Here is a 576,716-nt window from a genome sequence, read left to right as displayed (position 1 = left end):
GTGTCTTCCTTCTAAAGGGACAGCGGAGGTGGTTGCGATTTCTGATATGACTTCCTCAGAGGAGTCAATTGTATTAAGGCCATTTTCACTCAGGCTCGAGTCTGATTCGGTGGTGAGATAATCTCTCCTCGTACCTGGATTCCTTTTTTGGAATCTTCTTTTTTTACGTTTCATTTGGGTAGAGCTTCCTTCTTGATTCCATGTTTCTCTATTATCTCTAGTTTTATTTTGAGTTTTATTCCAAGTAAAAATTTTTCCTGATTCATAATCATTTTTATCTCGCAGGAATTTGTCCCGTTTCTTGGCTTTAATATCGACTTGCATCAATGTCAACTTAGTGTCTAATTTTTTATTAAATATTGTCCATTGACTCTCAGTCAATCTGCTCTTTAATTCAGATTGTGTTTTTAAAATCTCAGCATTAACAGTCTCATAGTTTTGTATATTGGATTTTAGGACCAATTTTAATAAATCCTGGGAGCATTGGATCATAATATTCTCCCACTCCAGTCTCAAAGCAGTATCATTATTGAAATGGGCTATGTCTTTCCAGACACGCAGTCCTCTAGGGACTCGTCCACAGTCTATGTACGATTGTAAAGAGTTGTTAGTCCAGAATAATCTAATCTCTCTTTCAGAGAGATTAGTTAACTTAAATTCCAATGATTTCGTGCTTAGCATCTGCACCTCCTCCACCCGCTCACATTCATTAAAGTAATTACTAGCATCCTCCCGGCCGGCTTGTAGGCTTGACCGCACAGGGATTGGCTCCGATTCCATCATGAAGTAACAATAAAACTTCCAATTCAAAGTCAGTGAAACACCATAAACTCACATCAAAGCGTGCGTGCTGAAGAAACAACAAGTCCAATGTACAAAACGAAAAAATAGAAAGCAGCACAGCCCGATGTAGAGTGACCAGATGGAGTCACTGCGGGAACCACTGAGCTCAGCATGCACAGTGAGGTGCACGCGTCCAAGGCACAGCAAACATGTAGATCAAAAAATGAAGAAAGACGCGGCAACACTCACCGATCCTGTAAAGCGGGCTTTACCTCTTTATTCAAGTAAGTGTGAGACCATCTTCACGGCACGGGGGAAACAAAATGAAGGAGGTGAGCGGGGGAGAGGACAACAGCCGTTTCGCGCCTACACCGGCGCTTCTACGGGTCCACACTGGAAGGGAACCACGTCGGGTGAGAAAAGTACAAAGGCTCCGCCCCCCACAGCGTGTATCCCGTCCAGAGCAGGCAGAGAACAGGTGCATATCAAGGGAACAATTACCAGAGTGAAAATTAAAATCAATTACAGAAACGTAAATATACAAATATTGAACATGCACATATAAGATCACGAGATCTCTGTGGAAAAATAAGACACAAGTACCCAAATGAAACGTAAAAAAAGAAGATTCCAAAAAAGCAATCCAGGTACGAGGAGAGATTATCTCACCACCGAATCAGACTCGAGCCTGAGTGAAAATGGCCTTAATACAATTGACTCCTCTGAGGAAGTCATATCAGAAATCGCAACCACCTCCGCTGTCCCTTTAGAAGGAAGACACGAAGGAGCCAGCGCAAATACCATCCCAAGATGGCGGAACAAGAGAAAAACCGTCTCTTGGAGATAGGAACAACTTCTACATCGGACCCTAGTGATTATGTCGTTAATTTAACCTCACGTATTTTGGAGCCGGCACACCTATCATTACTCTCAAAGGGTTTAAACTATTGTATACCCGAGTCGTTTGATTTCTCTGTCTTCCAGATCGATCTGTTCAAAGCCATAAGGAAGGTTCATCTACATAAATTCTTTTCCTCCAGAACTACGGATACTGTAGCATGGGAAGGTGAACGACCCTGCCAGGTGGGAACACTGGGTTTTATGGCGGGTAGTACAGATGAAACTCTGGCAGATATGCGAGAAGATGCTGCTCTTCTCTTAAGCATTACTGGTGCTACATCTGATCAGGATATTAGCATCTCCGATTCCCATAGTCCTTTTCTGGGGGGTGTTTCGTCCACCTATATGCCTCCTTCCTCTCCTGGGAATGTGATAGATCTCTTCGAGACATTAGTGTTGAAAGACATAGAAGCCATATTGTATAAAAAGGCATCGACAAATTTGTCTGTGGCTGAAAATGAGGCACTAAAGGAGATGACTAGCTGGTCTGATGTCATAATACGCCCAGCGGATAAAGGAGGTAAAATCGTCCTTATACCAAGAGAAGCTTATATCACCGAAGCACGGCGACAATTATCTGACATTTCTACCTACCTCCCGTTAAAGAAGGATTATACACTTAAATTCAAAGAGGAACTCCGCTCTCTTCTTAGACGAGCGGTAGAGAATAAAGTTATCACACAAAATAAGGCGGAAAAATTACTACCACAATTCCCCATTAAACCTCATTGGTACTATCTCCCCAAAGTACACAAATCGGTCACCTCACCCCCTGGGAGACCAATTGTGTCAGGGATTGGAGCGTTAACTGAACCCCTTTCTCAATACATTGACTGGCTTCTGCGTCCTTTATTGAAAGACGTCCCCTCGTACATTAAGGATACGGATTCCTTTCTGAAATGTGTACAGAATTTGGTTTGGCAGCCGGGGTTCTCCCTGGCATCCCTTGATGTGATCAGCCTGTACACTAACATCCCGCAAGATTTAGGCATTCAATCTATTAGGAGAATTCTTGAGACCACAGACAAGAGTAAAAATTATGTAGATTTCGTATGTGAGAGTCTTCTTTTTATTTTGACTCACAATATTTTTACTTTTCAAGATGAATGGTACAGGCAGATCACCGGGACTGCCATGGGGACCCCGGCTGCATGTACTTTTGCCAATCTTTATATGGCTGTATTCGAAGAAGACTATGTATACTCACAATTGAATATTTTTCTGAAACACATTAGAGTTTATCTTAGGTACATAGATGACGTATTCCTTGTATGGGATGGCACTGAGGACGCTTTCAATCTGTTTGTTGACTTCTTGAACACAAAGAACACCATGGGGATGTCCTTTACTTCTAACTTTGGTGGTGATAAACTAGAATACTTGGATGTTGCTATTCACATCCAAGAAGAGAAATTATGTACCTCAGTGTTTCGCAAATCGGTTGCGGTTAATTCTTTACTTCATTTTGACAGTTTCCACCCCCCCCATGTTAAAAAGTCACTACCTTACAGTCAGTTGCTGAGGACTAAAAGGATTAACAACACAGCCAGAGGGTTCAAAGAACAGTCAGAGAATCTATGTCAACGATTTCGGGATAGAGGGTACCCTGAAGATATTCTAGGAACCGCCATTAAAAGGGTTAATACAAATTCACAACGAATGAACCCCAATAATAGTCCCCCTCGCAGATTTACCTTCTGCTTTCAATACAGTTCCATGGATAGGGAAATTAGATCCACCATAAGGAAGCATTGGCATATTTTGGAAGGAGACAGAGAATTAGCTAAGATAGCTGTAGAAGGCCCTCTTGTCACCAATAGAAGGGGGAAAAGAGTTAGAGATGTGCTGGTCCGTAACCGCATAACAAATGATGGGTACACTTGGTTAGAGCAGTTAACCCCCAAAGGGAATCATAGATGTGGACAATGCAAATATTGCCGTTTTCACATACAGACTCCCGTCTTACATATTGGTCCCGTTAGACACCAAGTTAAACAATTAATTACCTGCAGGACTAACTATATAGTTTACGTTATTTTTTGTCCGTGCAGAAGGTTTTATATAGGGAAGACCATCAGAAAACTTTTTACACGTTTCAGAGAACATCAAAAATCTATTGAGACCGGTAAAGGTGTCCCTAGACTTATTCAACATGTCAGAGAGAGCCATGCAGGAAACCCTAATGTTTTAACGTTCGCAGGAATTGAAAAGGTTTCCTTACCTAGACAAGGAGGAGATCTTCATAAATTATTGTTGCAACGTGAGGCACTGTGGATAATGAAAACTAAGGCCACAGGACCAGCTGGCCTCAATGAAAAAATTGATATGTCCGTTTTTTTATGATATCTTCTATGACACTTGCATCTCATACACCGCCAACACTGTGCCATATTTGTAATATAAATCAGTATTTAAAACATGTTTTTTCTACATTTTATATTAGCATAAACATCTTTATAACAATAGTTTTGATGTATAAGGTAAGATATAGATAGGATAACAACTTGGAAGTTACTTCAAAGTCTCATTACGTATAGTCTCCATATTATGTAAGTTCTATGTACTTGTGTCTTATTTTTCCACAGAGATCTCGTGATCTTATATGTGCATGTTCAATATTTGTATATTTACGTTTCTGTAATTGATTTTAATTTTCACTCTGGTAATTGTTCCCTTGATATGCACCTGTTCTCTGCCTGCTCTGGACGGGATACACGCTGTGGGGGGCGGAGCCTTTGTGCTTTTCTCACCCGACGTGGTTCCCTTCCAGTGTGGACCCGTAGAAGCGCCGGTGTAGGCGCGAAACGGCTGTTGTCCTCTCCCCCGCTCACCTCCTTCATTTTGTTTCCCCCGTGCCGTGAAGATGGTCTCACACTTACTTGAATAAAGAGGTAAAGCCCGCTTTACAGGATCGGTGAGTGTTGCCGCGTCTTTCTTCATTTTTTGATCTACATGTTTGCTGTGCCTTGGACGCGTGCACCTCACTGTGCATGCTGAGCTCAGTGGTTCCCGCAGTGACTCCATCTGGTCACTCTACATCGGGCTGTGCTGCTTTCTATTTTTTCGTTTTGTACATTGGAGATATAAAAAGGTGGCCGCTGTTGCGCAGTCGCATGACTACGAAGTGACGTCACAGGACAATGGAGTAGCAGAAGGGTAAAAAATAACCGACGCATTATGGATATTGGTCCCCCATGGCTAAAACCGTCAGCACTCAGCCGGCCCAGAAAAGGCGCATCTCTAAGATGCGCCAATTCCGGCACTTAGCCTTGCTCTTTCCACTTGCCCTGTAGCAGTCGCCAGTGAGGTAATAGTTGTGGGGTTAATGTCACCTTTGTATTGTAAGCCCGGATTAATAATGGGATTATGTCATTAATAATAGTAATAGGACACCTATCCATTACTAATCCTATAGTTGTCATAGATTAAATAAAAATACAGGATAAAAATATCAGCTCTCAGCCCCCCAGAAAAATGCATCTCTGAGATGCGCCAATCCTGGCCTCACTCTTCCCACTTGTCCTGTAGTGGTGAAAAATGGGGAGATATTTGGGGGGGTTGATGTCACTTTTATATTGTCAGGTGACATTGAGTCCCGAGGTTAGAAATAAGATATTTAAGTTGAGAATAAAAGAGTAATAAATTATGGATTCTGCCATATTCCTTTCAAACTGGCTCTATCCACTTTCTATACTTTCAGAAACAAAGAAAGCTTAACTTACGGACACCTCTATATCAGAGATTATGCCCTGTGTTATTGAATAATACTTATAAAGCTAATACTAAAATACAAAACTATCAAAAGAAATATAGGTTTATATAATTGTCTAAATCAGGGGTGGGGAACCTCAGGCCCCCGGGCCATTTATGGCGCTCAATTACTTTTTATCAGACCCCCTAGCAGATTCTCAGGGACCGCATTTTTAGGCAGGGAGGTGTTTTTTGATTACAACCAGCTCATTAACTTCTTCTTGCTCTGTTAGCACACACATGCAGTGCTCACTACTGAACACTAAAGGGCATGCAATGAAAGATTAGGTCCTGAAACCAGTGCCAGAGTCAGGATGCACTTTGTGGGCAGAGTTTGTATGGCCCCTGAAGGATGGTATAAATATCCAAATGGCCCTTGGCAGAAAAAAGATTCCCCACCCCTGGTGGGGAATAATCAAAGCAAAGTATAACATATTTACCATAGCAGGAGTATATTATAAGGATGTATAACTTTGCAAACACTGATCGATAATTATATAAAACAAAGTTTAGTTCAGGTGCTTTAATGTCCATTAACACTTAGTATCCTGTTTACACGGGCCGACCCTGCTTCAGATATGCCCTGCATGATTCATAATAGATAATTCAGAGTGAATAGACTTCCATTGTTGTCTACAGTGCAAGTCCTGTTTACAAAGGATCTGTGCGCAGCCAATAACATTCATCTTTTGTGCAGCACGAAAGATCATTTCACATTCACCTTAGGAATTAGCATTTTCCTTGTTCATCTGGTGACCGACAGTCTGTTAAGACTTCATGATAATCTTATAGTGTAAATGGACCCGTACTCTTTATCTTAATCCTTATAAATGATGTAATATTTTGTGACAAATTAACATGACGGTACATAGTAAGTCATAATACCCCTTGTTACATCTGTAATGCAAATGTGTCATATAAGAGAGAAGGGAAATGGGAGTATTTTTTCATTATGTGTTCTATTGCTCTATATATTGTAGGTTATTACTGTGGCCATGGCACGACTTCGTTCATTGGGGAGAACATCTGCAGTTCATTTTTTCCTTTCGAAAGTGGAATCATTTGTCATTTCTTTGTTTTCTCATGTGTATTGCAGTTCACTGGCAGCCAGTATAAAAGGCAGCTCATAGTTATCTCCTAGTGTGTCTGAGTAGTCGCTGCTTTCACGTGTTACTACAGTTAGGGAATCTCCTGATGATGGCCATCTTGGCATTGCTTTATTTTAACATGGCTTTTACATACTGTAGTCCACACAGAACACCATGACAAGACTACTGGTTTATAATGAGAGTGGATTGGTTGTGTTAAATCTGAATGAAACCTCTGGCTTGGATCCACGGTTTTCAGAAGGCGTTAAGAGCGTGATAATGCTACTTATTTCTTTACTGATGATGGTGACAATTTTTGGTAATATTCTCGTTATGGTAGCTTTCATTGTGGACAAGAGTCTTAGGACTCAAAGTAACTTTTTTCTTCTCAATTTAGCAATTTGTGATTTTTTTATAGGTAATAATATTCGTTTATCTTCAATACATATCTATCCAAGGCAATATGAATGAGGCAAAAATTGATCTAGATGTTTTTTCATCTCACTAACATCTCTGCAGTTGAAAAATGCATGAGGTTCAGTGTGAAGATGAGCAGCACATTTCTTAATTAGTAGATACGGAAAAGAGAAAATATAACACACTAGTTTGGGAACCCGATATATAGACATTCAAGACTCACAGGATTGTGGTCTTCAATATGACTACCTATTGGGTTTTTGATCAGAAACCTTTTGAAAAATAGCATTGTATAATTTTTATTATACTATAGTTATCAATGCATTGTATATCAATACATGTGTTAAGGAGTAGAATATGAATGCAGTATATCATTTTTTACACCATGTGGATGGCATCACTTACCTGGGGAGAAGATGGCTCCAGGATGCACTACAGGAAGAATTCAAGCTGGAGGAACATTAAACTCTGCCCGATGTTCTGCTGGGAATTTTAGTTCCTGGCATCTTAGGCTATGTTCATATTTGCGGTGCGTCGGGCGCAACCGCGGCGACGCATGCGCCATGTGCCCCTATATTTAACATGGGGGGCGCATGGACATGCGTTGTGTTGCGTTTTGTGACGCATGCGTTTTTTGGGCGCAAGCGTCAGGGTGCAGAGGACGCTGCTTGTTGCATTTTTTGCGCTATAAAAATGAACGCATGCGTCACAAAACGCAGCGTTTTGCATGCGTTTTTGCGTGCGTTGCGTCGCCGACGCAGGACACAACAACGCAAATGTGAACGTAGCCTAAGTGGATGTTACTTTGACATGTACCTCCTACTTGAACCTCCAATAGATCAAGCATTTTTATACATCGTTATGGCAATGAGATGTTGACTAGGTCTCCAATTTCCAGATCTCAATAAAATTGAGCATCTGTCCAGTTCATGAAGGTCATTTTATAGGATGTACATTTTTTTACATTTCATCTGTAATTTTTTTTCTAAATTATTTTTCTTTCACTTCCTACAAACAAAGGAGAAGGTCCCACAAATAATTTTTTGTGAGTTAACCTTCAAAGACCAGAATCCAGCCTTTTTTCATATGAGAAGTCTTCTTACAGAAACATGTAAAAGTAGGGATGTGTATGAGCCGCAGGAAAGAATTTGAAAATAATTATTAATAATTAATTGAATTTACAACCATTGATGTCAATTGTTCCTTTATTTTTTCTTATTTCATTCTACAATATATTGCATATGTGTAAAATTATACATTTCTATAATTGCCTACTCCATGTTTTATGTTTTGCTCTAGGTGCATTTAACGCCCCTTTGTATGTGCTATATTTACTTACTGGGAAATGGATGCTTGGAAAACATATCTGCAAGCTGTGGTTAATTACAGATTATTCAATGAGCACTGCCTCAGCATTTAATATTGTTCTAATCAGCTACGATAGATTCCTTTGTGTGACAAAAGCCGTAAGTTATTCATCACTAATTATGTTTAATATTTTAAAGAGAACCTATCAGTCGGTAGGTTTTACTTTCACAAACCATACACATCTGTGCTAAGTCACTGTAGTCCAGAATGAATGTATACCTTTTGTTTTTGTAATCCTTTTTTGCGTTACAATGTAATACTCTGTCCAATTCTTGAAGTTACATCTCTCCTACCTTTTTTCAATTTTCCTCTCCCGTCGCTATCTAACAGGTCATATTCTCTCAATGATCTATCTCATGCAGACACCGTCACTCCCCGCACCAGTTGTCTACTCAGAGAAGGTGGTGCATGCATAGATTCATAGTCCTGATCCTGTGTCATCAGGATTTTACTGCACATGCACCGCCACCAGGAGTGACGGCTCCTGAACAAAATTTCCAGCGGGGATGCAAGTCACTCAGATATAAGAGTAACCTGTCACTCAAGGAGCAAAGGATGGTGGCAGACAGGGAAAATTGGGAAGAAGATGGAGAGCTTTATGTGCAAAGCCAAGCTCCCCATAAACACCCATCCACCGTGCAATTGTGGGTTTTTTGCATAACAATTGGGAAGAAAACTTTGAAAAGCTAAGAAGGATCACAAAACATGAAGGCATCGATTCCTGATTACAATGATCTATAACATAGATTGCTTGGTTTGTGGTAATAAAACTGCTGTTCCCTTTAATGCACACATGAACAAGTTGGAGTATGCTTCATCAGAAACTCATATCATCTTCATCAGTTTTTTTAACCCTTTTCCTTTGCAGACAGTTTGCATTATTAGATTTGCGTTCCCCTCCCCTTCTTCCAAGAGCCATAACGTTTCGTAATTTTCTGTCAAAATGGCCATATGACCTGGGATTGTTATTTGCGGAACGAGTTGTACTTTTGAATGACATGATTCATTTTACCATACAATGTATTGAAAATTGGGGAAAAAAGGTATAAGATTGAGACCCTTAATTTTTTTATTTTTCTTTCAATGGAGCTATTTGAGGTCTTGTTTTTTTCACCCTAAACTGATGGTTTCATTGATACTGGATTGGGATACAAAAGACGAATTGTTAATTTCTTATTGCATTTTTTCCGATGTGGTTGTGATGAGAATTCAGGTGTTTTATTCTCTTTCAGTGTTTACCATATCTGTTAATTAATTTTATATTATGATAGACTGTACGTTAGTGAACACATCAGTACCAAATATGTTAACTCTTTTAATTTCTTTTTTTTAAATAGAGGAAAGAAGAGTGAATCGATTTTTTATCATTATTTTTAAAAACTTTTTTTTTTTACATTTTACTTACATTTGTTAGTTTCCTTATAGGACTTAAACCTGTGATCATTTGATTGCTTATACTATATACTGCAATATCATAGTATTGCAGTAAATAGTGGAAATCGTGATCTCAAGTACCAAGATGGCTATGATGCCATGTTAATCCACATGTGCCCCATGATCGCGATGTGGGGCCTGATCACAGCTGTTGTGTATGCGCAGAGGAACTCTGACACCCCAGGAGTCCGTCTGTCACAGTGGTATTGCCTTCCTCACGGGGAGGATGATGCCATGCCTGGAGACAAGAAGAATCCCATTAGCAGGTAACACTTACATGCAACATGTTTCTGACTCCAGGCCAGAAGGGGGAGCTCTAGTCCCAGTTTCAGGGGAGCTTCCATAGATATTCTGGCTGGAGGAGGAGTTAGGGTAGTCCGTGAGGAGAGCTGGAGCTCAGCAGACGTATGCTCTGCAGCTCCTGACAGGAGCAGATTGTAGGAGACAGTGAGGGGAGAAGGAGCAAGAGTGGAGAGAGGACCTGGAGTGGAGCTGCGAGGGACTCCCTCCAGGATCAGTGCAAGAAAGCGGAGGCCGGAATTCCGAGGTTGTGGAGATAACTGTATGCCCCACATCAGAAACCGGCGGGCAGGAGATTTCAAGTCTCCTGGCCACCATTACAACCGGCACAGCAGCAGATAGAGCCCAGAGTTACCATGAGAAGGGACACCTGTAAAAAGGCTCGAGTTGCCTGCCATGCAGGTAGTGTCCAACTAAAAGGACAGAGAGGGAGAGGACCTTGTGCAGAGCCTCGGGAAGCAAGGGACAGCATATACTGCACAGTAAGGAAGGCCCAACCCCACCTGGCTAGGGGGATTCCGAATCGTTTCCAGGCTGCCCGTACCCCACCATCACCCGTGATCTGTACCCTGGACTGTGGCTGAATACCACCAGTAAAAGGTAAAGACACTGCAACCTTGTGTCCTCCAATTCTTTTCTGCACTTCACCATCTATCATCCTTACCAACCACACTGGGAGCCCTGGTGACTAAGCTCTACCTGTGGGGAGTCATACCATCTAAGCTGCAATACCATCATCCCCAGTGGACCTCTTGGCCAAGTAACACAGGTGGCATCACGAGCATTACATTAGAGTTTATTCCCTTTGCCATTAACTCCCTTTAACTGGACATCCAGGGCCACGGACTGGGTCATTGCCACTGTGACCTTCCCTTTCAGAACTGAACCTGCCCGGTACCTAGTATCCCACGGTCCTAGCAGGTGCTCCACAACCTCTTCATTTTGGTGTCGCTGTCATAGATTGACAGACGCATTTAAATGGTTAACAGCAGCAATTAAAGCTCACATCCGGCTGCTGCTGTTAGACAATAGCTACTGCAGCGCACTCAGTGACCTAATATTTCCTGCTTTCTGCAGCTCATTGCGCTTCTTGTTTTTTAGTCTGCTAAGTTCTTGTACCCATCCAAAAAGACAAACAGCACAAGAAAGGAGCATAAATGGAGCACAAATTTTCATACTATGGACTTTGCTTTGTTTAACTAAATAACTCAGTCCAGGGCACCCTCTGAATCCTGTTTGATATGAATGCTCCGCAAAACATATTGTAAGCAGGCTCTAACTGTAATTAAAGTGTGGGGGATTTATTACAGATACCAGTCTATTGTACTGAAGCGGTGTCTACATAAGGCCACATTAAGATTAAGCTCTGTATAAATCATTCCTTCAAGGCCCCTATAAAAAATAAGCACACTGGGAGAAATGCATTAATACTGGGATATGATGTAAGCACTGTACCGTTCCCTCTAACCATCATACAGTGTACATCAGATACATTAATAGGTTTGCAATTCAAATAAGTCTAAATTGTCTAGAACCTACAAAGACACCAGTGAAGATTACGGATGAGTAGACCCATGGAAGTTTGGGTTCTGGTACCAGAACTGTATCCAAACTTGAACCAGAACCCAAACCCCATTGAAAACAATGAAACCCCCACTTTGGAGCAGGAAAATTCTGTCCCTCTCTCTTTCTCTACCTCTATCTCTCTCTCGAGTCCCTGGAACTCCGAACATTAAAACGGACTTCCTGGAGAAGTCCTTGTTTGGAGTTTACCATTATAACAGTAACTGTCTGGTACGAAACCCCAAACTTTTAAGTTCGGGTTCGCTAATCTCTATTATCAGAAACTAAATATAATTTTATTAACTTATAAATAAACCTGGACAACTGAAGATAAAATACAACACAACAACACAAAATACAACACAATAACAAAAGATTTATGAAAAACATAGGAGGTAGAAGAACACAGCATGTATCTAAAATGAAGTGTGCTAACCAATGTACATGAAGCAATATAATGCACAGGGTACATGCAAATATGGAAGTAATATTCAAGTGAGTAACTCCCCAAATAATAATGTCTACGATAGAGAAAAGGTATGGCAACATGTAGAACACACCAAGCACAATAATGAGTGCTATAAGGTGCAATTGCTGCCGTGCACTGATGAAATACCGTATTTTGCTGATAATAAGACACTCTTTTTTTAAAAAAATTTGGGCGGGAAATTGGGATGCGTCCTATAATCCGAATTGTAGCTGCGATGGAGCTTACCAACTGCGGTGGAGCGAGGTGCCAGGGTTGCTGCTGCTGCTGCCGGAAGCTTCTGGCGGCAACAGAGGACTCCAGGCTGGTACGATGAGGTGTTCAGTGGGGCAGGAGCTCCGCTGACATTTTGTGCAAGCCCGGAGTCCTGCATTTTCTATATTCTTCTATGCAGTGGACTCCTGGAAATTGGCCGCTGGAGGTGGCGTATGCCCAAATTGATATCTCAGCACCAATATCTCTTCTCCTGGGATCTAGACTCCTGAGATCTCAATTGCGCATGAGCGACCTCCGGCGGCAATTTTCCCAGAGTCCATCACATTAGAAAGTATGGAAGGTGCAGGGCTCCAGACTTTCATAAAATGTCAGCGAAGCCCCCACATCACTGAACACCTTATCGTACCGGCCTGGGGCCCACAGCCATGGCTCAACTCCTGCCTCTGCTGAACACCCCGTCCTACCATCCTGGAGCCCACAGCATCTCCTGCTTTTGTCAGCAGCAACCCTACCACATAGAACCTTGTTTCACCACCACTGCCCCCCAGGTAAGCTACTGCAAAAGCGGATTATAACACACACCATTTTATTAAAAAAACATTTTTTTCCTATTTTCCTCCCCAAAGCTTGGGATGCGTCTTAAAAACCGGTGCGTCTTATAATCCGCAAAATACGGTAAATAACTCATAAACTCATTAGGTGAATAGAAGTAAAATCCATAAGAGAGTGAAAATAACATTTTCATGAAAATGATCATTATAAATCCTGACCAGACTTCACCATGCCCAAAAGATTGCTGTGTGACCTCCAACTCACTTACCAACTCACTCACCAACGCACGTTTTGTAAATGCATCCTGTGGAAAACTATATTGTCTTAGCTTAGACCTGTCTATTATACATCTACCATTCTTTACTTATTACATAAATCACCAAAATTAGATTTACAGGTTAAATACTGATTCTCTGTCTGATGCTAAATGTCATATTTGTGACCATTAAGCAGAAAGTGTCTGTGCTTTTTGTATTTGGCAGCTGCTATATCGTTCTGTTCAGAAAAGACACGGTCAGACAGCTCTGAAGATGGCTTCCATCTGGGTAGTGTCTTTCCTACTATACGGTCCAGCCATCCTATTTTGGGAAGCAATTTTTGGTAAAAAAGAGATGGCTGAGAGTGAATGTATGCCCGCCTTTAGTGACTCCTGGTCTTTCTTCTTGGGCACATCAATATTTGATTTTATTCTTCCATTAATAAGTATTTCACATTTTAATCTAAGCATCTACTGGAGCATCACTAAACGTAGCAAGAAAAAAAGGCAACAGTCTGCTCCTCTATCATCTGCTCTCAGAGAAAATCATGGTAAACCTCCATACATTATAGCCACAACTCTAGTGCTGTCTACAGATCACATGAAGATTTCCGTTCCACTAAGAAAGAAAGTGAAGAAATCTCTCAGCCAATGTTTCCAAACAAAAGACACTTTACATATGGACAATGCATCTAATACTTTTAACATACATGTCCTTCACCTATCCAGGGACAAGAAGGTGGCCAAATCTCTCACAATTCTTGTTTGCATCTTTGCTATGTGCTGGGCCCCTATCACTTTTCTCATCAGTGTAAGAACTGCCTGCCGGGGAAACTGCATACCTTCTTATTGGTACGATATCACAGTCTGGATATTATACACAAATTCAGCTATCAACCCTATATTGTATCCATTGTGTCACAAGCGCTTCAGGAAAGCTTTCTCCATCATTTTTCATCTGAAAAAACAAAACAGTTAGTGTTTTTGGGTTAGAATGTAAAAAATAAAGGGATGAAGAAATTGCTTTTATATTTAGATTTTTCCTCAGTTTGCAGCACAAAAAAATACATTTAAACCGAATGAAATAAAAAACAAAATTGCTAAATAAAATTGCATGTATTTCAATCTTTATTCACTAGGGTAATTTTAAAGGAACCTTTAATTAGATTTAGGCTATTTGCGCACATTGCGTATTTGCTTGCAGAAATTTCTGCGAGGTTTTTGCATCGCTTGGCAGAAAAACACAGCTGAAAATAAGCGCGTTTTTGCATGCATTTTTCATGCGTTTTTTCTTTCGTTTTTGTAAATCCATAGAGCTAAATAAAAGATATATCATTAAAAAAAGAAAAAAAAGAATTGTGATGTATTTTTCTTTGTTCAACCTCTTCAGCCAGATGCCTCATTAATATTAAATAAAGACACACACAGTCACCAGCCTGTGTAGGAGCATTAACATAACTAACCTACATATGCTGTAACAAAACAGCAACTGTCAGAAATCTGTTTGAAATACAATATCTGTTTATTTAAAAGCTGTTTGCTTAGCCTTCACTGGCTAGTTTACAGGGGAACCCCAGATAAAATTGACATGGGGTTCCCCTATAAAATCGAACCAGCAAAGGCTAGGCAGACAGCTGCGGGCTGATATTAATAGCCTGGGAAGGGGCCATGGATATTGGCACCCCCAGGCTAAAAGCATCAGTTTTCAGCCTCCCCGGAAATGGCGCATCTTAAGAGCCTCACTCTTCCCACTTGCCCTGTAAAGGTGGCAAGTGTTGTTCATATTTCTTGGGTTGATGTCACCTTTGTATTGTTGGGTGACATCAAGCCCACAGGTTAGTAATGGATAGGCGTCTATAAGACACCTATCCATTAGTATCCCCATAGTGATATTGTATAAAAACACCGACACCCAGAATAAAGTCCTTTATTTGAAATAATCACACAGACTCCTTTATTGAATCTAAATTTACCATACTTACTGAATGCCTAATCCCCGACGCCCTCGACATCTGCAAACAATCAAAAAATAATAAACCAACATATAATACTATCCTGTCTGATGTAGTCCACTTAATACCAAGTGTCCCACAGCAATCTCACGTGTAGAACAGACCGCTGTACCCGGCCTCCGGCGATACACTGACAGGAGGTAATCGCTCCCGCAGTGTATCACTGATCAGCTCATGAACTCCAGTGAACTCTCACGGCGGCTCAGTGATACACTGTGGGAGTGATCACATCCTATCAGTGTATCGCCAGCGGCCGGGTCAGATCGACGTGGGACACTCGGTATTAAATGGACTACGGCGGAAAGGTGAGTATATGTTGGTTTATTATTTTTGATTGTTTGCAGGAGACTCGGGTATCGGGGATTAGGTGTTCGGTGAGTATGTATTGGGTATGTGAATACGTATGTACTTATGTACATGTTTTGATTTTTTTATAATTGAACACAGGCACCGGATGATGAGACTATTCCCCCATCATCGGCTCATGCTGTCTCTGTTATACGTGACAAAAGACATAGCCGGATGGGAGTAGTAGTCCCATCAGACGATGCCTGGGTACACACGTCGCATGGGTACACACAGACAGACACACACAGATAGAAACACACAGACAGACACACGCACATATTCTCCGCCCACACACAGACACACACATATTCTCCACCCACACAGAGACACACACACATATTCTTCGCCCACGCACAGAGACACACACATTCTCTGCCCACACACACAGACACACACATATTCTATGCCCACACGCAGAGACACACGCAGATATTCTCCACCCACACACAGACACACACACATATTCTTCACTCACGCACAGAGACACACACATTCACTGCCCACACACACAGACACACACATATACTCTGCCCACACACACACAGAGACACACGCACATTTTCTCCACACACGCACATATTCTCCGCCACTCACACAGACACGAACATATTCTCCGCCCACACACTCTTCCTCCTTCTGACATTTCCTTTGACAAATCGCAGCATTTTGGCAGCAAATCTGCAGCAAATATGCTAACTTTTTTACACCTGTTTTTGCTGCAGATTTGACTGACTCAATTGAAGTCAATGAATCAAAAATGCTGTAGAAGTGCAAAAAGAATTGACATGATGCAGAAAATAAAACGCTGCAAATACGGACGGAAATTTACTCATCATGTGCACAGCACTTCAGGACTGTGTAAAACTAAAATAGGAGAAGAAAGGGAATTATCACACTCACAAAACCAAATCTACCAACCGACTACTTCAATAACCACCACCTATCCTCCTAGCCAAGCAGCATAATCTAGCTCTGACGAGGTGTGTTATTCACGACCCAGATTATATAGGGGATTGGAGTGGATAACAGTGCACAGCTGAGAGCCTTAGCTCCAAGAGCTTTCAACAGATCAGATTAACCCCTGCACTGCAAAAAGAAATGTATCAAACTGTAAAGCGCTGCAGAATATGTTAATGCTATATAAAAATAAAGATTATTATTATGTACTGTCAGGATTTGAACATAGCAGCTCCTGTGCACCAGACGGCAGCTCTTCCTTCTGAGCTATTCAGCTCATCCTGATTGCACACCCTATTTATCCCTGGCCTTGCTCTCATTTCCTTGCATGATTATTGAGCTAACTGCCTCTAGCCAAGCTCCCTTCCACCTGCTTTTCCCTCAAACGCTATTGCTGCTCCAGGTAATCGACCTTTGGCTTCCTTGACTACGATTCCTGCTATTCCCTCAAATGACACTGCTGCTCATGGTAGATGACCTCTGGCTTCCTTGACGATTCCTGTTTATTCCTTCAAACTACATTGCTGTTCCTGTGTACCGACTCCTTGGCTATACCAGACTTCGCTAGCTGCCGATGCTACCCCTAGTGGTTGCATTATCACTATTCCAACCAGCTGAGTCTGTAACATGTACACCATTTAATAAGAAGGTGAAGTGCTTCTGTTCAGCGCAGGAGTAGCAGAAACAAACAACAAAAGGCCAGTACGTGTAGGAAGATATCGAAAGATTAGTTTGTAGATATATGGAGTAGACAGATTATGGATGTCCTTGTAGGTCAGCAGTTTGAACTGGATTTGTTGGGGAATTGTAAAAGTTGCAAAACATAAAAAGCAAACAAAATCAACAGAATAAAAGGTGAAGGTTTATTTGTTTTAATAAGGTGACGCATATAAAATTCAACAGGTAAAACAATACTGGAATTTATGTTTTTTTTCCAAGATGAATTAATAAAAGATACATTATAAAAAAGTTATATGCGCCTCCAAAAAATTAAAACTCATTCCATAAAAAAAAAAATTCATATACCTTATGTTGACAGAAAATTCAAAAAAATAAAAAGTGAGGTCTTTGGAATGCGTTTATGGAAAACAAAAACGTATTGAAGGCAAAAATAGTCAGCACTTTGAAAGGGGTTGACAAAAGTCTGCAATCCCTCTAGCGGTGCTTTCGCTGTCAGGGTTTCTCTCAATACAAGTGAAATGAGAGTAGCTGAGCATATCTAGCTGGCATGTGACCAATTGTATGCAAATTGTATACTTGTGGTCATGTGACCGCGCTCTCATAGACAATACCAGTGAATTATGTCACCATATGCACCACATTCTGTCAGGATTCAGAATTTTGCAGACATCAAGCGACTACAGACTGTTTTTAGAAGAGTGGCTAAAACATTCAACACCCTGTAAAAAATATTTTCTGTGGGGTTTTTTTGTTTGCTTCATTTTGCTTCATGAGTTTTTTTATTTTATTTTTTAATTCTCTCTTTTAGGAGAACTGAACGAGAGCATTGCACACTGTCACAAATCGACCGTCTGCGGTCTCAAAGAGTGATTATAGGCTTTTTTAAACACTTCTTAAATAGTTTTGAAACATGATTAAAAACTGGTCATGTCTTCTTCTAAAGCTCACAGACCAAGGTGTAATAAAGACTTTATACTATGAATATTGCATCGGTTGCCAGTTTCTGCTACAATTATTTCACAATTTTCTTAACCCCTTAGTGACAGAGACAATTTGGTACTTAATGACCAAGCCAATTTTTCCAATTCTGACCACTGTAACTTTATGAAGTTATAGCTCTGGAACGCTTCAACGTATCCCACTGATTCTGAGACTGTTTTTCTTGACATATTGTACTTCATGTTAGTGGTAAAATTTCTTTGATATAACTTGCGTTTATTTATGAAAAAAATGAAGATTTGGCAAAAATTTTGAAAATTTTCCAATTTTCAAACTTTTAAGTTTTGTACACTTAAATCAGAGAGTGGTGTCACACAAAATAGTTAATAAATAACATTTCCAACATGTCTACTTTATATCAACACAATTTTCGAAACATAATTTTTGTTAGGACGTTATAAGGGTTAAAAGTTGACTAGTGATTTCTCATTTTTCCAGCAAAATTTACAAAACCATTTTTTAGAGACCACCTCACATTTGAAGTGAGTTTGGGGGGTCAATATAACAGAAAATACCAAAAAATTACACCATTCAAAAAACGGCGCCCCTCAAGGTGCTCAAAACCACATTCAAGAAGTTTATTAACTCTACATGTGTTTTACGAGAACTAAAGCAATGTGGAAGGAAAAAAATTAACATTTTACTTTTTTCACAAAAAAATTACTTTGGAACCAATTTTTTTATTTTCACAAGGGCATCACGAGAAAATGGACCACAAAATTTGTTGTGCAGTTTCTCCTGAGTACACCGATACCCCGTATGGGGGGAAAGCCACTGTTTGGGTGCATGGCAGGCAGGGGTAGATTAAGGGTAGCCAGGGCCCCGGGCTGTTCAGACACTGTGGGCCCCCGGTCATGTGACGGGGTCATGTGACGGGGTCATCATATACCTGAACCAGATTATTCCAGAAAAATAGTCGCTGTGTGAAACTATAACCTGTCAAACATCCATTGATCTAGTCAATTTACCTTTCAGTTAGGAAGAAAAAAAACACACAATACTATCACCATAAGTGCCAGTGTTCACAGGAGATCTGTACTTAGTATGCAGTGTCTGTGTAGAGGTAATACAGTGATCACCGGTGACATTATACACAGGACCTCTGTATATAGTATACAGTGTATAGTGTCAGTGTATAGGTAACACTGACTCACCAGTGACGTCTCTAGGTGAAGTCCTTCATCTTTCATCCAGCACAGACCGCCATCACTTCATCCAGCCAGGACTTGTCTCTGCAGGAAATAACACAGTTATCTCGAGCTCCGCTTGCAGAACACATTACTTAATTTTTCCCAACTTCTACATTACACCATATGAAGAAAAAGAGGCGACATAGTGTCACTCTACACAGTAACAGGACCGCCCTCCTCCCATGTGGGGCTCCTCTGCCCACTGGGCCCATACTCCAGTCAGGGCAGTAATGCCCTGATGGCGGTGGTCAATCTCAGCGGTAGCCCAGGACCCCACACACTTCTGGGCCCTGGGCTACCGCCCAGATTGACCTCATTATAATCCACCACTGATGGCACGGCTCAGAAGGAACAGAGTGACGCTTGACTTTTTTAACTCAAAATTGGCTGGAATCAATGGCGGGTGCCATGTCACGTCTGGAGACCCCCTGATGTACCTAAACAGTGGAATATCTCCAATTCTAACTCCAACACTAACCCCAACACACACCTAACCCTAACACACCCCTAATCCCAAACCCTAACGATAATCCCAATCATAACCACAACCCTAACCCAACCCTAACTTTAGCCCAACCCTAGCTTTAGCCCAACCCTAACTTAAGCCCGACTCTATCCCAAATGAATACGAACGAATAAGTCCACAACATGTGGACAGAAAAGAGCAAGCAAGGACTTATCTTTGCTGAACTGGTCAGGATATCAGGGAAATCCAAACAAAGATGTGAATCCAACCAGGAACCATTGACAAGTGGCACTGGCTGAAGGAAGAGCCAGGCATAAATAGCCGAGCAGAAAGACAATCAGTGGAAGCAGCTGCAGACTGCTAAATCCAAGGAGCAGCCATTCCACTTAAAACCACCGGAGGGAGCCCAAGAGCAGAACTCACAAAAGTGCCACTTACAACCACCGGAGGGAGCCCAAGAGCGGAATTCACAACAGTACCCTCCCCCCTTGAGGAGGGGTCACCGAACCCTCACCAGAGCCCCCTGGCCGATCAGGACGAGCCAAGTGAAAAGCACGAACCAAATCAGCGGCATGGACATCGGAGGCAACAACCCAAGAATTATCCTCCTGGCCATAACCCTTCCTTGACAAGATACTGAAGCCTCCGCCTCGAAAAACGAGAATCCAAAATTTTCTCAACCTCATATTCCAACTCTCCCTCAACCAACACCGGGGCAGGAGGATCAACAGAGGGAACAACAGGCACCACATATCTCCGCAACAAAGATCTATGGAAAACATTATGAATGGCAAAAGAGGCTGGAAGAGCCAAACGAAAAGACACCGGATTGATAATTTCAGAAATCTTATAATGACCAATAAACCGAGGCTTAAACTTAGGGGAAGAAACCTTTATAGTAACATGACGAGAAGACAACCAAACCAAATCCCCCACACGAAGCCGGGGACCAACACACTGACGGCGGTTAGCAAAACGTTGAGCCTTTTCCTGAGACAACGTCAAATTGTCCACCACATGAGTCCAAATCTGCTGCAGCCTGTCCACCACAGAATCCACACCAGGACAATCAGAAGGCTCAACCTGCCCCGAAGAAAAACGAGGATGAAAACCAAAATTACAAAAGAAAGGTGAAACCAAAGTAGCCGAACTAACCCTATTATTAAGGGCAAACTCGGCCAACGGCAAGAAAGCCACCCAATCATCCTGATCAGCAGACACAACGCATCTCAAATAGGTTTCCAAGGTCTGATTAGTTCGCTCAGTTTGGCCATTAGTTTGAGGATGAAACACCGAAGAAAAAGACAAATCAATGCCAATCCTAGCACAAAAGGCCCACCAAAACCTGGAGACAAACTGAGAACCTCTGTCAGACACAATATTCTCCGGAATGCCATGCAAACGAACCACATGCTGAAAAAACAATGGAACCAAACCTGAGGAGGAAGGCAACTTAGGCAAAGGTACCAGATGGACCAATTTAGAGAACCGGTCACAAACAACCCAGATAACAGACATCTTCTGGGAAACAGGAAGATCCGAAATAAAATCCATGGAAATATGCGTCCAGGGCCTCTCAGGGACCGGCAAAGGCAAAAGCAACCCACTAGCGTGGGAACAGCAAGGCTTGGCCTGGGCGCAAGTCCCACAGGACTGCACAAAAGCACGCACATCGCGCGACAAGGAAGGCCACCAAAAGGACCTAGCAACCAAATCTCTGGTACCAAAAATCCCAGGATGACCAGCCAACACTGAACAATGAACCTTAGAAATTACCTTACTTATCCATCTATCAGGAACAAACAGCTTCCCCACTGGACAGCGGTCAGGCTTATCAGCCTGAAATTCCCGGAGCACCCGCCGCAAATCAGGGGAGATGGCAGAAAGAATCACCCCTTCCTTAAGAATGCCAACCGGCTCAAGGACTCCAGGAGAATCAGGCAAAAAACTCCTAGAGAGGGTATCAGCCTTAACATTCTTTGATCCCGGAAGATACGAGACCACAAAATCAAAACGGGAGAAAAACAGGGACCATCGAGCCTGTCTAGGATTCAGCCGCTTGGCCGACTCGAGGTAAATCAGATTCTAATGATCAGTCAAGACCACAATGCGGTGCTTAGCTCCCTCAAGCCAATGTTGCCACTCCTCAAATGCCCACTTCATAGCCAACAACTCCCGATTGCCGACATCATAATTGCGTTCCGCAGGCGAAAACTTTCTGGAAAAAAAAGCACACGGTTTCATCAAAGAACCATCAGAATCCCTCTGAGACAAAACGGCCCCTGCCCCAATCTCAGAAGCGTCAACCTCAAACTGAAAAGGAAGAGAAACATCCGGCTGACGCAACACAGGGGCAGAAGTAAATCGGCGTTTAAGCTCCCGAAAGGCCTCAAAAGCCGCAGAGGACCAATTCGTCACTTCAGCGCCTTTCTTCGTCAAATCAGTAAGGGGCTTAACCACACTGGAAAAGTTGGCAATGAAACGGCGATAGAAATTAGCAAAGCCCAAAAATTTTTGAAGGCTCTTCACAGATGTGGGTTGAATCCAGTCATGAATAGCTTGGACCTTAACAGGATCCATTTCCATAGACGAGGGAGAAAAAATAAAACCCAAAAAAGAGACCTTCTGAACTCCGAATAGGCACTTAGACCCCTTCACAAATAAAGCATTATCACGAAGGATCTGGAATACCATCCTGACCTGCTTCACATGAGACTCCCAATCATCGGAAAAAATCAAAATATCATCCAAATATACAACCATTAATTTATCAAGATAATTGCGGAAAATATCATGCATGAAAGATTGGAACACAGATGGAGCATTAGAGAGCCCGAATGGCATCACGAGGTATTCAAAATGGCCTTGGGCGTATTAAATGCAGTTTTCCATTCGTCACCCTGTTTAATACAAACAAGATTATATGCCCCTCGAAGGTCAATCTTAGTAAACCAACTAGCCCCCTTAATCTGAGCAAACAAATCAGAAAGCAAAGGCAAGGGGTATTGGAATTTGACCGTGATCTTATTAAGAAGACGATAATCTATACAGGGTCTCAAGGAGCCATCCTTCTTAGCAACAAAAAAGAAACCCGCTCCCAATGGTGACGAAGACGGCCGAATATGCCCCTTCTCCAAAGATTCCTTAACATAACTCCGCATGGCGGCATGCTCTGGCACAGACAGATTGAAAAGTCGGCCCTTAGGGAACTTACAACCTGGAATCAAGTTAATAGCACAATCACAGTCCCTATGTGGAGGAAGGGAACTGGACTTGGGCTCATCAAATACATCCTGGAAATCTGACAAAAACTCAGGGACCTCAGAAGAGGGGGAAGAGGAAATTGACATCAAAGGAACGTCACTATGTACCCCTTGACAACCCCAACTAGTCACAGACATAGTTTTCCAATCCAGCACCGGATTATGTTCCTGTAACCATGGAAAACCCAGTATAACAACATTATGCAGGTTATGCAACACCAGAAAACGGCAATCTTCCTGATGTGCTGGAGCCATGTACATGGTCCTCTGCGTCCAGTACTGAGGTTTATCCTTGACCAATGGTGTAGCATCAATGCCCCTCAAAGGAATAGGGCTCTGCAAAGGTTGCAAGGAAAAACCACAGCGCCTGGCGAATTCTAAGTCCATTAATTTCAGGGCAGCGCCTGAATCCACAAATGCCATGACAGAAAAGGACGACAATGAGCAAATCAGGGTCACAGATAAAAGAAATTTAGGCTGTACAGTACTGATGGTAACAGACCTAGCGACCCTCCTAGTACGCTTAGGGCAATCAGAAATAACATGAGCAGAATCACCACAGTAAAAACACAGCCTATTCTGACGTCTGAATTCCTGCCGTTCTGTTCTAGTCAAAATCCTAACACATTGCATAGGCTCAGGACTCTGCTCAGAGGACACTGCCATATGGTGCACAGCTTTGCGCTCGCGCAGACGCCGATCAATCTGAATGGCTAGAGACATAGATTCGCTCAAACCAGCAGGCGTAGGGAAGCCCACCATAACATCTTTAAGGGCTTCAGAAAGACCTTTTCTGAAAATAGCAGCCAGCGCATCCTCATTCCATTTAGTGAGCCCAGACTATTTCCTAAATTTCTGGCAGTATAATTCTGCCACTTCCTGACCTTGACACAAGGCCAACAGGGTTTTTTTCTGCATGATCCACAGAATTAGGTTCGTCATACAATAATCCGAGCACTTGAAAAAATGCGTCTACATTCAGCAATGCCGGATCCCCTGATTCAAGGGAGAATGCCCTGTCCTGAGGGTCACCACGCAGCAAGGATATGATGATTTTAACTTGCTGAATGGGATCACCAGAAGAACGGGGTTTCAAAGCAAAAAACAATTTGCAGTTATTTTTAAAGTTCAAAAACTTGGATCTGTCCCCAAAAAACAAATCAGGAGTAGGAATTTTAAGCTCCAAAGCCGGAGTCTGGACAACATAATCTTGGATACTCTGTACTCTTGCAGCAAGTTGATCCACACGAGAAAATAAACCCTGAACATCCATGCCAGAGCATAAATCCTGAACCACCCAGAGATCAAGAGAAAAAAAAAAGACAAAACAGAGCACAGAAAAAAAAAATGGCTCGGAATTTTTTTTTCCTTCTTTTGAGATGCATTTAATTCATTTTTGGCCATTTGTACTGTTATGCACTGGTGGTTTAGGAGCAACATGGGACGAGCGCTGAAGGAGGTGGTACCTGTACTGACCGCAGTCCCTAAGCTCAACACAACACTAGAAGTAGCCGTGGGATGCTCCTGTCACTCCCTAGGCACCTCGTCACAGCCTGAGAATTAACTACCCCTAAAGAAAGAAACAGGAAAACTATCTTGCCTCAGAGAAAATCCCCAAAGGATAGATAGCCACCCACAAGTAATGACTGTGAGTGGAGAGGGAAAAGACATACACAGAATGAAACCAGGATGTAGCACAGGAGGCCAGTCTAGCTTGATAGATAGGACAGGATAGAATACTGTGCGATCAGTATTAAAAACTACAAAAATCCACACAGAGTTTACAAAAATCTCCACACCTGACTAAAGGTGTGGAGGGTAAATCTGCTTCCCAGAGCTTCCAGCTTAACTGAATTAATCCATACTGACAAGCTGGACAAAACATAGAATGCACAGAACGAATAAGTCCACAACATGTGGACAGAAAAGAGCAAGCAAGGGCTTATCTTTGCTGAACTGGTCAGGATATCAGGGAAATCCAAGCAAACATGTGAATCCAACCAGGACCATTGACAAGTGGTACTGGCTGAAGGAAGAGCCAGGCATAAATAGCCGAGCAGAAAGACAATCAGTGGAAGCAGCTGCAGACTGCTAAATCCAAGGAGCAGCCATTCCACTTAAAGGGACACTGTCACCTGAATTTGGAGGGAACAATCTTCAGCCATGGAGGCGGGGTTTTTCGGGTGTTTGATTCACCCTTTCCTTACCCGCTGGCTGCACGCTGGCTGCAATATTGGATTGAAGTTCATTCTCTGACCTCCGCAATCTTGCCTTGTGCAGGCGTGTACTATGGAGGACAGTGAATGAACTTCAATCCAATATTGCAGCCAGCATGCAGCCAGCGGGTAAGGAAAGGGTGAATCAAACACCCAAAAACCCCGCCTCCATGGCTGAAGATTGTTCCCTCCAAATTCAGGTGACAGAGTCCCTTTAAAACCACCGGAGGGAGCCCAAGAGCAGAACTCACAAAAGTGCCACTTACAACCACCGGAGGGAGCCCAAGAGCGGAATTCACAACAGATAGGGTCTATCACAGTGATCAAAATGTACCAATAGGAAAAAATTCCTATTGTTGCTGGGTGTCGTCCGGCAGATCTCGACGGGTGCACTGCGCATGCGCTCACTATTTTCTTCCCAGGAGAAGACGCCAGAGGCCTCGGGTACTTCACGGACGGTTGCAGGGAAACTGGAAATACCAGGGGGGGCAGTAAAAACTTGGACCTGACACCCATAATGTGGTGATGCACCATCTTGGGTGTCAGGTCCGAGCATTCCTACATGAACAGTTTCAAGGAAAGTGGATTGGTTGTCGTGGGCCAGTTGAATAGCCACCAAGGTCTCCCAATCTGACCCCCTCAGACTTTTATCTTTGGGGTCATCTGAAAGCAATTGTCTATGCTGCGAAGATACGAGATGTGCAGCATCTGAAACAAAGGATACTGGAAGCCTGTGCTAGCATTTGTTCTGCGGTGTTGCTATCAGTGTGTCAAGAGTGGGAGAAGAGGGTTGCATTGACAATCCAACACAATGGGCAGCACTTTGAACACATTTTATAAGTGTTCATAAACTTGTAAATAACTCACAAAAGAATAAAGTTAAGTTAAAACCAAGCACACCATTGTTTTTCTTGTGAAGTTCTCAATAAGTTTGATGTGTCACATGACCCTCTTCCCATTGAAAAAAATAAAGTTGGATCCAAAATGACCAACTTCAAAATGGCCGCCATGGTCACCACCCATCTATATATATATTTATATTTATTATGTGGTGCAGTGACCCCTGTTACAGGTAGGGGGCACTGTATGGTCTCCCCAGAATTCTCATGGAGGTGTATTGAGGCCATAGGAATGCATAGCGGTCACAGGCATAACTGTGGTGATAAGACAAAGTCTGGCGTTATTGTGAATGGCCGGTATGTGTGTCGCAGAGGAAGACACTCTGCACTGTCAGCCTGAAGTAAGGATGTTCTGGGACCTGTAGTCCTACAAGTAAATTGTGTTGCTTAACAAGGGAGGCTGACAGGGCTAGTTATGAGAGATGAGCGGGTCAAACTAGCCACACACACAACTACCACCTATGGGAGTGGTTACAAGTATGTAATGTGACCAGGGTGTGGGTCACATGGGTTGAGAGTGTTTGGACCGGAATGGTCTGTGCTGTAGGTCATGGAAAGGCCTATGTGTTGGGAGTGCCATCTCCCTGAATAGCACGTGGTGGGGCTTTGGACCTGGTGGCCTGGGTGTTGGACGAGCGTCCTGAATAGCACCCAGACAAGCCACATGTGTGTGTAGAGCCTGGGATGGCCTTACACTGAGAAAGACGCCGTGCTGTTGAGGACCTTAGACTGACGAGGATTCAGCCTGTGGAGCAGGAGTTCCTGGAAGGTAACCCTGGACAAGGGGATTGTAATATACCTGAGAGAAGTTTATCTGCTACATGAACAGATTGGTGGTCATGATATGTTCGTGGATGTATTGAAATGAACTTTACGTTATGTGGTTTATGATGTTTAATAAACCAAACAGACTGATTTATATGAGGAAACCGTGCCTGAGTGCTTGAATCCCGTGCCAAGCGAGTGTCCCCCAAGACATGTAGTAAGCGAAACGCTACAATATATATATATATAGTAAGATAGCGCTTACTGCCTGTGCTGGGGACACTCGCTTAGCAACTGGATTCAATCACACAGGCACAATTTTCTCCATCAAACAGACCATGTGGTTTATTTAGGCATCATAAAACGCCATGTCACACATCACACTCATATAATTCATAGTACATGGCTTCAATCACATTTCAGACACTACACCCGCCAGTCCTCCTCTGACTAGTTCCCGTGGGTGTCCGTGCGCCGTGTCAATGTCTCTCTTCATGTAGCAGGACATTAAGTTGCAGTCTCTAAACACGCCAGACCTCACTTCGTCCAGTTACCGTGGAAGACCACACAGTTCATTAACTTCCATGGAACATCATAGGCACTAACAGTCTGTTCCACTGGCAGATACTTGTCTGCCCATAACAACCCTTTATCTAGAGTGACCTTACAGGAGCTCCTGCTCCACACGCTGACTCCTTGTCAGTCCTCTCTCCCAGGGAAGCTGTCTAACTGGGATCACCGTCCTGGATCATGCCTTGCTGACCAGGCCACCAAACAGTTCCAGACCCACAGAAGGACGGTAGCTTCCCCAACACTTTAGCTGTCAAAGTCTCTGCAGGACCATGGCCTCATCCTGTGCTCTTCAGGAATCCAGTCCTACTGCCAGGACCTTCCAACACAGAGGCTATCCAGGTCCACGGCCTCTCCATGTGCTATTCAGGATGTCCATCCTACTCCCAGGACCGCTCAAAAAATCCCATTCACCAATGCCACATATAGATAAAAGGTCTACAGCCTTAATTCATCAAACAATTTATGACATGGGTAAAACTGTTCGAAAGTTCAAAAATGTTTGCGCAACTGATAGTTCTATGAAAATGTTACATTTTAATTTTCATTCTTAAATAGACGCTTTATTAGAAGAGAACATGGCCAACAAATTAATCACAATTTGCATTACAAAAGTTGCGTAAACTAAGACAAAAATATGCCCCAGTCATCGACTAGGGTATATTTCTAAATCTGGCAGATAAACTATGCAGACCCTTCATCAAAATTGGTGAAAAAACGCCAGCTTTAATTAAGAAAATGAATTATGGCCTAAATGTATTACATATTTTACTATAGTTAAGGAAACAACAAGGCAGTTTCCCCAAATTACATTAAATTTAACAGGGATGGTAACTATAAAGATGATTATAAAAGTAACTAGATGGTGGCCCGATCGGGTATAACGCATCGGGTATTCTAGAATATGCATGTTCACGTAGTATATTGCACAGCCCACGTAGTATATTGCCCAGCCACGTAGTATATTGCACAGCCACGTAGTATATTGCCCAGCCACGTAGTATATTGCCCAGCCACGTAGTATATTGCCCAGCCACGTAATATATTGCACAGCCACGTAGTATATTGCCCAGCCACGTAGTATATTGCCCAGTGACGTAGTATATTGCCCACTGACGTAGTATATTGTCCACTGACGTAGTATATTGTCCAGCCACGTAGTATATTGCCCAGTGACGTAGTATATTGCGCAGCCACGTAGTATATTGCCCAGTCACGTACTATATTGCCCAGCCACGTAGTATATTGCCCAGTCACGTAGTATATTGCCCAGTTACGTAGTATATTGCCCAGTCACGTAGTATATTGGCCAGTTACAGTATGTAGTATATTGCCCAGTGACATAGTATATTGCGCAGCCACATAGTATATTGCCCAGTCACGTAGTATATTGCCCAGTTACGTAGTATATTGGCTAAAGACCTAGTATATTGCCCAGCCACATAGTATATTGCCCAGTTACATAGTATATTGCCTAGTGACGTAGTATATTGCGCAGCCACATAGTATATTGGCCAGTTACGCAGTATATTGCCCAGTCACGTAGTATATTGCGCAGCCACGTAGTATATTGCCCAGTCATGTAGTATATTGCCCAGTTACATAGTATATTGCCCAGTGACGTAGTATATCACACAGCAATGTAGTACACAGCACAGAGCCACGTAGTATATTGGCCAGTAACGTAGTATATTGCCGAGTGACGAAGTATACAGCACAGAGCCACGTAGTATATTGCACAGCGAAGTAGTATACAGCACATAGCCACGTAGTATATTGGCCAGTCACGTAGTATATTGCCCAGCTACGTAGTATATTGCCCAGCCAGGTTTGTCACAGGTGAAAAAATAAACATATACTCACCTTTCCGAAGGCCCCTTGTAGTCCACAGCAGCTTCCGGTCCCAGCGTTGGTATGGGCGCAGGACCTGTGATGACGTCGCGGTCACATGACCGTGACGTCATGGCAGGTCTTTCTAGCGCAGCCACGCAGGGTGTTGTGAATTCTGTTGTCGGGCTCCCTCCTGTGGTCATGAATGGTACTTTGGCTGGTTCTGTCCATGGACTTCCTCTGGTGGGTGTTTCTGAGTTTCCTTCCACAGGTGACGAGGTTAATTCGTTAGCTGCTGCTCTATTTAACTCCACTTAGATCTTTGCTCCATGCCACCTGTCAATGTTCCAGTATTGGTCTAGTTCTCTCCTGGATCGTTCTTGTGACCTGTCTTCCCAGCAGAAGCTAAGTTCCAGCTTGTATTTCTTTGGTTTGCTATTTTTCTGTCCAGCTTGCTATTTTTATTGTTGTCTTGCTTGCTGGAAGCTCTGGGACGCAGAGGGAGCGCCTCCGCACCGTGAGTCGGTGCGGAGGGTCTTTTTGCGCCCTCTGCGTGGTCTTTTTGTAGGTTTTTGTGCTGACCGCAAAGTAACCTTTCCTATCCTCGGTCTGTTCAGTAAGTCGGGCCTCACTTTGCTAAATCTATTTCATCTCTATGTTTGTATTTTCATCTTTACTCACAGTCATTATATGTGGGGGGCTGCCTTTTCCTTTGGGGCAGTGTTTTTCAACCAGTGTGCCGCGGCACACTAGTGTGCCGCGACACATGGTCGGGTGTGCCGCGGGGAATGGGAGTCAGCTGTTCTCTGTGCCGACTGTCAAGCTGACAGCCGGCACAGAGAAGCTGCAGCGCACCGGCTCCCGGAGATCAATTGTACTCGCAGACATCTACCAGCTGCGAGTACAATTGAGGCTCTGACCGCTGGGTCAGAGCGATGCCAGCAGCGTGATCAAGTCATGTGATCACGCTGCTGACGTCACTATCCGGCGCGCAGGAGACAGAAGAGACTTGGTGGTAAGCGCTCCTGTGCTGTGGAGCTGAAGACACCGAAGATTCAGCGTGGGGTGGGTTTATGGGGAGTATGTGGGGGGATTTATTAAGTGTGTGGGGGGATTTATTAAGTGTGGGGGGATTTATTCAGTGTGTGTGGGGGATTTATTCAGTGTGTGGGGGGGATTTATTCAGTGTGTGGGGGGGATTTATTCAGTGTGGGGGGGATTTATTCAGTGTGTGGGGGGGATTTATTCAGTGTGTGGGGGGATTTATTCAGTGTGTGGGGGGGATTTATTCAGTGTGTGGGGGGGATTTATTCAGTGTGTGGGGGGATTTATTCAGTGTGTGGGGGGATTTATTCAGTGTGTGGGGGGGATTTATTCAGTGTGTGGGGGGATTTATTCAGTGTGTGGGGGGGATTTATTCAGTGTGTGTGGGGGGATTTATTCAGTGTGTGGGGGGATTTATTCAGTGTGTGGGGGGATTTATTCAGTGTGGGGGGAATTTATTCAGTGTGTGGGGGGATTTATTCAGTGTGTGGGGGGATTTATTCAGTGTGTGTGGGGGGATTTATTCAGTGTGGGGGGGGATTTATTCAGTGTGTGGGGGGGATTTATTCAGTGTGTGGGGGGGATTTATTCAGTGTGTGGGGGGATTTATTCAGTGTGGGGGGGATTTATTCAGTGTGTGGGGGGATTTATTCAGTGTGTACGTGGGGGGGGGCTGAAATTTATTTAGCATGTGTGGGGCAGGGTGCATTTATTCTGTGGAAGGGGATGGATTTATTCTATCGGAAGGGCAGTGGATATATTCTGTGGGGGTGAGTGTGGAGATGGGGGTGGACACAGTAGCGAGGGGAAAAATGTGTGCTGACAGTACTGGGAGCAACGGTGATGGGATGTGTGAGGACAGTATGGGGAGTCGGGGGAATGTGTGAGGGGGGAATGTGTGAGGAGGAAATATGGAGAGAGCAAAGGGGTATGTTAGCAGGGGGGGGATGTACAGGAGGAGGCTATTAGAAATGTGTGCAGACAGTATGGGGGGATGAAAGTGTGAGTGGACACATAATAGATACTGAGTAGTGTGAGGGTAACAGCCAGGAGGAGACAGTATGCCAAGTAGGAGGAGTGTAATGAAGGGGCACAGTAGAGAGACTGGGCTCTCTATGAGGGACACAGTATGAGAAGGCAGTGTGAAGTATGGAAAAGAGAGAGAGGGTAGTGTGGATGGCATGTACCATAAGAGGGACAGTGAGGGTCATATTATGTGCTGGGAATAAAGTGAGGGGCAATTATTTACTCAGGGGCTCAGCCTAGGGCAGATATTGTTATTCCGGAGCATTATAATAACACTGCTATCTTTAAGGGTGTTGTGTCGGGATGTGCTGCAGAAGACAGGAGAAGATGGAAGTCTGCAGAAACGAGCTCTGCCGGTGGATGAGAAGAGTCATCATGGCATCTGGACAAGGTGAAGATGAAAAGAAAGAGGCGACTCCACAAACAACGTCATCTATCAGGTACCTGGATGTAAATGTGTTTTTTTTGTGATACTAATTCTCATTTTTATTTGTTAGGAACATTAAAGGGGATGTCCAAGGTTGTGATGAGTCTGCAGTCATACTATGTGACTGCAGACTTCTGAATTCTCACAGTGCACACTGCTATCCTAATTTTCTGATGTTGGTGATTTACATACATGCGGTCACGTGCTGACTAGACATGTGTGGCCTCATTCAATGAAAATGAGTTGACTGAGGCCGGACACGTCTAGGTAGAATGTGACCAGAAGTATCCAAATCACATACTTGTGCTGTCATGACCGTCCACTCTGGCCACCGGCAAAGGAGAATCCTGAAAGTGTGCAGTGCTTGCGCTGTGAGAATTCAGAAGCCTGCAGTCACATAGAATGACTGCAGACTTTCATCTCAAACCTGGACGCACCATTTTGTGCCATTTTGGTTGGTGGTGTGCCTCGGGATTTTTTAAGTATAAAAAGTGTGCCGCAGCTCAAAAAAGGTTGAAAAACACTGCTTTGGGGAATTTCTCTGAGGCAAGGTAAGCTTTATTTTTCTATCTTCAGGGCTAGCTAGTTCCTTAGGCTGTGCCGAGTTGCATAGGGAGCGTTAGGCGCAATCCACGGCTATTTCTAGTGTGTTTGATAGGATTAGGGATTGCGGTCAGCAGAGTTCCCACGTCCCAGAGCTCGTCCTTATTATCAGAAACTATCAGGTCATTCCGTGTGCTCTTAACCACTAGGTCCATTGTTCTCATGACCACTAGGTCATAACAGTACAGGTGGACCAAAGTACTAATGCATCTCAATAGAGGGATAAGAGAAGTTCTGAGACCATTTTTTTTTTGCAGTGTTTTTTATGTCTCTCTTTTCCCCTTTACCTCTGGGTGGTTCAGGACACTGGTGTAAACATGGACAGTCAAGGTCTGTCCTCTTGGATGGATAATCTCACTACAAGGGTACAAAACATTCAAGATTTTGTGGTTCAGAATCCGATGTCAGAGCCTAGGATTCCAATTCCTGATTTGTTTTTTGGTGATAGATCTAAGTTCTTGAATTTCAAAAATAATTGTAAATTGTTTCTTGCCTTGAAACCTTTCTCCTCAGGTGACCCTGTTCAACAAGTAAAGATCATTATTTCTTTGTTACGTGGTGACCCTCAAGACTGGGCATTTTCCCTTGCACCAGGAGATCCGGCATTGCGTGATGTTGATGCGTTTTTCCTGGCGCTTGGATTGCTTTATGACGAACCTAATTCAGTGGATCAGGCAGAGAAAATCTTGCTGGCTCTGTGTCAGGGTCAGGATGAAGCGGAGATATATTGTCAGAAGTTTAGAAAGTGGTCTGTGCTCACTCAGTGGAATGAATGTGCCCTGGCAGCAATCTTCAGAAAGGGTCTCTCTGAAGCCCTTAAGGATGTCATGGTGGGGTTTCCCATGCCTGCTGGTCTGAATGAGTCTATGTCCTTGGCCATTCAGATCGATCGACGCTTGCGTGAGCGTAAAGCTGTGCACCATTTGGCGGTACCATCTCAGCATGGGCCTGAGCCTATGCAATGTGATAGGACTTTGACCAGAGCTGAACGGCAAGAACACAGACGTCGGAATGGGCTATGTTTTTACTGTGGTCATTCCACTCATGCTATCTCCGATTGTCCTAAGCGCACTAGGCGGTTCGCTAGGTCTGCCACCATTGGTACGGTACAGTCTAAATTTCTAATGTCTGTTACTCTGATTTGCTCTTTGTCATCCTATTCTGTTATGGCATTTGTGGATTCAGGCGCTGCCCTGAATTTGATGGACTTGGAGTATGCTAGGCGCTGTGGTTTTTTCTTGGAGCCCTTGCAGCATCCTATTCCATTGAGAGGAATTGATGCTACGCCTTTGGCCAAAAATAAGCCTCAGTACTGGACCCAATTGACCATGTGCATGGCTCCTGCACATCAGGAGGATATCCGCTTTCTGGTGTTGCATAATCTGCATGATGTGGTCATTTTGGGGTTGCCATGGCTACAGGTTCATAATCCCGTATTGGACTGGAAATCTATGTCTGTGTCCAGCTGGGGTTGCCAGGGGGTACATGGTGATGTTCCATTTTTGTCTATTTTGTCTTCCACTCCTTCTGAAGTTCCAGAGTTTTTGTCGGATTATCGGGATGTATTTGATGAGCCCAAAGCCAGTGCCCTACCTCCTCATAGGGATTGCGATTGTGCAATTAATTTGATTCCTGGTAGTAAGTTTCCTAAGGGCCGATTGTTCAATTTATCTGTGCCAGAACACGCCGCTATGCGGAGTTATATAAAGGAATCCTTGGAGAAAGGCCATATTCGCCCGTCGTCATCACCGTTAGGAGCAGGGTTCTTTTTTGTGGCCAAGAAGGATGGTTCTTTAAGACCTTGTATTGATTACCGCCTTCTTAATAAAATTACAGTCAAATTTCAGTATCCTTTGCCGTTGCTGTCTGATTTGTTTGCTCGTATTAAAGGGGCTAGTTGGTTCACCAAGATATATCTTCGAGGGGCGTATAATCTTGTGCGTATTAAACAAGGCGATGAATGGAAAACAGCATTTAATACGCCCGAGGGCCATTTTGAGTATCTGGTTATGCCATTCGGGCTTTCCAATGCTCCATCAGTATTTCAGTCCTTTATGCATGACATCTTCCGAGAGTACCTGGATAAATTCCTGATTGTGTATTTGGATGATATTTTGTTTTTTTCGGATGATTGGGAGTCTTATGTGAAGCAGGTAAGAATGGTGTTCCAGGTCCTTCGTGCGAATTCCTTGTTTGTGAAGGGGTCAAAGTGTCTCTTTGGAGTTCAGAAGGTTTCATTTTTCGGGTTCATTTTTTCCCCTTCTACTATCGAGATGGACCCTGTTAAAGTCCAGGCCATTTACGATTGGACTCAGCCGACATCTGTGAAGAGCCTGCAAAAGTTCCTGGGCTTTGCTAATTTTTATCGGCGCTTCATCTCTAATTTTTCTACTGTTGCTAAACCGTTGACTGATTTGACCAAGAAGGGTGCTGATGTGGTCAATTGGTCTTCTGCAGCTGTGGAGGCTTTTCAGGAGTTGAAGCGTCGTTTTTCTTCTGCCCCTGTGTTGTGCCAGCCAGATGTTTCGCTTCCGTTTCAGGTTGAGGTTGATGCTTCTGAGATTGGAGCAGGGGCTGTTTTGTCGCAAAGAAGTTCTGATGGCTCGGTGATGAAGCCATGTGCTTTCTTTTCTAGAAAGTTTTCGCCTGCTGAGCGTAACTATGATGTTGGTAATCGTGAGTTGTTGGCCATGAAGTGGGCATTCGAGGAGTGGCGTCATTGGCTGGAAGGAGCCAAGCATCGCGTGGTGGTCTTGACAGATCACAAGAATTTGACTTATCTTGAGTCTGCCAAACGGTTGAATCCGAGACATGCTCGATGGTCGTTATTTTTCTCCCGTTTTGATTTTGTGGTTTCGTACCTTCCGGGCTCTAAGAATGTGAAGGCTGATGCCCTGTCAAGGAGTTTTGTGCCTGACTCTCCGGGTGTTCCTGAGCCGGCGGGTGTTCTCAAAGAGGGGGTAATTTTGTCTGCCATCTCCCCTGATTTGCGGCGGGTGCTGCAAAAATTTCAGGCTGATAGACCTGACCGTTGCCCAGCGGAGAAACTGTTTGTCCCGGATAGATGGACTAGTAGAGTTATCTCTGAGATTCATTGTTCAGTGTTGGCTGGGCATCCTGGAATTTTTGGTACCAGAGATTTGGTGGCTAGATCCTTCTGGTGGCCGTCTTTGTCACGGGATGTGTGTTCTTTTGTGCAGTCCTGTGGGACTTGTGCTCGGGCTAAGCCCTGCTGTTCTCATGCCAGTGGGTTGCTTTTGCCCTTGCCAGTCCCGAAGAGGCCCTGGACGCATATTTCTATGGATTTTATTTCGGATCTCCCCGTCTCTCAAAAGATGTCGGTCATTTGGGTGGTTTGTGATCGCTTTTCTAAGATGGTCCATTTGGTACCTTTGTCTAAATTGCCTTCCTCCTCTGATTTGGTGCCATTATTTTTCCAGCATGTGGTTCGTTTACATGGTATCCCGGAGAACATCGTTTCTGACAGAGGTTCCCAGTTTGTTTCGAGGTTTTGGCGATCCTTTTGTGCTAGGATGGGCATTGATTTGTCTTTTTCCTCGGCTTTCCATCCTCAGACAAATGGCCAAACCGAACGTACTAATCAAACTTTGGAAACATAACATATCTGAGATGCTTTGTTTCTGCTGATCAGGATGATTGGGTGTCCTTTTTGCCGTTGGCTGAGTTCGCCCTTAATAATCGGGCCAGCTCGGCTACTTTTGTTTCGCCATTTTTCTGCAATTCTGGTTTCCATCCTCGTTTCTCTTCAGGGCAGGTTGAGTCTTCGGACTGTCCTGGTGTGGATACTGTGGTGGATAGGTTGCAGCAGATTTGGACTCATGTTGTGGACACTTTGACATTGTCCCAGGAGAAGGCTCAACGTTTCGCTAACCGCCGGCGCTGTGTGGGTCCCCGACTTCGTGTTGGGGATTTGGTTTGGTTGTCGTCTCGTTATGTTCCTATGAAGGTTTCCTCCCCTGAGTTTAAGCCTCGTTTCATTGGTCCGTATAAGATTTCTGAGGTTATCAATCCTGTGTCATTTCGTTTGGCCCTTCCTGCTTCTTTTGCCATCCATAATGTGTTCCATAGGTCGTTATTGCGGAGATACGTGGCGCCTGTGGTTCCATCCGTTGATCCTCCTGCCCCGGTGTTGGTTGAGGGGGAGTTGGAGTATGTGGTGGAGAAGATTTTGGATTCTCGTGTTTCGAGACGGAAACTCCAGTACCTGGTCAAGTGGAAGGGTTATGGTCAGGAAGATAATTCCTGGGTTTTTGCCTCTGATGTTCATGCTGCCGATCTGGTTCGTGCCTTTCATTTGGCTCATCCTGGTCGGCCTGGGGGCTCTGGTGAGGGTTTGGTGACCCCTCCTCAAGGGGGGGTACTGTTGTGAATTCTGTTGTCGGGCTCCCTCCTGTGGTCATGAATGGTACTTCGGCTGGTTCTGTCCATGGACTTCCTCTGGTGGGTGTTTCTGAGTTTCCTTCCACAGGTGACGAGGTTAATTCGTTAGCCGCCAGGCCTCGACCAATCAGAGACGCGGGATTTCTATGTCGATGCTGTGCCCGTCGCTGATTGGTCGAGGCCTTGCGGCCTCGACCAATCAGAGAGGCGGGATTTCCAGGACAGACAGACAGACAGAAAGACAGACAGACAGAAAGACAGACAGATGGAAAAACCCTTTGGCAATTATATATATAGATATTTTATATTTCCTCATAACATTATTGGGATGCCCTTTCCCTTTAAATTTTTTGCTGCATGAATAATCATAGCATGTGCCGCAACCATCAACCAATAGAATCGCAGGATTTGAATTTAAAGAAAGGAAAAAAACATCAAAGATAAAAAACAACCATATCCCTCACCTGTCCGTTGTTCTGTTCCAAGCCGTAATCCATGTCTGGGGATTAATAGTGGGGAGAACCACTGATGAATGAGCTGCTGCGGGAGCAGCATCCGTGACTAGGGGTGACATCATCGAGGTTATCGTGGGTCACTGAGGCTGTGTTCTCTGAACTGTGGTGACTTCAGCACAGTAAGAAAAAGTCACTGAGTTCACTTCAGTGAGTTCAGTGGTTGTTTTTTTATTTTTGTTTTATTACAGAAAACGAGGGCTTCAATGGAATTGGTATTAGGTGAGTATTGCCACAGGGCAAGTGGGAAGAGCTGGGCAAACCACCAGAATTGGTGCATAAGGACCCACAATCCCTCTCACCTGATCCTTTAGTCAGTCCTATAAATTTAGTAGCATCTTAAGGGGGACACGCGTTTGGGGTCAGGCACGCGCATCCCTGCGGCAAAGCATCACGGCAGCTAAGCATACAGACGCCGCAGTTATTTCAACGGCAGTTAGTCACGGCAGGAGTCAGGACCCCACTCTATGTTCTGTTTCTTCTGGGTGCGACTTCTGAGTAAGCACTTCTTATTACTTGGATCTAGCTTTTCTATTAACCCATCTTACTTCTTCGCCATGTTTACCTATGCCCCTACAGTGTTTGCTCCACTAGTCCTCTCTCTCCTTCGCTATCACAAATCCCAGCACTCTCTAACCTAGTAATCATCTCCCCCTCCCTCTTACCTTTGCACCTGTCCTCTGCTGACCGCTCCTCAACCTCAAATCTGTCCTACAAACACATAAAACAAGTCGGCCACTCTCTTTCTCCCACCTGCTCTCTCTCTCTCTCTGCTTCTCCTCACTGCTGGAGACATATCTCCCATCCCTGGACCCCCACATCTCATACCTCCCATTACTACTCCCTCCTATCACTCCCTATCCAACATGAACTTCCGCAATCTTTCCAACATAAAACCCGTGCCCCTGACGCCCACCCCCCTGCTCCCTCTCTCTGGAGCACTCTGGAATGCCTGCTCAATCTGCAATAAGCCTCATGTGATTCACGACCTTTTTCTCTCCCGCAATCTTGCCTTCCTTGGCCTCACAGAAACATGGCTAACACCCTCTGACACAGCCTCCCCTGCTGCGCTGTGTTACGGAGGCCTCCACTTCACCCACACCCCTCGACCCGGCAACAAACATGGTGGAGTGTGTCTTCTCCTTTCTTCAAACTGCACCTTTAACCCAATCCCACCTCTTCCCTCCCTTATCCTCCCCTCTTTTGAAGTCCATTCTGTCCGCATCTACTCTCCCTCCAACCTCCAAGTGGCCGTCATATACCAACCTCCGGGCCCGGCCACTGCCTTTATTGACCAATTCTCCACCTGGCTTCTTCACTTTCTCTCTGCTGACATTCCCACCATCATCATGGGTGACTTCAACATCCCCATTGATACCCTTCAGTCAACAGCCTCCAAACTTCTGTCCCTTACCTCATCCTTTGGACTTACTCAGTGGTCCTCCGCAGCCACCCACACGGATGCGCATACACTAGACCTGGTATTCACCCGTCTCTGCTCTCTACCTAACTTCACCACCTCCCCTCTCCCTCTATCCGACCACCATCTGCTCACCTTCTCATCCCTGTCCTCCTCACCAGTCATCCATGTCCAGCAACATGCGCACCCACGCAGAAACCTTGCACACCTAGACACCCACACACTCTCTGACTCCATCCTACCACTGGCATCCATATCCTCACTCCACGACACAGACACTGCCACTGCTTTGTACAATGCCACTCTCGCATCAGCTATTGACACGGTTGCCCCTCTCGTCCATGGCAGAGTGCGATGTATCAATAGACAACCTTGGCACAATAACACCACCAAGAAGCTCCGGCAAGTGTCCAGGGTTGCGGAGCGGCGTTGGAAGAAAACACACTCGCAAGATGACTTCACTGTATTCAAACAAGCAACACTCGCTTTTAAATCTGCACTCACCTCTGCTAAACAGGCCTACTTCACAACTCTCGTATCTTCCCTATCCTACAACCCCAAACAGTTATTCAAAACCTTTAACTCATAGTAACATAGTTATTAAGGCCGAAAAAAAGACATTTGTCCATCCAGTTCAGCCTATATTCCATCATAATAAATCCCCAGATCTACGTCCTTCTACAGAACCTAATAATTGTATGATACAATATTGTTCTGCTCCAGGAAGACATCCAGGCCTCTCTTGAACCCCTCGACTGAGTTCGCCATCACCACCTCCTCAGGCAAGCAATTCCAGATTCTCACTGCCCTAACAGTAAAGAATCCTCTTCTATGTTGGTGGAAAAACCTTCTCTACTCCAGACGCAAAGAATGCCCCCTTGTGCCCGTCACCTTCCTTGGTATAAACAGATCCTCAGCGAGATATTTGTATTATCCCCTTATATACTTATACATGGTTATTAGATCGCCCCTCAGTCGTCTTTTTTCTAGACTAAATAATCCTAATTTCGCTAATCTATCTGGGTATTGTAGTTCTCCCATCCCCTTTATTAATTTTGTTGCCCTCCTTTGTACTCTCTCTAGTTCCATTATATCCTTCCTGAGCACCGGTGCCCAAAACTGGACACAGTACTCCATGTGCGGTCTAACTAGGGATTTGTACAGAGGCAGTATAATGCTCTCATCATGTGTATCCAGACCTCTTTTAATGCACCCCATGATCCTGTTTGCCTTGGCAGCTGCTGCCTGGCACTGGCTGCTCCAGGTAAGTTTATCATTAACTAGGATCCCCAAGTCCTTCTCCCTGTCAGATTTACCCAGTGGTTTCCCATTCAGTGTGTAATGGTGATATTGATTCCTTCTTCCCATGTGTATAACCTTAAATTTATCATTGTTAAACCTCATCTGCCACCTTTCAGCCCAAGTTTCCAACTTATCCAACTCCCTCCTCCGCCCCCCACTGCCCCCTCCAACCTCCCTCATCTCTGCTGAGGACTTTGCCACACACTTTAAAAATAAGATCGACCAGACAAGGCAAGTCTTTATTGTTCAACCACCACAACCCCTTTGTATACCAGACCAATGCCCAAACCCCATAACCTCCCTATCCAACATCACTGAAGGGGGGCTTAATTGTCTCCTCTCCAAATCGCACCTCACCACCTGTGCGCTCGACCCCATCCCATCCCACCTCCTCCCCAACCTCACCACCACACTTATCCCATCCCTAACTCACCTCTTCAACCTATCACTAACTTCTGGCACCTTCCCCTCTGCGTTCAAACATGCCACAATCACGCCTATCCTTAAAAATCCAACCCTCGATCCAACTGCTATGTCCAGCTATCGCCCAATATCGCTGCTCCCGTTCGCTTCCAAACTCCTGTAGCAGCACGTCCATGCTGAACTCTCCTCCCACCTCTCATCTAACTTGTTGTTCGACAATCTACAATCTGGTTTCCGCCCCCATCACTCAACTGAGACTGCCCTGACCAAAATCACTAACGACCTACTTACCGCCAAAGCTACTGGACAATACTCTGTACTCCTCCCTCTAGACCTGTCCTCTGCTTTCGACACAGTTGACCACTGCCTCCTACTACAGATCCTCTCCTCCTTTGGCATCAAAGACCTCGCCCTATCCTGGATCGCCTCGTACCTTTCCAACCACACATTCAGCGTCTCCCACTCCCATACTACCTCCTCATCCCACCCTCTCTCTGTTGGAGTCCCCCAAGGCTCTGTTCTAGGACCCCTACACTTCTCAATCTATACACTTGGCTTGGGACAACTCATAAAGTCCCATGGATTCCAGTACCACCTCTATGCTGATGACACTCAGATCTACCTCTCTGGCCCAGACGTCACCGCTCTGCTGTCCAGAATCCCAGAGTGCCTATCAGCCATATCCTCCTTCTCCTCTCGCTTCCTCAAACTCAATGTGGACAAATCTGAACTCATCATCTTTCCTCCATCCATACCTGACCTATCTATCGCAGTCAATGACATCATGCTTTCCCCCATACCCGAAGTCCGCTGCCTCGGAGTAACCTTCGACTCTGCCCTGTCCTTCAAACCACACATCCAAGCTCTTTCCACCTCCTGTCGCCTCCAGCTCAAAAATATCTCCAGGATCCGTCCTTTCCTCAACCCCCAATCTACTAAAATGCTTGTGCACGCCCTCATCATCTCCCGCCTTGACTACTGCAACATCCTTTTCTGTGGCCTCCCTGCTAACACCCTTGCACCTCTCCAGTCCATCCTTAACTCTGCTGCCCGACTAATCCATCTCTCTCCTCGCTACTCCTCCACTTCCCCCCTCTGCAAATCTCTTCACTGGCTCCCATTCCCTCAGCGTATCCAGTTCAAATTACTAATACTGACCTACAAAGCCATCCACAACCTGTCTCCTCCATATATCTCTGAACTAATCTCCCGATATCTTCCCTCACATGATCTCCGGTCCTTCCAAGACCTCCTTCTCTCCTCCACACTTATTTGCTCCTCATCCAATCGCCTCCAAGACTTCTCCCGAATATCCCCCATCCTCTGGAACTCTCTGCCCCAACATGTCCGACTATCAACCCCAGTCGGATCCTTCAGACGGAACCTGAAAACTCATCTCTTCAGGAAAGCCTACAGCCTGCACTGACACCGCTGCCGCCTCATCACTATCGAAGCTACCGCCTCACCAACACCGGAGCTCCTGCAACCCTCAACCTACTGTCTCCTTCCCCGTAATCCTGTAGAATGTAAGCCCGCAAGGGCAAGGTCCTCGCCCCTCTGAATCAGTCCGTCATTGTTAGTTTGTTTACTGTATGTGATATCTGTAACTTGTATGTAACCCCTTCTCATGTACAGCACCATGGAATCAATGGTGCTATATAAATAAATAATAATAATAATAATAAATAATCTAATAGATGTGCCTTTTCTGGATGGCTGTGGGCTGCTATTTTTGGGCTGGGGCAATATCCATGGCCCTTTCCCAGTCTGACAATACAAGCCCCCAGCTGTCTGCTTTAGCAAGGCTGGTTGTTAAAAATGGGGGGACCCCACGCCTTTTTAAATTATTTATTTAACTAATTTAAAAAAACAGTGTGGGGACCCATCTAGTCTTGTTAACCAGCCTTACTGAAGTTGACAGCTGAGGGTTGCAGGTACCAGAATTATCAGGACGTGTGAAACCGGCCTAACACAAACAGGGAAACTGTTGTCAAAAATTGAGAGAGATTAGAGTACTTCTATGGGCTAGTATTATTAAAGATGAGCTTGTTGGACCTTTTTGGGTTGAAAATGGATTCAAAATCACCTCCCAAACCTACTGCTAGTTTTTAGGAGACATTGTCTTCAAGGAAAATTCACATTGTCTAATATTTATGCGCACAGTGTAGTCTACATTGAAAACAGTATTTTCAATTCTCCTTTGTCATCATAGCACACAGAAAGAAGCAACAGCATAATGAAGGACATTATATAGCATTACTGAGCAGGGTAGCTGTAAATCCCACTCTGCGGTGAGATAAAACACTTAAGAGAAAGCAGAAGCACAGATCTGTGTGTCTCACTTCCTGTTTTCTTAATCTGACCCTCCTGATCTCCCGACTTCCTAAAGACAGCTGTAATCTGATACCGCAATAAGCTAGTAGTTCATCTTGTTTTGGCAAATTTTTGCTGTATTTCAGAGAAAATTATGAGTTCAGTGATAAAAAAAAATTGTATTTTTTTTGTTTTATTAAAGACATTATACAAACATTCTGATATTGATTTATGCATAGCTGGTTGAAACAACAATGCCCATTTAAACATACGCAATACGGCTGCAAAAACTAGCTTAGATCAATTAAGCTATACATCAGGGGTGTCAAACTGCATTCCTCAAAGGCTGCAAACAGGTCATGTTTTCAGGATTTCCTTGTACTGCACAGGTGATAATTTAATCACCTACACAAATAATGAGTTGGTGATTAAATTATCACCTGTGCAGTACAAGGAAATCCTGAAAACATGACCTGTTTGCAGCCCTCGAGGAATGCAGTTTGACACCGCTGTTATACATTATTATATTAACAAAAGCCATTATTATGTTATATTAACAAAAGCTATTATGGGTGTGCATAGATATTGGAAAATAATTAGCTGCAATGTATCATTTTGAAAACGGGCATATATCAGACTCAGAAAGAATTAGGCATTATTGAAATTATTTTCCTCTACATAAATTGATATAACTGCCAGGATAAACCAGGGAATAATAAGAAAGTCCCGCAGGATTAGTTATATTACCTTTGATTGGATATATATGTTAGAAGAAAAGTCCACAGACAATTCATCAGTCTATATAAACACGTCAGACAAAATTCTGGCCAAAAGGTAGATAGATTGACTGGCTGCCTAGAGCTGGAAGATCTTAAGGTCCGTTAAAATGTATGCATTTGTTTAGAGGTTTTATGTTACAAATGTTCTAACCCAGGTATGTGTGTTTTCACAGTAATATCCTGCCAAAAGGCTCATCATGCATGTCTACCACAACAAGGGATCCTGGAACTATGTTGGAGATAGAAATGTTTCTGCTGGTGAAGAACAAACTAACAAAAGTCGCACTGTGGATGATGTGAGAATCTTCCAAGCCGTTCTGATGTCTCTCATGATCAGTGTGACAAGCACAGGGAATGCATTGGTCATACTTGGGTTTATGATCAACAAAAAACTCAGAACTTCAAGTAACTATTTTCTCTTAAACTTAGCTGTCAGCGACTTTTTCACAGGTGAAAACATCATTATAGTAATTTTTCGTACGCAACTGCACAGAAAATATTAGAATGTGCATGTATTGTCCAGATAAGGGAAGAAGAGAAATATACCTGACTGAGGCTTAAACATCTACACGTGTAATATATTAGCGTCATTCACTTTTTCATCCCTATTTTTTCTGGATTTCACAAAAAAAAATGCTAAACTAATTTTCATTTATACAATGCAGACCCCGCAACTTTACTCCTCTGATACTGTATCCGCGTCCTTATGTTACGTTTTACACTCTCTTATCTCTGTGGCACAGACCTGATTAGTTTTCAGTATACAAAGTATTTGTTGTCACATTCTGTTCCATACCTACCTTTAGGCAGCACAACTTTTATAGCAACCGCCTCCTGCCATCTTCCTGCCTGGATGATATCCACGCATTATACATACAAGCATTGAAACATTCAGATGATTTGTTTTCTGCCATAGAAAGTATGAGCCATGTGTGACAAACATCACATATCCACATTATGTACAGATCTGTATCACTTATCTAGTTAAGCCTTTATAAAGCACGGCATCTTGCGCCTGGTTGTAGTTTCTTACCGGAGATTCTGTTTTTTTGTCTAATAAAACACTATTGTAATATGGTGCCGTACCAGGCTAATGACACCAATGCACATTGGATGAAAGGTGGCCAAAGTTGCTAATTTCGGCAGGGATTCTACATCAAGAGATGATGTAGAAGAAGACATTTTAAATTTGATAAAAATACATAAAATTCTAGACAAGGAGTTTTACTGACTAAAAATCTATTTATATTTACAGTGGCTTGCGAAAGGATTCAGCCCCTTGACATTTTCCACATTTTGCTACTCACAATCTGGAATTTCACAGATTTTTTTTAGGGTTTGCATCAGTTCATGAAAAGAACATGCCTTCAACTGTGAACATTTTGTTTTCTTTTTTTTAAGCAAACAATAAAGAGGACAAAATAACTGAAAACTTCCGTGTGCATAACTGTTCATCCCCTAAAGTCAGTCCCCCTAAAGTCAGTACTTTGCAGAGCCTCTTTTTGCGGCAATTACAGTTGTCAATCACTTTGGATAAGTCTCTCTGAGCTTTCCACATCTTGCCACTGGGATTTTTGTCCATTCCTCAATGCAAAACTGCTCCAGATACCTTCAAGTTAGATGAAAAAAAAAAGCCAATGATTATTCCTGCTAGAGGATACACAATCAATATATCATAATGATTAAAGGAACTATCCAAAGAATTGTTGTATCCAAATAAGAAAAATAGGAACCTGTTCTACGCAAAGTTCGTATAAGCATATAGACGTACACATATTTTTGAACAATAATAGAAAAAAACTTTATTAAATTGTATAACAACTGTTACAAGGATTAAAAAATAGCCAATAGTGCTAGAGTGAGCCAAAGCAAAACAGAAATGGCATCACCATAGGGTGGGTAGAGTTTTTACAAAAATACACATATCAGTCTGTAGTTTATGTCAATACATAAACAGTAGAAATAGGGGTAGGGAATGAGATACAGACTTCATACAATCAATAGTGCCATGTTGCAAACCAAAGACCCCTAATACTATAATCAATAGATTTTCAGTAGGTAGACAGGATATTAAACACAGTGAAATGCAGAGTAAATATAAGTATAGCTTACCAAAACCCAAATGGTGATACCACAGCCCCTATGCGCATTTCGGCAGCGTGCCTTCGTCAGGGGGGTTTCAAGTCTGACCACAGATTCTCAATTGCAATAAGGTCTGGGCTTTGACCAGGCCACTCCAAAACATTTACACGATTCCCTTAAACCAGAGGTCCCCAACTCCAGTCCTCAAGGCCCACCAACATGTCATGTTTTCAGGATTTCCTTAGTCTTGCCCAGGTAATAATTGCATCACCTGTGCAATGCAAAGGAAATCCTGAAAACATGACCTGTTGGTGGGCCTTGAGGACTGGAGTTGGGGACCCCTGCCTTAAACCACTTGAGTGTTGCTTTAACAGTATGCTATGGGTTATTGTCTTGTTGGAATGCGAACCTCCATCCCAGTCTCAAATCACTGACAGATTGAAACAGGTTTTGCTCCAGAATATCCCTGTATTTTGCATCAACCATCTTCCCCTCGATTGGCACTATTTTCCCTGTCCCTGCTGCCGAAAAACATCTCCACACCATGATGCTGTCACCACCATGTTTCACTGTGGGGACGGAGTTCTTGGGGTGACCAACTGCATTGGTTTGGCCCCAGACATAGCATTTACCTTGGTGGCTAAAAGTTCAATTTTGGACTCTTCTGACCACAGCAACTTCCTCCATACATTAGGCGAGACTCCCACATGTCTTTTTGCAAATTGAAAATGAGCCTTACAATTTGTATGTGTAAGTAAAGGCTTTTTTTCTGCCCATTCTTCGATAAAGGCCACCTCTATGGAGTGTATGGCTTATTGTGGTCGTATGGACAGATACTCCAGTCTCTGCTTGAGACCTCTGCAGCTCCTTCAGGGTCACCTTTGGTCTCTGTGCTGCCTCTCCGATTAATTCTCTCTTTGCCCATGCTAAGCGTTTTGATGGGTGGCCCTCTCTTGGCAGGTGTGTTGTGGTACCATGTTCTTTCCAATTGATGATAATGGATTTGTTGGTGCTCCAGGGATCATCATAGATTAGGTGATTTTTTTATAACCCAACCCTGACTTGTACTTCTCAACAACTTTGTCCCTGACTTGTTTGGAGATCTCCTTGGTCTTCATGCTGTTGTTTGGTTAGTTATGCATCTTAATGGTGTTGTAGCCTCTGTGGCCTTTCAGAAAAGGTGTGTATGTACTGACAGCCCATGAGACACTTAGATTGCACACAGGTGGACTTCCTCTCACTATGCATGTAACTTATGAAGGTAATTGCTTGCACCAGAAATTTTTAGAGGTTTCATCGCAGAAGGAGTGAATACATATGCACATGCCAATATCAATTCTGTGATCATAACAGATTAAACATGTTACAATTATAAAATTAAGCCTATAAAAATGTTTTTAAAGAATGAACAAAAATAATCAAGTTCCCATGTATTTTATGAGCTATTTATGAGCTATTTAATTGCTTGGTGAATACAAGTCTTATAATATGTAATGTAGAATGGTTTAAAGTGATTGCTTAGTTTGTGAAATCATGAAGAATCCATGGTCTCCATTATCTTAGTAGGCAGCCTAAAATGACAAGTAACTATTAGGCCAAGTACACATGACTATATTGAAAATCATCAATTTTATCCAGAAAAAAAACTCCTCTGCTCTGCCCCATTGAATAACATTAGTCTGCAGGGCTGCCACTAGGAATTTCGGGGCCCCATACTGGCAAAATTTTCAGGGCCCCCCTGAGACTCCACCCAGGCTCCAACCCAGTCGCGCCTCCACCCCCCGAACTGTCCACCGCTCTCTCTTGGAAAAACTCCACTTCTCACCAATCACACATTAACAGTTCTCATCACCAGATGACACATATGGCCAGCAGCTTTTGTTTTGGCCAAAAGATTATTTAAGCCGCCACCACGACAAGGTAGACTCTTTTGGCCGGACCCTACTCTACTGTAACCTATTAGGGTATGTTTCCACGTTCAGGAAACGCTGCGTGTTTGACGCTGCATAGAGACGCAGAGTCAAACACGCAGGGTCCAGATATTACAGCATAGTGGAGGGGATTTCATGAAATCCTGTCTCCACTATGCGTGGTAACATGCAACCGGCGGACCTGCGATTCCGGACATGCGGCGCGTCGGCGGCCACACCATGTCCAGACCACATATTACCACCACAGTGACCAAATAATATCACATACAAGGGACAAATACCACCGCACCATGTCCAGACCACATATTACCACAACATGGTGACCAATAATACCACATACAAGGAGCAAATACCACCACACCGTGACCAGACCACTATCCTGCCCCCTGTGTCTCCATCCTGCTCCCATGGCTCTATCCTGCCCCTGTGTCTCCATCCTGCCTCCATGTCTCCATCCTGCCCCTGTGTCTCCATACTGTCCCCATGTCTCCCATCCTGCCCTGGTGTCTCCCATTCTGCCCCATGTATCCCATCCTGCCTCCGCATCTCCATCCTGCCTCTGTGTCTCCCATCCTGCCCCCGTGTCTCCCATCCTGCCCCCGTGTCTCCCATCCTGCCACCGTGTCTACATTCTGCTCCTTGTCTCCATTCTGCCCCCATCCTGCCTCTATGTCTCCATTCTGCCCCCATGTCTCCCATTCTGCCTCCATGTCTCCATCCTGCCCCCATGTCTCCCATTCTGCCTCCGTGTCTCCATCCTGCCTCTGTGTCTCCATCCTGCCCCATGTCTCCAATCTTGCCCCCTGTCTCCAATCCTGCCCCCCCTGTCTCCATTCTGCCCCTTGTCTCCATTCTGCCCCCGTGACTCCCATTCTGCCCCCGTGTCACCATTCTGCCCCATGTCTCCATTCTGACCCGGGCAGGATGGAGACACATGGTCCATGTGTCTCCATCCTGCCGGTGAAACATATTGTGACTTGCTGCTTTCAATAAAAATAATAATAAAAAAACCTTTCTCCTTACCTTGCCGCGCTCCTGTGGTGATGATCCCTCCAGGTGTTTCAAGTTCGCACTCGTTGGCGAATGACAATGACGTCATACACCGGCAGCGTGCACGCTGACGTCAGCTGCCAGCCTCCGCTGGGGCCCGGAGCAGAAGAAACGGGTCCCAATGCGGGTCCCCTCTGCTAATCGGGCCCCGTACGCCAGTCAGGGCAGTAATGCCCTGATGGTGGCCCTGTTGGTCTGTGCACGCTCCTTTTTTTCAGACAGCACTCGGACCAAAAATACACTAGTGTGAACATACCCTCAGATGCTGTTCTTCGACTTATCTTATAAAATAGGGTACTAGGTGAGAGGCTAACATCACGTAGCTAAACATGCTATAATATGGCATTTCACTTGTGCCCGGTTGTGTGTCATCCACTGCAGTGTACAACACACAAAAAACAAACAAGCAACTCACTAAGGCTGCTTTCACACATCAGATTTTTGGCGTCAGTCTCAATCCGGCAAATTTTGAAAAAACGGATCCGGCGAATGATATCTCCGGATTTATTTTTTTCTCATAGACTTGTATTAGCGACGGATGGCCTCACGTTTCATCCGTTGTTTGCTGGATCCGTCGAAAATTGTTTGTCCGGTGGCGGGAAAAAACAGACAAAGTAACATATTTTGTTTGCAGCGAAAAACCAGACAGCGCCATTGGCGTTTGCTAGAATGGAAGCCTATGGTGCCGGAAGGCGCCAGATCCCTCACATGATGGAATCCAGCGCTGGATTCTGTGTTTTTAACTGCGCATGCTCAGATACAATTGGCCAGCCCCAATTAGGAAAGGTGTATATAAAGCCTGCTAAGTAGAGCTTCACTCATCCATTTACCAGCCAGCCAACAAGCAAGCAAGACACAGACCTGCCGCCAGAGCTGAAACCTGCCACCATAGCTGAAACCTGCCACCAGAGCTGAAAGAAACCTGCCACCCGTGCTGAAACCTGCCACCAGAGCTGAAACCTGCCACCAGAGCTGAAAGAAACCTGCCACCCGAGCTGAAACGTGCCACCAGAGCTGAAACCTGCCACCAGAGCTGAAACCTGCCACCAGAGCTGAAACCTGCCACAGGCCAGCCAGCCACAGCCTGTCAGCAGTCTTCAGAATGCTTGCCATCACGCCTTCCATCTTTGCCACTTGCTCTATGCAGCTCCCCAGAAACCTGGTCGTTGCAGTAGTGTCGCTCTGTCACTAAGGGGAGTGATGGTACGTCTGATGGGACTAAAGGAGCTCACCTGACCAGGTATCACAAGCACACATTACACTTCACACTCCGGCCACTAGGGGGAGCAAAAGGTTTTATTTATTAGGCCACTCCTCACACTGGTAAAACTAGGGGTTGGATAGGAAGTTAGAGAGAAGCTGGCTGGGTTTTGCCCAGGCAACATCCCGTGGCAGGGGGTGTTGCGGGGAAGATTCAGAGGGGTCCCTGTCAGGCGTGGGAACCTGGCAGTGACTTAGCGACAAGGACAGATCGTTACAGAGCCGCGCCTGCACTACCTTGCGGCGGCATCTAAAGAAAGGACACAAAGCGAAGGATATTGTGGACAGTGAGAAACGAGATCAAGCACAAAGGAGAGCCAGTAGGAGTCGTGCCCGAGAACGGCAACATCCTACTGAGGCGCGTAGCCGGTGACCGGAACACCGAGGAAGTAACTGACTTTATGCCTTCTTCAAATACTGCAGGACAGTTAATTATAGGTTGGCTGTCTACCATACATCACCTAAGCAGACATAGGGGGCAAGCGTGGAGAGGGGCGTCTCTAGGGTCCCAGAATAGCTCCGAGCCTTCCCGTCAAACGGGTGCTTCCTAGCCATAACAAACTTGGGGGACGGAAAATAGAAAGAACGAGAAAGAATGAGAACAGAAGTTGTGAGGACTATCCCGAATGCTCAGCAGGGAAGCACTACAGCACACAGGCGCTAGTGGTAGGCAACGATTTCCACCTGCAAAGGGAACTCTGGATGTGCCTTCGGACCGGCGGGTCTCAGACAGCCCTGTTGATAGTGCTCTGGATTGAGGATCCTGAAGTCACCAGTAAAGAGGTAAAGAGACTGCAACCCTGTGTCCTCGTTATTGACTGCACCTCACACCATCGCTGTTATGGCTGGCAATCAGGCAACACAGCGTGCAGTAATCAGCGCACATACAGAGATCTGGCAATAACCAAAAACAATAGGACGAGCTCTGAGACGTGGGATCTCTGTAGACTGCAGTACCTGATCTATCCTCACACAACTATAAGCAGCAGTGGATTGCGCCTAACAACTACCTATGCAACTCGGCACTGCCTGAGGAGCTGACTAGCCTGAAGATAGAAATACAAGCCTGACTTACCTCAGAGAAATACCCCAAAGGAATAGGCAGCCCCCCACATATAATGACTGTTAGCAAGATGAAAAGACAAACGTAGGAATGAAATAGATTCAGCAAAGTGAGGCCCGATATTCTAGACAGAGCGAGGATAGCAAAGAGAACTATGCAGTCTACAAAAAACCCTAAAACGAAAACCACGCAAAGGGGCAAAAAGACCCACCGTGCCGAACTAACAGCACGGCGGTGCACCCCTCTGCTTCTCAGAGCTTCCAGCAAAAGACAATAGCAAGCTGGACAGAAAAAGACAGAAAACAAACTAGAAGCACTTATCTAGCAGAGCAGCAAGCCCAAGGAAAGATGCAGTAGCTCAGATCCAACACTGGAACATTGACAAGGAGCAAGGAAGACAGACTCAGGTGGAGCTAAATAGCAAGGCAGCCAACGAGCTCACCAAAACACCTGAGGGAGGAAGCCCAGAGACTGCAATACCACTTGTGACCACAGAAGTGAACTCAGCCACAGAATTCACAACAGTACCCCCCCCTTGAGGAGGGGTCACCGAACCCTCACCAGAACCCCCAGGCCGACCAGGATGAGCCACATGAAAGGCACGAACAAGATCTGGGGCATGGACATCAGAGGCAAAAACCCAGGAATTATCTTCCTGAGCATAACCCTTCCATTTGACCAAATACTGGAGTTTCCGTCTAGAGACACGAGAATCCAAAATCTTCTCCACAATATACTCCAATTCCCCCTCCACCAAAACAGGGGCAGGAGGCTCCACAGATGGAACCATAGGTGCCACGTATCTCCTCAACAACGACCTATGGAATACATTATGTATGGAAAAGGAGTCTGGGAGGGTCAGACGAAAAGACACCGGATTGAGAATCTCAGAAATCCTATACGGACCAATAAAACGAGGTTTAAATTTAGGAGAGGAAACCTTCATAGGAATATGACGAGAAGATAACCAAACCAAATCCCCAACACGAAGTCGGGGTCCCACACGGCGTCTGCGATTAGCGAAAAGCTGAGCCTTCTCCTGGGACAAGGTCAAATTGTCCACTACCTGAGTCCAGATCTGCTGCAACCTGTCCACCACAGAATCCACACCAGGACAGTCCGAAGACTCAACCTGTCCTGAAGAGAAACGAGGATGGAACCCAGAATTGCAGAAAAATGGAGAGACCAAGGTAGCCGAGCTGGCCCGATTATTAAGGGCGAACTCAGCCAACGGCAAAAATGACACCCAATCATCCTGGTCAGCGGAAACAAAACATCTCAGATATGTTTCCAAGGTCTGATTGGTTCGTTCGGTCTGGCCATTAGTCTGAGGATGGAAGGCCGAGGAGAAAGATAGGTCAATGCCCATCCTACCACAAAAGGCTCGCCAGAACCTCGAGACAAACTGGGAACCTCTGTCAGAAACAATATTCTCAGGAATGCCATGTAAACGAACCACATGCTGGAAGAACAAAGGCACCAAATCAGAGGAGGAAGGCAATTTAACCAAGGGCACCAGATGGACCATTTTAGAAAAGCGATCACAGACCACCCAAATGACCGACATTTTTTGAGAAACGGGAAGGTCAGAAATGAAATCCATCGAAATATGTGTCCAAGGCCTCTTCGGGACCGGCAAGGGCAAAAGCAACCCACTGGCACGTGAACAGCAGGGCTTAGCCCTAGCACAAATTCCACAGGACTGCACAAAAGCACGCACATCCCGTGACAGAGATGGCCACCAGAAGGATCTAGCAACCAACTCCCTGGTACCAAAGATTCCTGGATGACCGGCCAGCACCGAACAATGAAGTTCAGAGATAACTTTACTAGTCCACCTATCAGGGACGAACAGTTTCTCGGCCGGACAACGATCAGGTTTATTAGCCTGAAATTTCTGCAACACTCTCCGCAAATCAGGGGAGATGGCAGACACAATGACTCCTTCCTTGAGGATACTCGCCGGCTCAGATAACCCCGGAGAGTCGGGCACAAAACTCCTAGACAGAGCATCCGCCTTCACATTTTTAGAGCCCGGAAGGTATGAAATCACAAAATCAAAACGAGCAAAAAATAACGACCAACGGGCCTGTCTAGGATTCAAGCGCTTGGCAGACTCGAGATAAGTCAAGTTCTTATGATCAGTCAATACCACCACGCGATGCTTAGCACCCTCAAGCCAATGACGCCACTCCTCGAATGCCCACTTCATGGCCAGCAACTCTCGGTTGCCCACATCATAATTACGCTCAGCAGCAGAAAATTTCCTGGAAAAGAAAGCACATGGTTTGAACACTGAGCAACCAGAACCTCTCTGTGACAAAACCGCCCCTGCACCAATCTCAGAAGCATCAACCTCGACCTGGAACGGAAGAGAAACATCAGGTTGACACAACACAGGGGCACAGCAAAAACGACGCTTCAACTCCTGAAAAGCTTCCACGGCAGCAGAAGACCAATTAACCAAATCAGCACCCTTCTTGGTCAAATCGGTCAATGGTCTGGCAATGCTAGAAAAATTACAGATGAAGCGACGATAAAAATTAGCAAAGCCCAGGAATTTCTGCAGACTTTTTAGAGATGTCGGCTGAGTCCAATCCTGGATGGCCTGAACCCCAACCGGATCCATCTCGATAGTAGAAGGGGAAAAGATGAACCCCAAAAATGAAACTTTCTGCACACCGAAGAGACACTTTGATCCCTTCACGAACAAGGAATTAGCACGCAGTACCTGGAAAACCATTCTGACTTGCTTCACATGAGACTCCCAATCATCTGAGAAGATCAAAATGTCATCCAAGTAAACAATCAAGAATTTATCCAGATACTCACGGAAAATGTCATGCATAAAAGACTGAAAAACAGATGGAGCATTGGCAAGTCCGAACGGCATCACCAGATACTCAAAATGACCCTCGGGCGTATTAAATGCCGTTTTCCATTCATCTCCCTGCCTGATTCTCACCAGATTATACGCACCACGAAGATCAATCTTAGTAAACCAACTAGCCCCCTTAATCCGAGCAAACAAGTCAGAAATCAATGGCAAGGGATACTGAAACTTAACAGTGATCTTATTAAGAAGGCGGTAATCAATACACGGTCTTAGCGAACCATCCTTCTTGGCTACAAAAAAGAACCCTGCTCCCAATGGTGACGACGATGGGCGAATATGTCCCTTCTCCAGGGACTCCTTCACATAACTGCGCATAGCGGTGTGTTCAGGTACGGACAAATTAAATAAACGACCCTTAGGGAATTTACTACCAGGAATCAAATCGATAGCACAATCACAATTCCTATGCGGAGGTAGGGCATCAGACTTGGACTCTTCAAATACATCCTGAAAGTCCGACAAGAACTCTGGGATGTCAGAAGGAATGGATGACGAAATAGACAAAAATGGAACATCACCATGTACTCCCTGACAACCCCAGCTGGTTACCGACATAGAGTTCCAATCCAATACTGGATTATGGGTTTGTAGCCATGGCAACCCCAACACGACCACATCATGCAAATTATGCAGTACCAGAAAGCGAATAACTTCCTGATGTGCAGGAGCCATGCACATGGTCAGCTGGGCCCAGTACTGAGGCTTATTCTTGGCCAAAGGTGTAGCATCAATTCCTCTCAACGGAATAGGACACCGCAAAGGCTCCAAGAAAAATCCACAACGTTTAGCATAATCCAAATCCATCAGATTCAGGGCAGCGCCTGAATCCACAAACGCCATGACAGAATACGATGACAAAGAGCACATTAAGGTAATGGACAAAAGGAATTTGGACTGTACAGTACCAATAACGGCAGAGCTATCGAACCGCCTAGTGCGTTTAGGACAATTAGAAATAGCATGAGTAGAATCACCACAATAGAAACACAGTCTGTTCAGACGTCTGTGTTCTTGCCGTTCTACTTTAGTCATAGTCCTGTCGCACTGCATAGGCTCAGGTTTACTCTCAGGCAGTACCGCCAGATGGTGCACAGATTTACGCTCGCGCAAGCGACGACCGATCTGAATGGCCAAGGACATAGACTCATTCAAACCAGCAGGCATAGGAAATCCCACCATTACATCCTTAAGAGCTTCAGAGAGACCCTTTCTGAACAAAGCCGCTAGTGCAGATTCATTCCACAGAGTGAGTACTGACCATTTCCTAAATTTCTGATAATATACTTCTACATCATTCTGACCCTGGCATAAAGCCAGCAGATTTTTCTCAGCCTGATCGACTGAATTAGGCTCATCGTAAAGCAATCCGAGCGCCAGGAAAAATGCATCAACATTACTCAATGCAGAATCTCCTGGTGCAAGAGAAAACGCCCAGTCCTGTGGGTCGCCGCGCAAAAAAGAAATAATAATCAAAACCTGTTGAATAGGATTACCAGAAGAATGAGGTTTCAAGGCCAAAAATAGCTTACAATTATTTCTGAAGCTCAGGAACTTAGTTCTGTCACCAAAAAACAAATCAGGAATCGGAATTCTTGGTTCTAGCATCGATTTCTGATCAATAGTATCTTGAATCTTTTGTACATTTACAATGAGATTATCCATTGAGGAGCACAGAGCCTGAATATCCATGTCCACAACTGTGTCCTGAAGCACTCTAATGTCTAGGGGAAAAAAAAGACTGAAGACAGAGCTAAGAAAAAAAAAATGATGTCAGGATTTCTTTTTTCCCTCTATTGGGAATCATTGGTGTGTCTCCTTGTACTGTTATGGCTGGCAATCAGGCAACACAGCGTGCAGTAATCAGCGCACATACAGAGATCTGGCAATAACCAAAAACAATAGGACGAGCTCTGAGACGTGGAATCTCTGTAGACTGCAGTACCTGATCTATCCTCACACAACTATAAGCAGCAGTGGATTGCGCCTAACAACTACCTATGCAACTCGGCACTGCCTGAGGAGCTGACTAGCCTGAAGATAGAAATACAAGCCTGACTTACCTCAGAGAAATACCCCAAAGGAATAGGCAGCCCCCCACATATAATGACTGTTAGCAAGATGAAAAGACAAACGTAGGAATGAAATAGATTCAGCAAAGTGAGGCCCGATATTCTAGACAGAGCGAGGATAGCAAAGAGAACTATGCAGTCTACAAAAAACCCTAAAACGAAAACCACGCAAAGGGGCAAAAAGACCCACCGTGCCGAACTAACAGCATGGCGGTGCACCCCTCTGCTTCTCAGAGCTTCCAGCAAAAGACAATAGCAAGCTGGACAGAAAAAAAACAGAAAACAAACTAGAAGCACTTATCTAGCAGAGCAGCAAGCCCAAGGAAAGATGCAGTAGCTCAGATCCAACACTGGAACATTGACAAGGAGCAAGGAAGACAGACTCAGGTGGAGCTAAATAGCAAGGCAGCCAACGAGCTCACCAAAACACCTGAGGGAGGAAGCCCAGAGACTGCAATACCACTTGTGACCACAGAAGTGAACTCAGCCACAGAATTCACAACACATCGCCACCTACACCACTGGGAAGCCCTGGGGACTCACTTCACCTGTGGGAAGGTATACCATCTAGCTGCCATCACATCATCCAAGTGGACCCCGAGCAGTGTCAGTCGACCTGACCGAATACCACAGGTGGCGTCACAAACACCTAACAACTTCCTTCACCCTTTTATTGGACGCCCCTCAGCAGGGTCACGGACCGGGTCCAGCCACCGTGACAACCCCAGAACCGAGACAGAGAGGACCGGTACCGAGTAACCCGTGGCCCTGCGTCTGGGGGTGCTCCACTCTACAACCTGTCAAAGATGGGCTGTAGGAACACTGTATATATAGGTTCTCAGTAGCCAAACACATTTGGGAGCCTCACATGAGCGTTTTTAAAAAAAACGGATCCGTCATAATCCGTTGTAAAATGGATAAAAAAACGGATAATATGGATGAAAAACTGATGCGATGGATCCGTTTTTTTGCTGGATCCACTAGTCGGATCCGGCAGAAAAACAGATCTGTCGCATCAGTTTTTCACAATTTACGACGGATCCGTCGAGCCGCCGGATTGAACCTGATGGCAAAAAAACTGATGTGTGAAAGCAGCCTACACGTCACCTGCTGCCTACTTTTCCCTAAGAGGTAAATTACGCAACTGTTATAGATATAAATAACAATACTAACCATTAAGCCATGGACCACAGTCATCTTCACTTTCTATGTGTTATTGTTGTAATATGCTGATGTAGTATTTGATGATTAATATGAAGTGTAAAATTTTTTTTATAAAGTATAATAATATAGCAATTTATTGTCATTACATTAACTAAACAGTCCATTAACAAATAAAAAAACATGTTATTTTCCCTTAGGTACTTTCTCTCTTCCACTGTACTTAAAGAATTACATTATTAATGGAGGCTGGGTCCTTGGAAGAAGCATTTGTAAATTTTGGCTAGCTATTGATTATACCTTGTGCCAGTGTACAATATATAATATTGTTCTTATCAGCTGCGACTGTTTTATGGCCGTCACCAAAGCTGTAAGTATCTTATATACGGTACGTACAAAATGGCATATCCAGCATATGGATTTTCAAATATTCAGAAATTAATTGTAAATCCATTCAAATCCAATCACCTAGAAACCACAGATGCATTTTAAACGACGTCTTTACCCATTGTATTATATATTCCGTACATATCATATATAAACCATTAACATACGTCGTGTATGGTCTATATATACATAATGGTGCATATATACATCTTATTTCTATACCATTAATATACATCATCTTTACTCACTGCATTATATATATATATAGAGAGAGAGAGAGAGAGAGAAAAAAAGGAAAACAGCACAAAAATTAAAGAAAGACGGGCTTTAATGCCTGAACGGCGTGGCAACGTTTCGGATATGGTATCCTTAGGACGTAGATCTGTTTTGAATGACAATATTCGTTTCACACTGTAATGCAGTGAAAAACAGGAAACAAATTAAAAAAGGAGTCCAATAAGAAAAAATAAAAAGAACACAGTAATTATACCATTAGTTTTTTTTATTCTTGCAACTTTCCCTTTTATGGTAAAATCACATGGCAGCTAAGTTCTACAGGTCAGTTTGGTTATGGTGATAACTTTTTAAAAAAATGTTTTCCCTTCTCTATATTTTGAGAGCCATACCTGCTGAGTTGTAGTTATGAATGCCACCATCATTTTACTATATAATGTACTGAAGAAATAACTTTAAAAGGATTCTGTCAGTAGGATCAACCCTCCTAAGCCTTCTCTAAGGGGATGTAGGTCATAGGAAGCTGAATAAAATGATACCTTGTTATTGGTGATCTGATGTCTTATTTTAGAGAAACCCATGTTTTCTTATATGTAAGTGAGATGTTGGTAACCATTATACATCACACTGGTAATGTAAAATAAAGGAAAAAGAAAGGGATTGAGTTCCAGCTCCTAAAAAAATCTGTTTATTGAATCCAAATATAAAAACCAAATGTACATGGTGTACAGACTCCCTCCGGCATGTGCCACTAAGCAACAGAAGCTATACGGCAACGCGTTTCGATCAGAGTGATCTATTTTTTATTTTCTTATTTTCTTATTTTAGAAGCTATTTTGAGCTTAATTCAGATCACTTTTTTGTAGGTAAAGTATAGGGATCAGCAACACAAATTGAAACAAGCTTTCATGAAGATGGCAGTAGTATGGATTATAGCTTTCCTAAATTTTGGCCCAGCAATTGTTCTTTGGGAATATGTGGTGGGTTATAGTGTGATACCAGAAAGTGAATGTAACCCAGAATTTTACTATGGAGGCCGATACTCGCTCTATTCTTCTATTTTTGACTTTTTCTTGCCAATATCTGTGATAGCCTTTTTCAACCTTAGAATTTATTTTAACATAAGAAATCGAATGAGGAGTAAAGAACAAAACTCTAGGAGTCCTAACTCTAGTGATTTATATGGAGACAAGATGAACACTGATGTATTCGTTGTAGAGTGTACAGATCATTCCCACTGTCCAACAGCTTCAACACAACGTAATCAAGAGCGTGGACCAGAGAAGAAAACCGCACATGTACAATATTTGTTTTCAATCTTTAAAACTAAAGGTCACAATTCAGATAGAAGAAATGAAGAAGCAAATGGAGGAGGAACTCTTGATTTAACAAAAAATTCTTCATTAGCTAAGGATAAGAAAATGGCGAAATCTTTAGCATTTCTTGTGAGTACCTTTTGTATCTGCTGGGCACCATATTCCTTTCTAACAATTATCTCAGAGGGGTTTTGTACATTTTGTGTGCCGCCCGTTGTGTATGATATCACTTGTTTGCTATTCTTCTTAAACTCCTCAATTAATCCATTCCTGTATCCATTTTGCCACCCCGCATTTAAGAAAACCTTACTACAATTGATCTGCTTTAAAAAAACATAGCTGAGGCAAAGATTGATTTTTGACCTTTTACACGCTCAGCTCCAATACACCGATCTTCTGAGTACCTAAGGTTTCATGGACATGTTTAAAAAAAATAAAATATATATATTTCCTCATGCACATCTATGGGGATATTTAGGAACTACTAAAGATGTTGTTTTTAATAGCTCAATGTTATATACAGAGATTACGATCCTAGTCTTGAAAAAGGAGTAAAAAATGATGTTTGTGTAAATATTCACCTATTTTACCTAATATCTTTATTTGTGTATTGGTCTACACTATATAGCCAAAGTATGTACACCCATGCTAATTATTTAGTTTAGGTGTTTAACCCCTTCCCGACCTTTGACGCCACGTAGGCGTCATGAAAGTCGGTGCCAATCTGACCCATGATGCCTATGTGGCGTCATGGAAAGATCGCGTCCCTGCAGATCCGGTGAAAGGGTTAACTCCAATTTCACCCGATCTGCAGGGACAGGGGGAGTGGTAGTACAGCCCCGTGGCTACGATCGCTCTGATTGGCTGTTGAAAGTGAAACTGCCAATCAGAGCGATTTGTAATATTTCACCTATTATAACTGGTGAAATATTACAATCCAGCCATGGCCAATGCTGCAATATCATCGACCATGGCTGGAAACACTGGTCTGCCCCCCCCCCCCACCCCACCGATCGCCCCCCCCAAGCCACCGATCAGTCCTGCACACTGCCCCGCTCCCCTCCGTCCTGTGCTCCGCTCCCCCCGTGCTCTTGTCCGCTCCCCCGTGCTCCAATCCCACCCCACGTGCTCCGATCCAACCACCCTGCACTCCGATCCACCCCCCAGTGCTCCGATCCACCCCCCCGTGCTCCAATCCACCCCCCATGCTCTGATCCAACCCCTCGGGCTCCGATCCACCCCCCCACGCTCCGTTCCACCCCCCCGTGCTCCGATCCACCCCCACGTGCTCCCCCCACCCCATCATACTTACCGATCCTCCCGGGGTCCGTCCGTCTTCTCCATGGGCGCCGCCATCTTCCAAGGGCGCCGCCATCTTCCAAAATGGCGAGCGCATGCACAGTGCGCCCGTCGAATCTGCCGGCCGGCAGATTCGTTCCAAAGTGCATTTTGATCACTGTCATATAACCTATCACTGTGATCAAAATAAAAAAAATAGTAAATGACCTCCCCCCTTTGTCACCCCCATAGGTAGGGACAATAATAAAATAAAGAATTTTTTTTCCCCACTAAGGATAGAATTAGGGTTAGGGTTAGGGTTAGGGTTTCCGTATGTGCACCGTATTCTGGTCCTCTGCGGATTTTTCCGCAGCGGATTTGATAAATCCGCAGTGCTAAACCGCTGCGGATTTATGGCGGATTTAACGCAGTTTTTCTGCACATTTCACTGCGGTTTTACAACTGCGGTTTTCTATTGGAGCAGTTGTAAAACCGCTGCGGAATCCGCAGGAAGAAGTGACATGCTGCGGAATGTAAACCGCTGCGTTTCCGTGCAGTTTTTCTGCAGCATGTGTACAGCGATTTTTGTTTCCCATAGGTTTACATTGAACTGTAAACTCATGGGAAACTGCTGCGGAACCGCAGCGTTTTCCGCAGCGTGTGCACATACCTTTAGAATTAGGCTATGTGCACACGGTGCGGATTTGGCTGCGGATCCCAGTGGATTGGCCGCTGCGGATTCGCAGCAGTGTTCCATCAGGTTTACAGTTCCATGTAAACCTATGGAAAACCAAATCCGCTGTGCCCATGGTGCGGAAAATACCGCGCGGAAACGCTGCGTTGTATTTTTCCGCAGCATGTCAATTCTTTGTGCGGATTCCGCAGCGTTTTACACCTGTTCCTCAATAGGAATCCGCAGGTGAAATCCGCACAAAAAACACTGGAAATCCGTGGTAAATCTGCAGGTAAAACGCAGTGCCTTTTACCCACGGATTTTTCAAAAATGGTGCTGAAAAATCTCACATGAATCCACAACGTGGGCACATAGCCTTAGGGTTAGGGTTGGAATTAGGGTTGTGATTAGGGTTATGGTTACAGTTGGGATTAGGGTTAGGGGTGTGTTGGGGTTAGTGTTGGAGGTAGAATTGAGGGGTTTCCACTGTTTAGGCACATCAGGGGTCTCCAAACACAACATGGCGCCACCATTGATTCCAGCCAATCTTGTATTCAAAAAGTCAAATGGTGCTCCTTCATTTCCGAGCCCCGACGTGTGCCCAAACAGTGGTTTACCCCCACATATGGGGTATCAGTGTACTCAGGACTAACTGCGCAACAATTACTGGGGTCCAATTTCTCCTGTTACCCTTGTGAAAATAAAAAATTGCTTGCTAAAACATAATTTTTGAGGAAAGAAAAATCATTTTTTATTTTCACGGCTCTGCGTTGTAAACGTCTGTGAAGCACTTGGGGGTTCACAGTTCTCACCACATATCTAGATAAGTTCCTTTCGGGGACTAGTTTCCAAAATGGGGTCACTTGTGGGGGGTTTCTACTGTTTAGCCACATCAGGGTCTCTGCAAACGCAATGTGACGCCCGCAGAGCATTCCATCAAACTCTGCATTTCAAAACGTCACTACTTCACTTCCGAGACCCGGCATGTGCCCAAACAGTAGTTTACCCCCACATATTGGGTATCACCGTACTCAGGAGAAACTGAACAACAAATATTGGGGTCAAATTTCTCCTGTTAACCTTGGGAAAATTAAAACATTCTGGGCTAAATAATTATTTTTGAGTAAAGAAAACGTATTTATTATTTTCACAGCTCTGCGTTATAAACTTCTGTGAAGCACTTGGGGGTTAAAAGTGCTCACCACACATCTAGATAAGTTCCTTTCGGGGTCTAGTTTCCAAAATGGGGTCACTTGTGGGGGGTTTCTACTGTTTAGCCACATCAGGGGCTCTGCAAACGCAACGTGATGCCCGCAGACCATTCCATCAAAGTCTGCATTTCAAAACGTCACTACTTCACTTCCGAGCCCCGGCATGTGCCCAAACAGTGGTTTACCGCCACATATGGGGTATCAGCGTACTCAGGCGAAACTGGACAACAACTTTTGGGGTCAAATTTCTCCTGTTACCCTTGGGAAAATAAAAAAATGCGGGCTAAAAAATCATTTTTGAGAAAAGAAATTTTTTTTTTTTATTTTCACGGCTCTGCGTTATAAACTTCTGTGAAGCACTTGGGGGTTCAAAGTCCTCACCACACATCTAGATTAGTTCCTTTGGGGGTCTAGTTTCCAAAAGGGCGTCATTTGTGGGGGATCGCCAATGTTTAGGCACACAGGGGCTCTCTAAACATGACATGGTGTCCGCTAATGATTGGAGCTAATTTTCCACATATGGGGTATCAGCGTACTCAGGACAAACTGGACAACAAAATTTGGGGTCCAATTTCTCCTATTACCCTTTGCAAAATAGGAAATTCCAGGCTAAAAAATCATTTTTGAGGAAAGAAAAATTATTTTTTATTTTCATGGCTCTGCGTTATAAACTTCTGTGAAGCACCTGGGGGTTTAAAGTGCTCAATATGCATCTAGATAAGTTCCTTGGGGGTCTAGTCTCCAAAATGGGTTCACTTGTGGGGGAGCTCCAATGTTTAGGCACACAGGGGCTCTCCAAACACGACATGGTGTCCGCTAACAATTGGAGCTAATTTTCCATTCAAAAAGTCTAAGGCACGCCTTCCCTTCCAAGCCCTGCTGTGTGCCCAAACAGCGGTTTACCCCCACATATGAGGCATTGGCGTACTCGGGAGAAATTGCCCAACAAATTTTAGGATCCATTTTATCCTATTGCCCATGTGAAAATAAAAAAATTGAGGCAAAAATAATTTTTTTGTGAAAAAAAAGTACTTTTTCATTTTTACAGATCAATTTGTGAAGCACCTGAGGGCTTAAAGTGCTCACTAGGCATCTAGATACGTTCCTTGGGGGGTCCAGTTTCCAAAATGGAGTCACTTGTGGGGGAGCTCCAATGTTTAGGCACACAGGGGCTCTCCAAACGCAACTTGGTGTCCGCTAACGATGGAGATAATTTTTCATTCAAAAAGTCAAATGGCGCTCCTTCCCTTCCGAGCCTTACCATGTGCCCAAACAGTGGTTTACCCCCACATGTGAGGTATCGGTGTACTCAGGAGAAATTGCCCAACAAATTTTAGGATCCATTTTATCCTGTTGCCCATGTGAAAATGAAAAAATTGAGGCTAAAATAATTTTTTTGTGAAAAAAAAGTACTTTTTCATTTTTACGGATCAATTTGTGAAGCACCTGGAGCCAATTTTCATTCAAAAAGTCAAATGGTGCTCCTTCCCTTCCAAGCCCTGCCATGCGCCCAAACAGTGGTTTACCCCCACATATGAGGTATCAGTGTACTCAGGACAAATTGGACAACAGCTTTCGTGGTTCCGTTTCTCCTTTTACCATTGGGAAAATAAAAAATTGTTGCTAAAAGATCATTTTTGTGACTAAAAAGTTAAATGTTCATTTTTTCCTTCCATGTTGCTTCTGCTGCTGTGAAGCACCTGAAGGGTTAATAAACTTCTTGAATGTGGTTTTGAGCACCTTGAGGGGTGCAGTTTTTAGAATGGTGTCACTTTTGGGTATTTTCAGCCATATAGACCCCTCAAACTGACTTCAAATGTGAGGTGGTCCCTAAAAAAATGGTTTTGTAAATTTCGCTGTAAAAATGAGAAATCGCTGGTCAAATTTTAACCCTTATAACTTCCTAGCAAAAAAAAATTTTGTTTCCAAAATTGTGCTGATGTAAAGTGTACATGTGGGAAATGTTATTTATTAACTATTTTGTGTCACATAACTCTCTGGTTTAACAGAATAAAAATTCAAAATGTGAAAATTGCAAAATTTTCAAAATTTTCTCCAAATTTCCGTTTTTATCACAAATAAACGCAGAATTTATTGACCTAGATTTACCACTAACATGAAGCCCAATATGTCACGAAAAAACAATCTCAGAACCGCTAGGATCCGTTGAAGCGTTCCCGAGTTATTACCTCATAAAGGGACACTGGTCAAAATTGCAAAAAACGGCCAGGTCATTAAGGTCAAAATAGGCTGGGTCATGAAGGGGTTAAACCACAACCATTGGAAAGAGGCGCATAAGCTCAAGCTCACATTAATGCAATCTCAATAGACAAACATTGGTTCCAATTTGAGGTACCGTCACATTTAGCGACGCTGCAGCGATATAGACAACGATGCCGATCGCTGCAGCGTCGCTGTTTGGTTGCTGGAGAGCTGTCACACAGACAGCTCTCCAGTGACCAACGATGCCGAAGTCCCCGGGTAACCAGGGTAAACATCGGGTTACTAAGCGCAGGGCCGCTTGACATTGCTTTAAGATTGCATCTTAGGCTTTGTTCAGTAATCACATGTCCAGTAATCATCCATTAGAACGGAACCAGCAGCAATCCATTGACAAAAAAGTTGTACAGACACAACTTTTTCGGCTACGGTATTTTTAAAAAACTGATTTCAGCTGGATCCATTTTTTTTTTTAACATTGAAGTCTATGGAAAACGGATCCGTTATATAACCATTAGTTTTCTTCCATTTGAAACAGATACAGTATGCAAAAACAAGAAAATTGATGGCTATTTAATGGATCTGTTTTCTATAGCCTTGAATGTTGAAAAAAATTGGTCCGGCTGAAATCGTTTTTTTTTAAAAAACGGACAAAAAAAATGCGTCTGCACAACTTTTTTGTCAATAGATTGCTGCTGGATCCGTTCTAACTGATGATTACTGAAATATAGCCTTGGCAAAATGTGTAATCTGATAGATGTGTCACAGTTCATTGTTTCCGGGAATTTCGAAGTCATCATGACATCCTGATAGCTGAATTATGAGCCGAGTTTATAGTCAGTGTACTTAGTATGGTGAATGCATATGCCGCAGACAGTTGTTTTATACCAACATATAACTGCTGAATACCAGTTGGCGCCGAGCACAGAAGCAGAGTACAAAAAGGGTTTTTTTCTTCATATAATTAGTATGCTGGTAAAAAAGCTTAGTTTGACCCCTTAAGGATACAGCCTATTTTAGCTCGCAGAACACAGTGCTTTTTTTGTTCTTTTCATGAAAGCATTCTGACAGCCATGATTTTCTTTTACTGCTTGTCTGTCTTTTTTTCATGATCAAACGTATCTTCCATTATTACTACCTTCATGTTTAATTTGAATTATTGTTAATTAGAATATTGTTTAGTTAATATATATACTTGTTAGTTCATTCAAAAACAGTAATTTGGAAATGTATTCTTTTGGGGTGGTTTGGGGATGTTTATTGGGCACTATAATATACGGTAATAACTTTATTCAACAAGATATTCCAATGATGCAAATACCATATTTGTATATACTTTTTTTTTTTAAATATGTTTGCTACATTAAAGTACTTTCATAGAAAAAATATGTTATAGAAGGTCGTCAATCACTTTAAACCATGTTCCTGGCTCTTTAAATAAGTTGGTGGAGTGAAAACTTAGAGAACTTGTCTTGCATCAAGTAATAAACACAGCATTCCTGTTTGTTGGGGGGGTGGTGTGCCCCTGAAGAGTAACAATTTGATCAAGTGACCAAAAAGAGCTTTCCCGCTAGAGCTCTTAGAAACATAGGGGGCTGCAGTTGGTGTGATCCAGCCAGCTTCACAGCAGCTCCTACAGGCTTGAAAGCAAAGGCCATGTTCACACAGTGCGTTTTTTACTGCGGAACCGCAGCGGTTTTGCCGCTGCGGTTCCGCAGCTGTTTTCCATGCAGGGTACATAACAATGTAACCCTATGGAAAACAGTCACTGCTGTGCACATGATCCGTAATTTCGTTTAAAAAGCCGCGCAGAATAGCTGCGGCAAAAAAGAAGGAGCATGTCACTTCTTTTTCCTGAACCGCAGCGGTTCTGCACCCATAGACCTCCATTGTGAGGTCAAAATCGCAGTAAAACCCGCAGATCAAAAATATATCTGCGGGTTTTACGGCGATTTGATGTGCAGAACCGCTGCAGCAGGAAGTGCGGGGGAGCGGGCGGAAGTGCGTGGGCGGAGTGTGGCTGCCCCTCCATGCTCCGATCCCGCCCCCCCGTGCTCCGATGCTCCCCCCGTGCTCCGATGCCCCCCCCCAGTGCTCCGATGCCCCCCCCCGTGCCCTAATCTCCCCCCCTTATACTTACCCGGCGTCCCGGTGTCCGTCCGGCCGTCTTCTCCCTGGGCGCCGCCATCTTGCAAAATGGCGGGCGCATGCGCAGTGCGCCCGCCGAATCTGCCGGCCGGCAGATTCGCTCCAAAGTGCATTTTGATCACTGAGATATAACCTATCTCAGTGATCAAAATAAAAAAATAGTAAATGACACCCCCCCCCCCACTTTGTCACCCCCATTGGTAGGGACAATAAAAAAATTAAGAATTTTTTTTTTTTTTCACTAAGGTTAGAATAGGGTTAGGGGTAGGGTTAGGGGTAGGGTTAGGGTTAGGGGTAGGGTTAGGGGTAGGGTTAGGGTTAGGGGTAGGGTTAGGGGTAGGGTTAGGGGTAGGGTTAGGGTTAGGGGTAGGGTTAGGGTTAGGGGTAGGGTTAGGGGTAGGGTTAGGGTATTTTCAGCCATTTTAGCCCTAAAAAGCTTCCTAGGAAACACACAGTCTCTGCATAGAAAACTGCATAAAAAAGGATAAAAAAACGCATCAAAAAACGCATCAAAAAAGGACAAAAAAAGGACCAAAAAAAGGACCTGCGTTTTCTGCCAAGAGCTGCAGTTTTTTAAAAAAACTGTCCTGAAAAAAAAAGGATGGAAATCCTGAACGTGTGAACATACCCAAAGAATTTGTAAGCGCTGCATTCTTTGCCCAGGAAACAGGCCGTCTCCGATACACTGCAGGGGTGGCTGGTGTTTCTTAGAGTTTTTCAACTCTGTTTTTTGCCATGTGGCTGGTGACCTAGGTAATCAGTAGTAAACTATAGAATGAAAAAAATCATTTATTTTACAGAAAAGGAAAGGATATAAAAGAGAGGATTTCAAATAGCAGGAAAATTGCAAAGTTACGGTATTTTGTTTTTGCAAACACTTTGCAATTTTACTCATTTAACAAGATTAGACAACACCTTTAAGTTCAATGAGATTCTCACTATTTCTAACAATATTACTCATATGCATCATGAAATAGATCACATGGCCCTGATGATGATGGTGTAGTTATTATGCAAATCCATCCCAGAATGACTTTTTAATCTTTTCTGAACACTTGCATTTCATCCAAAATGTAAACTATTGTAAGATGGTTGCCGGACAGGTCCTTGAGGGGAAATATGTATCATCGAGGTTGGTAGCTTTGGTGACGTAAGCTCGGGAAAGCAAGCTCCAGAACATATAGTGCTGAGAGAGTTAATAGGGCATTCCAGGGCCAGGTTTTACGAGCAGTCAAAATAGATTGTTAGAAATGACTGCTCACATATCCCCACCCAGGGGTGTGGTTTGGCAGATAAATTAAGACCAAGTGTCTCATTCGGGGTCTGTGAGTGGAGGTGTTGAGACTTCCAGTGTGTTTGCTGAAAGACATTGACCTGACGGGGCGAACCCGCAGTACTAATGGACTGTTTATTTTCTGTTTGTTTTCACTTCCTCCCGGACAAGGTTGTCTTTTGTTTGCTTATGCTTAAGCAGAGGGCAAGAATTGCCCTAATAACCAAAACACAAAGGACCGTGAGGCAAACAGAAAACTATGCAGAGAGGCAAAGGTCCTTCAAGCATAAATTGCAAAACAATATACGGTAATTTTTATTAAATCAAGCAACTAAAAAAAAATCTATTGAAGGACAGTTGGAGATGAGGGCAGACCATGCAGAAATTGGAAACAGCAAAACACTGGACAAGAGAAATTGATTACATTTATGTCCGAAAAATAAATGCAGAATAAATCACATCCAACATTGCACATACAGTATCTCTAAAGTAAATATACTATTACAAGTATATCAAAAATAGATAGCACTAATTCTGCTAGATAAAGTGCATAGTGCAAACACTATGCTATGCAGGAGGATGCAGGACACATGAGTAAACCATAGAATCGGACACTGCTGGGGTTTGTCTCTGATCTCCGCTAATGAAAAAAGTAATCGTGAATAAGATTTTAGTAAATTTATATAAGCATAACTCACAAAAGGAGGGGGGGGGGGGGATCAGACACAAATAGTGCACACCATAGCTTAAGGTATATTAATATAGAAGCACAAGTATATGGGAGCCAGGAACAATCATAAATACCCAGAATTCAAAGAAGATCCAGTGTACCCCTTGACACGTGTTTCAATGTCAATCTTCCTCAGAAGGGGTGCATGCAACTGGTGGAGGCTAGTCTCCAGCAGCAACAGCAGCAGCAAAAGCAACAGATAGAACTCCTAGCTGAGGCGATCCATGGCAGGGCAATCGCCCCAATCCCAAGTCCAGGTGATAACTCTCAAAAGATGACCCCTGGTGATAGCTTTGATTGCCCAATTTTTTGTCAGGTTTTTTTTGTTGTCGTTCATGAGTCCTGCAGCCGCCGAGCGCTGATCAGTGACACAAATCAATTATTATCGTTCATGCTCGCTGTTTTCCATGACTTTTTTAGGCCCTGACTATTCCCCTTTTCCCTTTGCACCACCTTCATGTGTGCGTTCTTCAGCCGCCGAGCCGGTGATCCATCGCACATCATTGATTGACACCTATGCTCGCTTTTGGCCAGAACTTTTTTTTCCTATCTATTTTGTTTATCCCCTTTTTCCACCACATCCATGCATGTGTCCTACAGCCATCAAGCGCTGGTCAGTGACACAAATCGCTGACTCCAATTATTTGGGTTTTTTGTATGAAAATAGAATTGAATAAAAAATAATTTTCAAAAAATAAAAAATTGTAGCCAGCTCACCCAGTCTGTCGTTTTAAGGACATCCGCTCACTGCCTGGAAGCCGCACGGAGGCGAAATGGGAGTGGCACACCCATGATGCAATAGCCACAGGAAATAACAAATAATTCCAGCGGATCTATCCTACTTGGCAGTTAAAATCCATTTTATTATTTCATCTTTAAAATAATTCATTTTGAAGAAATCCTTGATGTACACAGGGGGATCAAAGAAAGAGCACACTGCTGCTTTATGCGTGCAGACAACGCGTTTCAACCTTCTTAGGTCTTTTTTTAACTGCCAAGTAGGATAGATCTGCTGGAATTATTTGTTGTTTCCTGTGAAAAAAATAATTTTGATTGGTTAATATGACTAGATTAGAGACAGTAAAAAAAATACAGGAGTAATCAGCATCTACTACGGTATTTTTTACTGAATTTAGTCAGGGTTAGTGTCAAATAGCGCTGAAAAAAGAATCACATCCGTACGTGTGTCCTACAGCCATCAGGTGCTGACCAGCGACACAACACTGATCGGCCTCTTGTTGGTTTTCTTTTCTGTGGAAAAAGAATTAAAAAAAATAATTTTGATTAGTTGATAGAACAAGAATAGGAACAGTAAAAATATACTGTAGTAAGCAGTAACTACTACAGTATTTTTTACCGAATACAGTCATGGTTAGTGTCAGATAACACGGAAGAAAACAATCAAATCCGTACGTGCATCCTACAGCCATCGAGCGCTAATCAGTGACACATTAGTGATCGACCTCCGGTTGCTGTTTTTTTAATGTGTGTGATAAAAGAATTAAAAAAAAAAAAATTAGATTCATTATAGAACTGGATTAAGAACAGTAAAAATATACTGTAGTACTCAGTGACTACTACAGTATTCTTTTACTTTATAGTCAGGGCTAGTGTCAGATATTTGTGGACGCTCAGTAATTTTTTTACTGACATCCTTTTAGTAAGTTTGTTTTTAATTTTACCAAATGTTTATATTCTTTTTATTTTATTTGTAACTTTCTCTTTCTAGATTATTTTCTTTCTTTTTTCTCTTCTAAATAAAAATAGTGTACACCAAACACTCACACAAACACATACCTGAATAAAATTTGGTACACACACAAACACTGCATATGTGAAAAAATGTCCCAAACACGGTATTCAGCAGAGGAGTCATACACTTTCCTTGGCTCAAACACTGATAGTAAGGGAGAGGATGTCACTTTTGTTTATGTTTCATCCTCCTCTTCCTCAAGTGATACTGAACTGTTGTGCAGACGCCACAGGAAAGAAAATGAACCAGCACTCACCGTTACTGACCTCGTATTGACCTCACCCACTGGAGATTATGAGTAGAGATGAGCGAATATTTAAATGTTGAGTTCGGACTACATTCGCCGAATTTGCAAAATTCGCCGACTAATTCGTCGAATATTCGCTGAACATAACCGAACACGATTCACATCAATGGGAGGCAAAAACAAAACGCATGCACAACACCTTATAACAGCCCCAAACGCTGCCAAAGCACATCAAATGAGGGGAAGGCACCAAGAAAGTGGCCTCAATTCACCCACAGTACAGATTTTAGCATGGCACTACAGCAATCAGCCAGGCATGAGGTATCGGGGTCTGGGACAGCATTTACAGCTTTCAATTGAACGTCACAGTAAGATGAGGTGGGTGAGGGATCAGTGTAGGGCCCCTTTGCTGGGAGCCCTGATACCACATGCAACACTTCTAACTGCTTTCATGCTGAGCCACACTCAGGTGGCACAAATATCAGTTTTGAAGACTACCATTGTCAGAAAGATTTAAGGATAGTAACATGGGTGGTTGAGTCCAAGGAAGTGGAGGCCTGATGGTCTCGGAGGCCTACTGCTACAGACAACATGCATGAAGGAGACCCAACTATGAGTGTTCACATTTCCAAAAATTATTGGAAGACACCACCAAAGTGGCATCAAATTCACCACAGTAGAAATAGTATAATAGGGACCGAAATTTCTTCTACTACACCCAGTTCAGCAGATGGACACCCTACAAGGAGTGTTCACATTTAAAGAAATGAAGGCTTTACACCGCAGAAGTGGCATCAATTTCACCACAGTAGAAATAGTATAATAGGGACCGACAGATCTTCCACTACACCCAATACAGCAGATGGACACCCAACCAGGAGTGTACACATTTCCAAAAATTATTGGCAGACACTACCAAAGTGGCATCAATTTCACCACAGTAGAAATAGTATAATAGGGACCGACAGTTCTTCCACTACACGCAATCCAGCAGATGGACACCCAACCAGGAGTGTTCACATTTCCAAAAATTTTTTGCAGACACCACAGAAGTGGCATCAATTTCCCCACAGTAGAAATAGTATAATAGGGACCGACAGGTCTTCCACTATACCCAATCCAGCAAATGGACACCCAACAAGGAGTGTTCACATGCAAAGATATGAGGGCCTTACACCACCAAAGTGGCTACAATTTTACCACTGTAGAAATAGTATAATAGGGACCGACAGGTCTTCCACTACACCCAATACAGCAGATGGACACCCAACCAGAAGTGTTCACATTTCCAAAAAATATTGGCAGACACCACAGAAGTGGCATCAATTTCCCCACAGTAGAAATAGTATAATAGGGACCGACAGGTCTTCCACTACACCCAATCCAGCAAAAGGACACCCAACCAGAAGTGTTCACACTTCCAAAAAATATTGGCAGACACCACAGAAGTGGCATCAATTTCATCACAGTAGAAATAGTATAATAGGGACCAACAGGTCTTCTACTACACCCAATACAGCAGATGGACACCCAACCAGAAGTGTTCACATTTCCAAAAAATATTGGCAGACACCACAGAAGTGGCATCAATTTCCCCACAGTAGAAATAGTATAATAGGGACCGACAGGTCTTCCACTACACCCAATCCAGCAAAAGGACACCCAACCAGAAGTGTTCACACTTCCAAAAAATATTGGCAGACACCACAGAAGTGGCATCAATTTCATCACAGTGGAAATAGTATAATAGGGACCAACAGGTCTTTCACTACACCAAATACAGCAGATGGATACCCAACAAAGAGTGTCCACATGTAAAAAAATGAGGGCCTTACAGCACAAAAGTGACAACAATTTCAACACAGTAAAAATAGTATAATGGGGACCAACGGTTCTTCCACTACACCCAATACAGCAGATGTACACCCAACCAGGAGTGTTCACAGTTATACAAATAAGGGCCTTACTACACAGAAGTGGCATCAATTTCACCACAGTGGAAATATTACAATAGGGACCGACAGTTTTTCCACTACACCCAATACAGCAGATGAACACCCAACCAGGAGTGTTCACATTTAAAGAAATGAGGGCTTTACACCACCAAAGTGGAATCAATTTCAACACAGTAGAAATCTTAATATATACTTACCTTGTAATGTCTTCACATCATGTTCCGTCCAGATGTGTCCGGATCACAGAATTCCAAGCGGCGGAAGTTGACTGACCGCCATATTGGGACAACCAAGTGATGGGTGTCTCAATATGGAAACTGCTGGCGGCAGAGGCGCGACGTGTCTACAGGCAGAGGAAGCCGGTCACATTAAAGGGGTTTTCCCACGAGCAAAAGTTCATTTTTAAAAATTGTCTGTGTCTGACCATGTACGGAGCATACCACATCTCCTGGGCAGGGGAGGAAGAAAAAGACAATACTGACATTACAGCAGGGGATCACAGAGGATTCATTTTGTCAGGTAAAATATTTCACTGTTTTTAAACAATATTTTACCTCACAAAATGTATGTATGCGATTTCCTGCTGTGATGTCAATATTGTCTTTTGCTTCCTCCCCTGCCCAAGAGCTGTGGTATGTACGGAACACGGTCAGACACAGACAATTTTTAAAATGAACTTTCGTTCGTGGGAAAGCCCCTTTAAAAAGAAAATATCAACGCCAACATGGCTCCCCCTAAAAAGGACGAAGGACTCTTGATCCGAAACGCGCGTCGGGGCACGTCTGTCCACACTCACCACACCTTACAGGTAACCATTCCTCTATGATTCGCATGCTGTGACCGGTTATCTTGCAGCTGAAGGTCACGGCTTTGATGGGTCTCACATAGTGTACAGTAGATGGTATTATTTGGATATATTACCTATGCTTACTGACCACTACATTATGGCACGTATACATTGATGTGAGTTAGCAGATATTACTCTGCTCTCTTGGTTGGTTGCCTGTTATTCATTTGTATACCCATATTTTCTCATGTTATATGGACATTTATATGCCCTTGTACGCTATATATATTTAATATTCTCTTACGGGCTATATATTATTGAAGAATGCCATCTAATTTGTACCATGTACATGTTATACATTTGTGACTTTTTTGTGAGGTGTGTTTTTTGTGGGCTGATACACACGATGTGTGGTTAGTACCACATTGCTATATTTTTTTTCTTTTTTTGTCCCTATTCATTACCAATAAAATTTATATTTTGATTATTTCATATATTATTATGTGTCCATTTTAATTATTTCTTTGACCCTTGTTGTTCGGTTTTTTCTTTCTTTGGTGTTCTCTATTTGCCGAATGGTTTGCCATTCATATTGTTATCCTTCATCAAGCTCTGTGATATTATACTATCCTTAGGTTTTTCCTTACATTGCTTGTAAATTGTGCAATTTCTCACAGTATTATATACAGCACAGCCTGCGTAGTAGTATACACAGCACAGCCCACACAGTGTTATATACACAGCACAGCCCACACAGTGGTACAGTTAGGTCCATATATATTTGGACAGAGACAACATTTTTCTAATTTTGGTTATAGATATTACCACAATGAATTTTAAACAAAACAATTTATATGCAGTTGAAGTTGAGACTTTTAGCTTTCATTTAAGGGTATCCACATTAAAATTGGATGAGGGGTTTAGGAGTTTCAGCTCCTTAACATGTGCCACCCTGTTTTTAAAGGGACCACAAGTAATTGGACAATTGACTCCAAGGCTAATTCATGGACAGGTGTGGGCAATCCCTTTGTTATGTCATTCTCAATTAAGCAGATAAAAGGCCTGGAGTTGATTTGAGGTGTGGTGCTTGCATTTGGAAGGTTTTGCTGTGAAGTAAACATGCGGTCAAAGGAGCTCTCCATGCAGGTGAAACAAGCCATCCTTAAGCTTTGAAAACAGAAAAAACCCATCCGAGAAATTGCTACAATATTAGGAGTGGCAAAATCTACAATTTGGTACATCCTGAGAAAGAAAGAAAGCACTGGTGAACTCATCAATGCAAAAAGACCTGGGCGCCCACAGAAGACAACAGTGGTGGATGATCGCAGAATAATTTCCAGGATGAAGAGAAACCCCTCCACAACAGCCAACCAAGTGAACAACACTCTCCAGGAGGTAGGCGTATCAATATCCATATCTACCATAAAGAGAAGACTGCATGAAAGTAAATACAGAGGGTTCACTGCATGGTGCAAGCCACTCATAAGCATCAAGAAGAAAAAGGCTAGACTGGACTTTGCTAAAAAACATCTAAAAAAAGCCAGCACAGTTCTGGAAGAACATTTTTTGGCCAGATGAAACCAAGATCAACCTGTATCAGAATGATGGAAAGAGAAAAGTATGGCGAAGGCGTGGTACAGCTCATGATCCATAGCATACCACATCATCTGTAAAACACGGCGGAGGCAGTGTGATGGCTTGGGCATGCATGGCTGCCAGTGGCACTGGGTCACTAGTGTTTATTGATGATGTGACACAGGACAGAAGCAGCCGAATGAATTCTGAGGTATTCAGAGACATACTGTGTGCTCAGATCCAGCCAAATGCAGCCAAACTGATCGGTCGTCGCTTCATACTACAGATGGACAATGACCCAAAACATAAAGCCAAAGCAACCCAGGAGTTTATTAAAGCAAAGAAGTGGAATATTCTTGAATGGCCAAGTGAGTCATCTGATCTCAACCCAATTGAGCATGCATTTCACTTGTTAAAGACTAAACTTCAGACAGAAAGGCCCACAAACAAACAGCAACTGTAAACCACTGTAGTGTAGGCTGGGCAGAACATCAAAAAGGAGGAAACACAGTGTCTGGTGATGTCCATGAGTTCAAGACTTCAGGCAGTCATTGCCAACAAAGGGTTTTCAACCAAGTACTAAAAATGAACATTTTATTTAAAATTATTGAATCTGTCCAATTGCTTTAGGTCCCTTTAAAAACAGGGGTGGCACATGTTAAAGGGAACCTGTCACCTGAATTTGGCGGGACCAGTTTTGGGTCATATGGGCGGAGTTTTCAGGTGTTTGATTCACCCTTTCCTTACCCGCTGGCTGCATGCTGGCCGCAATATTGGATTGAAGTTCATTCTCTGTCCTCCGTAGTACACGCCTGTGCAAGGTAATCTTGCTTTGCGCAGGCGTGTACTACGGAGGACAGAGAATGAACTTCAATCCAATATTTCGGCCAGCAGGCAGCCAGCGGGTAAGGAAAGGGTGAATCAAACACCTGAAAACTCCGCCCATATGACCCAAAACTGGTCCCGCCAAATTCAGGTGACAGGTTCCCTTTAAGGAGCTGAAACTCCTAAACCCTTCATCCAATTTAAATGTGGATACCCTCAAATGAAAGCTGAAAGTCTGTACTTCAACTGCATCTGAATTGTTTTGTTTAAAATTCATTGTGGTAATGTCTATAACCAAAATTAGAAAAATGTTGTCTCTGTCCAAATATATATGGACCTAACTGTATATACACAGCACAGCCCACACAGTGTTATATACACAGCACAGCCCACACAGTAGTATATACACAGCACAGCCCACACAGTGGTATATACACAGCACAGCCCACACAGTGGTATATACACAGCACAGCCCACACAGTGGTATATACAGCACAGCCCACACAGTGGTATATACACAGCACAGCCCACACAGTGGTATATACACAGCACAGCCCACACAGTGGTATATACACAGCACAGCCCACACAGTGGTATATACACAGCACAGCCCACACAGTGGTATATACAGCACAGCCCACACAGTGGTATATACACAGCACAGCCCACACAGTGGTATATACACAGCACAGCCCACACAGTGGTATATACACAGCACAGCCCACACAGTGGTATATACACAGCACAGCACACACAGTGGTATATACAGCACAACCCACATCTCAAGCCCCCGATAATGGCTCCACAGTCCAGTTAAAAAAAAAACAAAAAAAACCACTCTCCTCACCTTTCCTCTTGCCCGTGCTGCTCCTGTCTCCTGTCTCAGCGGCTGCAATCTGCCCAGGACACAGCAGGTGTGCGATGATATGACGTCATCGCGCACCCGCAGTGTCAGAGGCAGAGCGGGGAATGATGGGAGAGGGAGTGTCAGCGGACGCTCTCTCCTCCATCATTGCATTGAACTATACCGGCGTCATAGACGCCGGTATAGTTCAATGCGGCGGCGGCACTGGCGGGGGGAGGGGGAGAAAGAGTGCAGCGGCCCACTACTGGCACCGGCCCTTCTGGCATTTGCCAGAAGTGCGCTATGGCCAGTCCGGCCCTGCGTCTCCAAGAGGTTAATAAAAACTATTTGCAAACATTTTTTTCCTGCATTCAAAAGAAAACACGTGCAGTTCCTCATGGTTGCCTGTAGATGATGTTGTAGTAGTTAGAAATAAAAGTAAGATACTCAGGAGACAGAAGTGAACTAGGATGTTCCACAGTCTGGCGTGACCCAATGTGCGCTGAAGTCACATTACCCTAATCTTGGCACTGATCCAAATACAGAGAGTTACAGGGGATAAAGTCACCACAATGTGTCACTCCGTCTCAGAGCGCTAAATGCCATTACATGCAATGATAAACATTTACGGCAAAGAACATGGACATGAGTAATAACTACTGAGTCACCAAAGGGAGTGTTACATCTGAGTTCATGATAAATGAGCGAATGAACTAGAAACATGGAGGGAGAGTTACTAATGTGTCAGAATTTTATTGAGCTAGAATTCTGGTGCAGGTGCCATATTTATGGGTTCATAGGGAGATTTTTTATGTGAATTTTTCTGAAAAAAATGTATATTCTCTCAAAAAACAAGCTTTTTGGATTTTTCTTTTAGCATGACCGTGATGAATGCACTAGTCATGGCTCTCATAGCTCTAGAGAAACATAGGCATACTGTGTATTAAAGGGAACCCACCACCAGAAAAAACGCTGTTAACCTGCATATGTGGGGTTAATCTTCATGTTAATAAGTGTTAGGGCTCTTTTCCGCTTGCGAGAAACACGTCCGTGTCTCGCATGTGAAAACCAAGCTCTGGCGCCGGCACTTGGGAGCGGAGCGTGTGGCCGCATAGCAACACATGGAGCTGCACGCTCCGCTCCCAAGTGCCGGCACCAGAGCTTGGTTTTCACATGTGAGACACGGATGTGTTTCTCGCAAATGAAAAAGAGCCCTTATAATGCTGCCCAGCGCCTGCACATAGCCTAAGGCTGGGATCACACATGCGAGAAACACGTCCGTGTCTCGCATGTGAAATCCAAGCTCTGGCACCGACACTCCAGAGCGGAGTGTGTGGCTCCATGTGTTGCTACAGTATGCGGCCGCACGCTCCGCTCCGAAGTGCCGGCGCCAGAGCTTGGATTTCACATGCGAGACACGGACGTGTTTCTCGCATGTGTGATCCCGGCCTAATGCTACGGGGAGAAAATTAACTTTATCCTCCCCAGCAGTGTTCCTGTTTAATTAATGGGGCGGCGCTGGTTCATTCACCGCTCTGAGAATACAATGCGGATCTAACTATCCGTGACTGACAGCCAGCCCCAATTCAGAGCGAGTATCCTCACCCAACATCCTTAGTTGGAAAAAGGAGACTCTACACAGAGATAAAGTGGAACGATCACAACACCGTCTGAGGAACTTTCTGCAGTGCAATCAGCCCAGTCCCCATTGGCCTTGTGCAGCTGACCTGGCATACAGGTATGCCCACCCCTGCTATGGGCTCTCCACATGAAAAATAGAAGCAACATGTCATTTCAGGAGACATCTTTGCTTAATAAAACACTCCAAATTTGACTACTAAATCAACTGATGCAGAGAAAATTGCCCATATTACAAAAACAAGAAAACCACTAAGGGCGCAGTCAGACGGCTGTATAAATAGGCCCAAGATTGGATCACAGTGCTCGGACTGGCCGGCGGCTCCTCGACCCGAGAGTGACAGCTTCATATATTTCTATGCAGCTGTGACGCTCAGGTCGGGAGAGCTGTGGCCAGTCAGAGCACTGCGGCCCAATCTATACGGCCATCAGACAGCTCTATAGCAAATATGCCAAATTATGCTGTTTATTTCTCGTTAATTATTCATCCACAAAATATTTATTTTAAACATAACCTAAGGGTATATGCAAACGTTCACCTGATGAGTTTTTCAAGTAGAAGTTGCTTCAGGAAACCCTGTTTTTTTTTTTCTGAAGCATCTTTTGTGTTTGTTTTTTTGGGTCATTTACTACAAATTCTTCTGATGTTTTTTGGTCACCAGAGTTTTTTTTGGAGAGTTTTCTCATTCCTATAAGGCCAAGTGCACGTGTTGAGTATTTGGTGATTTTTTTTACCTCAGTATTTATAAGCAAAAACCAGGAGTGGTGACGTGTTTCTATCACGGTATGTGCACACAGTCAGTAATCAGTTGCGCTTATGACGTAGCACATGTCCGCTGCGTCCAAAGTGCTGCCGTCTATTGAACGCAGGTGATTCCGCATGTGTTCAATGAACCGTGCGGAATCACTGCGACCAATACATTGTAAGGCCGGCGTCACACTACCGTGTTTTACGGACGTAAGAGGGGTGCTGAAAATGCGGATTGCATGCGGTACAATGCTTCTCTATGCCCCTGCTCCTATCAGCCGTATTTTACTGATCCGTATTATACGGTCTTCTACGGACGTAGAAAATCGCAGCATGCTGCGTTTGCCACCGTATTGCGCAAAAAATCCGCCAATGAAAGTCTATGGGGGCCAGAAAAATACGGATTACACACAGACCAGCAGTGTGACTTGCAAGAAATACGCAGCAGTGTTAGAGAGAAAAGCCGGCAATTCAGCTTGGTGTACAGTAAAATCACACTGACAGCTTACAATAGAATAGGTAGAATAAATGTGTACACATAGAATAGGTATATTTATATATATGTCAGTGAGACACATATATGTATATATATAAATATTTCATACAGCGCTAGATAGCTTTAAAGCCGATAATTCAATTGCCGACTTTTGCTACCTCCTTCCTAAACCCGACATGATATGAGACCTGGTTTACATACAGTAAACCATCTCATATCCCCATTTTTTTTGCATATTCCACACTACTAATGTTAGTAGTGTGTATGTGCAAAATTTGGGCGCTCTAGCTATTAAATTTAAGGGTTAAATGGCGGAAAAAATTGGCGTGGGCTCCCGCGCAATTTTCTCCGCCAGAGTAGTAAAGCCAGTGACTGACGGCAGATATTTATAGCCTGGAGAGGGTCCACGGTTTTTGGCCCCCCTGGCTAAAACCATCTGCCCCCAGCCACCCCAGAAAAGGCACATCTGGAAGATACGCCTATTCTGGCACTTGGCCACTCTCTTCCCATTCCCGTGTAGCGGTGGGATATGGGGTAATGAAGGGTTAATGTCACCTTGCTATTGTAAGGTGACATTAAGCCAGATTAATAATGGAGAGACGTCAATTATGACACCTATCCATTATTAATCCAATAGCATGAAATGGTTAAAAAACACACACACACACACACATTATTAAAAATTATTTTAATGAAATGAACACACAGTTTGTTTGAATACTTTATTGTTCTCTCAATCCACCTGAAGACCCTCGCTCTGTAACAAAGGAAACATAATAAACCAACAATATACATACCTTCCGATGATCTGTAACGTCCCACGATGTAAATCTATCTGAAGGGGTTAAAATATTTTAGAGCCAGGAGCTCTGCTAATGCAGCTGTGCTCGTGGCTGTAAACCCCGGGGAATGAAGGTAATGTAGATCAATGACCTGTAGTTACCTTCATTCGCGGTGATGCGCCCTCTGCTGGTTGAGCCGCAGCGTCAAAAACGCAGTGTCCAGATGTTACAGCATAGTGGAGGGGATTTAATGAAATCCCGTCTCCACTATGCAGTAAAAAACGCATGCGGCATAGCCGCGAAAACACACATGCGGCGCATCTTTTCAGAACGCAGCATGTCATTACAATGAGCAAAACACGCAAGAACACCGCAGGTGACCTGTCAGTGACCTCAGGTGCAGATTTGGTCAGGATTTTACCTGCATAAAATCCTGACCAAATCCTGAAGCCAGCCTGAACGTGGAAACATACCCTTATACTTTTCCTCTAATTGTTCCTCTCCTAGTTTTGGCTTACAAGTACTGAGGTAAACAACTCACAAATACTGAACGTGACCTAAGGCCGGTTTCACACGCCAGTGGCTCCGGTACGTGAGGTGTCAGTTTCCTCACGTACCGGAGACACTGACTCACATAGACACATTGAAAGCAATGTGTCACTGCACATGTCAGCGTGTTTTCAAGGACCGTGTGTCCGTGTGCAAAACACGGAGACATATCAGTGCAGCGCCCCAGAGATCTGGTCGTTGCAGTATGACACTCTGCCACTAAGGGAAGTGATGGTACGTCTGATGGCACTGAAGGAATTCTACTGACCAGGTATCACCAGCACACATTACACTTCACACTCCGGCCACTAGGGGGAGAAAAAGGCTTTATTTATTGGGCCACTCCTCACACTGATAAAACTAGGGGTTGGATAGGAAGTTAGTCAGAAGCTGACTGGGTTGGATTCAGGCAACATCTCGTGGCAGGGCGTGTTGCAGGGAGAAGATTCAGGGGGGTGCCTGTCAGGCGTGGGAACCTGGCAGGTACCTAGCGAACAGAACAGAACGTTACGGAACCGCTCCTGCACTACCTTGCGGCGGTATCCTAAGAAAGAGACACGAAGCGAAGGATATTGTGTAAAAGTGAGAAACAAGATCAAGCACAAAGGAGAGCCAGTAGGAGTCGTACCCCGAGAACGGCAACATCCTACTGAGGCGCGTAGCCGGTGGCCGGAACACTGAGGAAGTAACTGACTCTATGCCTTACTTCAAACTCCGCAGGACAGTTAATTATAGGTTGGCTGTCCACCTTAAATTTCCTACGAAGACATAGGGGGCAACGCGTGGAGAGGGGCGTCTCTAGGGTCCCGGAAGAGCTCCGAGCCTTCCCGTCATACGGGTGCGTCCTAGCCACATACCTGGGGGACGAGAAACTAGTAACATCTGGAACGAAATAGAAAGAAAGAGAAAGAACTAGAAAGAACGAACGAACTAGAACAGAAGTTGTGAGGACTATACCGAATGCTCAGCAGGGTAGCACTACAACACACAGGTGCTATTGGTAGGCGACGATTTCCACCTGCAAAGGGAACTCTGGATGTGCCATCGGACCGGCCGGTCTCAGACAGCCCTGTTAACTGTGCTCTGGATTGCGGATCCTGAAGTCTTCAGTAAAGAGGTAAAGAGACTGCAACCTTGTGTCCTCGTTATTGTCTGCACCTCACACCATCGCCATCTACATCACTGGGAAGCTCTGGAGACATACTTCACCTGTGAGAAGGTATACCATCCAGCTGCCATTCCATCACCCCAGCGGACCCCACAGCAGCGTCGGTCATCCTGACCAAACACCACAGGTAGCGTCACGAAACCTTGACAGACTCCTATCACCTTTTATTGGACGCCCCTTAGCTGGGTCACGGACCGGGTCCAGCCACCGTGACAACCCCAGAACTGAGACAGAAAGGACCGGTACCGAGTAACCAACGGCCCTGTGTCTCGGGGCGATTCATCAGTGTTCGTGGGAGCGCACGGATTACACGGACCCATTAACCCCTTCATGACCCAGCCTATTTTGACCTTAAAGACCTTGCCGTTTTTTGCAATTCTGACCAGTGTGCCTTTATGAGGTAATAACTCAGGAACGCTTCAACGGATCCTAGCGGTTCTGAGATTGTTTTTTCGTGACATATTGGGCTTCATGTTAGTGGTAAATTTAGGTCAATAAATTCTGCGTTTATTTGTGATAAAAATGGAAATTTGGCGAAAATTTTGAAAATTTCGCAATTTTCACATTTTGAATTTTTATTCTGTTAAACCAGAGAGTTATGTGACACAAAATAGTTAATAAATAACATTTCCCACATGTATACTTTACATCAGCACAATTTTGGAAACAAAATTTTTTTTTGCTAGGAAGTTATAAGGGTTAAAATTTGACCAGCGATTTCTCATTTTTACAACGAAATTTACAAAACCATTTTTTTTAGGGACCACCTCACATTTGAAGTCAGTTTGAGGGGTCTATATGGCTGAAAATACCCAAAAGTGACACCATTCTAAAAACTGCACCCCTCAAGGTACTCAAAACCACATTCAAGAAGTTTATTAACCCTTCAGGTACTTCCCAGCAGCAGAAGCAACATGGAAGGAAAAAATGAACATTTAACTTTTTAGTCACAAAAATTATCTTTTAGCAACAATTTTTTTATTTTCCCAATGGTAAAAGGAGAAACTGAACCACGAAAGTTGTTGTCCAATTTGTCCTGAGTACACTGATACCTCATATGTTTGGGTAAACCACTGTTTGGGCGCACGGCAGGGCTTGGAAGGGAAGGAGCTCCATTTGACTTTTTGAATGAAAAATTGGCTCCACTCTTTAGCGGACACCATGTCACATTTGGAGAGCCCCCGTGTGCATAAAAATTGGAGCTCCCCCACAAGTGACCCCATTTTGGAAACTAGACGCCCCAAGGAACTTATCTAGATGCATAGTGAGCACTTTGAACCCCCAGGTGCTTCACAAATTGATCCGTAAAAATGAAAAAGTACTTTTTTTTCACAAAAAAATTCTTTTAGCCTCAATTTTTTCATTTTCACATGGGCAACAGGATAAAATGGATCATAAAATTTGTTGGGCAATTTCTCCCGAGTACGCTGATACCTTATATGTGGGGGTAAACTACTGTTTGGGCACATGGTAAGGTTCGGAAGGGAAGGAGCGCCATTTGACTTTTTGAATGAAAAATTATCTCCATTGTTAGCGGACACCATGTCGCGTTTGGAGAGCCCCTGTGTGCCTAAACATTGGAGCTCCCCCACAAGTGACCCCATTTTGGAAACTAGACCCCCCAAGGAACTTATTTAGATGCCTAGTGAGCACTTTAAACCCCCAGGTGCTTCACAAATTGATCTGTAAAAATGAAAAAGTACTTTTTTTTCACAAACAAATTCTTTTCACCTCAATTTTTTCATTTTCACATGGGCAATAGGATAAAATGGATCATAAAATTTGTTGGGCAAATTCTCCCGAGTACGCCGATACCTCATATGTGGGGGTAAACTACTGTTTGGGCACACGGCAGGGCTCGGAAGGGAAGGCGCGCCATTTAACTTTTTGAATGGAAAATTAGCTCCAATTGTTAGCGGACACCATGTCGCGTTTGGAGAGCCCCTGTGTGCCTAAACATTGGAGCTCCCCCACAAGTGACCCCATTTTGGAAACTAGACCCCCCAAGGAACTTATGTAGATGCATATTGAGCACTTTAAACGCCCAGGTGCTTCACAGAAGTTTATAACGCAGAGCCATGAAAATAAAAAATAATTTTTCTCTCCTCAAAAATGATTTTTTTAGCCTGGAATTTCCTATTTTGCCAAGGGTAATAGGAGAAATTGGACCCCAAATGTTCTTGTACAGATTGTCCTGAGTATGCTGATACCCCATATGTGGGGGTAAACCACTGTTTGGGTGCACGGCAGGGCTCGGAAGGGAAGGCACGCCATTTGGCTTTTTAAATGGAAAATTAGCTCCAATCATTAGCGGACACCATGTCACGTTTGGAGAGCCCCTGTATGCCTAAACATTGGAGATCCCCCATAAATGACCCCATTTTGGAAACTAGACCCCCAAAGGAACTAATCTAGATGTGTGGTGAGGACTTTGAACCCCCAAGTGCTTCACAGAAGTTTATAACGCAGAGCCATGAGAAAAAAAAAAATATTTTCTCAAAAATGATCTTTTAGCCTGTAATTTTTTATTTTCCCAAGGGTAACAGGAGAAATTTGACCCCAAATGTTGTTGTCCAGTTTCTCCTGAGTATGCTGATACCCCATATGTGGGGGTAAACTACTGTTTGGGCACATGCCGGGGCTCGGAAGTGAAGTAGTGACGTTTTGAAATGCAGACTTTGATGGAATGCTCTGTGGCCGTCACGTTGCGTTTGCAGAGCCCCTGATGTGGCTAAACAGTAGAAACCCCCCACAAGTGACCCCATTTTGGAAACTAGACCCCGAAAGGAACTTATCTAGATGTGTGGTGAGGACTTTAAACCCCCAAGTGCTTCACAGAAGTTTATAACGCAGAGCCATGAAAATAAAAAATAAAAATTATTTTCTCAAAAATGATCTTTTAGCCTGCAATTTTTTATTTTCCCAAGGGTAACAGGAGAAATTTCACCAAAAAAGTTGTTGTTCAGTTTCTCCTGAGTACGCTGATACCCCATATGTGGGGGTAAACCAATGTTTGGGCACACGCCGGGGCTCGGAAGTGAAGTAGTGACGTTTTGAAATGCAGACTTTGATGGAATGCTCTGCGGGCGTCACGTTGCGTTTGCAGAGCCCCTGATGTGGCTAAACAGTAGAAACCCCCCACAAGTGACCCCATTTTGGAAACTAGACCCCGAAAGGAACTTATCTAGATGTGTGGTGAGCACTTTGAACCCCCAAGTGCTTCACAGAAGTTTACAACGCAGAGCCATGAAAATAATAAATACGTTTTCTTTCCTCAAAAATAATTATTTAGCCCAGAATTTTTTATTTTCCCAAGGGTTACAGGAGAAATTGGACCCCAAAAGTTGTTGTCCAGTTTCTCCTGAGTACGCTGATACCCCATGTGTGGGGGTAAACCACTGTTTGGGCACACGTCGGGGCTCAGAAGGGAAGTAGTGACTTTTGAAATGCAGACTTTGATGGAATGGTCTGCGGGCGTCACGTTGCGTTTGCAGAGCCCCTGGTGTGCCTAAACAGTAGAAACCCCCCACAAGTGACCCCATTTTAGAAACTAGACCCCCCAAGGAACTTATCTAGATATGTGGTGAGCACTTTGAACCCCCAAGTGCTTCACAGACGTTTACAACGCAGAGCCGTGAAAATAAAAAATCATTTTTCTTTCCTCAAAAATGATGTTTTAGCAAGCATTTTTTTATTTTCACAAGGGTAACAGGAGAAATTGGACCCCAGTAATTGTTGCGCAGTTTATCCTGAGTATGCTGGTACCCCATATGTGGGGGTAAACCACTGTTTGGGCACACGTCGGGGCTCGGAATTGAGGGAGCACCATTTGACTTTTTGAATACAAGATTGGCTGGAATCAATGGTGGCGCCATGTTGCGTTTGGAGACCCCTGATGTGCCTAAACAGTGGTAACCCCTCAATTCTACCTCCAACACTAACCCCAACACACCCCTAACCCTAATCCCAACTGTAGCCATAACCCTAATCACAACCCTAACCACAATCCTAATTCCAACCCTAACCCTAAGGCTATGTGCCCACGTTGCGGATTCGTGTGAGATTTTTCAGCATCATTTTTGAAAAATCCGCGGGTAAAAGGCACTGCGTTTTACCTGCGGATTTCCAGTGTTTTTTGTGCGGATTTCATCTGCGGATTCCGCACGGTATTTTCCGCACCATGGGCACAGCGGATTTGGTTTTCCATAGGTTTACATGGAACTGTAAACCTGATGGAACACTGCTGCGAATCCGCAGCGGCCAATCCACTGGGATCCGCAGCCAAATCCGCACCGTGTGCACATTGCCTAATTCTAAAGGTATGTGCACACGCTGCGGAAAACGCTGCGGATCCGCAGTAGTTTCCCATGAGTTTACAGTTCAATGTAAACCTATGGGAAACAAAAATCGCTGTACACATGCTGCAGAAAAACTGCACGGAAACGCAGCGGTTTACATTCCGCAGCATGTCTCTTCTTTCTGCGGATTCCGCAGCGGTTTTACAACTGCTCCAATAGAAAACAGCAGTTGTAAAACCGCAGTGAAATGCGCAGAAAAAACATGGTAAATCCGCCATAAATCCGCAGCCGTTTAGCACTGCGGATTTATCAAATCCGCAGCGGAAAAATCCGCAGAGGACCAGAATACATGTGCACATACCGAAACCCTAGCCCTAACCCTAGCTCTAACCCTAGCCCTAACCCTAGCCCTAACCCTAGCTCTAACCCTAACCCTACCCCTAGCCCTAACCCTAGCCCTAACCCTAACCCTAACCCTAGCCCTAACCCTAGGCCTAACCCTAACCCTAGCCCTAACCCTAACCCTACCCCTAACCCTAACCCTACCCCTAACCCTAGCCCTATTCTAACATTAGTGGAAAAAAAAAATTCTTTATTTTTTTATTGTCCCTACCTATGGGGGTGACAAAGGGGGGGGGGGGTAATTTATCATTTTTTTATTTTGATCACTGGGATAGATTATATCTCAGTGATCAAAATGCACTTTGAACGAATCTGCCGGGCGGCAGATTCGGCGGGCGCACTGCGCATGCGCCCGCCATTTTGGAAGATGGCGGCGCCCAGGGAGAAGACGGACGGACCCCGGCAGGATCGGTAAGTATGATGGGGTGGGGGGGGAGCACGGGGGGGGGATCGGAGCATGGGGGGGTGGATCGGAACGCGGGAGGGGTGTAACGGAGCACGGGGGGGGTGTAACGGAGCACGGCGGGGTGGAACGGAGCACGGGGGGGTGGAACGGAGCACGGGGGGGGTGGATCAGAGTGCAGGGGGGGTGATTGGAGCACGGGGGGGTGATTGGAGCACGGGGTTGAGCGGACAAGAGCACGGGGGGGAGCGGAGCACAGGACGGAGGGGAGCGGGGCAGTGTACCAGACAGATCGGAGGGCTGGGGGGGCGATCGGTGGGGTGGGGGCACATTAGTATTTCCAGCCATAGGCGATGATATTGCAGCATCGGCCATGGCTGGATTGTAATATTTCACCCGTTATAATAGGTGAAATATTACAAATCGCTCTGATTGGCAGTTTCACTTTCAACAGCCAATCAGAGCGATCGTAGCCACGGGGGGGTGAAGCCACCCCCCCTGGGCTAAACTACCACTCCCCCTGTCCCTGCAGATCGGGTGAAATGGGAGTTAACCCTTTCACCCGATCTGCAGGGACGCGATCTTTCCATGACGCCACATAGGCGTCATGGGTCGGATTGGCACCGACTTTCATGACACCTACGTGGCGTCATGGGTCGGGAAGGGGTTAAAGTCAATGGGTCCGTGTAAAACATGTACCGCACACGGACGCTGTCCGTGTGCAGTCCGTGTGCCGTGCAGGATACAGTGCTACTGTAAACGCTGTCCCCCCCACGTGGTGCTGAAGCGGCCATTCATATCTTCTTTCCAGCAGCGTTCGCTGGAAAGAAGATATGAAAAATCCTTTTTTTTGTCCTCGTGTTAAAAATAAAGATCCCTGTCGCCACCCCCTCCCACTCCCTGTGCGCCCCCCCGCTGTAACTAAAATACTCACCCGCTCCCTCGCAGCGTCCTGTCCTCGCCGGATCTTCTCCTGTATGAGTGGTCACGTGGGGCCGCCGATTACAGTCATGAATATGTGGCTCCACCTCCCATAGGGGTGGAGCCGCATATTCATTACTGTAATAAGCGGCCCCACGTGACCGCTCATACAGAAGGTGCGGCGAGGACAGGACGCTGCGAGGGAGCGGGTGAGTATTTTAGTTACAGCGGGGGGGCGCACAGGGGGTGGGAGGGGGTGGCGACAGGGATCTTTATTTTAAACACGAGGACAAAAAAAAGGATTTTTCATATCTTCTTTCCAGCGAACGCTGCTGGAAAGAAGATATGAATGGCAGCTTCAGCACCACGTGGGGGGGGGACAGCGCTTATCTCTAGCGCTGTCTCCTGCACGCTCCGTGTGGTACCCAGTCAGCACACGGGCGGCACACGTGTGCCACACTGATGTACCACAGGAGACACGGACAATTCCGGTACCGATTTTTCCGGTACCGGAATTATCTGGACGTGTGAGACTGGCCTAAGACGTCTCTTTTACTGTAGTCTAATGATCTTTTCCCTCAATTGAATAATTAGGAAATTGATAGTGTATTTTAAGCAAAAAACAATGGAAAAACACATCTGGGCGTCTTTTCAACATTCCTGTTGCCTTGAGTTGCAAAGTGCAGAGCTTCCGTCTTATGAACGTAAAATAAAGTCACTTCTTTTCACCACTTGGTGTTTTTGGAAACCTGAAGAGATTATAAAAGTCACCAAAAAGCCTAAAACATGTGCACAGCAAGTCGTTATTACATAGAAATGCAGGTGATTGTTCTTTTGAGCATTTTCTGCTTTTCTTGCCGTTTCCACCTGAAAGAGACGTCCCGCTCACATTCCCCAGTAGCCCGGTCAGGACAGGTAAGATCTGTAACAGATTTCTCTGCGGTCAGTCATCACTGAATAAATAAGCCGTTCCTTCATAAACGATCAATGTGACATAAAGCCCGGTAGACGTCATAGCGCACACCCGCTGATGAGGCTCCACAAGGTGCCAGTAGTAATGACACCAAACAGCAGGATGTGGCTGAACCTGGGGATGAGGTGAGAGCTCGTGTTACAGTGGTGTGATCCGCCACCCTCCTCCGACTCCTCCTCACAGCGTGGAGAGGGCGATCACAAGCTCACACTCCTAATAACGGACGGCGTGTCAGATCTGATTTCTCTGGTATACAAAAAAAAACCCTGAAAGATTTCATCAGTGTTTTGGATCACATTTTATTGGTATTTGGTCAGCGACTCAGTTTTTGTTAAGTTTTTAGTATATGGACAGGTGCAGATGAGCGTATTTTCAGTCTGAGAGCGATCTGACAAAAGATTGGATGGCATCCGGACCAATGTTAGTCTATGGGGCCTTGGACCAATGTTAGTCTATGGGGCCTTGGACATGTCAGATCTTTTCCTTGGACAGAGCCAGTGCGAGGAAAAAATCCTTCCATTCAGATCGCACTCGGCCATGCAAGTCACTGAGCGCATGGGAAACTTCAGACTGCACTCCGACAACATCTGAGTGCAGTCCAATTTTGATGGACTGAGAAGATGGAGCCTCATCTGAGAATGGGATCCCACTATGATCACACTCTGATTTGTATAATCGTCCCGATTCCCTCTGCTGTGCGCGTGGCCTAAGGCTGTGTGCACACGTTGCGGATTAGGCTTAGGAGTTTCTGGTGCGGATTCTGCCTCTCCTGGCAGAAAACGCACCTGCGGATTTGTCGCGATTTTTGTGCGGTTCTGCTGTGGTTTTCTTGCGGATTTGCTACGTTTTTTTACCCCTGCGGTTTTCTATAATGGAATGGGTACAAAAACGCTGCAGATTCACAAAAAAGAAGTGACATGCTACTTCTTTTAAACCGCAGCGTTTCCGCAGCGGATTTTCCGCAAAGTGTGCACGTTTTTTTTTCTCATTGAATTACAGGGGTCAGTATTGGGACCTGTTCTCTTCAACATATTCATTAATGATCTGGTAGAAGGTTTACACAGTAAAATATCGATATTTGCAGATGATACAAAACTATGTAAAGCAGTTAATACAAGAGAAGATAGTATTCTGCTACAGATGGATCTGGATAAGTTGGAAACTTGGGCTGAAAGGTGGCAGATGAGGTTTAACAATGATAAATGTAAGGTTATACACATGGGAAGAGGGAATCAATATCACCATTACACACTGAACGGGAAACCACTGGGTAAATCTGACAGGGAGAAGGACTTGGGGATCCTAGTTAATGATAAACTTACCTGGAGCAGCCAGTGCCAGGCAGCAGCTGCCAAGGCAAACAGGATCATGGGGTGCATTAAAAGAGGTCTGGATACACATGATGAGAGCATTATACTGCCTCTGTACAAATCCCTAGTTAGACCGCACATGGAGTACTGTGTCCAGTTTTGGGCACCGGTGCTCAGGAAGGATATAATGGAACTAGAGAGAGTACAAAGGAGGGCAACAAAATTAATAAAGGGGATGGGAGAACTACAATACCCAGATAGATTAGCGAAATTAGGATTATTTAGTCTAGAAAAAAGACGACTGAGGGGCGATCTAATAACCATGTATAAGTATATAAGGGGACAATACAAATATCTCGCTGAGGATCTGTTTATACCAAGGAAGGTGACGGGCACAAGGGGGCATTCTTTGCGTCTGGAGGAGAGAAGGTTTTTCCACCAACATAGAAGAGGATTCTTTACTGTTAGGGCAGTGAGAATCTGGAATTGCTTGCCTGAGGAGGTGGTGATGGCGAACTCAGTCGAGGGGTTCAAGAGAGGCCTGGATGTCTTCCTGGAGCAGAACAATATTGTATCATACAATTATTAGGTTCTGTAGAAGGACGTAGATCTGGGGATTTATTATGATGGAATATAGGCTGAACTGGATGGACAAATGTCTTTTTTCGGCCTTACTAACTATGTTACTATGTTACTATGTTACATTGTACTGTAAATCAATTGCGGATCTGCAGCGTTTCTGCACCTCAAAAAACGCTGCGGATCCACAGATAATCCGCAACGTGTGCACATACCCTAAAGCTGGCGGTGCTGGCAGAAAACAAGACAGGCGTCAGCTCCTAGATTGTAGAAAAGCTTTAATAAAAAATACATCTAAAAACAGCTATTGTAGAGTGGTATGTAAGGAGCGCGTGACAGACATAGCTACCACACATAATAGAGAGGTTACACAGCTCAGTTCACACAGGGAGGGATTCTGAGCAGGAAAATACACGTTTATTACAGACGGCGCAAGAGCACTGCAGAAAGGTCAGAGAGCTAAGGAGACATGAACGTGAGGTGTACGCCGCGTCATGTGCAAATTATGCCGCCAGCTCAACAAGCAAGCTGAATCGATACTGCGCATGCGCAATCACAGCAGCAATAGCGCGCCCACACAGCGCATCACTCGCGCCCAACTCCTCCTCCTCTTGTGATTGGCTGTCGCTCTTGTGACGCGATGGAGTGGAAGAGGAGGAGCGTGTTAGTCATCAGCGAGTGACAGTGAGAGACCGGCACCAGCAGGGAGCGGCTTCCTGCACAGCCAGCAGCTCCTCACAGCGGTTACTACAGAAACATGGTGGTCAGCAGCCTCCTGCTCAGCCTGCTCGCTCTGCTGCATCTCCCCGGACTGGTCAGTGCTCTGCTGTATTACTGGGGCGGTGTGTGTATCGGGCTCTGCTGTGTTACCGGTGCAGGTCTGTTACAGTGTGTCAGTGCTGTGGTCTGTACACTTGGGTTGGTTTCGCTCCTCAGGGCTGGAGGTGAGCTCTCCCTCACTTGCTGTGCTGAGGTGATTCTTGCCTGTAGACCCCAGTCATTATAAGATCCTCAATTATGGCTGCACCTCTGCACCAGAGACTTGGTGGATGTTGGTGTGTAAGGCTACGTTCACACTAGCGTTTCCCGTTTTGCGTCGTGTTTGCGTCGGGCGACGCATGCGTCATGCGCCCCTATATTTAACATGGGGGACGCATGCGTCTTTTTGTGCTGCGTTGTGCGACGCATGCGTCTTTTTTGCCGCAAGCGTCGGACCAAGAAAACGCAACAAGTTGCATTTTTCTTGCGTCCAAATTTCGGCAAAAAACGACGCATGCTTCGCAAAACGCAGCGTTTTTGCGTGCGTTTTGGTGCATTTTAGCGTGCGTTGCGTTGCCGACGCAGCGGTGCACAACGCTAATGTGAACGTAGCCTAAGGCTACTTTCACACTTGTGTCATTTGGCGTCCGTTGCAATATGTCGTTTTGGGGAAAAACGGATCCTGCAAATGTGCCTGCAGGATGCGCTTTTTTCCCATAGACTTGTATTGCCGACGGATCGCGACCTACGGCCATACGTTGCGTCCGTCGTGCACTGGATGCGTCGTGTTTTGGCAGACTGTTGTCACAAAAAAGTTCAATGTAATGTTTTTTCGTACGTCTGATCCGCCACTTCCTACTGCGCATGCGTGGCCGGAACTCCATCCCCTCCTCCCCGAATTTTCACAACGTGCGTCGGTACGTCGCGCCGATGCTATGACGGACCCGTACTGATAGAAGTGTGAAAGTAGCCTAAGGCTACTTTCACACTAGCGTCGGCCCGATGTACCGACGCAAACTGCAAAAAAAATGAACAACGGGGGCAGCGGATGCAGTTTTACAACGCATCCGCTGCTCCATTGTAAGGACCGGGGAGGAGGGGGCGGAGTTCCGGCCACGCATGCGCGGTCGGAAATGGCGGACTCGACGCACAAAAAAACATTACATGGAACATTTTTTTGTGCCGACGGTCCGCCAAAACACGACGCATCCTCTGCATTGCTGTGCAGGCTTTGTATAAGCTACCCACATCAAATATTTGACATCTCCCATAACTGTTTGATAGTATTGTGTTTGAATGTGAATCCCCCTAACCTGCCTCTCAGCCCCTGTGAATAGAGGTGGCTGTTTGCTTGGCTGCCTCCATGCACTTCTATGGGAGAAGCATAGTTCAGGGGTGCTAACACGTACTGCTTGGTTCTGCAAAAACTCATTGAAGCACAAGACCCCTAAAATGGCCACCCTCCCCCAGGCCTGACATGTATAGAAATATATACTAGCCACGTTCATCAAGCAGTTTGATAGTTGTTGTTGAACTACATAATGATTCTAAGCTCCGACTAGACGTTTCCACCATAGATGCATATTGGAGGGGACCCTGCCATCATCTGTGTCTGCAGTCTGGGTAGCTGACATCCCTGCTCCAGAATTGGACGTGATGGCTGAACATTAGCGTGTGTGTGTGTGTGTGTGTTTTTCTGGCAGATATTGGTGGTATGGGGAAGTAGACATTTTTCATTTCACTAATTTAAGTCTATATTTCTGAGGAAAACCGGCTGCCTCACATGATTGCCCAAGCATGCGTGATTATGGTGTAGGCTCAGAATAGCTAGTCGGCTTCCTTTCAGGGAGGCGGTGTTGCTAGTTTTTATCAAATTCACTTTTGATAATACTACTATGTTATTGTGGTGTGCTGCACTGTAGAGCAGGGTGTTGGGTAATGGTGTCAGAAGCTATTAAGGATATGAATACATGTATGCCGGCTGACTGTCATGTGCCCAGCAGTCACTGCTGACTACTAGAGAACTGTAATTGATTGGAAACAGTGTGGTGCTGGGTCACTGTTTTCCCAGCAGGATGTTTTAGTAGCCATTCTTAACCAGTTATGTACAGAACTGGGCTCTTTATTTGTTATAATCAAGGCATACAGCATTAATCTTTAAAAACCTGTTCCAAGCTATTTTATGGTGTTACTTTGGATCTTTAAATACACCCCATCCACCCCTATTTGTTGGGTGACATAACTGAGAAATCTAAATTTTAATCCTCCTTGCTCTGTGGTACCCTATGGGGAAATGTCTTGCATTTGTGTGCATTGACCGTTCTCTCTGCTCTGAGTGCACCTGTAGCAAGCAGGAGACCAGATCAGTCATAAGGGCAGGGGTTAAGTATGGAGCCAAGTAAAGGTTACTTTACACTACAGGATGCTCAGCGACAACCATATGTCAACAATGCACTTTGGAGGTCATGTAGCAGCCTGTATACACAGGCCCACCCCGCTTAAGATGCACACAGAGTAATAGATCGTTTGCGCATAAGTTGCGTTTGTTCTCGACCAGCGAAGGTCCTATTCATGCTGGATGATCTGCTAAGAGCAAGGATCTTTCTAGCAAAAAGAATGAAGCAACATTTCCTAAATGGCCTCCATGTCAAATATTTCATTACTATGAAGGTTCTTTTTTCATCACAAGGACACTCCTCTCCATTATCTATAATGAATAGTTGGCCTTGGTTTCTATATCAGCTTGTGTTTACATCCCATTAGAGGCCAGAACTTGTATCCTAAGATACAAGGTCAATACATAGAAGGTACAAAATACAGCTCTGCCCACAGAAAATAGAGTTCACAAAGTTCATGTGTTGTTCCATAGTGGTGCCCTGAAAAGTTGAGGGGAAAGAAAAATAAAGTTGAGAAAGCTACCCAAGTTCTGATGAGCTGGTTTGTGCCCCTTCCTTGACTTAAAGCTAATGTTAAGGGGTATTGTCTTATGCGCTTCGATATATACGCTCCTCAACATTGAAATTGCAACACCTAGAGGGAAATGTATTGGATTATGGATATCACAGGAATAATAGAAATGTTAATGATTCAATTGCTTCTCACTAAATTAGAATATCATCAAAAAGTAAATTTATTTCAGTTCAATAGAAAAAGTGAATCTCATATTATATAGAGTCATTACAAACAGAGTGATCTATTTCAAGTGTTTATTTCTGTTAATGTTGATGATTGTGGCTTACAGCCAATGAAAACCCAAGAGCCATTAGCTCAGTAATTTAGAATACTTTATAACACCAGCTTGAAAAATGATTTTAAAATCCGAAATGTTGGCCCACTGAAATGTATGTTCAATAAATCCACTCAATGCTTGGGGCTCCTTTTGCATCAGCTACAGCATCAATGCGGCGTGGCATGGAGGCGATCAGTCTGTGGCACTGCTGAGATGTTGTGGAAGCCCAGGTTGCTTTGATAGCAGCCTTCACCTCATCTGCATTGTTGGGTCTGGTGTCTCTCATCTTCCTCTTGCAAATACCCTATGGGGCTAAGGTCAGGTGAGTTTGCTGGCCAGTCAAGCCCAGTGACACTGTTGTTTTTAAACCGGGTATTGGTACTTTTGGCAGTAACATGAAATATATATATATATATATATATATATATATATATATATATATATATATATATATATATATAATTTCACTCACTCACACTCTTCCGGGTCGTGGCCAACATGCGTTCCACAGTGGAATGCAGGAAGTATCCGGCGAAGCATGCTAGCAGTGCCTCGGATGGGTATCTTATAAATAGGTCCTAGATGTCCATAGGCTGGACATGGAGGAATCTGCCAGAGCTGAGGCTACTTCTGAACATAGCCAGGGACACGTGAGTAGAGGACTTATGAAATACCCACTGACAACTCCTTACAGTACACCACACATAGAAACACACATGGAATGTACTCTGTGTTCTAGGGGGGGGAGCATCCTCCTCGGCAACACCTAAAAGGGATGGCAAGAAAGCAGGGAAGTATAAAAGATGTGCTATCTGCAGTGTGATGCTGCAGGACACCTGGCAGAAACATCTATGCGAACCCTGCACCTGAAAGGTCATCAGAAAGGAGAAGTCATCTCTGCTGTCGGATGTGAGGTCCATTTATCAGAGAGGAGGTACAGGCCTCTATCTCCGGGCTGGTCCAGATGCACGCTTCTCAGCTCGAGTCCAGGGTGGTCCCCGTGTCAAGAGGCCAAGGTAGATGGAGTTGACCTCTGAGGAGAATGTATACTCAGACAAATGTGACCAGGAAGAAGGAGAAATATTTGCCAACCCGCTAGAGGGAGGGAAGAGCTACCTTTTCTCCTCTGATGACACTGAGAAACTCCTTCGGGCAGTCAGGAGCACTATGCAGGTGGAGGAAACCCAGAAGCCTCTCTCCATACAGGATGAGATGTTAGGTGAGTTGAGGTCACAGAGGAACAGTCTTCCCGGTCAACAGCCACATCCGCTCGATGATCATGGAGGAGTGGGAAGACGCCAAGAAAAGGCTGGTTATTCCCAGAGACTTCATGCTTCGCCTGTTGTTCGAGCCAGAGGACAGGATCTCCTAAAGTTCGGAACAATAGTCCCAGTGCCCGAGCAAGAAAAATGCCATGGGCACTACTCCAGTCTTTTTTCGGTCAAAAAACCCTCGGAAGAGAGCTGGACATAATAATAATAATAATTATTATTATTATTATTATTATTATTATTATTATTATTATTATTATTATTATTATTATTATTATTATTATTATTATTATTTTTTTTATTTATATAGCGCCAACATATTCTGCAGCACTTTACAATTACATGTACAGACAATAAATTCAGTACAAGTTAAGACAATTTAAACAGTGACATTAGGGGTGAGCTCCCTGCTCGCAAGCTTACAATCTACAAGGAAATGGGGGGACACAATAGGTGAAAAGTGCTTGTTATTTCAGGTCTGGCAATTATAATAAATAGGGATTTTCATATAAAGCTGCATGATCCGGTCATCAGCCCGTGTGTTTAAGTGCAATAGTCAAGTATCAAGTGCAGTTAAAAACGTAAAGCTGAGGAAGAACCAGCGCTGTGAACACGCCCTCCCGACCTGACCAGCCTGATTGACAGGCGAAAACGGCGACTTTGGTAAGTTATTTCTCAGCATAGGTGGGGAATCGGGGTACACTACATACACTATAGTAACACACAGCGCAGGCCCTATTTAACAGTATTTATAGCTCAATCTCAAAAAACGGGGTGACAGGTTCCCTTTAATAGGTCGGGGCTAGGTATCAGTCTGATTGTCTGGGGAAATGCATTCCATTAATGAACCTGAAACCTCTAAACTGCTGGGTAAATTATAAAAAGTTCAAAATGGAGTCCATCAGGTGCACAGTCCACAAAAACGCGTTGATGTGTACCCTAGACCTAAAAAAACACGTACTACCACTTTCCCATCCATGCTTCCTAAGTGGTCGTCTACCTAAGGAAGCTAGATATCATCACAGTCCCCTACCTAGATGACTTCCTGATCATAGCCAGCTACAGGGAACAACTCAGGGAGCACTGTCGGACCTCGGTCTGCATGTTAGAGAGACTGGGATTGGTGATAAACTGGAAGAAGTCTGATCTCTCTCCAGAAAGAGGTTCCTGGGGGTTCTCCTAGATTCTCACCTAAGAATATCTTTCTTGCCAGTAGAGAAACAGACCATAATAAGGGACAGGATCCCTCAATTCTCGGGAAGGCGTTGTTCCATCGGGGAAGCAATGAGGATCCTTGGACTAATGACCTCATATATTCCCTGTATTCGGTAGTCAGTTCCACTCATGGGGCCATTCTATCTGCCTGGGACAAACACCAACTGTCCCTGGATATCGTGATGCCCCTCTCCGCCTCAGAGGAGATCTCTATGGTGGTGGATCATGATGTAAAACCTCCAGACGGGAGTTCCCTGGGTTCTCGCCCCGTGCACAGTGAGCACCACCGACGCAAGAGAGCTAGGCTGGGGTGGTCATATGGAAGGAAGATGCTTCCAAGGAACGTGAAGCCCAGAAATCTGAGCCCGATCCTCAAACGTCAGAGAACTGTATTCGGTGCGGAAGGTCCTATTCCATGTCTAGTTGATAGTCAGGGGCTGGGATGTAAGCATTCTGTCGGACAACCATGGTGTTTTTACGCCGTCAGGGGGGTCCTAGACTTCACTCCCTACAACATCTGGCATGGAAGATCTTTCGGTGGGCGGGGAGGATGGTGCTATCTGTTTCAGGAGTTCACCTAGAAGGGTCCCGTAACCAGGTGGCAGACTTCTAAGCAGGCAAAGGTTATCTTCAACACAGTGGGAGCTGAATGAGGAAGTGTTCTGCATGCTGTCAGCATTGGTGACTTCCACAGGTAGATCTCTTCACATCCAAAGAAAATGTGACGGTCAGGGAATTATTTTCTCTAAATCTCCTAGATTATCCGGAAGGCGTCAACGCACTATCCCAATCCGGGGGTCAATGACCTAGGCATTTCTCCCTCCAATTCCAAGAGTACTAAGAAAAGTGAAGGAAGAGATAATTTTGGTATTTTTCTTCAGGCCAAGAAGGACTTAGTTTCCTCTGCTGAGGAGGATGTCTGTGGAAGATCTCATCCTGCTTCCATGGAGAAAAGACCTCTGCCAGGGCCCAGTGTTTTTCCAGAACCCAGACAGACTACATCATTCGGTATGGATCCTGAGAGGCAGGCCCTGAGATTAAGGGGGTTGTCCGATGAGGTGATATCTACCCTTCAGGCAAGTAGTAAGCCTGTAACCTCATCTATATATAACAAAATCTGGAAGTGTTTCTGTATGGAGTGGTGGTGGGGGGTCTGTTATCGGTGGATACATCTCGCCCTGATATTTCCCGGATTCTTGATTTACTGCAGGCAGGTTTCAACAGAGACCTAAGACCGAGTACCCTAAGAGTACAAATTTCAGCTTTAAGGCTGTGTGCACACGTTGCGTTTTTTTTCGTGGTTTTTCCCGATAAAAACGCTATAAAACCGCAAAAAAAAAGCGTACAATAAGCATCCGATCATTTAGAATGAATTCCGCATGTTTTGTGCACATGATGTTTTTTTCCGCGAAAAAAAACGCAGCATGTTAATTAATTTTGCGGGTTTCCCACTACAAAATGCATTGGGAAGTGTCCGGGAAAAAACGCGGCAAAACCGCATGCAGATTTCTTGCGGATTTCTTGGAGAAAATGTCCGTTTTTTCTCAGGAATTTTCTGCGAGAAATCCTGAATGTGTGCACATAGCCTAAGTGTATTCTCTGATTCTCCCCTAGCAGCCCACCCCTGGATAACCAGGTTCTTCAGAGCAGTAAAAAGGCTGAAACCTTCGGTGAGGAGATCTGTCCCACCTTTGGATCTTAGCCTGGTGGTCAGTGTGCTATGTAAGCACTCGTACGAACCTGTAAGTGGTATAGACATTAACAGACTTGCCTTTAAAACAACCTTCCTAGTGGCTATTACATCGGCCAAGAGAGTAGGAGAATTACAGGCCTTATCTGTCAGGGACCCTTATCTGTAGATATTTGAGGACCAAATAGGCCGGGTCAAGCCTCAAGACTTTCTCCCCAAAGTTGTCGACCCCCAAATATGAACCAGGAAGTTGTACTTCCTTTCTTCTGCCAGCACCCTATAAATCTCAAGGAGCAGACCTTTCACTCTCTCTAGACGTGAGGCAGACTGTTCTCTACTACCTGGAAGCAACCAGGGATTGGAGACAGGACCCAAACTTATTTGTACAGTATGGGGAATAAATAGGGGTAAAAAGTCCACAATAGCAAGGTGGATCAGATCCATGATTGGACTGGCCTACGAGGCAGAGGGGAAACCTCCTCCTAAGTTATTAAAAGCCCATTCAACTAGAGCCATATCCGCCTCATGAGCAGAAAGACATTACAAACTAGACGTAGTCTCAGGACAAGTGGCCTTCGGTAGAAAGGTTCTTCACGCAGTGGTCCCACCCTAGATCACCATACTTTGGCATTCTCCATAGTGCTGTCAGGATTGATGACCTGGAAAATGGTAATTTGATCTACTGGTAATTGTGTTTCCAGGAATCCATCCTGACAGCACTGCTAGTTCCCTCCCTTCTGAGAAATTCTATGCTTATGTGATGTAACATTTGTATAAAGAATGGTCAATAAATTTGGTTGCATCCATCCTGGTTTGGTACTTGGAAAAGACACTGAGGGGTGGACATGGGAAGCTCCTTTTAATCTCATTGTTACCTGTCCTGGCAAGGATAAGAAGGATGACCTCCATAGTGCTGTCAGGATGGATTCCTGGAAACACGGTTACCGGTAGGTCTAATTACCGTGATCTCTCTCCAGAAAACGGGTCCAAACGTATGCCAGTAAGATCAAATTCTCGTTATGAAAAAGCGCTGCATGCTGCTTTTTTTTCCCCCATACTGTTCAACATTCGTTTTTTCCTTTATATTCTTTGTTGACTACATCCTTGCCCATTTAAACCTGTTCTTTACTGTACAAACGTATATGTCAAGTATACCCCAGAAACATGTGAAAAGAGCCTTATAAGAGATGCCGATGTGCAGTGTTGTGACTCTCCACTAAAGTGTGGGCAGGAAATGTGCCCTGATCTTCATGGAATGTCCCTCCCACCACATTTCCCTGTTACTCAGTGGGCATTTGACACTGAATTAAAAGCAGTGCCATTTATTACTGGTCCGAGCAACCCTCTAACTGTAAGCACATTGGTGATAGACCTCCAGTCCTTCTGCTGTAACAATGAAGGGGTTGATGGGGGCTAGTTCAGGTAGGTGGTGGTTGTTAAATTAGCCTTCATGTGAATGGCAGGACCGAGGTTTCCCAGCAGAGCTTTGCTGTCGGCATAACGTTATATGTACGATTCACAGGCAAAAGTGTAAAAATGCTATATTGTGTGTACTGGGCTTTCTCTGGTACTGCATGGGTGGAAAAATAACTGCTGCTTGTGAAGTCGTCATTGGAAAAAAACTTTCATAATTTCAGTGCCCCTTATTAAGTACAAGAGGGCACTTGATACTCCGTTAAGGACGTGCGTGTCCCGGGTACATATTTTACTGTGGAAAGAATTTACTTTTAAGAATTAAGAAAATACATCTGGTGCCAGTATGTCTTACAAGTGGTGCTATATAATAGTTGAGTGAGCACTCCACATTTTTATTTCTTCAGAGTATTTCTAGCTGACTATATACTGTCCATACAGAATAAGACCTCATGCACATGACAGTATTACAGGATCATTTGGCATGTATCAATAATACTTCACTTAAGGCTACTTTCACACTAGCGTCGTTCGATGCACGTCACGATGCGTCATTTTGGAGAAAAAACGCATCCTGCAAAGTTGCCCGCAGGATGCGTTTTTTTCTCCATAGACTTTCATTAGCGCCGCATTGCGACGGATTGCCACACGTCGCATCCGTCGTGCGACGGATGCATCGTGTTTTGGCGGACCGTCGGCCCCAAAAAAGTTCCATGTAACTTTTTTTTTGTGCGTCGTGTCCGCCATTTCCGACCGCGCATGCGCTGCCGGAACTCCGCCCCCTCCCCCCCCGGACATTACAATGGGGCAGCGGATGCGTTGAAAACCTGCATCCGCAGCCCCCGTTGTGATTTTTTTTCACAGTATGCGTCGGTACGTCGATACCGACGCTAGTGTGAAAGTAGCCTAACCCTTTATTGCCCGCCAATACGTCTTTTTACTGACCTGAGATATAAGGGAATAGTATCCTCATACAGGCGACAATCCAGCAGCTGCCGGCTGTGCACTATAGCTGACAACTTTCTGCATTAGCCACAATCAGTGTTGGCACTTTCTATATCTGTTTAACCCCTTAGATGCTGCTGTCAATAGTAACTACATCATATAAATGGTCAACCAGGGTGGATAAAAATCAATGTTTTTTTTTTAAAAAATCGGGTTTTTTTTTATTTAAATCGGACTTTTTTCAATAAACTGCTTTTTGAGGAAAATATTTTACCATCCAAAGGTTCTTCCATCATGAGAAAAAGCTGAGTTGTTTAACTCAGTAGAATAAAGGCTGTATATGTGTAACATTCACAATGCCATGCTCTTCCAGATGTTTCTGTAGGATTAGTGGGCAGTTTCTCTCCTATATTATCACAGACGCTCGCTTTACTTACACAGTTCTCAAAACTGAATTTGACTCCGCAGAGGTCCCAGCCTCTTCTTCATGGCAAAAATGTTACATGAACAGAGTTGAGAAAAAGACCTTAATCCTATTGTTCTACAAACCTATGAATACAGAATCAACCCCTTCAGTGCCAAGTCCAAGAAGTTAAACAATATGTTTCTGATTGTTTTGGAGTGGAATAGATCTGCACAACACAAGAAGAATGTGAATCTAAGTGTGAGGAGGAGGAAGGGCAAGCAGACAAGAAAATGAAAGTGAAACTTTGAGCACAATACTGCAGCATAGCCACAGACAGACAAGTCTGGATCTGTTTGTGTGTACGATCTGAGGTTTATTACATTCTTTCCTTATAATGGCAGCAGGCCGTAAAAGAGACCCAGTTTGGGAATGAGTCATCTTCATCACCGCACTTGTCATGATGTTGCCTCATTCGCGCCACCAGGCCTTGCATCTCTTTGTTGCATCGTTTGCATTTTGCACGCATGCCTGCCTTACCGATAGGCGAAGGAGCTTCATTAAAATATTCCCAAACTGGGTCTGTAACATTTTTGCTGTGAAGAAGAGGCTGGGACTTCTGCGGAGTCAAATTCAGTTAGGTAGAAACTTTGATTTAAATCACTGATTTAAATCAAGCCTTACTGACTAGTGATTTAAATCAGTTAGATTTAAATCAAATCCACCCTGTAGGTCAACACTGTAGCTTCTCCCCTGTGCCCTGAGATAATGATTGTGTGGTCCTGATGTTCGCTATGGCAATTCCCGGCCTTGGAGTCTGCCATCTATAGTAACCTGGGAAGAAGTGACATTTAGGTGGTAAAAATACACTTTTTAATTACTGCCACACCATTTTGCATTAATTCCTGAAAATCACCTGAAGGGTAAGTAAACTACCTGATAACAGTTCAATATGTCGGGGGGGGGGGGGGGGGGGGGGTTGGGGGGTTGCTGTTTTTAAAATGGTACCACTTTTGGGCGCTTTCCAATATAGAAGACCCCCAAAGTCACTTCAGACCTGGATAGGTCCCTAAAAAATAATTTTTGTAAATTTCCTTGAAAAAATGAATTGCTGCTACATTTTTAAACCTCCTAAAATGTTAACAAAATAAAATAACGTTTTACAGATGGTGCTGATTTAACCCCTTCATGACCCAGCCTATTTTGACCTTAAAGACCTTGCCGTTTTTTGCAATTCTGACCAGTGTCCCTTTATGAGGTAATAACTCGGGAACGCTTCAACGGATCCTAGCGGTTCTGAGATTGTTTTTTTCGTGACATATTGGGCTTCATGTTAGTGGTAAATTTAGGTCAATAAATTCTGTGTTTATTTGTGATAAAAACGGAAATTTGGCGAAAAGTTTGAAAATTTTGCAATTTTCACATTTTGTATTTTTATTCTGTTAAACCAGAGAGGTATGTGACACACAATAGTTAATAAATAACATTTCCCACACGAAACAAAATTTTTTTGCTAGGAAGTTATAAGGGTTAAAATTTGACCAGCGATTTCTCATTTTTACAACGAAATTTATAAAACCATTTTTTTAGGGACCACCTCACATTTGAAGTCAGTTTGAGGGGTCTATATGGCTGAAAATACCCAAAAGTGACACCATTCTAAAAACTGCACCCCTCAAGGTGTACAAAACCACATTCCAGAAGTTTATTAACCCTTCAGGTGCTTCACAGCAGCAGAAGCAACATGGAAGGAAAAAATGAACATTTAACTTTTTAGTCACAAAAATGATCTTTCAGCAACAATTTTTTTATTTTCCCAATGGTAAAAAGAGAAACTGAACCACGAAAGTTGTTGTCCAATTTGTCCTGAGTACGCTGATACCTCATATGTGGGGGTAAACCACTATTTGGGCGCAAGGCAGGGCTTGGAAGGGAAGGAGCTCCATTTGACTTTTTGAATGAAAAATTGGCTGCACTCTTTAGCGGACACCATGTCACGTTTGGAGAGCCCCCGTGTGCCTAAAAATTGGAGCTCCCCCACAAGTGACCCCATTTTGGAAACTAGACGCCCCAAGGAACTTATCTAGATGCATAGTGAGCCCTTTAAACCCCCAGGTGCTTCACAAATTGATCCGTAAAAATGAAAAAGTACTTTTTTTTCACAAAAAAATTCTTTTAGCCTCAATTTTTTCATTTTCACATGGACAACAGGATAAAATGGATCCTAAAATTTGTTTGGCAATTTCTCCTGAGTACACCGATACCTCACATGTGGGGGTAAACCACTGTTTGGGCACATGGTAAGGCTCGGAAGGGAAGGAGCGCCATTTGACTTTTTGAATGGAAAATTAGCTCCAATTGTTAGCGGACACCATGTCGCATTTGGAGCGCCCCTGTGTGCCTAAACATTGGAGATCCCCCCACAAATGACCCCATTTTGGAAACTAGACCCCCAAAGGAACTTATCTAGATGTGAGGTGAGCACTTTGAACCCCCAAGTGCTTCACAGAAGTTCATAACACAGAGCAGTGAAAATAATAAATACGTTTTCTTTCCTCAAAAATAATTTTTTAGCCCAGAATTTTTTAATTTTCCCAAGGGTAACAGGAGAAATTTGACCCCAATATTTGTTTTCCAGTTTCTCCTGAGTACGGTGATACCCCATATGTGGGGGTAAACTATTATTTGGGCACTTGCCGGGGCTCGGAAGTGAAGTAGTGACGTTTTGAAATACAGACTTTGATGGAATGCTCTACGGGCGTCACGTTGCGTTTGCAGAGCCCCTGATGTGACTAAACAGTAGAAACCCCCCACAAGTGACCCCATTTTGGAAACTAGACCCCCAAAGGAACTTATCTAGATATGTGGTGAGCACTTTGAACCCCCAAGTGCTTCACAGACGTTTACAACGCAGAGCCGTGAAAATAAAAAATCATTTTTCTTTCCTCAAAAATGATGTTTTAGCAAGCAATTTTTTATTTTCTCAAGGGTAACAGGAGAAATTGGACCCCAATAATTGTTGCGCAGTTTGTCCTGAGTATGCTGGTACCCCATATGTGGGGGTAAACCACTGTTTGGGCACACGTCGGGGCTCGGAAGTGAGGGAGCACCATTTGACTTTTTGAATACAAGATTGGCTGGAATCAATGGTGGCGCCATGTTGCGTTTGGAGACCCCCTGATGTGCCTAAACAGTGGAAACCCCTCAATTCTAACTCCAACACTAACCCCAACACACCCCTAACCCTAACCCCAACACACCCCTAACCACAACCCTAACCCTAAGGCTATGTGCCAACGTTGCGGATTCGTATGAGATTTTTCAGCACCATTTTTGAAAAATCCGCAGGTAAAAGGCACTGCGTTTTACCTGCAGATTTACCGCGGATTGCCAGTTTTTTTTGTGCGGATTTCACCTGCGGATTCCTATTGAGTAACAGGTGTAAAACGCTGCGGAATCCGCACAAAGAATTGACATGCTGCGGAAAATACAACGCAGCGTTCCCGCGCGGTATTTTCCGCACCATGGGCACAGCGGATTTGGTTTTCCATATGTTTACATGGTACTGTAAACCTGATGGAACTCTGCTGCGGATCCGCAGCGGCCAATCCGCACCGTGTGCACATAGCCTAATTCTAAAGGTATGTGCACACGCTGCGGAAAACGCTGCGGATCCGCAGCAGTTTCCCATGAGTTTACATTTCAATGTAAACCTATGGGAACCAAAAATCGCTGTACACATGTTGCAGAAAAACTGCACGGAAACGCAGCGGTTTACATTCCGCAGCATGTCACTTCTTTCTGCGGATTCCGCAGCGGTTTTACAACTGCTCCAATAGAAAATCGCAGTTGTAAAACCGCAGTGAAATGCGCAGAAAAACCGCGATAAATCCACAGCGGTTTAGCACTGCGGATTTATCAAATCCTCTGCGGAAAAATCCGCAGAGGACCAGAATACGTGTGCACATCCCGAACCCTAACCCTACCCCTAACCCTAACCCTAGTTCTTGCCCCAACCTTAGTGGAAAAAAAAATAAAAAATTCTTTATTTTTTTATTGTCCCTACCTATGGGGGTGACAAAGGGGGGGGGGGGGTCATTTACTATTTTTTTTATTTTGATCACTGAGAGGTTATATCTCAGTGATCAAAATGCACTCTGGAACGAATCTGCCGGCCGGCAGATTCGGCGGGCGCACTGCACATGCGCCCGCCATTTTGGAAGATGGCGCCCAGGAAAGAAGACGGACGGACCCCGGGAGGCTAGGTAAGTATAAGGGGGGGGGAGATCAGGGCACGAAGGGGGGGGGGGGCATCGGAACACGGGGGGGTGGATTGGAGCACGGGGTGGGGGATCGCTGTGCGGGGGGGGTGGATCGGAGCACGGGGGGAGGATCGCTGTGCGGGGGGGATCGGAGTGCGGGGGGGTTTGATTGGAGCACGGGGGGTGTGATTGGAGCACGGGGGAGCGGACAGGAGGACGGGGGAGCGGAGCACAGGAAGGAGGGGAGCGGACCACAGATCGGGGCGCTGGGGGGGCGATCGGTGGGGTGGGGTGGGTGCACATAAGTGTTTCCAGCCATGGCCGATGGTATTGCAGCATCGGCCATGGCTGGATTGTAATATTTCACCAGTTTTTTAGGTGAAATATTACAAATCGCTCTGATTGGCAGTTTTACTTTCAACAGCCAATTAGAGCGATCGTAGCCACGGGGGGTGAAGCCACCCCCCCCTGGGCTAAACTACCACTCCCCCTGTCCCTGCAGATCAGGTGAAATGGGAGTTAACCCTTTCACCCGATCTGCAGGGACGCGATCTTTCCATGACGCATATGCTGCGCCATGGGTCGGAATGGCACCGACTTTCATGACGCAGCATATGCGTCAAAGGTCGGGAAGGGGTTAAAGCAAACATGAGAGAAATGTTAATTAAGGTTTTTCTGTGGTATGACTCTCTGGATTAAAGGGTTAATCATTAAAAGTTTAGAAAATTTTAGTTTTTTTTGTTTTTCGTTTATTTAAAAAAAAAAAAAAATCGACCTAAATTTACCATAATCAGAAATTATAATGTACCAGAAAAAAACAGCTAAATCACTAGGATTTGTAGAAACATTCCGTAGTTATTACCACATAAAGTGACACTAGTCAGATTTCAAAAATTTGGCCCGGTCACCAAGGGATTAAAGACCCACGCTTTAACGACACTTACATGGTGCCATATGCAGCTGTAGTGATGCTAAAATCTGATATTGTCATTCCTTTCGTGATAGAAACTATACACTGCTCAAAAAAAAAATAAAGGGAACACTAAAATCCCATATCTTAGATATCACTGAATTACATATTCCAGTTGCAAATCTTTATTCGTTACATAGTGGAATACGTTGAGAACAATAAAACCTGAAAACTATCCAAGTAAATCAAAATTAATATCCCATGGAGGTCTGTATTTGAAATTCTCAAAATGAAAGTGGAAAATCAAATTGCAGCCTAAGGGTACCGTCACACAGTGCAATTTTGATCGCTACGACGGCACGATTCGTGACGTTCGAGCGATATAGTTACGATATCGCAGTGTCTGACACGCTCCTGCGATCAGGGACCCCGCTGAGAATCGTACGTCGTAGCAGATCGTTTGAAACTTTCTTTCGTCGTCTAGTGTCCCGCTGTGGCGGCATGATCGCATGGTGTAACATATATCGTATACGATGTGCGCATAGTAACCAACGGCTTCTACATCGCACATACGTCATGAAATTATCGCTCCAGCGTCGTACATTGCAAAGTGTGACAGCAGTCTACGACGCTGGAGCGATATTGTTACGATGCTGGAGCGTCACGAATCGTGCCGTCGTAGCGATCAAAATTGCACTGTGTGACGGTACCCTTATCCAACTTCAGTGGAAATGCCTCAAGACAAGGAAATGATGCTAAGTAGTGTGTGTGGCCTCCACGTGCCTGTATGACCTCCCTACAATGCCAGGGCAGACTCCTGATAAGGTGGTGGATGTTCTTCCAAGGGATCTCCTCCCAGACCTGGGTTAAAGCCTTAGTCAATTCCTGGACAGTCTGTGGTGCATGTGTTGGTGGATGTAACGAGACGTGATGTCCCAGATGTGCTCGATTGGATTCAGGTCTAGGAAATGCATAGGACAGTCCATAGCATCAATGCCTTCATCATGCAGGAACTACATGCTGATATCTAAATGCAATCAGGGTACCTCTGGCTAGCACATGAAGGGCTAATGCGGCCTTCCAAAGAAATGCCTCCCCACACTATTACTGACCCACTGCTAAACCAGTCCTGCAGGAGGATGTTGCAAGCTGCAGAACTTTCTCCGCAGTGTCTCCAGACTCTGTCACATCTGCTAAGTGTGAACCTTCTCTCATCTGTGAAGAGCACAGTGAACCAATGTCAAATCTTCCAATCTTGGTGTTTTCTGTCAAATGCCAATCGCCCTGCGCGGTGTTTAGGCTGTGTAAGCACAACACCCACTTGTGTACATCAGGCCCTTGTACCATTTTCATGGAGTCTGTTTCTTAAAGTTTGAGCAGACACATGGATGTTAGTTGACTGCTGTAGGTCATTTTGCAGGTCTCTGGCACTGTTCCTTCTTGCACAAAGGAGGAGGTAGTGGTCCTGCTGCTGGGTTGTTGCCCTCCTAAGGCGCCCTCCACGTCTCCTGATGTACTGGCCTGTCTACTGGTATGTGTTCCATTCTCTGAACACTGTGCTGACACAGCTACCCTTTATGCCTCCGCTTGCATTGATGTGCCATCCTGGATGAGCGCACTAACTGAGCAACATCGTTGGGTTTTAGACACTGCCTTATGCTACTGTACAGTACTGCTATGGGTGAGAGCAACGATAAAATGCAGCGGTGACCAAAACGGACTAAAAGGATGAGAACAGAGAAATGGTCTGCGTTCATCCCCTGCAGAACCCACTCCTTTATTCAGGTTGTGTTGCTAATTTCCTATCATTTTTACCTATTGTCTGTTCCATTTGCACAACAGCAGGAGAAATTGATTGACAATCTGTGTTGCTTCATAATTGGACAGGTTGATTTCACAGAAGTGTGATTGACTTAATACAAGAGAAGATAGTATTCTGCTACAGATGGATCTGGATAAGTTGGAAACTTGGGCTGAAAGGTGGCAGATGAGGTTTAACAATGATAAATGTAAGGTTATACACATGGGAAGAAGGAATCAATGTCACCATTACACACTGAATGGGAAACCACTGGGTAAATCTGACAGGGAGAAGGACTTGGGGATCCTAGTTAATGATAAACTTACCTGGAGCAGCCAGTGCCAGGCAGCAGCTGCCAAGGCAAACAGGATCATGGGGTGCATTAAAAGAGGTCTGGATACACATGATGAGAGCATTATACTGCCTCTGTACAAATCCCTAGTTAGACCGCACATGGAGTACTGTGTCCAGTTTTGGGCACCGGTGCTCAGGAAGGATATAATGGAACTAGAGAGAGTACAAAGGAGGGCAACAAAATTAATAAAGGGGATGGGAGAACTACAATACCCAGATAGATTAGCGAAATTAGGATTATTTAGTCTAGAAAAAAGACGACTGAGGGGCGATCTAATAACCATGTATAAGTATATAAGGGGACAATACAAATATCTCGCTGAGGATCTGTTTATACCAAGGAAGGTGACAGGCACAAGGGGGCATTCTTTGCGTCTGGAGGAGAGAAGGTTTTTCCACCAACATAGAAGAGGATTCTTTTTTTTTTTTTTTTTAAATTCGTTTATTAACCATAATGTTGAGAAAACAACAACATAATATACAAATTTATACTCCTTAGTATTACATTCAATATGGAGTACGTACAATATATATATAACTGAGTATCACAGTGTGTGTTTAACATATCCTTTACTCCATTTAAACCGTACATATCTGACGTGGAGTCATGAAAAATTTACAGTTATTAAATCATAACTACAACTGTATCCTACTAACTACCTTTCTGCCGCCTGACAATAAACCTACACCCTCTTCTGCATGATATCTAGGGAGATTTGACGCTTTGCACTAGCGTAAATAACCGCGAGTTTATAAAGTTAGGTGAGAGGAGTTCCAGCCGCTCCAAATCTTCTCAAATTTACCTGGGCATCCTCTATTTTGTTACAGTGTACGTTCGTACGGGATAATCGAATTTACTAACTCAACCCAGGCTCTGAGGGAGGGACACGAACCCCCCATCCACCGCATTGCCACCACCTTCCTTGCCATAAAAAGTGACTCCCGTAAGAAAATTGCAACGTGATGACCCCAAGTCTCCTCATCCCATACCCCAAATAGACAAATTAATGGCTCAAGAGGAACAGGGGCCAATACTATGGAGGAAAGTAATGAGGTTACCTCTTTCCAATATTGAAGAATGATTGGACAGCTCCACATCATGTGAATGAAGTCCGCATCTGGCAGGTGACAGCGTAGACATTCCGCAGAGTGGAGTCGACCCATCTTAAAAAGCCGCACGGGAGTTAGATATGATTGGTATATTATATACAATTGTGTCATTCTGTTATTAACTGACGGGGATACCCTCATCGGGGACTCTAAAATTTCCTCCCATTCCTCTTCCTGTGCGTCAGTAATGAGTCTCTCCCATTTCCCCCTGATGAGTCTTATAACCGATTCCGCACCCACTGATAGCATGTAGGTATATAAAGAAGAAATGAGGCCCTGGGGTCCCTGGGATTTGAGGATTCCTATTAGAGGCAGAGACGAGATTGTGCGGCCTGTAGCCACCCCCCTCATATATGACTGGAAAGCTGACCTTAATTGTAAAAAACGAAAAAATTGGAATCTCGGAATATCATGTTTAGTCTGCAACTGTTCAAAGGACACAAAGGTCCCCCGGTCATGCAAATCCCCTACCGAGGTAACACCATGCATCACCCAGAAGGCGGTGGACGGGTGATGCAGCAGCATTGGAAAGTAGTTATTTTCCCAAAGGGGCATTTCAGCTATAATATCTGTATATCCAACAATTTTTTTTATTTGTCTCCAGATTAATCTTGCCAGTCGAAGCATGGGCAGCGGATGAAGGGTGGTCATTCTCTCCGACTCTAGAAAACCCAATGGACACTCTACCCGAGCAGAATGAAGCAGATGATGTTCAGAATTAGGAAGATAACCACCAGGCATCCACGTGACCAATGTCTTAGCCTGCCCGGCCAGATAATATAGAAAAAAGTCCGGTAACGCCGCTCCACCCCCCTGTTTAGGTCTCTGCAAAACAGAAAGTTTAAGTTTGGGCCTAGATTTTCCCCATATAAAAGAAGTTGTTAGGGAATTTAAATTAGTAAAGAGGGACTTAGGTACTGGTACTGCGCTATGTTGAAGACAATAACTAAGTTTAGGAAGCAGAATCATTTTAATTAGGTTGATACGGCCCGCAACAGATAGTGGGAGTTTGCTCCATGATGCAAATTTGGATTTGACTAGTTCTAACAATGGATAAATATTAAGTTGTAGATCAGAACTGCCACTTTGGGACATATAGATACCCAAATACTTAAAATTGGATACGACCGGTAGTGAGGACAGAGTTTCAAGATTTAGCATGGGGGCACAAGAGAGAGGCAGTAGAGCAGATTTGTCCCAGTTTATATACAGGCCAGAGTATTTACTAAAGACATCTATGATAGCAATCACTTTGGGCAGTGTTTCCTTTGCCTTGTCCATGAACACTACCATATCGTCGGCATATAAGCCGATGGTATCCACCCGACCCGCTATATCTATGCCCCTAATATCCGGGGAGGATCTCATACGTATTGCCAATGCTTCTATTGCGAGAGCAAAGAGAGCCGGCGAGAGGGGGCACCCCTGACGGGTTCCCCTAGACAATGAGAGGGACTTAGAGATGGAATTATTTATAATTATACGCGCCTTAGGTTTCATATATAATACACTGATCCACCTTAGAAATTTATCTCCAAAGCCATATCTCTGTAGGCATGCTGACAGGAAGGGCCACTCAAGAGAATTGAAGGCCTTGGCTGCATCCAGGGATGCTACTGCCCAATTGTTATCTGACACCAAAGAACTATATTGAATTATGGATTGAACTCGCCTAATGTTAATAGAAGTATTTTTACCAGGCATAAAGCCAGTCTGATCTGGATGGATAAGGTCCAATATGATGGAGTTCAGTCTAATGGCCAGAATTTTAGTGAAGATTTTATAATCTACATTAACTAACGATATAGGCCGATAGGAGCCACATTCCAGAAGGTCCTTTCCCTCTTTTTTAAGTATAACAATATTTGCCTCATAAAAAGTGTCAGGCATACATCCTCCCTCCCATATGCCCTGGAACACTTTCAGTAGGAGTGGCGCTAGTATACCCCGATATCTCTTGTATAGCTCAACAGGAAACCCGTCCGGCCCAGGAGCTTTCCCAGAGGACATGTCCATTATAGCATATTCTACCTCTTCCAATGTGAATGCAGCATCCATAAGCTCTCGCTGAATGGGTTTCAGCGTGGGGAATATTACATCTGATAAATAATCCAGACATTGTGAAACGCCGAGGCCACTTTTGGAACTATATAATGATTCATAGTAGTCATAAAAACATTGAAGTATTTCTTCTGTCGTGGACACTAATGAGCCGTCTGGCGCACGAATCTGCAATACTGTATTAGATGTATTATGCTGACGTACCAGATAGGCTAGAAATTTACCGGTTTGATTTCCCAATTCAAAGTATGACTGACGTGCGAAGAACAGCTTACGCTTAGATTTGGTGTCGATGTGCTGAGTGTACAATCTCTGTGAGGTCAACCATTCAATTCTATTGCCATTAGTTTGGCTAGCTATGTATGCGGCCTCCGCATCTTTCAGTCTCTGTTCCACCCCGTCATCCTCCCTCGAGGTCACCCTTTTTATGTATGTAATCGTGGAGGACAAACATCCCCTCAGGTATGCTTTGAGGGTATCCCAGAATAAATTAATGTTCTGGGGTCCCGGGTGAGACGATATGAAACAATTTAACTGATCCTCTGTTCTGTCGTTACTATCCATCAGTTTTAGCCAAAAGGGGTTCAGCTTCCAGACCGTGCCACTCCTTGGTTGTCCAAATTTGAGTTTAAGTATAATCGGGCTATGGTCCGATATCCCCCTATTACCGTGTTCTACACTATCCACCCACGCCGCCAGCCCACTAGAACCGAATATGTAATCTATGCGGGATAGAGATTGTCTAGTAGATGAGTGACAGGTATACCCCCGCACTCCAGGGTGACGCATCCGCCATAGATCAAGCCATCCACTACCCTCTATAAATGATGCCAATTGGGTCGGGGCTGAAGAGGGGGGCTCCCCGGACCTCCCGTCGTCCAATCTCAATTTATCAAGGTTATTATCCATGACTAAGTTAAAGTCTCCCATACAAATGACTTGTGCGTCTGGATAATTTAGAGCAAAGCTCATTGCCATCCGGAGAACTGACCTATTAGCTGGGGGAGGGTTATAGACACATAAAATCACATATTCGCTAGAATTAATTAATGCATGCACAAAAACAAATCGGCCATCAGGGTCCCTTCGAGCCTCCTTAGCTTCCCATCTAACGTCTCTATGTATTAACAATGAAACTCCTCTCGAGTAACTGGTATGGAAAGCATGTATGTACCATTGTACCCACGGCTTCTGTACACATCGGGCTGTATCCCTGGTTAGATGAGTTTCCACCAGGGCTATTATATGGGGGTGATGGTGCCTGATTTGCGAGAAAACCTTAATTTTCTTTCGGGGGGATTTGATACCTCGTACATTCCATGTCATGCATACTATTTCAGACCCCATGTCTACTTATCCAAATATGATACATGTTATCACTCAGGCAAAGGTCGAGGGCGGTACATAGAAAGCAAGAGCACTGTCGGCGGCAGTTTCTACTTAAATAACAGAGAAAACCAATAAAAGAAGAAAAATTGAACAAGAACCAAACAGTATAGGAGCAACGTCCTGTGCTCCCATTATTAAAGAAATAAGGGGATACCCCCGCTGGATTCAGCGTCCGGTATAGTTGGTAATCTGGACTTCTCCAGAGAGAGCTCCTTATTTGGTAATCCAAAGGATTCTACTTAACTAGATATATTCAGGATTCCTTTACTCAAGACTCCCCATGAGATCGTAACCATTCGGTCACCTCCGCTGGATCCGTGAAGAACACAGAAGAACCCTTATAGACGACACGGAGCCGGGCCGGGAAGACCATTGAATAGATGATATTTCTGTCCCTGAGTTGCCTCTTGATCTCCATAAATCTGGCCCTTTGTTTTTGAAGTTCCACAGAAAAATCCGGGAAGATCGAGATTACAGCATTATCAAGTTTAATGGGGCTTTTCTGTCGTGCCAGCCGTAAAATAGTATCTCTATCCTTGCAATTGAGGATCCGCGCCAGAAAAGGTCTAGGTGGGGCTCCGGGAGGAAGAGGTTTTGTGGGTACTCGATGGGCTCTTTCCACAGCAAACGTCGATGAAAATTCATCTCCCAGAGAAGATTTGAGCCACCCCTCTAGGAATACCTCAGGTTGTTGACCCTCTGAGCGCTCCGGCAGTCCGATAATGCGGATATTATTCCGGCGTAGTCTGTTTTCTAGGTCATCTGCCTTTTGTTTCCAGGCATTTATAGAGCCGGCTACTTTTGTCAACTTGGCCTCCATGGGTGTGATGGTATCTTCTACATGTGATACCCTCGTCTCCACTTCTGTAATGCGTCCCTTCATAGTCTGCATGTCTTGACGGAGGCGCCCCACCTCAGTGTGTACATCCTCTATCTTTTCGGTGAGAGATGTTCTGGTTAGGGAAATAGCTTGCATTAACTGGTCCGACGCTTGTTTAAGTGTCAGTTCCTCCTGTTCGCCTCCCTCAGCACCATCAGAGGGACGATTTTTGCGTTGCACTTGAGAGGGGTTATTTCTAAGATTACGTGTGTTATCAGAGGGATCAATTCTGGCAAATTCCTTCAGTTTGTCAGCTGCCCCTGAGCCCTTAGTGCGCTGCATGATTAGCAAGGTCAGAGTCACAATATATATATGTAAGCCCAGCAGAGTTGTCACAGAGTGGCGTCCGTAGCAAACTGAGAAGTTATAAATGGGACAATCTCAAAGCTCCACTAGGGTGCCGCGCACCAGGGAGGGTTCACCGTGCCTGCAGTGTCAGCAGCCAAAAGAGGGATCCAAAGTCCTCAGGAGTAATGGCACCGACAAGTGGAGTGTCTTAAATATGAGGAGCGCAGGGCCCAATTTTCCAGGGCACACACCGCGCGTCCTCCCAGTATGTCCAGGATATGTGCTCGCTCCCCCACTTCTACAGCGCTGCAGAGATGTAAAGATGGCGCCGCGTCTTCAACTGCCGAAGCGCGCGCTTTGATGGTGACAGCCGCTCCACACAGGCACCGCTTCCGCCCGGTCTCTCACTCCCCCGGTGCACCGCAAACCCACAGCACCTACCGCAGGTGTCGGCAACCGCCTGGGGATCAAAGCGCGGCCCCGCTCCGACTCAGAGCGGCACCGCGTCTCTCCCAGCAAAGCGTGCTCTGCCCAAGATGGCCGCTTCCCAGCCACAGGTCCGTCCCGAGATCCTCAATCCTCGTAGCTCCCCGGTCTCACCGATCCCCCGGCAGGGTCCCGGAAAGCCTCCCGAAGTCAAGGGGGTCCAGCGGTGGTGAGTATATCACCGTATGCAGGGGTCTTGGTGCAGGATATTAGGAAGGATTTGGGAGCTCTCTCACAGTGCGTCCTCTCTCCTTCACTACATAGCCACGCCCCCAGAAGAGGATTCTTTACTGTTAGGGCAGTGAGAATCTGGAATTGCTTGCCTGAGGAGGTGGTGATGGCGAACTCAGTCGAGGGGTTCAAAAGAGGCCTGGATGTCTTCCTGGAGCAGAACAATATTGTATCATACAATTAGGTTCTGTAGAAGGACGTAGATCTGGGGATTTATTATGATGGAATATAGGCTGAACTGGATGGACAAATGTCTTTTTTTGGCCTTACTAACTATGTTACTATATGTTACTATGACTTGGAGCTACACTGTTAGTGTTTCATTTTATTTTTTTTGAGCAGTTTACATTTATTAACAGATCTGTAGGTTTTCAATCACTCTTTTATTGTGGAATGTTGCGTCCTTTTAAAGGGGTTGTCCATCTTTAACTTTTTTATTTCTAAATCTTTTGTCTTATGTTGTGACTATCTCTTTGTGCTTAACTGGACCACAATTGGGCATGCTGTGATTTTTGTGAAAAGTCGCTCATGTTCAATTGTAAGTGGGCTATCATTGATCTGTTTGCTGTACATTACATTTTGACAGCACATTAATCTGAAACGCAGGTGTCTGAATGGACCCATTCTCTGCACTAAACAATTTTTAAGACCGCTAATACATAAATAACGTTTCTGGATGAGGCTAGGTTGACACATAAACGGTGCTCTCCTCTGTATCCATGTGTCCATCAGATTACCTGAAAAACAGGATTCCATCAGAAGACCAGACCAAGTCATTCATTGTTGTGAGGCAGACAGTCACTGTGGACTGTCTGGCCACTGTCCCGGCAGTTAAGGTACCGTTACACTAAACGACTTACCAACGATCACGACCAGCGATACGACCTGGCCGTGATCGTTGGTAAGTCGTTGTGTCACACAGACAGCTCTCTCTAGCGACCAACGATCCGGGGAACGACTTCGGCATCGTTGAAACTGTCTTCAACAATGCCGAAGTCCCCGGGTTACCAGGGTAAACATCGGGTTACTAAGTGCAGGGCCGCGCATTTACCCTGGTTACAAGTGAATACATCGCTGGATCGGCGTCACACACGCCGATCCAGCGATGACAGCGGGTGATCAGCGACCAAAAAAAGGTCCTGATCATTCCCCACGACCAACGATCTCCCAGCAGGGGCCTGATCGTTGGTCGCTGTCACACCTAACGAGATCGTTAGCGGGATCGTTGCTACGTCACAAAAAGCGTGACGTTGCAACGATATCGTTATGTGTGAAGGTACCTTTAGTCTTTTTCCGGTTTGCAAAAAACCCCATGGCCTACCATTGTTACAATCCGGCACTCGCGCTGCCCTCTTGACAACTGGATGCTCTAAACTGATGTAACCATAATGACATCGCCACAGTTCACAGCAGCAGGGTTCTCTCGGACCACAGTGTGTTGACATGGCAGTAGTAGCTGCTCTAGTCTAAAGGTATGTGTCCACGTTCAGGTTGCGTCAGGATTTTATGCAGGTAAAATCCTGACCAAATCTGCACCTGAGGTCACTGGTAGGTCACCTGCGCTGTCCTTGCGTTGTTTCAGCATTGTAAGGACATGCTGCGTTCTTTAAAGACGCGCCGCTTGTGCGTTTTCGCGGGTATGCCGCATGCGTCTCTTAATGCATAATGGAGACGGGATTTCATGAAATCCCCTCCACTATGCTGTAAAATCTGGACACTGCATTTTTGACGCTGCGGCTCAACGCAGTGTCAAAAACGCAGCGTTTCCTGAACGTGGAAACATACCCTAAGGAGCTGCGTTCTCTGAATGGAGCTCCATAGGCGATTCCAGCAGCTAAATAGGAAAGTGTTCTTTACAGTTAGAGCAGTCAGACAGTGAAATGACCTACCGCAAGAGGTAGTAATGGCAGACACTATGACAGGTTTTAAAAAAGGGCTGGATGATTCCCTCAGTACACATAGCATTGTGGGTTATAGTTAATTTAGGGACAAAATGTACAATTACCGTAGTTTAGAAAGGTTGAACTTGATGGACCTAGGTCTTTCTTAAACCTATGTAATTATGACACCAACAATATAGACTACACTTAAAAGTTATCGATAGTGACCACAGGAACTAAGGAGACAGACAGAGAAGAAAACAAGAAAAGTTTGCCGATAAGTGTTATCAGTGCAGGGCCATGCACAACCAGCGACAGGTTCAAACTCCTACTAACAGAGGTTTTGTGCCTGGGAAGAATGAAAGACACGGTCCCAAAAGCCAGACATAACTGCACTTCTAGCTTAAAGAGGTCATTTAAGAGCAAGTAATCATGTGCATGTGACAATCAGGAGCCTACACTGTGTAACCCTTGTGGTTCTCTATTGTAATTCTTGCTTAGCTCACCAAAGATCAGAGACCTTGGTAATCACTTGACCTTTCACACTGTGGAAACGAGACTTTAGGAGAAGCATACACTGCTAATTAGTATCTTCTTATATTGGTGGTTCAGTAATAGGCTCGTACACGGCTGTGTCCCTCCTTTCTAATCAGCTGCTTCAGTGCAGTTTTTCAGCTCAGGACAAAATTTTCAATTGAAGCCTCCATACATATAGAAACTGCCCAAACACGCCAATTTCTCACAAGGGTGTACTTCGGATGAGTGCTACCTAATGTTTTATCAAGAACACCAACAAAAAATACTTCATAAATAAGACCATAATATGCTTAAAAATATTTTGTATTAAATATCATAAAATATAAACATGATATAAAAAACAAGCGAGACCACAGATGAAAAAACAGTGGAAGCACGGACCAGGGAACAATTGTACTATGTGAAAATATGCAAGAATAATGTGTGTGTATAAATACAATAAATAAAAAAAAGCACAGTGCATGGAATAATAATTAAAGGGACACTGTCACCTGGATTTGGAGGGAACAATCTTCAGCCATGGAGGCGGGGTTTTGGGGTTTTTTATTCACCCTTTCCTTACCCGCTGGCTGCAATATTGGATTGAAGTTCATTCTCTGTCCTCCGTAGTACATGCCTGCGCAAGGCAATCTTCCCTTGCGCAGGCATGTACTACGGAGGACAGAGAATGAACTTCAATCCAATATTGCAGCCAGCATGCAGCCAGCGGGTAAGGAAAGGGTGAATCAAAAACCCAAAAACCCCGCCTCCATGGCTGAAGATTGTTCCCTCCAAATTCAGGTGACAGAGTCCCTTTAAATCAATATTTTTGCGTTCCCGTGCAGTTGGCGGGCACATCAAAACGCCGCATGCGGACCCATCCGCTTACAACGCATGTTCCTACGTACCCAGTGTTAAAGATGGATACGCAGGACGACGCAGGATGCATGCGGAAGTAGGCGGAGCATAAGGGAGGAAGTACGCAGCCATACACAAGTGTGAAACCGGCCTAATACACTGAACATATGCTTAGGAATGTGGAAGGCTTAACTTGCAGGGATTTCTAGAGTGCAATAATCCTATGAAAATGAGCAGTAAGACGTGTGATGGAGCTCTCCATCCTACAGTGGCTACTAGGTAAGTGGGGAGGGCTCTGTTCTCTTGACTAGGGATGTGGGGTCAAGCACAAGGGACGCAATGAACACACATGGACTGATAATGGTGCAGGCAGTAGCTACAAGAAAATGCGTTTGTTGTCACAATGGTAGTAAAATTGTTTTTTCGCTATGGTGAAGGATGCAGTCACGTTATTTTGCCCTACTAAATTGCACCCAATGTTGTAGAGCTCATGTAAGGTCCATCCGTAACATGTCTATAAAGTTAAATAACAACAAAAAAATGCACCTGAAGGACCTTATTGATCAAATCTTTCATGCCAAAGTTCTGGCATAAAAGTTTTGAAAAGTCTAAAAATGTAGGTGCACAAATTTTTTTTTTTTTTTCCCTCACCTTTTGGAATTTTCACCCCAGTTTCTCCCAGCTCCGACGCCATAACTTTTATTTAACCCCTTAGTGACAGAGCCAAATTTTTCAAATCTGACCAGTGTCACTTTGTGGTAATAACTCTGGAACGCTTCAACAAAGCCCAGTGATTTTGAGATTGTTTTTTTCGTGACACATTATACTTTATGATAATGGTAAATGTAGGTTCATATGTTTTGTGTTTATTTATAAAAAATATCAGACATTTGAAAAAAATGTTAAAAAATTAGGAATTTTCAAACTTTCAATGATTATCCCTTTAATCCCGATAGTCATACCACAGCAAAACATTAATAAATAACATTTCCCACATGTCTGCTTTACTTTACATCAGCACCATTTGCAAAATGTTATTTTATTTTGTTAGCATTTTAGGAGGTTTAAAAATGTAGCAACAATTTAAATTTTTTTCAAGGAAATTAAAATGTATTTTTTTTAGGGACCTATCCATGTTTGAAGTGAATTTGGGGGTCCTATATATAGGGAAACCCCCACAAGTGATACCATTTTAAAAACAGCACCCCCTGACATATTGAAAACTGCAGTCAGGTAGTTTATTAACCCTTCGGGTGATTTTCAGGAATTAATGCAAGGTGGCATGAGAAAAATGAAAATGTGTATTTTTACCACTTAACTGCCGCTAACTTCTGAACAGATTACTACAGCCGTCAGACTCTAAGGCTGCTATTTGGTTGTGAATTGCCATGGCAAACATCAGGACCACACAATCATGATCTGAGACCACCAATTGGGATAAAGAGGAAGCCCCCACACTCTGTTAACCATTTATAATGATGTAGTCACTATTGACAGCAGCATCTAAGGGGTTAAACAGATTTGGAAGATGCAAACACTGATCATGGCTGATGCAGCAAGTTGTCAGCTATAGTGCACAACCGACAGATGCTGGATTGTTACCTTTATGGGGAGGCTATGCTCTTATATCTCAGGTCAGTTAAAAGGCGTATTGGCGGTCACTAAGGGGTTAAAGGACCACTGTCACCCCCTCCAGCCGTTATAAACTAAAAGAGCCACCTTGTGCAGCATTAATGCTGCATTCTAACAAGGTGGCTCTTTTAGTTTTTAGAGCATTTATTCCCAAAATAAAGCGCTTTATAACTTCTCCAAAATACCTGTCTTTAGACAGGGAGGCAGGTCTTCACCCCCCTGCTTGAAACGCCACACTGCCGTCACTCAAATCTTCAGGGACGCCGCCCCCCCTCCGCGCTGTTTTCCCATGAAAACCGGCGCCTGCGCTGTGTGGTACTGTCTGGTGCAGGCGCAGTGAGCTCTGGCCGCCTGACGTCACAGCCAGGCTTGCAGACTGCGCCTGTGCAGACAGTGCGGCCGCCCTGCCTATGAATCCCAGCCCTGCAGTGTGCATAATGCATAACACACTGCGGGGCTGGGATTCCCAAGGTTTGTGGCCGCACTGTCTGCACAGGCGCAGTTTGCAAGCATGGGAAAACAGTGCGGAGGGGGTGGCGCCCCTGAAGATTTGAGTGACGGCAGTGTGGCGTTTCAAGCAGGGGGGTGAGGACCTGCCTCCCTGTCTAAAGACAGGTATTTTGGAGAAGTTATAAAACGCTTTATGTTGGGAATAAATGCACCAAAAATTGCAATTACTGCTGCACAAGGTGGCTCTTTTAGTTTATAACGGCTGGAGGGGGTGACAGTGGCCCTTTAACTCATGATGATCTGTGGCCGTCATTTATACTGCTGTGGGCGTGACTGAACCGATATCCAGTGCCACCTAGATGATTGGAAGACAAATCTACTTAGAAGGCAACTAAAGCTTTAATTAGGGTTGCACATTACATCTATGGTGTTTGGGGCAGTTTAGTAGGGTAAAAGGAGGTGCCAACTTTGAGTCAGGCTTGCACATTTCTCTTCAGTAGTGTGAATAGGGGAACTTCAGGATTTCTGACATGGCTAAGATAAGTGCCAGAAGGCAAGCCGGATTTATATGCAGTGTCCTGACACAAGCTGGCACCATACAAGATTTATAGCCCAATAAAGAAGATATCTTGATCACTTCACCATTTCTCTCAGTTAAGACCGGCTTCCCGAGCACAGCTAGACTTTGCCCACTTATATCAATGATCTTACTGCGAAACACAACTTGATACAAAAACAATAAACTAGAAATAAAAATTACGGTACTTCATGATGCGCAACATTCACCACCTTCATCGCTTCTGCTTTATGCTGTTTGGAAATGTGCTAAATTGTGAAAAATAAATCTGCTCCGCAGTGCAGTCATGGATTCTCAGTATCCATGTAATGTATCCTGAACGCTGCACATGTGATGTGTGTGCCTTCTGAGCTTGAATCCTGGCCAATCGAGCAGCGAGCGGCCTCATCAGCCATTCATGCCCTAAGTCAGACACAATGGACTACACTGTTGGACAAAGTGCAAATGTCTTCACAGAAAGCAAACACATAGCTTGTTTTATAGTTCATTTACTAGTATGGCTATGTTACCAAATCTTAGAACCCCAGCAGCAGAGATGGGCGTGCAATAGAAAAAAAAAATGATATGCCACGCTGGGATCCCACGTGGAAGCTGCAACTCCACACAACAATCACATTGTTTTCCACGGACCACAGCATCGCGGGGTCCTGTAGGAGTCTCTAGCAAAACAGGATTTCGATATAAACCCTGACAAAGACTTAATGGAGACCTTCACCGGTAGGATTAGTCCGGCACTCGAACTGCCCTCTTGAGAACTAGACGCTGTGTACTGAGGTAACCTTACTGACCTCACCACAGTTTACAACAGCCGGGTGTGGCAGTGGCTGCTGCTCCAGTCTATGGAGTTGCGTTATCTGGGAAATTGTTAGGGAGTTTTGTTATGGGGTTAATTATCAGGGTGTCTGATAGGTGCTGCCCCATTACTAACCTCTGGGCTTAGTCAGCAGACATTACACAGCTGACACGAACCTCAAAATATTACCCTGCTTACCAACGCACCATGGCGAGCAGAAAGAACCCGCAAAGCGCCAGAATTGGGGCATCTAATGGATGCGCCTTTTCTGAGGCAGTTGTGGGATGCTGTTTTTTAGGCTAGGAAGGGCCCAATAACCATGGTCCTTCCCAGCTTGAGAATACCAGCCCCCAGCTGTTCGCTTTAGATTGGCTGATTATAGAAAAAAATTGGGGGGACTCCGCCGTTTTTAAGTAAAATAATTTAAAAAAGTTAAAGCCGACAGCTGGGGGACCCCATGTTGGTTTTTTTTTGTTTTTTGTTTATACTCTTTTCTTAACTTTTAACACGGTTCGTTCACCGGCCAATTGCGGCCATGCTAATCCTTGACCTAGCTGTGATGGGGCTGGAAGTGCCCACACAGGAAATATTGATGATTGGCTGCACTGAAGCCTTAAGGTACCGTCACATTTAGCGACGCTCCAGCGATATAGACAACGATCCGACCTAAACTAGATCGCTGCACCGTCGCTGTTTAGGTCGCTGTAGAGACGTCAAACACGGCAACAGCAGAACGATGCAGGAGCGATCCAGTGATGTAGTTATCGTTCTCGCTGGTTGTTCGCTCCGTGAAAAAACATTGCAGGCATCGTTGCTTTTGCTGACAAACATGACGAATCACGCCAACCTGACGACCAAATAAAGTTCTGGACTTTCAGCTACGACCAGCGATGTCACAGCAGGATCCAGATCGCTGCTGCGTGTCAAACACAACGAGATCGCTATCCAGGACGCTGCAACGTCACGGATCGTTGTCGTTCTCGTTGTAAAGTTGCTCAGTGTGAAGGTACCTTTAGAGAAGCTTAGTTTGGGGTGCCGAACCTGAACTGTGAAACAAACTTCCGGAAGACGTCCATGCACTGATACTAGGCGGCCGGTACAGACCCCGAACTTTACTCTTCACTATTGATGGGCGAACCTGATGACCATGGACTTGCACACCACTCCTGTGTAAACCTACTCTGTATTTTACACCATAAAATGCTGAACGTTTTATTCCATTATAATTGCGCTTCTACTAGATACATGAACCCTGGAGGCCGATCGCGGTCTCGATCACTGTGGTTTTAACTCTACAGTACATCCATTTTGCTTATTACCTGAAGACCCAGACTCATAGTGATACAGTGGGGCAAAAAAGTATTTAGTCAGTCAGCAATAGTGCAAGTTCCACCACTTAAAAAGATGAGAGGCGTCTGTAATTTACATCATAGGTAGACCTCAACTATGGGAGACAAACTGAGAAAAAAAAATCCAGAAAATCACATTGTCTGTTTTTTTAACAATTTATTTGCATATTATGGTGGAAAATAAGTATTTGGTCAGAAACAAAATTTCATCTCAATACTTTGTAATATATCTTTGTTGGCAATGACAGAGGTCAAACGTTTTCTGTAAGTCTTCACAAGGTTGCCACATACTGTTGTTGGTATGTTGGCCCATTCCTCCATGCAGATCTCCTCTAGAGCAGTGAAGTTTTTGGCTTTTCGCTTGGCAACACGGACTTTCAACTCCCTCCAAAGGTTTTCTATAGGGTTGAGATCTAGAGACTGGCTAGGCCACTCCAGGACCTTGAAATGCTTCTTACGAAGCCACTCCTTCGTTGCCCTGGCGGTGTGCTTTGGATCATTGTCATGTTGAAAGACCCAGCCACGTTTCATCTTCAATGCCCTTGCTGATGGAAGGAGGTTTGCACTCAAAATCTCACGATACATGGCCCCATTCATTCTTTCATGTACCCGGATCAGTCGTCCTGGCCCCTTTGCAGAGAAACAGCCCCAAAGCATGATGTTTCCACCACCATGCTTTACAGTAGGTATGGTGTTTGATGGATGCAACTCAGTATTCTTTTTCCTCCAAACACGACAAGTTGTGTTTCTACCAAACAGTTCCAGTTTGGTTTCATCAGACCATAGGACATTCTCCCAAAACTCCTCTGGATCATCCAAATGCTCTCTAGCAAACTTCAGACGGGCCCGGACATGTACTGGCTTAAGCAGTGGGACACGTCTGGCACTGCAGGATCTGAGTCCATGGTGGCGTAGTGTGTTACTTATGGTAGGCCTTGTTACATTGGTCCCAGCTCTCTGCAGTTCATTCACTAGGTCCCCCCGCGTGGTTCTGGGATTTTTGCTCACCGTTCTTGTGATCATTCTGACCCCACGGGGTGGGATTTTGCGTGGAGCCCCAGATCGAGGGAGATTATCAGTGGTCTTGTATGTCTTCCATTTTCTAATTATTGCTCCCACTGTTGATTTCTTCACTCCAAGCTGGTTGGCTACTGCAGATTCAGTCTTCCCAGCCTGGTGCAGGGCTACAATTTTGTTTCTGGTGTCCTTTGACAGCTCTTTGGTCTTCACCATAGTGGAGTTTGGAGTCAGACTGTTTGAGGGTGTGCACAGGTGTCTTTTTATACTGATAACAAGTTTAAACAGGTGCCATTACTACAGGTAATGAGTGGAGGAAAGAGGAGACTCTTAAAGAAGAAGTTACAGGTCTGTGAGAGCCAGAAATCTTGATTGTTTGTTTCTGACCAAATACTTATTTTCCACCATAATATGCAAATAAATTGTTAAAAAAACAGACAATGTGATTTTCTGGATTTTTTTTTCTCAGTTTGTCTCCCATAGTTGAGGTCTACCTATGATGTAAATTACAGACGCCTCTCATCTTTTTAAGTGGTGGAACTTGCACTATTGCTGACTGACTAAATACTTTTTTGCCCCACTGTATGTGGACAGGGCACTATACACTCAGCCACAGAAAAACACTCCAAAATAAGCAGCATAAAATAAGAGGAGCACAGGAGTGTTTAAAACTGTACAAAAACACTTTATTAGCACCTAAAATATTACATACTTATCACGCGCAAACAAGTACAAAATAAGGACACACAGTAGTGGTTCTCCTCAGAAATGTGTAATTACAGAACGTTCAGATACAGTTCAGATACAGTTCAGAAAATTCTTTATGGTAAGGTCTACTATGCAAGTTTGTGTCCCTTTAATTAGGTACTGCCTCAGATAGGGAAAACACTACATAAGTATCCCATACCAGTAAGATCATTGCTATCCCTTCAGAGGTACAAACACCAATGTGGAATAAAAAGGTTATATATGCAAGTTTGGCATCGTAAGCCACTAAAATGTGTATATACTAATAGTGGCATATATAACCTTACCAAGTCGCAGAGATGCCACCTCTGCATAAGAAACAACCCCGATGCGCGTTTTGCCCGCTAAATCGCTGTGCTTTCTCAAGGGAAGGTTCATGACTGGAGGGATTTTCTTTTGTTTTTTTATTTTTCCCTCCACAACTTGAATATAAATGCCACATTGCACCCCTCCCAGACTGGTACCATTACAACAATGTTGGTTCTGTCTGTTACTCAGACATTGTTGGGCTGCAGTGGCCACATGACAGACCGACAGCCATTCAGCAGCTGCAGTGCTTGTCTAGGGGAAGTGTGGTCACTGATGGGCTGCAGCGCTCATCGGCAGCCACTGATCAGATGCAGCATTCCTACTACCCTCACATAAGCGCTGCTGCTCCTCAGCGGCTTCTGATATGTTACTTGAGCACCACAGCCTAATGATGTCACTCGAGTGCGCCATCCAACTGTGCCAACATCGCAGGATGCCGTTTTTAAATGCAATAGTACCCCATGTAAAGTAAGAAGGGTACTCCATTATTTGTCTGTTCTTTAGACAAAGTACATTTTTACCTGAAAAAAAACTGAGTTGAAAAACTGAAGATGGGTGTTTTTTTTGTTTTGTTTTTTTTTCTTCTGTTGTCTGAAGTGGAAACCAATCGTTGTTCAGTCTGAATAGTTTATATACTGGCTTTAAAAAGACTTTAGGAGAACTGATAGTTGTGGATTGTATGGGTTCAAAATCCACTGTTATCAGAGGTGACATGATGGCTTACCTAGATAATGGCGCTGGGCTATGCAGAAAGTTGTTCTCCATTATACATGACATATATATGGAATGATGTTTATGATCTGTCTAAAATTGGAATACCCACTTAAGAACACTTACACACTTGGCTGAGTGTGCATGTGTATAGGGGGATCAGGAGGAATTTATGGGGTTATCCAGCCTTAGAAAAAGTAAAACCCTGCAGCATAAGTGATAAAATAACAACATAGTGGATGCTTTCCTGAAACGGAAAGTACTTGCAAGCAGCATAATACAAAGAATAGCAGGTTTACCCAGAATCCTTTGCAGTAGGCGGAGCTATGCAAATCATCTCTTTCCACCCCTGTCTAATCCACAGCGCTTGCAACCGCCAAGCGTGCAATGCTGCGGATTAGTTTCTAAATTTACACAGCCAACCAATTCCTACCTTTGTATTATTCTTTGTATTATGCTGCTTGCAAGTACTTTCCGTTTCAGGAAAGCATCCACTATGTATTTCCTTTAAGTAGAGGGCTTTTCGGTCTCTTTCGTCCCGCTACATTTAGCCCAACTTGGGTCTCTCCCTAAGGTGGCTAGCATATATATCAATGGTGCTATATAAATAAATAAATAATAATAATAATATATGTAAAATAACAACATAACAGCCCACTTCAAGTGTCAGGCTGTGTGCACACGTTGTGGATTAGGCTTAGGAATTTCTGGTGCGGATTCTGCCTCTCCTGGCAGAAAACGCACCTGCGGATTTGTCGCGTTTTTTGTGCGGTTCCGCAGCGTTTTTTTGTGCGTTTTTGCTGCGGTTTTCTTGCAGATTTGCTGCGTTTTTTACCCCTGCGGTTTTCTATAATGGAATGGGTACAAAAACGCTGCAGATTGACAAAAAAGTGACATGCTACTTCTTTTAAACCGCAGCGTTTCCGCAGCAGATTTTCCACAAAGTGTGCACAGCATTTTTTTTTCTCATTGATTTATATTGTACTGTAAATCAATTGCGGATCTGCCGCGTTTCTGCACCTCAAAAAACGCTGCGGATCCGCAGAGAATCCGCAACGTGTGCACATACCCTTAAAGTAACACAGACGCTATAGCAGTGTTCCCAGCCTTGGCTTTCATCCCCCTCCTCACCCAATATGACGTGTTATCTCTATACATCATTACTGGGAACATCGCTGGAAATGTTGTGCTGGCTCTTCGTGGGAGAGAAGAGAGGAATATGGGTCACTTTATTTACATGTACATTAGCAATGAATAGACATTGCCTTTAATTTTTTTGTATTGAAGCATCTTATGAGCCTGTGCAAAGTTTGTGAAGAGGGGAGCAGGGTCAACTAAGGCTGCTTTCACACATCAGGTTTTTGCCGTAACAATCCGGCAAATGTTGAGAGAAAAAAAAAAAACCCGGATCCGTCGCAGATTGTGAAAAACTGATGGATCAGTTTTTTCGACGGATCCGACTAGCTGATCCAGCTAATTGGATCCTAAAATAATCTGAGCATGCGCAGTTAAAAAAACAAACAAAAAAACAAATCCGGTGCTGGATTCCATCATGTGATGGATCCGGCGCCCATAGGCTTCCATTGTAGCAAAAGCCGGACGGAGCCAGATCCGGCGCTGTCCGTTTTTTTTCCACAGATAAAAAAACGTTACTTTGTCCGTTTTTTCCACACACTGGAAAAACAATTTTTGATGGATCCGTCGAAATACGGACGAAACGTGAGGCCATCCGGCACTAATACAAGTCTATGAGAAAAAAAACGGATCCGGCGGCATCATTCACCTGATCCGTTTTTTTCAAAATTCGCCGGATTCAGCCTGACGGCAAAAACCTGATGTGTGAAAGCAGCCGAAGACACCGCCTATTGTGAATGGTGGATCCTGTTTTATCAGCTGTGTTTAAAGTTGTTACCTGCCTGTATAATCTGCCCTCTGTTGATAAGGAAACTGCTGAAAAAATTTCCACAACGGACAAAGTATGTGTTAAAAATAAATAAATAAATACGGTAAATCCCCAGGGGCTCCTGTGAAAATCACAAACTTTATTTAAAAAAATCTTTTTTTTTTTTTTTAATTTATTGTTCCATGCAACAATTTTTCAGATTTACTATTTTGTATTGCAGGTCTCGTCTCAACGTTGTGTCTGGTATGGAGAGTGTGGGGATGCAGATGTGGGACGTTACAACTGTGAATATCTTGGCCCTCCAAAACCCCTACCCAAGGATGGGTATGAACTACTTCAGGTATGCCGCCTTATCTGGGTTATTTCACCCTACGCAAAAAGCAATAGTGTAGACTAATCTACACTGTACAACACCCTACGACTAATGCAGAGTGTTTTTGTAGCTCATCATGTGACTGGTCATTGGGTGCCAGAGCCAACGCGGGTCCAGTGCACTGAATGGTTTGTTATGGGACACCGTGCACAGCTGGTCTCTACCCAACACGGTCTATGGTTTCCTTGTCAGTGTGTGTGGAAGTGTGCCAGGCCATTTTCCTTTTTATAAGCTCGTCACTTACATTCTTTGAATCAAGGTGCTTTCTTCTAGAGATCCGTTTTGACCACTGGTGGGGTACACAAATGACCTCTGCTTCTTCTCGCCGGAAGTAACCTGATTTATTCACTAATGGACTATCCGCTGTGGATTTTTCTGCCAGTGTGCTGATATTGATGTAGATTTTGCCCTATAGGTTACACTGGGTAAAAATCTACAAGACTCTGTGTCAGGACTGACGTGTGACTTGGAGAGTCTCCGTATTCCCTGGTGGCTTTGAGAGCTTTTGTTACTTGTGAACTGTAAGCCTGATCCATATGTATTGTAATATTCATTGTTGTGTAAAATACACAGCTATTTTGCAATTGAATTTACCCTTGGGATTATATATATATATTTTTTTTTTTTTAATGTTTCAGCATCATGGCTGTGGGCCAGACCTAGAAAGATTCGCCAAACAACAAACAAGACTGCTGACATTCCCAGATCTGAGATAACAATGTATTCATTGTTGTAGCAATAAAGGAGACCTGACCCATTATGGGTTTGGAACAAGCTACTCATTTAGCACATATGAATGTTCTGTGCAGTTGTCTTCATACTTTTGGACTTGGTCGTCCTGGGGTTGGGCCCTCCTTTTATAAAGGATGCATACTCTTGAAAAGGGAAACTTGCTTTAACCCTTTGTCACATACAATATTCGGACTAACGAGTTCACATACAATGTGCCTGTCAGGCGCCTGCTGGAAAAATACCTATAATATCTAATGTTTGCAATTTCAGTGCTCTAAAAGTGATCAGTGACCTTCATAGGGATGTAATAAAAGAGACTACACATAATCAGTTGCAAAAAAAAAACATTTACTTAACATAAAACTAATAACTATGAAATACAAACTTTTCAAAACTCCCGCCAAATAGTCCCCAGTTCGACTCTCTCAAAAAAATATACAAAGAAAATTTTTGAACACAAACTTAATTTTAAGGTACCTTAAGTACTATTAAAAACATATTCAATCAGAAGTAGATGCTGAGGTTTCCCCAGAAAAGTCACACTTGCAGAGCAAATAGCAAGAATTACACACCATTTTTGCATGTGTCAGGCAAATTGCTTTATGACATTTGAGACATTCCTAATTTGAAAGCCTTCTGGTTCCGCTTTCCGTTTGGCAGGTGGTGCATCTCCTTCTTTTGTGAGGTGGTGCAGATGGTGACTTTTCACCATCATCTTCTGGGCGGAACCTTTTGAGCTGAACTTGAAGGCGAGAGGGGATACCGATTGTTTTCACGCTTCTCCTGCGTAGCTCTCCAAGTACTAGTTCATGGGCCAATTTTTTCAGATACAATCGTCTACGGAGTGGTTCAAGCTTGTTTTCAAGATAAATTACTTGTGAATTTATACCACCCAAATTCAACATAGCAAAAAGTATGACCATTGGCCAGCGTTTGATGTTTCTGCTGACGTTGAAAGTGGAGCACATCTGATCTGCTGTATCCACACCCCCTTTGGTGGCATTGTAAAATGTAATTCTCTCCGGTTTTTTTTCTGCCCCAGTCCCAGGATCGATGGCAGCATCATCATGAAGTGTTGATAGAAGAAGTACGATTTTTTTGGCATGTGGTACATAGGAAACTAAAGCCTTTCCATTATGGAATGCAAACATACTGCTGAACTGTTCTCTCTTTCACACTTACAAACTGTGGCGGCAATTCCCTTTTGTTTTTTCTTACAGTTCCCACATATGACAGCTTCTGAATTTTCAGATAATCAATCAGATCACAACTTGTAAACCAATTGTCAGCTGTAATATTGCGACCCAATCCAAATAAGGGTTCAGCCAGTCTTTTTACAACATCAATGGGTTTGTTGCTCACACAGTAAGGACCTTCTGGTTGTTTTCCTGCATAAACTTCCAGGTTGTAAGTGTAGGTCTTACTGGCATCAACAAGGGCATAAATTTTTATTCCATATTTGTTTGGCTTTGATGGAATATATTGACGAAAGGCACATCTACCACGAAAACCAGGGAGCATTTCGTCAATAGTGAGATTCTCTCCAGGGTAATAACTTTGTTTACAGTTTACAACAAATCTTTGAAATATATCACGAATTGGAGCAAGTCGGTCATGTGTTTTGCGTTCGGTTCGGGTAGTTCTGTCGTCAAACCGAAGGCAACGAATTAGAATCTTGAATCTGTTTATGGACATAACAAGGCTAAATTTTTCAACTCCATCCCCATCTTTACCCCAAAGTTCCTCCAAACTTTGTCTATTTGCCCTATAAGCTCCTGCAAGGTACAGTAATCCAAAAAAAGCACGCAGTTCTATTTCATCTGTGGGCTTGATGGTTCTGTTGCAGATGTATTTGTCCTTTATAATGTCTATATATTGGTTGGTATATGTGACAATAGAGTCCAGAATGTCATCTGTAAATATACTGTTCCAGCATTCAACTGCAGTTTTTGCATTACGTGCAGTTCCTATTACTGCAGGAAGGTGAGTAATAATGTTTAAAGGTTCCCTACGTTTTTTCTGGAATGGCTTCTTGTTCCATTTAGTATTTTTATCTTTTCCAATATAATATGATCCAACTTCTTCATCCTCACCACTGTCACCATCTTGCTCTGTTTCAGAATCCAGGACACATTCTTCCACCTCATCATGAGAATCAATCTCACTTTCCTCTCCTAAATCCTCATTCAGTGTGAGGTCTCTATCATCTAACAGCATATTTGTTACTTCCTCAACATCAAGATGTTTGGATAAATTGTACATTTTCCTCTCCATTTCAGCAGATAATCTGAAGCAAGAGAAGGAATATGTTAGGGAACTACTGTATATGCCTGAGCAGCACACTTTCTTTTATAAAATCTCCCTTATTTCTATGAAATATCCTCACATTTTGTGCTATACATTCATAAAACAAGCTAAATAAACTATTGTGATGAATAAAAACATAAAATACCAACCTTACTGAATGTGACGTATTCACATACAATGAGCCTGAGAGATCTGTGCAGCTATATCCTCTCCCCTGAAGCTCTGAAATCCAACTGTGATATCAGGTTTCACAGACCTTCAAGAGACAGGAGACTACCTGGAGGGAGGGGGTTTCCTCACAATCTGGTGAGGAAGGAGAAATGAAAGGAAAAGAGAAGCGCCTGTCAGATCAGTTGTATGTGACGGAGGGTTAATGATTTGATCAGTGTGGGTTTGTTTTCCATGGTCAGGAGTTTCCCATCATTTTGTGACAATCCACATATTGGACGCCCGTGACTGCCATAATGTGGTAGACTGCAAGTTCTGGATGTAGCTGAATTGCTGTTGGTCTTGGGTAGCAGATTCTGAACTCACACGGGTTTCCTTACATCTTGGAGTTATAACAGAGTTTTTAAAGTGCGTATCGATAAACCTAGAAAGTGACCATACATGAAATGTAACGTTTTTCTTTTTGAAACATGGGTCACTGATTGTCCTCAGCATTAGGCTGTGTTCACATGCAGTATTTTTGCATTTTTTTTCTGCAGCCAAAACCTGCTCTGTTGGCAGCAAAAATGCTGGATTCTGATGCAGAATAGGTCTACAGTAGATGCTTAAAAAAATGTATAGTTTTATTCACCAAAAACTCTGCTAAAACACAGCAAATCCTGTTTGCTGCATTTCTTCACGGCATTTTTGCATTTTCTTGTTTCTTCCTATAGATGGAAAAAGACACTGCAATTCTTAAATGTAATCAGGGGTAAAAATAAGCAAGCTTGTGGTAACTCCTAGGTTTTGCTGGTACTGTAAAACGCAGCTTCTTTGCATAAACACTTAGTGTGAACATAGCCTTACAACGACAGGCTTTTTTTCCTTTTACCGGGGTGAGCACAAATTCTGAGATTTTTTTCTGCCACCGATGTGAGATGGCGAGCTGATGATACATCATTTCAATGGCGGTGAAGCCTTGTACTCAGATCTAGAACAATGTGTCCTGATTCGTGGTTTTGTCTATTTGCTGATCCTTAGCATATAATGGGAGAATTTTTTCTTCCCTTACTAAACTCTTAAAAAAAAAAAAAAAATCACAAATATGACCCTCCGAGCATCCCAAAAAATGGTAAAGTGACAAAACAGAAATTTGGCTGAAATTTTCCTCACTGCCCATCAGGTACCTAAAGTTTTACTTTAAAGGGCTTTTCCCACGACCATTACACAGTACACGGCAGGGGCACATTTATACGATTATCTCGGGACAGGAACATTTTGTTTTTGGTTTTTTTAACACATCCAATTGTGGAAATTATTTTTATTCCACGGTCTATTGACTGAAATGTTGATTAAAATTAACTTTTATTAATGGGAAAACCCCTTTAATACTAAATATTTTTTTAATAGTTACTAATATATAATTTATTTGCGCATTATGCATACCAAATAAAGGAGGAAGATACAGTTGCTTCTAAGGTGTTAACCCCTTAGTGACGGAGCCAAATTTTTTAAATCAGACTAGTGTCACTTTGTGGTAATAACTCTACAACGCTTCAACAAATCCCAGTGATTTTGAGATTGTTTTTTCGTGACACATTATACTTTATGATAATGGTAAATTTAGGTCAATATGTTTTGTGTTTATTTATAAAAAATATCAAACATTTGAGAAAAATGTTAAATTTTCAATTTTCAAAAATGTAATGATTATCCACTTAATCCAGATGGTCATACCACAGCAAACCATTAATAAATAACATTCCCCACATGTCTGCTTTACATCAGCACCATTTGTAAAATGTTATTTTATTTTGTTAGCATTTTAGGAGGTTTAAAAATGTAGCAGCAATTTTTCATTTTTTTCAAGGAAATTTACAAAAAAATTTTTTTTAGGGACCTATCCATGTTTGAAGTGCCTATAGGGGTCTCATATATTGGGAAACCCCCAAACGTGATACCATTTTAAAAACAGCACCCCCTGACATATTGAAAACTGCTGTCAAGTAGTTTATTAACCCTTCAGGTGCTTTATAGGAATTAATGCAATGTGGTATGACAGAAATGAAAATGTGTATTATTACCACCTAAATGCCTCTAACTTCTGAACAGATTACTACAGCCGTTAGACTCTAAGGTCACTATTTGGTCATGAATTGCCATCGCAAACATCAGGACCACAAAATCATGATCTGAGGGCACCAATTTGGATAAAGAGGAAGCCCCCACACTCTGTTAACCATTTATAATGATGTTGTCACTATTGACTGCAGCATCTAAGTTCCAAGGTCCGTCAGAAAAAAACGTTATGTGACAAACGCATACCAATTTTGGCATGTCACGATGCGTCACACATTGCAAGTCTATGGGCGCGTTAGTATGTGCGTTATATTGCGTTTTCAGTACTTAAAAACGTGTCCGTTAGACGGACTCACCTAGCGCAACGTGAACCTAGCCTTAGGGGTTAAACAGATTTGGACGGTGCAAACGCTGATCGTGGCTGATGCAGCAAGTTGTCAGCTATAGTGTACAACCGACAGATGCTGGATTGTTACCTGTATGGGGAGGCTATTCTCTTATATCTCAGGTCAGTTAAAAGACATATTGGCTGTCATTGAGGGGTTAATTTTCAAGTTGAGGTTGGCTTTTTCCAAGATGTTAATATGCAAAACAAGCAATCTGCTGCTCATAAGGGTATAGTCTGAGACTCTCAATGTATTCACAGTCAGTCACAGCCACAGCAAATTGATGAGATGGGTGAGGCACGAATACAGTCGAGGTTTCTATACGCCTTTCTCTTGTTGCTTAAAGGGTCTCTGTCGGCACAGAATGACTGTTCAAACAAAGTTAACACGCTCGGTTATTCACGGTGGGACCAATCATTTTATATTCATCTGCCCAACTTCTTGGTTTCCATCTATCTCAGCCCTTCTTTACCTATTTGAAAGAGCAGGGTGGAAATGGAAGGAAAACAAGCAGAGGTGGGAAAGTTTATTTTAACCTGTTCCTAACATTTGAAGTATATATACATCATAGTTGGGAAGTACTTTTCGACCAGTGAGGTATATAAACGTCATTGCAGTCGCCTCCAACTAGGAGGCTGTGTGCTGGCAATCGCCGCCGGGTGTTCAGGTGATATGACAACAGACACCCGGCAGTCACTGCCAGGAACGGTACCCACACCACTCGGAGCATGGTGTATCAAGCTTGTGTGTCAGTGTAACAGTGATAGTTTATAAAGCACAGCAATTCTCATCCAGTGCTAAGCTTTATAAGCGATCAGAGCTGTCAATGTGAAAGTCACATAAAGGAACTAAGTAAAGTTAAAAATTGTAAAAATATGAAGAGGAAAAAAAAATCTCTTAAATGAAAAAAGTACACATTTGGTATCACCATGTCCGGAACGAACTGACCTGTTAAACTATCTGACTAGTTAACCCGTTCAGTGAACAGCGTGAAAAAGAGGCTAAAAAACAATTGTTTATCATACCGCCAAACAAAGTTGAATAATACGCGATCAAAAAGACGAATATAAATAAAAATGGTATCGTTGAAAACATGTCCTCTTTTCCTGGAAAAAACAAGCCGCAATCAGCAAAAATACAAGTTATAGTTCTTAGAATAAAGCAATGCAACAATTATTTTTTCCATAAAATAGTTTTTATTGTGTAAAAGCAAAACATTAAACAATTTAAATGTGCTGTTGCTGTAATTGTACTGATGTGAAGAGTAAAGCTGCTTTATCAAATTTACTGCACACAGAACGGCACGTAAAGAAAACAAAATTCCGGAGTTGCTGTTTTTTGTTCATTTTGCCTCCCAAAAATCGGTATAGAAAGCAATAAAAAAAATGTAATCTGACCGAAAATGATACCAATAAAAATGACAACTCGTTCTGCAAAAAACAAGCCATCACATGACTATCAGCAGAAATATGGAAAAATTATAGCTGTCAAAATGAGGATGCAAAATGTTTTGCAATTATGGTAAGTGCATTTTAGTGTGTAACAGCAGCCAAACAGAAAAATACTATATAAATCTGGTATCTCTGTAATCGCACCGACCCAAAGAATAAAGTCGTCTAATCACTTACACAGCACAAGGAACGGCGTAGAAGATAAAACTAATTCATCACCTGCTGTTGATTTGTTGATTCTGGCTCCCAAAGGTTGCAGTGAGGTTTGGCTCACATTTATCCTGCACTCGACGCTTAGGCCGGTGTCACACTCAGCGTATAAAAATACAGTCCGTAATTTACGGCTGTAATATGCAGAAAAGTCCCCAAAATAGTGGTCTGTATCTCCTCCGTAGGCAGGGTGTGTCAGCGTATTTTGCGCATGGCATCCTCCGTATGTAAAAAAATTTTTTTTTTCATCCAGCAATTCAATTGCCGGCTTTTGCTATCTCCTTCCCAAACCCGACATGATATGAGACATGGTTTACATACAGTAAACCATCTCATATCCCCATTTTTTTTGCATATTCCACACTACTAATGTTAGTAGTGTGTATGTGCAAAATTTGGGCTGTCTAGCTATTATCCTGTCTCCGTTTGGTGTACACAGGGCCAGTTATTACTTTTGATTCTGGACACGCTGGCTCTCATATGGTATCTGAGTGCGGCTGCTCTTACTATGTAAGTTAATGTGCCAGCTATATATCAGTGTGGCAACGACAATATCCGCGTATGTATTGAATACACTGTTGTTTGTCTTAACAGTGCGTTTGAGATATATATATATATATATATATATATATATATATATATATATATATATATATATATATATATATATATATATATATATATATATATATATATATCTATCCTTATATGTTTATGTCCATGTCCTTCCCAGCAATCCCCTTCCTGTGTTCCCTGTTCCAATATGGCGCTTTTGGCTCCCCTTTTGTTATGTGCATGTGCGCTCCTTTATTGGTACCCCTGGGTGCCTGCCTGGTAGCGTGTCCGCCGCCTAGCGCCACAGAGCCCTGTGGTGGCCGGGCGGACGGCGCAATGCACGGTGGGCTCCCTGCTGACCGATTATTGTGATCGCTGCCTTTTACCTGTCGGACTATCTTGCGCCTTTCTGTTGCGGTGGAGACAGTGTGTTGATGTTGCCACGGTTACCGGAATCTCTTTCCGGTTTTACCGCGGCCACTTCCGGGTTGGTGCAGTATATAAACTCTTGCCTGGCATCTTCCCACCAAGCTCCCTGAAGAAGGTGTGTTACCGAAACGCGCGTCGGGGAGGGCGCACAGTCCCAGGGAAGGTTGCTCTGCACATCTGAGGTAAGCGCCGCGCCATGGTCATAATTGATATACTGCTTTAGTTGCGGTGCTGATATTCGTTTAGCAGAGTTTCAGTCTACACGCCAGTTTGGGTAGTTTATTTATGTAAATGTGATCTCTGTCTATCCTAAGCACTGCTTGGCATTGTTACATACATGAGCCATTTGTGGCTGCGGTAGTCTCCAGCTCCCTTGTTGTTGCTGGTCTATATTTATATGCAGATGCTTTCCTTCCCTGGTGCCGGGTGCCTGTGGTGGTTCACGCATCGGTGAGGCAGATGTGCACACCATGCGGTACTCTCTCCCACCTGTTTCTTTGTTGTTTCACATTTTTTAATACTAATAAAGATTTCTATATTTATGTATATTGACTTTTTGGTCGTTTTTTTCTTGGTCCTTGCGGACCATTTCTCTTGTCTAGCTATTATGTAAAATGTTCCCAATAAAAGCTTCAACTCCATCCACAAAAAAAGCAGGTCCCCACTCAGATCGGTCATCTGTTAACGAAAATATAGGGGCTACGAGTATACTCGTTGCTCGGGTGTTTTGGCCTGTTCGGAGATTTAGTTTTCATCTCCTCAGCTGCATGATTTGCGACTGCTAGACAGCCTGCATACATGTGGGGGTTGCCACTTTGTTAGGGAATTCTCACATGTATTCAGCCTGTCTAGCAGTCGCAAATTATGCAGCTGAGGAGATGAAAACTAAATCGCCGAACAAGTCAAAATACTCGGAGACCACCCGAGCATGCTTGGGAAAACCCGAGCAACGAGTACACTCGGTCATCACTAGTTACTGGTAGTACAAAGGCTCTGAAAAAGCAAAATGTGGGTGTCCTCTGAGTATTTTATTAGTGCTCGGAGTTTTACTTTTTAGTGCCGCAGCTGAATGATTTACATCTGTTAGCCAGCTTGATTACATGTGGGGATTCCCTAGCAACCAGGCAACCCCCACATATACATATGCTGGCTAACAGATGTAAATCATTCAGCAGCGGCGCTAAAAACGAAAACTCCGAGCACTAAAAAAAATACTCGGAGGACACACGAGCATGCTCGGGAAATCTCGAGTAACGAGTATATTCGCTCATCACTAATCCACACCCCTCAAAAGAAATTTGCCAAATTCTGCTCTCCCAAATCCAAATGATCCCTTCCCTTCTGAGCCTCAGTGTGCCACATGTATGGCATTTTTAATAATAAATAATAATGATAATCTTTATATAGCACCAACATATTTCGCAGCACTTTACAATACAACAAGTCATAATTAACAACATTCAAAGTAATACAATAATTAAAGCAAAATAATGATGACCCTGACTGTAAGAGCTTACACTCTACAATAAATCTACATTTCTGTAGCAATGAGAGCCTGCCTAATTTACGAGTGCGTATCTTCAGGAGCACGAGCTTGGCGCTACAAACAGCGCACTGGTCACTACAACAGCAGTTGGCAATTTTCACTCAGCAACATCCACTGCTGCTTGTTTCAGGACATGGAGTCAAAATCGTCACTACACCTGTAGATAAATTCCCAAATGGGTATCCTTTCCAAAATGGGGTCACTTGAAGGGGAATTTTGCTCTTCTAGCACTTAGGGGCTGTGTATATGGTGTATATGGCGTCCGCAAACTATTCCAGGCAAATAGCGTTCCGTCTCTCCTGAGTCTCGCCGTATGGCTAAGCAGTACAGTACAGTACAGACATTTATGGGGTATGTCTACATTCACCAGAAATTGTGGGACAAATTTTGGTCCCATTTTTTTTTTTTTTTTACCCATTTCCCAGTATGAAAATGTAACATCTGGGGCTAAAACAAAGTTTTGGTGGTAAAAATGTAATTATTATTTTTTTTTTTGTTTTGCTGCTCAATGGCATAAAATTCTGTGACACACCTCTGATGATCACTGCACCCCTAAATTAAGTAATTGCGAGCTGTAGATTGTGGAATTACGTCACTTATGGGGAGGTTCTGCTGTTCTGGCACCTCGTGGCCTCTAGTAGAGTTATTATTAATAATAATATTATTGTTATTATTATTTAGCACAATTGATTCCATGGTGCTGTACATGGGAAGAGGTTCCATACAAATTACAGATATCACTTACAGTAAACAAACAATTACAGACTGATACTGATGGGTGAGGATCCTGCCCTTGCGGGCTTACATTACAGGATGCTGGGGAAGGAGACCGTAGGTTGGGAGGTTGCAGCAGCTCCGGTGATGGTGAGGCGGTAGCTTCGGAAGTGGTGAGGAGGCAGCAGGGGGTGAAATGACTGACCCTGCCGTGAAGTGCTGAGCAGCAGAACTTGGCTTGCACAGACATTCTGTGCTGTCAGAAATCCTTTAAAGTCTTCCTCTTTCACCAATCTTCTGCCCAAAGTTAAAGTTTGATTACCGGTATATACAGTATATTTTAGAGGTTGCATTCTATGTTCAATTCCTTTTAGTTCCTGAAATTGAAGGGGATGCATCGTATTTAAGCATAATAATCACGGTTGATTATTTGTGTAGTATAAGTGTAGATTGTGAAGTTCCTTCTTTATAGAGTTTGTTGTCATTGGCTGGGGGTATAAATTCCGCATAATAAGACAGTGTCCAGTTAAACAAAGAATTTAATGGTACCATGCACTGATTAATTTTACCCCATGTTTTGCAGCAACTGTGCCCATCCTTCTACTATGGAAATGTTAGTTTGTGCTGTGATGTACAGCAGCTGACAACTCTGAACACAAACCTACAGCTACCCTTACAGTTCTTGTCCAGGTAAGTGGTTGGTTGAACCATTTACAGTGGGGAAAATAAGTATTTGATACACCACCGATTTTGCAAGTTTTCCCACCTACAAAGAAATGAAAAGGTCTGTAATTTTTATCGTGGGTACACTTCAACTGTGAGAGGCAGGATCTTAAAAAAAAAAAAAAAAAAAAAATCCAGACAATCATTGTATGATTTTTAAATAATGAAATAGCATTTTATTGTATAAAATAAGTATTTAATCACCGGTCAACCAGCAAGAATTTTAAACTCACAGACCTTTAAGAATCCCCTTCTACTCTGCACTCATTACCTGTCTGCAGGGCCGGCTCCAGGTTTTCGAGGGCCCCGGGCGAAAGAGTCTCAGTGGGCCCCCCCCCCCCCCCCCTTTAACACATACCCCGATTTATGATGCACAGATACGGCAGAGAAATGTATAGTACAATGCCAGATTTCACTTCTTACATGAGTGACAGCTATTGTAAATTCTGCAGTGTATATATACAGGACAGGAGGAGTGGTACTGTGCAGTGTATATATACAGGAGGAAAGGTGCTGTGCAGTGTATATATACAGGAGAGGTGCTGTGCAGTGTATACATACAGGAGGAAAGGTGCTGTGCAATGTATATTTACAGGAGGAAAGGTGCTGTGCAGTGTATATATACAGGGGGAAAGGTGCTGTGCAGTGTATATATACAGGGGGAGAGGTGCTGTGCAGTGTATATATACAGGAGGAGCGGTACTGTGCAGTGTATATATACAGGAGGAGCGGTACTGTGCAGTGTATATATACAGGGGGAGAGGTGCTGTGCAGTGTATATATACCGGAGGAGCGGTACTGTGCAGTGTATACATACAGGGGGAGAGTTGCTGTGCAGTGTATATATACAGGAGGAAAGGTGCTGTGAGGTACATATACAGGAGGAGCGGTACTGTGCAGTGTATATATACAGGGGGAGAGGTGCTGTGCAGTGTCGTGAGCAGGGTGTTGTTGTATCAGAAAATCTTTTCTGTTTTGAGTTTTTCTATGAAACAAAGACTTTTCTACATAAACAACATTGTTTGGTTTTGCGGCCCTAACAGATCTGTGCTACAAAGTAACAGGCGGCTCGGGCATTAATGAGGGACCTGATGCTGAATCCTTTCCACAAACCCTAATGACCCAATTAGTGCCCCGTCATTAGAAGCTCATTAAACGCCTCCCTGTCCCGAGCAGTCATGTACAGTATGGGGGGATCCTGCAGCCCACCCCTTGACTGCTCCATACCATACACTGCCCTCTGTCGCGCTCACTATTAACCTGTGCATTTCTCCTTCATCGTTACCCCATGTTACACTTGTCACCCCCCACTACAGAGTAGCAGGGCAGCCAATGTCACAGGTCACCCCCTCCCGGACCCTAATGGCAGCAGGAAATGTCTGCTCCTCTATTGGGTTGGAACCTGATTTAATCAAGGAATAATGTGGATTTGTTGTCGGTGGCTGCAGGGGAAGGGTTAAGTGATGCCATGTCCTTGGTGGGAGCAGTGGCAGCTGCTGGGACCTGGACAGAGACAACCAATGTTGCTGTGACTGCACAGTGTGATGTGGAGGAGAGAAGCTGAGACTCCGGAGCAGAAATCACCCACATGCCAGCACTGGGCAGAGTCCCTCCAGTCACCAGCCTGGGGCCACAACGTACAGCCCACAGCTCAGTTTTATCCATGGCAGCAGCTCCCCTTCCTCCTGGCATCTGGTTAACCCCATTTATGCGGGTCGGATTGTTATCTTTAAGGTTTAGCAATAACCTTCATACAGATGGGAAGGGGTTAAGCTTCTTCCTACCCCACTGGTGCAGGTTTGGTGCAGCATGCATGTATTCTGGGAGAGCTGGGTGGCTGCAGGTTGCCAGCTGCTCCTCCAGACATCACCCACATTTTTAGGCAGCAGAGACAGACAGCAGCAGACTGAGCCATAAGACCAACTGCAATCATTGCTGGATACCTTTGCACTCACTCAGTCACTGGTAGCAGCTCCTCCGGAATCTGCCTGATAAGTTCAGCTCAGCACTGCAGCCAGCCAGGGGCGGAGATCCAAGCAGGAGAAGGTGCTCTCTCCGCCCACAAACAATGTCACACTGGCTGCCTTCTCTTAACCCCTATGTGTGCCTGCCTGGCTGCACTGACTGAGTGAGAAGATGCTTGTGTCAGAGCTGGCACATAGGGGTTAAGAGAACGCAGCCAGCAGTGACTTTGTGGGCGGAGAGAGCATGTTATCTCCTGCTCTGCTCTCCCAGCTGTATCTATGACAGTGTGAGTGGGCCCCCCTCTCTCCCCAGGGCCCCGGAATTTGCCCAGGTGCGCCGGGTGCTGACGCCGTCCCTGCCTGTCTGAACTCGTTACCTGTATAAAAAACATATGTCCCCTCACTCAATCACACTCCAACGTCTCCACCATGGCCAAGATCAAAGAGTTGGCTAAGGACACCAGTGAAAAAATTGTAGACCTGCACAAGGGTCAAGTGGGCTACAGGAAAATAGACAAGCAGCTTGGTGAGAAGGCAACCACTGTTAGCACAATTATTAGAAAATGGAAGAAACCCAAGATGACTGTCAATATTCCTCGGTCTATGGCTCCATGCAACATTTTGCCACGTGGTGTAAGGATGATTGAGAAAGTTCAGGAATCAGCCCAGGACTACACAGGAGAAACTGGTCTATGACATGAAGAGAGCTGGGAACACAGTCTCAACTTTACATTTGGGAGCACACTACGCTGTCGTGGATTAAAATCCTGCAGGTCACACAAGGCCCCCTGCTCACACTAGCACATATCCTGGCCTGTTTGAAGTTCAACAATGACCATCTGGATGATCCAGAGGAGGAATGGGAGAAGGTCATGTGGTCAGATGAGACCAAAATGGAATTTTTTGCTATCAACTACACTCCCTGTGTTTGGGGGAAGAAGGATGAGTACAAGCCCAAGAACACTGTTCCAACCGTGAAGTCTGGTAGGGAAAACCTCATATTTTGGGGGGTGCTTTTCTGCAAAGGGGAGAGGATGACTGCCCTGTATTCAAGAGCCGATGGATGAGGTTGTGTTTTGCGAGACTTTAGCCAACAACCTCCTTACCCCTCAGTAAGAGCGTTGATGATGGGCCATGACTGGGTCTTCCAGCATGACAATGACCCGAAACACACAGCCAGGGCAACTAAGGAGTGGCTCCATAAGGAGCATTTCATGGTCATGGAGTGGCCTAGCCAGTCTCCAGACATGCACAATAGAAAAGCTTGGGAGGGAGGTGAAGCTCAATGTTGCCCTGCGACAGCCCCAAAACCTGAAAGATCCGGCGAAGATCTGTATGGAGGAGTGGGCCAAAATCCCTGCTGCAGTTTGTGCAAACTCGGTCAAGAACTACTAGGAAATTACTGACCTCAGTAATTGCAAACAAAGGTTTCTGTGCCAAATATTAAAGGGAAGGTGCAACCAGTTTTCTTGTATTTTGTTTTTTTGTGAAATTAAGCTTAAAATAGTAATTAAAATGTATTAATGCAATGTTTGCACTGGTTGCAAACATTTCTATATGAAAAATATTATATATTTTTTTACAAATATACATATTTACCACTAGGGGGAGCATTTTCCGTTTTAGACCTCAAGCCGCTATAGTAAGATTTATCAACTTTACTGTTAGCAGCAAAATTGGGGCAGTAACTGCTGACATCACCATTTCCCTCCCCTTTTGGGTGGTCTAATATCCCTGGGGCAGAATGAAGAGCAGCATCACAGGGTAGCACCATTTTGTGTGTGACTGCCCTGTGACCTGCTATCACCAGCAGTTACTGCATCAGAGGCACATCTTGTTTACAGAGGAGCAGAACACAGTGGACTCAGCAGCATTTTTTTGTGAATAACATTCTTGCCATCCCCCTTCCCCCACCTTAATCCCTGTCCTGTCAGCTGCCCTGCTCCCTCTCTCCAGGTGTCACCTCCCTCTCTGCAGGCTGTGAGTGCAGCTTACCAGAGATCACAGGGACTGTGTGTGAGGGGGAGGCAGAGACACAGCAGGAGAAGCACACAGGGCAGCATGTGAGGAGCAGAGGATGTGCCTGCCTGGAGTACAGAGGAGCAGTGAGGGCTTCTTCTGTCCTGCGATAGAGAGTAAGTGGAGCTCGGCAGATAGCACAGGGCTATAATAAAATGGCAGCTAGTCACACCTACAGCAGTGAGTTGTGCAGCCCACAGAGGCGTGCCCAGCTCACTGCTAATGCTGCTACAATGTGAGAGATGGGGTCAGCGCTGGTCTATTATCTCCTATGTCCATGGGGTGCTGTAATCTGACACTGATAGGGCCCTGCTACTGCTGCAAAACCAAGATGTCAGCCCCCAGTGCATTCTTTAAACCCATATAACACATGAAATCTGTTTCACATGCATTTAAAACTTGCTTATAGCAGCATGTTATGCTACATTACAGTGATTTATTAATGATCTACAAACGCAGTACCTTACCTTTAAGTTCTGTTTTTCTATTGTGTCATATACTTCTTTCATTCAATAAATTGCAATTTCATTATTTACAAAATTATATATTTTTTTTATTGTCTCACAGTTGAAGTGTACCTACGATAAAAAAATTCAGACCTCTCCATTCTTTGTAGGTAGGAAAACTGGCAATATATCAAATACTTATTTTCCCCACCGTACAACATAATACTGTAGTATTCCATTACATAATGGCACAATATCATTGACACTGTTTTTCTCTCTAAGGGTATGTGCACACGTTCAGGTTTTTTCCTTTTTTTTTTTTTTTTCTCGTGTTTTCGCTATAAAAACGTGATAAACGTATACATATGCATCCTATCATTTAGAATGCATTCCGCAATTTTCTCCATCGTCTCATTGGGGGACACAGGACTGTGGGTGTATGCTACTGCCGCCAGGAGGCTGACACTAAGTAGGTTAAAAAAAAAAGTTAGCTCCTCCTCCATAGTATACACCTTGCCACTGGCCCTGACAGCTCCAGTTTTATGCTTAGTGTCCGTAGGAGGCACATCTCTGGGTTTTCCCAGATGCTTTTTTTCTCTGAAGATAAGACAGGGGCGACGGACCCTTTTGAAGGGGTCCGATCTCCCCAAACCAACAACGGGCGAGCACGTGGAGTGTCGCCTCCACGTATCCTCTCCCGCGACGTGGGATTTTTTTGCCGGACTAAGAACCTGACCACCCTGAGGTAACGGAACCCTAGGTTGTACAGGCATTCATTCCTTGTCCGTGCAGCCTCCACTTCATCACCAATGCACGACTACGGTGTTTAAAGGAGGCAGACGGTCCCTCTCCTCGCCTTCTGAAGGGTGTAAGGAGTTAGGGTGCCTGCACCGTCTTTTAATATTTATATATGTATATATATATATTCATATGGTGGATTTTTTATGTCTAACCTTATGCACTGTCAGAGGGCTGCACAGGGGGGGCTCCTGCTTCATCGCGCGTTCTGCTGGCGACTATATCCGGCGCTGTGCTGGTTTCCAGCGTTTTTCCCCACAAGCAAACTTCAGCAGAGGCATGGGCGGAAGTCCCGCCCCTTTTTTAGGCGGTTTCCTGTTCGCCTGAGGCATTATGGATCTTGTAGTCTGAGCATGGGCGGACGTCCCGCCCCTTTTTCGGCGGCTTCCTGTTTTCTCTGTACAGCCTGTGGCATTATGGGTCTTGTAGTCTGGGGGAAGTCCCGCCTCCATGGCGACGGTTTACTTCCGGTTTCGAGCACCCAGCTTTTCCGGGAGAGCAGGGGAAAGAGTAAAATCTAGATCCCTGCTTCGGCCTAATCCGGGTCCATGTGCGGTAACTCCTCCCACTTTTTCAGGCATCCGCCCTGTGAATTAGTTTATATGTGTAGTTTGCACAGGAGACATGGTTCAGTGTTTGAGAGCATACGGGGACACAGGACTGGGGTAAGTGCTACTTCCCTCAGCCTGACAACAGTATTTGTTCTAGACCTAGTAGCTCATAAGGAGATATGGAGCATAACGGCTTTAGAGTCATCATGTCTAGAAACCCTAAGACTCACTCAGTTCTGTATTCCTCATGCATTACCTGTCGGTCTGCTTTTCCGCATGCGCAAAGTAACCATCTCTGTGAGGCTTGTGATTCCGAGCGCGTGCAGGAGCCCCCGTCTGCTACCCCGTCTGCTACCCTGTCTGCTTCCCCGCCGGCTATCCTGCCGGGTGTGCCTGTACCTGGGTCGGCAGTGTCTCCCCCTGAGTGGGTCATATCATTAACGCAGTCTATGGCGTCTCTAACAAAGGCGGTTGAGTCCCTTCAAGCCCCTGTCAGGGACATTCATCCGCCTGTTTTGGAAAGATCCTCCGATTTTCAGGATCCTCCGGCCTGCAGGGGCCGTACTCCCTCTAGGCAGACACAGGGGAAACGATCCCACACAGCGTCTCCCGGTCCGTCAGGTGCATCAGCATCTTTGAATCCTGTCTCTCGATCTCCCTCTCCTGCGGAATTGAGTGAGCACGGTTCGGACTATGACTCAGAGGGGTCTTTTGATTTAGAAGCTCCTGGTTATCAGGAATCTGTTGACAGTCTCATTGAGGCCGTTAACCAGACTTTGGGAGTAGAGGATGTGGCCACCTTACCTTCTGGTCATAAGGTGTCCTTTAAGAAATTCAAGCAACCTCATAAGGTGTTTTCTACTCATCCTGAGTTTGAGGATTTAAGGTACCTTCACACATAATGATATTGTTAACGATATCGTTGCATTTTGTGACGTAGCAACGATATCGTTAATGAAATCGTTATGTGTGACAGCGACCAACGATCAGGCCCCTGCTGGGAGATCGTTGGTCGCTGAACAAAGTCCAGAACTTTATTTCGTCGCTGGATCTCCCGTGGACATCGCTGGATCGGCGTGTGTGACACCGATCCAGCGATGTCTTCACTGGTAACCAGGGCAAACATCGGGTAACTAAGCGCAGGGCCGCGCTTAGTAACCCGATGTTTACCCTGGTTACCATCCTAAAAGTAAAAAAACAAACACTACATACTTACCTACCGCTGTCTGTCCCCGGCGCTGTGCTCTGCACTCCTCCTGCACTGGCTGTGAGCGTCGGTCAGCCGGAAAGCAGAGCGGTGACGTCACCGCTCTGCTTTCCGGCCGCTGTGCTCACACAGACAGTACAGGAGGAGAGCAGAGCACAGCGCCGGGGACAGACAGCGGTAGGTAAGTATGTACAGTTTGTTTTTTTTACTTTTAGGATGGTAACCAGGGTAAACATCGGGTTACTAAGCGCGGCCCTGCGCTTAGTTACCCGATGCTTACCCTGGTTACCGGCATCGTTGGTCGCTGGAGAGCGGTCTGTGTGACAGCTCTCCAGCGACCAAACGGCGACGCTGCAGCGATCCGGATCGTTGTCGGTATCGCTGCAGCGTCGCTTAATGTGAAGGGGCCTTAAGTCCAACATCACATGGAGCGACCGGATAAACGTTTCTTAGGCCAGAAGGCCCTAGGTGCAAGGTATCCGTTCGCTCCAGAGCTTTGTAAAAAGTGGGCAGAATCCCCTTCAGTGGATCCTCCCGTGTCCCGTTTGGCCTCTAGTACGTTGCTGTCTCTTCCTAATGGGTCGTCTATTAAGGATCCGACTGATTGGCTCCTAGAGAGTCTAGCTCGGTCTCTGTTTGAGGCTTCAGGGTCAGCCCTCGCACCGTCTTTTGCGGCCACATGGGTTGCCAAAGCTATGATAGCTTGGTCAGAGTCTGTAACTAAGGCTCTTCAGGATAAGGGGTTTCCTGTAGAGGTGATAGAGATGTCAAATCAGATATCTTTAGCAGGAAATTATCTGATTAATGCATCCTTGGATGCGGCAAATTGTTCAGCATTGGCTGCGGCAAATGCTATTGCTATCAGAAGGGCCCTATGGCTAAGAAATTGGCGGGCGGACTCTACTTCAAAAAAGTCCCTTACATCCCTTCCTTATCAAGGTGTCCGTCTTTTTGGCGAAAAATTGGATCAGCTTATATCTGATACCACGGGAGGTAAAAGCAATTTCCTTCCTCAACAAAAGGTTAAGCAACCTTTTCATCGCCAATTTCAAGCAAGATTTAAATCCTTTCGTAACTCCCGGTGGTCTGCGGCACCAAGCGCAGGTCCCCCAAGTCGGCCTGTCCAAGACCGGGAGCACCAGGTCTCCTATAGGGCCAATCCATTGGCAAGAATGCGGTATCAACTGTCAAGATCTAGGGGATCTAGATATCCTCGATCTTCGGCTAAATGACTGGAGGCAGCCTCTCGTCGCTTCCAACAGAGTAGGCGGTCGCCTACTACTGTTCCATCAGTCCTGGCTGTCAGTTGTTCACGACAGATGGGTAAGAGACCTGGTGGTTTCAGGGTACAAAATAGTTTTCCTGTCTCCCTCCAGGCCGGTTTTTTCCGTCCAGTCTTCCCAGTTCAAAAACCCGTCTAAGAGCTTTATTCAGAGCAGTCGAGTCTCTTCAGTCCAACGGGGTAATTGTCCCTGTTCCAAAGGAAGAAAGGTTCAAGGGGTTTTATTCAAATCTGTTTACGGTTCCCAAAAAGAATGGGACCGTGAGACCCATTCTGGACCTAAAGTGTCTAAACAAATTCATCAGCACTCATCGCTTCCGTATGGAATCTCTCCGCTCGGTCATTGCGGCTACGGAAAGGGGAGAATTCCTGGCTTCCATAGATATTCAAGACGCCTATCTGCACGTTCCTATATTTCCTCCTCATCAAAAATTTCTACGGTTTTCCATAGGCAAGCGACACTTCCAATTCACTGCATTACCTTTCGGGCTCGCCACTGCTCCCAGGGTGTTCACGAAGGTGATGGCAACAGTGGTGTCAATCCTGCACTCTCGAGGCATAGTCATTCTGCCTTACTTTGACGATCTCTTAGTCAAAGGACCAACTTTTCAGGCATGCAGGGACGACGTCAACATCTCTTTGGACACCCTAGCTCGTCTAGGGTGGCTGGTCAATTTAAAGAAGTCATCTCTAGTACCATCTCGGAAGATCTCTTTTTTAGGGATGATCTTCGACACCTCTCGGGGGCTAACTATTTTACCCCAGGACAAGGTGCTTTGTCTCCGGCAGGAGGTAAAAATTCTTCGGCAGCCGAGTTTCCATTCAATCCGGTTCTGCATGAAGGTCTTGGGCAGGATGGTAGCAGCTATAGAAGCGGTTCCATTCGCCCAATTCCATCTTCGTCCACTCCAACAGGCACTTCTGTCAGCCTGGGACAGGAGTCCTTTGTCTCTCAACCTCAGGTGTCGTCTGGCTCCTGGGGTCAAGCAATCCCTGATATGGTGGATGAGGAGTTCCTCCCTACTTCAGGGGAAAGCCTTTCCTCCAGTTCATTGGCTGGTAGTCACTACGGACGCCAGCCTTCTCGGTTGGGGAGCAGTGTTTCTCCAGCATACGGCTCAGGGTCGTTGGTCCCCAAGGGAATCATCCCTTCCAATCAATCTGTTGGAGATAAGGGCAATTTGGCTGGCTTTGCAGCACTTTCACCATCTTCTGGCGGGTTGCCCGGTGCGGATCCAATCGGACAATGCCACGGCCGTGGCCTACGTAAATCACCAGGGGGGCACTCGCAGCAGATCAGCCATGCGCGAGGTAGGACAAGTCCTCCGCTGGGCCGAGAACAATCACTCTGTGATCTCGGCAGTTTACATCCCGGGCAAGGAGAACTGGGCAGCGGACTTTCTGAGCCGACAGGGTCTTACGCCCGGGGAATGGTCTCTTCACCCCGATGTTTTTCGGCAGATATGTCTACGCTGGGGAATCCCGGGTCGAATACCAAAGTACCCAGGTTCGTTGCACGGTTTCGAGATCCAGGAGCAATTGCCGTAGACGCACTAGTCCTATCTTGGAACCAATTTCGTCTTCCATATCTGTTTCCCCCTCTGGCGCTGCTTCCAAAGGTCGTCAGGAAGATCAAGTTAGAGGGAGTTCCGACAATTCTAGTCGCCCCAGATTGGCCTCGGAGGTCATGGTACGCAGACCTAGTTCAGCTGATCGTCGGGGTTCCTTGGCAGCTACCAATGCAGCCAGATCTTCTGTCGCAGGGGCCGATATTCCACCAGAACTTAGAGGCCCTGCGTTTGACGGCTTGGCCGTTGAATCTTGGATTCTGACCCAGGCCGGTTTTTCTCAGAAAGTAGCCTCAACTATGGTTAATACTCGAAAGACAGCTTCAGCACGCATTTACCACCACACCTGGAAAGTCTTTCTCTCATGGTGCAGGAAGAAGGGTCTTCCTCCTCTTCGGTTTTCCATTCCTAATGTCCTAGCTTTTCTCCAATCTGGTCTAGACTCAGGTCTCGCTCCAAGTACCCTTAGGAGGCAAATATCCGCCTTATCGGTTCTTTTCCAGCGCAGGATCGCTACCAATCTGCAAGTAAAAACTTTTTTGCAGGGAGTCTCTCATATAGTCCCTCCTTACAAAGCTCCGATAGAAGCTTGGGACCTTAATTTGGTCTTGAGTGCTCTTCAGGAACCTCCATTTGAGCCCCTCCAAGATATTCCTTTAAGGTACCTTTCTTGGAAGGTTTTGTTTCTGGTAGCTATAACATCCATTAGGCGGGTATCGGAATTAGCGGCCTTGTCCTGTCAGGCGCCATTTCTACAATTTCATCAGGATAAGGTGGTGCTGAGACCAGCACCTTACTTTTTGCCAAAAGTAGTCTCCTCATTCCACATTAATGAGGACATTGTCTTGCCTTCTTTTTGTCCTGCGCCTACACACCGGGTGGAAAACGCTCTCCATACTTTAGATTTGGTGAGAGCTCTGAGAAGATCCGTTTCTCGGACCGCTTCCTTTCGAAAGACGGATGTTCTGTTCGTTCTTCCTGCGGGTCATAAAAAGGGACTCGCAGCCTCTAGATCGACCTTAGCCAGATGGATAAGAACCACTATTCAGGAGGCCTACCGTATCAAGGGTGCAGCCATCCCGGCTGGGATCAGGGCACACTGTACTCGGGCGGTAGGGGCTTCCTGGGCGCTTCGGCACCAAGCTTCAGCAGAGCAGGTTTGCAAAGCGGCCACTTGGTCCAGCCTGCACACTTTCTCTAAACATTATAATATCCACACTCAGGCCTCTGCTGATGCAAGTTTGGGAAGGAAAATTCTTCAGGCTGCGGTATCACACCTATAGGCGGTAAGTGCCTAGGGGTTTTCTTCCAGTGAGTCTTCTTCCCACCCTGGGACTGCTTTGGGACATCCCACAGTCCTGTGTCCCCCAATGAGACGATGGAGAAACAGGGATTTTTGTGTTACTCACCGTAAAATCCTTTTCTCCGAGTCGTTCATTGGGGGACACAGCTCCCTCCCTATTCATTTTATTTGTCTATGGGGTTGTTCAGACTGTAGTATTATTCTAGACATGTTGTCTTTGCTCTAATGCTGTTTTGTTTTCTCTATCTCCTACTGCTTGTGCACCAAACTGGAGCTGTCAGGGCCAGTGGCAAGGTGTATACTATGGAGGAGGAGCTAACTTTTTTTTTTAACCTACTTAGTGTCAGCCTCCTGGCGGCAGTAGCATACACCCACAGTCCTGTGTCCCCCAAGGAACGACTCGGAGAAAAGGATTTTACGGTGAGTAACACAAAAATCCCTGTTTTGTGCACATGATGCGTTTTTTTTTTCAGCAAAAAAAACGCATCACGGTAAAAAAAAAGCCGCATGTTCATTAATTTTGCGGATTTTTTTGCGCTTTTCCCGCTATCTAATGCATTGGGAAAGCTCCAGAAAAAAACGCATGCGGATTTCTGGCAGAAATGTCCTTTTTTTGTCAGGAAATTTCTGCAAGAAATCCTGAACGTGTGCACATACCCTAAGAAAAAGTCCTGCTTCCACTTCCATATTCTGCTGTATTCATTGGCCAGTACAAACCAAATTTAGATATTTGACATTTACTTATTGTATTGTAAAAGGGGGGAGAAAAGGCACGAGGAAACCAACTGTAATGGAATCTGATATCACAAATTTCCCTTTTAGTTAATAGCAGGCTAGTAAAGTCAAGATTATTAAAAAGTAACCAGTCAGGTGAGAGTTCCTGTGGTAGCCAAGTGGTTCTAGTTACCGTCCAGTCATGTCTGTGTTTGTAGTCAGCTGTGAAGCAAGAAAATGGAACAGAGCAAGGCTTGTCAGTCATTGCAGTGGGGAGAAACTGCAGTCACAGCTGGCGCAGTCAGACTGCCATATAAGGCTACTTTCACACTTGTGTCGGTACGGGTCCGTCGCTATGCGTTGGGCCGATGTACCGACGCACGTTGTGAAATTTGTGCACGACGTGGGCAGCGGATGCAGTTTTTCAACGCATCCGCTGTCCATTCTGAAGTCCGGGGAGGAGGGGGCGGATTTCCGTCCACGCATGCGCAGTAGAAAATGGCGGACACGACGTACGAAAAAACGTTCCCTTGAGCGTTTTTTCGTGACGGTCCGCAAAAACACGATGGATCCGTTGCACGATGGACGCGACGTGTGGCCATCCGTCGCTAATGCAAGTCTATGGGCAAAAAACGCATCCTGCGGGCAAATTTGCAGGATCCGTTTTTTGCCCAAAACGACGGATTACAAAAAAACGCTAGTGTGAAAGTAGCCTATCATGGACGTGGGTCCACCTCTCCATGCACGGACTGGTCGGCGGCTCTCCTGAGCATGTCAACTGCATATAAATACATGGAGCTGTCACACTCGAGTCAGAGCTGCCAGCCAGTCCCAGCATTGCGATGCTCTCATGGGCCGTGTTATACCCTCACCTTGTGAATGTTGGGCGGGCCCTCAAACAAGGAACAGTGAGTGTATGTGCAGCGGTGACCATTCACCTGTGGCTCCAGCCAACGACTGGTAGAGAGTGAAGCTTGGCCAGCATCTGATGTACTCTCATTTTCTGGCTTCTAATCACACTGCTAACTAGAATAAATACACATTTGCATAACTAGAATAAAGACACATTTACAAATGTGGTAATCCGAAATGTACTACCCTGCCGTTAGACTGAAATGTGTGATGACCGGATCCCTTTAATTGGTTAGGTCACATCCTCTAAACCAGTGTACCCCAACTCCGGTCCTCAAGAGCCACCAACAGGTCATGTTTTCAGGATTTCCTTAATATCGCACAGGTGATTGAATGCTTGCCTGTCCAGGTGATGTAATTATCACCTGTGCAATACTAAGGAAATCCTGAAAACATGACCTGTTGGTGGCTCTTGAGGACCGGAGTTGGGGAACACTGCTCTAAACCCTTGGAAGTTTTCAAGTTTGTTGAGTTTTAGGGAAATGAGCTTTAAAAATCATTTTAATATGATTATACATTCTATGTAATTTTTATCTTTATATTTTCCAGGTGTCCTTCTTGTTTCTATAATTTAATGACTTTGTTTTGTGAGCTGACTTGTAGCCCTCAACAGTCGGAGTTTCTAAATATCACGGCAACCTCACCCTATGGTGAAAAGCAAAGCATTACAGGCATGGAGTATTTTATTGGGCAAAGTTTTGCAGATGGTAAGGAAGACATACAGGTACAGATGTGTCAATTATTGCTGTGCTGCTTTTAGTTCTATATTAAAGACAGTCATGTAAGGGAGACATTTTCCATTCACCAGTTAGTAATTTATTATTATACATAACCATATAAGCATAAAATGGTCTCTGGACTCTCCCACTAGTGACATAACTGATAGCAATAGAGGAGTGGCCGCCCACAGTATGCCAGTGATTGCCAATAGTTGTGGTAGCCTGACCCATGTGATTGCCAGGAAACCTTTGTTAGCAGTTGTAATTATCCCTAATGAGATCAGTAGTCATTGTTTGACCTAGTTATTCAGCCTTAAAGACTTATACACTTATCTAGGACACGACAAAATGATAGATTTTCCTGATCCCCTCAAAATTCATCATACCATCCACAATAAAGCCTGTTTCACATGTTCCTATGGCAGTGCAGAGATGTGGAGCACTGCGCTAGGGTGAAATATTAACCATGGACTCTTTTGTGATCTATGTCTTTCCCCTTTTTAATATTTATTCTTCAGGAATGTACAACGCTTGCAAAGACGTGGAAGCTCCATCAAGTAATGTAAAGGCCTTGAGTCTAATGTGCGGGAAAGAAGCGAAAGACTGTAATGCCACTAACTGGATCGAGTACATGTTCAACAAGAACAATGGGCAGATCCCTTTTACCATCACTCCTGTATTTTCTGGTACCGTGTTTCTCATATTTATTTATATGCATGGATATTTTTCATGAATTTTTCTGTTGCAAAAAAATAGTTTGTAAACATGACAATCGTTCACATTGCTTGGCGTAAACCAGATTCTGATACAGATGATTTAGCGTGAAGACCACCATAAACACTCAATGGCGAACCTACCGGTTTCCAGCAGACCGGCCAATCATCTAATGTGTATGGGGGCGAAGGACTGAGTCTTGTCCTAGAGACAAGCCAACACCTCAGGTGTCTGGCAGCAGCTTGTTTTATGCTATCTATATAATACCAACGTATGCTCAGCCGAGTGACCACGTATATGGGGGACACGGGAGAGAGTTGTCAGCTGAACAATCAGCAAAACTTGGTCTAAGGTCTATGGACACCATAAATTTCATATATTGGTGCAATTGCGCTTTTCAAGAGTAATTGTTTTAATTTTTATTTCATCAATCAATATTAAGCATGAAAATAAGAAGCAGGAGCTGCTCCTTACAGCACGAATACTGGCTGTTACATAGCGCTCCCTTAAAAATGACGTGATCGTGACTGGCACTGATCACATCAGTTTGACATCTTAAATGTCGCAATAAAGTGTGAAAAATGCATCAAGGAGGGAAAATGTCATAAGTAACCCAAAATGGTATTGATAAATCATCAGCTTGATGTGTTTAAAGAAAAAAAAAAAGATGTATTTTCGTTGCTGTTGTAATTGTCCTGACTTAGAAAATCACATTGTCAGGTAATTACTACCGCACAATGAATGCCTTAACCCCTTCATGACTGGAGCTTTTTTCCGTTTTGCATTTTCGTTTTTCGTTCCCCTTCTTTCCAGAGCCATAGCTTTTCTATTTTTCCGTCAATATAGCCATGTGAAAGCTTATTTTTTGCGGGACGAGTTGTACTTTTGAATGACATCATTGATTATAGCATGTCGTGAACTCGAAAACGGGGGAAAAAAATTCCAAGTGCGGTGAAATTGCAAAAAAAGTGAAATCACACACTTGTTTTTTGTTTGGCTTTTTTGCAAGGTTCACTAAATGCTAAAACTTCTGCCATTATTATTCTCCAGGTCATTATGAGTTCACATTTCAAAAAAACCTGACCGGCACATCCAAACATAGACTCAGTGTGAACAGGTGCTGAACCTAGAGTCGCCAACTCGTATATAGTTAAGTAAATAAGGCAGCACACTGCAGCACTAGAACATACAAACTTAAAAAACGAAATTTGAACTGCATTACTGCACTAGAAATATGAAAAATTAGAGGTTTTAGCGCATAAAAATGGCCAATTTTATGTGTACCTGGTAGCCCCGTTACGGCATCTCTCTTATACCAGGTCCTAAACTTGCCTTACCTCGCTGAGAATAAACGTCTCCATCTGAATGGGTACATGTCAAAACCTCTTCCTAGACTAAAATTCTCTCTCTCTGTGGAGGGGTATTGGACCTGCTGTAATTAAAACACCTGAAGCTAGGAGGCTAGGTTCAGCACCTGTTCACACTGAGTCTATGTTTGGATGTGCCGGTCAGGTTTTTTGAAATGTATTCTTTAGCCTTCTGATCGTGCACTCCGCCTCCTAGCTTCATAAGCCCCCGATGTAACCTTAAAGATAAGAAAAACAAGTTATATTATACTGACCTGGGGAGTGTCCGGTCCGATGGGCGTCGCGGTCTGGGTCCGGCGCCTCCCATCTTCATGCAATGACGTCCTGTTCCTTGCTTCTGTCGCAGCTTCAGCGCAGGCGTACTTTATCTGCCCTGTTGAGGGCAGAGCAAAGTACTGCAGTGCGCAGTCTGAGAAGCCCAGCGTCTGCGCACTGCAGTACTTTACGCTGCCCGGACCATGACATGCTTCAATAGTCTCCATGGGAGGCTAGAAGCTGCCACAACTTGATCGGCTCTGCTATATAGAGGCGAAGATCAGATCGCGTCTGTGTAGCAGAATTACTGCTCAAGGAGACCTCTGGTTGTTACACTGATGAACCGATGATCCCCGATCATGTAACGGGGGTCAGCGATACGCGTATTTCCGGCCCGATGGTCGGAAGCGGCATTTAACTAGTTAATAGGTGCGGGTGGATCACGATTCCACCCGCGCCTATTGCGGGCACATGTGAGCTGTTCAAAACAGCGGACATATCCCGACTTTAATGCGGGCTCACCACAGGAGCCCACATCAAAGCTGAGGTACTGCCATCGGATGTACTATTCTGTCCAATGGCAGTTAGGGGTTAAACCCCCCCCCCAATCATGGCAATATGGTCAAATAAACTGTATAATTAAACTACATCTTGTCCTGCAAAAAAAATAGTTATGACTACTGAAAGAAGGTGAACAAGCAAGTGTACAAAAAAAACACACCAAATTTGCCTTTTTAAAAGGGGTTGTATCCAGTTTGGGAGCCGTCCATTTGATAGGGGATAACTTTCTGACCAATGGGCCACCCACCGTTCCTACCATCTGAATGCAGCAGAGTTGGAGCATGCGCACCTCTGCTTCTTTCATTCTCAATGGGACTGTGGAAGAAGCCTCAACAGTGTGCTCGACTCGTCTTTGACACTCCCAAAAAGAATGAATGGAGCAGGGGTGCCCACGCTGGAGCTCCATTCTGACTTTGGGATCTGTGGGTGCTTCAGCAGTTGGACCCCTGCTATCAGGAAGTTCTCCCCTATCCAACAAAAAACTTCAAAACTTAATACAATTTATTCCCATAGACATTCATTGGGAACCCCGTAAAGGGGCTAATGATTCTCCTTATTGCCAGGAACAACTGTGATAATAGATGCAAGGCTTTGAGAGATTAATATGACCCATTATTCCTAACTATGGGGGAGGGGGAGGATGGCGGGGCATGCTCGATATGATGCCCTACAGCCGGTTTTTAGCAGCATATCGAAATTCTGACTTTACTTGCTTGTAATTACAGATGAGCCCTTCCTTCAAATGATTCCCATGAATAATGGAACCAAAGGATGCAATGAGTCAGTGGATGAAGATGGTGCCCCTTGCAGCTGCCAAGACTGCACTCCGGTTTGTGGGGAAAGACCTCAGCCTCCACCACCGCCAATGCCTTGGCTGATTTGGGGTTTCGATGCCATGGTTGTTATCATGTGGCTGGCCTATGCTGTCTTTTTACTTCTTTTCTGCACAGTAATCACTGGAGCTTGGTGCTACAGGTATGAGTACTCCCTTTTCAGTTTGGCTTCCATGGTAAGGCCATGTTGATCCCAGTTTAGCGAGATGAAATGCCGTCTGGATATTTTTGATGCCAAATCAGAATTATAACCTCTGTGATCCTGTAGTGATGACACTTTTGGTCTGCTTGAGGCTATGAGCCTTGACTACACTGTTAGCGGAGGGAAGGAAATCTCTCGCCCTCATCTTCTTTATTCTGTTTCCCTTATCAGTTTCTAAATGATGAACTCTCTATAACAGCTTTATAGTGACGAACCTCTATGAAAATTAATCGTTTTGTTTCCCATTAAAATTACATGATGAATTCTGTGTAAATCCCATCCTTTCTTTACATTCTGCCACCACCAGGAATGCTAGACATGGGTCACCTAGCTGATGTTGTTTAGACTCTGTTTTTTTGCCACCATATGTTGCTTATAAACAGGAAATAGCATTGATTGTAATCTTTAAGTTAAATATGTAAGTCCAAAGAATGGTTTGTGTTTCTTGTAGATGGTAGTCTACTGTCTGAAGACCTGGACCGCACTGGCTTCAGTAATGACAGCTGGATGCATTGATTGATTGAAAAGTTTAATGTCCGGATCACAAGTATTCTACAACAAAAAGAAAAATTCACAATCCTTCGACAACTGTTAGTACATTAGACACCATGTATTGAGCCAAATAGGGGTCTTTCTCATGAACGTCTAGAAGACCCCTGTTTGGGGTTATATGTGGTGTCTTGTGTATTTATAACACCATTATGGTATTCTAGAAAATAAAGTGAAATTTCTATTACAAAGTAGCTCACTAGTATTACAAGAAAATTATTTTTTTGACAAACTGGCATCTGTGAATCAAAATTTTACATTACATGGTCTCCATTGTCCTTGGGATGAGTGACGCATTCTTGTAGGTGGCTCCTTTCTCCGTCTGTTGCTAGCCGTTCTTACACTCCTGGTAGGGACTGTATAAGTAAGACGTTGGGTATCTCCACTCCAGGAAATAGCTTACTTCCAGCTTTTACCTGGAGTATCATTTAGTTGTACAGCAGCCAGTATTAACAGCAGCTTGATTGACAGATTTTCACATGCCCTTTTTCTTTCAGGAGAAAGAAGATAGTTTCAGAATACGCCCCAATCGACACCACATTGGCCTATTCAGTCAACTACGCACCTATTTCAGGTATGACTAAAATGTTCGGCTAGAATACGGGAGTAATTGTTTAGTGTACTCAGCAACCTAGAAATGTTAATGCACATATGCTGCAGCACAAGTCATGAGATTATTACAGTAATGCACATTCCTTTGGGATATAATTACTGTTCACTATCTTATATATTTATTAACAGACTAACCCTTTAATTAACTTTCTATCAGTTGGAAGTACCAAATACTCTTCATCAATGGGGCTCTAAACAGGGAGTTGTCTACTAACCTAAACTGCAAAATTTCTCTTAAGGCCCCACATTAGATGCTTCATCCGACAGACGTCTCAATCTGCTGAACTCTTATACCAGTTACAAAATGCATAAATAGATTGGATGCCTGACCTTTGCTCCATTGATTCTATATGGTGCTGCTGGAAAAAGACCAGCACAGTACTCAGCAGTGCCTTGGGAATGAAAGGGAGCGCAGGTCAAGCATGGCACTGCCACTCCGTTCTGTGGATGTAAATTCCCCCTTTGCCGATCTGTGTGTTTCCATGTGCTCAGACCCCCACCGATCCCTAAGTTATGACCTAGTCTTTGGATAGGCAATAACTTGTTTTCACCAGACAGCCTCAATATCACTTGTGCAAAATGCATTGGAAGTCTTGCCATAAACCTTTTGTATTGATGCAGGTGAGCCTTCGTGCTGTGATCGACTTGGAGAGTGGCTTGAGAACTGTCTCCGAGTGGCTTTTACAAAATGGGGATCATTTTGTGTCCGGAATCCCTGGACTGTCATCTTTTTCTCCCTTGCTGTTATTGCTGCGTGCTGCTCGGGGCTAAAGTTTATGCGTATTACTACGGACCCAGTGGAGCTGTGGTCGGATCCGGACAGCCAAGCTCGGAGAGAGAAGGATTACTTTGACACACACTTTGGACCTTTCTTCCGCACAGAGCAGCTGATCATCACTGCTCCCTACACTAAGGGAGAAACATATTCCCCATATCCATCAGGATCTCCTGTGCCATTTGGCCCACCTTTAACATTTGACATTCTGGCCGAGGTAACAGCCAATTCGTTGTGAAAACTTGTATAAAAAATCTTTAGTAACAAGTGGCTGACATCCATTTGTAGTCTAGTTGCTTTCCAGAAATAAGACTTTTTCTACTTGTTTTACAATTAAATGGTCACATCTGAGCAGTTTTATAATATGTGGCTTTTTACCTTTTACATTGTATTTTGTCCACCTTCTTAAACAACTGATAATTAACAGGACAGCATAGTATGGCGTTACCATTTTTCATTATTACATGACAAATGGGCAACACACATGTGCGGCTCGTGCTGTTAACGTTATAGCTCTTAATTGAGTGATTCGTGTAGCAGAACATTTTCAGGGGAGAATCTGCTCACTGTATTACCATCTCTAGGTTTAGGCAGACAAAGGCTCATCAATAACTTCACGTCAGTGCTCAGGATTATCTGTTAGATCGGGGCCCATCGCACATTATTGGGCGTCTCATGCATGCAAGTGCTTCACATCAATACGTGCAGATCTGCTCTACTGACTCCTGCCTGACAGCTTCGGTGACTTCAAGCAAAGGAGCAGTCAGTCAAGCAGGAAGTGGCGGGGAATGGAGCTGGAGTGACACAGGCTTCAGATCTACCATAGCTTCTTGCATGTCTATTCACATGCTGATTTCTCAGTAACCGATTGAAAGAGGTACATTCATATATAAATGGTGGGGGGAGAACATCTTTCTGATAGATTCACTTATAAAACCCTGTTTGTTACCAGTGTTAGTTCTTCATACCTGGGAGGCCTTTATACCACATATTTGTTAAGGAGCCTTCTCTGCCAGGACCCGCCAAGTCTCGTTACAAACCCTGGACTGTCCTAATAGATGAAGTGGAGCCTTTTCTTCTCTTCCCACTCCAGTAGCCCAGGCCTTTCCTGTTTCTTATTCTGTGTTATCCTCATAAAATGCTATGTACTTGAATTGTTTTATTTCTTTTTACTATCTGCAATGTTACAGAATTTTTCTACTTTCCTTCTCCAGGTTTTGGAGCTACAAAATGCTATTGAAAACTTAACTGCTGAATACCAAAATGAGACTGTGATGCTGAAAGACATCTGCTTGTCTCCTCTCGCTCCGTATAACACCAACTGCACAATCCTCAGTGTCCTAAACTACTTCCAGAACAGCTATTCCGTACTGAATCATACCGTAAAGGATCAATTTGATTTTTACGTTGTGGCGGACTACCACACTCACTTCTTGTACTGTGTGCAGTAAGTTAACATTCCGTTTTTATCTAAACTCTAGTACAAATCACACGTTTCTTTTACTATTAATTTATTGTTTCAGTATAATATGAGGAAGACTCACTCCTGGAGACAGGTCCTGCACAGTTAATCTTTCAGAGACATTATGTCACAGCCTTGGGTAATGTTTTTCTTCACTCTAAGGCCACGTGCTGAGTATTTGAGGGTTTTTTTTTTACCTCCGTATTAATAAGCCAAAACCAGGAGTGGAGCAATCAGAGGAAAAGTATAATAGAAATATGTCACCACTTTTTTACCCAGTCCGGGTTTTTGCTCACAAATAGTCACCAAATACTGAATGTGTGAACATGGCTTAAGACTAGTTTTCCACAGGCCACGAACACCGGGGATCTAAATCTGCTGAGTTTTACAGTAACAGCACATTGTATGCATCTGTCGCAGTGAATATCCACAAAATTCACCAGCATTTCAGGTTTTAAAGGAAACCTGTCATGTCTTCAAACGCTATTAACTTTCGGATATGGGGTTCACCTGCAGGTTAATAGCATTTTGAACCGGTCCGGTGCCTGCACTTAATTTCTTACTGGCACCTAACTTTATTCCTCCCTGAAGCTTTCGGTTTTCAGTTATGAGGCTCGCGTGTGTAGTCGCTGCTCTGTGTATAGAGAGCGGCAAATGTAGTTATGCCCCCGGCACTGACTTGACCGCTGGCTCAGCATTATGACTGGCTGGCAAGTCAGTGTCAGAACGCGGTAACAGCCACCGTTCTCGATACACAGAGTGGCAACTGAACACACACTCTTGACTGAAACCCTAAAGGAATAAAGTTCATTTCCAACTAGCAGCGGAGCTCTAAGTGTGGGAGCTGGGCAGGTTCAGAAAGTTAACAACCTGCAGGTTAAAGGGGTTGTCAGGTTCAAATCAATAAGTGAGCCCCCCCCCCCCCCCACCAGCACGCGCAATGTTCGCTGCGAGGTTTTGCCAGTTTCTGAGCCAGGACCACAGGGTCTGAGTTAATACATGCGTGGCCTCACTCCATTGCAAGTGTATGGAGTGAGGCCATGCCCATGAGACCTGCTCTGGCTTGGACTATGTATAACTCATACATACTCTCTGGTCCAGACTCAGAAACCGGCAAATCCCAACAGCACACAGTGCGTGTCCTGGGGGGACTCGTAAGTCTGAAGTCACACAGTGTCTTCAGACTTATCGATTTGGACCGGGCAACCCCTTTTAATGGTGTTTTTTTTTTTTTATCTGATAGGTTCCCAAACAGTCCAATAATTTCAATGATGCCATGTTGCAAACAAGAGGTCTCCATATCATTTAACATTGTATGATAGGATCTCTGCAGTGGTTCTCTACCATACTTTTCTGTGGCAGGAAATATAGCCGGCGTAATTACAATGACTGGCACTATTCGGCTCCACAATTTTTTAAAAGGGAAATCTTAAGCCTCTATTTCGGACACCGGTTAAAAATCTATAACACAAAGATTTAGAGCACCATATATTGCCTTTATGTCTGAATTTCTATTCACTACGACGAAGAATATAAATGTGATGTTGGAAACATCTAGGCTATTGTGCTATTTATGTTCATTTTTAATGTGCCCAAAATAAAGGGTGAAGATTTCCCTCATTACCTATTTTGGTGCTGGACCAATATACACTGCTCAAAAAGTAAAGGGAACACTTAAAGAGAATATAACTCCAAATAAATCAAACTACTGTGAAATCAATCTGTCCACTTAGGAAGCAACACTGATTGACAATCAATTTCACATGCTGTTGTGCAAATAGAATAGACAACAGTTGGAAATTATTGGCAATTATCAAGACACACTCAATAAAGGAGTGGTTCTGCAGGTGGGGGCCACAGACCACATCTCAGTACCTATGCTTTCTGGCTGATGTTTTGGTCACTTTTGATTGTTGGTTGTGCTTTCACACTCGTGATAGCATGAGACGGACTCTACAACCCACACAAGTGGCTCAGGTAGTGCAGCTCATCCAGGATGGCACATCAATGCGAGCTGTGGCAAGAAGGTTTGCTGCGTCTGTTAGCGTAGTGTCCAGAGGCTGGAGACTCTACCAGGAGACAGGCCAGTACACCAGGAGATGTGGAGGGGGGCTGTAGGAGAGCAACAACCCAGCAACAGGACCGCTACCTCAGCCTTTGTGCAAAGGAGGAACAGGAGGAGCACTGCCAGAGCCCTGCAAAATGACCTCCAGCAGGCCACAAATGTGCCTACACAAACGGTTAGAAACAGACTCCATGAGGATGGTCTGAGTGCACGACCTCCACAGATGGGGGTTGTGGTCACAGCCCAACACCGTGCAGGACGATTGGCATTTGCCACTGGCACCCTGTGCTCTTCACAGATGAAAGCAGGCTCACACTGAGTGCATGTGACAGAAGTGACAGAGTCTGGAGACGCCGTGGAGAGCGATCTGCCTGCAACATCCTTCAGCATGACCGGTTTGGTAGTGGGTCAGTAATGGTGTGGGGTGGCATTTCTTTGGAGGGCCGCACAGCCCTCCATGTGCTCGAAAGAGGTAGCCTGACTGCCATTAGGTACCAAGATGAAATCCTCAGTCCCCTTGTGAGACCATATGCTGGTGCGGTTGGTCCTGGGTTCCTCCTAATGCAGGACAATGCCAGACCTCATGTAACATAGTAACATAGTTAGTAAGGCCGAAAAAAGACATTTGTCCATCCAGTTCAGCCTATATTCCATCATAATAAATACCCAGATCTACGTCCTTCTACAGAACCTAATAATTGTATGATACAATATTGTTCTGCTCCAGGAAGACATCCAGGCCTCTCTTGAACCCCTCGACTGAGTTCGCCATCACCACCTCCTCGGGCAAGCAATTCCAGATTCTCACTGCCCTAACAGTAAAGAATCCTCTTCTATGTTGGTGGAAAAACCTTCTCTCCTCCAGACGCAAAGAATGCCCCCTTGTGCCCGTCACCTTCCTTGGTATAAACAGATCCTCAGCGAGATATTTGTATTGTCCCCTTATATACTTATACATGGTTATTAGATCGCCCCTCAGTCGTCTTTTTTCTAGACTAAATAATCCTAATTTCGCTAATCTATCTGGGTATTGTAGTTCTCCCATCCCCTTTATTAATTTTGTTGCCCTCCTTTGTACTCTCTCTAGTTCCATTATATCCTTCCTGAGCACCGGTGCCCAAAACTGGACACAGTACTCCATGTGCGGTCTAACTAGGGATTTGTACAGAGGCAGTATAATGCTCTCATCATGTGTATCCAGACCTCTTTTAATGCACCCCATGATCCTGTTTGCCTTGGCAGCTGCTGCCTGGCACTGGCTGCTCCAGGTATTGAGTGTGGATTGAGTGTGTCAGCAGTTGCTGCAAGATGAAGGCATTGAAGCTATGGACTGGCCCACCCGTTCCCCAGACCTGAATCCGATTGAACACATCTAGGAGATAATGTCTCGCACCATCCACCAACGTCACATTGCACCACTGACTGTCCAGGAGTTGATGAATGCTTTAGTCCAGGTCTGGGAGGAGATCCCTCAAGAGACCATCCGCCACCTCATCAGGAGCATGCCCTGGCGTTGTACAGTAGGGAGGTCATGCAGGTGTGTGGAGGCCACACACCATACTGAGGATCATTTTGACTTGTTATAAGGACACTAGATGGTGGCCCGATTCTAACGCATCGGGTATTCTAGAATATGCATGTCCACGTAGTATATTGCCCAGCCACGTAGTATATTGCCCAGCCACGTAGTATATTGCCCAGCCACGTAGTATATTGCCCAGCCACGTAGTATATTGCCCAGCCACGTAGTATATTGCCCAGCCACGTATTGCCATAGTATATAGCAGAGCCACGTAGTATATTGCCCAGCACAGAGTTACGTAGTATAGAGACTTTAAAAAAAAACAACAAAAAAAAACATATACTCCCCTATAGCCCGTTGTAGTCCTGCTATACTTACCATCCACCGCCTTTCTCGCTCCTCTCCACGGTCCTGGGATCGCTCCATTGTAAGCGGCAGCTTGCGGTCCCGTCCCAGGGCTGGTGTGAGCAGGACCTATGATGACGTCGCGGTCACATGACCGACCGTGATGTCACGGCAGGTCCTTGTCCCACACCAGCCCTGGGACGGGAGCGGAACCTGCCGCTTGCAATGGAGCGGTCCCGGGAGCGTGGAGAGGAGCGAGAAAGGCGGCGGAGGGTGAGTATAGCAGGTTTTGGTTTTTTTAAAATTATTTTTAACATGACATATTTTTACTATTGATGCCGCATAGGCAGCATCAATAGTAAAAGGTGGGGGACACAGGGTTAATAGCGGCGGTAACGGAATGCGTTACCGCCGGTATTAACCCTTTGTTAGTGGTGACCGGAGGAGAGTATGGAGCGTGCGGGGAGCGGAGCGCCGGGGACAGTGACTGCGGGGAGCGGAGCGCCGGGGACAGTGCGGGGAGTGGAGCGCCGGGGACACAGACTACGGGGAGCGGAGCGCCGGGGACAGTGAGTGCGGGGAGCGGGCGCCAGCCACTGACTGCGGGGAGTATGGAGCGGCCATTTTCTTCCGGACTGTGCCCGTCGCTGATTGGTCGTGGCTGTTTTGCGGCGACCAATCAGCGACTTGGATTTCCATGATAGACAGAGGCCCGTACCAATGAATATCCGTGACAGAAGGACAGACAGACAGACGGAAGTACCCCTTAGACAATGATGTATATAGATTACATTCCACTTAAATTTTGTGTGTGACTCCAAATCCAGGCCTCCATTGGTTAATAAATTTGATTTCCGTTGATGATTTTTGTGTGATTTTGTTGTCAGCACATTCAAATTTGTAGTACAGAACAATGTATTCAGTGAGAATATTTCATTCATTCAGATCTAGGATGTGTTATTTGAGTGTTCCCTTTATTTTGCTGAGCAGTGTATATTTGTTTTCTCTACTTGGATTGCAAACGACTGTACCAGCACGGGTCTGCACATTATTGTAGGTGAGCTGGCAAGTATCCTACGTTATCTGGAATTACAATGACTATAATTTTATGAAGACCTTTTATCTATGTCCTTATTGTACTATCTTACCTTGTTTGTTCTCTTTAATATGACACAGTTATGCACAAGGTGGGTGAGGAAGGTTAAAATCTAAACCAGCAAATGGAAAGGTTTAAAGCAGGGGTGGGGAACCTCCGGTCAGGGCCATTTCCGGCCCTCGATGACTTTTTATCAGGCACCTGAGCGGATTTTCAGGAACCACATTCTTGGGCAGGGAGCTGTATTTTGATTACAACCAGCTCATTAATTTCTTCTTGCTCTGTTGGCACACACACGTAGTGTTCACTACTGAACACTAAAGGGCATGCAATGAAAGATTACGTCCTGACACAAGTGCCAGAGTGAGGATGTACTTTATGGGCAGAGTTTGTATGGCCCCCGAAAAATGGTATAAATATCCAAATGGCCCTTGGCAGAAAAGATTCCCCACCCCTGGTTTAAAGGGCCCTTGAATAAGTCTGCCTCCTTCACATGGTGCCATTTTTGTCCATGGGCTGTTTCTGATATAGCAGCTCCTCCCCATTTAATGGAAGAGCTCGAAGTGCTACAGTAGCAGACCCAGTCCATTGACAACACTGACACTGCTTAATAAAGGGGGAAATAACACCACCTCACCCTTTCAATTCTGCTCAAATTTCTTAGTTTTTTTTTAAAGATGTGTATGACTTATTGTAACCACTGCACCCCACAGATCTCCGACATCGCTAAATGATACTTCTGCCCTTCATGATCCGTGCATGGGAACATTTGGTGGGCCAATCTTTCCTTGGCTTGTGCTTGGAGGCTACGATGGTATGATAAATGTATTATACAATGTTTTATATGTCTGCAGCTTGAGTGCAAATTTTGTTTTGCTCATAAGTATGTGCCTGCACTCACTTGCCACTGAAATGGAGGTATATGAAAAAAAATAGCTTATGTTATTGATGCAGATGGGATGGTGCTTCCTGTCATTATCTTTCCTGATCTACGGCGTAGGACACAGTGTGCCCAACAGCAGAGCGCTGAGTGGAGACTTCACGGCAGAAGCAATCCCTTTCCAGGGGGCCGACCCCTCCGCAGACAGCACACATGCTCCAATTACATACAGTGGGGAAAAAAGCATTTAGTCCTGGTGCCTGCTCCGGGTTTTAAATAGGAACGGAAAGAAGCCAAATCGCCTGTGCCGTGTCTTTGTTTTTGTCTTAGAAACTTTACTGACTTTCTTTAAAGATACTCCAGATTTGTCATCTAGCCTGAGCCAATATGATACTTTTTGCACACTACTGACTGTTTGCACTGGCAATATATTGGACAAGGTTAGTCGGCCTCCCCCGGTGTTTTTATACTAGCAGCATGTAGTTTCTTAGCAGGCCCATCACTTCTTGATACTTCTTAGAGGCAAGCGGGCAATGATTAGGATACATCAGACTAGTCCTGTGAATACATACCACTCGCTCGTACTACAAGCATCACCTGAGCGTAAAGAGGGGGGGGGGGGAGGGGAGGGTCACGTGAGATGAGGGAAAGATGATGAATTCTGTTTTGTCCATGTTAAGTTTCAGAAATCTAGCGGAGAAGGATGAAATAGTGGACAGACATTGAGGGATTCTGGTTAGAAGGGAGGTGATATCTGGTCCAGAGATGTAGATCTGTGTGTCATCAGCATAGAGATGATACTGAAAGCCATGAGATTCTATGAGCTGTCCCAGGCCAAAGGTGTAAATGGAGGAGAGCAGTGGCCCTAGGACTGAACCTTGTGGGACTCCGACAGATAGGGGGCGAGGTGAGGAGGTGGTGTGTGAGTGGGAGACGCTGAATGTCCAGTCTGTTAGGTATGATGAGATCCAGGATAGGGCTAAGTCTGTGATGCCAAGGGATGAGAGGGTCTGTAATAATAGGGAATTGTCCACTGTGTCAAAGGCAGCCGACAGGTCCAGGAGGAGGAGGACAGAGTAGTGTCGCTTGCTCTTTGCGGTTGAGGTCATCGGTGACCTTAGTTAGGGCAGTTTCAGTGGAGTGGTGTGACCGGAAGCCAGATTGTAAGCGGTCAAAGAGGGAGCAAGAAGAGAGATGGGAGGACAGTTCAAGGTAGACGTGTTGTTCCAGTAGCTTGGAGGCATAGGGGAGAAGTGATATAGGGCGATAGCTAGATACAGAGGATGGGTCAAGAGAGGGCTTTTTGAGGATAGGTGTGATGGAGGCATGTTTAAAGCTTGAGGGGAAAACACCAGTTGTTAGTGATAGGTTGAAGAGATGGGTTAGGGTTGGGATGAAGACTGTGGTGAGGTTTGGGATGAAGTGGGATGGGATCGGGTCGAGTGCACAGGTGGTGAGATGTGATCTTGAGAGTAGAGTGGAGAGTCGATCTTCTGTAATGGCGGAGAAGTTGGTTTTGGAGGTGGAGGGCTGGGAAGTCGGGAGGAAGGGATCTGGGGGTTGTTGACCAAAACTGTCTCTGATGTTCTCAATCTTCTGCTTGAAAAATGAGGAAAAGTCTTCAGCTGAGATGAGTGGGGAGGGAGGAGGTACTTGGGGATGGCGGAGAGAATTGAAGGTGTTGAATAACTGTTCAGGGTTGTGAGAGAGGGAGGATATGAGAGATGAGAAGTAGGTTTGTTTAGCTGTGGCGAGTTTGGTCTTGAAAGTAGTAAGGGACTGTTTGAATGCGATGAAGTGCTTGTTGGAGTGGGATCTTTTCCATGTGCACTCAGCAGCCCTGGAAGTTCGCCTCAGTTCTTTGGTCAGGTTGGTGTGCCAGGGCTGTCTGTTGATTTTGCAAGCTTTGGTATGTGTAAGTGGGACAGCAGATTCCAAAGCTACAGCTATTGTGGTGTTATATAGAGCGGCAGCGTCAGCCGCATTGTGTAAGGAACTTATATCTGGGAGAGGGAGGAGGAATTCAGAGAATGAGTGTAGGTCAATGTGTTTAAGATTTCTGCGAGGGTGTGAAAGTTTGTGGGGTGGGGATTGTAGACATGGAGTGGAGAGGGAAGAGAATGTGAGAAGGTTGTGGTCAGAGAGACGAAGAGGTGAGTTAGAGAGGTTAGATAGAGAGCAGAGGCGGGTGAAGATGAGGTCCAGTGTGTGGCCATCTTTGTGGGTGGCTGTAGAAGACCATTGAGTGAGGCCGAAGGAGGAAGTGAGAGATAGAAGTTTAGTGGCAGCTGAGAGGGAAGTGTCAATGGGGATGTTGATGTCGCCCATGATGATAGTAGGGATGTCCGTGGAAAGGAAATGACGTAGCCAGGTGGTGAAGTGGTCAAAGAAGGTGGTGGTTGGCCCTGGGGGGGCGATAGATGACAGCCGGTTGGAGGGGGAGTAGATGCGCACAGAGTGCACCTCAAAGGAAGGGAGGGTAACAGAGGGTGGCAGTGGGATTGGGGTGAAGGAGCAGGTATCTGACAGGAGAAAACCAACTCCTCCGCCATGTTTGCTGCTGGGGTGGGGGGTGGGGGGGGATTGAGAAAGGTGGAAGCCACCATATGAAAGTGCAGCAGGAGAGGCTGTGTCAGAAGGGGTGAGCCAGGTTTCGGTGATGGTGAGGAAGGAAAGTTTGGTAGTAACAAAAAGATCATGGATGTAGGAAAGCTTGTTGCAGACAGAGCGAGCGTTCCACAGAGCTCCTGTTAGTGGGACTGGGGAAGCGGGGGCTGGGTGAATGGGTATAAGGTTAGAGAGGTTACGGAAGGTTGTGGTAGAGCGTGGGTGGGAGGTAGAAATGACTGTGGGAATGTGGTGAGGAGGACCAGGATTTGGAGAGAGATCACCAGCAGTTAGAAGGAGCAGAGAAAGTGTTAGCAGGTGGGAGCAGGAGAGGGCATGAGGGTGCTGTCTGTGTTTGGAGACAGAGGATTGTATGTTAAGGAACAGTTTTGAGGAGGAGGTGAGGTGGATGGGGAGGATTGAAGAGGAGATGAACAGTTCCTTACTTGGTGTAGGGATCAGGGGAGTTAGCAGAAAGTGAAGGATTATAGGTGTGAAAGTGAAAACAAATAGAAACATTGTTTACAGTGACTGGCCAGTTACCTTCAGCTCCCTTCTGGTTTTAATTCTAAAATTAATCTTCACACTTCTAGGACACACTTAGAGGAATCACACAGCAGACTAAAGTCATTGCAGACTTGAGCTATGCAATATATGTACAACTAAGTGCATTCAGGTGTGAAGCAGAGAGGAGTGGTCTCTGTTCATCTTGGTCAGAGAATTAAGGGTGGACTAGATGCATACAGGTCCTTCTCAAAAAATTAGCATATAGTGTTAAATTTCATTATTTACCATAATGTAATGATTACAATTAAACTTTCATATATTATAGATTCATTATCCACCAACTGAAATTTGTCAGGTCTTTTATTGTTTTAATACTGATGATTTTGGCATACAACTCCTGATAACCCAAAAAACCTGTCTCAATAAATTAGCATATCAAGAAAAGGTTCTCTAAACGACCTATTACCCTAATCTTCTGAATCAACTAATTAACTCTAAACACATGCAAAAGATACCTGAGGCTTTTATAAACTCCCTGCCTGGTTCATTACTCAAAACCCCCATCATGGGTAAGACTAGCGACCTGACAGATGTCAAGAAGGCCATCATTGACACCCTCAAGCAAGAGGGTAAGACCCAGAAAGAAATTTCTCAACAAATAGGCTGTTCCCAGAGTGCTGTATCAAGGCACCTCAATGGTAAGTCTGTTGGAAGGAAACAATGTGGCAGAAAACGCTGTACAACGAGAAGAGGAGACCGGACCCTGAGGAAGATTGTGGAGAAGGACCGATTCCAGACCTTAGGGAACCTGAGGAAGCAGTGGACTGAGTCTGGTGTGGAAACATCCAGAGCCACCGTGCACAGGCGTGTGCAGGAAATGGGCTACAGGTGCCGCATTCCCCAGGTAAAGCCACTTTTGAACCAGCACTGGACTGTTGCTAAGTGGTCCCAAGTACTTTTTTCTGATGAAAGCAAATTTTGCATGTCATTCGGAAATCAAGGTGCCAGAGTCTGGAGGAAGACTGGGGAGAAGGAAATGCCAAAATGCCTGAAGTCCAGTGTCAAGTACCCACAGTCAGTGATGGTGTGGGGTGCCATGTCAGCTGCTGGTGTTGGTCCACTGTGTTTCATCAAGGGCAGGGTCAATGCAGCTAGCTATCAGGAGATTTTGGAGCACTTCATGCTTCCATCGGCTGAAATGCTTTATGGAGATGAAGATTTCATTTTTCAGCACGACCTGGCACCTGCTCACAGTGCCAAAACCACTGGTAAATGGTTTACTGACCATGGTATTACTGTGCTCAATTGGCCTGCCAACTCTCCTGACCTGAACCCCATAGAGAATCTGTGGGATATTGTGAAGAGAAAGTTGAGAGACGCAAGACCCAACACTCTGGATGAGCTTAAGGCCGCTATTGAAGCATCCTGGGCCTCCATAACATCTCAGCAGTGTCACAGGCTGATTGCCTCCATGCCACGCCGCATTGAAGCAGTCATTTCTGCCAAAGGATTCCCGACCAAGTATTGAGTGCATAACTGAACATTATTATTTGTTGTTTTTTTTTGTTTGTTATTAAAAAACACTTTTATTTGATTGGATGGGTGAAATATGCTAATTTATTGAGACAGGTTTTTTGGGTTATCAGGAGTTGTATGCCAAAATCATCAGTATTAAAACAATAAAAGACCTGACAAATTTCAGTTGGTGGATAATGAATCTATAATATATGAAAGTTTAATTGTAATCATTACATTATGGTAAATAATGAAATTTAACACTATATGCTAATTTTTTGAGAAGGACCTGTACAATCAAGCATTGAGCAAACAAGGTCATAAATAACACTAGGGTAGAGCTGGGTTTAGCTGAAAGGCATACCATGTGGAAGCTAGGAGCAGAGGGAAGTTTGTGCAAAGCTGGGTGATGTACTATGTGCACTTCATGGACAGCAGGAGAGCTGGGTGGATGAACATACAATGAGAATGCTATTCACCTGTACTAAGTGTTCTGTGCGGCCAAACCATATGAATGTTTTTACTTTCTGCAGATTGAACCACTTTTTACCTTGTAAATGTGTGTCTACAACCTCCATCAAGAAATCTACCATTAGTTTACACGTCTAGTTTCAGTAAGGTTTTTTTCATTTGTTTTATAATTCAGACCTCTAATTACATTTTCTTGCAGGAGAGAATTACAACAATGCAACAGCCCTTGTGATTACATTCCCTGTGAACAACTTCCACAATGACACCGAGAAAATAAATAAAGCAAAAGCCTGGGAGAAAGCGTACGTATAGCCTCTTCCGCCATGTCACTGACCATCAGTAACCTCGCCTCCAGATAGCCCCACTTCCTGAATCTGACAAGGAACCACGTGGAGCTTCCCTTTTTTAACAATTCTTTTCAACTTGAAAAACACAGAATAGCTGTAGGGTTTTTGCCAACAAATTATTTGTATTTTACATTTCTGTATTTTTTTCCCCATAGATTTATCAACTTTGTAGAAAATTACAATAATTCAAATTTATCAATTGCATTTTCTACTGAGAGGAGCATTGAGGATGAAATAAACCGTGAAAGCACAAGTGACATAACCACAGTTCTCATCAGCTACGCCCTGATGTTTGTCTACATCTCCCTGGCACTGGGCAGCGTTAACAACTGCAGCAGCATCTTGGTGTGTATCCTGTACATGTGTTTAGATTTAGTACGAAGTCCAGAGCCCCCCAATAAGCTCCAGATGGCCGTCCGCTATCTCTACATTCCCACCTATGTTCTAGATGAGTGAGCCGTTGCCAGACTCATGGCTGCTACTTATTTCTAGAGAACAAAAGGGTCGACAGTCAGAAATCAGACATGCCAGATAATTATCTACCCCTGTAATCCTGTCAGGGGGCCTCCCATACACATGTGGCTGTCTGACAAATTTGTAGTTATCGGTGAATTCGGCCAACGTTGGCTTGTTTACATACCTTAAGGAATGGAATTTTTATGACTTGATATCTTATAAAAATAGCAGCATGTTAAATTTACTGTTCTTTCTACACATTGCAATATTTGTTATATTAATCCAGTAGATGTAAAATATGAAATGATTTTGTCGTGTCCTATCCCTAGATGATGACTTGGAGCCTCTGGTGCTGCACACTCGCTTACTTGTCTTCTAGGCCCTGTTCCCACTAATGCTTTTAAATCGGCTACATCCAATTTCACAACTTGACAGCAGTCCCCTGATAAAAATGGTTTCTGAACAGAAAATGTATTGCTACCAACTTAACCCCTTGCTCTAAAACCTACCTGCAGCTTGAAAGGGTTTGTCAACCCTTGAACTTTTTTTTTTTTTTTTATTTATAAATTATTGCAAAATGTTATGATCTACACAGTGGAGGTTTTCACACTGCTGATCTGTATCTCAATGAAGACTGCGGATATGTAATAACTGATCCTAAATTTTTTCTTTTCTCTATATTACAGGTGGACTCTAAAATCTCGCTGGGTGTATCCGGTATCCTGATTGTTCTGAGTTCTGTGGCTTGTTCTCTGGGGATCTTCAGTTATGTTGGTATCCCACTTACCCTTATAGTTATAGAAGTCATCCCATTTTTGGTTCTTGCCGTTGGCGTGGATAACATATACATCATTGTGCAGACTTTACAGGTGCAGTACTTTGTTTGATTATCCATCGAATATTCAGTCGTACGAGAAAAATTTTGCTAACACACCTGCAGTATATGGTTCTCCCCACCAGGTAGTGAGGTCCTAAAACCCGGAGTGTAATTCTTTATTTGAATCCGATAATTTCTATAGCTTAAAATGTCGCATAGATTTTTCTCACTTACATCGTCCGATTCAGCAAACTTGGAGAAAACCACAAGAAAAAACAAAAACTTCTTGTGATCCGGGGAGAACAGATTCTCCAGCCAGGAGTCAATGAATAATCATGGGTTCACACTAGTTACAGGTTTTATGTCTTTATTTATGTCCAATGTACATGGGGAAGCTATACTCTCCTCAGGAATCCGGTCTCCTCTCTCCGCACACTGTCTCCACCACACCGGCATGACGTCACAACCGTCCTGACCGTGCAACCAACCGAGGCTGCAGTGATCAGGTGCCGATAGTTATGATGTCATACCTTGCAGTCTGGAGAAGACTTATTGCGTGGCAGCGGATTTCCTGGGGAAGTATAACATATTTTCTTCTACTTGTATGCTGTGAAAAAAACTAATATTTATTTTTTTTGCAAAAAAACGTATCAACTAAATACCCTGTTTTTCCATCTTTTGACTAGCATTTGCTTATTACTGTGATATTTTTTTTTTTTTTTTTTTTTTTAATACAACAGAGTATTTTTGACCTCACTGTGCTTTTTTGTGTCTTCAAGTTTTTTGGTGGTGTGTGAACAGGTTCCTACAGACTTGTTCAATGTGCAAGTAGCCCATGTGTTTCTGGTTCTATAATATTTATTTTCAGTTGCACAATCTATTTATTTTGTTTATTGTGCAGAACAAAAGAGCGCTTGACTCTTTCATTATTTGGGTGATTTGTGGCCTGTCTGGATGCATCAGGTTTTGGGGTTTTTTTTTTCATTATGATAGCAGGAATAGCATAGACTACAGCATTATTCTTGCCTTTTACACAAAACCCCCAAACACCTGACCAAATCTTTTAGTTATAGAATTTCAGGTCTAGTTCACAGCCGATATATGTCAGACCTGTTTTTTTTTTGCTCGGTGACATTAGTGCGATGGTATAATTATGTACGTTGTTTTATAGAGAGATGAACGACTTCAAGGGGAAAAACTTGATCAGCAGATTGGCCGAGTTCTGGGTGATGTGGCCCCCAGCATATTCCTTTCTGCCTTTTCTGAGACTGTGGCCTTTTTCTTAGGTAATTTGTCATTCCATAGCTTGTGTAACTCATAAATCTTGAATTTCTTAAAAAATAAAAAAATTATACTTGTTTCATTTTTATATTTTTAATATGATTGTGTTTCCCTAGGCGCGCTCTCATCCATGCCAGCTGTCAGAACCTTTTCGCTCTTTGCTGGGATGGCAGTCTTTTTTGACTTTCTGCTCCAAATCACTTTTTTCGTGAGCTTACTTGGCTTGGATACCAAGAGACAAGAGGTGAATATGTAGGAGGGTCCAGATTTCTTTGTGATATTAATTTCTTAATATCTGTTTAGCGGTTAAGGGGGAACTGGCCACCATGTAAATGCAGTCCAATCTACAGGCATTATGATACATAACAATAGTAGCTCAGCAGATTGATGTATAGCTTTGTTAGAAAAGATTCAGTATAACCTATGTTTTAATCATTCATTCCTCTGCTGCTTCTGGGACTTTTAGGACTGCCCACTAGACCATCAGTGACTGACAGCCTTCTTTTGTGTAAGTCTGCATACAGATATAGCTGTCAGTCACTGGACAGGCCCACTGGACCATAAATCCTACAAAGAGCAAAGGATTAAATATTAAAAAACGGGTTATACGGGTCTATAGCATGGTTCCTGTAGACTAGACTCTTTTTTTCATGCTGACCGGTTCTCTTCAAACCTTATTTCCATGTACACAGTGCAAACATTTAAATCCCATTCTGCCTAGCTGCAGCTTCCCATTAAGGACAGGAGGTATATTTAACATCAGCAGTATTGGGTCATACCGATTTAGACAAAATATTAGTGTTTGAAGGAGGCTGTGCTTGGGCCTAAGTTTGAAGGAGGCTGTGCTTGGGCCTAAGTTTGAAGGAGGCTGTGCTTGGGCCTAAGTTTGAAGGAGGCTGTGCTTGGGCCTAAGTTTGAAGGAGGCTGTGCTTGGGCCTAAGTTTGAAGGAGGCTGTGCTTGGGCCTAAGTTTGAAGGAGGCTGTGCTTGGGCCTAAGTTTGAAGGAGGCTGTGCTTGGGCCTAAACAAGATGGAAATTATGATGACCTATCGTGTTAATACGCCATCACTTGGAGGGTGGAAGTCAGACTTTAACCATTGCCTATTCGGATAATGAAGAGGTTGCTTGGCATTCCCAGTGGCCCACTATACAATGCTGCAACTACTGGTACAGGTGGCGAGGAGCACAACGCTGCTCTTAAAAGGGGACATAGTCCAACATCATTTCAGTAGTCCTTCAGTCCAAGGATCGGTGTGGGTCCCAGAGATCAGACCCCCCCCCCCCCATTGATCATAAAGGGATGGTTAGCAAAACATTATTCCAAGTTGGTTTGAGGTCTTCTTCAGGACATAGATCATGCATACATGAGATTCTTTTAGGATATGGGATGTTGTCCACATATTCTGGTAAACATGCATGTCTGTGGTCTTACTGTGCTTATTACTGCTGATCATTGTTGTTCTTTGGTGACCGGAGTTCTTTAGTTTTGTTATTTCACAACTTTCTATAGTAACTTCCTCTCTCCTCAGCATTTAGTTATTAGTTCTTGACCAGCAGACCACATGGATGCTGTGTATTCATCAACAGCTAATCAGCATTTTCTGGTTTTACATTTCTTCACATTCTGCTACTGTGGATAATCTATTGTTTTGAAAGAGTTAATCTATTTTCAAAGGTTACGGACCTGTGTGGTCGGTAGTAGATATATTCAGTGCTCAAGAAGCCTAGTCCTATAGATGACAGACCATCCACGGGCTGCTCACAAAGATCTTCCTGTATATGGTGGAGATGGATACAGAGGCAGATTTTTTTTTTTTTTTCTCTTTTGTATTATTAATATACCATATCATGTTAGTGGTTCAGTTGCTTACATGTTTTTTTTTTTTAAACAAAAAAATGCTTTTCTGACTAACCCATCTGTTACTTTCTCCATAGAAAAATAGATTAGACATCCTCTGCTGTGTCCCAGGATGTGAGCGTAGTCGGGGTTCTGGAAAATCAAAGAGCTGGCTTTTCCTTTTCTTCAAAAAGATTTACGCCCCCTTAATTTTGGCAGACTGGATAAGACCAATAGTGGTATGTATATGTGCATAAAATTATTTAAAAAAAAAAAAATGTTTTATATACCAGGTAAATTAACAAATGTATAATACTGGCAATAATGCGAAAAAGAAATTATGCTTGAACAGGGGCACATTCCAAAATGTAGTATTTGCATAAAGTAATTCCAAATAAAGAAGACAACATATACAGACAATGTGCCACAATGAGCAGAACAGTCTAGGCCCAAATAATGAGACAAGAGTCCCTCACAGGACAGATCAGTACTGTACTGCTCGTGTTCTTTAATGCTATTCTATTTTTCCCATTACTGTCTATATTTATTTATACACCAATATATTGTGAATAGTGATGAGCGAATATACTCTTTACTCGAGATTTCCCGAGCACGCTCAGGGTCCTCCGAGTATTTTTTAGTGCTCGGGGATTTGGTTTTCCTCAACTCAGCTGAATGACTTACATCTGTTAGGCAGCTTGATTACATGTGGGGATTCCCCAGCAACCAGGCAACCCCCACATGTACTTATGCTGGCTAACAGATGTAAATCATTCAGCTGCGTCGATGAAAACTAAATCTCCGAGCACTAAAAAATACTCGGAGGACCCCCGAGAGTGCCCGGGAAATCTCGAGTAACGAGTGTATTCGCTCATCACTAATTGTGACCTAACACATTTGATAAATCCCAGTCCAGGGGTGGGGATAAGGGATTAAATAAGAAGAAATTTCCTAGGAGGGTTAAAAAAAAAATCCCCACACAGGGTGACGGACTCGCACTCTGCAGCAACTTAGTTGAACATTTTTTTTTAAAGAGTACTTTAGGGTTGTCTGAAGCCTAATAGCCAACCTAAAACTCAATATCTAACTAATTCTACAAACTAAGCACTTTTGTAATTTGCATGAATTTTTCTCTTTACACCTCACTTCTTATTTTTATACTTCTGATGGCATTTTGTTTGTTTCCCTCTCCGGCGCTAAAGAGAAGTGATGAGCTAGCGAGGGAGAGGGGCGCCGAGCAGGGAGAGCATGTGGAACCGTGCAGTCAGAATTGACAACCTGTGCATTCTCCGTACAATAAAGACCAGACCATCCTTATAACAGCCATCACTGAGGACATCCCATTTCAGGGCGGAATAAGCAGCTGTGAGTAGTGACTGAAGCACCAGCCCCCTGATGACGTCCAATTTCAGGGTGGGATAATAATCCAGTGAGCGGCTGCAGCCCCTTGATGATGATCTATTAAGCGTTCAGCAATGCATGCTGGGAGACTCAAACCAAACCTCACCCGAACGGTGGAAACCATAGACAGAGAGGGGTTGCTAGGACATTTATAATTCATGTAACTTTAAAAAGTGCTTGGTTTTAAGTTGTATATACGGTAATTGCTCTGTAAGTATTAAGGTTTAGTATTGGGTTTTGGACAACCCCTTTCATTTTGTTTAGCAAGCATATAGGCAAAAAAATGGAAAAAAATTGTGTAGAGCCTTTAAAGATGTGTTTTAGTAACAATTGCTTGTAACATCTGCTGACTTGTTTGTTTTGCAGGTAGCTGTCTTTGTAGGAATGCTTTCCTGCAGTATTGCAGTGGTTAATAAAGTAGACATTGGCTTGGACCAAGCTTTATCTATGCCGGATGTAAGTTTAGTATTTACTTTTCGACCATATATTTTACTGTTACAGCATGTTTAATTTTCTTTTTCTTCCTGTTGTAGGATTCCTATGTGCTGAATTATTTTGACTCCTTGAATAAATACATGCACAGCGGTCCGCCAGTGTATTTTGTGGTGGAGGAGGGGCACGATTACAAATCAATGGAGGGCCAATCTATGGTGTGCGGTGGAGCCGGCTGCAATAACAATTCACTAGTAGAACAGATTTACTATGCAGCACAAATGGATGAATAGTAAGGAATTGTGGGCTGATTATTTCCTTCATAATGCAATATTATAGAACTCCTCTGTACTGGTAAAAAAAAGAAAAAAAGTCTTGCTTTTTTCCTGTTTTTTATTTTTTTTCAACAAAAAAAATAAACTTTTTGTCACTATCTGCAATATCATTTTAGCACGAAAATTGGTTATGCCCCTTCTTCCTGGCTTGATGATTACTTTGATTGGGTGAAGCCTCAATCTACTTGTTGCAGAGTGTATAACAACACTGAAAAGTTCTGCAATGCTTCAGGTAACTTCATCTACTTCTATAGTCTGTATTGTTACACACCACTAACCAATATTATAATGTCACTGCAAACATTCAATCAAAACAAAAAAAAAAACTATTGTAATTGGAAAAATTAGATGAATGAGGTTATAAATAAGGTTATTATTTTCAGCTAGAGGAGAAAACTTAACACACAAGAGACAAATATATCGGTAGTAAAACTGTAGCGACCATTAGAGATCTGCTAATATATGGTACTATTACATATGTCGGCAAATTAGTGATTTAAAGAGGTTCTTGTATGATTAAATGGGTAAAACTGTAAAGTGTTTGTGAGACTCCTGTTCTTGTTGTTTTTTTTCTTTAATCATGTATTTTCCCGTATAAACAGGACTGGCATATTTGCCCCAAATTGAGCCTCTTGCCTGCACTGCATAGTTGACTTGGGTCTATTACAGGCATTATCCTGGACTAAAATTATTATTATTTACATTTTCCTATGAGGCTTAGAAAAACCTACCTTCCTATTGTATCCGGCGTTGGCTCTGAGCGGTCACTAACTACTCTTTACTTGCTATTCAAGTGCTCCACGTCAACAAAGCAGCTTTTTTTCTTTCGGGCTGCTCTGTCAGTGTGGTGTCACTGTCGATGTCATGCCTTGTCAACTGAGCAGGGCGGAAGAGAAGCCGTTACTCTGTCGATGTGACTTCAGTGGAAGCCACAGAATTGATGGCAGAAGTGATTCCTCTAGATCTGCGCTGCACAGAGCATGAAGGTGGTTAGCAACTACCTGCCTGCCTGCTAATTTCTCCTACGCCTCCTTGGGGGACACAGGACCATGGGTGTTATGCTGCTGCCACTAGGAGGACATGAAGTTAACACATAAAGAATACTCCCCTGCAGTATATACCCTGCTGCTGGCTCTAAGTGAACCAGTTCTTGCTTAGTGTCTGTAGGAGGCACTTGGGTCTGTTTCAGATCCCACCGTTTTTATTTTAATTTTTTTATTTTTTGTTCTATTTTTTTCCCTTAAGGGAGCGAATGGGGGCGACGGATCCTTTCTAGGTTCCGATCTCCCTCGAATCATCAACAGGCAACTACGTGGAGCGTTCTTCCCGTATCCTTTCCTGCAACATTGGATGCCAGCCCTGAGCTCACTTTCCGGGTGACGGTTCCTTCGCATTCTGATCTCCCCCCTCCATAGCAGACGACCACATGGAGTAGCCCTCCATCTACCTCTCCTGGAGCCAGGTGCATAGCCGGACATAACGTGTATGGCGTCTGTGCAGCCCCCCACTGCATCACCACTGATATAGCGGATGACGCAAGGCGGCAGAAGCTCTCCACGCCCTCCCTGACTATGGCGACGGTGGATTGAGCACCGGCCCACCGCATCTACAGTGAGTACACTGCGGCGGCCAAGGCGCTGGGGGGTCCTGGTCCCTGGGGTATGGAAGGTCCGCACCTCTAAAGGGCTAAGCCCGGGTCCAGTTTGCTGCTCTGCCCTTCGGCCTTGCCACCGCTCCCAGGGTATTCACCAAGGTCATGGCGGCCGCCGTGGCCATCCTTCATACCCGAGGTGTGGTGGTGTTACCATATCTCGACGATATCCTCATCAAAGGCTCCTCTTTCCGCACCTGCAAGGAGGCCGTAACCATGACAATAGATGCTCTTTCTCGCCTGGGTTGGAAGATAAACTTAAAAAAATTTTCCCCACTACCGGCTCAGCAAATTTCCTTTCTAGGAATGATACTGGACTCGTCCCAGGGGTTGGTACTTCTTCCCCCGGGAAAAAAATCTCAGTCTTACAGCGGGAAGCTCAGAAGCTCTCCCAACCTCATGCTCACTCTAAGTTTCAGTATGAGAGTCCTCGGCAGGATGGTAGCCGCTATGGAGGTGGTCCCGTTCGCTCAGCTACACCTCCGCTCCTTACAACATGCTCTCCTGGCTGTGTGGGACAGGAACCCGTTATCTCTCGATCGTCGTTTCCTTCTTCCCCAGCGAGTCAGACTGTCTCTCAGGTGGTGGACGTTGAAGTCCTCCCTGAATCAAGGGAAGTCCTTTCTCCCAGTACATTGGCTAGTTGTGACAACAGATGCCAGTCTTCTGGGCTGGGGAGCAGTGTTCCACCATCACACTGCTCAGGGCCGCTGGTCTCTAAAGGAATCTCACCTGCCCATCAACATCCTGGAAATACGGGCAATCGGGTTGGCTCTTATTCAATTCCATCCTTTCCTGACGGGTCGTCCCATCAGGATTCAGTCTGCCAATGCCACGGAGGGGGCAGAGCGGAGGGGATACCAGTAATCCTCATTGCGCCAGATTGGCCGCGCAGGGCCTGGTACACCGAACTAGTTCAACTAGTCGCCGATGTTCCCTGGCGATCACCGAATCGCACAGACCTGTTGTCCCAGGGCCACATTTACCACCAGAACTCCGAGGCCCTGTGTTTGACGGCATGGCCATTGAGTCCTGGGTCCTGACACAGGCAGGCTTTTCTCAAAGTCATTTCTACTATGATCAGTGCTAGAAAGCCTACGTCCATGCGTATATATCATCGCATTTGGAAGATCTTCTTCTCATGGTGCCAGGACCGAGGACGCTCGCCTCTTGAATTTTCAGTTTCTTCCATCCTCGAATTCCTTCAGTTGGGTTTGGACTTGGGTCTCACCCTTAGTTCTCTCAAAGGGTGGATTTCAGCCTTGTCAGTCCTGTTCCAACGTAAAATTGACAACAGAATACAGGTGAAGACGTTCATTCAGGGAGTCTCCCATGTGGTGCCGCTCTACAAGATGCTGTTGGAACCATGGGACCTTAATTTGGTCCTCTGAGTCTTGCAGGAGGCTCCTTTTGATCCTCTGCAGGATGTTTGCCTGTCTTTTCTGTCATGGAAGGTTGCCGTCACGTCCATCCGACGAGTTTCAGAGCTGGCGGCCTTGTCTTGCCAAGTTCCTTACCTCATTTTTCATCGGGATAAGGTGGTTTTGAGAACATCCCCCGTCTTTTCTACCGAACGTTGTCTCATCTTTCCACCTCAATGAAGAGATTGTCTTTCCTTCACTTTGCCCGGCGCCGGTACATCGCACAGGCTCTCCACACACTGGATTTGGTGAGAGCTCTTAGGAGATCCATCTTGAGGACGGCGTCCTTCCGCAGGTCAGATGCCCTGTGGTTTCGTTCAGCTATCCAGGAGTCCTACCGAGTTAGGTCACCCCATCCCAGCAGGGATTAAGGCTCATTCTACTAGGTCAGTGGGTGCGTCTTGGGCCATCCGGCACCAGGCATCGGCAGCACAAGTCTGCAGGGCTGCGACCTGGTCCAGCCTGCATACGTTTACGAAACATTACCATGTCCATTCTCCGGCCTCAGCAGATGCGTCCGTCGGCAGAAGAATTTTGCAGGCGGCAGTACCGCATCTGTAACTTGTGGGTACAAGGAGCAATTGCCGTGGTACGAGGAGCAATTGCAGTGCATTGTTTCCCACCCAGGGACTGCTTTAGGACGTCCCATGGTCCTGTGTCGCCCAATGAGGCGTAGGAGAAATAGGGATTTTTATGTACTCGCCGTAAAATCCTTTTCTCCGAGCCAATCATTGGGGGACATAACTTGGTGTCCTCCTAGTGGCAGCAGCGTAACACCCATGGTCCTTTGTCCCTCATTGATTGGCTCGGAGAAAAGGATTTTACGGTGAGTACACAAAAATCCCTATTTTTTACTGTGATTTTAAGGACTAATATGGTCCTGAATACCCCTTTAAGATCCCACAGTTTGTCTCCTCTGAGCATTGGGCGATCACCTGATCATTCCTGCGAGAGAAAGAAGTTCAGTGATGAACAGGTTATCAGCTTAATTTAAAAAAAAAAAAAAAAAACTATTTTGAAGAGTTTTTAATTTTCTCTTCCAATTTTGTTTGCAGTAAGAGCACATAGTTTTGGTGATCAGAGTAGGATGAGTAGAAAGGTGGAAAGAGTAGTTTTTGCTTTAGGATGTCATTTTTCCCCTCTGTGCTTGTTTCTGATGTGAGTTTTCTGTGACATGGTCCTTTGATCTATTGAAAACCGTAATAATCAAACTGAGAAGCCCAATAAAGTCCAGCGTTGACTAGAGAGTAGAAGATGATCATTTTTATGACTAGTAGTGTTGATACTTTTTCCGAAAAATTTTCATACAGATGAACCTCATATTTAGATGTGCATAATTTGCACGTCTAATTCACCATTGTAACCTTTGTGCCACCACCCATGATAAGTTCCCTTTATTTTAAGTGCACACAAAGATAAGACAGACTTTTTTACGGTAGTTTGTTGTTGTACGGATTCATTGATTTGTTTCTTGTAATCAAGTCTTTTGGGAATCAATTATTGAACAACATTCACCTTCACATGATCGTCTATATACCCTTCCTTCAAGGTCTGCAAAAACAAAAGAGCCCTTTCCTATGACCTCTGTTTTTTTCTCACACTGCTCCAGTTTTGAGAACCTAGGTGGCGTGTTTTTTGTCAGCTTTGTATCAACCTTGTAAGTAACACCACCTTCTTAGAGGCTATAAAAATAGTATAGTTGTATATTGGGCACAGTCAATAACAATAATGATAATAATAAAAATGCGTATCTAGTAATACTAGGGAGCAGCAGGAATAAAATGAGGATGTTTGTGTGATTTTTACCTCCTCCTGTGATCAGGCATCACTGGTGGACAGGGCAATCTGTGTAGTATCAGTACGTAACTAATATGATGTGTCTTTTAAGAAAAGAAATCCTGTTCTCGCTTCCTTGCTCAGTGCTTCTTGTCAATTTAATTCTAGTTGAGAATCCGTCATGCGTTCGTTGTCGCAGTAGGACTCCAGAAGGCATGAGGAGGCCAGTGGAAGAGGAGTTCATGAAATTCCTGCCCATGTTTCTCTCGGACAACCCCAATCCCAAGTGTGGCAAAGGGTAAGTGTATGGCTTACAATAATAATAAGAAAGGGAGGAATTGCCAGCTCACCGCATGTAGTCCAGTATGCATGGAAACTACAATCTGATCTCATGTGTTATACGGTAGAAAAAATAGAAACTGCCAGCTCCTAGTTAGAATCAAATCCATGACTTTATTCCATCCAAATTATTAAAATGGTATCCGATGACCGATAGTGCAGACATGGTAAAGCTCAAATACTTGCAGTATTGTAGGTCGGGACATGGTGATCAGATGAAGATGCCACCTCTGCCCGTCTCAGGTCACAACAGAAGGGTCCGTGCTCTGGACCATTACACCTTGTATTGTTGGGTTCTCAAATTTCATGCCATATTTTGTATCTTTATCATTGGAATTTTTAAGTTTATAGTGTATGAATATATGGTCATTATGTCGGGGTCGTCACGACAATACCCTTCATCCACCAGTCATTCCAAATCAGATTAAAAGCAGTGGTACCGGAGTGAAGAATGAGTCAGACAAAAGCTGGTTCAAACTCAGTGTCTGCTTATGCTTCCACACGTAGTGGTAACCTCACAGCAACTGAACTCTTTATTTCATATACACAACATTATATGGTCCATTGGGGGAAGGTGTGCAGAGGGCAGGGTTAGGCGGGGTTTAAGCAATGTGTCTAGTATTCAGTCCCTCTGGTTGGCCTGACGTCATATGATAGATCCTCCTTCCTCCACGTCACTTTAAGTTTCCATTTCTCCAGAAACGATACTTTAGCTTCAGAAACGAAAGTAGATTCTTGGCAAGTACAAAAACTAAGGCAAAGATGAATACTGGCAGCCATCTTAAATACAATTACATATGCATTAATAAGCATGAAGGGGAAAAACTTATTGTTTCACAGCATAAGAATATATAAAAGTACAAAAGAGTATAAAGACATATATTTTTACCTTGACAATCCCCCCTAAACACTAAGTTTTTCCCTAAAAAGAAAGATCCTTCAAGACTGTCCATGTGATGGGGAAAGGGGAGGTGGATTTCTTCATCCAGACACCTCAGAAGCTCTCCCCTTGCGAGAGGCCTCCAGGCAGCTGAACCCTTCACTAGCTTCACATGGAGTTCTCCTACTGTCCCTAAACTAAATCTCTTTGTATCATCTGAGAGTAAGGGGTTTTGTCTATCTTCTTGAGGGGGACCTACTTGGGGATCTCCCCTGGATCAGTGCCATCGTACTCTAGTGGGTCTACTTCTTGGTTGAGGAAGGTGCCAGTCGGAGTTGCCTCAGTGATAACCTTTTTATACAGGGGAATAACACAACAGAGGATTATTGATCCAACTACAAGGAGAGCAATCAGTACTAGACAAGCTTGTTGAAGGAATCCTTTGAGCCCACCCAACCAACCGGAAAAGAAAGATGTGTCTACTCCAACATTAGATTCTAATTCTGCTGCTAACCCATTTATCTTTTTAAGGGCTATCATGGTCTTTCCATTTACCCCAGAGTTCTGGGGGATATAGGTACAACATTCCTCTCCCACCATCCCACAGACTCCTCCTTTCTCAGCTAAGATCATATCAAGAGCTAGTCGGTTTTGGAGGGTCATTCTAGTGTTAGGGCCTAACTCCTCAACTATACCTTGGAAAGCATCACAGATAAAATTGACAAACCTTTGTTCACTGTAATATATGTAATTGATCCAATCAACATTTTTATTAATCTGCACTTGTGGATTAAAGAAGCAAAGCCAGCATAGATCTGGTTCTGGGCTTTAAATTGGTCAGGCACCCCCCTTGGCACTCCAATGCCATCGACATATACCAATGGATCTTCTTCATAACTCATGTGGAGCTGATCGAGACTTCTCCTCTTTCTGGTATATTCATCAGGTGTCTCCGGATCCCAAGGTAAAATCTTGAACTGCATAGCTAGTTTAACAAGGGTGCATTGACCTATCCAGGCATTAGGCAACCTAGGACGGAGCTTACCATCTCCACATAACCAATAAATATTGTACATATACGGTGTATGATTAGCTAGCAAGTCAGTATCCAGGGAACTGTTCTCTTAACAGAAACCTGTCTCGAAAATCCCTACTGGTGTACCTGTAGTGTCGTGGGAATTATAACATGTATAATTATCAGCTAACACAGTTATCCCTCCTGGGACCTTTAGTGTGGGTTCTTCATGTATTAGTGGAACATAATCTGAGCAATCAGTGGGCTTTAAATCCTTCAACAGATTCATAACACAGGCAGTGGTATTGTTATCAGGAAAAAACAATGCATGTGTGTATAGATGTGTATTCGCTGCAGCACAAGCAACACATCCTACAGAGATACTCTTGGACTCTTACATGGTATCTTACCCATTCTAACCATAAATTTGTCCTTGGGGCTGTTTGTGTTTCTATGGAGAAGACTTCTTGCCAACTAAGACCTGGAATGGGGATTACTTCGTTAACTATATTTTGCAAACGTTCACCTGGGCCTGTTTTAGCTGTACTGGTAACGGGGGCCTTGGTTGGTCTGAAGCTAATATCCTGGAGCTTTATATGGCCTAAATTCCCATAGTATCCACCATTAAACACATGAAAATATCTTCCCAGTACAATTGTTATCTCTGGTAACACATATATAAAACTGGATAATTCCCTCTACCACCCGCTGAGTCTCGGGGCACTTGACTACATCGCAGAAATCAAATCACCAGATATTTACCGGGGCCGTTAAATTTACCCAGAGAATAGTGGCACCGGAATTCTTATTTACAATAGGGGCCGGGGAAGTAGGGATGAGGATGACCCCTGGCCCTAGGACCAAAAACAACAACAACATTTTTCTTTAATCACTGCTGCGACTAGGCGCTGGTCCGGTCTCTTTTACAGTGTGAAGCGTGGATCCAGGTGCTCTTTCCTTCAAGTTTTACTGACATAGCTTTTCACAACCATAAGACCACCAGACTTCAAATTGTGACCAATATCGGTTTCTGCTGAATCTGGAATGAAAGAAGAAACTAAAACATGGGTGTTAGCAACATTTTTACTAAGCTGAATAACATATTGAACAGCACAGACAGTTTCTTCTGACAACTACTGAGACTGAAAATTTACAACTGAGAACCTAGCACCAAACAATATCTCATATGGGGACAGGCTATGTTTTGAAATAGGGGTAGTACGAATGTGTAAGAGCCCTGGCCATGGAGCCGTAGTCTCCTGCATCATTTTGGTCAATTGTCCCTTCAGTGTGCCGTTCAGCCTCTTAACTTTCCCACTGGATTGTGGAGAGTATGGAGGGCTACAGTGGATCCAAGCATTGTCAGAACCTCCTGATACACATGAGAAGAAAAGGCCGGGTCTTGGTCACTTTCAGCAACTTCTGGAACACCATATCTGCATATAACTTCCATCACCAGTTTCTTTGCTGTGATCTTTGCAGTCACGTTGGTAACGGGGAATGCTTCTGGCCAACTGGAGAACATATCGACAACCACCAGACAATATCCATACCTTCCAGACTTAGGCAACATGATGTGGTCCTGTCGTCCACCTGGAGCTTTTGGAAAGGATAATCGGGCTTAGCAAGATGCTTCGGGGGTACACGTTGAAGTTGACCGGGTTTGCAGGTCTGACAGATACCTCGATGTGTGGGCCCATGCGCCCACGTGGCAGTAGCAGGGTACATCCGCTTAGGGAGACACACAAGTTGGTCCTTTTTTCCAGCGACCATTGTCCATACGTGCTCCATCAGCTTTCCACTGCTTCACTTCTTCCTTTGGAGACATTCTCTGCATCGTCATTAAGCGGTCTTGCGGGGTCCGGCAGAAAACCTCAGTCTGTCGTAGATCATCAGGTTCCTGTAGAGTCAATGTTTCTTGTAACTGTTTACGCTGAGAGCGTGTGGTCACCATAGCTGGTATGGTCAGTTCAACGGGTAGGAGAGCAGCAGCTTTTGCTTGCATATCCGCAAAGGTGTTACCAACAGTCTGTGGACTGTTCCTAGGACCATGCTCCTTAACTTTGATAATGGCCACCTGAGTAGGTAATTTGATTGAGTCCATGAGGGCTTTAACAGCTTCAACATTCTTCACTGAGTCCCGGCGGTAGTAACAAACCCTCGATTGGCCCATAGGGCTCCGAAATCATGAACAATACCAAATGCATACTGTGAGTCTGTGTATATATCAGCCCGCCTGTCTTTGGCCAGAACACATGCAGTAGACAGATCCCGAAATTCTGCTTCTAGTGCTGACAGGGAGGGAGGGAGTGCAGCTGCGTGCAATACAGTGTCTTCTGTAGTAACAGCGTATCCGGTGTGGAATCTGCCAAAATCATCAGCATATCTTGAACAGTCTTTCAGAGCTTTGTAGAGAGGTAGCATTATGCGGGATGCGTCCGGTATCCACTAACAACAATAAGTAAATAGTCCAAGGAAACGCTGGAGCTCAGTCACATCCTTTGTAGCTGACGGCTATTTTTCTTTCTTCTGTGAGGTGTCTGGCACCCTGAAGGAGACAGTGACCCAAAAATATCACTTGACCAAGGCAGAACCGAAGTTTCGAGGCCGAAACCTGACAGTTCAGATCTGCCAGATACTTGCGAAAACTAACAGTGGCAACAATGGCTTCCTGCTTTGTCTGTGTATACAACAAAAAACAAAAAAATTACCCACATACTGAAGCAGCATAACATAAGGATATTCTAACTGCCAGGGTTAGAGACACTATCCCCCCTATTTTTTTTTTTTTTATAACACATCTCATTATACTCATCTACATAGGGGTTATATAACATAAATACCATCTGACCATCATCTTGGCTCACCAACTCTCTAGGTCTGCTCAGGTGCACTTATACATCCATCATATTGTACAAGCTTGTATAATGGGAAAGGTTTGTTCTCAGGGTCAGCCAATTATTTTAGCGTAACTAGCTAGTCAGAGGGCTTCCAGGGATAATACTCCTGTATCTGTCTTACACTACCTGATGTGGTTGGTTCTCTGGTGGTGGGGGTGACTAGATGACCGGTTGGGGTGACATGACATGCTGGTCTACAGCTCCTTCCCAAAAGGATTACTGTCAGCCTACTCCCAAAATTAATGTCCCCACTACCCACTATCCTGTGTCAGCTTCTTATATCATTACATGTGATCTTATCTGGACAGGAATCAGTGTAATTCACTTAGGTTGGGTTGCAACACAGATTATACAAGTATTTCTCCAGTCTGGGTTTGTCTGACCGCAATATTTACAAGTCCATCTGTCTTGTCTTGGTCTGAGAATTAACATGGCGAGAGAGATTTCCAGACACAGGGTTAAAATAAATATTGGAATATGAGACTGTATTTGTGTAAGGGAGGGGGGCTGGAGCTGAAGCCCAGGCCACTGATAAGGAACCGAGCTGCGTGCCGTGTCCTTGAAGCTGCGGCAGGGGGGAGGGGGACTAGAGAGCGAGTAAAGATCGCTGCAGCTGCTGATGCAGAATGGGTTAAGTTCTTCTGAAAACTTTGGCCCCCCCTTTCTCTGGCCCGCAGCACAAAGAGGAAAAAATCACAAACAATTCGCGCAGCGGTTCACCCCTCCCATCAGCTACGAACACAGAAATAAGAATTTACAGCATTCCTCAACACAAAAGAAAGAAGAAAAACAACAACGCAGCTATTTGACTCCCCCCTCCCATGGGGTGTTTTGGAAAACCACAGTAACGGAATACAGCAATTCTCAGACTCAATTCATTTCTACAAAACCTTCACACAATTCATATGCCAGAACACCGTAGAAAAACTAATGATTGAGGTATTTTATAACCAAACACGGGCTCTGCATCCTTTCATCTTTCCTCTCCATCAACCTTTTTCCTCGTTCTTTAAACCTCGCGCAACTCGCAGATGAGCTTGCACTTGTTCTAACAGTGCTTCATCTTTCAACATTCTTGACTGCCTTCTTGCCCTCCCGTGACTCTACTATTGTCTTGACTTCCACAGCATCCTCATCTAACTTGTGGGGCACGGACTTCTGCCATAAGAGACGCAACATGACTCACAGAATACTACGCCCTTCTGCAGCAGGCCGCTGACAGCGACAGCAACACTTGTGTCCTAACCCGGAGCCTCGCGCTCCACGTGTTATGAATAAAGAGCCTCGCGCTCAATATTTTTCCCTAACCTGAACACCAGTGATTACAGTCTGTCCTGTCACGATATTCTAAACATTGGGAGGCGGTCTCCTAGTGAGACCCCTCCACTGAGATTCTGGTGGTCCCCCCACTTGGGACGTCTTAATTACCAATGTGATTCTGGTGGTCCCCCCACTTGGGACGTCTTAATTACCAATGTGATTCTGGTGGTCCCCCCACTTGGGACGTCTTAATTACCAATGTGATTCTGGTGGTCCCCCCACTTGGGACGTCTTAATTACCAATGTGTGCAAGTAAGTGATTCTGGTGGTCCCCCCACTTGGGACGTCTTAATTACCAACGTGTACAATATCACAGAGGCTGCATCTCCTATCCCTTTCTCTCAGCCGCCCCCAATCCACAACTTCTTCAATCTTTCACTCTATCACTACTAGGCAACAGTCACGGGTAGGGTGGTTGAATGGAGTACGATGACCGGTGGAGGAGGTGTGGTGTACATGAGGACGCGCAGAGTGCGACGTCTCTCAGTTGCTGGTTCGAAGCGTGGCACGGGATCGCGCTCTGTCACTCCCCAGACCCAAGGAGACCAAAGACTAACCAATAATGGCTGAAACACTAGCAAGTGTGACACATACATAGTATGCGATCTCCACTTACCGTGTTTGGAGGGTGATCAGTCCTCGAGGTCAGCCACTACGGGTGTCGTCCAAGGACGTCCAGGCATGGGTCCAGGGGGTCTCGGATCGCGGGCCACGCCCCACGTTGGGCGCCAAATTGTCGGGGTCATCACGACAATACTCTTCATCCACCAGTCATTCCAAATCAGATTAAAAGCAGTGGTACCGGAGTGAAGAATGAGTCAGACAAAAGCTGGTTCAAACTCAGTGTCTGCTTATGCTTCCACACGTAGTGGTAACCTCACAGCAACTGAACTCTTTATTTCATATACACAACATTATATGGTCCATTGGGGGAAGGTGTGCAGAGGGCAGGGTTAGGCGGGGTTTAAGCAATGTGTCTAGTATTCAGTCCCTCTGGTTGGCCTGACGTCATATGATAGATCCTCCACGTCACTTTAAGTTTCCATTTCTCCAGAAACGATACTTTAGCTTCAGAAACGAAAGTAGATTTTTGGCAAGTACAAAAACTAAGGCAAAGATGAATACTGGCAGCCATCTTAAATACAATTACATATGCATTAATAAGCATGAAGGGGAAAAACTTATTGTTTCACAGCATAAGAATATATAAAAGTACAAGAGAGTATAAAGACATATATTTTTACCTTGACAATTATTTGTATATAAATGGTTTTTTTTTTGTTTTTTAGTGGACATGCAGCCTATGGCTCTGCCGTTAACCTGCTCTCCAATAACACAGATGTTGGGGCCACCTATTTTATGACGTACCACACTATACTACATAACTCTTCAGACTTCATTGATGCTTTACGAAAAGCACGAATGATTGCCAAAAACATTTCAGACAGCATGGATGCCCCAAGCAACAATTACACCGTTTTTGCTTACAGGTAGTTTTCTGAATTCTGTGTCACGTGGATTGATGTTAAACTTTGTTTAAAAAATATAGATATTATGGTAACATGAGGTTTGTAGACAATTAACAACGAAACAGAAGTTCAGGGGCCACCTCTGATCAGGAGATTGCGGTGCTATCTGCTTAAGAATCCCAATGTTCTGGCTGTTAATAGTCATACTAGGCACTGATCAAAGACTAATAATCTGCCTCCAACCTTTTAACTCTTTAGTGCCCCTGCCTATAAGGTGTTTGGGGGGAGGTAGGGAACTACATCCAGTTCACAAGTTGCATATGTCCCAAAATGGCACTGGAAAATACAATTCATCTTGCAAAAAAAATCAAGCCCACATAAGTGTATATCAAAGGAAAAATAGAAAGATATTTCTCTCTGAATGGAAGAATAATAAATGGTTTCTGAAAGCAGCATAGAGTAGGGACAGAGACCTGATCTCTGTACTTTGGATAAAACACTGATTTATCTTGCTGTGTCCCTCCTAGTCAGATAATGTAGTGACTCGTATGTGAAACAGCAAGCAGTCATATAAGTGACCCCATGCTGGAATCTAGCTATCTGCTGCACTTGTATTTATTGGTAATTGGGAGGGAATGTGGTGCATTGCTGTACACAGCCGCTGTTGCAGACTAGGGATGAGCAGACCCGACCTTAACTTTAGTCCCGATGTTTGGTTTGGGTACCAGTACTGTACCCGATCTTCAACCAAACCCCATTGAAAACAATGGGGACCGGGACAGTAACTGTCCAGTACGAAACCCGAACTTTTAAGTTCAGGTTCGCTCATCTGTATTCCAGACCAGTAACAGCTCTGTCAGGCGCATGCAGCATATGGGAAAGCGACCACCTCTATATCTACAGACCTTCTTAGGTGAGGTGTCTATGTATTAGCTTTGTGTAACTTTTCCCATTTTCTCCATCCTTTTCAGTGTTTTCTATGTGTTTTACGAGCAGTATCTGACTATTGTGGATGACACCGTGTTTAACCTTTCCGTGTCACTGGCTGCCATATTCTTTGTGGCTGTGATCCTGCTTGGGTTTGAAATGTGGTCTGCTGTTCTGATGTGTTTCACCATAGCAATGATCCTTGTCAATATGTTTGGGATCATGTGGCTCTGGAGCATCAGCCTAAATGCGGTTTCTCTAGTGAATTTGGTTATGGTGAGTCCTTTTTTTCCTTTTGTCACGTTACACCTTAATTCATCATCACACTCCACTAAGCAAATTATATACAGTATATGGTACATTCCTCAATGTTGAAATTGCAACGCAAATAAGGAAAAGACATGGTATTATGAAAATCAAGGCTCAATAGACATGATCATGGTATGAAAAAATGAAAACTCCATTTTTTTGAAACCTCCCAATTTACTCAGGACAGTGTGTGAGCAGCCCACACACTTGCACACCGTGGCATGCTATCGGTGAGGTCTTTAAACCTTTCCCAACACCCGCCGTGCATGTACAGCACAGGTTGGGAGCCGACTCGCATGTGAAGCCCACCCCATACCTGGCTGATGATGACTGCGCATCACAGCCTAGATCTATTTCTAACAGCCACGGGTGGAGCTGAGCTACGCCTGTAACTACTAACCTGTTAATGGGACTCAATCGTTCTGTGCCGACAGTACAGGTGCTCAGTGCTTCATGGCAGGGCCAACAATTTATATACACCTTCACATCTGTTTATATTCAATCACTCCCCATCCTGCTCTTGCACTGTGAATCAAAGAATAGGTGGGGGATGGGGAGGTGAGAATGTGGGAAAACAAGCCGTATGAAAGCGTATTTAAGGATTGGCTCCACTGTGCAGCAGCGGGACTTAGTTTGAACAGTCATCTTGCTCTGACAGTCCCTTTTTAAAGGGGTGTCCACTCCTAAGACAACCCCTTCTTAAACTAAATGTTTGGCCTGATAAAATAATAAAGCTTATACTCCACTCCCTTGATGGTTCCGTTCCTGCGGTGTCGGCACTCGTGGTCCTAGGGCTGTGATATGGTGGAATCACACGTGATGCCCAGCTACCAATCAGCGCTGGTGTCACTGTCTCTGCCTTTGGACCAACTGAACATGAAGAGGAAGTCGAGGCTGCTTCTGATCCCTGGCGTCCTCCTTATGGTCAATTTGTCTGAAGGCACAGATGGTGACGCCAGCGCTGATTGGGTGTCGGTGTCACAACACCGCATCGCAGCCTCAGGGCGAGCAAGTGCCAACACTGTGGGAAAAACACTGGCACGGGAGGTGCGAGTATAATCTTTTATTTTATTGGGGCTGAACATTTAGTTTAAGAAAAGATTGACCTAGTGGTGGACAGATATGTAAGGAACTCTTTCAACAGTCATTCTGTGCTGACAAAGTACAGGTGCTCGGTGCTTCACAGCGATGTCAGCTTTTTAAATACACCTTACCATCTACTTACCATCTATCTCTGCCCTTCTCAGACTCTAGGAGGCCAGAGCTGTCAATCGGACAAGCAGGTGGGAAGGTGTATGTAGGTGATTGGGCCTCCCACCTCTTTGGTTTCCATCTCCCCTCTTCTCTGGCTCTATCAAGCCTGAGCTGTCAATCAGAGAAGGGGGTGATTGAGTCTCTTTAAATGCCACTTTCAAACTCCGACACAGAGGGAATGCCATACCAGTCCTTCTCCCAGGATTATGCTGTGTGGTGGCATGATATATAGTAGCCAGACCCCCTTTAGTGTTAATTTCCAGTACATGCTACTGTGAGCAGCCTGTATGTCCTAAGCGTGGTACCATGGCCTGCAGCATCTCGGGACTTGGGAATTTTATTAAATAGTAATTGTAAAGGAAGCTGCCATCAGCAGATCTTGATGTTTTGCATGTTCAAGTGCATGCCCCGTGTCGGGACATTCCTCAGAAAATCTTTAACCGCTTTGCGATATGGAAAAATTCAGTTTTTGCATTTTTTTGTTTTTACTACGCCTTCTTTCAAGAGAAATGATTTATTTTTCCAGTTAGTAAATTACAAAAGTGCTTGTTTGTACAAATACTTTTAATAAGGTTATTCACCTCTTCATTGACATGTATTGTTAAAAGTTAAGGTAATAAAGGTGTACAAAAGGCACAATTGTGCAAGCAGTAACCAGTGTGCTTGACTTGCAGTGCTGTGGGATCTCGGTGGAGTTCTGTAGTCATGTGACACGGGCGTTTTCAGTGAGTACAAGAGGGAACCGAGTGCAGCGAGCAGAGGACGCCTTGGCACACATGGGCAGCTCGGTGAGTCATGTTCCCTTCAAACTGGTTTTAATTAAAAAAAAATCAGTCAACATCAAAATGGCTGTACTTTATATAAGACAGCAGCAGGGTCAGGTTTATGCTGTACACCACTGCCAGCAAAAATATAATGGGTACATATATAGTTAATGCTTGCAGAGGTATGTGATGTTACAGAAATGACGGCTTTCTTGTTTAAGACGTGTCTGATTATGATATTCTTGTTTCTAGGTCTTCAGTGGGATTACTTTGACTAAATTTGTAGGTATTGGGGTGCTCGGCCTGTCCAAGTCTGAGATATTCAAGGTCTTCTACTTCCGCATGTACTTGTCCATGGTGCTGCTGGGAGCTGCCCATGGCCTCATATTTCTGCCAGTTCTTCTCAGTTACATAGGTGAGTGGTAGAGCTGTGACGTCCAGGAAGAAGACTTGTGGACATTTACGTTCTCTTGAGAATGTGTTTATTTGCGAGCATTGTCCCATGGACATTTGTTGTATTAATAAAGCATGTGTATGTCAGCAATCTCAGAGATGTATTTTTGTAGTAGACTTTGGGTATGCAGCTGAACAATGTACAAAAGCCTTAATTAACCGTTCTTTCTAGCTCCATTTACAGTTTTTGTTTTTTTTTGGGGGGAGGGGACGCACAGAGATTGTTCTTCTGTATGCATTTCTATAGGAGAATCTTTCCTTTGGCAGAACATTTTATAGATGACCTAAAATGAGGTCCTTTCTCTTGACTCCTTCTGTGTTATTACTTTTTAACTAATATATGCAATCTCCATCTGAAAAAAGAAACATTTTTCCATAGTCCAACTTTACGGTGAAGGCCTGACTCATTAACACCCTGTGTATTTAAACGGAACGTGTGAGCAGGGTTGTGCTCAGTAACCTACAGTGTCAGGTCTGCACCGTTATACTGTATAAAATGATAACTTGGTTGATGAAATCCGTCTTGTGGTTGTTTCTTAATCTTTATTTTCAGTTTTGTGTTAATGATATGCCCGATCCCTAAGGCGGGGTTCATGGATGTGTTGCTCTGATTATATATTCATAATGCAGACTGCTGACAGGTCACTGACCCGCCCCCTAATTTGCATAATGAATACCATCAAATACTGAATAAAAAAAAAAAACCCGCTTCTGCAGGCTGGTGCCGGCCATGGCACCTGCACTGCAGCATCGTATGGTTACTGTGCACTTACCATGTTTTTCATATAATAAGACACACTTTTTAACCCCCAAATTGGGGGTCCATCTTATAATGTGAATGTACCTTACCGGTACCGTTGCTGCAGGCCGGGATGAAATGGTGTCCGGTGCTGCTACCCAGTGCTCTGCAGGCGTCTCAGGTGCCCGGTGGTGCTGCGGGGGTGGCCGGCAGTGCTGCCCTGTGCTCTGGTGGTGTCTCTGCTGCTGCTGGAGCGCGACTGGCGCTGCCCGATGCTGCTGCGGCCCACCCCGGCAGTCCCATGGTTTCCTGTGCAATGGAGTCCGGTAAAATGGCCGCCGGGAGAGCGGCGCATGTGCAGATGGAGATCTCGGGAGATAAGATTTCAGCGCTGAAATCTCATCTCCTGAGATCTCAGTCTGTGCCACTCCCCCGGCGGCCATTTTACCGGAGTCCACCTCACAGAAAACCATGGGACTGCCGGGGCTCTGGCATTTCACAAAATGTCGGCAGAGCACTGGAGACCGACACAGCCTCACTGGACAGCGCCGTTCTGGCACCTGCAGCCCCAGAGACACTAGCAGAGCACTGGGCAGCATTGCCAGACACCCTTCATCCCACTCCTGCCTCCTCCAGCAGCGACCCTGGGTCCCCGCTTCACCGCAGCCACCACCCCCGGTAAGCAATAAGACGCATGGATTATAAGAAGCAAAAATTTTTTCCCTATTTTTCTCCTCAAAATCTGGGGTACGTCTTATATTGCGACAAATACGGTACCACTTTTTTTTCAGATTTACTTGAGCAAGAAAGTAATTTTGAAAATGGTGCCAGGAGCGCCTGCGCAGTAGCAGCTGTCGGATCTATACAAACCAACAGCTGCTACTGTGCAGGTGCCCCTTTCAAAATAACTTTTTTTTTTTTTTCCTCAAGTAAATCTGAAAAAAGGGATAAAGTGCACAGTAACCATGCGATTATGCTCCAGCGCAGGTGCCACAGCCGGCACCAGCCTGCAGAAGAGTTTTTTTTTTTTAAGTCAGTATTTGATGGTATTCATTATGCAAACTAGGGGGTGGGTCAGTGAGGAATCTGTGACCTGTCAGCAGGCTGCATTATGAATATATAATCAGAGAACCCCAGCCCCGCCTTAAAGCACAAGAATCTCATTAGCACAAAACTGAAAATAAAGATTAAGAAACAGGCACAAGATGGATTTAATCAACCCAGGTATTATTTTATTCAGTATAACGGCACCGACCTGACACTGTGTGTAGGTTACCGAGCACAATCCTGCTGGCAGGTTCCCTTTAAAAGTCCACGAGTCCAACTTTCTCTGTTGGTTACATTCCTAAAATATCTTTAAAGGGTTGGACACTTTTTTCAATCCTGGTGCCGCTTTCCAAATAATTGCCTTGCTTAGATCCCTGTATGGTATGCACTACTACATTAGGTCATTTGCCAGCACCACAATTATGACACTTAATTCCGTAGTGCTTCTTCAAAATCCTTAACCACTTCTTTTGGCTTTCAGTTACAAAGGTAAATTCCTAGTTCCAGAATCTGGATAATGTCTGTCATTTTCCAATAGTGAGCATTTGTAAAAAATCTCCATTTTAAATCCAGAAAAAAATTACATTTTTCATCCTTATGGCATTTTTTTTTTTTTTTTTTTTTACAAATGACCATTACCCGTATGTATGATGTGGTTTCTCCTCCAAGATCCATTACAATTGATGTGTAACGGTCTTCATTTTTATTTCATAAATTAGTTTATTTTCATATGTTGTCCTTATCTATCTTGGAGAAATGGACTTTACTACTCTTGGATTGATCTTTCATTTTCAAATTTCTCAATTCACGGGTAAATCTGTATTCCCTGAATACCGATAATCTATGTAGTGGTGGGGAGGAAGGAGCTCTGCCTCAAGTTCCTCCCTCCTCTCCGCTACATACTGCGGGTTAGTCTACTGCTATCTCCGTAATGTAAAGCACCATCTTCACTGAATACGATTTTACCCAGGATATGAGCCTGATCAAGCCAGCAGGAGAAAGAAACATATTTCTCTGATTACAATATATCTTAAGTCTATTTTCATGTGAACTATTCATTTTATGAAAAAACAAAACCCTGTTCCTCTTTAAAGTGAGAAACTGTATTTGATTCACTTTGCACTCCTATTGATAATGGGGGAGTCGGATGAAATATGGATCCAATAGGTGTGGGTTTTTTTTCCGTAAATGTGCAGAGCAGCAGTCCATGTAAAAAGTCATGTGCATTACAGTCATTTAAACCCATTAAATGTATGCCTTGTGTAAATCAGATGAACTATTTAATATTCATCCTGTCCTCAAACGCTGTATTTATCAATTTTCCTCGCCCCTTTAGATAAATGGGGCCGAGCAATGAATCTGCCACTACATATGGCTATCGGTCACTAACTGACAGCCAGTTGGCTTATGTAAGCGGTCACACAGAATGCTCATGTTCTTATGATTGGTCTGTGTGCATAGATTACGGTGGGGCAGCACATTTCCTCCTACTTACAGAGCGATATTGAATTATAATTCCACATACCTGACAAACAAGCACTTTGCATTTTTTTGTATTATTGCCAGCCAGTTTAGATAAACTGATTAGTCAGGAAGGGGTCCTATAAGGCTATGTGCACACATTGTGGATTTTGCTATGGATCTGCGGTAGCTTTCCAAGCGTTGTACAGTACCATGTAAACCTATGGAAAACAAAATCCGCAGTGCACATGCTGCAAAAAAAAAGCGTGGAAACGCAGTGTTGTATTTTCCGCAGCATGTCAATTCTTTGTGCGGATTCTGCAGCGGTTTACACCTGCTCCATAATAGGAATCCGCATAAAATCTGCGGTAATACCGCATGTAATCCGCAGTGCGGTTTACCTGCAGATTTACCAAAATCAGTCCGGAAAGATTTGCACCACTTTCCGCAACGAGTGCACGTAGCCTAAATTCTTATTTCCCACCCTCACTTGTAATGAAATATTCAGCCTGGCTCAGTAGTGATGCTGGCATGTGACCAATGAGCCCAGTCATTGGACTGTAGTGGTCACCTTACAGACAATGGGATGGAACCATTGGATACTACTGGATCGCAGCGGTATATATAGAGTAATTTTGTCTTCCATTTAACGGCCCTATGTTAATTTTGGACAATGAATCATGTCAAGAACACGCAAAGAATATTGAATTTTTATTTCACATTTTACATAGTTTGTTTTTCAAAAAAAGTAAACTGCTGCCCATGCATTGTGTGACCAAATCTGTCTTCTGTATGCAATGGATGCAATTAAGAATACTGCTGACCGTCAGGAAATTAGTCCAAAAAGTGACCTCACTGTGTGTGGCACAATAGCCCAATGTATCGTACTGCCAGCACCTTAGGGATTGGTCACACACTGCTGGTTTTCTGAGGAGAAAACCAGCATTATACAGAACCAGCAAAGCAAATGAGACTTGTGTAATGTCACTGCTGCAGGCTTGAAAGCTCAAACTTTGTCAAATACTTCATTTGAACGGGGTGAAAAACACTGCAAAAACACTGACCCTTTACTCCTGGTTTTTTCCTGCAGCAAAAAAGTACATAACTTTCTGCTTCCATTTGCTTGTTACACATTCTTGTCCAACAAATTACAGATTAATTAGTTCTGCTGTAATTTAAGGGTCACTCCTCCTCTCATCAGTTTTTCCTATTAATATATTGCAGTAATCATATTATACAGCACTGTGCATTTATAATTGCTCATTTTGCCTTTCTACCCAGCACATTCTTCCATTCCCACTAAGTCTCATACAGGAAAAATTTACCTCCTGTTCCTTCATAGAGCGTAAAAGGATTGTTAGTCAGTTTTTAACCACATTAGTTGTAAGTTACTGCAAAAGTCCCTGGCAGGGGGGATGAAGGAGCAGCAGCTGGATCAGGGGGTGAAGAGGGGAATGATGGATGCAAGGAAGAGAGAATTCTGGTTTATAAATAGAGCAGAGAAAAGAGAACTTTTTGGGAAGAAAGGCAAAATGAGCAATTGTAGAGTTGAGCAAATTTGTTCGGGTCCCTGCAAGCTATAATACTTACTGAATAAGCTGCAGAAGGAACCCGGATAGCTACGGCTGATCAGCTGCATGTGTCGCGGCTGTGACAACACAAGCATTGAGAGCCTGTTTGTTGTGACTGCTACAACTGCATGTGTTGTGTGACAGAGAACAGCCGGCGCGCTCCAGGGTCCCTCTGCCGATTATTTGGTAAGCGCTATAGCTTGCTGAATAAAGGTACCTTCACACTAAACGATATCGCTAGCGATCCGTGACGTTGCAGCGTCCTGGCTAGCGATATCGTTCAGTGTGACAGGCAGCAGCGATCAGGCCCCTGCTGTGATGTCGCTGGTCGGGGCTAGAAGGCCAGAACTTTGTTTCGTCGCTGAATCGGCGTGTGTGACGCCGATTCAGTGATGTCTTTGCTGGTAGCCAGGGTAAACATCGGGTTACTAAGCGCAGGGCCGCGCTTAGTAACCCGATGTTTACCCTGGTTACCAGCGTAAAAGTTAAAAAAACAAACACTACATACTTACCTACCGCTGTCTGTCCTCCGGCGCTCTGCTTCTCTGCCCTGTGTAAGCACAGCGTCCGGAAAGCAGAGCGGTGACGTCACCGCTCTGCTTTCTGGCTGCCCGGCGCTCACAGCCAGAGCAGAGAAGCAGAGGGCCGGGGACAGACAGCGGTAGATAAGTATGTAGTGTTTGTTTTTTTAACTTTTACGCTGGTAACCAGGGTAAACATCGGGTTACTAAGCGCGGCCCTGCGCTTAGTAACCCGATGTTTACCCTGGTTACCGGCATCCTTGGTCGCTGGAGAGCTGTCTGTGTGACAGCTCTCCAGCGACCAAACAGCGACGCTGCAGCGATCCGGATCACTGGAGCGTCGTTTAGTGTGAAGGTACCTTTAGGAGGGACACAAACAAATTTGCTCATCTCTAATTGTAAATACAGTGCTATATGTTAGGAATAAAAACTTTGAGCGGAGTGCTAGTTTGAAACGTCCACTTTGCAATGGCTGTTAAAATGTCTAGGACCCTTTTAGTGAGGATTTGACTATATAGTAATACCATGTATTTTTTTTCCCTAGGGCCAAGAGTGAACAAAGCTAAAGCTCAAGCTGCACAGAGGCGAATAAGGGGCACAGAACAAGAGCGACTTCTTTACCACTAGTGTGACTGATGGACAATTCTATCCCTGGAAGAAGGGTTACACATCACGACTGAGCAAGTGTGGTAGCGGTCAGACTCTGGAACAGACTCTACCAGGACAGCAGTGTTACAACACATACTTGAGGGGTTTAATGAAGTTACATTTTTTTGATACTTTTAATTTATGGGAAAACCAGATGTTTTTATCAATGCAAATACCAATGCAAGAGATCCTGCTCCTTTTATTTCATATTTGTCAGAGGATGAAATAGTATATTTTACTAATTGACTTGCTGCATTAACTATTTTACATAAAACATACTGAAGAAAACAAGGCAATTTTATACCAGGAGGTGTATGAACTTTTATTAATACTGGAATAAATAAACTTTCTACAGCTTTTGTATGTAAGCTAGGAAGCAGAGCTCTTCAGCAGGGACTGTTCACCAAAGAGTTGCTTGAAGAAGACGACATGTTCTTCACAGTGTTCTCCTAGATGGAAGACAAGAAGCCGTGAGCCTGGACATCTGACATCTGCATCCCCTAGCAGCAGTGGTTTTTAATGAAACTCTGGAGTGGATGGAAACTGACCAGTTATAATTTCTAATTAGTTTTATTTGTAAGGGAAACTAAACTTTAATTACAAATTAAAGAAAAAAAAAACTTACACAATGGTCTCTTTAATAAGTTGTTACATCTGTAAAGGCATCCTACCTAAGTGATTTCCTCCAAACACTTCAGCTCCTTTTTATCAGTATTTATCAGAAATGTCATACCTCTAAGTCACAACTTGAGGTTATGCAAAAACACTGACTTGGTGTTTGTTAGTTTTTCTCAAGTCTGGCAAAATGGGCATGACATCATGGCTCATCTAATTCATGATAAACTGGCATATCTTACTATAGTGCCCGACTTGAGTAAGATTTGTGTTAAGGTGCACTGAGGCATGTGCCTCAGGATGACTAGGCGTGTTGAGTCAGATGCTCCCAATTTATGAAGACCAGTGTGGTCACAAGTCTTTATTTTTTTTTTTTTTTTTTTTTTCAAACCACCACTCCAGGTATGCAAGATAATCTTTTTGTGGCACTTCTAATCGTAGGTCCCTGACATTTAGTCTTATACTTGTCTGCCAGCTGCTTCACCTTTTACTTGGCACTGCTCCAGGCCCACAGCACCGTATTGTGGCCTCAACTTCTGCCCGACCAGAAATCCGAGTTAATGCAAGTTTGCGAGCCACAACAAGGCTCTGACTTTTATTGAAAAAAAAAATGACCTGCAGCTCATTCCAGCAAACAATGGAATGATTGGACAGGTCACTGACTGACATGATCTGCTGAGTATACGACTTGGGGCAGGGACCTTGGTTTGGAAGCAGCGCTCCACAGCTGCAATATACATATATAAACCACTGGAGTGCTGCTTTAAACAAATAGCTGTACTTGCCCACTCCAGGTCCAGCAGTGAATCTCAACTACTACTGTTATTGACTACAGCACTGAAGTCACGTCTACAGCGCTCAGCAGTTCTGTGTAAGTTGACAGCAGGAGCAACCTTGCTCTTTGGCAACAACCAATGGTAGGGGGGACCATAGCAGAAATTCACAGGACCCAGGGTGGGTGAGAAAAGCACAGTATATTTTAAACTTTGAACATGAGTAAAGCCCCAAAAACACTTCACTAAGATGCATTACAGGCCCAGTGTACACATTAGAGCAAATGTCCTACAGTCAGTATGGACTTTCCCACTCAGAAGAACTGGCACCAAGTCATCAGCTCCATAGCCGTGAATTCTACAAGTTTGGTGCAGAAGTTTGAGACTATTTTGCTCTGTTCATATGAACAGTTGCAGATTTATCCACAATTTCTGCAGTAAATATAAAAAACCAAAATCTCTCATAAAAGGGTAATGCAAACATTTGTCAATTCGACAACTAACCTGGGGTGAAACTAGAGTTTCCACGAAGACGCAAGTTTCTTTGTTCAAAAAAGCGGAAGACTGTATAAAAAAGCATATCATCGCTGGTCTGCTTAGCTGCGTCTAAGAATTTACGGGCGGAGGCGCCGTCATGTCCTCCAATGCTGCGTACAAACCTCAGAGCTGCCAGAACCTGGTACTTTGATAACAAAACCTCAACAATTTCATCATTTGCCGTGGACAGTCTCTGTAAAATGAAAGCTTGGGATCAGGAAATTAAACAACTTTGCAAATAATCTGGATTGAAACAATCTTACTGCTTATCAGATCCCTGTGTAATCTGATCCTGCACATTTTGTATTTGCCTTCCATAAGCGAGGTTTGCAAAAAAAAAAATTATATCTATAACATCAGGATTCAGACGACAATGTATCTAGTCTGACTGCAGAGTCTATATGGAGCCGTTTAATGAATATGGTACATTTTAATCACATGTAGTAGTCTGCATTAGATGCAGATTTGTTACCATGGAACAGGAACCCAATGTTGCTACAGTATCTAAAAAATAGCACATACAGCCTCCATTCACACAGATGTCACCTCTCCTAGGCAGTGGGTGGAGGTGTCAGAGCCCAACCAATCCACAAGTTACCACCCCTCCTGTAGATGGTTTGTTACCGGATAGCCCTTTAAAATTCACCCTGTGATACTATATGTAGTTGTTTGGAACTTTGAAAGTATTTTGCTGCCAGCACTTTAGTCTCCTAATATAATAATCCACAAATATAACATGTTTGGCAGCCTATACTTTACCTTCAACATATCGAGGGAAAGCTGATGTGCTGGAGGGTAAACACTTTCTAAAGACAGCAGAAGGCAGGCCTGGAAACAAAGAGCACCGTGCATCAACATAATGGAGACAGATTTCTCTATATTTACAGTAATGCATAATAGTATGTAGACTGCACAGAGTAATCTACAATGTGGTATTACAGCACGTACAGATATCCCTGTAAAGTGATGATCAGCCCACCAACCCTCTGGCTTGTACACCGTAGATGTAATCAGTCTGGGTGTCAAGATGGCGACATATTAGAATGCTGTGTTAAGGGCTTTTCACAATACTTTCCCAGTAACTTCTGAAATTGCTGAAGACTACCTTTTTTTGCATGGCATTATATTTTTCACCATTTTGTCCACTAAGAACGTGTGGGAACACTCTCCACCCTTCTCATGAATAAAGCTTTCCCAGCTCAGAAAATAACTTTCTGGAGTAAAATTCTGTCATAATGAGGACGGTGTTCCTCGTGTAAATTGCTAAGTAGCAAAGTTCTGGTATACAATCAACATGGCTTATAAACAGAAATTAAGTTGATTATTCATTTCCCCCCAAATCTGTTGTATCCGTGTACAACTCCAAATAGCACGCCAAAAATCCTCATAGGTTTAGCAAATTACTGAATGGCATGTCAGGAAACCCTATGTATTCTAACTGTAGATTAGGAAAATAGGTATACAACTATTGTGTTAGTTTATAATTAGCTGCTGTGAATGCCACCGTAAGGGTTTCTAGCGTCATTTCACTGCTCACTTGCCAATTTTAAGTTTCTCAAGATAGAGGGGAAAACAAGTCAGTGGTAAGGTGCATGTCTCATGTTTGGCCCCTACAAGATAAACGAACCATTCATACTTGTCTCGCAGTCATTCTGTGCTTATAGACTTCCTTTAAAAAGATGTATTTAGAAAAAGATCATCATTTTTAAAAAAATGAGGGTACAAAACCTCCATGGAACAGGCCAAACCAACCAGATAAAGGAAAACTGGAAGCCACACACCAAAAGTTGATTACTTCTAAGTCCATGGGTGCGATGTTTCAGTTCCAATATATGAACCTTACAACCTTTTAAAGGGGGGAGGGGTTTAGAAATGTATGTACAATGGCATTTATGTACAGTGGGGAAGAGCCAATCAGCTCACCACTCTTGCATTTTGATGTTCCTCTAGGTGCCAGGTAGTTTATGATCACCATTTAGCATAGAATTAAATGATCTAGCACATCCAACTTTCAGTGGAAATAAAAAAAAAAAAAAAAAAAAAATATATATATATACACACACACAGAGTTCTATTTCATATGTGTACATAAAGTGCCATAAATGACAACCATTTGCATTTTTGCCCAATGAGTTTTGAGGTTTTTTTTTTTTTTATATAGATTTTCAAAAAATGCCTTAAAGAAGTTGTCTACTACTAAGACAGCTCATTCTGAGACTAAATGTTCGGCCCTGATAATATAATAAAGACTATACTTGCCTGCAGTGCCGACGTCACTGTGTTCACCTTCGTACGGTACGAACTGAACATGAAGAGCCAGTCCGGGCAGCAGCTGATCCTGGACTTCAGCTTTAAGCTCAGTTTGTCTGAAGGCGGAGTTCATCACTGCTAGCTCTGATTGGGCACCAGGCATCACGTGTCATTCCACCGTATCACAGCCCGGGACCGCAAGTGCCAACACCACTGGAGCACAGCCAGCACAGTAGGGAAGTATAGGCTTTATTAAGGTACCGTCACATTAAGCGACACTGCAGTGATATAGACAACGAGCCGATCGCTGCAGCGTCGCTGTTTAGGTCGCTAGGAGACGTCAAACACTAACAGCAGAACGATGCAGGAGCGATCCAGTGACGTACTTATCGTTCTCGCTGGTTGTTCGCTCCATGAAAAACCATTGCAGGCATCGTTGCTTTTGCTGTCAAACATGACGAATCACGCCGACCTGACGACCAAATAAAGTTCCGGACTTTCAGCTCCGACCAGCGATGTCACAGCAGGATCCTGATCGCTGCTGCGTGTCAAACACAACGAGATCGCTATCCAGGACGCTGCAACGTCACGGATCGTTGTCGTTCTCATTGGTAAGTTGCTTAATGTGACGGTACCTTTATGTTATCAGGGCTGGGCATTTAGTTTAAGAAGGGGTTGTCCGAGCTTTAGTGACAGAGTTTCAACCTTCCTGACCAGGCCAAATTTTAGAAGTCTGACCAATGTCACTTTATATAGTAACTCTGGAACGCTAGAAATCTGACCAGTGTCACTTTATATAGTAACTCTGGAGCGCTTCAACAGATCCCACTGATTCGGAAATAGGTTTTTCATAACATTGTACTTTGTTAGCAGTACATTTAAGTTGATATGTTTTGTGTTTATTTTTTGGAGATATCTGAATTTTGGTGAAAATAGAGGAAAAATAGCAATTTTTACACTTTCAATCTTTCCTTAAACAAGTTCATCATGCTGTGAACAATATTTAATATACCATTTACTTTATCTCTACATCCGCATTGTTGTTCCAATGTCATTTTATTAGGATGTTAAAAGTTTAATATAAATTTCTCATTTTTTCAAGCAATTTACAAAACCCATTTCTCCTTCGCCTCATTGGGGGACACAGACCGTGGGTGTATGCTGCTGCCAATAGGAGGCTGACACTAAGTGATACAAAAAAAGTTAGCTCCTCCCCTGCAGTATACATCCTCCTGCTGGCTCTCAGCTAACCAGTTCTTGCTTAGTGTCTGTAGGAGGCACATGGGTCTGTTTCAGACCCCAACGTTTTTATTTTGTTTACTTTTCTGTAAATTTTTATTTTTTAATTAACAGAGTGAAGGGGGCGACGGTTCCTTTCAAGGTTCCGATCTCCCCCGAACCATCAACAGGCAAGCACGGCGAGTATACCTCCCCGTACCCTTTCCTGCGACGTGGGAAGCCATGCCTGAGCTCTCTTCAGGGGCGACGGTTCCTTTCATGGTCCCGATCTCCCCACACCAGCAGCAGGCGACCACATGGAGTGTCGCCTCCATGTATCCTCTCCTGGAGCCAGGCCTAATGCCGGACAACTGGCTCTGTCCACCCGGAGACTGAGCTCCGTGGCGTCCGAGCAGCCCGCACTGTCCCACCACTGTGAAAGCGGATGGCACAAGGAGGCGGATGGTTCCTCTCCACCTCCATAACAAACGGATGATGGATTGAGGCTTATCCCTGCACCGTCCACGCTGCACAGAACAGCGCTGAAACCCACATCCGCGGCAGCTCCATGCCGGGACACGCACCAATGGTGAGTGGATCCATCTGCAGAGGGATATTCACATGCTGACAGGCAGCCTCAGTCACTTCCCTGTGGCCCACCTCTCTGAGGTAACGCTCTGGATGGCTGCAAAAATTTAGTCCCCGGCTTCGGCCGATTTGTAGGCCGCATCCTGGAAGTCTTGCCTGGAACGACCTACTGGTGACTTCCGCCGGCTACAGAAATTTAGGCCCCGGCTTAGGCCTATTCAACATCGTGTCTGTGGCTCTGCCCCCCAAATTGGCGCTTCTCGCTCTCTGCGAGATTTTATCAACTCTGCAGCTCCCGGTGGCCATCTTGGTCCACCCTGCCAGCTCACACTGGGGTGACAGTATTTTTTGCATTAAAGGGGCACATCGACTCTACACCAGTACCCGGGTAAGGAAGTACCTGGTCTTAAAGGCGCATGACCAGTATTCCCTGGTCTTAAAGGCGCATGACCAGTATTCTCTGGTCTTAAAGGCGCATGACCAGTATTCTCTGGTCTTAAAGGCGCATGACCAGTATTCTCTGGTCCTAAAGGCGCATGACCAGTATTCTCTGGTCTTAAAGGAGCTTGATCAGTCCGAGAAGCCCTCCGCCGCCAACCCCAGCTTTATCCTCTAGTTCCCCTCAGTTGACTTCTTCACTGACCAATCCATGGTTATCTGACCAAGAGATTGAATCCCTCTGTGTACCCTCTCTGTTTGGAGTGCTCGCAGGACCAATATACATGGTCCCTATCCTACATGGGAGCCGTCGGCTAGCAGGGGCCGCAAATATTCTAGAAACGTGCAGGCATCTAGAAACATACAGGCATCTAGAAAACGGAAGTTTTTCGTTTTCTGCTCCCTCACCAATGATTTGATGACAACAAGGCTCTGAATATGGATTGGATATTGCCTGAGCTTGCCAGAGCTTCAGAGACTAAACTCCCTCGAGAGCATTTGCCATTCAATTCGGATAAGCGATTCACTGGACAGAAGCCTCTACGTGGGATGCCATGCCTGTTTTTTAAGGGCGACGGGTCCTTTAAAGGGCACCGATCTCCCCACACCATCAACAGACGAGCACACGGAGTATCGTCTCCATGTTTCCTCTTCTGCATCCAGGCCTAACGCCAGACAACCTGTCCTGTCCACCTGGAGACCTGAACTCTGTGGACATATAGAGGCACCCTTTTTGGCGTACGAGCTCCCCCCTCTGCATCACCACTATTTAGTGGATGATGCAAGAGGGCGGACAATTCCTCTCCACTTCCCTTTTAAGAGGTTGATGGATCGAGGGTTCCTAGTTTTTATCTCTGCACCGTGAAAAGAGGAGATGGCAGAGACTATGACCTGCTGGATGCAGCCGCACATTCTGCCATGGGGCAGTTTAACCGGGTAGAATCTCCTGTGGTATACCTACCAGTATCCCTACCTGATGGGTCATCAATTAAAAATACCACGGACTGTCAGATAGCAAATCTGGTCCGTTCCGTCTTGCGGCTTCGGGTCCAGCGCTCTATCCTCCCTAGTGGCCGCATGGATTGCTAGAGCAATGGTCTCCTGGCTGGAGACCTTAACTACCTTGATTCACACCAGCAACAACTGGCCAATCAAATCTTTTGAGCGGGAGACTTACAAAGGATTGTATAAGGATTGTCCAGCACAGTCTAGATCTAAGGGATCTTGGTTCCAAACAGGGGAACGAAAAGTAAGATCGACCCTGGACCTCAAATTTTAACAACCTTTGACATGGTCCTCCTTCTTTGGATGGAGTCCCTCCGCTCAGCCATTACTTCAACAGAAAAAGGTGCAGTTTCCGGCATCCATCGACATTCGGGTTGCTTGCCCTCTGCAAAAATTCCTTCGCCTTTCCATTCATCAACAGCATTTTCAAGTCACAACCTTGTCCTTCGGCCTTGCTTCCGCACCCAGAGTGTTCGCTCGGATCATGGCGGATGTCATGTTTCTCTTGCACTCTAGAGGCGTGCTCGTCCTGCCCTGTTTGGTCTGTCTAGCCGCCCTTCCAGGACTACGCGGAGTCGTCTATATCTCTTGCGATACCTTCTCTCCTGGGCTGGCAGCTACACTTAGACAAGTTCTCCTCATTTCCAGCCCAGCAGATATCCTTTTTGAGGATGATCCTGCACACTTCTAGAAGGATGGTAATTCTTCCTCGAGACAAGGTCATGGCCCTTCAACAGGGAGCTAGCGCAAGGAGAGTTCTGAGGACTTGATTACTCACCCCCTCATTTCATTCGATTTGCTAAGAGAGTTCTGAGCAAAAAATGGTGACGACAATGGAAACGGTTTCCTTCGCTCCGCTCGTTTTCAGCAAGTCAAACAGACTTTCAGACAATAGTATCTGAGCTCCTTCTTCATCCAGGGCCTTTCTCCCGGTTCAATGGTTATTGGTAACTTCCAATGCCAGTCTTCTTCTCCCCATCATTGTTCTGGAGATCCGAACGGTAGTCTTACAGCAGGTCCACTGCCTTCTGGCGGGTCTCCCTATCCGAATTCAATTGGATAATGCCACGGCGGTGCCTTACGTCAGTCATCTAGCAGGTACCCACGGTCAGGCGCCATGACCGAGGTACCTCACTTTCTCTGATGGGCCGAAGTCTATTTTTCGGTGATCTCGGCAGTATATATCCCAGAAGTAGAACTCTGAACGGCAAACAAATTCAGCCGTCAGGGTTCCGCCTCAAGTCAGTGGGAACTTCACCCCGAAGTCTTCCATCAGATCTGTCCTTACTGGAGCTCTCCAGTTGTAGGTGGGATGACATCCAGACTGAAGGCCAATGTACTAGAGTTCGTGGTTCGGCCTCGAGATCCAAGAGCCATCGCTCTCCATGCTCTGGTTCTGCCGTGGTACCAGTTTCCATAACTCTCCTTCCGAAAGCCTTTCAGAAGCAGAAAGGGGCCCCAGTGATCCTCAGAGATCCGCACTGACCATGTCCGTTTTTTTGTTTGCGGAGCTAGTATCTTCTCGCCTTATCGCAGCACAACCGCAAGTAGGGACTTTCTCACAGGGAGTTTTCACACGTAGTTCTTCCCTATCGCATACCGTTAGATCATTGGGACCTTATTATTCCTAGGAGCCTTACAGTAGGCTCCTTTTTCATCCGGGCAGACTTTACTATCAGGGAAAGTCGTCCCGTTCTCCTCTGCGATATTCTCACTCTGACGAGTCTTCGGAGCTAGCTTCTCTGCTCTTTCAGACTTTTTTCCCTTATTTCCTTCGAGGCAAGGTTGTCCTCAGGCCATCTCCATCCCTTGTTACCAAGGTGGTACTGTATTACCACTGTTATGAGGGCATAGTTCTTCCCTCATCTCTTTTGGCTCCAGTCCACAAAATGGAATAAGATCCCCCATATTCTGGACGAAGTGAGTGCTCTGAGTAGGTACGTCTTGAGGACGGCGTCCTTCTGAAGGTTGGACGTTTTATTTGGGCTTCCTGACGGTAGAGGAAGGCTTCCTGACATTTTCAGGAAGGGTTTAGCCGTTTCATCGACCATGATAACATGTTGAATTCTTTTCACCTTCCAGGAGTCCTTCCGTGCTAGATGTCAGCCTATCTCCCTGTCTATCAAGGGTTCTAGGCACCAGGCGTCAGCAAGGCACGCCTGCAAGCTTGCGGATTCCTCCAGTCCGCATGCATTCTTGAAGCACTATAATTCCCACACTTCCACAGATTTGAGTCTGGGCAGGCGGACTCTGGAGGCCGCGGTGGCGCACTTGTAAGTAGCGGTTACACAGGGCCTGATCTGTTGTTGTCCCCACCCAGGGACTGCTTTGGGATGTCCCACGGTCTGTGTCCCCCAATGAGGCGAAGGAGAAATAGGGATTTTTGTGTACTCACCGTAAAATCCTTTTCTCCGAGCCATTCATTGGGGGACACAGCTCCCACCCTGTTATTAGCTTATGATTGTTTTTTATAATCTGACATGCTATACTCTCATATATAATATGACATGCTATACGCTCATATATTGTTATTGATCTCCTACTGCTTTTGCACCGAACTGGTTAGCTGAGAGCCAGCAGGAGGGTGTATACTGCAGGGGAGGAGCTAACTTTTTGTATCACTTAGTGTCAGCCTCCTATTGGCAGCAGCATACACCCACGGTCTGTGTCCCCCAATGAATGGCTCGGAGAAAAGGATTTTACGGTGAGTACACAAAAATCCCTATTTCTCCAGGTGCTACACAGGCATGAATACAAAAAAAAAAAAAAAGTACTCTAAAATGTTGCTTTAGCTCATTAAAGAAAAAAAAAAAAAAACTTTTACTTTTTCTTAGCAAAAGAAAATGGACCCCACTATTTGTCAACCAGTTTCTTATGAGCACGCTGATAGTTGTCTGGCCACATGTGGCCAGAAAACTGTACAAATGGCAGAGCTCAGAAGGGAAGAGGCTCCGTCTGAATTTTGGAGCACAAATTCGGTTGAAATATATTGCAAGCCCCATGTTGTATTTGCCCAAACAGCAGAAGACCCCTACAATTTACCATATTTTGGAAACTACACCCCTCAAAGATTTTATCCAGGTGTATCATGAGCCTTTTGAACCAACAAGTACTACACAGAATTTGATAAGATTGTCAAATTAAAAATGCTCGATTTTTTTTTTACATTTCCCCCCCCCCCCCCCAGGAAAATGTTGCTTTAACCCCAAATGTTTCACTTTTGCAAGAGGTAAAAAGTGGACCCCACAGTTACCCACTTTCTTTTAAGTGACAATACTCCACATGTCAAAAAGTTCTGTTTGGACACACGGCAGGGCTCGGAAGGGAAGAAGCAATATTTCATACTTGAAATATAAAATTTGAATGGAATAGATTGTATACACCATGTCTTATTTGCAAAGCCCCAGAGTTACCAAAAAAGCAGAACCCTCCCCCCCCCCCAGTGACCCCATTTTGAAAACTAGACCCATCAGTACATCCAGGGGTGTGTTGAGCTTCTTGAGCCCATAAGCGCTTCACGGAACTTTTTAAAGTGTGGATGTAGAAATTAAAATTACATTTTATCCTGCTAAAATTTTATTTTAGCCCCAAATTCATAATTTTTACAATGGATAATAGGAAAAATAAAGAAGAACAGACCCAATAATTTGTTATGCAATTTCTTCGAACATGATGATGCCCCATAGGTGGTCAAAAACTGCTGTTTGGGCACATGGCAGGGTACGGGACGGAAAGAGCGCCATTGGATTTTTTGGGGTGCAAGTTTGTCTGAAATTGATTGTGAATGCCATGTTGCAGTTACAGAGCCCCTGACATGCAAAAATAGCACCAATCCCCCACAAGTGACTCCATTTTCAAAATTAGGACCCCTCACGGAATTCATCTAGGGATGTCCTGAGCATTTTAACCCATAGAGTATTCACAAAGCTTTAACATTTAGATGTGAAAAGAAAAAAATGCCATTTTTACACTAAAATACTGTTAGCACCAAATTTATTATTTTGTCAAGGAGCAATAAGAGAAAATGGACCCCAGAATTTATGCAATTTTTACCGAATATGGCCGTTCCCCATATGTGGTTGTACACTACTGTTTGAGAACATGGCAGGGATTGGATGGGAAGGAGCGCTACTTGGCTTTTAGAACACAGATTCCATTTGAATAGATTGAAGGCTCCATTATCCGAGCCCCTGAAGTAACAAAACAGCAGAAACCCCCACAAGTGACCCCATATTAGAAACTTCACTGGTTAAGGAATTCATCTGAGGGCGTAGTGAGTATTTTGAAAGCATAAAAGGCTTCACAGAATTTTATAATATTGGGACGTAAAAATACATTTTTACCTCGAAAATATTGTAATTTCTTTGTTGCAAATTTGCCAGTTACACAAGGGTAAAGTCGGTGAAACTGGAACCCAAATTTATTGTGCAATTTCTCCCAACCACGGTGATGCCCCATATGTCCTCAGAAAATACTGTTTGGCCACAAGTCAGGGGTAATAAGGAAGGAGCTATATTTGGCTTTTGGAGTCTTAGAATAGTTTGTGGAGCCCCTAAAAAAACAGCATAAAAACCCCAAAAGTGACCCCATTATAGAAATTGCACCTCTCAATCTACGGCTGCAGAGACTATTTTGTAACATTCATGTCAGGCTTTTTTTCTGGAGAATTGCAATATATGCCAGTTTTGTGCCCATATATTGTATCGGGCGCTACACTGTATGAGGACACATTCTGCCCAGCCTGAGCTTCTGGAGAAACGTACCCTGTAAATTGTTCAGTGCACTCTCCCACATACAGGAATACCAAACGTGGCTACGGTTCAGGCGCAGTGGGGCTCAGAAGAAGAATTGGATGCACAGATCTCACTGCATATTTTTGTTTGAGGGGGTCTGGTGGGGGTATTGGAGCTTATTTTGTTTGAGATGAGTTAAGGATTTTATTGGTAACATTTTGGGGTAAATAACATTTTTTGATTGCTTCAGTATAAGGCTGGGATCACATTCTTTTGTTCCATGTTGGGATTTCCATGTGAATCCCACAAAAATGCTATTTAGATGATACCCCCGATTGAACCACTCATTATAATGAGGGAGGAGTCTGTTTTGTGTCTGTTCTGGTGGTATCAATCTTTTTAGGCAATCTTTTGTAGTATAAGACATCCCCCCCCATAGGCAGAGCCTGTAGTATAAGGCAGAACCCCCCCTCCCCACAGGCAGAGCCTGTAGTATAAGGCAGAACTCCCCCCCCCTCCCCACAGGCAGACTCTGTAGTATAAGGCAGCACCCCCTCAGGCAGACTGTAGTGTAAGGCAGCAACCCCTCTCAGGCAGACTCTGTAGTGTAAGGCAGCAACCCCTCTCAGGCAGACTCTGTAGTGTGAGGCAGGACCCCCACAGACAGACTCTGTAGTATAAGGCAGCACCCCCACAGGCAGACTCTGTAGCATAAGGAAGCACCCCCCCACAGACTCTGCCTGTGGGGGGGGGGGGGGGTGCTGCCTTATACTGTAGAGTCTGCCTTAGGGGGGTTTGGGTGCTGCCACCTTATGCTACAGAGTCTGCCTGTGTGTGGGGGGGGGGGGGTGCTGCCTTTTACTACATTCTGCCTGTGGGGGGGGTGCTGCCTTATACTACAGTCTGCCTGTGGGGGGGGGGGGGGGTTGGGCGAGAGTGGGGTTCTGCCTTATACTGCAGACTCTGTAGTATAAGGTAGCACCCCCCCACAGGCAGACTCTGTAGTATAAGGCAGCCCCCATAAAGAAAAATAAATACCTCTCTTATTCCTTGTTCCTGCGCTGCTCCCGCTTCCCTCCTGACCGCGGGCACCGGGCAGTGATGTCATCGCGCCCAGTCAGTGACATCAGAAGCTGAAAGGGGGATGATGGGAGGAGTATAGCGCTCCTTCCCTCATCAATGCGGTCAGCTGCATCGGCTAGATGCAGATACAGCTGTCCCTACGATGACAGGTGGGGGACCCACTACTGGCACCGCCCCCCGCCTGCTCAGGGGCCCCATGGTGGCCAGTGGCAGAGAAGGGAGATCGATTCTCCCTGCTCTGCCGCAGAATGTAACTGTATCGGCGCGCTGTGCACACCAATACAGTTACAGTATCTCCTGGGCCACAATCACTGTGGGGTCCAGACTGCGCAGGCGCGTCATGCTTGCGCAGTCTATTAAGGCTTTGGACAGAGTGATGCTCCCACCATTATATTATAGATGACACACACACACAAAATCTGTTCTGTTATACAACCAGTTTATTGTAAAGGCAACAGTATACGATGACATTCATTATCCTAGAGAACAGAAGATAATTAGTGATGAGCGAATATACTCGTTACTCGAGATTTCTCGAGCATGCTCGGGGGTCCTCAGAGTATTTTTTAGTGCTCGGAGATTTCGTTTTTCTTGCCGCAGCTGAATGATTTACATTTGTTAGCCAGCATAAGTACATGTGAGGATTCCCTAGCAACCAGGCAACCCCCACATGTACTTATGCTGGCTAACAAATGTAAATCATTCAGCTGCGGCAAGAAAAACGAAATCTCCGAGCACTAAAAAATACTCAGAGGACCCCCGAGCGTGCTCGAGAAATCTCGAGTAACGAGTATATTCGCTCATGACTAAAGATAATTGTATGTAAGATTTAAGAAAGTTAGAAATGGAGGCTTAAAGCTGCACCAGGAAGGTCATACAGATACATACCAGAGGCTTGGAGTCGCTCAGCACGTGATACTGCAGGAACTGGTGAAGCATATAGAAGAGGTTGTGATGCACCAGGGTTTTAATCACCAGCTCATATAGATAGTGCTAGAAAGAAACACATGGGATTAGCACCATTTAGTGATATGAACGCCATATTTTCACTAGCGGGAAATACCTCATCACCCAGTGTTGGTGCATGAACCACTACGAAATGCCTGTACGTAAAAGGTGTTGTCAGGTTCAAATCGATAAGTCTGTAGTCCCTCTGTGTGACTGCAGACTTAGGAATCCCCCAGGACACGCTCTGTGCGCTGCAGGGATTTACCAGTTTCTGATCTGGGACCAGAGGGTGTGTATGTGTTATACATAGTCCCAGCCATTGCGCATGACCTCACCTCTATACACTTGTATTGATAGAGGCTGCACCTGAGTCGCCTGCCAGGACCGTAGGGTACTCGGTACCAGGACCATTACGGCGAGCCAGTCTGTGGCCCTGGGCACCCATGATAAAGGGATAGTCTTTAAAGGGGTTTTTGAAATCAAGAAAATTCATGACGGCACCTGTGGTATTCGGTCAGGGGTGACCAACGCTGCTTAAAGGGGTCCTCTAGGGTGATGTTATGGCAGCCAGATGGTATAACTTCCCAAAGGTGAAGTAGGTCCCCAGGGCTGCCGGTGAATAGATGGAAGATGGTGAGTGGTGCAGTAAAGAACAAAGGACGCAGTTGTGCAGTCCTTACCTGGTTTACTGATGGTAGCAGGCAGCCACAGTCCAGGGCACCAGATCACAGGTACAGGCAGGGTCCGACCGGCTTGGAAGCGAGTTCAGAGTCCCCTTTAACCAGGTGGAGTTAAAAGCCTTCCTTTTAGCGCGGTGGTACTGTAGTCCCTTACTGCCTAAGGCTTCTGGCAAGGTCCGCTCAGTTCTCTCTGTCCCCCTTTAGGTAGAACGCAAACCCGTATGACAGGTGACTCGAGCCTTTTTACAGGGTCTCTATCACAACCCGACTGTGTCACTGTCTCCTGGGTGTTAGGGCGGACAAGTTACATGTAGTCTAGCTGTCCTACTGGTTTCTGCTGTGTCTCAGAGTATGACAACTTCGGTCTTCCGGTTACCGGTATCTGCACTCTGTCAGGGAGGTAGCCCTCTCGCAGCTATTCTCCCTTGTTGTCACTCTCCTGTGCTTCGCTGTCCGGCACATTCGCTACAAGCTGTTCTTCCTTATGTCTCTCAATATCTAGGAGCTACAGCACTTCAGGCTGTACGGCCCCTCACTCGTCCTTCTGCCTCAGACTGCTCCAGTCTGCTGTCCGGCACCAACTGACTAATTCATCCTAACTGCCTAGCAACTGACTCCTCCTTCTGACCAGAGAGAGCAGCTCCCCTGAAGTCAGGTGTAAAACAGGATTTTTGGTTGCTTACCGTAAAATCTGTTTCTCGGAGCCTTCATTGGGGGACACAGGAACCATGGGTGTATGCTGCTGCCACTAGGAGGCTGACACTATGCAAATAAAAAAGTTAGCTCCTCCTCTGCAGTGTACACCCCACCGACTGGAAGTAGGATATTCAGTTAGTGAAAAAAGCAGTAGGAGAAGCAACATGTTAAAGACAGAAAGTCAAACTGTGACAATATAACACAATTAAACAGAGCTGTTCAACTTGGGAGGGTGCTGTGTCCCCCAATGAAGGCTCCGAGAAACAGATTTTACGGTAAGCAACCAAAAATCCTGTTTTCTCTATCGCCTCATTGGGGGACACAGGAACCATGGGACGTCCCAAAGCAGTCCCTGGGGTGGGAACAGCAGAAAAAAACTCCATTCAGGTCGGAGAACTTACCACTGCCGCCTGCAAGATCCTTCCGCCTAGGCTGGCAACTGCCAAAGCGTAGGTATGGAGCTTATAACATTTGGCAAATGAGTGAATGGAACACCAGGTTGCCTTGCAAAGTTGTAGGGCAGATGCCCCATGGTGTACCGCCCAGGAGGCGCCCACTGCCCGAGGCAAAGTGAGTCTTAATCCCAGGAGGAGTCACTCTGTTCCGGACCTGGTAAGCCTCCAGAATAGCAGGTCTGATCCAGAGAACAATCATAACTTTGGAGGCTGGCAGGCCTCTTGGCGCACCGTCTGGAATGACAAATAGACGGTCCGTCTTCCTAAAGAAGGTGGTCCTAGACAAATAGATCCTCACCGCCCTGACCAGGTCTGGCCTGTTCAGCGAACGCTCCAGAGAAGAGGTCGGAGCAGAACAAAAAGGTGGGAAGGACGATCTTATTGAAGTAACAAGGAGGACACCACCCTGGGAAGAAAAGGCGACGATGGCCGTAAACTACCTTATCTTGGTGAAGAACCAAGAAATGGGGCGACAGGAGAGAGCCACCAACTCCGAGACGCGCCTAATGGAGGTGATGGCCACCAGAAACGACACCTTGCAGGACAGAACAGACAGTGAGGCCTCATGGGGAGGTTCAAGGGGGGGAACCCCACAGCCTCCAGAACAAGATTAAGCTCCTTGGGATCCACGAGAGTCCGGTACAAGAGAGCTGCATGCACCACTCCTTGAAGAAAAGTTCTGACCTGAGAACGGGACGGATATATATCCTTGTACCGTGATAGCCAGTAGATAAAATATTTGGAATTGAATTAGTCTATGCCTGATGAAGAGGCCTGAGAAGTCTCGAAGGTTTGCAATTTGCTACCATCTTTTCAGTTAGCCATTAAGAGGTATCAACCACCGAGGTCTCTCAGATCTAAATATCTGACCTGAGAACGGGAAGTCAAGGACTTCTGAAATGGGACTTCAGAAAGAGAATGGAAAGCGTTGCTACCTGACCCTTTAGAGGACTAAGGTCAAGGCCAGCATCAAGTCCCGCCTTGAGAAAAGGCCAAATGGAAGGATTCAACAGCCAAGATGTTAAATTGAGCAACCAAGAACTCTGGTGGCAGATCGGTCCTTGGGACAGAAGATCTGGCCTGTTTGGGGCCTCCAGAGGAAGTCCGCGAGGAGATTGGCGATCTCAGCGAACCAGAACCTTCTGGGCCAATCTGGTGCGATCAGAAAGACCGGCACCCCCTCCGCAATGATCTTCAACAGCCTGGGAAGAAGGGAAGGGGAGGAAACAGATAGGGAAATACAAAATGCGACCCAGGAATGGCCAAAGCATCGGTCTCCACTACAAGAGGGTCGCGGACCTGGAAATAAACGGTGGAACCTTCCTAAGCAGTCGCGACACCAAGAGATCCGCGTCCGGAGATCCCCATCAAAGGCAAATTTGAAGGAAGACCTCCCGATGCAGGGACCACTCTCCTGCCGAAAGGCCCTCGTGGCAGAGAAAAACACCGCGGCCTAGTTGCCAACACCGGGAATATGCACTGCGGATAGTGCCGGAACCGTCGCCTCTGCCCAGAAGAGGATCTTGGATACCTCCGCCATTTCCAAGAGACTGATTCCCTCCATGGTGTTTGACATATGCCACAGCCGTGGCATTGGACGTCTGGATTCTGACTGGCAGACCTCTGAGAACCTTTTCCCAGTGACTCAGGGACAGAAGAATGGCCGCTATCTCAAGGATGTCGATCGGCAGAGGGGAATCTTGCTCCGACCAACGCCCCTTTAACTGACGGATTGTGGGAAACCGTGCCCCAGCCGGGAAGGCTGGCGACCGTCGTCACCACCTGCCATGGGCGAGAAGGAAGGACCGGACCTGGGGAATGAGAGGGGATGACAGCCACCAGCTGAGAGACCATTAGAATCGGACGGAAGGCCGAATCGGACGATCCAGAGACAGCACCGACCTGTCCCACTGAGAAAGGATGGCCTACTGAAGTGGAACAGCGCAAAAGGGAACGCTTCCGATGCTGCCACCATTCGTCCCAGGACCTTCATTGCTGAGCGGAAGGAAGCCAGCCGAGGGCCTTGCAGAAAACTCCGTCCTGGAGAATTGCCCGTTTCTCCTTGAGAAGAAAAAAATAACAAAAAACCCTCGACTGACAGGTGTCGAACAGCATGCCTTAGAAGACGAGGCACTGACTCGGAACAAGACAAGACTTTGTTCTGCTGACCAGCCACCAGAAACGGGACAGGGAGTCGGATGATTGTCACTCTCCTGGGCCTGAGAGGGGGGCGGAGTCTTGATGTCTTCGAGGTACGGAATGAGCACTAGGCCCGTGATCCTCAAAATGGCCATAAATGTAGCCATAATCTTTATGAAGACACTGGGTGCGGTCGCAAGACCGAGTGGCAGGGCGATGAACTGGAAATGACTCTTCTGCACCACGAAACGCAGGAGACACAGGTGTGCTGGGAAAATCAGAACATCGAGATAGGCTTCTTGGATATCTATGGAGAACAGGAATTCCTGTGGTTCCATGCAAGCCAATACTGAACAGAGGGACTCCATCCTGAAATGCCGCAGGCAGAACCTTTTGTTCACTAACTTAGGAACCAGATGGGTCGAACTGCGCCGTTGTTCTTCGGCACTACAAGCAGGTTTGAATAGAAACCTGTGAAGCGTTCCTACTCTGAGATGGAAACGATAACCTCTGAATAAAGAAGAAAGGCAATGGACACAAAGAAACCTGGGATCAGATTAGGATCTTTTAGAGGGTGGGATTTGAAGAAGCGATTCCGGGGCCGTGAAGCGAACCCCATCTTGTATCCAGAGGATACCACCTCCCTGACCTCGACTGAGGCAAGCCAAACATCCCTGCAAAAAAGAAAAAAACAAAACAGACGCCCGCCCAAACTGGGAGGAACACTGGGCCCTTAGCACAAGTTATGCCAAGGAAGATCTGCCAGGTCTGGGCCTGGTGGACCTACCATGGGAATTGAGGGAACGCCAGGAAGGGGTAGGCTTGAAGGAAGCCTTTTCTCTAGCCAGGCGAGACCGCGGTCTGTGCTAGCCAGAGGAATATTCTGACGCCACGAACCAGCGAAAGGACAAAAAGGGAGCTGAACTGCCATATCAGGGGAGGCCAGCGACGCTCGTGCCTCCCGTTGCGTCCTTAATAATTTGTTCCAGCATGTAGTCAAAGACGGGCCCCCTGGAAAGGGAGGCTGGTAAGGGACTTCTTTGAAAACAAGTCCACCTGCCATGTCTTGAGCCAAATATTCCGCCAGATGGTCACCATATTGCTGGATACCTGAGCTGCACAAGACACGCATCTAGGGAGACAGCTACCAAATATTTCCCTGCATAGGAAATCTGGTACGTCAGGTCGGCCAGCTCCCCCGGAAGAGGTCCAGCCGTGGTACCCTTACAAGGCTGTTTGGTCCATCTAGCTGTGGTCCTTGAGACCCAGGTAGAGGCAATGGCCGAGGCACAAAGCAGAAGCAGCCACTTCAAAAGGCTGATTTTTCCAGCGATTCTATACTTGTATCCTTGGAATCCATGAGGGATGCTGCATTAGAAAAGTCGAAGGACCATGTTGGCGGACAGTCTGGGGACCGACGAGTCCGCTGCCGAGAAATCAGTTCAGTTAGCGATGAGCTCAGGGGAGAAGGGATATAGGATGCTGAGACGCTTCCCTGTCTGAAAGCATCTGGTATGGTTCACCTTTCCCCTGGCAAGTACCACAACAAATTCAGTGTGTAGAGCAAAGACCTTGGAAGTTGGTTTTGACCGTCTAAACGAAACCGCCTTTTCTGCGGGTTCCGTAGATGTATCCATGATGCCTAAGGTCTGGTTGACTGCAATAATAAGGCTTTGCACCCTATCACTCATGCTAGAGGCCTGTAGTGAAACAAAGTCTGAATCTTCCTCTGAAAACATGAACGAGGACGCCCGTCTGACTCGGGAGAGGAGGATCTGGAAGAGGGATCTCACCGTGCCAGACCGGAGGGCGAGATGGATCGGGAAAAGGACAGAATTTCGCTCCTGTCTGGATCTCTTGTGACCTGTGTTGAAAAGGCCGGATGGAGAATCCTGTGACCCACTGGCAACTGCGGGGGGCTGGGAGGGACAATCTGTCAAGCACGGACACCAGGGACGTGACATCCTGGTGAGGTCCGCCACAGACCGAGACAGAAGGAAAGCCCACCCAGGGATAGGGGCCTCTGTCTCACCCGGGGTAGGAAATCCTGGGCGGTAGGTTCATGATGAGCAGACCCATTAACTGATGCCAGAACATTAGGGAATAGGAGAGCCGAGGAGAGTGTCGGGCTGCAGAGCAGCTACTCACAGTAGGTGCAGTCATCCTGTATTCAGCTCCAGACTGTAGGGCTGCTGTGCCAGGAAGAGAAGGCTCCACAGAAAACAAGTACAATCTGGATCAATAGGAAAAATGGCAGTCACAAGAGGGTGTCCAGGACCAGGAGTGAAAAAGCGCACACTGCAGGGACACATGCAGAAAAGCCTGCTCTGAGACAGGAAAAAGGGGCGGAGCCAAACCAGGGGCGGGAGCCAAGTGCCGGGGGCGGAGCTAAGTCCCGGCAGGAAGGAGCTGACTAAGAGCTAGGTGGGAAAAAAGCCCGCCCGAAAAGCAGGAAGAAGAGGGGCGGAGCCAGCCCTGTAGCTAGGCCCGAGTGAAGCCGGGACCTAAATTAGAGCTGGTGACCGCCGGAGGATGGGGGAGCGGCGCAGAGGATTGAAAAACGCTGCAAAACAATGCCTGCAGCCCCAAATACCCGCAAAATTAAAGGGGAAAAGACCCCCGATGCCCCACTCTGCAGCTAGGCCTGGAAGAGGCCGGGACCTAGATTACATCCCATGACCACCGGAGCACGGGGGAAGTGTTGAGGAAAGCCCTAAAACTGCTGCAAAGGTAACCTGAATTAAGGGGCCCACTATTAAAATAAAGGAATTTTTTATTTTTTTTTCTTTCCCGATCTTCTTTCTTCTGTGATCTTATCATCTCTGTACCTGGGGAGAGAGAGAGAGAGTACCTCCCCATCCAAGATCGGACGTCCGATAATCCAGCATAGTGGGACGTCCGTGTCTCCTCGAACCGACAGGCTCTGGTGGGCGAGTGGGTGGGAGACGGAGGCAGGCCCGGGTCTGAATCACCTCAGCACGCTTCAGTGTTAGGGGCTGGGGTCCTGCCGACCAGACAGATGAGGATACGGGGTGGCAGTACACGCCGTACTCATAGTCTCTTTGTGGGACTACAGGTGTGACTTCACCCTGTATCCCTCCGTGGTACCTGAAAAGAAACGACGCACATTGAGGTAGATAAGGGTCTAATGAAAGACCCGTGTCCACCTCCTACTGACACGAAGCTAAACTGGATATCCTACTTCCAGTCGGTGGGGTGTACACTGCAGAGGAGGAGCTAACTTTTTTATTTGCATAGTGTCAGCCTCCTAGTGGCAGCAGCATACACCCATGGTTCCTGTGTCCCCCAATGAGGCGATAGAGAAAGCTCCCCCTTCTGGCTTGGAGTCAGAACTGTGTTGTATGTGCTAATTACCTGTTAAGAGGAATCTTCCATCGCTTCCAAGCGTGACCCCACTCTCCCGGTGAGGAAAGCAATGCCACTGAGAACCAGGACCCTGGGGCTTCACACTCCCACTAGCAGGGAGTATGTAGAACAAATACATCCCTCCGGTCCCAGCTCAGAAACCAGCGAATCCTCATAGTGCACATTGCGTGTCCTGGGGGCAATTAATTAGTCTGCAGTCACACAGAGGGACTGCAGACTTGTCAAATTGAACCGAACAACCCCTTTAATGCCCAATACAAGTATACACATAGAATAAAATAAACTTTTGCTGTACCAAGAAGTGGATATTGCACATGTAAGCATCGCCCATTGCAGCTTAATTCACCTGAACACACAGTTTGGCCCAGGACAAGTTTCACGACTGGCATAGAATATTTATAGCCCGTATCCAGAAGACAGCAAATATGAAACAAAGCCTCAACATGTTGATTCAAGTGTAGACTTTAAATTTAAAGGGAAACCGTCACCAGAAGAAAATGCTATTAACCTGCAGATGTGGGATAAATCTGCAGGTTAATAGCGTTACTATGCTGCCCGGCGCCTGCACTTAGTCGAATGCTGTGGGAAGAAAAGGAACTTTATTCTCTCCGGCAGCATTCGTTTTCAGTCACAGGGGCGGTGCCGGCGCTGGTCCAGTCACCACAGAGCAGCGGCTGTAGCTGAGCCCCTCACTGACAGATGAGCCCCCATGCACAGCCAGGGTCAGTCAGTGCCAGGGGCATGGCTACAGCCGCCGCTCTGTGAAGACTGGACCAGCGCTGGCACCACCCTTGTGACTCAAAATGAATGCTGCCGGAGAGAATAAAGTTCCGTTTCTCCCAGTAAAGTTCGGCAGCTTAGCAACGCTACTAACCATCAGATTAACCCCACATCTCCAGGTTAATAGCATTTTTTCTGGTTGACAGGTTTCCTTTAAGTACAACAAATTTTAAAAAAATATGATCATGTAAGAATTACTGCCCGTTTTTTTACAGTTCTTCAATTCTCATAGTTTCAAGCTGAAAAGAAGACATAAATCCACTGAGTTTAACTTATAACTTAACGTGTTGATCCAGAGGATGACAAAATCCCATAAAGCTGAGGCCAACTGCCCAATATTAGGGGAAAAATTCCTACCCAACTCCTGACACGGCAATCAGACTAGTTCCCTGGATGAACGTCCCATCACAGAATCTAATCATCATAACCTGTCATATTTTTTTATGTAATTGGACAAGTTAACAATTAGAAATATTAGCATGGCTTTTAATACTTTGACAAATATTTTGCCTGAAGTGTGGATGGCAGGGACATCACCAAATCCTGGGTTTCCTCCTGGAGAGGCATTCCAGGGCCGTTACTACAGCAGTCTCCAGTTGCTGTTGGTTGATGTCTGTCTTTTGTCCGTTTTTTTTTTTTTCAGTGAATGAAGTTTTATGTTAGGTGACGGTCTACCATTAGTTTACCTTAAAGTCAATGTTGCTTTTGCAGTAAGTTTTGGTCATTATCAGTGCTCTGCCCAATCAGCATATGACTGGAAGTGAGCAGAACGTACAGCTACAGGCTTCAGAATCCATCCTGCTATCTAATGTATATCCACAGTCACCTGATTAGTAAAGCCCACCGCCCCGGTTCCACTGGCAGCCATATGGTGGAGGCGCTTATAGTATGGGCACATATGTGATTGACACCGTGGGTCGGGATCCCTTTCCTTTCTCTACACTGTTATCTTCTCTTCCCATCATTCTGCTTAATCTCATTTCATCTGTCCTTGAAATCTTGTTTTGGAACTGGGCAGCTGTTTTAGAGGTTTTCCACCATAGTCTATTCCAGTCTTTTGGTTCTCACGTTACCAGGCATTTCCATCTTGAGCTCAAAGTCCCAGGATTACATTCATGAATGTCGTGAATGGAGATGTTGACTTCCCAGTGAGTTTTCTTACTTAGCTGCTGTGAAGAGGCGATCATCAATTTTAGAGTTGCCATTCCTTCATTTTAGGACGTACAAAACTGTAGATTTGGCCAATCCTACAATCCCTGTGTTATCCCGCCAATCAGACTGAGATAAACTAACCGACAAGTGTAAAGGTACCTTCACACTAAACGACGCTGCAGCGATCCAGACAACGATCCGGATCGCTGCAGCGTCGCTGTTTGGTCGCTGGAGAGCTGTCACACAGACAGCTCTCCAGCGACCAACGATGCCGGTAACCAGGGTAAACATCGGGTTACTAAGCGCAGGGCCGCGCTTAGTAACCCGATGTTTACCCTGGTTACCATCCTAAAAGTAAAAAAAAACAAACGCTACATACTTACCTACCGCTGTCTGTCCCCGGCGCTTTGCTTCTCTGCTCTGGCTGTGAGCGCCAGGCAGCCGGAAAGCAGAGCGGTGACGTCACTGCTGTGCTTTCCGGCCGCTGTGATCACAGCCAGAGCAGAGAAGCAGAGCGCCGGGGACAGACAGCGGTAGGTAAGTATGTAGCGTTTGTTTTTTTTACTTTTAGGATGGTAACCAGGGTAAACATCGGGTTACTAAGCGCGGCCCTGCGCTTAGTAACCTGATGTTTACCTTGGTTACCAGCGAAGACATCGCTGAATCGGTGTCACACACGCCGATTCAGCGATGTCAGCGGGAGAGCCAGCGACCAAAGAAAGGTCTGGCCCTCTAGCTCCGACCAACGACATCACAGCAGGATTCTGATCGCTGCTGCGTGTCAAACTGAACGATATCGCTAGCGAGGACGCTGCAACGTCACGGATCGCTAGCGATATCGTTTAGTGTGAAGGTACCTTTAGATAAGTAACATAATGCATTTATAAAAGCTTCAACTTTTTTCATTAATGAATTTCAATGTTAAATGCATTTTTTTTTTCATCTATCCCATTCACAAGTGTCCATCATGGTCATTAAATTCTGACTGACCCAATATACACACCTGTACAGGAATCTGGCACTGGTTCAGAGAGCGGATGTACTCCATGAGAACGGCTATGATGAACCTATGTGGAGCCTCCTGATCAGAAAAGAAAACATTAATACAATCTCCTCCTCACACATCAATGTCTTACATTCAAAGAAAATCACGTGGGTAACACAGGACAACAGGGACATTGGTCAAAGTTAAATTATTGCCCCTCAAAAAGACAGCCTGTGCGAATCCCGCCCAATGCTGACCGTCTAGATCTATCGGATGTATAGCAGTTGCTGCAGATCAGCTTGTACTGAAAATAAATGGGAGCTGGTGGGCAATACCTGGCAGAAACCAGTAATCGGGGTACACAGCGCTGCTGTTCTGCTCTGTACACTGTTTACATATGGCCACTGCCAGAGGTGAAAACAGATGATTGAGGGGTGTCAGACCCTCAATCACCTATTCAGGATAGTTCATCAATATAATAGAAATGGTAAAGCCACCTTTAAAGAGTAACCATCATTTTACATTTTTATGTTCTAAATCAATAGTACATATGAAAATAATAAACATTGTAATACATCTTATCAGAGCAAGCTGCTTCCTTCTCCACCAGGACTGATCATTCATTCCCAAAATTTTCAATTCCTGGTAACAACTGTATTCAGTGAAGAGAGATTTTTACATTACTGAGATTATCTCAGTATCATATAACTCATAGCTTGCTGGTTGGTAGGTGATCAAATACTTCATTTGCATTTCATTGCATGAAATATGAAACACAGAAGTGCGTTGCATGATTTTTACATATTTTTAGATCGTCTCTCACAGTTGAAGTGTACCTGAGATAAAAATTACAGACTTCTCCATTATTTTAAGGAAGTTTGAAAACTTGCAAAATCAGCAGTGTATCAAATACTTATTTCCCCACTGTATATGAAGGTTCACTTTTTGTTCAACAATTAAAGGGTAATTCACTAAATTACTTAATACAGGAGATCCTGAAGAAAAAGACCATACTGCACAGTATACTCATAATTCTAGCCACACACAACCCCTTAGTGACTAGGCGAAATGTTTGAAACATGACATTTGTCACTTTGTGGCAATTAAATAAAGTTGTACTCTGTGGCGTTATAGCATGTAAACATGAAATATGAATTGCATTACTGCTCTGGAAAATAGGGAAAAAAAACGAAGATACTTGGCACATAATTTGGCCAATTCGTGCATGCCCAGCAGCCTTGACAAGGCAATCCTCTTTGCTGGGAACCTGACTAAATGGGACTCTTCTCTTGGCCTCATAGCCTACATTTATATGGGTATATATTTCACATTTACATGCTATACATTACAGAGTGCAGCTTTGTTAGGTCTGTATGGAGATGGTTACTCTTGGTATGCACCCGTGAAAGGGAAGGTGCCATGATTTTAATCTTTGTATTAGTAATTATTGATTATAAAATCAATTTGTAATACAAAATTAAATGTACTATTTTCACACACCACTTACGGCAGCCATGGGCATAAGAGACTTCGGTCAGACGGTGACTGAATCTCTTGCATTGAGGCGGCTCCTTTTGCCTCTTAGCTGTGAGCTGGGCACGCCCCGTGGGCTGTCCAGGTCACAGCTGTGGGAGGAGAATGCGTCCATTTTGTTGTAGCTTGCAGCATATGCTGTGGGCTTTATTTTCCCCGTCATCGCACACATTGCTCAGTGCGAGTAATGACAGAAGCTGCCAGGAAGCGAGGGTCTGGGGTGAGTGTCTGCAGCACGGAGCAGTGATCACAAGCTGTACTTAGTATTACAGTCCAGGCAGCGATCACCGCTCACTGCCGACCTGTACAGAGCACAGAAGGGAGATCGTCACACTGCTCTGCCCTGAACAGGATGCAGCACTTCCTGCCAGGCTTGAGGGGTTATTATAGTGTGTGTGTGTGTTTGATTTTTCCCTAACCAGAAAATCCTTCCACGCGTGCTCAGAATGAAAAAAGGATAGGTTGCTGGATTCCTGTGTTTGACGGTCAGCGACGGATCCTGCGCCTATAGGCTTCCATTACAACAGACGACGGGCAGCGCAGGATCCGTCGCTGAGCGATTTTCCAATGTGCAGAATAAACATTCCTCTGAACGTTTTCTCCACACGACGGACCGCTATTTTCCAACGTATCCAGTGCACGACGGATGAAATGGATGGCCATCTGTCACAATCCGTCGCTAAATACAAGTCTATGGGAAAAAAACAGGATCCTGCAGAAAAATTTGCAGGATCCTGTTTTTTCAAAAATCGACATATTTCGACGGGAGGAACAAGACGGAAGTGTGAAAGAGGCTTATCTCCTTCAGCACATATCATGCTGAACAAAAACTTATGGATTTCTAGATCACAGAGAAAAGCAGTCTCCGTGACACATATTTCCCCGCACATATCATGCCAGTGACCGTTTCACAGCGTGCATTTGTGTGAGAGCGTGCATTTGTGTGAGAGCGTGCATGTGTATATCCCAGTTTATGATAAAGCGAGCAGCACCATCTAACAGAGTCCTTGCTGCCTGCCATCCTCGGTGACTGTCTACTTGTCAGTATAAGGCTGCCGTCACACTATCAGTATTTGGTCAGTATTTTACATCAGTATTTGTAAGCCAAAACTAGGAGTGAGTGAAAAATGCAGTGGTGCATATGTTTCTATTATATTTTTCCTCTAATTGTTCAACTTCTGGTTTTGGCTACAAATACTGATGTAAAATACTGACCAAATAATGATAGTGTGACGGCAGCCTAACTCTGCAGTCACCAACAACATGGCTCCGCACTGTGATACGAAATGTCATCCTCTCTTATCCCTTAGCAAACCCCCAGGAGGGGAGGAGAAGAGACATCACACACATGGCAGACTCCGCCCAGATTTTCTGCAATCCTAATCTGAGCTAGTTGTACATTAGGTTTTTGTATCAAATTTCAGTAGCTGCTCCCTGTAGTGTTTAAAAGTGGAAATACCAAACTATTTTTCTAATTATTTTTCAGATTTTACCAAATTATAAACAAATGAAAATAATTTTTTAACAAAATTTAAGTATTAATTCATTACATTTTTTTCAATTGCTGAAAAAAAAAAATATTTTATGGCACTTTCCCTTTAAGGCCAGCATTCAGTTTGGAAGTGACGGTCAGTCTTATGTGGCAATACCTCTGGAATGTTTCAACAGGTCGTATTGATTTTTAGACTTTTTTTTCAAGCTATATTTTATGATAATGGTAAATTTAGGTCGATAAACAAAAACTTACTTATAAAATTATCTCAAGTCTAACACATGTCAGGAAATTAGCTATTTTCAAACCTGTAATGATTATCCCTTTAAGGCCGGCTTCACACTCAGCGTATGAAAATACGGTCCGTATATTACGGCCGTAATACGCTGAAAAGTCCCGAAAATAGTGGTCCGTAGCTCCTCCGTAGGCAGGGTGTGTCAGCGTTTTTTGCGCATGGCATCCTCCGTATGTAATCCGTATGGCATCCGTACTGCGTGGTTTTCTCGCAGGCTTGCAAAACCAACATACCGCAATAGAAGTGATCCATGTGTCCCAAAAAGAAAAAAAAAAATATATATATACTGTATATAATATATAAGCCGGTAATTCAATTACCGGCTTTTTCTTTCTCCTTCCTAAAACCCGACATGATTTGAGACATGGTTTACATACACTAAACCATGTCTTCTCTCCATTTTTTTTTTGCAGATTCCACACTACTGTCAGTAATCTGCAAAATTTGGCCGTTCTAGCTCTTAAAATAAAGGGTTAAATGGCAGAAAAAATTGGCGTGGGCTCCCGCGCAATTTTCTCCGCCAGAGTAGTAAAGCCAGTGACTGAGGGCAGATATTAATAGCCTGGAGAGGGTCCATGGTTATTGGCCCCCCCCTGGCTAAAAACATCTGCCCCCAGCCACCCCAGAAAAGGCACATCTGGAAGATGCGCCTATTCTGGCACTTGGCCACTCTCTTCCCATTCCCGTGTAGCGGTGGGATATGGGGTAATGAAGGGTTAATGCCACCTTGCTATTGTAAGGTGACATTAAGCCTAATTAATAATGGAGAGGCGTCAATTATGACACCTATCCATTATTAATCCAATAGTAGTAAAGGGTTAAATAAAACACAAACACATTATTTAAAATTATTTTAATGAAATAAAAACAATGGTTGTTGGAGTATTTTATTCTACGCCCAATCCAGTCACTGAAGACCCTCATTCTGTAAGTAAAAAAACATAATAAACCAACAATATACTTACCCTCCGCAGATCTGTAACGTCCAACGATGTAAATCCTTCTGAAGGGGTTAAAACATTTTGCAGCAAGGAGTTCCGCTAATGCAGGCTGCGCCTTGCTGCAAAACCCCGGGGAATGAGGCTAAATATAGATCAATGATCTATATTTAGCTTCATTTGCGGTGAGGCGCCCTCTGCTGGCTGTTCATAGATTGTGGGAACTTTCCTAGAAAGCCTGGGAGCTTTCTAGGTAAGTTCCCACAATCTATGAACAGCCAGCAGAGGGCGCCTGGGAGCTTTCTAGGTAAGTTCCCACAATCTATGAACAGCCAGCAGAGGGCGCCTGGGAGCTTTCTAGGTAATATTCTATGTGTACACATTTATTCTACCTATTGGACTGTAAGCTGTCAGTGTGATTTTACTGTACACCGCACTGAATTACCGGCTTATCTCTCTAACAGCGCTGCGTATTTCTCGCAAGTCACCCTGCTTGTCCGTGTGTAATCCGTATTTTTCACGCTTCCATAGACTTTCATTGGCGTATTTCTTGCGCAGTACGGTGACAAACGCAGCATGCTGCGATTTTGTACGGCCGTAGAAAGCCGTATAATACTGATCAGTAAAATACGGCAGATAGGAGCAGGGGCATAGAGAATAATTGTGCCGTATTTTTTGCGAGTTTTACGGACGTAGTTTCTGCGCTCTTACGTCCGTAAAACTCGCAAGTGTGAAGCCGGCCTAATCCAGACAGGCAGTCAAACCACACAAAATAGTTAATTAACGAACATTTCCCTCATGCCTGCTTTACATGAGCACCTGTGTAAAATGCTATTTTATTTTGTTAGGATGTTAGAAGCTTTAAAATTGTAATAGTTTTTCATGGAGATCTACAAAACTTATTTTTTTAGGGACCTATCCAGGTTTGAAGTGACTGGGGGACCTACAGTCATGGCCAAAAGTATTGACACCCCTGCAATTCTGTCAGATAATACTCATTTTCTTCCTGAAAATGATTGCAAACACAAATTCTTTGGTATTATTATCTTCATTTAATTTGTCTTAAATGAAAAAACACAAAAGAGAATTCAGCAAAAAGCAAAACATTGATCATTTGACACAAAACTCCAGAAATGGGCCAGACAAAAGTATTGGCGCCCTCAGCCTAATACTTGGTAGCACAACCTTTAGCCAAAATAACTGCGACCAACCGCTTCCGGTAACCATCAATGAGTTTCTTACAATGCTCTGCTGGAATTTTAGACCATTCTTCTTTGGCAAACTGCTCCAGGTCCCTGATATTTGAAGGGTGCCTTCTCCAAACTGCCATTTTTAGATCTCTCCTCAGGTGTTCTATGGGATTCAGGTCTGGACTCATTGCTGGCCACCTTAGAAGTCTCCAGTGCTTTCTCTCAAACCATTTTCTAGTGATTTTTGAAGTGTGTTTTGGGTCATTGTCCTGCTGGAAGACCCATGACCTCTGAGGGAGACCCAGCTTTCTCACACTGGGCCCTACATTATGCTGCAATATTAGTTGGTAGTCTTCAAACTTCATAATGCCATGCACACGGTCAAGCAGTCCAGTGCCAAAGGCAGCAAAGCAACCCCAAAACATCAGGGAACCTCCGCCATGTTTGACTGTAGGGACCGTGTTCTTTTCTTTGAATGCCTCTCTTTTCTCTCCTGTAAACTCTATGTTGATGCCTTTGCCTAAAAAACTCTACTTTTGTCTCATCTGACCAGAGAACATTCTTCCAAAACGTTTGAGGCTTTTTCAGGTAAGTTTTGGCAAACTCCAGCCTGGCTTTTTTATGTCTCGGGGTAAGAAGTTGGGTCTTCCTGGGTCTCCTACCATACAGTCCCTTTTCATTCAGATGCCAACGGATAATACGGGTTAACACTGTTGTACCCTCGGACTGCAGGGCAGCTTGAACTTGTTTGGATGTTAGTCGAGGTTCTTTATCCAACATCTGCATAATCTTGCGTTAAAATCTCTTGTCAATTTTTCTTTTCCGTCCACATCTAGGGAGGTTAGCCACAGTGCCATGGGCTTTAAACTTCTTGATGACACTGCGCACGGTAGACACAGGAACATTCAGGTCTTTGGAGATGGACTTCTAGCCTTGAGATTGCTCATGCTTCCTCACAATTTGGTTTCTCAAGTCCTCAGACAGTTCTTTGGTCTTCTTTCTTTTCTCCATGCTCAATGTGGTACACACAAGGACACAGGACAGAGGTTGAGTCAACTTTAATCCATGTCAACTGGCTGCAAGTGCGATTTAGTTATTGCCAACACCTGTTAGGTGCCACAGGTAAGTTACAGGTGCTGTTAATTACACAAATTAGAGAAGCATCACATGATTTTTCGAACAGTGCCAATATTTTTGTCAACCCCCTTTTTTATGTTTGGTGTGGAATTATATCCAATTTGGCTTTAGGACAATTCTTTTTGTGTTTTTTTCATTTAAGACAAATTAAGAGAAGATAATAATGCCAAGTAATTTGTGTTTGCAATCATTTTCAGGAAGAAAATGAGTATTATCTGACAGAATTGCAGGGGTGTCAATACTTTTGGCCATGACTGTATATATTGGAAGACGCCCATAAGTGATACCATTTTAAGAACAGCACCCCCTCAACATTCAAAACTGCTGTCAGGCAGGTTATTAACCCTTCAGGTGTTTTTCAGGAATAAATGCAGAGTGGTATGACAGGAGAGAAAAATATTTTTGCCACCTAATGTTTCTAACTTCTGAACAGGCCCCTATAGCTGACAATTTAGGGTCTTTATTTGGCTGTGAATTGCCATGCCAAACATCAGGAGCACATGATCATGATCTCAGGGTACTGATGGGGGTAAGAGGAGCCCCCACGCTGTTAACCCTCAAGATGCCGTAATCACTAATGACAGCAGCATGCAAGGGGCTAAACGTCCATGGTAGATGCCAACACCGATGGTGACTGATGGAGCAAGGTGTCCACATAATGTACATCCGACAGCTGGGGCATCTTCACCCATCAGGGGATGCACATATCTCGGGTCAGTTTTATGTTGTACTGCTGGTCACTAAAAGGTTAAAGATTACTCAACCGGCCCACAGGTAAGAAGTGGCGGCAGTCTGTGCCAGGATGTGGAGAGCGGCCTGCAACATGGTATTATATATACTCACTTTCAAGTCTGTGAAGACAGATAACACATGGGTGTACATATCGGACTGATCGATGACCGCTTGTCCCCGCACGGGTCTTTTCACCATCGCATTACTTCTTCCCTGACTGCTCTCCACAGCCTGCAGGACAAGAATGAATGAATGAATGAATGAATGAATGAATCTTAAACAGATCATTACACACAAAAAATGGCTCTGTATATTCCATATTTACTGAAGCCAGATGTACATGAGAACATGGTCTTTGCTCTCCTTACCAGTGTGTAGCTGTGCTCAGCCTCCAGATATTTCTTATATTCACAATTAAGCTTATCGAAGACTGTAGCAATGACAGGCAGCGACACTCGATCTTTCTCAGATAATACTGAAAAACAAAACCCATTAGCAGAAAGCCCATCTCTGCCAGCTACAATGGCATCTGGCCACAAAGAATAGAGGCGACACTTACTCTGCGAGCAAACTGATAAAATAACAGATTTACAGTCCTTGCGCTGAAGTAGGAAATCCATCAATCGACCTTTGTCAGTGAGCAAGTGGACAATCGGCTGAAGTTTAATGCGCAAGTACCAGAGGTATCCTGTGTATAGAGAACAGGGTAAGTGACATATATGCTCGCCCTGGGAATCTACACTCCCTAGAGGTCACGCAATTCTTAGTGCCAATTCCATCCTTAAGTCATTTCAAGAAAATATGCTTGTTCAAAACCCAAGTGTGCTGGTTACTAAATATCCCACTTCCTAGCTTAAAAGGGCTGTCTGGTCCAAAACAATAAGTCTGCAGTCACTGTGCGCTGTTGGATTTTCTGGTTTCTGAGCCGGACTGGAGGGTATGTGCATGTGTTATACATACTCCCGGCCAGAGCCCGTCTAGAGGGCGTGGCCTCGCTCTAAAGGTTTGTATTGAGAAAGGCCTCACTCCGACTAGAGACGCCACCATCCCGTAGGCGTGGCCAACAAGAGGGCGGAGCTTTGCTCAATACAAGTGCATGGAAGCAAGGCCACCCCCACTGGCCAGGAGTATGCATAACACATACACACCCTACGGTCCAGGGTCTGAAACTGGCAAATCCTTGCAGCGCATAGTGCACTCACTGGGGGGGATTCATAAGTCTGCACTCACACATAGGAACGGTAGACATATCGATTTGGACCGGACAACCCCTTTCTGCCAGCTGTCGGAATTGTACATCAGCTGGCAGTATCCCACGCTTTGAAGTGGGCTCTGGAGTTGAGCCCACCTCAAAGCCGCAACATATCAGCTGTTTTCAACAGCTGACATGTGCCAGCAATGGACGCGAGTGGAATCATAATGGCGGGTCAGTTTTAGCATTTAGTGAACCTAGCAAAAAAGCTAAACAAAAAACAAGTGTGGAATTACACTTTTCTTTGCAATTTCATTGCACTTGGAATTTTTTTTCTTGTTTTCTGTTACTCGACATGGTAAAACCAATGGTAATGTTCAAAAGTACAACCGGTCCCGCAAAAAAATAAGCCCTCGCATGGCTATATTGATGGAAAAATAAGAAAAGTTATGGCTCTGTAACGAAGGGGAGCAAAAAACGAAAACAGCCCCGGGGGTTAAGGTGTTAATAGTCTGGAGTTCAAATTGTCCTAAGAGTGAGTGAATGAATCTGTAATGCAGAGTATCTCAACACTACCGCTAAAAAATCCTGCTGTGGGTTGCTGGTATCTGTGCAAATGGTCCACAATGGGGTGATACTTACAGTAGAGAACTTTCAGTGTAGATTGGAAAGCTGTCTATGGAACTTGAAAAATTAAAAAAAGGTTCAAAGAACAAAAGTAAACCAGTGATCTTACGTGTTATGAAGAAATCATCCTCCTTCCTCAGTGGCCCGATTTTTTTCAAGTTCCATAGACAGCTTTCCAAGCTACAGTGAAAGTTCTCTACACGAAGTATCACTCTGTCCATGCACATGCTATTGTCCAGAAAAATGAAGGCAGCACTCCAGTAGAAAAAATAAAAGTGGTTTATTGGCTCATGTGCGAAGTTTCAGTCCAGAGCGTGGACCTTTCTCAAGCTTGAGAAAGGTCCACACTCTGGACTGAAACTTCGCACATGGGCCAATAAAACACTTTTATTTTTTCTACTGGAGTGCTGCCTTCATTTTTCTGGACAATAGCATGAGGTTTGGTATATACCTGGAAGGATTTTTTGCACCCTTTGTTTTCGTTTGGTGCAGCTTTTTGTTTTCTTTTTCTACCTGTCCATTCACAGATACCAGCAACCCACAGCAGGACTGTCTGCGAGCGTGCCGAGATACTCTGCATTATGGAGTCATTCACTCACTGGTTGGACAATTGGAACTAGTGGGAAGTGGGATATTTAATAACCTGTATACTCGGCTTGTATATTCAGGTGGGACCACAGCATTCAGTGCCATTTTTTGTATCCCTAGTGGCATAGGTTTGGAGGATCCCATGCCACTTATTACAGCACTAGACTTGCAGCGCTGGGGCCCTGGGTTCAGATCCCACCAAGGACAACATCTTCAAGGAATTTGTATGTTCTCCCCGTGTTTGCGTGGATTTCCTCCAGTTTCCTTCCATACTCAAAAGACATACTGATAGGGAATTTAGATTATGACCCCAGTGGGAACAGTGCCGATAACGTCTGTAAAGTGCTGTGGAACTAATGGTGTTATGTAAGTGAGGAAAATAAATATGCAAAATCCAGTCCCACCTTCACTAGCACTGATAATGATGTCCGGCTGAAAAACAATCCAGGAAGAAGAATCTGTTCCAGGGGTTAAGGAGGTGTTCAACAACATGTCCAGAAAAGCCTCCATAATGCCCTAGGCAGGCGTGTAACTGGAAATTCAGGGCTGTAATGCCAAATCTGTTACAGGACCCAACATCTATGAGCCATATATAATACTGGGGTCTTGTTATGTGGGGGCCTTTGGATAACAAACTTTGTACCCCCTATAGCTACTCCCCTGGCAGTAGTCATATTGCTTCTTCTCTACCTAGTGTATTTTTTACCATTTCTTTTCAAATCAACCAAATAACGGAGCCGTAAAAAGCAGTACAATATAGCATGTATTCATGCCGAATGTAAGTCCGCAGGTGCAAAGCAATACCTGCCATGGTAAAAGGATACAGAGTTTACATTGTATGGGGGTCTGTCCCGGCACAGCGGACGGACCTGCAGGAAGATAAGGTATTAGTGCTGTCAGGGCTTAACAAGAACTTTGCTTGGATGTGGGAAAAGTATCACAATGTAGCCACTTCCATATTTCCCTCGACTTTGGCACCCGACCATTGTACCTGTTATGGGTATCTGGTAAGGGTGTATGGAACGAGCAGGAAGCACTGGCTGATGCAATATGACCGATCCATCAAACTCCCCCCGAAGGCGAATGTCAAAGATTACAGATGTCTGAAGAAGTGCAGGAAAGGCACAATTATCCTCAACATCTATCAACTCCATTACTAGGCCAATTACCTAATCCCAATTTACCTCTGTATCTTGGTGATGAACAACAACCAGATTATCAACAACGTTTAGAGCAAATTTTCCAGTTCTGTTCAGTTTCAAGATGTGCATCTTTTTACATGAACCTTCCCTAAGATAGAAAACATTTGCAAATAAGCACATCAAGTGATAAAGGATAATTACGAAAAAAAAAACTTCTGGCTATGCCTTAGGACAGACCCTGTACAAATGCCATTTTAACAGATCCTATTTAAAGGGGATCTGCAGTCACCCGATTTCACAATACAAACTGTAATGGATGATAAAAGAGTCATCTATCTATATAATTGTCTAAGGGTCGCTTCCGTCTGCCACGGATATTCATTGGTCGCGGCCTCTGTCTGTCATGGAATTCCAAGTCGCTGATTGGTCTCGCCAGCTGCCTGCCTTGGCTGCCGCGACCAATCAGCGACGGCCACAGTCCGATTAGTCCCTCCCTACTCCCCTGCAGTCAGTGCCTGGCGCACTCTCCATACTCCCCGCAGTCAGTGCCCGCTCCATACTCCCCTCCAGTCACCGCTCACACAGGGTTAATGCCAGCAGTAACAGACCGCGTTATGCCGCGGGTAACTCACTCTGTTACAGCCGCTATTAACCCTGTGTGACCAAGTTTTTACTATTGATGTTGCCTATACAGCATCAATAGTAAAAAGATCTAAAAACCTGCTATTCTCACCTTCCGTAGTCCGACGATGCACTCGTGCCTGCCACCAGCTTCCGTTCCCAGAGATGCATTGCGAAATTACCCAAAAGACTTAGCGATCTCACGAGACCGCTAAGTGATCTGGGTAATTTCGCAATGCATCCTGGGAACGCAAGATGGCAGCAGCCGCGCGCGCATCGCCAGAAGTTCGCTGAATCTACGATGGATCCCGGCGAGTGAGTATATAACTATTTTTTATTTTAATTTTTTTTTTTTTTTTTTTTACAGGGATATGGTGCCCACACTGCTAAATACTACGTGGGCTGTGTTAGATACTGCGTGGCTCCTATGTACTACCTGGCCAGTGTTAGATACTATGTGGGCTGTGTTCTATACTACATGGCTGCTATATACTACGTGGCTGTGTTCTATACTGCGTGCTATATACTACGTGGCCACTGTTAGATACTATGTGGGCTGTGCTATATATTACGTGGCCAGTGTTACATACTACGTGGGCTGTGTTATATACTGCGTGGCTGCTATATACCGTGTGGGCTGTGTTATTTACTGCGTGGCCTATATTAACGCATCGGGTAATCTACAATATGTATGTATGTATGTATGTATATAGCAGCCACATGGTATATACCACAGGCCACGTAGTACTCCTATATACTACGTGTGACCTGTGCTATATACTATGTGGCTGCTATATACATACATACATATCCTAGAATACCCGATGCGTTAGAATCAGGCCACCATCTAGTCATACATGGTAAGGCAGTCAAAACATAACAAGCCCCATTACAGTGTTTGAAATATCCTTATATATATTCCACTGTCAACCTATACAACAGTAACTGCCTCCACATGATTCAGCCACAAAAAAAAAGTATGAAAAAGTTTTCAATTAGCGCCTAATTGTGACATATGCAGCAAAAAAATCCATAAGAAGGGGGCATGATAGTAAGGAACAGGGATAGGAAACCTTGGGGATGTAAATAAAGATAAATAAGTACTGAACCTTTAAATGACTGGCACCCCTGAAGCGCGTTTCGCGTTTAAGCTTTTTCCAAGGGAGTGTGCGTGTCATGTTGTATCAATAAAAAAATGTTTGCATAAATTTTATGACATAGGCTGTGTTCACGCGTTGCGGTTTTTTTCACGGTTTTTCCCGATAAAAACGCTATAAAACCGCAAAAAAAACACGCATACAATAAGCATCCCATCATTTAGAATGAATTCCGCATGTTTTGTGCACATGATGCGTTTTTTTCCGCAAAAAAAAACACATACCGCTCAAAATCCGGACATGCTCTATCTTTTTGCGTTTTTTTGCGGATTTCCCACTCCAAAATGCATTGGGAAGTGTCCGGAAAAAACCGCGGCAAAACGCGGCAAAGCCGCGGCAAAAACGCATGCGGTTTTCTTGCGGATTTCATGCAGAAAATGTCCGGAATTCTCAGGAATTTTCTGCAAGAAATCCTGAACGTGTGCACATAGCCATATAGATTCCCGTCTATTTTTTTATTTATGTAATGTTTGGAAGTGCCATGGAACTAGGCATGGTATATACTCTTTGAAGTTTGTTATTATATTATGTAGAGCATTATGTCAGTGCTGGACTAATCCATATTGAAATATCAGATAATGATTGAAAAAAAAGGATATTACAGCCATTTCTTAATTGATCTTAAAAGTAGACCAGCTTTAAGATCAAGTCTATTTAATGATATATAGTTGGTATTGTGAAATCTGATGACAAGATCATCTTTAATAGTGTTGAGCCACGTCCCTAGTGTTCGGGTTCGGTTTGTCGAACAGGGACGTGTTCGACGAATTGTTCGTCGAACACCGTCAAACCCCATTGAAACCAATGGCAGGCAAACACAAACACATACAAACACATGGAAAACATAGAAAACACCTTAAAAAGGTGTCCAAAAGCTGACAAAATGCTCAAACTGTGCTCTATACTGTGTGGGCTGTGCTCTATACTATAATAATAATAATAATAATAATAATATTAATAATCTTTATTTTTATATAGCGCTAACATATTCCGCAGCGCTTTACATTTTGCACACATTATCGTTGCTGTCCCCGTTGGGGCTCACAATCTAAATTCCCTATCAATATGTCTTTGGAATGTGGGAGGAAATCGGAGTACCCGGAGGAAACATACAAACTCTTTGCAGATGTTGTCCTTAGTGGGGCTTGAACCCAGGACTCCAGCGCTGCAAGGCTGCAGTGCTATACGCTACGTCGTGGGCTGTGCTATACGCTACGTCCTGGGCTGTGCTATACGCTACGTCCTGGGCTGTGCTATACGCTACGTCGTGGGCTGTGCTATACGCTACGTCGTGGGCTGTATGTTACTTGGCTGTGCTATATTTCTCTGCTGTATCTGTGTATCATGAATCATGGTATGTGTTAAAGAGGGGGGCCCACTGAGACTCTTTCGCCCGGGGCCCTCAAAAACCTGGAGCAGGCCCTGGCTTAACTGATTGGTCACACCCGGCCACGAACAATCAGCGACAGGCGCAGTCCGGCCACGAACTGGCGCGTAATTTGAACAACGCTTCGCTAATTGGTTGTGCCCGGCCGGCCGAATCCTGTGTATAAATTGCATTATTCCGAAAACTTCATAAATAAACTACATACATATTCTAGAATACCCGATGCATTAGAATCGGTGTGTGCGTGTGTATGTATGTATGTATGTATGTATGCATGTATGCGCATATATATATATATATATATATATATATATATATATATATATATATATATATATTATATATTATATATTATATATATATATATATATATATATATATATATATATATATATATATATATATATAACGTGTATGAATAGATTTTACATACTCACACAGATATATATACATACACAGACCCCCTCCACGTCTCCTGGTAGCGCCTCCAGCGTCTGGACACTACGCTGACAGACACAGCAAACCTTCTTGCCACAGCTCAGAATGATGTGCCATCCTGGATGAGCTGCACTACCTGAGCCACTTGTGTGGATTGTAGAGTCCGTCTCATGCTACCATGAGTGTGAAAGCACAACCAACATTCAAAAGTGACCAAACCATCAGCCAGAAAGCATTGGTACCAAGATGTGGTCTGTGGTCCCCACCTGCAGAACCACTCCTTCTCCAACTGCCTTGTAATGTTTTAATTTCCTGTTCTGTCCAGATGTCACCGTATCCCAGAATTCCAAGCGGAGGAAGTTACCCGACCGCCATATTGGGAAACCCAAGTGATGGGTCAATATGGAAACTGCTGTTGGTAACAAACGAACACCTTCGCACCACACATACACACTATACGCCGTACGCAACACTCTCACGCAGCCTCTTGCGCGGTACCACCAGCGGAACACAGTCACGAACACGCCGCCGCTGGGATCAGCCAAATGATTCACTGACTGCCACCATCTTTGTACAGGAGGAGTGCATGCAGAGTTTTAATGTGACCGCCGCCATCTGTCTGCACAAAGATGGCGGTGGTTTGATTTACAGCGCCTGTGTGAATTACACGCAGGTGCAATGAATCATTCGGCTGATCCCGGCGGCAGATGAAGCCGGTCACATTAATGGGGTTTTCCCACAAACGAAAGTTCATTTTAAAAACGGATTGTGTGACCGTGTACGGAGCATACCACATCTCCTGGGCAGGGGAGGAAGCAAAAGATAATACTGACATTACAGCAAGGGATCACAGAGGATTCGTTTTGTGAGGTAAAATATTTCACTGACTGCTTTTAAAAAATATTTTACCTCACAAAATGTATCCTCTACGATCTCCTGCTGTAATGTCAGTATTGTCTTTTGCTTCCTCCCCTGCCCAGGAGCTGTGGTATGTACGGTACACGGTCAGACAAAGAATTTTTAAAATCAACTTTCGTTTGTGAGAAAACCCTTTTAAAAAGCAAATATCAAAGCCAACATGGCTCCTCCTAAAAAGTATGCCAATGACAGGAAAGCAGCAAAGGCACAACGGCGAAGACAACAAAGGGCAAATGAGACTCTTGAAGAGATACACAGCATCGCTGGGACAAAAACAATGCATTTAAGTGTAGGCATCAAGCACAGGAGTCCCCTGATGCAGAAGTCATTAGATTATCAGGATGCCATTAGGCAACAACAGCGCCGCATGCCTGCCCCCATAGTGACAATACCGCCCTCCAGATGCGATAGCATAGGGCCTTTTTTTTTTTTTTCTCCTGTAAGATGGCACCGCCATAAGATGGATTTCATCAACCAAGGTATCATTTTAATCAGTATAACAGTGCCGACCTGACACTGTAGGTTACTGTGCACAATCCTGCTGACTAGTTACCTTTAAAGGGAACCTGTCACCCCCAAAATGGAAGTTGAGCTAAGGCCACCGGCATCAGGGGCTTATCTACAGCATTCCAGAATGCTATAGATAAGCCCGATGCCAGTGGGCTTAAGGTACCGTCACACTTAGCGACGCTGCAGCAATACCGACAACGATCCGGATCGCTGCAGCGTCGCTGTTTGGTCGCTGGAGAGCTGTCACACAGACCGCTCGCCAGCGACCAACGATGCCGGTAACCAGGGTAAACATCGGGTAACTAAGCGCAGGGCCGCGCTTAGTAACCCGATGTTTACCCTGGTTACCATCCTAAAAGTAAAAAAAAAAACAAAAAAAAAACAGTACATACTTACCTACAGCCGTCTGTCCTCCAGCGCTGTGCTCTGCACTCCTCCTGTACTGTCTGTGTGAGCACAGCGGCCGGAAAGCAGAGTGGTGACGTCACCGCTCTGCTTTCAGGCTGACCGACGCTCACAGCCAGTACAGAAGGAGAGCAGAGCACAGCGCTGGAGGACAGACGGCTGTAGGTAAGTATGTACTGTTTGTTTTTTTTTACTTTTAGGATGGTAACCAGGGTAAACATCGGGTTACTAAGCGCGGCCCTGCGCTTAGTTACCCGATGTTTACCCTGGTTACCAGTGAAGACATCGCTGAATCGGTGTCACACATGCCGATTCAGCGATGTCTACGGGGAGTCCAGCGACCAAATAAAGTTCTGGACTTTCTTCCCCGACCAGCGACAGCACAGCAGGGGCCTGATCGCTGCTGCCTGTCACACTGGACGATATCGCTAGCGAGGACGTTGCAACATCACGGATCGCTAGCGATATCGTCTAGTGTGACGGTACCTTTAGCTCAACTTCCATTTTGGGGGTGACAGGTTTCCTTTAAAAAGACTTGGACAGCATAAAAGGGTGTTCAAACAAAAGCACAGGCGCACCCTTGGCGTGACCACACATCGCCATCCCTTCTTGACTGACAGCTGTGGCTTTAAAGAGCCAAAGGGCCAAGATAGATGAAAAGCAAATAGGTTGGAATGTGCACTGAACTGCTCCGGCCACCTTTCAGGGAACACCGCACTCCTGTGCCTAAAGACTGTTTATTATAGAGCTGTATTTTCGCTTCTGCTGCTTATCGCTGAATAGGCTGCAAAACTTGCTGAAAGTCACAACCCTAACAGGTTAGCAGAGCCCCTTTAACACTGCAGAACAATAGGTTTTCAACACAAAAGACTGAGGTCCTGTTACTGTGGGATGTAAAGGCTTCCTGACCAGCAATTTACGTGAATACGCTGGGTCCATCTATCTATAATGAGAGATTTTAGCCATGAAGCCAGAGATAATGTGAATGCATGTCTGGGCTATTATAAATTATCAGTACAAGATTAAGTACATGGCCTCACAGTACCTGACAATACCAAAAGTTGGAAACACCCAGAGTGAAGATAAGCTACAAGAGGAGAATAGAAACAATATACAAGATGGTTACAGTAATTACCGAGGTAGATGGTAGAGGACGACCTCAGCCCCTGGACTACTGGAGGCTTTTGCATGATGTCTTAGGAACAGAACATAAAGCTGTCCATATCTGGAAATATAGAAAAAACAACCCAAATCATCAATACACACACGATCCAAATACAGAAAGCAATAAGGTCACTGTACGATCCGGCCCCTGATCCTGCACTCACAAGACAACAAAATCTATAGTCAATGAATGGGCATTTTTCAATTCAACGCAGAAAGCCTATACAGAAAGGAGGGGACCTGTCATCAAAATATGGTATACTATTTAGGACAGTATACATTTACCAAGTCAGACACTGATAAAGAGAACAAGGGAGCCACAGTTATTGCAATGGAGCCTCACACCGTCAATTTGGATGAGGGTGGTCCTGCAGTTCCAACTGAGACGAGGAGGTGGTGGGGGATGGGGGGGTAATGTTCACCAATTACACACACACCGAATACTCAGAATTAGAGCGCAGTCAGACAACTATATAAAAATCAGAATATAGTGCACGGAGTGGCTGGTAGCTCTGCCAACCAGAGTGTTACAGCTAAATGTACAGTATATCTATGGAGCTGTCACGCTTGGGTTGGAGAGCCACTGGCCAGTCCATCCACAGCGTTCCCATCTCAATCAGATTTATACGGCAGTCTGACTGAGTCCTAAGGCTCAGGAAAACTTCAAATGATTAAATAAAGTGATAAAGGGGTTGTCTCATTCAGATCGATAAGTCTGCAGTCACTCTGTGTGACTGCAGACTTAGGAATTCCCCACAGCGCGCACTGTGGTTTCTGAGCCGGGATCAGAGGGTACATATGAGTTATGCATGCTCCTGGTCAGAGCCTGTTAAGCGGGCGAGGCCTCACTCCATACACTTGTATTAACCCCTTCCCGCCGCGGCCCTTTTTCGTTTTTGTGTTTTCGCTTTTCGCTCCCCTCCTTCCCAGAGCCATAACATTTTTTATTTTTCCGTCAATATGGTCATGTGAGGGCTTATTTTTTTGCGGGATGAGTTGTACTTTTGAATGACATCATTGGTTTTAGCATGTCGTGTACTAGAAAACGGGAAAAAAAATCCAAGTGCGGTGAAATTGCAAAAAAAGTGCAATCCCACACTTGTTTTTTGTTTGGCTTTTTTGCTAGGTTCACTAAATGCTAAAAGTGACCTGATATTATGATTCTCCATTATGAGTTCATAGACACCTAACATGTCTAGATTATTTTTTTATCTAAGTGGTGAAAAAACATTCAAAACTTTGCTATAAAAAAAAAAAAAAAGCGCCATTTTCAGATACCCGTAGCGTCTCCAATTTTCGTGATCTGGGGTCGGGTGAGGGTTTTTGTGCAGATACGTTCTTTTGATCGCCCGTTATTGCATTTTAATGCAATGTCGCGGGGACCAAAAAAAAAGTAATTCTGGAGTTTTGAATTTTTTTCTCGCTACGCCGTTTAGCAATCAGGTTAATGCTTTTTTTTTTTTTTATTGATAGATCGGGCGATTGTGAACGCAGCGATACCAAAGATGTGTTGGTTTGATTTTTTTTTATTATTGTTTTATTTTGGATGGGGCGAATTAAACTTTGAATTTTTTTTTTTTTTTTTCCTTATTTTTAAAAACTTTTTTTTTTCCCGCTATGGGCGCCGACCACAGGGGGCGCTCACAGCAGGCCAGCATCAGTAACCATAGAGGTCTCAAGGACCTCTATTGTTACCATCCTGATGCATCGCCGACCCCGATCATGTGACGGGGGTCAGCGATGCGCTCATTTCCGGCATCTGTAGTTAAATACCGCTGTCAGCGTTTGACAGCAGCATTTAACAAGTTAATAGCGGCGGGTGCATCGTGATTTAACCCGCCGCTATTGCGCGCACATGTCAGCCCACTAGACGGGCTCTGCCTAGGAGTATAACGCATACATACACGACTCAGAAATAGGCAAATCCCTCAGTGCAATGTGCTGGGGGGAGGATTTATAAGTCTGCGGTCATAGAGAGTAACTGCAGTCTTATCGATTTTAGACCTCTTTAATAACGATTGCCTGCCCCTGTCTTATCTAGTCCTTGTCAGAAATAATAGTATGGATGAACAACGCTTTGGTAAGAAGGCTAAAAACCAGAGGCCGACAAAGAAAGCATGGAGACCTCTCCGATCTGATCAGCTTGTAATTTTGATACTTCATCATTTACTTGACACTTACATAGTTGCCATTGCTATATCTCTCTCAGAAATCTTCGCCACCTTTGCAGCCGATGCCGGCAGTTCTATTTCAAACTTTGTCATTTTTGACATTGTTCCACTCTGAGAAAAACAGAGAAAATGCAATTATTTCACAAGGGAGTTATTACACTGTATGGCTGGTACATTCAGAACTCATTACACTAAACTGAAAGGATGAAGGTATCAGAGGGAAGTTTTCACATCAGGTTTGCTGCACTGTGGTTATTTGTGCCAAACTGATCAAAATGTTGTACGTTGTTTGATAAATTTGGCATACTTTTTAGATCTACTTTCTGCCTACATCGGTTTTTCCACTATTTAAAAAGTCACAAATCAAAAAAGTCTGGATAAATTTGGCATACTTTTTAGATCTACTTTCTGCCTACATCGGTTTTTCCACTATTGAAAAAGTCACAAATCAAAAAAGTCTGGATAAAACCTTATTTTTATAGCTCACCACACCGAGAGCAAATCCAACTTTGAAAAATGGTAAGAGCGGCATAAATAGAGTCACAAATTTACGAATAAAAAAGGAGCGACTGAATTCGCATTTTTATTATCATTTTTTTTTTTTTAAAGGGAACCTGTCACCCCGAAAATCGCGGGTGAGGTAATCCCACCGGCATCAGGGGCTTATCTGCAGCATTCTGTAATGCTGTAGATAAGCCCCCGATGTTACCTGAAAAAGGAGAAAAAGACGTTAGATTATACTCACCCAGGGGCGGTCCCGCTGCTGGTCTGGTCAGATGGGCGTCTCCGGTCCGCTGCGGCGCCTCCTATCTTCTTTCCATGACGTCCTCTTCTGATCTTCGGCCACGGCTCCGGCGCAGGCGTACTTTGCTCTGCCCTGTTGAGGGCAGACAAAGTACTGCAGTGCGCAGGCGCCGAGCCTCTGACCTTTCCGGCGCCTGCGCACTGCTGTACTATCCTCTGCCCTCAACAGGGCAGAGCAAAGTACGCCTGCGCCGGAGCCGTGGCTGAAGATCAGAAGAGGACGTCATGGAAAGAAGATGGGAGGCGACGCAGCGGACCGGAGACGCCCATCTGACCAGACCAGCAGCGGGACCGCCCCTGGGTGAGTATAATCTAACGTCTTTTTCTCCTTTTTCAGGTAACATCGGGGGCTTATCTACAGCATTATAGAATGCTGCAGATAAGCCCCTGATGCCGGTGGGATTACCTCACCCCCGATTTTCGGGGTGACAGGTTCCCTTTAAATGGCAAGAAATAGGTGCAAAACCCTTGATACATTCTGTAATGCTGCTGCAGTGCAGCATAGCACAACCTCCACCAGGAGATGCTGGTGAGGAAAGAGGTTGCACAAACAGCGTAACACCACTGAGCAGCAGCACAAGCGCCACCTGGTGGCGAAAGAGTGGTCAGATGGGCCGAGTCAGGAACAGTCAGGGCAAGAAGTACCAGAGGTCACAGCAATGCACGTGGTCAAATACAAGGCAGAAGTCAGAGCCAGACGGGAGCGGAGATTAGAGATGAGAGACAGTCAAACAGGTCAGAAGACAAGCCGGGTAACACACCAAGAGGTCCAATAACAGGGAGCAAATACCAAGACAAGCGGGGTGGCAGGAAAGGGAAGTCAAGAGAACAGAGTAAACAGGCAGATGACAAAAACACGTTATCAAGGGGTCAGTTGCTGTAGCCTGGGAGCATGAACCATCACTGGCATTGGTCTGCAGGCACAGCAGACCGAAATAGCCACACCGAACCCAAAATAAGGCAGAGGTTAACCCCAGCATGACCAGACCAGGGAGAGAACAACATGAAACAAACTCCGGCCTGGATCATGACATTAACACTCTCCCTATGGGGGCCACTGGACCCCCAGGTTTACATGGATAACGAGCGTGAAAGGCCCCGGACCAAACGTATCGGCACCCACGACCGGCCCTCAGGACCGTAACCTTTCCAATGGACCAAATACTGAAGAGAACGGCAGAAAATGCGAGAATCCACTACCCGTTCCACCTCATACTTGGTCTGGCCATCTACCACAACAGGTGGCAGGTGCAAGGGAGATTCCCCTGAGGAAGACACGGACTGCTTTCGAAGCGTCTTATGGAACACATTGGGGATCCGCAACGATGAAGGCAGGCAAAAGGCCACAGGATTAACCACCTCTAAAATTTCCTAAGGACCAATAAACTTGGGCCCCACCTTAGCCAAAGGAATCCTCAACCTTATATTCTGGGTGGATAACCATAGCTTATCCCCCACCAGGAAATCCGGCCACACCGAACGTCATTTATCAGCAAAAACTTTGTACTTGACCTGAGCCTCCCCAATGTTTTTCTGAATCTCCCTCCAGACCTCCCCGAATCCGCCCCTGGACACCCCGAATCCAGCCAGGAAAACTCACCAGGGTGAAACCTGTAGTTGCAGTAGAACAGGAAAGTACCAGTGGATTGATTGACACGATTATTTAAAGCAAATTCTGCTATGGGTACCGAAGAGCACCAATCATCCTGTCTAGACGCGTCAAGACACTGAAATATCTGCTCCAAAGACTGATTGGTCCTTTCAATCTGACCGTTTGTCTCGGGATGATAGGCTGACAAAAAGGTCAGACTGATACCCAACCTTTTACAAAAAGCCCTCCAGAATTTCTATACAAATTGCACCCCTCTATCAGACACCACACAGACAGGCACACCATGCCAACGGACCACATGTCAATGAATAGTTTTGATAGAGTGTCAGCATTAGGAAGACCCATCAATTGTACAAAATGCCCCTGTTTACTGAACCTTTCCACAACTACCCAGATCACGGTTTTGCCATTAGAGGGGAGGAAGGGGGGGTGGAAGATCAGTGATCAAATCCATGGACAGATGAGTCCACGGTCTATCTGGAATTGGCAAAGGCACCAATTTCCCAGGCCGGCTGGTTTTTGCGGGGGCACAAGTTTTGCATGAGGACATAAACCCAGTGACGTCTGTCAGAAGCCAACGAGGGCCACCAAAACAACCTAGCGATGGCTTTATGCATGGCCGAGATTCCAGGATGCCCACTCAGAGCCGAGTCAAGGAACTCCCGAGGCACCCTTAACCAATACTGGACAGGCACGAAGAACCTATTAGGTACAAACGGAGGAGAAAGAGATTGAGCCTCACGAATCTCCCACTCCAATGCCGAGGAAACCGCAGCCAACACCACTCTGCGCTAAAGAATGGAGGAAGGAGGTTCAGCAAGTGAAATTGGATCTAGTCTGCGAGATAAGGAATCAGCCTTCATATTCTTGGACCCCGGCCTGAAAGTGATTGAAAACTGAAAATCGAGAAGAAAAAAAAAAGAAAAAAAAGTGATCACCTCGCCTGTCTCAGCGTTAAACGTTTGGCGGACTCTATGTAAGACAGGTTTTTCTGATCCATAATGACAGTGATATGATGGACAGCCCCCTCCAAAAAAATGCCTCCATTCTTCGAACGCCAATTTAATGGCCAATAACTCCCGGTTACCCACATCATAATTCCTTTTTGCAGAGGAAACATTTTCCGAAAATAAGTCTCAAATTATTTAACCTGGGACAATACCGCTCACACTCCCAGAAGACAAGCCGGGTCACATACCAAGAGGTCCAAGAACAGGGAGCAAATACCAAGACAAGTGGGGTGGCAGGAAAGGGAAGTCACAGGAACAGAGTAAATGGGCAGAGGACAAAAACACGGTATCAAGGGGTCAGTTGCTCTAGCCTGGGAGCATGAACTATCACAGACATTGGTCTGCAGGCACAGCAGACCGAAATAGCCACACCGAACCCAAAGCGAGGAAGAGACGGTTAACCCCAGCATGACCAGACTGGGGAGAATAAGATGAAACAAACCCTGGCCTGGATCATGACACATTCGCCTCTGAATGTTAAAAAACTGTTATATTCAGAGTCTGCTCCAAGTAGCACATGCTGGATGTGTTGCATACCATGGACTCAATAACTGGTATCAGTTGGCCAGATGTGCCCTTTACGAAGGCTATCAGAGATATACTCCTTCATAGCAGCCTGCTCAGGGCCAGAGAGATTGTACAGATGGGCATCAATCAACGGTTTAACCACTTAAAGGGGTATTTTCAAATTATAAAAGTTGTCAAAGTAATAATATAAAAAAAAAATAAAAAAAAAAAACCTTTACAATTAACACATTTCTATGAAGCACTGTTCTCTTGATATTTCATTTCTTCTATTTCATAGTATACAGTGATCCAACGGGTAACGTTTCTCCTTGTGGAGAGTGACATTCCAAGCCTGACATTCCAATGTGAGGAGAATTTTAAGCCTTGCAATGCTCCTCTGGGAAGCATGCAAGTATGCAAACTGCCTCTTCAGAAATGAAGAGGCCTAGAACTCTACTGTAGTGTGACCTACTGGAAGTAGCAATCCTAAAAGTCATTATCAACCCTGTAACGAGCCTTTTCACATGACTTCAGATAAAAGCCAAACCAGAATCTCAATTCGCAGACACACTTTTAGGGTGCTGCCCCTCATCAGAGCAAAGTGTGATCTGGTTTGGCTGGGTGAAAGGCTTCTGACCGGGATCCAAGGGGTAACATTTATCCTTGTATGTCACTCACCACAAGGATGAAGACAGGAATAATTTATTGGATATCTCTCGTACTGCTATGTATGGAAGACGTCAAATCTCAGCGATTTATTCAAAACATGTAGTTTTCATTCTATTCAATGTGTTTCAAGGTGTCAAGCACCTCTTCCTCAGGAAATGACTGGCCACAAGGAGAAATATTACCACTTGGATCCCTTTCAGATGCCTCTCACCCAGCCAAACCAGATCTCACACTTTGCAATAATGAGGGGGAGACACACCCCTGGGAGCGTGCATCCTGGACCGTGCACAGCAACTCCCGCCCTGGGAGCGTGCATCCTGGACCGTGCACAGCAACTCCCGCCCTGGGAGCGTGCATCCTGGACCGTGCACAGCAACTCCCGCCCTGGGAGCGTGCATCCTGGACCGTGCACAGCAACTCCCGCCCTGGGAGCGTGCATCCTGGACCGTGCACAGCAACTCCCGCCCTGGGAGCGTGCATCCTGGACCGTGCACAGCAACTCCCGCCCTGGGAGCGTGCATCCTGGACCGTGCACAGCAACTCCCGCCCTGGGAGCGTGCATCCTGGACCGTGCACAGCAACTCCCGCCCTGGGAGCGTGCATCCTGGACCGTGCACAGCAACTCCCGCCCTGGGAGCGTGCATCCTGGACCGTGCACAGCAACTCCCGCCCTGGGAGCGTGCATCCTGGACCGTGCACAGCAACTCCCGCCCTGGGAGCGTGCATCCTGGACCGTGCACAGCAACTCCTGTTCTTTGCAGGCTCTCTAGCTGCTCAAACACCAGTAAAATTAAGAGGAAGAAGGGAAGAGTGAGTCCTCCTTTCAGAATGAGGAGTCAATCTTCAGGGTTCATGCCTGCTGACCTATGCTGGTCCCAGGCTTCCCCCTCTTTATCTGCAGATCATAGTCTTGTCACTTCCTTTCACACCCTTCCTGTCACTTTTTCCAAGACTCTTCCCTCCCCCTTTAGCTACAGAGGGAGCCCTACACCTCACCTCTACTCCCTCCCCCACTCATTTGCAAGTCTAAAGAAGGAGAGACAAGATCACATCAGATCAACACAAAAGCAGAGAGATCAGATCTTGTGGTGATTGGAGTATGAAAACAGATGTTCATCAAGCAAAACATTGTTGATGAATGCCGTTTATATCTGGGAAACAGGAGGAGTTGTGGTATCCACACTTATGCCTTGTTTTCAATCTCTCTGTCCTAGCTCCAATGCTTAAGATATAAACAAAACTGATACATCAGCATCAGTAGCGCATATGTTCAGCGATAGCACTCTGTGGTTGATCTAAAGTGTCAGTCAAAAAGGAGCGCCTGCCGCCAGCAACCCAAAAGTGGGAGAGCCTTTAGAGCAGTGCCCTCCTCAAAAGCAAACTTAACATCCCCTTAAATGCTGCCGTCAAGCATGATGGCAGCACTCAAAATGACTACAACATGGTGGACGTCAGTATTAATGGCCTTCAGCAATGCAATGGCGGGGTGCCAAATGTTTGCCATGGCAGAGGAGGGCCTACTGAAGAGAACATCACAATAGACTGCAATAATAAAGTGGAGTGCGGTATGGGCAGCTCAATGGGGGACCAGGCATAAGGGGAAATCACATGCTGCCTATAACACACCCTGTGGATCTCAAGATGTCAATTACATAAAGCTATATGCTTATTACAATTAACCCCTTTTCTACATGAGGACAAGAAAATAACTGGGTTCAAGTATAAGCTCTTGATCAGAGAGATTAAAAGGAGTAATGTGCCTTTCTTTATCTTATAACATGCATCAGTAACATTTGTAATAAAAGGCAAAAATATGTAACCATGTTCTCTACTGTCACCGAGCCAAAAGCAGAAAGCATATGTGGGGAAGAAAACAAAAACCACCAGCCTGGGATATGACTAACATCTGTATAGGAAGCTCCAGAAGAGACCTCCTTGCTATGGACCATTTATGAATGGAGTCTTTCAGGTCAGCTTTCATAGACCAGGAAAGACCAGAGGATCCCGGCTCACCCTGAAATGGAACGGTTGCAGCACGTTGCAGAGGTTAGCAGTAGACAGCAGGATCACACAGCTCTCCGGACAATACATGTACCAGTTCACATTGATACTCTGACTCTTCAGCAGCTTCAGGGAACGCTTCTCCGCCAGTACCTGAAACAAACCATTGCAGTAGCAGTGACATAGGAACAATAGAGGATCTAGTAAGGCTTTCGAAAACATTTTTTGGGGACGATTTTTATTTTCTTTTTAAACTCACCTGAAACTAAATATCCACCCATGTAAAATGACAGAGGAGAACTAGAATTTAGGGTGGTTTCCCAGGCTTTTATTTGCATAGTGTCAGCCTCCTAGTGGCAGCAGCATACACCCATGGTTCCTGTGTCCCCCAATGAGAGGCGATAAAGAAAATGACAGAGGAGAACTAGAATTTAGGGTGGTTTCCCAGGCTTCATATACTGATGAGCCATACTTGGGATAAGTCATTAATATCAGAATGTGGGGGGCCTGACACCCCCCAATGCTCAGCTGTAACCAGGTATAATGAATAGTCAGGGCTATTCATTTTAAATGGAGTCTGTCACCAGGTTTTTGCTAATTAATCTGAGAAATTAATCTGAGAGCAGAATGATGTAGGGGCCAAGACTATCTGCTGTCATTTTGATATAATCCCTGTTTTCTCTGCTGCAGATCTAGCAGTGCTCAAATAGTGAGCCCTGTATAACCTTCGCCCCCAGACCGGCAGCTTCCCCTGTACACGGTGTATTGTCAGAAAGCTGATAATCAGTGGTGGAGGCATGGTTACACAGAGCAGAAGACTAGGAGGCAGGAGACGCCTAATCCTGTAGTGATAATCTCCAGCTGATAAAACATTGAGTTTATTGAAATAGCAACACACAGAAAGTGTCTGGAATCAGGATCTTAACCCCTACATTATGCTGCTCTTGGATTGTAAAAACCTGCTGACAGATTCCCTTTACTGAGACCTCGGAATGGACACTACAGTGAATGGAGCTCTGCGATGTTGCTCCATTCATCATTAGAAAAGGCTGCTGTTGGTTGAAAACAGTTGATCGGTGGACTGTTGGTAGCAAATTAGCAGTATGCTAAACCTAGCAAGCCCCATTAAAAAGATAATTATCTTTTTTTTTTTAAGAAAAAAAAAAATTTTTAAAAGAATTTACAAAATCTGGTCCAATTTCTGCCAAGATGCAGGATTTAAATGGTTATTACAGTATCACGCTACCTGAAAAGAAGCAGTCTAATATGTCACTACTGGATGAGCGGCACAGCAGCCATACCTGATAGAACTCAATCCCTTGGTCGGTTATGAACACTATTTCTGTAGCGCTTGTCCAGCAGAAGCCCAGAATCCTTGCATTTTTGGTCTAAAGAAAGAGAATATAATATATACTTTATATAAATCATTTTGCATTGCTCACTTAATATGAAGTGTAACCCTCTCACTGCCGTCTATTGTCCGTTGCACAGCCTGCTGACGCTGGACTATGAGATGGAGAAAATGCAGCAACAGAAAAGAGATAGTGAGCCCATCTACATCCAGTAGAAGCAACACCATAATGTCAGCCCCTGAATACTGGGTTGTTGTTTTTTTCACTTTCATTTTTCATCACCAGTCTGATTAACATAGCTGTAAAAGTGTTTTTTTTTGCTTCTATTTTCTTCAGGGGTTGTCCACTACTTTCAATTAACCCCCCCAATGTATCCCTTCTCATCCCCAGGGCCCTTGATGAACTTTGTAAATACCTTGTGTTGTCAATACTGCCTGTGAGCGGCACTATGCCTGCAGTTGAGTCCAGGTCACGTGATCGCCAGGCTGCAGCCGCCGCTAATATTCGCCAATGTCACGTCAATTTCCAGACTCAGGAAATTGACGTGACATCATCAGCAGGCGTGACCAGCCTCCACAGACAGCGGTCACTCAACAATAGTGTGTGTGTGTGTGTGTGTGTGTGTGTGGTCCGATGGGACTACAGGTCCCATCCAGCTATGCTTGCTAGTGTGACAGTGACTGACACATTAGCCAATGATGGGACAGTAGTAGTCCCATCATCCGGTTAATGTGTTGAATGTGGGGAAAAAAAAAAACCCAAAAAAATAAATAAAAACACACACATACACTCATATTCAGTACATACTCATCAATCACCTTGATCCCAAAGCCATCGATCACCTGTAAAAAATATTAAAATAAACAAACAATATACTCCCTGATCCGCAGTAATCCATGTAATAACGAGTGTCCCACGACGATCTCCCGCTGATGCGACCGCTCTCCAGGGGCTCCGGTGATACAATGACAGAAGGTATCCTTCCGCACTGTATCCCTCCGCCGCTGTGAGTACAGTATAGTTCATACTCTCACTTGCAGCACTGCTGTGTGGGAAAATGAACTACAGTAACCTCTTCAGTGATGCACTGCAGGAGCCATTGCCTATAGAGCGGTGACTTCACCCGATGTCACTGTTCTATAGGGGAGATAGTCGTGGGACACTCGGTATTAATTGGACTGCGTCGAACAGGGAGTATAAGGTTGGTTTATTATTTTTTGCAGGCGATCGAGGGCGTCGCAGGAATTAGGCGTGCTTGTAAGTATGGTGAAATTAAGAATATAGCATTCTGGAATGCTGTAGATAAGCCCTAATGTATTCTGAAAGATGAGAAAAAGAGGTTAGATTATACTCACCCGGAGCAGTCCCGCTGCGGTCTGGTCCGATGGGTGTCGCGGTCCGGTCCAGCACCTCCCATCTTCTTACGATGACGTCCTCTTCTGGTCTTCACACTGCGGCTCCGGCGCAGGCGTACTTTGTCTGCTCTGCTGAGGGCAGAGCAAAGTACTGCAGTGCGCAGGTGCCGGGAAAGGTCAGAGAGGCCTGGCGCCTGCGCACTGCAGTACTTTGCTCTGCCTGCCCTCAACAGGGCAGAGAAAGTACACCTGCGCCAGAGCTGCAGCGTGAAGACAAGAAGAGGACGTCATCGTAAGAAGATGGGAGGCCCCGGACCGGACCGCGACACCCATCGGATTGGACCGACCGCGTGAGCATAATCTAACCTCTTTTTCTCATCTTTCAGGTTACATCGGGGGCTTATCTACAGCATTACACAATGCTGTAGATAAGCCCCTGATGCCGGTGGGCTTAGCTCACCTTCGATTTTGGGGGTGACAGGTTCCCTTTAAAATACTTTTTTTTGGCTGTCTTTTTTTTTTTTTTTTTAACTCTTTCACTACTATAGGATTAATAATGGATAGGTGTCTTATTGACGCCTCTCCATTATTAAAGGGGCTTAATGATACCTTACAATAGCAAGGTGACCTTAACCCCTAATTACCCTATATCCCACTGCTACACAGGAGTGGGAAGAGAGGGGCTAAGTGCCAGAATTGGCACATCTTAGAGATGTGCCATTTCTGGGGCAGCTGAGGGCTGGTGTTGCTCATTTGTAGCAATATGAATATCAGCCCGCAGCTGTCTGCATAGCCTTTCTGGCTATAAAATATAGGGGGACCCCACGTCTTTTTTGGGGGGGTCCCCCTATTTTAATAGTCAGTAAAGGCTATGCAGACAGCTGCGGGCTGATATTCATAACCTGGGAAGGGGCCATGGGTATTAACCCATCCGTAGGCTACAAATATTGGCCCCCGGCCGTCAGCTTTCCTCCTCTGGCGCAGAAAATTGCACGGGAGCCCACGCCATTTTTTTTTTTTAAACTGAAACATATTGTTCATTAAGAAACATGGATATGGATATATCTATAGATAGATATATCTCTGTATGTATCTGTCTATCGATCTGTCCCGTATCGATCTGTCTATCAATGTATCGATCTGTCTATCGATCTGTGTGTAATGGAGTGTGGGTTGGACAAATGTAAAAGAGGAGGTTGGACAGAAATGACATCACAGATTGAAGATAGAGGAGGGAGGGGTTTGGGTGTGTTTTGGAGTGGGTGTGCTAGGTCCTGGCTTCCAGGCCAGTGCAATGCATCATGGAACTTGTAGTTTTAGACCACAATAAGTCAGGAGAAAGGAAGTTGTCAATTAACCCCATGAGAGCTGGATCCAGCACGGAGGATGTGCTGCTACAGCATGAGAAAACATAATATTGCTAAAATAAACACAGTGGACGTTTTGAGTGGCATATAATAGCAAGATTTATGAAAAAAAAAAGTTATAGTAGTGGGCAACTTCTTTAATGCTGTACTTACAATCGTGCCCAGAACTTGAGACTAGCACATATATTGGTTTTCACAACTCTTGCTGCTTCAGAAGCCAGGAAATGAGGTCATGTCTTTAAAGGGTTAATGTAGACAAGTTGAAAGGCTAGAATTTAATTTCAACCTAAAATTTAAAGTCGCTAGGCTTACCTTACATTCTTGGGAATATTCCAACTGTGAATAATCTTGAATTAAGTTGATAAAATCCTGTGAATGAGAGCATACAGAAAAAAAAAAATAGTTTACATTTTTTGAACGCAATGTTATCTGTATTGTTATCAGTATGAAAGCTGTCTGGCATCCAGTTTTATAAATCAGCAGTTAGAAAACTTTTCTAGACCAAACAATCTCCATAGATGTTAAAAAAGTGCAGTGCATCTGTAAATAACCAGATGCTACCCATATGATCTGTATGGGATCTATTTTTTTGCACATCCATAGCCTTGGATAGGCCAGCCTCAACTGACGTACAGAAGAGACTCGTGTCTGCTGCAAATTTTTTCAAGCGCATATTTGCTGAAAAAGAAAAATCATGTGAACAGCCTACTTGAATAATATCAACCCAAATGCCGTCAGCTTTTTGGGGAGAACTCGGACCGAAATTTTAGTTGACTAAACATAACCCAAATGTGACAAAAAACTGACAGAGATCATGTAGGAAAAATACATATATTTCAAAGAAATTGACACTTTCAGGATTTAATCACACAAAGACATATGTGCAATCTGTGTCAAATAAACTTGGCACTCAGACGAAGAATTGATTTTGAGAATGAAGTTCCTTTTATTTTAATCAGCAGAACATTTTCGGTCCAACTATGGACCTTCATTAGAACTGAATAACTGGATATGGAACCCCGGTAATGAAGCGCCTGTGTCTGCGAGCTGCATCACGAGGGAGAAACCAATCTGTGTCTGAGGAAACACACCAAGTGTGACCATGCAAATAAGGGGACAGATAAGCATCCTGGCAGAATGTGGGCACGTGTAGCCACCATTCTGCAGAGTAGTGGCAGTCCTAACGCCCCAATACATATATAGGACTACAAAATGGATGACTGACCCAACCCATTCAATACGCTTACCACTGGCATGTCACCCACTGACAATAACATAAAAAACAAACAAACCTATACTTGCGGTTTTTAGTAATTTTGTGGTAACCAACCATATCTGCTTTACTTTCCCGTACAGTAAAAATGGTATAGTGATTTATACCACCTAGATGTTGACAAAGGACACAATGGAGGCCTGTGGGGTCAGTGTATGAGCTTGCTGTATTGCCTGTTAAAGTTTCAGCCCTAGAGAGCCGAAAACAATAGTAATTCCCTATACAATGCCAACATTAGACAGAATCTATCCATGAAAGGACGAGATCTTCTTCTCTGATGTGCTGCATTCCAGCATGTAACTTCAGTGGCCGACATTTGGGGGGCAAATCACAGGATATAGTGAAATATGAGGACTGTCTGAAGTCAATTCTAGCAAGTCTGATAAACTAAAGGTCACACTCACCACAGTCTTATTTGTCCTTTGTACGGCCAGAATTTTGTTTCCCAGAGAAAATTTGATGCATTTCACCTCTCCCTTGTCTTCCATCCTGTAGGAAGAAAAAAAAAAAAAAAACACAAAACAAACATTGCTCATAAATTGAGAATTTCCAAAAGTAAAGAATACGTATTAAAAATAGTACAAAGTGATTATAGCACAGGATGCATGGAAAGCCGTACACTGACTTATGACGTCTAGGCCATGGTATGTGCACACGTTGCAGATTTTTGTGTGGATTTCATCCTTTTTTTTTAACCCCTGCAGATTTCTATTATGGAGTAGTTGCAGAAACTCAGCAGTTCTGCACAAAGACTTGACATGCTCCTTTTTTGAATCTGCCGCGTTTTACGTGCAGATTTTTCTGCATCCTTAGCACAGCACTTTTTTTTGCCATCGATTTACATTGTACTGTAAATCACTGGCAGATCTGCAGTGTTTCTGCGTGGAAAAAAGCTGCAGATCTGCAGGAAATCCGCAACGTGTGCACATAGCCTTATTGCCCATGTAAACTGCAACGATTGAGCCCTTGGATCTTTTTTTTGGCTTTGAAATGTCCAAATACACTGGGATGATGTTGCTAATTGCTATTTTGCACTGAAATTTCCTTGCAGTGCTGCCTCCCTACCAGGAACACCCCAAACACATCAAAAACAATGGGGCAGGAAAAATATAAAACACTATATTCAAGAGAACATTGACATTTATACCAGGTGGCAGGTCCTTAGAGCTTAAAAAAAAAAAAAAAAAAAAAAATTGTCACAAGTACAGAATAACTAAATAACCCCCCCTGACCTCCTGAATCCCTTCTGCTCCAGCAGTTACCTCCATGCCTGCAGTGATGATGCCCCATCCATCATCCACAGAGTGCTGCAGCCAATCACTGGCTGCAGTGGTCATGTGCTGAACATGCACACATCATTGCTGAGGCCAGTGATTAGCCACACTGGTCATGTGAATTATGTTTGACACTTGATCAAGTAGGCAGGGACTGATCAGGTAAGGAATAGTTATTTCTATATCTTACTCACTTGGCTCAGTTTTGCATGGCTTAAGTATTAAGAAAGGCCATCCATATCAGAATCTGTGCAGGCCTAACCCCCGGCAATCCTGCTAATCAGCCAACTAAGAGGGCTTCTTCACCCCCTTCATTGTTTATTGGAGTCAGTTCATTACTAGAGATGAGCGAATTTGATCGGGTCAGGGATTATTCGGCAAGCTGTAGCGCTAACCGAATAAGCTGCAAGGGGAACTTGGATACCTGGATCACTCCGGCTGATGGGCTCCGCAGCTGCATGTGTCGCGGCTGTGTGAAAACCACGACACATGCATGGAGAGCCCAATAAACAAGCTCTCCATACAGGTGTGCGGAGGGAGAGACCAGGCAAAAGGCAACTAAACTGGAATTGCTGATTTTTCCCGATCCTTTACCACAAACCTAAAGAATTTTTGACATGAAGGATGTATGAAAGCATGAAGGCACTATTTAGGTCTAACGTGCTCACCACCAAATCTTTCTTTAACAGTGGTATGATTTATTTCAATGACTCCATCTTGAATGGTTTGTATAGGACCCACTGACTTAATGGTTTTATATTGATGATCATTCTGAACTTTCCTCCTGGCTTTCTTATGGAGAATAGACTTGAACAATGACCCTGATATTGTTGGGATTGTGGAACCATCACTATTAAGTCTATAAGCTATTTTACGTCTTCTAGGAGTCTTTGATGGACACACGGAGCTTGGGCAGATGTTAGGCAGAATCTTTTGAGAGGCGAGTGAGTGAATTCTATTCTGTATCCCTGAGAGACTGTTTGCAGTATCCTTTGATTCCTGGATATTTCCTGCCAACCTTCTAGGAAGTATTGAAGCCTCCTGCGTTATTGTCTTCCTGTGCTAGTTCCCGGGTTGTAAAAGGAGCCTCTTCCTCTACACCTTTGGGGTAGCCCCACCTGCTGCTCACATCCCTTTCCCTCTACAGTCTTGCTTGGGATGAGAGTAAGTTTTTTCGGAAAGTAAGGCATCTTCCTGGGTTTTTCTTCAGGAAACTTTTTTTGGTATTCGAAGCTTTCTCTCGCATTTCATCCAGGACTGGCACACAGACCGGCACGCCTGAAAAGGGAATGGAGTATTGTTTATTTTTTTGAGTGGGTATATCCTAACCACATTTTTAGCCATAAAGCACAGCTTACAGCATTGCACAGCGCACCGTTCCTTGCCTCAAACTGAACCGATTCCACAGAGGCGTCTGCCATAAAATGAGTTGCCATCTTCAGCAAGGATCTTAAAATATCTTCTTTAGGGGTTTTGTTCTTTATATGATTTTCTAACTCCTCTACCCAGAGATTAATTGACCTGGCCAATGAAGTGGTGGCTATATTTGTCTTAATGATGGACGAGGAGGCTTCCCAGGCTCTCTTTTTAAGGCGGTCTTCTGATGTCTTTTCCATTGAATTCTTAAGACTAGAGAAGTCTTCGAATGGAACAGAAGTCTTCTTAGCCACACTGGCTACCGGTATGTTGATCTTTAGGATCTCCTCTCATACTCTGATCTCTTGTGGGTCAAAGGGAAAGCAAGATTTATAACACCTTGGGATGACTAGCTTTTTCCCCCCACATCTTCTCATTCCCCAGGATCATGGCTGTGATGTTTATTTACTGGAAAAACTATTCTGTGGACTCTTAGGGGTCATTAATTCTCACAGTTCCCCTGACAGCCTGTAAGAGTGCTTCTGTATTCTCTTGAGGAAAAGAAGTATTTCTTCCTATCCTCAGGTCACAACGGTGTGGCGTTTTCACCTTCATCCGGTTCAGGGTCAGAACAACAAGATAACTCCCCTTCCACTGAGCTTGAGTTCATATCCCACCTGGGTCTTTTAGGCCGGCGAGACTGAGGCGTCCTGCTGTACATGCTGGAATGCACGCCACCTCTGATGATGCGTTATCGCCCTGCGGTTCCACACTGGAATACACACCAGGACAGTAGAACTTCTGAACCGGAAACACGCTTCATCCAGGTGCGCGCGCCAACCTTGTGACCTCCGGAGGTTTTGCATTATCCAGGAGCGCATGCTGACCACCTGAGTCCAAGCCATGTGTTCCAGATCTGCACGTGCCTCCAGACTGGGCAAAAGGAAGCCTAGAGCCCTTTAGAGAGTGAGACGACCGCTCCCAGGAACACACAGCTCAATCAGAATGCTGAATGACCCCTTCATGAGGCAGAGACCGACATCTTGTGTATCTTGTGACGTGCTCAGGATGGGTTCTCCTGTGTTATACTTTCTGATGTAATAAAATTTAGCAAAGAACCAGCAAATAGTTATGCATATATTATATACTGATAATATTACCTGAAAGAAATAGGAATTCTGTCTTCTGGCCCTTTAACTACTACCCCAGTGGCTCCACCAGAACGCACCGCAAACACCTTCAAGAGAATAGTTATTCTAATTACATGCACAATATCTATATGGCGTCCACCAAACAGAAAGCCATGTCACGTATTATGGAAAAAGTTCACGACGATAAGGAAAGTATCAACAAGTCTCAGGGGATCTTCAACGGCACAGTCAGGAGTAGTCGGGGTTTGCCCTTTATTAGGAATGCATTTAGCAAGCCCAATGCATGTCCATTAAGGGGGCGGCAGTGGGAGGGAAAAGGGGTGTTACCAAGATATATAATGAATAAGAAAATTAATCTAAGCATAATTTTTAATCTGTTAAAAGGGTGTATGAAAGATTAGAGCATGCAGAGAACGAGGCTGAAATTGGTTTCTTATTCGGAGCTGAAGTTAGTTTCTTATTTGGCAATTTTTTCTTTTCTATTTTTTTATAGGTTTAAACAACAAAAACTAAGCATCACGATAACAAGCAATGCAGTGAGGTGCCCTGATGTGAATACACTTAAAAACCGCTTCAAAAACAATACAACTGGCACAAAAATGGGCATCACAGTGGGCACCAAAGAGTGTTGAAGAAAGGGTTAAATGCTTTTGGGCCACTGATCTCACATGGCAGACATATAGAACAGGGCGCCCCACATCAAAACCAGGTATCTCCAGCCTGGCCCAAATGAGTTCTGGGCATCAGAACTGGCATCAAAGTGGGCAGTTAATTTTGGCCATTTGAATAAGTAATTGATGTTTTTAAGGGGTTAAATGACTTTGGGTAACTGCCTTGTTGAGGGCAGAGCAAAGTACTGCAGTGCGCAGGCGCCGGGCCTCTCTGACCTTTCCGGCGCCTGCGCACTGAAGTACTTTGCTCTGCCCTCAACAGGACAGAGAAAGTACGCCTGCGCCGGAGCCGTGGCTGAAGATTAGAAGAGGACATCTTGGAATGAAGATGGGAGGCACCGCAGCGGACCAGAGACGCCCATCCGACCGGACCAGCAGCGGGACCGCCCCTGGGTGAGTATAATCTAACGTCTTTTTCTCCTCTTTCAGGTAACATCGGGGGCTTATCTACAGCATTACAGAATGCTGTAGATAAGCCCCTGATGCCGGTGGGATTACCTCACCCGTGATTTTCGGGGTGACAGGTTCCCTTTAAGTATCAGATCAGTGGCCCAAAGTCATTTAACCCCTTGAAAACATCAGTTACTTATTCAAATGTGTGAAAATGGGCTGTTTGCCCACTTTGATGCCAGTTCTGATGCCCAGAACCCATTTGGGCCAGGCTGGAGATACCTGGTTTTGATGTGGAGCGCATTGTTCTTTATGTCTGCCGTGTGAGATCAGGGGCCCAAAGGCATTTAACCCTTTCTTCAAACACTCTTTGGTGCCCACTTTGATGCCCATTTTTGTGCCAGTTTTATTGTTTTTGAAGCGGTTTTTAAGTGTATTCACATCAGGGCACCTCACTGCATTGTTTGTTATTATTGTGATGCTTAGTTTTTGTTGTTAAACCTCTAAAAAAACAGAAAAGAAAAAAAAAATTGCCAAATAAGAAACTGAATGAAGAAATCAACTTCAGCCTTGTATGCAGAGAGGGATGCGACTCATGTACATGTGTGGGGGGGAGGGATATACTTTGTGTGTATGTGTACATATAGGGTACAGTATACGACACATAGGGGTACAGTGTATGTGTGCATATGTATACAGAACATACAGCTGTACAGTGTGTATATAGGATACAGTGTATGCGTGCGTATGTAGGACAAAGGTGGTGTGTGTGTGTGTGTCTATATATATATATATATATATATATATTTATATTATAACACCGAGACAGTGCCATAGGACGGATATTCGTATATTGTCACCTGCTTATTGGCTTCATCGAAGAACACGCTGTTGACATTTGTGGCTTTCTCAAACAGGACCGGCCGCTCGCTGAGCTCCAGGTAGAAGTCGTCGCTGTCCATGGCCGGAGATAGGCGCAGGCCCCGGGTGCAGCGCTCCCCGCTCCGCCTCGCACAGCCTACACCGCACACAGACCTCGCACTGTCTGACTCCGCTCCCTCCTCACCGCAGGAACCCCAGCTGACAACGGATCACGTGACTGCTGTAGCGTCTAGAACGGAGTTGATTTTTGGAGGGAATGATGTCACCGGAAAGGGCGGAGCCTCCTTCAATCCAGTCCACTAGTAAAGAAAGACCCGAGAGCAGGGAGCAGCGTTGTACTGAGAAGAGGAGGGGACTGAGGGGCCTGCAATATGGAGCCGTGAACAAATGAGAAATGAGGACACAAGACTCGGTGTGACTGCTCTGAGGATGTATTTTAGAAAGGGTTGATGTTATTTGAGTGGGGCTGGCATAGGGAAGATGATGAGGGGCTGTGTGGAGGCGTGGGAGGGATGATGATGAGGGTTGTGGAGGATGATGAGGGGCTGTGTGGAGGTGTAGGGAGGATGATGAGGGGCTGTGTGGAGGCGTAGGGAGGATGATGAGAGGCTGTGTGGAGGCGTAGGGAGGATGATGAGGGGCTGTGTGGAGGCGTAGGGAGGATGATGATGAGGGGCTGTGGAGGCGTAGGGAGGATGATGAGGTGTGTGGAGGCGTAGGGAGGATGATGAGGGGCTGTGTGGAGGCGTAGGGAGGATGATGAGGGGTGTGTGGAGGCGTAGGGAGGATGATGAGGGGCTGTGTGGAGGCGTAGGGAGGATGATGATAAGGGGCTGTGTGGAGGCGTAGGGAGGATGATGAGGGACTGTGGAGGCGTAGGGAGGATGATGAGGGGCTGTGTGGAGGCATAGGGAGGATGATGAGGGGCTGTGTGGAGGCGTAGGGAGGATGATGATGAGGGGCTGTGTGGAGGCGTAGGGAGGATGATGATGAGGGGCTGTGTGGAGGCGTAGGGAGGATGATGATGAGGGGCTGTGGAGGCGTAGGGAGGATGATGGGCTGTGTGGAGGCATAGGGAGGATGATGATGAGGGGCTGTGTGGAGGCGTAGGGAGGATGATGATGAGGGGCTGTGGAGGCGTAGGGAGGATGATGAGGGGTGTGTGGAGGCGTAGGGAGGATGATGAGAGGCTGTGTGGAGGTGTAGGGAGGATGATGAGAGGCTGTGTGGAGGTGTAGGGAGGATGATGAGAGGCTGTGTGGAGGTGTAGGGAGGATGATGAGGGGCTGTGTGGAGGCGTAGGGAGGATGATGATGGGCTGTGTGGAGGCGTAGGGAGGATGATGAGGGGCTGTGTGGAGGTGTAGGGAGGATGATGAGGGGCTGTGTGGAGGCGTAGGGAGGATGATGAGGGGCTGTGTGGAGGCGTAGGGAGGATGATGAGGGGCTGTGGAGGCGTAGGGAGGATGATGATGAGGGGCTGTGGAGGCGTAGGGAGGATGATGAGGTGTGTGGAGGCGTAGGGAGGATGATGAGGGGTGTGTGGAGGCGTAGGGAGGATGATGAGGGGCTGTGTGGAGGCGTAGGGAGGATGATGAGGGGCTGTGTGGAGGCGTAGGGAGGATGATGAGGGGCTGTGTGGAGGCGTAGGGAGGATGATGAGGGGCTGTGTGGAGGCGTAGGGAGGATGATGAGGTGTGTGCAGGCGTAGGGAGGATGATGAGGGGCTGTGTGGAGGCATAGGGAGGATGATGAGGGGCTGTGTGGAGGCGTAGGGAGGATGATGATGAGGGGCTGTGTGGAGGCGTAGGGAGGATGATGATGAGGGGCTGTGTGGAGGCGTAGGGAGGATGATGATGAGGGGCTGTGGAGGCGTAGGGAGGATGATGGGCTGTGTGGAGGCATAGGGAGGATGATGATGAGGGGCTGTGTGGAGGCGTAGGGAGGATGATGATGAGGGGCTGTGGAGGCGTAGGGAGGATGATGAGGGGTGTGTGGAGGCGTAGGGAGGATGATGATGAGGGGCTGTGGAGGCGTAGGGAGGATGATGAGGGGTGTGTGGAGGCGTAGGGAGGATGATGAGAGGCTGTGTGGAGGCGTAGGGAGGATGATGAGGGGCTGTGTGGAGGCGTAGGGAGGATGATGAGGGGCTGTGTGGAGGCGTAGGGAGGATGATGATGAGGGGCTGTGTGGAGGCGTAGGGAGGATGATGATGAGGGGCTGTGGAGGCGTAGGGAGGATGATGAGGGGCTGTGTGGAGGCGTAGGGAGGATGATGAGGGGCTGTGTGGAGGCGTAGGGAGGATGATGATGAGGGGCTGTGTGGAGGCGTAGGGAGGATGATGATGAGGGGCTGTGTGGAGGCGTAGGGAGGATGATGATGAGGGGCTGTGGAGGCGTAGGGAGGATGATGATGAGGGGCTGTGGAGGCGTAGGGAGGATGATGAGGGGATGTGTGGAGGCGTAGGGAGGATGATGAGGGGTGTGTGGAGGCGTAGGGAGGATGATGAGAGGCTGTGTGGAGGTGTAGGGAGGATGATGATGAGGGGCTGTGTGGAGGCGTAGGGAGGATGATGATGAGGGGCTGTGTGGAGGCGTAGGGAGGATGATGGGCTGTGTGGAGGCGTAGCGGGATGTTGAGGGGCTGTGTGTGTTGTGTAGTGATGGGTAGTTCGTGAGTGAGTAGTTCAAAATGAACTAATCTTCAGAGTGAACTAGTTCATCTAGTTCACCATCCTGACAGAGATTAGTTCATTATGAACTAAACAGCAAGTGGGAGGAGACAGAGAGTGATCCCTCACACAGCGCCTCACACTGAAGATCCCTGGTCTCACACTTGCTCTTTATAGCTCCTGATGCTGGAAAAGAAGGTAGTAAAACACTATACCACACATCAAATAGGAAATACAAATATAATAGTAATAATAAAAACTGAAATTGTACAGTAGACAGACACAGCTCATGTGTGTATGAGAGAGAGTGTTTCTGTGGTTGTTCATGCCCCTCACCAGTCTTTGTGATAAGATCCGCCTCCTGTAGAGGATCAGCCTCAACAGAACATCTAGTTCACATAGTTCATTTAGTTCACAGCAGGCGCGGGCTGGCCCAGGTGGCAGAAATGCATATGCCCCCCGGGCCGGTGTCTAAGCAGCTGCACAGGGCCGCTGGAGGACTGGCAGTGACTAATACATAGCGCACCTGTAGTGCGCGATGGTGTCATCCCGCCAGCAGCCCTGACATGCAGGCTGCAGGGGTATGTGATGAGCAAGCTCCTATGCGCCACTGCCACTCTGAGGGAGAGAGCCAGCAGCCAAGATGAAAGGTCAGCATACCGGCATACCCGCCTGTGTGTGCACGGAGCTCCGGCTTCTCCTGCTCTTATCTGCTATCCCGGCAGAGAAGGAGAGATGGGGGAGGTGCCGGGACAGTGCAGAGCTGTGAGCAGGAGAAACTGAAGAGCTGCACATGGACATCAGCCGCCCCTGCACCACAGAGGAGAGTGTCTGTGTGTGTATGAGGAGAGAGTGTGTGTGTGTATGAGGAGAGAGTGTGTGTGTGTGTATGAGGAGAGAGTGTGTGTGTGTATGAGGAGAGTGTGTGTGTGTGTGTGTGTGTGTGTGAGCTGCGTGCGTGTGTGTGTGAGCTGAGTGCGTGCGTGTGTGTGTGAGCTGCGTGCGTGTGTGTGTGAGCTGCGTGCGTGCGTGTGTGAGCTGCGTGCGTGTGTGCGTGTGAGCTGCGTGCATGTGTGCGTGTGAGCTGCGTGCATGTGTGTGTGTGAGCTGCGTGCGTGTGTGTGAGCTGCATGCGTGTGTGTGTGAGCTGCGTGCGTGTGTGTGAGCTGCGTGCGTGCGTGTGTGTGAGCTGCGTGCGTGTGTGTGAGCTGCGTGCGTGTGTGTGAGCTGCGTGCGTGTGTGTGAGCTGCGTGCGTGTGTGTGCTGCGTGCATCTGTGAGCTGCATGTGTGTCATTATACAGTGGGGCCGTGCGTGTGCCTGTCATTATATAGTGGGGCCGTGCGTGTGCCTGTCATTATACAATGGGTGTGTGTGTGTGTCATTATACAGTGGGGCCGTGCATGTGCCTGTCATTATACAGTGGGGCCATGCGTGTGCGTGTCATTATACAGTGGGGCCGTGCGTGTGCCTGTCATTATATAGTGGGGCTGTGCGTGTGCCTGTCATTATACAGAGGGGGGCTGTGTGTGAGTGTGTGTGTCATTATACAGTGGGGCCGTGCGTGTGCCTGTCATTATACAGTGGGGCCGTGCGTGTGCCTGTCATTATACAGTGGGGCCGTGCGTTTGCCTGTCATTATACAGTGGGGCCGTGCGTGTGCCTGTCATACAGTGGGGCCGTGCGTGTGCCTGTCATTATAGAGTGGTGCTGTTGCGTGCGTGTGTGCGTGTGTGTGTGTGTGTGTGTGTGTGTGTGTCATTATACGGTCGGGCTGTGCGTGTGTGTGTCATTATACAGTGGGGCTGTACATGTGTGTGTGTGTATGTCATTATACAGTGGGGCTGTGTGTGTGTCATTATACAGTGGGGCTGTGCGTGTGTGTGTCATTATAGAGTGGGGCTGTGCGTGTCATACAGTAGGGCTGTGCGTGTGCCTGTCATTATATAGTGGGGTTGTGCGTGTGTGTCATTATACAGTGGGGCTGTGGGTGTGTGTTTGTCATTATACAGTGGGGCTGTGCGTGTGCCTGTCATACAGTGGGGCTGTGCATGTGTCATTATACAGTGGGGCTGTGCGTGTGTGTGTCATTATACAGTGGGGTTGTGCATGTGTGTGTCATTATACAGTGGGGTTGTGCGTGTGTGCGTCATTATACAGTGGGGTTGTGCGTGTGTGTGTCATTATACAGTGGGGTTGTGCGTGTGTGTCATTATACAGTGGGGCTGTGCGTGTGTGTATGCCATTATACAGTGGGGCTGTGTGTGTATGCCATTATACAGTGTGGCTGTGCGTGTGTGTGTGTCATTATACAGTGGGGCTGTGCGTGTGTGTCATTATACAGTGGGGCTGTGCGTGTGAATGTCATACAGTGGGGCTGTGTGTGTGTCATTATACAGTGGGGCTGTGTGTGTGTCATTATACAGTGGGGCTGTGCGTGTGCCTGTCATTATACAGTGGGGCTGTGCGTGTGCCTGTCATTATACAGTGGGGCTGTGCATGTGCCTGTCATACAGTGGGACTGTGTGTGTGTCATTATACAGTGGGGCTGTGCGTGTGTGTGTGTCATTATACAGTGGGGCTGTGTGTGTCATACAGTGGGGCTGTGTGGGTGTCATTATACAGTGGGGCTGTGTGGGTGTCATTATACAGTGGGGCTGTGGGTGTCATTATACAGTGGGGCTGTGCGTGTGTGTGTCATTATACAGTGGGGCTGTGCGTGTGTGTCATACAGTGGGGCTGTGCGTGTGCCTGTCATTATATAGTGGGGTTGTGCGTGTGTGTCATTATACAGTGGGGCTGTGCGTGTGTGTGTCATACAGTGGGGCTGTGTGTGTGTCATTATACAGTGGGGCTGTGTGTGTGTCATTATACAGTGGGGCTGTGCGTGTGCCTGTCATTATACAGTGGGGCTGTGCGTGTGCCTGTCATTATACAGTGGGGCTGTGCATGTGCCTGTCATACAGTGGGACTGTGTGTGTGTCATTATACAGTGGGGCTGTGCGTGTGTGTGTGTCATTATACAGTGGGGCTGTGTGTGTCATACAGTGGGGCTGTGTGGGTGTCATTATACAGTGGGGCTGTGGGTGTCATTATACAGTGGGGCTGTGCGTGTGTGTGTGTCATTATACAGTGGGGCTGTGCGTGTGTGTCATTATACAGTGGGGCTGTGCGTGTGCCTGTCATTATATAGTGGGGTTGTGCGTGTGTGTCATTATACAGTGGGGCTGTGGGTGTGTGTATGTCATTATACAGTGGGGCTGTGTGTGTTTGTCATTATACAGTGGGGCTGTGCGTGTGCCTGTCATACAGTGGGGCTGTGCATGTGTCATTATACAGTGGGGCTGTGCGTGTGTGTGTCATTATACAGTGGGGTTGTGCGTGTGTGTCATTATACAGTGGGGCTGTGCGTGTGTGTATGCCATTATACAGTGGGGCTGTGTGTGTATGCCATTATACAGTGTGGCTGTGCGTGTGTGTGTGTCATTATACAGTGGGGCTGTGCGTGTGTGTGTCATTATACAGTGGGGCTGTGTGTGTGTCATTATACAGTGGGGCTGTGTGTGTGTCATTATACAGTGGGGCTGTGCGTGTGCCTGTCATTATACAGTGGGGCTGTGCGTGTGCCTGTCATTATACAGTGGGGCTGTGCGTGTGCCTGTCATTATACAGTGGGGCTGTGCATGTGCCTGTCATACAGTGGGGCTGTGTGTGTGACATTATACAGTGGGGCTGTGCGTGTGTGTGTGTGTCATTATACAGTGGGGCTGTGTGTGTCATACAGTGGGGCTGTGTGGGTGTCATTATACAGTGGGGCTGTGGGTGTCATTATACAGTGAGGCTGTGCGTGTGTGTGTCATACAGTGGGGCTGTGTGTGTCATACAGTGGGGCTATGTGTGTGTCATTATACAGTGTGGCTGTGTGTGTGTGTCATTATACAGTGGGGCTGTGTGTGTCATTATACAGTGTAGCTGTGTGTGTGTGTCATTATACAGTGTAGCTGTGTGTGTGTGTCATTATACAGTGGGGCTGTGTGTCATTATACAGTGTGGCTGTGTGTGTGTGTCATTATACAGTGGGGCTGTGTGTGTCATTATACAGTGGGGCTGTGTGTCATTATACAGTGTAGCTGTGTGTGTGTGTGTGTCATTATACAGTGGGGCTGTGCATGTGTCTGTCATTATACAGTGGGGCTGTGCGTGTCATTATACAGTGGGGCTGTGTGTCATTATACAGTGGGGCTGTGTGTCATTATACAGTGGGGCTGTGTGTGTCATTATACAGTGGGGCTGTGTGTGTCATTATACAGTGGGGCTGTGTGTCATTATACAGTGTAGCTGTGCGTGTGTCTGTCATTATACAGTGGGGCTGTGTGTGTGTCATTATACAGTGGGGCTGTGTGTCATTATACAGTGGGGCTGTGTGTCATTATACAGTGGGGCTGTGTGTGTCATTATACAGTGGGGCTGTGTGTGTCATTATACAGTGGGGCTGTGTGTCATTATACAGTGTAGCTGTGCGTGTGTCTGTCATTATACAGTGGGGCTGTGTGTGTGTCATTATACAGTGGGGCTGTGCGTGTGTGTGTGTCATTGGTGCATTCACTCTGTCATTCTTTGGACTGCAGACTTGTGCTTCTCACATTGCTGGCAGTGCTGTGGTCATTTGGCGGGTGTGTGGCTGTAAGTTTGTGATTTGCATACATGCGGTCACATGCCGACCAGACTTGCATGGCCTAATGCAACTGTATTGAACAAGGCCCAAAACAGTCTAGTCGAAATGTGGCTGGGAATATATATATCGCATGCTTGCAGTCACAAGACCACCTGTTGCCGGCACCAGAGAATCTTCATAGCGCATGATATGAGGATTCACACATAGTGTCTGTAGACATGTAGCATAAGATCCGACAACCCCTTTAAGGATGAGCCGCTACTCATGGGCCACTGCTGTGTGCTTGCCCCCCAGGCTAAAATTTGCCAGTCAGCCCCTGGTTCACAGGTCACATGACATGATGCATTTCCTATCAGCTCCTCACAGGATAGGGTGGAGAATTATCAGGCTGTCTAATAGGAAGATTTTCTTTGCCCCATAGCAACCAATCACAGATCAGCTTTCTGATACTGCAGTAGTGCAGTGCAGTGCTCTGGCAAGTGAAATCTGAGCTGTGATTGGTTGCTATGGGCAGCTTGGTAAATCTGTAGTTCTGTGTAGTTTCACCACATCTCTTCCTTTTGCCACCTATTGCAGTGGTGTGAAATGAATCCTGTCTGACTGCTCAGTGCTCAATACCAGAGACTGCAAGTGACCGTAATGTGTGCAGATAATACACTGAAGAGAAAGAAGCCAGGTATGGAATCATTCCACACTTAGTGGAGATCAGAAGAAAGCAAAATGTTCCTACTGCTCAAATGTGATAAGTGTAGCTTGCGGTTCTGTGGGTAATCTGTCACGCCATTTAAATAATATTAATAATGAATATTTCACAAAGAAAAAAAAGAAATTACTAACTTGAATAAATAACTTTTGAATTTTTTTTCTCCACACTGAGTACCCCTTTAACAAGAATTTGTTATGTAATGATCAGATGTATTAACTATTTCTGATCATTTTAACAAAACTATAACTCATCCCAGGAGCCACAGCTTCTGTGTAACCAACTAGAACTGATCCATCTCTTCTCAGCAGAATCCAGAGAATGAATGAACTAAATGAACTAATCTTTTCAGTGAACTACGGTAGTTCATGGTGAACTAATCACCAAAATGCACTAGATTCCCCATCACCAGTGTTGTGTCGGAAGTGGGTAATGTCACTCGTGAGGCTGCACATTGGTGGGGCTGTGGGGGGAGTGGGTGATGTCACTCCTGTGTATTTTTTTAAGTTATCTCTAACGTGGCTTAGTTTTATCTAATGATCTGTAAAGTTCATTGTTATAGACTTGTTTGTATAAATATATTTATCTGTCTCCTTTTTGTTAGACTTATTTATTTGTGTTTTTAATAAAACTGAGAACTATGGGTTGAATTTTCATTTCTATTTTTCTAAAGCTCGGGGTACGTTCACACATTGCAATTTGTTGAGGAAACGTCTGCAGCAAAGTCCTCACCAGTAGACCCGCACTAAATCGTTCAGATCTCGCTATTTTTCTTGTCCTCAGCAGAATGTAGCTTACGGGAGTGCAGTGGTAGTTGTGGAGCGGGGTCACAGGAGGCAGGGTCCCTGCTGCAGGAAGTCAGCAGCAGCAGAAGTGGTGTGAGGCTGCGGAACATTAGCCGAGATCCCAATCTGTGCATGCGGTGTTGGAGGAGGCCATCTTTCTGAAGCCCACCGCCGGGAAATCAGTGCATTTGCTCTGCATCACTGCTGACAACCCTCCTTCCAGCCCAGGACCCTGCAGCCTTGCACCACTGGGACACCCCATCCTCCCACCCAGGGCTCAGTGGGATGATGAGGGGCTGTGGGGAGAAGGGGAGGAATGATGAGGGGCTGTGGAGAAGTAGGGGGCATGATTAGGGGCTGTATGGAGAGGGGTGGATGATGAAGGGATGTGTATGCTGTGTCGGGAAGTGGATAATGTCACTCGGCTGTGGGGGGGATGATGAGGGGCTGTGGATAGAATGGAAGGATGATGAGGGGCAGTATGGGGGGGTGATGAGATGTGTGTGCTGTGTCGCAAAATGGTTAATGTCACTCGTGAGGCTGCACGCTGCTGGGGCTGTGGGGGGAGTGGGTGATGTCACTCGTGAGGCTGCACATTGTGGGGGGAGTGGGTGATGTCACTCCTGTGCATTTTGTTTTCGTTACTTATCTCTAATGTGGCTTATAGTTCTATGTAATGATTTGTAAGGTTCATTGTTATAGACTTTTATGTATAAATACTAGATGGTGGCCCGATTCTAACGCATCGGGTATTCTAGAATATGCATGTCCACGTAGTATATTGCCCAGCCACGTAGTATATTGCCCAGCCACCAGTGGCGTAGGAAGGGGGGTGCGGGGGGGGGCGGTCCGCCCCGGCCGGCGCTGCAAGAGAAGAAAAAAAAAAAAAAAAGACGCCCCTTTAAATCTTCGGGCGGCGCCGTCCGCCGCCACGACCAGCTCCCCCCACCCCCGCCCCCCGCTCTCCGCTCTAAAATACTCACCTCTCCTGGTTCCTGCGGCTTCAGCGTCCTCTGACTCTGCGACGTCTCAGAGCAGAGGGCGCGATGACGTCACTACTGTGCGCGCCGCTCAGCCTCTCTGTCCTGAGCGTCGCAGAGCCGGAGAGACGCTGACTGCACCGGACCTGCGCTAGGAACGGGAGAGGTGAGGATTTTACTTTTTTTTTTCTTTATGTCTGACTGTCTGGGGGCAATGCTGGACACACTGGGGCAATACTGGAGAGCATGGGGCAGATTGCTGGACACACTGGGGCAATACTGGAGAGCATGGGGCAGATTGCTGGGCACACTGGGGCAATACAGGAGACCATGGGGCAGATTGCTGGACACACTGGGGCAATACAGGAGACTATGGGGCAGATTGCTGGACACACTGGGGCAATACTGGAGACCATGGGGCAGAATTCTGGACACACTGGGGCAATACTGAAGACCATGGGGCAGATTGCTGGACACACTGGGGCAATACTGGAGAGCATGGGGCAGATTGCTGGACACACTGGGGCAATACTGGAGAGCATGGGGCAGATTGCTGGACACACTGGGGCAATACTGGAGACCATGGGGCAGAATGCTGGACACACTGGGGCAATACTGGAGAGCATGGGGCAGATTGCTGGACACACTGGGGCAATACTGGAGACCATGGGGCAGAATGCTGGACACACTGGGGCAATACTGGAGACCCTGGGGCAGATTGCTGGACACACTGGGGCAATACTGGAGACCATGGGGCAGAATGCTGGACACACTGGGGCAATACTGGAGACCCTGGGGCAGAATGCTGGACACACTGGGGCAATACTGGAGACCATGGGGCAGAATGCTGGACACACTGGGGCAATACAGGAGACCATGGGGCAGAATGCTGGACACACTGGGGCAATACTGGAGACCATGGGGCAGAATGCTGGACACACTGGGGCAATACTGGAGACCATGGGGCAGAATGCTGGACACACTGGGGCAATACAGGAGACTATGGGGCAGATTGCTGGACACACTGGGGCAATACTGGAGACCATGGGGCATAATGCTGGACACACTGGGGCAATACAGGAGACTATGGGGCAGATTGCTGGACACACTGGGGCAATACTGGAGAGCATGGGGCAGATTGCTGGACACACTGGGGCAATACTGGAGACCATGGGGCAGAATGCTGGACACACTGGGGCAATACTGGAGACCCTGGGGCAGAATGCTGGACACACTGGGGCAATACTGGAGACCATGGGGCAGATTGCTGGACACACTGGGGCAATACTGGAGACCATGGGGCAGAATGCTGGACACACTGAATACTGGAGACCATGGGGCAGATTTCTGGACACATTGAGGCAATGCTGGAGACCCTGGGACAGACTTCTGGACACACTGGGGCAATGCTGGACACTGGGGCAGATTGCTGGACACACTGGGGGTAATATGCTGGACATACTGGGGCAATGCTGGACACTGGGGGTAATATGCTGGACACACTGGGGCAGACTGCTGGACACACTGGGGAAAGGCTGGACACTGGGGCAGATTGCTGGACACACTGGGGGCAGTGCTGGACATACTGGGGCAGATTGCTGGACACACTGGGGGTAATATGCTGGACACACTGGGGCAGATTGCTGGACAACATGGGGGTAATATGCTGGACACACTGGCAGATTGCTGGACAACATGGGGGTAATATGCTGGACACACTGGGGGCAGGACTTGAGGCATGGGCAGAATGTAGACACGGGGCATGATTGGAGACACGGGGCAGGATTGGATCATGGGGCAGGATGGATACGATGGAGGCTGGTGGGGCAGGATGGGGAGATCATATGGGGTAGAATGGATACTCATGAGGGCAGGATGCGAGAACATATGGCTGGAGCCAGGAATGAGATAAACGGGGCCAGGGTGGGGAATAGTGTTACCATAGGGGATAATTAAGGGATATTATTATTGCAATGATGTATTTATTTTATTTTTTGAGTATACTGTTTTAAATGGGGGGGCGGTCCTGTTACTGTGCAGAGTGACACTATATCACCTTTTTTTCTTCATGTGATGTAATGTAGAAGTTGTGAAAAATTAAGTAATGTGTTCTGCAAGCGGAGCTCGAGATAACTGTGTTATTTCCTGCAGAAACAAGTCCTGGCTGGAAGGAATGATGGCGGTCTGTGCTGGATGAAAGATGAAGGACTTCACCTAGAGACGTCACTGGTGAGTCAGTGTTACCTATACACTGACACTATACACTGTATACTATATAGAGGTCCTGTGTATAATGTCACCAGTGATCTCTGTATTACCTCTACACAGACACTGCATACTAAATACAGATCTCCTGTGAATACTGGCACTTATGGTGATAGTATTGTGGGTTTTTTTTTATTACTGATCAGTATTGTAGTATTCAGTCACTATGTGGTGGTAATATGTGGTCTGGAAATGGTGTTGTGGTATTTGTCCCTTGTATGTAGTATTATTCGGTCACTATGTGGCCTGGTCATGGTGTGGTGGTATTAAGTCACAGGTGTGGCATGTGGGGGTGACACCATTAGGCCCAGTTTAAGTTCTATAAAACAGGAAAACCATTTTTGGTAACCTTTGTGTGTATTGAGCCGGGGGGGGGGGGGGCGCCAAACTCGGGAACAGCCCCGGGCGGCAAAAGCTCTAGCTACGCCTCTGCCAGCCACATAGTATATAGCAGAGCCACGTAGTATATTGCCCAGCCACGTAGTATATAGCAGAGCCATGAAGTATATTGCCCAGCCACATAGTATATAGCAGAGCCGCGTGGTATATTGCCCAGTCACGTATATTGCCCAGCCACATAGTATATAGCACAGCCACGTAGTATATTGGCCAGCACAGAGCCACGTAGTATAGAGACTTAAAGGGAACCTGTCACCCCGTTTTTTCAAGATGAGATAAAAATAGCGTTTAATAGAGGCAGAGCTGTGCTTTGCATTAGTGTATTTTTTGGGCCTTTATTCCCCACCTATGCTGCCGAAATACCTTTGTAAAGTCGCAGTTTTGGGCTGTCACTCACGCTGGTCTGGTCATATGGGTGTGGTGACATCGCTGTTTCTCCCCCAGATCTTGCTCATTTTTCCGTTGGTGGCGTAGTGGTTTGAGCATGCCCAACAGCCGAATCCACTGCGCAGTTGAAGAAAAAGAGCGCGATCTGCGCTATTCCACGGATTATCGCTGGCAGCGGCCATCTTCCGGAGGCCGCGCGTGCGCAGATGGTAGTGCTCGGCTTCCCGGGGCTTCAGGAAAATGTCCGCGGGATGCGGCGCATGCGCAGATGGAGATCGCGGCGGACATTTTGTTGAAGCCGAGTTCCATTGCAAGTCCCAGGGCTGGTGTGAGCAGGACCTATGATGACGTCGCGGTCACATGACCGTGATGTCACGGCAGGTCCTTGTCGCACACCAGCCCGGGGACGGGACCGTAAGCTGCTGCTTGCAATGGAGCGGTCCTGGGAGCGTGGCGAGGAGCGAGAAAGGTGGCGGAGGGTGAGTATAGCAGGTTTTTTTTTGTTTGCTTTTTTTTAACATGCATATTTTTACTATTGATGCTGCATAGGCAGCATCAATAGTAAATAGTTGGGGGACACACAGGGTTAATAGCAGCGGTAACATAGTGCGTTACACCGCGGGCCGTTACCGCTGCCATTAACCCTGTGTGAGCGGTGGGGATTACGGAGCGGGCGCCGGGCAGTAAGTGCAGGGGAGTAGGGGAGGGACTAATCGGACTGTGGCCGTCGCTGATTGGTCGCGGCAGCCATGACAGGCAGCTGCCGAGACCAATCAGCGAACGAATAACCGTGACAGAAGGACAGACAGACAGACGGAAGTGACCTTTAGACAATTATGTATATAGATATTGACATCTGTCTCCTTTTTGTTAGACTTATTTGTGTTTTTAGTAAAACAGAACTACAGGTTGAATTTTCATTTCTTTTTTTCTAAAGCTCGGGGTATGTTCACACATTGCAATTTGTTGGGGAAACGTCTGCAGCAAAGTCCTCCCTAGTAGACCTGCACTAAATCGTTCACATCTCACTGACTATTTTTCTTGTCCTCAGCAGCATTTAGCATATTTTTTGGACTACAAAAGTTAATATTTTCCCCCAAAATTTGGGAGGAAAATTGGGGTGTGTATTAGGGTATGTATCCATTAGATCTGCTCATTAGTCTGCATCTAAAAAGGAGTGATCACACCTTGGAGAGCTGTTGCACCAAGTAGACCAGGGGTCCCCAACTCCAGGCCTCGAGGGCCGCCAACAGTGCAGGTTTTCAGGATTTCTTTAGTATTGCATCAGTGGTAATGTGATCATCTGCACAGGCGATGATTCCATCCCCTGGGCAATACTAAGGAAATCCTGAAAACCTGCACTGTTGGCGGCCCTCGAGGCCTGGAGTTGGGGACCACTGAAGTAGACTGACATGAATCATGGCTCCAACACAAGAGATGTCAATTGAAACAAAGGAGAGGATTATCAAACTCTTAGGCCATGTTCACACCATCCTTTTTTTAATGCGGAATCGCCGCGATTTTCCCGCTGCGGGTCCGCAGCTGTTTTCCATGCAGGGTACATTACAATGTACCCTATGGAAAACAGGAACTGCTGTGCCCACATTGCGGAAAATCGCGAAAAAAGCCGCGCTGAATAGCCGCGGTAAAAAAGAAGTACCATGTCACTTCTTTTTGCGGAACTGCAGCGGTTCTGCACCCATTGACCTCCATTGTGAGGTCAAACCCGCAGTAAAACCCGCAGATGAAAAAAATATCTGCGGGTTTTCTGCGGTTTGTGGTGCAGAACCGCTGCAGTGTGGCTGCCCCCCGTGCCCCAATCCCGCCCCCCCCATGCTCCGATGCCACTCCCCGTGCTCCGACGCCCCCCCGTGCCCTCATCTCCCCCCCTTATACTTACCCGGCCTCCCGGTGTCCGGCCGGCCGTCTTCTCCCTGGGCGCCATCTTGCAAAATGGCGGGCGCATGCGCAGTGCGCCCGCCGAATCTGCCGTCCGGCAGATTCGTTCCAAAGTGCATTTTGATCACTGAGATATAACCTATCTCAGTGATCAAAATAAAAAAAATAGTAAATGACCCCCCCCCTTTGTCACCTCACCATAGGTAGGGACAATAAAAAAAATTAAGAATTTTTTTTTTCCCACTAAGGTTAGCATAGGGTTAGGGGTAGGGTTAGGGTATTTTCAGCCATTTTAACCCTAAAAAACTTCCTAGAAAACACACAGACTCTGCATAGAAAACTGCATAAAAAAAGCATCAAAAAAACGCATCAAAAAACGCACCAAAAAAGCACCAAAAAAAGGACCTGCGTTTCCTCCAAGAGCTGTGGTTTTTAGTCCTGGAAAAAAAAGGAGGGAAATCAGGAACGTGTGAACATAGCCTTAAAAGAGGGTAAATCATCACGCAATGTTGCAAAAGATGTTGGTTGTTCACAGTCAGCTGTGTCTGAAATCTGGACCAAATACAAACAACATGGGAAGGTTGTTAAAGGCAAACATACTCGTAGACCAAGGAAGACATCAAAGCGTCAAGACCTGAAACTTAACCCCTTAGTGACGGAGCCAATTTGGTAATTAATGACCGAGCCAATTTTTACAATTCTGACCACTGTCACTTTATGAGGTTATAACTCTGGAACGCTTCAACGGATCCCGCTGATTCTGAGATTGTTTTTTCATAACATATTGTACTTCATGTTAGTGGTAACATTTCTTCGATATTACTTGCGATTATTTATGAAAAAAACGGAAATATGGCAAAAAATTTTAAAATTTTGCAATTTTCAAACTTTGTATTTTTATACCCTTAAATCAGAGAGATATGTCACGAAAAATAGTTAATAAATAACATTTCCCACATGTCTACTTTACATCAGCACAATTTTGGAAACAAAATTTTTTTTTGTTAGGGAGTTATAAGGGTTAAAAGTTGACCAGCAATTTCTCATTTTTACAACACCATTTTTTTTTAGGGACCACATCACATTTGAAGTCATTTTGAGGGGTCTATGTGATAGAAAATAACGAAGTGTGACATCATTCTCAAAACTACACCCCTCAAGGTTCTCAAAACCACATTCAAGAAGTTTATTAACCCTTTACGTGCTTCACAGGAACTGAAACAATGTGGAAGGAAAAAATGAACATTTAACTTTTTTATGCAAACATTTTAATTCAGAACCATTTTTTTTATTTTCACATGTGTAAAAACAAAAATGTAACCATAAATTTTGTTATGCAATTTCTCCTGAATACGCCAATACCCCATATGTGGGGGTAAACCACTTTTTGGGCGGACCGCAGAGCTTGGAAGTGAAGGAGCGCCGTTTGACTTTTTCAATGCAGAATTGGCTGGAATTGATATTGGACGCCATGTCACGTTTGGAGGGCCCCTGATGTGCCTAAACAGTGGAAACCCCCCCATAAGTGACACCATTTTGGAAATTAGACCCCTTAATGAACTTATCTAGATGTGTGGTGAGCACTTTGAACCCCCAAGAGCTTCACAGAAGTTTATAACGTAGAGCCGTGAAAATAAAAAATCGCATTTGTTTACACAAAAATGATCTTTTCGCCCACAAATTCTTATTTTCACAAGGGTAACAGGAGAAATTAGACCACAAAAGTTGTTGTGCGATTTCTCCTGAATACGTCGATACCCCATATGTGAGGGTAAACCACTGTTTGGGCGCACCGCAAACCTTGGAAGATAAGGAGTGCCTTTTTACTTTTTCAATGTAGAATTCTCTGGAATTGAGATCGGACGCCATGTCGCGTTTGGAGAGCCCCTGATGTGCTTAAACAGTGGAAACCCCCCACAAGTGACCCCATTTTGGAAGCTAGACCCCTTAAGGAACTTATTTAGATGTGTGGTGAGCGCTTTAAACCCCCAGGTGCTTCACAGAAGTTTATAACATAGAGCCGTGAAAATAAAAAAATCGCATTTTTTCTACAAAAATGATTTTTTTTGCCCCCAAATTTTTATTTTCACAAGGGTAACAGGAGAAATTAGACCACAAAAGTTGTTGTGCAATTTCTCCTGAGTACGTCAATACCCCATATGTGGGGGTAAACCACTGTTTGGGCGCACCGCAGAGCTTGGAAGAGAAGGAGTGCCGTTTTACTTTTTCAATGTAGAATTGGCTGGAATTGAGATCAGACGCCATGTCGCGTTTGGAGAGCCCCTGATGTGCCTAAACCATTGGTCCCCAACTCCAGGCCTCGAGGGCCGCCAACAGTGCAGGTTTTCAGGATTTCCTTAGTATTGCACAGGGGATGGAATCATCACCTGTGCAGATGATCACATTACCACCGATGCAATACTAAAGAAATCCTGAAAACCTGCACTGTTGGCGGCCCTCGAGGCCTGGAGTTGGGGACCCCTGGCCTAAACAGTAGAAACCCCCCACAAGTGACCCCATTTTGGAAACTAGACCCCCATGGAACTTATTTAGATGTGTGGTGAGCGCTTTAAACCCCCAGGTGCTTCACAGAAGTTTAACTCACAGAAAAATACCCAAAAGAAAATTCAGAAGTAACCATAAAATATAGCTTTTATTTAATATATTAAAAACATACGTGTGCACTTGCCAAACACCATTACCAATAAATAAGCGTACTATAGGAAAGGCCGGAATAGTGCAAAGCCCTACGTTCACTATGTGTTCCCTACCTGCCTGCGGAGGTTGGCACCCTATTTTCCTGTGCCTTGGCGCCCCCGCTCCACGCCGGCTATCCCTACTAATCCCTATAACACCCTAATAGGTTAGGGGGAGAGACATATCACACATACAATGATAAATGTGAATAGCTTGAAGGGACAAAAATATGTCAGTATGGCTAGCTAGCTATATCTAGGGTTCTAAACTCGCTTGGTAATCTGTGTCCCTTTACTCACATATATACCATTTCTAGCCAGCGTAAATATTGTAATGGCAGATAGGAACTCAAAAACTAGGGCTAAACATACATGTACTTTTGGTCTGTTACAGCATGTAATTTGCACTGGGGAAATGTATGTGTTGTAGTGTCAGACATACACCATGCCACCTTCTGATATCTCATTACCACGCTGTAGCATTAGATATACAATACGTGCCTAGACAGCCATAGTTTACCACATTCATTAGTGGCATCATTAATATTTTAAATCCAGATGCAGACCAAAAGTTCAAATCTCCTAATACCGTTATGCAGAAAATTCCTTTAAACTCTCTTTGTACAGAGTATCCCTTTAAACTCAACTAGTTTCTCCCCTTCTAATTCTAAGAGGTTCATCAGGAGTATATTCTGATAGCAAAGGGTTACTTAGCTCATATTCAAATTCAGTATGTCAGATGTAGATGGCTGCACCACCGGGCCGATACCCTATCCTTGTAGCGCTTACAGACAAGTGCTAAATGCTGTGCATTATATGGGCTCTAAATCATCACTGCACTCATCTCACCTGGGTGTTTGGGACGCCATATTCCTTTCCGGCGTTACTAAGTCCACGCACCTATGACGTCATCTAATAGCGACGCACCCGCATCATACCAATGCGCTGCCGCCAACACGGGCCGATTGTACTGCGCAGGCGCCGTCTTTTTCTCAGCTGCGCATGCGCAACAGCGTTATGTTTACTTACGGCGTTATTACTGTGACGCTTACAGAACAGGGACGCACCCGCGTCATACCAATGCGCTGCCGCCGACACGGGCAGATTGTACTGCGCAGGCGCCGTCTTTTTCTCAGCTGCGCACGCGCAACAGCGTTACATTTACTTACGGCGTTATTACTGTGACGCTTACAGAATAGGGACGCTCAAGCGTAATCAAAATGCGCCACGGCTCAGAAGAGGCCGATGAAATTACGCAAGCGCCGGCTTCTTCTCAATAGCGCATGCGCCCCAGCGAACCAGACATGGATCCATTACTCTGTATTAAAGATACCAAACGCACCCATGTCCTTCAGCATAGCGCTAATGTGCAATAATACTACACCGCTCCTGCGCAATAATACAATGCGTCACGTACGTCGGATAGACCATAGTTCCGCCTATATCCATTTTTTACAGGCCGTCCCTTATAGCCAAATGCTATATGCATCTACACATCTACACCCAGCGGCAGTGATGCTGGTACTCAGATCCTATAATGGTATACATGAGATTACGAAGTCATTAGTGTCCTATATTCACAGGCAACACTTTATCCAACTATTTTTCAAAAGGCAACAATAGCTACAAGAATAAATTAGGCGTTTTTCATTATTTCTTAAGCCAAGCATAAATATGCTGTATATATTAAAGGTTCGCCTAACAGCAATCTGCAAATTTATTTTTATTGATGAAATAAACCACTAACCCTTCACCGATATTTCTCTGAGACCCATTTCTATATAATGTACTAAAAAAATTTTTTTTTTTTTTTTTTTTTATATATATATATAACCATCAAGATATGATAGGTGTCAACAAAATCCTTTGTCCACAATATGGACCAATAGTTATTATATCTGACCCATTCGGGTCGATACGACAGGTTTTCCCTAACCACTTATCTCTCAACCTTTATGCATAGAGAGTCATAGATAACAGCCAAAGTTCATTTGTTCGTTTAGTCCTGCCGGAGATACCGTGTCCAATCTATGGATCCACTTGAGTTCTTTTTGTAAGATTCTACGATCCCAATCACCTCCTCGAATAGAGGGGGTGACCACCTCAACGGCACAGAACGAAAAAGATTTTAAATCCCCCTGATGTACAGACCGTACATGTCGAGAGATTGGGGTATCCCTCGCATGTTTAATATCCCCCACGTGATCACCTATTCTCCTACAGAATTCCCTTCTCGTTTTTCCGACATAATTAACTGGGCAAGTGCAACTGAAGAGATAGATAACTCCGCTAGTTTTGCAATTTGCAAAATGTCTAGTTTCAAAAATCCGTCCCGTACTGGCACTTGAAAAATGATTGCCTGTAGCCACATAGCCGCAAAAAGAGCACCCGCCACAGCGAAAAGTACCTAATTGTCTCCTGTCAAGCCATGTACCCGTAGTTAAGGGGGGAGTGAAGGTGCTATGCACTAGTTGGTCCTTTAGGGATCTCCCTCTTCTATAAGTAATCATGGGTGTCTCAGATAGGTACTCCTTAATGTCCGTGTCTGCACGTAGTATACCCCAGTATCTACTGATGATCTTCCTAACCTCCTGAGAGCAGTCATCAAAACTCCCAATGAGCCTCACCAGGGCCTCTGAATCGTCCCTGTCCCTTGACCGCAGTAGATTAGATCTAGGGATCTTCTCTATCTGTTTGAATGTATTCTGGAGAATGTTTTTTGGGTATCCTTTCATCAGGAATCTATCCCTTAGTTCCCGTGACTCAGCATAGAAGGAGGAATCCGAGGAACAATTTCTCCTCACCCTCATGTATTGTCCTTTTGGAATCCCTTTTTTAAGGCCATAGGGGTGATGACTGCTCCAATTCAATAGATTATTAGTCGAAGTGGGCTTCCTATATATCGTGGTTGCAAGATGACCCTCATTATCCTTACGTATTGTAATGTCCAAAAAGTTGATTTTGTCTTTATCAATTTCAGATGTAAATGTAAGACCTATGTCATTTATATTGAGATCCCGAACGAAAGCATGGAAAGAGGCAACATCCCCCGTCCACAGAATTAGGACGTCATCTATGAAGCGCCCCCAGAATAATATCTGGGAGCCCCATAGTGCCAGCTTTTCTTCCCCGAACACAACCGTATCCTCCCACCAGCCCAGGAGCAAATTTGCATATGTGGGGGCACATGGGCTCCCCATAGCAGTGCCCCTGAGCTGGTGGTAGAACCTCCCCTCAAACAAAAAATAATTGTGAGTCAAGATGAAAAGTAGGAGGCGGTTAATAAATCGATTGTGTTCGTTAAATTGGATCCCTCTAGATCTTAGAAAGAAATCAACAGCTTTTAGACCAGCCTCATGAGGGATACTGCTGTACAGGGCTTCGACATCTATTGATGCCAGCAAGGTGTTCTCTCCCACAGAAATCCCCTCAATTTTTTGCAACAGGTCAGATGTGTCTCGTATATAAGACGGTAAGGCTATAACGAAGTCTCTCAAAACCTTGTCAATATATGTCCCACAATTCTGTGTGATGGAATCATTTCCCGAGACAATTGGCCGGCCCTTCAAAGGTACCAGGCCCTTATGCACCTTCGGAAGGGCGTAAAACACCGGTATTACAGGTGTCTTCTGCCTCATGAATCTCCTCTCACCATCAGAGATAAGCCCCCTTTCATACGCCTCATCCAGAATGCAACTCAGTTTGAGATTAAAGGCCACAGTGGGGTCATCTCGTAGCGGTCCATAGGTGGTTCCATCTCTCAGAATCCTGAGACACATCTCCCTATATTTCTCGCGATCTAGTATCACAAGGTTCCCACCTTTATCAGATGGTTTGAACACCAATTCTGCCTTTTCTGATAATGAATCCAAAGCCCTTCTTTCATCAGGAGTTAAGTTAGATGGACTCTTTCTTTTCTTCATGCTCAATTGTTTAAGATCAGTCGATACCAATTGCATAAATATATCAATACTGGTATTTGTGGATACAGGGGGCATTCTAATGCTGTTTGGTTTCAAATCTGTAAATGGTCCAGCTCCCATCGGTCTAGAGCTCTCCTCCAACATGTTGGTAAGAATCCTTACATCTGAGAGCTCAGATAAATCAATACCCAAGTTGAGACATTCGGCTTGATCATGATTTTTAAAAAACTTTTTCCACTTCAACTTTCGGGCAAAAAGGTTCATATCCTTAATCCAATCAAACTCATTAAACTTATTAGTTGGTACAAACCCAAGGCCTCTTTCAAGAACTGCCACTTCAGTATCAGAAAGATGATAGGATGAGAGATTTAATATCCTAATTTCCTTATTTCTATTTAAAGGGGAGCCCCCAACTGCTCCCTTAGATAATATGGCATTGTTCCTCTCTCTAAAAAAGAGGAGGAAGAGGAGGACGAGGAGGAGGATGGAGGTGGACCTGTTGGATTCCCTGCTGTAGCATTGTGACCGGAAAAAGTATGATAATTGTTTCCACCTCTTGCATATGTATATCTCTTCTTTCCTGATCTCCCCCATTTTTCCCTACGCGGTTTGAACGCTGGGTTAATGAAATTCCTACCTCCGCTCCTATTGTGATCCCCTCTCTCACTATCCGAAACTTCGGCCTCAGATGAAGAACAGCTTGAGACGTCCCCTGTTCGGGTTAATTGTTCCTCTAATAGAAATCCGAATACTCTATTTTCTTTAAAATCCCAGCTATCACGACTAAACTGTTTGTGCTTTCTATCCTTAATATCAGCTTGAAATTTCTCAATGTTAGTCTGGAGTGTTGATTCTCTCCTACTGAAGTCTGGGTCACTTTTATGTTTAGTGATATTGTCTATTAGTTCAGTAAGGGTACCGTCACACTATACGATTTACCTACGATCACGACCAGCGATATGACCTGGCCGTGATCGTAGGTAAATCGTAGTGTGGTCGCTGGGGAGCTGTCACACAGACAGCTCTCCAGCGACCAACGATGCCGAGGTCCCTGGGTAACCAGGGTAAACATCGGGTAACTAAGCGCAGGACCGCGCTTAGTTACCCGATGTTTACCCTGGTTACAAGCGTTAAACTAAAAAAAAAAAAACAGCACATACTTACATTCTGGTGTCCGTCAGGTCCCTTGCAGTCTGGTTCCCGCACTCAGTGACTGCCGGCCGTAAAGTGAAAGCACAGCCGCTGTGCTCTGCTTTCACTTTACGGCCGGCAGTCACAGTGCGGGAAGCAGACGGCAAGGGACCTGACGGACACCAGAATGTAAGTATGTGCTGTTTTTTTTTTTTTAGTTTAACGCTTGTAACCAGGGTAAACATCGGGTAACTAAGCGCAGTCCTGCGCTTAGTTACCCGATGTTTACCCTGGTTACAAGCGAACGCATCGCTGGATCGCATCGCTAGATCGCTAGATCGGTGTCACACACACCGATCTAGCGATGACAGCGGGAGATCCAGCGATGAAAGAAAGTTCTAAACGATCTGCTACGACGTACGATTCTTAGCAGGATCCCTGATCGCTGCTGCGTGTCAGACACAGCGATATCGTAACGATATCGCTGGAACGTCACGAATCGTACCGTCGTAGCGATCGAAATGTTATAGTGTGACGGTACCCTTAGTCTCTTGCTAGTTCTATCGAATGTGTTCTTCTCTTCTTGTAATAGAATTTGCATAAACCTTACTGAACTCTCCACCAACTCATTCTTCCACTTTTGTAGCAGTTCAGGTGTTCTGGCCCTACGTGCTGGTACAATACTAAGTCTCAACCCTTTGGGTACAATTTTAGTTCTGATGTAATTTTCCAATGATTGGACCTCCCACCACGATTTAATATTGTCCCTATAACAATTGGTCAGCTCATGAAACAAGTCCTTTAGATCTGGTGTTTTAGCTGGATCATTCACAGAAGTTTATAACGTAGAGCCGTGAAAATAAAAAATCACATTTTTTCTACAAAAATGATCTTTTTGCCCCAAAATTTTTATTTTCACAAGGGTAACAGGAGAAATTATACCACAAAAGTTGTTGTGCAATTTCTCCTGAGTACGTCAATACCCCATATGTGGGGGTAAACCACTGTTTGGGCGCACCGCAGAGCTTGGAAGAGAAGGAGTGCCGTTTTACTTTTTCAATGTAGAATTGGCTGGAATTGAGATCAGACGCCATGTCGCGTTTGGAGAGCCCCTGATGTGCCTAAACAGTAGAAACCCCCCACAAGTGACCCCATTTTGGAAACTAGACCCCCATGGAACTTATCTAGATGTGTGGTGAGAACTTTGAATGCCCAAGTGCTTCACAGAAGTTTATAATGCAGAGTCGTGAAAATAAAAAATATTTTTTTTTCCACAAAAAAGGTTTTTTTAGCCCCCAAGTTTTTATTTTCACAAGGGTAACAAGATAAATCGGACCCCAAAAGTTGTTGTCCAATTTGTCCTGAGTATGCTGGTACCCCATATGTGGGGGTAAACCACTGTTTGGGCGCACGGCAGGAAGGAGCGTCGTTTTGGAATGCAGACTTTGATGGAATGGTCTGTGGGCGTTATGTTGTGTTTGCAGAGCCCCTGATGTACCTAAATAGTAGAAACCCTCCACAAGTGACCCCATTTTGGAAAACTAGACCCCCCAAGGAACTTATCTAGATGTTTGGTGAGAACTTTGAATGCCCAAGTGCTTCACAGAAGTTTAGAATGCAGAGTCGTGAAAATAAAAAATATTTTTTTTTCCACAAAAAAGATATTGTAGCCCCCAAGTTTTTATTTTCACAAGGATAACAGGAGAAATTGGACCACAATAGTTGTTGTCCAATTTATCTCGAGTACACTGATGTGCCATATGTGGGGGTAAACCACTGTTTGGGCGCACGGCAGAGCTCGGAAGGGAAGGAGCGCCGTTTTGGAATGCAGACTTTGATAGAATGGTCTGTGGGCGTTATGTTGCGATTGCAGAGCCCCTGATGTACCTAAACAGTAGTAACCCCCCACAAGTGACCCCATTTTGGAAACTAGACCCCCCAAGGAACTTATCTAGATGTGTGGTGAGAACTTTGAATGCCCAAGTGCTTCACAGAAGTTTATAATGCAGAGTCATGAAAATAAAAAATATTTTATTTTCCACAAAAAAAGATTTTGTAGCCCCCAAGTTTTTATTTTCACAAGGGTAACAGGAGAAATTGGACCCCAAAAGTTGTTGTCCAATTTATCCCGAGTACGCTGATACTCCATATGTGGGGGTAACCCACTGTTTGGGCGCACGGCAGAGCTCAGAAGGGAGGGAGCACCATTTGACTTTTTGAGCGCAAAATTGGCTGTCGTGTTTGGAGACCCCCTGATGTACCTAAACAGTGGAAACCCCCCAATTCTAGCTCCAACCCTAACCCCAACACACCCCTAACCCTAATTCCAACCCGATCCATAATCCTAATCACTAACCCTAACGATAATCACAACCCTTTTTCCAAAACAACCATAACCATAACCCTAATCGAAACCCTAAATCCAACACACCCCTAATCCTAATCTCAACCCTAACCTCAAACCTAACCCTAATCCCAATATACCCCTAATCACAACCCTAACCTTAACCCTAATCCCAAACCTAACCCTAATCCCAAGCGTAACCCTAATGCCAACTCTAACCCTAATACCAACTCTAATCCAAACCCTAACCCTAATCCCAACTCTAACCCTAAATTTAGCCCCAACCCTAACCCTAGCCCTAACTTTAGCCCCAACCCTAACCCTAGCCCTAAGGCTACTTTCACACTTGCGTTTGGCATCCATCGCTATCCATCGTTTTGGACAAAAAACGGATCCTGCAAATGTGCCCGCAGGATGCGTTTTTTGCCAATAGACTTGTATTGCCGACGGATCGCGACGGACGGCCACACGTCGCGTCCGTCGTGCACTGGATCAGTTGTGTTTTGGCGGACCGTCGGCACAAAAAAACGTTCAATGTAACTTTTTTTGTATGTCGCATCCGCCATTTCTGACCGCGCATGCGTGGCTGTAACTCAGCCCTCTCCTCCCCAGGACATAGATTGGGCAGCGGATGCGTTGAAAAACTACATCCGCTGCCCACGTTGTGCACAATTTTCACAACGTGCTTCAGTATGTCGGGCCGACGCATTGCGACGGCTGTTATGATACGGTGGTCTAGGAGCAACATGGAACGAGCTCTGAAGGAAGTGGTAACTGTACTGACCACAGTCCCTAAGCTCAACACAACACTAGAAGTAGCCGTGGAATGCTCCTAACTCTCCCTAGGCATCTCGTCACAGCCTAAGAGCTAACTACCCCTAAAGAAAGAAGAGAACACCAAAACCTAAAACAAGGATCAAAGAAAAGAAGGACCACCAGGCTAGGATGTGCAAATATTCAATTTTATTATTTATTATGGTAACAAATGGTAATACAGTAATATAAAATTATTAAAAAGATGTGCACTACAGGACATATACTGCTATGAACATTACAAAAATATGTATAAAATAGTAACCCTTAATAGACCAAAAAAGGGGGAGGCAAGACCTGATATTTTTCTTTTTTCAGCATCAGGTCTTGCCTCCCCCTTTTTTGGTCTATTAAGGGTTACTATTTTATACATATTTTTGTAATGTTCATAGCAGTATATGTCCTGTAGTGCACATCTTTTTAATAATTTTATATTACTGTATTACCATTTGTTACCATAATAAATAATAAAATTGAATATTTGCACATCCTAGCCTGGTGGTCCTTCTTTTCTTTGATCCTTGTTTTAGGTTTTAGTGTTCTCTATATACTGAGTGGGCTCCACTTTTTCTGTGTCACACACTTTGTGCACTATATATATCTATTTTATAGGAAGTATTTTAGTATTGATTTTTAGATTACTATTTTCCCTATTTTATGTATATGGTTGATATAGTGTATGTGTGTGCCTGTTCGTCATTTATTGCTGTGTTTTGCACAGGTTTTTCTTGCCATACCTGGACATGGACTTTAGAAATAGAGAGCTATCCTGGCAGGGGCAAATCAATGATGTATTTGGTAGCAGTGGCAACACTAATGTCGTTAGTGGCAGTGTGCAATTTGATGTTATATTTAAGAATTTGAGAAATCTTACATATAAGAGGACCAGATGTTGGTGGAATCGTGCCTTTCTACAAAATTATCTACAAAGGAAGTTGATCCCGAGGGGATGTCTCTGGTGCCTCCTCTTCCGTCTCTGTACCTGTGTCAGACTACTCTACTCCTAAACGAAAACGTGAGCCACGATATGCTCCAGCAAAACGGGCCCCGAGATTCTCTCCAGAAAATTTCAGGAATAAACTTCAGGTGATTAATCTGAGTACACATATATTTTCTGACGTAGAGATTGATGTGTTGGGTAGAGGTTTTATGTTTTGTCCTACGGCTAGTTTTGATAAATTTGAAGCTATTAAGGATTTGCACCTCTTTGCGAGAAAGTTACTTTTTAAAAAACATTTTCATAACGAGGATATTTTAAAACTATTCCCGACAGAGACGGAACAGGAGGCACTAGGGGCCTTGGAGGAATTAGCATTGGAACAGGATGGGCCACTTAAAGGTAAGGTCCCAGATGCGATCCGCCCTAGATCTAAAAAGTTCCCTCCCCTGTCCACTTGTCCGGTCTTGGACATATTTGTGAAAACTGTCAGTAAAGATTTTGACAAAATTCCACGCTTCCCTGAAATGGAAAATCTAAATAAAAAAGAACGTGCGGCCATTAATGATCTACAGAAGATGCAGGACGTTATTTTTAAAAAAGCGGACAAGGGAGAGAACGTGGTTGTTTGGCCCAAGGTGTTATATGAGAATGAGGCCTTTAGACATCTGAAAGATAAAAATTGTTACCGGAAACTGACCTTTAACCCCTTGAGTAAATTCCAATCAGAACTTTTAATAATTTTACGTGGGGCCCTTGATAGTGATGTCATTTCTAAAGATCTTTTTACAGCACTGCAGGTTATTGAGCCCACCATTTCTACAATCTACTTTCTCCCAAAAGTTCATAAAAATAAGAGTAATCCTCCTGGGAGACCGATTATATCGGATTGTGGTAATTTCTTAGAAAAGATTAATAGATTCGTTGACTCAATACTTAATCCTTTGGTCGAAACGTTGCCATCATTTATTAAGGACACAGGCGATTTTCTTAAGAAAATCGATGGACTCCACGTCCACCAGGATGCTTTTCTGGTGACTTGTGACGTGGAGTCCCTCTATACAAATATAAAACATGTTGATGGCATACGAGCGGTTAAACATTTTTTACAGTCATCTTCTATCCCATTGGCCACAAATGAATTTGTTACTGAACTTTTGGGTTTTTCGCTATGCCATAATTTCTTTCTTTTTAAGGGGTCCCTCTACCTACAGCTCCAGGGCACTGCTATGGGGGCGTCCTTTGCGCCCGCTTATGCTAATTTATTCCTGGGGCTGTGGGAGAGGGACCTCTTCTCATCTGATTTATTTTCGTCTGTGGATCGCATCCCATTGTGGGTGCGATTCATAGATGATATTTTTATTATTTGGCAGGATTCAGAGGAGGCACTCCATTCTTTTATGTCCCTTTTGAATCAGAATGATCAAAATATACATCTAACATACAAATTTGACAGAAATACGATTGAATTTCTTGATGTTGTGGTGAAAAGAGGAGAAGATGACTGTCTACAAACTGATTTATATCGTAAATCTACCTCAATTAACGCTCTGTTACATGCCACTTCATCACACCCTCCAGCAATGATAAAATCCATCCCTATAGGCCAATTTTTGCGCCTTCGAAGGCTATGCTCTGATGATAGGGACTTTGAAAAACAGGCAATGGAGCTAAAAAGTAGGTTTCAAGAGCGCGGATATAGCCAGCGTTCTATAAAAAGGGCCTACCATCGTGCAAAATATACATCTAGACACCAAGCTCTATATTGCGATAAACCCACTTCGTCAAATAATGTGGTTAGGTACATTACAAAATTTCACGGACAGACTGACCTGATGAGATTGTATCTTTCAAAATCTTGGTCAATCCTTCAGGCTGATCCAGTTCTATCGCAATACATTGGCAAGACCCCCAATATTACATACAAACGGGCAAAAAATGTAGGTAACTATCTTGTTAGAAGTCATTACCACCATGATCCTATAGTCCCTACTTTTTTATCTAACTTTAGGGACTCCCCGGGTTGTAGGCCATGTAAGGGATGTGTGGCATGTCCAAACATTGAAAAAACCCAGACTTTCTCTAATTCAAAAAGAACTAAGACATATGATATTAGAAATACAATAACGTGTGGAACAAAGGCAGTTATTTATTATGCGACCTGTCCATGTGCCTTAATCTATGTGGGAATGACTACGAGGCAATTGAAAGTTCGAACTCGCGAACATGTCCTGGGTATCCAAGCAGCTAATGAGATTGATGATATTTCCATTTTAAAGACTTTACCAAAACATTTTAAACTGTTTCACAATTGTGATGCATCCCTCCTGAGGGTGACTGGTATTGATGTTATTAAACCCAGTGATCGTGGCGGGAAGATTAGTTCGCGGTTGGCCATGATGGAAACAAAGTGGATCTGGACGCTCGATACGGTGTTCCCTAATGGTCTAAATGAACATCTATCCTTTGCCCCCTTTTTATGATCATTTTAGACTCCCCTGTCATTGTTCTTTTTCTTCCTTTTTTTTTTTTTGTGGCCTTTTTAGATTGGCCCCCTTCTCTTGCACACTGTCATTTTATATCTTAGTTTTTATAGATTTTAACGCCTTTTTATTTTTATATTTTAGTGATGTATTGGTCATTATGTTTTGAAGATGGATTAAATGTGACCACTATGGACGCCTACCTGTCGCAATACCATCCTCTTCAGCAATTATGGACATTCAGTACCCCATTAAGTTGGGTGTTATCATATGTGGACTGCCTTTGATATATACCCTTATTAGACATTATTGTGTTCAGTCTATATGATGCATTGTATTTCTAATCTGATTATATGTGATGTCTGTTATTGTGAAATAGGTGGAATAGAGACATCTTCGTTCTAGTAACATAGTAACATAGTAACATAGTTAGTAAGGCCGAAAAAAGACATTTGTCCATCCAGTTCAGCCTATATTCCATCATAATAAATCCCCAGATCTACGTCCTTCTACAGAACCTAATTGTATGATACAATATTGTTCTGCTCCAGGAAGACATCCAGGCCTCTCTTGAACCCCTCGACTGAGTTCGCCATCACCACCTCCTCAGGCAAGCAATTCCAGATTCTCACTGCCCTAACAGTAAAGAATCCTCTTCTATGTTGGTGGAAAAACCTTCTCTCCTCCAGACGCAAAGAATGCCCCCTTGTGCCCGTCACCTTCCTTGGTATAAACAGATCCTCAGCGAGATATTTGTATTGTCCCCTTATATACTTATACATGGTTATTAGATCGCCCCTCAGTCGTCTTTTTTCTAGACTAAATAATCCTAATTTCGCTAATCTATCTGGGTATTGTAGTTCTCCCATCCCCTTTATTAATTTTGTTGCCCTCCTTTGTACTCTCTCTAGTTCCATTATATCCTTCCTGAGCACCGGTGCCCAAAACTGGACACAGTACTCCATGTGCGGTCTAACTAGGGATTTGTACAGAGGCAGTATAATGCTCTCATCATGTGTATCCAGACCTCTTTTAATGCACCCCATGATCCTGTTTGCCTTGGCAGCTGCTGCCTGGCACTGGCTGCTCCAGGTAAGTTTATAATTAACTAGGATCCCCAAGTCCTTCTCCCTGTCAGATTTACCCAGTGGTTTCCCATTCAGTGTGTAATGGTGACATTGATTCCTTCTTCCCATGTGTATAACCTTACATTTATCATTGTTAAACCTCATCTGCCACCTTTCAGCCCAAGTTTCCAACTTATCCAGATCCATCTGTAGCAGAATACTATCTTCACTCGTATTAACTGCTTTACATAGTTTTGTATCATCTGCAAATATCGATATTTTACTGTGTAAACCTTCTACCAGATCATTAATGAATATGTTGAAGAGAACAGGTCCCAATACTGACCCCTGCGGTACCCCACTGGTCACAGCGACCCAGTTAGAGACTATACCATTTATAACCACCCTCTGCTTTCTATCACTAAGCCAGTTACTAACCCATTTACACACAATTTCCCCCAGACCAAGCATTCTCATTTTGTGTACCAACCTCTTGTGCGGCACGGTATCAAACGCTTTGGAAAAATCGAGATATACCACGTCCAATGACTCACCGTGGTCCAGCCTATAGCTTACCTCTTCATAAAAACTGATTAGATTGGTTTGACAGGAGCGATTTCTCATAAACCCATGCTGATATGGAGTTAAACAGTTATTCTCATTGAGATAATCCAGAATAACATCCCTCAGAAACCCTTCAAATATTTTACCAACAATAGAGGTTAGACTTACTGGCCTATAATTTCCAGGTTCACTTTTAGAGCCCTTTTGAATATTGGCACCACATTTGCTATGCGCCAATCCTGCGGAACAGACCCTGTCGCTATAGAGTCCCTAAAAATAAGAAATAATGGTTTATCTATTACATTACTTAGTTCTCTTAGTACTCGTGGGTGTATGCCATCCGGACCCGGAGATTTATCTATTTTAATCTTATTTAGCCGGTTTCGCACCTCTTCTTGGGTTAGATTGGTGACCCTTAATATAGGGTTTTCATTGTTTCTTGGGATTTCACCTAGCATTTCATTTTCCACTGTGAATACCGTGGAGAAGAAGGTGTTTAATATGTTAGCTTTTTCCTCGTCATCTACAACCATTCTTTCCTCACTATTTTTTAAGGGGCCTACATTTTCAGTTTTTATTCTTTTACTATTGATATAGTTGAAGAACAGTTTGGGATTAGTTTTACTCTCCTTAGCAATGTGCTTCTCTGTTTCCTTTTTGGCAGCTTTAATTAGTTTTTTAGATAAAGTATTTTTCTCCCTATAGTTTTTTAGAGCTTCAATGGTGCCATCCTGCTTTAGTAGTGCAAATGCTTTCTTTTTACTGTTAATTGCCTGTCTTACTTCTTTGTTTAGCCACATTGGGTTTTTCCTATTTCTAGTCCTTTTATTCCCACAAGGTATAAACCGCTTACACTGCCTATTTAGGATGTTCTTAAACATTTCCCATTTATTATCTGTATTCTCATTTCTGAGGATATTGTCCCAGTCTACCAGATTAAGGGCATCTCTAAGCTGGTCAAACTTTGCCTTCCTAAAGTTCAGTGTTTTTGTGACTCCCTGACAAGTCCCCCTAGTGAAAGACAGGTGAAACTGCACAATATTGTGGTCGCTATTTCCTAAATGCCCGACCACCTGCAGATTTGTTATTCTGTCAGGTCTATTAGATAGTATTAGGTCTAAAAGTGCTGCTCCTCTGGTTGGATTCTGCACCAATTGTGAAAGATAATTTTTCTTGGTTATTAGCAGAAACCTGTTGCCTTTATGGGTTTCACAGGTTTCTGTTTCCCAGTTAATATCCGGGTAGTTAAAGTCCCCCATAACCAGGACCTCATTATGGGTTGCAGCTTCATCTATCTGCTTTAGAAGTAGACTTTCCATGGTTTCTGTTATATTTGGGGGTTTGTAACAGACCCCAATGAGAATTTTGTTACCATTTTTCCCTCCATGAATTTCGACCCATATGGACTCGACATCCTCATTTCCTTCGCTAATATCCTCCCTTAAAGTGGACTTTAGACAAGACTTTACATAGAGACAAACCCCTCCTCCTCTCCGATTTTTACGATCCTTTCTAAACAGACTGCAACCCTGTAAGTTAACTGCCCAGTCATAGCTTTCATCTAACCATGTCTCGGTTATTCCCACTATGTCAAAGTTACCTGTAGATATTTCTGCTTCTAGTTCTTCCATCTTGTTTGTCAGGCTTCTGGCGTTTGCAAGCATGCAGTTTAGAGGATTTTGTTTTGTTCCAATCTCCTCGCTGTGGATTGTTTTAGAAATGTTCTTACCTCCCTTCTGAGTATGTTTTCCTGGATCTTCTTTGTTCAAGTCTAATGTTTTTCTTCCCGTCCCCTCTTCTTCTAGTTTAACGCCCTCCTGATGATGTGTTCTAAAAATGTTTTTTTTTCAATATTATTTCCTTTTTTTCATTTTATTTTATTTATTTACTATTATCTTTTTATTTCATTTATTTATTTATTTATTATATATTTATTTTATATATTTTTGATATTTATATTTATATTTATTTTCATTTTTATAATTATTTCTATTTTTATTTATTTATATTTATTTCTATTTTTATTATTATTTTTTTATGTCTCTCTTTCACGTTTTGTTCATATATATGGTGTTAGGGACTGGCGGAACGCACCAAGTATAGATGATATGAAACTAGGTGCGTTCGCAGTCCGAGGTCCACCGTGCAGGTATAAACCCTGCTGCTAGTAAGACGGACTATATGGCGGTACTATAAGTATACACGCACGGGTTAACTTCACCCTGCGTGAAGGAAGCGATCCTGTTGCAACACAGGACCGCGGTACCGCACATAGAGCGCGAGCAAGAAGTCAGCGAACACAACCCCAACTCAGGATTGAAGTCCGATTAGACCACTTGCTGGCACAACACCGCAACTGGGTGTGTAAGGAAACTATTAAATAGTGTATAGAGGCACGAGAGTGCATGCGGTGCCGCACTGACGGACGCCACTAACCACCCAGGCTTGGGTAAGGAAAGCGCAGAGGAAGCGCACGGCGCCGTACTGGCAGACACAGCAACTGGACGCTGTGATGTGTGTTACGTGCAGATGGCTAGTCGGGCGCTAGATAGCTACCATCATCCGCGAGCAGTCAACAACACTAGGGAGGGATACTTAGGAGCTTTCATCCATCGACATCCATCCATCTACACACACACATTATAACAAGACAATACTAGCGCATGGCCGTGCGGTCATGCGCAGTTTATATAGTTGCAGCACAGGAAGCAGCTACAGAAGTTTTGCCCTTTCAGGACCTGCCAAGAGGACCAATGGGATGTGCTGCAGTGCCTGAGCATGTGACCCTCGATCTCCAACGGGAGATCTTGCCCTGGGCATGCTCAGTGTGTGCAAATAAGGACTTAGTCCCAGAGAAGCCCGCTCGCCGCAGATCAGTGCAGGGTACAACAGGAGAGCCAGAAAAGGCAGCAGTAACCCCCTGCACAGAATCAGTCCCAGCAAGACGCTGGGAGCGACTCCTCCGCTGAGCAGAGCCCACTGCGGCCGAAGCAGAATGGGAGACCGCAGCAGACACGGATCGAGATTCCCCCTGTGCAGCAGAAGAAACTCGACTCCTAACATATGGTTCTCTATATATATATATGTAATAAATAATAATAATCTTTATTTTTATATACATAGTAACATAGTAACATAGTTAGTAAGGCCGAAAAAAGACATTTGTCCATCCAGTTGAGCCTATATTCCATCATAATAAATACCCAGATCTACGTCCTTCTACAGAACCTAATAATTGTATGATACAATATTGTTCTGCTCCAGGAAGACATCCAGGCCTCTCTTGAACCCCTCGACTGAGTTCGCCATCACCACCTCCTCAGGCAAGCAATTCCAGATTCTCACTGCCCTAACAGTAAAGAATCCTCTTCTATGTTGGTGGAAAAACCTTCTCTCCTCCAGACGCAAAGAATGCCCCCTTGTGCCCGTCACCTTCCTTGGTATAAACAGATCCTCAGCGAGATATTTGTATTGTCCCCTTATATACTTATACATGGTTATTAGATCGCCCCTCAGTCGTCTTTTTTCTAGACTAAATAATCCTAATTTCGCTAATCTATCTGGGTATTGTAGTTCTCCCATCCCCTTTATTAATTTTGTTGCCCTCCTTTGTACTCTCTCTAGTTCCATTATATCCTTCCTGAGCACCGGTGCCCAAAACTGGACACAGTACTCCATGTGCGGTCTAACTAGGGATTTGTACAGAGGCAGTATAATGCTCTCATCATGTGTATCCAGACCTCTTTTAATGCACCCCATGATCCTGTTTGCCTTGGCAGCTGCTGCCTGGCACTGGCTGCTCCAGGTAAGTTTATCATTAACTAGGATCCCCAAGTCCTTCTCCCTGTCAGATTTACCCAGTGGTTTCCCGTTCAGTGTGTAATGGTGATATTGATTCCCTCTTCCCATGTGTATAACCTTACATTTATCATTGTTAAACCTCATCTGCCACCTTTCAGCCCAAGTTTCCAACTTATCGAGATCCATCTGTAGCAGAATACTATCTTCTCTTGTATTAACTGCTTTACATAGTTTTGTATCATCTGCAAATATCGATATTTTACTGTGTAAACCTTCTACCAGATCATTAATGAATATGTTGAAGAGAACCGGTCCCAATACTGACCCCTGCGGTACCCCACTGGTCACAGCGACCCAGTTAGAGACTATACCATTTATAACCACCCTCTGCTTTATTTATAGCGTTATAACTCCATTTATAGCGTTTATAGCTCCATTTATAGCGCTAACATATTCCGCAGCGCTTTACAGTTTTGCACACATTATCATCACTGTCCCTGATGGGGCTCACAATCTAGAATCCCTATCAGTATGTCTTTGGAATGTGGGAGGAAACCGGAGTGCCCGGAGGAAAGCCACGCAAACACGGAGAGAACATACAAACTCTTTGCAGATGTTGTCCTGGGTGGGATTAGAACCCAGGACCCCAGTGCTGCAAGGCGGCAGTGCTAACCACTGCGCCACCGTGCTGCCCGTGCTGTATATATATTATCATGGCAGTCCTTCTGCGGTAAAAAAATTTTTTTGATCCATATTTGTTTTGGGCTAATTTGTTAAATGGCTCTTGCATTTTATATGTACGTACCTAATAGTGCCTGCCCCGATTATGTTAATTGTACTGTCCATTGCTACCATATTCTTTCTATCTGCGTCTACTGTGAGTGCGCTTTTGGCTATGGGCATGCGTGGTCTATGCCCCTGATATCGCTACATTGTGGCCTTGGTTACACCCGATATTTTCGTGTGACTGGTCATATAATGCGGGGCTCCGGGATTTTTTTGATCCACGCCTATGAACTAATTATGGACCTCGTTCATCACTATATATATATATTTTTAGATTATATCCCCATATAATGATTGTGCTGTCTTTTACCGTATCTATTTGTACTCAGTGGTTGCGCGCTCCTAGTTGTGCGCATGCGTGGTCTGTGCCCCCGATGCCCTGGAGTGTAGCGTCGCTGTGGCCTTGGTTACGCCAGCTCCACAATGCCGTGCGTCCGGTCATGTGACGTGGTGCTCCGGGACTTCCGGGACCTCCTGGCTGCGCATGCGCCGTGGATACTCGGACCGCAGCTAATCACTGAAGTGCACGCATTATAAAAACCTGGCGATATACTGTTATTTACTCCCCCTGACGAAGGAAATTGTACCGAAACGCGCGTCGGGGCGCGTTATGCACAAGGACAGTAACCCTACCAAGGTACCTGTATGCTCCTAACTACTTTTTATCACTCTTTCTATTCACAGTGGTGTTCTGATATGTATACTGGTCCTGTTATATAATATATTGGACCAGTGCAAACATTATTTATTTATCACAGCACTTGAGCACTTTATTCATTTATTGATATATGTATGTGTATATATTTTATACAGATATATATATATATTTTTTTTTACACAAAAAAATATTATTTTTTTTTCAGCATCAGGTCTTGCCTCCCCCTTTTTTGGTCTATTAAGGGTTACTATTTTATACATATTTTTGTAATGTTCATAGCAGTATATGTCCTGTAGTGCACATCTTTTTAATAATTTTATATTACTGTATTACCATTTGTTACCATAATAAATAATAAAATTGAATATTTGCACATCCTAGCCTGGTGGTCCTTCTTTTCTTTGATCCTTGTTTTAGGTTTTGGTGTTCTCTATATACTGAGTGGGCTCCACTTTTTCTGTGTCACACACTTTGTGCACTATATATATCTATTTTATAGGAAGTATTTTAGTATTGATTTTTAGATTACTATTTTCCCTATTTTATGTATATGGTTGATATAGTGTATGTGTGTGCCTTTTAGTCCCTAAAGAAAGAAGCAGGAAAGCTATCTTGCCTCAGAGAAAATCCCCAAAGGATAGATTAGCCCCCACAAATAATGATTGTGAGTGGAGAGGGAAAAGACATACACAGAATGAAACCAGGATGAGCACAGGAGGCCAGTCTAGCTAAATAGATAGGACAGGATGAAATACTGTGCGGTCAGTATAAAACACTACAAAAATCCACGCAGAGTTTACAAAAAATCTCCACACCTGACTAAAGGTGTGGAGGGCAAATCTGCCTCCCTGAGCTTCCAGCAAGACAGAATTAATTCACACTGATAAGCTGGACAAACATAGAAAGCACAGAATGGATAAGTCCACAATCTATGGACAGAAAAGAGCAAGCAAAAACTTAGCTTTGCTGAACTGGTCAGGATAACAGGGAACTCCAAAGAGATGTGAATCCAACCAGGAACCATTTACAAGTGGCACTGGCTGAAGAAAGAGCCAGGCCTAAATAGCCGAGCAGAAGAGACTATAAGTGGAGGCAGCTGATGACAGCTAACTCCAAGGAGCAGCCATACCACTAGAAACCACATCACATCGGATGACAGAGAAATTAAAAGGGAAATCGCGTTTTGTTTTTTTTTGCGATTGCCGGTAAACGGTTAATTACCAGCGATCGCAAAAGCGGGGTCGGTAAAAAAAAACCCGAATCATGTTCTCTGGGGTCTCGGCTACCCCCGGCAGCCGAGACCCCGGAGAAAATCCGACTCTGGGGGGCGCTATTTACTTTTTCCACAGCGCCGTTAATTAACGGCGCTGTGGTTTAAGTACCCTTAGCGGCCGCCGTTAAAAGGCGTATCGGCGGTCGTTAAGGGGTTAAAGCAATATGTCTCCAAAACAGGAAATGCACAACAAAACAAAAGAGGAACGAATCGGTGGAAACGAGTCAACGTCTGTGACCGAACTGTAAGAAACTGCCTAAAGAAAATGTGATTTACATACAGAAAAGCTAAACGAAAGCCATCATTAACACCTAAACAGAAAAAAACAAGGTTACAATGCGCTAAGGAAAAGCAATCGTGGACTGTGGATGACTGGATGAAAGTCATATTCAGTGATGAATCTCGAATCTGCATTGGACAAGGTGATGATGCTGAAACTTTTCTTTGGCGCCGTTCCAATGACATAAAGATGACTGCCTAAAACGAACATGCAAATTTCCACAGTCAATGATGATATGGGGCTGCATGTCAGGTAAAAGTACTGGGGAGATCTTAGACCGCTAAGTCATCTGGGTAATTTCGCAATGCATCACTGGGAATGGAAGCTGGCGGCAGCATCGCACGCATCGGGACAGTATACACTGTGTGCATAATTATTAGGCAAGCTGTATTTTAGAGGATTATTTTTATTATTGATCAACAACTATGTTCTCATTCAACCCAAAAATATCAAAGCTTAATATTTTTTGAAGTTAGAGCTGTTTTTTTTTTTTTTAGATTTGGCTATCTTAGGAGGATATCTGTTTGTGCAGGTAACTATTACTATGCAGAATTATTAGGCAACTTCCTTTCCTTTGGCAAAATGGGTCAGAAGAAAGATTTGATAGGCTCTGAAAAGTCCAAAATTGTGGGATGTCTTGCAGAGGGATTGAAATTGCCAAACTTCTGAAGCGTGTTCACGGAACAATCAAGCGTTTCATGGCAAATAGCCAACAGGGTCGCAAGAAGCGTGTTGGGCAAAAAGGGCGCAAAATAACTGTCCATGAATAGATCATTCCATATCAAGTGATCCAAACATTAATATTTTTTTATACCTGTCGTCTTTCGATTTTTTTTATTTTTTGCTTTTATGATGTACAACTTTAGTTAATTACAAATTAAAAGTTTAGAATTATTTTCTTCATCAGTTAATTTTTTACAGATTTTTAACATTTTGAGAAAGTGCGGATTTTGGCCTGGTATGGCTTTACATTTTTTATCATATCTCGGGCTAGTATTAAGATAAAGAGGTGGGAGATGCATCATTGTTCTCAGAACGGTGCCAGCTTTCATTTGATATGTCACAAGACTATCTTTCATGATATTTTGTTTTAGAGAAATCAAATTCAAAATTTGCGCAATTGTGAAAAAAACGTATGTTTTAAAATTGTGAAAACATGCATGTGTGTTACTTGTGTTCTTGTTTATATTTGTGGTAACAAAACCAGGCAGCATAATAGATACACGAGGGGAATTTAAAGCACTAAATAGTGCAGGAAGACCCCTCACCAAACACAAGAACCAACTCCATAAAACTTGTGAGAAAAGGAGTACAAAAGGAGCGTATAGGTAATCCCAAAGAGTAACAATACTTTATTAAATCGCATATATTTATACAAAAGTGCAAATAGTACCATCAGAATACTATCAAAAATACAATGTGCAAGGATGATAAAAAAACATACATGAGTGGGTATCCCCCCGATGCGCACTGATTATGGGGCCAATGTAACAGCTTAATGATAGAAGCGTGCTGCTGTAGATTTTAGCTGTATAAGGTGTATCCCAATAAGTCAACAAAGCCCAGTGGCATGAAGGTAAAAAAATGGTCACACAAAGCAGCGCTTACCAGTACAAGGTCCCAGAGCCAGGCGCACCGGGTGCGATCCACAACCGCAACCCCCAACGCGCGTTTCGCCCACGAATTTGATAGCTTTATCAAGGGGAGATAGCGTTGTCTGAGTTTGGCATCATTAAATAGGGCCGGCCTGCCACCATGTGAGTCGTCACCTGTTATATCCCAGCCAATGGCAGCGGAGTATTCGGCGCATGCGCGTGTCTCGACATCACGCGCCGCGTCGCAGAAAGCGTCATGCACCGCGAGGGCGCCTGGGACAACACCCAGGACGCACGCGCCATGCAGAGGAGACGCCGCTGCGACGGGGGGAGAGACACGGCGCATGCGCGCCAGCGCAATAAGCCAGCTCAGGGATATGGAACCTCCCACTACTGTGAGCCCCAACACCGGATCTAACGGGGAAAGGGGACAAACACAGCATGGGATCCAACACCTAATACCGACCCACAAAATAGATGTCTAACAACAAGTTTAAACGGTACATGTAACCCGGCGGTGCGGTCCAAAATAGTTATCCAATTAGGACAGTATAAGCCGCAACACATACAGGACTCGTTTGTCGGTTGTATATTGAAGGTGAAGTGATGGTATTCCCATGAGATGTAAAGAGGAGGTCCATTCCGGCCAGTACCGATGAAATAGGTAAGATGCCAATAACCCAGTCATTGCTGCAAAATAGCTAAAAGAAACAATAAACATATGAAAATAAATGAATGAAAGAATAAAACATAGATTAAAACCATAATAGAAAAAAGATCCCAAATGGGGACCCACTCAGGAGGGGAGATGTAAAAAGGATGGAGGGGCGACAAGTGCACACAAGCAAGACTCGCATTGGAAATATTAGAGTAGATAAATAACAAACATCATCAATAGCGTTAAAGGTCTAGAGAAGAACCAAGCGCCACAATAGGGCCCCAGACCTGTAAACAGTTTAAAGGAAAGAGGAGAAACTTAGGGACTCATTCAGTCCTTTGGGTGCCATAGTGTCAACTCAAATGATCCAACCTGCTTCCCGCTGGGCAAGGGCCTTCTTATAATTACCACCCCTAGCTCCGAGGTGAATGCTCTCGATGCCCCTGACCTGAAGAGACCCCGCATCGCAATTATGAAATTATTTAAAGTGGCGGGGAATGGTCTTCAGGTCAGAGGCATCGTCCAGAGCCCGCGCTGCCCGTATGTCCCTAATGTGCTCACGGACACGTACCCGTAGCTCCCTGGATGTCAGTCCGATATAGATTTAAGAACAACCACACGTGGCGTAGTAAACCACGTTGGATGTGCTACACGTGATGTGTTGCCTAATCGAAAATTCTTTACTGCCATCAGAAGATTTAAAAGTCGTGGCCCTCACGATATTCTCACATGCCAGGCAGTGGCCACATTGAAAAGAGCCGAGTGACGGGCCCCTAGAGCCGAAAGGGTTGACTATAGGGGGAACATAATGACTGCGAACCAGCAAGCTACTAAGGTTGGGGGATCTTTTAGCGGTCATTAACGGGAAGTCACCCAAGGCATGGGCCAGAGAGGGTTCAGTCATCAAAACCGACCAATGCCTCTTCAGTATATTTCTCATATTGGACCATTCGTGATTATATGTTGCGATGAACCTAATTTTATCTGCATCCGTTCTCCTGCTCCGTCCACTATCGTTAGTGTACAGTAGGTCCCTACGGGGCGTCCTTCTGGCCCTCTCAAAGCCCCGTCTAATGCTTCTGCGGCTGTATCCGCGATCCCTGAAGCGCCCCTCAAGGTCACTAGCCTGCGCAATAAACCTATCGTCAGTAGAGCAGATCCGCCTCATTCTTAGAAACTGTCCGACCGGGATAGCCCCAATGGTGGTAGAATTATGTGCAGAATCAGCATGCAATAGAGCATTAACCGCAGTCGACTTCCTGAAGACGTCAGTCTGGATCCGACGTGTATCGTCGACCTCCAGCTTGACGTCCAGAAAGTCGATCTGCTGTAAATCAAAATTATACGTCAATCTGATGTTAAAGGAGTTCTCATTGAGTTGACTCATAAAATCCTCGAGCTGCTGCGCCGTTCCCCCCCACAAAAACAGGACATCATCAATATATCTAAGCCAGCACAGCACATGGTCCGCGGCCCGCACCCCTCCGTCGCCAAAAATGTATCTCTCCCATGAACCCAGGAAGAGATTGGCGTACAAAGGGGCACAGGCTGCGCCCATGGCTGTGCCACGCTTCTGTAAGTAAAACCAGTCCTTAAAGATGAAAAAATTGTGGGTCAGGACAAAGCGCAGCAGCTCGAGGATTAACTCACACATGGGGCCACCCAGATCGGAGGTCCCCAAGAAGAGGCGGACCGCAGCCAGACCGTGTTCATGGTCAATACACGTATATAGTGTCTGCACATCGGCTGTGACCAGGAGGACGCCAGGGTCCACAAGGACGCCGTCAACCCGTGAGAGGACGTCCGTCGTGTCTCTAACATAAGATGGTAATACCTCGACCAGTGGTTTGAGATAAAAGTCGATGAATTTGCAAATGGGATCACATAATCCCTCAATACCAGACACGATCGGACGCCCCGGTGGGTTGACGGCGTCCTTGTGGATCTTTGGAAGCAAATAAAACGTTGGTACCTTCAGTGACCTCACCGTTAGACCCTCCAGGACCTTCCTATCTATGATCCCTTCATCAAAGGCTCTCCCGAGGATAGCCTGCAGCTGAGACGCGAAGGAAGACAGAGGGTTATAGGTCAACTTCGTATATGTGGTGGTATCCCTCAGCTGGCGAAACGCCTCTTTTTCGTATTTATCGCACGGCCAGATGACTATGTTCCCCCCTTTGTCTGCTGGCTTGATAACAATGTCCTTAAAGGACTGCAGCTCTTTAATTGCATTTCTCTGTTTGAATGAGAGATTGTCAAATTTACGTCTTGAGGATAAACGTTTAAAGTCTTCGGTAACCAGTCTGGTAAATATATCCACGGCTGGACACAGAGACAAAGGGGGGAACCTAGTCGATCTGGGCATGCATGCAGGCGGGAACCTACCTTGAGGAGTACTGGATTGTTCCTCTTGGAGATCTTCTAAGGCCTGCAATGCCTCCCTCTCCGCCTCAGACGCAGGCCCCTGGGCTTGATGATTTATATAATGTAATTTTTTTAAAACAAGTTTCCGTGAAAACAGATGGAGGTCCTTCATAGCTAGGAAAAAATCAAAAGAATTAGTTGGAGAAAAATTTAACCCCCTGCTTAGAACCTCAATCTGAACATCCGAGAGGGACCGTGTCGATAGGTTTAGTACCTGAAGGCCCGCATGATTGCTTGTTCCCTGTTGCTTGCTGGCCACAGTCATAGCCTTGGAAGCCTGTCGTGTGACAATCTTTTTAGCATGTGGGTTAGATCCAGATTGTTCACCTCTGGTTTCCATACGTGAGGTGTACCTATCCTCAGAAGGAGCATTAGATCTGGTTGATCTGGAGCGTGATCTAGAACTTGAGAAGTTTCTAAAGCGGGGGCGTGACCGATCATCCAAGCCCCGCCATCTATAGACGTTAGAGGTCTGTTTGTCATGCATGTCCCGCTTAAACTTTTTTGCCTTTAAGGCTTGAATCTCATTGACCCATTTTTGCAGTTCTATGTCCATATCATCATTTAGTTTTTTTAATGGCATCCCCAGACATATCTTTTTTGAGTTTAGTTTGAACAGCTTCGATCTCCGCTTCTATCTCCCCAAGCTTAGAGGAATCCAGGCCTTTCAATAGTGTCATAAAGCCAAAAGAACAGGTGTTTGAGAGTTCTTCCCATTTATTTTTAAAATCTTCATCGGTAATGGGAAAAGAGGGAAACACCTGGATTCTCAGTCCGCGGGGGATAAGTCCCCCCTCCAGATATTTTTCAAAATATGCATGGTTCCACCAAACCTTAGTTCTCTTTTTCAAGAGATCTTTAAAACGCCCAATGGTCTCCTGCAGGTCAGCACTCGACCCCTCCAAACCCCCGTTAAAACCATCCATAAAAGGTATCGTTGATTTGAGCACGCCACGTAGAATCTCGTGCCCTGAAGTCCATAATAGGCCTGTGGAGAGCTGTGATAAACACAGAAACAATAATGGTAACAAAACCAGGCAGCATAATAGATACACAAGGGGAATTTAAAGCACTAAATAGTGCAGGAAGACCCCTCACCAAACACAAGAACCAACTCCATAAAACTTGTGAGAAAAGGAGTACAAAAGGAGCGTATAGGTAATCCAAAAGAGTAACAATACTTAAATCGCATATATTTATACAAAAGTGCAAATAGTACCATCAGAATAGTATCAAAAATACAATGTGCAAGGATGATAAAAAACATACATGAGTGGGTATCCCCCCCGGTGCGCACTGATTATGGGGCCAATGTAACAGCTTAATGATAGAAGCGTGCTGCTGTAGATTTTAGCTGTATAAGGTGTATCCCAATAAGTCAACAAAGCCCAGTGGCATGAAGGTAAAAAAAGGGTCACACAAAGCAGCGCTTACCAGTACAAGGTCCCAGAGCCAGGCGCACCGGGTGCGATCCACAACCGCAACCCCCAACACGCGTTTCGCCCACGAATATGATAGCTTTATCAAGGGGAGATAGCGTTGTCTGAGTTTGGCATCATTAAATAGGGCCGGCCTGCCACCATGTGAGTCGTCACCTGTTATATCCCAGCCAATGGCAGCGGAGTATTCGGCGCATGCGCGTGTCTCGACATCACGCGCCGCGTCGCAGAAAGCGTCATGCACCGCGAGGGCGCCTGGGACAACACCCAGGATGCACGCGCCATGCAGAGGAGACGCCGCTGCGACGGGGAGCAGGGGGAGAGACACGGCGCATGCGCGCCACCACAATAAGCCGGCTCAGGGATATGGAACCTCCCACTACTGTGAGCCCCAACACCGGATCTAACGGGGAAAGGGGACAAACACAGCATGGGATCCAACACCTATCAATTCTGATCTAGTCATCTCTGTAGTGAGACAGCTAAAATGGAGTTGCTGTACGGAGGATGTTGTTATTGACAGTACAGTGTGCACAAAAATCATGAACCTCAGTGTAGCAACTCTGATGTAGTAATCTCTATAATGAGGGTGCTTGAATGGAGTTGCTGTACAGAGGACGTCCTTATAGACAGTACTAGTAATGTGTGCACAGAAATCATGAGCCTCACGGCAGGAATGCCGATCAAGTCATCTCTGTAGTGAGACAGCTAGAATGCGTTGCTGTACGGAGATTCATTATTTATTGGCAAACAGTTACACAAGATTACAGCCCCAATTCATGAAGAACAGAATTTTGTATGACATTCTTAGGGTATGTGTCCACAGTCCGTAATCACAGCGCTTTGGACGGAGTGGAAAACCCACTCCGCCCAAAGCGCCGTCCCCTTCTGTATGTGCGGTGATTCCGGATGTGTTCATTGCACACATCCGGAATCTCCGCACCCCATACATAGGGCCATGTGATTTACCTTGCGGCGATGGAGCGTTGCCGCAAGGCAGACATGCTGCATTCTAAAAAGACGCGCCTGTCTGTTAAAGCAGGGTCACCGGATGCGTGTTTGCACGCATAGTGGAGACGAGATTTCATAAAATAGGGATTTTTGTGTACTCACCGTAAAATCCTTTTCTCCAAGCCAATCATTGGGGGACACAGACTGTGGGTGTATGCTGCTGCCACTAGGAGGCTGACACTATGTGATACAAAGAAAGTTAGCTCCTCCTCTGCAGTATACAACCTCCTGCTGGCTCTCAGCTAACCAGTTCGGTGCAAAAGCAGTAGGAGATCAATAACAACATTTGAGCATATAGCATGTCACATTATATATATGAGAGTATAGCATGTTAAATTATAAAACAAGCACAGCTAATAATAGGGTGGGAGCTGTGTCTCCCAATGAATGGCTCGGAGAAAAGGATTTTACGGTGAGTACACAAAAATCCCTATTTCTCCTACGCCTCATTGGGGGACACAGACCGTGGGACGTCCCAAAGCAGTCCCTGGGTGGGGGCAATATCAGATCAGGCCCTGTGTAACCGCTACTTACAAGTGCGACACCATGGCCTGCAGAGTCCGCCTGTCCAGACTCACATCTGTGGAAGTCTGGGAATTATAGTGCTTCAAGAATGCATGCGGACTGGACGAACCCACAAGCTTGCAGTCGTGCTGTGCCGACGCCTGGTGCCTAGAATCCAAGAAACCTCGATAGACAAGGACTCCTTGATGTGTAGCAAATCCACCAAGCTAACATGGCTGAAAAAATGGCTAAACCCTTCCTGTAACCGTCAGGAAGCAGTCCTCTTACAGTGAGGTAGCCCAAATAAAGTGTCCAACCTTTGGAAGGACGTCGTCCTCGAGACGTACCTACTCAGAGCACTCACCGTGTCCAGAATATGGGGAACCCATTCCATTATGTGGACTGGTGCCGAAAGAGATGAGGGAAGAACGATGCCATCACAACTGTGGGAATACAATACCACCTTGGTAACAAGGGATGGGGATTGCCTGTAGACAACCTTGCCTTGATGGTAATAAGGGAAAAAGGTCTGAAGGAACAGAGCGGCTAGCTCCGAAGACTCGTCAGGATGAGGAGATCGCAGAGAAAAAAGGGCGATGTTTCCTGATAGTAAAGTCTGTCTGTATCAAAAGGAGTCTACTGTAAGACTCCCAGGATCATTAAGGTCCCAAAGATCTAACGGTATGCGATAGGGAAGAACCACATGTGAAGACTCCCTGCGAGGAAGTCCATATTTGCAGTTTTGTTGCAATAAGACGGAAAAATACTAGTTCAGCAAACGAGAAAACATCCTGACATGGTCTATGCGGATCTCCCAGGATCACTGGGGCCCTTCCTGCTTCCAAAAAGATCTCGGAAGTAGTGGAAGAGGGGTGAAGGAAACTGATACCATGGAAGAACCAGAGCATGCACTGCGATGGCTTTTGGACCTGGAGGCCGAACCATGAACTTAGAGTACATTGGCGTTCAGTCTGGATGCTATCCGACCTACATCTGGAGTGCTCCAGAGAAGACGAATCTGATGGAAGACTTCTGGGTGAAGTTCCCACTCACATGAGGCGGGACCCTGATGGCGTCCGCTGCCCAGAGTGCTACACCTGAGATGTGTAGTGCCGAGATCACCAAATGATAGATCATGGCCCAACAGAAAATGTGAGGTACCTCGGCCATGACGCCTGACCAATTTAATCGGATGGGGTGACCCGCCAGAAGGCAGTGGACCTGCTGTAGAACTAGCTGTACCGTTCGGATCCCCAGAACAATGATCAGGAGGAGAGGACTGGCATCTGTAGTCACTAATAACAGGGAGAAAGGATCTTCCCTGGATGAGGAAGGAGCTCAGAGACTACCCTCTGAAAGCCTGATTGACCTGCAGAAAACGAGAGGAGTGAAGGAAACCACTTCCATTGTCGTCACCAATTTTCCTCAGAACACTCCTAGCAAATCGAATGGAATGAAGGGATGAGTGAACAAGTGCGCAAGCTCCCTGTTGAAGGGCCACGGCCTTGTCTCAAGGGAGAATCACCAAACTTCTGGAAGATTCCAGGATCATCCTCAAAAAGGATATCTGCAGGGCTAGAAATGAGGAAGAAACTTGTGTCAGTTTAGCTGCCAGCCCAGGAGAGAGAGCGTATCGCAAGAGATATAGACGACTCAGCGCCGGGCTGAAGGAGCGGCTAGAAAGTCAACCAGATAGGGCAGGATGACCACGCCTCTAGGGTGCAAGAGGAACATGACAGCCCCATAACCCTTGCGAACACTGAGTGCAGTAGCAAGGCCGAAGGACAAGGTCGTGACTTGAAAATGCTGTTCGCGAAAGGGAAAGCGAAGGAATTTTGAAGAGGGAAAAACATAGGAATGTGAAGATAAGCATCCCGAATGTCAGTGGATGCCAGAAACTCCCCCTTTTTCTGTTGAAGTAAGGGCTGAGCGGGGGAACTCCATCCGAAGAAGGGGGACCTTGTCAAGGTTGGTAGAAGTTTGAGGTTCAGGGTCGGTTTTACTTTTCGGTCCCCATTTTGGAACCAAGATCCCTTAGATCTAGACCGTCCTGGACAACTGATCCATTGCTGGTTGGGTCTATAGGAAATCAAAATAGTTAAGGTCTCTGACCAAGAGACCATTGCTCTAGCAACACATGCGGTGGCTAAGGGAGGGTAGAGCGCCGAACTGGAGGCCGCAAGACGGAACGAACTAGATTTGTTATCTGACAGTCGGTTGTATTTTTAATTGATGATCCATCGGGCAGGGATACTGGTAGGCATACCACAGGAGATTCTACCCGGTTAATATGCCAAGTGGCAGAATGCGCGGCTGCATGCAGAAGGAAGAAAAACCGTCTCTTACTATCGCCGCTCTCTTTTGAAGGTGCGGAGTTAAAATGATGAACCCTCGATCCACCATCCTCTTAACAGGGAAGTGGAGAGGGATCGTCCGCCTTCTTGCATCATCTGCTAAATAGCGGAGATGCAGAGGGGGGTGTTTGGACGCCAAAAAAAAAAGGAACCTCTGTACATCCACAGAGTTAAGGACCCTGGGTGAACAGGGCTGGTTGTCCGGCGTTAGGCCTGGCTGTAGAAGAGGATACATGGAGGCGACACTCCATGTGCTCGTCTATTGCTGGTGTGGGGAGATCGGGATCCTTTAAAAGGACCCGTCGCTCTTAAGAATCAGACCAGGCTTTGGTCTGGTCATATGCCCTTAAGACCAGGGAATGCTGGTCATGTGCCCTTAAGACCAGGGAATGCTGGTCATGTGCTCTTAAGACCAAGGAATACTGGTCATGTGCCCTTAAGACCAGGGAATACTGGTCATGTACCTTTAAGACCAGGAAATACTGGTCATGTGCCTTTAAGACCAGGAAATACTGGTCATGTGCCTTTAAGACCAGGTAATACTGGTCATGCGCCTTTAAGACCAGATCATACTGGTCATGCGCCTTTAAGACCGGGTAATACTGGTCATGCACCTTTAAGACCAGGGAATGCTGGTCATGTACCTTTATGCAGTTACTTACTCGGTTGCAGAGTCGTTGTGCCCCTTTAATGCAAAACCATCGCCCCAGTGTGTGTGTGTGTGCCAGCAGGGTGGACCAAGATGGCCATCGGGCGTTAGTGGTAAAGTCTTGCAGAGAGAGAGAGAGAGAGTCAGCAAATTGGGGGCGGAGCCAGACATGTGGGCTGAGCCTCGTGACTTCCATGAATAGGCCTAAATTTCTGCAGCCGGCGTGAGCAATACCAGCGTTGCTGAGGGAAGCGATCGCTCCTGTGCCAGGGAAGAAGCACCAGAAAAGGTGGGCGGAGCCGCCTTAGCGCACCATAGTGCGGGCGCGGCTTCCGGGATGCGGCCTACACATCGGCCGAAGCTCGGGGCTAAATTTTTGCAGCCGGCCAGAGCGTTACCTCAGGGAGGTGGGCCACAGGAAGCTGAGGCTGCCTGTCAGTATGTGAATATCCCACTGCAGAGGCCCATCGCTGACTGGATCCACTCACCATCGGTGCGCGTCCCGGCATGGAGCCGCCGCTATGACTGGGATTCAGCGCCTAGGAAAGCGCACACACTCTATTGTTCTGCTGCAGGTGCAGGGATAGAGGGATAAACCTCAATCCATCATCACTTTGTTAGGGAGGTGGAGAGGAACCGTCCGCCTCCTTGTGCCATCCGCTTTCATAGTGGTGGGACAGTGGGGGCTGCTCGGACACCATAGAGAGGGGCCTCTGTACATCCACGGAGTTCAGTCTCCGGGTGGACAGGGCCAGTTGTCAGGCATTAGGCCTGGAGAGGCTCCAGGAGAGGATACATGGAGGCGGCACTCCATGTGGTCGTCTGTTGCTGGTGTGGGGAGATCGGGACTCGAAGGAACCGTCGCCCCTGAAGTGAGCTCAGGCATGGCCTCCCACATCACTACGGGGAGGTATACTCGGTCTCCTCGCCTGTTGAGGATTCGGGAAAGATCGGAACCATGAAAGGATCCGTCGCCCCCTTCACACCGTTAATTAAAAAATAAAAATTTACAGAAAAGTAAAAAATAAAATAAAACCGTTGGGGTCTGAGCCAGCAGGAGGGTGTATACTGCAGGGGAGGAGAGAACTTTCTTTGTATCACTTAGGCTATGTGCACACGTTCAGGAATTCATGCAGAAAATTCCTGAGCATTCCGGACATTTTCTGCATGAAATCCGCAAGAAAACCGCATGCGTTTTTGCCGCGGTTTTTTCCGGACACTTCCCAATGCATTTTGGAGTGGGAAATCCGCAAAAAAACCGCAAAAAGATAGAGCATGACTGGATTTTGTGCAGTATGCATTTTTTTTTGCGGAAAAAAACGCATCATGTGCACAAAACATGCGGAATTCATTCTAAATGATGGGATGCTTATTGTATGCGGTTTTTTTGCGGTTTTATAGCGTTTTTATCGGGAAAAACACCGCAAAAAAAACGCAACGTGTGAACACATCCTTAGTGTAAGCCTCCTACTGGCAGCAGCATAACACCCACGGTCTGTGTCCCCCCAATGAGGCGTAGGAGAAATCCCCTCCACTATGCTGTAACATCTGAAGACCGCAGCCTTCAATCCGCAGCTAATCCGGATTTAATACTGAACGTGGACACACCCTCAAAGGGTATATCCAGAACTTTATTGAAAAACAAAAAGAATGTGCCTAATGTGTTGGTAGTTGCTACCAACCTGCCTGCTGAGCTCGGCGCCATTCTTCCCCAGCACAGAGAGGTCACAGATTGCTCCTGCCGGGGAGTCAGCTGCCTCTTCTGACGCAACAGGGTGTGATTGCCAACTCATTCTGATTGACAGCCAGCAACTCCAGTTAGCCAGAGGTGGCAAAGATAGGGGTCTCCTCCGCTAAAGTCTGCTCTATACAAGACTGACAATCTTTTCAGCTAGGAATCAGGCAATAGATTTCTGCAAAGTGCACACTCCTTGTGCTTTGACTTTCCCTGGCAACAAAAATGACAAAAAGGGAAAGACTAGATCACTGAGTGAACTTTCAGGAAGATCACCTACCAGTGTGAAGCAATCAAATGGTACCGGATTACCATTGAGGGAGACACACCTCAGCTGAAAGACCATCTCGAGAGGCTGAAGACTTGTCTACTGTGTTGGAGCTCCTCTGACTTGATCAGCCACTGGATGCAGAACTCAGTCTCTTGCCATCAAGGCCGCCGGCAGTACTGCTACAGGGTAGATGCCATTCCACTTGCTGCTGCGGCTTCTCATTAGGGCTCATACTCAGGGCCGTATTTAGAGTTTCTGCTGCCCTAGGCACTTTTAGTGCTGCCTCCCCCTTTGGTGAGTATAACACTATCGGCAGTGACTTTGGCAAAAATCGCTGATGTGAAAGTCGCCTTTTGCAGCAGATCCGACAGTTTTTCCGCATCTGCCGCGTAATGGATCACTTAGGGCAACACTGCATTCGGCCTCATTCATTCCCTATGGGACTTACAGACATGTGCGGCACTTGCGGTTTTGCCGCCATCCGGCAAATGCGGTACTTGCAGCAATGAGAAAAAACACTACTAGCAGTGTTTTATGTATCATCGTAAGTGCAAAACCGCAATTGCCGCACATGTTCGCAAGTAGCCATCACTACCTGTCCCTGCACCTTGCTAGCTCATCCCTATCCAACCCTCCCTGACCTATAACTACACTATAAAGCTTCAGAAAAGCAATTTATTAACTGACATATTCCTATGATAATGAGGGCTCTAGGCTACGGCGTAGACTGGGACGGGCAGTGTCCGGGTCTCCATCCTCTCTGTGCACACCCTCAGTCCCTGCCTCACTGCCTGTGCACAGACCTCCCTCCACCGCACCCGGTAATCGCCGCTCGCAGTAGGATACCGGCAGAGGTGTATCTAGGGTTTCTGGCACCCGGGGAAAGAATTCATTTTGGTGCCCCCCCTCCGCCAAGGACATATGTGATTTGCACACTCAGTCATGTGCCCACGAGCTCCTCTCCCTAATGCTCTCAATGTTCAGTGAAAAACTAAGAGAAGCAGAAGAGAAGCTCGTTGTCACAGGACCATAAGAGTATGTGTCCACGTTCAGGATTGCATCAGGATTTGGTCAGGATTTTTCATCAGTATTTGTAAGCCAAAACCAGGAGTGGAACAATTAGGGTCTGTTTCCACGTGCAGGAAACGCTGCGTGTCTGACGCTGCATAGAGCCGCAACGTCAAACACGCAGCGTCCAGATGTTACAGCATAGTGGAGGGGATTTAATGAAATCCCGTCTCCACTATGCGTGGTAACACGCACGCGGTGGCCCTGCGACTCCGGACATGCTGCGCGTCTTTTCAGATCGCAGCATGTCCGTATATCTTGCGGCGACGCTGCGTCGCCGCAAGATATAGCACAGGGCGCTATGGTGGGGTGCGATGATGCCGGATGTGTGCTGTGAACACATCCGGCATCATCGCGTCCCAGAAAGGGGGCGGGGCTTACCGCAGAGCGGCTAAGCCGCTCCGGCGATACCGCCGGCCATCCTGAAAGTGGACACATAGCCTTAGAGGAAAACTATAATAGAAACATATGCACCACTTCTGTATTTATCACCCACTCCTGGTTTTGGCTACAAATACTGATGTAAAATACTGACCAAATCCTGATGCAATCCTGAACGTGGACACATACTCTAAGTCTGAAAATCGCATATGAGTGACGTGTCCATGTGACGACTACTGGAACTTGCAGAGCTGAATCCTGACATCGCAGCTTCTGAATTCTCACAACGCATGCACTGCACACTTTTAGGATTCTCCCTTGCCGGTGGACAGTCATGTCAGCACAAGTATGTGATTTGTATACTTCTGACCACATTCCGACTAGATGTGCCCGGCCTCGCTCAGTTCATTTTCATTGACGGAGGTCACGCATGTCTAGTCAGCACATGATCGCATTAATGTAAATCCCCAGCATGAGAGAATCCTGACAGCGTGCAGTGTGCACTGTGAGAATTCAGAAGTCTGCAGTCACAAAGAATGACTGCAGACTCATCACAAGCCTGGACATCCCCTTTAAAAGGGACTCTGTCACCTGAATTTGGAGGGAACAATTTTCAGCCATAGGGGCGGGGTTTTCGGGTGTTTGATTCACCCTTTCCTTACCCGCTGGCTGCATGCTGGCTGCAATATTGGATTGAAGCTCATTCTCTGTCCTCCATAGTACACGCCTGCACAAGGCAAGATTGCAGATTGTGCAGGTACAGTATGTACTACGGAGGACAGAGAATGAGCTTCAATCCAATATTGCAGCCAGCATGCAGCCAGCGGGTATGGAAAGGGTGAATCAAACACCCGAAAACCCCACCCCTATGGCTGAAAATTTTTCCCTCCAAATTCAGGTGACAGTGTCCCTTTAAATCTCCTAGCATATATAAAAACATGAGAGTTAGCATCACAAATAACATTTACATCCAGGTACCTGATAGATGACGTCGCCTCTGGAGCCGTTCTCCTTTTCTTCATCTTGTCCAGATCCCATGATGAGTTTTTTCTCATCCACAGCCGTCTCTGCAGACTTCCATCTTCGCCGCTCTTTTGCAGAAAGTCTCCACATGACGCCCTTAAAGATACAAGTGTCATTATAATGCTCCCAAATAAAAAATTGCCCCTCACTATATTGTCTGCACAAAGTATGACCCCCACACTGTCCCTCTTATGGTACATGCTCTTCACACTGACCTCTCCTTTCTATACCGGTCCCCTCTTCACACTGTCCTCTCACACTGTGTCCCCCTTATAGGGCCCAGTATTTATACTCCATATTTATACTCCATCCTCCCACACTGCGTTCATGCCTCCCCCATCCTCCCACCCTGCGTTCATGGCTCCCCCATCCTTCTCCCCTGCAAGCATGGCTCCCCCATCCTCCCACTCTGCGTTCATGGCTCCCCATCCTTCTCCCCTGCGTTCATGGCTCCCCCATCCTTCTCCCATGCGTTCATGGCTCCCCCATCCTCCCACTCTGCGTTCATGGCTCCCCATCCTTCTCCCCTGCGTTCATGGCTCCCCCATCCTTCTCCCCTGCGTTCATGGCTCCCCCATCCTCCCACCCTGCGTTCATGGCTCCCCCATCCTCCCACCCTGCGTTCATGGCTCCCCATCCTTCTCCCCTGCGTTCATGGCTCCCCCATCCTTCTCCCCTGCGTTCATGGCTCCCCCATCCTCCCACTCTGCGTTCATGGCTCCCCCATCCTCCCACTCTGCGTTCATGGCTCCCCATCCTCCCCTGCGTTCATGGCTCCCCCATCCTTCTCCCCTGCGTTCATGGCTCCCCCATCCTCCCACCCTGCGTTCATGGCTCCCCCATCCTTCTCCCCTGCGTTCACGGCTCCCCATCCTTCTCCCCTGCGTGCACGGCTCCCCATCCTTCTCCCCTGTATGCACGGCTCCCCATCCTTCTCCCCTGCGTTCACTGCTCCCCATCCTTCTCCCCTGCGTGCACGGCTCCCCATCCTTCTCCCCTGCGTGCACGGCTCCCCATCCTTCTCCCCTGCGTGCACGGCTCCCCATCCTTCTCCCCTGCGTGCACGGCTCCCCATCCTTCTCCCCTGCGTGCACGGCTCCCCATCCTTCTCCCCTGCGTGCACGGCTCCCCATCCTTCTCCCCTGCGTGCACGGCTCCCCATCCTTCTCCCCTGCGTGCACGGCTCCCCATCCTTCTCCCCTGCGTGCACGGCTCCCCATCCTTCTCCCCTGTATGCACGGCTCCCCATCCTTCTCCCCTGTATGCACGGCTCCCCATCCTTCTCCCCTGTATGCACGGCTCCCCATCCTTCTCCCCTGTATGCACGGCTCCCCATCCTTCCCCCCTGTGTGCACGGCACCCCACTTTTTTTCCCTGTCATACTTACCTCTCACCGGCGCGCAGCACAGAACTTCCTGGCATCTCAGCGTCTTCCTTCCTGTCTTCAGCGGTCACATGGTAGCGCTAATTAAGGGTTATGAATATGCGCATATTCATCACCCTTAATGATCGGTACCATGTGACCGCTGAAGACAGGACGCGCTGCAGGCGCTGAGACGCAGTTGCAGCCACCGCTGGAGGAAGGTGAGTATTACGTCTTCAGGGAGGGAGGGAGGGGGGGCGGGAAGGAGGGAGGAGGGGGGGGCGGGAAGGAGGGAGGGAGGAGGGGGGGGCGGGAAGGAGGGAGGGAGGAGGGGGGGCGGAAACTTGACCCCGGAGTTTTATAAAAAAAAAAAAATAAAAAAAAATAAAAAACCTAGCTCAAGGGCGCCCCCCCGCATCCCGCCGCCCTAGGCACGTGTCCTCAAGTGCCTAGTGGCAAATACGGCCCTGCTCATACTCACCAGCGAGAAACTCGGATGAGTCACGCATGTTAATACCCAGCACTCAGATCGGAGCGTGCGGCCACCTAGGAATACATGCAGCCGCACACTCCGCTCCTGAGTGCCAGCAGCAGCGCCGGGTATTGCCGTGCAAGACTCATCCGAGTTTCTCGCAGGTGAGTATGAGCCCTTAAGCTGTTGCTCGGGTGCATCTATTCTCCCAGAGGGGACAATAGGCAGCAAAACGCAGATACATGCTCCAGACTTCCTTAGCTGCTGGAGCAGTGCTACTGCCCACCCCTCCAGGCATCAGTACCCCAGAAGTTCCAGGTCAGCAGATTGATCACGTGGCTTGCGTGTCATCCGGCGGCGGCATCAGGATGGACGTGTAACCTGGCTCCTTGGTACCTCAGACACATCCCCAGCCTCCTTTTACATTACTTCCAAACCCACCGGCAGCATCCTGAAGCACTGCACATGCCAGCGCCATAAGAGCCTCTCAATAACCAGCTATCCCTACCCAGGATACTGCTCACCTGCGTCCACACACCAATGTGAAACTCCGCCTGGACCCACTGTGGCACATCCAGAGAACCCACAATGGCAGAGGCAGGGAAAATAGGGATTTTTGTGTACTCACCGTAAAATCCTTTTCTCCGAGCCATTCATTGGGGGACACAGACCGTGGGGTGTATGCTGCTGCCAATAGGAGGCTGACACTAAGTGATACAAAAAAAGTTAGCTCCTCCCCTGCAATATACACCCTCCTGCTGGCTCTCAGCTAACCAGTTCGGTGCAAAAGCAGGAGAAGATCAATAACAACATATGAGCGTATAGCATGTCATATTATATATGAGAGTATAGCATGTCAGATTATAAAAAACATTAATAACAGGGTGGGAGCTGTGTCCCCCAATGAATGGCTCGGAGAAAAGGATTTTACGGTGAGTACACAAAAATCCCTATTTCTCATTCGCCTCATTGGGGGACACAGACCGTGGGACGTCCCAAAGCAGTCCCTGGGTGGGGACAACAGATCAGGCCCTGTGTAACCGCTACTTACAAGTGCGCCACTGCGGCCTCCAGAGTCCGCCTGCCCAGACTCACATCTGTGGAAGTGTGGGAATTATAGTGCTTCAAGAATGCATGCGGACTGGACGAATCCACAAGCTTGCAGGCGTGCCTTGCTGACACCTGGTGCCTAGAACCCTTGATAGACAGGGAGATAGGCTGACATCTAGCACGGAAGGACTCCTGGATGGTGAAAAGAATTCACCATGTTATCATGGTCGATGAAACGGCTAAACACTTCCTGAAAATGTCAGGAAGCCTTCCTCTACCGTCAGGAAGCCCAAATAAAACGTCCAACCTTCAGAAGGACGCCGTCCTCAAGACGTACCTACTGAGAGCACTCACTTCGTCCAGAATATGGGGGATCTTATTCCATTTTGTGGACTGGAGCCAAAAGAGATGAGGGAAGAACTATGCCCTCATAACAGTGGTAATACAGTACCACCTTGGTAACAAGGGATGGAGATGGCCTGAGGACAACCTTGCCTCGAAGGTAATAAGGGAAAAAAGTCTGAAAGAGCAGAGAAGCTAGCTCCGAAGACTCGTCAGAGTGAGAATATCGCAGAGGAGAACGGGACGACTTTCCTTGATAGTAAAGTCTGCCCGGATGAAAAAGGAGCCTACTGTAAGGCTCCTAGGAATAATAAGGTCCCAATGATCTAACGGTATGCGATAGGGAAGAACTACGTGTGAAAACTCCCTGTGAGAAAGTCCCTACTTGTGGTTGTGCTGCGATAAGGCGAGAAGATACTAGCTCCGCAAACAAAAAACGGACGTGGTCAGAGCGGATCTCTGAGGATCACTGGGGCCCCTTTCTGCTTCCGAAAGGCTTTCGGAAGCAGTGGAAGGGGAGTTATGGAAACTGGTACCACGGCAGAACCAGAGCATGGAGAGCGATGGCTCTTGGATCTCGAGGCCGAACCACGAACTCGAGTACATTGGCCTTCAGTCTGGATGTCATCCCACCTACAACTGGAGAGCTCCAGTAAGGACAGATCTGATGGAAGACTTCAGGGTGAAGTTCTCACTGACTTGAGGCGGAACCCTGACGGCTGAATTTGTTTGCCGTTTAGAGTTCTACTTCTGGGATATATACTGCCGAGATCACCGAATAATAGACTTCGGCCCATCAGAGAAAGTGAGGTACCTCGGTCATGGCGCCTGACCGTGGGTACCTGCTAGATGACTGACGTAAGGCACCGCCATGGCATTATCCAATTGAATTAGGATAGGGAGACCCGCCATAAGGCAGTGGACCTGCTGTAAGACTACCGTTCGGATCTCCAGAACAATGATGGGGAGAAGAAGACTGGCATTGGAAGTTACTAATAACCATTGAACCGGGAGAAAGGCCCTGGATGAAGAAGGAGCTCAGAGACTATTGTCTAAAAGTCTGTTTGACTTGCTGAAAACGAGCGGAGCGAAGGAAACCGCTTCCAATGTCGTCACCATTTTTGCTCAGAACTCTCTTAGCAAATCGAATGAAATGAGGGGGTGAGTAATCAAGTCCTCAGAACTCTCCTTGCGCGAGCTCCCTGTTGAAGGGCCATGACCTTGTCTCGAGGAAGAATTACCATCCTTCTAGAAGTGTGCAGGATCATCCTCAAAAAGGATATCTGCTGGGCTGGAAATGAGGAGAACTTGTCTAAGTGTAGCTGCCAGCTCAGAAGAGAAGGTATCGCAAGAGATATAGACGACTCAGCGTAGTCCTGGAAGGGCGGCTAGACAGACCAAACAGGGCAGGACGAGCACGCCTCTAGAGTGCAAGAGAAACATGACATCCGCCATGACCCGAGCGAACACTCTGGGTGCGGAAGCAAGGCCGAAGGACAAGGTTGTGACTTGAAAATGCTGTTGACGAATGGAAAGGCGAAGGAATTTTTGCAGAGGGCAAGCAACCCAAATGTCGATGGATGCCGGAAACTGCACCTTTTTCTGTGGAAGTAATGGCTGAGCGGAGGACTCTATCCAAAGAAGGAGGACCATGTCAAAGGTTGTTAGAAGTTTGAGGTCCAGGGTCGATCTTACTTTTCGTTCCCCTGTTTGGAACCAAGATCCCTTAGATCTAGACTGTGCTGGACAATCCTTATACGATCCTTTGTCAGTCTCCCGCTCAAAAGATTTGATTGGCCAGTTGTTGCTGGTGTGAATCAAGGTAGTTAAGGTCTCCAGACAGGAGACCATTGCTCTAGCAATCCATGCGGCCGCTAGGGAGGATAGAGCGCTGGACCCGAAGCCGCAAGACGGAACGAACCAGATTTGCTATCTGACAGTCCGTGGTATTTTTAATTGATGACCCATCAGGTAGGGATTCTGGTAGGTATACCACAGGAGATTCTACCCGGTTAAACTGCCCCATGGCAGAATGTGCGGCTGCATCCAGCAGGTCATAGTCTCTTGCTATCTCCTCTTTTCACGGTGCAGAGATAAAAATTAGGAACCCTCGATCCATCAACCTCTTAAAAGGGAAGTGGAGAGGAATTGTCCGCCCTCTTGCATCATCCACTAAATAGTGGTGATGCAGAGGGGGGAGCTCATACGCCAAAAAGGGTGCCTCTATATGTCCACAGAGTTCAGGTCTCCAGGTGGACAGGACAGGTTGTCTGGCGTTAGGCCTGGATGCAGAAGAGGAAACAAGGAGACGACACTCCGTGTGCTCGTCTGTTGATGGTGTGGGGAGATCGGTGCCCTTTAAAGGACCCGTCGCCCTTAAAAAAAAAAAAAAAAAAAAAAAAACAGGCCAGGCATGGCATCCCACGTAGAGGCTTCTGTCCAGTGAATCGCTTATCCAAATTGAATGGCAAATGTTCTCGAGGGAGTTTAGTCTCTGAAGCTCTGGCAAGGTCAGGCAATATCCAATCCATATTCAGAGCCTTGCTGTCATCAAATCATTGGTGAGGGAGCAGGAAACGAAAAACTTCCGTTTTCTAGATGCCTGTATGTTTCTAGAATACTTGCGGCCCCTGCTAGCCGACGGCTCCCATGTAGGATAGGGACCATGTATATTGGTCCTGCGAGCACTCCAAACAGAGAGGGTACACAGAGGGATTCAATCTCTTGGTCAGAGAACCATGGATTGGTCAGTGAAGAAGTCCACTGAGGGGAACTAGAGCAGGGGTCCCCAACTCCAGTCCTCAAGGCCCACCAACATGTCATGTTTTCAGGATTTCCTTAGTCTTGCCCAGGTAATAATTGCATCACCTGTGCAATGCAAAGGAAATCCTGAAAACATGACCTGTTGGTGGGCCTTGAGGACTGGAGTTGGGGACCCCTGAACTAGAGGATAAAGCTGGGGTCGGCGGCAGAGGGCTCCTCGGACTGATCAAGCGCCCTTAAGACCAGGGAATACTGGTCATGCACCTTTAAGGCCAGAGAATACTGGTCATGCACCTTTAAGACCAGAGAATACTGGTCATGCACCTTTAAGACCAGGGAATACTGGTCATGCGCCTTTAAGACCAGGGAATACTGGTCATGCACCTTTAAGACCAGGGAATACTGGTCTTGCGCCTTTAAGACCAGGGAATACTGGTCATGCGCCTTTAAGACCAGGGAATACTGGTCATGCGCCTTTAAGACCAGGGAATACTGGTCATGCGCCTTTAAGACCAGGGAATACTGGTCATATGCCTTTAAGACCAGGTACTTCCTTACCCGGGTACTGATGTAGAGTCGATGTGCCCCTTTAATGCAAAAATACTGTCACCCCAGTGTGAGCTGGCCGGGTGGACCAAGATGGCCACCGGGAGTTGCAGAGTTGATAAAATCTCGCAGAGAGCGAGAAGTGCCAATTTGGGGGGCGGAGCCACAGACACGATGTTGAATAGGCCTAAGCCGGGGCCTAAATTTCTGTAGCCGGCGGAAGTCACCAGTGGGTCGTTCCAGGCAAGACTTCCAGGATGCGGCCTACAAATCGGCCGAAGCCGGGGGCTAAATTTTTGCAGCCATCCAGACCGTTACCTCAGAGAGGTGGGCCACAGGGAAGTGGCTGAGGCTGCCTGTCAGCATGTGAATATCCCTCTGAAGATGAATCCACTCACCATTGGTGCGCGTCCTGGCATGGAGCCGCCGCGGATGTGGGTTTCAGCGCTGTTCTGTGCAGCATGGACGGTGCATGGATAAGCCTCAATCCATCATCCGTTTGTTAGGGAGGTGGAGAGGACCCGTCCGCCTCCTTGTGCCATCCGCTTTCACAGTGGTGGGACAGTGGGGGCTGCTCGGACGCCATAGAGAGGGGCCTCTGTACAGCCACGGAGTTCAGTCCGGGTGGACAGGGCCAGTTGTCCGGCATTAGGCCTGGCTCCAGGAGAGGATACATGGAGGCGACACTCCATGTGGTCGCCTGCTGCTGGTGTGGGGAGATCGGGACCATGAAAGGAACCGTCGCCCCCTGAAGTGAGCTCAGGCATGGCTTCCCACGTCGCAGGAGAGGGTACGGGGAGGTATACTCGCCGTGCTCGCCTGTTGATGGTTCGGGGAGATCGGAACCACGAACCGTCGCCCCCTTCACTCCGTTAATTAAAAAATAAAAATTTACAGAAAATTAAACAATAAAATAAAAATGTTGGGGTCTGAAACAGACCCATGTGCCTCCTACAGACACTAAGCAAGAACTGGTTAGCTGAGAGCCAGCAGGAGGGTATATACTGCAGGGGAGGAGCTAACTTTTTTTGTATCACTTAGTGTCAGACTCCTATTGGCAGCAGCATACACCCACGGTCTGTGTCCCCCAATGAGGCGAAGGAGAAATACCAGTGCCTGAACCGACAGTCTGGGCCTGGGAAACCAGTCATCCATTCTTCAGGTATGTCTGCAAAAGGTTCACCTGTCAAGGACAGGAAACCAACTGATGCGTGGGAGAGGTACCGCCCTTTTATGCCTTTAGGTTTCCTGTCCTTGAAGGGCAGATCCCCTCCTTCGTGGTGCTGTCATGGGTAATTGATATATGTTATTAATTAACTATTTTGTGTGAAATAACTGATTTAAGGACATAAAATTGAAATTTTGAAAAAATGCTTAATTTTCAAAGCTTCCGATATTTTCACAAATGCAAGTCGTATTGAACAAATTTTACCACCATCATGAAGTAGAATATGTCACAAGAAAACAAACTTAGAATCAGTGGGATCCGTTGAGTGAATTGTCAAAGTGACAGTGGTCAGAATTTAAAAAAAAAATTGGCTTCATCAGGAAGGTAATAAGATTTGGGGTCAAAGGGTTAAAGTACATTTGACTTTAATCAAAAACAGACATGTTGCCATGATTTTGGGGGGCAGGAACCAAAAACAAGGTGATGTGAACAGGCTAATATATTTTCATGGGTGTTTTGTGTGTGAATGAGATATATGAATGAGACATAAGGCTAAGCTTTACACACCCTGCAGAGGCTCCATTTGAAGCTTCATTTGTGAAGGGAAGATTTCCAAGAAATATAGGACAGCATGCAACATTTTTTTCCTAATATAATGATGGTATTTGGTGGTCCCCACAAGTCTATAGGGTGCCACTGGTGTGTCCTCGTTTCTGGTTTTCTGTTCCTTTGATAGAGCATAAAGCCAGAAATAGTAACAGACTTCCTTGTTCGTGAGCTTGTGCACGGCCTTCACACACAGATTTTCTGTCTTCCACACCTCAATCAGGTCATGATTCTGTCCATCAGACAGAACACTGGGGACAATTTGAGGCGCTCACAATTACCTCATAGTAGAAATCGAAGGAAATCCTGAAAATATGACCAGATGGGAGTACTTGTTCTGGGAGGAAATTCCAGATTGTTGCAGGCAAAAGAAGGGCTGGGGACAAGTGACTGCAGCAGTCATATGGCATCTGTGCCAGAAGAGTCTCCTAGTCTAATCTCCTAGCTTGGACAGCACAGACCACTGCAGGGAAAGCAAGGAGACCAGTGAAACCTCTACAGAATATATACAAAAGGAAAAGCCACAACATTGTGTGTAAGAGGTTTATTTCTCAATCACTCTACAAGCCTCATACACAAATTACTCCACACACAGATTGAAGCATACATTGCCACATAAAAAGCTACCTGCTTCTGCAAATTACCTTTTAGAATGAATGCAGTTACTCTACCTAAATGTTTCTATTTCTTGGTACACGGTGGACATGTGTCAGCTTCGGTAAAAGACCACTTCAATGACAGTAAGCACATTGCAAGATAGGCTATCAATAAAGAGGTGAAGACGACACTTTATGCGAGCCCCCTATATGTAAAGGTCTCTACTGATCCCTTTATCAAAAGCCACTGTAAGTATGAGTCAAGCATTTCATCTAAACTTTAAAAACACAGCATTTTCTGCTGCTCGAGCCATCTCAGTCTCACTGTGTTCAAGCCACACGTTAAAAACATGATCAGGAGTGTTGTCCTGTAGGGAGCACACTGATCGGGTTCAGCTCTTCCAACCTGCATTATGCAGGGAGATTACCTGCTGCATTAATGCTGTATGGACACAGCAGCCTATTTTCCTTTCCTTTTTTTTTTGCTTTTATTTTAAAAAGCAGATGCAGCATTGGGGTTATTCATCAAAGATGGGTGGAGGGCCGTCATCATCCTTCTGGAACATCGCAATCTTCTTTCCATGATTCTGGACGTGATCTTCATTCGCTCGCTCCAGAGCTTCAATCTAGAGGGACAAAGCCAAGGTTTTTAGAAGACCCTATACTTTTCAGTTACAACAAGATAATAAATACCCTAAAAATCCAGAATATCCTCCAATAGCCATATACAAGCTGGTCGCATATAGTCATAATGACAACGTTGCATTCTGCCAATATACGCCAAAGTCATTGGAGCTCAGAATTTGTACTAGGAGGGCCTTAATGAAAATGATAGCTTCAGTGGGTTGGTAAATCATTTACCTCTTCCATGAAATCTACTTGATTGTCAGATGTAATATTTAGTCCGGACACCATATTAAAGAGCTCACGTTCATTGGGCGTCTCTGAAACACCACATTTCTGGAAGAACTATTTAGAACAAAAAAACAAAAAACGAACATGATTATCACTTACACAAGCCAGAGTCTTTCCTATGTAAGAGACCAATTTTACTTTTACCTCCATAATTCATCACTTCACTACAACTTACGAGACAGATACCCTATACTGAAAATGAACCTGCATTACACGGCACTGACAATATTCATAATGGGCCCAATGTACTGAACTAATGAGATTTGAACTCACCGAGTCAAAAAGACTCCCATAGTAAATCTCAATCTTCCTCCTGCCACTAGATTCGGAGTTCATTATCAGTTCGGTGTCTTTACTCAGACAGTCGTGGAGCAGTGCAGCTTCAATATGCAATCAGATGGTGTGAAAATACACAACAAACCCTGGGATGAATTCTCCATTTCACAGTTTTCTTACAAGCAGTTACTAGATTTAATCACCCCTCTACTGCTTTAGGTAAATTAGTAGGATTCTAATGATCCTTTGGCTTTTTCTCATTAAGACCCCATTAGCAGTCCCCATTAGGGGACTTGCCTCTAGATAGTGACTCCATACTTCTCGGAGAGACTGCATCAGAACTATGCAATTCAAAGGAACATGCCATGATTGTTAAATAAATTCATATGGAATGCTTAAAAAAAAAAAAAAAAAAAAAAAAAACAACAACGAAAAGCAGATTGCTCCCCCATGTGTATGAAGTGCTAAAAGCACTAAAATAAAAAAGTGTTAATTACAGTGCATTAACTATCAAAGTAGAAACCTCTCCAGTTCCAGCCCTTCTTACCTGAGAAACGTTCCTACAGTCTCTGTACAGAAATCCCAGCCCGTGAGGGTGAGTGGGCTCCACAGACTGACTCACATCAATAAGCCATACCTACAAGGGAAGAGACAAAGAAGGTATGTATAGAAATGTATTTCCATCATTGACCACAGCATCTAAGACTAAACCTCATCCCAGCCCTTAAGAGTAATGTGTCAGCTGTACTGAACAGCCAGCACTCACAAGTGATGGCACGGATGCAACATATAAGAGGGTAAAACCATATATTAAAACCTGACAGGCGAGGGCTTCTCTGTGAACAAGGACAAAAATCTCTCTCCATTTAGCACGTGACATTTTACTAAATTGGATAGTTACCTTCCCATCATTCCACAACATGTTATATTCACTCAGGTCGGCGTGTACAAGGTTGCACTTCTCATAAAGCTGCTTCATCATCTTCAAAAAAATAAAAAATAAATAAATAAGAGGATATGTGTACAAGAGTGCATTTTGCCCATGGACACACACATGCACAGACCCATTCACTTGAATGTGTCTATGTGTGTGTCTGTCAGTATGTGTGAAAACGGTCTCCACACGTACAGGAGACACAGACGTGTGAAATAGCTCTTAGACAGCAATTTCACACAAGATATCTCCCATTTCAATACAATGGTTATAATGGCTTCTCCTTGGGCTTCCACAACAGATAAATCATGGTATAGATTATATTTTGTGCAACATACTAATAACTAGATTTTTTTTTTTCTTTAAATGTATAGGGTATGTTTTTTGGCACCGTTACAGTTTGTTTGGGCCTTGGTTAAAGGGTTTATTCACAACTCTGACCACTTCTTAAATACGGTTTTCCCCAGTGAATACTGTCGGACTGATGTGCTATATCAATGTCACATGATTGCTGGGAGTCTCGATATAAGCATTGTTGGAAAGGCCCCAGTGTGACAGCAGAGTATGTTATTTTTATTTCACATTTCGGATACAGAATTAAAGAAGGGGTTGTACAAGTAGTGGACCCCTTTAAGGATAGGTCAGCAGTTCCGAATGATCCCTTTCATTATACCGTAAATTAGGTAAAACCTGTAGAATGTGGTTACTTACAGCGAGAACCTGGTAATAAGCTGTTTTGGAGTCCTCCAAGCTAAGTTTTGCTTCTTTGAGTGTTGGGGCAGGTATCTGATCCTTTCCAATAAAAGACATGACCAGAACATGCTTCTTCAACATGACGACTTCTGGGCAAGGAATACCAGCCTTCTTCATCCTGTGCAAAGGATTATTTAACATAAAAACACATTGACTCATGCAAAGACTCATCATGAACAACATATACTGTTAAGTAATACATTCTTCTTTCAGCAGAGCTCAAAACTACAGCGGCTACACGGTTTAAAGGGCTTTTCTGAGAAACCCATTTATGGCCAACCCTTAGAATAAATCTTTAAAGGGAACCTGTCACCCCGTTTTTTTCAGTATGAGATAAAAATACCGTTAGATAGGGCCTGAGCTGTGCGTTACTATAGTGTATTTTTTGTCCCCCGATTCCCCACCTATGCTGCCGAAATACCTTACAAAAGTCGCCGTTTACGCCTGTCAATCAGGCTGGTCTGGTCAAAAGGGCGTGGTCACAGCGCTGTTTCTCCCCCACAGCTTGCTTATCTTCCCGTTGGTGGCGTAGTGCTTCTCGCATGCGCAAGTGCCGAATGCACTGCGCAGCTGTAGAAAAAGAGCGCGATCTGCGCTATTCAGCGGTTTATCGGTGGGCAAGATGCGAACTCTGCTTCAGGAAAATGGCCGCCGCAATCTCCATCTGCGCACGCGCGGCATCCCGCGGCCATTTTCCTGAAGCCCCAGGAAGCAGAACACTCCATCTGCGCACGCGTGGCCTCAGGAAGATGGCTGCGCCCACCGAGAAACCGCTGAATAGCACAGATAGCGCTCTTTCTACAGCTGCGCAGTGCATTCGGCACTTGCGCATGCGAGAAGCACTACGCCACCAAAGGGAAGATAAGCAAGAAGTGGGGGAGAAACAGCGCTGTGACCACGCCCTTTTGACCAAACCAGCGACTTTTGTAAGGCATTTCGGCAGCATAGGTGGGGAATCAGGGGACAAAAAAATACCCTATTGTAAAGCACAGCTCAGGCCCTATTTAACGGTATTTTTTATCTCATACTGAAAAAACGGGGTGACAGGTTCCCCTTTAAGGGATTACTCCTAATTCTTCCCACTCCAAACCAGCCGCTACACTGATGTCTCCACCACTTGCTAACCACTATACTGGTTCACTGTTCACTTAGGAATTCAATTTAAAATTACCCCCAAAACTTTCTAGAGCTCCACACGTCACCCTATATATTTAATCCCAGTCACCCCCATTTCCTCAGATAGTAACCTCTATTCCCATGGTACAATTCAATTCACTGACATACCTCTTCAAGTTATGCTTCTCCTTTTCTGCCCACATGCGGATGATTTTACGGGGATTGAGCTTGCTGAAGCGATCCTTGAATCTATAGTCGTCCTTGATGTACTTATCCCTGTTCTTGAACTCATTTAAGGTGGTCTTGAAAACCTTGAGGGCGCACTCGGCAGGGACTTCTTGATCTTCCATACTGAATAGGGAAATAAATCGATATAAACATTTCTCATATCAGGACATGAACTCTAGTTAAGTCTGAAAGTCGCATGAAATTTTATCTAGGCTTTCATCCACTCACGAAAAATAAAGTCGATGATTATAATCAGTCACTTCACACTAGGATACAATATGAAGTACCTAGAGCCCACTTGTCCAGGCTCCGCACCGTGCAGAACATGGCACTTTTAGGCTATGTGCACATATTGCGGATTTTGCTGGGGATCCGCAGCAGATTGGCCGCTGCGGATTCACAGCAGTTATCCATGCATTTACAATACCATGTAAGCGTATGGAAAACAAAATCCGCAGTGCACATGCTGCAGAAGACACCATGCGGAAACGCTGCGTTGTATTTTCCACAGCATGTCAATTCTTTGTGCGAATTCCGCAGCATTTTACACCTGCTCCATAATGGGAATCCGCAGGTGTAAAACCACAGGTGGAATCTGCACAAAAACCGCAGGAAATCTGCACACGAGTCTGCAACGTGTGCACATAGCCTTATACCCTTACAGTGGAGCAGTAGTGTGCATGCCTGACTGAAGCTCCTTTTATTCTTTGTAGGATTGCAGAGTTTGACAGTCCTAAACAGAATAAATGAAACGGCAGCAGAGAATGTGCACCACAGCTCCATTATAACAAGGGATAACAGTCGGACCCCCTCCAATCCATAAGTTATCACTGATCGCAGATGAGAACCTCTTTTACAATATAAACCTTTTGTGATTTTTTCCTTTTTAAATAATTAAAGCAAATAAACATTTTTCTCTCTCTTCCTAGACATGATCTGTGCACAGGTGGTGCTAAAGATGGTGGGTTTGGGTGTTATTATCTATTGTCAATGATGAAGTCTTATGTTCCCCTGCTTCATAAGACCTTTGATAGAAATCCTCCATTTTCAGAAATCACACATTTATTCAGTTAACATACCTTCCTCCACTTGCATGAAAAACAACAGATTCTTTCCCAGTGCTCACACAGCCATTAATGGTCTCCAGAACCCCAGCGTTCACCATCTTGTATAACAGCAGTCTGGTCTTTGGGTCAACTACTTTCTCCTGCACCACAAGGCATGGTAAGGTTAGGTGGAAAAGCAGCAATATCCCAGCAGAGCCCCTTCCCAAAGCAGGCAGGCCTACTTACAGCAGTGGACACTTCCTTCTTGTCGTGCAGTCTCGCACTCTTACGCTGCTCAGAAATCGAGTGTTGCTTCAAAACATTAAAAACTTGGTTGGACAGTTTCAGATCCATCCCAATTCCATCTCCAACCTGAAACTCTGGAGCAAACTGGGAAAAACAAATTGTTGAAGTGTTAAAGCAAATACCAAAATTGCAATATACAAAGAAATACCAGCAGCTTGAGAAAGTGTTATTCTTCATGGAATTTTGAGTAGGTTTATTAAAAAAAATAAATAAACACATTATCCACTTTTCCCTAATCACTCAAGTCTCAGACTTGTCTGTCAGCCGCTTGCCCTGTTAACACATTGCACACTACAGATCGCCTTTTCTTCCCATATGTGCTGGCTCGACCTGCGGCAGAGGAAACACCAACCTGCAGTGTCAGTGTGCGGTTTTCAGAAGACCAAATCATTTTGCGACAAAAAAGTGTTTTTTTTTTTGCATTAAAATATTGTTGTATTCTAACCGATTATTAAAACTACAATATCTATGACGACAGCTACACAATTACTTACATTTTCCATACGTGCAGTATTCTTCCTGCCACAAACCACTTCATCATGTTTTGTTGTTATGTCCTTCCCTTTCCCTGTGAATCCTCTCTTTGGTGTGGTGGTGGGCTTATCTACAGACAAAAAGTAGGGTCTACATAAATGATGTTTCATTAAATGGAATCTGTCACCAGGTTTTTGCCACCATATCTGAGAGCAGCATAATGTAGTAGAGACCCTTATTCCAGTGATGTCACTTACTGGAACGCTTGCTGTGGTTTTGAGAAAATCATTAGAGGACTGGTAAACCTGCTCCCATGTAGTCCAACCACTCTTCCACCACTGATTGGCAGCTCTCTGTGTACACTGTGCATAGGCAGACAGCTGCCAATCAGTGATTTGAACAGGGTTACACAAACCTCAGCATTCACAGAACTGATATCTGCAGCAAAGAAAACAGTGATTTTATACAAACCACAACATCCCAGTAAGTGACATATCGCTGGAACCAGAGTCTCTGTGCCTACATCATGCCACACTCACATGGAGTAGCAAAAACCTGGTGACAGAATCCCTTTAAAAGAGGTTCTTCAATTTTCTAATTATGGAGCTACTGAACAACATTATCATACACAAGATCCTCCAAAAAACATGTACGTTTGGTTGAGCAGATAAGTTTAATAGAATGGGCAAGAGGAACAGGTGACTGACAGCTCCTGGAAACCACACAAAGGCTTGGGCATGTTGGAATACTTTTTAAAGATCCTCCTTCCCCCACCTTTCAAGGGCCATGTACAGTTACGTCCATATATTTTTGGACAGACAACATTTTTCTAATTTTGGTTATAGACATTACCACAATGAATTTTTAAACAAAACAATTCCGATGCAGTTGAAGTTCAAACTTTCAGCTTTCATTTGAGGGTATCCACATTAAAATTGGATGAAGGGTTTAGGAGTTTCAGCTCCTTAACATGTGCCACCCAGTTTTTAAAGGGACCAAAAGTAATTGGACAGGTTCAATAATTTTAAATAAAATGTTCATTTCTAGTACTTGGTTGAAAACCTTTTGTTGGCAATGGCTGCCTGAAGTCGTGAACTCATGGACATCACCAGACATTGTATTTCCTCCGTTTGACGCTCTGCCAGGCCTTCACTGCTGTGGTTTTCAGCTGCTGTTTGTTTGTGGGCCTTTCTGTCTGAAGTTTAGTCTTTAACAAGTGAAATGCATGCTCAATTGGGTTGAGATCAGGTGACTGACTTGGCCATTCAAGAATATTTCACTTCTTTGCTTTAATAAACTCCTGTGTTGCTTTGGCTTTATGTTTTGGGTCATTGTCCATCTGTAGTATGAAACGACGACCAATCAGTTTGGCTGCATTTGGCTGGATCTGAGCACACAGTATGTCTCTGAACACCTCAGAATTCATTCGGCTGCTTCTGTCCTGTGTCACATCATCCATAAACACTAGTGACCCAGTGCCACTGGCAGCCATGCATGCCCAAGCCATCACACTGCCTCCGCCGTGTTTTACAGATGATGTGGTATGCTTTGGATCATGAGCTGTACCACGCCTTCGCCATACTTTTCTCTTTCCATCATTCTGTAGAGGTTGATCTTGGTTTCATCTGTCCAAAGAATGTTCTTCCAGAACTGTGCTGGCTTTTTTTAGATGTTTTTTTAGCAAAGTCCAGTCTAGCGTTTTTATTCTTGATGCTTATGAGTGGCTTGCACCGTGCAGTGAACCCTCTGTATTTACTTTCATGCAGTCTTCTCTTTATGGTAGATTTGGATATTGATACGCCGTTCTCCTGGAGAGTGTTGTTCACATGGTTGGCTGTTGTGAAGGGGTTTCTCTACACCATGGAGATTATTCTGCGATCATCCACCACTGTTGCCTTCCGTGGGCGCCCAGGTCTTTTTGCATTGATGAGTTCACCAGTGCTTTCTTTCTTTCTCAGGATGTACCAAACTGTAGATTTTGCCACTCCTAATATTGTAGCAATATCTCGGATGGTTTTTTGTGTTTTCGCAGCTTAAGGATGGCTTGTTTCACCTGCATGGAGAGCTCCTTTGACCACATGTTTACTTCACAGCAAAACCTTCCAAATGCAAGCACCACACCTCAAATCCACTCCAGGCCTTTTATCTGCTTAATTGAGAATGACATAACGAAGGGATTGCCCACACCTGTCCATGAAGTAGCCTTGGAGTCAATTGTCCAATTACTTTTGGTCCCTTTAAAAAACAGGGTGGCACATGTTAAGGAGCTGAAACTCCTAAACCCTTCATCCAATTTTAATGTGGACACCCTCAAATGAAAGCTGAAAGTCTGAACTTCAACTGCATCTGAATTGTTTTGTTTAAAATTCATTGTGGTAATGTCTATAACCAAAATTAGAAAAATGTTGTCTCTGTCCAAATATATATGGACTTAACTGTATATGGTAGGGTAATGTGCCTACCAGCCTTGTAGGGGTCATGACGGGTGTCCTGCCAATCCACTTCATCTTCGGAACTCTCACTTTCTTCACAAGCATGAACTTTTCTATAGTTTTCAAAAGATATGGAAACTAGGAGAAACAAGAAGAAGTTGGTGTTATTTTACTAGCTGCTCGGCCGCCATCTCCACATACACAACGCTCATCTCCCCTTACCTTTACTGTCACCATTAAACTTCTTCTCCTCTCTCATCAGCTGAGCATCGTACTCCTTGTCAAACTGCATCTGCAGCATCTGAGCCAAAACTTCATCACTGGATGTATCAATGTTGTCAGAAGTCAAGAAAGGTCCGCCATCAGAACTACAGCATGAGAAACGTGCAGCCATTAGAGGTCATATGCACAAGTAACCAAGTAGAATATTCTTTTTCTTGACCATAAAGGAGGTCACCGTGCAGCTTCAATACAACAAAACACGGAGGGATTGGATCACTGACCGCTGGCCACTCCTGAGGTCAGACATGTAACTTACATGGCTTCTGGTGGGAACACGTGGCTCTCTTCTTCCAGCTGAAGTTCTCTGGCGAGCTCCTCGCTCATGACATCTGCCAGGGAGGACTGCTTCGTTGGTGTTGTAGGTAAACCCCAAGGGCTCTATAAGAGAATGATGAACAGTAGTTTAGACAAACTGGGAAGCATCAGCATCTCACTGTACCTTTATTAGGCCACATTCACACAAGAAAGTGAGTCCATCAGCTGACCAGATAAGGAGCCATCCCACAGTAGCCATGCCCACCCACAGAAAGCTGCAGGACTGAGTCTACGACTATCAAGTGTGAATGGTACTAAGTGGGACAGATAGGGGGTCATTCACAATTGGTGGCAATTGGATGAGGGAGTTCTGACCTTGAAATGTGGGATCTAACCTTGAAATATACTCTCTTAGAAAGAAGAATTGGATTCCAGCACTTTGGCCTTGATTGATTAATAAGTTTAAGCTAGAATTCTGGTGTAATAAACACTTCTAAAAGATACTTTGTGTTGCGTAAAAATATTGTATCACAAAATAAATTGGACTTGGCATTTTCACATCACTTTCGGCCAACTCTGTCAAAGTGAGTGGAGTCAGAGTGGGACGGGGCAAGGCAACAAATCCATCAAAACTGCCGCATCAATTACACCAGAAAGGTTAATTTGACTGGGGTAACATTTCTGATAAGCTGTCAATCACTGATAGGACCGCTCACTGAACCAGAAGTAACACAAAGTTAATAAATTATTTAAACATGGGTCAGATTCACTGAATCTATTCTCACAAAACTATATACCAATATACTCCGTCCCCCCGGCTCTTAACATGGAGCCTGCAGACTGAGCTGTGTCTCATGGTGACTGGTTCCTTTGAATGCACAGGGAATGCCATTATACCAATCACTGGCTGGAGAGGGTCAATGATGCGAACCGTCACCTGCAGAGGGGAGCTTTACTATGTGTGCAAATAGAAACCTGAGGAACGGGCAAAGGGGCGCAGGGTGAGAAATCAATGGAGGGGAGTATTGCCTCAATTTATCCTACTCTGAACCCAAAAAATACATAAGTCACCTACAGAATCCCCTTCAATGGAATAATAGCACTGGATCTCTCCAAAGTCTCTGACTACTTTGCTACATGTAACAGTAAACTAATCATGAGAACGCCTCTGCCATCATTTATACCCAGTTGGCTCTTTCTGGCACGGTGCCCTTTTCCAATATGACTACCGGCCCCTGATACAGTAGAGAGTGTGACTCGCTGAGGCCAGTTCAGTCCTGTCATCCCCAGTGACCCATCAGGTGACAGTAATGGCGTTATCTCCTCGGTTACTCGCTGTACTGACACGGTCAGACACGAGATCGATGGCTCCGACACTGACCGTCCGGTGTGCACTGTATCCAGGCACTCACATGCTGCGGATGCTATGTGGATACACAGCTGCTATTAATGATGTATATACGGTTATCTGCGCTGTATGTGACAAGTAAAGAGGTTTCACATTTGCGTTTTTTGCGCTAAAAAAACACAAAAAAGCATGCGTTTTTTCCTATACTTAACATTATAAACGCATGCGTTTTTTGCAGGCGTTTTGATGCGTTTTTGCAACGCATGCATTTTTTCTCTGCATGCGTTGTATTGCAGAAATGCAACATGTAGTAATTTTAGCGGCGTTTTTTTGCGGCAAAAAAAAAAACCCGTATTGATGTCTATGTAAACGCATGCGTTTTTAAGCACATGCATTTGCATGCGTTTTTATAGAAAAACACAAGAATACACACTGATAAGCGGGATCCTAACCCTAAGGGGAGTGTGTGCTAGAGTGTGTGCTTTAGGGTTAGGATCCCTAGGGTTAATAGGGATCCTAACCCTAGGTATTTCTGTTTATAGTGGGTTTTCCGGTTGATTTTGATGATTAGCAGCTGTCACACACTTATCATGCGTTTCAAAAACGCAAACGCAGGAAAAAACGCTTGTAAGCGCGTCAAAACGCCGCGTTTGTGTTAAAACATGCAAAAATGCATGCGCCTAAAAAACTCAGCGTTTAAACGCGTTTTTGCACCAAATGCGTTTGCGTTTAAAATGCTGCAGATCAAAACGCAAGTGTGAAACCAGCCTAACTGATGGAAGTGATGCTCTTAGATGGGGGGAATAAAGACTTTCACTTGGCTCCCTTCACTGCCATTTATTCTATATCATATGCTCCAACAGCTGAGTGCTTACACACCCGTACATTATACTGTATGTACATTATATACACACCCGTACATTATACTGTATGTACATTATATACACACCCGGCCGGTGTGGCTGACGAGCCTCAGTAGGAGGCATTAGTCACAGCACCTCCTGCCTGTTACCTGAGCCTCTCTACACGGATGAGGAAACCATTAGTCCGGGTGAGACGAGGGTTCGGTCACTGAGGTCTACGCCGGACATTATACCCGTATCCGGGGGACCGCCAGTCACTAGCTGCGGACCCCCGGATCTGTAACACTGGACATTCAGCTTCACAGGTACCAAGAGGGAGACAACGAGGAACGGCCGGAGTTTAACCCCTTGCTGACAGCCGGTTCTGCCCTTCCAGCATTAGCTCAGCGCCATGACGCCCCGTCTCCCATAGGTGGCGCTGTGAGGACTTCCCGTGGACTGGGGGAGGTTTTCATTGCCAGGAGATTATGAAATCGCGTTTTATGCTGGGTTTATTCTACAGGATGAAAATCCCAATCTGGGTCACACAGAGCAGAACAAATGTCAGCGGATTCTGGCACTTTCTGCCATAAAAAGTGAAGGGTTTTTAATTATTTTATCTGTAATAAGACATTTCTTTTGCCGACAGAGTAAATACGTGCGGCCCCCAGCCAAGATCAGTGCGGCACAGAAGGCAGGCCCCCGGGGGCTGTGTGTGGGAGCCGATGGCTCGCCGCGGCACCGGAGGGGCACACCGCTCACACCCCCTCCCCCTCGGCGGAGCGGCCCTGCTCCCGGGACGCCACTTACCGGCCGGGTTTCGGGTGTTATGATCCCCACTTGCTCCATCTTCTCATTCAGGCTCGGGCTGGTGCAGTGTCGCGGATACTGGCCGGGTGTGAGAGCGGGAGATCGCGATATGCCGGGACTTGTTGGCGAGGTATGGTCCTGATGTATTCTAGCACGGAGCACGACAACAGAGGAGAGCGATGTATCGGGACTGTGATAACCGACAGCCGGGCTGACAGCTCCGCAACTTCACGTCTCCTACCGGTGACTGACTGACTAGCGCGGAGCCTGCTGGGAGCTACAGACGGGACCCCGCCCACAGCCGCCACACGTGACTGTGACAGCCAGTGACGCTCACGTTCTCTCATCGCTGAGGAATGTCAGCGTCAGCCGCCAGAGGGCAGTGCGCGCCATACCGGCCGCGTGTGGGGTCCGCTAGACAGCGCTCACCTTCTACCCCTGCGCGCAGAGCCTGAGGCTGCGGTCACTCATTGTACGTGTAGTCACACTGTAGTGACGAGGTAGCGGCCCCGCAGCGCTGAGAACTGGCTATACGTTTAGTTTTTAAAGTTAATATGGCAGAGAAGCTAAAGCCGGGCTCTATAACAATGGCTGCCGTGCGGACATAGTAGAGTCAGTCGTGTTCTCTGCCGTCCACTGTGTCAGCAACGGACTTTACACTGTAGCGCACAGGTGGTTGCTATAGCCACTGCCAGCCGTGCCCTGGTGACGTCACCGTGTCCGCACGCACAGGCCCGGTGACGTCACCTGACAAGCAGGTTTCTTGGTGACAGGCTGAGGCGTGTCCTCACCGTGCGGCAGACGTGTCCGGACTTGTCCTCTCACTAACCGCATTGTCTCTTTATACTTTCCTGTTCTTGCAGTCAGTACATGTCCATACGTCACAGCAGCGCGGTGTCATGGAGGCCGCCCGCTCTCCTGTCATTGTCGCTGAGTATTCTTCATACATTTACATGGGTCACTTTGCTGTCTAGAAAAGTCAGGTCTTGTCAGTGACTGGGGTTGGTCGCATCTCTAGGCCTCTTTCACACTTCCGTCGGTACGGGGCCGTTGCAATGCGTCGGGCCGACGGACATTGTGATTTTTTTCTACGACGTGGGCAGCGGATGCAGTTTTTCGATGCATCCACTGCCTAGTCTGCAGTCCGGGGAGGAGGGGGCAAAGTTCAAGCCACGCATGCGTGTTTGAAAATGGCGGACGCGACGCACAAAAAAAGTTACATTTATCTTTTTTGGTGCCGACGGTCCGCCAAAACACGACGCATCTCTCGCACAACGTGTGGCAATCCGTCACTAATACAAGTTTATGGGCAAAAAACGCATCCTGCAAGCACATTTGCAGGATCCGTTTTTTCCCCTAAACGACGGATTAAAAAAGACGGAAGTGTGAAAGAGGCCTAAGCTTCCAAATCTGCACAGGATCCGTCAAGACGTTGAAATGACGGATCGTGTGCAGATTGTGGAAAACGTGTGCGCTGGGCCCGTCTTTCTGATGGACCCGTCGAGCCTATGTGCACCTGTTGTGTGTGCGTCATCGCAGCAGTTTTCTGCATTCTCAAAAAACGACGGATTGTGACGGGAGCTGAAAGACGGAAGTGTGAAAGAGGCCTAAGGCTACTTTCACACTTGCGTCGTGCGCTGCACGTTGCGGCGCACCGACGCAAGCAGTGAAAGCGCCGCACAACGGAGGCAGCGGATGCCTTTTTCCAGCGCATCCGCTGCCCCATTGGGAGGTGCGGGGAGGTGGGGGAAGAGTTCCGGCCTCGCATGCACGGTCGGAAATGGCAGACACAGCGTAGCAAAAAACGTTACATGTAACTTTTTTGCTCCCGGCGGTCCGCCACAACACGGCGCAACCGACGCACGACAGTTGCGACGTGTGTCAATGCGTCGGTAATGTTACTCTATGGGGCAAAAACGCATCCTGCAAACAACTTTGCAGGATGCGTTTTTTTCCCCTAAACGACGCATTGCGACGTATTGAAAACTACGCTAGTGTGAAAGTAGCCTAAGACTGCTCTTTTTAATGAGCTGTATCTGACCTGTGCTGCGGGCTTCAAATCCGCAACATGTCAGGTTTCCCCATAGAATTACAATAGATGTGGAAAATCCGCAGGTAAAAGATGCACAAAAATACATACAATCCGCATGTGACTATAAAGGAAAGAAGTAGATGAAACAATGTAAAGATGAGGGGTATCCGACAAACCAGACTTCTATTTTACCTCCAAATTTTTTAAAAAAAAGAAAAGACCCTTCCACAAGTACACCCCCATGGTGCCACTATTGACACCCGAGACACAAAAATGTTTCTTCTGAACTTCCAAGACACGTCATCATGAGATTCCAATATTTCCAGACAAAAGAAAAGTTAATAATTTACCCTAGAGATAAACTTCCCATTCATTTGAATAAATCAAAATCTTTTCAAAGGATACAATGTCATTATGGAAATCCTCTGGAGAAGTGACAGCGCATCTGAGAAGAAATTCCATGCAGAAGGGGATTCCCGACTGAACTTTTAATTATCAAGGTAAAGTTATTCCTGCTTAAAGTCCAGAAGAGGCAACGGAATTTCTCAGAAATTAAATTCCAACTCCTTTAATAAATAATCTTTATTTTTATATAGCGCTAACATATTCCGCAGCGCTTTACAGTTTGCACACACTATCATTGCTGTCCCCGTTGGGGCTCACAATCTAGATTCCCTATCAGTATGTCTTTGGAATGTGGGAGGAAACCGGAGTGCCCGGAGGAAACTCATTCAGACACGGGGAGAACATACAAACTCCTTGCAGATGTTGTCCTTGGTGGGATTTGAGCCCAGGGCCCCAACGCTGCAGTGCTAACCACTGAGCCACCTTGCTGCCCTCAAAAGGGAATCTGTCACCCCCCGGACGTATATGACCTATTAATATGGGCATACAGGTAATAGAAATGTTACACTAGTCCTAACTGGACCTTCATGCCTTATATTAATGGTCTTGTTGTGGACAAATGTTATATTCTGTCTTCATGCTAATGATTTCATCCAGTCTCCGGGGTGTGCGGGGCTGTAAGAATTCCCTGCCTCCTGTCGTCATTGTAATATTACCCATTTCCCATCAGCATCAGTTACAATCCCAGAATCCTGCGCCCTGCACTCCCTCAAAAATCCATACCTCTTCCTTGTATGGTGCTGCAGTTAGGCATCTTCTGTGCAGTCACTCTGACCTCCGGCGTGCGCCCCAATAAGATGCTCTCCCCACTTCCTCCCTGCATAGTCATCATTAGGAACCATGTGTACATAGCAATGACTATGTTGGGAGGAAGTGGGGAGATTACCTTATCGGGGCGCACACCAGAGGTCACTGGAGCAGAAGGTGCCTGCGCAGAAGATCCCTGAAGAGCCCACAGAAGGGAGGATGAGGTATGAATTTCTGAGGGAGTGCAGGGCACAGGATTCTGGGGCCGTAACTGACGCTCATGGGGGGGGGGGGGCGTATTAGGGTTCATTCGATTGCGATGAAATCAGTAATGATGTGGAGGGAGAGCAGGAATGATGTGGAGGGAGAGCGGGAATGATGTGGAGGGAGAGCGGGAATGATGTGGAGGGAGAGCGGGAATGGTGTGGAGGGAGAGCGGGAATGATGTGGAGGGAGAGCGGGAATGATGTGGAGGGAGCGCGGGAATGATGTGGAGGGAGCGCGGGAATGATGTGGAGGGAGCGCGGGAATGATGTGGAGGGAGCGCGGGAATGATGTGGAGGGAGAGCGGGAATGATGTGGAGGGAGCGCGGGAATGATGTGGAGGGAGCGAGGGAATGATGTGGAGGGAGAGCGGGAATGATGTGGAGGGAGCGAGGGAATGATGTGGAGGGAGAGCGGGAATGATGTGGAGGGAGCGCGGGAATGACGTGGAGGGAGAGCGGGAATGACGTGGAGGGAGAGCGGGAATGACGTGGAGGGAGAGTGGGAATGATGTGGAGGGAGAGTGGGAATGATGTGGAGGGAGAGTGGGAATGATGTGGAGGGAGCGCGGGAATGATGTGGAGGGAGAGAAGGAATGATGTGGAAGGAGAGCGGGAATGATGTGGAGGGAGAGCGGGAATGATGTGGAGGGAGAGCGGGAATGATGTGGAGGGAGAGCGGGAATGGTGTGGAGGGAGAGCGGGAATGATGTGGAGGGAGAGCGGGAATGATGTGGAGGGAGCGCGGGAATGATGTGGAGGGAGCGCGGGAATGATGTGGAGGGAGCGCGGGAATGATGTGGAGGGAGCGCGGGAATGATGTGGAGGGAGAGCGGGAATGATGTGGAGGGAGCGCGGGAATGATGTGGAGGGAGCGAGGGAATGATGTGGAGGGAGAGCGGGAATGATGTGGAGGGAGCGAGGGAATGATGTGGAGGGAGAGCGGGAATGACGTGGAGGGAGCGCGGGAATGACGTGGAGGGAGAGCGGGAATGACGTGGAGGGAGAGCGGGAATGACGTGGAGGGAGAGTGGGAATGATGTGGAGGGAGAGTGGGAATGATGTGGAGGGAGAGTGGGAATGATGTGGAGGGAGCGCGGGAATGATGTGGAGGGAGAGAAGGAATGATGTGGAAGGAGAGCGGGAATGATGTGGAGGGAGAGCGGGAATGATGTGGAGGGAGAGCGGGAATGATGTGGAGGGAGCGCGGGAATGATGTGGAGGGAGAGAAGGAATGATGTGGAGGGAGCGCGGGAATGATGTGGAGGGAGCGCGGGAATGATGTGGAGGGAGAGCGGGAATGATGTGGAGGGAGAGCGGGAATGATGTGGAGGGAGAGCGGGAATGATGTGGAGGGAGAGCGGGAATGATGTGGAGGGAGAGCGGGAATGATGTGGAGGGAGAGCGGGAATGATGAGGAGGGAGAGCGGGAATGATGTGGAGGGAGAGCGGGAATGATGTGGAGGGAGAGCGGGAATGATGAGGAGGGAGAGCGGGAATGATGTGGAGGGAGAGCGGGAATGATGAGGAGGGAGAGCGGGAATGATGTGGAGGGAGAGCGGGAATGATGTGGAGGGAGAGCGGGAATGATGAGGAGGGAGAGCGGGAATGATGAGGAGGGAGAGCGGGAATGATGTGGAGAGAGAGCGGGAATGATGTGGAGGGAGAGCGGGAATGATGTGGAGGGAGAGCGGGAATGATGTGGAGGGAGAGCGGGAATGATGTGGAGGGAGAGCGGGAATGATGTGGAGGGAGAGCGGGAATGATGTGGAGGGAGAGCGGGAATGATGTGGAGGGAGAGCGGGAATGATGTGGAGGGAGAGCGGGAATGATGTGGAGGGAGAGCGGGAATGATGTGGAGGGAGAGCGGGAATGATGTGGAGGGAGAGCGGGAATGATGTGGAGGGAGAGCGGGAATGATGTGGAGGGAGAGCGGGAATGATGAGGAGGGAGAGCGGGAATGATGAGGAGGGAGAGCGGGAATGATGTGGAGGGAGAGCGGGAATGATGTGGAGGGAGAGCGGGAATGATGTGGAGGGAGAGCGGGAATGATGTGGAGGGAGAGCGGGAATGATGTGGAATGGATGATGAATGTGGCCATCAAAAGAGACCCGTGCCTTCTGGGCGCCTCATGCTGGTCGCCAGTAGGGGGAGCTCGCCAGTCCGTGCCCTTCTCTCTCCTGCTCTGCGCTCTCCTCTTTTGCCCGCGCGCTGATTGGTGTTGCTCTTGGTAAACGTGGAGGTGTCATGGCAGCCTGCAGCTGAGCGCTTCCTGTGCCGGTGCAGGAGACTGATGTGGGCTGTAGTCCGGGCGCTGCCTGCCTCAGCACTTCCCTGTAATGCGGTGACAGATGTATTCTAGGGGTCCTGCTGTGGGGCTCACCTACTGCGCCTTCTACCTGGCGTTTTACCTCACTAACAAGGTAATGAGCTCCCTCCTGTCAGCGTCTCCGGTGTGTGACCGTCAGACATGGAGGAGGCAGCAACATGTGCAGCCCCCCAGGCACATCTGTGTGCGCGGCCCCCTGCCACATACGTACTCCCGTGCAGCGATCTGTAGGGCTGGTGCCTGTCCGGTATGCCTGCAGAGCCTCCTGCTGCTTACATACGCCCGTGCAGCGATCTGTGGGGCTGGTGCCTGTCCGGTATGCCTGCAGAGCCTCCTGCTGCTTACGTACGCCTGCGCAGCGATCTGTGGGGCTGGTGCCTGTCTGGTACTCCTGCAGAGCCTCTTGCTGCTTACGCGTGCCTGCACAGCGATCTGTGGGGCTGGTGCCTGTCTGGTACTCCTGCAGAGCCTCCTGCTGCTTACGCGTGCCTGCACAGCGATCTGTGGGGCTGGTGCCTGTCCGGTATGCCTGCAGAGCCTCCTGCTGCTTACATACGCCCGTGCAGCGATCTGTGGGGCTGGTGCCTGTCCGGTATGCCTGCAGAGCCTCCTGCTGCTTACGTACGCCTGCGCAGCGATCTGTGGGGCTGGTGCCTGTCTGGTACTCCTGCAGAGCCTCTTGCTGCTTACGCGTGCCTGCACAGCGATCTGTGGGGCTGGTGCCTGTCTGGTACTCCTGCAGAGCCTCCTGCTGCTTACGCGTGCCTGCACAGCGATCTGTGGGGCTGGTGCCTGTCCGGTACTCCTGCAGAGCCTCTTGGTGCTTACGCGTGCCTGCACAGCGATCTGTGGGGCTGGTGCCTGTCCGGTACTCCTGCAGAGCCTCCTGCTGCTTACGCGTGCCTGCACAGCGATCTGTGGGGCTGGTGCCTGTCCGGTACTCCTGCAGAGCCTCTTGGTGCTTACGCGTGCCTGCACAGCGATCTGTGGGGCTGGTGCCTGTCCGGTACTCCTGCAGAGCCTCTTGCTGCTTACGCGTGCCTGCACAGCGATCTGTGGGGCTGGTGCCTGTCTGGTACTCCTGCAGAGCCTCCTGCTGCTTACGCGTGCCTGCACAGCGATCTGTGGGGCTGGTGCCTGTCCGGTACTCCTGCAGAGCCTCTTGGTGCTTACGCGTGCCTGCACAGCGATCTGTGGGGCTGGTGCCTGTCCGGTACTCCTGCAGAGCCTCCTGCTGCTTACGCGTGCCTGCACAGCGATCTGTGGGGCTGGTGCCTGTCCGGTACTCCTGCAGAGCCTCTTGGTGCTTACGCGTGCCTGCACAGCGATCTGTGGGGCTGGTGCCTGTCCGGTACTCCTGCAGAGCCTCTTGCTGCTTACGCGTGCCTGCACAGCGATCTGTGGGGCTGGTGCCTGTCTGGTACTCCTGCAGAGCCTCCTGCTGCTTACGCGTGCCTGCACAGCGATCTGTGGGGCTGGTGCCTGTCCGGTACTCCTGCAGAGCCTCTTGGTGCTTACGCGTGCCTGCACAGCGATCTGTGGGGCTGGTGCCTGTCCGGTACTCCTGCAGAGCCTCTTGGTGCTTACGCGTGCCTGCACAGCAATCTGTGGGGCTGGTGCCTGTCCGGTACTCCTGCAGAGCCTCCTGCTGCTTACGAGCGCCTGCACAGCGATCTGTGGGGCTGGTGCCTGTCCGGTACTCCTGCAGAGCCTCCTGCTGCTTACGAGCGCCTGCACAACAATCTGTGGGGCTGGGGTTACACTCCTATGTGCTGCCTGCCATATACATCTGTTAATCGTAAATTAAATCCCTTGGTGAAGCAGCCTGTCCTATTTCTGGAAACTTGGCTATAAACTTCAGTAGTTTATATTAGGGGAAAAAAATTAGTGTTAATTACTCTCCCCTAGAAAAGCACCAGTTCCCTGCAGCTGCCAGTTCTCTGCTGTTTGGCTGCAGACATTAGCTGAGCTCAGTGACTCTGCCGTGTAGACATCAAATAGCACCTGAGCTCTGTGTGGCTGCAGCGCCATCACTGATGATGACCTTATCGCTGCAAGCGGAGACTGCTGCAGCTGTGATAGGCCGGTGCTGGACCTCAGCTGGGTAAATATTCAAAGTTTTGTTTTTTTTCCTTCTTTTTCATCTACTATAGTTTATAGTGAAGTTTTCTTAAAAGGGATAACTCCTTTAAGGCTGTGTTCAGATCTGCAGTGGAGCCGCTCTACTCTTATTACGGTAAAACGACAGTGACCGACTTACAAGAAACCTTTTATGGTCATTCACCTAAGGCACTGATATTGGTTTTTATATTGCTCTTCTAGATTACAGAAATGGGAAGCGCAGCTGTGACTTGTCTTATTTCTGTATGTTTTCCTTTGTAAGGCCGGGGTCACACTAGCGTAAAGCATCCAATGTGCTCTGCTGTGAGTGTGAGCCAAGTGTCAGCTACTGTGCTCCGAGCTTCTCACATGACAGGATCGGAGCACAGCTGACTGAGAAAGTACTTTCTCCATCTCCTCTGCTGACGGTGTCGGTGTGATATCCGAGTGCAGTGTGATGTTTCACTTGCACCCATAGACTTGTACGGGTGTGAGTGAGCCGAGTCTCGCTGCCAATCACAGCATGCCGCCATTGTTGGGTCAGTAATCACAGATGTGATCTGCTCCATGGAACAACACTAGGCCCAGTGCTTTGTGATGTTTTATCGTTTCGCACTCGGCCATGTTATAAGATAGTGTGACTCCAGCCTAACTTTTACAATATCTACTGTCAGGACTATTTCTCTATATTTTATATGTTTGTGTCTTTTGCTTTTTAGATTTTGCGTGTTAACATTGCTGTCTGTCAAATTAACCTGGTCTTTGTTTTCCAGTATGTTCTGTCTATTCTGAAATTCACCTATCCTACCCTTTTTCAAGGGTAAGTATGTATATGTGCATGAAACATCCACTTGTAATACAGCTTCTCACAAAATTAGAATATCATCAAAAGTTAATTTATTTCAGTTCTTCAATACAAAAAATTAAACTCAATATATAAATTGAGTCATATACATTGGTCATTACAAACAGTGATCTATTTCACATGTTTATTTCTGGTAATGTTGATGATTATGTCTTACAGCCAATGAAAACCTAAAAGTCATTATCTCAGTAAATTAGAATAATTAACAAAAAAGACACCTACAAAGGCTTCCTAAGCGTTTAAAGGGACTCTGTCACCTGAATTTGGAGGGAACAATTTTCAGCCATAGAGGTGGGGTTTTTGGGTGTTTGATTCACCCTTTCCTTACCCGCTGGCTTCATGCTGGCTGCAATATTGGATTGAAGTTCATTCTCTGTCCTCCATAGTACACGCCTGCGCAAGGCAAGATTGCCTTGGGCAGGCATGTACTACGGAGGACAGAGAATGAACTTCAATCCAATATTGCAGCCAGCGGGTAAGGAAAGGGTGAATCAAACACCCGAAAACCCCGCCTCTATGGCTGAAAATTGTTCCCTCCAAATTCAGGTGACAGAGTCCCTTTAAAGAGGTCCCGTCTGTTTCAGTAGGCTCCACAATCATGGGGAAGACTGCTGACTTGACATGTCCAGAAGGCAGTCATTGACAAGGGTAAGCCACAAAAGGTCATTACTAAAGAAGCTGGCTGTTTACAGAGTGCTGTATCCAAGAATATTAATGGAAAGTTGAGTGGAAGGAAAAAGTTTTGTAGAAAAAGGTGCACAAGCAACCAAGATAACCGCAGCTTTGAAAGGATTGTTAAGAAAAGGCCATTCGAAAGTTTGGGGAAGAATCACAAGGAGTGGACTACTGCTGGAGTCATTCCTTCAAGAGCCACCTCACACAGATTTGTTCAGGACATGGGCTACAAGTGTCGCATTCCTTGTGTCAAGTCACTCATGAGAAAGAGTGGACAGGCACACAATCCAAGCTGCTTGAAGCCTAGTGTGAAGTTTCCACAATCAGTGATGGTTTGGGGAGCCATGTCATTTGCTGGTGTAGGTACACTGTGTTTTATGTAGGCAAAAGTCAGCGCAGCCGTCTACCAGGAAGTTTTAGAGCACTTCATGATTCCCTCTGCCATCAAGTGTTTTGGAGATGGAAATTTCATTCTCCAGCAGAACTTGGCACATGTCCACACTGCCAAAAGTACCAATACCTGGTTTAAAAACAACAGTATCACTGTGCTTGATTGGCCTGAAAACTTACCTGAGCTATATAGAATCTATGGGGTATTGTCAAGAGGAAGATGACACCAGATCCAACAATGCAGACGAGCTGAAGGCTGCTGCCAAAGCAACCTGGGCTTCCATAACACCTCAGCAGTCCCATAGGCTAATCGCCTCCATACCATACCGCATTGATGCAGTAACTGATGCAAAAGGATCCCCGACCAAGTATTGAGTGCATTTACTGAACATACATTTCACATTTCAGTAGGACAACATTTCTGAATTTAAAATCATTTTCCAAACCGGTGTTATAAAGTATTCTAATTTACTGAGATAATGACTTCTGGGTTTTCATTGGCTGTAAGCCATAATCAACATTAACAGAAATAAACACTTGAAATAGATCACTATAATGACTATATAAGATTCACTTTTTGCATTGTAGAATTGAATTAAATTAACTTTTTGATATTTTAATTTTGTGAGAAGCACCTGTAAGTATTCCTGAAAGTCTTATTCTTAAAGGGGGTTCACTACAAGTGTTCAGTCACTTTTATTACAGACTTGTGAATCCTCATATCGCACTGTGTGCTGTGAGGAGTCACCAGCGCCGAGTGGTCATGTGACCGCAAGTATGCAATACTATCGGCCACACTCCAACTACACTGTTAACAGCTTCATTCAATACACTTGCTGTGAGCAAGGCTGGACACATCTAGTCGGAATGTGGCCGGGAGTATGCTTATCGGATATTTGTGGTCACATGACTGCTACTCCCCGCGCATCCTCAGTGTGCAGTGCGATGCGAGGATTCACAAGTGACTGAAGACTTGTAGCGTGAGATCAAATCACCCCTTTAGCATTGTACCTGAGAGTTATGCTATCGGTTATGATATTAGATTGTTTTGTGTGTTTTGCATTAAATGTAACATTCCAGTATGGACACCATTTGTACCAATTGCTTTTCTGTAAGCGGCTTCATGCTGCCTGAATCACACTGGCTAAATATATGTTATTTAAGTACTTATTTTCTGCATCTTGTGTATTGAATCCTTCAGGTTACTAACCTATAGTTCTATGGTGCTACCTTACTTGGAATGGGTGGAGGTTGCTGCATTTTTTTGCCCAGTGTACCTTTATTGTCCTAGTGACTTCTGGCCATGTAAACTGTAGACTACCCTAGATGTGTTCATGGTTAATGTTGGTTGGTGGCTCATACCTCTCAGGGCACCTTTGTGGGTCACAGCGTACCGGTCACCAGGTTTCACTATGCCATCTTTATACGTTTTCACACCCTAGGCCTGATAATGATGCTGTACATATGCTGATCATCCATGATAGAATGGCTGTCTAATAGGTCAGATAGAGAGAAGAACGTCTACGCTTTTACCCCATATGACCTCTTATCAGCATTACAATGTAACTTCGATAGTTTAATTTAACTTTCCTTCTCATTTATGGCTATTGTACAGGCCAGTCCTCAAAGCACGTAAGGTTTTCATCAGAGTTAATCCAAATATGATATGTCCTGTAGGATTATGCCCAAGCCATAGAGACACTCCGCAGGTGACACTCGGCCGCTGCCTCGGCTGCAGTGTTTGAGAAAGGAGGTTCCTGAAACGCTGCAGCTAGTGGGCATGCGGAGTGCCATCTGTGCAGCATCTCTGCAGGTTGTGGCTTGGACCTCAGCTGGATTAATGTTAGACCAGTGGTGGGTGTTTTGCTGAAACCTTACATACATTTGTAGATTGGTGTGTGCAATTTCAAAGGTTGTTGTTGATATGAATGAGCATAGAACTTACCGTAACTTGGTTTATGGGGAATAACCCTTTTTCCCATATCCATGGATAGGGTATAACTTGCTGATCGCTGGGGCGCTGGAACCCCAAGATCAGAATTCTTCTTGAATGAAGTGGAGGTGCACATGCTCGGCGTCTGCTATTTCTGGCACTGCCATAGACAATGAATGTAACAGAGATCGTGTAGGCACACCCCTGCTCTGTTCAAACCAAAGGTACGAAGCCATGAGCCTTGTGATTATTGGGAGTCCCAGCTGTCCTGTAGATAGGGGATAACTTGTTTTCCTGGGTATAAGCCTTAGTATCTGCTACGTATTATTTGAGGGATGGTTGTATGTTAGTGATGAGCGAGCATTAGATGTCATCCGAACATGCTCTAGTGCTAAGTGAGCATCTTCGGCGTGTTCGAATACTATGTTCCAGTCGCCGTCGGTGCATGTCTCGTGGCTGTTTGACAGACGCAACACATGCAGGGATTGCCTTAGAAACAGGGAATCCCAGCATGTTTGTAGCTGTCAAACAGTTGCGAGACATGGGCGCAAATAGAGAAAAATGAAGAGACTGGATCATAAACAAATTAAACATATAAAAACAGTCTATTAATTACAAAAAGACATAAAACAGCATAACACATACAATAATATGGTGAGATACAGTCATAAGAACGGAGTCGTTACAGAGCCAGAGACTAAGGTGACATCCCACTAGGTAACTATCTATCGAGTATAGCTGACCTAACTACACATGCATAGCGCTATATAGATCAGGCGAATAATGCGGTTGCTCAGCAGGATCTACCAAATATATATGCAGCCTGACCCTTGCTATGTATAGCAGCTAATCTTATTATCATTTGCCAAATGGCTAGCAAGGGCTCCACATGCAGTTAAATAATAGCGGTTGTTATACCTGCGGTCATGTTGGTCAGTCAAAAAGGGGGAGTCACCCAGCCAAAAGCGCACCTCGATGCGCGTTTCGCCGTACTACCGGCTTCGTCAGGAGGTGGAATACTAGTGCTCCACGGTCTTTTTATAGTGGTCTATTACTGTTCTATTGCCGGCATGTGTGTGAAGTCGTGCACCGGCGCCATGATGTGTCGTCACTGAGGGAGACAGCGCTCAGTACGCACGTCATCCGGTCACATGCCCCGGTCATGTGACCTGACAGGTAACCAGGACGACGCGTCGCAACCATAGAGCACCTCCCCACAGCGACGACACAGCGCATGCGCGCCGTGCGCCAACACAGACCGGCAGAATGTAAGTATCTGCGTACACATAGTGTCCTCCAGTTACCACCTATATCACCGCAATCGCGGCATACCCAGCGTCCTGGGATAGGTGACAGGTACCGAAAACCCGGAAGGTATGGTATAACAATATTCTAAACATGAACCCGTAAAAATACCCACAACCCTTCAAAAACCCAATACAAAAAGACACATCAAAGTGTAAGATTACTATATAACAACGGCATCTCATGAAAATACATATAAAAAGTATACATACGCTACATAGCACAATAACAACAGGGTAAAGCACATACAATTTTTATCTAGTATGCATACATCTGGAAGTAACAAACATTTCATTGTCTTTGGAAACGTTACACATACAACAGTGGTATGGATGCTCACTTCCAGAAAAGTGCTGAAGCTGATGAAGTAGACACCGTCCATCAAATATTTCAGAGATAGCCGATAGTATCTGTTACAGTACTACAATTAAGTGAAAACAATAATTAACATAATTATAAACCCGCACCAACAGTAGTGACTAACACTAAACGATATCGCTAGCGATCCGTGACGTTGCAGCGTCCTGGCTAGCGATATCGTTCAGTTTGACACGCAGCAGCGATCAGGCCCCTGCTGTGATGTCGTTGGTCGGAGCTAGAAGGCCAGAACTTTCTTTGGTTGCTCGCTCTCCCGCTGACATCGCTGAATCGGCGTGTGTGACGCCGATTCAGCGATGTCTTCGCTGGTAACCAGGGTAAACATTGGGTTACTAAGCGCAGGGCCGTGCTTAGTAACCCGATGTTTACCCTGGTTACCATCCTAAAAGTAAAAAAAACAAACGCTTCATACTTACCTTCCGCTGTCTGTCCTCCGGCGCTGTGCTTTCCTGCACTCACTGTGAGCACAGCGGCCGGAAAGCACAGCGGTGACGTCACCGCTCTGCTTTCCGGCTGCTGTGCTCACAGCCAGTACAGAGAAGCAGAGCGCCGGGGACAGAAAGCGGAAGGTAAGTATGAAGCGTTTGTTTGTTTTTTACTTTTAGGATGGTAACCAGGGTAAACATTGGGTTACTAAGCGCGGCCCTGCGCTTAGTAACCCGATGTTTACCCTGGTTACCAGCATCGTTGGTCGCTGGAGAGCTGTCTGTGTGACAGCTCTCCAGCGACCAAACAGCGACGCTGCAGCGATCCGGATCGTTGTCTGGATCGCTGCAGCGTCGTTTAGTGTGAAGGTACCTATATACATGATAAAATGGTACCAAGACCAAGAGGAGAAAAGAAAAAAATAAAGACTATAAACACATAAAAAGACAGCAATAAAATTCGCGCTAACCTAAAAAGGATTTGAAACTAACGTACTCATTAAGGCCCTTGGGGGCAACTGTGTCCAGATCCACCATCCATCTGGTTTCTCTCTTTAATAACTCTTTTTTTATAGTTGCCACCTCTGATTGCGAGACATGCAGCCATGGCGACTGGAACATAGAGCATCTTCGGCGTGCTCTAATACTATTAGCATTTGAGCATACTCGATTAACACCTTATGTGAGCACGCTCGCTCATCACTATTGTACGGCCATTCTAAAAGTTTAAAGGGACTCTGTCAGCACAGACTGACTGTTCAAACCAAGTATAGGTGCTCGGTGCATCATGGTGTGGCCAATCATATGCACCTTCCCACCTGCCTGGTTTCCATCTATCTCCGCCCTTATCTTAAGGTACCGTCACATTAAGCAACTTACCAACGAGAACGACAGCGATCCGTGACGTTGCAGCGTCCTGGATAGCGATCGTGTTGTGTTTGACACACAGCAGCGATCAGGATCCCACTGTGACATCGCTGGTCGTCGCTGAAAGTCCGGAACTTTATTTGGTCGTCAGGTCGGCGTGATTCGTCATGTTTGCTGGCATCGTTGCTTTTGCGGTCAATGTTTCTTCATGGAGCGAACAACCAGCGAGAACGATAAGTGAGTCGCCGTTATGTCACTGGATCGCTCCTGCATCGTTCTGCTGTTGCCGGTGTCTGACGTCTCCTAGTGACCTAAACAGCGACGCTGCAGCGATCGGCTCGTTGTCTATATCGCTGCAGCGTCGCTTTGTGTGATGTACCTTAAGTCTATGAAGTCAAATCTGTCAATAAGAGAAGGGGGGGGGGGGGGGGTGGAAGGGAAACAAACAGGTGGGAAGGTGTATAAAATTGGCCTCACCTTTTTTGCACTGTGATGTGGCACTTAGTTTGAACAGACAGTCCATTTACCTTCATCTTTACTCCCCTATCTTAATTGCCAGCTCCTCAGTGTCCCCCCTCCTGCTGAGATCTTTCCCTGCTCAGTACAAGCTGAAGTCAGTCAGGCTGCATTGGTGGAGATTGAATCTTCTTGAACTCATGAGCTCTCAAACAGTTTGGTTGAACTTAGACCTGATGATCATTTTATAAGAGGTCCATTTATTTAAGAAGCACTCCCCTATTGCTGCCTTCGTCGGGATGCAGTGCTGTTTTGCTCCACTTCTCAGTGACGTCACTGACTTTCCGGGTCACACTACGTCCTGTGTGACTTGGAAGTAGCTTTTACAATATAAGTCTATGGCTCATCAGAATGAGGCTTTACAGACTTGTATTCTAGAGGCTTCCGGCTCACCCATGGCACATATAGGGCTGAATTGTCTGTAGTGAGAAGAGGAGCAGAACGACGCTGGATCCTGGCGAAGGCGCAGTATGTTGATATATTCTCACTCTACAGTACATGGACATACACAGATTTATGATAAATAAAATCTTCATGCGAGTGCTGCTTCACTGTACACCGTTTGTATTGAGAAATCTAGTGACGGATTCACTTCTATAGGCCAGTTAAAATGATGCTTAATGACTCTGTTGGCATGGCTCTTTTTTATATCCATTTTTTTTCTGTAGGTGGCAGACGTTAGTGGGTGGCATCCTTCTTCACATATGTTGGAAGCTGGGCTGGGTGGAGATCAGTTGCAGTTCCAGGTAATCCGCCCTGTTTCTCTGTGCACATTATGCTGACCACAGCCTTTACTTACGTTTGGCTTAGATTAATATGTGCATAAGGGATTTGTAGAGTAATCAGAAAAAAAGCCAAAACCTATGATAACAAAGTACCACACAATACTTTGTCAACAGTGTATTTTTAATTTTGTTTTGTAAAAATTGATGTGAATGATAAACTGTACTGTCACTACAAGAAATAATTCTTAGTAAATTAGAGAAAGCTAGTTGTAGGGTCTTCTTTCTGGTCAAGGCCTTTTGTGACCTAGGACATATTCCTTGGTGGTTCAGGTGGCAAATAAGATGAGCAGTGAAGTGCAACATGGGGTTCATATCTTTAATTCTCTTGCATCGGTGGGGGCCTTGTGTTTTCCTAAAAATGATTCTTGTGGCATATGACGCCAATAAATGAAGTAGCAGTAGTCTTCTTTATAGTTTATGCATTCCTTATGGCAGGACGTTGTCGGGAATGGTAGTGATCAGCGAATAGCATCCCATGGGCGATGTGCATTTTTATAACATTGTTAAGTTACATCAAGTGGTATATCTTGGTGGATGCTTTTATATTTTAGGATGCCTATATTTAGAAAATAATGAGTATATTTTTTTTTTTATTAAAGGACCCACTTGGATGACCTTGTGTATGTGTAGGGTGCCAGAGCGGGTAGTCGTGGATGAACTGCTGCGTCTGCACGCTCTGGCACCCTACAGGAACATCGTGTTCCGGTGTGCTGTTATGTTTGGGATCCATCATACTTTGTGGGCCATAGGCCTGCGCTGACTCCAGATTTCCATCACCCAGAACCGCAGCACACAATCCAGGGGACACCAAATGCTTTATAACGGTCCAATGTTTACTGAGCAGTTTGCAGACATTACAGTGAAGCATGTAGGATAAAGCACAACAGGTTCCAGTCTTCCCCACAGGTACCGGACATAACTTCAGCCCTAGCACTAGGTCTGGGTTGAACATCGCTTTTCCTTTTAACTCCACTAGCACTGAGAATCTTGTTCCACCGATAGCAGTGCACCCGGATTCCATTACCTTCTGCCTCAGAGAGTCTGCTTCCACTTTTCCCTGCAGTACTGTAGGCTTGACGTGCCCAAAAGCCCTGATGCCCGCCTCCCCAATCTTGGCTGACCGTTAGTTAACCCTGTATAGGCTGTACTGTAGCTGCAGGAGATTTGCTCTCAGATGATATGTATTACTGTAAAATACATTTAGCCGCTTTCCAGACACATGTTGCAAACGGGTACTGCAAAGCAATGTGAACTTACACTTACTGGAATTATACAATAGTTAAAGGGGTAGACCATTATTTTGTACTAAATGGTGGCCCGATTCTTTCTAACGCATCGGGTATTCTAGAATATGTACGCCGCGCTGTGAGTGGGGGTTAAATTCCGCTCCAATATCGCTGATTGGTTGCGCACGGCTGGCCGATCAGCGCAGCGTGGTTCAAATCTGGCGCCAATTCGCGGCCGGACTGCGCATGTCGCTGATTCGTCACGGCCGGCCGGGCACGACCAATGACCGAAGCGGTGTTTAAATACCACGCCAATATCGCTGATTGGTCGCGGCCGGCCGCAACCAATCACTGAAGCGTGGATTAAATCCTGCGCCAACTCGCGGCGTGACTGCATCTGTCGCTGATTGGTCGCAGGATGTCGGGGGTTCGGGGTGCAGGATATTGCACAGCCATGTAGTATATAGCACAGCCACGTGGTGTATAGCACAGCCACGTGGTATACAGCAGTGTGGGCACCATATCTCTGTTAAAAAAAAAAAAAAAAACAAATACAAAAAAATAAAAATAAAAAATAGTTATATACTCACCCTCCGGCGTCCACCGAAGTTGTCCTGATGCGTGCGAGGCTGCCGCCAGCTTCCGTTCCCAGTGATGCATTGCGAAATTACTCAGATGGCTTAGCGGTCTCGCTTAGTCATCTGGGTTAAGGTACCGTCACACTAGACGATATTGCTAGCGATCCGTGACGTTGCAGCGTCCTGGCTAGCGATATCGTCCAGTGTGACAGGCAGCAGCGATCAGGCCCCTGCTGTGATATCGCTGGTCGGGGAAGAAAGTCCAGACCTTTCTTTGGTCGCTGGCTCTCCCGCTGACATCGCTGAATCGGCGTGTGTGACGCCGATTCAGCGATGTCTTCGCTGGTAACCAGGGTAAACATCGGGTTACTAAGTGCAGGGCCGCGCTTAGTAACCCGATGTTTACCCTGGTTACCATCGTTAAAGTAAAAAAAACAAACACTACATACTTACCTACCGCTGTCTGTCCCCGGCGCTGTGCTTCTCTGCTCTGGCTGTCAGCACAGCGGCCGGAAAGCAGAGCGGTGACGTCACCGCTGTGCTTTCCGGCTGCCCGATGCTCACGATGGCAACCAGGGTAAACATCGGGTTACTAAGCGCGGCCCTGCGCTTAGTAACCCGATGTTTACCCTGGTTACCGGGGACCTCGGGATCGTTGGTCGCTGGAGAGCTGTCTGTGTGACAGCTCTCCAGCGACCAAACAGCGACGCTGCAGCGATCCGGATCGTTGTCGGTATCGCTGCAGCGTCGCTTAGTGTGACGGTACCTTAATTTCGCAATGCATCTCTGGGAAACGGAAGCTGGCAGCAGGCGGGAGTATGGAGGGGGCACTGACAGCAGGGGAGTAGGGAGTGGCCATTTCGTGGCCGGACTGGGCCCGTCGCTGATTGATCGCGGCCGGCTGGCAAAAAACGCGTAAAAAAAACGCATGCGGATTCCTTGCAGAAAATGCCCGGTTTTGCTCAGGAAATTTCTGCAAGAAATCCTGAACTTGTGCAAATAGCCTAAATTGGGAAAAATAAATCTATTTACGAATTATAAATATTTAAAGGGAATCTGTCAGCAGGAAAGTAGCATGATGTAGGGATAGAGACCTTTATTCCAAGGATTTATCACTCAGGCTATGTGCACACGTTGCGGATTCTCTACGGATCCGCATCGTTTTTTGAGGTGCAGAAACGCTGCAGATCCGCAATTGATTTACAGTTCAATGTAAATCAATGAGACAAAAAAATGCTGTGCACACTTTGCAGAAAATCCGGTGCGGAAACGCTGCGGTTTAAAAGAAGTAGCATGTCGCTTCTTTTTTGTGAATCTGCAGCGTTTTTGTACCCATTCCATTATAGAAAACCGCAGGGGTAAAAAACGCAGCAAATCCGCATGAAAACCGCAGCAAAAACATGCAATAAACGCTGCAGAACCGCACAAAACACGACAAATTTGCAGGTGCGTTTTCTGCCAGGAGAGGCAGAATCCGCACCAGAAATTCCTAAGGCTAATCTGCAACGTGTGCACATAGCCTTAGTTATGGTAGAGTCACAGTTTTCTTTGCCGCAGATCTATCAGAGCTAAGCTGTTGAGCTGTGTATAACTCCGTGCACAGTCTTCTGTGTACAATGTATAGGGACATTAAACTCTTAATTGGTGCTGGGGGCATGGTTGGACTAGGAGGCACAAGGCCAGTTGTCCTGTAACAATAATCTCCTGCTAAGGCCTCTTTTCCACTTGAGAGAAAAAAAAAGGTCCGTAATCTGGACCGAAAAAAAGGGATGAAAAGTATGCGTTTGTCATGCGAGTTCAATGTGATTTTTTTTTTTTTAATCGCACCATCCGTATGACATCTGTATGCAATCCGTTTTTTTCTCTGCAACTATTTTTATACAGTCATTTACAGGACTATTTACAGTGTTCTATGCCACAGAATGGTAAGGTATCCGTAAAAAAACGGATGGAATACGGATGGTCCGTATTCCATGCGTTTTTTTTTCTCGCAGCCATTGATTTGCACAGCATGCTGTGATTTTTTTTTTTTTTCTCTCTGCCCCTACATCATGGTGTTCTCAGATTACATAGCGAAAACCTGGTTACAGATTCCCTTTTAAGTGTAACCGTCGATTTCATTTTACTTTCCATACATCAGTGGTACACTGAAAATAAGCATTTTTGTAATACATCTTATCTGAAAAATTTTACTCCTTTTTTTTTTCTAGATGAATTTTTATGAAGGGTGTAGTTTCCAAAATGGAGTTATTTGTTGGGGTTGTTTCTGCTGTTACCTCACGACAGGACCTCTTTAGATGCGACATGGTGTCCATAAGCTGCTATTCCAGCTAAAATTTTGCCCCAAAAGTCAAATGCCTCTTCTTGTGCCCAAACTATAGTTTCTGACTATATATGGGGTAGCGCCGAGGGTTCATTTCCAGGTGCGAAACTTCTGAATGGGCCTTTACCCGGTAACCCTTATTACAATTATGGTGGTGCATCCCAATTGTGGTATAGGTGCGGCTCAGCAGATGACCGCTCTGTTATTGAAAATAAAGACCAGCACTGATATTACTGCTATATGGTGTCCATATGGTGATAGATACTAGTGATGAGCGAGTATACTCGTTGCTTGGGTTTTCCCGAGCACGCTCGGGTGTCCTCAGAGTATTTTTTAGTGCTCGGAGATTTTCTTTTCATTGCGGCAGCTGGATGATTTACAGCTACTAGCCAGGCTGAGCACATGTGGGGATTCCCAGGCAACCCGGTTTGAACGGAAGCCGCCGCATGCACCACTGAGAACCAGGAGAACTGCGGGGGCCGTCGGAAGGTAAATATATATATATATATATATATATATATATATATATATATATATATATATATATATATATATATATATATATATATATATATATATTTTATTATTATTATTATTTTACACGAATATGGATCCCAGGGCCTGAAGGAGTCTCCTCTCCTTCAGACCCTGGGAACCATCCGGGACCGCTCCCTGCACTATATGCTGCGACCTCAGAGCGCCGCACATACCGTACCCGGCGTATAAGACGACCCCCGACTTTTGAGAAGATTTTCAGGGGTTAAACAGTAGTCTTATACTCCGGACAATACCATATTCATTTAGGTCTCCTGAATGACATACTAACTCTGCATAGATTCTCTTTTTAATGTTTGTCTTGTTTTTGTTTTTTGTTTTCTTTAAACGGTAAAGGTATAAACTTTTTATTGGGTGTTCGAAATAATCAACTTTTTCTTTTTTTCCACATCCTAATTTTTCTAATGTCTAGTATTCACTTTCACAACTACGGTATATAATACTAGATGGTAGCCCGATTCTAACGCATCGGGTATTCTAAAATATGTATGTAGTTTATTTATGAAGATTTTAGAATAATACATTGGATACACAGGGATCGGCCGGACTGCGCCTGTCGTTGATTGTTCGCGGCCGGCCACATAGTATACAGCTCAGCCCACGGGGTATATAGCACAGCCCACGGAGTATATAGCACAGCCCACGGAGTATATAGCACAGCCCGCGCAGTACCACGCACGCAGTATATAGCACAGGCCACGCAGTGTACAGCACAGGCCACGCAGTATATAGCAATGTGGGCATCATATCCCTGTTAATTAAAATAAAAAATAGTGATATACTCACCCTCCGTTGGCGCCCGGATCGAAGCGGTTACCGACGCTCCTCGCGCGCTGCGGTCTGAAGAGTGCATTGCGGTCTCGCGAGACTGCTACGTCATCATCTCGCGAGACCGCAATGCATGGAGCGGTCACCGGGGCGTCGCGAGGAGCGGGAAAGCTCGGTTCCTGATCCGGGGGGCCGACGGACGGTGAGTATATAACGATTTTTTATTTTTTTAATTATTTTTAACATTAGATCTTTTTACTATTGATGCTGCATAGGCAGCATGAATAGTAAAAAGTTGGTCACACAGGGTTAATAGCAGCGTTAACAGAGTGCGTTACACCGCGGCATAACGCGGTCCTTTAGCGCTGCCATTAACCCTGTGTGAGCGCTGGCTGGAGGGGAGTAAGGAGCGGCCATGTTGCCGCTGGACTGTGCCCGTCGCTGATTGGTCATGGCAAAACAGCCACAAACAATCAGCGACTTGGATTTCCATGACAGACAGAGGCCGCGACCAATGAATATCCGTGACAGACAGACGGAAGTGACCCTTAGACAATTATATAGTAGATTGCAGGGTGGATTTGATTTAAATCTAACTGATTTAAATCACGATTTAAATCACTAGTCAGTAAGGCTTGATTTAAATCAGTGATTTAAATCTAAGTTTCTACCTAAACTAGTTCTTGCTACTTTAACATGCAAGTAGATGAAGATTTTTAGAATCACTTTTTATATTACTTTTTTCTCCCCAGTTTAATGGGTTAATCATTCATATTTGGACACCACTGTTCTGTTGTACTTAGGAAGGAGAAAAATAACCCTGACCTTAATAACAATTTAAATAGATTTATTCAACTGAAACAATAACAATATTCCCAAACTGGGTCTCTTTTACGGCCTGCTGCCATTATAAGGAAAGAATGTAATGAACCTCAGATCGTACACACAAACAGATCCAGACTTGTCTGTCTGTGGCTATGCTGCAGTATTGTGCTCAAAGTTTCACTTTCATTTTCTTGTCTGCTTGCCCTTCCTCCTCCTCCTCACACTTAGATTCACATTCTTCTTGTGTTGTGCAGATCTATTCCACTCCAAACAATCAGAAACATATTGTCTAACTTCTTGGACTTGGCACTGAAGGGGTTGATTCTGTATTCATAGGTTTGTAGAACAATAGGATTAAGGTCTTTTTCTCAACTCTGTTCATGTTGTAACATTTTTGCTGTGAAGAAGAGGCTGGGACCTCTGCGCAGTCAAATTCAGTTTTGAATACTGTGTAAGTAAAGCGAGCGTCTGTGATAATATAGGAGAGAAACTGCCCACTAATCCTACAGAAACCTCTGGAAGAGCATGGCATTGTGAATGTTACACATATACAGCCTTTATTCTACTGAGATAAACAACTCAGCTTTATCTCATGATGGAAGAACCTTTGGATGGTAAAATATTTTCCTCAAAAAGCAGTTTATTGAAAAAAATCCGATTTAAATAAAAAAAATCCGATGTTTAAAAAAAAAAAAAAATAAATTAATTAATTTTTATCCACCCTGGTAGATTGTCATCATTACTATCCATGTTTTGATCTCCTTATGAGACATCTGTGTCGTATTGTAGTCCTGGAATCATTTTATGGGCTTTTCTTTTTCTCGCTTTTTGTATTTTATACATACGGTAGTATTTTATTGTATTTGTACTCTGTCAGACTATAGCATATAGCTATATATTTGAATTACCCAGACTTCCTGATCTTTTAATGTGCATTACATAATTCTCTTTTTCGGAATTGTATAATTGTTTTTGAGGGCCTATTTTTCGTTTCTTACAACAGATACATTTGACTTCTCATATTTCTAGCACTGCCCACCCCCCCATCTATTCTCAACCTGCACTAACTCCTCATCCTACTGATACCCCAATACTGAGCTGCTGCCATGTGTCCCTATTATTGTCCCTGCTGATTGGCACAAAAACAGGGCTTGATGACCCACATAATAATGCTCACCATTGTGCCCCTTTACAAAGTAAAATGACTTTTGTGCGCTCTAGATGGTATAAAGGCATTATAGAAAATATTAATGCCCTGTGCAAGTGCCCTAGAAAAGTGTCCACATTTTGCCCCTAGAACGTAATAATGCCCCCATGTACACTTTGACAGTCTCAATACTGAGTGCCCCTATAACAATAATGCCCATTTAACATTTAATAATGTCCACTGAGTTTCTAGTGTACAGCTCCCCTATACACAGTATGGTCTGATGGGCCCGCTGCTCCCCCAAAACACTGTATAATGACTTCCACAGTAGTCCCCACGTTACCACCGACACAGTAGGTCTCCCATAGTAGGCCCTAAACTGTATAATAGCACCTTCACTTTGATGCCCCTACAGTATGAGGGACCCCCTTCCTGCTGTATAAGGAGCTCGCATATTTTATGATGCCCCACAGTCACAGCACAAGTTTAAATTAAAAAAAACTCACTATTGATGAGCGAGCGTGGTCGTATAAGGGATTATCTGGGCATGCTCATTTCTGAATCGTGTATTTTCGGCGTGATCGAAACATCTGTTTTGCGTTGCCGCAGCTACATGTCTCATGGCTGTTCAACAGCCTCAACACATGCAAGGATTTCCTAACAAACAGGCACCCTGCATGTGTTGCAACTGTCTATCAGCTGCGAAACATGCAGCCACGGAGACTCGAGCATATTTTTCGATCACGCAGAAAATACTCGATTAGGACACGAGTGTGCTCAGATAACCCCTTATCAGAGCATACTTGCTGATCACTAATGCTCACCAAACCAGGATCCTGCTGTTTCCACCTGCGTTGTCATCTCACTGGTACACGCCGAGGACGTCAGAGTCCCAACACAGCCAGGTGACATTGCCGCACTCGGACTCTGTCCTGTGCATGCGCCTCTATCACTGCATCGCCCTGCAATTCTGAAGACCGCAGACTTGGTGACCGGTGGTCTACAGAACGTAGAGCGATAGTGCAAAGAGATCATGTCTCTGTTCTACCGCAGAACATAACTGCTACTGAGGTATCGTGTGCTCGAGAGAAATTGGTTTACAAATTGTGGGTCCATTTTCTTCTGCTTCTCTTGTGAAAAGGAAGAATTTGGGGATGGAACATTTTAGTGGAGATATGAGTAATTTTTAATTTTCACATTCCAATGTTTGATTTTAACCAGATACGGGGTATCATGGCGTTCAGTAGAGATGCCAATTTTCCAGAGCATTTTTCTCAAATTTCAGCTTCTGAAAATGAAATATTTGAGGCTAAAGCAACATTTTTAGTTGAAATAATGTAGATTTTAATTTTTTTTTTCATTTCACTTTCATTAATTCCACTTAAGCGGTTTTGAATACCTTGACGGGTGCAGATTTAAAATAGTATTATATTTGGATGTTTCCTTACATAAAGGTCCTTCAAAGTCACTTCAAAGCTGAAGCTCAATAGGTCTGTTTAAAAAAAAAAAAAAAAAAATAGAAATATAGATTAACCCCTTAACCGCCTATACGCCTTTTTAACGGCGGTAGTTAAGGGTACTTAAGGGTACTGCCGGGGGTAGCAGAGACCCCAAGGATCATGAGAAGAAAAAAAAAAAAGTCAGCTGTGCCATCTAATTTCTCTGTCCTCCGATGTGATTGCACATCAGAGGACAAAGAAATGGGGTCCCCGATCCCTCCCCATGCTCCTCGTCCTTCCCCATCCCCCCCATGGGCGCCGCCACCTTCCGGTTCTCCTCGGCCCTCCTGCTTCCCTCCATGGGCACCGCCATCTTCTGGGAAGAAAATGGCGGGCGCGGTGCGCCCGCCAAAATCTGCCGACCGGCACCCGGCAACAATAGGAAGAATTTTCCTATTGGTTCATTTTGGTCACTGTGATAGACCCTATCACAGTGATCAAAAAAAAAAAAAAGAAAAGTAAATCCCCCTTATCATCCCCTTATCACCCCGTTAGTTAGGAAAAAATAATAAAATAAAGAAAATGTATTTATTTCCACTTTACAATTAGGGTTGGGGCTAAAGTTGGGGTTGGGTTTGGGTTGAGATTAGATTTAGGTTTCGGGTTAGGGGTGTGTTGGGGTTATAGTTAGGGTTAGGGGTGTGTTTTAGGATTATGGATAAAGTTGGGATTAGGGTTAGGGGTGTGTTGGGGTTAGGGTTGTGATTAGGATTATTGATAGGGTTGGGATTATGGTTAGGGGTGTGTCGGGGTTAGGGTTGGAGTTAGAATTGGGGGGTTTCCACTGTTTAGGCACACATTCTCCAAACACGACATGATCTTCCCTTGATTACAGCCAATTTTGCGTTCAAAAAGTCAAATGGTGTTCCCTCCCTTCTGAGCTCTGCCGTGCGCCCAAACAGTGGTTTTCCCCCACATATGGGGCATCAGAGTACTCAGGACAAATTGCACAACATCTTTTGGGGAAAATAAAATAAAAAATTGGGGGCTAAAAAAAATCATTTTTGTGGAAATTTTTTTTTTCTTCTCACGGCTCTGCATTATAGCAGAGCCCCGATGTGTGCCAAAATAGTAGTTTTCTCCCACATATGGGGTATTGGCGTACTCGGGACAAATCGGACAACAACTTTTGGCGTTCAATTTCTCCTGTTACACTTAGGAAAATTATAAAATTGGGGCTAAAAAACTTATTTTTGTGGAAACAAAATGATTTTTTATTTATTTTCACGGCTCTGCATTATAAACTTCTGTGAAGCACTTGGGCATTCAAATTGCTCACCACACATCTAGATAAGTTCCTTGCTGGGGGTCTAGTTTCCAAAATGGGGTCACTTGTGGAGGTTTCTACTGTTTAGGTACATCAGGGGCTCTGCAAACGCAACATGACGCCCGCAGACCATTCCATCAAAGACTGCATTCCAAAAGAGCACTCCTTCCCTTCTGAGCTCTGCCATGCGCCCAAACAGTGCCCCCCCCCCCCCACATATGGGGTATCAGCGTACTCAGGACAAATTGCACAGCAACTGCATTGGTCCAATTTCTACTGTTACACTTGTTAAAATAAAAATTTGGGAGTGAAAAGATCATTTTTGTGGAAAAAATAAGAATGTTTATTTTTACGGCTCTACGTTATAAACTTGTGTGAAGCACTTTGGGGGTTCATAGTGCTCACCACACATCTAGATAAGTTCCTTAGGGGGTCTAGTTTCCAAAATTTTATCACTTGTGGGGGTTTTCCACTGTTTGGGCACATCAGAGGTTTCCAAACGCAACATGGCGTCGGATCTCAATTTCAGCCAATTCTGCGTTGAAAAAGTCAAACTGCGCTCCTTCCCTTCTGAGCTCTGCTGTACACCCAAACAGTGGTTTACCCCCACATATGGGGTATCGGCGTACTCAGGACAAATTGCACTACACATTATGTGGTTAATTTTCTCTTTTTACACTTGTGAGAATAAAAAAAAATTGGTTCATAAGTAAAATTTATCCTTTCACATTTCTTCAGTTCCTGTGAAGCATCTGAAGGGTTAATAAACTTCTTGAATGTGGTTTTGCGCACCTTGAGGCTGCTGTCACACTAGCAGTATTTGGTCAGTATTTGACATCAGTATTTGTAAGCCAAAACCAGGAGTGGAACAAATAGAGGAAAAGTATAATAGAAATATATGCACCACTTCTGCATTTATCACCCACTCCTGGTTTTGGCTACAAATACTGATGTAAAATACTGACCAAATACTGCTAGTGTGACGGCAGCCTAAGGGGTGCAGTTTTTAGAATGGTGTCTCTTTTGGTTATTTTCTGCCATATAGACCCCTAAAAGAGATTTGAAATGTGAGGAGGTCCCTTAAAAAAAAAAAAAAAAATTGTTTTGTAAATTTTGTTGTAAAAATGATAAATCACTGGTCAACTTTTAACCCTTATAACTCCCTAACACAAAAAAATTTGTGTGATATATCTGTGTGATTTAAGGGGATGAAAATTCAAAGTTTGAAAATTGCTAAATTTTCACCATATTTCTGTTTTTTTTAATAAATAAACGCAACTAATATCGAAGACCTTTTACCACTATCATGAAGTACAATATGTCACGAAAAAACAGTCTCATAATCATCAGGATCCGTTGAAGCGTTCCAGAGTTATAACCTCATAAAGTGACAGTGGTCAGAATTGTAAAAATTGGCTCGGTCATTAAGTACCAAATTGGCTCTGTCACTAAGGGGTTAAAAAAAGAGTTGCTGCTAAACTTTTAACCCTTCTAACATTCTAGCAATAAAATTAAAGGGGCTTTTAAAAGTAATCCAGATGTAAAGTGGAGATACGGTAAATGGTATTGATTATTTGGTGTGGTATGATTAGTAGGCCATAAAAATTCAGTTTTGAAAATTGCAAATTATCTCAATCGGGAAAGGAGCATTTCAGAGTTATTATTAAATATCTGGTTTGAAAAATGGGGCTGTCGGGGTAAGTGGGCGTGAAATCTGGCTTGTGCAGTAAGGGGTTAGGAACAAGTTAGGCAAAAAAGGGTTCAAATACAATAGTGAATTATTGGTTAGCAGGGACTTTGATTTCTTTATCTGAACAGTAAGGGTAGGTTCACAGGTCGTGTTTTTTTGCAAAAATGCAGCATTTTAGTCTCAACAAAGTGAACGACATTTCTTATCTCATGCACATGATACTATTTTTTTTTTTTCCCTCTGATGATTTGAAGCAGTTTCTAAGTTTGCAAGATGTCAATTTCCACACATTTCATTGAATAGTAAACTGTTAAAAAATGGCAAAATCAAGCTTTTTTTTTTTTTTTTTCCCTGCCTAGAGATACGTATTGATGTAGAAATGCCTGCAGCAAATATCTGCAGGGGTCGTGGGGCCTTAGGGTACAAGTCTGCTGTCACTTTGTGACTGCGGACTTATGAATCCTCACATCGCACCCACTGTGCACTGTGAGGATTCTCCGGTGCCAGGAATGGCGGTCATGTGACCCCAAGGATGTGATTTGCATACTCCAGGCCACTTTCCGACCTGGCGCAGTGTCAATAATGGTCCCTTTTCTTGTCTTGAACTTCTTTTTCAGCTTTTGCCATGAATTGTAATAACATTCTGGCGTATTAGAACATACTCCAGAAGGGATTGGCGAGAAATTGCTCCATATTTTGGGACTTTCTGAAAAGTTGCAATTTTATTTTTTTGGAACATCTTTCCTCTGGAGCAGGCTGCATTCAGGGAACTTGCTATTTGCTGTGAAATCCATGTGATATTTGATATTTCTACATTATACGTGGGGGAAAAAAAAGTTTTCAAAGCAGGAAAATTCAGATCCGGTTAAAAAGCCTTGGACATGCGACATGGCGGCTGGTAATGCGCCAGCAGACGAGTCATAGACTTCTTCTCAAGGACTCTCTTGAAGTTCTGATAAGTGACTTGCAGTTTGTACTTGTCAGAGGTAACGAAAACTATTAGAAATGAGGAGCGATTTGTCAACAGTGTTTGTTTCATACGCAAACCGAATAGGAAAGTCTGTATTTATACCCTGTGTTCACATCTGCGTTACAAATATTGCCCTTCTGTACTTCTTAATGATGCAGAAATAAACTGAATCATGCAGAGGACGAATTTGTCACACACACAATTTTCCCAATAGTCACCATTGATTATAATGGGGTCCATAGTTTTACTGGGGAAAAAAAAAATTGTGCAGCATGTGATGGTTTTTCTTGTGGAAATGAAAACGTCCTGTTGGGCAACATGTTCTGTATATTTCCTCTCCAGCAGAGGGCAGCATGTTCTGTATATTTCCTCTCCAGCAGAGGGCAGCATGTTCTGTATATTTCCTCTCCAGCAGAGGGCAGCATGTTCTGTATATTTCCTCTCCAGCAGAGGGCAGCATGTTCTGTATATTTCCTCTCCTCCAGCAGAGGGCAGCATGTTCTGTATATTTCCTCTCCTCCAGCAGAGGGCAGCATGTTCTGTATATTTCCTCTCCTCCAGCAGAGGGCAGCATGTTCTGTATATTTCCTCTCCTCCAGCAGAGGGCAGCATGTTCTGTATATTTCCTCTCCTCCAGCAGAGGGCAGCATGTTCTGTATATTTCCTCTCCTCCAGCAGAGGGCAGCATGTTCTGTATATTTCCTCTCCTCCAGCAGAGGGCAGCATGTTCTGTATATTTCCTCTCCTCCAGCAGAGGGCAGCATGTTCTGTATATTTCCTCTCCTCCAGCAGAGGGCAGCATGTTCCGTATATTTCCTCTCCTCCAGCAGAGGGCAGCATGTTCTGTATATTTCCTCTCCTCCAGCAGAGGGCAGCATGTGGCAGAGAATCCCTTTGACTTGCGGCGCATAGTTCACAACAATGGTATGTGGTAATAAATATTAGAAAGTCATTGAGTATGGACAAAGGCTCAGATATGCCAGTACTATTTCTTGGGCAGCCAGTTTTGTCATCTTGGCTTATTCTAAAGGAGCCGTTCTGTGTTCAGTCGCACTTTGTCCTGTGTTTGGTTACAAATCTGATAGTGAAGCTTTATATCAAAAGTTTTCCAAAACCAGGTATGAAAATTTAAATAGGTTCAAAACTAAAAGAATATCAAACACACCAGCCTAACTTAGCATAATTAAAGCAAGATGGGGTTAAAGGGTATATTTAACCATAAGAGGAAGTTTATTGATACAATTAAATTAAAATCGTATAAACAGAGTAGTACTACCAAACGCAGGTAGCATACGGGGGGTTTTCATAGTAAAAGTATGGCAAAAGTAAAAACGATCCAATGCCTCTCAAATAAAGTGCAATCTAAGTGCTTATATGAAGCAGCACCATATAATTCAAGACTGCCATACAGGTTTACTAGTCCGTTAGTGATAAAACAGTGATTTTTATCTGCAGGAATTAAAAATACAGTAAGCAGCCCAGTAAGTGAGACATCGCTGACATTAGGGTCTCGGTCTCTACATCATCTGCTCTCAGTTTAGGCGAGAGGCCCTTTACAAGACTTTCCCTGAATGGACAACAGTCACAAGTAGCTGAATTTAGAGGAGTACCAACAGCTTGCTGTGTATCCGTGTTGTACAGCCTAAAGCCCACGTTGTCATTCTGTGTGGCACCTGGGATGTATTTTCCTTATTGGAGAAAACAGGACTGATGCTTATGACTGGGGCACATCCATGTATCCTCTTCTGCAGCCAGGCCTAATGCCAGACAACCAGCCCTGTCCACCAGGATTGAACCCCTTGGATGCAGATAGTCGCCCTCCTTTTTGGCGTCCGTGCAGCCCCCACTGCTCCACCAATGTTTAGCGGATGAAGCAAGGAGGCAGACAGTTCCTCTCCATCTCCCTATGAAGGAGATAGTGGATTGAGGGTTTTTTAACTTATCCCTGCACCGTCCAAAAATCACCAGCGACAGTAGCTGCACAGCGGAGGTGCCTGCACTACAGCGAAGGTACCTGCAGCATCGTCCGAAGGACATCTCCAGCCTCTATGGGTAAGTGCTGAGAAGGGGGGCTCTGAGCAGTCTGGGCACAGGCAGCAGGCTTTTTCTGGCATGGGGGACGTTTTTCGGCCCTGGGTAAAAATTTAGCTCCACCCCTGCTATGATGCGAATTGGCGGCTCCGCCCACTTTTCGGCGCTTCTACTTCTGAACAAGGTGAGCCCATGAAATCTCTTCGGCCATCTTCCTACACCCTGCCGCAAGCTGACAGGGCCTCCAGATGCTCAGGAAGCCTCCTGCTTGCCCGGATTGTGACACCGAGTGTGATTCTCGTGGCTGGGACACAGGACCTGAGTAAGGAGCACTGCCATTAGCTCTCTTTTCCTTTCAGTATCCTATCCTCTGTGGGAACCCTGATTAAGGGGGCACATAGGAGTACATCATGTCCAAACCTCAGGCACCTAAAAAGTCCCACAAGACTCTTAGTCTTTTTCACTTCATGTAACTCCTGCCAGTCTGGGTTTCCAAAAGCTCAGAGTTCACCGCTCTGCAAATCCTGTGACCCCCAAATGCGCTCAGGAGCACCTCGCTGACACTGAGCCCAGTGTCCTTTAATCTCCCTGAGTGGGTCTTGTCTCTGTCGCAATCTTTGACTTCTCTGGCCAAAGCGCTTGAATCCTTCAGTGTTCCTTCTAGGGATTGTGGAGCTCGCATGTCTAATGCAGAGGGACCCTCCCCTACACGGGTACAGTCGGCTAGCAGGTGCCGCACACAATCTGGAAACGTACAAGCATCTAGGAAACGTCTCCCGTACAATCACGTGCCATGGCGTCCGTGAGCTCCGTTTCTTGTTTTCCCTCATCAGATGTTGGTAGTGAATTCGATTCTGTGTATGAATCTGACTTCTCCTTACATCCGGATTCGCCAGACTTTCAGAGGACGGTGGATTCTCTGATTGAGGCCATCAACCAAACTCTGAAGGTTGATGAAGACTCTGTCTCTGTGCCGGATCACGCTGTGTGCTTCAAAAAAGCTAATAGTCCTCATAGAACACTCTCCATTCATCTGGACATTCGGGATATAGTTAATCAGCACAGGGAGCTGCCGGATAAGCGCTTTATAGGACAAAAAACGCTTGAGGTGAAGTACCCTTTCTCAGCCGATCTGAGAAAAGATGGGCCAAGTCCCCTGTAGTAGACCCGCTAGTCTCTCTTGCCTGGCATCCAAAACCCTTCTATCCCTGCCGGACAGATCATCTATTAAAAATCCCACAGACCACCAGATAGAACATTTGGCTTTCTGTCTTCGAGGCCTCAGGGTATGGCTTTATATCCTTCCATAGCTGTAGCGTGGGTAGCTAAAGCAATGGTTTCCTGGTTGGAGACCTTGGCTAATTCCATTCAGAGCAGTAATCTTCCTCCAGAGGCAGCGCAGCTGGCTAGCCAAATTTCTCGGGCCGGAGATTACCTGGTACATCCTTCCTTGGCGGCGGCAAATGCCATCACGATCAGAAGATCTTTATGGCTCAGAGAATGGAAGGAGGATTCTGCATCAAAAAAGTCTCTGACATCACTTCCTTACCAGAGTGGGCATTTGTTTGGAGAGAAGCTGGATCAGCTTATCTCAGATGGTATGGGAGGAAAGAGAAAATTTCTTCGCCAGCAGAGGCTTAGGCATCCTTTTCGGCGTCAACAACAAATACGTTTCCGAGCCTTTCACTCAATAGCGGGTTGGTCCACTACCACTACGTCTTCAGGATCAGGACGCTCTCCTCGCACGAATAGAGGGCCCCAGGCATCCTATAGGTCCAATCAGCAATGGATGGGTTGGCCCAAACAGTCTTGATCTAAAGGATCTAGGTCCCACAGATTTTCCGCCCAATGACTCATGGGGTTATCCGGTTGACACCAGCAGGGTAGGAGGTCACCTACTTCATTTTAGTCAGGTCTGGCTCTGTCGTTCACGATGAATGGGTCAGAGACCTGGTGTCTTCCGGATACAAAATCAATTTTTCTTCGCGTCCCTTGGCTCGTTTCTTTCCTTCCCGACTTCTAGCATCATGGGCAAGGGCAAAAGCTTTCTCTCGAGCCATAGACTCTTTGTGCTGTGATGGCATCATTGTCCCGGTTCCGGAAATCGAAAGGTTCGAGGGAATTCTATTCGTTGTCCCAAAACAGGAGGGAAAAGTGAGAGCCATACTAGACCTCAAACTTATAAACAAGTTTGTCAAGGTCCATCATTTCCGCATGGAGTCTCTGCGTTTGGTCATCACCTCAATGGAAAAAGGGGAGTTTCTAGCATCCATCGATATTCAAGATGCTTACCTGCACATCCCGATTTCCCCCCCACCAAAAGTTCCTGCGTTTCGCCATTCACAAACAGCATTTTCAATTCACGGCCTTGCCACTGCTCCCAGGGTCTTCACAGGTCATGGCGGCCATCATGTCCATCTTGCACTCTCGGGGCGTGGTCATCCTGCCCTATCTGGATGACCTCCTAGTCAAGGGTCCATCTTTCCATGACTGCGCAGAGTCCGTTCGAATCACTTCCGATACACTTTCTCGTCTGGGTTGGCTGATAAACTTAGCCAAGTCTTCCCCCGTTCCAGCCAGCAGATATCCTTTCTAGGCATGACCCTGGACTCTTCCCGAGGGTTGGTGATTCTCCCTCAAGACAAAGTCCTAGCCCTTCAGTAAGGAGCCCGTGCACTCTGTCATCCCCACTCATCATGTTGTTAATAACAAAAAGTTCTATTTTGGTCTGATCTGACCACACGATCTTCTCCCATTCCTACTCTGGATCATCCAGATGGTCATTGGCGAATTTCAAACAGTCGAGGACATGTGCTGGCATGAGCAGGGGGGCCTTGGTTACCCTGCAGGATTTTAATTCATGATGTCGTAGTATAAAGGTACTGTTTGAGGCACTGGTCCCAGCTCTCTTCAGGTCATTGGCCAGGTACTCCTGTCTACTTCTGGACTGATTCCTGACCTTTCTCAGAATCTTTATTACCCCATGAGTCGAGATCTTTCATGGAGCCCCAGACCAAGGAAGATTGACAGTCCTCATTATTTTTATTTATTTTTTCTCCCATTTTCTAATAATTGTGCCAGTAGTTGATGCCTTTTCATAAAACTTTCCTACTGCTTGTCTACAATTTTGTCTCTGGTCTCCTTAGCCACCTCTTTGGTCATGGCCATGGTGGGGAGGTTGGAGTGTGATTGATTACGTGAACAGGTGTCTTTTATTAAGGTAACTAGATCAAACGGGTACAATTAATACAGATAATGAGTACAGAGTAGGAGGGCGGAGTAAGAGACCTGTTAGAAAAACTAAGATGTCTGTGAGAGACAGAATTCTTGCTGGTTAATAGGTGATCAAATACTTATTTCATGCAATAAAATGCAATTTAATTTAAAAATCACACAATGTGATTTTCTCCTCTTTATTTTTAGATTCTGTCTCTCACAGTTGAAGTGTACCTACAATAAAAATTACAGACCTCTCCATTCTTTGTAGGTGGAAAAACTTGCAAAATCGGCAGTGTATCAAATACAAAGCCTTCGTACAGTGGGGAAAATGTCGGGCTCATGCTGTGTGTATTGGTGGGGCTCGCGCAGTGTGTATGGGGGTGGGCTGCGCGGGGCTCGCGCAGTGTGCATGGAGATTTTGCATATTTAATTCTGCTCAATATTAAGTGATAGTTATTGGTTCAGCCTCGGCCCTTCACAACAGTCATGGTGTCTCATTTGGCCCCTCTGGAAAACTAAACGCCCCCCTGCTCTGATGCCATCTCCACTTCCTGGACTGCCACCCATCATTCTTCTATGTTTTATATGCTTTAAACATGCTATGAAAGTGTCAAATAGTAATTTAATGTTTTAAAGAGAACTTCTCACCAATTTGGGTATGTTAGAACGGACAAGTCACAGAATAGTGGCTGCAGAGCTGAAGAAAACATTTTGGTTTTTTTTTTTTTTCCTTCCCTCATCCGATATTGGCCTGTAAAGTTTATATGCTAATTTCCAGTATAACCAAGGGGATGTTGGTAGAGATTCTTCTCTGGGGGCATTTACTTTCTTCCCTGAAAACATTGACCAGTCATAAGCAGGCAGCCATATGCAGGAAAACTGAAAACTCCCCCAGAAAAGGTCAGACCCGTCCTTCTGTGTGATATGGCATGGCAGGTCAGACTTCACTACCAGCATCTTCTGTGATGGAGCAGAGCTGCGTATCTTTACAAACACCTCTCTGCGCCTATTCCAGTCATTAGGGAATATATATATGCAGCTATGGCACAGATCCAGAGTGATGGTTCAGGACCCAACAAGAAGGGGGGCACTGCTAGACCTAATATTAACCAACAGGCCAGACCGCATATCAAATATAAGGGTTGGGGGTTACTTGGGAAATAGCGATCACAAAATAATAAGTTTTCATGTATCCTTTAAAAAGATGTGTAGTAGAGGGGTTACAAGGACACTAAACTTCAGGAGGGCAAATTTCCAACGGATGAGAGAGGATCTTGGTGCAATTAACTGGGACGATATCCTGAGACACAAAAATACACAGAGAAAATGGGAGACGTTTATTAGCATCCTGGATAGGACCTGTGCACAGTATATACTGTATGGGAATAAACATATTAGAAATAGGAGGAAACCAATATGGCTAAATAGAGCTGTAAGGGGCGCAATAAGGGACAAAAAGAAAGCATTTAGAGAATTAAAGGAAGTAGGTAGTGAGGAGGCATTAAATAAATACAGAAAATTAAATAAATTCTGTAAAAAGCAAATCAAGGCAGCAAAGATTGAGACAGAGAGACTCATTGCCAGAGAGAGTAAAAATAATCCTAAAATATTCTTTAACTACATAAATAGTAAGAAACTAAAAAATGATAGTGTTGGCCCCCTTAAAAATAGTCTGGGTGAGATGGTGGATGAGGATGAGGAAAAAGCCAATATGCTAAATGACTTTTTTTCATCAGTATTTACACAAGAAAATCCCATGGCAGACAAAATGTCTAGTGATAAAAATTCCCAATTAAATGTCACCTGCTTAACCCAGCAGGAAGTGCAGCGGCGTCTAAAAATCACTAAAATTGACAAATCTCCGGGCCCGGATGGGATACACCCTCGAGTACTGCAGGAATTAAGTACAGTCATTGATAGACCATTATTTTTAATCTTTAAAGACTCCATAATAACAGGGTCTGTGCCACAGGACTGGCGTATAGCAAATGTGGTGCCAATATTCAAAAAGGGAACAAAAACTGAACTCGGAAACTATAGGCCAGTAAGCTTAACCTCTACTGTGGGTAAAATCCTGGAGGGCATTCTAAGGGACGCTATACTGGAGTATCTGAAGAGGAATAACCTCATGACCCAGTATCAGCACGGGTTTACTAGGGACCGTTCATGTCAGACTAATTTGATCAGTTTCTATGAAGAGGTAAGTTCCGGATTGGACCAAGGGAACCCAGTGGATGTAGTGTATATGGACTTTTCAAAAGCTTTTGATACGGTGCCACACAAAAGGTTGATACATAAAATGAGAATAATGGGGATAGGGGAAAATATGTGCAAGTGGGTTGAGAGCTGGCTCAGGGATAGGAAACAAAGGGTGGTTATTAATGGAGCACACTCGGACTGGGTAGCGGTTAGCAGTGGGGTACCACAGGGGTCAGTATTGGGCCCTCTTCTTTTTAACATATTTATTAATGACCTTGTAGGGGGCATTCAGAGTAGAATTTCAATATTTGCAGATGACACTAAACTCTGCAGGGTAATCAATACAGAGGAGGACAATTTTATATTACAGGATGATTTATGTAAACTAGAAGCTTGGGCTGATAAATGGCAAATGAGCTTTAATGGGGATAAATGTAAGGTCATGCACTTGGGTAGAAGTAATAAGATGTATAATTATGTGCTTAATTCTAAAACTCTGGGCAAAACCGTCAATGAAAAAGACCTGGGTGTATGGGTGGATGACAAACTTAAATTCAGTGGCCAGTGTCAGGCAGCTGCTACAAAGGCAAATAAAATAATGGGATGCATTAAAAGAGGCATAGATGCTCATGAGGAGAACATAATTTTACCTCTATACATGTCACTAGTTCGACCACACTTAGAATACTGTGCACAGTTCTGGTCTCCGGTGTATAAGAAAGACATAGCTGAACTGGAGCGGGTGCAGAGAAGAGCGACCAAGGTTATTAGAGGACTGGGGGGTCTGCAATACCAAGATAGGTTATTACACTTGGGGCTATTTAGTTTGGAAAAACGAAGACTAAGGGGTGATCTCATTTTAATGTATAAATATATGAGGGGACAGTACAAAGACCTTTCTGATGATCTTTTTAATCATAGACCTGAAACAGGGACAAGGGGGCATCCTCTGCGGTTGGAGGAAAAAAGGTTTAAGCATAATAACAGACGCGGATTCTTTACTGTAAGAGCAGTGAGACTATGGAACTCTCTGCCGTATGATGTTGTAATGAGTGATTCATTACTTAAATTTAAGAGGGGACTGGATACCTTTCTGGAAAAGTATAATGTTACAGGGTATATACACTAGATTCCTTGATAGGGCGTTGATCCAGGGAACTAGTCTGATTGCCGTATGTGGAGTCGGGAAGGAATTTTTTTCCCCAATGTGGAGCTTACTCTTTGCACATGGGTTTTTTTTGCCTTCCTCTGGATCAACATGTTAGGGCATGTTAGGTTAGGCTATGGGTTGAACTAGATGGACATATAGTCTTCCTTCAACCTTAATAACTATGTGACACCAGGGAACACCATTTTTGAAAATAATAAGAACGATGTGGAAATAAATGTATGCAACCTTTAACATACACCTGTGTAGATGGAGAATTTGAGGGAAAAAAACAACTATTAGACATTGCAAATGATTGTGGAATTACCAAACACCCTATTTATGCATACCCAAACCCATGCACAATTTTTTTTTTTCTTTTCTCCCCTGAGAGAAAGCGTGACATGTCAATTAGTGATTACTGAGGGTCCTATCCCACCCCGAGGATTAAGATCTCCTACACTGGATCCTTGTTAGTTTTTCTCCTCCCTTCACCTCTCCTGCGGTATCGAGCCGGAATAGCTTGGCTTCAGACAATGTGTAATGACCTCAGGTACTTTGGCTCAGCTCCTGATGAAGTGAATGGGAGCTGTGCTGCCATACTTGAGTCCAGCCAGTACACAGTGTATGGAGCTGTGCTGTTCCAGCTCTATACACTGTTTCCATTCAAACACATTAGCTGCTAAGAGTAGATCAGTGGTGGTGCAGGGTATCTGACCCCACCATTGTGAGATTGATGATGCTAAGGGTAATCTTGGGCAACAGCTTTAAAGGGAATCTGTCACAAATCTGAGAGCAGCACATTGTAGGGGCAGAGACCCTTATTTCAGTGATGTTACTTATTGGGCTGTTTGCTGTTGTCTTGATAAACTCCTGCTGAAAAAAATTATTTTGTTACTAGAGAACTAGTAAGCCTACTTCCATGTAGTTCAACATATTTATGAGCTCTATATAGCCACACCCTCACCACTGGCAGATTTCTGCCTATGCACAGTGCACACAATCAGTGCTGTCAGCGGGGCTATACAGAGCTCAGCATTCAGAGAACTGATAGATCTGCAGCAGATTTAAGTGATTTTTATCAACAATGCAGCAAGCAGCCCAGTAAATGATACATCGCTGGAACCACAGTCTCTGCCCCTACATCATGTTGATCTCTGTAGCAAATATCTGGTCACAGATTCCGTTTAAGTTATATTATGTTGTTGGAATTGGAATTTAGTTTTTTTTATGTTAGATTTACAATCAGAAAAACATGCTTTTTTTCTAAGCTTTTGTGGTGTGATTAGTGCTTCTCTGGCTGGACTGTGTATAAAATGATGTTTGGGATCTGCACATTACATGACCACTTCTTAACTGTTTTACAGGGCTGACATTGTGTCTTGGCTTCCAGCGTCTGCATTCTTTGTGGGCATTATTTATGCAGGTTCCAGAGCTCTGTCAAGGCTGGTAGGTGACATTGCCCATGTTCTGTACTTTCATCCTGGTAACCAGCCAAGTCTGGTTTTCATAACCTCTTATACACCCATCACTTTCTCTGCATGCTACATAAAGGTAACCTGTCAGCAGGTCTTTGCTACTTCATCTGAAAGCAGCATAATGTAGGTGTTGAGACTCTGATTCTAGTGATGTATCACTTACTGGGCTGCTTGCGGCAGTTTTGATAAAATCAGTGTTTTTTTCTGCTGCAGATCTAGCAGTTCTCTGAATGCTGAGCTCTATATATATCTCCGCCCCAACCACAAATTTGCAGAATTCTGTGTACACTGCATAGGCAGGAATAGGCCACTCAGTTGTGGGAGGCAATGTTATACAGTGCTTATAAAAATGGAAGAATACATGGCAGCAAGTTTACTAGTCCTCTAATATAAAACAAAAAACAAAAAAACGCAAAAACAAAATCTTTTTTTCAGCACAAAATTTTCAAAACTTCTGCCAGGAGACCAGTGAATTACTGTACATTATGCTGCTCTTTGATTTGGTGGCAAAATCCCGGTTACAGATTCCCTTTAAGTAGCATCTGTCACCTCTCCTTGACAAGTTTTCGACACTTGTATTTCAATAGAAGCAAATGACCGTTTAAGTAGGTACTTCATGTCTTGATGTCCATATTATTAATGCCCATAGCTCTTATTTGAAAATAAATAAATGGTGTGTTATAATCTGGCTTCTCTTCCAGCCAATGACTGACTTTATATGATTAGATGTTATGGCTAATTGCATATTTTCTCTTGGTAACAGAAGTAGAGAGAGTATCATTAGGCACTGGCTTTTCAATTCCTGTATATACTCGAGTATAAGCTGACCCCCCCTAATTTTGCCACAAAAAACTGTGAAAACTTATTGACTCGAGTATAAGCCTACGGTGGGAAATACAGCAGCTACCGGTAAGGCTGTGTGCACACGTTGCTGTTTTTTCGCCATAAAAACGCTATAAAACCGCAAAAAAAAGCATACACTATGCATCCCATCATTTAGAAAGCATTCCGCAATTTTTGTGCACATGATGCGTTTTTTTTCCGCGAAATAAACACATCGCGGTAAAAAACGCAGCATGTTCATTAATTTTGCGGATTTCCCAGTATACAATGCATTGGGAAATGTCCGGAAAAATCTGCAAAAAAGCACCAAAAATGTGGTAAAAACGCGCAAAAAATGCATGCAGATTTCTTGCAGAAAGTTTCAGGTTTTTCTCAGGAAATTTCTGCAAGAAATCCTGAACGTGTGCACATAGCCTAAATGTCAAAAGTAAAAATAGATACCAATAAAAGTAAAATTAATTGAGACATCAGTAGGTTAAATGTTTTTGAAGATACATATTGAATCAGGAGCCCCATATAATGCTCCATAAAGTTTATGATGGCCCCATAAGATGCTCCATAGAATAATATGCCCCATATGCTGCTGCGATTAACCCCTTTCTGACCTTGGACGAGATAGTACGTCCAAGGTCAGATCCCCCTGCTTTGATGTGGGCTCCGGCGGTGAGCCCACATCAAAGCCGCAACATGTCGGCTGTTTTGAACAGCTGACGTGTGCGCGCAATAGCGGCGAGTGGAATCGCGATCCACCCGAGGCTATTAACTACGATAGTTAAATGCCGCTGTCAAACGCTAACAGTGGCATTTAACTACCGCTTCCGGCCTCGAGGCAAGAAAAGCGCTCATCGCCGACCCCGTCACATGATCAGGGGTTAGCGATGCGTCGGCATAGTAACCATAGAGGTCCTTGAGACCTCTATGGTTGCTGATGCCGGCTTGCTGTGAGCGCTACCCTGAGGTGAGTATGATGTGACTGCCGCTTCCCAGCTTACCCCCTGGGACAATGACTCAAATATAATCATAGAGGGGCACTTCCAGCCTAAAAAAAATGGGCTGAAAATCTCAGTTTATACTCGCATATATAAGGTAGTTGCTTTCCATGTAATAGATGTTTGGGGTCCATTACTACTGCGGCTGTGCTTCCAGGCTCAGAGGGGATCTTGAATAGGAATTTTCTTTTATGGCTCATTAATGAGACCACCATTTCAGTTGGTGTCCCTAAGGTTATGTTCACACTTTGCGTTTTTGATGCGTTTTTTTCTGCAAATTTTAAGCTGCTTTTTACAGTGCGAGCAACGGGTATGAGATTTCCGTAATCTCATGCACAGACATTGGTTTCCTTTTTCCTGACTGATTTGGAAAACTTCTGCGTTTTTTCAGATTGCAGCCTGTCACTTCTCTGTGATTTTGCCGCATTTTTGCACCCATAGAAAGCAATGAGTCAGTGCAAGAACGCAGCAAAACCTGCTTTTTTTGTAAGCAGCTTCTTTACTGCCAAGAGAGCAGGTTTTGCCTGTAGAAAAAAGGCAACGTGTGAACATAGCCTTAGTGTGTGCTTTGACTGGAAATCAACACTAAGGCTCAATGCAGTGTTCCAAACCTGCTCTTCTGTTATTTCCGGGCAAGTCACCTAAAATTAATGGATTGGCCAAAAAAACTCAAGGGCACATTAGGAAAATCTAAATGTAATGTTAAAGATCTCAATAAACATTTGGAAAGCAGGGGCACAGAAGGAAAAGGGGTAACCTGTTCCAGAATCGGTGAATCACCAGCAATTGGAGGATGGACTTTAGTTTAATTTAAAAATATTTGTGAAAGATCCTTTTTACCCTCAGTTACTCATTTAGTGGCCTGAATTTCATAAGCTCGGTTTGTCAGACTATCAATCACTAAAATTAAAAGCAAAGCAACGAAAATAGGAATAAGAATTCTCAAAAAATTCAAGAATTAATACAGCAAATAAGAGGCAGCAGTGTTTACCTGCCCAGGTCTCTGGACTAAAGCACTATGGGATGCAGCAAACCCATGTAATAAAGATGGCGACAACAGAGGGGCAAGATGCTGATGAGAGAACCACTCACAGCCTACCAATTCATGGAGGGGGGATTGCTTAGTGTTAAATTGCTCAAAAGTGGCTTGTTTAGGGCGCTGGTCACACACAAGTGATGCACAGTGTCTGGTTTACAGCCCATTAGTGCCGCCCATACTATTAGATCCGGAGGACTGCCCCGCACCACCTAAGTGCATTCCATGAGGGCAGACACCCTAGTTTACATTACCAACACTGCTGGGTTTGGCTGCACCCTGAAATTGATGTGAAAAAATATACATAATATAATGAGGTATTGGTCAGTATTTTGGCCAAGATATTCAAGCTCGCAACCCATATCAAGGGTCCTCACACTTGTTAGTCCTGACATTAGGATTAATAGCAACCTGTGTATTACCAGCACCCTATACAAACCTCTTCTGTGCAATTTTGTCATGGATAAAACAATTCATTCTTTCCCCCACTCTCCCCAGTCCCACAAGCTCACTGTCTCGGGGTAATCCTTGACACTGATCTCTCCTTTAAACCGCATATCCAAGCCCTTTCCACTTCCTTCCGCCTTCAACTCATACATATTTCACGGATCCGTACATTCCTAAACCAAGAATCTGCAAAAACCCTAGTCCATGCCCTCATCATCTCCCGCCTCGACTACTGTAACCTCCTGCTCTGTGGCCTCCCCTCTAACACTCTCGCACCCCTCCAATCTATTCTAAACTCTGCTGCCCAACTAATCCACCTGTCCCCCCGCTATTCCCCGGCCTCTCCCCTCTGTCAATCCCTTCACTGGCTCCCCATTACCCAGAGACTCCAGTACAAAACCCCAACCATGACATACAAAGCCAACCACAACCTGTCTCCTCCATACATCTGTGACCTCGTCTCCCAGTACTTACGTACACCCAACCTCCGATCCTCACAAGATCTCCTTCTCTACTCCCCTCTTATTACCTCTTCCCACAATCGCATACAAGATTTCTCTCGCGCATCACCCCTACTCTAGAACTCTCTACCACAACATATCAGACTCTCGCCTACCATCGAAACCTTCAAAAAGAACCTGAAGACCTACCTCTTCCGGCAAGCCTACAACCTGCAGTAACCACCGATCGACCAAACGACTGCACGACCAGCTCTACCCTCACCTACTGTATTCTCACCCATCCCTTATAGATTGTGAACCCTCGCGGGCAGGGTCCTCTCTCCTCCTGTACCAGTTATGACTTGTATTGTTCAAGATTATTGTACCTGTTTTTATTATGTATACCCCTCCTCAGATGTAAAGCGCCATGAAATGAAATATATTGCGCTATAATAATAAATAATTTAATACTAAGGAATCCCCCCTCAATGAACTGGTAGGCTGTGAGTGGTTGTCTCATCAGTATTTTGCACCTGTATTGCCGCCATCTTTACTATATGGGTTTGCGGCATCCTGATAGTCTGCCCAGGTCTCAGATCTAGTGCTCTGTCAATAACCCAACAGTAACGTGCCCGCCATCCATGACCCTGCTGCAGATGAGTCAGTCACTGTGCCCACCATAACAAATGGCTATTAGGATGTCTGCTGCCAACAAGAAACGACAAAATCAGACCAGACTGTCAGTGGTGGCAGCAACCAGTCTCCCTCCACTCAGAACAGCAGTGATGCTCCCATTCTAGTGCTTGTGGTCTTTGTTGTGCTGCTATGCAACTATGATTTTTCAAAGGTTTTTATTTTTTTCTTCTTTTCAATGAGCTGTATACTTTTTTGCAGGCATTGCTATGGCTTTTGTCTCTTTGTAACTCTGTGATTGCATCATTATATACGTACATGTTTTCAGGAGAACTAAATGGCCCATGCCTAATGCCCAGGGCACTACCCAGCTGGTATACTGTAATGCTACTAAATATAATGAGTGAGGAATGTCCTGGTTGTTCACATATTAGCCATTGTTCCAGGCGCCATGTGTAGTAAATGCAGTTAAACCTGTGTTTTCTCTCCTTCCTTTCTTTGTAGCCGATTCCTATATTTCTGACTTTGCACAATGCCTCTGACGTCGTGTCCTATGTAGTCCAGAAAATTTTCTTCAGAGAGGTAGGCTATTTGTATTTTTTATTTTTTTTTAGATTTTTGTTGGTTTATCGGTTTTTAACCCCTTAATCGCATATGACGTACTATCCCGTCCAGGTGACCTGGGACTTAATTCCCAGTGACGGGATAGTACGTCATATGCGATCGGCCGCGCTCACGGGGGGAGCGCGGCCGATCGCGGCCGGGTGTCAGCTGCCTATCGCAGCTGACATCCGGCACTATGTGCCAGGAGCGGTCACGGACCGCTCCCGGCACATTAACCCCCGGCACACCGCGATCAAAGATGATCGCGGTGTGCCGGCGGTGCAGGGAAGCATCGCGCAGGGAGGGGGCTCTTCCTGGAGACGATCGGTACACGGTGATGTACTCACCGTGTACCGAGCGTCTTCTCCCTGCAGTCCCCGGATCCAAAATGGCCGCGGGGCTGCATCCGGGTCCTGCAGGGAGCACTTCCGGGTCAGGATCAGGCTGCAGCTGCAGCTCTAATCCTGCCCGGCTGTATGTCAGATCACCGATCTGACAGAGTGCTGTGCACACTGTCAGATTGGTGATCTGTGATGTTCCCCCCCTGGGACAAAATGAAAAAGTAAAAAAAAATTTTTCCACACGTGTAAAAAAAAAAAAAAAAAAAAAAAAAAAAAAAAAATATTATTCCCATAAATACATTTCTTTATCTAAAAAAACAAAAAAAACAATAAAAGTACACATATTTAGTATCGCCGCGTCCGTAACGACCCGACCTATAAAACTGGCCCACTAGTTAACCCCTTCAGTGAACACCGTAAGAAAAAAAAAAAAAAGAGCCAAAAAAACAACGCCTTATTATCATAACGCTGAACAAAAAGTGGAATAACACGCGATCAAAAAGACGGATATAAATAACCATGGTACCTCTGAAAACGTCATCTTGTCCCGCAAAAAACGAGCTGCCATATAGCATCATAACCAAAAAAATAAAAAAGTTATAGTCCTCAGAATAAAGCGATGCCAAAATAATTATTTTTTCTATAAAATAGCTTTTATCGTATAAAAGCGCCAAAACATAAAAAAATGATATAAATGAGGTATCGCTGTAATTGTACTGACCCGAAGAATAAAACTGCTTCATCAATTTTACCAAACGCGGAACGGTATAAACGCCTCCCCCAAAAGAAATTCATGAATAGCTGGTTTTTGGTCATACTGCCTCACAAAAAATCGGTATAAAAAGCGATCAAAAACTGTCACGTGTCCGAAAATGTAACCGATAAAAACGTCAACTCGTCCCGCAAAAAACAAGACCTCACATGACTCTGTGGACCAAAATATGGAAAAATTATAGGTCTCAAAATGTGGAGACGCAAAAACTTTTTTGCTATAAAAAGCGCGTTTAGTGTGTGACGGCTGCCAATCATAAAAATCCGATATAAAAAACGCTATAAAAGTAAATCAAACCCCCCTTCATCACCCCCTTAGTTAGGCTAGGTTCACATTGCGTTAATGGGTTAACGCTAACGGACAGCGTTGCACAGCGAAAATGTCTCAATTAACGCCGTGCAACGGGTCCGTTAGCACACCCATTGACAGCAATGTGATTTTCGGGTGTAGCGCATCGCTAGAGCGTGCCATTTTCGGCTTGCGCTAGCAAGGTGCCGTTCTTTTGTGGCGCGCCTCGGACGCATCTTCCAGAGCGGGGACGTTAACGCGACCACTAAACACGACACCTAAAAAGACATTGCGTTAGCGCAATCCGCTAGCGCTAAACGGATTTCCCTAACGCAATGTGAACCTAGCCTTGGGGAAAAATAATAAAATTAAAAAAAATGTATTTATTTCCATTTTCCCATTAGGGTTAGGGCTAGGGTTAGGGTTTGGATTACATTTACGGTTGGGATTAGGGTTGGGATTAGAATTAGGGGTGTGTCAGGGTTAGGTGTGTGGTTAGGGTTACAGTTGGGATTAGGGTTAGGGGTGCGTTTGGATTAGGGTTTCATTTATAATTGGGGGGTTTCCACTGTTTAGGCACATCAGGGGCTCTCCAAACGCGACATGGCGTCCGATCTCAATTCCAGCCAATTCTGCATTGAAAAAGTAAAACAGTGCTCCTTCACTTCCGAGCTCTCTCGTGCGCCCAAACAGGGGTTTACCCCAACATATGGGGTATCATCGTACTCGAGACAAATTGGACAACAACTTTTTGGGTCCAAGTTCTCTTGTTATCCTTGGGAAAATAAAAATTTGGGGGGCTAAAAATCATTTTTGTGGGAAAAAAAAAGGATTTTTTATTTTCACGGCTCTGCGTTGTAAACTGTAGTGAAACACTTGGGGGTTCAAAGTTCTCACAACACATCTAGATAAGTTCCGTGGGAGGTCTAGTTTCCAATATGAGGTCACTTGTGGGGGGTTTGTACTGTTTGGGTACATCAGGGGCTCTGCAAATGCAACGTGACTCCTGCAGACCAATCCATCTAAGTCTGCATTCCAAATGGCGCTCCTTCCCTTCCGAGCTCTGCCATGCGCCCAAACAGTGGTTCCCCCACATATGGGGTATCAGCGTACTCAGGACAAATTGGACAACAACTTTTGGGGTCCAATTTATTCTGTTACCCTTGTAAAAATACAAAGCTGGGGGCTAAAAAATCATTTTTGTGAAAAAAAAAAATTATTTTAACGGCTCTGCGTTATAAACTGTAGTGAAACACTTGGGGGTTCAAAGCTCTCAAAACACATCTAGATAAGTTCCTTAGGGGGTCTAGTTTCCAAAATGGTGTCACTTGTGGGGGGTTTTAATGTTTAGGCACATCAGGGGCTCTCCAAGCCAACATGGCGTCCCATCTTAATTCCAGTCAATTTTGCATTGAAAAGTCAAATGGCGCTCCTTCCCTTCCGAGCTCTGCTATGCGCCCAAAAAGTGGTTTACCCCCACATATGGGGTATTGTCGCACTCAGGACAAATTGCACAACTTTTGTGGTCTAATTTCTTCTTACCCTTGGGAAAATAAAAGATTGGGGACGAAAAGATCATTTTTGTGAAAAAATATGATTTTTTATTTTTATGGCTCTGCATTATAAACTTCTGTGAAGCAATTGGTGGGTCAAAGTGGTCACCACACATCTAGATAAGTTCCTTAGGGTGTCTACTTTCCAAAATGGTGTCACTTGTGGGGGGTTTCAATGTTTAGGCACATGAGGGGCTCTCCAAACGCAACATGGCGTCCCATCTCAATTCCTGTCAATTTTGCATTGAAAAGTCAAATGGCGCTCCTTTCCTTCCGAGCTCTGCCATGCGCCCAAACAGTGGTTTACCCCCACATATGGGGTATCAGCGTACTCAGTACAGATTGTACAACAACGTTTGGCATCCATTTTATCCTGTTACCCTTGGTAAAATAAAACAAATTGGAGCTGAAATAAATTTTGTGTGAAAAAAAGTTAAATATTCATTTTTATTTAAACATTCCAAAAATTCCTGTGAAACCCCTGAAGGGTTAATAAACTTCTTGAATGTGGTTTTGAGCACCTTGAGGGGTGCAGTTTTTAGAATGGTGTCACACTTGGGTATTTTCTATCATATAGACCCCCAAAATGACTTCAAATGAGATGTGGTCCCTAAAAAAAATGGTGTTGTAAAAATGAGAAATTGCTGGTCAACTTTTAACCCTTATAACTCCCTAACAAAAAAAAATTTTGGTTCCAAAATTGTGCTGATGTAAAGTAGACATGTGGGAAATGTTACTTATTAAGTATTTTGCGTGACATATCTCTGTGATTTTAAGGGCATAAAAATTTAAAGTTGGAAAATTGCGAAATTTTCTAAATTTTCGCCAAATTTCCGTTTTTTTCACAAATAAACGCAAGTTATATCGAATAAATGTTACCACTAAAATGAAGTACAATATGTCACGAGAAAACAATGTCAGAATCGCCAAGATCCGTTGAAGCGTTCCAGAGTTATAACCTCATAAAGGGACAGTGGTCAGAATTGTAAAAATTGGCCCGGTCATTAACGTGCAAACCACCCTCGGGGCTTAAGGGGTTAACTGATGAAAACACATAATCTTCAAAAGCTGCCAACATCTTTGACAAGACTGTTTTAAATGGAGTCTGTCACTGCCTAAATATATCCTGAGAAAATAACTTTTAAGTCATATGCAAATGAAAGGCTCGGTGCCACGTTGCGCATTTACATATTTGAGTCCTTCCTCTCCTTTTGTTTGACAGTGCTCGCTCCCTAGAGTACACAGGCCGGCAGCATTCACACAGTGCTTTCTCTGGGAAGTGAGTACTGTCAATCAGAAGCGGGTGTAGGGCGCCAGTATGCAAATAAGGGTCTGCAACCAAAATCTTGGCCACACCAAAAGGTGCGCCAAAACCTTCTCATTTGCTTATCAATAAAAAGTTATTATTATTATTAACTTCAGAAAATGTTTGCGACTGTCAGATGTGTTTTGCCGAGGTTGTGTTGGTACACAGCTCCATACAGTTCTGAATGGTATTCCACAACTATTCGAAGCCAGAATATGGCAGGAACCACTCAAATAAATAAAAAGAATTGACAATCCATTATTACTTTGACATGATGGTCATTCAGTCGAGAAAATTATTATAAACTTCTAATTCTCATCAAGTGCAGTTATGAAAACCATCAATCGCTATAATGATACTGGCTCTAATGAGGACTTCATCAGGCAAGGAACGCCAATAATTACCTTTGCAGCAGAGCATAAGTTCATCTGAGTTCCGAGCCTCAAGACCTGCAAATTGTCAACACCTTAAATAGCATCCCTCCTAAATGATTCACAGACATCAAGTAATCGGACACATCTCAACATCAACTTTCCAAAGGAGACTGTGAGGGGCTTTATGGTCAAAATGCTGCACAGAAGCTGCTACTGAGGACCACAAAGAAGAGCAAATTGAAGTATTTTTTTTTCACAGTCGCTCGACCTCAACCTAATTGAAATGGTTTGGGATGACTGACTGCAGAGGGAAGGCAACGCAATCCGCAAATGATCAGCATCTCTGGGAACTCCATCAAAACTCTAGGAAAGCCATTCCATTTGACTACTTGACCACGCTGCATGCCAAAGGGGTCTTTCAGAGTGAAAGCTGGTACTTTGAGACATCTAAGGTTTAACAAACTTTCTGGTAGGTTTAACACTTGCTTATTACACCTTGTTCCCATAAAGGTTGCTTCATAATTTTGCGGTCTTCATACTAAATCTACAATGTGTACGTTCCAATAGCAACAAGAAAAACCTTTGCATGAAAGGGGGTGTGCAAACTTTTGACTGATACTGTAGATCATAGAAATGTGTACATATGTTCTTACTGGATTGCAGAGGTAAAGAGGAATAGAAGGAGAAGTAAAAGTAACCACTAGAGCGACCTCTGTCACTGTATGATGGCGCACTGAACTTCCGTTTTGATGACATAACTTGACTCTAACCTCCAGCTATGTAAATGAGATCTAATGCTCTTTACTCTTTTTAATTGCAGCCAAGTTCTTACATACGATTGTGCAGGTAAGTCCGTTTCCAAACACTTAACTGATGCTATGATTGCTTGTGTAGAGGAAGCCTAGATTACAGGACAGGGGTTTTGCAGATCCAGAGTTCTGTTTGTTTAAAATCTTCCATACTTCTGCTTTTATAGGGCATGCCGTGTGACGCATATAGTGTACAAAATGCCTTGTACCCGGTTTGTCTAGAGAAGTAAAGTTTTTACATTTTGATGAACATGCTGAATATATTTTTAGGCACATACAGTAATATTTCTAAAGGTATTGGGTCAATAATCTGCCTTCTGGCCACCTGACTGAAACCCTGCTCTTTAGATTTTCAGGCAACTACATTGTTTTGCTGATGCATTATATGTAAAGTCTGCCAAAATTTGCCCGTGTACACACACACACAAAAAAAAAAAAAAATTCAATTTTTTTTTTCTCCCCTCACTACACCATTTACCAATCTGATTAATTTACTTTATATTTTGATTTGACATTTCTGAATTTGGTAGTGCCAAATATGTGGTTTTCTTTTTTTTAAAGTTTTTTTTTTTATTATTTTCAATAGGGCAAAATGATTTGACTTTTTTTTTCTTCATATTTTTAAAAACTTTTTTTTTCACTTTAATAGTCCCTCAAGGAGACTTGAATCTGCCTGTCTGATCGCCTGTGCTATACATAGTTGGTTTTCAGCACTGCTATGTATAACAGAAATCACCATCTCCTATGAACGCCGGCCACAAACGACGTTCACAAGGGGTACCATAATGACAGGCATGAGGGTCATCAGCAGACCGCTTGCTGTGATGATGCCCTCGGCCATGTGACAGGGACATCAATGGACGGGAATTTGGACTTGCTCCTGGCTGGCCCTTGTTAAATCCCGCTGTCAGAAATTGACAATGGGATTTAACTGGTTAACAGCCATAGGTGTAGCTCCAATCCACCCGCGGATGTTAACCCCTTTCTGACCTCGGACGGGATAATACGTCCGAGGTCAGAAGCCCCTCTTTGATGTGGGCTCCGGCGGTGAGCCCGCATCAAAGCCGGGACATGTCAGCTGTTTTGAACAGCTGACATGTGCCCGTAATAGGCGCGGGCAGAATCGCGATCTGCCTGCGCCTATTAACTAGTTAAATGCCGCTATCATACAAAAACTTGATAGCGACTCGACGTGTATCTACTTATTCATTATATTCCTATATATATAATACACTCTTCATTGTTTGAAAAAAAAAAAAAAGTATATTTTATTGTTTATATCATAACACACATATAACACGGGAAAAAGAACCACCAGGTGGCACAAGATAACTGGACACAGCACAAGGGTATGAGATTATAAGTAATAATTTACGTCAAAAAAGTATAATATAAATATATATATATATATATATATATATAGCAAGTGAAATACAAATAGTGGCACATAGATATAGCAAAAAATCATTAAAAAGAAAAATTATTATATGCCACTATCCCAAAAACGCTAAGTCATTGTATAGTATATGCTATGTATATGGCACAAAAGAAAAGTGTGGGTGTATGTGTATATATATATATATATATATATATATATATATATATATATATATACACTTTATTAATTGTGATTATTTGGTAAAACGCTGGGATGTATATTGCACATGGCACTTTGTCTTTAACATAAGCTATATGATGGCTATGTCCCTACTTGCCATGATTGCACAATAGCAGTTTTTTCCTCCAGTAAATATTAAATATCATATATAATAACTATTTATAATATATTTTTTACTAATGTTACTGATATTTATTATGTATTTTACGAGGATTCATTGGGATTTATTGTATGGTATGTGTAGCACTATATTATTCTTGTCATATTATTGATTCATTATAATTTTGCATAGTATATATATATATATATATATATATATATATAATATATAATGTATGTATATATACTTTTCCTTTGTGCCATATACATATATATAACAGATACTATGCAATGACTTGGCGTTTTTTGGATAGTGGCATATAATAATTTTTCTTTTTAATAATAATTTTTTGCTATATCTATATGCCACTATTTGTATTTCACTTGCTATATATATACAGAATGTTTTATACTTTTTTGATGTAAATTATTACTTATAATCTCATACCCTTGTGCTGTGTCCAGTTATCTTGTGCCACCTGGTGGTTCTTTTTCCCGTGTTATATGTGTGTTATGATATAAACAATAAAATATACATTTTTTTCAAACAATGAAGAGTGTATCATATATATAGGAATATAGTTAAATGCCGCTGTCAAACGCTGACAGCGGCATTTAACTACCGCATCCGGCCGGGCGGCCGGAAATAACGTCATCGCCGACCCCCGTCACATGATCGGAGGTCGACGATGCTTGTACCTTGTAACCATAGAGGTCCTTGAGACCTCTATGGTTACTGATCGCCGGTAGCTGTGAGTGCCACTCTGTGGTCGGCGATCACAGCACACAAATGAAAAATCCCAAGGTCATGAAGGGGTTAAAGGCACATGGCCGCTGATGAAATCAGCGGTCATGTACAGGGAAAGATGCGGACTCAGTTCTGGAGCCCACATCAAAGGCAGGGAAACGACATATGACGTAATTATATGTTGGGAAGGGGTTAAGCTAGGTTCACGCGTCATGTATGATGCTGATATTGCATGTTGATGATCCACATGTAAAATCTTTTCTGAAGTTTAATGTACCAGTAAAGTGGATGAGTTTTAACTTGTAATTCACATGATTTTTTTTTTGTTCTCCTTTTTTTTTTGTGAGATCTGCATCATGTCAATTTATGTTGTGCAAACGCAGCTAGTTAATGTGGATTTTGCCCATTCATTTGAGGGTGGACCCTAGATCTGCAGATTTAAACTGCAGACCTTGGGATTATTATTTTTTTTTGGTGCTTTTTCACAAGAGAAATTTTTTTATATTTTTCAGTTAAAGGGAATTTTGCAAAATTTCACCCCTCCAATATGCATCTGTAGCTTTTTTTTTCTATAAGTCCAGAAATACCTTTTACATGACCAGTCCATTCCTCTGTTACTGAGAAATCAGTGTCTGAATTGATATGGAATTGAAGCTGAAGATCTGAAGCCTCTGTCACTCCAGCTCTATTTTCTGCCAGAAGTGACTCCTCCTGCTTCACTGACAGCACCGTACCTGAAGTCACACAGTATAGAGGCTGTCACTCATGGAGGAGGAATGGAGCCGGAGTGACAGAGGCTTCGGAATTAATATGCTAATGAGGCTGTTAATTTGAGGCCGCCATCACTTCAGCTCAATTCCTTACCCAGTGCTGCCTTTTCCTGCTGTGCTGTGCGATTTCTGGCCAAGAACTTGTCAAACAAGCAGGTGGATGCGCCTCTGAGCAGGGAATAGAGCTGGAATGACAGAGGCTTCAGATCTCTTGTACTGCTGCAGCCTCATTTGCTTATCAGTTCAATACCTGGTTTCTCATTAACGGCAGGATGGACTGGTCATGTAAAGGTATTAATGAACCTGTCTTTGGAAAAGCTACATGCACATATAAATAGTTTGGGGTGTGAAATCGTGCCGACAGGTTCACTTTTATAGAAATGTACATGAACAATTCACATCAATTAAGCCGTGTGTAAACTCCTACTTATTCTATGCAGTTTGTATGAATAAAGTGATCGTATTCACTTTAGCACTGAACATGAGACAATAGCCAGTCTATCTGACCTCCTGTTTGGTGTAAGAAACAGATGACCCTTATATTAAAATTCTAAGTCTACGTTCTGGGATTTTGTTTTACAGAACATAATTTGTTAAGTGTTACTGCCTCTTTTGTGGTAGTGAAATAGACTGCTGTAATAAAAAGGCATGTGTTCCTTGGACCATAGCCATTTGTCTTGGAAAAACAAAAACTGCTTGCAGAACAAAAAATGTAGCGGAGGATGGAGCAATAATTTGCACAAGGTTCATAACAGAAACAAGACTAATTATATTTTTTTTCAATAAACTGTTCCCTTTTGAAAAGTTACTAAACGTAATAGGTTGTTGTACACAGCAGATGCTGGTAACGTCTGTCCGTGTACATACGGCTACTGTACGATTATCATTTAGATTCCTTCATCCAAGAAAATTCTCCTCTGCCACTTTATTCACGAACAGGAAACCTAAGGAAATAATTTGTAGCGCCGAGACTGAAAAGTACTTTTGACCATTTTTCAAGAATTGTAGAAAATTAGCATCAAATGCGCAAAATGTGAATCCATCTTGATGACTGCACTCTCTTGTGTTCATGGGTTCTTTTTTCTGTTTTGATGCTGTTAATAGAAAGAATGGGGCTCTGAATTTGTCATCTCCATTACCAAAATGCTGAGGGAAGCATCAGGGTGTCTCAAGGTTTGCCATTTTATAAATGTATCCAGCCTGCTGCCATGGGTTAGGCAGTGTGAAGTTGTGTATAAGAGCTAGTTTGTAAAGGTACCATCTGCACAATGTAGATCTGAGATGAGCATTTTTTGGGGGGTACAAGTCTGCACTCTGTGACTGCAAACGTGTGAGTTCTCACAGCGCACCCCGTACGCGCAGTCAAGATTCCGCGCTGTCAAGATACTGTCGGCAGGCGCGTGACCACAAGTGTACTATTCGCATACATGTTGTCATGTACCGACTAGTCGTGTGGCCTGTCAATACAAGTGACTTGAGCGAGGTTGGAAACGTCTAGTCAGGCTGTGGCCGGAAATATGCAAATCGCACACTTGCTGTCGCATGCTTGTCCGCTGCCGGCTTCAGATAATCCTCAGAGCATGCTGCAGTCACATAAAGTGCCTCTGTAAGGATATCTAGCGATGCATCTACTGTGAAAGTTCTTCTCCATTGCTGTTGATGCTAATTGTAAACTTTATTTGATATAATAGATCTTGTCACTAAAGCATGCATTCATGGCAGCCCAGGTATCATTTTTGGCTTTGGGCAGAGTATTGCCAGCTTTTACATGCCACTCATACTGTCTAACTTGTATTGTGAAGAGTGTTGAATTGTTTTCTCTACATCTTCCTTTGTAATTATCATTGTCTCTTTACAGCTTATTAACTTTCATAGTATTTCTTTTTTACCTCACAGTGTCACTTTGTTGCTTATATCGGCTGGATCCCTTCCAATACATGACAAACAGGTACAATTTTTTATTTTTTTTGCTACCATCAATAGGGCAGAATTTGGAACAAACAGTTTTTTTGTGGCTGTTACGCACAATCTAGTGCAGACTTGCTGCAGATCACAATCTTCAGCTTTTTCTGATAGACATCAACATCTTCATAAGGCGGCTTTCACACATCAGTTTTTTATCAGTTGCAATCCATGGAATTTTGAAAAAAACGGATCCGGCGACTGATGCCGCCGATCCGTTTTTCTCATAGACTTGTATTAGTGATGGATTGCGATGGATGGCCTCTTTTTTTTTTATTATTTTTTTTCTTCTTCTTTTTTTTTTCATCAGTGGTTCGTCGGATCCGGCGAAAATTGTTTGTCCGGCGGCCTGAGACAACGGACAATGTAACGATTTTGTCTCCGTCAAAAAAAAAAAAAAGGACAGCGACGGATCCGTCGCCATCCGTCGTTTGTTAGAATGGAAGCCTATGGGCGCCGAATCTGTCAAATGACAGATTCTGGCTACAGATTCCGCTTTTTTTTTTAACTGAGCATGCTCCAATTTTTTTTTTAGGATCCTTTAGCCAGCCCCCCTAGTCGGATCCGTCAAAAAAACGGATCTGTCACATCAGTTTTTCACAATCTGCGATAAATCCGATTTTTTTTTTCAAAATACGACGGATTGCGACTGATGGCAAAAAACTGATGTGTGAAAGCAGCCTAAGATTTTGCCATATTCCTTGTTGTCACCCATAGGGTTGCATTGTAAAAGAAAATATATATTACATTTACTATATATGTTTATCTTGGTCTGTTTCTTTGTGCAATATACTGATGTATCGTCCATTAGGGCAGTCTCACACGTCCAGATAATTCCGGACCGGAAAATCGGTACCGGAATTATCTGTGTCCGGCACATCAGTTTTTCTCTTGTTTAAAATAAAGATCCCTGTCCCCACCCCCCTCCCACCCCCTGTGCGCGCGCCCGCCCGCTGTTAATAAAATACTCACCCGGCTCCCTCGCAGTGTCCTGTCCTCGCCGCAGCTTCTCCTGTATGCGGTCACGTGGGGCCGCCCATTACAGTAATGAATATGCGGCTCCACCATTATGGGAGGTGGAGCCGCATATTCATGACTGTAATCGGCGGCACCACGTGACCGCTCATACAGGAGAAGCTGCGTCCAGGAGAGGACACTGCGAGGGAGCCGGGTGAGTTTTTTTATTAACAGCGGGCGGGCGCACAGGGGGTGGGAGGGGGGTGGGGACAGGGATCTTTATTTTAAACAAGAGAAAAACAAACAAAAAAAAGGATTATTCATATCTTCTCTCCAGCGAACATTGCTGGAAAGAAGATATGAATCGCGGCTTCAGCACCATGTGGGGGGGGGACAGCGCTTACTGTAGCGCTGTCTCCTGCACGGCACACGGACTGCACACGGACAACGTCCGTGTGCGGTACGTGTTTTACACGGACCCATTGACTTTAATGGGTCCGTGTAATCCGTGCGCTTCCACGAACACTGACATGTCTCCGTGTTTTGCGCACGTGACACACGGTCCGTGAAAACAGGCTAACGTGCAGAAACACATTGATTTCAATGTGTCTACGTGAGTCAGTGTCTCCGGTACGTGAGGAAACTGTCACCTCACGTACCGGAGCCACTGACGTGTGAAACCGGCCTTAAGGAGCAAAACCTTATTCAGGTATTTATTCAACGACAAAATTTGATACCATGAAAAAAAATGAAGAGCACAGATGCTTGTCATCTCTAATGCTGAGCCGTCTCTCAGTCGGTGTTGGGGGGGAAAGGGTGCAGTTCCAGCCGCCGCTCAATAAGCACCAAGCGGTGACGGACACATTCACCTACCCCATGACATGGCCTGCCCCAGCCCTGGGGCTGCCGTGAAGGATAAAGTTCATTTCCTCCTGCAGCGGGGCGCTGGACAGCTTCAGAACGCTGCTAACCTGCAGATTAACCCCACATATGCACTTTTTTTTTTTTTACATGATAGGTTCCCTTTAAAAGAATTTTTACAGGGCCAAAATTTATTTGTGAGGCAACCATTGATAGTTTAGAATGTAGTGACTGTGACCTTTTATTTGATCAATATTCATTCACAAACTCCACATTTCATTGGTTGCTCATGGCGATCTTCAGAACATGGTCACGCGCTTTCCTGAATGTATAGTTGGGCGTAGAATTGCATTGCTGAACTGTGGTGCAAAATGTCTGTCAAGGCAATTTGGATGCAGTGAGGGTTTCTGGGGGATGTTTTATGTGACTGGGTCATAGGTGCATCTGTTTTTCATTAATTAGATGGGGTCATTAGATGCAAGCAGCTGGTATCAGTGGCATCTTCGGCATAGGTATAGCTGAGCTGTGCTACAATCCTGCTCTCAGATGTTTTATTAGACAGGGTCATTAGGTGCATCTGAGTATGTGGCAGCATTAGAGCTCCTTGAGGATGGATCCAGTGACAACAGAGGGTAATGGGGTCACTATTAGGGAGTTGATGGCAACAAATCACTACTGATTTAAACATAGGTTCTATTGGAACACATGATCAATGTTGTAGGTACAGAAAACTGAGACCATATTATGATTTTAGGAATAACCCTTTAATATAAAACTTTCCTGCTGGTGGCATCACAGACTTGGCCCTACCTTGGATCTCGTCATACTGAACAGACCAGACATTCAGCGTCTCCCACTCGCACACCACCTCCTCACCTCGCCCCCTATCTGCGGGAGTCATGCAAGGTTCAGTCCTAGGGCCCCTGCTCTTCTCCATTTACATCTTCGGCCCGGCATAACTTTCAGTATCACATCTGGGCTGATGACACACAGATCTACCTGTCTAGACCAGATATCGCCTCCATACTAACCCCTATCCCACAATGTCTGTCCACTATTTCATCCTTCTTCTCCATTAGATTTCTAAAACTTAATATGGACAAAACAAAATTCATTATCTTTCCCTCATCTCACGCAACCCCCCCCCCCCAAACGGATCTATCCATTAAAGTAAATGGCTGCCCACTCTCCCCAGCCTCACAAGCTCACTGCCTCGGGGTAATCCTTGACACTGATCTCTCCTTCAAACCACATATTCGAGCCCTTTCCATTTCCTGCCAACTTCAACTCAAAAATATTTCCTGGATCTGTACATTCCTCAACCAAGAATCTGGAAAAATCCTTGTCCATGCCCTCATCATCTCCCACCTTGACTACTGCAATCTTCTGCTCTGTGGCCTCCCCTCTAACACTCTCGCACCCCTCCAATCTATTCTAAACTCTGCTGCCTGACTAATCCACCTGCCTCCCCGCTATTCCCCGGCCTCTCCCCTCTGTCAGTCCCTGCACTGGCTCCCCATTACACAAAGACTCCAGTTAAAAACCCTTACCATGGCATACAAAGCCATCCACAACCTGTATCCTCCATACATCTGTGACCTCATCTCCCGGTACTTGCCTGCATGCAACCTCCGATCCTCACAAGATCTCCTTCTCTACTCCCCTCTTATTACCTCTTCCCACAATCGTATACAAGATTTCTCTTGCGTATCACCCCTACTCTGGAACTCTCTACCACCACATATCACTCTCACCTACCATCGAAACCTTCAAAAAGAACCTGAAGACCTACCTCTTCCGGCAAGCCTATAACCTGCAGTAACCACCGATGGACCAAACCGCTGCATGACCAGCTCTACCCTCGCCTATTGTATCCTCACCCATCCCTTGTAGATTGTGAGCCCTGCAGTCGTACATGCAGTCACGTGTCTTTCAATGTGCTTGATTTGAGCGAGGCTGTGCACATCTAGTTAGCACGTGACTTCATATCGTATACTTGTGGTCATGCGCCCTCCTGCTCCCAACACCAGAGAATCCTCACAGCGCACACAAAGTCTGCAGTCACATAAAATGTCTGCTTTTAAAGGGATATTCAGTACTTTAAAAAAAAAAACAAGCATGCAGTTGCTAATGGAGGCAACCACCTGCTTATTGTGCCTGATGTCGGTCATTGACCACTCCTGCCAGAGATTATGCCACTCCCTGTCAATAGAGCAGCAGTTGCTAACTAAGGCAACCACCTGCTTATTGTGCCTGGTGTCGGTCAGTGACCACTCCTGCCAGAGATTATGCCACTCCCTGTCAATAGAGCAGCAGTTTCTCTTCCTGTTGACAGGAAAGGGGGGACTACTAGTGTCACGCTGATTGACAGCTGGATATCCACTGCCTAATTGTGGGAAGCCGGCTGTCAATCAATGTGACACAGGTAGTCCCCCCTGTCAATGGGAAGAGAGACTGATTCTCTATTGACAGGAGTAGCTATATCTCTTGCAGGAGTGGTCAATGACTGGTGCCGGGTACAACAGGCAGGTGGTTGCCCTTGTTGGCATCTATGTGCCATTTTTTTTTTTTTTTCCTAAATCGACCCCCCCTTCTCCCCCGCTTCCCAAGTCTTGGATATCCCCTTTTAGTGAAGATGTGCATTATAGGGTTTCATTTTGAAACTGAGAATAACGGACACTCTGCCTCTAAGAATTATTATTTATTATTTTACCCTTCGCCACGACAGCACCCACAATGAGAGAGGGATCCGCCTATAGGAACAGGAAACCTACAGAGATAAAAAGGGCGGTCCCCCTCTCCTCCTCAGTTGGTTTCCTGTTCCTATCGGAAATCCTGGATAACCTGCAGCACGAGGTGGTTGGAGCACCTCCATCTTACCTGACCCATGCACCCGCCTGTTCGATCTCCTGGTGAGCGGCAGGGGCTGCGGCGTCAGTAGCAGCGTCGGGGGAGCCACTGTATCAGCCTCCTCCCTCGTCTGATCGCGTTTCCGGCAGGTTCCGGGCGCTAAAGCCCGGCCTATGAAGAGGAGGACGCAGGAGCGTGAGGAACGCAGGAGCGGCACTTCTAGAGGCCGGCGGCGTCAGCGTCTCCGGGTAAGTGTGCTCGGCCCTGCTTGAACCGGAAGTAGTGAAAGCACTTCCAGTTCGCGGCCTAGAGCGCGGAGATTGCCGCCCTGTTTTAAATGGAGCCGGGACACAGAGCGATTGTGCTCAGAATGTCGTCCCCAGCGCATGAAGAGCATCTGCCAGCGGTGGAGCAGGTGAGCACTGGAAGAGATGGCAGCGCTAAAACTGCAAAATCCACAGCTGGGAAAAAGAGTGGTCGCCCTGTGATGGAGTCTGACACTCATGTGAGAAGGAGTAGAGAATCAGATCTACTCAGAAGCCGCACAGCGTCCCCTCCTCCAAGACCGGTACAATGAATGCTTCACTGGGTGAGTGTATTTAATCCTCTACCTATAAGCTGATCCCTTCCTTCTCTACCTCTCCCCGTAGGCTAAAAGGACAAGTAAAACAAAACATAAAGAATGTGCCCTGTGTATACAACCCTTGCCGGATTCATATCCGAAAAGGTTGTGCCAAGATTGCATACAGCAAACCCTAAAGGATGAGGCTGCAGTAACCACCACTAACCTCAGGGCCATAATTAGACAAGAGATTCAATCTCTAGGATCGAAATCCCAGGAAAAGCATGGGAGTAAAAGCCGCCCCCTTTCTTCTAGTTCGGAGTCAGAAGAGGGGTTAATCCAGTCCTCTAACACCTCAGAACCATCATCCGGTTCTTCCGAGGATGAGAGCGGAGCATGTTTCCCGCTGGACAGCATTAATAACCTTATTAAATCAGTGAGGAATACCATGGGTTGTCCAGACACTAAGGAGGTTAAATCGGCCCAGGAGATAATGTTTGCAGACCTAGGCCACAAAAGACGCCGAACCTTCCCAGTGGTGTCCGCTGTGAAAGATCTCGTAAAAAGAGAATGGGACAAGCAGGGGAAAGGATTCCTTCCCTCCTCTTCAAAAAGGCGTTACCCCTTCAGTGATGAAGAGTTAGAGATCTGGTCCAAGGTGCCTAAAGTGGACGCAGCAGTGGCATCCACCTTAAAACAATCATCCCTTCCTGTGGAGGACGCAGGAAATTTACTCGACCCATTGGACCGCAAAACTGAGGCTCTTCTTAAAAGGTCATGGGAGACAAGCACAGGGGCCTTTAAACCCGCCATATCGGGTACTTGCACGGCTAGGTCACTATTGGTATGGATTGACCAGCTAGAGCAGCAAATTAAGGGTAAAGTCGCAAGAGAAAAGATCTTGCAGACAATCCCTTTAATTAAGAGCGCTACAGCATTCTTAACTGATGCTTCAGTGGACTCCTTACGGCTGGCAGCAAGATCAGCAGGCCTTGTCAATGCAGCCCGGCGTGCCCTTTGGTTAAAGGGATGGAAGGGTGATGTACAATCCAAATCAAAATTATGTACAATCCCATGCCAGGGTGAGTTCCTTTTTGGGAAGGTTCTTGATGACCTCCTTAATAAGGCAGGAGAAAGAAGGAAGGGATTCCCTAAACAGTTTCTTCCTTCTTATAGGAGAGCGTTTAGGAGACGGCCATTCAATAGGAGAAGGCCGTACGAGCCGCAAAGAGAGCGCTGGGAAACTAAGGAGAAACCGAAAGGTGCCTTATTCGGTAATCCCGAAACATCTAAACGTGGCAGATACCATCAGTGATGAAATTCCGGTGGGTGGAAGACTGAAGTTCTTTTACCATCATTGGGAATATATAACTTCAAATCAGTGGATTCTCCACCTCGTAAAATACGGATTAAAATTAGAATTCTTTAAGATTCCGCAGGATACTTTTATTATCACCTCACTAAAAGCGCCGGAACAGCAAAAAGCGCTCCAATTAGAAATTCTGAGCCTGCTGGCTAAGAATGTTCTTGTAGAAGTACCAAGAGATCAGGAAGGGAAGGGATTTTATTCCCCTTTATTTCTGGTTTCAAAACCAGACGGTACTTTTCGTACTATAATTAATCTAAAAAGACTAAATTCCTTCCTGTACAGTCATACGTTTAAAATGGAATCAATAAGATCTACGATTAAACTTTTGTTTCCTAGGTGCTTTATGGCAGGCCTAGATTTGAAGGATGCGTATTATCATCTTCCCATTTATGCGGAGCATCAACAATGCCTCAGAGTGGCAGTACTTCTACAAGGTCGGAGCCGTCACTTTCAATTTACAGCCATGCCGTTCGGCCTGTCCATGGCTCCTCGGGTTTTTACAAAAGTTATACTCGAGGTGATGGCTTATTTGCGTCATCAGGAGACGCTAATTGTACCTTATCTAGATGATTTTTTAATAATTGGAAATTCAGCCTCTCAGTGTAAAGAACGATTGACTAATACTGTTTCATCGTTACAGGCCTTGGGTTGGATAGTGAACTTCAAAAAGTCCAGACTACATCCGGAAACCCATCAGTCCTTCCTAGGACTAAGTTTGGACTCTGTAAGTAAAAAATGCTTTTTACCAGATTCCAAAAAATTAACAATAATTTCAAAAATTTCGATGGCAATGGCAAAACCTCAAATGTCCCTTAGAGATGCCATGTCTCTCTTGGGCTCACTTTCCTCCTGCATTCCTGCCGTACAATGGGCTCAATACCATACCAGAGCCCTACAACACCAGACACTCCAGGCGCAATCTCGCTGCCATGGTAATTTGAATACGAAGATTACTCTATCTAAAGATGTGTTGGAGTCGCTTCGCTGGTGGTTAAATAAAACCCATTTGTCTAGAGGAGTCTCATGGTCAGTAACACCCTCTAAATTAGTCACTACTGACGCAGGACCAGAAGGGTGGGGAGCCCATCTGGATAAATATGTAGCTCAAGGTCGCTGGAATTCTTCAGAGATCCAGCAGTCCTCCAACTGGAAAGAATTGAATGCAGTTCATTATGCCTTAAAATTTTTCCTTCCCCAGCTCCGAGGATCTCATATCAAAATCCTGTCAGACAACACGACAGTCGTCGCATATCTAAATCATCAAGCCGGAACTCGATCAAAAAGTCTGATGTCTTCAGCAGCAAGCATCTTCGACTTAGCAGAGCTCAATTTTCTGTCACTCACAGCTCTCCACATCAGAGGTATAGAAAATACAAAGGCCGACTTTCTAAGTCGCCACATGCTACGTCAAGGAGAATGGACCCTCAACCCTCAGATATTCAAAAACATAGTGGACATGTGGGGTCTTCCGCAGATAGATTTATTTGCAACCAGGAACAACAGACAGGTACGAGCATTCGCCTCCCTGAATGTGGCAGACAAACCAGACTTGATAGACTCGCTCCAGTATCCGTGGAACTACAATCTGGCATATGCCTTCCCTCCAATGATGCTAATCCCACTAGTCATCAAAAAGATAAGGGAAGAGAAAGCGAGAGTAATATTGATAGCACCTTTTTGGCCAAAGAGGCCCTGGTTCTCCTGTCTTCAAGCAATGTCAGTCTGCGATCCCTGGATTCTGCCAATGACACCAGACCTACTGTCTCAAGGTCCATTCTACCATCCACAAGTGAAGGGCCTCCACCTCACGGCGTGGAACTTGAGAGGCAAATACTAACATTAAGGGGGTTCTCACAAGATCTGATTAATACTTTACTGTTAAGTAGAAAGAGATCCACGACTCTTATATACAGCAGAGTATGGAGGAAATTTCTTAACTTTCATACGGAACCCTTCTCTAACAGGGTTCCTATTAGAGCCATCCTTGAATTTTTACAAAAAGGTCATGGGATGGGATTATCTGTTAATACCTTGAGAGTTCAAGTGTCTGCCCTAGGAGCCCTCTATAGTGCTAACATAGCGGGTAATAGATGGATAGCAAGATTTATTAGGGCATGTGAACGATGTACTCCGGTTCATGTCCCACGTCTACCACCTTGGGACTTGAATCTAGTTCTAGACGCCTTAACTGGTCCTCCCTTTGAGCCCTTAGATTCTATCCCTCTAAAAAATGTCACATACAAGGTAGCTTTATTGATAGCCTTAACATCGGCCAGACGAGTAGGAGACATCCAAGCCCTTTCCATAGACCCTCCATTCTTAATGACATATCAGGACAGGGTGGTTCTCAAACCAGATCCATAATATCTCCCTAAAGTAGCGACAAAATACCATAGAACTCAGGAAATTTTCTTACCTTCCTTTTTCGATAATCCACTAAATCCAGAGGAAGAGAAACTGCACATGTTAGACATTAAAAGAGCAGTCCTAAGCTACTTAGAGAGAACCCAGTCCTGCAGACAGAGTAGGGCTCTGTTTGTATCTTTTCAGGGTCACCGAAAAGGCCACTGTGTCACGAAAGCTACCTTGTCCCGGTGGATCAGAGAGGCTATCCATCTTGCATACTTGTCAAAGGGCAAAGATCCTCCAGAGGGAGTAAAGGCGCATTCAGCTCGAGCCGTATCATCCTCGTGGGCGGAGAATAAAGACATCTCCATCGAGCTTATATGTAAGGCCGCAACTTGGTCGTCGCCTTCCACCTTCTATAAACATTATAGACTTGATCTGTCTTCTGCATCTGACTTGGCTTTCGGGAGAGCCGTCCTTAGTACGGTAATCCCACCCAGGTGAAGGTTCTCTGAAAGTCTCTCATTGTGGGTGCTGTCGTGGCGAAGGGTAAAAAGCCGGATTACGTACCGGTAATGCCCTTTTAATGAGCCACGACAGCACCCTGTCACTTCCCACCCTAGTAGTTATTTATATAAGATATTCTCATGGGTGAATATAGATAACATACAAACAATTATGGATATATTTATACTAATTTAACAATGGCGGTTCCTCTTGTACTCTGAAAAACAACTGAGGAGGAGAGGGGGACCGCCCTTTTTATCTCTGTAGGTTTCCTGTTCCTATGGGCGGATCCCTCTCTCATTGTGGGTGCTGTCGTGGCTCATTAAAAGGGCATTACCGGTACGTAATCCGGCTTTTTTTTAAACCTGCCTCTGGTAAGTGATACTGTTGGCAGATGGCCGTTTTAATGCACCTCGGATTAATTTTCAACAGAGGTCCCTGAAATGGAGATTTCATGTTGTTCTATAGCATTCAACAGAGCGTTAAAGGACCCAGCGTCCAAAGACTGGCTTAATTTTTCCTAGTGTAGTGGAATGTACAAATCCTATTCCAGAGACTTCCATCTGCAGAGAATAAAGTGCAGAGAAGAAGCTTTAATTTAGTAATGAGTGCAGCCACTTTACATTGGTCTGATATAGTGCACCGAGGCAGATAATGGAGTAAGTGGAGCCGACATTGTCTGTTCTTGTGTAAGTGAGCCGTATAGCTTCAATAACCCTAATGCACTTTCCTTCTCAGGTACTATACTAAATTGTCCGGAGCTCTGCTTCTCATTCCTTACATCTTAGCTCTGTGCATACAGTCATTACTGCAGATACGTGACATTCTCTGGATAGAATGTCATCAGAAAGTAACACCGAATACGTACTTTAGGGTACCGTCACACAGTGCAATTTTCATCGCTACAACGGTACGATCCGTGACGCTCCAGCGTCGTAGACTGCTGTCACACTTTGCAATCTACGACGCTGGAGCGATAATTTCATGACGTATGTGCGATGTAGAAGCCGTTGGTTACTATGCGCACATCGTATACGATATATGTTACACCATGTGATCATGCCGCCACAGCGGGACACTAGACGACGAAAGAAAGTTTCAAACGATCTGCTACGACGTACGATTCTCAGCAGGGTCCCTGATCGCAGGAGCGTGTCAGACACTGCGATATCGTAACTATATCGCTCGAACGTCACGAATCGTGCCGTCGTAGCGATCAAAATTGCACTGTGACGGTACCCTTAGCCTTAATAAAGCTGCACCCAGCTGTTTCCATATCTGCAATGGGGTTGTATAGGGTGCAAGCGCTTCAGCGTGACTCCACCACTGCACTGTCGGGTTGCTGGAAAAGAACGGGCTAAGGGCAGCGCAGTGGCTCAGTGGTTAGCACTGCAGCCTTGGAGCTCTTGGGTCCAAGGACAACATCTGCAAGGAGTTTGTGTGACATGGGGTAATGTAATTTATGCCAAAAACACTGATTAATCTGGTTAGTCCTATTGGACTGCTGTTATTTAGAACACTACTGTACTGATAAAGAATTTAGATTGTGAGCCTCTTTACGAACAGCAGTGATAATGTCTGTAAAGAGCTGCGGAATGTGATGGCTTTATATAAGCAAAGCATAATACATTTCCGTATTTTGCGGATCATAAGACGCACCCCAAATTTTGAGGAGATAAATGGGGAAAAAACAAATGGTAGTGTGTTTTATAATCCTTGTGTCTTACTGCTTACTGGGGGTGGAGGCTGCGGTCAAGCTGGGTCCCAGGGCCCCTACTGGGGGAGGCAAGAGTGTAGCGTTGCTGCAGGCTGGGATGAGGGGGTATTCAGATGTGCGGCACTCTGCTGCGGGTGTTCGGTGCTGCGGGGGATCTTGATGCCGAGATCTCCATCTGTGCATGCGCCGCCCCTGGCAGCCATTTGTCTCGGCGCTTACACAAAACGTCAGCAGAGCCAGGGCGTCGCGCATCCGAATACCCACACCACACCAGGGCGTCGCGCATCCGAATACCCCCTCATCCCAGCCTGCAGCAACGCTTCACTCTTGCCTCTTCCAGCAGCGACCCTGGGACCCTACGCCATCGCGGCCGGTAAGGTATATCGGATTGCATGTGGATGACAAATAATAATATTTTCTGGATATGAACAGCTGATTTTGCACATGCTCGTGTGTACCAGGTCTAAGGCTGAGGAGTCCCAGCGGATCTTACTTACCAACTATTCAGTGGATCGGTAATGCATGGTATTTGCTTAAAGGGAATGTATTGTTAGAAAATGAGCTTTTGTTTAAATTTGGTTTTAATGTAGAAAAAAAATCATATTGCTAATTACAGAGAAAAAACCCACTTGCAATGTTATGATCCTTTACTGCTTTAGAAAGCCTAATAATGTATTTTTATGCCTGTGGGCACATGGAGCAGTAGTGACTCAGAATTGTCTTGAGGAATTTTGAGCAAAGGTCACTGTGAAGGGAGGGGGAGGAGGTGAGCTGTGACATCACCTGCTGTAAATGGGGCTTCCAAGGGCTTAACTATACGGAGTGCAGAGGTTGCATTCACGCCTGGCCACTGGTGTCTATGAAAGCCCAAAAGGGCCCTTTGGGCCATATGAAAAGACTAACAATATTAACCCTTTAGTAACTAGGCCAAATTTTTGAAGTCTCACCAGTGTTACTTTATGTGGTAATAACTCTGTAGATTTTTTTTCCGCGACACATTATACTTTATGATAATGGTACATTTAGGTTGACTATGCTTTGTTTTATTTATTTTAAAAAGCATTGGAAATTTGACAAAAATGAAGAAAACAAATTAAATTTTCAAACTTTGATTATCCCATTAATCCAGATGGTCATACCACGCAAAAATCTGAATAAATAACATGTCCCTCATGCCTGCTTTAAATCGGCACCATTTGTAAAATGTTTTTTATTTTTGTTAGCATTTTAGGAGGTTTATAAATGTAGCAGTAATTTTTCATTTTTTTCACGGAAATATACAAAATTATTTTTTTAGGCCCTATCCAGGTTTGAGGGGTCCTATATATTGGAAACCTCCAAAAGTGATACCATTTTAAAAACTGCAGCCTTGACATATTGAAAACTGCTGTCAGGTAGTTTATTTACCCTTCAGTTGATTTTTCAGGAATTAGTGCAAAGTGACATGACCGGAATAAAGTGTATTTTTACCACCTAAATGTCGCTAACTTCTGAACAGGTTACAACAGCCGGCAGACTCTAAGGCCGCTATTTGGTTGTGAATTCCCTTGGCAAACATCAGGAACATACAATCATGATCTCAGGGCACCGATGCGGGTAAAGAGGAAGCCCCCACACTCTGCTAACCATTTATATGATGTAGTCACTATTGACAGCAGCATCTAAGGCTACTTTTACACTTCCGTCTTCTGGCGGCCGTCACAGATTGTTAAACTAAGAGCCTCATGTTCAGCTACATAGATATTTTTGCCGAGCTGCATTAGATCAGTGTATGATCTTTTGAAGGTGCAGTCCATGCTCTTTTTCAGCATGTTTTATTTCATTTTTTTGTTTGTTTCTGATGTTAGAAATAAATTATTCCATGTTTAATATTTGAATCCATAAAGTGATTTACCAATACAGCAAAGCTCCAGTCTAAAGTCTGGTTATAGGAAATGCCCAGAATGTACTTGTGCCCACACTTGTTGTATGCCATCTTTGCAAGTGAGTTTGCTTCAGTAATGAATAAGCAGAGGACCAGCGATATGTTTTTCTCCACAGCAATAAAACATTTTGTTTCACATGTGTTCATTGAAACCAGAAATCTAGGCAGAGTGTTTGCCTGGCAAGCCGTATGAAGTGGCAATTATCCGAGCTGCATGTTGTACTGCAGGGAACTCTTCATACGAAACTGTGCAAATTGGCTTCTGCTAAATTACCATGTTTATTTTGTGCTTTGCATCAATGCAGAGAGCACCACGTGGATTTTCAGTAATTAAGCAACAATTTAACACCGCAGTGTCTAAAAGTTTGCCTGAATACGGATTTCTTGTCTTTAATTTCCATAAACCTCATGGGGAATAGTAATAGCAGGTGATAAATAACTACGGTATATGAATCTGGTTAAATCAACATGTCAGTAACGAGGGGTTACGTTCTGGATTGTTATAATACACGAAACAAATCTCCTGATTTTAGAGTTTTCTGTGAAATTGTCAAATGTGTGCTGTCCAAGCTAGCCACACGCTAAATCAGGGGTGTCAAACTGCATTCCTCGAGGGCTGCAACCAGGTCATGTTTTCAGGATTTCCTTGTACTGCACAGGTGATAATTTAAAGGGAACCTGTCACCCCCGTTTTTTGAGATTGAGCTATAAATATTGTTAAATAGGGCCTGCGCTGTGCGTTACTATAGTGTATGTAGTGTACCCCGATTCCCCATGTATGCTGAGAAATACATTACCAAAGTCGCCGTTTTCGCCTGTCAATCAGGCTGGTCTGGTCAGGTGGGCGTGTTCACAGCGCTCTTTTCCTCCCCAGCTTTCCGTTGGTGGCGTAGTGGTGTGCGCATGTCCAGAGTTCCGACTTCCCTACGCCCACGTGAAGACACAGCGCGCGATCTGCGCTGTAATCCCTTGCATCGGTGGGGGCGGCCATCTTCCTGGGGCCGCGCGTGCGCAGATGGAGTGCTCTGCTGCACGGGGCTTCAGGAAAATGGCCGCGGGATGCCGCGCGTGCGCATTAGAGATCGCGGCGGCCATTTTCCCAAAGCCAAGTTTGCATCTCGGCTTTGGGAAAATGGCCGCCGCGATCTCTAATGCGCACGCGCGGCATCCCGCGGCCATTTTCCTGAAGCCCCGTGCAGCAGAGCACTCCATCTGCGCACGCGCGGCCCCAGGAAGATGGCCGCCCCCACCGATGCAAGGGATTACAGCGCAGATCGCGCGCTGTGTCTTCACGTGGGCGCAGGGAAGTCGGAACTCTGGACATGCGCACACCACTACGCCACCAACGGAAAGCTGGGGAAGAAAAGAGCGCTGTGAACACGCCCACCTGACCAGACCAGCCTGATTGACAGGCGAAAACGGCGACTTTGGTAATGTATTTCTCAGCATACATGGGGAATCGGGGTACACTACATACACTATAGTAACGCACAGCGCAGGCCCTATTTAACAGTATTTATAGCTCAATCTCAAAAAACGGGGTGACAGGTTCCCTTTAATCACCTACACACATAATGATTGCAGCACCTTGTACAAAGCTAAGGAAATCTTGAAAACACGCATGGTTTGCAGCCCTCGAGGAATGCAGTTTGACACCCCTGCGCTAAATTACATATTCCAGTCCTTTCGCTCTACTTAAACTGATCTGAACCCAGACTTCACAATGCAAATTGTATACATTAGTAAATGGATCTCTAAGACCTGATGTAGATACTTTGAAAATTAATTTGAGATTGGCTGTATAATCCTGATGATATAGGCAATCTGTCATAAGGATTTTACTACCCCATTTGAGCATAATGTGGGGGCACAGACGACGATTCCAGCAATGTATCACTTACTGATCTGCTTGCTTTTATTTTTATTTAAAAAAAAAAAAAGTTTTTATGCTGCAGGTCTAGCAGTTGTCTGCATGCTGAGCTCTGTATATTTACAGTGCACACCAGGGATGCACAGCATCAGTGCTCAAGGGTCAGCATCAGTGCTCAAGGATCACCAACAGTGGGTATTTTCAGGATTTCCATACTATTGCACAGGTGTTGGAATCCTCACCTGTGCAAGTGATAATTTAATCATCTGAGCAATAGTAAGGAAATCCTGAAAACTGCACTGTTGGTGGCCCTTGAGGACAGGAGTTGTGCACCTCTGGTGTGCAGTTGGGATTCATACAGAGCACATGAACATGGTGGATTACCTGACAGCCGGTTTACAATTCATCTAGTGATAATCTGCTGATAAAACAGTAATTTGTTCAAAAAACTACTTTAAGCAGCCCAATAAGTGACACATCGCTTCCATCAGGGTGTCTGTCTCTACATTATGCAGCTCTCAGATTAGATGGCAAAAATTTGCTGGCAGATTCCCTTTAAATGAGCAGCTATAGCATGAGAGCTCATGAGTTAGAGATGAGTGAATTTGCTCGGGTTCCCTCTTATTCAGCCAGCTGCAGAGGGAACCAGGCTTGCTGGATCGCGCCAGCTTAGTTTGTGTATTCACTCTCCTCCTACCCAGCCTGACTGATAGCTGCAGCTTGTACTGAGCAGTGTGAGATCTGAGCAGCACAAGGACACTGAAGAGCTGTTAATTATAGGTGGAGTTAAACTTTCATGAGGCATTGTATTGCTAGTCTTGACAAAGGATTTTCAAAGTAATTAAAGCATTTTTTCAGGTCTAAAGGTACCTTCACACTGAGCGACTTAACAACGATATCGCTAGCGATCCGTGACGTTGCAGCGTCCTGGCTAGCGATATCGTTGTGTTTGACACGCAGCAGCGATCTGGATCCTGCTGTGACATCGTTGGTCGGAGCAGAAAGGCCAGAACTTTATTTCGTCGCTGGATCTCCCGCAGACATCGCTGAATCGGCATGTGTGATGCCGATTCAGCGATGTCTTCACTGGTAACCAGGGTAAACATCGGGTTACTAAGCGCAGGGCCGCGCTTAGTAACCCGATATTTACCCTGGTTACCAGTGTAAATGTAAAAAAACAAACAAACACTACATACTTACATTCCGGTGTCTGTCGCGTCCCTCGGCATTCTGCTTCCCTGCACTGTCAGTGCAGCACCCCAGAGATCTGGTTGTTGCAGTATGACACTCTGCCACTAAGGGGAGTGTTGGTACGTCTGATGGCACTGTAGGAATTCTACTGACTAGGTATCACTAGCACACATTACACTTCACACTCCGGCCACTAGGGGGAGAAAAAGGCTTTATTTATTGGGCCACTCCTCACACTGGGAAAACTATGGGTTGGATAGGAAGTTAGTCAGAAGCTGACTGGGTTGGATTCAGGCAACATCCCGTGGCAGGGGGTGTTGCAGGGAGAAGACACAGGGGGGTCCCTGTCAGGCGTGGGAACCTGGCAGGTGCCTAGCGAACAGAGCAGAACGTTACGGAACCGCACCTGCACACCCCGCGGCGGTATCCTAAGAAAGTGACACGAAGGGAAGGATATTGTGGAACAGTGAGAAATGAGATCAAGCACAAAGGAGAGCCATTAGGAGTCGTGCCGTGAGACCGAGGCAACATCCTACTGAGGCGCGTAGCCGGTGGCCGGAACACCGCGGGAGTAACTGACTCTAGGCCTTACTTCGAACTCCGCAGGACAGTTAATTATAGGTTGGCTGTCTACCTTAAATTTCCTACGAAGATATAGGGGGCAATGTGTGGAGAGGGGCGTCTCTAGGGTCCCGGAAGAGCTCCGAGCCTTCCCGTCATACGGGTGCGTCCTAGCCATAATATACTGGGGGACAAGAAACTAGTAACATCTGGAACAAGCGAGAGAGAATTAGAAAGAACGAACGAGAACAGCAGTTGTGAGGACTATTCCGAATGCTCAGCGGGGTAGCACTACAACACACAGGCGCTAGTGGTAGGCACTGATTTCCACCTGCAAAGGGAACTCTGGAAGTGCCCATCGGACCGGCCGGTCTCAGCTAGCCCGGTTAAGCGTGCTCTGGATTGAGGATCCTGAAGTCTTCAGTAAAGAGGTAAAGAGACTGCAACCTTGTGTCCTCGTTATTGACTGCATCTCACACCATCACCATCCACCTTACTGGGAAGCCCTGGGGACATACTTCACCTGTGGGAAGGTATACCATCTAGCTGCCGTTCCATCATCCCAGCGGACCCCACAGCAGCGTCGGTCACCCTGACCGAACACCACAGGTGGCGTCACAAATCCCTGACAGACTGTACCACCTTTATTGGACGCCCCTTAGCAGGGTCGCGGATCGGGTCCAGCCACCGTGACGATCCCAGAACTGAACCAGAGAGGCCCGATACCGAGAACTCGTGGCCCTGTGTCTGGGGGCGCTCCATCAGCGCCGGCCGGCCGTAAAGCAGATTACAGTGGTGACGTCACCGCTCTGCTTTACGGCTGGCGCTTAGACAGTGCAGGGAAGCAGAACGCTGGGGGACGCGACAGACACCGGAATGTAAGTATGTAGTGTTTTTTTTTTTTTTTTTTTACATTTACACTGGTAACCAGGGTAAACATCGGGTTACTAAGCGCGGCCCTGCGCTTAGTAACCCGATGTTTACCCTGGTTACCCGGGGACTTCGCATAGTTGGTCGCTGGAGAGCTGTCTGTGTGACAGCTCTCCAGTGACCACACAGCGACGCTGCAGCGATCGGCATCGTTGTCTAGATCGCTGCAGCGTCGCTAAATGTGACGGTACCTTAAGATCTATTTAGTAGTGTACCCTGTTTGTTCTGTGAAATGTGGAGACAAATCTTATTTAAGATTTCTTAAAATATGAATAACCCTTTTGCCGAGGCTGAATATATTCTTCTCAAGAATTTGATAGCTTAGAAGCAGAGCTTACCTATTGAGATCCATGGTTCTCCTCACAGATGAATTTATAAGCTGTCATGTGCCTTTTACATCCGCGGCTGGATCTGAGCTCCTCCCGCCCCTGTTATCCAGTTGAATCACACTATCAATCACTGATCGCAAGGAGCACATGGGTTGTCATGACAGCCTGGGGTCTGTAGAAGACCACCCGTGCCTGTCATTACAATACTCCTGTGAACGCCGGCTCGTCGCTGGTGTTCATAGGAGATTGTGATTTCTCCTAAACATAGCATACATAGCAGTGCTTCAGCTATGTGGAGTAGTCCTGTTTTTTGCTATTTCTCTGGTCTTGGAATTTTTTACCCATTTTCCGGTACACTATATGTTAAAATTTAATGGTGCCATTGAAAAATAGAATTCATCCCGCAAAAAACAAGCCTTCTCATGGCCATAGTGACTGAAATATCAAAATGTTATGGCTCTTGGAAGAATGGTAGGAAAAAGGAAAACTGAAAAAAATGGAAAATGGCCATGGCGTGAAGGGGTTAATGTAATAGTAAACGTGAGGCCATTAAAATCAGTCAGCAATTAGATGGCGGTGCCCCTTACAATAACCTCTTTTTACAAATGAGCAGCTTATACATACAGTACCTTGCGAAAGTATTCGGCCCCCTGGAACTTTTCAACCTTTTCCCACATATCATGCTTCAAACATAAAGATGCCAAATGTAAATTTTTGGTGAAGAATCAACAAGAAGTGGAACACATTTGTGAAGTTGAACGAAATTTATTGGTCATTTTAAATTTTTGTTGAAAATCAAAAACTGAAAAGTAAAGCAAACTCACTCCAGAAGTTCATTGTGGATCTCTGAATGATCCAATGTTGTCATAAATGCCTAAATCCACCTGTGTGTAATCAAGTCTCCGTATAAATACTGCTGCTCTGTGATAGTCCCAGGGTTCTGTTTGAAGCACAGAGAGCATCATGAAGACCAAGGAACACAACAGGCAGGTCCGTGATACTGTTGTGGAGAAGTTTAAAGCCGGATTTGTATACAAAATGATTTCCAAAACTTTGAACATCTCAAAGAGCACTGTGCAAGCGATCATATTGAAATGGAAGGAGTATCATACCACTGCAAATCTACCAAGACCCGGCCTTCCCTCTAAACTTTCATCTCAAACAAGGAGAAGACTGATCAGAGATGTAGCCAAGAGGCCCATGATCACTCTGGATGAACTGCAGAGATCTACAGCTGAGGTGGGACAGTCTGTCCGTAGGACAACAATCAGTCGTACACTGCACAAATCTGGCCTTTATTGAAGAGTGGCAAGAAGAAAGCCATTTCTCAAAGATATCCATAAAAAGTGTTGTTTAAAGTTTGCAACAAGCCACGTGGGAGACGCACCAAGCGTGTGGAAGAAGGTGCTCTGGTCAGATGAAACTAAAATCAAACTTTTTGGCAACAATGCCAAAATATATGTTTGGCGTAAAGGCAACACAGCTCATCACCCTGAACACACCATCCCCACTGTCAAACATGCTGGTGGCAGCATCAAGGTTTGGGCCTGCTTTTCTTCAGCAGGGACAGGGAAGATGGTTAAAATTGATGGGAAGATGGATGGGGCCAAATACAGGACCATTCTTGAAGAAAACCTGTTGGAGTCTGCAAAAGACCTGAGTCTGGGAGGGAGATTTGTCTTCCAACAAGACAATGATCCCAAACATAAAGCAAAATCTACAATGGAATGGTTCACAGATAAAAGTATCCAGGTGTTAGAATGGCCAAGTCAAAGTCCAGACCTCAATCCAATCGAGAATCTGTGGAAAGACCTGGAAACTGCTGTTCACAAACGATCTCCATCAAACCTCACTGAGCTCGAGCTGTTTGCCCCACTTTTCAGTTTTTGAATTTTCACAAAAATTTTAAATAACCAATAAATTTCGTTCAACTTCACATTTGTGTTCCACTTGTTGTTAATTCTTCACCAAAAATTTACATTTGGTATCTTTATGTTTGAAGCATGATATGTGGGAAAAGGTTGAAAAGTTCCAGGGGGCTGAATACTTTCGCAACGCACTGTTTATTTTAGCACACGTGTGTTTATCATACTAATACAGTGATGATGTATTCCAACCCCGATCAGATGGCAGGTTATTTTTTGGGCAAAGTTTTTTTTTTTTTTGTGTGTGTATGTATATTTTTTTATTTTTTCAATGTACATTTATACAAACTTGAGTGTAATACATAATTTATTTTTCTGTAGTTTGATGTAGATGGTTATTTCTGGGCTATCATTCACCTGGTTTGCTCAGGTAAGTCTGTACAATTAAGAGTATTTTTACATTTTGTTTTTCTTTTTTACAAACTTAAAGGGAACTTGGTATGTTGGATAATCCTATTAACCTACAGTTACAAGACTAATCTGCAGATTTAGGGCCTGGTCACACTTTGCAGATTTTTTGTGTGCATATTTTGCTGCATTTTTCTTTTTCTGCACAGATTTGTCACAAAACCTGAATGCCAGCAAAGTGAAAAGCATCATGGACACTTTGCTTATTTTTGACCTTCAAATTTGGTTCTGATTTTAAATCTGCAGCATTTCAATTATTTCAGTATTTTTACTGCAGATTTCACCCATACTAATGAGTGGGGAAAAATGCATCAAAAACGTACCTATTTTATGCTGTTTTTCCTGCCTAGAGATGCAGAAACTTCTGCGCCAACAACTTGATGCGTGTACATACCCTATGGTATTAAAATTCGGCAAAGCCGCTGTACTGAAAGTGCATTATCTGGGAGAAATGTACTTTATGCCTCCCAAGAGCTGCCAGCTTTCTCCTGTGCAGGTGCGCCGGCGTGGCTGCAGTCACAACTCACAGCACCCTATACACCCTATATCTGCAGGTTAATGGCATTAGCCGAATTGACAGGTTCCCTCTAAAGTAGTCAAAAAATTAAAACGGCAGGTAAAATGCAAATATATTCATTCATTTAAATATCTAATGATGCCAGACAGATCCTTTTTATTGTTCCACCATCTATAAGGCCTTATTCGGACATCCCATGTTTTTTTACATACAAAGAAAAAAAAAACAGTCCATGTTTCATCATAGTAACTGATTGGTCATTGTGTCTGTTTTTCCATAAGTGTTTCATCTGTGTTGTTCGTGCATCAAAATATCAATGACAAATCTTCTCCCATCCACCATGTTAATCACGGACAGCTCAAGGACTGCTCACTGATGCCATTCGTACACAGTCTCTGATCTTCACAGACCCTTAGGGCCCCATTCATCGCTGCATTCATGCCAGAATTCTGACGTAAAATCTTTGAAATGTTGCAATATTTTGGCGCATCTCAGATTGAAGCCAAAATTGTGCGACTTTTGGCGTTTTTAACCCCAGTTTTTTCCAGCTCCAACAGAATGGGAAGAACTAGGGTGGGGTAGATCACCACAGGTCATCTAATTTGAGTTCCCTACTCCAGAAATCTCACTACAGTACCTGACTCTTCTGAGGTTTCTGTCATGGCACATGGATTCACAAGCCGTTCATCAGACACTCCAGATTCAGAGGCATGAACCTCTTCATGAATCTGGGGCACCTGGCTCATTGTGCCCCACACTGGTGTGAACAACACCGTCCTTGAGGAATCTGGCTCATATATAGGTAAATTTCATCCTTGACGCAGATCAAATACGTCATTTTTTTTTGAGGACACATGGTCTGCAAAAAAATAAAAAAATTCAAGGACTTGTGAACAGCTTCACAGATTGCTGCAGTGGGTACATGTTCTGTGCGTGAAAAGCACAGAACACCCATGCGTGACTGACAGATTTATGAATGAGGCCTACAGTCCTGCTCATGAAGTATAAGTACATAATGTCGAATATCTCCTGAAAAAAAAAAAAAAAAAATGAATCAAGTGAGTTGTTTGTTTTTTTTTGTAAAGAGCACTCATGTTAAATGTAAAAGTGCAAATGATAATCCATTACTTAAAACAAAACAAAAACAATGTGAAAAATATAAAAACCACAATCCTTTTGTCAAAATGTTCTGTGGACAGATGTAACAAAAATAGGTCTTTTTGGCAATGCAAAGCAACAGTTTTACAGATTGTGCAATGAAGCTTATAAGAAAAAGACCGCCTTACCAACAGTAAAGCATGGTGGAGGATCCTTATTGTAGTGGAGTTGCTTTGCTGCGTCTGGTACTGGAGGCCTTGACTGTATCATAGGAATCAGAGAATTGTCAAGTTTTTATATCGAAATATCCTACTCTGTGTAAGAAAACTTGGTTTGAGTTGAAGATCATGAGTCCTCCAGAAGGGCAATTGTTGTGAATTCTGTGGCTGAATTTACTCCTGTGGTCACAAGTGGTACTGCAGCTTCTGAGCTTCCTCCCTCAGGTGTTCTGGTGAGCTCGTTAACTGCTTCATTACTTAACTCCGCCTGATGCTGCTATCCTTGCTCCTTGTCAATGTTTGTGTTGGATCTGAGCTTCTCCTGATTGTTCCTGTGACCTGCTGCTCTGTATAGCTAAGTGCTTTTTGCTTTTTTGTTGCTTTTTTTCTGTCCAGCTTGTCTTTTGTTTTGCTGGAAGCTCTGAGACGCAAAGGGTGTACCGCCGTGCCGTTAGTTCGGCACGGTGGGTTTTTTTTGCCCCCTTTGCGTGGTTTTGCTTTAGGGTTTTTTGTAGACTGCAAAGTTCGCTTTACTGTCCTCGCTCTGTCCTAGAATATCGGGCCCCACTTTGCTGAATCTATTTCATCCCTACGTTTTGTCTTTTCATCTTACTCACAGTCATTATATGTGGGGGGCTGCCTTTTCCTTTGGGGAATTTCTCTGGGGCAAGTCAGGCCTATTTTTCTATCTTCAGGCTAGCTAGTTTCTTAGGCTGTGCCGAGTTGCCTAGGTAGTTGTTAGGCGCAATCCACAGCCGCTTTTAGTTGTGTTTAGGATAGGATCAGGTGTGCAGTCTACAGAGTTTCCACGTCTCAGAGCTCGTTCTTGTATTTTTGGGTATTTGTCAGATCACTGTGTGCGCTCTGATCGCTAAGCATTCTGTGTTTCTGGATTGCCTTCATAACACCTGTCATTAGCAAACATAACAGGCAATGACCCAAAGCATAGATCCAAAAGCACACAGGAATGGTTGAAAAAGGAAAAAAATTGACTGTTTTTAAATGTCCAGCAATGAGTCTTGACCTCCATCCCATTGAAAATCTTTGGGGTGAGCTGTAATCTGCCATTGGGAAAAAGAACCCTGCAAACATTCAAGAGCATGAACAAACTGCAAAGGAAGAGTGGGAGAATACACCAGCTGAGAAGTGCAAGAAGCTTATAGATGGCTATAAGAAAACATTTGGAGCAAGTTATCAGTGCCAAAGGGTCTGTGCAACCAAGTATTAATTGGGGGTGCCTTTATTGCTGCATGTGCTGTTTATTTTTTGAAATTGCAACACGCAAGTTGAAAAACAATGTGTTATTGTTGTATTACTTTGGACCACTAATTAACAAATCCTGAGGATATAACTTTGGTACATTTTCGATTTATTTCTGAAGATATTGAAGAGTCTATGAAAATAATGAAGCGAACATCAAACACTTGCCCCACGCTCATCATACACCACCATTATCGTAGCCAAAGTGCTCAAAATACTTTAATGGCAACGGAAATATTTTCCCAAACTTTTTACCGAATGTTTCCAATTTTTTCAGATTTTCTAAAATTTTTGCTCGTGTTTCCAATCACTAATCAGAATGTGCCGTATTTGTACCGATTTTATGTTTGGCGATTGCTTTTCAAACAATTTCGCTCATCACTATTGATGTCAGGAATTTGTATGTTCTCCCTATGTTTGCCTGGGTTTCCTCTGGGTTCTCCGGTTTCCTCCCACACTCCAAATACATACTGATAGGGAATGTAGATTGTGAGCTCCAATGGGGACAGTGTCAATGGTGTATGTAAAGCGCTGTGGAATTAATGATGCTATATAAGTGAATAAAATAAATAAGGGGTTCCAATAATGGTGAGCAGCACTGTAAGTGTTAGAAGAAAGCTACCAACCTTCTCAATGATGTGCGCGCTACATTCTGTCTAGAAACACACTACCCTTAAAACTTCCTTTTCCTCAAAGTCGGGAGATTATCTTGATTTCACTGTGAGATAGTTCTGCTGTTCTATATGAAAGCATGGCACTTAAATTATTCACTTCCTAACACATAAAAGTATATGGAACGAATATGCTGTATATATTTTCATCATTTCTACTGTTCTATCGTTTCCTATTGTCAGGATGTTACAAAGTTTTCCAGAAGTCTCATAAGTCCAGTTTATTAAGGTGAGTGATTGGCTTTATTTCATTACACATATATAATGATCTGATAAACATCCAGAAACACTAGAAAAAGGAGAGATTGAGGGTGTGTTGACACAGTGGATGCACATAGGATTTTCTGGGTGTAAAATGCACATCTAATTATAGTATTATTATTATTATTATTAATTTATATAGCACCATTGATTCCATGGTGCTGTACATGAGAAGGGGTCACATACAAATTACAAATATCACATACAGTAAACAAACTAACAATGACAGACTAATATAGAGGGGCGAGGACCCTGCCCTTGCGGGCTTATATTCTACCGGATGGTGGGGATGGAGACAATAGGTTGAGGGTTGCAGGAGCTCCGGTGTTGGTAGGCGGTAGCTCCGGTAGTGATGAGGAGGCAGCGGGGTCAGTGCAGGCTGTAGGCTTTCCTGAAGAGGTGGGTTTTCAGGTTCCATCTGAAGGTTTTCAGGTTCCATCTGAAGGGTCCAAATATGGTTGATAGTCGGACGTGTTGGGGCAAAGAATTCCAGAGGATGGGGGATATTCGGGAGAAGTCTTGGAGGCAGTTGGGTGAGGAGCGAATAAGTGTGGAGGAGAGAAGGTGGTCTTGGGAGGACCGGAGATTATGTGAGGGAAGATATCGGGAGATTAGTTCAGAGATATATGGAGGAGACAGGTTATGGATGGCTTTGTAGGTCAGTATTAGAGTAAAGCATCATCACAGAAATTAGTGCAGTGTGGATATTGGGGTAATTCCTCTCTGGTTATTTTTTAGTGGCTTTTCCACGATAAGTCTGCTGCATATTAAAGTACCAGTGGTGCTCATGTGATTTTACGAGATCTTACACAAACTGCAGAGAAAATCAGCTATGTGGATATAATATGATCAACCTACCTGGTTTTGCTGAGAATCTCCCTTTTTGCTGCAGGATTAATATTAGTAGTTTAATATGTGTGACCCTAATGACCGCTTCTCTTTAACAGTGGAAATGTCCCGTATGGACTTATCCTGCAATACAGCAAGTGAAATCTTCAGCCATGTCAAAGGAATTTTTTTTGCATGAAGGTTTTAGTTACATTATTAGCCGTTAAAGTAATTTATTATTTTTGCATGTTCATTTTTTTTTCACCCCTTTGTTACAAGAGCCATAACTTTTTAAAAAAAACGTTTCAGTTCAAATAGCCGTATGAAGGCTTGTTTGTTTTTTTGCAGGAAATGAAGTTTTTACTGATCCCCTTCATGTCATACATTGCAGCACTAATAAAACGGGGGCTGAAATTGAAAGTGCTGTGAAATTGCGAAAAATTAAAATGCAATTCTGCCATTGTCTTTTTGGGTTTTGTTTTTCAAAGCGCTCATAGTGTGGTGAACATGACCTGGTAACATGATTCTCTAAAATTTTGCGATTTTCAAAGTAATTTTTGCCGGAATTCTGGTGAAATTGTTCTAAAGCACCATTCCAACGTTCTGTTTTGTTTTTTGTTTTTTTGTTAGTTTTTTTTATTTTTTATTTCTTGATTGGCGCTTTAAATGTAAAACCCTTGCCCCCAGTTATATACTCACCCTCTGTCATCTTCACTGTATTTTAGCACTGCCCAGGTCCAGCAGCCCCATCTTGTGAGCGCAGCTGCTCACTGGCTGGAATTCAGAAGCTAAAGCACAAGCTCTCCGTGCAAGTCTTTGAGAGCCCGAACGAGACTCTCATAGATTTGTATTAAAAAGTGACCTCCGCACCGCTCCATGGAACACTGGGGCAGCCGACAGGTCACTTTTCGCAGGAGATTGGCCAGATCGATGCTGGGAAACTATGAAGATGGTGGCAGGTGCGTATGAGAATTTAATTTAAAGCGCCACTCCAGTAGTGCAATGAAAAAAGGCTGGAATGGTGCATTATTGAATCAGGGCCAAAGTCTAATATATTTTACTATTTTACTGATTGGTTTTCTTTTTGTTCTCTGTATCTACTTTTAGATCTTTTGTGAAAATCTGATGTAGCTTTAGGTTAAATTGATGCACAAAAATTGAACGTTCTGAAGGGTTCACAAACTTTCAAGTAACTATATACACGTCGGATGCCAAGAAGTGTTTAAAATGCCCTTATAAACTGTACATGCCACCTTTATGGGAATGGTGTAAAGTAGACCAATCAGCAAGACATATTTGTCTCAAAAATGTGCTCATTTATTATACTGTGGCACAATTGGGATCTATTTGTTGTAATTTTATGTTTTCCTGGTTTAGTTTGTCTGTTGGAATCTAGTACCGCAATAATACATTTGCCACAAAAAGTTACGTAGAACACCACTTTAAGTCTTGCTCTTCTCTTTACAGTGACCTCGATCAGCAATATATCAACTATTTCTTCAGGTATGGATGTTGTTTCTCTTGTACTGGTATCGTGTTAGTGCTTACTGAATAATTAGTCTATACTCCTGCCAAGAACTGGAGCTAATAAATACAAGTCCGTTGTACATTTACCGTACTTTCCTAATTCTCTACTATAGCAGCTTCAATTCAATATGTGAACATTAGGCCCCACAGCAATTTATCAAAATCCAGCATAAATTATTTTAGCAATGATTTGTGAGCCTCCATATCCTTATGATAACACTCCTTTTCCAGCGCACATACACAGGAAGTGCTGACTTGCAGGACGTAAACCATTAATAACTTGACACAGGAATGACATTTGATTTATTTCATTTTTCTAAACATACTAGAGAAGCATTATTGTAAGTCTTGTGTTTTTTCTGCTTCACATGTACACATTATATGTAGTAAACACCATGGCCCACCTGTATCACATCATTTATTTCTCAACAGACCCCATAAATGTTTTAAACCATGCGGTTTAAATGGAAACATTGTCTTTAAAAAATAAAAAAATAAAAAAAGTACTGCATAAAATGAATTGTACGAGCTAGTGTAACAAAATGTGTAAATGTATCTCTGCGTGAATTCTGCTATCTTTACTTCTTCCCTCCCTTTTGACTCCTGAACTCGCATCCACTCTGGGAGAAAAGGGAAAAAAATGTAAATGAAGGACGGATTGATATCAAAATGAGGCTAAACCTATTATTTTTATGGGTAGGCGACAAGGGAGAAACAGATTGTGCCAAGCTTTCTAACAAGTCTTTTAGCTCAACCCAGCTCTGAATTCATATTTACAATGATAACTGATTCTACATAATTTCTTTCAACCAGGGGTAAGGAACCATTTTCCAGCCAGGGGCCATTTGGAAATTTCTAACATCATTCAGGGGCCACATAAAAATGATTATCTTGAAAATGACCCCCGGTATATTTAGTCAAACAATTAATTACGGTACCTCACCCTTAATGTGACGGCTGCAGCGGCTTCTCTTTGGTGCAGCTGTGATGTTCGGTGATACTGATCATGTTGCTTCTCACAGCTGCTTTTCCAGGGGTGGCACGAAGATCACAGGGGGGCACAAAAATCACATAGCGGGGGGGGGGGAACAGATCACGGAGGGACACTGTTATGGCTGGCAATCAGGCAACACAGCGTGCAGTAATCAGCGCACATACAGAGATCTGGCAATAACCAAAAACAATAGGACGAGCTCTGAGACGTGGAATCTCTGTAGACTGCAGTACCTGATCTATCCTCACACAACTATAAGCAGCAGTGGATTGCGCCTATCACTACCTATGCAACTCGACACTGCCTGAGGAGCTGACTAGCCTGCAGATAGAAATACAAGCCTGACTTACCTCAGAGAAATACCCCAAAGGAATAGGCAGCCCCCCACATATAATGACTGTTAGCAAGATGAAAAGACAAACGTAGGAATGAAATAGATTCAGCAAAGTGAGGCCCGATATTCTAGACAGAGCGAGGATAGCAAAGAGAACTATGCAGTCTACAAAAAACCCTAAAACGAAAACCACGCAAAGGGGCAAAAAGACCCACCGTGCCGAACTAACAGCACGGCGGTGCACCCCTTTGCTTCTCAGAGCTTCCAGCAAAAGTTAAAAGCAAGCTGGACAGAAAAAACAGAAAACAAACTAGAAGCACTTATCTAGCAGAGCAGCAGGCCCAAGGAAAGATGCAGTAGCTCAGATCCAACACTGGAACATTGACAAGGAGCAAGGAAGACAGACTCAGGTGGAGCTAAATAGCAAGGCAGCCAACGAGCTCACCAAAACACCTGAGGGAGGAAGCCCAGAGACTGCAATACCACTTGTGACCACAGAAGTGAACTCAGCCACAGAATTCACAACAGGACACGTAGCTGGGGCACACATAGCTGGAGGGGACGGAGATCACAGGGGGCACAGATCACATGGGAGCACAGATATCACAGGGGGTACATGGGGGGGCACAGATCACAGTGGGCATATAGCTGGAGAGCACATAAATCACAGGACATATAGCTGGAGAGCACAGAAATCACGGGGCCATATAGCTGGAGGGCACAAATCACGGGGGCATATAGCTGGGGGGGGCATATAGCTGGAGGGCACAGAAATCACGGGGGCATATAGCTGGAGGGCACAGAAATCACGGGGGCATATAGCTGGAGGGCACAGAAATCACAGGGGGCATATAGCTGGAGTGGCAGAGAGATCAGGGGCATATAGCTGGGAGGCTTAGAGATCACAGGGGGCATATAGCTTGAGGGCTCAAATCACAGCTTTGGGGCAGAGAGATCACTGGGGGCACAGGGATCACAGGGGGACATAACCTATGGGGCACAGATCACAGGGGGGCACGTAGCTGGGGCCACAGATCACAGTGGGGGAACAGAGATGACATGGGGGCACAGAGATCATATTGGGGCACATAGCGGGAGGGGGCACACATCACCTGTAGACAAGCACAGAGCTGCCAGCACAAAGATCGCTCTGGACTCTCTAGCAGCAGCTCCTCTTCTGGGACAGGATGACGGGAGCGCATTGGCCGCTAACCCTGCCCACCCCGATGACATCATCATTCATGTGCAGGGCAGGCAGCGTTCTGTAATCAATGCTGCGTAATGTGCACTTGGGGGTTAAAGGGCCGGCAGGATACGGCTGCTGCCCGATCATTGTGGCATCCGGGGACCTTCCCGCGGGCCTCATGAAAAGCATGCGGCCCTTGGGCTGGAGGTTCCCCACCCCTGCTTTAAACCTTTAGTAACAGAGGCAATTTTGACCGGAATGATATGGCACAATTTTTCAAATCTGAGCAGTGTCGATTTGTGATAATAACTCTGGAATGCTTCAACATATACCAGTGATTCTGACACTATTTTTCTCCTGACACATTGTACTTTTATGTAAGTGGTAAATTTAGGTCGATATGTTTTGCGTTTATTTATGAAAATATGGGAATTTTTACCAAAAATTTAGAAAAAGTAGCAATTTTCAAACTTAAAATTTTTATATCTTTAAACCAGTTAGACATGCTGTGCAAAATAATTATCATTTCCATGTCTACTTTACATTGGCATAATTTTTTTAAATGTAACTTTATTTTGTTTGTATGTTAGAAGGGATAAAAGTTTAGGGCATTTTTTTTAATTAACAAAACCTATTCTTTAGGGGTCTTTTCAGATTTAAATGGACTTTTATTGGGCTATATATTGGAAACTCCCCGAACGTGATTCCATTTTAAAAATCATACCCCTCAAATACTTCAAATCTGTTGTCAGGAAATTTGTTAACTCTTCACGTGCTATACAGGAATTAATGTAAAGTGGAATGAAAAAAAGAAACTTGCTTTCGCCCCAAATTTTTTACTTTTACAAAGAATAGCAAAAAATGGACTATACCATTTTTTACACAGTTAATTCTGAACATTGGGATACCACACATGTGATTGGCAACCTAAGTTTGGACTAACATCAGCTCAGAAGAGAAGGAGCACCATTTTTTTACTTTGTAAAACAAATTTGGTTGAACTAGATTGTGGGCACCATATCACATTTGCATGGCCCTTAAGACACTCAAACAGGAGAAAACCACCACCACTGATCCCATTTTGGGGACTATACTCCTCAAGGATTTATATAAATGTTTAGTGCACATTTTGATCCCACAGGTACTATACGACATTTAATAACATTAGTATAAATATGAAAAAAGAAGAACTGCGGCAGCACTCACCAGATTGCGTAGATCAAACCTTTATTGAAGGTAAAAAATCCATCATGACGTGTTCACGGCTCGGGGGAGTGAGGACATAGTGGAAGTGAGCAGGGGAAGACAACAGCTGTTTCGCGCGAAACAGCTGTTGTCTTCCCCTGCTCACTTCCACTATGTCCGCACTCCCCCGAGCCGTGAACACGTCATGATGGATTTTTTACCTTCAATAAAGGTTTGATCTACGCAATCTGGTGAGTGCTGCCGCAGTTCTTCTTTTTTCATATTTATACTGGATTGTTTGTTTTTTCGTATGCGAGCACCTCCAGTTACTGAAGCCCTACACCCACAAGTGACTGTGTTCTTACCAGTACGTTACATTCAGGCTGTGCAGCAATACTTTTTTTTCTCTTCATTGATTGGATTTAATAACATTAGGTTTTCATATTGAAAAGGTTAAATTTTTTCATTAAAATGTTGCTTTAGCCCTAATTTTTTTTTTTTACTTTTGCAAGAGGCAATGTGGTGCCCCTGCAGTCCGGTCACCACAGAGGTACTGCCCCTCATCCAGAGGTGTGGGACTCCGCTCTCGGGTTAGGAGGGGGCACTACCCAGGACCCACACATTGCATTCAACATCACATCACTTTAGCCTGGCAAGTTGGGCAGACCCTAGAGAATGGGGCGGGATCTCACTCAGGCAAGAAGGGTGGAGACAGTTGGAGGGTAGTGTGTAGTCAGTCTGTGGGGAGGACGAGAAGAGGGCAGACGTGAGAAGTCGGTAAGAGGAAGTAGGAGTGAGACAGGCAGAAAGGGGCTCCAAGAGAGAGGTGAAGCTACAGAAAGAGAAAGAAGGGGTCCTAGGGGCACGGGTAGTGAGGAATCCACTCGTGGGGCCCACATCCAGGCTGACCATTGCCAGGTGGAGGGACCAGGTTGCATAGAGGGTACCGGCCCCCCAAGACTAGTGGAGGACTACCAGGCTCAGCAAGCCGGAGGTTACAGTATCAGCATGTGCTGCAGCCACATCCAACACATTTTCTGAAAAGGCAGCCAAATAGGATCAAGAGGACATAAAGCACGTCGCCTGACAAGATCTGAGGCCCCTGGCTTGGGACACTGTGTGAAGGCTCAGGGCAGGAGAGGAGAGAGCCCGCGCAGCGAGACGGCCAGGAACATAAGGGGGTTCTGGCAAAGTGTACCCCGAATTACCTGAGAGCTGGCTGGACCTCTCACCTGGAGCGCACAGCACCCCAGCTGGGGAATAACATCTGAACTGTGAGTAAACCTTGAAAATTGCACCCTGCTGTGTCCTCTGAATTATTTGCAGCGTCACCTGCGCTGCACCACAACATCCACCATCATCTTTAACACCATAACTGCCCAGGGGCTTAGCTTCACCCGTGGAGAGCTGTACCAACTCTGCTACATCACCATCAGCCCCAGCGGTCCCACTTAAGCAGTGTCGGCCACTCATTGCCGAACACCACGGGTGGCGTCACGAACAATCCCCTATAAACTTTATTCCGCTTTAATATCACTGACTTTTATTGAATGCCCAGGGCCACGGACTGGGTCACTGCTGCCGTGACACATCCCTTTAAGAACCGTCTGACCCAGCCTGAGTACCCCACGGCCCTAGCGGGCGCTCCTCCAGCATGGACAAGTGGACCCTGCAGTTTGTTACCCATTTTCTTCTGAATGCGCGATACCCCACATGTAGTCAAAAAGTTCTGCTTGGAAACACAGCAGGGCTCGGAAGGGAAGGAGCGACCTTTGGTATTTTGAATGTAAATTTTACAGGGCCCCTTACATGTCAAAACAGCAGAAACCCACAAGAAGTGACCAAATTTTGGAAACTGGACCCCTCAAGGAATTCATCTAGGGTTGTACTGAGCATTTTTTACTTACAGGTTGTCCACAAAATATTATAACATTTAGATTTGAAAAAAGTTTCCACTAAAATACTCTTTTCTCACTAAATGTAGAATTTTTATATTAGGGGCAATTGGAGAAAAAGGCTCCATAATTTGTTAGGCATTTCTCCTAAACACGATAATAATTCATGTGGTCAAAAAATACTGTTTGGCCACATGACAAAACTTTGAAAGTGAACAGCGCTATTTAGTTTTTGAAACAGTGTATTGCGTTTACAGAGCCCCTGAGGTGCCAAAAAAGCAGAAACGCCCACAAGTGATCCCATTTGGTAAATTTACATTATATTGGCCTCAAAGTTTTTAATTCACACTTCGGTAATAAGGGAAAATGCACAGGACAATTTGTTATGCTGTTTTTATCAAACGTGGTTTTTGCAGGCTCCTTGTTTCCCTCCACATTAACCTTTCATGTAGTTTATAGTCATAAACTGCGAGTAGAAGCTAAAAAAATAAGAGACGAGTTAAAAACTTTCCAGTTAGACCATCAGAACTGAGCTCGCTGACACATGCTCAAGTTAACCCATTCTACAGGTAGCAATAAACATTGAAAGGCACAGGCTATCGAAGGCTAATGGTTTAATTTCTAATTACCGTAAGTAAAATTATATTGGTTTATTTTTTTTTTTTTGTTGCCAAAAGTACATGCATTTAAGTAAAAAAAAATTAAAAATCCCCAAAATATGGATAAAGCCACAATATATTAGGCTAATATATCTATAATGCAGTATGTTTAGCATCAATATTCTGTAAGATAATGTGATTCTTCACGTCCTACTGTTAATGTTTTCATGTACTTACTGTTGCTCTTTTAGCAGCACTAGATTTCTAAATACCCAGAGGGAAATACTTTCTAGAAAATTTTGATGTGACCTTTCGTAAATGTTTTCTCTTGGTTTCCGGTCTCTGCATTAAATGGCTACCCTTGCCCTCATGACAAATTTAATTATGAGGTGATATCGCTGCGGTTGAATCAGTTTGCAGGGATTTGTTGTTAAGAGATGACGGACTGTGTGATTTGTTCAGGCCACAGGAATGTGGTAGGATTATAATAAGGAAAAAGTTCAGCGTCTCAAACAGGATCTTGTGTTCAGAATCATTTTTAAAAAAAATATATTTAGGGAAGTGATTTCTGTTTATTTAAAGGGGAAGAACACTTCTGAAACATCAGTCTATGCCTTTTGTATGAAATAAATGTAGAACTGATCCAGATTGTATGTACAGTGGCATGTAAAATTTTGGGCACCCCTGGTCAAATTACTGTTATCATGAACAGTTAAAGGGAACCTGTCAGCACGATTGTGCCGAGTAACCTACACACAGTCAGGTCGGTACATTTATACTGAATAAAATGCTACCTTGGTTGAGGATATCCGTCTTGTGGTTATTTAATCGTTATTTTCAGTTTTGAGTTAATGATATGCCTGTGCTCAGAGGCGGCCTGTCGGGGGTCTTCATGTGGTGCACTGCTTAGGTATTCATAATCCAGACTGCTGACAGGTCACTGATCCCTCACTGACCTGCCCCCTATTTTACATACTGTAATATGTTTTGGAAAACCATTCACATTTGGAAGGCATCAGTGGCATCGCACCTGCGCTATAAGATGACCACATCTATAATATCCTTTTTTTTTTCTGAAGAACGCTATTTCTCAAAATAGATGCTACCGTGCAGGCGATATCAGATTAAGCAACCACAAAATGGATTTCATCAACTAAGATATCATTTTAATCCGTATAACCACGTTAACCTGACACAATGCTGCTGACCAGTTCCCTTTAAGCAAGTTGAAAGTTAAATGATCTCAAAAGGAAAATAGGCCGATGCAAAAGTGTTGGCATCCTTGGAGTTATCTGCTCAGGTAACTTTGACCAAGGTCCCAGACCTTAAGTAGCCCGTTGGGGTTATAGCTTGTTCACTATCATCGTTGGGAAAGGCCAGGTGATGCAAATTTTCCAGCTTTATAAAAACTCAGACTCCTCTAACCTTTAGCCAACAAACAGCATCCATGGGTTCTTCTAAGCAGCTGCCTAGCACTCTGAAAATGGTGGAGGCCCACAAAGCAGGAGAAGGTAATGTCTGGAAGACCAAGCAAAGTTTCATTGAGAGCTGCTTGTAGGATTGCTATAGAGACAAATAAGAACCTTCGTTTTACTGCAGAAGACCTTCAGAAAGATTTAGCAGACTCTAAAGTTTTATTGTTCAGGGACACGTGCACAAATATGTCCTTCATGGAAAAGTCATCAGAAGAAAACTTCTCCTGTGTCCTCACTATAAAATTCATAGTCCGAAGTATGCAAAAGAATATCTAAACAAGACTGATGCATTTTGGAAACAAGCCCTGTGGACTGATGAGGTTAAAATAGAACGCTTTGAAAATGATCAAAGGTATGTGTGGAGAAAAAAAGGGTACAGCATTTCAGGAAAAGAACATTTCAACAACCTTTAGGCAAGGAGGTGAATCAATCATGCTTTGGGGTTGTGTTGCAGCCATTGGCACTTGGAACATTTTAGGGGTAGAGGGAGGAATGGATTCAATGAAATTACAAATTGTCTCTTCACAGAGGAAGAGGACTAGAACTCTAGTGCCACCTATTGGAAGTAGCAATCCTAACAGTCAATGTTGACTCTTTAACGAGCCTTGTCACATGACTTAGGATAATAGCCAAACCAGAATCTCAATTTGCAGACACTGTGTTTCGGGGTACTGCCCCTCGTCAGTTGGGCATTACAGAATGCTGTAGATAAGCCCAGAAAGGCAGTGGCCGCAGCTCATAGCTCAAAAATGAGGTGACCGGATCCCTTTAATATACTTTACTCATTTCCTGTGGATGCTGGATTTTTCCATTTTTTTTATTTTTTTATTATTTTTGTTCCCCAACTCCAGTCCTCAAGAGCCACCAACAGGTTGTGTTTTTAGGATTTCCTTAGTATGGCCCAGGTGATGGAATTGTTGCCTGTCTAGATTATGGCGTTCTCACCTGGGCATTACTAAGGAAATCCTGAAAACATGACCCGTTGGTGGCTCTTGAGGACCGAACTTGGGGAACACTAACCTCTTTTTCTCATCTTTCAGGATACATCGGGGGCTTATCTACAGCATTACAGAATGCTGTAGAGAAGCCCCTTATGCTGTTGGGCTTAGCTCACCTTCGATTTTGGGGTGACAGGTTCTCTTTTAATAGAGGTTTACTGCAATGTTTCATCTCAAAAAGTAGTGCAAGAGGGTATATACCCTCAGACAGTTTTTCAAGACCTTTCCCAATGTCTTCAACGTTCTTAACCATACTCCAGCCATAGCGTCCACAATTTCTCATATAGGGCACCTTTTCCCCTGTTCCTATAAACTCCCTTCTCCAGATTAATGACACGCTTGTTTAACCCCTTCCCGACCCATGACGCCACGTAGGCGTCATGAAAGTCGGTGCCAATCCGACCCATGACGCCTATGTGGCGTCATGGAAAGATCGCGTCCCTGCAGATCGGGTGAAAGGGTTAACTCCCATTTCACCCGATCTGCAGGGACAGGGGGAGTGGTAGTTTAGCCCAGGGGGGTGGCTTCACCCCCTCGTGGCTACGATCGCTCTGATTGGCAGTTTCACTTTCAACAGCCAATCAGAGCGATTTGTAATATTTCACCTATTATAACGGGTGAAATATTACAATCCAGCCATGGCCGATGCTGAAATATCATCGGCCATGGCTGGAAATACTAGTGTGCCCCCACCCCACCCCACCGATCGCCCCCCCAGCCCCCCGATCTGGCCGATACACTGCTCCGGCTCCCCTCCGTCCAGTGCTCCGCTCCCCCCCGTGCTCTTGTCCGCTTCCCATGTGCTCCAATCACCCCCCCGTGCTCCAATCACCCCCCCTGCACTCCGATCCACCCCCTCCCCGGTGCTCCGTTCCACCCCCCCGTGCTCAATTCCAGCCCCCCCGTGCTCCATTCCACGCCCCCCGTGCTCCGTTCCACCCCTCCCGCGCTCCGATTCCCCCCCCCCGTGCTCCGATCCCCCCCCCCCCCCCCCCCCGTGGTCCCCCCCCACCCCGTCATACTTACCGATCCAGCCGGGGTCCCGTTCGTCTTCTCCCTGGGCGCCGCCATCTTCCAAAATGGCGGGCGCATGCGCAGTGCGCCCGCCGAATCTGCCGGCCGGCAGATTCGTTCCAAAGTGCATTTTGATCACTGAGATAGATTATATCTCAGTGATCAAAATAAAAAAAATAATAAATGACCCCCCCCCCCCCTTTGTCACCCCCATAGGTAGGGACAATAAAAAAATAAAGAAATTTTTTTTTCCACTAATGTTAGGGTTAGGGGTAGGGGTAGGGTTAGGGGTAGGGTTAGGGCTAGGGTTAGGGTTTCGGTATGTGCACACGTATTCTGGTCCTCTGCGGATTTTTCCGCTGCGGATTTGATAAATCCGCAGTGCTAAACCGCTGCGGATTTATGGCGGATTTACCGCGTTTTTTTCTGCGCATTTCACTGCGGTTTTACAACTGCGATTTTCTATTGGAGCAGTTGTAAAACCGCTGCGGAATCTGCACAAAGAAGCGACATGCTGCGGAATGTAAACCGCTGCGTTTCCGTGCAGTTTTTCCGCAGCATGTGTACAGCGATTTTTGTTTCCCGTAGGTTTACATTGAACTGTAAACTCATGGGAAACTGCTGCGGATCTGCAGCGTTTTCCGCAGCGTGTGCACATACCTTTAGAATTAGGCTATGTGTACACGGTGCGGATTTGGCTGCGGATTCGCAGCAGTGTTCCATCAGGTTTACAGTACCATGTAAACATATGAAAAACCAAATCCGCTGTGCCCATGGTGCGGAAAATACAGCGCAGAAACGCTGCGTTGTATTTTCCGCAGCATGTCAATTCTTTGTGCGGATTCCGCAGCGTTTTACACCTGTTCCTCAATAGGAATCCGCAGGTGAAATCCGCACAAAAAACACTGGAAATCCGCAGGTAAAACGCAGTGCCTTTTACCCGCGGATTTTTCAAAAATGGTGCGGAAATATCTCACACGAATCCGCAACGTGGGCACATAGCCTTAGGGTTAGGGTTGGAATTAGGGTTGTGGTTAGGGGTGTGTTGCGGTTAGGGTTGTGATTAGGGTTATGGCTACAGTTGGGATTAGGGTTAGGGGTGTGGGGGGGTTAGTGTTGGAGGTAGAATTGAGGGGTTACCACTGTTTAGGCACATCAGGGGTCTCCAAACGCAACATGGCGCCACCATTGATTCCAGCCAATCTCGTATTCAAAAAGTCAAATGGTGCTCCCTCACTTCCGAGCCCTGACGTGTGCCCAAACAGTGGTTTACCCCCACATATGGGGTACCAGCATACTCAGGATAAACTGCGCAACAATTACTGGGGTCCAATTTCTCCTGTTACCCTTGTGAATCTAAAAAAATGCTTGCTAAAACATAATTTTTGAGGAAAGAAAAATGATTTTTTATTTTCACGGCTCTGCGTTGTAAACGTCTGTGAAGCACTTGGGGGTTCAAAGTGCTCACCACATATCTAGATAAGTTCCTTGGGGGGTCTAGTTTCTAAAATGGGGTCACTTGTGGGGGTTTCTACTGTTTAGGCACACCAGGGGCTCTGCAAACGCAACGTGACGCCCGCAGACTATTCCATCAAAGTCTGCATTTCAAAAGTCACTACTTCCCTTCTGAGCCCCGACGTGTGCCCAAACAGTGGTTTACCCCCACATATGGGGTATCAGCGTACTCAGGAGAAACTGGACAACAACTTTTGGGGTCCAATTTCTTCTGTAACCCTTGGGAAAATAAAAAATTCTGGGCTAAATAATTATTTTTGAGGAAAGAAAACGTATTTATTATTTTCACGGCTCTGCATTATAAACTTCTATGAAGCACTTGGGGGTTCAAAGTGCTCACCACACATCTAGATAAGTTCATTTGGGGGTCTAGTTTCCAAAATGGGGTCACTTGTGGGGGGTTTCTACTGTTAAGCCACATCAGGGGCTCTGCAAACGCAACGTGACGCCCACAGAGCATTCCATCAAAGTCTGCATTTCAAAACGTCACTACTTCACTTCCGAGCCTCGGCATGTGCCCAAACAGTGATTTACCCCCACATATGGGGTATCGGCGTACTCAGCAGAAACTGGACAACAAATTTTGGGGTCAAATTTCTCCTGTTACCCTTGGGAAAATAAAAAATTGCAGGCTAAAAGATCATTTTTGAGAAAATATTTTTTTTTTTTTATTTTCATGGCTCTGCGTTATAAACTTCTGTGAAGCACTTGGGGGTTCAAAGTCCTCACCACACATCTAGATTAGTTCCTTTGGGGGTCTAGTTTCCAAAATGGTGTCATTTCTGGGGGATCTCCAATCGTGACATGGTGTCCGCTAATGATTGGAGCTAATTTTCCATTTAAAAAGCCAAATGGCGTGCCATCCCTTCCGAGCCCTGCCGTGTGCTGATGTAAAGTAAACATGTGGGAAATGTTATTTATTAACTATTTTGTGTCACATATCTCTCTGGTTTAACAGAATAAAAATTCAAAATGTGAAAATTGCGAAATTTTCAAAATTTTCGCCAAATTTCCGTTTTTATCACAAATAAACGCAGAATTTATTGACCTAAATTTACCACTAACATGAGGCCCAATATGTCACGAAAAAACAATCTCAGAACCGCTAGGATCCGTTGAAGCGTTCCTGAGTTATTACCTCATAAAGGGACACTGGTCAGAATTGCAAAAAACGGCAAGGTCTTTAAGGTCAAAATAGGCTGGGTCATGAAGGGGTTAATGAACTCTCCCCTAGTCGGCAGCTCCTCCCTTATCCAACATCTTGCAATTGCCTTCCGGGCCATGTAAAGTAGTCTAGCAATTGCCTCCTTCAAGGCATTATCTACCACTATCTCCTCCACATACCCCAGAAGGCATACTACCGACTCCCTCGGAATCACGCATCTATATGCCCCCTCAACATGTTGTTTTCAGGGGGTCACCATGAGGTCACATGACCTGACAGACCTATACCATGAATCTTTAGATAAAGTAATAGGCAAGGTAAAACAAGGTGAATTGAACATATTGATGAACTAGTGGCAAAGTACATTTAAAAACAAAAAAAAAAAAAATATATATATATATATATATATATATATATATATATATATATATATATATATATATATATATATATATATATATATATATATATATATATATATATATATATATATATATATAATATTATTTTTTGTTTTTAAATGTACTTTGCCACTAGTTCATCAATATGTTCAATTCACCTTGTTTTAAAGCAGTAACCCATATATATTATGTGTGTATATGTGTATATATATATATATATATATATAATATTACTGTGGGGTGCCAAGGGGAGAAGTACTAGAAAACAGATATGTTTCTCCCCGTTTCATTTCATATGTATCACGGTATTGATTGTGAAGCTGTTTATTTCTCTGTAATCCGGTCCTGGTTTCTTTAGTGATCAGCCTGAAAGCTCTGGTGCTTCCCTTCCACACATACGATCCAGCTTTTGCTTCAGCTGATATAATCAAGGAACTGCTGGGATCTCAGTCTCTCATCTGCTGGTCTGGGAGCTGACACAGTAAGGTTGCACAAACTTCTTTCTTGTTGTGTAGGTTTATTTTGCAGTTAGTATCTTGTTGTTAGTTAGTGGCCAGACGGCCTTAGACATTTTATTTCATGTTTGGCACGTGTAACATTGTACGGCAAATGTGTACAATAAATACACCTGACACATACCTGTGTGGAACTCGCTAGCCTGCTATTGTTCGTTGTGACTCCATAGCCACCTGCTTGGGCCAAAGCAGAGATCCCTGATGAGCTATATTTCCACAAATGGTTTTGAGAATGCGGGCATAGTGGCTGTTGGACTGTGACTGCAGATAAAGTGCTCTGTGTATGTCCTGGCTGAAAGCTCATGTGCTTTTGAAGAGCCAAGAGTCCAGTAATATGGAGGAACTAGTGAAACAGTTATTGCAGGCAAATGTGCAACAACAGCAGACCAATACTTACTTCCAGCAAGCCCTGGACCAGCAAAACCAGATTCAGCAAGAGCAGTTGAATGCAATAAAGCAGGCTTTGATTCGGCAGCCCCGAGATGAGAGGGATCATGCACAAAGTGTTGCTGGTGCACGGAAAGCCGTACAAAAAACCCTGCTTAAAATGACTGCTGACGATGATGTAGAAGCGTATCTCACCGTATTTGAACGTATTGCAGCACGTGAGCATTTACCGGTGGACACGTGGGCTGAAGTGGTTGCGCCATTTCTGAGTGGAGATCCACAAAAGGCCTATTACGATTTAAGTGGAGTGGATGCTATGGACTATACCAAATTAAAAAGCGAAATCCTGGCAAGGCTGGGAGTAAACACATATGTACGAGCACAGAGGGTACATTTATGGACTTTTGTGGAAGATCAACCAGCCCGCTCACAAATGCATGATCTTATCCATCTAGTAAAAAAATGGCTGCAACCAGAGATTTTGACATCTGCAGAGATGGTGGAACGTGTTGTTCTAGACAAGTACCTGCGGTCCTTGCCCCCTAAGTTACAGAGGTGGGTTGGACAAGGTGACCCATATACAGCCGACCAGTTGGTGAATATGGTCGAACGCTACAATGCTTCCGAAAGCCTACTCCAAGGGACGTTATCACCTCGCTGGGCTCCCAAGAAATCGCCAGAAAATACTGCGAGACCTACTTCATCTTCAAAAGAAGAGAACGTTGCAATAAAGGGTAGCAGACCCACAAAGAACTATGGAGGCGGTACAGTCTCACAGCAATTCAGCAGACCCTATCAGGCGTCTCCGGCGAGGAAGCAAAGACCTATACAATGTTGGCGATGTCGCGGGCTTGGCCATGTAGCAGCTAACTGCCCAATGACTACAGAGCAAATGGACTGTAACGCTATGAGACGCCTTTCGTTATATGTACAGTCAGTCTGTGTTGCAGAGGTCCTTACAGGAAATGAACGACACGTGTGTTGCCTCGAGGTCGACGGCCATGGTGTGAATGCCGTCTTGGATTCCGGCAGTCAAGTAACTCTGGTACATGCCAGTTTGGTGGACCCTAGAGCCCTAACGAACTCAACCCTGGGCATTAGTTGCATCCATGGCGATATAAAAAACTACCCCACTGCCTGGGTCACCCTTGCCACGCCAGTAGGAACCAAAAGACATCAAGCGGCAGTCCTAAAGTCTATGGGACATGATGTAATATTGGGGAGAGACTTTCCCTTATTTTGGGACTTGTGGAACCTTAAAAATGGCATGAGCACTCTAGTTGAGGAGGGTGCCGTGGGGCTAACCCCTGAGCTATTGCAGCAAGAGGGGGGGGGGGGGGAGTCCATCTCAGAGGTAACTCCAGAATCTGTAGACTCACCTCTGGCTGTATATGCAGGCGACGCAAGTGAACTAGAGGAGGCTATAGAAATGCCAGGTCTTGAGGTGGCCCGTGGTAAGTTCGGGACCGCTCAACACCAGGACCCTACTCTGGCAAGGGCATGGGAAAATGTAAAGGTCTCTGAGGGAAGACCATTGTACCCAGGGGCTCAAAATGAGTTCCCACACCTAGCTGTGCAACAGGGTATGCTGTATCATATAGACAAAGTGCGGGGGGTGGCGGTAGAGCAACTAGTGGTGCCCAAGTCCTTTCGCCAGGTAGTTTTGGAACTGGCACATAAACATCCCTTGGGGGGACACCTGGCCGGAGAAAAAACAAAACACCGTATTCTGCAGCGTTTCTTTTGGCCGGGTCTAGGGGGGGACGTGACCCGGTATTGTCAGTCCTGTCCTACGTGTCAATTGACCACACCTATGTCACATTTTAGAAGCCCCCTTGTGCCCTTACCAATAATAGAGGTGCCCTTCGAGAGGATAGCAATGGATATAGTGGGTCCATTGGTTAAATCTGCCAGGGGACATCACTACATTTTGGTAGTACTAGATTATGCCACTCGTTACCCTGAAGCAGTGCCTCTGCGGAATGCCAATGCGAAAGCAATTTCAAAGGAGCTTGTTAATATGTTTTCTCGCACCGGCATTCCGAAAGAAATACTAACAGATCAGGGAACCCCCTTTATGTCTCGAATACTTAAGGACTTGTGTAAGCTACTAAAAATCTCCCACTTGCGTACTTCAGTATATCACCCTCAGACTGACGGGTTGGTGGAGCGATTTAATAAAACCCTGAAGGGAATGTTGAAAAGGGTGGTAGATAAGGACGGGAGGGATTGGGATGCCCTCTGTTATGGCTGGCAATCAGGCAACACAGCGTGCAGTAATCAGCGCACATACAGAGATCTGGCAATAACCAAAAACAATAGGACGAGCTCTGAGACGTGGAATCTCTGTAGACTGCAGTACCTGATCTATCCTCACACAACTATAAGCAGCAGTGGATTGCGCCTATCACTACCTATGCAACTCGGCACTGCCTGAGGAGCTGACTAGCCTGAAGATAGAAATACAAGCCTGACTTACCTCAGAGAAATACCCCAAAGGAATAGGCAGCCCCCCACATATAATGACTGTTAGCAAGATGAAAAGACAAACGTAGGAATGAAATAGATTCAGCAAAGTGAGGCCCGATATTCTAGACAGAGCGAGGATAGCAAAGAGAACTATGCAGTCTACAAAAAACCCTAAAACGAAAACCACGCAAAGGGGCAAAAAGACCCACCGTGCCGAACTAACAGCACGGCGGTGCACCCCTTTGCTTCTCAGAGCTTCCAGCAAAAGTTAATAGCAAGCTGGACAGAAAAAACAGAAAACAAACTAGAAGCACTTATCTAGCAGAGCAGCAGGCCCAAGGAAAGATGCAGTAGCTCAGATCCAACACTGGAACATTGACAAGGAGCAAGGAAGACAGACTCAGGTGGAGTTAAATAGCAAGGCAGCCAACGAGCTCACCAAAACACCTGAGGGAGGAAGCCCAGAGACTGCAATACCACTTGTGACCACAGAAGTGAACTTAGCCACAGAATTCACAACAGTACCCCCCCCTTGAGGAGGGGTCACCGAACCCTCACCAGAACCCCCAGGCCGACCAGGATGAGCCACATGAAAGGCACGAACAAGATCTGGGGCATGGACATCAGAGGCAAAAACCCAGGAATTATCTTCCTGAGCATAACCCTTCCATTTGACCAGATACTGGAGTTTCCGTCTAGAGACACGAGAATCCAAAATCTTCTCCACAATATACTCCAATTCCCCCTCCACCAAAACAGGGGCAGGAGGCTCCACAGATGGAACCATAGGTGCCACGTATCTCCTCAACAACGACCTATGGAATACATTATGTATGGAAAAGGAGTCTGGGAGGGTCAGACGAAAAGACACCGGATTGAGAATCTCAGAAATCCTATACGGACCAATAAAACGAGGTTTAAATTTAGGAGAGGAAACCTTCATAGGAATATGATGAGAAGATAACCAAACCAGATCCCCAACACGAAGTCGGGGTCCCACACGGCGTCTGCGATTAGCGAAAAGCTGAGCCTTCTCCTGGGACAAGGTCAAATTGTCCACTACCTGAGTCCAGATCTGCTGCAACCTGTCCACCACAGAATCCACACCAGGACAGTCCGAAGACTCAACCTGTCCTGAAGAGAAACGAGGATGGAACCCAGAATTGCAGAAAAATGGAGAGACCAAGGTAGCCGAGCTGGCCCGATTATTAAGGGCGAACTCAGCCAACGGCAAAAATGACACCCAATCATCCTGGTCAGCGGAAACAAAACATCTCAGATATGTTTCCAAGGTCTGATTGGTTCGTTCGGTCTGGCCATTAGTCTGAGGATGGAAGGCCGAGGAGAAAGATAGGTCAATGCCCATCCTACCACAAAAGGCTCGCCAGAACCTCGAGACAAACTGGGAACCTCTGTCAGAAACAATATTCTCAGGAATGCCATGTAAACGAACCACATGCTGGAAGAACAAAGGCACCAAATCAGAGGAGGAAGGCAATTTAACCAAGGGCACCAGATGGACCATTTTAGAAAAGCGATCACAGACCACCCAAATGACCGACATTTTTTGAGAAACGGGAAGGTCAGAAATGAAATCCATCGAAATATGTGTCCAAGGCCTCTTCGGGACCGGCAAGGGCAAAAGCAACCCACTGGCACGTGAACAGCAGGGCTTAGCCCTAGCACAAATTCCACAGGACTGCACAAAAGCACGCACATCCCGTGACAGAGATGGCCACCAGAAGGATCTAGCAACCAACTCCCTGGTACCAAAGATTCCTGGATGACCGGCCAGCACCGAACAATGAAGTTCAGAGATAACTTTACTAGTCCACCTATCAGGGACGAACAGTTTCTCGGCCGGACAACGATCAGGTTTATTAGCCTGAAATTTCTGCAACACTCTCCGCAAATCAGGGGAGATGGCAGACACAATGACTCCTTCCTTGAGGATACTCGCCGGCTCAGATAACCCCGGAGAGTCGGGCACAAAACTCCTAGACAGAGCATCCGCCTTCACATTTTTAGAGCCCGGAAGGTATGAAATCACAAAATCAAAACGAGCAAAAAATAACGACCAACGGGCCTGTCTAGGATTCAAGCGCTTGGCAGAGTCAAGATAAGTAAGGTTCTTATGATCAGTCAAAACCACCACGCGATGCTTAGCACCCTCAAGCCAATGACGCCACTCCTCGAATGCCCACTTCATGGCCAGCAACTCTCGGTTACCCACATCATAATTACGCTCAGCAGCAGAAAATTTCCTGGAAAAGAAAGCACATGGTTTGAACACTGAGCAACCAGAACCTCTCTGTGACAAAACCGCCCCTGCACCAATCTCAGAAGCATCAACCTCGACCTGGAACGGAAGAGAAACATCAGGTTGACACAACACAGGGGCACAGCAAAAACGACGCTTCAACTCCTGAAAAGCTTCCACGGCAGCAGAAGACCAATTAACCAAATCGGCACCCTTCTTGGTCAAATCGGTCAATGGTCTGGCAATGCTAGAAAAATTACAGATGAAGCGACGATAAAAATTAGCAAAGCCCAGGAATTTCTGCAGACTTTTTAGAGATGTCGGCTGAGTCCAATCCTGGATGGCCTGAACCTTAACCGGATCCATCTCGATAGTAGAAGGGGAAAAGATGAACCCCAAAAATGAAACTTTCTGCACACCGAAGAGACACTTTGATCCCTTCACAAACAAAGAGTTAGCACGCAGGACCTGAAAAACCATTCTGACCTGCTTCACATGAGACTCCCAATCATCTGAGAAGATCAAAATGTCATCCAAGTAAACAATCAAGAATTTATCCAGATACTCACGGAAAATGTCATGCATAAAAGACTGAAAAACAGATGGAGCATTGGCAAGTCCGAACGGCATCACCAGATACTCAAAATGACCCTCGGGCGTATTAAATGCCGTTTTCCATTCATCTCCCTGCCTGATTCTCACCAGATTATACGCACCACGAAGATCAATCTTAGTAAACCAACTAGCCCCCTTAATCCGAGCAAACAAGTCAGATATCAATGGCAAGGGATACTGAAACTTAACAGTGATCTTATTAAGAAGGCGGTAATCAATACACGGTCTTAGCGAACCATCCTTCTTGGCTACAAAAAAGAACCCTGCTCCCAATGGTGACGACGATGGGCGAATATGTCCCTTCTCCAGGGACTCCTTCACATAACTGCGCATAGCGGTGTGTTCAGGTACGGACAAATTAAATAAACGACCCTTAGGGAATTTACTACCAGGAATCAAATCGATAGCACAATCACAATTCCTATGCGGAGGTAGGGCATCAGACTTGGACTCTTCAAATACATCCTGAAAGTCCGACAAGAACTCTGGGATGTCAGAAGGAATGGATGACGAAATAGACAAAAATGGAACATCACCATGTACTCCCTGACAACCCCAGCTGGTTACCGACATAGAGTTCCAATCCAATACTGGATTATGGGTTTGTAGCCATGGCAACCCCAACACGACCACATCATGCAAATTATGCAGTACCAGAAAGCGAATAACTTCCTGATGTGCAGGAGCCATGCACATGGTCAGCTGGGCCCAGTACTGAGGCTTATTCTTGGCCAAAGGTGTAGCATCAATTCCTCTCAACGGAATAGGACACCGCAAAGGCTCCAAGAAAAATCCACAACGTTTAGCATAATCCAAATCCATCAGATTCAGGGCAGCGCCTGAATCCACAAACGCCATGACAGAATATGATGACAAAGAGCACATTAAGGTAATGGACAAAAGGAATTTGGACTGTACAGTACCAATAACGGCAGAGCTATCGAACCGCCTAGTGCGTTTAGGACAATTAGAAATAGCATGAGTAGAATCACCACAATAGAAACACAGTCTGTTCAGACGTCTGTGTTCTTGCCGTTCTACTTTAGTCATAGTCCTGTCGCACTGCATAGGCTCAGGTTTACTCTCAGACAATACCGCCAGATGGTGCACAGATTTACGCTCGCGCAAGCGACGACCGATCTGAATGGCCAAGGACATAGACTCATTCAAACCAGCAGGCATAGGAAATCCCACCATTACATCCTTAAGAGCTTCAGAGAGACCCTTTCTGAACAAAGCCGCTAGTGCAGATTCATTCCACAGAGTGAGTACTGACCACTTCCTAAATTTCTGACAATATACTTCTACATCATCCTGACCCTGGCATAAAGCCAGCAGATTTTTCTCAGCCTGATCCACTGAATTAGGCTCATCGTAAAGCAATCCCAGCGCCTGGAAAAATGCATCAACATTACTCAATGCAGAATCTCCTGGTGCAAGAGAAAACGCCCAGTCCTGTGGGTCGCCGCGCAAAAAAGAAATAATAATCAAAACCTGTTGAATAGGATTACCAGAAGAATGAGGTTTCAAGGCCAGAAATAGCTTACAATTATTTTTGAAGTTCAGGAACTTAGTTCTGTCACCAAAAAACAAATCAGGAATCGGAATTCTTGGTTCTAGCATCGATTTCTGATCAATAGTATCTTGAATCTTTTGTACATTTACAACAAGATTATCCATTGAGGAGCACAGAGCCTGAATATCCATGTCCACAGCTGTGTCCTGAAGCACTCTAATGTCTAGGGGAAAAAAAAGACTGAAGACAGAGCTAAGAAAAAAAAATGATGTCAGGATTTCTTTTTTCCCTCTATTGGGAATCATTGGTGTGGCTCCTTGTACTGTTATGGCTGGCAATCAGGCAACACAGCGTGCAGTAATCAGCGCACATACAGAGATCTGGCAATAACCAAAAACAATAGGACGAGCTCTGAGACGTGGAATCTCTGTAGACTGCAGTACCTGATCTATCCTCACACAACTATAAGCAGCAGTGGATTGCGCCTATCACTACCTATGCAACTCGGCACTGCCTGAGGAGCTGACTAGCCTGAAGATAGAAATACAAGCCTGACTTACCTCAGAGAAATACCCCAAAGGAATAGGCAGCCCCCCACATATAATGACTGTTAGCAAGATGAAAAGACAAACGTAGGAATGAAATAGATTCAGCAAAGTGAGGCCCGATATTCTAGACAGAGCGAGGATAGCAAAGAGAACTATGCAGTCTACAAAAAACCCTAAAACGAAAACCACGCAAAGGGGCAAAAAGACCCACCGTGCCGAACTAACAGCACGGCGGTGCACCCCTTTGCTTCTCAGAGCTTCCAGCAAAAGTTAATAGCAAGCTGGACAGAAAAAACAGAAAACAAACTAGAAGCACTTATCTAGCAGAGCAGCAGGCCCAAGGAAAGATGCAGTAGCTCAGATCCAACACTGGAACATTGACAAGGAGCAAGGAAGACAGACTCAGGTGGAGCTAAATAGCAAGGCAGCCAACGAGCTCACCAAAACACCTGAGGGAGGAAGCCCAGAGACTGCAATACCACTTGTGACCACAGAAGTGAACTTAGCCACAGAATTCACAACAGCCCTCCTACCATATCTCCTGTTCGCTATACGGGAAGTACCCCAATCCTCCACAGGCTTTTCGCCTTTTGAGTTAGTTTACGGGCGATGTCCTAGAGGCCTGTTAGATATTGCTAAAGAGACTTGGGAACAAGAAGTGACTCCTTATCGCAGTGTAATTGAACACGTAATGCTTATGCAAGATAGAATTGAGGCGGTCATGCCAATAGTTAAAGAATGTTTAGAACGTGCGCAACAGGCCCAAAGCACGGTATATAACCGAGCGGCTAAAACACGAGTCTTTCAACCCGGAGACAGGGTGTTAGTATTAGTACCCACTGTAGAAAATAAATTTCTTGCGAAGTGGCAGGGCCCATACGAGGTGTTGGAGAGAATAGGTGAAGTGAATTATAAGATATATCAACCAGACAAGAGGAAAACCGAACAAATCTACCACATAAACTTGCTTAAGGCCTGGCGGGATAGGGAGAGTCTAATGACAAAAGCCACCCTTAATGATGGACCTCGTAGGGCACCCCCATCTGTGGTAAATGACCCCCAGGTAGCATTGCCAGAGGTGGGTATTGCAGAGACACTATCCGAAAGTCAAAAACGAGAGACTAAGGAATTTATACAGAAAAACGCAGAGGTTTTTTCAGAGCTTCCTGGTCGTACTCACTTATTTAAACACGACATTGTTACTGATCCACAGGTCCGTGTACGACTAAAACCATATCGAATTCCGGAGGCTCGGAGACAAGCCATTGCCCAGGAAGTCGAGAAAATGTTAGAACTTGGAGTCATTGAAGAGTCCCGGAGTGATTGGGCTAGCCCAATCGTGCTAGTGCCCAAACCCGATGGGACTATTAGGTTTTGTAATGATTTTCGGAAATTAAATGAGGTATCAAAATTCGATGCCTACCCGATGCCGAGAGTTGATGAACTTATAGAGAGACTGGGTTCGGCCAGGTACATATCTACTATCGACTTAACAAAAGGTTATTGGCAGATTCCCCTCACGGATTCAGCCAAAGAGAAAACGGCCTTTGTAACGCCCCAGGGACTGTTCCAGTACCGTGATATGCCATTTGGGTTGCATGGTGCTGCAGCCACCTTCCAACGTCTAATAGATATTGTCCTTAAACCCCACGTCCGGTATGCGTCCGCATACTTGGACGATATCATTGTCTTTAGTGATGACTGGGACACACATTTGTCAAAAGTACAAGCCGTCTTAGACTCGATAAAAACTGCTGGGTTAACTGCCAATCCTAAGAAATGTACCTTGGGATTGGAAGAGGCTCGCGATCTGGGATATAGCATAGGGCGAGGAGTCGTAAAGCCACAGACCAATAAAGTGGACGCTATTCAGAATTGGCCACGACCGGTCAACAAAAAACAGGTCGGAGCCTTTTTAGGGATCGTTGGCTATTATAGGCGCTTCATTAAAAATTTTGCCACCATCGCGGCCCCTCTCACAGAGCTTACCAAGGGCTCAAAATCTATCACAATAAAGTGGAACGCAGAAGCAGAGAAGGCCTTTCAGTATTTGAAAACGGTCCTCTGTGACCAACCAGTGTTGGTTGCCCCTGACTTTAAACGGGAGTTTATTGTCCAAACGGACGCCTCTGGTGTCGGCCTCGGTGCAGTGTTGTCACAGGAAGTGAATGGCGAGGAACACCCAGTAAGCTATCTGAGTAGGAAGCTTACCAGGGCAGAAAAGAATTATAGCGTGGTTGAGCGCGAAGCCCTGGCTGTGAAATGGGCCCTATTCACCTTACGCTATTATTTACTAGGTCGCCAATTTAGGCTAGTAACGGACCATTCACCCCTAACATGGATGTCCCGCGCAAAAGAGGGCAATGCGAGGGTGACACGCTGGTTCTTGGCATTACAACCTTTTAACTTTTCCGTTGAGCACAGGGCAGGCGCAGCGCACGGGAATGCAGATGCGTTATCCAGAACACACTGCTTAGTGACTCATCGTGTCCGACCCTACAGGCTCGAACAAAGGAAGGGGGTATGTGAGGTGCCAAGGGGAGAAGTACTAGAAAACAGATATGTTTGTCCCCGTTTCATTTCATATGTATCACGGTATTGATTGTGAAGCTGTTTATTTCTCTGTAATCCGGTCCTGGTTTCTTTAGTGATCAGCCTGAAAGCTCTGGTGCTTCCCTTCCACACATACGATCCAGCTTTTGCTTCAGCTGATATAATCAAGGAACTGCTGGGATCTCAGTCTCTCATCTGCTGGTCTGGGAGCTGACACAGTAAGGTTGCACAAACTTCTTTCTTGTTGTGTAGGTTTATTTTGCAGTTAGTATCTTGTTGTTAGTTAGTGGCCAGACGGCCTTAGACATTTTATTTCATGTTTGGCACGTGTAACATTGTACGGCAAATGTGTACAATAAATACACCTGACACATACCTGTGTGGAACTCGCTAGCCTGCTATTGTTCGTTGTGACTCCATAGCCACCTGCTTGGGCCAAAGCAGAGATCCCTGATGAGCTATATTCCCACAATACATATATATATTACCGTATATATATTATATATGGGTTACTACTTTAATTTAAGAACATAGGAAAGGAAAAGGTCAGGTCGCCCATTAAATGTCTAGGTAGGACCGGAGCACGGAAATTCTGTGGTGCAGTAGGAATAACAGTTAATTAAGGAAAAGGTATATCCAGCCCCACTTGTCCCATAAAATCCATAGTTTATTGAAAAATTCTTTTAAAATAACATACAGCTCACATATGCAATGACTTATTATTTTAAAAGAATTTTTCAATAAACTACGGATTTTATGGACAAGTGAAGCTGGATATACCTTTTCCTTTATCGATTTGCTACTTGAATTTATCTTTTATCTATGTATACCGAGTCAATTATTATACAGTGAATGTTAATTTACAATCCAAAGGCTATTGTCAACTATGGCTTCTTACACCCACTCCACAGCATGGTCTTCCTCCAGGAGGTTTGGAGTGCCCATATAATGTGGTGGACGAGCTCATTGTTAGTGTACTTTAAAGATAGTCCTCCATTTTTTTTTTTTTATGAAGTCCTTATGAAATATACATGCTGAAACTTGACTATTCTGCGTTGTGTTTAATAAACTATATAAAGATGAATTGAAGAGGTTCCAGACTTGTGGGAAATGTATGTCTTTCCATAAGTACATATGTGCAGAAACTGATAAATGACTGTATATGGTCCGCCTCTAAGCTTGTATATTGTGTATATCTTCTGCGAAAACCAAATGAGCTTCCGTTACTCTACCTTGTTTGTAGACACCATGTGTTAGCTGCTCACTGTTGTGATAGAGAGGGGTCCCAAATGGGATACTCAACCTTAAAATATCTATATGCCCATTTATGATCTATTTCTCTAGAGCAGAGGTCCCCAACCGCCGGTCCGCGGACCAGGACCGGGCCGTTGAGGTTTTTCAGCCGGTCCGCGGCGCCGCTGACAGCTAGCTTTGCGGCCCTGCGCCTGGTCAGAGCACACTCTGTGACAGCTCGCAGCTCCCGGCAGAGAACATTATGCAGGACGGGGCAGGGCGTCAGGCGGGTCTTAGTGACGCAGCCCTCCTGCGCAGCATGGTGTGTTCCTGATGGGGTGGGGCGGCAGGCTCTCCTCACTGACACGCCCAGTGGCGTATCTAGGGGGGGGGGCAGCCGGGGCATTTGCCCCGGGCGCAGCCGGCAGGGAGGGGCGCAGTCGGGCCGCCTCATTCGGCGGTCCGCAGTGTCTCCCCCGGCGGCTGCATTCTGCCGCCCCCGGTCAGGGAGTCAGCTGTTCTCTGTGCCGACTGTCAAGCTGCAGAGCGCCGGCTCCCAACGTGTGCAGAGGTGGAGGGGAGCCCCTGCAGGGTGGCTGCGACGGGCAGGGAGAAATCCCCGCAGCTCCGCTGCCCAGCGATCTGTCTTCCTGCTTCCTCTCACACAGACGCGCCGCTGGATGACGTCATCATTCAGCGGCCGGCTGTGTCAGAGGAAGGCAATGAGATGCTGTGGTAGAGTGCGAGGAGAGGTGAGAGGGGTGTGTGAACGTGTGTGCGAGAATGTGTGTGAGAATGTGTGTGTGTGTGTGTGAATGTGTGTGTGTGAGAATGTGTGTGTGTGTGAATGTGTGTGTGTGTGAATGTGTGTGTATGAGAATGTGTGTGTATGTGAATGTGTGAATCACATTCTCATTATAAATGTCATAATTACATAAGTATGCACTAAGCTCCACCACTCCATAACCCCACCCCCATATGACCAGAGCCCCACCCCCACCCCACCGGGCCATGGAAAACTGGTCTTGCTTAAAGCCGGTCCCTGGTGCAAAAAAGGTTGGGGACCTCTGCTCTAGAGCATTGATTTGTATTATAAACAGAAACCTGAAGCAAAAAACTAAACAAGTCCCAAATAAATCAGAAAAGCTTAAAGGGGGGGTATCCGGGACTGTACAAAAAAAATTGTATCTTAGCACTAACAGGCAGGTAATTGCAGCTTACCTGCTTGTTGTGCCTGACGCTGTTCTTTCATTACATAGTGTGGTCACATACTGCTCCTGACGGGGATTTGGCTGCCTCGTCGCATCAATCAAGCATCATTCTGATTGACTGCTGGCTCCACCACTTAGGCAGCGGGAATACGGCTATCAATCAGAATGATGGCAGAAGTCACGACCCTTCGACACAGCGGAGTGGATAAGAAGCCTTCGCTCTATAGATGTGACATTAGCAGAAGCAGCTGAATCCCTGGCAGGAGCGGTCTGTGACCGCTCTATACTGGGGAAGAACTGCGCAGTGCACAACAGGCAGGTAAGTTGCAATTACCTGCCTGTTAGTGCTTAGATATATTTTTTGTAAAGTCCCGGATATACCCTTAGAAAACCCTCCTACTATTTACATCAACTTTAAAAAATGTTAAAATGAGGGTGCTTTACCAAGCAGGGGTAGGGCACATAGATGAGGGATAGAGATGCTTCCATAGTTTGGCCTACCTTGTCGCGGAGGTTGGCACCCTAAAGAGCCACTGCTCAACGTCTGCTTGCCCTCAATGACCCTGTTATACCCTACAAAGTAGCACCATCGTGAACAAAATCACAGCAAACAGGTATATGTGACCAAATGGTAACATAAATACATACAGGGAGATAATCCCATCCAACATTGTGGGTATATCACCCATGTCTTATTAGTCAAACAATTGTAAGTATATCACATACACCTTATTAACCTAACAGTACTATGAGCACTGTTCAATATACACAGAATAGATAATGTCTGGGTTTTGATCCTAGAGAATCCTTAGAGAACCTATAGAGAGGTATATTGCACTTGCCCAATGGCCTCAAACAATTCAACAACATGGATATGTCCCAAGAGTGGCATATTACAATATCGGAACACCATCAAATCTCATCGCTTGTAGTCCATAAAAGTAGCCACCTTTTGCTTTGATGTCTGCTTTGCACACTCTTGGCATTCTCTTGATGAGCATCAAGAGGTAGTCTGTACTGTACATCCCAACTTCCAGGGTCATGGAGGACAGCGTTGAGCGGGGGCGCCATGTCGCTCTGTAGGGTGTCAAGCTCTGCGACAAGTTACCGAAACCATTAGGCCAAACTAGGGCCAGAATCCCTATTCCCTCATCTATGTGACCTAACACTGCATGGTAAAGCCCTCCTTTTTAACATGTATAAATTATAGTCGTTATAAGTAATAGGAGGGTCTTGTTTAAAATTTTTCTGGTTTATCTTCTAAACAGAACTATCACTTAATTTGCTCTAAAGGAGTAGCATACATGACGTGCACCACATCTGTTATCTGTTTTAACTTCTTTTTTTTTTTTTTTTTGCTTCTCAGCAAGTAGCCAAAGCTGAACAGGATACAGAACACTTACATTTTGCACCAAAATTATGACCCACAATATTGGTATAAACTAAGGCATCCAAAAGTTGTTATATAGTTAGGTAAATGTGTCCATAGATGCATCAAATTTAAAATTGACCACAGTTTACCCCTCTCAAAACAGTCTAGTCAAAGTTTAAAGGGTTTCTCCGAGAAATGTAATACAATAAAATACTTATGCTTTACGTTATGCTTTATGTAGTGCACGCTGTCAGGATTGTAAAGATTGCAACTTCCGTCTAGTAGTGGCAGCCGTCCTAGGACAAACAGTGTGACGAATGAGACAGACATGCTCCGTGCACTGTAGTAAAAGGGTCAGGCTGGCAGAGATGGATGTTCATTCTTAGTCCACTAAAGCAGTGTTCCCCAACTCCAGTCCTCAAGGCCCACCAACAGATCATGTTTTCAGGTTTTCCTTTGTTTTGCACAGGTAATGCAATTATCACCTGGGCAATACTAAAGGTACCGTCACACTAAGCGACGCTGCAGCGATACCGACAACGATCCGGATCGCTGCAGCGTCGCTGTTTGGTCGCAGGAGAGCTGTCACACAGACCGCTCTCCAGCGACCAACGATGCTAGTAACCAGGGTAAACATCGGGTTACTAAGCGAAGGGCCGCGCTTAGTAACCCGATGTTTACCCTGGTTACCATCGTTAAAGTAAAAAAAACAAACACTACATACTTACCTACCGCTGTCTGTCCCCGGCGCTTTGCTTCTCTGCTCTGGCTGTGAGCGCCGGGCAGCCGGAAAGCAGAGCGGTGACGTCACCGCTCTGCTTTCCGGCCACTGTGCTCACAGCCAGTGCAGGAGGAGAGCAGAGAAGCAGAGCGCCGTGGACAGACAGCGGTAGGTAAGTATGTAGCGTTTGTTTTTTTTACTTTAACGATGGTAACCAGGGTAAACATCGGGTTACTAAGCGCGGCCCTGCGCTTAGTAACCCGATGTTTACCCTGGTTACCAGCGAAGACATCGCTGAATCGGTGTCACACACGCCGATTCAGCGATGTCTGCGGGGAGTCCAGCGACGAAACAAAGTTCTGGACTTTCTTCCCCGACCAGCGACAGCACAGCAGGGGCCTGATCGCTGCTGCCTGTCACACTGGACGATATCGCTAGCCAGGACGCTGCAACGTCACGGATCGTTAGCGATATCGTCTAGTGTGACGGTACCTTTAGGAAATCCAGAAAACATGACGTGTTGGTGGGCCTTGAGGACTGGAGTTGGGGACCCCTGCACTAAAGAACAGTGTCTATGGTCTCCTTTTTTTTTTTTTTTTTTGTTATGCTTTTGCTTATATAGTGCTGCCTTATTCAGCAGCGCTTTACATACATTATCAGCACAGTCCTCATTGGGGCTCACAATCTAAATTCCCTATCAGTATGTGAAGTGTGGGAGGAAACTGGAGAACTCGGAGGAAGCCCACGCAAACACGGGGAGAACATACAAACTCCTTGCAGATGTTGTCATTGGTGGGATTTGAACCCAGGACCCCAGTGCTGCAGTGCTAACCACTGAGTCACCGCGCTGCTCCTTTATTCCAACTTCACTCAGTATTCGGTCAGAGTACAGGACGCTGCTCTGACCAGACCATGTGCATCAAAAGTGGATGCTCTTTACGCAGCCTGTCCTACTAGTGTCCTAGGAAGTCTACGATGGGGGTACATTGATTTATGGTATTTACTAAATTTCTCCTGACTGAGTGCAGTAGATGAAGCATACCGTTTTGCTAAATAAAGTTATTTGGAAAGTATGTTAATATTTAAATACCGTATGTGTTTTATTTTATAGCCATTTTCGGAGAACCCCTTTAAATATTCAACACGTTCATTCAACTCTGCCCCCAGTGTTGCCAATGTTTGAGGACCAGTACAATGTTTCTTTTATTATTCCTCATTTTTTATTTTTGTCTTTGCAGTGTTTTACTTTTGGCCTTTGCTTCCCATCCTACTGGTAAGGCAATTATAAATGTGTTCATATTTTCTTATTTGTTTTAAACAAAGCTAATTTAATGTTTTTAACCCCTTAGTGACCGAGCCAATTTTTTACAATTCTGACCACTGTCAGTTTATGAGGTTATAACTCTGGAACGCTTTAACGGATCCCGCTTATTCAGAGATTGTTTTTTTCGTGACCTATTGTACTTCATGATAGTGGTAACATTTCTTCTATATTACTTGCGATTATTTATGAAAAAAATGGAAATATGGCAAAAAATTTTAAAATTTAGCAATTTTCAAACTTTGTATTTTTATGCCCTTAAATCAGAGAGATATGTCACACAAAGTACCGTATATACTCGAGTATAAGCCGACCCGAGTATAAGCCGACCCCCCTAATTTTGCCACAAAAAACTGGGAAAACTTGACTCGAGTATAAGCCTAGGGTGGAAATGCAGCATTTACCGGTGAATTTCAAAAATAAAAATAGATCATTATTTCCCCATAGCTGTGCCATACAGTGCTCTGCACCGTTCATATTTCCCCATAGCTGTGCCATATACGGTGCTCTGCACTGTTCATTGTGCCCCATAGATGTGCCATATACGGTGCTCTGCACCGTTCACTGTGCCCCATAGATGTGCCATATACAGTGATCTGCACCGTTCATATTTCCCCATAGATGTGCCATATACGGTGCTCTGCACTGTTCATTGTGCCCCATAGATGTGCCATATACGGTGCTCTGCACCGTTCACTGTGCCCCATAGATGTGCCATATACGGTGCTCCGCACCGTTCACTGTGCCCCATAGATGTGCCATATACGGTGCTCTGCACCGTTCACTGTGCCCCATAGATGCTCCACATAAAGCTCTGCCATGGCCGCTGCTGCTGCAATAAAAAAAAAAAAACACATACTCACCTCCCTTGATTGCAGCTCCCGGCGTCTCGTTCCGGCGCCTCCATCTTCCCGGCGTCTCTGCTCTGACTGATCAGGCAGAGGGCGCCGCGCACACTATATGCGTCATCGCGCCCTCTGCCTGAACAGTCAGAGCGCAGACGCCGGGAAGATGGAGCGACGCTCGGCGGCTGGAACGAGGACAGGTGAATATGCTATACTTACCTAGTCCTGGCGATCCTCGCGCTGTCCCTCTGCCTGGTCTTCGGTGCCGCAGCTTCTTTCTCTATCAGCGGTCACCGGCACCGCTGATTAGAGGAATGAATAGGCGGCTCCACCCCTATGGGAGGTGGAGCCGCTTATTCATTTCTGTAATGAGCGGTCCCACGTGACTGCTGAAGAGGGGAAGAAGCTGCAGCACAGAAGACTGTGGGACGGCAGGGACAGCGCGAGGATCGCTGGGACTAGGTAAGTATGTCTCAGCGCCCTCTCCCCCTCACCCGCCGACCCTGCCACCCACCTTGACTCGAGTATAAGCCGAGAGGGGCACTTTCAGCCCAAAATTTTGGGCTGAAAATCTCGGCTTATACTCGAGTATATACGGTAGTTAATAAATAACATTTCCCACATGTCTACTTTACATCAGCACAATTTTGGAAACAAATTTTTTTTTTGTTAGGGAGTTAAGGGTTAAAAGTTGACCAGCAATTTCTCATTTTTACAACACCATTTTTTTTTTTAGGGACCACATCACATTTGAAGTTATTTTGAGGGGTCTATATGATAGAAAATAACCAAGTGTGACACCATTCTAAAAACTGCACCCCTCAAGGTGCTCAAAACCACATTCAAGAAGTTTATTAACCCTTTACGTGCTTCACAGGAACTGAAACAATGTGGAAGGAAAAAATGAACATTTAACTTTTTTGCAAACATTTTACTTCAAAACCATTTTTTTTATTTTCACAAGTGTAAAAACAGAAATTTAATCATAAATGTTGTTGTGCAATTTCTCCTGAATACGCCGATACCCCATATGTGGGGGTAAACCACTGTTTGGGCGCACCGCAGAGCTTGGAAGTGAAGGAGCGCCGTTTTACTTTTTCAATGTAGAATTGGCTGGAATTGAGATCGGACACCATGTCGCGTTTGGAGAGCCCCTGATGTGCCTAAACAGTGGAAGCCCCCCACAAGTGACACCATTTTGGAAACTATACCCCTTAAGGAACTTATCTAGATGTGTGGTGAGCACTTTAAACCCCCAAGTGCTTCACAGAAATTTATAAAGCAGAGCCGTGAAAATAAAAAAATCCTTTTTTTTTTTTTCCTCAAAATGATTTTTTAGCCTGCAATTTTTTATTTTCTCAAGGGTAACAGGAGACACTGGACCCCAAAATCTGGTGACCAGTTTGTCCTGAGTATGCTGGTACCCCATATGTGGGGGGGGGGCACTGTTTGGGCACCCATCGGGGCTCGGAAGGGAAGGAGCGCCACTCGGAATGCAGACTTTGATGGGATGGTCTGCGGGCGTCATGTTGCATTTGCAGAGCTCCTGATGTACCTAAACAGTAGAAACCCCTCAAAAGTGACCCCATTTTGGAATGGAAACTAGACCCCCCCAAAGAGCTTATCTAGAAGTGTGGTGAGCACTATGAACCCCCAACTGCTTCACAGAAGTTTACAATGTAGAGCCATGAAAATAAAAAAAATCATATTTTTTCCACAAAAATTATCTTTTCACCCCCAAATTTTTACTTTCACAAGGGTAACAGGAGAAATTGGACCCCAAAATTTATTGTGCAATTTATGCTGAGTAGGCTGATACCCCATATGTGGGGGGGACCACTGTTTGGGCGCATGGCAGACCTCGGAAGGGAAGGAGCGCCGTTTTGGAATGCAGACTTTGATAGAATGGTCTGCGGGCGTTATGTTGCCTTTGCAGAGCCCCTGATGTACCTAAACAGTAGTAACCCCCCACAAGTGACCCCATTTTGGAAACCAGACCCCCCAAGGAACTTATATAGATGTGTGGTGAGAACTTTGAATGCCCGAGTGCTTCACAGAAGTTTATAATGCAGAGTCGTGAAAATAAAAAAAAAAATTTTTTTTTTCACAAAAAAGATTTTTTAGCCCCCGAGTTTTTTTTTTCACAAGGGTAACAGGAGAAATTGGACACCAAAAGTTGTTGTCCAATTTATCCCGAGTACGCTGATGCCCCATATGTGGGGTAAACCACTGTTTGGGTGCACGGCAGAGCTCAGAAGGGAGGGAGCACCATTTGACTTTTTGCGCGCAAAATTGGCTGTCGTGTTTGGAGACCCCCTGATGTACCTGATGTTTACAGTGGAAACCCCCCAATTGTAACTCCAACCCTAACCCCAACACACCCCTAACCCGATCCATAATCCTAATCACAACCCTAACCCCAAAACAACCCTAATCTCAACTCTAACCATAATTCTAATCAAAACCCTAAATCCAACACACCCCTAATCCTAATCTCAACCCTAACCTCAAACCTAACCCTAATCCCAATACACCCCTAATCCCAAACCTAACCCTAATCCCAAACCTAACCCTAATCCCAAACCTAACCCTAATGCCAAACCTAACCCTAATGCCAACCTTAATCCCAACCCTAGCCCTAACTTTAGCCCCAACCCTAACCCTAGCCCTAACACTAAATTTAGCCCCAACCCTAACCCTAACTTTAGCCCCAACCCTAGCCCTAAGGCTACTTTCACATTTGAGTCGTGTGGCATCCGTCACAATCCGTCGTTTTGGACAAAAAACGGATCCTGTAAATGTGCCCGCATGATGCGTTTTTTGCCCATAGACTTGTATTGCTGACGGATCGCGATGGATGGCCACACGTCGCATCCGTCGTGCACTGGATTTGTTGTGTTTTGGCGGACCGTCGTCACAAAAAAAACCGTTCAATGTAACTTTTTTTTGTACGTCGCGTCTGCCATTTCCGACCGCGCAGGACATAGACTGGGCAGCGGATGCGTTGAAAAACTGCATCTGCTGCCTATGTTGTGCACAATTTTCACAACGTGCGTCAGTACGTCGGGCCGACGCATTGCGATGGCCCCATACTGACACAAGTGTGAAAGAAGCCTAACCCTAGCCCTAAATTTAACCCTAACCCTAAATTTAGCCCCAACTCATCTAGCTGCCGGCCGGCAGATCATGGCGGGCACACTGCGCATGAGCCCGCCATTTTCTTACCAGATGAAGAAGCTGGCAGGCAGGAGGGGATGCAGGAGGACCCAGGGACACCGGTACGTATGATAGGGTCCCCGAATCCCCCTATTGATGTGCAATCACATCAGAGGACAGAGCATTACAGTTCGTTTTTTGTTGTTGTTTTTTGTGGCCGACGGTAAACAGTTAATCGCAAAACGGGTCGGTAAAAACCGACCCCGATCATGTTCTTTGGTGTCTCGGCTACCTCGGGCAGACTACCTCTTGAAGCTCATCAAGAGAATGCCAAGAGTGTGCAAAGCAGTCATCAAAGCAAAAGGTGGCTACTTTGAAGAACCTAGAATATAATACATATTTTCAGTTGTTTCACACTTTTTTAAGTGTATAATTCCACATGTGTTAATTCATAGTTTTGATGCCTTCAGTGTGAATTTACAATTTTCATGGTCATGAAAATCCAGAAAAATCTTTAAATGAGAAGGTGTCCAAACTTTTGGTCTGTACTGTATATGCATATATGTGTGTATATATTGTAAGATTGCTGTTACTTAGTGTATTGGGGGACACTCGCTTGGCACGGAATTAACGTAGTCAGGCATGATTTTTCGCTTAAACACAGTCTATATCAGTGGTCTCCAACTCCAGGCCTCGAGGGCCGCCAACAGTGCAGGTTTTCAGGATTTCCTTAGTATTGCACAGGGGTTGGAATCATCACCTGTGCAGATGATCACATTACCACCGATGCAATACTAAAGAAATCCTGAAAACCTGCACTGTTGGCGGCCCTCGAGGCCTGGAGTTGGGGACCCCTGGTCTATATGGTTTATTACAGTGTCATAAACCGGGTTATGCACAGTTTACATTTCATAACACATCAAGCACCAACTGGTGATATTAACTTGCAGATTTATCTTAAATACTTCATTTATGGCTTTGTCTCACAGACACTAAACATGCTGGACCTCTCACTTCGCCCAGTTACCATGGGTGTCTGTACGCCGTACACTTCCCCAATGTCCCAAGTCGCATACAGCGCATATGACACTGGGTCGCGGTCTCTAAATACGCCGAACCTCACTCCGTTCAGTCACAGTGGGAGACCACACAGTTCATAGAACATTACAATCACCAACAGTCTGTATAGGTGCCTGACCGGAACTCCTGCTCCACCTGCTGACTCCTTGTCAGTCCACTCCTCTGGGAAAGCTGCCTCACAGGGATCACCAACTTGCCTTGGCGGCATATCTTAGTCAGTCCAGACCCACCGAAGGACGGTAGCTTCCCCAACACAGACCATCCAGAACCATAGTCTTTCTGTGACCCACACCCTGGTCACATTATATACCCTTAACCACTCCCCTGGGTGGGAGTGTGGATGTGTGGCTAGTTTGTCCCGCCCATCTCACATAACTAGCCTAGTAAGTCTCCCTTACAACTACACCATACACATACACACTCTTGAGGGACTACAGGTCCCAGAACAACATTACATCAGACTTACCACGCAGACTCCCTCTGCAACACATATTGGCCACTCACAATTCTGCCAGTCACTGTTTCACCACTATTATAACAACAAATACGCCTCCATGCATATCCCAAGGAGCGCACACAGCGCCCCCTAGCTGCCACAGGGGTCACTGCACCACTATATCTATCTATCTATCTATCTATCTATCTATCTATCTATATATATATATATATATATATATATATATATATATATATATAATTTATTTTATATTTTTTACAAAATATAATATGTAATACTGTAGGTTAGGATTTATTTTTCCCTAGCTAATAAAGGCCTTTAGTTATGATCTGCATTTTACTTGTGCTATCTATCTTTGTCCAATATTTAGATTTTTTTGGTGATTTTAAACATTTATATTTGACAAACATGCAAAAGAATAGGAATTCGGGAAGGGGGCAAGCACTTTTTCACACTACAGTATATGTATTTGCTCAAAACTATTTTATACATTTTATGGACAGTTCTGCTGAAGGTCTAATTATACAGTAGAAGTCCGAAACGTCATATGATTATTTGTTGATTATCAGTAAAATCTGAATTTACCTTCTGTGCAGAGAGTGCCAAGTCCTCTATATTTCTGCTCTTTAGGGCGTACGCAGACGAGCGTATAAATCGGACGTTCACTGTCCAATTTTTCATCAAACATCATTCTGGCCGAGGCTATTCAATAGGGTAGTTCAGATCAATAATTTTTTCTTCTTCGTCCGACTGTGAGGAAAAAAATCAGATTGCACCACTTTCTTTTGAGCGTGCCTTCACATTGCGTTCTGTGTCCCAGTCGAGGCATACATCCAAAATCCCCCACAAAACGAGGTCCGGACTAGTGATGAGCGAGCATTTTCGGATAAGGTGTTCTCCCAAGCACACTCATGTCCTAATGGAATATTTTTTACATACTCGAGTTGCCGCGGCTGCATGTGTAGCGGCTGTTCAACAACCACAGCACATGCAGGGATTACATATTTGTTAGGCAATCCCTGCATGTGTTGCAACTGTTGAACAGCCGCTACACATGCAGCTGCGCCGACTTGAGAATTTTTTTTTTTTTTTTTGAGAATGCCGAAAATACTAGATTGTCACACGAGTATGCTCGGGATAAACACCTTATCCGAAAATGCTCGCTGCTCACTGGTCGGGACACATGCGCCTACGGGGCCATACACACTAATGGTGACAGCAGAGCAAACATGAGCTCTGCCATACATTTTTTTTAGTTTTATTTTTTTCCGGAGTGCCCGCCTCAACATTACAGTCTATTGGCCCCTTCGGCCCATGTGTCCGGACCCCATTTCACGGGGGATTTTGAATGTATGACCTGACTGGGACACCACACAGTGTGAAAGAACCTGAAGTCTCAAATAACACTTATCCACCCAAGTCTGTGGGTGTGTAAAAAAAAAAAAAAACGGATCCCACATGGACCATCCGTGTAGCATTTTACTGATACATATCCATTATAAACCTAGGAAGCTGTATTTGATGAACTCTATTTTTTTTTGTGTGGATGTATGAAAATGGAGAGTCAGATGGATGTAAAAAATGGACATGGACTGTCTGAAAAAACTGATGAGAATTAGAAAAAAAAAGTAAGAGTTCTCTAGATAAAGCTGGATTATTTTTCATATGCTTGTCTGCAAATGGCCTTAACCCTGTAACGACCACCGATACGCCTTTTAATGGCGGCAGTTAAGGATACTTAAACCACAGCGCCGTTAATTAACGGCGCTGTGGAAAAAGTGAATAGCGTCCCCCAGAGTCGGATTTTCTCTGGGGTCTCGGTTGCCGGGGGTAGCCGAGACCCCAGAGAACATGATTCTGGTTTTTTTTTACCGACCCCCGAGATGCGATCGCCGGTAATTAACCGTTTATGGGCGATGACAAAAAAAAAAAAACGCAAATTCCCTTTTAATTTTTCTGTCCTCCGATGTGAACGCACATCAGAGGACAGCAGAGAAATGGGGTCCCCGATAGCCCCCCAATACTCACCTGTCTCCCCCGGTGCTCCTCGTGACTCCCGATGGGCGCCGCCATCTTTTTCCGGCAAAAAAATGGCGGGCGCAGTGCGCCGGCCGGCACGGGAGGATCTTTGGGGTCTCGGCTGCCGGGGGTAGCCGAGACCCCAAAGAACATGATCCCGGTATTGCGATCGCCGGTAATTAACTGTTTACCGGCCGTCGCAAAAAATAAGCGATGTGTAATTCTCTGTCCTCTGATGTGATTGCACATCAGATGACAGAGGAATAGGAGGATTCGGGGACCCTATTATACTTACCGGTGTCCCTGGGTCCTCCTGCGTCCTCTCCTGCCCGCCGGCTTCTTCATCGGGAAACAAAATGGCGGGCGCGTGCGCAGTGTCGCCATCTGCCGGCCGGTAGGAGAAAGCAATTGGGGCTAAATTTAGGGTTAGGGTTGGGGCTAAATTTAGGGTTAAGCTTCTTTCACACTTGCGTCGGTACGGGGCCGTCGCAATGCGTCAGCCCGACATACCGACGCACATTGAAAATTGTGCACAACGTGGGCAGCGGATGCAGTTTTTCAACGCATTTGCTGCCCAGTCTATGTCCTGGGGAGGAGGGGGCGGAGTTACGGCCACGCATGCTCGGTCGGAAATGGCGGACGCGACGTACAAAAAAAGTTACATTGAACTTTTTTTGTGCCGACAGTCCACCAAAACACAACTGATCCAGTGCACTACGGATCCGTCGGCAATACAAGTCTATGGGCAAAAAACGCATCCTGCGGGCACATTTGCAGGATCTGTTTTTTGTCCAAAATGACGGATTGCGACGGATGCCAAATGACGCAAGTGTGAAAGTGGCCTTAGGGTTAGGGTTGGGGCTAAAGTTAAGGTTAGGGTTGGGGCTAAATTTAGGGTTGGGGCTAAAGTTAGGGCTAGGGTTGCGGCTAAAGTTAGGGTTAGGGTTTGGATTAGGGTTGGTATTAGGGTTAGGGTTGGCATTAGGGTTACGCTTGGGATTAGGGTTAGGTTTGGGATTAGGGTTAAGGTTAGGGTTGGGATTAGAGGTGTATTGGGATTAGGGTTAGGTTTCAGGTTAGGGTTGAGATTAGGATTAGGGGTGTGTTGGATTTAGGGTTTTGATTAGGGTTATGGTTAGGGTTGACATTAGGGTTGTTTTGGGGTTAGGGTTGTGATTATCGTTAGGGTTGTGATTAGGATTATGGATCGGGTTGGGATTCGGGTTAGGGGTGTGTTGGGGTTAGGGTTGGAGTTACAATTGGGGGGTTTCCACTGTTTAGGTACATCAGGGGGTCTCCAAACACGACAGCCAATTTTGCGCTCAAAAAGTCAAAGGGTGCTCCCTCCCTTCTGAGCTCTGCCGTGCGCCCAAACAGTGGGTTACCCCCACATATGGGGCATCAGCGTACTCGGGATAAATTGGACAACAACTTTTGGGGTCCAATTTCTCCTGTTACCCTTGTGAAAATAAAAACTTGGGGGCTACAAAATCTTTTTTGTGGAAAAAAAAATATTTTTTATTTTCACGACTCTGCATTATAAACTTCTGTGAAGCACTTGGGCATTCAAAGTTCTCACCACACATCTAGATAAGTTCCTTGGGGGGTCTAGTTTCCAAAATGGGGTCACTTGTGGGGGGTTACTACTGTTTAGGTACATCAGGGGCTTTGCAAACGCAACATAACGCCCACAGACCATTCTATCTAAGTCTGCATTCCAAAACGGCCCTCCTTCCTTTCTGAGCTCTGCCGTACGCCCAAACAGTGGTTTACCCCCCACATGAGGGGCATCAGCGTACTCAGGAGAAATTGGACCCCAAAAGTTGTTGTCCAATTTATCTAGTTACCCGTGTGAAAATAAAAACTTGAGGGCTACAATATCTTTTTTTGTAGAAAAAAATGCTATTTTTTTATTTTCACAGCTCTACGTTATAAACTTCTGTGAAGCACTTGGGGGTTTAAAGTGCTCACCACACATCTAGATAAGTTCCTTAAGGGGTTTAGTTTCCAAAATGGTGTCACTTGTGGGGGGCTTCCACTGTTTAGGCACATCAGGAGCTCTCCAAATGCAACATGGTGTCCGATCTCAATTCCAGCCAATTCTACATTGAAAAAGTAAAACGGCACTCCTTCACTTCCAAGCTCTGCGGTGCGCCGAAACAGTGGTTTACCCCCATATATGTGGTATCTGTGTATTCAGGAGAAATTGCACAACAAAATTTATGGTTTAATTTCTGTTTTTACACTTGTGAAAATAAAAAAAATGGTTCTGAAGTAAAATGTTTGCAAAAAAGTTAAATGTTCATTTTTTCCTTCCACATTGTTTCAGTTCCTGTGAAGCATGTAAAAGGTTAATAAACTTCTTGAATGTGGTTTTGAGCACCTTGAGGGGTGCAGTTTTTAGAATGGTGTCACACTTCATTATTTTCTATCATATAGACCCCTCAAAATGACTTCAAATGTGATGTGGTCCCTAAAAAAAAATGGTGTTGTAAAAATGAGAAATTGCTGGTCAACTTTTAACCCTTATAACTCCCTAACAAAAAAAAATTTTGTTTCAAAAATTGTGCTGATGTAAAGTAGACATGTGGGAAATGTTATTTATTAACTATTTTTCGTGACCTATCTCTCTGATTTAAGGGCATAAAAATACAAAGTTTGAAAATTGCAAAATTTTAAAATTTTTTGCCATATTTCCGTTTTTTTTCATAGATAATCGCAATTAATATCGAAGAAATGTTACCATTAACATGAAGTACAATATGTCACGAAAAAACAGTCTCAGAATCAGCGGGATCCGTTAAAGCGTTCCAGAGTTATAACCTCATAAAGTGACAGTGGTCAGAATTGTAAAAATTGGCTCGGTCACTAAGGGGTTAAATAGGTTGTCCACTACTTAAAGCGAACCCGTCACCAGGTTTGGCTGATATAAGATAAGGCCACCGCCTTTCAGGGCTTATGTACAGCGTTCTATAATAAGCCCCCTATCCGACCTGAAAGATAAGAAGAACAAGTTAGATTATACTCACCCAGCGGCGGTCTGATCTGATTGGTGTCGCAGGTCCGGGACCTCCCATCTTTTTATGATCGCCGCCCTCCTGCTTGCTTCATGGCTCCCCAGTATTGCGCTCCTGCGCAGGCGTACTTACCTGTCCTGTTGAGGGCAGAGCAAAGTACTGCAGTGCACAGGCACAGAGAAAGCTCAGAGCGGCCCAGTGCCTGCGCACTGCAGTACTTTCCTCTGCCCTCAACAGGACAGATAAGTACGCCTGCGCAGGAGCGCAATGCTGGGGAGCGATGAAGCAAGCAGGAGGGCGACGATCATAAAAAGATGGGAGGTCCCGGACCTGCGACACCCATCGGACCTGACCACCCACTGTGTGAGTTGTAATAAAAACTTATTTTTCTTATCTTTCAGGTCCGATCGGGGGCTTATCTACAGCATTATAGAATGCTGTACATAATCCCTGAAAGGCGGTGGCCTTATCTTATACTGGCCAAACCTGGTGACTGGTTCGCTTTAATCATTGATGACCTATTCTTAGGATAGGTCATCAATGTCTGGTGTCGATCAGCTGCTCTTGGCTTTGGTGGTGGCGGCGGCCGTCTCCATGAGCTGCCCTAATGCGGAAGTCCTTTCTTTTCATTGACTTGAATTGGAGGCAGATGTGCCGTACCCTGCCATGGCCACTATTAGAAGATGGAGCAGCTCTGCAATTGAGTCGTCCTGGCCGCTGACTCCAAGAACAACTGATCAACCTCTTTAATATGAGATCTCAACAGCAATACACACTTTATTAAACCCTGCACTCTGCTAAAGTGGAAGAATTGTTTTCTCTTATTTAAAAAAAAATAAAAAATAGCGTTCTGTCCCCTCTAAGGGCCAAATGTATGCCAAATAGATAAACTTCTGGGAGTAGGGCTGACTCCTTATTATCTGGGAGCACTGTGTGGGGTATTTTTCATACACTTTTTTTTTTATTTTTTTTAATTGCGATTTTTCTCTAGATGTTTTCACTAGAGTTTCATGGTATGATGAAGGGGAAGTTTAGTGTTATGTAACTTTCCTGATTAAGACAAAAAAAACCACAGTTTAACAAGGAGGAAAAATGCTTCCTGACTAAACGGTCCCATGAAAAAAAAAAAGTCTAGAAAACAAACTGTACTTTACTAGCATATATGCAGCCTACATATACTCAAACAGCCAAACCATGTTCTCAGTTGGAAGAAGGGTCTTAATCTGCTGCCACAACCTCTGGTGGATGCCCGTGCTCTAAAATGTGTAGATACCTTTGGGGACACGTTTATTTAAAAATAAATAAAAATTTTGTACTTTGGCCTAATTAAAAAATCCTTTTTGCAGTTGGTTTTCATAACATTTTTACTTTGCTTGGCTTTTGCAAGCTTTGTTTCCTGCACATTGCTGGCTGCGCAAAGACTTAAAAATGTTTTCCCTTGCAAGGAAAGTGGACCCCACTCTTGTATACCTAAAACTGCAAACCACAGGTACTCGCCCTCCCAGGGTCCGTTGCTGGCTCCCTGCTGCTGTTCAGATCTCGGAGTTTTGGCTGCAGTAGTGATGTCACTTTGGCTGCAGCAGTAATGTGCACTGTCAGTCGGTTAGCTTACCGGCTTATGCAGTCTGTTTTGGCTCATTGATTGTCTGCAGCAGTGGTGCAGGCTGTCAAAGTCATGTTTATGCTGCTGACATAACACCTAGACCCAATCCACAGTGGAAGGTCAGATTAAAGGGAACCTGTCACCCCCAAAATCAAAGGTGAGCTAAGCCCACCGGCATCAGAGGCTTATCTACAGCATTCTGGAATGCTGTAGATAAGCCCCCGATGTATCCTGAAAGATGAGAAAAAGAGGTTAGATTATACTCACCCAGGGGCGGTCCCAGTCCGATGGGCGTCGCGGTCCGGGGCCTCCCATCTTACGATGACATCCTCTTCTTGTCTTCACACTGTGGCTCCGGCTCAGGCGTACTTTGTCTGCCCTGTTGAGGGCAGAGCAAAGTACTGCAGTGCGCAGGCGCCGGGCCTCTCTGACCTTTCCCGGCTCCTGCGCACTGCAGTACTTTGCTCTGCCCTCAACAGCACAGACAACGTGCGCCGGAGCCGCTGCAAAAACACAAGAGGACGTCATCGTAAGAAGATGGGAGGCCCCAGACCAGACCGTGACGCCCATCGGACCGGACCGCAGCGGGAATGCCCCTGGGTGAGATACATCGGGGGCTTATCTACAGCATTCCACGTCTGCTGTGAGGTGTATGCCACAGCCCCATGTCTGCTGTGAGGTCTATACTGCAGCCCCATGTCTGCTGTGAGGTCTATGCCGCAGCCCCATGTCTGCTGTGAGGTCTATGCCGCAGCCCCATGTCTGCTGTGAGGTCTATGCCGCAGCCCCATGTCTGCTGTGAGGTCTATGCCGCAGCCCCATGTCTGCTGTGAGGTCTATGCCTCGGCCCCATGTCTGCTGTGAGGTCTATGCCTCGGCCCCATGTCTGCTGTGAGGTCTATGCCTCGGCCCCATGTCTGCTGTGAGGTCTATATTTCAAAAACCTGACCTGCACATCCAAACATAGACTGAGTGTGAACAGGTGCTGAACCCAGAGTCGCCAACTCGTATATAGTTAGGTAAAAAGGGCAGCACACTGCAGCGCCAAAACATGCAAACTTGAAAACACGAAATTTGAACTGCATTACTGCACCTGTTCACACTCAGTCTATGTTTGGATGTGCAGGTCAGGTTTTTGAAATGTATTCTTTAGCCTTCTGATCGTGCACTCCCCGCCTCCTAGCCACAGGTGTTTTAATTATAGTAGGTCCAATACCCCTCCACAGAAAGAGAGAATTTGAGTCCAAGAAGAGGTTTCACATGTACCCATTCAGATGGAGACGTTTATTCTCAGTGAGGTAGGTCAAGCGTAGGACCTCGTATAAGAGAGATGCCGTAAAGTGGCTACGAGGTACACATAAATATGGCCATTTTTATGCGCTAAAAGCTCTCATTTTTCATATTTGCTGTGAGGTCTATGCCTCGGCCCCATGTCTGCTGTGAGGTCTATGCCTCGGCCCCATGTCTGCTGTGAGGTCTATGCCGCAGCCCCATGTCTGCTGTGAGGTCTATGCCTCAGCCCCATGTCTGCTGTGAGGTCTATGCCGCAGCCCCATGTCTGCTGTGAGGTCTATGCCGCAGCCCCATGTTTGCTGTGAGGTCTATGCCTCGGCCCCATGTCTGCTGTGAGGTCTATGCCTCGGCCCCATGTCTGCTGTGAGGTCTATGCCTCGGCCCCATGTCTGCTGTGAGGTCTAAGCCTCGGCCCCATGTCTGCTGTGAGGTCTATGCCTCGGCCCCATGTCTGCTGTGAGGTCTATGCCTCGGCCCCATGTCTGCTGTGAGGTCTATGCCGCAGCCCCATGTCTGCTGTGAGGTCTATGCCTCAGCCCCATGTCTGCTGTGAGGTCTATGCCTCGGCCCCATGTCTGCTGTGAGGTCTATGCCGCAGCCCCATGTTTGCTGTGAGGTCTATGCCTCGGCCCCATGTCTGCTGTGAGGTCTATGCCTCGGCCCCATGTCTGCTGTGAGGTCTATGCCGCGGCCCCATGTCTGCTGTGAGGTCTATGCCTCGGCCCCATGTCTGCTGTGAGGTCTATGCCGCAGCCCCATGTCTGCTGTGAGGTCTATGCCTCAGCCCCATGTCTGCTGTGAGGTCTATGCCGCAGCCCCATGTCTGCTGTGAGGTCTATGCCGCAGCCCCATGTCTGCTGTGAGGTCTGTACAACTTTTGGGATCTGAGTGAGCAGGAATAAGGAGTATAAAATGCAAGTCCTACATCTTTTCTTACATAAATCTCTCCACTTCCTGCCCTTTATCATCCCATCTGCACATTATTAGATCTAGGTATCCGGAGTTGCCGGAAAAAATTATTTTTTTTTTATTCAGTGTGATGTCTTTTTAGTTTGCCTTGGCCATACAAATTACATGGCTGTTGGCAAGTTATGCTCCAGCCGACATCTCAGCCGATTCTCCCGTTTACAGGAGTACTAGTTTGTCCTCCATAAGAAAAATGCCGGCTGTTGTGTCAGCCAGCAGCTCATCTCCGGGAATACACTGTGAAATCAAACAGTTGGCCGGCACCCCAATACACATTAGACCGTTGGCCGATGTTGATATAATCTGTTTCGGACAATATCCGTCTAATGTGTAACACTTGGGACTATTTTTTTTTTTTTTTATAATCTAAAAATTTAGACTAAATAATTGGTAGTTAATATATCGCTCAAACTCCTTTACATATCACGCTTACCCGACTGCTCATTTATTAAATTAAGTAGTTAGGAAATTTTCAGATTTTGCTTCCAAAATGTGGCACCATATCAGTTGGTATAATTGCATGACGCAGTTCACACCTAAAACTGGTGCTGCGTTCTGAATGTGTGCCGTTTGTTTCATGCGGTCTTGCACATTATATTAATCCGCTGCTCGGTAGGCTTGTTCATGCAGTCTCTTCTTGTACCCTTAGGTGACCTTATCAGTGTCTTGGAGTTTCCATTCCTCTACTTTCATACTTTTCACAGTGGATGTTGTGCTAGGTAAGGCTTGTTTTCAATCTAACAGCAATTTATGATAAAGCCGCACTTCTAGTGGTTTTCTAAGATTTGAAAATCCTGGCAAAACAGTGTTGTATGACTGCAACATGTGAATGCATCTTTGTAATTAAAACATACCTACATTTTCATCACTATGATTCTGCAGGACCTTGCAGTGTAATATTTTTTTTTTTTTAAATCACTCTTGGGCTATGTTCACACTTTGCGTTTTTGCTGCGTTTTTATTTATCCTGGCTGATTTGGAAAACTGCAGCATGTCACTTCTTTCAGTGTTTTTCCTGCGTATTTGCAGAGTTTTTTCACCCATAGGAAACAATGGGTAATTGCAAAAATGCAACAAAAAGTGCAGGTATCGTTTTTGTTTTTTTTTAGCTGCAAAAACCTTAAGGGAGTTACATCATGATTTTTTTTTTTTATTTTGATAGGGGTGCACTGAACTTTATCAGCATGTACAAGAGACAACAACGCGGCAAACAAATGCAGCAAAACCTGCTTTTGTTTTTTGTAGCATCTTTGAGCAGGTTTTGCCTGCAAAAGAAACTTAGCAAAAACGCAACTTGTGAACATAGCTTTACAGATTTTTGCTGATCAGCCACAGCGGGGACCACCAGAAGTCTGTGTTGCAGGTTACACTAAGCTGGCACATTCCTGCTCATCAGCCTTCAGTGCGGCAACAAATGCTGTAAAATCTTATGATGCTCGTTCCCGCCCTGAAGATGGTAGCCTAACAGCTGGAGTAGGACACTGTCTAGTTTAGTGCCACTTTCCGTAGAGACTTCAAGTGGTCCGTGCTCCGGCTTATTGGCAAGAACGTTAAAGGGAACCTGTCACCCCCAAAATCGACGGTGAGCTAAGCCCACCGGCATCAGGGGCTTATCTACAGCATTCTGGAATGCTGTAGATAAGCCCCCGATGTAATCTAAAAGATGAGAAAGAGGTTAGATTATACTCACGCGGGCGGTCCGATCCGATGGGCGTCGCAGTCTGGTCCGGGGCCTCCCATCTTCTTACGATGTCCTCTTCTGGTCTTCACACTCCGGCGTACTTATCTTCCCTGTTGAGGGCAGAGCAAAGTACTGCAGTGCGCAAGCATCGGGAAAGGTCAGAGAGGTCCAGCGCACTGCAGTACTTTGCTCTGCCCTCAACAGGGCAGACAAAGTACTCCTGCGCCAGAGCCGCAGCGTGAAGATCAGAAGAGGACGTCATCTGATGAAGATAGGAGGCCCCGGACCGCGACGCCCATCGGACCGGACTGGGACCGCCCCTGGGTGAATATAATATACCGTAACCTCTTTTTCTCATCTTTTAGGATACATCTGGGGCTTATCTACAGCATTCCGGTATACTGTAGATAAGTCCCTGATGCTGGTGGGCTTACCTCACCCTTGATTTTGGGGGTGACAGGTTCCCTTTAAATAGTGATTTTGAAAGATGATTGTAGTGCTGAGACCTGCACTATATTATTTTCCACTTGAAAGTGGAAGTATCCTTTAAGTCTGATTGATAGTTAAAATAAGTGTCATCATATCAAGGATAGATTAATGAAAATCTAAAATCTACTGCATTTGTAGTCTAAATGTTGTCATTCAGCTGTATCCTCCATAGGGCGCAACCAGACGTCCGATTTATTCCTCTTATCAGAATAATTGGGCTGTTATTCTCTTGTTTGATCATTGTGGTACGAGCGTCGTCCAATTTTCTCGTACTTGGAAAAAATTTAAAAAAAAATCTTTATTTTGACAATCTGTGAAAATCAGACCACATTGTGATGTCATCTGAGTGCAATCAAATCTTTTAATGGACCCACTAACTTTCATTGTCGACCCTCGGATCACAATCGGACACATTTCCAAGATCTCCCACGATCTCTCCATGAAAATCACGGATAGCACTCGTATGCAAAAATTGAACATCTGAATGAGCCCTGGGTTTGTGTGCTAGGAGATTATAGATGTTCACTTTCCCCTTTTTTTTTTTTTCATCCTTCCTATTGTGCGCTAATATTTTAATGACTATTTTATGCTTTTCAGGGGAAATTCTGCATGTATTTTTATGTGTGTCAGTTACGTTACCCCACTTTCGTGGAATGAATTGCAGTGAAACTGTCGTGTCCTGTTAGGCCACAAACTTAAAAAAAAAAAAAAAAAGTTTACAGTTCTGACGTAAAACCATAACAAGTTGCACGTTTACGTGCTGCACAAAAAAATTGTGACTTTTCTTCGCAAATTTTCTAAAGGGGGCATAATGAATTGATCGGTCAGAGTTTACCAAGATTTAGTACAATTTTATTCTTTCCTTGCAGTGGAATATTTGGGTTCCTTCTTATGTTGCTGTCAGTGAAGTTAAGGAGTAGCTTCTCTTCTGCACTTCATCTCTCATGGAGTTTCTTTGCTAAGGTAAGTCACCTACGGTAGTGATTGCCCTGATATTATCAATAGATACATGTTCAGTTGACTGGATCTCTGAAAACAAGGCTGTATACAGTCTCTAATACATGAGGCCTGGATGGTGAACTCGACGCATACAAGAATGTGTCCAACAGTTCATGCTGAGGAGTGGAGCATCCTGAAATTCACTGCCAATATTATACTTTGTTTTGCAATTTATTGTTCTCTGTCATTAGAGGGAGCGTCCCTGCAATAAAAATAAATAATATTTTGCAAATAACGTTAACTAGCAAAATTTTGTCTTTTTCTTCAATTATGCCACATAGTACTCTAATGGATATGTTGATGCTTTCACCTTGTTACACCTACCATTAAAGTCTATGGAAAACAGAAATGGTAAATAATGGTCTGTTTTCTTCCATCTGAAACTGATCCAGTAAGCAAAAATCGGATGGATAATTAAGGGATCCGTTTTGCAAAAACTTCACTGTTTAAAAAAAAAAAAAAAGGACGAAGTTAAATTCTTATTTTTTTTTTTTTTTAGTTGGATAAAAAAGTTGTCTGCATAACATTTTTAGTCAACAGATTGTTGCTGGATCCGTTCTAATGGATGATTACTGGAAATGTATTTCTCCTTCGCCTCATTGGGGGACACAGACCGTGGGTGTATGCTGCTGCCACTAGGAGGCTGACACTAAGTGATACAAAGAAAGTTAGCTCCTCCCCTGCAGTATACATCCTCCTGCTGGCTCTCAGCTAACCAGTTCTTGCTTAGTGTCTGTAGGAGGCACATGGGTCTGTTTCAGACCCCAACGTTTTTATTTTATTGTTTAATTTTCTGTAAATTTTTATTTTTTAATTAACGGAGTGAAGGGGGCGACGGTTCCTTTCAAGGTTCCGATCTCCCCTGAACCATCAACAGGCGAGTATACCTCCCCGTACCCTCTCCTGCGACGTGGGAAGCCATGCCTGAGCTCTCTTCAGGGGCGACGGTTCCTTCGGGTTCGGATCTCCCCACATCAGCAGCGGGCGACCACATAGTGTCGCCTCCATGTATCCTCTCCTGGAGCCAGGCCTAATGCCGGACAACTGGCCCTGTCCACCCGGAATGAATTCCGTGGATGTACAGAGGCCCCTCTCTATGGCGTCCGAGCAGCCCCCCACTTTCCCACCACTGTGAAAGCGGATGGCACAAGGAGGCGGACGGTTCCTCTCCACCTCCCTAACAAACGGATGATGGATTGAGGCTTATCCCTGCACCGTCCACGCTGCACAGAACAGCGCTGAAACCCACACCCGCGGCGGCTCCATGCCGGGACGAGCACCAATGGTGAGTGGATCCATCTTCAGTGGGATATTCACATGCTGACAGGCAGCCTCAGCCACTTCCCTGTGGCCCACCTCTCTGAGGTAACGCTCTGGATGGCTGCAAAAATTTATCCCCTGGCTTTGGCCGATTTGTAGGCCGCATCCTGGAAGTCTTGCCTGGAACGACCCACTGGTGACGTCCGCCGGCTACAGAAATTTAGGCCCCGGCTCGGGCCTATTCAGCATCGTGTTTGTGGCTCCGCCCCCCAAATTGGCGCTTCTCGCTCTTTGCGAGATTTTATCAACTCTGCAACTCCCGATGGCCATCTTGGTCCACCCAGCCGGCTCACCCTGGGGTGACAGTTTTTTTTTTTTTTTTTTGCATTAAAGGGGCACATTGGAGGGGCGTGGCCTGAACGTCCATGTGAGCGGACGCGTGACAGAGCGCTCCCGCTGCCAAAGTTAATATTATCCTTATAAGCCGCAGCTGAGCGGCGATTCACAGCGCTTACCGGCTGCAGGAGAGTCCCGGGAGTGCGGCGGTGAATAGCGGCGGCCCCGAGGTCGGTGAACATGACCAGGAGGAGACAAAGAGACGCCGGAGCCGGCGAGGCAGGGACCGGCCAAGATGGCGCCGACGCCAGGGAGAAGGCGGAGAAGGACAACGCGGCATGCCAGAAGAGAATGTCGGCGGCGGCAAAGCTCCAGCAGTTTGCTAGAGTGGAAGCCGCAGGGAACACAGGAAAAGCAGAGGAGGACGACGGAGTGGACACAGACACAGAAGGAGAGGAGGAAAGCCCAGCAGAGGAGCAGGAGGTACAACAGGGGAGCAGGGATGGTGACATGGCGGTGGTAGTAGGGGGACCTGAAGATAAGGAGTCAGGAGCAGAGCCCACCCTTAGAGATGTCTTTGCACTGGTATCATCCTGCAAACAATCCCTGACCCAGCAGATACAGGAGGTTAAAGGGGATACAGCCCAGATAAATGCAGCCCTGCAGAAGATTGACAAACGTGTGGGGGCTGTGGAGGAAAGAGTGAGCACGGCAGAAGACCATATAGTGCAGCTGCAGAAAGCGGAGAGGAAGTTTGCTCAAACAATATCGGAGCTAGCTGCAAAAAATGAGGATCTGGAGAATAGGTCCAGAAGAAATAACATTCGCATAGTGGGTGTCCCTGAAAAAACTGAGGGGAGGAATCCCACGGAGTATATTGAAAGCTGGCTCCTTGAGACTTTTGGTGATGCAGCACTGACAAAAGTATTTGCGGTAGAGAGAGCCCACAGGGTCCCACCGAAACCACCTGTCCCTGGAGCAAGTCCCCGTACCATGCTTGCCAAAATCCTAAACTACAGAGACAGAGACATTATCCTGAGGAAGGCTAGAGACATGACGGATCTGACAATTGGAGGTCAAAGAATTGCTATTTACCCTGACTATTCCGCCCTGGTACAGAAACAACGGATGATGTTCACGGGTATCAAGAGACGGCTGAGAGAACTGGGAGTGCAATACTCCATGATGTTTCCGGCACGACTGAGAGTGGTAGCGATGGATAAGATTCACTTTTTCCAGACGCCGGAGGACGCTACCCAGTGGATAGATCTTAACGCTAAAAAACTTAAAGGGAAAGGAGATTGAAAATGTGGGGCGGGTTGGTCGGGAGGTATCTTAATTCTTTCAAAAAGGGAAAAAAAGAGATTGACTGACAGTACACTGGTAATTGAAATGTGAAGGTTGAAGGGTGGAGTTGGGTATTACTCAGGGAACGCACTGGGAGAGCTGGTGCGGCGGTGAAATATGAGGGAGGAAGGGTGTGCAGCGTACTAAAAAGTTTATTTAGTTTCTTGCAGTTGTAATATAATACAGGTTTAATTATACTGTTCTTCTAAGAATTGCGCCGAATTCTGTTATAAACGGTAGCGGGAGGCGGAAAGAGAAGGTTTAGCAAGAGTGTTCGCAACGGGTGATGGTGCCCCACTCTTGATAAGAGGCAGAATGTATAATATTGGGGGGTGTGGGGGGGAGGGGTGAGGGTGGGGAGGGAAGTTAGACAGCTCAGAACCGGTAGTATTGACATAACTAAGGATGATGAGTCACATAATAGGGGACCGCTTTAAGATATTGAGCTGGAATGTGAGAGGCCTGGCGGATAAGTCTAGGAGAGCTGCGAGCTTGCAGTATGCGAAGGATCAACGGGCTTCTATGATATGCTTGTTAGAGACGCACTTGATACAGGAGAAAGTGGACGTACTAAATAGACGTTGGATACAGAAAGGGTATCACTCTACCTTCTCGACGTACTCAAGAGGTGTGTCAGTGTTGGTGCCGGTGGGAGTGCAGTATGAAGAGGTGAAAGTATGCGTGGATGCTGAGGGTCAGTATGTGGTGATACAATGTATATTGTATGGAGTGAGATTGTGTGTTGCGGCAATGTATATTCCACCTCCATATTCAAGTAAAAAGATCAGGGAGGTATTGGAGAGGGTGGAACGATGGGAACCACTGCCACTCTTAATTATTGGGGATTTGAACAATATATGCGATGACTTTTGGGATAAAAATAAGAACACCCAGAATAGGTCGGAGGGGCACACTACAACATTTGGAACCTATGTGCGTGAATTAGGCATGATTGATCTATGGAGAGTCAGACATGTTGGGGAGAGAGGATACTCGTGCTATTCGCCGGCTCATGCTACGCTATCCAGAATTGATATGGCATTGGGTAACCGCCTGTTGGACACAATGGTGGGGGAGGTGCGTTATCTGCCGAGGGCCCTTTCGGATCATAGTCCAATTGAGGTGGAGGTTAGGTTGTTGGGGACACGGACTACAAGCGGGAGAGAATGGAAGATCCATCCTAACTGGTTACAGAGTATTGACTTGGACGGTATAGGGAAGGAGGTGACGGAATTCTTTGTGTTAAATGATGGGAGTACTGATGCTCTGACTGTTTGGGATGCAATGAAAGCGTACCTGAGAGGGCTACTATTTAGAGACATTAGTAGGTGTAAGAGGAGGACAAGGGAAGCGGAGAGAGTGGCATTGGAAGAGTTGAAAGCCGCGGAGGACGAGATGGTAGTACTGGGGACCTCCGAGGCAGAGAAAAAGTTGAGAACAGCGCAAAATTGTATGGAAAAGATTCTGCTGGGAAAAGCTGAAAGGAAGCGGGAGTTTCAGAGGGTGGCTTATTTTCAGGAGGGAGAAACAGTGGGACACATGCTATCGGTGGTAGCCGCGGCTCAGCGTAGTACCTCATATGTACACTCGTTGGTTTCGGATGGGGGGAGCAGGGTATCTGAAACACCTGATATTATAAAGGTCTTTGCGGACTTTTACGCGGACTTATATTCCTCCAGGGTCAATGAGTCAGCCGGAGATACGGAGACTTTCCTTGAGAGTCTGGGTCTTCCGAAATTGAGTGAGGAGGATAGGGTGAACCTCGATGCCCCTATCACCGAGGAGGAACTGAGTCGGGCGCTGAAGTCTATGGCCAATGGGAAGGCACCTGGGGTTGATGGGTTACCAGCCGAAATCTATAAAAGTTTGGAGGAAGTGCTGATTCCCAGATTAAAGTTAGTACTGGAGGAGGCTGGATGTAAAGGGTATCTCCCAGCATCTATGAGGGAGGCTATTATAGTGGTTATTCCGAAGGAGGATAAGGATCTGGGGAAGCCTGAGTCATATCGGCCAATCTCTCTGTTAACCATTGATGTCAAACTCTTGGCCAAGGTGTTAGCTACCCGTCTGTCTAGTGTCATTACTAACCTTGTGCATCCGGATCAGTCTGGTTTTATGCCTGACAGGTCTACAGCGGTTAATCTGCGGAGGCTGCATATGAACCTGCAGCTGAAGTCTGACAATTGTGGCCGAAGGGTTATTGCATCCTTGGACGCCCATAAGGCGTTTGACAGTGTGGAGTGGGGATATCTCTGGCGGGTGTTGAAATGTATGGGTATTGGTCCGCAATTTGTGGCGTGGACTCAACTGTTATATTCACTACCAACAGCTAGAATTAGAGTGAATGGGGAACTTTCTCAGCCTATAAAGCTGGCCAGAGGTACGAGGCAGGGTTGCCCACTGTCGCCCCTTCTGTTTGCCTTAGCTGTGGAGCCATTGGCCGCCAAGATCCGACAGTCGGATGAAGTCCCTGGGTTCAGTTATGGGAGTGTTGAGGAGAAGATTGCGTTATATGCAGACGACATCCTACTGTTCCTAGCGGACCCGGATGAGGCCTTGAATGGGGCTATCGAGATCGTTGGGAAATTTGGAGACTTATCGGGATTGAGGATAAACTGGGATAAATCGGTCCTCTTTGAGGTGGATGGGGTGGAGGAGAGCAGAAGTGAGCCATTGGGAGAGGGGCGGCTTAGGGTAGTATCCCTTTTCAGATACCTGGGAATATGGATCTCGATGCCAGTTACAGAGTTTCTGTATAGGAATTTGACACCTCTCGTGGGCGCCCTTAAAGAAAAAGTGGATGCATGGAATAAATTGCACTTATCGGTGGTGGGGAGGGTTAATCTAATTAAAATGGTTCTGATGCCCAAATTACTCTACGTCCTACATAACGCGCCAGTTTGGATTCCACGTGGGAAATTCCGGCAGATTAATGCTCTATTTAGAAGTCTGATATGGGGGAGGCGGTACCCACGTATTCGCCTGGAGACGCTTCAGCGACCCAAGGAAGATGGAGGATTGGCTTTACCCAATCCTGAGTTATATTTTCTTGCAGCCCAGAGCCAACATTTGAAGGGCTGGGCACGGGAGGTGTCCTCCAGTGCGGTACAGCACTTGATGGAGAGGGTGACAGACCGACGACCGGTAGCGCAGTGTCTGGAGGATGGTTCCTTGGGAGTATTGGGGAAATTATACCCAACTATGTTTTTGATATATAAATTATGGACCAGACTGCGACAGATTCGGGGGGTTACGGGGCTGACTAAATTTACACCGATATGGTTTAATAATAATTTGGTTGAGTTTGCGGCCCTTGGAGTGCTGGCGGAGTGGAGGGCCAAAGGAATCCACTTGGTGGCTCAGATAGTTCAACAACGAGGATTAAAGTCCTTTTCGCAGCTGCAAGGGGAGTTTGGACTGAGACCGACTGGGGAGTATCAATATGCTCAGATGAAACATGCTTTTAAAGCTCAAAACAGGGGCGGTGGTGTTGAGATCCAAGAGGACATAGTTCTGGAATACGTGTGTGGGGAAGGGTCCACAAGGGGAGTCATTACCACCCTTTATAAGGACCTTCTACATGCATATTTGCTAGACTTCCCTTTAAAAGCGAGAGCGAAATGGGAAAGAGATTTAGGCCCAATGGAGGATGAAACCTGGGAGTCGGTGTTGGAGTCGGTTCCACGAGTGTCGCTGAGCGAGCCGTATAGACTATCGCAGCTGTACATCTTGCACAGAGTCTATAAATCACCGGAAGTGTTGTGCAGAGCGGGGTTGCGTGCTGACTCTGAATGCCCGAGATGTAAGACTGGGAATGCAGGAATATACCACATGATGTGGACATGTCCAAGACTGGTTGCTTTCTGGTTGGTGGTAATGAGCCGTGTGGAAGGGGCGTATAAATGCAGAGTGCCGAGAGATCCGATAGTGTGTATACTAGGATATGTAGAGGAAATTAGAGTGGATAACATCTGGAAGATAGCAATAGCTAGGCTATTATACATGGCAAGGAAGGTAATAGCAAGGAACTGGATCAAGGAGGAACCGCCTACAAGGGGTGAATTCCTGAATTATGTTAAACATGGTCTCAATCTGGAAAAGGGGGTCTATAAAAGACGTGGGAAAATAGAAACGTTTGACAAAATGTGGTCTCCGTGGCTCGAGCTGGGATGAGTAGTTATGGGAAATGGGAGAGTGAGAGCCTCTGAAAGGAAGAGAGTGCTAGAGGAACAAGCGAACATAAGTGAGTCAAATGGCTCAAGGAACCATCAATACTGGTAACAAAAGTATAACTGGGAAGGAGCTGTCAGGGGAGGGGGAGGTTTGGGTATGGTTGGGATTGTTGGGGGTTTGGAAAATGTTAAAATTTTTGTAAAATACTGGACAGTGCATAAATTGTATTGTGCATCTTTGCTTTCAATAAAAAACTATTTAAACAAAAAAAAAAAAAGGGGCACATTGACTCTACATCAGTACCCGGGTAAGGAAGTACCTGGTCTTAAAGGCACACGATTAGTAGTCCCTGGTCTTAAAGGCACATGACCAGTATTCCCTGGTCTTAAAGGTGCATGACCAGTATTCTCTGGTCTTAAAGGCGCATGACCAGTATTTCCTGGTCTTCAAGGCGTATGACCAGTATTCCCTGGTCTTGAAGGCGTATGACCAGTATTCCCTGGTCTTAAAGGTGCATGACCAGTATTCCCTGGTCTTAAAGGCGCTTCATCAATCCGAGGAGCCCTCTGCCGCCGACCCCAGCTTTATCCTCTAGTTCCCCTCAGTGGACTTCTTCACTGACCACAATCCATGGTTGTCTGACCAAGATATTGAATCCCTCTGTGTACCCTCTGTGTTTGGAGTGCTCACAGGACCATTATACATGGTCCCTATCCTACATGGGAGTCGTCTGCTAGCAGGGGCCGCAAGTATTCTAGAAACGTGCAGGCGTCTAGAAACATACAGGCATCTAGAAAACGGAAGTTTTTCGTTTCCTGCTCCCTCACCAATGATTTGATGACAACAAGGCTCTGAATATGGATTGGATATTGCCTGAACTTGCCAGAGCTTCAGAGACTAAACTCCCTCGAGAGCATTTGCCATTCAATTCGGATAAGCGATTCACTGGACAGAAGTCTCTACGTGGGATGCCATGCCTGTTTTTTAAGGGCGACGGGTCCTTTAAAGGGCACCGATCTCCCCACACCATCAACAGACGAGCACACGGAGTGTCGTCTCCATGTTTCCTCTTCTGCATCCAGGCCTAACGCCAGACAACCTGTCCTGTCCACCCGGAGACCTGAACTCTGTGGACATACTGAGGCACCCTTTTTGGCGTACGAGCACCCCCCTCTGCATCACCACTATTTAGCGGAAGATGCAAGAAGGCGGACAATTCCTCTCCACTTCCCTGTTAAGAGGTTGATGGATCGAGGGTTCCTAATTTTTATCTCTGCACCGTAAAAAGAGAGCGGCGATGGCAAGAGACTATGACCTGCTGGATGCAGCCGAACAGTCTGCCATGGGGCACATTAACCGGGTAGAATCTCCTGTGGTATACCTACCAGTATCCCTACCCGATGGACTGTCAGATAGCAAATCTGGTTCGTTCCTTCTTTGGCGCTCTATCCTCCCTAGCGGCCGCATGGATTGCTAGAGCAATGGTCTCCTGGCTGGAGACCTTAACTACCTTGATTCACACCAGTAACAACTGGCCAATCAAATCCTTTGAGCGGGAGACTGACAAAGGATTGTATAAGGATTGTCCAGCACAGTCTAGATCTAAGGGATCTTGGTTCCAAACAGGGGAACGAAAAGTAAGATCGACTCTGGACCTCAAACTTCTAACAACCTTTGACATGGTCCTCCTTCTTTGGATGGAGTCCCTCCGCTCAGCCATTACTTCAACAGAAAAAGGTGCCGTTTCCGGCATCCATTGATATTCGGGGTGCTTACCCTCTGCAAAAATTCCTTTGCCTTTCCATTCGTCAACAGCATTTTCAAGTCCCAACCTTGTCCTTCGGCCTTGCTTCCGCACCCAGAGTGTTCGCACGGGTCATGGCAGATGTCATGTTTCTCTTGCATCCTAGAGGCGTGCTCGTCCTGCCCTGTGTGGTCGACTGTCTAGCCGCCCTTTCAGGACTACGCTGAGTCGTCTGTATCACTTGCGATACCTTCTCACCTGGGCTGGCAGCTACACTTAGACAAGTTCTCCTCATTTCCAGCCCAGCAGATATCCTTTTTGAGGATGATCCTGCACACTTCTAGAAGGATGGTAATTCTTCCTCGAGACAAGGTCATGGCCCTTCAACAGGGAGCTCGCGCAAGGAGAGTTCTGAGGACTTGATTACTCACCCCCTCATTTCATTCGATTTACTAGGAGAGTTCTGAGGAAAAATGGTGACGACAATGGAAGCGGTTTCCTTCGCTCTGCTCGTTTTCAGCAAGTCAAACAGACTTTCAGACAATAGTCTGAGCTCCTTCTTCATCCAGGGCCTTTCTCCCGGTTCAATGGTTATTAGTAACTACCAATGCCAGTCTTCTTCTCCCCATCATTGTTCTGGAGATCCGAACGGTAGTCCTACAGCAGGTCCACTGCCTTCTGGCGGGTCACCCTATACGAATTCAATTGGATAAAGCCACGGCGGTGTCATACGTCAGTCATCTAGCAGGTACCCACGGTCAGGCGTCATGACCGAGGTACCTCACTTTTCTGTGATAGGCCAAAGTCTATTATTCGGTGATCTCGGTAGTATATATCCCAGGAGTAAAACTCTGAACGGCAAACAAATTCAGCCGTCAGGGTTCCGCCTCAAGTCAGTGGGAACTTCACCCTGAAGTCTTCCATCAGATCTGCCCTTACTGGAGCTCTCCAGTTGTAGGTGGGATGACATCCAGACTGAAGGCCAATGTACTCGAGTTCGTGGTTCGGCCTCGAGATCCAAGAGCCATCGCACTCCATGCTCTGGTTCTGCCGTGGTACCAGTTTCCATAACTCCCCTTCCACTACTTCCGAAAGCCTTTCGGAAGCAGAAAGGGGCCCCAGTGATCCTCAGAGATCCACACTGACCACGTCCGTTTTTTGTTTGCGGAGCTAGTATCTTCTCGCCTTATCGCAGCAAAACTGCAAGTAGGGACTTTCTCACAGGGAGTTTTCACACGTAGTCCTTCTCTATCGCATACCGTTAGCTCATTGGGACCTTATTATTCCTAAGAGCCTAACAGTAGGCTCCTTTTCATCCGGGCAGACTTTACTATCAGGGAAAGTCGTCCCTTTTTTCTCTGCAATATTCTCACTCTGACGAGTCTTCGGAGCTAGCTGCTCTGCTCTTTCAGACTTTTTTTCCTTATTACCTTTGAGGCAAGGTTGTCCTCAGGCCATCCCCATCCCTTGTTACCAAGGTGGTACTGTATTACCACTGTTTTGAGGGCATAGTTCTTCCCTCATCTCTTTTGGCACCAGTCCACAAAATGGAATGAGTTCCCCCTTGTTCTGGACGAAGTGAGTGCTCTGAGTAGGCACGTCTTGAGGACGGCGCCCTTCCGAAGGTTGGACGCTTTATTTGGGCTTCCTGACGGTAGAGAAAGGCTTCCTGACATGTTCAGGAAGGGTTTAGCCGTTTCATCGACCATGATAGCATGGTGAATTCGTTCCACCATCCAGGAGTCTTTCCGTGCAGGATGTCAGCCTATCTCCCTGTCTATCAAGGGTTCTAGGCACCAGGCGTCGGCAAGGCACGCCTGCAAGCTTGCGGATTCGTCCAGTCCGCATGCATTCTTGAAGCACTATAATTCCAACACTTCCACAGATGTGAGTCTGGACAGGCGGACTCTGCAGGCCGCGGTGGCGCACTTGTAAGTAGCGGTTACACAAGGCCTGATCTATTGTTGTCCCCACCCAGGGACTGCTTTGGGACGTCCCACGGTCTGTGTCCCCCAATGAGGCGTAGGAGAAATAGCTATTTTTGTGTACTCACCGTAAAATCCTTTTCTCCGAGCCATTCATTGGGGGACACAGCTCCCACCCTGTTATTAGCTTATGATCGTTTTTTTATAATCTGATATGCTATACTCTCATATATGTAATATGACATGCTATACGCTCATATATTGTTATTGATCTCCTACTGCTTTTGCACCGAACTGGTTAGCTGAGAGCCAGCAGGAGGGTGTATACTGCAGGGGAGGAGCTAACTTTCTTTGTATCACTTAGTGTCAGCCTCCTAGTGGCAGCAGCATACACCCACGGTCTGTGTCCCCCCAATGAATGGCTCGGAGAAAAGGATTTTACGGTGAGTACACAAAAATCCCTATTTCTGAACACATGTTAATTAAAATCTATACATTGTGTTAAGTGCTCCTTTTATTTTTTTTTTAAGCAATGTGCCTCCAAGTCAATCACGCTTCTGTGACATCAACCTGTCCAGTTACGAAGCAACACTGATTGTGAATCAATTTCAATTGCTGTTGTGCATATGAAATGAACAACAGGCAGAAATTTTAGGCAATTAGCAACATAACCCCTATAAAGAAGTAGTTTTGCAGGTGGTGACCACAGAACATTTCTCTGTTCTCATCCTTTTTGGCTGTTGTCTTGGTCACTTTTGTATTTTGTCATTGCTCTCGCCACTAGAGGTACAATAGTATGAGGTGGTGTCTACAAACCACAGAAGTTACTCAAGTAGCGCAGCTCATCCAAGATGGCACATCAATGTGAGCTGTGGCATGAAGGGTAGCTGTGGCTGTCAGTACAGTGTCCAGAGCATGGAGCAGATACTGTACCAGGAAACGGGCCAGCACACCAGGAGACGTGGAGGGGGCAGTAGGAGGGCAACAACTCCGCAGCAGGATCACTACCTCCTCCTCTGTGCAAAGAGGAGGAGCAGTGACAGAGCCCTGTAAAATGACCTCCAGCAGGCCACTAACATCCATAGGTCTGCTCAAACTGTCAGAAACAGACTCCATGAGGGTGGTATGAGGGCCTGATGTCCACAAGTGGGTGTTGTTCTTACAGCTCAACACCATGCAGGGCGTTTGGCATTTGCCCGGGAACACATAGATTGGCAAATTCAACATTGGCGCCCTGTGCGCTTCACGGATGAGAGAAGGTTCACACTGAGCACGTGACAGAGTCTGGAGACGCCGTGGAGAACATTCTCTGCTGCCTGCAACATCCTCCAGCATGACCGGTTTGGCAGAGGCTCAGTAATGGAGTGGAGAGGCATTTCTTTGGAGGGCTGCACAGCCCTCAAAGTGCTAGCCAGAGGTATCCTGACTGCCATTAGTTGCCAGGATGCGATCCTCAGACCCACTGTGAGACCATATGCAGGTGCATTGGTCTCTGGATTCCTTCTGATGTATGACAATGCTAGGCCAAATGTGGCTGAAGTGCATCAGCAGTTCCTGCATGATGAAGGCATTGATGATATGTACTGGCCTGCCTGTTCCCCAGACCTGAATCCAGTCGAGTACATCTGAGACACCATGTCTCGTTCCATCTACTAACACCACGTTGCACCACAGACTCTGCAGGAGTTGACTGATGCTTTAATCCAGGTCTGGGAGGAGATCCCTCAGGAGAACATCCACCACCTCATCAGGAGCATGCCCAGGCATTGTAGGGAGGTCATACAGGCCATTGAGCATAATTTCTTTGTCTTGAGGAATTTGCACTGAAGTTGGATAAGCCTGTAATTTTTGATTTTTCAACTTTGATTTTGAGTATCGTTCTTGCAATTTTCATACTGTCCACTGAGACTTTTTTTTAGACTCCTACTTCCCTGTCATTTCAGGAAGAGTTTACAACCGTTTCAGATGCAGGATTGGAATAAGAGTTAACACTTTTAGATCCATGAATCTGAATTAGGAATAAATAAAATAGAGATTTTGCTACTTTGACACTGAAGGGAGGGGGGCAGGGTCAGCTGTGACATCACTATATATTATAGGGAAACCTAAAAAAAATACTTTTAACAGAAAACCTGATTTAACCTATAGGTAAATGTCTTATGATGGTCTCCCTTTAATCTTGTATTCATTACAAAATTGGATGTATTTGTATAATATTATTATTATTACACCTACTACATATTGGGATAGAATCTTGGAGATGGGAATTCCCTTTAAATGGAGCCATGCGATGCTTCCCTGCGCCATGGGACGATGGCGCCATTTCCTTGCACAGTGGGGCCACAGTGGTAAATCAGGGCTAAGGTCAGACCTCTGGCATATTATGTAATTACAGTCTGCTCTGAAGTGCCATGGTAGCCACAACAGGCAAGTGACTGACCTCCATGTTACCTTCACGCATGAATGTATTTTCACAGGTGAAAATCACAAGTAGGCATGCAGCCTTGGTATCCACAATGCAAACAGAAACCTTACCAATGATTCATGGGATCCACCGGTTACATTAGCCGTGAAATTAGACTTGTGTCGTGTATTTATAGGGTGCTGTTCACAGCTGCTCCTTTTATGGCTGCTCACGTCCTATTTGATGAATGTATGTCTGTCCCCCATTACTTTAGACCACGAGTTCTCAGTCAGCCACTAAATATATATTGCATTAGTGTAATGTGGTTACTATAGCAGCACTGTGTTTGGTACTTCCAGCAATAATTATACTGTGGAATTATTGAGACTTTCCTGTATAATCCTTTTGAGATGTTTTGATACTTGATATTGCCAACACGCCATAGAGCGCATTTACTGTATCCGATGTTACAGGCTCTGAGATCAGGTTTTCTCCTTGTGTATGAATTAGTCTATGTATATTAATTTGGGTTTTGTTTTTTCAAAGACACTGTGTAGATCCTTACATGGGAAATTCCTATATAGTAATATTTATTCATCATTATTATATCGCGTATAACTTTTTTTTTTTCAGTTGCAGCCCCTTCCATTACCAGAGTAAAAGATCTTTTTTTTATCAATAATCTGTAATGGGACTATTGGGGTTTCCAGATCATTGCATGTTTATAATGTGACATTCGTAAAAGGGTATTATAACAATATTATAAATTATGTCCTTCTTAAGCAGTTAGTTTATTAAAATTTGAGGGCATTGTATGAGAGAACCTGCAGAAAAATGTTGCAGAGAATAATGTAATAACTGACAACTGGCATGGACTCATGAAAGAGGTCGTGTTTAACTAACATATTGGGTTTCTATGAGGAGGTAAGTGCAAATCTGGATGTTGGTAATGTGGTTAATGTGATTTATCGGGACTTTGCAAAGGCATGTGATACTGTACCACATAACAGCCTTCTACTGAAGCTACAGTGGCAAGGACCAGGGGGAACTATATGCAGATGGGTAAGGAATTGGCTAAATGACAGGAAACAGTCGTCATAAATGGTACATTCTCTAAATGGGATATAGTCAGCAGTGCAGACCGCAGGGATCTGTGCTAGGACCGATTCTTTTAAACCTTTATTAATGACCTAGTGGATGGGATTGAGAGTAAAGTGTCAGTCTTTGCTGACGACACCAAACTATCTAGGATTTTACAATCTGACCTTGACATTACAATTTTGCATAAAGATCTGGATAAGATGTCTGAATGGGCAAAAACTTGGCAAATGAGGTCTAATGTAGATAAATGTAGAGTAATGCACCTAGGATGGAGTTATCCTATTTCTGCATATACATTAAATGGGAGTGTACTCAGTACTGCAGAAAAGGACTTGGGTATTCTGCTGCTCAGCTTACTTGTAACCAGTACTCAATGTCAAGCAGCAGCCAGAAAAGCAAACAAGATTTTAGGTTGCATAAAAAGAGAGACAAAATCCCGCAATCCCAATGTGTTATTATCCCTTTATAAATCACTTGTGAGGCCACATCTAGAATATGGCATCCAGTTTTGGGCTCCACATTTTAAAAAAAGGATATTCAGAAGTTAGTTCATAAGGGGGGCAACTAGATTACAAGGGATGGAAGTCCTCTCATATGAGAGGGTTAGAAAAGTTGGGCTTGTTTACCTTAAAAAAAGACGCCTCAGAGGGGGATCTCATTTACATATATAAATGTGTGGTCAGTATAGATGTCTGACACATGACTTATTTCTTCCAAAGACCATACTAAGGACATGGGGCCACTCATTACATGTGGAAGAAAGGCGATTTCGACAGCTAATTAGGAAAGGGTTCTTTACAGTTAGAGCAGTGAGACTGTGGAATGCCCTACCACAAGAGGTACTAGGGCAGACACTATAGCCACTTTTAAAAAAGGCCTGAAAGATTTTCTCAATACACGTAACATTGCGGGTTCTAATTAATTTGGTGTTAAAATTTGCCCTTTGTGGAGAAAGGTTTGAACTTGATGGACCTAGGTCTTTTTTTTTTTTTCCAACCTTTGTAACCATGTAACAGCGTTAAGTGATATACTCAAACTAAAAAAATGAAAATTTAACAGGACGTATGTCACATGTTGAGCCAGAAGACTGCATCGTCTGATTGCTCCTACTCCGTTGCTGAGAAGAAGCACTTCTTCATTTTAAATGGTGATTTATTCCTTTTGGCAGAACAGGGTTTAATCAACCAGGTTGGAAAACTCCGTGAGCTGAGCTCAGCCATTCCCTTCCCCTTTATAATCTGGGCTCTAATGCAAATCCCTGTCAGAGCTAGCATTTGCTGCATTGCTTCAGGAGAAAGGTGTTCATTTGAGAAGCAGTTGTGGAGGAGTTATCTGTGACTGTTGCGTGGTTTCTCTTCTCTACTTTTGATTATTCCTCGTCCTCCACTCCCCCGTGCATTCCTCTATTATATGTGAGTGAATATTTTGTATGCCTAGAGTTTTCTGTTATCCCTTGTTTGTGTAGCCTTATTTGTCAGGTTGGTGTACTGCGGTGCAAAATAGCCCCCCTCTTACCTGGGTGGGGGAAGAGAATAGACGGAGGGCTAACTCATGAGATAAGGCAAGGATGGCGGCCTCTGCATCTTCACCTTCATAAGTATTCCGGGGAATAAGGTGAGCTAGGCACCCCTTAGTGGTAGGGTCAGGGAAGGAACCCCAGGTCTCCCGACAGCTGTGTTGTGACAACATAGTAATTTACATGTATGACTTTCACTTGCCCTGAAAATAAACCATTGATTAAAAAAATCGTTTCATTTCCATTATTTTGTGAATTTCTTGTTCAAGTTTGGTGCAGTTTAAACATAGGGGGCAATTCATCAAGTGTGGCAAAGCACACACTCGCACTATTCCAGTCTTACTAGAGTATGTGGCTCCTGAATACATGGTCCAGTGCCAGAAATATTACTCCAGTCAAGGGCATGTAATGAATTTGGTGGGCAGGCATGGCCACGACCCCACACAAGCTCCTCCCCACCTCTGCCCATTGTGATGGAGCTGATTCGAGCTAGCATGAAAACGTCAAAAGTCGCAAAACTGTTGCACATCTCAAACTGAAAACAAAGTTCTCTCTCCATTCTCTTTCATTATTCCTATACATTAAGATCAGGCACTTTGCCTCATCATTTTTCCACGGTCTGCAGCCCTCCATTCCTACTTCCTTGGAGAGACTGTGCAAGAATACTTCCACAACAAGAGGTTTAATATCTAGTATTTTACAGACTCCAGACAGATTCCTTAACTAGACACTCTTAAATGCTATTAAACCGTTTTTGGGTTAAGGTCCAACTCCTTAGTAAGCAAGTTTTCGGAGTAGCTGTCCCTCTAGATCCTCAGCTCTTCCTATTAAATATTTTCCCTGAGTCCATATCTAAGAGATCCATTAGACTGCCTTTACATATGCTGACAGCAGCACGCTGTTTGATTTCCTATCACTGGAACAAACCTCTCCACCTTCCCAACCAGATCTCTGTTCTCGCATCAAGGATATCAGGAATTTTGAGTACCAGGGAGACCTTAATGACAATACTGTAGAGAACTTTAACCTGATTTGGTCTCCTTGGGATTTTTGGGGGGCCGTGTTTAAATATTTGAGCTCTGAGATTTATGTTAATAGGTCACAAGATTGTCATTCCCCCCTTTTCCTTAGGTCTGAGTCTATGTATTTGTTTGTGAGCTTTTACACTTTATATGCTTCAAAAAGGTTTAACCGCTTAGTGACAGAGCTAGTTTGTTACTTAACCCCTTCATGACCCAGCTTATTTTGACCTTAAAGACCTGGCCGTTTTTTGTAATTCTGACCAGTGTCCCTTTATGAGGTAATCACTCAGGAACTTTTCAAATTTTCAAATTTTGAATTTTTATTCTGTTAAACGAGAGAGTTATGTGACACAAATTACTTAATAAATAACATTTCCAACATGTCTACTTTACATCAGCACAATTTTTGAACCAAATTTTTTTTTTGCTAGGAAGTTATAAGGGTTAAAATTTGACCAGCGATTTCTCATTTTTACAGCAAAATTTACAAAACCATTTTTTTTAGGGACCACCTCACATTTGAAGTCAGTTTGAGGGGTCTGTATGGATGAAAATACCCAAAATTGACACCATTCTAAAAACTGCACCCCTCAAGGTGCTCAAAACCACATTTAAGAAGTTTATTAACCCTTCAGGTGCTTCACAGCAGCAGAAGCAACATGGAAGGAAAAAATGAACATTTAACTTTTTAGTCACAAAAATGATGTTTTAGCAACAATTTTTTTATTTTCCCAAGGGTAAAAAGAGAAACTGGACACCAAAGGTTATTCTACAATTTGTCCTGAGTACACCGATACCCCATATGTGGGGGGGAACCACTGTTTGGGCGCACGACAGGGCTCGGAAGGGAAGGAGCGCCATTTGACTTTTTCTATGAAAAATTGGCTCCAATCTTTAGCGGACACCATGTCACGTTTGGAGAGCCCCTGTGTGCATAAACATTGGAGCTCCCCCACAAGTGACCCCATTTTGGAAACTAGACCCCCCAAGGAGCTTATCTAGATGCATAGTGAGCACGTTAAACCCCCAGGTGCTTCACAAATTGATCCTTAAAAAATGAAAAAGTACTTTTTTTTTCACACAAAATTTCTTTTAGCCTTAATTTGTCCATTTCCACATGGGCAACAGGATAAAATGGATCCTAAAATGTATTGGGCAATTTCTCCTGAGTACACTGATACCTCACATGTGGGGGTAAACCACTGTTTGGGCACACGGCAGGGCTCGGAATGGAAGGAGCGCCATTTGACTTTTTGAATGAAAAATTAGCTCCAATCGTTAGCTGACACCATGTCGCGTTTGGAGAGCCCCTGTTTGCCTAAACATTGGAGCTTCCCCACATGTGACCCCATTTTGGAAACTAGACCTCCTAAGGAACTAATCTAGATGTGCGGTGACCACTTTAAACCCTCAAATGCTTCACAGAAGTTTATAACGCAGAGCCGTGAAAATAAAAAATCATTTTTCTTTCCTCAAAAATTATTTTGTAGCCCACAATTTTTTATTTTCACAAGAGTAACAGGAGAAATTGGACCCGAAAAGTTGTCCAGTTTGTCCTGAGTACGAGGATACCCCATATGTGGGGGGAACCACTGTTTGGGCACACGTCGGGGCTCAGAAGGGAAGTAGTGACTTTTGAAATGCAGACTTTGATGGAATGGTCTGCGGGTGTCACGTTGCGTTTGCAGAGCCCCTGATGTGCCTAAACAGTAGAAACCCCCCACAAGTGACCCCACTTTGGAAGATAGACCCCCAAGGAACTTATCTAGATATGTGGTGAGCACTTTGAACCCCCAAGTGCTTCACAGAAGTTTACAATGCAGAGCCGTGAAAATAAAAAATCACGTTTCTTTCCTCAAAAATGATGTTTTAGCAAGCAATTTTTTATTTTCACAAGGGTAACAGGAGAAATTGGACCCCAATAATTGTTGCCCAGTTTGTCCTGAGTATGCTGGTACCCCATATGTGGGGGTAAACCACTGTTTGGGCGCACGTTGGGGCTCGAAAGGGAAGGAGCACCATTTGACTTTTTGAATGCAAGATTGACTGGAATCAATGGTGGCGCCATGTTGCGTTTGGAGACCCCTGATGTGCCGTAACAGTGGAAACCCCTCAATTCTAACTCCAACATACCCCTAACCCTAATCCCAACTCTAGCCATAACCATAATCACAGCCCTAACCCCAACACACCCCTAATCCCAACCCTAATCCTAACCCTAATCCCAACCCTAACCACAACACACCCCTAAACCTAACCATAACCCTAACCACAGCCTAATCTTATCCCTATTTCCAACCCTAGCCCTAATTCCAACCCTAACCCTAAGGCTATGTGCCCACGTTGCGGATTCGTGTGAGATTTTTCCGCACCATTTTTGAAAAATCCGCAGGTAAAAGGCACTGCATTTTACCTGCGGATTTACCGCGGATTTCCAGTGTTTTTTGTGCGGATTTCACGTGTGGATTCCTATTGAGGAACAGGTGTAAAACGCTGCGGAATCCGCACAAAGAATTGACATGCTGCGAAAAATACAACGCAGCGTTTCCACGCGGTATTTTCCGCACCATGGGCACAGCGGATTTGGTTTTCCATAGGTACTGTAAACCTGATGGAAAACTGCTACGAATCCGCAGCGGCCAATCCGCTGTGGATCCGCAGCCAAATCCGCTGTAGATCCGCAGCCAAATCCGCACCGTGTGCACATAGCCTAATTTTAACCCTAACCCTAGTTCTAACCCTAATTCTAGCCGTAACCCTAACCCTAAGGCCAGGTTCACACTGCTGCTAGCGCAAGTGCCGACGTTTGCATCGTGCTAGCGCAGATAGAGCATCTGCTAGCTCTATATGCTGCAGCCCGCGTCTCCGGGTCCATCACTCAATGACGGCACATCCTTAGCGCACGCCCATTGTGGGCGTGCGCTAGTGATGCGTCTGACATTGCTGTCAATAGCAGCCGTAACGGACTACGTCACACCGCGTTTATGCCGCGGTGTAACGTAGTCCGTCTAACGGACCGCTTAGACGCAGTGTGAACCAACCCTAGCCCTAGTGGGGCAAAGAAAAAAAAATTCTTTATTATTGTCCCTATCCATGGGGGTGATAAAGGGGGGGGGTGGTTATTTATTATTTTTATTTTGATCGCTGTGATAGGTTCTATCACAGCGATCAAAATGTACCTATAACGAACCTGCCGGCCGGCAGATTCGGCGGACGTATTGCGCATGCGCCCGCTATTTTGGAAGATGGCGGCGCCCATCAAACACACGGATGACGGACATCGGGAGGGACCCAGGTCGGTAAGTATGAGTAGGGGTGATCGGACAGCGGGGGGGAAGGAGCGGACAGCGGGGGGAGCGGGGGACACTATTTGACCGGACGGAGGACCGGAGGGGAGGTGATCGGTGGGGGGGGGGGGGGGGGTGTTGTGAATTCTGTTGTCGGGCTCCCTCCTGTGGTCATGAATGGTACTTCGGCTGGTTCTGTCCATGGACTTCCTCTGGTGGGTGTTTCTGAGTTTCCTTCCACAGGTGACGAGGTTATTTCGTTAGCTGGCTGCTCTATTTAACTCCACTTAGATCTTTGCTCCATGCCACCTGTCAATGTTCCAGTATTGGTCTTGTTCACTCCTGGATCGTTCTTGTGACCTGTCTTCCCAGCAGAAGCGAAGTTCCTGCTTGTATTTTCTTTGGTTTGCTATTTTTCTGTCCAGCTTGCTATTTTTATTGTTGTCTTGCTTGCTGGAAGCTCTGGGACGCAGAGGGAGCGCCTCCGCACCGTGAGTCGGTGCGGAGGTTCTTTTTGCGCCCTCTGTGTGGTCTTTTTGTAGGTTTTTGTGCCGACCGCAAAGCAACCTTTCCTATCCTCAGTCTGTTCAGTAAGTCGGGCCTCACTTTGCTAAATCTATTTAATCTCTGTGTTTGTATTTTCATCTTTACTCACAGTCATTATATGTGGGGGGCTGCCTTTTCCTTTGGGGAATTTCTCTGAGGCAAGGTAGGCTTTATTTTTCTCTCTTTAGGGCTAGCTAGTTCCTTAGGCTGTGCCGAGTTGCATAGGGAGCGTTAGGAGCAATCCACGGCTATTTCTAGTGTGTGTGATAGGATTAGGGATTGCGGTCAGCAGAGTTCCCACGTCCCAGAGCTCGTCCTTTATTATCAGTAACTATCAGGTCATTCCGTGTGCTCTTAACCACCAGGTCCATTATTGTCCTGACCACCAGGTCATAACAGTACAGGTGGCCCAAAGTACTAATGCATCTCAATAGAGGGATAAGAGAAGTTCTGAGACCATTTTTTTTTCTTTGCAGTGTGTTTTGTCTCTCTTTTCCCCTTTACCTCTGGGTGGTTCAGGACACTGGTGTAAACATGGACATTCAAGGTCTGTCCTCTTGGATGTATAATCTCACTACAAGGGTACAAAACATTCAAGATTTTGTGGTTCAGAATCCGATGTCAGAGCCTAGGATTCCAATTCCTGATTTGTTTTTTGGTGATAGATCTAAGTTCTTGAATTTCAAAAATAATTGTAAATTGTTTCTTGCCTTGAAACCTCGCTCCTCAGGTGACCCTGTTCAACAAGTAAAGATCATTATTTCTTTGTTACGTGGTGACCCTCAAGACTGGGCATTTTCCCTTGCGCCAGGAGATCCGGCATTGCGTGAAGTTGATGCGTTTTTCCTGGCGCTTGGATTGCTTTATGACGAACGTAATTCAGTGGATCAGGCAGAGAAAATCTTGCTGGCTCTGTGTCAGGGTCAGCATGAAGCGGAGATATATTGTCAGAAGTTTAGAAAGTGGTCTGTGCTCACTCAGTGGAATGAATGTGCCCTGGCAGCAATCTTCAGATAGGGTCTCTCTGAAGCCCTTAAGGATGTCATGGTGGGATTTCCCATGAATGCTGGTCTGAATGAGTCTATGTCTTTGGCCATTCAGATCGATCGACGCTTGCGTGAGCGTAAAGCTGTGCACCATTTGGCGGTACTATCTGAGCATGGGCCTGAGCCTATGCAATGTGATAGGACTTTGACCAGAGCTGAACGGCAAGAACACAGACGTCGGAATGGGCTATGTTTTTACTGTGGTGATTCCACTCATGTTATCTCCGATTGTCCTAAGCGCACTAAGCGGTTCGCTAGGTCTGCCACCATTGGTACGGTACAGTCTAAATTTCTATTGTCCGTTACTCTGATTTGCTCTTTGACATCTTATTCTGTCATGGCATTTGTGGATTCAGGCGCTGCCCTGAATTTGATGGACTTGGCGTTTGCTAGGAGCTGTGGGTTTTTCTTGGAGCCCTTGCAGTATCCTATTCCATTGAGAGGAATTGATGCTACGCCTTTGGCCAAGAATAAGCCTCAGTACTGGACCCAATTGACCATGTGCATGGCTCCTGCACATCAGGAGGATATCCGCTTTCTGGTGTTGCATAATCTGCATGATGTGGTCGTTTTGGGGTTGCCATGGCTACAGGTTCATAATCCAATATTGGACTGGAAATCTATGTCTGTGTCCAGCTGGGGTTGCCAGGGGGTACATGGTGATGTTCCATTTTTGTCTATTTCATCTTCCACTCCTTCTGAAGTTCCAGAGTTTTTGTCAGATTATCGGGATGTATTTGATGAGCCCAAAGCCAGTGCCCTACCTCCTCATAGGGATTGCGATTGTGCAATTAATTTGATTCCTGGTAGTAAGTTTCCTAAGGGCCGATTGTTCAATTTATCTGTGCCAGAACACGCCGCTATGCGGAGTTATATAAAGGAATCCTTGGAGAAAGGCCATATTCGCCCGTCGTCATCACCGTTAGAGCAGGGTTCTTTTTTGTGGCCAAGAAGGATGGTTCTTTGAGACCTTGTATTGATTACCGCCTTCTTAATAAAATTACAGTCAAATTTCAGTATCCTTTGCCGTTGCTGTCTGATTTGTTTGCTCGTATTAAAGGGGCTAGTTGGTTCACCAAGATAGATCTTCGAGGGGCGTATAATCTTGTGCGTATTAAACAAGGCGATGAATGGAAAACAGCATTTAATACGCCCGAGGGCCATTTTGAGTACCTGGTTATGCCATTCGGGCTTTCCAATGCTCCATCAGTATTTCAGTCCTTTATGCATGACATCTTCCGAGAGTACCTGGATAGATTCCTGATTGTGTATTTGGATGATATTTTGGTCTTTTCGGAAGATTGGGAGTCTCATGTGAAGCAGGTCAGAATGGTGTTCCAGGTCCTTCGTGCGAATTCCTTGTTTGTGAAGGGGTCAAAGTGTCTCTTTGGAGTTCAGAAGGTTTCATTTTTGGGGTTCATTTTTTCCCCTTCTACTATCGAGATGGACCCTGTTAAAGTCCAGGCCATTTACGATTGGACTCAGCCGACATCTGTGAAGAACCTGCAAAAGTTCCTGGGCTTTGCTAATTTTTATCGGCGCTTCATCGCTAATTTTTCTAGTGTTGCTAAACCGTTGACTGATTTGACCAAGAAGGGTGCTGATGTGGTCAATTGGTCTTCTGCAGCTGTAGAGGCTTTTCAGGAGTTGAAGCGTCGTTTTTCTTCTGCCCCTGTGTTGTGCCAGCCAGATGTTTCGCTCCCGTTTCAGGTTGAGGTTGATGCTTCTGAGATTGGAGCAGGGGCTGTTTTGTCGCAAAGAAGTTCTGATGGCTCGGTGATGAAGCCATGTGCTTTCTTTTCTAGAAAGTTTTCGCCTGCTGAGCGTAATTATGATGTTGGTAATCGAGAGTTGTTGGCCATGAAGTGGGCATTCGAGGAGTGGGGACATTGGCTTGAAGGAGCTAAGCATCGCGTGGTGGTCTTGACAGATCACAAGAATTTGACTTATCTTGAGTCTGCCAAACGGTTGAATCCGAGACAGGCTCGATGGTCGTTATTTTTCTCCCGTTTTGATTTTGTGGTTTCGTACCTTCCGGGCTCTAAGAATGTGAAGGCTGATGCCCTGTCAAGGAGTTTTGTGCCTGACTCTCCGGGTGTTCCTGAGCCGGCGGGTATTCTCAAAGAGGGGGTAATTTTGTCTGCCATCTCCCCTGATTTGCGGCGGGTGCTGCAAAAATTTCAGGCTGATAGACCTGACCGTTGCCCAGCGGAGAAACTGTTTGTCCGTGATAGATGGACTAGTAGAGTTATCTCTGAGATTCATTGTTCAGTGTTGGCTGGGCATCCTGGAATCTTTGGTACCAGAGATTTGGTGGCTAGATCCTTTTGGTGGCCGTCTTTGTCACGGGATGTGCGTTCTTTTGTGCAGTCCTGTGGGACTTGTGCTCGGGCTAAGCCCTGCTGTTCTCGTGCCAGTGGGTTGCTTTTGCCCTTGCCGGTCCCGAAGAGGCCCTGGACGCATATTTCTATGGATTTTATTTCGGATCTCCCCGTCTCTCAAAAGATGTCGGTCATTTGGGTGGTTTGTGATCGCTTTTCTAAGATGGTCCATTGTTTTGAATTCTGTTGTCGGGCTCCCTCCTGTGGTCATGAATGGTACTTCGGCTGGTTCTGTCCATGGACTTTCTCTGGTGGCTGTCGGTGTTTCTGAGTTTCCTTCCACAGGTGACGAGGTTAATTCGTTAGCTGGCTGCTCTATTTAACTCCACTTAGATCTTTGCTCCATGCCACCTGTCAATGTTCCAGTATTGGTCTAGTTCACTCCTGGATCGTTCTTGTGACCTGTCTTCCCAGCAGAAGCTAAGTGACTGCTTGTTTTTCTCTGGTTTGCTATTTTTCTGTCCAGCTTGCTGGAAGCTCTGGGACGCAGAGGGAGCGCCTCCGCACCGTGAGTCGGTGCGGAGGGTCTTTTTGCGCCCTCTGTGTGGTCTTTTTGTAGGTTTTTGTGCTGACCGCAAAGCTACCTTTCTTATCCTCAGTCTGTTCAGTAAGTCGGGCCTCACTTTGCTTAATCTATTTCATCTCTGTGTTTGTATTTTCATCTTTACTCACAGTCATTATATGTGGGGGGCTGCCTTTTCCTTTGGGGAATTTCTCTGAGGCAAGGTAGGCTTTATTTTTCTCTCTTTAGGGCTAGCTAGTTCCTTAGGCTGTGCCGAGTTGCATAGGGAGCGTTAGGAGCAATCCACGGCTATTTCTAGTGTGGTTGATAGGATTAGGGATTGCGTTCAGCAGAGTTCCCACGTCCTAGAGCTCGTCCTATATTATCAGTAACTATCAGGTCATTCCGTGTGCTCTTAACCACCAGGTCCATTATTGTCCTGACCACCAGGTCATAACAGGGGGGGCAGATCGTGATCTCCAGCCATGGCTGATGCTATTGCAGCATCGGCCATGGCTGGATTGTAATATTTCACCAATTTTCATTGGTGAAATATTAGTATCGCTCTGATTGAAAGTGAAACGTCACTTTCAACAGCCAATCAGAGCGATCGTAGCCACGGGGGGGTGAAGCCACCCCCCCTGGGCTAAAGTACAACTCCTCCTGTCCCTGCAGGCCGGGTGAAATTACAGTTAACCCTTTCACCCGGCCTGCAGGAGCCCAATCCAGCCATGACGCATATGCTGCGTCACAGGTCGGAATGGCACAGGTTTTCATGAAGCATACGGTGCGTCAAAGGTCGGGAAGGGGTTAATGACCAAGTACATTTTTACAATTCTGACAACTGTCAGTTAGAGGTTATAGCTCTGGAACGCTTCAACGTATCCCACTGATTTTGAGATTTGTTTTTTTTCATGACATATTGTACTTCATGTTAGTGGTAAAATTTCTTCAATATAGCTTGCGTCTATTTATGAAAAAAATGGTAATTTGTAAAATTATGCAATTTTCAAACTTTTAATTTTTGTACCCTTTAAATCAGAGAGTGGTGTCACAAAAAATAATTAACGTTTCCCACATGTCAGCTTTACATCAGCACAATTTTGGAAACATCATATTTTTTTGTTAGGACGTTATAAGGGTTAAGGGTATGTTCACACTATGCGGTTTTAACTGCGGAACCGCCGCGATTTTGCCGCTGCGGGTCCGCAGCTGTTTTCCATGCAGGGTACAGTACAATGTTACCCTATGAAAAACAAAAACCGCAGTGCACATGATGCGGAAAATCCCGAAAAAAACCGCGCTGAATTGCTGCGGAAAAAAAGAAGGACCATGTCACTTCTTTGTGCAGAATCGCAGCGATTCTGCACCCATTGAAATGCATTGATCCGCTTACTTCCCGCATGGGGCTGTGCACACCATGCGGGAAGTAAGCGGATAATGTGCGGGTTATACCCGGGGTGGAGAAGAGGAGACTCTCCTCCAGGCCCCGGGAACCATATTTGTGGTAAAAAAAAAAAAAGAATTAAAATAAAAAATAAGCTATACTCACCTCTGAAGTCTCAGCGCTGCACGCGGCCGTCCGGTCTCAGGTTTGCTATGCGACCAGGACCTTCGGTGACGTCGCGGTCACATGACCGTGACGTCACGAAGGTCCTGGTCGCACAGCGTCTTTAGAACCGGACCGCCGCCTGCAGTGCCGAGGAGATCGGGACGTCAGAGGGTGAGTATATAATTATTTTATTATTTTTAACACTATTATTGATGCTGCATATTGCTGCATATGCAGCATCAATAGTAGGGGTAAAATCCCGCAGCGGAACCCGCAGGACAAACCGCGATAAATCTGCAGGGATAACCGCAGCGGGTTTGCCCTGCAGATTTATCAAATCCGCTGCGGGAGATCCCGCAGGACAGAACACAAAATTTACAAAACTATTTTTTTTTTTTTTTTTAGGGACCACTTCACATTTGAAGTGAGTTTGGGGAGTCAATATAGCAGAAAATATCCAAAAGTGACAACATTCTAAAGACTGCACCCCTCAAGGTGCACAAAACCACATCCAAGAAGTTTATTAACCCTTCAGGTGCTTCACAAAAACTAAAGCAATGCGGAAGGAAAAAATGAACATTTTACTTTTTCCCCCCAAAATTTACTTTGGAACCTTTTTTTTTTATTTATTTATTTTCACAAGGGTATCAGGACAAAAAGGACCACAAAATGTGTTCAATTTCTCCTGAGTAGGCAGATACCCCATGTGTGGGGAAAAAACACTGTTGGCTGGAATCAATGGTGGCGCCATGTCGCGTTTGGAGACCCCCTGATGTACCAAAACAGTGGAAACCCCCCAATTCTAACTCCAATCATAACCCCAACACACCCCTAACCCTAATCCCAATTATAACCATAATCCCAACCCTAACAATAACCCTAGCCATTTATATTTTTTTTTAATTATTTTTAGCTAACTAAGGGATGAAGGGGGTTTAATCTTCTATTATTTTTTATTTATTTTTTTTTTAGGCTCTATCACAGTGATAATAATCTTTATTTTTAATCATCTTTATTTTTATATAGCGCTAACATATTCCGCAGCACACATTATCATCACTGTCCCCGATGGGGCTCACAATCTAGAATCCCTATCAGTAGGTCTTTGGAATGTGGGAGGAAACCGGAGTACCCGGAGGAAACCCACGCAAACACGGAGAGAACATACAAACTCTTTGCAGATGTTGTTCTGGGTGGGATTAGAACCCAGGACCCCAGCGCTGCAAGGCTGCTGTGCTAACCACTGTGCCACCGTGCTGCATGAACCAATTTCCTATTGGTGCCGGCTGTCAGATCTTGGGGGGCGCACTGCGCATGCGCCTGCTATTTTCTCCCGGATGAAGACGCCTGCAGCCTGGTGGACTTCACGGGGGGTTGCAGGGACAACTGAGGTGGGTTTTTTGCGGTCGCCGTTATACTGCAACACCTTGGTCGGTGAAAAACGACCTGAATCATGTTCTCTGGGGTTTCAGCTACCCCCAGAGTAGCCAAGACCCCGGAGAAATTCCGACTCTGGGGGGGCGATATACCCTTATACCCCAGCGCCGTTAAAAAGCAGCGCTGTGATACAAGTACCCTTAACTGCCGCCGGTAAAAGGTGTATCGGCGGTCGTTAAGGGGTTAACTGGATGTATAAAATTATTATAGAACAATATTGGTTGACAACCTATAAATTATAGTGAAACCTTTTTTTTTTTTTTTGTTTCAATAATTTTTTATTTAAAGAATAATACATAGATCTCCCAACATGGGAGTTTTGAAAGTACAACAAGGGACCGCTCTTACATCGTTAGTGTCATAATATATCCATTATAATGGACCCATGCGCACATTCGTAGAAGACAAGCCTGAGACAAGAGGGAAAGTGGGTTAGTACATGAATCAAAAGAAATCCGCTTTACAGTATTTACCACACAACAGTACACTTTAGGTCAACACCGACAGAGGTCAGTTTTTAGGTTACAACTCATAGCGTGGGAGAAGCAAAAAGATAAGAAACAGAAAAAAGAACCCACACACATATCTATCGCTAGATAGTTATCTGCGATCTCCAGTTCACACCTCACGAAGAGAGCGTTAGGGCAAGCGACAGCTGATCCCCAGAGTTCAAATCCAGCCACGGGGTCCACACCCGGAGAAAGAAGTTCCAATCATCAGTTCTCGTAGCTTGGATGCGCTCGTACATCATAATAGTGTTCATTCTAGTCCTGACTTGGGTCATTGAAAGTGACGGTGTCCTCCACTTTGATGCTATGTGTATTTTAGCCGCAATGCCCATAGTGAAACCTTTTTAATGGCTAATTTGTTTTTCTTTTCCATTAAAAATTTAAAAATTGAAAAGTTTATTTCAATAAAAATTACAATTTAAAAAAAAGGTTGCATATCTCCCCTTTGTGCAAATTGTTTTTGACTTTTTAATGCTTTTACTCTGTTTTCTGGTGTAAAAGCTTTTATGAAGAGGCCACATAGTTTTTTGTTTTTGTTAGTGGACTGTAACCTTTGGAAAGCTTTAGGGTACCGTCACACAGTGCAATTTTGATCGCTACGACGGCACGATTTGTGACGTTCGAGCGATATAGTTACGATATCGCAGTGTCTGACACGCTCCTGCGATCAGGGACCCCGCTGAGAATCGTACGTCGTAGCAGATCGTTTGAAACTTTCTTTCGTCGTCTAGTGTCCCGCTGTGGCGGCATGATCGCATGGTGTAACATATATCGTATACGATGTGCGCATAGTAACCAACGGCTTCTACATCGCACATACGTCATGAAATTATCGCTCCAGCGTCGTAGATTGCAAAGTGTGACAGCAGTCTACGACGCTGGAGCGATATTGTTACGACGCTGGAGCGTCACGGATCGTACCGTCGTAGCGATGAAAATTGCACTGTGTGACGGTACCCTAAAGGTGAGAAATCTACTTATCCTCTGTGTGGATTCAATGTAAGGTTTTATCTTGGCAAAAACAAACTTACAACTTAACTACATTGTAAGCAAAACCAAAGAAATGAGCTGGAGAACATGGTGGTGTAAAGGTACCTTCACACATAACGATATCGTTAACGATATCGTTTCAACGTCACGCTTTTTTGTCACTCCTTATGTGTGACAGCGACCAACGATCAGGCCCCTGCTGGGAGATCGTTGGTCGTAGGGAATGATCAGGACCTTTTTTGGTCGCTGATCACCCGCTGTCATCGCTGGATCGGCGTGTGTGATGCCGATGCAGCGATGTGTTCACTTGTAACCAGGGTAAACATCGGGTTACAAAGTGCAAGGCCGCGCTTAGTAACCCGATATTTACCCTGGTTACCATTGTAAAAGTTAAAAAAAAACAAAACCCTACATACTTACATTCCGATGTCTGTCACGTCCCCCGCCGTCAGCTTCCCTCCCTGCACTGACTGTCAGCGCCGCCGGCTGTAAAGCAGAGCACAGCGGTGACGTCACCACTGTGCTCTGGCTCTGCTTTACGGCCTGCGCCGCTGACAGTCAGTGGAGGGAGGGAAGTTGACGGTGGGGGACATGACAGACATCGGAATGTAAGTATGTAGTGTTTTTTTTTTTTGTTTTTTTTTTTAACTTTTACAATGGTAACCAGGGTAAATATCGGGTTACTAAGCGCGGCCCTGCGCTTAGTAACCCGATGTTTACCCTGGTTATCCGGGGACTTCGGCATCGTTGAAGACAGTTTCAACGATGCCGAAGTCTTTCCCCGGATCGTTGGTCGCTGGAGAGAGCTGTGTGACAGCTCCCCAGCGACCACACAACAACTTACCAACGATCACGGCCAGGTCGTATCGCTGGTCGTGATCGTTGGTAAGTCATTTAGTGTAACGGTACCTTAAGTATAATGGGTATGTGCATATTTACACTGCGGCCATTAGCGAACACAACCTAGAATAAAAATAATGAGCGAATATCCTTCAGTAAATAATAATAGTACATGTAATTAACATGGGATACTAGTTGACACTAGTTTGATCCGAAAAGCATAAAATCCATCCCAGCATGACAGTGTATTCAGTGTCTTTTATGCCCTATGTTTTTACCTGTACTATTTACTTACTGCAGGGTATATGTTCATTTTGTTTTTATCCCAGGTGTGGTATTCCAACTCACTTGGCAGTATACAGAGGTAGAAAGTAGTAACACTGTCTCTTTAAATCTTCTGTTTATTGTATTGCGGCATAAACCAACAAGAAGGGAAAATACATGCAGCCTTTCCTTCTAAAACAGAAAGCAAAAAAAAACAAAACACTGCAACAGTCCATACGTATGCGGGTGGCACCCCACTCTGGAGCAACACAGGTTCAGTCTTTCTTCAGGACACAAAACCCACTGGAGACTCCTCTCTCCAGCCTAGCTGAAGCCAGACTGCCTGTAGAGCTCGGTTATTTAAACCCAAGACCTTGTGACTCCATCATGTGACTGACCACATGATCATGACATCACAGGTCCTGGCAGCTCTTCCGGTGGAGATAAAGTGGACCTCCTCCCACCCGCTCTATGAAGATCCACATGAAACCAGACCATTATGCCACCTAACTTACAGTGAGGGGAATAAATATTTGATCCCTAGCTGATTTTGTAAGTTTGCCCACCTAATTTTAACATTGAGAGAATATCAAAAATAAAATCCAGAAAATGACAATGTATAAATTTGCATTTTGCAGTGAGAAATAAGTATTTGATCCCTCTGGCAAACAAGACTTAATACTTGGTGGCAAAACCCTTGTTGGCAAGCACAGCAGTCAGACGTTTTTTGTAGTTGATGAGGGTTGCTCACATGTCAGGAGGAATTTTGGTCCACTCCTCTTTGCAGATCATCTCTAAATCATTAAGATTTTGAGGCTGTCACTTGGCAACTCGGAGCTTCATCTCCCTCCATAAGCTTTCTATAGGATTTCTATGTATTTTGCACAATCTTCCTCTCAACTTGAACCCTTTTTTCTTGTCTTCTGCCGAAAAACATCCCCACAACATGATGCTGCCACATGTTTCACTGTGTTGATGGTGTTCTTGGGGTGATAAGCTGTTGTCATTCCAAGACGTCCTCTTCTGATCTTCAGCCACGGCTCTGGCGCAGGCGTACTTTGTCTGCCCTGTTGAGGGCAGAACAAAGTACTGCAGTGCGCAGGCGCCGGAAAGGTCAGAGAGGCCCTGCGCACTGCAGTACTTTGCTCTGCCCTTAACAGGGCAGACTAAGTACGCCTGCGCCGAAGCCGTGGCTGAACATCAGAAGAGGACGTTTTGGAATGAAGATGGGAGGCGCCGCAGCGGACCAGAGACACCCATCCGACTGGACCAGCAGCGGGACCGCCCCTGGGTGAGTATAATCAAACTTCTTTTTCTCCTCTTTCAGGTAACATCGGGGGGCTTATCTACAGCATTACAGAATACTGTAGATAAGCCCCTGATGCCGGTGGGCTTACCTCACCCGCGATTTTCGGGGTGACAGGTTCCCTTTAAGTCTCTACATGGGAACTCGGCATCTTTTTCAGGGTTACCTTTTGTTTTCTGTGCTGTCTCTGATTTAATGCCATCCTTGCCCGGGCTGACTGTTTTGGTGAGTGGCCCTCTCTTGGCAGATTTGTTGATGTACCATGTTCTTTTCATTTGATAATGGATTTGTTGGTGCTCCGGAGATTATCAGAGATGGGGATTTTTTTTTTTTATAACCTAACCATAACTTGGACTTCTCAATCACTATGTCCCTGATATGTTTGGGGATCTCCGTGGACCTCATGTTGTTTGGTTAGTGATGCCTCTTAATGGTGTTGCAGCCATTGTGTATATACTGACCGCCTATGGGACTCTTGGATTGCACACAGGTGGATTTCCTGTCACTGAGAATGTGACTTATGAATGGAATTGCTTGAACCAGAATTTAAGGACTTCATAGCAAAAGGGGTGAATACATATGCACATGCCAATTTTTAGTTATTTGATCCCTTAAATTTAATTTATGCCTCTCTTTCTCACAACCAACTTAGACTAAGATTACAAAAATATTTAAACACAGATTGTAATGTAACAAAATGAGTAAAAAACCAAGGGGGTAAATACTTTCGCAAGCCACTGTACATATTTATCCTTGGAGAAAAAAAGAATTTAGTATATCCAAAAGCCGAAGATTTGCTTCAATAGTCAGTAGAAATAACTTGGGCTGTACGTCTGTAAATTCCTATTGATCTGAAACCTCCTATCTGTTGTACATCTTAACTTCTGACTTGTAGGAGTCTTGCAAGGAATGAATAGTGTTGGGGAAATGTTATTTGTGCTGTTCGGTGAGTTGAATACTTTAGTGTGAATGATTCCTTTTTCTTTCTTTAAAAAAAAAATGTGTATTTGTTTGGAGATTGCAAATCCCCCAGAAGCACGATTTTTCCAGTGTCTAATTAGCATGCCTGTTCTTTCCATGACATCACTCCTAAAACAGTGTGACCCTATATAAGGGCTCTCCAGACTGCTCAGGATTCGGCTCTTTTCGCTGTTTGCCAGTGACATGAATTTCTATTAAAATCCATTGAAACTTAAGGAAATGGAAAGTCTTTTTACACCAGAGTCACACTTAAGTGCTTTTAATAGACAGTGTCTATGAGGTGTGCGTTACATGATTAACCCTTATAGTATGCTTGTCACTTGCAGACAGCTAACTCGGAAGGGGTTAAACTACTTGATACTAAGTAGCCTGCTCCAGTTTAACAAAGCAGGCAAGTTTCTTGTACACTTTTCTTGGGAGCAATGACCTATCCAGAAATTTCAGGGATGCGAAAGTATGAGAACAATTTGGCTGTGGATTTGCCTCGAGTATGTCTTTCTGCTCCCTTTGTTTTAGCATAGACACGCAGACTCCTGTGGAGCCATGTGCTTCATTATATCACAGCTCTAGAGTCGCGAAGAAGACGTGCGTGTAAAGGTACCTTCACACATAACGATATTGTTAACGATATCGTTGCTTTTTGTGACGTAGCAACGATATCGTTAATGAAATCGTTATGTGTGACAGCGACCAACGATCAGGCCCCTGCTGGGAGATCGTTGGTCGCTGAATAAAGTCCAGAACTTTATTTCGTCGCTGGATCTCCCGTGGACATCGCTGGATCGGCGTGTGTGACACCGATCCAGCGATGTCTTCACTGGTAACCAGGGTAAACATCGGGTAACTAAGCGCAGGGCCGCGCTTAGTAACCCGATGTTTACCCTGGTTACCATCCTAAAAGTAAAAAAAACAAACGCTACATACTTACCTACAGCTGTCTGTCCCCGGCACTGTGCTCTGCTCTCCTCCTGTACTGACTGTGAGCGTCGGTCAGCCGGAAAGCAGAGCGGTGACGTCACCGCTCTGCTTTCCGGCCGCTGTGCTCACAGTCAGTACAGGAGGAGAGCAGAGCACAGCGCTGGAGGACAGACAGCTGTAGGTAAGTATGTAGCGTTTGTTTTTTTTACTTTTAGGATGGTAACCAGGGTAAACATCGGGTTACTAAGCGCGGCCCTGCGCTTAGTTACCCGATGTTTACCCTGGTTACCGGCATCGTTGGTCGCTGGAGAGCGGTCTGTGTGACAGCTCTCCAGCGACCAAACAGCGACGCTGCAGCGATCCGGATCGTTGTCGGTATCGCTGCAGCGTCGCTTAATGTGAAGGGGCCTTAAGTGTAACGCAGGTTTACTGTGTGTTAATAGATTCTGTAGGAAGTCGTATCCCACTGGCGTTGTTGGCTCTTGGTATTGTTAATGGGGGAAGTTCTAATTTTGGAGATTTTTGCTCATATGAATATCATTTATTTGCACAATATATTGTGCTGCTTGCAAAATAGAAATGTGCGTGTTGTGTTGTGAAGTAGTTATCTCCTCCTGATTTTTCCCTATTTTTTTATTCTCATGTAGATTTTTCATTTTAAAGAATTATTCCAAGTTAACTAAAAGGAGCATTCCAGCCGTTGCCAACAGTTTTCACCTATGGGCGCTGTAGATAATAAATGTTTGTAGAGCGATGATCTAAAAGCTGTGACTTCCATAAATCTCAATTCACTTTTTTTTCTTTTCCATCAACTCTGCAGTAAGGAGGGAATGTATAGGTACCAGCATGTGTAATACTCCATACAACTTTATAGGAGCTGCGGAAACCGCCAAGATGGGCATGCTTTAGGCTGTGTGCACATGTTCCAGATTTTTCGAGTTTTTTCGCTATAAAAATGCGATAAAACTGCGAAAAAGCGCATCTATTAAGCATCCTATTAATAGTATGCAATCCACAATTTTTGTGCACATGTTGCGTTTTTTTTTTTCGCGAAAAATAAACGCATCGCGGTAAATACAGCATGTTGATTAAGTTTGCGGATTTTTTGCGGATATCCCACTATTTAATGTATCGGGAAACTCTGGAAAAAAACGTGAAACACCCACACAAAAAACGCGAAAAAAACGCATGCAGACTTCCTGCAGAAAATGTCCGGTTTTGTTCAGGAAATTTCTGCAAAGAATCCTGATGTGTGCACATAGCCTTACAAGTAGTGCTGAGCGCAAGTGCTCGTTACTTGACTTTGCCTACGCTGCACGGAGTATTGCGGGTGCTCGAGTGACCTGTTTGAGTCCATGTGATTCGCGGGTGTTAAACAGGAATTTCCCATTTGTCAGGCAATCCCCGCAGGTTTTGTGGCTAACAGCCGCGAAACATGTGGCAGCGAGGACTCGAACATATCACTCGAGCACCTGCAATACTCGAAATTCGACTAACAAGCACTTACACGCAACACTATTTACAACTTGGGAATCCTACATTTTTCTGGACGGAAATGGAAAGTCAATAATTTTCTTTACTTTGAACTGAGAAAAACTAATGTTGGGTACGGCAAGTGGTTGTAGTGGGAACGATCTTTGTCTATGGCCCTTTCATTACATAGTCGTGCTATAATACAATTCTGTTTTTCAGTAATTGGGCTTTGGTTATATGTGCAATGACGGTTTAGTTTGGAGGATTGATAATGTAGATGAAATCAGACCGATCCTCCATTGTGAGTAATGTGGTGTGATGCATCTAGTTATATGTAGTGGTTTCTAGTATAAAACTCGGGTTATATAACCTGTAATATAGCTCAGAACTACATGTAATATTCTGCTGTCTGCAGAGCTAAAATCTCCCAGCATTCCTTGGTGACTCAGGATTGTTAGTTTGCTTTGGATGTGTGAATTCAGGAAGATAGACTCTTTTATAATAGATGCTTTATCAATCAATTTTGATAGAAGAAAATAACTTCTGCAGGTGGCAGAACTGAAGCAGGTGGCAGAACTGAAGTGTGGCCTTTAGTTATGATTGCATATGCCCCTGTTATCACCAGTTTTGTCATGACCAATATGCTCGTTAATGACAATTTCTGCTTCCAGACTCCGTCCTATACTTGTAGTATCCAAAATTCAGTAACAAGCTTAGTAAGCCCTCCCTCTTTTTCGGAGCATAAATGTCAAGTCATTCATAGATACAATTGGGAAAAGTGGTATTTCGAAAAAAAAGTGCATCCCTGTGTCCCATTGGGAACTTTAGAATAGCTCTCCAGAACTTACCAGTGGAAAACTCTCCTGACATTAACTCAGTAAAACGTAGAGATCGTCCATTTCCCCAATGTGCTTCATAAATTAATGAAAAATATGTACCATATACATACTGTCCTACTGGACTGGTACTGCTCCTCCACTCTGAGCCCATTGTTTATGCCGTGAGACTAGCTGGGGACACAGAGCAGAGGAGAGGTGCTAGTCTGGGAGGTAAATATACTGGGTTTTTATTATTTATATAGTGCACTGGTGCAATTAAAAAGGGATTAATGAATAACCTGAAAACCCCCATAAATAAATCTTGGAAAATGGTTATCTGAATTACATTAAAGCTTTCCTAGAAAGAGATCATTTCTATATGACTATAGGGGTTGACTCATAAAGACAAGCCCTGTACATAAGCCTTATTAGATGATATTAAGCTTGTAAGTAAAAGCTTTTTTCTGCCCACTTCTCAATAAAAGCCACCTTTATTGAGTGTACGGCTTATTGTGGTCCTATGGATAGATACTTAAGTCTCTACATGGGAACTCGGCATCTTTTTCAGGGTTACCTTTTGTTTTCTGTGCTGCCTCTGATTTAATGCCATCCTTGCCCGGGCTGACTATTTTGGTGAACCCAAAAGAAAAGAACAACGGCCTATCTGTATGACGCTCCCAAAACAAGCCATAGAAATCCAACATGTACCAAATACGGAAGCACTAGTCATAAATATAATCCAAAAAATAATTTTATTAAGGATAACAAATGTATCCACAAATGGTAAAAAATAGTATTAAAAAATGGAGATGCACATGCAACATCACAGCAGGTACAGAAACAGTATCACATCTATTGGTGAGTCTCAATATAAGTATACATAGAGAATATAGAGTTATTACACATACCATCCAAAATAAATACAAAAAGTTGAACTGAATGATATATATAGGCTATATCAACATCTCATCTACATCTGCAAATGAGGCCAGAACAATGCTGTGCCTCATCACATTATATGCCAGTGCACACAGATGAAGTTCTCATAGAGCCCTATCAGGTCTGTCTCTCAAGTGTTAGCCCAATGCTGGTAGTCAATCAGTGCTGCCGCACACATAATACACATTTAAGCCCATCTCTATGTTATATATAAGTAAAATAAGGGTGATACGTGACCTGCACACGCTGTGAAGAGCCCCAACGCGCGTTTCGCGTTAGCTTCGTCCAGGGGTTGATAAATTTGTTATCCTTAATAAAATTATTTTTTGGATTATATTTATGACTAGTGCTTCCGTATTTGGTACATGTTGGATTTCTATGACTATTTTGGTGAGTGTCCCTCTCTTGGCAGATTTGTTGATGTACCATGTTCTTTTAATGACGTTGCAACGATTTCGTTAACGATATTGTTATGTGTGAAGGTACCTTTAGGCCGGAGTCGCACACAACGTATAAAAATACGGTCCATTTTTGATGGCTGAGATATGCAGAAAATTTCCTGAATAGTGATCCGTATTCAATACGTACGGCGAGGAAATCTCGCCTGCATGGACATAGAATGGATCCATGGCCTCAAATATTCGTAAAAACATATATACAGTCTAGTCCCACGATGTAAATCTATCAGAAGGGGGGAAATAATTTTACAGGCTTACAGCTGTGCTCCTGTCTGTAAAAAGTGGGGAATGAATGGAAAGCAGGGGAACGTAGCTACCTAGACTTGCGGTGCTGCGCTCCCTGCTGGCATAAACTCATATGAACTCGAGAGTGGGAATTTTTCGGAATATTTTCTCACGCTCGAGAGATTCCTCTTATCTCCTATTGCTTGGTAAACCCTATATGGGGTACTGTGCCTGTACTGGATAGTGTATCGGCACGTCACTGAATATTCATGATCTCTACGTTCCTCACAGTTTTAGGCTGACATAAAGACCATCGTCTGCTGTGTTTTCAGCTTTTGTTAGGATATAGGAAATAAGCATTTTGTTTTTGCATTTCCAGTCATTTAAGTTTCTAGCGGAGTCAGATGAAGCAGATTTGTGTTTGTATTGTGCGGGCCAGTGCTATTTAGTCCTATGAAGGGGAAGTGTGGATGGATCGAGTTTTGGTGCTGCCACATGCTTGTTGCCTGGCTGCTCTCGCATGTTGCCCTTCACTTGCTTTCTGAATTATTATTCTGGGTGGAGTTGTTTAAGAGTAACATGTAATTTTTTTTTCCCAAAGCAGAAAGTCTGCACTCTCTGGGATGGCTAGTTGGGGCTAGATAATTAACCTTTGCATCGCTCCTCGTGGTGGATTGTCAGGGCCTGTGCATTTTGCTTTATATGCAGTGTTCAGTTCACATTTACATTATATGTGCTGTTTAGAGGTACAGACATACAGAATTCATGTGCAAAACTGGTGTGTTGCATTAATGATATGAACAGAACCAGAGCCCACTCCATTGATTAGTATGGTGTCCATCTGGGTTCCCTGTTCTGTTTTTAGAATGGGGGAAAAAAAGTTCTGCGCATTTTCAGCAGTGTGCTGCCTTATTTATTTGACTGTATGCGAGTTGGTGACTCTAGGTTCAGCACCTGTTCACACTTAGTCTATGTTTGAATGTGACGGTCAGTTTTTTGAGATTTGAATTCTTTAGCCTTCTGACTGAGCACTCCGCCTCTTAGCCACAGGTGTTTTAATCACAGCAGGTCCATTACCCCTCCACAGAGAGAGAGAAATTTAGTCTAAGAAGAGGTTTCACAGGTACCCATTCAGATGAAGACGTTTATTCTAAGCGAGGAAAGCAAAGTTTAGGACCTGGTATACGAGAGAGGCCCTAATGTGGCTACCAGGTACACATGAATTGGCCAATTTATGCGCTAAACGCTCTCATTTTTTCATATTTCAAGTACAGTAATGCTGTTCAATTTTCATGTTTGCATGTTTTAGCGCCGCAGTGTGCTGCCTTATTTATTTGGCAGTACTTGTATGCGTGACTCCCCCATCGCTGTCCTTGTATGCGTGGCTCCACCGTCCCTGTATGCGTGGCTCCACCGTCCCTGTCTTTGTTTGCATGGCTCCCCGGTCCCTGTCCTTGTATGAATGGCTCCCCTGTCCTTGTATGCGTGGCTCACCCGTTGCTGTCCTTGTATGCATGACTCCCCTGTCCCTGTCCTTGTATGCGTGGCTCCCCCGTCGCTGTCCTTGTATGCGTGGCTCCCCTGTCGCTGTCCTTGTATGCATGGCTCCCCCGTCGCTGTTATTTTATGCGTGACTCCTCCGTTGCTGTCCTTGTATGCTTGGCTCCCTGGTCTTTGTCTTTGTATGCATGACTCCCCTGTCCTTGTATGCGTGGCTCACCCGTCGCTGTCCTTGTATGCATGGCTTCCTCGTCGCTGTTCTTGTATACGTGACTCCCCCGTTGCTGTCCTTGTATGCATGGCTCCCTGTCCCTGTCTTTGTATGCAAGACTCCCCTGTCCCCATCTTTGTATGAATGGCTCCCCGTTGCTGTCTTTGTATACATGACTCCCCTGTTCTTGTATGCATGGCTCCCCCGTCGCTGTCCTTGTATGCGTGGCTCCCCCGCCGCTGTCCTTGTATGCTTGGCTCCTTATCCGCTTTCCTTGTATGCATGACTCCTATTAAAAAAGAACAAAACACATCCTACTTAACTTGCCTGCGTGCCCTCACTGCATCTCGTTCTGGTGCCAGCAGCTCTTCTGGCCAAGCGATCACGTGGCCCCGCTCATTAAGGTAATGAATATTCACGTCTCTCCACTCCCATAGGCGTGGAGTGAATATTCATTACCTTAATGAGCGGGGCCACATGATCGCTCGGCCGGAAGAGGTGCTGGCGCCGGAATTAACGAGATGCAGCGAGGGCACATAGCGAAGGTATGTGGGATGTGTGCTGGAAGATGGCAGCTGTCATTGTGCGCTATTACAGAGAAATTAATATTTACTGCCAGTGCAGTGAATATTCATTTCTCTTTAGCAGCGGCACGGGCTTTAGCGGTCACAGCCACCGTCTCCTGCCTCTCTGACCTGACGCTCCCCCGCCGTCTTTTTGGGACAATTGACTCAATTATAAGCTGAGGGGGAACATATTCGGCACAAAAAAATGTGCTGAAAAACTCGGCTTCTACACAAGTATATAAGGTACTTTGGTATCATCGTCCCCACTCCTTGATATCCTGATTAAATCTTTCTCCTTAGGGTACCGTCACACTATACGATTTACCAACGATCACGACCAGCGATACGACCTGGCCGTGATCGTTGGTAAGTCGTAGTGTGGTCGCTGGAGACCTGTCACACAGACAGCTCTCCAGCGACCAACGATGCCGAGGTCCCCGGGTAACCAGGGTAAACATCGGGTTACTAAGCGCAGGACCGCGCTTAGTAACCCGATGTTTACCCTGGTTACCAGCGTAAAAAAAAACAAACAGTACATACTTACATTCCGGTGTCTGTCCCTTGCCGTCTGCTTCCCGCACTCACTCACTGACTGCTGGCCGTAAAGTGAAAGCACAGCACAGCGGTGACGTCACCGCTGTGCTCTGCTTTCACTTTACGGCCGGCAGTCAGTGAGTGCGGGAAGCAGACGGCAAGGGACCTGACGGACACCGGAATGTAAGTATGTACTGTTTGTTTTTTTTTTTTACATTTACGCTGGTAACCAGGGTAAACATCGGGTTACTAAGCGCGGTCCTGCGCTTAGTAACCCGATGTTTACCCTGGTTACAAGCGAACGCATCGCTAGATCGGTGTCACACACACCGATCTAGCGATGACAGCGGGAGATCCAGCGACGAAAGAATGTTCCAAACGATCTGCTACGACGTACGATTCTCAGCAGGATCCCTGATCGCTGCTGCGTGTCAGACACAGCGATATTGTATGGATATCGCTGGAACGTCACGAATCGTACGGTCGTAGCGACAAAAGTGCCACTGTGTGACGGTACCCTTACTCTTCGCAATCTGCACCAAGGTTTTTTGGAAAGTAGTCAAAATAGAAATGTAAAAAGACATGTAATTTCAAAATTCATCAAACCACCCAAGCCTTTGAAACGTTTCAGCTTGTTCTCTTTGATGGACTTTAATTTTGGATCTTTGTGGTTACCTAGAAATTTCTTCACAACTTCTTTAAATGAATCCCAAGCTCTTTTCTCAACAGCTGTCATTTTTGTTTCAAACACATTGTCCTTCATGAGTTTCCAAATATCCGGACCCACAATAATTCCTTCCTTCAGTTTTGTTTCGGACAGACCCTGAAACTAGATACACAGGTATTTAAAAGTCTCTACTTTTGGTGGAGTTTTCACAAACTGCTTCATCAGTCCAAGCTTAATGTGGAGTGCTGGCAGGAGAACTTTAGTGGGATCAACTAAACTTTCTGCAACTATGTTCTTGAGTCCAGGATGAAAAACTTTTTGGCTCCAGTGATGAGACCTATCCCAGCTGTCCCATTAACATAAAAGAAAGGGTACTTTGTGTATCCCTCTTGCTGCCCAAGGAACAAAGAGAGAACTTTTAGATCACCATATATTGACCATCCTTGATCCTCGAAGTTAAGTTTGTTGAGAATAAAGTCTAACTTCGCATAGCTTTTCTTCCAGTGCGCAGAATGCCCTACAAGCACTGAAGCTTACGTCCTATAGTTCCCTACTAGACCATTTATAGGTTACCTGTCTGTGTTCTTGCCTTGCCTCCCTTTCCATGGCCTGACAGTGTCAAATAGGAAGGGTCGATGACAGAGTGGGGGCGCCATTGCACAGGTGTAGGGTGCCAACCTCTGCGGCAAGGCAGGGTGACATTAGACCGGGCAGAGGGTGAGTGTATACCTTCTAACTGCTTTGTAGATGAGCGACTAATATGCGGCCATAATATTTTTAGTATTTTAAAAATTTTAATATATCTTTAATAAAGTTGATGTTTTATGAGATTATTTGATATTTAGTGTTAAATTCGGTGATACTCTAGTTTATTTTTTTAAAAATCTCACCGATTTTATGTATAACTAGTGTGAAACAAACTATTTTTAATCTAGACAGTGACGGCGCATATGCGCCTACGTCTCTAGTCGGGACCAGTCCAGATGCCCCAGATTCAGGACACATGGAGTAGATAAGTTACCCAAGTAATTTTTACCTGCAATGTGTAGCAATACCTCGATCTTTGTAGTTGCTTTAATCAGAATCACGGGCTGCCCCTGACGGTCCTACATGTGACATAACACGGGTGTATCATTTTTTTTCCTGGAGCATACCTTTAAAGTTCAGAGATGGTGAGAATGTTAAAATGTTCAGAATCCTGGTCTAATCTTGGAAGACTGCTGTTTTGCTGGGAGAAAAAAAAAAATCATATTAGGTACTGTTACTATAAACCTTCGTACATTGCATTGCGGGATTAAACAGTGTTACAATTTAATACAGATGTCTGCATGGAAAATATAAAACCGCTCAGGCTGCTGATACATACCGGGCATCATAAAAGAATGATGTAGTATGTAAAAACATGACACTCCGAGCGTAACATTATCTGATGCCTTTTGGTTGTGGTTTTTTTTTTACACATAAACCGTTGCCATATTGGTTAGTTATCGGAGACCCTTGTGTTGAATGCCCAAGAAAGTATTTACTCACTGTCTGAGAATACAGACAGCTGGCATTCCTCGAAGAATGTGAATATGCTTGTTATTGCTTTGTCAAGAGACCACTCCAATTCACAGATAATATTGTGCAATATTGGCCGGACCTTCCAGCTGTGATGCATAAACTGCAAACAAAGAGCCAAGGAAAGCACAGAACGTTCATTGAAAGTAAACAGAGGTATTCATAGTGTATGCATTAGTGATTTATACATACACATTGACCATAACGTGCAGACAAGTTAACAATAGTGTAGTGATATATAAATATAATGATGACGGCATCAGCTCTTCTTGTTTATGGTGTCTGCATGTTACTGTAATGTTCTGGTTCTTTCCGGCGCACTAGGCCGAGGCAGGATTGGAATGATTCCGTGTCCAGATCATAAATGAGGTCAAATGGACTGGATGCTGTCGACATTTTACACTTATGGTCTATGTATTAAAAGGAATGTAAAGCCCATGAAATTGGCTGAATTTTTCGAGTATACTTTTATTGCTGCCTCAGGCACCTACATATCCTATACCACAATGGTATTGTGGTCTACACAATGCTATTTCACAACCCCCCTAAAAAGCACTTGCTAAACGCACAAAAGAATGCGCATGCATTTTTGTGTAGAAAAGGCTTGCCGTTCATAATGCCATTCAGTATTCTGAGCTGATTGTTCTTCAGACATTTTCCCACTCTAAATACACGCTATACCCAGGAGTCTTTTTGAGCATTTAACCCGTGTTTTTGCTTAAAAATCTGCTAGCGGTTTGTGCAATTTTTTAATGGCATAAAAAAAAATAGAAAACGCTAGTAAAACGAGACAGCAAAAAATGCTTGGAAAACTACTAAAGAAAAACCTACCCACCCCCCTAAAAAAACTTAGATGGATGTTTGTTGAGCGAAAAAAAAAAACTGCATTTCCTGATGTGTCATCTTCTTGAAAAACATGTCTTTTTCGCCCACCTGAAAAAGAGGTCGTGTTCACATATATATTAAGTATAGGTCTTTAATTTTAACGGATCCAATAACCCTTTTTAAAATGTATGTGAAAATGGCATGTATGGTTTTCACATTGCAAGCATTAAAGCAGAACCACTTAAGCTTGCTACAAGTTCTTGATTAGTGGTGTAGTGCTGTCACTACTTGGGGCCACCAATTGTGACTTTGTTTTTAGGTCCTTGTAGAAAACAAGAATAGCCACCAATAATTCCTAGGACAAATGGCTAGCACATTTTACATTAAAGAAACACTAAACATAAAAAAATGTGCAAAACTGAACTCTCTCAGCACTTCCTCTGTTAAATGCAACCTGTCACCAGGTTTTTCCCATGTAATCTAAATCCACCACCTTTCAGGCCTCTTTATTCGCACTCTAGCATCCTGTTTATAAGAGCCCAGCTCCCCTAGATATCTAAGGAAATACCTTTTATAGTCCTCTGTGGGCGTCACTGGCATGTGCTTGGCGCCTCCTCTGTACCTGCAATATCCGTCTTCCTGCCTTCATTGACGGGTCTCACCTCATTACCACCTGCACAGCTCCTGATCTCCATCATCTTTAGGATTCGTGTTCCTTCAATAAATCTAACCGTTTTTATTTTACTTGTAGTGAGTTTTTTTTCCGTTTATGACCCAAATCCCTTAAGCATGCCCCTGCCTGCTCTCTGTAGCCCTTCAGTTTCATTAAACAGGGTTGGGGGTTTAAGGACTGGATCATTTGTTTGGGCTTGGAGACCTTATTGATCCCTTGGAGACAGTTAATTGCCCTTTATGCTGAATGTGTCTGAACTAAACCTAGTCACCAGCTGGTATTCGCTTTATCTTGTTTTTGCTATCTGGACTTGAAAATGAATAGCATTTTTTGCTGCTGGCAGCTTTCCGAATTTGTGGAGCTTTAACATCCAGTGAGGCTGCTATAAAGTTTCTTTCCAATTTCTTTGTGACTGTTCCTTCCACACTCATTTCTTGATTTTTGACTTGAGTAGATTGTGACCAGATGCAAGTAATATATTTGTTGAGAGTTTAAGTGTAGATTATAAGCAGTATATAGACCCATTTGTATTTCACTTTTATTAGGTCTCATTTTTGTTGTCTTGTATGAAGGCAAAATACTTGGCAGAACATAAAAAACTAACACTGCTCTCTGTATATAAAGACATTTGTAGTTGGAAGCCACAAGCTTAGAGTTTATACAACCTTGGCAGCCGTTAGAGGCCTTCTGGATTTTCTATTGCTTTTTTTTTTTTCCCTTCAGTCCTAATTTATTTTTAATTGGTATGAGATTTTTTTATGTAGGGTGTAGTTCACATTAGGCCACTTTAAGTTTTGCAGGCAAAATAATTATCCTGGTCTAATTTGGATAATCGCTAAGCAGGACTGCAACTTTACTGGGATGGAAACCTGGCATCATGATGAAGTATGACTATGATTTTAATGTTATGTCTTTCTTTCGTAACGGATGTGACTGCACTACGCCAGATCAGTCATATGATGGATTTCAGACACAAAAATGAAATATCACTACACCAACACACCAAATAGGGAACAGAAGAAAAACACACTAATACATTAAAATTCCAAAAATTATTTGATAAATGTACTAATTAATAAATTATGGTAAACATATAATATGCAAATTGCCTCTTCTGAGAAAAAGAGGACTTAAACTCTATAGCGCCACCTGTTGGAGGTAGCGATCCTACAAGTCACAATCAACCCTTTAACCAGTCATGTAATATGACTTAGGATAAAAGCCAAATCAGTATCTCAATTCGCAGACACGGTGTTTCAGGCTGTTGTGTTGTGAATTCTGTGGTCAAGCTCCCTCCTGTGGTCATGAGCGGTACTTCGGCTGGTTCTGTCTATGAGCTTCCTCTGGTGGATGTGAGTGGGGCTGCGGCTTCTGAGTTTCCTTCCTCAGGTGACGAGGTTAAGTCGTTAGTTGCTGCTCTATTTAACTCCACCTAGTTCTTTGTTCCTGGCCTCCTGTCAATGTTCCAGTATTGGTTTTGCTCTCTCCTGTATCGTTCTTGTGGCCTGTCTGCCCTGCATAAGCTAAGTTCTGCTTGTGTTACTTTTGTTTGCTATTTTTTCTGTCCAGCTTGCTATTTTGGTTTGTCTTGCTTGCTGGAAGCTCTGGGACACAGAGGAAGCACCTCCGTACCGTTAGTCGTGCGGAGGGTCTTTTTGCGCCCTCTGCGTGGTTGTTTGTAGGTTTTTGTGCTGACCGCAAAGCTATCTTTCCTATCCTCGGTCTATTTAGTAAGTCGAGCCTCACTTTGCTAAAATCTATTTCATCTCTGTGTTTGTGTTTTCATCTTTGCTCACAGTCATTATATGTGGGGGGCTGCCTTTTCCTTTGGGGAATTTCTCTGAGGCAAGGTAGGCTTATTTTTCTATCTTCAGGGCTAGCTAGTTTCTCAGGCTGTGCCGAGTTGCATAGGGAGCGTTAGGAGCAATCCACGGCTACCTCTATTGTGGTGTGATAGGATTAGGGATTGCGGTCAGCAGAGTTCCCACGTCTCAGAGCTCGTCCTATGTGATTAGCAACTATCAGGTCATTTTCTGTGCTCGTAACCACCAGGTCCATTGGGGTTCTGAATCACCTGTTCATAACACTGTTGGTCCTCGTCAGTGCGAAGCATGAGAACTAATTTGGCTAGGTGAGAGTCTCTGGACTGGGGTCTAAGGGGTATTGTTTCTCCTTATGGAGAGTGACATACCATCTCTGGCTTGTCAAGGTAAGGAGGCTTATTCGCCGTGCAATGCTCCTCTGGGAAATATAATATGCAAATTGCCTCTTCTAGGAGCTATAGAGTATAAGTCCTCTTTTTCTCAGAAGAGGCAATTTGCATATTTTCCCAGAGGAGCATTGCACGGCGAATAAGCCTCCTTACCTTGACAAGCCAGAGATGGTATGTCACTCTCCATAAGGAGAAACGATACCCGGTAAACATATAAGCATTCTTTCTTAATTTCTCCAAAAAAAAAAAAATCATAGTGATGAGTGAGCATGCTCGAGTGCTAGCAGAGTGTCTTTGGCGTGCTTGAATACTATATTCTAGTCGCTGTGGCTGCATGTCTCGTTGTTGGACAGCTGCAACACATGCAGGGATTGCCTTACAAACAGTAGTATCAGAGCACTTTGAAGATGCTCTGTTAGCGCTCAACCATGCTCTGATAATACCTCATCACGCTCACTCATCACTAATCATACATACTCATAGCAGTGCTTCGTGGTGTCTACATTAAATTCCTCCGTATCTAGGCATATAGCATATTTCAGATGCATATGATAATTCCCATTGACTTCTAATAGGCTCCATTAAGGTTTTATTGTGTACGGCAAGAATTATTTTGTATGAACATTGCCTGTATAACCTGGTCTCACTTCTTTTTGGCCTGCATAGATATAGCCATTCCTTCATGTGTAATAATGTAACTTTTCTTAGTGTTCCTTATTAAGGCCTCTTTCACACATCCTGATATTTCCGGTATTGGAAAAAACAGTATCGGTGCTATCTGTGTGGTAACATCCATGTGCCATCCGGGTGTACCATCAGTGAGACACGTACTGGTGTCTGGGAAAAGCAGTACAGTTAGCACTGTTCCCAGGCTCTTGGTGCTGAATCCAACTCTCATCATTGTTGTCTGGTCTCCCTGCGATCAGCGAGACCAGGTGATGCTGATGACAGTTGAAGTCAACACCCGCCATCTGTGTGTCATGCATATTAAATAATTGTGAAAAATGCCATGGGTCCGCCTTGGTCTTCCTAACCAGCTGAGTGAAAGTAGACAGCTGGTGGCTGTTATTATTCTGGGAAGGGGCCAATAGCCATAATGGTTCCCAGCCTATTAACAGCTCACAGTTGTCTGCATACCCTTTACTGGTTTGTGAAAAGGGGACCCAAAAAAGGGATGGGGGGGTCCCCCCTATTTGACTAACCAGCAAAGGCTAAGCAGACAGCTGCAGTCTGATATTAATAGGCTGGGAAGGGGCCATGAATATTGGCCCACTCTCAGACTAAGAACACAGCCCTCAGCCATCCCCGAAATATCACATCCATTAGATCCACCAACTCTGGCGCTTGGCCTCGGCTCTTTCCACTTGCCCTGGCGCATTGGCATATGAAGTAATACTTTTGGGGTTGATGTCAGCTGTTTTATGTCCGCTGATATCAACCCCATCAGTTAGTAATGGAGAGTTGGTCAAAATTAATACACACAAAAGTCCTTTAATTGAAATAAATACTCCCTTACCCTCTTTTACCCATTTATTAACTGAAAGATAAAGCAAAGTAATCTTCACCTGTCTGCCGTTAATCCATAATGATGTCCCATGACGATCCCCAACTCTGCTACATCCGGTTGGTGTGGTGAGCGGTGACATCGGTAATGTGGCAGATCACTACGCCAACCGTAACTTATTGAGCTTAGCGTGAAAATGCAGCTGCAATGACAAGCAGTGACTTAATTAAGGTTACGTAGGTCACAGGCAGAGGTTCCCACGGTAAGTTCTTTGCGAGTCGGCCTATGAACTGCGGTAACCTTGCTAACGTCACTACGCTCCGGCACGGTGGCTCAGTGATTAACACTGCAGCCTTGCAGCGCTGGGGTCCTGGGTTCAAATCCCACCAGGGACAACATTTCTAAGGAGTTTGTATGTTCTCCCCGTGTTTGCGTGGGTTTCCTCCTGGTTCTCTGGTTTCCTCTCACATTCCAAAGACATACTGATAGGGAATGTAGATTGTGAGCCCCATCATTGAAAATTAATAAATACTTGTAACTTGAGAAATTTCTAACACTGCGAGCGGTGACGTCAGTAAGGTTAAAGGAGTTCACAGGCCGGCTCTCAGAGAGCTTACCATGGGAACCGCTGCCTATGACCTGCAGTGACCCCTTAGGTCACCGCAGGCGCGTTCTCGCGCTAAGCCCATTGTGTTCCGGTTGGCGTGGTGTGGTGAGCCCTCACATTAGCAATGCCACCGTTCACCACACCATCTGGATGTAGCAGAGTTGAGGAACGCCGTGGGACCTCATCATTATGGATTAGCATTTCACAGGTGAGGATTACTTTGCCTTTTTATTTTTAAGGTTAATAAATAGATAAAAGATGGTCAAGGAGTGTTTATTTCAATTAAAGGCCCTTTCTCAGTGTGTCTTTATTAATTTTGACTACAGGATTAGTAATATGGGGGTGTCTGATAGACACCTCTTCATTACTAACCACTGGGCTTGATGTCAGCCACAATACACAGCTGACACCAACCTCAAAACTATTACCTCACTTTCCAACGCACCAGGGCAAATGGTAAGAGCTGAGGCTAAGCGTTAGAATTGTCACATCTAATGGATGTGCCATTTCTGGGGCGGTAGAGGGCTGGAGTTCTTAGTCTGGGAGTGGGCCAATAGCCATGGCCTCTTCCCAGCCTATTAATATCAGCCCCAAGCTGTCAGCTGTCCCAACGGTGTTTTTTTATGTTTTTAATACGCACAACACACAGATAACGAGTGCGGACAACTGCTGTCGCCTAGTCGGGCTGATCGCAGGGAGAACAGGTGATAATGATGAGAGCTGGGAACATCCCTAACTGTACTGCTTTTCCCCAGACGCTGGTACATCTCGCATGGATGTCATCCGTGTGTCATCAGTGTGCACGTATGCTGGGCAGCAAAAAAACGGTCCATGGAAACACACGGACATGTGCAGACTCATAGATTTGAATGGGTATATGTGTGTGTCTCAAGTATGTGTGAATAATATTTGGAATTGAGAGTCCTCAGTGGTTGATGGCTTTTAATGGCTAACTGAAAAGATGGTAACAAATTGCAAGCTTAAGACTACTCAGGCCTCTTCATCGGGCATAGACTAATACAATATCTAAAGAATCACATATTTATACACAACACAGCACAGAACGGTCATTATGGGAGAGTGATAAACAGTTATGTCCATAAATATTGGAACAGTTTGCAGATAAGGAGTGAATGTTTTATTGTCCTCCGATTGGGGTCTGGTTCTTTATGATGCCCCATAAGGTCTGAAGTGCAGATTCCTTAATTGATGTAAAAAGACATAAATCCATGCGACTGCATTCATTCCTGCACTGTGTGTCAAAGGTCGTCATAAGTTTATACTCCCAGATTCTTCTGTCTCTCTGAGATCTGAAGTTACCTTTCAATACAAGTAATTTCAGGTCCATGGTGCTATGATCAGGCATACAAAAATGTTTGGCCACAGGTAGATCCATTCTTTTTTGTTTTAGGGTATGTGCACACGTCAGGATTTCTGACAGAAATTTTCCTAACAAAAACCAGACATTTCTGCCAGAAATCCGCATGCGTTTTTTTGCGTTTTTTTTAATGCGTTTTTGGTATGTGTTTTTTGCGTTTTTTCCAAATGCATAGAATAGCGGGAAAAACGCAAAAAAAAATGCAAAATTAATGAACATGCTGCTTTTTTTACCGTGATGCATTTTTTTCGCGGAAAAAAAACGCATGTGCACAAAAATTGCAGAATGCATTCTAAATGATAGGATGCATATGTCTGCGGTTTCTAATGCGGTTTTATCACGTTTTTATCGCGAAAAAAAGTGAAAAAACCTGAAAGTGTGCACATACCCTTATTGTGTGGCAGTGAGAATTTATCCTTGTTCTCAAGGATCTACTGTGGCTAACACTGTACAAAGATGCATATTTTTTTTTCTCTTAAGTATGTGTGAAAACTGATACCACCTACTGGAGACACTGACATGTAAAGGGGGCATAAGGTGAATTCAAAGCAGAGGATCTCTACAACTCCTTTAATGTGTCACAGACAAAATTTAATCTCTCACATGATGTTTTTCTTTTGTGCTATAATACCATCCCTTTCGACCTATTAACAAACATTGCTGTGCATTTCTGGCTTAAAACAAAAAAAAAAGTCTGGAAATGTCTTCTCCACACAATACACTTGTTCAAGATGTTACTATTGTCATGAGATTGTAACAGAATTTAGTGGGACTTTTTGTTAATTTTATTTCTGCACCGATTGCCACTCCATGTAACAGGCATCAAATAGGTCGGCTTGCTTTGCTTCACTGAATATAGAAATAACTTGTTAATAGTGGAATCTGGATCAATGCTCCTTCAGATAACTGGTATTTCATATCCTTGCTAGGTAGCTCTGTAATAGAAGCACTCCCATCAAAATTTGTATCCTCTTAATATACGGAAATCATCCATATTATATAGCACTGTGGATTTACAATTGCTCATTTTGCCTTTCTACACAGCTAATTCTTCTATTTTCCATTCGGTTTATGACATCCCGTTATTAAAAACTGACAAGCTTAATCCTTCTAAGCTCAACGTAGAAATAGGAGGCCAATTTTCCCTCTATGAATCATGAGTCCCTGCAAAAGTCCTGGCAGGGAAAATGAAAGAGCAGCTAGGTCAGAAGTTGAAGAGGGGAATGAAAACTGCAGGGAAAAGAGACTTCCTGTAAACAGAAGAATTAGCTTGGTAGAAGAGCAAAATGAGCAATTGGAAGTACACAGTTCTGTATCATGATTACAATATATTAAGAGGATAAAAATTTGATGGGAGTGCTTTTTTGTAACTAAGGTTTTTCAAGATAGGTTATGAACTCTTTAATGAGGATGAGGTTTTCATTCATTTGGATGTGTTTTATTATACGTTTTTTTTCCCCCTTTCGTTCTACACCTACATTCTGTATTGGTAAATAGATATAGAAAGTTTATCGAAAGGAATTATCCATGGCCATAAAATTGTATTTATTGTAAATGACTAAAAGGGTTTCATTGAGTAGAGTTCACATAATAAAAGTAATGGACCTACACGTTTCAGCCTTAGTCCTGGTACCATAGCTTTTTAATTGTTAGCAATATAACCTTATATTTACTTTGGATGAAGAAAGTCCAGTGAAAAACTCCATTATTTACCTGTGTATCTGGAGCTACTCTGACCCGTCTTGGCGAAGCCTCCTGCCATGGCTCAGTGTATGTACTGAGTTTGGTGAGCTGACTTCCCCATTTTTTCACTTAGTCATGGCCAAAAGTATTAACACCCCTGCAATTCTGTCAGATAATACTCAGTTTCTTCCCGAAAATGATTGCAATCACAAATTCTTTGGTATTATTATCTTCATTTAATTTGTCTTAAATGAAAAAACACAAAAGAGAATGAAGCAAAACTCCAAAAATGGGCCAGACAAAAGTATTGGCACCCTCAGCCTAATACTTGGTTGAGCAACCTTTAGCCAAAATAACTGCGACCAACCGCTTCCGGTAACCATCAATGAGTTTCTTACAATGCTCTGCTGGAATTTTAGACCATTCTTCTTTGGCAAACTGCTCCAGGTCCCTGATATTTGAAGGGTGCCTTCTCCAAACTGCCATTTTTAGATCTCTCCACAGGTGATCTATGGGATTCAGGTCTGGACTCATTGCTGGCCACCTTAGAAGTCTCCAGTGCTTTCTCTCAAACTATTTTCTAGTGATTTTTGAAGTGTGTTTTGGGTCATTGTCCTGCTGGGAGACCCAGCTTTCTCACACTGGGCCCTACATTATGCTGCAAAATTTGTTGGTAGTCTTCAGACTTCATATGCCATGCACACGGTCAAGCAGTCCAGTGCCAGAGGGAGCAAAGCAACCCCAAAACATCAGGGAACCACCACCATGTTTGACTGTAGGGACCATGTTCTTTTCTTTGAATGCCTCTTTTTTTCTCCTGTAAACTCTATGTTGATGCCTTTGCCCAAAAAGTTCTACCTTTGTCTCATCTAACCAGAGAACATTCTTCCAAAACGTTTGAGGCTTTTTCAGGTAAGTTTTGGCAAACTCCAGCCTGGCTTTTTTATGTCTCGGGGTAAGAAGTGGGGTCTTCCTGGGTCTCCTACCATACAGTCCCTTTTCATTCAGATACCGACAGATAGTACGGGTTGACACTGTTGTACCCTTGGACTGCAGGGCAGCTTGAACTTGTTTGGATGTTAGTCGAGGTTCATTATCCAACATCCGCACAATCTTGCGTTGAAATCTTTTGTCAATTTTTCTTTTCAGTCCACATCTAGGGAGGTTAGCCACAGTGCCATGGGCTTTAAACTTCTTGATGACACTGCGCACGGTAGACACAGGAACATTCAGGTCTTTGGAGATGGACTTGTAGCCTTGAGATTGCTCATGCTTCCTCACAATTTGGTTTCTCAAGTCCTCAGACAGTTCTTTGGTCTTCTTTCTTTTCTCCACGCTCAATGTGGTACACACAAGGACACAGGACAGAGGTTGAGTCAACTTTAATCCATGTCAACTGGCTGCAAGTGTGATTTAGTTATTGCCAACACCTGTTAGGTGCCACAGATAAGTTACAGGTGCTGTTAATTACACAAATTAGAGAAGCATCACAGGATTTTTCGAACGGTGACAATACTTTTGTCCACCCCCTTTTTTATGTTTGGTGTGGAATCATATCCAATTTGGCTTTAGGACAATTCTTTTTGTGTTGTTTTTTTCAGTTAAGACAAATTAAATGAAGATAATAACAACAAAGAATTTGTGATTGCAATCATTTTCAGGAAGAAAATGAGTATTATCTGACAGAATTGCAGGGGTGTCAATACTTTTGGCCATGACTGTATGGTCTGCATTGTTATATACAGTCATGGACAAAAATTTTGAGAATGAGACAAATATTAATTTTTCCAAAGTCTACTGCTTCATTTTTTCTAATGGCAATTTGCATATACTCCTGAATGTCAGAGTGATCAGCTTAACAGCAATTACTGTACTTGCAAAGTCAATATTTGCCCAGAAAATGAACTTTAACCCCCAAAACACATTTCAACATCATTGCAGTCCTGCCTTAAAAGAAGCAGCTAACATCGTGTTAGTGATTGATCCATTAACACAGGTGTGGGTGTTGATGAGGACAGGGCTGGCGATCAATCAGTCATGATTAAGTAAGAATGACATCACTGGACTCTTTAAAAGGAGGCTGGTGCTTGGTATCATTGTTTCTCTTCAGTTAACCATGGTTATCTCTAAAGAAACACGTGCAGCCATCATTGCACTGCACAAAAATGGCCTAACAGGGAAGAGTATCGCAGCTACAAAGATTGCACCTCAGTCAACAATCTATCGCATCATCAAGAACTTCAAGGAGAGAGCTTCCATTGTTGTCAAAAAGGCTCCAGGGCGCCCAAGAAAGACCAGCAAGCGCCAGGACCGTATCTTAAAACTGTTTCAGCTGCGGGATTGGACTACCAGCAGTGCCAAGCTTGCTCAGGAATGGCAGCAGGCTGGTGTGAGTGCTTCTGCACGCACTGTGAGGCGGAGACTCTTTGAGCAAGGCCTGGTTTCAAGGAGGGCAGCAAAGAAGCCACTTCTCTCCAGAAAAAACATCCGGGACCGACTGATATTCTGCAAAAGGTACAGGGAGTGGACTGCTGAGGACTGGGGCAAAGTCATTTTCTCTGATGAATCCCCTTTTCGATTGTTTGGGACATCTGGAAAACAGCTTATTCGGAGAAGAGGTGAGCGCTACCACCAGTCTTGTCTCATGCCAACTGTAAAGCATCCTGAAACCATTCATGTGTGGGGTTGCTTCTGAGCCAAGGGAATCGTCTCACTCACAGTCTTGCCTAAAAACACAGCCATGAATAAAGAATGGTACCAGAATGTCCTCCAAGAGCAACTTCTCCCAACCATCCAAGAGCAGTTTGGTGCCCAACAATGCCTTTTCCAGCATGATGGAGCACCTTGCCATAAAGCAAAGGTGATAACTAAATGGCTCATGGAACAAAACATAGAGATTTTGGGTCCATGGCCTGGAAACTCCCCAGATCTTAATCCCTTTGAGAACTTGTGGTCAATAGTGTTGAGCGATACCTTCCGATATCGGAAAGTATCGGTATCGGTTTGGATCGGCCGATATTCAAAAAATATCGGATATCGCCGATACCGATACCCGATCCCAATGCAAGTCAATGGGACCAAAATATCGGAATTAAAATAAACCCTTTCTTTCCTTGTAGGTTCATTCTACCTGAAGGAAAACAACTAAGAATAATGTAGGATGTATGGGGGAGGTGGCGGAGACATTAAAGGCAATGAGGATTAGTCCAATCAAATAGAATAGCATGTTTTTGTTTTTTTTTTAAAGAAGTTCGGATTGAAAAAGATATTGAGTATGTAAATTTTTTTTATTTTGTCAGATATTGATGTTTCACTATTCCACGCCCTTCCCCTTCTTTTTTTTCTTTTTTTTTTTTTTTTCTTTTCCCACACTTTCATCTTCATCATCATCAGCATCCTTGACATCAACTTCTTCACCTTATTCATCTTCTTCTTCATCTTCTACCTATTTTTTTTTTTATTACATTCTTCATATTCATTTTCTTCAACTATTATTATTCTTCCTATTCTACATATTCTTTTTATTCCACTGTTATTATTCTTCCTATTCTACTTCTTCATCATATTCTCATTTGTGACAGGCATTCCCGTAGTTGTTATCTATAAAAGTTGGAAGATTACACCTTCCGTTCTGCCAGTCACAAAAGTTACATTTGTCCGCGTTCAGTTTGGCCTGCAGCATCAGGCTTTATCCAGGGGCACCACGAGGAGGAACGGACTCACCCCCATACACTGCTTAGTCTTCTTCTGCATATAATTTAGATAATATCTTTTGCTCTGATATTAAGTCTTATGCTTAATGTTCTTCTGCTCTTTGTTCTGCAGCCTCTTGTTCTTCTGCTTCTCGGTCTTCCATGTTGTCGTCTCCAGGGTCTTCGTCTCCAGTGTCGTCATCTCCGCCGTCGTCGTCTCAGCCGTCGTCGTCTCCGCCGTCGTCGTCGTCATCGGGGTGGTCTTCCGGGTCGTCGTCATCGGGGTGGTCTTCCGGGTTGTCGACGTTAGGGTCTTCAACTTGGAAATGTAGCAGAAGGTACAAGAAGGCTGAGAAAATGCCAAGAACCAGCTGATGGAACTGGAACTCGGATGGCTACCCGAAGGTTCAAGAGCCTATGGAACTACCGAGGACCAGCTGACGTTACTGGAACCCGGTTACTAAGCAGGAGGTACCCGTGCTAAAAAGCACTACCAAGGACCGCCTGACGTTGGCGGAACTCGGATACCCAGAAGGAGGCACCTAAGCCAAAGGCTCTGCCCGGAACCAGATGACGTTACTGGAACCAGGATGGGGAGCAGAAGGTACAAGAGCAAAAGACACTGCCGAGAACCAGCTGACGGTACTGGAACCCGGATGGGTAGCCGAATGTCCAAGAGCCAATGGAACTACCAAGGACCAGCTGACGTTACTGGAACCCGGTTACTAAGCAGGAGGTACCCGTGCCTGAAAGCACTACCAAGGACCACCTGACATTGGTGGAACTTGGATACCCAGAAGGAGGCACCTAAGCCAAAGGCTCTGCCCGGAACCAGCTGACGGTACTGGAACCAGGATGGGGAGCAGAAGGTACAAGAGCAAAAGACACTGCCGAGAACCAGCTGACGGTGCTGGAACCAGGTGGTGGACCCCAAGGCCCACAGGAGAGGAGAGAACAGCTAGGCCGCGAGGCAGCCGCAGTTACCGAACCCCAACAGTCCTACAGGGGGAGCTGGGCCTACTGGCACTACAGAACCAGCCTTGACTACCAGTTCACGCAGCCCACATAGGAAGCTCCTAAACTGGAGGCACCCTGGAGTTGGCTAACTCGACCGCCCCACGACGGGGCAAGCATAGGCGTCTCAGTGAAGTTGACACAACCCGGAAACAGCTGACGGTGCTGAAACCAGGCTTGGCACGAGGGAGTACCTGTGACAAGAACACTGCCGAGAACCAGCTGGCGGTGCTGGAACCCGGATGCGTTGCCCCAGTGTGCAAGAGCCAATGGCACGACCGAGGACCAGCTGACGGTGCTGGAACCCGGTTACTAAGCTGTAGGTGCCCGCGCTTAAAAGCACTACCAAGGACCGCCTGGCGTTGGCGGAACTCGGATACCCAGGAGGAGGCACCTAAGCCAAAGGCTCGGCCCGGAACCAGCTGACGGTGCTGGAACCAGGTGGTGGACCCGAAGGCCCACAGGAGAGGAGAGAACAGCTAGGCCGCGAGGCAGCCGCAGTTACCGAACCCCAACAGTCCTACAGGGGGAGCTGGGCCTACTGGCACTACAGAACCAGCCTTGACTACCAGTTCACGCAGCCCACATAGGAAGCTCCTAAACTGGAGGCACCCTGGAGTTGGCTAACTCGACCGCCCCACGACGGGGCAAGCATAGGCGTCTCAGTGAAGTTGACACAACCCGGAAACAGCTGACGGTGCTGAAACCAGGCTTGGCACGAGGGAGTACCTGTGACAAGAACACTGCCGAGAACCAGCTGGCGGTGCTGGAACCCGGATGCGTTGCCCCAGTGTGCAAGAGCCAATGGCACGACCGAGGACCAGCTGACGGTGCTGGAACCCGGTTACTAAGCTGTAGGTGCCCGCGCTTAAAAGCACTACCAAGGACCGCCTGGCGTTGGCGGAACTCGGATACCCAGGAGGAGGCACCTAAGCCAAAGGCTCGGCCCGGAACCAGCTGACGGTGCTGGAACCAGGTGGTGGACCCCAAGGCCCACAGGAGAGGAGAGAACAGCTAGGCCGCGAGGCAGCCGCAGTTACCGAACCCCAACAGTCCTACAGGGGGAGCTGGGCCTACTGGCACTACAGAACCAGCCTTGACTACCAGTTCACGCAGCCCACATAGGAAGCTCCTAAACTGGAGGCACCCTGGAGTTGGCTAACTCGACCGCCCCACGACGGGGCAAGCATAGGCGTCTCAGTGAAGTTGACACAACCCGGAAACAGCTGACGGTGCTGAAACCAGGCTTGGCACGAGGGAGTACCTGTGACAAGAACACTGCCGAGAACCAGCTGGCGGTGCTGGAACCCGGATGCGTTGCCCCAGTGTGCAAGAGCCAATGGCACGACCGAGGACCAGCTGACGGTGCTGGAACCCGGTTACTAAGCTGTAGGTGCCCGCGCTTAAAAGCACTACCAAGGACCGCCTGGCGTTGGCGGAACTCGGATACCCAGGAGGAGGCACCTAAGCCAAAGGCTCGGCCCGGAACCAGCTGACGGTGCTGGAACCAGGTGGTGGACCCCAAGGCCCACAGGAGAGGAGAGAACAGCTAGGCCGCGAGGCAGCCGCAGTTACCGAACCCCAACAGTCCTACAGGGGGAGCTGGGCCTACTGGCACTACAGAACCAGCCTTGACTACCAGTTCACGCAGCCCACATAGGAAGCTCCTAAACTGGAGGCACCCTGGAGTTGGCTAACTCGACCGCCCCACGACGGGGCAAGCATAGGCGTCTCAGTGAAGTTGACACAACCCGGAAACAGCTGACGGTGCTGAAACCAGGCTTGGCACGAGGGAGTACCTGTGACAAGAACACTGCCGAGAACCAGCTGGCGGTGCTGGAACCCGGATGCGTTGCCCCAGTGTGCAAGAGCCAATGGCACGACCGAGGACCAGCTGACGGTGCTGGAACCCGGTTACTAAGCTGTAGGTGCCCGCGCTTAAAAGCACTACCAAGGACCGCCTGGCGTTGGCGGAACTCGGATACCCAGGAGGAGGCACCTTAGCCAAAGGCTCGGCCCGGAACCAGCTGACGGTGCTGGAACCAGGTGGTGGACCCGAAGGCCCACAGGAGAGGAGAGAACAGCTAGGCCGCGAGGCAGCCGCAGTTACCGAACCCCAACAGTCCTACAGGGGGAGCTGGGCCTACTGGCACTACAGAACCAGCCTTGACTACCAGTTCACGCAGCCCACATAGGAAGCTCCTAAACTGGAGGCACCCTGGAGTTGGCTAACTCGACCGCCCCACGACGGGGCAAGCATAGGCGTCTCAGTGAAGTTGACACAACCCGGAAACAGCTGACGGTGCTGAAACCAGGCTTGGCACGAGGGAGTACCTGTGACAAGAACACTGCCGAGAACCAGCTGGCGGTGCTGGAACCCGGATGCGTTGCCCCAGTGTGCAAGAGCCAATGGCACGACCGAGGACCAGCTGACGGTGCTGGAACCCGGTTACTAAGCTGTAGGTGCCCGCGCTTAAAAGCACTACCAAGGACCGCCTGGCGTTGGCGGAACTCGGATACCCAGGAGGAGGCACCTAAGCCAAAGGCTCGGCCCGGAACCAGCTGACGGTGCTGGAACCAGGTGGTGGACCCCAAGGCCCACAGGAGAGGAGAGAACAGCTAGGCCGCGAGGCAGCCGCAGTTACCGAACCCCAACAGTCCTACAGGGGGAGCTGGGCCTACTGGCACTACAGAACCAGCCTTGACTACCAGTTCACGCAGCCCACATAGGAAGCTCCTAAACTGGAGGCACCCTGGAGTTGGCTAACTCGACCGCCCCACGACGGGGCAAGCATAGGCGTCTCAGTGAAGTTGACACAACCCGGAAACAGCTGACGGTGCTGAAACCAGGCTTGGCACGAGGGAGTACCTGTGACAAGAACACTGCCGAGAACCAGCTGGCGGTGCTGGAACCCGGATGCGTTGCCCCAGTGTGCAAGAGCCAATGGCACGACCGAGGACCAGCTGACGGTGCTGGAACCCGGTTACTAAGCTGTAGGTGCCCGCGCTTAAAAGCACTACCAAGGACCGCCTGGCGTTGGCGGAACTCGGATACCCAGGAGGAGGCACCTAAGCCAAAGGCTCGGCCCGGAACCAGCTGACGGTGCTGGAACCAGGTGGTGGACCCGAAGGCCCACAGGAGAGGAGAGAACAGCTAGGCCGCGAGGCAGCCGCAGTTACCGAACCCCAACAGTCCTACAGGGGGAGCTGGGCCTACTGGCACTACAGAACCAGCCTTGACTACCAGTTCACGCAGCCCACATAGGAAGCTCCTAAACTGGAGGCACCCTGGAGTTGGCTAACTCGACCGCCCCACGACGGGGCAAGCATAGGCGTCTCAGTGAAGTTGACACAACCCGGAAACAGCTGACGGTGCTGAAACCAGGCTTGGCACGAGGGAGTACCTGTGACAAGAACACTGCCGAGAACCAGCTGGCGGTGCTGGAACCCGGATGCGTTGCCCCAGTGTGCAAGAGCCAATGGCACGACCGAGGACCAGCTGACGGTGCTGGAACCCGGTTACTAAGCTGTAGGTGCCCGCGCTTAAAAGCACTACCAAGGACCGCCTGGCGTTGGCGGAACTCGGATACCCAGGAGGAGGCACCTAAGCCAAAGGCTCGGCCCGGAACCAGCTGACGGTGCTGGAACCAGGTGGTGGACCCCAAGGCCCACAGGAGAGGAGAGAACAGCTAGGCCGCGAGGCAGCCGCAGTTACCGAACCCCAACAGTCCTACAGGGGGAGCTGGGCCTACTGGCACTACAGAACCAGCCTTGACTACCAGTTCACGCAGCCCACATAGGAAGCTCCTAAACTGGAGGCACCCTGGAGTTGGCTAACTCGACCGCCCCACGACGGGGCAAGCATAGGCGTCTCAGTGAAGTTGACACAACCCGGAAACAGCTGACGGTGCTGAAACCAGGCTTGGCACGAGGGAGTACCTGTGACAAGAACACTGCCGAGAACCAGCTGGCGGTGCTGGAACCCGGATGCGTTGCCCCAGTGTGCAAGAGCCAATGGCACGACCGAGGACCAGCTGACGGTGCTGGAACCCGGTTACTAAGCTGTAGGTGCCCGCGCTTAAAAGCACTACCAAGGACCGCCTGGCGTTGGCGGAACTCGGATACCCAGGAGGAGGCACCTAAGCCAAAGGCTCGGCCCGGAACCAGCTGACGGTGCTGGAACCAGGTGGTGGACCCGAAGGCCCACAGGAGAGGAGAGAACAGCTAGGCCGCGAGGCAGCCGCAGTTACCGAACCCCAACAGTCCTACAGGGGGAGCTGGGCCTACTGGCACTACAGAACCAGCCTTGACTACCAGTTCACGCAGCCCACATAGGAAGCTCCTAAACTGGAGGCACCCTGGAGTTGGCTAACTCGACCGCCCCACGACGGGGCAAGCATAGGCGTCTCAGTGAAGTTGACACAACCCGGAAACAGCTGACGGTGCTGAAACCAGGCTTGGCACGAGGGAGTACCTGTGACAAGAACACTGCCGAGAACCAGCTGGCGGTGCTGGAACCCGGATGCGTTGCCTTGCCTATTAAAGATTGTCTTCCTAGAGCCCCAACTAGCGGTGTTGGAGCAAAGGGTAAGCAGGGGGAGATGAGTGTAGGCCGAAGCCTGCACTGGAGGCAGCTTTGTGTCTGCGTTGCGTTTGCAGGACACTTTGCCGGCTACACACTGGGGGAACAGCTGGCGTTGCTGAACCCCACTAACACAATGGCGTGTGTTTTTATCTGTGCAGCTAGCACTTGCGGGCAAAAACTTGCGATGTTAGAGCCCGTGTTGAAGCAGGAGGAGGAGGAGAGGAGCAGAGTGTAGGCCGAAGCCTAGTTGAACCAATTTCAAAGGAAACCTTTAACCCCCCCCTCAGGTGTTACAAAGTACAAGAGACACACCTTGTGCAGTATTAATGCTGCACAAGTGAAAGGTTGCTCTATTAATTTGTCTACTTGCACACGCTGAATGAAAGACATACACAATTTACCCCATTCTACAGTCAAACTGTAGTGGATGCGTGACTTGGTTTTTTGATGAGACGCAGCACAGGTGTCCAAAATAACGCCTTGGTGCTTGGCGCAGCTTCCTGAGCGTTGTTATTTGCTGTACAGGAGTCTGCGCTCTTGTGTTATCCCTTGGCAATGCCCTGTTAGCGCTGCCCATCTTATGACCTCATTTCATGTTGGCCGGTGCGGTTAACGATGGCCATAAATCCCAGACCCACAGTGTCTTTTCATAAAGCCACACTGCGGTGCTGGGATTCGTGGCCTTGAGCAGTAAATATTTTGGCCGCTCACACACGTCCTTACACCTGCTTCAGACTGGGCGGCCTCTGCTGATCCCTTCTCGCATGCCGCGGCCATGAGGCTGCACAGTCTGAAGAAGGCGGAAGGAGATGAGTTAAGACAGGCGAAGATATGCACTGCTCGTGCCCATCAATCACACCCTCGCAGTCAAAATAATTAAGACAACGAGGAGCATTTTATTCAGGCAGGGCGGACGAACAGGCGCAAGTAGCCAACCAATGATGTCAGAAGACGGGAAGCGCTACCAAGGGGGGTGCTGCGTATCATTAGAAAGGAAAGTCACACCTCAGGGACAGTGGAATGGTCTCAAAGAGACGCATTTTGTACGTGTTGAGTTCCACGTGGGCAAGGAGAAAACGTCAGCCACCTTGTACAAATGCAGCAGTACTGCTGTACAAGGTGGCTGTTATACATAGAAACACCTGGGGGTGGTGGCCAGGCTCCCTTCAATTTCAGTTCATGTGCCTGCGTGGCGTTTGCAGGTCACGTTGCAAGCTGCACAGCAGGGGAACAGCTGGCGGTGCTGAACCCCACTAACACATTGGCTGGTGTTTTTCTCTGTGCAGCTAGCATTTCCGGGCAAAAACTAGCGGTGTTTGAGCCCAGGGTCAGCAGGAGGAGTAGAGGAGCAGAGTGTTGGCCAAAGCCTAGTTGAACCAATTTCAAAGGTTACCTTTAACCCCCCCCTCAGGTGTTGCAAGGTACAAGAGCCACACCTTGAACAGCATTATTGATGCACAAGTCAAAGGTTGCTCTATTTAATTTTGCTCCTTGCACACGCTGAATTAAACACGTACACTATTTAGCCCATTATACTGTCAAACAGTAGTGGAGGCGTGACTACTAGTCTTTTTAAGGAGACGCAGCACAGGTGTACAAATTTACACCTAGGTGCTGTGCGCAGATTCCTTACCGTTGTTATTTGCAGTACAGGAAACTGCGCTCTTGTGTTATCCCTTGGCAATACCCTGTTAGTGCAGGCCGTCTCATGACCTCATTTCATGTTGGCCGGTGCGGTTAACGATGGCCATAAATCCCAGACCCACAGTGGCTTTTCCTAAAGTCACACTGCGGTGCTGGGATTCGTGGCCTTGTGCAGTAAATATGTTCGCCGCTCACACATGTCCTTACACCTGCTTCAGACTGGGCGGCCTCAGCTGATCCCTTATCGCATGCCGCGGCCATGAGGCCGCACAGTCAGAAGAAGGCGGAAGGAGGGGAGTGAAAACAGGGGAACATATGCACTGCTCGTGCCCATCAATCACACCCTCGCAGTCAAAATATATGAGACAACGGGGGGCGTTGTGTCGGGCAGGGGGGACGCACAGGCACAGCCAGCCAACCAATGATGTCAGGAGACGGGCAGCGCGAACAATGGGGGTGCTGCGTGTCATTAAAAAGGAAAGTCACACCTCAGGGACATTGTAATGGTCTGTAATGAGACACATTTTGTACTTGTTGAGTTCCACGTGTGCAAGGAGAAAAAGTCAGCCACCTTGTACAAATGCAGCAGTACTGCTGTACAAGGTGGCTGTTATACATAGAAACACCTGGGGGGGTGGGGGGCAGGCTCCCTTCAATTTCAGTTCATGTGCCTGCGTGGCGTTTGCAGGTCACGTTGCAAGCTACACAGCAGGGGAACAGCTGGCGTTGCTGAACCCCACTGACACATTGACTGGTGTTTTTCTCTGTGCAGATTGCATGTCCGGGCAAAAACTAGCGGTGTTAGAGCCCAGGGTCAGCAGGAGGAGGAGGAGAGGAGCAAAGTGTAGGCCGAAGCCTGCACTGGTGGCAGCTTTTGTTCTGTTGTGCCAGCGTGGCTTGTGCTGGACACGTTGCCGACTACACAGCAGGGGAACAGCTGGCGGTGCTGAACCCCACTAACACATTGGCTGGTGTTTTTCTCTGTGCAGCTAGCATTTCCGGGCAAAAAATAGCGGTGTTTGAGCCCAGGGTCAGCAGGAGGAGTAGAGGAGCAGAGTGTAGGCCGAAGCCTAGTTGAACCAATTTCAAAGGTTACCTTTAACCCCCCCCCTCAGGTGTTGCAAGGTACAAGAGCCACACCTTGAACAGCATTAATGATGCACAAGTCAAAGGTTGCTCTATTTAATTTTGCTCCTTGCACACGCTGAATTAAACACGTACACTATTTAGCCCATTATACTGTCAAACAGTTGTGGAGGCGTGACTTGTCTTTTTAACGAGACGCAGCACAGGTGTCAAAATTTGCACCTAGGTACTGGGCGCAGATTCCTGAGCGTTGTTATTTGCTGTACAGGAGTCTGCGCTATTGTGATCCCTTGGCCATGCGCTGTGAGCGCTTCCTGTCTTCTGACCTCATTTCATGTCGGCCATTGCGGTTAGCGATGGACATGAATCCCAGACCCACAGTGTGTTTTTAAAAAATCACACTGCGGTGCTGGGATTTGTGCCCTGGTGCACTAAATATGTTTGCCGCTCACACATGTCCTTACACCTGCTTCAGACTGGGCGGCCTCATCTGATCCCTTATCGCCTGCCGCGGCCATGAGGACACCCAGTCTGAAGAAGGCGGAAGGAGATGAGTGAACACAGGCAAACATATGCACTGCACATGCCCATCAATCACACCCTCGCTGTCCAAAAAAATAAGACACCGAGGGCCGTTGTTTCGAGCAGGGGAGATGCACAGGCGCAGCCAGCTAACCAATGATGTCAAAAGACGGGCAGCGCTAACAAGGGTGGTGCTGCGTGTCATTACAAAGGAAAGTCACACCTCAGGGACATTGTAATGGTCTCTAATGAGACACATTTTGTACGTGTTGAGTTCCACGTGGGCAAGGAGAAAAAGTCAGCCACCTCGTACAAATGCAGCAGTACTGCTGTACAAGGTGGCTGATATACATAGAAACACCTGTGGGTGGGGGGCAGGCTCCCTTCAATTTCAGTTCATGTGCCTGCGTGGCGTTTGCAGGTCACGTTGCAAGCTACACAGCAGGGGAACAGCTGGCGTTGCTGAACCCCACTGACACATTGACTGGTGTTTTTCTCTGTGCAGATTGCATGTCCGGGCAAAAACTAGCGGTGTTAGAGCCCAGGGTCAGCAGGAGGAGGAGGAGAGGAGCAAAGTGTAGGCCGAAGCCTGCACTGGTGGCAGCTTTTGGTCGGTTGTGCCAGCGTGGCTTGTGCTGGACACGATGCCGGCTACACAGCGGGGGAACAGCAGGCGGTGCTGAACCCCACTAACACATTGGCTGGTGTTTTTCTCTGTGCAGCTAGCATGTCCGGGCAGAAACTGGCGTTGTTTGAGCCCAGGGTCAGCAGGAGGAGGAGAGGAGCAAAGTGTAGGCCGAAGCCTGCACTGGTGGCAGCTTTTGTTCTGTTGTGCCAGCGTGGCTTGTGCTGGACACGTTGCCGACTACACAGCAGGGGAACAGCTGGCGGTGCTGAACCCCACTAACACATTGGCTGGTGTTTTTCTCTGTGCAGCTAGCATTTCCGGGCAAAAAATAGCGGTGTTTGAGCCCAGGGTCAGCAGGAGGAGTAGAGGAGCAGAGTGTAGGCCGAAGCCTAGTTGAACCAATTTCAAAGGTTACCTTTAACCCCCCCCTCAGGTGTTGCAAGGTACAAGAGCCACACCTTGAACAGCATTAATGATGCACAAGTCAAAGGTTGCTCTATTTAATTTTGCTCCTTGCACACGCTGAATTAAACACGTACACTATTTAGCCCATTATACTGTCAAACAGTTGTGGAGGCGTGACTTGTCTTTTTAACGAGACGCAGCACAGGTGTCAAAATTTGCACCTAGGTACTGGGCGCAGATTCCTGAGCGTTGTTATTTGCTGTACAGGAGTCTGCGCTATTGTGATCCCTTGGCCATGCGCTGTGAGCGCTTCCTGTCTTCTGACCTCATTTCATGTCGGCCGTTGCGGTTAGCGATGGACATGAATCCCAGACCCACAGTGTGTTTTTAAAAAATCACACTGCGGTGCTGGGATTTGTGCCCTGGTGCACTAAATATGTTTGCCGCTCACACATGTCCTTACACCTGCTTCAGACTGGGCGGCCTCATCTGATCCCTTATCGCCTGCCGCGGCCATGAGGACACCCAGTCTGAAGAAGGCGGAAGGAGATGAGTGAACACAGGCAAACATATGCACTGCACATGCCCATCAATCACACCCTCGCTGTCCAAAAAAATAAGACACCGAGGGCCGTTGTTTCGAGCAGGGGAGATGCACAGGCGCAGCCAGCTAACCAATGATGTCAAAAGACGGGCAGCGCTAACAAGGGTGGTGCTGCGTGTCATTACAAAGGAAAGTCACACCTCAGGGACATTGTAATGGTCTCTAATGAGACACATTTTGTACGTGTTGAGTTCCACGTGGGCAAGGAGAAAAAGTCAGCCACCTCGTACAAATGCAGCAGTACTGCTGTACAAGGTGGCTGATATACATAGAAACACCTGTGGGTGGGGGGCAGGCTCCCTTCAATTTCAGTTCATGTGCCTGCGTGGCGTTTGCAGGTCACGTTGCAAGCTACACAGCAGGGGAACAGCTGGCGTTGCTGAACCCCACTGACACATTGACTGGTGTTTTTCTCTGTGCAGATTGCATGTCCGGGCAAAAACTAGCGGTGTTAGAGCCCAGGGTCAGCAGGAGGAGGAGGAGAGGAGCAAAGTGTAGGCCGAAGCCTGCACTGGTGGCAGCTTTTGGTCGGTTGTGCCAGCGTGGCTTGTGCTGGACACGATGCCGGCTACACAGCGGGGGAACAGCAGGCGGTGCTGAACCCCACTAACACATTGGCTGGTGTTTTTCTCTGTGCAGCTAGCATGTCCGGGCAGAAACTGGCGTTGTTTGAGCCCAGGGTCAGCAGGAGGAGGAGAGGAGCAAAGTGTAGGCCGAAGCCTGCACTGGTGGCAGCTTTTGTTCTGTTGTGCCAGCGTGGCTTGTGCTGGACACGTTGCCGACTACACAGCAGGGGAACAGCTGGCGGTGCTGAACCCCACTAACACATTGGCTGGTGTTTTTCTCTGTGCAGCTAGCATTTCCGGGCAAAAACTAGCGGTGTTTGAGCCCAGGGTCAGCAGGAGGAGTAGAGGAGCAGAGTGTAGGCCGAAGCCTAGTTGAACCAATTTCAAAGGTTACCTTTAACCCCCCCCTCAGGTGTTGCAAGGTACAAGAGCCACACCTTGTGCAGCATTAATGCTGCACAAGTAAAAGGTTGCTCTATTTGTTTTGCTCCTTGCACACGCTGACTAAAACACGTACACTATTTAGCCCATTATACTGTCAAACAGTTGTGGAGGCGTGACTTGTCTTTTTAACGAGACGCAGCACAGGTGTCAAAATTTGCACCTAGGTACTGGGCGCAGATTCCTGAGCGTTGTTATTTGCTGTACAGGAGTCTGCGCTATTGTGATCCCTTGGCCATGCGCTGTGAGCGCTTCCTGTCTTCTGACCTCATTTCATGTCGGCCGTTGCGGTTAGCGATGGACATGAATCCCAGACCCACAGTGTGTTTTCAAAAAATCACACTGCGTGGCTGGGATTCGTGGCCTTGTGCAGTAAATAGGTTTGCCGCTCACACATGTCCTTACACCTGCTCCAGACTGGGCGGCCTCAGCTGATCCCTTATCGCCTACCACGGCCAGGAGGCCGCACAGTCTGAAGAAGGCGGAAGGAGATGAGTTAAGACAGGCGAACATATGCACTGCTCGTGCCCATAAACCACACCCTCGCTGACAAAATAAATATGACAACGAGGGGCGTTGTTTCTAGCAGGGCGGATGCACAGGCGCAGCCAGCTAACCATGATGACAAAAGACGGGAAACGCTACCAAGGGGGGTGCTGCGTATCATTACAAAGGAAAGTCACACCTCAGGGACAGTGGAATGGTCTCAATGAGACACATTTTGTACGTGTTGAGTTCCACGTGGGCAAGGAGAAAAAGTCAGCCACCTTGTACAAATGCAGCAGTACTGCTGTACTAGGTGGCTGTTATACATAGAAACACCTGGGGGGGTGGGGCCAGGTTCCCTTTTAATTTCAGTTCCTGTGCCTGCATGGTGTTTGCAGGTCACGTTGCCGGCTACACAGCAGGGGAACAGCTGGCGTTGCTGAACCCCACTAACACATTGGCTGGTGTTTTTCTCTGTGCAGCTAGCACTTCCGGGCAAAAACTAGCGGTGTTTGAGCCCAGGGTCAGCAGGAGGAGGAGAGGAGCAGAGTGTAGGCCGAAGCCTGCACTGGTGGCAGCTTTTGTTCTGTTGTGCCAGCGTGGCTTGTGCTGGACACGTTGCCGACTACACAGCAGGGGAACAGCTGGCGGTGCTGAACCCCACTGACACATCACCTAGTGTTTTTTTCTGTGTAGACAACACTTCCAGGTGGCAACTGACAGTGTTGAAACCCAGGGAATCAAAGAGGAGCAGAGTGTAGGCCGAAGCCTGCAGTGGAGCAAGTTGAAAGGGAACCTTTAACCCCCCCCCCCAGGCATTTGTTGCTGAAAGAGCCATCTTGTACAGCAGTAATACTGCACATGGAAAATGGTGGCTCCGAAAATTATGCTCCTTGCAAACGCTGAAGTACACACTCATATAATGTGTCCCCTCACACCGTCAAACCATCCCGGAAGTGGGACTTTCCTTTGTAATGTGACACAGCACAGCCGTCATTCCAACCCCCTTGGTGCCGGGCACCACCTCCTCAACGTTGTTTGGTTCTGTCACGGAGCCCGCACTGTAATGTTATCCCTTGGCCATGCACAGTTAGCGGTGCCCGTCTTCTGACATCATGTAGGTGTCAGGCTGGCAGTGCCTGTGCGTCCAAGCTGCCCGAGATCCAACCTTGCAGTGTCATCTAATGTAGTCCCACTGCGGGCCAGGGATCCATGGGCATGCGCAGTGCATATCATCGCCTCTCACTCACCTCCTTCCTGCTTCTTCAGACTGTGCGGCGTCACGGCCGTGGCATGCTATTAGGGATCAGCTGACGCCGCCTAGTCTGAAGAAGCGTGAAGAAGGGGAGTGAGAGGCTAGTATATGCACTGCGCATGGCCATGGATACCAGGCCCACTGTGGGATCACATTAGACGACACTGCGAGGTGTGATTTCGGGCAGCGTGGACGCACAGGCGCAGCCAGGACGACAACAAATGATGTCAGAGGACGGGCAGCGCAAACTGTGCATGGCCAAGGGATAACATAACAGCGCAGGGTCCATGACGGAATCAAACAACGCTAAGGAGGCAGCGCACGGTGCCAAGGGGGTAGCAATGACGGCTGTGCTGCGTCACATTACAAAGGAAAGTCCCACCTCCGGGACGGTTGGACGGTGTGAGGGGACACATTACATGAGTGTGTAGTTCAGCGTTTGCAAGGAGCATAATTTCAAGAGCGACCTTTCCCTTGTGCAGTATTAGTGCTGCACATGGTGGCTCTTTCAGTAACAAACGCCTAGGGGGGGGGGGGACAGGTCCCCTTACATTTTAGTTGTGCCAGCGTGGCGGTCGCATGACACGTTGCCGGATACACAGCTGGGGATCAGCTGACGTTACTGAACCCCAATAACAGAGGAGCGACTGTTGACTGTGCACACAGCACTTCCAGGCACCAACTGGCGGTGTTAGAGCCCAGGGACAGCAGGAGGAGCAGATTGGAGGTATTGCCGCACACACAGCTGGGGATCAGCTGACGTTACTGAACCCCAATAACAGAGGAGCGACTGTTGACTGTGCACACAGCACTTCCAGGCACCAACTGGCGGTGTTAGAGCCCAGGGACAGCAGGAGGAGCAGATTGGAGGTATTGCCGCACACACAGCTGGGGATCAGCTGACGTTACTGAACCCCAATAACAGAGGAGCGACTGTTGACTGTGCACACAGCACTTCCAGGCACCAACTGGCGGTGTTAGAGCCCAGGGACAGCAGGAGGAGCAGATTGGAGGTATTGCCGCACACACAGCTGGGGATCAGCTGACGTTACTGAACCCCAATAACAGAGGAGCGACTGTTGACTGTGCACACAGCACTTCCAGGCACCAACTGGCGGTGTTAGAGCCCAGGGACAGCAGGAGGAGCAGAGGAACAGAGTGTAGGCCGAAGCCTGATTGGAGCAAGTTGAAAGGAAACCTTTAACCCCCCCCCCCAAGACGTTTGTAGCTGAAAGAGCCATGTTGTGCAGCACTAAGGATGCAAAAGGAAAAGGTTGCTCTTTTAATTATGCTCCTTGCAAACACCGAAGTAAACACTAAAAATGTGTCCCTTTATACCGTTAAACCGTTCCGGAGGTGCGAATTTCCTTCGTAATGGGACACAGCACAGCTGTCATTCCTATCCCCTTGATGCCGTGCGCTGCCTCCTCAGCGTTGTTTTAAGCTGCCACGGAGCCTCCGCTGTTCTGTTAGCCCTTGGCCATGCCCAATTAGCGCTGCCTGTCTTCTGACATAATTTGGTGTCAGGCTGTCAGTGCCTGTGCGTCCACGCTGCTCCAGATCCCACCTCGCAGTCTCATCTAACGTAATCCCACTGCGGGCCTTGGAACCATGGGCATGCACAGTGCATAACCTCGACTCTCACTCCCCTCCTTCCCTCTTCTTCAGACTGTGCGGTGTCACGGCCGTGGCATGCTAGGGATCAGCTGACGGCGCACAGTCTAAAGAAGGCGGAGGGAAATGAGCGAGAGCCCGAGGGGAAGATATGCACTGCGCATGCCCATGGATCCCAGGCCCGCAGTGTGACTCAATCAGAAGACACTGCGAGGCGGGATCTCGGGCACCACGGCCGCACAGGCGCAGCCAGCCTGACACCAAATTATGTCAGAAGACAGGCAGCGCAAATAGGGCATGCCCAAGGGATAACAGAACAGCGCAGGCTCCGTGACAGCTTAAAACAACGCTGAGGAGGCAGCGCATGGCACCAAGGGGGTAGGAATGACGGCTGTGCTGCGTCACATTACGAAGGAAAGTCCCAGCTCCGGGACGGTATAACGGTATCAGTGAACACATTTTATAAGTGTTAAGTTCTGCGTGTGCAAAGAGCTAAAAAAAAAGAGCTACCTTTTCCTTGCGCAGCATTACTGCTGCACAAGATGGCTCTTTCAGTAACAAACGACGGGGGGGGGGGGGGGGGAGAGGTTCCCTTACATTTAGGTTGTTGTGCCAGCGTGGCGGTCGCAGGACACATTGCCGGCTACACAGCTGGGGATCAGCTGACGTTACTGAAACCCAATAACACTGGGTCGTATATTTTTACTGTGCAGCCTGCACTTCTGAGCCGCAACTGGCGGTGTTGGAGCCCAGGAATAGCAGTTCAGGTGGTAGAAAGATGAACACAGCAGGAGACCTGGATGACACCCAATTACTTAATCAGGCAGAGGAGTGGCAAATTCCTGCGAGATCCAGGCCTGGTTCATTTTCAGGAAAGTAAGCCGGTCAACGTTATCGGAGGATAGTCGCATGCGACGGTCTGTTAGTACACCACCTGCGGCACTAAAGACACGTTCCGATAAGACACTAGCCGCAGGGCAAGCCAGCACCTCCAATGCATACTGGCTTAGCTCTGGCCATGTATCCAGCTTAGAGACCCAAAACTTGAACGGGGAAGAGCCGTCTGGGAGTACAGTAAGAGGGCAAGCCATGTAGTCTGTCACCATCTGACGGAACCGTTGCCTCCTGCTGACTGGAGCCGCCGGTGATGGTGTAGACATTTGGGGCGGGCACACAAAAGTGTGCCAGAGTTGTGCCATACTGGGCTTGCCTTGGGCAGAGGCACTGCTTCTGCTCCCTCTTTGGGCAGAGCCTCCCCCACTGCCTCGACGCACTGAGCTGCTTTGTAAAGCACTAGCAGCACTCCTCTCAGTTGGACAGGAGAAGATGATGGAATTCACCAGTGTGTCGTGGTACTCCCGCAATTTACGCTCCCGGGTCAACGCAGGGATGAGGTTTTGGACGTTGTCCCGGTAGCGAGGATCGAGGAGGGTGAACACCCAATAATCAGGCATGTTGAGAATGTGGTCGATGCGGCGGTCGTTTCTCAGGCACTGCAGCATGAAATCCACCATGTGCTGCAGAGTGCCAACCGGCCCAGAAACGCTGTCCCCTGCTTGAGACATGATCTCTGCCCGCTCGTCATCACCCCACCCTCGCTGTACACACTGACCACTGGACAATTGTGTCGCTCCCTCCTCTGGACGGAGCTCTTCCTCCTCCATTGACTCCTCCTCATCCTCCTCACAAATTGGCCCCTGCGTACCCCTTTGTGAGGAACCACGTGGCGCTGACTCTCCAGAAGCTGATGGAAAAGGTGACTCCTCATCCTCCACCTCTTCCACCACATCATCCCTTAACCCTTGCAAAGTTTGCTGAAGCAGGCAGATAAGGGGGACAGTCATGCTGACTAGTGCATCATCTGCACTTGCCATCCGCGTGGAATAATCAAAAGGACGCAAAACCTGGCAGACGTCCTTCATAGTGGCCCACTCTGTGGTTGTGAAGTCTGATCGGCGCTGACTGCGACTTCTTTGCGCCTGATGCAGCTGGTACTCCATAACTGCTTGCTGCTGCTCACACAACCGCTCCAACATATGTAACGTGGAATTCCACCGGGTAGGTAGGTCACATATGATGCGGTGTTCCGGAAGGCGGAATCGGCGCTGCAGAGCAGCAATGCGGGATCTGGCCAAGCTGGAACGCCGCAAGTGAGCACACTCTAGGCGGACCTTGTGCAGCAGGGCATCAAGATCCGGATAGTCCCTCAGAAAACTCTGCACAACCAAATTGAGCACATGTGCCAGACATGGGATGTGAGTGAGGTTGCCAAGGGCCAAAGCTGCCACCAGATTTCGGCCATTGTCACACACTACCATGCCTGGCTGGAGATTCGCTGGCAGTAACCACACATCGCTCTCCTGCTTTATGGCATTCCAGAGCTCCTGCGCTGTGTGGCTTCGATGCCCCAATGAAACTAGTTTCAAGACGGCCTGCTGACGTTTGGCCACGGCTGTGCTCATGTCGGTCATAGGTAAACGTTCACGGGTCCATGTGGGGGTGGACTGTGACGGATCCTGCAGAGAGGAATCAGAGGAACTGGTGTAAGAGGAGGAGTCGATGCGTACAGACTGGATTCCTGCAATCCTTGGAGTGGGCAGGACACGTCCTGCGCCACTCGCACGATCTGTACCTGGCTCAACAACATTAACCCAATGGGCAGTGAGGGAAACATATCGCCCCTGTCCATGCTGACTGGTCCACGCATCGGTGGTGAGGTGGACCTTGCTACTGACGGCGTTCAGTAGCGCATGTTTTATGTTTGCCTCAACATGCCTGTGCAGGGCAGGGACAGCCTGCCTGCTGAAGTAAAAGCGGCTGGGCACCTTGTACTGTGGGACTGCCAATGCCATCAAGTCACGGAAGCTGTCAGTCTCCACCAGCCTGAACGAGAGCATTTCCAGGGACAACAGTTTGGCAATGCCTGCATTCAGAGCCTGTGCTCGGGGGTGGTTGGCCGAGAATGCCCGCCTTTTCTCCCATGCCTGTACTACCGATGGCTGTAGAGTAGACTGGGAGTGTGAGGATGACTGGGAAGGTGGTGCTGTGGGTGGAATTACACAAGGTCTCTGGGAGGAAGCCAAACCAGCTGTGCGTGAGCTGGAGGAAGAGGCAACACGAGCTGAAGAGGTGGTAGCTGCCGCTGTTGGTTGGCCTACATCTTCAGTGTGTTTCTGTAACTCCACCGCGTGCCTGGTCCGCACATGTTTCCACATATTTGTGGTATTGAGGTTGCTGACATTTTTCCCTCTTTTTACTTTATGATGACACAGCTTGCATTTGACAAAACAAATGTCATCTGCAACTGTGTCAAAAAAGGACCAGGCACTGCAAGTCTTGGGAGCGCCCTTTTTGGCTTTGGAAAGAGACAGGCTCCTAACGGGTGCCAAAGTGGAGGCTACAGGCTCCGCAGTCTTCCCCCTCCCTCTCCCTCTTTGGCCCGTAAGAGGAAGCTCTTCCTCTGAGCTGCTCCCACCACCTTCCTGTTCCTCACGCCACGATGGGTCAAGGACCTCATCATCTCCACTACCCTCTGCCACCAACTGCTCCTCCTGGGTAGTCTCAGCAGCACAGTACGCACGAGAAAGCGGCACCTGAGTTTCATCATCAGATGCGTACTGCGCTGTGGTCACCGGAGGCACTGGCCCACCTGCCTCTTCAGAGTCAGAGAGAAAAAGGTGTTGGGCATCACTGCACACTGCCTCTTCTTCCATTTCTCCAATGCTGCTTGGCTGGCCCCCTGTTTCCAAGCCAAGAGATTCAGAGAACAGAAGTAGAGACGGCTCCTGTCCTGGGCTCTCTGACTGCCTGGCCAATTTGGCAGGTGGTGAAGAGACAGATGGCTGCTCTCCAGTGCTCTGTGCCTGAGAGGATGTGGCACTAACTGAAGTCGATGCCGAGGCGTTAGCTGCCATCCACCCGACAACGGCTTCAATTTGGTCTTCACGCAGCAGCGGTGCACGGCGCTCTCCGACAAAGCTGCGCATGAAGGACTGTTCCCTGCTGAAACTGAGTGACGACGAGTCACCGGCGCCCGCAGCAGGCACAGAATCACCACGTCCTCTCCCTGCTCCTCTCCCTGCTCCGCGCCCACGTGCCTTACTCCCTGCCCTCTTCATCTTGGTTGACAGATAAAGATAAGCAGAAAAGTACTAAGGCCTTAGTGTGCTTATTCCTGTAATGCTCCTCCTAACAGGTGTAAGAAACACTAATGTTGTAAATTGTGGACTAAACTTTATTATTTTTCAAATGTGGCCTACACAAGTGTAAGTTGTGTTTGGTGAACTTAACCTTTTTTTTGGTGCAGATCGGGCTACAGAGCTAGTTTAAATCACACGGAGACCGTGCAGACAGCCGTAAACGGCGCTGCAAGGCCAAGAAACCCTCCTCTAGGTTATCCTATATAGTGTTTTTCCACTATTTAGCTGGATACAAGTGGAAAGACACTAATAGGAATTTTTTTTTTCAAATTTTAAACTGGCTGCACTATTTGAAAAAAAGGAAATTGTTTTTCAAGGTATGAGGCAGTAACGCACCCTGAGCTGAATCCAACCGGCTATGGCTGCACACAGACTACAGGGCGAGCTGCGCTCACACAGAGACCGTGCAGACAGCCGTAAACGGCGCTGCAAGGCCCCCAAAAAAACCTCTAGGTTATCCTATGTAGTGTTTTTCCACAATTGAGCTGGAGACTGGTGGAAAGACACTAATAGGAATTTTTTTTTTTTTCAAATTTTAAACAGGCTGCACTATTTGAAAAAAAGGAAAATTTTTCTCAAGGTATGAGCCAGTAACGAACCCTGAGCTGAATCCAACCGGCTATGGCTGCACACAGACTACAGGGCGAGCTGGGCTCACACGGAGACCGTGCAGACAGCCGTAAACGGCGCTGCAAGGCCCAAAAACCCCCCTCTAGGTTATCCTATGTAGTGTTTTTCCACAATAGAGCTGGAGACTGGTGGAAAAACACTAATAGGAAATTTGAGAAAAAATGTGCAGCAGGCTGCACTAAGAGCAAAAAAGAACAACTGTGTGAGGCAGTGTGAACCCCCCCTGAGCTGAATACAACCGGGTATATGGCTGCACACAGACTACAGAGTGAGCTGCACACACACACACACACACAGAGACCTTGCAGAACGCTGTTAAAACAGCGCTGCAAGGCAAGAGCAAGGTGAACAGTGACGAACACACAGCGTTTTGCTAAATTAGCCTTTGGAAAGGAAAATAAAGCAATTAGCTAGCTCGACTGGCCCTCAGTTAGAACACAGCGTCCTGTCCCTAACTGAAATCACAGCAGAGTGAGCGCAAAATGGCGGCAGCGCTTTTTTATAGTGCAGAGTGACATCATTTCAGCAGCCAATCCCAGCCTTGCCAGTACTTACATGCCCACCATGCTAAACAGGATGTGCCCACACTTTCATTCATTCCTCATTGGCTGCTGCGTTCAATTTGAATTCTGGGAACTTCCGATTCCGGTATCCGATACGCGGGAAGTATCGGAATTCAGTATCGGAATTCCGATACTGCAAATATCGGCCGATACCCGATACTTGCGGTATCGGAATGCTCAACACTAGTGGTCAATCATCAAGAGACGGGTGGACAAACAAAAACCAACAAATTCTGGCAAAATGCAAGCATTGATTTATGCAAGAATGGACTGCTATCAGTCAGGATTTGGTCCAGAAGTTGATTGAGAGCATGCCAGGGAGAATTGCAGAGGTCTTGAAGAAGGGTCAACACTGCAAATATTGACTTGCTGCATTAACTCATTCTAACTGTCAATATAACCTATTGGTACTCATAATATGATTGCAATTATATTTCTGTATGTGATATAAACATCAGGCAAACACTAATAAAAACCAGAGGGCAGCAGATCATGTGAAAATATAATTTTGGTGTCATTCTCAAAACTTTTGGCCATGACTGTATACAGTTGAAACCAGAAGTTTACATACACTATATAAAAAGACACACGTGCATGTTTTTTCTCAGTATCGGACATAAACTCAAAATAAACCTTTCCCGTTTTAGGTCAATTAGGATTACCATGATTAAATATTTGCCAACTGCCAGAATAATGTGAGAGCTAATGTTTTAAGGTGTTTTTATTACTTGCTGCAAAGTCAAAAGTTTACATACACTAAGATTACTATGCCTTTAAACCATTCTGGACTGCCCCGTATGATGATGTCATGTGTTTTGGAAGCTTCTGGTTTTTTTTGCAACATCTGAGTTAGAGACACACCTGTAGATGTATTTTAATGCACACCTGAAACACACTGCTTCTTTGTGTAGCATCATGGGAAAGTCTCAAGAAATCAGACAAGACATCAGGAAGAGAAATCGGTCTCCTCCTTGGGTACAATTTTAAGATACCTGAAGGTGCCTCGTTCATCTGTATAAACAATTATAAGCAAATACAAACAAGATGGGAATGTCCAGCCATCATACAGATCAGGAAGGAGACAAGTTCTGTGTCCCAGAGATGAACGTGCTTTGGTCAGACTTTTACATATCAACCCAGGGACAAAAGCAAAATACCTTGTGAAGATGATGACGGAAGCTGGTAAGATTGTGTCAATATCTACAGTGAAACGAGTACTGTATCAACATGGGCTGAAAGGCCACTCTGCCAGGAAGAAGTCATTACTCCAAAAAAACATAAAAAAAAGCCAGATTAATGTTTGCAAATGCACGCAGGAACAAAGACTTTAATTTTTGGAGACCTGTCCTGTGGTCTGACTAAACTAAAATGTAACTTTTTGGGCATAATGACCATCGTTACGTTTGGAGGGAAAAGGGGGAAGCTTGGAAGCCTAAGAACACTATCCCAACTGTGAAACACAGAGGTGGCAGCATCATGTTGTAGGGTTGTTTTTGCTGCAGGAGAGACTGGTGCACTTCACAAAAAAAAGATGGCATCATGGGAAAAGATTGTGGCAATACTGAAAAACATCTCAAGATATCAGCCAGGAAGTTAAAGCTTGGACGGAAATGGGTCTTCCAATTGGACAATGACCCGAAGGATACTGCCAAAATGGTAACAAAGTGGCTGAAGGGCAACAAAGTGGCTGAAAGATAACAAAGTCAGTGTTTTGGAGTGGCCATCACAAAGTCCTGATCTCAATCCTATTGAAAATTTATAAGCAAAGCTGGAAAGTCAGGTCAAGGCGACCTACAAACCTGGATCAGTTACACCAGTTTTGTCTGGAGGAATGGGCCAAAATTCTGACCAACTATTGTGAGAAACTTGTGGAAGGATCCCAAAGGTTTGTCCCAAGTCATTCAGGTTAAGGGCAATGGTACCAAATACTAATGAAATTTATATTCATTTTTGACTTGCAATAAGTAATAAAAATGCCTTAACTCCTTAGCGTTCAATGACAGAGTCCGTCATTGGACGCCTCCCAACGGTTGGTGCAGCTTCGGCGATGAGCCTGCACCTTTTCCGGCGCATGACAGCTGATGTGATCGTGACTTACCCACGGCTGTTAACATGTTAAATGCTGCTGTCAAACTTTGACAGCGGAATTTAACATGCACAAGCAGGAAGCGCGTCATTACCTCCTCCCATTGGCGCCTGTTTCACATGACCGCCGGTCGACAATGGGTTGGCATGACAACCCGGGGTCAGCAGGAGATCCCTGTGGTTGTCATAGCCGGACAGCTATGAGCGCCACCCAGTGGTTAGCGCTCATAGCAACTGAGGTATTCTGCTACATGCAGGCGATCTGATCATCGCCTGCATGTAGCAGAGCCGATCGGGTTATGGCAGCTTCTAGTGTCCCATAGAGACTATTTTTTAAAACTTTTTTTTTCACTTTTGGCATGCTTAAATAAAGTTCAAATCACCCTCACTTCGCCCCATTCAAAATAAAACAATAATAAGAAAAAAAATACACATATTTGGTATCGCCGCTTTCAGAATCGCCCAATCTATCAATATAAAAAGAAATTAATTCAATCTGTAAACGGCGTAGCGAAAAAAAAATTGTTTTTTTTTTTTTGTTTTTTTTTTTAAATAAAAAGCCTGGCAGTTTTTTCACCACTTAAATAAAAAGGAACCTAGACATGTTGTCTGTGAACTCTTAATGACCTGGAGAATCATGATGGCAGGTCAGTTTTAGCATTTGGGAACTTGGTGTAAAAAAAAAAAAAAAAAAAAAAAAAAAAAATCCAAAAAACAATTGTGGAATTGCACTTTTTTTGCAATTTCACCGCATTTGGATTTTTTTCTTGTTTTCCAGTACATAATATGGTACAATCAATGGTGCCATTCAAAAGTACAACTTGTCCCGCAAAAAGCAATCCCTCATATGGCCATATTGATGGGAAAATAAAAAAGTTATGGCCGTTAAAAGAAAGGGAGCGAAAAATGGAAACGCACAAACGAAAGTACCCCTGGTCCTTAAGGGGTTAAAACATTCTCTCATTCCGGCATTTGGCAAATATTAATCATTACGGTAATCTTAATTGGCTGAAAGCAGGAAAGGTTTATTTTGATTTCATGTCCGATATTGAGAAAAACATGTACATGTCTCTTTATACAGTGTATGTGAACTTCGGGTTTCAACTGAATATACTGTAAACCGGTTGGCACTGTTATATGGCATTCTTGAATTGTGTGCGCTTGTATTAATAATAGTAATTACTTTTACCAAGTCATATTTATTACATGTCATTTCCTTCTCCATAATTGCTCCTAGGTATTTTTGTACAAGGGCCCCAGACATGGGTAATTGTACTTGCACCATGTAGCTGTTAGTTGTATAAAGCTTTGGAAGACAATGACATTAGAGAGCTTCTTGATAAGAATGCCTACTAACAAGCAAAAATATTGAATCTCCTGAAGAAAAATAATTAAAAAAAAAAATGGTGTTTTTTCTAGAGCCTCCCTAAACGGTTCAAGGAACCATTGTGCAAATATTTTAGTGGAAACATCTGAACAATTCTAAATGAGGAAAGTTGCCAAAGAAAAGAGGCCAAATCACTCCCCCTGCATTTAGATTGCCAACCTTTCTAATTGTGTTTTCTAAACAAGTAGGCACATGATTTTCTCCTGGCCTCAACCTGTGATCCCTTTTTGTAAATTGGCATCGGTCAGGAAGTCATGCAAGGACACAGGAGAACAATCTGTTCCTCTCTGGCCAGCCATGCTGACGTTTCATTCTTCTTCCTTCTTGTATTTTAAGATGAAAAAATAGCATGTTCTCATTTCTTCACAATGTACAGGACCCACAATGGAGTGTGACATTTTTATGTCGTATAAATAATGATGCATGTTCTCTCCGTGTTTGCGTGGGTTTCCTCTGGGCACTCCGGTTTCCTCCCACATTCCAAAGACATACTGATAGGGAATTTAGATTGTGAGCCCCATCGGGGACAGCGATGATGATGTGTGCAAACTGTAAAGCGCTGCGGAATATGTTAGCGCTATATAAAAATAAAGCTTATTATTATTTTTGTTCTCTTTTATCAGAGCTTATGTCTAAGATCACACCGAATGTCTACAATATTGTTAAGATATGATTGTAATTATTGAGCTAGTCACTTGCTTTAATCACGTTTGAGAAGATACATTCAGACGATACAATTCTTGTTTTAATATTTTTAAATCCCGATGAGAATAAAACTGAGACAATAAAGTGTGAAAGGTTGAGAAGTTTAGCACAGACTATATCATATATACTCATTCAGCAAGCTATGTACATTGAAGTTGTGGAAGCCCAATTTTTAAAAATGTGTAATTAATCCTAGGCAGAAAATAATAATTTTAAGCCAAAAATGTGTGCATTTTACGTAAAAAGATAATTCCCCCAAGTTCTATACATTAGCGTAAAATAAGTAATTGCCAAAACTATTAACATTTTAATTTGTTTTACTTTTAAAAACTATGTCCTGACGCTCATCAAACATTCCGATTTTCATCATTTGTTTGGTCAGTCTCAGTTTTTGCCATCAGTGATGTTCTTGTATGAAAAAAAAAATTACAAAGTTCTCAAGCTTGAAGTCTACATTTTTTTTTCCATTTGCTGACCAATCTGACGCCAAAAAAAAAGGAAATGTGAACAGCTACATAGATGGATACGTGTTCTATCTGTGAAAAAACATGGGTTGAACATGTAGGTTATGTCTGCTTATTCTGGGATGATGAGTCACAAACCTCCCTGTTGGTTATGGATGGCCTTTCCTGTTCATGGGCACATACAGGGATATCAGTCACTCCCTTTAAAACCAGTAATTTCGAAGTTTAAACTAAATGTTCTCGATAACTGCAAAAATGCAAATGTATATGTTTTTGGTCATTGAGCTTTTTTCTGTTCTTTGTTTTAGGTTCTGACCGCGGTTTTATCACTGTTTCTTTTTGACATGATTGTGAATGTTCCTTTGGCTCTATGGTAAGGAAACTATATTTGCTCTACATTTTACAGTAGTTTCAAGAAAAAGAATGTCAGATTTCAGTTTGGACAAAGGAGAGGAACCTCCAGACTTTGTAGACGATTTGTCGGAGAGTTTGACTCTGTAAAAGCTTGTCACTTCTTCCTGTGGATTTCACTCTTTGTAAAGCTTTAGTGTAAAATCTAGATTTTGTGCCGAATCCATGGCAAACGAGTTTTCAACCATATCGAAAGAACCTAATAACTACCGCATATTCACACCTTGAGAAACTGTGGTAAAACTGCAGAAAATTGTAGCAAATCCGCATTTTTTTTTTGGTCCTGAAAGCTGGCATGCGCCACATCAGAAGTCTTACTCCAGTCCATGGTTTCTGGTTTAGGGAACGCCACAGGTCATCATGAATTAGACGTGTTATGGCTTTACACCACTGTTCCATTCATCTTGTCAAAAATGGGAGAATCAAAAGTCGTATCATCTTTGGATAACTCATAGTTGCACAAAATTGTTGCTTCTTTTCAAACCAATGTACACCAGAATTCTGGGGAAATTACTTTGATTAGTATTCTTGTGTCTTGTTTTTTTTTTACCACGGTTTCACAACGTGTGAACCCAGTCTTGGGCTTTTGGCATACATGGAGAATTGTATGTGAATTTTCTGCAGTGCTTCTGTAACATACAGTATCTGCATTTCAATGCAATTTGCAGATGGGTTAGGACTGCAGGACAGTTTATGCACAGGAAACGTCCACCATGTTTTGGGGAGATTTGTGAAATCTCATCATCTTCCTGAATTATGCGGATGATTGTTGGGTGCCCCATTATACCCGGTGTTGATTTACTCTTACAATGGCGGCCTATGCCTTTGCTTCCTGAATGTAGGCAGTGGACACAGGAGGCACAGAGCAATTATTTCCACCACTGATGAGCTTAAGCTCTCCAGCGCCATGAGCTGCATGTACGTATTCTCCACCAAAACATGACATCCAGAGTGCTACATGCATCTGCAGATCTGAACAAGTCTCCTGCTCTCCGAGGTCTGCATTGCTGAGCAGAGGTCCCATAGATTTGGGTGCTGTTGGCCCATATCACAGACGCTCTCCTTGCAGAATACTGATGGTTGCTGTTTTGCCTTACAAGTGTTGCTTGTAGATGGGTCCCTTTTGTGCAATCCTTGTAACATCTGTGATAGAAAGCAGACCACTTGTCAGCCATACTTGGCAGTGGGCACAGTTCCTTCATTTTAAAGAGTTGCTTGAAAGTGTCATGAGGTTAAGTACAACCTGATACTGGCACACTCCAAGATACCGCTTTGTTTTCCCTCATGGATACATAAAGATTTCTTTACTTGTTGATGTGTTCCTGATGTAGTTTTTCCCCGTGTGACACAATTGTCAAAAAAAAATCATCTCACGCATCGTAGTCCATATGAAAACGCCTCTGATATTAAACTAAAAATCACTAAAACCAAAGGAATTAAGATGAAGAAAAGTATCAGATTCCAAATATATTAGTAACATGTTTAGGAATGAGAACCGCAGTGATGAAGAACAGAGCATACAACCTTGGTAATAAAATGTTCTCTTTCTAGTAACCACACAACAATCAGAAACTAATGTAGTCAGTAATTTTACTTTAAACTTTCACACAGCCTGTAGAAAAACATGCTGCCTTGCCTAATACCCTGATCAAGTTAGTACTGCGATTGGTGCTTTTAACAGTCTTATTTGTCCAGGAATTACTTGATTTTCATGCTCTGTAACTTGCCATCTGCTCTACATTTCAGTGTTTTTTTTTCTTTTCACAAGTATTCTGCCAGCACTATAGCTACTGGAACTTACTTTCACTTCCCAGCATGCATTCTGTCATTGTCCAACAGCTTGCCTCCCCTGGTGCTGTAGCAGACAATGCACAATGTCATTCCGAGATACACAAATAGGCTTCCTGGGTGGGCCCAGCTCCCCATAGGCCCATGTGTTCATTATTTTGAAAAGGAGAATCAGTTGTGCAAAAGGAACTGAAAGCAAACACCGCACAAAAAGCCTAAATCATTGCAGTTACTCTCGAGTCAGGTCACAATGGTAACGCTTTCTGTAAGGGAAGAAGGTATTTTAAAGGGGTTGACCAAACATATGATATTGATGACCCATTCTTAGCAATTGTAATCGGGATCAGATCAGGCCTGATGAAGAGACTATTGTAGTCTCGAAAGCTTGCAATTTGTTACCATCTTTTCAGTTGGCCATTAAAAGGTATCAACCACTGAGGACTCTCAATTCTAAATATTTTTTGCTCTGTAACATCCTGATCATTCGTTTCATTGCTGGGAGAGGAAAGGTTAAATTTTCCATAGGCGTCACGGGCCAGTGTAGATTAAAGCGGTAGATCAATGTAAAAATGTTCATCTTGTGTTCCGCAGACCCCATTTCTCCGCTGTGTTTCATGAAGGAATACAATCCTGCTGCTCTGATCTACTCTAATCTACATGACTTGTAACTTGGCCTCTTTCCCAGGCACGGCGCTCAATGAAGGAAGGAAAAAAGTTACAAAGGTCACGCATACTATGTAAAGCTCTTGAACTGCAAGTGGGAAATATTTTGCTGAATTGAATTGCAATAAAGTGCACTAAAAAAAATTGTGCAAGTGTGGTATTGAGTAGAACTCAGTTTTATGCTAATTCAGAACTTAAAGGGGATGTCCAGGCTTGAGACCAAAGTATTAAGTCAGTGAGACTGCGAACTGCTATATCTTGACTACCTGCGGTGCGCACACTGTCACAAATCCTCTGTAGTTGTGGTGCAGAGCGTATGTTTGCAATTTACAGTCTCGTGACCTCCTCGCACCGCGACAGTGTGCAGTCACATAAGTTGACTTCAGACTTTTGACTCGCTCATACACATTCCCTGATAAGTTCTGGCCTGCTGCAGCCACCTCTAGAGCGGGAATAGGAGCTTTCTTCATGCGGATGATACAATGTGGCGGCTACAGGCAAACAGATTTGGAGCAGTGAACCAGAAAAAGCTCTGATCTGCTTAGGTTGGACATATTAACAATATGGGAATTAAGAAAAAAAGGTTGAGGTTTGTCATCAGTAGCACAAAGCCAGAATTTCAAAACAAGTAGTGGTGGTGCTAAAGCCATCCTTAGAACATGTGTGTAGAAGGAACGTGAGTGAGCCGATGGTCATATCAAGTGTTGGGCACGGAGAGTGATATTTGATGCAGCATGGACGAGATGTACTCAATGGTCCTCATAAGCTTTCTTTAAAAAAAATATTCTGAAGTTGTATAGAAAGCTCAGTAATGTTAGTACTTTTTTTTTTTTTTTTTTTTACAAATTTGACTTTACCTTTCTCAAATGTAAATATTTTTTTAGTTAGAGAGCCTGCCTCTTGCTTAACAAAAATTGAGTTAAATATCTTGTAATACTCCCTGACCTCCCCTGATTATTTTTTTGTTGGTGCTGCATCACTCAGTTGCAGAGATAATCACAGTGGTTTCTTCTTGAGCGCAGTATGTGAAATCTCTTGTTAAGTCCTTCAGTCCCTGGCTTACTAGAGGTAGGGATCCTGAGTAAATGACACGCAAACAAGGTATTGTGTGATCATATACAGGGGAAGCCCAGGAGCACATCTCTCTCTCTGGGCTTTGCCCTTCCTTTATATAGAAAAGAATTATTCTTTTACAGACATGCGCACAAGCGCTCATATTTCACTATCTCTTACATAAACAATCTATACCAGTCTTTATCAGTAGAAAGTTACATCATCTGGAAGGTGAATGAAAGGCTGCTATTGAAAGAAGGAATGCACACATGATTACTTCCATAAAAGGAAATGTCAAGTCAGCAGAAATGTATCTTGTTGTAAGCGAGATTTCTCAGGAAGAAGACAAGATGGATTCCTTTAGTTCAGTCTGATCTCCACAATTCCCCCCTTTGACATTTTCTTTTATTTATTTTATTACCACAGGGCCAAAGACAAAGCCTTTATTTGGTATTACACATGTACATGCTTGTATTCAATAAGAGAATCAAATCTAGTATTAATTCTTCCGTTTAACTCTCGCAACCTTTTCTTTGTTTTGCAATAAGTACAGATATTACAAAGGGATAGCAAAATAAGCGCAATAATCAGTATTAGCAAAGGATAACATAAGAGAAGAAGGAAAAAAAAACTTTATACTCTTGCATCTATTACACAAAGTTTATCTGTGCATACTGAGATACTCTTGAGCACAATCTGGAATAGTACGTATATGACTACAATAATCATAACTATATGTATTATGCTCTGCATAATCCCAGCAACCCACCCACCGATTCCTCTGAACCAGTTGGCTGGGTTAAGAAAAGAAAAGGTATCTGACCACCAGCTATCCTTATTCTGGTCATTGTCTTTGTCATACTGATCTCTGAGTCGTTGTACGTCCTTTAATTTAAATGTCATACTCATAGTACTATTCGGGTCTATATAATGACAGCAGGTGGGTCCGATGATTTGACACATACCCCCTTGTGAGGCAGTTAGGTAATCCAATACCAGGGTATGTTGGTTAGTGACTATTATAAGCTGATTCTGTACAGCTATACTAGTGTTTAGTATATCCAATATATCCCAGATCTGATCATCTAGATAATCCGTGGCTCTAACTAATTTATCCCACATCTGTGTTAACATAGGATAAATAAAAATGGTACTAGCAATTTTGTTAGGAATTCCCATTTGTACTATATGTGGCCTCCCCGAGGGACGTGGTGAGTTATCTGCAGCTCTTTTATACAGTGTGTGCTTGGGCACGGCTTGCATATTCACTTGTTTATTTGAAATTATGAATGTAGCCGGGGTTAGGCGTCCTAATGTACAAGTACCCTTTATACCTACGGGAAGCCATTTATATGCTCCTTCTCCGCATATCCAAAATGTACCTTCAGGCAGATCCCATAGAGCTGAGTGCTGCAATACCAATCTATGAGCCAAGTCCACAAATCTAGATACATTCTGAAGCATACACCAAGAGGGTTTTTGTCCCAAGGGGCTACAGTACCCGGCTGCGGGATTCCCACATACAGGCATTCCTTTGATATACTCATCGGATTTATTACAAACCAGGTTCCCCAGCTTACTTGTACAACTGTTTGCATCACCTTGGGGGAACAATTTAGAATGTTTCCATTTTCTATTATGTATGTATCTTTCCAATACTACAGGTTTGAAAGCATCAGAGGGGGGGACGGTTGTACTGAAACTAAGCAGTAGATTTTCTGTGGGGACCTGTCCTAAATTAGTTAATCCAGTCTTATTTCTAGGTACCCATTTTCCTCCCCTAAATGCTAAATATTGTAGATGTGTGTTACTCCCTGAGAGATTACCCTGCCACCAAGGAAATTCTACCCATCCCACAATTGGTATGGCGATTGTAGTATTCCACAGCCTAGCATTACCAATTTGGTTGTTGGCCAGGTTGTCTGAACAATTAGGCCAAGCGAATATTTCTTCTGCTAATACGGGAACTGCTAGAAAAGGTATACTTGTGGCTGATACCGGCGAATGGGTACAGATCCAACAATCTGTCAGGGTTTGTGTATTGTTTAACAAGTCATGCACTAATTTTCTATGATGTTGTACGAATCTATTGTTCAAAGGGGCTAGAGAATTCAGTCTATCCCACGCCTCCGTTGAGGTTATCATTATTAACATCAATATCATGAGTTTATACTGCTTTTCTTGCAATGGCTTGCATGTATCCATGATGCCTTTCCTTCAAGCTTGACTGATGTAGGTGTTGTCAACAGGACTTGGAAGGGTCCGTCAAACCTTGGTTCTAGAGCCTTTCTGGTGTGTCTTTTTACATAGACTTGATCACCTGGTTCCAACTTGTGACTTCCTTCTGTGTTGTCAGGATCTGGAAGGGAAGCAAAAACTTGTGCATGCACCTTAGTTAATTGTTTCTGAAGATTTTGCACATAAGAAGTCAATGACTCGATATTTAACACAAGTTGCTGTGGAAAATAACATCCTAAATTGGCAGTCCTGCCAAACAAAATTTCATATGGAGACAGTTTAGTCTTACCCCTTGGGGTATTGCGTATTGAGTAAAGGGCCAGTGGAAGGCATTCTGTCCAAGGCTTTCCTGTTTCAGCCATGGCTTTCTGTATTTTTAATTTTAAAGTTCCATTCATGCGTTCCACCTTACCAGAACTTTGAGGATGGTACGGAGTGTGTAACTGACTTTCAACACCCAACATTTTCAGTACATTTTGAAATATTTCTCCAGTGAAATGAGTACCCCTATCTGACTCGATCACTTCAGGGAGACCGTAACGGGGTATCAGTTCGGCAACTAGCTTTACAGCAGTGTTTTTAGCTGAAGCCTTCCGAACTGGATAGGCCTCTGGCCACCCCGAGAACATGTCCACACATACCAACACATACTCATACCCATTACTTTTTGGCAGCTGGATAAAGTCTATTTGTAATCGCTGAAACGGGTAGAGAGGTCGGACGTGGTGCTTCATAGGGGTCTTTGTTGTCTGTCCGGGATTATGTGCCAGGCATATAGCGCATGCAGCACAATAGTCTCTTGCATAGTTGCCAAAACCTGGAGCCAACCAGACTTGCTTTGCCAGTAGTGTCATTGCATTTGCAGACACATGAGTAGGGTGGTGCAGTCCACCAACTACAATCGGATACCAGGCTCTAGGTAGACATATTAGTCCATCTTTCTTCCAAATTCCCGCTTGTTCTTCTGCCCCTTCCTTTTTCCACCTGTCCCTCTCCTCTTCTCCTGCATCTTCCTGTGCTTGTCTCAGTCTATCTTCAGTATTTTCTGTGGGGTTTACAGTATGAACCTGTTGTAAGGGTTTGACAGCTGCTGCTTTGGCTGCTTTATCAGCCCTATCATTTCCCCTAGATTCCCTAGTGTCGAGTCTCACATGTGCAGCTACCTTGATTACTGCTACTTCTTTTGTTTCTTGTGCAGCCTCTAAGATCTGTTTGATCAGAGAAGCATGTTTTACAGGTTGTCCTGACGCTGTCATGTAACCTCTAGCTCTCCAGATTACTCCAAAATCAAACACAATACCATGTGCATACCTAGAATCAGTGTATATATTAGCTGTCTGGTTCTCAGCTATTTTAAGAGCTTCAATCAATGCTGTTAGTTCTGCTTCTTGTGCAGACTGTTTCGGTGGAAGTGGTTCTGCTTTGAGAGTTTCAGATTCTGACACAACTGCATACCCTGTATGGAAGTTACCTGTGTCATCTGCAAACCTACTACCATCTATAAACAGCTCTAAATCTGGATTTTGAAGTGGTGTTTCGGATACATTGGGTAAGCCTACCGTTTCTTGTAAAATGAGCTCTGTACAATCATGTGTGTCTGTAGGGAAAAAATTTGCGTGTGGATCAGTATCCTTATTCCCCCCTTCAGACTCGAGAGGTAGCAGTGTAGCTATATTGAGAGTCTGAAGCCTAGCAAATGTGATAGTAGAGGGGAGCAACAAAGAACACTGCAGCCGCAAATGTCTGGCCATGGAAATGTGTTTTGGTTGGACCTGGTTTAATATCCCATAAACATCATGTGTAGTTTGAACTGTGAGTGGATACTCTAGGACAATTTCTGATGCTTTGTCCAACAATAGTGAGACAGCAACAACTACACGTACACAGGTTGGCGCTGCTCTAGCTACGGGATCTAACCTTGCTGAAAGATATGCAATTGGTCTTTGTTTCCCTGCATGCTTCTGGGTAAGAACTCCTGTAGCATGGGAATCAACTTCTGCAGCCATAAGCTGAAACGGTTTGGTGTAGTCTGGTAGCCCTAACGCTGGAGCTGAAACAAGGGCATCTTTTAATTGTTGGAACGAAATCTGACCTTCTTTTGTCAACAAATAAGGTTCACTTTTTACACAGTCATACAGTGGTTGCATTAGTTGACTGGCATGTATAATCCATTGTCTACAATGAGACACTATTCCTAAAAATGCTCGTAGCTGTTTATGATTTCTAGGCTCATTCATCTGTCTTATTGCTTCAGTTCTTTGTGGTGTAAGATGCTTTTTACCTTGAGAAATGCAATGACCTAGAAAGACCACTTTGGTCTGACAAACTTGTAGCTTTTGTCTATTCACTTTACACCCTTCTTTTTCTAAAAAACATAGTAAACTCACAGTGGACCTTTCTGCAGTTTCTAGATCTGGGCAGCAAAGTAGTAGGTCATCCACATACTGCAAAATTACTACCTGTGGTTCGGGTTCAAACCTCTGAAGGACTGTTTGTAGGGCATTTGAATAAAGAGTAGGGGAGTGTATCATTCCCTGTGGAAGGCGTGTCCACGCCAACTGTTTGCCCTTAAATGTAAATGCAAACAAATGCCAACTATCTTGGTGTAAAGGAACCGAGAAAAATGCATTTGAAAGATCTATTACAGTAAATACTTGAGAACTGGCTGGTATCTGTGATTGTAACGTATGAGGATTGGGTACAACTGGGGTGATTGGATCTAGAACTTTGTTTATTTCTCTTAAATCATGTACCATACGATATTTGGGCATAGAACTCTTATCAAGAGTTCTCTTTTTGACTGGATACAGAGGAGTGTTAGCAGGTGATTGTATCTCTACCAAAACTCCTTTCTCTTTATATCCCTCTATCTGTTTTGTAATCGCTAGTTCCTGCTGGGCACTCACAGGGTATTGTCTGAGCTGTGGGAGAACAGTTCCTGGTTGCACAGATAGTTTTACAGGAGAGATATGCAATAGTCCCACATCGGTGTCACCCTGTGCCCACAGTGTTTCTGGGACCATTGAGAGGTCTAGATCTGTGGTGTACTCTTTTTCTTCAGCATAATCCTCAAAAGCCTGAATTCTAACATATTGTTCTAATGTTTCTGCATCATCAGGGATAGTCAGTATAACTGTGCCATCTTCCCTAAAATTGATGTTAGCTTCTAATTTCTTTAGGACATCAGTTCCTAACAAACATGTTGGGGCACCTCTGGCATACAAAAATCTGGATGCAAAACATTTAGGTCCTAATGAGACCTCTAGGGGCACAGTATATGGCAGTGTTCGAATTACCCCATCATAACCCTCAGCAAAAGTTGTTTGTTCTGAAATATCTTCCGGATTCGGAAGAAAATCTTGATTCAAAATTGAGGAAGTTGCACCTGTATCTATCAAAAATGGAATCTCTCTCCCCCCCACATTCACCTGTATCATAGGTCTTCTAGCTGGTAGGGAAGTTTGTAACACATCGAGTCAATCTGAATCTGGTATGGGACCATCTATGATGGTAGATTTCTGCTGGTTGTCCGTTTGGGGAGGGTTATTTCTGGGAACAAATTTGCCTGACTTTATATCTGCCAACTTCTTCCTGCACTCTCTTTGGAAATGACCTGGCTTTTTACAGTAGTGGCAAGGAAAGTTGTGTCTCACTCTTCCTCCTGTATTAGCTTGTGCTATTCTAACAGGCTTACGATTCTCTCTCATATCCATGACTATTCCTAAACATCGTTGTTTCACAATATTTGGTTGTTCAATTGTTCTCCAATCTGGAGTAGAGGATTTAAATTTTTCTCTGATTTTCGGATCTAGCCCCTCTATTAATTGTTTTGTAAAAAGTCTCCTTACTGAAGCATCAGTCAAATCCAATCCTTCATCCCTAAAGCTATTTTCTAATTCTTGACTATATTCTTCAATACTTTGCCCAAATTTCTGCATAATCACACCCGTAGATCCCCTTTCCCTCTGTTTTTCTCTCATGAAAATTATTAATGCCTCTGTGAACTGGGTACCTGATGCTTCTGTCTGTAAGGCACCCCCTTCTGCCACTGGTCTATTGGGCTGTAGGTGTGTCAATAATTCCTGAAAAAGTCCGGGGGACATTTTCATTCTACATAATTCTTCCCCGTCCGCCCAGACCCCAGCATGAGTCTGCATGATTTGTTGTATGTATTGTGCAAATCGGATGGGATATTGAGTGGGATCAGGCGCATTATGCAGGAGGGACATACCTTCAGCAGGGGACCAAGGAAAATACTGTCGGGTCTGGTGATATCTAGTTCCCATTACCCCGTCAGCACCAGGTTCCCTAAAGGGTCTTGGTACTACCCTAACAGGGGCAAGTACAGCGCCATGTCTAGGTGTACCACAGACTAGGCAATCATTTCTCCAATCTGGATTTTGTTGTCCACAGTGTGAACATACCCATCCTCCTACCCCACCAAGATTGGGATACAAGGCTGGAAATTGTTTTCCTCCTTCTGCTCCTCCAGATGGTACAAATGATTGGGCTTTTGGATCTAGGTAAGGTGGTGGGATTATGTCACAACTTTTTCCCTTCCCCATAATCCATTTGGAAGTGTCTGGATCATACTTCCAATTCTCCTCTTTAGCTGTTTTTGAGACCTCTATCATACAGTGTATGATTTCTTCCCACCCATTGTCTTTGATAATTCCACCTCGTTCTTTACTCAGTTTTTCCCATTCTGTACTGAACATAAGTGCTTCTGAAATTCCCAATTTTTCTCTTACCCTTCTAATCTGACTTCTGACTGTCTTCCCACATCTTTCCTGTATGATATCTGCTGCTTCCACTTGTCCTAAGACGGTTTTTGTCTGTTTATTTCCCATTTTTCTTTTTTTTTTTTTTCTTTCAATATTAGCTATTTCTACCCCAGGTGACGTTTGGACAATCACTTATCCTAGGTGATGTCTCGTTGCCTTCTCTCCTAGGGAGCTAAAATATTGAAGGGCTGATCTGCTCCATTCTTTCTAATGTGCAGAATGTACTTAAGTGCTATTATGCACGCAAACAGACCCAGCAACACCATACAGATCACAAAACTTTCTGTGTCAGTTAGCATACTTGTCCCAGGCTCATGGACCCGCGTCCTGGGCTCATTCTATCAAACCTTATCCAGAAATGAAGGAGGTTAAGCACTTAAATGAGAGTCAAGCATGGGCGGAGGTCTCCCCGAAAGGACGCAACCACATGACCCAGTTAGGCTGACTTCCGTGTATAAGGCTTATACCCCAACTATTTCGGCTTATTTTTCTACGCACTTTTGCTCTTCTTTCACAACATACCACAACCTTCACACTGTTCACACACTGCCAGGGACAGGACTCATAAATCTATACAATATAGTAACCCGAGTTTTATAGGTATCTACTCACTACTAGACTAACCCAGCGTGACACGGCTCATAGAGATCTTTCGGATAATACAAGGCAAATAAAAGAGAACTAATAATGTCTCTTACCTGGCCAGGTTTTTCAGTTCATTTGCCGTCCATTATCCCAGATCTCCATTGTCCGTATCTGCAGGTGAATCTCGAGCAAATACTCTCATCTCGGGTCCCTGTTCGGTGCGCCAAAGAAATGTTAAGTCCTTCTCAGTCCCTGGCTTACTAGAGGTAGGGATCCTGAGTAAATGACACGCAAACAAGGTATTGTGTGATCATATACAGGGGAAGCCCAGGAGCACATCTCTCTCTCTGGGCTTTGCCCTTCCTTTATATAGAAAAGAATTATTCTTTTACAGACATGCGCACAAGCGCTCATATTTCACTATCTCTTACATAAACAATCTATACCAGTCTTTATCAGTAGAAAGTTACATCATCTGGAAGGTGAATGAAAGGCTGCTATTGAAAGAAGGAATGCACACATGATTACTTCCATAAATGGAAATGTCAAGTCAGCAGAAATGTATCTTGTTGTAAGCGAGATTTCTCAGGAAGAAGACAAGATGGATTCCTTTAGTTCAGTCTGATCTCCACACTCTGCTTGAGCGTCTCTTCATAGTCAGCTCTGGGGTTGTGCACTTTCACCTCCTCTTCCTCCCAGATGCTACCAATCACAGATCATTCTCGTCTGAGACCGATCATTTGCAAGTGATTTGTCCCCGTTTAAAGGGTTAATCCCTTCATGACCATTTTGTACCCCCACAGAATAACATCGATGCTTAATAACTGCCCTTTTTCCTTAAACTCCATAGAAACTTAGCATGTTGTGCTGCCCCTTCTCCACTAATTTTAGCATCTAATGGCAGTTTTAATTTAGCAAAATGGGGTCACGGTTTAATGTTCCAGAGGTTGAAGCAGCACCTATCATTCATAGCGTATCTACGAGATGGCAATACACCTTTAAGTATTGCTAATTACATTCTCACAAGACTAAACCAATGATGGAAAAAAATAAATATATATAATACATTGTGCATGTAAACATGTAACTATTATTCAAGGCCATAGGAACAAGTTATTTGCCAGCATATTGCTCCCCGATAATCTGGACAAGAACTCTTTTCGTGATTGGTGTTATGTAGAGGGCAGTGAAGCACGAAAAATGAAACCTTCCAAGAGGTTCACATGCTGTGAAGGGCTGAGCGCCCAGACAGAACGCCATCCAAATTACGTCTACAATTATTTCTTAGTACAGAGCTTTAATGTTCCTTAAATCAAGTATTTGCAAAATTTAAACCCAAAATTGCTTTAATTTTAGTTTTACATGCATTTTGTGACGCAAGATGTGTAGCCAAGTTCACGCTGGCAATTAGAGAAATTAATGGTAGAAATACAAGCAAATATTTTACTAAATGTGGATGGGTCATTTTTTTTTAATCATAAAACTTGTGCCACAATATTATACAGTTAGTGTCAAAACCAGGTCACAAGTCAGACATTACTTACATGGGTTTCCTGTGTTCCAGTGTGTTAACCAGACACGGGGTGGTATCTTATAATACACATGACCTGACCGCGATGCCCAGACAGGAGAAGGTCAGTGTGCAAGAGCGGTATAGGGCCCTTTCAGTAACTCATTATAATGAACCCTGAACTGACCCTTTTAACTCCCTGGCCCCTGTGCGGCTATATAGGTTGCACCAATGGTATGTCCACCCCTGGCTGCAGTTTAATTGTTGCTTTTGTTGATGTAGGGGACTAACATTTAAAACACCACTTCGGCAGTTCAATGAAAAAAAAAAATACGCTACTGTTTCTTTAATTGTATGTACTCCAATATGTGGCCACTGATGAATACAACTTATTTCAGAAAAAATAATCCCTCAAACAAAACAATAATGGCTTCTGAAATGTAACAATGAAAAAATGTTTTGTTTTTATTTGTTAATGGAAATTTGTCGACAGGATTTCACACCTCAAACTATATGCTCACGTAGATCTGTTAAAGACTAGTCTAGCAATATCTTTACATAGCCAGTCTGTTCCTCCTTCACTGATTAAATCAACGTTTATATTGTTAAGCAAATGAAACTGAAAATCAGAAGCCTCTGTCACTCTGGCTCTATTCCCTGACAATTGCCACATCCTCATGCATAAAGTTTATTTGTCAAACTGGAGAAGGTGGTGCAAGGACTGAAATAGAGCTGCAGTGACGGAGGGTTCAGATCTACTGTACTTTACTAATTTGGCCACATTTGCATATCAATTCAAATGCTGATTTGTCAGTAAAAGAAAACAGGCTGGCCATGTAAAGATATCCCTGGACTTGTCTTTGGAAAAGCTACATGTGAATATACAGAGTTTGGGATGTGAAATCGTGCTGACAGATTCCCTGTAACATTACATCCTAATAGGACTGACTGTATCCAATATACAGCTGATCCATATATTTGCCATAGTCACTTAATTTATTATTTTTTTAACAATTCACAAAAAAAACAATTAATACTTCTACTCTTTTAAGCATTTTTACTTTGCGTTTTATTTTTCACACACCTGCCTACTCCATATCGAAATGGTTGTATGATCCTTTTTGTAAGATTAGGCTGATATTAAAATTGGTTTTATTATTGCTTCTCTATACAGTTTGTATTATGAAATCTGGCAATAATTCCCTTTAAAGGGATGTTGCCAGCAGGAATTCTCCCTCCACGAAGGTATTTATATACATATGTAGCTCTTTCTAAGACATGGGCAGTAGTGATGAGCGAGTGTACTCGTTGCTCGGTTTTCCCAGAGCATGCTCGGGGGTGGTCCCCAAGTATTTGTAGCTGCTCGGACATTTAGTTTTCATCGCCTCAGCTGCATGATTTGCGGCTGCTAGACAGGCTGAATACATGTGAGGAATGCCTGTTTGTTTGATAATTCCCACATGTATTCAGGCTGGCTAGCAGCCGTAAATCATGCAGCTGAGGGACAAAAACGAAGTCTCCGAGCACGCCAAAATACTCGGAGATCACCCGAGCGTGCTCGGGGAGACCCGAGCAACAATGCTATTCGCTCATCACTAATGGACAGTTCTTTTCTCAGCAACTGAGAAATCAACTTGTATATTGATATATAAATGAGGCTGAAAAGCTATGGTCAATCCGAAACCTCCCACTCCAGCTCTATTCCCTGTTCAGCGCAACTTCCTTCTACTTGCAGCCTCTATCCTGTGTGACTTCAGGCAAGAGAGGCGTTAGTCTAGCAGGAAAAGGGGGCGCTGGGCGAGGAATAGAGCTGGAGTGACAGAGGCTTCAGATTTACAGTAGCCCTTGAGCTTCATTTGTAGTTTTCTCAGGAAAGACTGGCCATGTAAAGGTATTGCTGGATTTCTTTGAAAGAGCTATATGTGCATATGAAATCCTGCTGACAGAAGCCTGCTACTTTAGAGGTTATGTTTTATCCTTTTGACTACTCCTTGAGGCTATGTGCACACGTAGAAAAATCCACTGTGGATTTTTCCACAGCGGATTAGATAAATCCGCAGTGCAAAACCTCTGCGGTTTTTACTGCGGATTTATTGCGGTTTTTAATGCGGATTCTGCTGCGGTTTTCCATCTGCAGTTTTCTATTGGAGCAGATGGAAAACAGCTGTGGATTCCGCACAAAGACTTGACATGCTGCGGAAAATAATCCGCTGCGTTTCCGCGCGTGTTTTTCCGCAGCATGGGCACAGCGTTTTTGGTTTCCCATAAGTTTACATCATTGTACTGTAAACTCATGAGAAACTGCTGCGGATCCGCGGCAAAATCCGCAACGTGTGCACATAGCCTTAGGGTTCTTGCAGACATCGGCTTTGGAGTATCGTGAGATTCTGTAAATCTGACTCTGTGCCACAGGCAAGACAGACCGTTATGTTTGAGCCAAGTAGATTTATTTTTTTAGTAACTCTCCGCTGTTGTCTGGAGTGTTATTTTAAGTAAAGTTGGTTTCATAGCTGCTTCTTAAAGTCGAAAAACCTAATGGGGTTGGTATTTTAAGCAAAGGAGTCGGTTAATATGACCTCTAATTTTATGTATATATAATAAGTGGGTTATCATACTTGCTGACCATTAGATTGATTGTTTAAATATAACTTAAGCACATAATAAGACAATTAAGACCAAAATTCAATTCAAGACGTCAAACCAATGTTACTTGAATTTGATGAACCTCTGCGAAGAGAATTTTGTTTTTGGTAATTTTGTTTTTTGTTTTTGCAGTTTCCTGACATGCGCTCTTGGAGAGGCTCTCCTTGTGTACACAGAGAGGACAGGTGCATGAGAAGATATTCACAAAAATACATTTTTTACAGAATTGGATTTTCCTTGACATTAATGAGCAAGCTTGACCTTGGATTTTATGCCGTTGTCTGACTTCAGTAACAGTATGACTGTTTCACACCATGTGCTGGTGATCACCTTGGCGCTCTCAAGTGATAGTAGGTTTAGCTGCCTCTATTACATGAAAATGGACTATAGCTGAAAAATTCAGAAGATAAGGTGAATGGCGTTCTACATCCCAGAAGGGGAAACATGAACTCCAACCATGGCATGGCTGCCTATTTTCTGTATTAATATAGAATTTCTCTATAAAGAATCATTTCCACAGATTTCATTCTCTTAAATGTAAATGTCCAAAAATATATGTTAAAATATGTCCATAGTTTACTAAATATTTGTTTAATTGATCAAAACTGATGCTTTACAAGAAAACAGATGGCATTTTCCAATGAACAAATGTTTTAGATGTCTGATTTAGTCATCGTATGGAAAGAAGCGGTCTCTGTTTTCTGATGGTCAGATGTCTTTGGACATTGATATTTGAGATTTCGTTCCCAGAACAATTAAAAAAAAAAAAAATGTATCCACCCGGATTATTAAACATTTATGGCCAGATTGAGAGTACTGGCTAATATGCCATAAAATGTGTATAAATTTGTAGTGATTATTTAAAACATGATAATATTATTGATTATTCGTCCAACGGTTGTTACTTAAGGCCACCTTAAGACATAAAGATCAGCAATAAATATATTTTTACTAAGGTTTGTTGAATCATAAATTGTATGACACACTTATTGCACATTAGCTAAAGAAACAATGGGGGAGATTTACTAAGCTAAATTTTATCAGAGTTGTCTGTGTTTTATACATTTGCTTATTCTTGCTCCATAAGGAAGACCGTACGATGCATCAAGATTTTGCCAAAATTTTTAGCACAAAGTAAGCCAGCTTTTGGTAGTGTAAAATTAACCAGAAGTGTCTAAAGATGCACTAAATTTATTATCCAATGCCACTTATTTAAAGACTATCTAGTCTAAGGCTATGTTCACACGTTCCTTTTCTGCTGCAGCCAAAACCTGAGATTTTGGCAGTAAACAGCTGCAGCCAAAAATCAGGTTTTGCTGATTTTGTTGCTGCGTTTTTCAGGACCCCAAAGTTTAGCTTTGCTTCCACCATACAACCATGAACAATACAAGATGTTAGGCCACCAATGCAAGACATATGTGACACCATAAAACATTTTTGGGAAAAAGGGCAAACTGATCAAATTATTTAGTGGAAAAAGATTATTATGTCTGAAAAAGTAGTGACTATTCTGAACCAAAAGTTCATGAAAAATACACAATCTAATATATAATTGCCTAGAATACTACTTCCTGCAATTTGTGCCAACTTCCGTGGCTTTGTCCGGAGCTAATGTCCGGAGCTAATGTCCGGAGATTAATTGCCTAGAATACTACTTCCTGCAATTTCTGCCAACTTCCGTGGCTTTGTCCGGAGCTAATGTCCGGAGCTAATGTGCGGAGATAATGTCCGGAGCTAATGTCCGGAGATAAGTGACGTCAACAGTGTCCAGTGTCTGATTGGTTGCCGCCTGCTGCGAGCGACCAATCAGAAACGTGCCGTACTGTGACACACTCCGCCCGCCATTTTGGTGTGATTTTTGAATTTTTACCTCACAGCAAGTTTCTACTGCGTGGAGGCGGGCCCAGTGACGTTGCTCTTCAAGCTCCTGCCGAATTTCGTCAAAAAAATGATAATACAATTTACCAAAACTATATATATTTAGTTGTGAAGTGGTTCAGTGACATTTTCACACCAATTTTGAACTTTTGTTTGGTGTTTTCTCCATATACTGCCTATTATTTTTGTTCTTTCTTACTATTATTTATTAATTGTATTATTCTTACATTTGAATAAATAAAGTATATATGGATTCTAGACTCCCGATTCTTTAGAATCGGGCTGCCATCTAGTTCTAAATATAACAGAGGAAGGACTTGAATTCGTCTTGAATAGTTTACCTAAGACATTAGTAGAGAATTATGTAGGGCAGACATTGTTTACTTTCACATATTGGTCAGGCATTTTTCAGTTTCACACATTGGTCAGGCATTGTTCAGTTTCACACTTTGGTCAGGCATTGTTCAATTTCATGAATAGCCTGTTTAGACAGACAGATCGCATTTAATATGCACACATAAATATCAGTAATAGATTGTTCAGTGCGCCATTCTTCTCAGCAGAACAGATGATGCACTGCTGAGAAGGATTTTTTATTTTTTTTGAAAAGTAGCCAAAAGCTCATTTCACCCAAAGATCGAGCATTTTGCTTGTTTGTCGGCTGATAGCCAGCCAGTCCATACCGTGCAATTATCTGGAAGAGGGGCTACTAGAAATTCTCATTCTCCATAATCATGCAGTTTAAATGCACCTTAAAGAAGTTGTTCACTACTTGGGAAAACTCTTTGTCATATCCCACGCTTGGACCCGATAAAGCATATCCTCGCCTCCCATACCGGCGCTGTTCCCACGGCACACGTGTGGTTATGACACGTGACTTACTGGGCGCCGGGCTTCAGCTAGTCTGACTTCCTCTTCATGTTCATGTGACACTAGCGATGCAGGGCTCACATGTCATTCACCGGAAGCGAGTATAAGCTTTTCTTATTATTATTATTTTATCCGGGCCAAGCGGGTATAAGAAGGGGCTGTCCTAGTAATAGTCAACCCCATTACGTTTTTTTCTAGAAATGTGTTTATGTTCAAATAATGATGCAATCATGCCAATTGGGGTACGGGGACAGTTGTTAATCAGTATAAATGTTATGAATAACCATGACAATATTTTTCTGAGTGCCCAAACATGGCCTCTGTATATATTTGTGCATATCAGAATATAATTTGTCCATGTCCAATAGAATATTTTGTTAAATACGTGTCTTTGTTCTGATTAAAATATATTTCATACTTTTATGACTCGGTGTGAACGCTGCAACCGCATTACACTATCTGCGCATAATAAAAATAAAAAACGAAATAGGCAAAATAATAAAGCAGGTCAATAATAAAGCAGGCCTTAGTTAGGAATGCAGACCCTTTCTAGAATGATTTTCAAAGGTTATGAAAATCTCTTCCAATGGAAAAATAATTTTTATATATTAACCCCTTTACCCGTTCGCCTGTTTTCGCCTTCCTGACCAGGCCAAATTTTATCATTCTGACCAGGGTCACTTTGTGGTGGTAACTGTGGAACGCATCAACGGATCACTGTGATTTCCAATGATTGTTTTTTCTTGTCACATTATACTTCATGTTGATGGTAAATATGGGCCGATGTTTTTTGGCCTTAAATTGCGAAAATATCGGAATTTGGGCGAAAATGTTGCAAATGTTAAACTTTTATTTTTTATGTCCTTAACCCCTTCATGACCCAGCCTATTTTGACCTTAAAGACCTTGCCGTTTTTTGCAATTCTGACCAGTGTCCCTTTATGAGGTAATAACTCAGGAACGCTTCAACGGATCCTAGCGGTTCTGAGATTGTTTTTTCGTGACATATTGGGCTTCATGTTAGTGGTAAATGTAGGTCAATAAATTCTGCGTTTATTTGTGATAAAAACGGAAATTTGGCGAAAATTTTGAAAATTTCGCAATTTTCACATTTTGAATTTTTATTCTGTTAAACCAGAGAGATATGTGACACAAAATAGTTAATAAATAACATTTCCCACATGTTTACTTTACATCAGCACAATTTTGGAAACAAAATTTTTTTTTGTTAGGAAGTTATAAGGGTTAAAATTTGACCAGCGATTTGTCATTTTTGCAACGAAATTTACAAAACCATTTTTTTTAGGGACCACCTCACATTTGAAGTCAGTTTGAGGGGTCTATATGGCTGAAAATACCCAAAAGTGACACCATTCTAAAAACTGCACCCCTCAAGGTACTCAAAACCACATTCAAGAAGTTTATTAACCCTTCAGGTGCTTCACAGCAGCAGAAGCAACATGGAAGGAAAAAATGAACATTTAACTTTTTAGTCACAAAAATTATCTTTTAGCAACAATTTTTTTATTTTCCCAATGGTAAAAGGAGAAACTGAACCACGAAAGTTGTTGTCCAATTTGTCCTGAGTACGCTGATACCTCATATGTGGGGGTAAACCACTGTTTGGGCGCACGGCAGGGCTTGGAAGGGAAGGAGCGCCATTTGACTTTTTGAATCAAAAATTGGCTCCACTCTTTAGCGGACACCATGTCACGTTTGGAGAGCCCCCGTGTGCCTAAAAATTGGAGCTCCCCCACAAGTGACCCCATTTTGGAAACTAGACGCCCCAAGGAACTTATCTAGATGCATAGTGAGCACTTTGAACCCCCAGGTGCTTCACAAATTAATCCGTAAAAATGAAAAAGTACTTTTTTTTCACAAAATAATTCTTTTAGCCTCAATTTTTTCATTTTCACATGGGCAACAGGATAAAATGGATCCTAAAATGTGTTGGGCAATTTCTCCTGAGTACACCAATACCTCACATGTGGGGGTAAACCACTGTTTGGGCACATGGTAAGGCTCGGAAGGGAAGGAGCGCCATTTGACTTTTTGAATGAAAAATTATTTCCATCGTTAGCGGACACCATGTCGCGTTTGGAGAGCTCCTGTGTGCCTAAACATTGGCGCTCCCCCACAAGTGACCCTATTTTGGAAACTAGACCCCCCAAGGAACTTATTTAGATGCCTAGTGAGCACTTTAAACCCCCAGGCGCTTCACAAATTAATCCGTAAAAATGAAAAAGTACTTTTTTTTCACAAAAAAATTCTTTTCGCCTCAATTTTTTCATTTTCACATGGGCAGTAGGGTAAAATGGATCATAAAATTTGTTGGGCAATTTCTCCCGAGTACGTCGATACCTCATATGTGGGGGTAAACCACTGTTTGGGCACTCGGCAGGGCTCGGAAGGGAAGGCGCGCCATTTGACTTTTTGAATGGAAAATTAGCTCCAATTGTTAGCGGACACCATGTCGCGTTTGGAGAGCCCCTGTGTGCCTAAACATTGGAGCTCCCCCACAAGTGACCCCATTTTGGAAACTAGACCCCCCAAGGAACTTATCTAGATGCATATTGAGCACTTTAAACCCCCAGGTGCTTCACAGAAGTTTATAACGCAGAGCCATGAAAATAAAAAATAATTTTTCTTTCCTCAAAAATGATTTTTTAGCCTGGAATTTCCTATTTTGCCAAGGATAATAGGAGAAATTGGACCCCAAATATTGTTGTCCTGTTTGGCCTGAGTACGCAGATACCCAATATGTGGGGGTAAACCACTGTTTGGGCGCACGGCAGGGCTCGGAAGGGATGGCACGCCATTTGGCTTTTTAAATGGAAAATTAGCTCCAATCATTAGCGGACACCATGTCACGTTTGGAGAGCCCCTGTGTGCCTAAACATTGGAGATCCCCCAGAAATGACACCATTTTGGAAACTAGACCCCCAAAGGAACTAATCTAGATGTGTGGTGAGGACTTTGAACCCCCAAGTGCTTCACAGAAGTTTATAACGCAGAGCCATGAAAAAAAAAAAAAAAATTATTTTCTCAAAAATGATCTTTTAGCCTGCAATTTTTTATTTTCCCAAGGGTAACAGGAGAAATTTGACCCCAAAAGTTGTTGTCCAGTTTCTCCTGAGTACGCTGATACCCCATATGTGGGGGTAAATCACTGTTTGGGCACATGCCGGGGCTCGGAAGTGAAGTAGTGACGTTTTGAAATGCAGACTTTGATGGAATGCTCTGTGGGCGTCACGTTGCGTTTGCAGAGCCCCTGATGTGGCTTAACAGTAGAAACCCCCCACAAGTGACCCCATTTTGGAAACTAGACCCCCAAAGGAACTTATCTAGATGTGTGGTGAGCACTTTGAACCCCCAAGTGCTTCATAGAAGTTTATAATGCAGAGCCGTGAAAATAATAAATACGTTTTCTTTCCTCAAAAATAATTATTTAGCCCAGAATTTTTTATTTTCCCAAGGGTTACAGGAGAAATTGGACCCCAAAAGTTGTTGTCCAGTTTCTCCTGAGTACGCTGATACCCCATGAGTGGGGGTAAACCACTGTTTGGGCACACGTCGGGGCTCAGAAGGGAAGTAGTGACTTTTGAAATGCAGACTTTGATGGAATGGTCTGCGGGTGTCACGTTGCGTTTGCAGAGCCCCTGGTGTGCCTAAACAGTAGAAACCCCCACAAGTGACCCCATTTTAGAAATTAGACCCCCCAAGGAACTTATCTAGATATGTGGTGAGCACTTTGAACCCCCAAGTGCTTCACAGACGTTTACAACGCAGAGCCGTGAAAATAAAAAATCATTTTTCTTTCCTCAAAAATTATGTTTTAGCAAGCATTTTTTTTGATTCACAAGGGTAACAGGAGAAATTGGACCCCAGTAATTGTTGCGCAGTTTGTCCTGAGTATGCTGGTACCCCATATGTGGGGGTAAACCACTGTTTGGGCACACGTCAGGGCTCGGAAGTGAGGGAGCACCATTTGACTTTTTGAATACGAGATTGGCTGGAATCAATGGTGGCGCCATGTTGCGTTTGGAGACCCCTGATGTGCCTAAACAGTGGTAACCCCTCAATTCTACCTCCAACACTAACCCCAACACACCCCTAACCCTAATCCCAACTGTAGCCATAACCCTAAACACAACCCTAACCGCAACACACCCCTAACCACAACCCTAACCCCAACACACCCCTAACCATAACCACAACCCTAATTCCAACCCTAACCCTAAGGCTATGTGCCCACGTTGCGGATTCGTGTGAGATATTTTCGCACCATTTTTGAAAAATCCGCGGGTAAAAGGCACTGCGTTTTACCTGCGGATTTTCCGCGGATTTCCAGTGTTTTTTGTGCGGATTTCACCTGCGGATTCCTATTGAGGAACAGGTGTAAAACGCTGCGGAATCCGCACAAAGAATTGACATGCTGCGGAAAATACAACGCAGCGTTTCCGCGTGGTATTTTCTGCACCATGGGCACAGCGGATTTGGTTTTTCATATGTTTACATGGTACTGTAAACCTGATGGAACACTGCTGCGAATCCGCAGCCAAATCCGCACCGTGTGCACATAGCCTAATTCTAAAGGTATGTGCACACGCTGCGGAAAACGCTGCGGATCCGCAGCAGTTTCCCATGAGTTTACAGTTCAATGTAAACCTACGGGAAACAAAAATCGCTGTGCCCATGCTGCGGAAAAACTGCACGGAAACGCAGCGGTTTACATTCCGCAGCATGTCACTTCTTTGTGCGGATTCCGCAGCGGTTTTACAACTGCTCAAATAGAAAATCGCAGTTGTAAAACCGCAGTGAAATGCGCAGAAAAACCGCGGTAAATCCGCCATAAATCCGCAGCGGTTTAGCACTGCGGATTTATCAAATCCGCAGCGGAAAAATCTGCAGAGGACCAGAATACGTGTGCACATACCGAAACCCTAACCCTACCTTAACCCTAGCCCTAACTCTACCCCTAACCCTACCCCTAACCCTAACCCTATTCTAACATTAGTGGGAAAAAAAAAATTTCTTTATTTTTTTATTGTCCCTACCTATGGGGGTGACAAAGGGGGGGGGTCATTTATTATTTTTTTTATTTTGATCACTGAGATAGATTACATCTCAGTGATCAAAATGCACTTTGGAACGAATCTGCCGGCCGGCAGATTCGGCGGGCGCACTGCGCATGCGCCCGCCATTTTGGAAGATGGCGGCGCCCAGGGAGAAGACGGACGGGACCCCGGCTGGATCGGTAAGTATGATGGGGTGGGGGGGGACCACGGGGGGGGGGATCGGAGCACGGGGGGGGAATCGGAGTGCGGGAGGGGTGGAACGGAGCACGGGGGGCGTGGAACGGAGCACGGGGGGGCTGGAACGGAGCACGGGGGGGTGGAACGGAGCACCGGGGGGGTGGATCGGAGTGCAGGGGGGGTGATTGGAGCACGGGGGGGTGATTGGAGCACGGGGGGAGCGGACAAGAGCAAGGGGGGGAGCGGAGCACTGGACGGAGGGGAGCCGGAGCTGTGTACCGGCCAGATCGGAGGGCTGGGGGGGCGATCGGAGGGGTGGGGTGGGGGCACACTAGTATTTCCAGCCATGGCCGATGATATTTCAGCATCGGCCATGGCTGGATTGTAATATTTCACCCGTTATAATGGGTGAAATATTACAAATCGCTCTGATTGGCAGTTTCACTTTCAACAGCCAATCAGAGCGATCGTAGCCACGAGGGGGTGAAGCCACCCCCCCTGGGCTAAACTACCACTCCCCCTGTCCCTGCAGATCGGGTGAAATGGGAGTTAACCCTTTCACCCGATCTGCAGGGACGCGATCTTTCCATGACGCCGCATAGGCGTCATGGGTCGGAATGGCACCGACTTTCATGACGCCTACGTGGCGTCAAAGGTCGGGAAGGGGTTAAAACAGTTATATCACACAAAATTGATAATAAATAACATTGACCACATGTCTTCTTTACATCAGCATCTTTTTTTTTTTTTTTTTTAAATTGTCAGGAAGTTAGAATGGTTATTTATTCAGCGGATTTTTTTTTTTTACCCCGTTTTGGAAACTAGACCTCCAAAGGAACCTATGTAGAGGCAGGTGCTTCAAAGAATTTAACATTGAACCATGAAAATGAAAAAATACATTCTTCCCACATAAATGTTGCTTTAGCCAGAAATGTTTAATTTCACAAGGGTAACAGGAGAAAATGGACCATTCAATTTGTTGTGCAATTTCTCTGGAGTACGCAGATGCCCCATATGTGATTGAAAACTATTTGGCTGCATAGCAGGACTCGTAAGAGAAGCTGCACCACTTGACTTTAGGGGCACAATATTCATTGGAATAGATAGCTGACGCCATGTTGCATTTTAGAGCCCCTGATGTACCTAAAGAGTGGAAACTGCACCCCACAAGGAACTGATCTAGAGTTGTGATGCTCACCTTAAACACAGGTGTTTCACAGAATTTTCTAATGTTGAGCCGTGATGATGAAGAAAAAAAATTCTCACAAAAATGTTGCTCTATCCCCAAATTTCATTTTCACAAGGATAACAGGTGAAAATAGACCATGCAATTTGTTGTGTAATTTCTCCTGAGTGTACCGATACCCCATATGTGGTGGCAAAGTACTGCTTGGGCACACAGCAGAGCTATGGGGAAAAAAAGGAGCACTATTTGACTTTTGGGAGAGCAAAATTGGCTGGAATCGATAGCGGACACCATGTCATGTTTGCAAAGCCCATGATGTGCCTAAAAAGTAGAAACCCTCCACAACTGACCCCATTTTGAAACATACATGCCTTCAAGGAACGTATCTAGATGTGTGGTGAGTACTTTTGACCCCCAGGTGCTACACAGAATTTAAAACGTTGAACCGTGAAAATGAGAAATCACGTTTTCCCCGCAAAATGTTGCTTTAGCTGCCAATTTTTATATTTTCACTATAGTAACAAGACAAAACAGACGTTCTGAAGGGAAGGAACGGCAATTGAATGCTAGAGCGCAATTTTGGCTGTAATAGATTGCGGATGCCATGTCACATTTGAACAGCTTCGGTCATGCCAAAAGAGCAGAAACCCCTACAAGTGACCCCCATTTTGGAAACTACACCTCTTGAAGAATTCATCTAAGCATGTAGTGAGCATTGTTAACCCACAGGTGATTCACGGAATTGTATAACATTGGGCTGAGTAAATAGAGAATTACAATTTTTTTTTCTATTATAATTTTGCTTTGGCCCAAAGTTTTTAATTTTGAAAAAGGATAAGGAGAAATTTCAAAAAAAATTGCACCACTCGTTTTTTCTGATTACGCAGGTACCCCATATGTGGTCGTAAACTACATTTGAGAAACAGTGCAAAGTGTCAGAAGAGAAGAAGCACCATATTAGAGTTCAGATTTTCCTGGAATGGTTTGGGGGTTTTGGGGATGTCACATTTGAAGAGTGCCTGAGGTGCCAGAACAGCAGAACCCCTATATAACCGACCCCAATTTACAAACTACACCCCCCAATGAATTCATCTAAGGGTGCAGTGATCATAATGACCTCACAGGTGTGTCACAAAATCTTATACCAATGAAAAAATAATTACCTTTTTACCACAAAAATGTAGTTTTCACCCCAGATTTTACATTTTCACAAGAAGTGGGTAAAAATGGCACCAAAATTGTTCACACAATTTCTGCTGAATGTGGCAATACCCCAAATATGGATGTGCAGTACTGTTTAGCCATACAGCGAGACTCAGAAGGTAAGGAGCACTATTTGACTCTGCAAACCATTCTATGAAAATTTGTTCTCCAGACAGTGCCCCGAAGTGCCAGAAGAGCAGCATTCCACCTCAGGTGACCCCATTTTGGAAATTAAACCCCTCTGGGAATTTCATCTATTTATCTACAGGTGTAGTGACTATTTTGACTCCATGGGTGTTTGCCACAAACAACCAGCAGTGAGTGTTGCTGAAAGAAAATTGCAAATCTGCCATTGTAGTGCCCGTACATTGTGCCCAGCTGGTGCTTCTGGAGACATGGAGCCTTTATCAATTATCCCATAGAATGTAAGTCCGCAAGGACAGGGTCCTCTCCCCTCTGTACCAGTCTGTCACTGTAAACCTGTTTACTGTAAACAATATCTATAACCCTGTATGTAACCCCTTTCTCATGTACAGCACCATGGAATTAATGGTGCTATATAAATTAATAATAATAATAATTATGCAGTCTCTCATCGCTACCGAAATGCAAAATATGTGGATGCTAAATATGGTTTAGGCACATTGGGGCTCAGAAGGTAGAGGGGGTATTTGGATTTGGGAGCGCAGAATTCAATTAATTTCTTTTGGGTGAGGGCGAGGAGCCATTTCACTTTTCCAAAGCCTTTGGGTTACCAGTAACATGGAAGCCCCCTATATCTCCATTTACAGATGATGAACCGGAGTGGGGACTTTTTATTTGTGAACAGAGTTGAATCGCTGTTCACTTACATCAGGATTTCCATCTAAATCTCCGAATGACGTGATTCAGATGAAACCTCTGATGGTTCCAATCACTAAACTGAGTTACTCTGGACTCCATCTGGCCTCTGTTAAGCGTTGTCCTTTTCAGTGGCACAGAAAACTGGCGGACCGCACTTTTATGCAGACTTAAAAAGACGGACACCGCCATATTAGCCAGTTTGCTTCCACACTGTCTCCATCTATAGGAAATCTTGTGGCGGTTCATTCTGAATCATGTGTTTCAGAAATTTACACGGAAACCATGATGTAAGTGCGCAGGATAACTGTGAGCCGAGACTTCAATCTTTGGGAGGCAGAATGAACAAATCAACAGCAGGTGAAGTATTGATTTTATTTTTTTTACGACGTTCGTTGTGCGGTATAATTGTCTAGATGGCTTTTTTTCTGGTTCAGTTACAGTGAAACCAGATTTACATGTTGGTATTTCTTTTGTTGCTGTCACACGCTAAAAAAACTTTTTTGTGGGTAAAAGTTTTTGCATCCCCATATTTTGAGAGCTATTATTTTTCTAGATTTCTGCTGACAGTCATGATTGATTTTCACGGGACAAGTTGACTGTTTCATTGGTACCATGTTTGGCACATGACATTTTTTCTCTTTATTCTGATTTTTGGGAGGCAGAATGAACAAAAACTATGTATTCAGGATTTTTTTTTTTTTAAATGCCGTCCACTGTGTGGTAAAAGTGATGAGGTCAGTATGATTAGTTATACCACATTTATCTGTATTTTTTATATGTTTTGCTACTTTTACACAATACAAATATTTTTATAGAAAAAGGAATTGTTTTTGCATCGGTATATTCTGAGAGCTTTAGCTTATTAAAATTTCTCTAACGGAACTGTATGGTGGCTTTTTTTGCGGGACAAGATGACCTTTTCAGTAATACCATTTTTATTTACATTCGTATTTTTGATTGCGTATTATTCCATTTTTTGTTTGGTGGTATGATGAAATAATGTGGCAAAAAACAATGCTTTTTTCTTTTATATTTTTTTACGGTGTTCAATGAAGGTGTTAACTAGTGTGACCGTTTTATAGATCAGGCTGTTCTGGACATGTTGATACGACATGTGTATTTTTTTTTTTTTACATAAATTTATGTATTCATTGGTATAATATATATTTTTTTGTGATTGACAAATTTTTTTAAACGTTTATTTTTTATTTTTCTTAGTCCCTCTATGGGAATTTAACTTTATGACTCTGATTTGCTGGTGTAATGCATTGCAATGCATTATACTTGTCAGTATTTAGGCTGGTTTCACACTTCCCTTCCAGTACCGGAGATGTCAGTGTCCGTGTGTGTATTACTTATGGCACATGTGGCAACCGTGTGCCGCAGCAGTACCACACGCACCTGCGCCTGAGAAGCAGCGGTACAGTTAGCGCTGTTCCCCCGGCACTGGGTGCTGCAGACTGCTGTCATCATTCTCTCCTGCTCTGATGAGTCATATTCAATTAATAATGGCGACAGCTGATAGGACTATTACTCCCATCAGCCTACACCTGCTGCCGTTAATAATAGTGAGTGTAGGCGGCGGCTGATGAGAGTATTCATGATCCGGCACCTGCGCTATAAAGAAATGTTGGGTGGGCTTTCCTGTATTTTTGATAACCAGCCATTCAAAACTCACAGCTGAGGGCTGCAACCCTCACCTGTCAGCTTCAGTAAGTCTGGTTATCAAGAATAGAGGGGTCTACATGCTGTATTTTTTAATTATTTAAAAAATATATATTTAAATGGCATGGGGTCCCCCTCATTTTAGACAACCAGCCTTGCTAAAGCGGACGGCTTGGTGCTGGTATTCTCAGACTGGTAAGGTGCCATGGATATCCCTCTCCACACACACACACACACAGCCTGAAAATAACAGCACACAGCCAATTCTGGTGCTTTGCCCGGCTCTTCTCATTTGACCAGTAGCAGTGGAAAGTGGGGTTGATGTCACCTTTGTATTGTCAGTCCTGACTAACTTTTTCCCATAGTGCTGAGGTCACCGCAGTTCAGCACAGCTGGGAACGCAGCCTCACTGACCGGTGGTGAACTCGATGTAGTCACCGCTGGTCAATGACCAGCTCATTCACCAGTGGTTCTCAGCCTGGACAAGTCGCACCTTGGCACTGTCTAGGTTGAAAACTATTTTTCTCCTACGCCTCATTGGAGGACACAGACCGTGGGTGTATGCTGCTGCCACTAGGAGGCTGACACTAAGTGCTACAAAGAAAGTTAGCTCCTCCCCTGCAGTATACACCCTCCTGCTGGTTATCAGCTAACCAGTTCTTGCTTAGTGTCTGTAGGAGGCGCTTGGGTCTGGTTCAGACCCCAACGTTTTTATTTTACTTTTCTGTAAATTTTTATTTTTTAATTAATGGCGTGAAGGGGGCGACGGATCCTTTCAAGGTTCCGAACTCCCCCGAATCATCAACAGACAAGAACGCGGATAGTTCCTCCCCATACCCTCTCCTGCGACGTGGGAAGCCATGCCTGAGCTCACTTCAAGGGTGACGGTTCCTTCGAGTCCCGATCTCCCCACACCAGCAGCAGGCGACCACATGGAGTGTCGCCTCCATGTATCCTCTCCTGGAGCCAGGCCTATAGCCGGACAACTGGCCCTGTCCACCCGAGCGCTTGAACTCCAGTCAGCGATGAGCCTCTGCAGTGGGATATTCACATGCTGACAGGCAGCCTCAGCTCACCTCTGGCCCACCTCCCTGAGGTAACGCTCCGGCCGGCTGCAAAAATTTAGCCCCTGACTTTGGCCGATGTGTAGGCCGCATCCTGGAAGCTGCGCCTGCACTATGGCGCGCTAAGGAGGCTCCGCCCACCTTTTCTGGTGCTTCTTCCCTGGCACGGAAGCGATCGCTTCCCTCGGCAATGCTGGTATTGCTCACGCCGGCTGCAGAAATTTAGGCCCCGACATGGGCCTATTCATGGAAGTCATCACGTCTGTGGCTCCGCCCCCGAATTGCCGACTCTCTCTCTCTCTCTCTGCGCGAGACTTTACCACCTCTGCAACTCTTGGTGGGCATCTTGGTCCACCCTGCCAGCACACACACACAGGGGCTATGGTTTTGCATTAAAGGGGCACAACGACTCTGCAACCGAGTAAGGAAGTACTGCATAAAGGTACAGTAAGGTCCATATATATTTGGACAGAGACAACATTTTTCTAATTTTGGTTATAGACATCACCACAATGAATTTTAAACAAAACAATTCAGATGCAGTTGAAGATCAGACTTTCAGCTTTCATTTGAGGGTATCCACATTAAAATTGAATGAAGGGTTTAGGAGTTTCAGCTCCTTAACATGTGCCACCCTGTTTTTAAAGGGACCAAAAGTAATTGGACAGATTCAATAATTTTAAATAAAATGTTCATTTCTAGTACTTGGTTGAAAACCCTTTGTTGGCAATGACTGCCTGAAATCTTGAACACAAGGACATCACCAGACACTGTGTTTCCTCATTTTTGACGCTCTGCCAGGCCTTCACTGCGGTGGTTTTCAGTTGCTGTTTGTTTGTGGGCCTTTCTGTCTGAAGTTTAGTCTTTAACAAGTGAAATGCATGCTCAATTGGGTGCAGATCAGGTGACTGACTTGGCCAATCAAGAATATTGCACTTCTTTGCTTTAATAAACTCCTGGGTTGCTTTGGCTTTGTGTTTTGGGTCATTGTCCATCTGTAGTATGAAACGACGACCAATCAGTTTGGCAGCATTTGGCTGGATCTGAGCACACAGTATGTCTCTGAATACCTCAGAATTCATTCGGCTGCTTCTGTCCTGTGTCACGCCATCAATAAACACTAGTGACCCAGTTCCACCGGCAGCCATGCATGCCCAAGCCATCACACTGCCTCCACCGTGTTTTACAGTTGATGTGGTATGCTTTGGATCATGAGCTGTACCACGCCTTCACCATACTTTTCTCTTTCCATCATTCTGGTAGAGGTTGATCTTGGTTTCATCTGTCCAAAGAATGTTCTTCCAGAACTGTGCTGGCTTTTTTAGATGTTTTTTAGCAAAGTCCAGTCTAGCCTTTTTATTCTTGATGCTTATGAGTGGCTTGCACCATTCAGTGAACCCTCTGTATTTACTTTCATGCAGTCTTCTCTTTATGATAGATTTAGCTATTGATACGCCGACCCCCTGGAGAGTGTTGTTCACTTGGTTGGCTGTTGTGAAGGGATTTCTCTTCACCATGGAGATTATTCTGCGATCATCCACCACTGTTGCCTTCCGTGGGCGCCCAGGTCTTTTTGCATTGATGAGTTCCCCAGTGCTTTCTTTCTTTCTCAGTATGTATCAAACTGTAGATTTTGCCATTCCTAATATTGTAGCAAATTCTCGGATGGGTTTTTTCTGTTTTCGCAGCTTAAGGATGGCTTGTTTCACCTGCATGGAGAGCTCCTTTGACCTCATGTTTACTTCACAGCAAAACCTTCCAAATGCAAGCACCACACCTCAAATCAACTCCAAACCTTTTATCTGCTTAATTGAGAATGAAATAACGAAGGGATTGCCCACACGTGTCCATGAAATAGCCTTGGAGTCAATTGTACTTCTGGTCCCTTTAAAAACAGGATGGCACGTGTTAAGGAGCTGATACTCCTAAACCCTTCATCCAATTTTAATGTGGATACCCTCAAATGAAAGCTGAACGTCTGAACTTCAACTGCATCTGAATTGTTTTGTTTAAAATTCATTGTGGTAATGTCTATAACCAAAATTAGAAAAATGTTGTCTCTGTCCAAATATATATGGACCTAACTACATGACCAGTATTCCCTGGTCTTAAAGGCACAGGACCAGTATTCCTGGTCTTAAGGCAACATGACCAGTATTCCCTGGTCTTAAAGGCACATGACCAGTCCAAAGCCAGTCACCCTAAATGAGCTCAGGAGCCCTCTGCGCCTATCCCAAAGTACCTAGTTCCCTGAGTGCGCTTCGTCACTGCCGCAACCCATGGATTCTCTGACAAGAGATTGAATCCCTCTGTGAACCCTCTGTGGCTCGGAGTGCTCGCAGGACCAATATAGATGTTCCTCTCCTTCATGTGAGCCATCGGCTAGCAGGAGCCGCAAGTTTTGTAGAAACGTACAGGCGCCAAGGAAACGTACACGTGCCTAGAAAGCTGAAGTATTCCTGGTCTTAAAGGCACAGGACCGGTATTACTAATCTTAAAGGCGCATGACCCGTATTTCCTGGTCTTAAAGGCGCATG

General features: G+C 45.0%; 6 protein-coding genes and 1 long non-coding RNA gene across 13 annotated transcripts; 4 read left to right on the top strand and 3 right to left on the bottom strand.

Moving 5' to 3' along the window:
* The first annotated feature begins 1,593 nt into the window (after positions 1-1,593).
* Positions 1,594-14,093, top strand: LOC138643397 (histamine H3 receptor-like). Its single transcript, XM_069732312.1, has 5 exons — positions 1,594-2,282; positions 2,374-2,442; positions 6,794-6,939; positions 8,238-8,404; positions 13,341-14,093. The coding sequence occupies exons 1-5, from the start codon at positions 1,594-1,596 to the stop codon at positions 14,091-14,093; spliced, it is 1,824 nt and encodes a 607-aa protein (XP_069588413.1).
* A 29,664-nt stretch (positions 14,094-43,757) lies between these two features.
* On the top strand, positions 43,758-59,082 carry LOC138643396 (histamine H3 receptor-like). Its single transcript, XM_069732311.1, has 4 exons — positions 43,758-44,010; positions 57,273-57,442; positions 58,560-58,898; positions 58,942-59,082. Exons 1-4 carry the CDS (start codon positions 43,758-43,760, stop codon positions 59,080-59,082), a joined length of 903 nt encoding a protein of 300 aa, XP_069588412.1.
* Positions 59,083-69,651: 10,569 nt separating this feature from the next.
* Positions 69,652-76,561, bottom strand: LOC138641432 (uncharacterized). The gene is made up of 2 exons (XR_011313834.1): positions 76,532-76,561; positions 69,652-69,793 (listed from the first exon to the last, which is right to left on the bottom strand). It is a non-coding gene; the product is annotated as an uncharacterized lncRNA (long non-coding RNA).
* Positions 76,562-91,451: 14,890 nt separating this feature from the next.
* NPC1 (NPC intracellular cholesterol transporter 1) lies at positions 91,452-201,707 on the top strand. Its single transcript, XM_069731203.1, has 25 exons — positions 91,452-91,609; positions 128,455-128,574; positions 139,747-139,853; positions 153,200-153,357; positions 153,888-154,055; positions 156,992-157,241; positions 158,348-158,424; positions 159,084-159,454; positions 160,452-160,684; positions 166,441-166,541; positions 171,907-172,009; positions 172,210-172,399; positions 173,197-173,379; positions 174,499-174,613; positions 174,725-174,852; positions 176,544-176,684; positions 178,213-178,302; positions 178,380-178,570; positions 178,730-178,845; positions 183,630-183,759; positions 191,205-191,405; positions 192,356-192,587; positions 194,549-194,662; positions 194,891-195,053; positions 200,975-201,707. The coding sequence occupies exons 1-25, from the start codon at positions 91,553-91,555 to the stop codon at positions 201,055-201,057; spliced, it is 3,822 nt and encodes a 1,273-aa protein (XP_069587304.1). The 5' UTR covers positions 91,452-91,552; the 3' UTR covers positions 201,058-201,707.
* RMC1 (regulator of MON1-CCZ1) lies at positions 201,375-263,115 on the bottom strand. 3 transcript variants are annotated; one of them, XM_069731204.1, is made up of 20 exons: positions 262,830-263,115; positions 260,918-260,994; positions 257,532-257,616; positions 256,167-256,223; positions 253,082-253,168; positions 251,793-251,933; positions 245,188-245,288; positions 242,978-243,067; positions 236,449-236,554; positions 236,256-236,367; positions 236,089-236,133; positions 235,669-235,722; positions 233,417-233,545; positions 233,226-233,332; positions 232,969-233,088; positions 225,559-225,636; positions 215,207-215,311; positions 203,763-203,831; positions 202,971-203,196; positions 201,375-201,527 (listed from the first exon to the last, which is right to left on the bottom strand). In XM_069731204.1, exons 1-20 carry the CDS (start codon positions 262,929-262,931, stop codon positions 201,448-201,450), a joined length of 1,971 nt encoding a protein of 656 aa, XP_069587305.1. In that variant the 5' UTR covers positions 262,932-263,115; the 3' UTR covers positions 201,375-201,447. The 3 variants fall into 3 exon arrangements, with proteins under 3 accessions (XP_069587305.1, XP_069587306.1, XP_069587307.1); XM_069731205.1 differs by having other exon boundaries at positions 203,126-203,196; positions 262,830-263,061; XM_069731206.1 differs by lacking the exon at positions 202,971-203,196 and having other exon boundaries at positions 262,830-263,061.
* Positions 263,116-324,320: 61,205 nt separating this feature from the next.
* On the bottom strand, positions 324,321-337,117 carry RIOK3 (RIO kinase 3). The gene is made up of 13 exons (XM_069731201.1): positions 336,405-337,117; positions 333,406-333,527; positions 333,090-333,235; positions 332,898-333,005; positions 330,456-330,565; positions 329,902-330,045; positions 329,689-329,816; positions 328,550-328,732; positions 327,224-327,383; positions 326,480-326,560; positions 326,126-326,215; positions 325,249-325,356; positions 324,321-325,013 (listed from the first exon to the last, which is right to left on the bottom strand). Exons 1-13 carry the CDS (start codon positions 336,441-336,443, stop codon positions 324,906-324,908), a joined length of 1,527 nt encoding a protein of 508 aa, XP_069587302.1. The 5' UTR covers positions 336,444-337,117; the 3' UTR covers positions 324,321-324,905.
* Positions 337,118-342,064: 4,947 nt separating this feature from the next.
* TMEM241 (transmembrane protein 241) lies at positions 342,065-561,171 on the top strand. 5 transcript variants are annotated; one of them, XM_069731200.1, is made up of 15 exons: positions 342,074-342,274; positions 345,054-345,100; positions 352,303-352,380; positions 375,231-375,312; positions 380,234-380,311; positions 385,787-385,812; positions 390,907-390,958; positions 411,193-411,241; positions 415,227-415,272; positions 417,600-417,635; positions 447,059-447,093; positions 462,227-462,296; positions 464,617-464,710; positions 544,850-544,914; positions 560,349-561,171. In XM_069731200.1, the coding sequence occupies exons 1-15, from the start codon at positions 342,203-342,205 to the stop codon at positions 560,407-560,409; spliced, it is 891 nt and encodes a 296-aa protein (XP_069587301.1). In that variant the 5' UTR covers positions 342,074-342,202; the 3' UTR covers positions 560,410-561,171. The 5 variants fall into 5 exon arrangements, with proteins under 5 accessions (XP_069587300.1, XP_069587301.1, XP_069587297.1 ...); XM_069731199.1 differs by lacking the exon at positions 544,850-544,914 and having other exon boundaries at positions 342,065-342,274; XM_069731196.1 differs by lacking the exons at positions 411,193-411,241; positions 415,227-415,272; positions 417,600-417,635; ... (3 more) ...; positions 544,850-544,914; positions 560,349-561,171 and adding exons at positions 398,212-398,295; positions 398,770-399,514.
* The last annotated feature ends 15,545 nt before the right edge of the window (positions 561,172-576,716 follow it).

This window comes from Ranitomeya imitator, chromosome 6 (assembly GCF_032444005.1).
Source record: "Ranitomeya imitator isolate aRanImi1 chromosome 6, aRanImi1.pri, whole genome shotgun sequence".
Taxonomy (NCBI): domain Eukaryota; kingdom Metazoa; phylum Chordata; class Amphibia; order Anura; family Dendrobatidae; genus Ranitomeya; species Ranitomeya imitator.
This window is presented reverse-complemented; position numbering and strand designations above follow the sequence as displayed.

What these genes read in the sequence shown, in the direction of transcription:
- LOC138643397 (XM_069732312.1), top strand. Translation starts at nt 1,594, where the DNA reads ATGGCGGAACAAGAGAAAAACCGTCTCTTGGAGATAGGAACAACTTCT. An exon ending in GACATTTCTACCTACCTCCC is followed by an intron (nt 2,283 to 2,373) that starts GTTAAAGAAGGA and finishes ACACAAAATAAG; the next exon opens with GCGGAAAAATTACTACCACA. An exon ending in TCCCCAAAGTACACAAATCG is followed by an intron (nt 2,443 to 6,793) that starts GTCACCTCACCC and finishes AGGCGTTAAGAG; the next exon opens with CGTGATAATGCTACTTATTT.
- LOC138643396 (XM_069732311.1), top strand. Translation starts at nt 43,758, where the DNA reads ATGCATGTCTACCACAACAAGGGATCCTGGAACTATGTTGGAGATAGA. An exon ending in TGTCAGCGACTTTTTCACAG is followed by an intron (nt 44,011 to 57,272) that starts GTGAAAACATCA and finishes ATTTTCCCTTAG; the next exon opens with GTACTTTCTCTCTTCCACTG. An exon ending in GAGACAAGATGAACACTGAT is followed by an intron (nt 58,899 to 58,941) that starts GTATTCGTTGTA and finishes ACTGTCCAACAG; the next exon opens with CTTCAACACAACGTAATCAA.
- NPC1 (XM_069731203.1), top strand. Translation starts at nt 91,553, where the DNA reads ATGGTGGTCAGCAGCCTCCTGCTCAGCCTGCTCGCTCTGCTGCATCTC. An exon ending in CATCACTCCTGTATTTTCTG is followed by an intron (nt 154,056 to 156,991) that starts GTACCGTGTTTC and finishes TTGTAATTACAG; the next exon opens with ATGAGCCCTTCCTTCAAATG. An exon ending in ACTGGATAAGACCAATAGTG is followed by an intron (nt 176,685 to 178,212) that starts GTATGTATATGT and finishes TTTGTTTTGCAG; the next exon opens with GTAGCTGTCTTTGTAGGAAT.
- RMC1 (XM_069731204.1), bottom strand. Translation starts at nt 262,931, where the DNA reads ATGGACAGCGACGACTTCTACCTGGAGCTCAGCGAGCGGCCGGTCCTG. An exon ending in AGAATTCCTATTTCTTTCAG is followed by an intron (nt 257,617 to 260,917) that starts GTAATATTATCA and finishes TTCTTCCTACAG; the next exon opens with GATGGAAGACAAGGGAGAGG. An exon ending in TGCAACCGTTCCATTTCAGG is followed by an intron (nt 245,289 to 251,792) that starts GTGAGCCGGGAT and finishes TGTTTTTCTCAG; the next exon opens with AGTGGAACAATGTCAAAAAT.
- RIOK3 (XM_069731201.1), bottom strand. Translation starts at nt 336,443, where the DNA reads ATGGAGCAAGTGGGGATCATAACACCCGAAACCCGGCCG. An exon ending in TGTTGTGGAATGATGGGAAG is followed by an intron (nt 326,216 to 326,479) that starts GTAACTATCCAA and finishes CTTCCCTTGTAG; the next exon opens with GTATGGCTTATTGATGTGAG. An exon ending in ACTGTAGGAACGTTTCTCAG is followed by an intron (nt 325,357 to 326,125) that starts GTAAGAAGGGCT and finishes TGTTCTAAATAG; the next exon opens with TTCTTCCAGAAATGTGGTGT.
- TMEM241 (XM_069731196.1), top strand. Translation starts at nt 342,203, where the DNA reads ATGTATTCTAGGGGTCCTGCTGTGGGGCTCACCTACTGCGCCTTCTAC. An exon ending in GAGATCAGTTGCAGTTCCAG is followed by an intron (nt 352,381 to 375,230) that starts GTAATCCGCCCT and finishes ACTGTTTTACAG; the next exon opens with GGCTGACATTGTGTCTTGGC. An exon ending in CCAGAGCTCTGTCAAGGCTG is followed by an intron (nt 375,313 to 380,233) that starts GTAGGTGACATT and finishes CTTTCTTTGTAG; the next exon opens with CCGATTCCTATATTTCTGAC.